The sequence below is a fragment of the Haemorhous mexicanus genome, chromosome 7 (genome assembly GCF_027477595.1).
Source record: "Haemorhous mexicanus isolate bHaeMex1 chromosome 7, bHaeMex1.pri, whole genome shotgun sequence".
Taxonomy (NCBI): Eukaryota; Metazoa; Chordata; class Aves; order Passeriformes; family Fringillidae; genus Haemorhous; species Haemorhous mexicanus.
The window spans coordinates 14952288-15529003 of record NC_082347.1 but is presented as its reverse complement, the minus strand read 5'-3'; the positions used below and the strand labels follow the sequence as shown (position 1 = coordinate 15529003).

The 576716-nt window shown below is 39.4% G+C and overlaps 1 protein-coding gene across 1 annotated transcript; it reads left to right on the top strand.

Annotated features, from left to right (window-relative positions):
• Nucleotides 1-113380: 113380 nt before the first annotated feature.
• Nucleotides 113381-400615, top strand: GRID1 (glutamate ionotropic receptor delta type subunit 1). Its single transcript, XM_059851173.1, has 14 exons — nucleotides 113381-113661; nucleotides 186172-186377; nucleotides 287042-287095; nucleotides 298944-299117; nucleotides 310125-310286; nucleotides 311530-311649; nucleotides 350258-350359; nucleotides 351709-351906; nucleotides 353833-354157; nucleotides 355580-355718; nucleotides 373919-374114; nucleotides 381401-381567; nucleotides 382908-383148; nucleotides 399970-400615. Exons 1-14 carry the CDS (start codon nucleotides 113388-113390, stop codon nucleotides 400396-400398), a joined length of 2787 nt encoding a protein of 928 aa, XP_059707156.1. The 5' UTR covers nucleotides 113381-113387; the 3' UTR covers nucleotides 400399-400615.
• The last annotated feature ends 176101 nt before the right edge of the window (nucleotides 400616-576716 follow it).

Sequence of the window (576716 nt, the reverse complement as noted above, 5' to 3'; positions counted from 1 at the left end):
CTCTTCTGTAGCAATCCTTGCATGACCCCTGGTGTGGAGAGAAGCAGACAGGTGAGATAGTAAGAGTATGGGTAGCAGAAAATAATTTCTACCTGGAAGAATGATCAGCTTGTTCATGAACAAATTGATGATAAAAAAAGCAGATTTATTGCCAACATGATTTAGAAGATATTTTTAGCAGGTCAAGAACTTAAAATATTTCTCAGATAATAGTGAAGTCAAAAGAAAAAAAAAATCAGTTGTCTGTAATTTGTAATCTCTTAATTTCTTTTTTTTGTTTTTTTAGTTCTGCAGCTCTTGGGCACAATATACTCACATTTTTATTCATCCAAGATACAAAGCATGCATTTGCCAAGCAGTTACTTAATGCTTTGCTATTTATACCTTCTATAACTGTTGTCGTGGGAAAAAGCAATGGTAGGTTGAATTAGCTGAAAAATGCCACAAAGCAAATGGTGTTCTAAACTCTATAGGCCAAAGTATTACCAGACTGGAGGAGGATTTTGGTTTAGTGGTGTTGCTGAGATGGTGAACATCTGAGTGGTTCAGAAAAGAGCTTTAGAATGGATTGAGTATTGGAGTATGAGTGAGAATGCATATTTGGCTCATCATTTGGACTTCCAAGCATGTATTTCAACAGCTGAAGTATGTAGCAATGTTTAGGGAAAGTGCAGTAAAGAACATGGTTCTGTCTATTTTTATTTTATATCTCGGTTTCAAGTATTATCTCAATGTGAAGGAGAGCAGGAATACAAGCAGACAATATATACTTGTGTTTCACCCAGCTATAGCACTGCAGCCTCTTGGAATGATGTCCTGAGCCTGCCACCTCTACAGCTGCTTCTTATGTTGTCACCAAATCTGCAGAAATGTGTTATCCCATTCACATTTTTTTTAAATTGTCCTTCCCTTTCTAACTTAAGCAATCTTAAGAGATCCCTGGAGGGTTCTACCCTCAAGATGCTCAAGAAAGAACAAGGAAAGGCTTTGCTGCAAGAAATTCACTTGGAGATGCAGAAGGTAATCAAACACCACAAGGTGCTTTGCAGAGCCTGAAGAAGGAATATAAACCAAACATGCCCTGAATAGGACCGTGTCAACGTGCTTGTCTCCTGTGAGGTTGTGAAAGAATTGAAATACCAGAGGGAAGAAAGCTGTGAGGAGTATCTGTTCATCACACATGCTTCTGCTTGCTCCTATTTAGAGCAGCTTGCAGCTACTCTCCTCCGTTGGAGCCATCCAAGACACACAGAGAAGCAGATTGCTTACAGGCTGGGAGAATAAAGCTTTTTTTAGCACAGAGAGCACTGTATTATCTCCCTTTTAATGCTGTGCATGTCAGTACCTTGCCCAGCTAATACTGCCAACATGTTTTCCCTGGAAAGCTTTAAACAATATGAAAAAGCACTTTGGGAAAGCTTGTAAAATTCAGTCAATTTGTCACGATGTTTTATAGTTTTATCACCTTAGTCAGTGGAGACTGCGTGCTGCATAGCAAACCAAAAAGAAACAAGCTGGAACCATCCCTGCTTTTCCATGTTCTAAATAGTCTCTGACATTCAAACACCATGTTAAAGGGCTGCCTGGTATTGACTGTGGTGGTAGACTCATCAAAGACTACCCAGCAGATAGGCCACTTGGGCAGCAAAATAAGTCTCTGGAGGTGATTATTCTTATTTTCCTTTGTTTTTGTCATCTGAGATAATTATTGCTTTGGTGAATCTCTCTAACTTCTTTTAACAGTGAGCAAAACAAGCTAAGTAGAAAAAAACTTATGGATTTCTTTAAATGCATGCAGAACCAAATAAGGGTTTGCAATGTTACAATAGCAAATTATTTGTATAACATTAAAATTGTGTAAGATTGGTGCTTTTTGTTTTAATAGTAGCTGTTTGGCAGGCAGGCTCTTATAGATAAGAAGAATGGGGAATATGGAATTGCAGAGCTTCTAGGATCTTTTTTAAAGGATGAGTGTGATATATAGGTATTTATATGAAATCAGTGTCACTTTGATAGCCTAACAAAGCTACAGAAATGAACCAAGTGCCAGAGTAATTCTTATCTAGAAGAAACAGTATTGAGGGATATTTTTTCCTATTCTGAAACCACATTTTCAAGGAGTATTTGCTTTTATCTGAGTCTCAAGTGGGCTCCTCCTTATGCTCCAAAGTCCCATAAGACTTGAGTAGGGAGTGACTTACTGAATGTCAAGAAGATAAAAAAGGTGTTATTTTGTGACTTGATTTGGATGAAACAGCAATGCCCAGGGGAACCTTGAGTGTGTAGCAGACTGATCCAAGGATGGGTTTCACAATTCAGTATCTTTTTTGAAACTACCATGCTTCCTCTGTCTTAGCTGTTCAGAAAGCACCCCAAGCAACTTTTCCATTATTTTTCCCCAAGAGTGCTAATTTTAAATTATTGTATTGCATCAGATGGTCACAGGATGCTGCACTCTAATTTTGCTGCAGCTGTTGAGCAGCCAGTCTTCTACAGCTTTCTTCCTGTGTTCTGCCATCCTCTTGGTGAACTTGTTCCAGCAGATCTGGGGCTTCATACCTTTCTTTCTTTGTTTTCATGCAGACACCTGTTGCAAGATACTCTTCAAGAGTGAAATGTGCAGACCTTCCCTGGCCCTGACATGGTGCTGTGCCAGTCTCAGTGCTCAGGCCGTGCTGGGGTGGTTGCCTTGCTCTGCCATGGGTGTAGTTCCACTTGCTGCTGCTGCACTTGGTCCCCTCCCCTGTGGCTTCTCAGAGAGAAAGCCACACCTCTAATTTCAACATCCTCTAATCCTTTGTGTTTCCACACAGAAGCTCAAATTCTATTTCAAGGCATGAAATGTGTGCAAAAATGGTAGGGCGGGGTCCAGGTAAGGTCATGGCCCCAGAGCAGCCTAGCCCTGATCAGGTGCAGGGCCACAGGAGCTGTATGAAATACAGCTGTCAATCAGTCATGGATTTCCTGATTAATGCTTTTACAAGTGACAGGACGCGAGCTTTTGTTATTTTTGTTACAGTTTAGCTGCTAACCTTATCTAGAAGTCAGATTGGGATTCAGCACAGAAATGAGAAATCCTGAGGGTGGGGAAGGATGAAGCAGCTACGAAAATTTAATATGAATTGCAGAGGCGGCAGGGCTTCACTTCAAACGTTGCTTGTACTTTGTGCTGAATTTATTGTCTGTGTAGCAGTTTTGATGGAAAGAAGAAAATAGAGTGGAGAGATAATGGTTATCAGGGTTTTCATAATTTTTTTTTTTTTCTATGTGATTATTGATGATGTTTACAGCACAAAAATTAACAGCTCTGAAAAGAAATAATTGATAGGAGCTGTCAGTATAATGATATTATTGTTGGAAGCTTAGTGTGGAATAAATATGACTTGAAATGAATCAGGGATTGAATATGTCAGTGGAAGAAAAAAAATTATAACTGAAGGCCATTCACTAAGTTAAATACTTGTTGCCGCTTTATTCCACATTCAGAATAAAAATGTAGGGGTACCAAATCTGAGCACTTGCCACATTTCAGCATGTTCAAAGTATAATGATTACTGTAGTTATTTAGCATAATGATTAAAATAGTTGCCCAAAGTACTTTATTTATAGCAACATTTGTAATTAGGTGCTTGAACATTTGTTATTTTAAACAGGAATGTCCTGTAGAGCTAAACCATGTGAAATGAATTCTCCAATTAGTGAATTTACATATCATCCTTTTTCTCTGAAAAGTAAAATAATTTTCTTCTTCTTGGCAAGTTTTGTTACTATTATTTTGGGTTTTTTTAAAGGAAACAGTATAACATAACTCCTTGTTATATTTAATTCTTAAACTCCGCTATTGTATCCTCAATGAACAAATATCACAATTATTTTCTGTCTGGAATTCCCCAGATGTTATTATTTCATGGGGAATTCTTGACATACTTATGATCATGAAGATTCTTTTTCTTCTTGCAGCTTTCCCCTTCCTCCCTCCCCCCAAAAGAGGAAAAACCCAACAATACCTAGTAGCATAAAAAAACTGAGCGTGAAATATTTCTCAAGATGAATCGAGTTCATTTTTTGCAAATTAAATATTATCAAGTGCTTTTGTAGGTTTCCTCTTTCTTTTACAAGTCTTTTAAAATTAATTTTTATCAGAGATTAAAATTAAAGATGATTCTGCCTGGTGCACAAGACACATTATGATGAAGGGTATTCAAATGGAGCGGTCTAGAGGCTGGTAAAGGTGTTCAGAGAATATAAAGGCTGTGCCTAAAACCTTGATTTAAATTTGAGGAAAATTCCTTTGCCACTATTTTGAGTACCAAGCACAAGAAGTGAGTTAAATATTTAGGTAACAAGAAGATTCTCATGACTTCTACCAAAATAGTTTCTAACTCCATGGAGGGGTGAAGTTTTTGTATACAAAGTTCCTCTCAGTCCAGATTTCTGCCCCTGTTCATGCACAGGACACTGAGATGATGGGCGACCTGATCAAATACTGGTTCCTCTGCCTGCTTTGGATCAGAGTGCTGAACTCAGGCTCCTTGCTTCCTGAGGCCTTTGTGATCAGTGATCCATTCAGTTACAAGTGAACATTTCTGGCCTCCTTTCTTTGCTGTGTGACCCAGTTGAGATGCTTTGTACACTCAGTTTGTACCTGGACTCTCTAGAAGGTTCATGGCTTGTGTGATTTGTATTTGTGGGCACTCAAGCTCCTCTTGCCCAGTCTGAGGAGTCTGGGTGTTGATCAGGGGGCTCTGGGTTGGTGAAGGGACAAGTTTGGCACTCTGGCTGTGTTCCTGGGGGAAGATTTCTCCATTCTGGTAGGAAGGCTTGGTTCACTCTGAAACAACAGGATATCTAGTTTAAAGACTGTGATATGAGATAAATGTCTTGCTGATTTGAATGTAGTTTACTACTTTTTTCAGATGAGGCTATCTGCCAAGGAGGAACACCACTATTTCTGGCTTTCCTTTCAAGTTCCCAATATACTTCAAGAGAAATAGGGATGTTGTGAAACCAGCTTCTGCCAAAAGTGAAGGAATACAGAATTTGTCATGTGGGACATGAGGAGCAATTGTGATTCTGGGATGTGATCTATTCGACTGGCTGCTGCTGTAAGCTAGTGGGACTGGTAGCGTTCTACTTTTAATAGATTAGGTTTAATAGATTAGTAGATTCTTAGTAATAATGGTAACAGTGCTCAGCATCCTTCATGTCAGTGTTAATGCCTATACGGAAGGGTGGTATTAACCCAAGTCAAATTAGGAAAGAAGATAGTATCTGGGCAAGCTCAGGTATTAGGTATTCACTACTCTGAAAACAGATTATTCATGCCTCCTAGCATTGATACTTCAGTACAAAAAGGTGGGTTTGGCCTTCTCTTTTCTTAACTGTCAAATACTGTTAGGTACTAACTTATGTTCCTGTTTTCAAAGATGCTTTATTCCTTTTTAAGAAATTCTTGTTGCTCTTATTTTTTCTGAAAAAGCAGAAGAGGTGGTTTTCTACAGAAGTTCCCACTTTGCTGGGAAGCAGGGAAATGTATGTTTTCTGTTCAAGCAGTTCAAGTGTTTCTATAGCCCCTTAAAAACATGAGAAAAATAATTCCTTTTGAATTTTTCCTTTTGAATAAGCAAATTTGTTGAAATGGTACCATCAGAAATAGATACCCAGCCCCATAACAGAATTTCTTTAGGAGGAGACTGATATTTAGCCTGCTACTTCTGACTAACCATCAGTGGCACTTAGGATTGCTTTGCTGTTTTACTGAACAACAGCAAAGTGGAATTTGAGGTCAGGCTATTTCAGGTTTTAACTGTATATTTAACTGCATATTTAACTGTACTTCAGCCAGGGCACTTGCTGGGGTAGGAGACCCTGGTATTCTAAATTGATCAAAATAAAGCTGACGTGTAGATAGGATTGGAATCCTGTGGTCAGCAGGCTACTGGTGGATCTCTGCATGACTCTCTCTGGCTTGTAGCTGGTGAAGACTTTCCTCCTAAAGAACAATATTGCAGAAGTGCTTGGGATGGAGGGTATAGGTCTCTTCTCCTAACTTATCAATGTGTGAAAGGCCAAAGGCCTATGGCTGTGTCTTCATACACAGTGACACCAAAGGCAGAGTCATGGTAAGGGGAATAGCAAAAGAATTTCTGCTTGGCATATATGTCCTGATTGTCCATTTAGAAGAATTTAAACCCTCCTTTTTAAAATCTTTTTTAAAGCTATATCTTAGAAAGTTATTTTAAAGGCTGTATCTTATAGAAGCAACATATCCATAATGGAATGTTTAGTGGGCATTTAAAATGTAAAGTGTGAATTCTGTGAAATAGTCTTATATATTACAGAATGAATTTTTTTTAAAAAGGGAATATTTAAATTCAATTTCTTTATTTTCCATGCTTTTCCTGTGTGCTTCTAATGTACCTGAAAGTTAATCTAGAACATAGTCATATTTCTAAGAAAATACTTTTTATTAAAAATTATTTCACATTTCTCAGAAATGTCACTTTGTTTTAGAGTACAGCTTAAAACAGCATGATCACTTTTGAAACATTATAACACAACACAAATGTGGTTCCAGCCACATGAGTAATTCAACACAGCCTGATGTGTAATTAATGCAGTACTTCACAATGTGAATGCTTTTTAGAAGGAATAAAAATGCAAGTGCAATTTTGCAAGATAATTGACAAGTAAAATGACCTGAAAGGGATGTGATGTGACTTACTCTGGAGCAAACACTGGCTGTTCAATGGTTGGTAATGTGTACCTCACATACTTGCAGGCTATGCAGTGGGTACTGTGGACTAAGGTAGGGAAGGAATTGATGGCAAAACTGAAAAAAAAAGATTGATAAATTTATTTAGTTTGGAAAAGACAGCTGGACATTGTTTGAAGATAACAAAAGAAAAAAAGATTTGCAGGAGTTGGCTATTTATAGCTAAGCAGGTCCAGTATGTTGAGATTTATTTGGAATGTCAGGTAAATATAAACCTGTTTATGCTTTTACCTTGTCCTTAGCACATGATTTTGAGAATTATTTTGTAAAAAGATAAAAAAAACCCCTTGAGTTTTTTTATAGGGAGAGGAAGAAATCCATCTTCAGAATACAATGTCTTGTTAGCTATTGTTAATTGGCCAGTTTTTGAAAAAAAGGGGATTATTATATCAATTCTCAACAATATCAGAGTTTGCTTTAAAAAATCCCAAACCAAAAAAAAAAATCTTCTGAAATTCTACTTCCCTGAAAGGGATGAAGGTCAGAGCAGCCCAGGAGAAAAGCTGAGTTGTGAGTAGAGGCTCGGGAGAGGAATCATGGATGGTTCTTGGACATGGCAAAACTCCTGCTCAGATTGGATATTCTTGGCTTTTACCTCGTAGTTGTTATGTATCATGTGAAACATGGATGAATGGATGAGACTTGGAGAGACCTCTGGAAGGGAAAATGCTTACAGTCTTCCTCAAGCCCTGCAAGCCTTGCCTGGAAGGGGCTGCCCAGCTCCTTGCAGAATTGCTGATTTGGGGGACTCTGTGTGAGACTGCTGTGGGAAGAAAAGAATCAGGGCTGAGCACCACAGAAATATGGGAATAACATTGTACACTTTAGATCAGGCTCGAGGACTGTTTTTATGCTAAACCTTGAAACGCAAATGTTCTTCTCAGTCATTTCCTAGTACCAGAAAGCAGCTACTCTCAGGGCAGGCTTTTGTTCTCATGGATTGCTTCTTCAAATACTGGTAAACACAAGTGTCATGTGCAGGTTTGAAAAGCTGGTATGTCACAGTATACATCAAACAATGTGTTTAGAAGAAGGATACCTACCAAGTAAAGGTGTCTTTTGTACATCTAGCAGCCTAAAAATGAACTTAAATAAGAATTACCTTGTAAGAGTGCCAGGAGGGTGCTTTTAAATGCTCAAGGGAATTCTAAGAAAAGGTTATCTTCTCTATTTGAAGCTCAAGCATCCCAAGTGTGGGAGAACATTGGGTAATCCCTAGAACTGCACAAATGGTAGCAAATTTGGAAATGGAGAGTACACAGCAGGCACTTGAGCTAATATAGCAAAGCAAGGCCTGTGATGGGAGGGCTGTTCTCATCATGGCTGACTCAAAGCCTATGACCAGTTAGTTAGTATTTAGTAATTTGTTATTCAAATAAAGAATGCTGAATTCCAGAGCCAAACCAGGATTAGAGTGGCTCTGCAAATTCATCAAAAGACATGTAAACTGGTCAAGAAATTGATGCAAATATATTTTTATATTTCTGGTATGTGTTCCCCTAAACTGTGTGCTGGGAAGCAGGGATTCTGCTCCCTTTCCCAAGGAGTCTTGTTTCTGCCTGCCAGTCAAGCAACTACACTCACTAACAAACAAATTTCTCCTCTGCTGCAGGGCTGAGGTCAACAAAGCCCAAAGTTCAGCCATTAGGAAGGCTTAAAGATAGAGAGAAGTGAAATGTTCCCCTGACTGTTTTGCTGACTATGATGCTTTTTAATCCTTTGCATTTTCTGTCTCCCACATTTCTGGTTTATGCTCTCCACACCAGTGTGTTCTTTTGTTTGTTTCTCTGAGTGCACCTGTGCCCCTGCAAGGGTCCTGCTATGCTCATCTCATTCCTGTTGCCCTGCTGCAAGGGAGAATGGACTGGGAATATGGTGGGCTCTTGTTCCAGGTGCCAAAGCTGCTTATTTTACTCTGCAGCTGGCCGAATACACAAGGGTTTTGGGAAGCCAGGAGTGCATGGCTATGTAATAGCCCTTAGCTGGACAGCAGCTACATAAATAGGAACATAAAAGAAGGATTCATAGGCTGAGCCCCTTCAAGGCTGTGTGGTCCTACAGCTCACCAAGGGTTCTCCTTGTCATCCAGCCCCAGGTGCTTTCCAGCTGAGAAAGTGCATATGGTTGTTGTCTGCTCTTTGTTCTGTGAATAAATTAACAATCACAGTTACTTACATGCTTATTCTGGCCTCTTTGATACATGAACAGGCTGAGATTTTGTGTGTGCATATGTAGTCAGAAGAAAAATATCTCTAAAGTGAGAAAGATGTTATTTTGGTGGAACATCTGCATTACTATGTTAGCATTTACTGACTAGCAAACCTTAGAAAACCATATAACTAAATTTAACTCTGTATTTTCATAGTTAGCAAAGGGTAAGATAAATGAATTGTGCTTTATACTATTCATCCCTCCTGTGTAGAATTGAAATGCACCTCACTCTCAGTTATTTTCTGGAATGTCTTAATCTAATTCCCATTTGTTCTCCCCCATGGCCTTCAAAGAAAAGAAAATAGGTGTGGCAGACAAATTGGAAGGTAGGAAAATACTCTGTGTCAGCTTTTCTGATTGTGTCAGGTGCACTGCAGAAAAAATAATCTACTTCATTATCTCCTCCTTCAAGTGGAATACTAATCAATATCAAGGACTGAAAGAACAGTGTTTGACAAATGCAGGATGCTACTGAGAGTTCAGTTTTTAAAGTGATCGTTCTTTTTTAACAGCAACTTACAATTAACTATTCTAAATATTTTTAAAATGTTTTAGTCTTATAGAGCACTTTATTACTATTTATCCCCTTGAAAAGGAGATGCCATAGAACTGTTCTTTGTCTTCGACTCCACCTCAGAAAATAAAGGAGTTATATAATCTTTTAAGGATAGATGGAGAAAACTGAGAAAGTTTATCATGTAATTTGTTAATTTAGAGGGCAGTCATAAGTTCCTTTATTCTAACAACTCTGCTTCTTTATGCTGCATTTTCCTCTCTGCACCAAGTTTTTCCTCTGTTTATATTCATTAATACGTGGGATGTAGAGAATGCATTAGTATTAAAACAATTTACTTTGGATGGTTAGGGCAACTTCAAAACCAAAGGAGTGCTGATATCATCAGGAATATTACCTGCCTAAGATAGTGTTTTACCCTGTGAAGAGCATTTACTACTCACTTAGACCTAGAATCAGTAGAAATCCCCATCACTAGAAAAAACAACATAAAAGTAACCACCTTCACTCTATTTTAATATATTCTGAGCTAAATGTCAGCCCGAGAGGTCTGTCCTTCCCATTTATCTCTTCTGTTTTCAGCAGCAAGGTGATAATAGGAGTAGCCTTGGTTGGATCAGGAGATTTAGGCAGGTGACAATCCACCTACTTAGACGTGTTCTAATTGTAAATTTACTCTCTTACTTTCAGTACACAAAGATGAGGATTCTTGACAGCTCACATTCCCCTTTAAGGCACATTACTGGGAATCAGCATTTTCAGAGTGCTTAGTATCCCAGCCTCTGATACTGTGACAAGTGAGGTCAGATAACTAGTGTTGAAATTATCATTTGTTTTGTGTCTTTTTTTTTTCTAATTTTTTTGACTGAAAAATTGCCTTCTTTAATACAGTATTAGGAAAGAAGACTTGAACTCAATTTAAAAAATGCTGATCACATTGTTTCTTGTAACTCTTCCTGTGGAGGTTGAATGGAGCACCTGTAAATTTTCTGTGGGCCAGTGGCATGTAATTGAATTTTGTAGGTTAATATGCTTTCTGTGATGGACAGAGACTGTCTCTGAAGAGTTTCTCTGGCCAGCAAACAGACCAAAAGACATGCAGTTCTAGACACAGAACATCAGATGTCATCTTGCTGCTCAGAGTGAAAGCATTTGTCTTTTTGCATGGAGGTTTGCATCCCTCCCTAGCTGGCCCACCTACAAAGGCCATCAGGAGGTAGCTGTAGGCTTTGGTCTTGCCCTCCCTTTATGGATCGTTGCTTGGCTGTAGATGATGTGTGCTCCAGGATAACCTTAGACATGGAAAATGAGGTTTGAGCAGTGCTGGGTCTATGTGTCTCTCTGTGCCTGCTTGGCACTTAAGAGAGCGTGCAGGCAGCTGCTGATGCTCAGTCCATAATGCTCTGGTGGGGACCCTTTGGGGACAGGCAGCCTTGGCTCCAGAGCCCACATGCGCTCAGTAGTACCCCAGAGACAAGGCTGCAGTGTTCATTGCTCTACAGATGATGATGATAAGGAAGTTACTTTAAATTCATGATGCCCCTGGTTTTGGGCTAAGATCCCATTCTGCCCATTCTTTTAAAATGGCCCAAAATTTATACCTTGCATCTTATCTAGTACAAGGTTGCAGCCATGAAGGTAGAATTCTCTGTGTGTCCTCCTGAGCATTTGAAGATCTCTCTTTACAAGATCACTCTTGAAGAAACAAGTATTTCTTTCTTAGGAAATATTGTTCCCTGTATCTGCCCTAGAAGAGGATATCGACATCCTTGTTCTCAAAGTATGCTTTGCCACAGTAAGAGGTGTTTATTTTCTCTGTTTTCTCTACTTTAATACCACCTTCTCATGGCTTAATCCTCCCTTAATGGCTGCAGCTTGGCCCTGTGCCATGAATCTGCCTATGTTTGTAGACTTCTAAACTCTCCCCACTCCCCAAAAAACCCCTAAACAAAACAAAAACCTGTGAAGAGTATTAGAAATCTAGCCAGAAAGACCCTCTTAAACTTCCTTGGCAGAGAGCCTGGAAAGGAAGAGAGAACACAGAATCAAAATAAATTACAGGATTCAGAAGTGCATTAAATTAGCCCTAAGAAATTGCTTTCTCTTGGTATTAGTGAGTAGTGGTAATTTGAAACACTTCAGCCCTGGTCACTTTGTTATTTTAAAAGAAATGGAAATAGAGATGTTGGAAAAGAAACCTGTGGTTGCATTTTCAAGTGGTAACTTAAAGTGAAATGCTTCAGTTAAGATGAGACAACAAAAGGAAGAGTTAATTCTAAGAGTTGTAAAAGGAATCAAAAGATAATTTAGTCTTGAAGGAATTTCTCGAGATTCTCTTGTCAATCCCTTACTCAGAGCAGGACCAGTGAAGATAAGGTTGCTCAAGACCTTGTCAAATTAAATTTTGAGTATTTTAAAGACTGCAGATTTCACAGTCCATGTGAGTTTTAGAGGGCGATGTGCTCATTTCTCAGCATAGATCAGAGAGGAGAGATTCAAATCACATAGTTGAATTTGTTTTCCTCCAGAGTTATATTTGCTTTCCTCACAGGGTTTTAGGACAGGAGTGCATTTTGGTTTTGCTTTGGTTATGTTTTGCCCAAGTTAATAAATAATACAACCTGTCTCTATGAAAACAGAGAGGTTCGCCTTGCAGATGTTCATTGGTTAAATCAATATTGTCTGGCCATTTTTCAAATGTCCTACCATGTTATTTGTCTTCTCCGAGGATTAGGAATCCCCCCAAAGATGCTGTGTAAGTTCAATATAATGCAGTCACTAGTAGTCAGTTCATGTGGACTGACTCAGGCAAACCTGATCAGATTATTTGGCTCCTGTGCTCATCAACTTCAAAAATAATTCCTGCCAGGAGTTTGAAGCTCCCCCTGTACAAGCATGAGAGATGTTACAGAGCTCTTCTGGCTGCAGAGATCTTTCCACCAGCTTAGGCTGCAACTTCATTTGTTTTTTCCAAAAATTGACCATAACTAGGAAAAAAAATTCAGAAAGGACAGTAATTGCTGTCATTTTATCCGTGCCTCAGTGGGAAAAAAAACTATATTAACAATAAAATGCCATTTATGGAGTGTGCAGCACAAAGATTATCTCCTCATTTCCTGTAGGTGAAGATAATCCTATATTTATTGTGCAAATATGTAATCTCAAGGGTGAGGATTTTCTGCAGAACGGGAAATATTCACCTCAATGCAATAATAAGGAATAAAAGAATATAAAAAAATTAAATAATGAAAAATGACAGATTCTTCATTCCTCACAGTTTTTATACAGTCCTTAATCATGGATTCATTTAAATATACCAGAATCAAATTCTTCCTGCTTGTGCCTTTCTTATAATTAAATGCCTAAATGAAGAGCATTTCTAAGGATGTACCATAAAGGCTTTATGACTATTTATAAATATTAAGGCTTTTATCCCCCCGCAACCTGGTAAAGTCCAGGGGGTTCAGATTTGAAAAGGACATTCTTTGGTTCTTGTCTGCCATATTGAGCTTCTGAGTTACTCTTTATTTACTTGTTCATTTATTGATTGATTTAATAAATGTGCCCTATATATATTTCACTGGCTGTGATAACAGAGACACCTTTCAGAATTTGTTTTCCAATATCTATTTCTTTGTCCTCCTTGATGGCTTTATTATAAGGTCTTGAAGAGACAGTCTGTTTTCCAAAAGTTGTCTGGATCAGCTTCCTGTTGTCTTGGAATTTGGAGATGTGCTGCATAATGAATGCAGTAACACAGGGGAAGAGACACAACAGTGGAGGTTATAATTTTCTGAGCAGAAAAAAATAGTGTAGACATTCCTGTGAGTACTGGGGGAGAGAAATGAATCTCCAGAGGGTAATTCAAAGGAAGTCTTTGGAAAGGAAGGGTAGCACATTCCCCTGTTGTTCACAGAAAGCAAAGAGAGCTAATCAGTGCTCTGTCACATCAGACAGGGCAAGTAAATGTCAAGACCTTACTTGAGGAAGGCCACAGGCTGAAGGATTCTAGTTATTTATCAAGGGTATCACTTCAGTGCAACTATGAATTAGAATTGTAGTTATTACAGGACAGTTGTTCTACCCTTTTTATTTTTTTCCCCCTATAAAACATCCTATAGTTTCTTTTGGTTTGCTTTTTGGGATTTGTTTTACACAGAATGTTGCTGGCAGTTTTGTCAGAATGGCTAACTTTGTAACTAGGAAGTAGTATCATATGCCAGTGTAGCCTACAAAAAAGTAACTTGAGGGAAAGAAGAATTTCAAGTTTATTTGTATGAAAAATATATGAGAGATTATTTGCAAAGAGAGATACAAGATAAGTTTAATTGAATATATTTACATACAGAATGCAGAAGATTAATAACAGTAAATGTAAAGATTTAATGTGCCGTGGTAAGTTGTCTTTCACCGAGGATAATGAGTTGGAGAAATTTGTGGAAAAAACAAAGTAGTATTTCTCTGGGATGCTCACAATGCTCCCTGAACTTTATGATGTATTTCAATTTGCCTCTGAGGCAGAAAAATCATACCCTTAGCAAATGTATTCTTATTTTAAAGCTGGGGAACTGAAACACAAGGTAGACTCTGGCTTTCCTAAGGTGCAGGAAGATGTGTTACAGAGCAGAAAGTAGCAACTTGGTTTTCCATGTCTCAGGCTGGAAGGTTACCCCCAAGTTTATTTGAGATTGCAGTAGAACCTGCTTGCTTGGGTTTGAACAAATTGTCTGAGACACTGAGAGCAATTTCTATGGCAGAATGAATTTCAGTGCAATCCAGACTGCTCTGCCTCTCATCTCTGTAGGTTATATCCAAGAGTACAGAGCTGTATGGGAAGTTGGTTTCGTATTCCCAGTCCAACAAATGTAAGGGTTTTAGGGTTAGTGAGTTTTAGGGTTACCCACTGCACTGCAGTGTGTTGTATAAACATCCCCTAGTGTGTAAACCTGCCACATTTTGTAGAGTCAGAAAACATTTTGCATTCTGTCTTCTTAATTTATTAAGTATATGAACTTGATGGTTCAAGATTCAGAATCTCCCAGTTCTGCCACAGATACCCTGCAGTTCTCCTGCTGCAAGCTGAAGGCAATGTTTCCTTGCCCTGCTGGACAGCACCACAGTTCATGTCTGATCAGTGACCAGAGCCAGGGGGAAGACAGTAATAAAAATACACCTCTAATACCTTAGACCATTAAGGCTTTGCAGCCTTGAAGTAGCTCTGACTGCTTTATTGCTATTAAATAGGGAATGAAGATTTTGCAGTGGCTACATCCTGTCATATCTAGACATGCTGCTCTGGGACAGAGCAGGGAAGGATGAAAGCTTGATACTTCCCTTGTTTGTTGTTTTGAAACAGAAAAATATGTTTGTTATTATTACTTTAAAAACAATCTCAATTACTGATTTCTAGAGAAAGTGTGCATTATGCCTGTCACTGATGTGATTTTGCTGAGGTCAAGAATAGTACTGTCAAATAAATGTATTGATGAGTTTTCTACCTTTCATTAAATCTTGATTGTTAACTTTGTTGCCTAAAATTATCTGTTTCTTCTGCCACCATAACAGAAACCATAAAAGTTTTGAGAGAGTGTGATTAATAACCTTCATGTAACCCAGCTGGCCAGAAGGCTCTGTGTGTGCTCAGACATACACACAAACAGACACACAAATTCCAAGGAGCAAAGTGTTAATAAAGGGGTACTCTGGAGCCAGGAATTGAAGTTATGCAACATTTAGTGCCTCTCTGACTTGTAATAACTTAAAATTGGAACCTATTTTGAACCCCTCTCTCCTAACCTCAGTTTGCTAAAGGCTCCAGGGAACAGGATTTGCAGACCACCCTGTTTTAGAACAGAATAAACAATTATTTTAAAGGATTAGAGAATGGACAAATTTTCTTCCCCTGACATGTTGTTATGGATAATCTTTCTGGAGTCCAAAACGCTATGGAAGTGATGGAAAAATGATCTGTGACTGTATGGCTGGCATGATTGATGAGAATATAGGATATTTCATGTTCCTGTAATTTTTTAATCCAGACCACGTAAAAGGGTTAAGCTGTGACTGTTGCTCAGCAGTCTGTGCAAAATAATGCAGGGCATATTTTACAAAACATAAAACCTTTGTGAAAAGTTTATCTGTGTTTTAGAGCTATTTAACAATTTAAATACTTTTCTACTTGTTACTTGGTAACATCAATGAATGAGGGAACTTCTTAAAACCAGACTTATAGAATTAAAAAATATGTAATTGGAAAGGAACCACTAGTGGATACTTTATGAAAAAAAAAAAAAAAGACTTACACAATCTCTAGCAACAAAAACTTAATGAAATAAAGAACTTGGAGAAGAGTTAAAAATAAGACAGACCCTCTGATGTTGTATGAAGAAGTATTTTCTTGCTCTCCCAAGACTCTGTTAGCTCATTCAGGAAGCTTCTTCATGCTTCATCAACAGATCTGAGACATTAATTTTGTTATCAGCTTTCTGTTTTTCTGAGTTCCAGTGACAATTTTACATCTGAAAGCTCTTCATCTTATATTAGAATTTTTGTGCATTATCTTATGTAAGACATTAATTAACACATAATGCAACATGCAAATTAAGAAATTAGCCCATCACAGAGCACAGAAATAACAGATCTGTCTCATAAGCCTAATGGTGAAGTCTGCCAGCATAGGCACCTAGATCACACTTCTGTGCTGAGAGTTGCCATGAATTTCCAAGTAGGTGTGTAATTAAGCAGAGTCAGCAGTAAAGTTTTGATCATGCTTTGTTTGCTTTTTTATTTTTAATAACTAAAGTCAGACTAAAAAAAAAAACAACTTATGAGTGAATGCAATATGATTTGCCCTATAGCTATTCTTTAAAATTACAAATTGTTTGTCTTTTCCATATGTTTCTTTCCCAACCAAGAGTATCATGGAGTTGTAGTTTAGGATGCTTCCTAAGAAACTCACTCTGAAGTAGTGTGGGTTTTTCTTGTCCCTTGACTGCTACTGGAGAACTTAAAATCTTGGACTCTTACTAATTGAAAGAAAGCATATTTTGCATTTCTACATCTCTTGCCTTGATGTCAACATTTGAAAGGAAGAACTCTTTTAGCAGAATAGTTTTGAGAATAAAAAATGCCCCAAACCAGATCTCTGAACTAGAGTTGAAAGCCTTCTAATTACCCAGGCAAGAGCAGAAATTATGTTTCATGAATCATTCAGAACAAGCAAGCTTTTAATCCTCTTCCTGATTATACTTTTTAGTTGGTATGCTGGAAACACCCTCCTTCCTCAGTTCATTTTCTTGGTGATGAGTTTCTGTCTGCTAGAACCAGAGCTTAGCTGCTCCTTCTTCCCTGGCTCTGAAATGTTCTTATTTTTAAATTTGATTCTTTAATCATGGCAAATCTGCAGTTTTTTAATGGAAAGGAAGCATGTCATCTTCAATGTTAAACAGATGCATGATATATCACTATTGATTTTCAGTGAGAAAACCCTTTAATTTAGCATATTTATATTTGTATGAAGTGCAGTTGAACTTTTGCCGTACTTAATTTGGTGGTACCCTAATTATACAGTTCAATACAATCTAATAATCCAGGCTGAAGTACAGGACAGTAGAAGATTTTTCTTTGTGATTTAGCTGGCAGCAAACACTAATCTTTGTGGCTGTTATCAGAGAAAGACATCTGAATCTATAGCAGGATTTGTCTTTTCCTGGCACTCGATTCCTGCCTTCTCTGTGTGTCAGGGCTTTGTTTATCGTTTCCGGTTCTTCTGGGCTCCAGACATTCATCTTCATTTCTGTGGTTTTTCCCTTTGCTCTGTGACTCATGGCAATAACTTGTTTTCCTTTTAGGTTGGTAAACAACACACTGATGTGTATTCTGAATGTGATGTAGGACGTTGCTGTTAGATCAGAAGCAGTGACTCAGCTTTCTTTAGCCACAGAGTGGCCAGTTGCTGATTCACTTTGACAAATGTCTGGTTTATACTGAACAGGGACAAATTTGACAGTATTTAAGGAAATCCTGAATAAAATCACATTTCCTTGTATTCTTTAAAATCTGATACAAGCACAACAAGAGGGAGAAAAAGTCTGTTTAAGGAGTGACCTTGATCATTTAAAAGAACACATTCTACGATACAAAAGAAATTTGGATGCTACTCCAGTGTGAGAAGTCACCTAATAAACTGACTTCATTCTTGGCATAGCTGCTGAGTAGTTAAATCAGTAATACAATTATCTTTCCTTGCTTTATTACTGTCCTTCATGTATTTATATATAAAATTATGGAAAAATTTCTGGCTTGTTTTGCATCTGTGCATATTTTCTTGATTTGTGGTACAGATTTTAGACTGCATAAAAACAGCCTTTACTAATGAACCTGGATCTCTGATTACTACAGTACCATTCCTCCTCCTTTCTTTGTCTACTGACTAAAAGGTGATGAATCCAAGTCATCAGTCATCACCAGCATCAGCCTGTTCCAGTAGCAGTTTATATTTCTATTCTTCTCTTTCTGCTGATATACTTTAGATGAAAGCCTTAATAATAACAGGAACTAAACCAAGGGGAGTCACGGTGACTTGGTGACTTGGAGAAGCAAACTGTTAATTTCTTTCACAATTCCCTCTCACTTGCTTTCTGAAACAGGAAGACAATAATCCTTCCTTAGCAGGATAGAATCTTGCCTGTCACTGATATCTAGAGAGGCTGGTCCTAAAGCCTTGTATGTTTGAAGATTACAAATAGGATAATGCTGTGAGTATACAACCTTAATACATGAAGATGGGCAGGAGTAATCAGATAAGAAAGAATGGAGTTTTATGCTTTTAAAATTGCCACTTACTATTCAGCTTTTTTTTTCTTTTTCTCTGCAGGTAAATACTACTATCAACTTAACATGGTTATAGTTAGTTTTTTTTCTAAAGGAAATGTGCTGCTGCTGACAAATGTAAATGGAAGAAGGACTATTTTTTCATTAAAAATAGTGTGTTTATTAAATAAGAATTTTTTGTTATGCGTGGACTCACGATAGGAGACTGGTAGAGTCAATGCAAATGAAGTAGGCCAAAGTTGTGCCATGAGCCTGACTTTTTCTTAGTCCTTTTTTTCTTCTCTATTAAACAAAGTAACATTTCCTAAAGGCAAAATGTAAATTTGTACTTGGATATGTTTCTAAATCTCTGGCTAGATTACTGGGTTTGCTGTATCAAGTCTTGGTCTTTCTTTGTAAATGGGTATTGGAAAGGAAGTTTCATCACCTAATGTTGGATATGCAGCAGTCTTTATTGATACCTGCTCCTCTTGGAGAAGCTTTTTGTTCATAGGGAAGATGATCTGATCCCATCCTTTCAAGACTGCGTTGAAAAGCACCTTGGGAAAACTTTGGTAACTCATACAATTTCTGAAGCTTTGTAGCCTTTTTGAATTGTTGTTCCTTCCTTAAAAGCTTTTCATAGTTTTGCTACTTGTTCTTCAGAGACATTTACCTTAATAACTGTTTTCTTCATTTTCATACCTCTTCAATGACACCACTACTGGACAAAATTGAAAAGAAATTAAAAACTGGAAGAAATATATAATAGGTGACGTGATGAAGTACATCTGTTTGAGTAAGTTCAGCAAAGGATTATCTAGTAAACTACAGAGTACTTTCAGAACAGTTGAACTGTCAAGGAGCAATTTTAGGATGTCCTTTTGTGAAGTATTTGTCTATGGAATCCCAACAACAGAAAACTATCACAGGGTATAAGATGTATTCTGTTGCAATGAGATTCTACTCATTGCACTACTATAAACATGGCAGTGTCCTGGTGCATTGCAGAAATCTTAAATCTTTAGATTTGGACTTTCAGAACTACCTGTAACTTTTCTGACTACTCCTTTTATTTATTCATAATCCCCTAAAGTGAATTAATATGTAAAATAAACCAGCATTGCATGACTGAAGTTGGTGGATACATATATTTTGGGGAATTTAAAAGCAGTGAACAATTTTGTTTAAAATCGTTTAATGGTTTGTCATTTACCCATGGGCTTCCTGTTTATTTGTCTCAAGCAGTTATTTCATCTTGTCTTTCTTGTATTTCATTGGCTCTTACACCTGGTGAATTATCTTTACTGGGAAATGCCATTTGTTTTATGTCTGTACAGGGCCTAGCACAAATAGGGCCTAACCTTGTCAAATCCCTAGTCACAAACAGCAATATTAATAATTAAAAATGGCACAGCTAAATTGGATTGAGACTGGAGTTTGTATGAAATGTAATAGTCAATGTAATAAAAGACAGTCTTTAACATATAAATGGGTTTGAGAAGATACAGCGTAATCAAATTCAACTGCATTTTTTAGTACTTTTCATGTCATGTCTCCCAAGGTGCTTTACAGCACAATAATCATAATTAACTCTGGATTTAATCAGTGAACTAGTGCAGTAATCCACAAAGTGGGACAGTGAGTTACAAGAGCTTGATGTTGGTGAGGACCCCAGTGACCATGCTATAATTCATGAGGAGATGTCCCTGAAACCTATCAAGGCTGGGCGTGGCAGAGTACATGGGGAGGCAGTTCCATGTTCCAGGGAAGCAGTTGGAGCAAAGTCCATTTCTTTGAGAACATGGTAATATGAAGATGGGAGGGTTGGGATGTGTGCTTTGTTTTAGGGTGATACTGAGAAATCATAAGAGGAATTCATACCACATTTTCTGGTTTGCTTCAGTTTTGCTTTTATAAATGTTTGTGAGTGCAAATATCACTCAAACGTGAACTCTGTGAATTGCAAGTACTGGTTTCTTGGCAACCACATCAGGACTTTGCTATTTGCAGCTAGAAAGGAGGGTGCATTTTAAAACAGTCTGCAAATTTAGAGGTTTTGATGGCATTCATGGTAACCAAGCTCTTAGTTCTTTGTTCTTAGTTCTCAGACCACTAAGGACACTACACTGTTGATGTAGTGAGTGCTAAAGTAAACTTGAATTACCTAAGGTTCTCCTGCTTATTAGAAGACAATCTTTAAAATACAAACTTTGCTATTAAGGATGTTTCAGACCAGTTGTGTTCAATAAACTACTTGTATGAAGTGTTTAGGATGGATAATGATGGGCACTCTCCATGTCACCTGGAGATGATGATGACAGGATCTGAGGAGTGTTCCTGTGAACATCCCCTGGGAGAGGAGGAAGAGGTTGTTCAGGTATAGCAAGGATCAGCATAGGAGGGGTAAAGGGCATTTCATGCAGTGATATGACCCATACAATTTCAAGTGTAGTTTTCCTCTTCTTTCTACCTCTCTCCTTCATCTTACTGCTTCAAATCTAGGGAGTGTATTCTCTGTCTTGGATCTCAGTGAAGCACAGATACTGATGAATATCAGGCAGAGTAGGCAGTATTCCAGTTGCTAGGGTCCAGATGCCTGATATGCAAGCAGTACAATTTAAAGTCTTATATATGTTTTTCTTTGCCATTGTATATGATTTACATAAATTGTTCTTTAAAAGTAACAGTGTCTGTGAAGAATTTATTTTAAGTATTTATTATTGTGAACAATTAGAATGATTTATGTTAAGATGTTATTGCTGTCTGAGAAATGAAATCTGTGGTTATGAGGAGTGGCTCTGAATTTACAAGATACTGATTCTGCTGAAGTTCAGGTGAAGAAAAGAGAAAGATCAGTGAAAGGAGGAAAGTGAGATATTTTCATTCTCTTTTTGTGGATGTTGGTGCAGGCTCTAGAATGCATGTTCTAAATGTGTGTTGGATCAAGGTTTTAGACTGTGAGCTTTTAGGATCTAAGAGAGTTTTAAAATTACACTGTGAGGGATTTATACCCTACTTTGAATAAATGTTGAATAGTAGTAATAAAACAGCATAATTGTCATGACTGCATCAAGGATTCTTATAAAGCTTCTTATTTTGTGGTACTGCAATATAAATGTGCCAGCACATTTAACAAATGTGAATGAATTGACCTTTTTGTACCTTCAGAGAATGGATAATTTTTCTACAGATAAGGAACCCCCAACAAACATTTCTGAAGGAGTCAGTCCAGTCACTTACTGTGGGGTCACAGCTGGGAACCAGGTTTCATTCTTCTTTGCTGTGACACCTTTCCTCACTCTACCCCTCTTTTCTCCTCTTTAGCCCATTTTTTGGAGTCAGGCCCCTTTGAAGCCATGTGTATATTTTTTTTTTAATTTTTTTTTCTTAGTCTTAATACAATTTTCCTTCTATATAAGCAGTGCTCATATAACTCTTGAGGGGTTCAGTAGTGTTGTCTGGTTCAAAGATGCAGAACTTCTTGAGCCAGAGAACTGTGACTACATACATATCTACACAGTGAAGAAGAAATGACACTCCCTTCATACCTGGAACTTCTAATGTCTCCCTAGACTGCTGATGGATGCAGGCACTGCATCATTTCTTTCTCAAGCTCCCTCTGCATGAAGCAAACTTTTACCCATATATTTATTATTTATTAAATAAAACATTTATTACTTTTTCTTATTATTTTCAGAATCTCTTGACACAATTACTAAATTATGTATGCTTATGGGTATGTTAGTTTGTGCAGATAAGAAGACAGAACAGTGCAGGTTTCAATTTTCAGACTTAGAATAAAATCTAGCTACATATGTCAAACAGCATACCCAGATGAAGTATCTATTGTACTAAAGCAAATAGTGTTACTTTTTACTACTCCCTCCTGGAAAAGGGCCATGTTTTTGAGATGAAACCCAGAATTTCAAATGAATTTTTTATATAACTTGATGTAGCAGGATTCATTTTCTCCATCATCTAATGGATCATGTTTATTGAATCAGACAAACTCGAGAATCTGAGCTTTCAGATATGGAAGACAAAAAATTGCCTGTGTTTATTTGGCATCATCAATTTATCAAGACTTTAATCTTGTGCAGATACTTATAGATTGAGTTTCCATCCCTTTGTGAAAGTTCCATTATCTTAAATCTTTAAAACCTAGTATTGAGGAAAAAATGATGTTTAGGAAAACCACCAGAAATATTTTACAGAATTTTTATAGGACTGTGTTAAAGTAAATGAGTGGTTATTGTGTTTCTGTACATTATTTTGATTCAGTGACTAAAGAGAGTATGACTTCTTGAAGGAAAAAATAGCTTTGATCAAGCTTTAGCAAGGTGAGTAAGAAAACTTCTGCAGTTCTGCCTCTCTTAAAGATGTGGATAGTCAGCTCTTTGGACTAAAGAAAAATCTTTTCTTCTGTTGAGAGATTTTTGCATTGACAGCAGTTCTGGCTTAACTGTCTGTCTAGTAGTGTAAAGACTGATTGCTCCCATCACTGTAGGACAGAACCCTGCCTATTTTCTCCTGTCACTCTTCTTTGTGAACACTGTGGAATATTGCAGCTCCCCAGCAGGAAAATTGACCTCGTTGCACTGAAATCAACTGGGAGAGTTACCAGTGACTGCAGCAGCAGCAGGGTCAAGCCCAGGGTTAAATTCTTTTTGCCTACAAGTTGAATCCAGCAGTGTTCTGTTCCAGGATTTCTAGCAGCTTTGCCCATGCCATAGACAGGCCTGGGAGGGGGAGGCATTTGGGGGCTGGCAGAGAACTCCACGTGCAGAGCAGGTGTGGGATCATCAAGCAGCAACAAGAGGCAGCTGTGAGGGAGCCTGGAAACTGGCAACACCTGGGGCAGGGAATGGGCAACACCTGGGGCAGGGAATGGGCAACACCTGGGGAAGGGAAACCTGGGGTGGAGGTTGCCTTGCTGCAGCAGAACAGTGAGGGTGCTCCAGAGAGGTGGTTGTCTGCTGGAGGACTGCCTGGTTTTCTTCCTTCAAGTAACAGCTCTTAGGTCAGATTTCTGTGTTTTAGAGCTGATGGTATATCTTGTCTCTCTGGGTAAAAAATAAGGCTTACTCTTTTGGGTCACTTTTGCTTATTGTGAGTATATGGTTTTTATATATGTTACAAGACTTGGTTTGTGTTTGTGGGCTAGGTAAGGCATAAATCCTTTCCAGGACTATCTCAGAGTGACAAGACTGATGTGTAGAAAGTATCTGAGCTGGAAAGAGTTAAGCCTGAGCTAGAAGACTGACAAAAACTTATTCATGTTTCAGACCTAGCCCCCTTTGGGCAGGGGTTTTTACTTACCTGGTATTTAGATGTGTTGGCTGTCTGTCTGTCTGGAAACCATGGCCAGGTAACTGTTGTGCCTCCAAGAAGGCGCAACAGTTATTATTGTATGTCCAATAATTACATGTAATATTTTAAAGTAAAATCTACTGGATTTCATATTGTTTGATTTAATGCAGCTTGGCTTTTGCCTTGGCTCTTAATTGTTAGTAAACTAGACTGAGATCAAGATTTTTCTGTGTTTTATGGAATACTAGTGGATGAGACAGATTTTGAATGATGTGTACTAGAAATCACTTTTGATTTATTGGTTTTTATGCTGTGTGACAGATATTACACCCAGTACTCTATGGATTCATTCTCTCCTGCTTGTTTAATGAAACCCTTTGCACCTGTGAAAAGTGGGTGTAAAAGGTAGGGAGTAAAGTCTAACTCTATACTGTGCTGTGAATGTAAGAAACAAATTAGAGGTGAGTACACTGATATTCTCGGTTCTCCTTCTATAACAAAATCCCCTTTAGAAAACTAGAGTATATATAGCTAGAAGGTTGGTTGGAAAAGCTTGGCTGGGCAACTGCTAAGCCTCTAGTATTAGGAAACTAAGACCAAATATTTTTAAAGCACCAGCTGAATCTTATTGTGGTTTGTAATTAGGTACAGCTCTCTCACATTTTAACCAATACTTCATTTTTATTCTGCCTCTCCTAGAGACTTTTTTCATACAAATTATAAGGATTTGAAATGAAACAAGGTGTATACTCTGGGGCTTTAATTGCTAGCTGTTAGTAAACAGAAGTTTCTTTGCGTTAGGTTATTGCAGAAGCTTCTGAATAACTGTTCAGGGGTATAGTTTGCTTATATTCAGGGGGACTGTTTCACCTTTTGTGAATGCTAATGGCATACTTGGAATTACAAGGATTTATTTCAGAGGCTGTGAAAACTGTGAGATACCTATCAGCTCAAAGGCTGCTCAGTGTTCCTAAACTAGCAGTGTGTAAATGAGTTCTTAGACTGTATTTTTTGAGCTCTGTGAAGTGCTGTAAGAGTGCACGCGTCCAGCTGTGAAGGATTACTGTTGATCCCACTAGCTCATCTAGAGAGGAATTTTTATTTTAGCTTCCACTTTGAATGACTGATTCCTGTCTTGATGGGGTACATACATAATTGTAATCCATTGATTAGTTCTTACTATTCATATGCAGTATTGATTTATCAACCATAAACTTTTATCACTGTCATCTCTGAAAGCTCTTATCTGGAGTGCCACTCATAATGAGAGAGTTTATACTGCTGTTACCTGTCTCTGGTGTGGTAGAAGGGGTTGCTTTGCCTCTCCAAAACACATCTCTCCTGAAGGGTGAAAGGAGTGATGTGTGCAATTGTTGGGGGGGTAACTGTAGCTGCCTGTTAGGAAGTGTTTTTTTTCCTGTTAGACAAGTTTGCTGCCATTGAAATCCAACTGTAAGTAGCTCTGGGAAGGGAAAAATAAGAATAATTAAATGAATGATAAGTGGTCTGCAGACTGCCCTTGGGAACTCAAGACAAGTCTTCAGCTGCCAATAAAAAACCCATTCCCACTTCACACCCAGAGCAGAAATTATTTGCTTTGGCCCTAAAATAAGGAGGAACAAACTTAGCTAACTGAAATCCAGTCTGAGCTCGGGGTTTCTTCTTACTGCCCTCAAGTAAGGATGTGGGGAGGATGCAATTGTTCAGACATTTTAAGGTGTGTTAGAGATTTCTGCCTTCTCTCTTCTCTTCTCCACTTTTCATTTCCATGACTTAAAATCTTCCCTGGTGGATTTATGCAAAATTCCAGGCATCAGGTGTCACCCAGGCATTCCACAGTGTGGGGCAGTATATTAGCAATGGATTTTGGGTACACTTCAGCACAAGAGGTTTGAGCTACCAGAAGCTGTCTTGTCCAGAAGCTGAGGCATAACATGCTTGAATAAACAAGTATGTCTTTTTTCCTACATGCTGTGCCAGGTAAATTTAAAATTTATAATTTTCATTAAAATTCTAAGTTAAATCTTATTTTTTAAAGTAATTTCATCAGACTTTTTCTTCTTAGACTTAATGAATCAGCCAAATATATATGTTGATAGAGAAGGTCTTGATAAATTTTTTTTAGGTTTACCTATAACAGGCTTAGTACTTTTAAGATTATGTTCTGTAGTTTTAGTCCTAGGCTGAAGGTGTAAGCTTATTGGTTTAGCCTTCTAGCAAAAAAAAAAAAAAAAAAAAAGTCTTTTTTCTCAAATTAAGTTGAGATTGGTTATGACTTTTTGTAGGGATCTCAAAAGCTGAGGCCTGCATGGAAACTGATGCTTATGATGCAAAGACTGATAGCAATGTACCTCCAAAGAAGTTTGAGTTCTTGACAAAATGATTTTTTGCAAGTTTATCTTGGACTGATTTTATGCTTTAGAAGGTGAGAAATGGATCATGCAGTGGAGAGCCAGGTGAAGTGTGTGAGGGCCTGTGAAAGCAGCATCTGGGTTGTAACTCTGTTTGGACCAGCCTCTCCTTCCCTAGTTCTCAGCACAGGTGAAAGCTGTGAGATTGTTTAATTTCTTGTACTAATGCAGGTGAATATTCTCTGCATATTTTCTTGGGGAACCTTTGACAAAAAGTAATGATATCACAACAGGGACTTAAGTGTGTGAGTGTATACTTGTGAGTTTAAATCACTAGGTTAATTTTTAAATCAATTTCTGCTCCAGTTAGTACCTTTTGGTTTGTGTCATGAAGCAATTTCAGACTTCACAAACCAGGCTTTTTCAAATTAAATTCAACAGGAAGATGCTCTCCAGGAGCACTCCTGAAGCTGATAAGGGGCAGTTAGCCCACAGCACTGGATCAGTGCTAGTCCCAAGTAAAGCCCTTGTAATCCTATTGTGGGAGCACTTGGTGATCAGCACCAGCTGGTTCAGTGCTCAGAGTGCAAGATCTCCTCACACTGTCTTATTTGCTAGTATAGATAAAACATGGCAATTAATTAATATTTTTTTTAAAGGAGGGTGTTTTTTTTGGACTGAAGTTGAGGGATGGAGGATAAGTGTGAAGTATATATTAGGATGAATTTAAAGGATTAGAAATTCTTCTCATTTGAATAAACTATTTATACTTGGATTTTTATTATTTTAATAAGGATAGATGAAAATCTTGCCTCTCCCACTGTTCACAAAGGACTAAGGATGATTATGGCAGCACTACTCCATCAGCCAGTAGTCAGTGAAAAATGTAGGGCACTTTCCTGAGGTGGGAGAAATGTCTTTTAATCTCTTTTTTGATAAAACTTAAAGGTCTTTCAACTCTTTCAGGAAGAAGGTAAATGCCCAACTGTATAAGTGGTGGGAGGGGAGGTGGTGGTGGTTATTTTGCATTTGTCATTTCCCACAGAGGGCTTCCACTTTGCACACAAACATTTGTATGTTTTGTAGAATAAGAAAGTGAAGGAGAATGATTCTACTCCCTGATAATCAGCCCCAGGTCCCAGTCTGCACTCCAGCCTTCTGATGCAAAATGGGGCAGCTTTAGCAATTTGCATTGCATGCATCATGTTCTTAATAATGACAATTAATCTGAGTGCCACTTCTGTGTCTAAAAGAATGTTTAAAGAAAGTGATAGTTTGAATTCCACAAGACTTAGCAAATGCAGATGGGGGGTAGGGGGAGGGTGAGGCAAGCCCCAAACTCGGTAATTAAGGTTATGCGAATGTATCACTTTCATCTTCCCTTCTACTGTTCCAATTTTACTCTTCATCACATTCTATGGATTCTTTTTAATCTGTCTCCTGGGTGATATATTTTTTCCCTGGGAGCTTGTTGTGCCATTGTGACTGTGTGGGATAGTGTGTCTTTTCTCCTTCCCTGCTGCTATTTATTCAGAAAGATGAATTGTGATTTTTGTGTGCTGTTTCTAGTTTGAGAGCATGCCAAAGCTTTTTAGGGTTTGACATGCCTGGTGTCCTTTTGCTGTGGGGCTGGACTATACCTTCTGCAGTGATGAAGAGCTATTTGCTGTAGGGGGAACAGGAATCCAGCATACAAGAAAAATCACATATACCCATGATATTAGCAGTTTTTTAGGTCTTTTGTACCTTAAAATAGCATGAAAACTGTGAAAGGAGCACTAGATGAAAGTACTGTCAATTGAAATACAAAACTGTGTGTCCTCACCAGAAGTTACAATAAAGTCTTGTCATAAATGATGCATTTTTTTAATGCAGAGCTAATTTTTTTTTCGTCATGACATGGGATACTTCCAATTATTAAGGAAATAAACCGGAGAGTAGTGATTCCTGGGCCACTTTATTCAATCTGAATGAATTTCTTTAGAAGGGGTATTTCTGTATTTTTTAATGAAAACATTTTCTTTCATGAGACAACTGGATAACTCAGTGTTTTCAGGCTTATATTTTTTCAGTTTAAATAATGCTGAGTAGCCAAAAAAGGGGAATAGTATAGCTCATTCTGGTTTTTATATGTGCATATAATTGGGATCTTTATGTTTAAGCATACATACACAGTTATTTATAAAAATGTGAAGTTTAAGATGACTTTGAGAACTTGTAGTATACATAACCTTACATAATTATAAAACAGAAACACATATTGTGATTTATGCTAATTCTAGCTAACAAAAACTTTTCATATTACTTTTAAAATTGCATCTTGTTTTCCAAGGGAAATTTGTTTGTGCTTACAGGTGTATTTCCTCTTCTCTTGTAGTCTGGTTTAATTTCAGCTGAACTTGACAAGAGAGCAGAATCAAAGAAGAGAGGGCTGTTTTGGGGAAATCCTATTAGGATTCCCTGCTTTGAAGAAGGCCCTGTGCTTGGAGCAGGGGCTTCCCTGTTTTTACCACAACAGAATTTCAACAGCAGGTGAACAGTCCTGTTTGCTTCTTGGCCATGGAATCCCTTGTATTTCCTGAAATGGTTTATGCTTTAGATTCCAGAATTGGCTCCTCTTAGAACAGAAATCCATTGGAAATTACTCTCACTAGTTTTCCTACTTAGAGAACTACTTGGTATACTCCACCCTCATTTATTCCCCCTTACCTTGCCTGTTGAAACCACCAGAGCAGTGAAGATCTACTCTTGCTTTCAGAAAAATAAATTTTAGAAAGTGTGTTTTGTTAAAGCTGTAGGTGGATCACAACATGTAGAATAACTACAGAGAGAATAAATTGAGTTAAGGGTTTTGTTTGATCATCTTGCTAAATTTATCTCAGAACAACTGAGCAATATTTGAAGAAATAAAAGCTTTACTTCAAAAGTTTTTTTCTAGGTTACTTCAAAGTTTGGTGGTGTTGGTACCAACTTTTACAGCTCTTCTCTATTTAAGATGTGTCAGTTTGCATGGAACTAGATGGAGGAGGGAGAATCCTTTTGTGGCATTTGATGTTGAATGACATGAGGAAGGAACTTCTTTATGTGAGGGGTGGCAGAGCACTGGAACAGCTGCCCAGGGAGGCGTGGAGTTCTGCGATTCTGTGCTATTTGTTAAACCATGAGCAAAACAATTTTGTTCTTTGAAAGGGAAATGTAGCTGGGAAAATAGTCTGCATTTTAAATAAAGATTATTTACTAGTTATTTTGTAGTGGACTGGGTTTGAGAGGAAGGAGGTTTTTAACTTTTTTGGAAGCAACTCGAGGACTTTGCATTCAGTAGCAGTGATGTATTATTCAAGGGAGAGAAAGGCTAACCTCATAAAACAGTGGGAGAGATATTGAGATCTTTATTGTTTCATGGAACAATACATGAGGCAGATTACAAATGTTTTGGAGGGCTGGAAACTTGGGTGCTGGGTTGTTTGATAAAGTACTCGTGAGTTGAACAGAGTTGAATGTAAAACACCCAGCTGTTCCATGCTGTGAACTGATGTGTTCAAAGTGCTTGCAACCGTACTTGGAGTTGGTGCTTTATGTGCAAGGCTTTCAGTCTTGGATAGAGCATTGGAAGCTGGGTTGTAGAGCCCTGCATAAATCCTGTGCTCTTGGGGAGTGAATGCTGAGGAACTGATATTTACAGATTTTCTGCTGTGACAGATCTCTGACAGGAATTGGGCAAGGGAGCCAACCCAATACTAAAGTTTCCTGATTGATCTGGTCCAAGGGGTTTTTGGGTACCACCAGAATTATGTTTATATTTATGTGGTCCCTCAGCAGTTGCTGTGGGAGACCCTGGCTTTGCAAAACATATGAACTTAGGCTGAAGTTCTGAAAAATGCTTATCATGCTTCCAACAGAACATGCTGATATCTACTATGAGATTATTGCAATTGTATTAATGTCTTTTGACATGGCAGTGAATAACCTCTGAAATGTGATTGTCATCTTTGCTCAAGGAGTGTAAACAAAAGTAACTGGGCCTTTTGGTAATGATTTTACAGGTGTATGTACTTAAAACCTACTTCACTTCTTTAAACTGAACGAGACGTGTTTTGGTACATTGAAATCCTTATGCACAATGCCTTCCAGAATAGTCCAGGTGCTATTTGTCCAGCTACTAAGCAGGCATGCAAGGCATGACCTTGTGTGAAATCAAGAGGAGCCACATGTCTCTGAGCTTAATGTTTGTCTCTTTGTCTAAGAATCCTTGTGAAGCTTTCTGAGAAGAGACAGGTAGAAAGGAGGGTGGGGAAATGAGCAAGTACTACTGGGCTTTTGCAGCCAAAACTGAAATTTTGAATTTTGCCCCAAACTCAACTCAAAAGTACTCTCTATCTTTTTCCTCCTTTTTTCTCTTGTATCTGCTGGTAATACAAACTGAAGAGGGAAGAAGTAGCTCTTTTTTTTTTTTGGGCCAAAAGGTGTGGAGGTTGGCTTGAGCTTCCTTTGCCAGGCTACTTTGGTCGACCTATGTATTAATGAAACTGAGACACAGACTTGTTTGGAAAACAACCCTTGAATTTCTGAATGAAATTGTTACTGTCATCTGTTCTATATCTGCTCTTTACTGTCCAATTTCTATGTAAGTGGAAAGCTGTGTTTGACTACCTTGTAAATATTTGTGCTTTGCTACTTATTCTTTTCAGCATACTTGTTGCTTACCTGGGTATGGCAGGACTTTCGTATGATTTCTTTGTTGTTTGTGTGGTTTTTAATTTGTTTTTAATTTTTTTTTTTTAGTTTTGTTTGGATTTTTTGTAAACAGTTTTTATCAGACATTTGGCTTCTGTTCTACTTATTTTTTTTTATTTATAAAAATATCACTCTAGATTGGAAACATTTTCTTCAAAATCTTGTGTTACAGGAAGTGATTGCTCTTCTAGCAACGTTTGCTTGTATGAGAAAGTTGGTTCAGCTTTCTGCTCTTGCATTTGCCACCAAATTCCATGTATGTGAATGTTAATGGCTTATCTTTGAAACTAAGAATGCAATGATAGTTATAATTTAAGTGTAGGATTTTTTTCAAATGCTGAGTACTTTCTCTTGTTGGGAAAACATATCCTTTAATAAGCAGTACTGTGGTTGATTAGGGTTGTATGATGTGGGTTAAGCTATTCAATTTAATTTGAATAGACACCTTCTGACAATTGTCTGCATCTTACTGAAAAATGGTTCTTAAGTTCTTTTTTCTTGAAAGATAAGTATAATACTACAGCTTTTTCTTTGTTTGTTTTTTAGATAATAACTCTGCTAAGTGCTATTTGACCTATTTAAAAATAAGGTATTTTTAGTTTTCTTACACTTGTTCAGCTGGTCTTTTAAAATATAGAGATGAATGCTGTACAAAGCAGAAGTGAATACCTTGGTGAAAAAAGATAGATAAAATTTTAAAAAACAAGGAAGTTAATATGATAAAAGCATACTTTTGAACTACAAAGATTTGTTCTTCAAGATGAGTATCTTAAAACCATCTGGAGAATACATGTTATTAATAGTAAAATATTTATTAAAAAATTCTAAAGCCCTCTGAGGAGAATGTATGATTAAGTCATAGATCCTAATCTATCTGTGTAGCTTGGAGCTGGTTTGATCAGAGCTGAATCTCTATAGTTGCACATTATTCTCATGAAGCAGTATAAAGTCTATTTATTTGAAGTTCTTCATTGGTATTTATCCTCTCTTCCCTGTAAATAACCTTCTTCACTTAGTTCAAGTATTTTAAATACAAAAAAGGCAAATTAGAGAGAAATCATTCTAAATATTGGAAAAAAGGTATTCTAGGTTTGTGTGGGGAGTTTTTCTTCTTCATGGTAGCAGAAATGGGTAGTCATCTATGGCATTAAAATTTATGATGCTCTGTGTTTGATTTTTTTGGTGAGATTTCTGATTCACTGTAAGGTTTTTCTTACCAATTAAAACCTATATTTTTAATACAATGTTTGTTATAAAGTTGCTCTTTTTGTACTATATACTTAGAATAAATCATAATGTTGATGTTATATTCTGTAACATAGGCTATAACTGGATTCAGAAGTTTCCAAATGTATCTTAAATGATTAAGCACTGTCCTTCCAAACTAGTTTATTCCCCATTCTTTTATAGAATGGAGGAGTTGAAATATTCTATGGATTTTTTTTCTGTTTGTTTTTTAATCTGATAATTTCCTTCTTCCCTGCTACCTATAAAGCTTCTCTTCACTAATAACTGGACTCCAAGGGAGGGGAAAATGAAAACTTATAAATTTTAAAACACCTCATAAAAGAGATGTAAACCAGCCTTATGGTCCATAAAAGTGTTACAGATTGTAAATCATTTATCTGGGGACCTTCCAAAGTGAGATCCAAGTGTTGCTGCTTATTGGGCAGTTCCCATCTCTAATTGCATGGGGGTTTAGGATGCTAAAGCTGTAACCTGTAAATGGAACAATATTGAATGTTGTCTGGGTTTTGTTGGTTTTTTTTTTTTTTTTCTTGGAGCTGAGAATAGCACTTATGTTTTTTAAACTCTGGGGTTGGAGCGGTGGACTGCAATGAAACATTGTAAAAATCTGTGGATCTTTCAGGGATTTAGGGCCGTTAGAGATGTTATGGTAAATATAGCCTCTATTGGATGTCATATATTCAAAAATATTAGCAGTATATTAACAGAAGATGAAATGTTTCAACTCCGTCAAACCTGGGATTTTTGCCTTTTGCACACTTCTGTTGGTTTAATAGAAACTCCTGTTGTCACAACAACAAAATCTGATGTATTCTTCACAATTTTTAGGTCCACTACCCCTATTTTGAGGTCCACTAGCCCTATTTCCTTTTACTTAGAAGGTGTTACTTGTTAATTTTTTGCTTTGTTAGTTTTTATTGCCTTGTGTAAAAAGGTCTTGATTAACCAAAGGGAAAACTGTAATCTGTGAATCCAGATACAGGTTGTAATCTCCAAGTTTTGTCCATGAGCTGCCTCAGTCCTTGGGGAATTGCTGCAGGAGACATGAGGTCACTTGCCTGCTGAGGTTTTTAGCTTCTCTGTGGAGAGGTATAAAGGTGACAGTTCTAATGAGGGTGTTTTTCTGTGGGCTTGTGCTCAAAGCAGCTAAATACAGTCACCCCTTCCAGACATGTCAGAGCAGACCCCAGAGAGCAAAGCTGGTGAGATTCTGCTGTCAGAGTTGAGATCATTTAGCACCTCAAGATCAGGCATCAGATAACAACCTTTGTGTGGTGTTGACTTGGACAGAATTCAAACTACTGACCTATAGAAAAAAACAGACCAAAAAAGCACCTTGTTTTAGTAGAATTTTTACTGCCAAGGTTCTCTTTAGAGCTTGGCAGTCTTGCTGTCACTAGCAGTCTTTGCACTGCAGGCACAGCACTGATCTTCCCCTTGTGTGTGTGATGCAGGAAGGGAGCAAGGCAGTCAAGATGAGTGGCTGTGCTCTCCAGGAGAGCATCACTGTCTCGTTTTGTACAGGAAAACTAAAGCTCCAGATGACTAGAGATTATGTGCAACTCAAATCAGTCAAGTCTTTGTTAGTTTGAAAAGCTTTTGTATTTTTCTGAATTCTTTATCTGTGTAAATTGGTAGAGATTCCTGATCATTCATCAGTGGAGATTATATGGTGATGGAGAAAAAGTTTTCATTTGACAGACTTTCATATGACAAATGGAAAAAGATTGTCACTCTGGGGTGTGGTGGGGGAAGTGGGTGGGAATAAAAGAGGAAGGAGTCTGAATGTATGTGAAATTCTATGGTCTTTATTGCTGCATGCACTTCACAATGTCATTGTTATCCAAGATAAAAAGGATACTAAGGAAAAAAGGATTCTTCTCTGTTGTGAACTCTGAAAACACCCATAGGAGGTTCTACTTCCCTCCCAATACAATAGAAGTAGAGTTTAAAATAATTTAGACAAGTGACTTTCAGTTCTGTTGTTAGAAAATTTTTAGTCCTTGCTTGTTAGAGGACTGGAGGGCTGTTCACAGGTGTCTCTTTGACTTTCTTTTTCAAGAAAACTCCTTCTGTGCTAGGAAGTTCTTGATCTTAACCTACAACTGCTAATTATCCCAACCAACTCTGCTGTGCTATTCCTTTGGCTTAATGTCCAAGAGGACACTTGTCCAGCTGTGGTTGTGCCTCCCCATGTACTGAAGAGAACAGTAACTGAGGCTGAGAAATTCTTTGGCTGTTGATATGGAGTAGGGGGGTTGTGCAGTGGATTTTATTCTTAGCACAGCAATGTGACATGAGAAATATTTTGCTTTTCTTTCTTTCTTGTGTTTTTTAGTTAGATCAAGCATTGGCCATATGTAAGTAGTTTCTATTCAACTGAGTCTTCTGTTGACATCGTGGCAAAACAAAATGCAAAGTTAGTAGACCAGAGGATTGTATAGTATGACTGAGTCTGCATATTATGCTCAGAACAATGCAGAGTCTTCTTGTGTTTTGTTTTATTTTTCTTCCTTCTAATATGATTTAGTGAAAACTTATCTTTCATTGCAAGCCTCTTCCTGAGTAAATCTTTTATCACGTTTCCACCCAAAACTGCCTGTTGGTGATCTAACCTACTCCTGCAGTGGATCAGCCAGTCATGACTGATCTAGAGTTCAAGAATCAGGCAACTGGTGGGATAAGAAGCTGAGTTCCCTGCTCACAAACACACTGTTACCTCATATAGAGGACATTGGTTCAAAAATGGCTATCACTGAACACTTTTCAATGGTACACACCTGTACCACATACTTAAATGTGACAGAAAAGCTTGTCCTGTTATGAAGATTTCATTTTTTAATGCTTTTTGCCTTTTGAAAATAGTCTCTATTCTCAATAATAGTCTGTATTCTCATCTCTGTGCTGGTGGTGGTACAGATGGAGGAATATGCTTTATTTTCATCTCACAGAGAACGCTGGAGAGTGCTGGGCTGATGAAAGTACCAGTACCTGGATCTGATATTTTCTCATTGATGTGACAAAACTGCATGCCAGGTTGCAAGCACAGGGAGACAGATGAGCCAGAAAGGTTAATTACTTCTCATTTTCTTACCCTTATGTTTATTTCAAATGCTCATCTCTTTCAGTGCCTGAAGGTGGCCAATTAATTTTCCATGCTTTTGTTTCTACCCAAAAGAATGGTTGTGGTGTGTCTGGCTGTTCCTGACAAAGGTGTGAAGAGTTCTGTAGTGAGGAAGAATACCAAAAAGAACAGAAAACCATTTTGCTTTCAGAAGCCTTTTTGAGGGCTTGTTAAAAGCTAAAACTTGTAGTGATCTTAGCATGAAAGTTCTTCCACCAGGAAGATTGTGGGTTATGCTTGAAGAGAACCATGGTCTCTACTTTTCTTCAGAATAGAGTAATTTCATTCCCTGCAAGTTGTGTTCAGAAGGAAGGCTTTCAAATAGAGACCCAGCCCCAGGGAACCAAGTCACCTCCCTGAGTACACTGTCTGTACTTCTCAGCTGTTAAATGATTTGCATCACAGTGGTTTTGCCACTGCAAGCTGACTCTCCCTAGCTGTATGGAACAGGTGATGGAGCTCTGCGTGTTCTTTCACTATTTATCTTTATAGCTTCATGAAAACAGGCTAAATCAGTGTGAGTTTCTCCTGTGGTGCCCTTCAATCTAAAATAAGATGCGATTGTATGTGGACTTTTTTTATACTTACTGCCCTCTATTGCATTTTCTGTCATCTGAAAATACTTTGAGAACCTGTGCAGAGAATGAAATTGTCTAACAGCAGTTCTTCCTGACTTCTGCAGTCACAACTGTTTTTTCCATGTCTGCTACACCAGAAACAAAAATAACTTATTAAAACTAATGTAAGAAAAAGCTTTCATATTTTTTCTTTTTAAATTTCTTGTCCTTTTTAAAAAAAAAATTCCATGCCACATAGTGGTGTTCATGTTGCTCAATGTTCAGTTTCACTGTCATAAAGTTGCCTCTTAGCTGGCAAAGAATCAGTATTTTATCAGAAAATTTATGTCAAAACGATGTCAGCAGGAAGTCACCACGCAGAATGAGAAGTTCAAGAAGTTTAATTATTAGAAATGATGTCTGGCAAATAAAGGCCAAGTACTTTACAGGAGGACCTTAAAACTTATGGAAAGGGGTGTTTCTGTGATCTTCATCATAAAATAATTAGATTTTGAAATATTTTAAGAATTTCTTTATTTTTTCTTTTTTAATAGCTGACCTTCTTATTCCTGTTCCATCTTTTCCTTTGCACTTAAGAAGTATTATTCAGAGCAATCAACGTTAGGCCCTTTAGGATAGATCCATGTCCTGAAAAGCATAGTTGTAACAATACTTCACAGTGCTGTGCCAGTGGTGTGATGTTGAAAAGAAAAAAGGAAGAGGAAAGAAAATAGTAAAATGTGTTTTTGATACAGATACATTGTTCTTAATGGGAATTCTAAGCCGTCCTCTCAATGTAGCTCACAGTTTATCTTAAATTCATTGAAGGGAGCTTTTCAATGAGTTGTTTACTCAGTAAAAGTGGTTTTGGTCAACCAATATGATGAAATTCTGTCAAAGTGGATGTTCTATGAAGCTCTGAATGATTCTAGTGAAGCTTCCCTGGATTGATAGACCTGTTCCTAAATCTGACAATTTACATTGTGTTGTTTACTTTCGTACAGGGCAGAAGTGATTTCAGGTGAGGGAATGCTGAATTGCTAACATGCAAGTACCTGGAAAACTTGGCTTACTCTTCTTTGGGTAAGATGGAAGGCTATATCTCCAAAATTCAGAAACATTGCTCTGTAGCTACTCACCTCATGAGATGAGGATGTGCTTTGTAGGCTTTGTCATGTTTATCCTGGAGGAAGGATGTGGTGATGGAATGACTGCACTGAGCACAGGTGGCTTCAGTATTACTCAAATAAGCTGCATGCTGGTTGTTGTGAGATATGTGTAGTCTAAAAGGATATTTATTTTCAAGATATGACCTGCAAAAACAGGGCATTATTTCCAAATACATTTTTGGCTGCCTTTGCTTCTTGCCTCACTTTTGGAAGGCCTTCATTCATCTCATGCTATGATGCAGAATATCATGCAACAAGAGAGCTGGGAAAGAGGCTGTCCTCTATAGGATTTGGTTTCATATGTATTTGTTCTTTCTTGTTGCACTCTGAAAGTTTAATCTGTTGAGGCCTTCCATTAATACTATTTTATCAGAGCTACAATGTTGAGGTACTGAGAAGTGATTGTTTAGCCGATAGAATGCTCGGCATGGACTTGGGAAATTTCTTCAACTTTGTCTCTGCTTCTTTGACTCTTTGGGCCACAAAATGTTTATTTTGTCATTGTTAAGTCTCTTCCTCTTCAGAGCAGGATTGTTATTACTGTTTTTAACTGTTTCAAGATCTGTTTGAATGTCTCATTCAAGGAAATGCTGTTTTCCTCCTTTTCAAGCTGCCATTTAGTGGACCTTTCTATTGTTGTTTTATAAAAAAAGAGAGACCTCAATTGTCAGTGCTTTTTTGATTACTTTCCCATTCCAACCAGGTAATTTCCCTGGACTTGAATTTGATTCATAGCCATGAAGAAACCTGAATTTTTCCACTTGTTCTCATTTGCAGTAGAAGTTAAGAATTGAAAAGCGAGACTTCTCATACTCTTTTTCCTGCAGGCCTTTGATTGCTGAAGTACAGGGCTGGTCTTTTCTGGACAGGATTTACAATGGACATAATGAAGCTGGTGGGGAATGGTGAAAGATTTCTGTACAGAGTAGGAAAAAGGAGTGGCAAGAGCGCTGATGTGATTTAGGGTATCATCAGCCTCACTGGTAAAGGAGACTGCTAGTCAAATGAATAAAGAATAGGAGCTACTTCAGGTCTTGCAAATGGATAAAAGAGGAATGATAGTTTATTAAAGGCCTCTGAGGCTGAAAATGGACACGTTTTCATTTTCAGCCTGTTACAATCTTGCAGGTAATCGAGTTAGCATGCAGAAGTCAGTACTTATTTATTGTAACGTTCTTCAACTTCAGTGCTTTTTAGATTGCTGTTTAACACACAGTAACTGTTGTATTTCGTTTTAATTAATCATACAGTCATGCACACTAGAAACATGATTTACACATTTTTCAGAGTAATGATTCCAAAGTTGTTTTTCTGGGCATTTAAAATGTTGGTTGAAACTAAGATTCAGAGTAATTGTTTGGCTTTTCATAAGATCAGCTTCTAACCCAGCTCTATTGACCCATCACTCCTCTCTGTTTTCCCTACCACACACTAAGATTTTAATCTGAAAAACCGGGATTGAATTGTTACGTTCTACTGCTTTGAAACCCTGCCAGTCTGTACTCAGTAATCTCAGAGGAATTAAGAAAAGAGTGGATGGACACTGTCACATTCATTCACATCATCTTAGCTTGTCATCGGGTCACAGGCTAAAGGAATGATTGCATAACTGCTACAGCAGAGACACCGGCATTGTCATTAAGGAACTGTGAACCAAACAGGCTGCTCAAATATGCTTGTGTGCAGCCCTTGGGATGATGCTAATCACCAACATCTCTGTATGCTGAAGTTTTTAAACTGGACACTGAAGTCACCATGAGGCCACTTTTATTTATTTTTTTTTTTCAAATTCTACTTTGATGGAGTCAGAAGGAAAATCCTTAGCTATAATGATGTGAAACTCTTCAGTGGCATTATATAGGTGAAAAAATTGTTTTGCAGTAAGGAAGCAGTGCTATAGTCCTGCTGGGGACACTCTTGCCATGTCTGTACATATTGTACACTTCCAAGTACACTGACCAAGATCTGAGCCTCCATCCTCATCTGGGAGAGCTCAACAAGGAATGTGGTTGCTTTTGATGGTGAATATGGTTTCCTGTACCTTCTATCCACACTAATGAGCAGACAAGAAATCAATGCAGTGTTGTGAGCTCTGTGCTCAAGGAAGGTGGGCTGTGTGCTCCTAATGGGGTGGCTTAGCTGGAAGCTCTAGGGGCAAAAATGCCCCAAAAGCCTTGGACTGCTTGTTGTCAGTGGTGACCTTGCTTGTTGCATTTGTTCACAAGTTTTTGGGTGTCTGGCTGAATTAGAAGAAATGAAATAGTGGAGATCTGGGGGGAGAAAGGGAAGGATTGTCTTTGCAACTCTGAACTCTAATTATTTGCGTCTATGCTACTGTGAACTTCCAGATGGCATGATGCTCTGTTATTTTCCAGTGCAGTGCACCCTTTGGGGAATTTTCCTGAGGAACAATGAAACATATTTGAATTTGCATTCTATCCTAGTACCCTGCAAATGCCTTGTAAGCAAGACTCCCTTGTCTGGCAAAAAGCGTCTGTGAATTAAGAGCAACGTAGGTTAGGAGTCCACCTGCCAAATTAACTTAGTTTTGTTCAGCAGCCCCAACAGATTTTATTTAGCAGGCAGTCTGTTCCACATTTGGATGATCTGCTGACATCATGTGCTTTCTTCCTCTAAATCCTGCTGGATGAAAACTGGGGTTTCATGATGCACTGAATACATATGCATTCTCTCTCTCTCTCCCTCTCTCCCTCTCTCTCTAACTGGCTAATGCAAGATGGATCTTTCTTTTTTTAGGTAAACCAGCTCTTATTATACGTACATGTAAGTGCTCATTGTAAATACTTTCTTTGAAGAGTCTAAGACATAGAGCATACACCAACATTCGTATTTACAAATTTTCAGGCTCTTACTGCAAAATGTTATATGTTATGGAACAAGTATCTGGCTATTTCAAATATTTGCACCTGTGGTTTCTCAGTTTAAAGTTCCATTCCCTCACCTTTCGTCTTGCTTTAATTTTTTTCTTCCATTAAGCTTTCCATATGCTTTTTGTACTTATTTTTCCCTATAAAGGCATACTCTGCCCTGTGTGATATTGCAGGTGGTAGGGAAACTGTAGCTAACAGTGATCTTATAAATAGAATTTAAAATATTTTTTTAATATAAAAATTAGAAACTAGAGTTTTAGTAACAAATGGAATAGGCTCCCAGGGATAGTGGAGTCACCATTCCTGGAGCTGTTTAAAGAAAGACTGGATGTGGTACTTTATGCTGTGGTCTAGTTGATAGTGTTTGGTCATAGACCTCTGAGATCACAGAGTCCAACCTTTTTCAACTTAATTGCTTCTGTGATTCTGTGAAATAGCCTGTTTTCATCTGTCATATATTAAAAATAAGGAGAGAGATGTGGAAAGCAGTGGGAGGACTTAAACAGGCATCTCTCCATCTTGCTTTTCGGTTTATGATTTGAAATTGGGGTCTATAAGAATTTCCATCCCAATTTGAAATCGGGGTCTATAAGAGTTTCCATCCCAAGAAAGCTACACGTACAAATCCACATTCTTCATCTCCAGGTTTAGCTGGTTGCTCTACTGTGGTAGAGTTGGTTCCCCAGTCATAGAGTTTTCTCATTTGAACAAAGGCAGCTAAGATGGCTGTAGGTGTGCATTTTCCAACTTTGTCTGATGCAGTCTCCCCTCTGCTTGCATATTTGATTGAAAAGTTGGGGGAATAATGTATTGCATGCCAGCATAGCTTTAAGTTTCCTTTCCTGGAGCTGGTTTCCAGCTTCAAAAGATCTCCGAGATCAATATGTTTATTTCATAACAATACTTGAAGAAGAGAATTCACCTCTTTGTGAGAGAGGATTTACAACTCACATAGTGCCTGGGCAGTGGAATTGCAAAATTGAAACTATTGTCTGACTAGCAAAGGGATAAGCCCAATTTAAAATAGGGGATTTATGCTTGTCCAGCTGTGCATCTACTTTAGGGCTACCCTGTCAAGTAGCTGGCTTCGTAACGATTTGAAAGATGTTTTCATGGTAGGAATTGCCCTGTAACTGTCCTATTTTTCACTATGTACAAGCAGTTTATACAATTTTTATTTCCACAATAAGTTTCTTTAAAACAAACAAACGCTCCATTACTTTTCAAAATGAAATCTAGTCATGAAATGAAAATCTCTCTGTAGACTATTGCTCAATTACTGGGCCAGCCTGTGGTATACTTGGAATGTGGCTTTATTTATTTATCATACCCAGGTCTGTCCTGTGGTTCTGAGCTCCATTAGGGAAGGAATAGTAAAGTCCTCAGTCCACTTCAGCTCAGGAAGTTCAAACTGTGTGGTAGCTGATGCTTTATACAAGAAGTAGCCTATAAAAGAACAGACACGTGTTTTCTGTACCTGTTTCTATCACCTCCTTCTCTCTTCTTTGTTCACCCCTTGCCACCTACCCTGTTTGTTTTGCTGCCAGAGGCAGTTTATCTGTGGCTTGATGCCAGTGAGTAATGAATAAAATGAAAACCTTCAAATGTGTTTGCAAATACACATGCAGGCTGGCTAATGCTGTGCTCTCTGTGATTTATACTGGTGCCCATGAGATTTGATCTGGTGAGGTGCCTATTTTTATTTTATGTGATTTTGTCTGTGGGTTTTGTGACCAACTTCAGAACATTAATTTAAAGGAAACTTTATAACTGGCAATGTAAACTAGGACTGTTTTTCAAAGATGTAGTTGAAATAGAGGATGAATGAGTAGAATTAATGTCTTCTGCCAAAGTTGTCTTACTGGGTTCGTAAGCACTAAATTTAGGGAAAGACTCTTGCCCAGCCTCACGGGATCAACAGCATTGAGTTGCTGTGGGTGTGGCCAGGTGTTTCCTTCAGTCCTGGGTAGACACAGCAGCACTCGAATCCTCACTGAGGGAATCAGGAGGAGTGAAGGCTTCCCCTGGTTATCAGCAGTCCCAGCAGAATCCTATAAGAAAGCATTTTGTTTCTGATCCCTTGATACCTGACATCCATGCATTTTTCCACGTGCAACTTTTGTACGGGGTCCTGTGCCAGTGTTGGGGATAAACATTGCTGGTTTTGAGAGGCTTTGTGGGCATGAGTAAATTGTGTGGTTTTCATTTGCTGTAGATGATAGAAACCAGACTTGCAGGTGTGTTTCCAGACTTCAGGAATAATGCAGCAGGTACTTCCAGAGTCTACAGACTCGCTGCTCTGTCTGCAAAGCACCAAGGGCACCTGTGGCACTGCATGCAGAGCAACTGCGGCACAGAAACCACTTTGTAAATGAAATTCCACGCCTCACACAGTTGCTTGTACTGAGGAAGAATTAGGGATAGCTAACTAGGACAGAAAAATTGTTCCTTGTTATATTTCTGTGCCCTGCCAAGCAGTGTTCTGCATATAAACAAGCATTACTGCATAATTACAAGATGCATGGAAATGTTGAAAATATATAATGCTGTTCTTTATTGCGTCAAAGTATTAGTGATTTTTTTTTTTTACGATTGCCTTCTTTCACATAGAACATTTCAATTATTTTTTTTAAAGTTTTATGCCCAGTCCAGGGAAGAAGACTGCTTAAGAACTGCCTGCTGTTATCAATACTCACCCATTTTATTGTGCCTGTGGTGACTAATGCTTTTGCTTACTTGCCTATATAGTGCTTGAGTAAAGGCCAGGGTTTAATTAAGATTCTAAGTCTTATCTTAATATGCATAATTCAGTAATTATTAAAATTATTTCCTTCCTGCCTCATCTATTTGTTATTGTAATTCACACTTAATAATTTGAGAGGTTGAGAGCTGTTGGCAGAAATTCAGTGTTTACATGGGTTAATTTACTGGTTTAATAGTGGTCTGTGAATTGCAGCTGTCAGTTCTGCCCCTTCTATCATGAATTTATAATCAATATATAAAAATTAATACTAAATTACAGGCATAGATATATAAAAAGTCAGTGAGATGATACACCATAAATAGTAGTATTAGGTTACTGAGTGACTGGATAAGCCAACCAGAATTAAATAAAATATTGTGGGAGAGAATGTTGAAGTAGTAAGCCAAGTCCTTACAAAACACATTATTTTGTATGGAAAGAGGTCGATATTTTTGAAGCCTCATTTATTGTTTGAGCCTATACCTTCTGTTTTTGTTGGCCATGGGAGTGGGAGGATGTAGTGGCTCAAACCTCTCAAACACCACACAATCATTCCTCCCCCCTTTTAATTTCCAGCTGCAGCATCCTTGTTGAGCTGCATGGATGAGGTGGTCTTTGGGTCTTTGCTCTAGGAGGCAGGGTGGTGAAATTACTGTGCTGAAGGCCTGGATCATAAAATATGAACAGACTGTCACTTTGAAAATTGGGAGCAGCCTTCAGTGATCTGTAGAGCTCATGTGATGTTTTTCCATTACTGTTGCTTTGCTCCACTGTACCTGCAACAAAAAACCTAATTGAGACCAACAGAATGCCTTGCCTACAGGTGCAGAAAAAATAGCCCTGTATACAATTAAAAAAGGCAAAACACCCCCCTGACATCTTCCTTCCTTCTCCCCTACTCTAAACCACAAACCAACTCCCTCAGGTTTGACTTGGAAGTAATATAGCTCCATCTGGCAATGGAGGTCACATGAAGTAGCTGGTGTTAGAATAGGTTGAATCCTTTAATTTAGAAACTGCTACCTAAAAGTACCTAAAAAGAAAAATCAAATACTAATGATGCACTGTGGTTTTCATCCTGGGTTGTAAATGGCACAACAAACCTTTTGGGCATTGCATACTCTACCCAGAATCTGTTGCTGTGGTTATTATTTTGGAGCCTTTTTAAAAAAAAACATTGGAAGGTCAAGAGTTAGAAATCTTAGGATCCTATTTGTGAGTCCAGAATGTAGCACTTTCAGTAGCTGTGTGGCCCCAAAGCAGGATACAACTCTGGGACAGAAAAAAGCTACTTGTGTTAAGCAGGTAGTGTGAGGAGGTGAGTTTTTCCAACTCTTTAGAATTATTTGAAATTAAAATCCATATGTTGTAGGTATTCCGCAGTCACAAGTTACCAAGTCATTCTGATTATGAGGTGCAAATAATTTAAACAGTATCTTGTGAAAATTCTTTGTTTTTTTTTTCTTCAATTTTGTCTCAATTAAATACTTGGCCTTGGAGTTTCTAATGCACATAGTAGAAATGAGAATTCAAACAATTTAAAAAAACCACAGGTGTAGTTAGGAATTTTTGCAGAGACAAAAATATAGGTGGAATTTGTAGCTTATTTTAATTACACTTGTACTTATTTCATCTAATAATGTAGTACAACATAGCAATGCTGATGTATATATGTGATCAGGTGCTACATTAAAGAATTTGAAAACTTCCTTGGTATTACTCTAAGCACAGCAAGGTGTCAGATCCATTATCATTCAAGAGGAGAAAATGTACAAAACCCACAAAATATCTCAAAACCCTTGGATTCAAATGAAATTAGGCAAAACTGGAGTAGGACTATTACGGTCTGTGCTGTCCAAATCTCTCAAGAAATGTTGATGGGTTGGTGAGATTATTGTAGTAGGGCAGGATATGGAACAATGTTCACTTAAAAATGGTTGAAGATGGTAATTTTCCAAGGGATATGGCTACAGTGTAGAGATGACTTGCAGGAAGGCAGCGTGTTGACAACCTTGAACATATTTTCTCAAACTATGAAAGTTGTATTTGTTCATGATAATGGCAGCCTAAAAATATCACCTGCCACTCTTAAAATTTGTTAGAATTTCAGTTGTGTTCTCTGAAGCTAACCTAAAGGTTAGAGAGAAGAAACCTATTTATGTCCTGTTAATGAGAAGCTCAAGAATAGTAGTATTTCTTTGAGGTCTGAATTTTAGGATTATTCATAAAAGCTACAGAGAATTAGTCAAGACTCAAGAGGGTGTCCTTCCAGGCATAATGTTCCCCTAGGATTGTTTTAAAATACATGACTTTGGGTTAGTTTTTCAGATTGTTGTGACTTGTTAACATTTGATTGTTGGACTATTTTTGGAGAGTGGGCAAGGGACACCTCCCTCATGCTTTTGCTGTAAGGACTTTTTTGTTGTAATTTAAGTAGTGCTAAGTAAAGCTCTTCTATTTCCATCCACATTTTAAAAACCAGACCTTGAAATGTGCTTTAAGCATCTATATTTTAAAAGGAGTCTCCTGGGTTAAAAAAAAAAAAAAAAAAAAAGAGGCAGTTTGGTTACCATAGAGATTGTCGTGCTCAGTTTGCTTCATACCCTGAGGTGTGTGGAACTTGGGACAGAGCTACTCTTGCAAAGCAACAGGTTCCTTTTGTGCTTGCTGTCCTCAGAATGCAGCAGTAATCCAATCGTTCTGAGAGGGAGCTTTTCTATTCCTTCTCTCCATCCCTAGTGCTTATCCATTATGGGCAGGGACTATGGCTTCAGGCTAGAGAACTAAGGTGAAGTGCTGCTGAGGCAATAGGGAGAAGTGGTTAGAATGCAGAGAAGGAACTTGGTGTTGAAATGGGAATCAGCACAGTTAAGTGGAAGCTTGTTTTGTTCTTGCAAACAAGACACAGGAAGGGAAGAGTCATTATGATAGAAGGAAAAGTCACGGTATCATCTTTTCTTTTCTGCCTTTGTCACACTCTTTAACAACTGGTGTGACGTGACGCCAGTGCCTTTACTAATGGCAGTTTTAAGATCAGCTCTGGGAAGGAAGTTTGCCTGAAGATGACCTTATGTGTTTCTTGTTTGGTGTAGAGAAGAGTCATTTGCTGCTGTAGGGCTGTGACTCACTGAGAATGTTATCGAGTGCTTTGAAGGGATGGAATGGGAAGCAGGTTTCCATGAAATCCATAACGATGAGTCTGATCTTTGAATTCTGCTGCTCTGTAGGAGTTAATCCAAAATGAGGCAAATGCCAAGACCCCAGTGCCTTGGTCAGGACTTTTTGTTGAGCTGAGGAGCCTGTAAGCTTTGCTACTGACAGTCCTCCTCCAGACAGTGCAAGGTGACTTGTTCCTGTCTTGGCTCATTAATTGTTTTCTGCATTCTTTAAAAACCAAAACAATGACAAAAACCACCTTGCCAACCAAACCCCAGAGAATGCATTGTCTGGTTATGTCTATTCTTATATTAGGCAGTGAGGTTCCATAGGCAAGAACATGGTTTCATCCATTTCAGGTGTTGATGATAGATGCTGAAAAAAGCATCAGAGAGAAACTTGAGCAAAATCTGTCATGTCAGGCCAACCTTACCTGGCAAGCTTTTAGAATGACAGATTTTACACTCTACTGTGTGGTGTGTCTTGGACCTCTCTTGAATAGACCTGTTGCAAGCCCATCTGTATTTGTTCCAAAAAATGTTCACTGAAGAGTTACCAATTTTTTTTTCATTTCTTTGATAGTTTACTTTAATTGCTTTTCTGTAGTTCATTCTAATTTCAGGTTAATTGTGTACAATTTGATGACAGTGTGCTGTGTCTACCAAATGCAAATTCTCCAAAGGCTTCAAGAGGCATTTAATTTTAATGAAAATGCCATTTGGGAGGGAGATAGGTGGTTTTAAAGCAGAGGTCAATTTTGGCAGGTAATGAGTTGGTAAAAATGAAAAGAAATATCTTGCTGAAGAACTTTTTTTTTTTTTTTTTTTTTTTAAGAATAGAAAGCCATGGGGTTTTTTCCTCAGTCAGGCCTTGCAGTGACTTAGGAAGGCAAGATTTATTTTCTTACAGCAGTTTCTGAGAGAGCCTACTTTGGCAAAGCTTCATGAACCTGCCCTCTTCTTGCTGCAGATGACAAGTGCTGCTTTTCTTATGGCCAAGTATCTCATTGGCCAGAGCCATGTATAGAGGGGTGGGGGCATGGAAGGAGCAGAGTAAGTAGAAAGCAACCTTATGTGAGTACTTTGAATAATCCATGGAGACTGAGTAATTATGTATGGCTTTTAATGAGATGAAGATGTTGATGGTAGGTAATGGGATTTTTCTGAAGCAAGAAGAAAACTGATGCTCAAAAAACTAAGAAAATGTAATCTGTAACTGCAGTTCTGTGCTAGTTTTTAAAAAAATATACAGTGTCAAGTTGAAAACATTTAAGACTTATTCACTTGTCAAGGAAAAATAGTATCAACCGAAAGGGTGATGATTTCCAATTTGTCTGTGGGAAATGACCTTGCTGCATGCTTTCCCCTCTTTAAAGGGAAGATAAATCCCTTTTATTCTACATGGTCCTTTTATCCTGCCCTGTTCATTTGTTATTTGCCAGGAAGTAGATAGGATTTGAACATTGCCTCAGCCTGGACATAGGGAAAAGTGGTTTTTAATTACCCAGATGGAGTGGAAAAGTTTGTATCCCATTAGCAATCCTCAAAGACTAGAGCACCATAAAGTGTAATCACTTAAGAATGTGTGTCTATAGTATTAAGCACATTTGAATGAATGCCAATGAATGAGTTCGAAGTGGAGCCAGTTATGAAAGTCGTTCGGTGCATCTGAAGTGTTTGGTTTAAGTTTCAGAAACAAACATTAAAAAAAACCAGCAAAAAATGGATTTTATAGCTAGTCTGTTCTCTCAGATGGAAAGCAAGTTCCTCCTTTGAAGGAAGTCTTGTACCATAAGCAGTATATTTGGTGAATATCAATGACATTTAACTGGTGGGCTTAAATGTTCAGGAAGATTTTTTTTTGGTGAAAAATTGTTCTCTAACAATGTTTGGTCTCATGACTTTTTTTTTCCCCTCTTTTTAAGTTGAAACTGTGGAATGTGAGCAACAGAATACAGATTTTTTTTTTCTGAAAGAAAACTTCTGGCAAATGATTGAGCTGTGACAGGGAGGTGCCAAATGGGAATTAGGTGCCCAGTTCTCACCGCCTTTGAGCATCTTTAACTGTCGTTTGTTCTCCTGTTAATCTCTTTTTGATCCGAAGTAATTGGCTTCTGCCTGTGTATCTTTATCTCCTTCTGTGAGGCATGTGTGAAGGGGAATGTGTTGTAGGGAGATTCAGACTGCTATGGAAAAGAGCATCGGCTGTGTGCTGGCAGCTCGTTGGTTTGCCAGCATGTTCACTGTGGCCTGTGGGCCTGCAGAGTGGGAGAGCACAGAGCAGGGGTCACCTTCTAGTGACCTTACTATGCCAGCAACCAAAATGAGTTGCTGAAGTATGTAATAGTCAGGTAGGGGCTGGATTCCATGGATTCATGCAAACTCTGTATTGGCTGCCAAGGCATGGTTGCCCTGGCTGATAACCTCGGGTGCTATCACTCTCCTGGTATCTAGAAGCTTCTTGACTAGGGTCCAAGATAAGAGATCTCAATTTTGTTGCTCTTTCAAAGCTTAAAATAGCTCTCAGCTGCTTCAGAATGGAGAAAAAAAACCCCAGCAAAATCAACTCTTTCTTCCAAAGAGGAAAAACCCAGAAAGAGAACAGAGAAAAACCTTAACAAAATGATAACCAGAAAGTGAACAACTAAAAAACCCCCACAGACAAGCAAACTAGAAAAACCCAACCCCAAACACTGAACATCAAATATCTCTAAGGAGCCCTTGGTTGGTAATTTCATCTGACTTGTCATGATGCCTTAGTTTGCTTTGCAAAACTCGTACTCATCAATAGATGCAAGAAATATGGCTGGGAACTAAGCTAGGCTATGCCATAGGTAATACTGAGCATCCATATCTGGGCTGATTTCACTGGTTTTGAATGTTTTTTCAATGTTTTGTATGTTTATATGCTCATCATCCTGTGTGCAGAACTGGTGCAATGAGTGATATAATTTTGTTAAGCATCAAAACACCTGGAAAACTCAACAGCATAGAAAAAATCTGGTAAACATCTGTTTTGGAAGGTAAAACTGGATAAGAAAAAATAGAAAATATTTTTCTTTGTTATTCAGTCTCATTAGTGAGTTCCATATCTCCTCAGGGCCTTGGATGGCATGGGAAGGCTTGTAGGGGGGAAGTGGGATCATGGAATTAACAATTATATAACAATGCAAGCAGGACTTAACCAAGCCTTGTTAGGCAATCTGTGCTGTGTAGGTAACTTTTTTTTGCCAGGGTGTTTGTGGAGATGTGTGCAAAGCAAAAACAGCGGGTAGCTTATAAACATTAATTAAACCATGTGGTGGTTTTATACGTGTATATTGTTCAATAACTAGGAGTCAATTACACCTTTTTTCCAAAGGACATTTAGTGACACAAGGTAAGTTACTACATGGAGAAATTCCCTCAACTCTTGACTCATTGCCATAACTCCAAAGAGTTACCACGTGGTTTTCTGCTGGTTTAGGCCTTGATCTTTGCAAGAGATTTCCCTGTAGTTTCTAGGTTATGTGGTTTGAGTGATGTATTTTATAGTTTTCTATAATATATTTGTACAATTAACTTAAAGAACGTATTTCAATATATATTACTAAAGTTTACAAGATATGTAATTCTTTATATACTTTTAAATTTTGTATTATTATATATAATAATATTAATAACGTTAAGCTCAAAATGCTTTGTTTTAGAAGTTTAAATTTAATTTCTTGATGTCATTGTCATTGATGATAAAAAGCAGGATAGGGGGGTCACAGACCTGCAGGGATATCTCAGTATGTAAATTAATCCATTTACCAGCTTGTTTTGTTGCATGTGTTTCTGGCTTCTCTCAAGCATGGGTAAAGACTGGGAGGTATTTAGGTACAAACAAACACTCCAACCACACATTGCCTTAGAAGGCTGGAAAGTCTCTCCTTTTAAAAGCAGAATATATTAAGGTTGCACTTTTAAAATTATTTGCTAACTTCAGCAATTCTGAAAATGGGGGAAGAAAACATGCATTGACAAAACATGAAATATTTTTTTAATGATTTTAAACAGCAGAGAAAAGTCTTTAGGGTTGAGTGAAATCTTTTTTTGGCCAAGTAATAGTTTCATGATATTGATGTATTAAATCTATGTCAACAGATGTAATGCATTGTAAATGGAACTTTTATAACATTAAAATCAGTGAAATGTAGGACTTCAAATCAATAAAAGGGTTAAAAAAAATCAATGTAAAGGACTAAAACCCAATTAAAAATTGAAATGCTTTTCTAGAAGCATCAGCAATACTTTGCCCTAAAAAATGTCCAGACTGTTTGATTTTTATTAAGGCAAATCTTAAAAATTAATTTATCACCATGTTACCAAATCCTGCTGTTACTCCTACATTCTTTTTGTTTTCTGAGTTGAGAGGAAGTCCTGACTGAAAGATCTCACCCAGCCTCAACTTCATATCCTCTTGAAGTAGGCAGCTCTTGTGAAGAAAAAAAAAAAGCTGTTGAGTCTTAAAAGTTGTGGAGAATCTACTTTTGCCTGTGATAAAATGGTCTTGAGGGTTGATGGGTCGTTGGCAGCTACGTAAGTGTGCACAGCAGCCTTTCCCCTTTAGCTGCTTGTGCTTGATTTCACTGTGTGGAAGTGGAAGTTGTTTCCAGGTTGCGCTTTACCCTACTTCACAGCTCAATCCTGTTTGGCTGCCTCGGGTTTGGAGAGGCTGAGAGTGAGATAACAGAGGGATAAGCACGTTAGGGCTGAGGCACAGGGAAGGCAGCTGGGAGCCTGTCCAGGAGCTTGCCACAAAGCACCTGGCTGCTTGCTCGGGGTTTGGAACTGTCATTTGACCATCTCCTTCTGCAAATCAGGCAATCCTATAGCTGCTGGTCTCCCAAGGTGCTGTATGCTCTAACCAGTTATGTACTGTGCCCAAGAAACAACTGGCCCATTAAAGTGTATCTCTGTTTTTGGAAGCACTGAAAAACTGATGGTGGATAAAGTGTCCTGTATTGCCAAGAGGATAGTTATGATTTAGGAAGAAAGTAAAACATGCACTAGAATGAAGTACCCGACACTGTGGCACAAAAGAGACTTTGGAGCTTCTGAGTTTCTTGTCTAAGGGCTCTGTTTGGTATCTGAAGTGCTGCAGTGGCTGAGAGTCAACTCCTACAAAGTGGCATAAACCCTCTGCCAAGATCTAGGACAGGAAGCTCCTGCTGTGCAGAGGCCAAAATGAGCAGGGTCTGTTGCTGGTGATGAGAAAGGAACCCACTTAACTCCGATTGAGGAATTACCGCTCTGCTGAACTGGATGCAGGCAACAGTCTTTGTACCTATGAATTACTTAAAGGCTTTCAAGTTTCTGAGGGGGAAAACCCCTTCGGTGTGGGCTTGGTATTGGGAATAGGATGTGCTTCTATGATGCTACAGAAATAGCCTGCAAGTCTCAGTCTAATGTATCCTGATGATTTTTGTTGTGAGTTAATGTCTTTCTTGCTCCAGAGTTGTCTGCCGTTCCCTCTAGGGACCCTTACATCTGAGTCAAATGCAACAGAATAGTACTGACTTGTGAAGGGCTTTAGGCATTATGAAAGATCAGTGAGAAAAGAATGGGATTAAAAAAAACTGCTTTAAGGTTCTATTACTTGATAGCTTATCTTCAGTATCAAACCTTTGGTTAATAAGTACTTGAGGGAGAGGAGGAGACAGGGAAGAAGAAATTATCTTCTAATGGGAAATAATTTAGGACTGCTGTAAATGCTCAGTAACTCTGTGTTCCCTTGACCACTTGTAAATCAGGCCTGTCATCCTAAAGCCACTGAAGCTAGTGAATAAATTTACTCTAATTATTTCAGGAGGGTGCAGACAAAGTTTATGTAAGTAAAGGTATTTCAAGTCTAGACCATACTATGTGGCTTTTACCTGCTCAAAATTTTAAACCTTTAAAACTACTTGCATGTTTTATCATAACTAAAATTGGTGAAGCAGAAATCTTATCTAGGAACTCAGTAAGCTTGATATTAATTTTTTCTCTAACTCCCAAAAAGTAGTTGGAGAATGGGACAGTGTGTAAAACATCCCTGCATCTCCCATCATCTCCCATGGGATTCTGCTGACAGACCAGGATGGTCCCCGAGTCTGAGACCTGCCACAACTCTGCTCCTGAAGGCAGCTCAGTCAGCTGTGCGTGTCGTTGCTGATGGGATATTGGCTTATGTCAAAGAGTGACTCTGTGGCCGGTTTCCCAGTGTCCCTGTCCTAATCTGAGCCTTATAATATCATATTAACAGATAAATATGACTCCTGACCCATTTATTTCCAGAACTATTTGGGAAGTGCTGTGGGTTGCGTGATGTACAAATCTAAGATTTAGAGGATTACTGGGGAATATTAAATTGTTGTGGCTGGATCACATTCAGTCGATGAATAAAGATTTTTTTTTTCCTGAAAGTTGATACATAATGTAATTTTATTCTTAGTCATCACAAGCTTCTCTTTTTGTATTTTTTTTAATGTTTGACCTTTTTGTAGAAGCCAATAAGCTACTGACAATTTTAGCCTCCAAATCAAAGGTCCAAAGGTTCATGAGAATCTAATTCATACTGAAGACCAAGAGTTTAGTTCCCCATCTGGTGAGCACTGTCAGTTGTGCATCACTCAAATGGTGAGAGGTGCATAGAAATTGCTTCTTAACATGGCTATTTCTTCCACTGTGTTTTCATTAGGCCACAGGAGAAGGGGGCAAGTACCCATTATTTTAATGCAACTAGCAGCTGGAGGTCTAGTTATGCAGGGAACTTGCCTCTGAGTAACTACTGAGCTTAATCATGTTAGTAAAGTAAACATTTCCCCAGTATAGAGGGCATCTGTGTCTTTTAAGTGAGTAAGGTTTGCTACATAGTGAATAACAAAGCCATCCAAATAATTCCTCCCTTTCTAGGTCAGTGCTTTCTTCAGTGTGCACTTGTGTTTTGAGAGGCAGTGGCTGTGAAGCCTGTTGGGCTCTGCATTACGTTAGTGTCACGTTTTCACTTATTCTGTATGTTAGAGTGTTGTGGATGATGTTGTATCTGCAAAAGCTGTGCTACCAAAGTTGTCAAGCTTTAGCTAACACAGTGTGTACTCTTCCCTCAGGAGATATCACTCTAATTTTAGACATTTGAAAACAGGGTATAACAGAAGTGGAGATGGGGAAAGAAGGTGAGAACTGGATGTATTAGATCAGTAAACATTCTGAATTTACTCAGTAAAAGTGGAGCACATAGAAGGAGAAGTACATCAAGGAATGAATGACCTTTGTTAGCTCATCATTACAGCTGTCAGCATAAAAGCAGATTTGGAGATGTGAATCAGGAGAGCAGAGCAGATGGGTATGTTTGAGGGTAGCTGAAGAGTGGAACTGAGGACAAGAAGTGGAGGGTTTTTTACGGGAGAAGCGGGTACTCTGTGGAATCTGATGTGCCAGATCCCAAGTCCCTGAATATTTGATCATGTTTAACTATGGATCTGGATGAAAGAGTGGAAATGTACTGAAATATACAGTAAAGTCAAGAAGGTTAAGGCTAAAAAGCTGAACTGTCTCATGTGTGAGGAAAAGAGAATTAGTGCAGAGACCTAGATTTATGGAAGAATAGAGTAATATAAGTAACACAACTCTCAGTAGTTGTGTTTTTAAATTTTTTTTCTTTCTGGGGGGAGTGTGTCCTTCTGTCTTGAGTGCACAAAATGAGAAGGTTTTGCTAGTCAAATATCTGTGTGATTGGGGCCTGGATGAGAATTTCAACTGTCAGAGCTGAAAGAAAAGGTCACTCCCCAGACACTGTGGTCTTTGTCCTTTTAGTTTTGCTCTTAGGGAAAGTTCTAAATGAGGTAGTACCGGATGAATATGTGGCCCATGAAGGGTTTACAGTGAAGAACAAACTGTATTAAATTAAAATATGCATAAAAACTAAATTAGACTAGCTTATAAAGTGAAGTTGAAGCCAATTATGGAAATTAAGCATGATGTAATAGTTAATGAAACCAGTGTAGCAAGCACAGTGAAGCTCTGCTGATTGCCAAGAACATCTTGCTTTTACAGTACTTATGTAACCATCAGGAAAGGCCTCTGAGTGTTTTTAATAACAATAAGCCTTTTTAATAACACTTTCCTGCTTCTTTTATCCACTTTTTTTCCTGTGATGTATTGTGCTGCAGGTGGGAGTGTACGTGTTTAAAAAAAATTAATTTGTAGTTTTCCCAAGCTGTATTCCAGGTTACATATGTGTTTTTATTGTCATTGTGCACTTCTGTGAATGCATGTGTGTACTTCATTAACAAGGAAGTTCCTGGCTCCTGAGGATTTTTATTGCCCTTCGTAGCTGAATGGAAGATTTGTGTGGTTGTTTCTTGATTTGCTTCCATAGACAGCAGTCCAAATTTAATTTAATTAAGTGAAAGAAATGCCCAACAAAACCACAAAGCAATGTAAAGTTGTGTTGGTTCTGTGATTGTAGCTGTTTCCAAAACCTTTCTGTTTTGAAAAAAAGGCATAATGTGAACTTGAACAATACAGAACTTTATTTGTTACTTCTCAGAACATCTCAGCCTTACTGCGTCAACAGAAAAACTAGATTTCTCTTCACAAATACTTGTCTGACTGAAGCAACAATCAAATAAGTCTAATTAACAGGAATCATCATTTTAAAATAGAGATTTATTTTAGCATAGGCTGATAATGAAGTTTACCTATTACAGATGGCCTTTTCCTCAGATTCCATCTTTCTTCTGTGCTTTACAGGTAAAAAGTAAACATGTGAGGAACTTGATGAATTGGAAGTTGAGAGATCATTTCTACATGAGCTGCTTATAAGATCTTGGGTAATCTAGGTTACATTAAACATTAAAATCAGAAATTAGAAGATTTAAAAATATTTCTGAATTATCAAAGCCAACTCCTTGTAGAAATACCAGGATTTGCCAAAATTTTACCTGAGCAATACTAAAGTAGGACATAGTCATGCACAGGAAAGTGAAATGCTGGGCTCTGCTGTGCCTTATGCTCATTACTGGCATCAGCAGGGGGCTTTACTGGAGAGATGCTGTCTCTTCTGTGAATTAAAGAAACTGTCTGAGAGCCTTAACCTGAGAAGTTTGATTGAAAGCTGCTCTCATTGAATTTTCAGTGACTTTCTGAGAAATGCATGATGGATTAAATTATTTTTTTTTCTATAAACCCCACTTGTTAATTTGCAAAATATAATTTCTTAGCTGGAAGCCCATGTGAAATGTTGAAACACTAATATTTTAGGAGAGCATGAGCCTAGGAGTTGGTTATCCTGACAGTTCCAACAATCTCCAAGTACAGATTCATTTGGGCATCTATACTTGCTCAGACATGTATTAGTTCATGTTGTGGAGAAGAATATCTAAAGAGGGCTGTGAACAGTTTTGCATCGTTAACAAGGCTGTAATCTAAATTTGTGTTAATATCATGCAATAAGGAGAAACTGTTACTAAGTCCTTAGAAATTCTTGTCTCTGAGTTATTATGCATATGGTAGCAACATACACCAACTAACTTGTATTTCTGTCATACCCAGCTAAAAATATCTTGAACTAGAATCAAAGCCTGGTTTTGGGTTACTAGAGTTTAAATGAAGCAGTGTAAGTGGAAAATAACCAAAAGCAGAATGGATAAGGCTATGCTCTAAAGATGCTCACTTAGAAAAGTGAATTCATACTCAGTTGATTCTCAGTCAGAACTAGAATTCTATGGTAGGTTTTTGAAAATGATATTACTATGTCTGTGATCCTAGGCTAACTTTAAAAATGAATTTTCAAAAATGAATTACGTTATTTTCTTTGTTTACCCTCCCTCAGCTTCGGTTGTTGCCAAACTAGTTTTTTTGCAAACCATTTGTGAGAGCACTGACTCTATTACATGTGAAATAGTGGAAACAATGCAACAGCTCATTGCATTGCATGTGTCTTTTTCCCTTGTCATCTATTCTGCCTCATAAAGCAAACATCCCAAACAAAGGATTAAATAAAAATGTCTAAAAGGAAAGGGGAGCAGGAAGAATAGGAGAGGAAGCATGAGCAGATGGATATTTTTCTTTTATTTCAGAGAAAAATTTATTATAAATGAGACACAAATAGATTTCTAAAACACTGAATATTACTGTCTTTCCTATATTGGCTAAACACAATAGTATTTTGTATCTACACACAATGATCAGATACAAAGAACTCGATGTTGGATGTTTTTATAACTAAGGTAAATATAATTACTAAAGAATATAATTTGTAGATTTCATTGTAACTTTAGGTAATGACTTTTTTAGGGGGGGCTGGCAGGGACAAAATACTCATTTTGATTTCAACACAAGTTACACTATTTTCCATCTTAGTTAAGTACTTGGTTGTAAGTCTTCTTTTCTAAGCCTAGAGTTCTGTTTGTGAGTGTATTACAGATGTTACTGCCATTTGTTTTCTGGAAGGAAGATAAAATATTGTGTGTGTCTGTCCAATTTTTTTTTCTGCTTGCTACATACCACTGCAAATTCAGTGTGAAATCACTGCAGAGATAATTCATACCATTCTCCAATAACCTGCATTAAACCAGAGACACCCCAGAGACCATAACATTATCTCAGAGATTACAAATGATGCAAATACAGACTTGCCAAGCAGGGTTAAGCTGGACCATGTAATTACTGAAACAAGAAAAAAGAAAACAGATGAAATGTGCCTATTTCTTGTTTGTCCATTGCAGCAAGGTTTTTGGCTACTGCCTCATAATTATTCTATGGGAGGAGGGAGACTTTTCTCTTTTAGGAAAGGTTCTTAATGAAAAGTGATAAAATGTAAAGCACAATTCAGGCTGAACAAGCTTTTCAGTTGTGGAATATGAGGATGTAAGGGGTATGCATGAAGGAGGTTTTTCTGAACTGGTGAAGGACATGGTAGCAGAACATGGATTTATCATAGAAAAGTGAAAATTACCTAGAAAATTGTACAGCCTTGATTGTTGCTCAAAAGACATCTGGTATATTTTGACTGTACTAAAATGAAGAAAGTAACTTTTGCCCTTTGACTACACGCAGGCTCAATTTATCACCATGTCAGATTTCAAAATAATGGGTAAATTAACATTTTAACTTTTTGGACTGAAGCAAACACTAGAATCAGAAAGGACCTGCTTTAAGGATGCCCTTTCCATTTGTCCTTACTTCATGTCTTTGATTATACACTGTCACTTACAATTTGCATAGATCCAAAAAGGAATAAAAACTCATTGCTAGTCTATAGAAAAATTTTTCTGAAACACCAAACACTCAGAGAGGAGGAGAGACAATAGAGTCAAAAGTTTATGCAGGCTGACCCTGTCCCTCCAGAAGAGCCAGCTGACCTTAGTGAACGTGTTTCCTGTGTCCATGAAATGCATCTCCAAATATGTTTTATAGGTATGTGTGCACATATATATTGAAAATCCCCTTTATACGTGGCTAGATTTGCATGTGGTTTTGGATGTGTGTATCTGTTTGGTTCTTCATACAGTAAATCAAAAGAAAATGGGTTTTAGTCTAGCATAGACTTATCATTAAGTCATAGACTTAATGGCATCATACACTTAGACTTATTCACTGTCTTGAATGCCTTTTCTGGTTCTGTATATTGCTTACAATTTGAATAGATCCAAAAGGCAATAAAAACTCATTGCTAGTCTATGGAAAGTTTTCTGAATGAATTTTTTCGTTCTGGTGAGTTGGTTAGAGGCTGACTTTCTCTTGTGAATTAAACTGCTTAAAAAGACACATGCTTAGCAGCTTGGTAGTTGAAATTTTAGTCTGTTCTCTTTGTCCGTGTCAGTACTTATACTTGTCAGATATTTGCCATTTTTGTTCTAGTTGTCATTTGACAGATTTGGAAACATCATGTGTGAAATTACTGGGGCAGTATGGAACATGGTCTGCACTAGTTAAAATGAGGGGAGGGACAGCGTCAGTGAATTGCACGGACTGACCACGGCCAACTTTCTTTGCCATGTGCTGAATTGTATTGTGGCCCATAGTCACTGCATCCCATATATTATAAAGCTGGAAGACAGGACGTTTTGACATTCCAGAATAGTTTGACATGCAGAATATGAGTGTGTTCATGTGAATGTGGCTTAGCAGTTCCCTGCCAATTTAGTTTTTTTCTATAGCTGTCAGCTAGCTAACATGAGAGCAGCTACACCAGGAAAGGTCCTGATGCTGACTTTGTGGTTTGCCCTAGTATAAATAAGTGCTGATACATGACCATATCATTCGTGGTGGGGAAGAGCACGAAAATTAAAGGATGGAAGCAACCAATGGGCAGTGGTTGCTTGAGTTTTGTTTGCAGTCCTTTGAGCATCAAAAGGCGTAGAAGCAAGTTGACAGATTGTTAATTCCTTTTCTTACACATAGCACCCATTATAAATATAGCAAAGGAAGAAGGAGGTTTGGGCTTATTCCAGGCAGGATCCCAGTTCCCTCCATTTGGTACATGGGTGGTGTTTCCTCTTCTGGCACTTAGGGATTTGATTGTTTACACAGGTTTGCTTAGCGAGTGCACAATTTAAAAAGTGATTTGACAGGAAAACAGACTTGCCTGCATGTGTGCACAGGAACATGGGAATTTATACCTTCTGTATGGATGCAGGGCATGAGCAAGAAACCCAGCTGCTGCACTCCAGAGGAATGTGGTCTGTGATGGGAACCTCTTGCTCTGTGCTCAGCCTTTCTCCTGCATCTCCCCTGTGCGTGGCTTCCTCCCTGCCAGCTGCTCTTTGTGCTGTTTGCCGGGGTGGGGGGGGATGTGGCTGAGAGATTGAGTCCTATACTTCAGGACTGGCCAGAATTATTAATTCTTGCTGTCGGCACTTGGTGTTTGGGGCACTGAAGGCCTGCTGGGGGTGAAAAAGGAAGACAAAGGGCTGCAGTGTCTTGCTGCAGCTCACTCAGCTGTATTATATATGTGAAATAAATCATGCATTTATTTTACATGATAGCAGTAGTGATTTGTGTACATGGGGCATCTGTATTGCACAGGATGCAGCAGCTTTACTTTCTGTGGTTTTGTTGTTGATTGCAATGTAGATTGTTTAGAAAACAGAGGTGCACAATGCAGAGCTAAAATATTTGGATATCAATTGTGTGCTTAGGAGGTTATTTCATTAAGTTCATCAGGAGACTCAATATTGCCCTTACACATTGATGAAGATCTGTCATCTCCTCAGGTTTTGTTGAATACTTAAACTATACTATTTGCCTCTTTCACATTGTTTAAATGACAGTTCTTCTAAGTAAAATGTGAAAAGAGAGAAGCTGAATTTGTCTTATATTCATGTAGTTAATCTTATGGTTGCTTAGCTTGTGCTTGTTTCTTCACAATAAATCACTGTAAAAGCCAGTTCAAATTTTCCATTTCAATATTAAGGCGTAGTGCAGGAAGAGAAGCAAGTACAGCATAAGAGTTGTAAATGGAAGAAGTCTTTTTAAAGCCTGCACAAAGTCTAATGTCATTAACAATACCACTCTAAACCAGATTGGAAAATCTTTGGGTGTCACCTGTGCTGCTGTTTGAAGCTCTGCTGGTTGTCCTGTGCAGTCCTCCTGTTGCATGATGTTAGTTGTAGACTGAGTGAAAGAAAGATATTTCAGTATTTTGTGACAGCTGCTTCAGTGATTTCAAATCAATCAGGTGAGCATTTTCATTTGTCTTTTTCTCAATTCTCATTACTCCTTGGCAACACCACTAAAGAAGAATATAAATGGCAAATTAAAGACAAAATGACAATAGTACAAAAAAATTGGAACAACTTTTTCTTTCGGCTCCTGCGAGAACCAATATTGTGGTCATATCATTTTGTATTAGATGGATGTAGTAACCACATTAAGTAAATGTAGTTCCCCAGCACTAGGGAAGCAGGGATGTCTTCCAGGGGTGAACATAGCACCTTTTGCCATTTGAATTCTGTTTCAAAAGAGTTGGGCCAGACACTTGTTCATTCTCATACCCTCTATGCTTTAACTCGTCCAGCCATGCATTTCCTGCAGGGATGCTTTCCATACTTTTATCTTCTGGGATTCTTTCCTTGTCTATGCTGTTCTGTCCCTCACTTATTGCTAATAATTAACTAACTCTTCTGGAAGTTAGAGTGTTAGAGATTGCTGAAATTGATCTGTGTTGGTTGTGCAGCCAACAAACAATGGCAGAGCCAGGGCTGTTCCCAAGCCCCAGGGTCAGCATTGCCTGGCAATGTTGTAGCAGCCAAGACCTGGCTGGTTAGTGTGGACTGTTTTTTCTCTACATTTTTTATAGAACTGCAAGGTACTTCTATGTAACTAAAAAAAAAAATCTGTGCTTTTTTGTGGGTTTTTTCCTTGTTTTGTTGTGCTTTTTGATAAAGTTGAATCGGTAGAACTTTCTTTAAGAATGATAAGAGCAATATAATTAGATTGCAATTACATGATCTGATGTAACTTCTGCAAAATAACCTTTCAACTGACAAAAAAACTTTGAAATAATTCTGTTTCAGTGCATCAAATAAAAGGATAAATCTTGGGCAAAGTTCTTTCAGATTTCTGAGACAGGCAAAAGACTGTTTTATATGAGGGTGTCATTTTTGTGTTGTAGGAATGACAAATGACAACCAGTGATTAGGAAATACTTTAAAAGAGTTGGGAGAGAGGCATTTAATAAGTAAGGAAATTAGTTTAAAAAATACCATGGTACACTGAGGGTATGGTTTTAGGAGGGATGATGGATTTTTCTGTGACCAGTAACCAGTATAGTGTTGAGAATTGATTTAAAATGCAAAGCATGGGGCAGGCGCCAAATAAGCTGGACATCAAGTATCTGGAAATATGTGCCACTTATTATGAAATGAAAAATGATGATAATTGATGATAAAAGAAAAATTACATATTGCTATTAAACTAGCTCATGCATTTCTTTTTCTGGAATACGTGTTGGTCTGTGTCGTGGAGGCAGTTTGGTCCAGCAGAGTAAGACTGGTTTCCAAATCCTAGCCATTTCCTGAGCTGGCAGCTCAATGATGCTTTCACCAAGCTGTGCTCCCTGTTATTGCTGGCCCTTCTCCTGGCAGCTATACTTCCTGTACTTAATTAGATGAGAAAAAGATGAGCTGTTCCCCTCTCCCTCACTTGAGGTTCATGTCTGGATGGTCCCAATTCCAGTGCTCAGTAGTACAGCTCACTGAGCTGGCTGCTAAGCTGAGAAGCCCCCCTTCAGTGAGGGGATCTGTTTTGCCTTCTCAGCTTGGGAAGAGAGTAAAGTCCAGCTAAAATTGCTCCTTTGCTAACATCAAACCCAGTGTGACTGTAGTTTGGGGAAAGAGAAAGTGTAGTGCTCCCAGTGCCTTGGTCATGTTGGATATTTTCATAGCTTGAATTTAAAAATCTTTCTTTCCTGCTCTGAGTTACATCAATATGCAGAAAAAGATATCATGTTCTGTAATTAATGGTGAAATGAGTCCTGGCAAGTACAGTCCTCCATGTACCAAGCAACCAGAAATGGCTTAAAGGTTCCAGTACCGGGCAATGTCTAGCTTGCATGGAAAAGCCAGCTCTAATAGGAGCTAAGCTGGATCGGCTGAGTGCTTGGCTTTTCTAAAATGATCTGCAAAGAGCATTAATTAGTAGCATATCAGCAGGCTGACATTTGAGAATCTTCAGTAAAACTGCAGTGATGATATTGATCAGTAACAGTAACACCATCTTGTCATTGAGGATTTAGGTAAGTAAGGTTCAGAGGACGGAGGTTGTAAGTAGGTGATGCTAAATGGGTCAGTTGCATTTGCTGCCTTCCACCCCACACAGCTGGGAGATGGCAAGAGAATGCAAAAACAGTTGCTGTGGCCGCTGCCTTTTTTTGTTTTGCTTTCTTTAGGTGTAGTTTTTCCTTTTACATTGTAACAGAATGATTAAAAGTGTATCAAAATGTACACACATGAACAGTTTGCAGCAGTAAATAATTATTCAACTTTGTTTAGAAAAATAGATATGTCAGGGTTCCGCACCTTTCTAAGGAGGCTGCATGGAACAGCTCATTGCAGGCAGCAAGAACAGGACCATGTGTTTTTTACACGTTGCTTCTGACTTCAGCAAAATACTGAGAGAGAGTGGGAAGGAATCAGCCTCATTTGTTACAGTATTTGCAACCTTTAGCTGTTCCCAGGTGGTTACAGTCAGTCCTCAGTAGGAGGACTAGGACAAAGTTCCCTCCTTCCAGTGTCGGAAAGGTCACATGGTAGAATCCAGAAACATTCACCTTGTGTGCCAAATGCAGATTTTCTGAAAATAGCCATATGCCAGTTTGTTATGGTGATGTGCACATGCTTGAGCTAGTATGTTGCTTCTGATGCCAAGTGTCTGTCTCAATGAGCTGAGTAAAGCAGAGTGTCAGTGCAGCGAGTATAATCCATTCTAATATTAGAACATGGGGCCGGATCCTGCTGGCCCAGCCACGGCAACTGCAGCTCAGGCTGCCCAGACCTTTGTGCTCTCTGCAAACAGCTCTCCCTGCCCCTCATTACTTTATTTCTTTTTCTAGGAAGTATGAGTAAAGAGCAGCTAATCCCCTCATAAAATACAGCTGCAGTTTGGTCTAGTGGGCAAGTAGTCTGTTCAGTTTTTGTTTATCTCTAATGCACTTCTAGCTTGACACACAACCCTATCCATTGTCAACCTATGTGGAAAGGAAGTTTGCAAGTGATAAAGGTAATACCATTAAAAAACAAGGAAAACCCCACCTCCCCAACATCCTAGACTTAATTTATCTGGCCATGTCTGAATTTGAATAACAGGGTTAAGGACTTCTGAAGATGAAGTTGTACAAGGAAGTGACAGCATGAAATGTTGGGGGATAGGTGGGTAGGTGAGAAGTGTTACTTCTCAGGCTCTAGCTTGCTTTGTTTTAGGAAGGGAGTTTGCCTGCATAATTGGCAGTCAGATATCTCTATCCCACACAAAGCTTTAGGAAAACCCAGCTCAGAGCACTTTGTTGACTTTGAAATGGAAAGCTGGGTAGGACTGACTGGAGAACTGTTCAGAGCTGATGCTGCTGCCTTTGGGCCAGCTGGAAATATCTCCCCATGTTGTCACATACGTCTTTCAAAACACCAGTTGCAAAGAAAATTGCAAATTTCCCTAACCTCGAGAGATTTGGAGAACTAATCTAGTCCAAAACTCCTCTTCAGTGCAGGCCTGCCTATGGGACTTGAACTTAAAACCACAATTGCACCCATGTCATAATAAGTATTTGTAATAAAATTTAGAGCATGCAATTATAAAGGGTATGAGTGCTCATTTTAGTCAATGTTAAAATCTCTCTCTTGCCTATGTTTCATTTCAGTAGATATTTACTTCTAATAAATAGATCAGTGTTGATGCTTAAATCAGTAGTGTATTTGCTTAATATTCACTTGTTAAAACACTAGAATAATCAAAAATATTTTTTCTTTACAACCCCTTTCTATTCAGCACTTTGCACCTGTCAAATCTGCTTTTTTTAAGTGCTTTTTATCCTTTGGTCAGTTATAAAAGCATTAGGGCAGGACAAAGATATTTCTAAATATAATGGAAAAATAAAGATATAGTGTCAAAAATGTTTGGTGCTGTCTCTGACTATGGTACTTATAGGAAACTCATCACCATAGTAACTAAGCCTCTGCTAAATAATTACCAACAGATTTGTTCTTTTTTGTCTTCTAACTATGTCTAGCCTTGGCTATAGTTTTAAATATAAGAATTATATATATATATATATATATATATATACACACATGTTAGCACACTGCATTTGGATGATAAGCCAAAGAACTCAGCATATGGGATCCTAATTCTTGCAGAAGTGATTTCTGATTTTTAGGTGTTCATGGCTTTCATGGCTGCTGTTTTGTCATAAATGAAAGAGTGGTGCAGAACAGTTTTAATAAAGGCTATCTTAGTGCAACAGCTATCATAGAAAGCCAGACCTCAGGAAAAAAAGCAAGCTTTTTCTACAAAGCTAAAGCAATTTCCTGAAAGACATTAGATTTGTGTTTAATAAGCAGCTATTTGAAATAGCAGAGCAAAATTCCCTGCCTTGGCTGTTCCTCACACTCCATCAGCAGCACTCGGGCAATGCCTTGCTCTCAGTAGATCAGTGGTGTTGCATTTCTTTTTTTTTTTTTTTTCTTTTTTCTTTTTTTTTTCCCCTGAGGTACTGTGCAAAGCAAATGTTCTAATTTGATTTGCAGGATTTGCTGCCCTGTAGGCTGTGTAACCTGGGTGAACAATGAGCAGAGGAGCCAGCTGCAGACTAGGGGTTTTCAGCATCTTCATTTACTTTTTTGAGCTGCTGATGATCCTTTCTCTGAACTCTTCTCATGCAGAGTGACCTCACATTTGCTTCAGGAGCATTTTGGAGAACCCTGAAGTCTTTTACAAAATCTGTTGCTGCTTATGGGGGAAATGGCCTGCTTCTCCTTTGTTTTATTGCCTAGAAATGCTGTTTCATGGGCATATTTAACCACTTTCTTTTGTGAGGAGTTTGCTACCTTTTCATGCTACTCTTAGCTGTGAGATAAACTTCTCAAAATGTGCTTGGCTTGAGCAATCTAAAGAGCTCTAGTGAAGTGGCCATGCCTTGAACGTGTTCTTGCAAAGCAGTGCATTTGGGCTGAATATTGACATATGAAGTCTTTGTGCTTCTGGCTGAGCTCAATTTCATCTTGTTTGTTGGGAGATGGAATGGGTTTGTTTTCTGTAGTGGCTAATGCAGCTGACATCCAAATGATCTCTGACTTGTGGGTGTTGTTTTTTTTTTTTTTCTCTTTTTTCTTTTTTTTTTTTTTTTTAATGTCTAAGAGCTGTTGCTTGTGTTAAACAGTTCATGAACCATTCAGGACCAGACTTCTGAAGTATGTGTTGCCTGTGCTCACAGCAACTAACTGAGGTGAGGCACAGATAAGTCCAAACTTATAAATTGATTTTTTTACCTTGTTTGTGTTGAAACTGATGTCTTTCTCTCCTGGTGAGGAGCAGCATCCAGATATCTGACCAAAGTAAACATGCACCTTTTTTCTTTATTAATTATTTATTTATTTTATTTAGTTTTTATTTTTTAAAATTAAGTTTTGGTGCAGAGGAAGCTGAGGAAGGGGGAAAGAGGAAAAAATATAGCGGAGATTATTCTTGACCTTTCTTGTGAAATTCTGACATGAATCCTGCAGGTTGTAGAGGTTGGTGTTTTTTGTTGTGTTTAGGTTTTTGACTTTTTTTTTTTTTTTAACAAAAAAACCCCACTAACTGAATTGGAGCTAGTCTTTAGTGTAGCAGGCACAGGGCCGGCTACGGCTCTGTGGAGGAATATTTAGAGATAGGTATTTGCTGAGTCATAGGAACCAGAAGTCCTCACTCTGGTCCTCCAGGCCTGCTCATCTCTCTGTGACCCCATAGGCTAGTTTCCCTAACCCTTAAAATTGGTCAGTTTCCAAGCCCCTCTAACCCTATAAAAGGGGCTGTCTTGGCCCATTTTGTTAGAAGAGCTGCATTCGGACCCTTCGCGAAATGCTCAGAATAAACCATCATGGAACAGCTGATGCTCCTTCTCCTCTCTCCTTTGTCTGCCTTCCTAGAAGCCACAGCCAGCCAAAGCCCCTAGAGCAAGCTAAAGAGCTGAAACCATAAAAGAGCTGATATCACTAAGAGCTGACAACCACTGAGCTTGCTAAGAGGCCGAGGCTGTGTGGTAGTCTGGGCTAGGGCACTCAGCCCCCAAAGGACTGAGTTATCTGGCCTTGAGACTGCTTGCCTGGGGCTCTTTAACCCTACGGGGAACCAGCTGTCCGGCTAAGAAGCTTGCCCCTGTGGCTTCATTCTTTTACACTTTAGCACACTAAATATTAATCTGTTTGAGGTACAGGCATGAGGTCTCCCATGATAGTAGCTGCACTGTATGGTCTTGAGCAAATGTGGGTTACTCTAGAAACAGTAACCAGGACCAAGAGCCGTACAACAGAGGAGCCTGCTGAAGTGTTTTGAGATCACCACATGTAACAGCAGTAACTTGGGACCTGTACTGTGAGAGTAATTTGTTGCCATAAAACGTGTATTTAAAATTGGACGCTTGTAAATATACCCTGAAATGGTTGCAATGGATGTGTGGACTGTGTTAGGAGATGCAGAAGAATTCAGAGCAGTTCCTGTGAATATCATATGGGAGCCATGTATAAATGTACAGTCTGCAACTTGAACTGAATCAATGAGATGAACATTATGAAACAAATTCAAACTGTTCCTCGAGGAATCAAACTTGCAATTTTCAGCCCTCCCTCTGACATCTAGAACCTTAAAGATGTTCTTCAACTGGACGTGGAACATCTCTGCAAATGAGAAAGAAGAGCCACTCAAGATGTTATGAAATTTGTTAAAATTTGGTTCAGCAGGGCATGAAATGTACATGCACAGATTTCATTAGCTCAACCCATGTTACTTATAATGGTGATAAGCACTATCTTAATCTGTTATCTAACAATAATCTTCCAAGTGGCAGTATTTTAAAATTCCAAATATCTTTGCTAGTGCAATAAGTGAAAAGAACTTCTCCTCTCTGAGGATGATCTGTTTGGGAGAATGTCCTTGTATCCTAGCTAAGGATATGCATATTAAGTCTAATCTGCGGTTTTAAATTCTGCCAAAGATTGAGATTTATGATCGAGGTTAGATTAAACCATGGCAATATGGTCTTGGTTAGTATAACAGCAAAGTATGTAAGTGAATTTTAGGCTATAGAAAGTACAATTTCTTGTTCATAGTATCTATCTCATTTAATCTGTGTTGGAGAAGTCATGGATATAACGTCTCAATCATTATTCTCTTAACAGACAATTACTCTTCTACTGACTCATGTCCCCTGACATACGGTTTGCTGCTTCTCAAGCCACTTTGAGACTATTAAATAGCCACACAATCCTTTTGAGCTAAGCCTGTGCACCATCAATTGTAGCTTGTATTCATGCAGTTGACTTTTTGTCCATGTCTCTCATTCCTTACTTTGTCTTGCATATTCTAGTTGCTTTTCTTTTAAAATGTGAATGAATTTCTAATTTTTAATTTTAATTGATTTGGGGGACCTGATTATTAAGATAAATCAATTTGCTATTGCCTGCTGGGAAATACTGAGCTATATTTCCAAGAGTTAAATCTTGCCCAGCCAGAGTTCTGCATGTGAGTAGTCACCAAATAGCAGTAAGCACTTGATAATTTTTTTTCTAGTTTCATCTTAAATCTTTTGTTTTAGTGTGTTAAGTCGGTAATTTGATTCTACAGAACATCATTTGGATAGTTGGGAACATGGATAAAATCATTGGATAGAATCCTGTCTGTCATAATTGAGAGAGATTTCATCTAGTTGTGCTTCAGTTTCCAATATCAACACCATCCTCTCCCTGTATGGTCCACCAAGTGGGAAAATAGTGCACGGTGTTACAGCTGACTCTTTGACCTCTGCACAGTGTAAAACATGAGGTACGTAAGGATTAATGGGGTCTGGTGTGCTTTGAAAATGGAATAATGTTAAATGATTAAGAAAACCTAACCTCTCGGGATTTTATCAATATATTTTGTAACAATCTGTGTGAGTGAACAGCTATTGAGAAACGTGCTTTTTAATAAAAACGTTGTGTTGGTTTTGTATAATCTCTAATAAGGGAAGTCTAAGAATTTAGTGGGAATGAAAGCAGCAACACAGTATGGAATTTCCTTTGTAAAGTCTCTAGAGTTAAATCAAGTGTTTGTTTGTTTGATTTTTTTTTTTTTCCCCCAAAAAACTTTGGGTCCTATATCCTGAGGAGTGCTTCTCACAGATTTTCTACTGTAATGGTCCTGAGCAACCTGCAGTTGCTGATCCTCTTGAGTATGTGTGTGGGTGGATTCCAGCCTCAGCTGCTGTGTAGCTCTCAGGAATTAACTGCAATTTGCCCTAAAGGATAACTTGAGAGGATTGGATTTTGCCCATAATCTTTCTTTCACAGTTCAAAGAGGTGAATTGATCTGCCTTCTGTTTAGGGTGGCCATGAAGTTTTGTGGAGTCAAATTTGTCTTTTGATTCACAACATGAATTTAATAGAGGCAGCTCTTGTTTGACTCTGTGCTTCAAATTAGCATTAGAGGAGTCGGTTCTTGAGGGAACTCTGAAATGAATGACATCTCTTCTTTAATGCTGGGTTTTGTAATGGTTAAAAAATAAAACTCTACATGAAAACAAAAATCCAGTGCAGCTAACTGTAGTTAGCTGAATTCAGTAATCTTTTTGCATGGTTTAAGGTTTCTAGAAAATGCTTTTTGAAGTGTTTAAATCAGTCCTCATGATGTGAAGATTTCTAGTAGATTTTTAAAGAGAAGATTGTAGAAAAATAGCTAAAACTTTTTTTTCTCTGTAATTATTATGATCTTTACTAAATTTTAAAAATGGAGATGGGTTTGCCATTGAACATCTTTCCTTGATGCTTTCAGAGTAACAGCCCTTTATTGTAACAGCCTTTATCATCACAAGGAACTGATTAAAAGTTTTAAACACCATCTTTTGTTTGTGAGCTTGTAGCAAATTTTAAAATTTCCCTGTATTTACATGAAAACAATAGGATTCATTATGTCTCAGAGTTTGTTACTTACTGCCTGACTAAAGTCATGTGTCTCTATCAAGGTGATCTATGTGCTTATTCTCTATCAGCTATTCACTACAAAACCACTGAAATGTTATCTTGGTTTAAATTGTGCGAGAGGTAAATTTCATGGCAGAACACAACACCCCTTTGTTGCTAGTTGAAGCTCATTTAGCATCTAGATCTAAATCTGAATTCTGACTTCCATTATATTCTTGTTAAAACCATGAAGTTTAGTCATTTATCTGAACACTTATTCTAAGTGTTCAATTTTTCCTTCTCCCCTTCACCTTGTTTTGTATAAATCCTTTTTCCTGTATCCGTATTATTGTTATTTTCAAGAGGTACAGGAAAAACAATGTGTTTTCTTGTTGAAATAGATAACATGAAAAAAGATTCAGCAACTAATGCCATGGGTATTTCCAAGGGCAGAACACTGCTAATGTAACAATGAACAAATAATAAAATCCACCACAGAGGGATTTCAAGTCTATAAAACAAATAACTTGTATGAATATGATGATAGACTGAATGGGTTCAGAAGTGATTTGCATTGGTACAGCTACAGGTCTGGCTTGAAAAATGTAGCTGGATGTGAATTTGAATATTTTTATGATCTGAAAACATCACTGTCAACTTTTTTCTTTATTCATAAATTCTTATGCAGGAACTGCAAGAAAGCTATGCTCATACAGATAAATTAGAAATAAAGACAGTGTAAACCAGGCTATGTAGCTGACTATAAACATCTGGAAGGTGGAAAGTAAATTATTATTTTTTATTTCAACATTCACAAATTTTAATAGGAGAGTTTTATGCTCAACATTAAGATATGCCACAGGATGGCCTTTCCTTCGAGGCTTTTATTGAGCCTTGTGTAAGCTTAACTTTAGTAAGACAGATGGGTGTAAGGCTTGAGCCCTAGGAACTGTGAGGTTTAACCATGCTCTTGTGTGAAGTGGGTTTTAAAGCACAAGTGAAATTCTTCTTAGCCCTGTGAGGTTGTTACTGATTTTTGTTTGAGACAACAGCCTCTCCTTCTGTGGCTAGATCAGCTTACCTGCCTTCAGAGTTTCTCCTTAGAGCTGAGTGCATTTTCTGTGTGTGCAGTCACCCAGTAAAGGCATGTGATGTGTGAATATATTACATTAAACTTATTATATGATTTTTCAACTTGGTTAAAGTGGGCACAAAATAATTAAACTTGTTTTTCAGGGATTAATTCTCTACTAGAACAAATCGAACAAAAGCAATGGGAAAATATTAATGAGAGTAATCATCCAAAGGGGGGAAAAAAACCCAATTCAGGCTTTGAAGTCAGCCTGAATCATGCCTGCTTTAAAACAAATGCTTGAAAGAAAGAAAATAATTATTCTTCAATTTTAATTATTTTTCAGCTTGAAAACAAATCTGTATCCTAAAGATACAGGTTCACTTTTTGGTTGCATACTTTTTTCTGTAGAGTCTTAAGGTAGTTTCTTAATCCATAATTTACAGCTTTTATCCAGTAAAATACCTTGACAATATACTTTTCTTTTAAATTGTGTGTCATGCATGCTTTTAGGTACAGCTGCTTTGAAATCTAGTAATTCATACATATTTCAGGTTACTGAGTTCTTACTCCCCAAGAATTAGCCCATTATGAAATTCAATTACTTCAAAAAATATATTTCTATCATACAGAACAATTCAGCAATGGAGTTAACACCTCATTCACACCTTAAAGAATTTAATCGCTGACTTAAGGGAATTAAGTGCTGAATTTAAATGCAATCTTCTGGCACCATGTGTTTAGAAACTTGTAGATAAAAGATCGGTTTAATAGAATTGTGGTGCCTCTTGTCTCATATCTAGCAGAACACAGATGCAGATCACAGTATCTGTTCCATGTGATGCAGCTGTGCAAAACCACAAAGGAAAAACACAGTGGAAAAAACATATTTGAGGGACTAGAGCAGCAGCAAATACAAAATCAGATCCAAAAGGTATCTGAGGTCACTTACTACAGCATTCCAGGAGTATGATACCAATGTAAAGCAGCTGGAAGGTGCCTTTATCATGGATGTTGTGTCTGATCTGACTGTCATGTTGTTTTCTATGTGGAGTCAGGGAGCTTCTGGCAAAAAAAAAGATGAGAGAAGTTGAAAAACATACTAGCAAGTATTTTAGTGACTTTGTATTGCAATGTCACTTTACTCTGACACAAGTGACTTTTGCTTCTGATGCTAAAACTGTATTTGATGTCCAAAGTTTTACAGGTCTATGGGGGAAAAATAGTATGGTAGAGTAAACTTAAGTCTCTGAATTTAGAAGGCAGTAGTTTACAAATTGGTAGTGACCCTAATCCCACACTTGGGGGATTACACACTTGGGGTTAGTCTGCCTGGTTTGATCTAAGCATGGGGCAAATCTTCTGGGTGTGTCATGGTATCATTTGCTTTTAATGAGGTATTTGGTACAGAAGCTGGTCACAACTGCTGGTATGTAACAGACTAAAAATCTAAACCCTCTTTGCCTTGTTAAGAGTAATAGTTGGCTGCAGACCAGTGATCCAATCCTTGAGCAGGCAAGGATCACAGGCTGCTTGTGAAGAAAGATGGTGCTCTCTGTGTCTATGCAACCTAACAGAGCAGCTAAAGAGAGCTTGGAGCTGCAGCTGATGAAAATAAAGAGTAAGTAAACCTGGCTCTCCCAGGGTAGTTCTGGCAGTGGAGTATAGGTTAGGAATTATAAGATGGGAAAGCAGCTTCTCTTTTTAGGAATACTGGTTGAGGAACTAAATATTTTGAGACCATTGTTGGCAGTTCAGATACTTAGAGGTCTGAGGGAAATTTGATTTACTTTCATTAAAAGTTCATGCTGGCAAGGGAAAAGGTTGAAACAACTTCTTTTCTAAGCTATCATAGAGAAAATCCTTGAAGATTGCCTCCCTGAATGTAATCATCTGATCAGGCTTATATCAAGAGAATTCCATAATTGCCTTGTTTTTGCGAGAGGTATGTGGACTGAGATTACTTTTTGGCACATCAGTTATTTAACTCCAGCTCCAGGATAGTCTGGCAGAGCAAATGATCCAAGACAGTGTCTGTCCTGGATATATTAATTGTGCCTTGCCATAAACCATAGGTGAATTCTGGCACATTCCCAGGACTTGCTCAGAAGCCTCTGAAAAAATGTCAGCTCCCACATGGTGAGTTTGTTTACTTCTAGGTGTAAACAACACAGGTGCTAGAGTTACCTGAGTGCTGGGCAGCAGAGGAAAGTGAATTGCCTCATGGAATGCAGCATTGAGGGGAGGGAAGCTGTGAGGAGGAGTGCAGGTATCACAGCTACCAGCCAGGGCTGCCAGAGTCAGCATTCTCCCTTACTAGTTTACAGGTGCTAACCTAGTGAGCACTACATGAGGCACTGGTGGGGTTGGTTGTCTAGTTTTTGAGATCCCCAAAGTGTCCTAAAGGTCTGTCCAAAATGAAAAGCATTGCACTGCTTGTGGCAAATCCCAGCAGCTATTAGAGGGTTAGCAATAGCTTAAGCTATGGCTAATGGTATCATTTCATGGAAGCAGGCCGTGTTGGCTAGTACATAATGATTAACTCCTGCTACACATTTTTAAGAGTCCTAGAGTCCTTAATTCTCTTTGAAAGTCTCTAGAGTTAAGCAAAAGAGAACTTGGAAGTACTTAGCTGAAAGGCAGCACTTCTAAGCTGTGCAACTTCCCCCTGCTGTGTAGTGCACCAGCAGGAGTACTTGAAGTGCAGGTTTCTGTGAGGATTTCCACATATGATTCCCTTCTAGTTCAGCCAGACTTCTGAATCCTCTGAGCTGATGTTGTTGATTAAGGGCTTAATACATTCTGTACCCACACTGCTGATGCTGCTGGGTTCCAAAACTTGCAGAAGTGTGGGTAAAAGGTAACTGGCTTGAAAGACAGTCTTCTTCTGATAAATCTCTTTATATCACACATATGTTTTTTGGATTATGGTACTTGCAGGCCTGGCTTACAGTCCACTCTGCCAACTCATGCTCAGAATATGGCACTGAAAGGATGTTCAGTCTGCATTAGCAACAGCAAACCACCAAAATCTTTGTATAAGAGAAATGACTGTACTAATGGGATTAAAACCCTGTTGGTTTGGCACAAGAACAGTTTAAGGCAGAGATCTGTGGTCAGAACACCAAGGCCTGAGTGTTGAATGACCAAACTTTGCTTTTAAAAATGCCGTATCGGGGTAGAGTAGGTACCTTGTTAGGTATTTGCTTTGTGGAGTAGATTCAAGCACCTAAATCAGTAAAGTTGAACTGCTTTGAATGGAGATGTGTTTTACATGACAGATACTTTGCTGGGAACTTTGCATGGGCCTGATAACAACTTGGTTACTACTGAAAGCAAAGATTGAAAACAATTGGGCTCAGTGTTTTTGAATATTGCTTTATTAATGGTTTGATGCTGTTGTTTTCTGGCTTCCTAGGCCCTTCAAGGTGAAAAAATTCTCACAATTAACTCTTCTCAGTGTCTCACTAAATCTCCTTGAAAACTGGTTAAATGGGTGGTATTGAAAGAAATTGGCTTGTGGTCAGTAATTACTGATTACTTTATCAATTTCTTTAGTGGTTGCATGTTGGACATATTAGTCTCATTCTCCGTTGATAATTTGCACCTTAAAGAGACCCTGGAGCCTTGTGTTGGTGTTAATAAAAGAATTTTTCTACTGGCAACAGTGGGTGTCAGACCCTGATTTTAAGTGTAAATACTGTAAGGAGGATGTATCACTGAAGGTGATTTTGTGCTCAAATATTAGAGGCTTATGTTCTGAAAAGATATGTTAGGATTCTGCAGCTCTGGTCTATTTAGGACCTTTGCTTTGCTGGATCAATGTGTTCTGAGAAATAGTACCTAAGTGATTTTTCTTTTTACAAGAAAAAAAAAATATTTTAATGAAAATCCTTTTAGTAGCAACTCTAGCAAATAAAAGCTGTTCACATTTACTATTAAACTGTCTATAAAAGAGAACTTGCAAACCAGCAGCAAGCAGAAACAACAAAGCTCCCATACTTGAACAGGAAAATCAAACTTCCGACCTACTGATGTGCTCTTTGCCCTGCTCAGTGGGTCCTTGTTATCTCAGTGGTGCCTGAAATTTATGGTAAAGATAGCCTACTTTTCTTTATTGTGAGCCATGCAGCTTGTGAGCTCTCCTGAATGCTTTGCTGCCTTTCATGTAGCAGAGCTCAAAGGATAAAATGGTACCCCGCTATGGCATGCTGGGCAGCTGGTGGTGGGCTTGGGAGAGTTGTGTACAATGCAGCCCAAGCAAAACAGTTGTGTAAAGTGAGAGAAAGCTGTAATTCTTAGGAGTTTAGGGAATCATCTGATCTCCTATATTGCAGAAACTTGCTAACTCAATTTGGAGGAGTTGGGAAGTGAATTCGAACATTTTTATGCCTTTTCTTAAGCTGTAAACAAATATACTCTGTTGTTGAGAAGAGGAATGTGCAGAGGGGTCTGACTTTGTCAAGCCAAGGCACTTTTGAGCCTTTTAGCACCAGCCAGACATGAGCTCAATACAAATGTTGTTTGCCAAGTAATTTCCATATATGCAAATGCTTCTTAACGTGATGTGAAGAAAATAGTTTCATTTTACTTGCTGATTTAGTGTTAGACTTGTTGCTTTGCCATTGCTTATACAGCCAGTTTTCAGTCCAGGGAAAAAGCAAATGGAGGATTTGGGAGGACCTGCACTAACATAGTTTGCTCCAGTGACCCTTAAAGGCAAATGTTGGACTCTGCTCCCCTTGAGCTATTGTGTGAGGCAGAGCCCAATTCCTGGCTTCTTTTAGCCTTAGGATTATCAAAAAGGAAAAGGTGAGGTTTTGCTATCACTGAATTCTAGTGGCTGTCAAAAACAGGCCAGTCCTTGGAACTTGGTTATTCACTCTGGATAGTCCCTATGGAAAGAAGCAGAGCATAAGAAAGGAGAGTTTAAGGAGCAAGCCCAAAAATAAAAGGACTGCATCTAAAACTTAGGAGGCTAGTTTTTACTTTCACGAGCAAGTGATAAGAGCTTTCTCGAGCAAGTAGAGCTGTGCTGCAGTGTTCTCAATCCCCTTCTGCAGTTCTGAAAGCATAGCAATGTAACAAGATAATTTTAAGGCAATTTCAGTAGTGTAGACAAGAAGGAATTAAAGCCTAGAAGAGCCTTCTGGCAGAAGCTGGGAGAAGGTAGAGATGAATTTTGCCAAGTTTTCCACAGCTGCTCTTTCAGCAATAATGGTTACTTATGCTCAGCACCCTCTTTTTGCTGGGAATGGCAAATGATTGCTTCTACATCTGGTGTCTCTGAGAGATCTGGCCAGCTGGCAGGGAAGTGCCTCCTGATGGACTCAATGACCCTGTCCCCTCAGAGACCGAACATGGGTGCTGCATCTGCTGCCTGGGGGATTTTTGTGATTCTGTTTTGCATTTCTCCTGGCTGGAGCAGGGGGAAGGCTCACCTCGTTATTGCACGCCAACAATGTAGTTCTTTGCCGACAGTAATCTTGTCAAACCCCTTCTTTGAAGTCTAATAAGCTTGGGGAGCTGTGGAATGGGGGAATATGGCTGGTAGAAGGTCATGTCCCTGGGCCTTGACTGTACTTATATCAAAGGATACTTTTAAAGTTGTTGATCATCTGTCAGGCAGCATGATGAGATGCAGAATAAACCAGAACCTCTTTGATTTCTTCACTGGTAAGGTTATCTGTATGCATGTTGGTCTTGTTTTTCTCTTCTTAGCCTTGGGCTTTATACAGCTATTGATTTTGTGTGGTGTTTTTTTTTTTTTTTTTTTTTTCTTCTGGTTGTTACAACATTAATGCTTATTCAGGTAAAGATATTTGTTATTTTCCCAAGACAGCCTCACCATTCATTAAGAGTGTGATGGGCTTCTGTGTGCTGGTAATGACTGCTTTAATTCCAGCAGACAGAATGCCTTACAAATAGCAGGTTAGATATTCACAGCTAGTTCTGTGGTCCATTACAGCAATTCCTTTTCTTCTTCACTGCAGCTAGCATTAGTATTCAAAAGCTGAAAGCATGTTGGTTGAAAGCTACCTAAATATTTATGGACTATTGCTAGGGTCAGAGTAACAAGGGCAGCAAATGAAATTAAAGATTTACACTATGAAACAAAGCGACTTATCAATCACTCTTTTCCAAGTTGCTCCTGCTTTTTAAAGAAGTTATTTTCTTAGGAAATTGTTTCCAGAAATGAACTCCCGCATGAAATTTTGATCTGTAGTTTCACTTTAATGTCTGCATTATTTCCTTCAACAAGATGAGCCAGTGGAGAAGACCTTGCATGACCATCATTGCTGGCTGGTGCATAGCTTGATTCCATGAGAACACTGCTCAGCCTCTTTTATCTGGGTACATCAAAGCCTCTGTCCAACTTCTGCTCATAAATACCCCTGAGTGGGTGAGGAAATAAATGAGAGGAGGAACAGAGATGCAGAAACTTTATGCTAAGTCAGACTTAAAAATAGAATCCAGGATTTGTGGAGCCTTTACATTTAAACTTTGCAGTCAAACCTCAGGCTGGACATGGGATCTGGCTGTGCTGAGCAGTGGGCAAGCTGAGATGGTTTTATGTTTTTCTGGAGGGATGTAAGAACCTCAGTAACCTGGCATGAGCTTTAAATGAGAAATGACACTTTATTGTTTTGTGAAAGCATGGCAGAACATATATTTGAAATGGAAATTGCCTTGCTTATTCAAATGAAAACCTCTGAGCACAGAAGCCCTGCTTTCATTATTTTGATTAGAAGCTAAGTATTTTGCAATAGCAAGCAAGCAGGAAAAAAGCCAAATTTGAGAGAAGAAAATACTTTTTATTCCTTCAGTTTTTAATATTTTTTGTGCTTTGAGACATGTATATTCATAAAAACAAAGTAAACTATTAATTTTTATTTAGCTTTGAGATAAATTTAAGTGATTATCTAACAAAGTCTCCATAATGTTGACAGCACATTGCGAACAAATAAAGAGAAAATGAACTGAACAGCAAATGGCTTTAATAAACAGCATGCCATCTTTTTCTTTTAGATTTTAGCTGGGGATTGCATAAAACAGAGCTCCAGGACCTGACTTAGCATTAATTTACTTTCTAGTTTTCTTTCAAAGTTTTGTCCAATACTTGAGGAGAATAAGTCTGGGTATTTTGTTCCAATATAATAATTATAAGCAAAAAAATTACATTTATGTAAAAAGTACATGCACATGTTGAGAATATTTTTTTTTTTGGCTGGGAAAATTCTAAAGAAGAACCTGTAAGAACAAGCAAATAATCTTTCCAGTTAAATATTGAAAAAGCATTTATTTGTCCAAAGTAGGCTACATGTGTAGTAGTGGAATCAGCATTTGTGTTTTGCAAATGAAACTGGTCTCTTTGGATGACTCACTCCAGAGAAGTTGTGTTGCTAATCATCCAAAAGGGATTTTGGATGCACTTGGAGAAGATACATCCTTGTTTGTTCTAGTGGAGTGCCTGAACGTTAGCACTCGCAAATATTTTGGTTTGCAGTGATGGGTGGTTCTTTTGCTTTCCAGGGAAATAAGACCTTAATGAAGGTGAAAGAAAAAAGAAACTTAAGAAATGCATAAAATGTTCGCTCTTTGTATGTAAGGGCAAAGATTCACTGAGAGGATCTGGAATTTGTCTCTAGATTAGGTTGTTGTTGTTATGTGTCATCTCCTGTCATCCCCATGCCCTGAGGAGCAAAATAACTGTAACTTCACTGAAATCCTCAACAGTATTTTAGGCTCCTCATCTCCCAAAAAAATCACATGCAGAAAGGTAAATTTGTGTGTTTTCCAGTATTGCTAATGGCACTGTGATTTAAAATATAATATTTTGCTTAGAATCGCAGCAGTTGAGATCCTGAATGTACAAATGTATGTCCTTTGGGTCACCAAAAACCCCACAAATACAACAAAGAAACTTAATATCTTTAGAAATTCAAGTTTTGCTGAGTCTTAGCCTGAAAGGATCTTGGCCTGAGGACCAGTTCTATGATGAGTCATTAAAGAAGGCTCTGACATATGGGCACTCCAGTCTTCTTATTCTGGTTCATTAATATTGAGCTGATGTTCTGCTGTAGGGCCAGTGTGGAAATTCCAAGAACTTCACCAGCTTCAGAGCATCCCCATATTTAGCATTCACAGACATGCCTGTCTAAACACAGAGTCTGTCTTTTGTGTTTTAACTGTATAATCTTTTCCCCAGTGAAGAGGAAGGTGCACACAGCCACAGATGCCTGAGTGAAATTCCTCTTGCTGCCCTGTGAAAAAATTCTGAAAAGTCCCTATCAGTTAAGAATTTTAGATGAAGATATTTACCACTAAGAATCATCAATAATAAATGTTCATGATTTTTTTATTAAAGATTGAACTTGTGACATTTCCTAAACTTTTCAACCTTGTGCAATACCTAATTGAAAATGTCTTTTTCTCCCACTCAGGATGAAAGACATCTAACATTTCACATCTTTTTATCTCTGTTGGAGGAATCAGTTTATTTTTCCTGTGAAATTGATGCTTCCTCCAGCTCTTGTCTTTCTCTCACTCTTCATTTACTGACTGTGGTACTGCATATCTCTCAGCCAAGGCGGTGCTGACAGTATCAGTGCAAAGACCAAGTTAACCAACAGCTTTAACTAGGTCTGAATGGCTGCAGGGAGTCAGACACTGAATTACCTTGTGGCTCTGCCCACTCTGAGAGATCTAAAGGTGCATTGCACAAAGTTGAGGCTTTATGCATTCAGGTACTTCATGGAGAACCCTAATTACAGAATATTGGTTATAATTCCTGATGATGACTGGGGAGTTAGGGATATTGTAGCTCTACAGCAGAGGATACTGACTCCGAGTATCAATTGTTCTAGAATAACATGGGTATGGAGTAGTTTTTCCTTCCTTCATTTACACAATGCTTTGTGTATTTTAAAGTGTATGTATACCCTGTGTTTGGCTCTTTCCCATGATGTGGGCTGTAGGATGAGCTGTACTTTTCTCACTTCGGTCACTCAGCTTTGGACACACTTGGAGAAAGACTCTTGAGCATTTTCCCTACTACAGTAGAGAGTTCCTAAGTATTTTACATCATATTTGAAGTCAAAGAGAGCTCCTTAACAGTGGATTCCCAGTATTGGGAATAATGTTATATACTTACACACTGATATTTCAATAGCTGTAGTTAGGTTTTTCCCTAAGATGTACGTAACGAATCTTGTCTCTGTGGAAGCTGTATTTATTTATAATTTAGTTTTAAAAGCTGCTGAAGAATTGTAGTTCATTCCATGTGTGATAAGCTAAACACAATTTGGTTTCATTCTCATCCCCCAGTTTCATTTATTAGGAAAACATGTCTGACTTTCCTGAGCTGGTAGATTTGAGGGGGAGTGAAAATGTACATATATGGAATGTCCTGGCATGGTACTTGGAAGTACACAATATTTCTTTGCCAGTATGATCCCAGTTTCCATATTGTGTCTGTATTTTTGTTGGTTACCCAACAGAGAGGCAGTCAGTGACTGGACAAAAGGGGTTTTGATGGGGATGCCATTCTGGCATGGTGCTGTCTCCAGAGGGGTGGTTTTAAATAGCAGGTGCACCAAGAGTTGTCTGCTCTTTGCTCTGTGTAAGGTAGCTCTCTTAACTTCAAGCACTGGTGGGAACTGCAGTATGGACAAGGCCTTGGAGTAGAGACTTTTTTCCTTGCAGCAGAAGGCAGTGAAACGTGTGTGAGATCAGCCTGGCTCAGTGCTGTGCTTGCCAGCAATGCAGCCTGTCAGGGGGGCAGCAGCAGAGATGGACAGCTTGCTGCTTGCCAGCAGGGAGCCTGTCTGGAAGCAGTGTTTCCAGGAACTCTTCAGGAGCTGCCCCTTGGAGTGGCATTTGGGCAACTCAGCCCCAGGGGCTGCACAGTTGCCCTGCCCTCTGTGCTCTTTTAAAGATGTAGTTGATTTCCACACTTAAAGAGAAGCAGCTAGAAGCTTTATCTCCTGGGGATGTGATTTGCACTTTGTGTTTAATTAAAGCATGACAGTTTATGCCAGAGGATTTTAAAATGAGAAATGGAATGCTTTTTGCCAAATATTGGGATTTTATAGAGACTTGGAAACTCCTTAGTGGAGAATTTTATTTATAAGTTGCAGCCTGTTTTGCAGGGCCTGTTGAGTCTGGCTTTGTTTTGCTCTGGCTTTCTCCCTCACAGAGTTATTTCAGCATGACATAATATTGGTGCAAATACCCTACTCAGTGACAAAACTGTTTGAGAAACAGGGCACTGACCAAATTGTTTTTCTAGTAAGGAGCTGTGTCTGGGGACTGTTAATGAGAGTGAGAACCTCCTCTGCACTAGGTCAGAGGTTTCAATTTGATCACATCAGGCAAATTTTAACCTCCCTGTAAAGCTGTTAGGTGGCTTGTAAAACAGTGGTTGATGTTTCATTCTGCTTGTTAGTTTTTACAGGACATCTGTAAAAAACCTTGTGACCCTGACAGCTTCAGTGGTAGTCTGAGAAGTCAAGTATTAAATAGGAACAATCATGTGGATAACTGTGAGGAAATACTGTGTATAGTAGGTCAGCAATTCATAGCAAGGCAGAAATATTTATCACCTCAGTTTGTGAGGTGAATTTTGAATTCAGCTGTTTGCAAATGAATTCACCCAAAGTTTGTTAGTTTTGATTAAGCATGAAAACAATATTATATTTACAAATATATAGAATTTCAGGCCACATGAAATTTAATCTTATCATGTTTTTTTACAAAGGTTTACCATGATTAAACCTGAGAGAATTCACCCTTCTCTTAATTATCAGACAAGGTCTCAAAGCTGAGGGTCACATTGCCCTTTCTGCTGGTTTTGCTGTAAGGTGTGGGTACCCACACTTCAGCAGGGTACTGCAGAGCTGCTCTTTGGAGACAGGCCCATGAGTTATTCATGTGTAGATTTAGATTGGTTAGAATGATTCAAAATCCTGTTCTTCCATCAAAAAGAGCTGTAAACCATGGAAAGAAGAGACATTTTCATGTGCATGAATTCAACATCTTTACAATTTGAATATTTGATGTTGTCAAATAACCTGCACAAAGCCAGAGAAAGCAAGAGATTACCTCTTGGGGGTGAGGAAGCTGGTGATAAGGGTCAGAGATTGGCAAACTATTGGTGAAATGTTTGTGTGATGGACTTCTCTCAAAATTACCCACAGATTTTTAAAACTTTACTTGATTTGCAAAGGTTTGGGTTTTTTGCAGATAACTCTCAATAGTGTGTGTAGTTAATACTGTTCTCTTCTGCCTACGCAGTGATGTGGAAGGGCTTACCCTGGATCCAGAGAAGGGAAGGAAGTCCCCATTCTGCAGAGTGTTTAGAGTAGAGCAATTTATACTAGAGTCCATGCAATCCTAACAAGACGTGGGATACTGGAAGTTAGAGCAGCCTGGACCGTTGGGTTTCAGATAATTAACAGTGGATTCATTGTGAGATTGATCCTTTTGAGCTGTTGAATCATGAAAGTGTGAGTGAGCAATCCCTAGTGTCCATCATGATCTTGTTTTACTCTGTGTGTACTCAGAGTTTACAGTTTTCAGTTTAATGTCAAGTTGTGCCTGTTGAGGTTTGTTTTGCTGCACCAGAAATAAAGCCTTCTAAAGATGCCCTTCCAGGCGGCATTTCTCAGGAGTGCTGGGAGAAGCTGAATTGGCCCTGCTCACAGGGCAAAGGGCAAGGCCAGAGTGGGGAAGGCTGCTGATGGTAACTTGTTCCCTTGTAGCTTTTCCATAGCTATAAATACAGAGGAACTGTACAGTAAATGATGCATTTTGAGTAGATGTTTTCAGTGCTGTCTGCCACATCTCCCTGATGCTTCAGCAGCACGTAGGTTCAGGTCTAAGTGTTGGCTGGGGTATTCATTTCCTCTGGAGCAAGGCACTGGTTTTGCACTTGAGGAGGATTTGTAACTCTGTGCTTTGGCAACTTTTCCCTATATATGTAGCTTTTGTTTGGAGATTGTGATTTCAGGTGGCCTTGGGAAATAATGGATACAGCAAAGGGCAGGGTTTTTCTTTGTTATCACTCCTTGTTGCAAGGGCTCATTCCTTGTTGTCATAGATAGTCTCCTACAAATCTCAGCAGAGTCAGGAGAAGCCCCTTTCCACTCTCTCTGGCTGTGCTCCTGCCTGTGCTGTTCCCATTTTGCAGCCCCACTGGGAGTTTGCTAAACTGAGGCAAGGACTGCAAAGCATGTAGTTAAAACCTAATTTCTAATTGCTAATTTCATGCAAAAGGGCCAAAATAAAATTTGCAGATGCTTTAATAGAAAGCAAAGTTGGTCCATAATGGGAAGTTTATTCTACTCTTAAATACAGATGATTAATATTAAATTTATTATGGAATTGTCAATTTTTTTGACCTAAGGCTTGAAATGGGGGCAATTATGGCTTTACCTACCATAAGCAGCAAATACTCATGCTTTTAAATAAATTTCAGATGGTACCAAAGTAATTTCCTTTGTAATTAATAACACCAATATAGCTGATTTCTTATTTCTTTCCCATACTAGAATTGTCATCCAGTAAATTATATACCTGTGATTTCCTGTTGATGCTGAAATATTGTCATTTAATGGCCTACTATGCTCATTCATGGATATACAGAAATAAATAAATCAAAGGAAACAGTCTGTTAAAGTGCACTTTCAGCATAATTACTAACACTGGATATGAACTACTCTTTGTGCTATTTCTTATGTTCAGAAGATATGAATGATGTGGATTTTAATCAGCTTCTGTGGGAGAGGCTTATTAAAAAAGATCTTCAGGGATTAAAGAAGCAGAGCAGAAGAGATTATAGTTGTGTTAGTGAAACATCTTTTAAGACATTTCTGTGTATTTTTTCAAACGTATTGTAACCTATGTAACAGGATGAGAGAACAAACATCATCCAGAGAATATCCTCTGCACCACTGGAAACTGATAAGAGCTCTCTTCTCCTTTCTATCTGGTTATATTTCATATTACCGTGTTATATCACAGCCTATTACATAACCTAATGCCCCAACAGTGACAAAGGGAGTGGGGGACTGAGCACAAGTGTCAGTAATGTAGCAGAAATATAACTGAAAGAATTGAGCAGCACACAAATGGTCAGAAAGCCAGGCAGATATAGCAGCCTTTGCAGCTGCAGTACTAGAAATTTTCAATGAGAGAGAAGAATTGCAAATGAGATATATAGAAAACTGTTGTATGGGCTTTTTAATAGACAATACTCATAGCATCTATTCATCCAAATTTGAATATAGAAAATAAAATTAGATTCAGATTGTAGTTAGTATTTTTCTGAAATTACATTTTGAAACCATGGATTCTGCACTGCAGCTGTTTTTGTTTTTTTCTTCCAGAAGCAGTGGAATTTCTAATAATAATACAAGTTGTTCTAAATTGCCTTTTTAAAACAATGTAGGCTTGTACTTGTGGTTCACCATTAAAACCTGGCTGCCATATTTAAATGTTTAGGAAAGGACAGGTTATTTCTACTGACAGAAATGAGTCCTGGGTGGTCTGATCCTGTAGACTGCCAGCCCATGTACTCTGTATCTCCAGTGGAAAAGCAGATTCCTGGAATCTGAGCTCTGACCTGGCCAAGGACAGCTTGACACCCCAAAGATTGGTCTCTGTGGCTACAGGGTTTGTGCTTGCTGCTTTGTTGGGCCATACAGCTGACAGTAGTTCAGTGTCAACTAATGCTAAACAAATGGCACTTCGTATTAATTGCTGTATTAAAAAAATGATGTGTGGGTTGGGCACTGCCAAGATATTCTTGTTTACATGGCTACTACCATCACTGAAAAAGTTTCCATTATTGATACACATAACTTGAAAAACTCTTTTAATCTTTTATGAAATCTCTAATCCGGTAGCAACCCATTCACATCTGTATGAGATGTTGAATTCAAATTCAGAACATCAGTGTTGGGACATGCAGAGCCCTGCTGGTAAGGTGTGAAAGATCTAATTGTGCTGGGGTGAAGGACACTCATCTTCCATGTGCAGTGACTATTATGTTGTGGGTGCATTTGGGTACCCTGAAAGCTGGTTAGACCCACAAAGGTTTTCAAAATGGTGCAGTGCCTTTTGGCCTGCAAAACTGGGCTGGAAAATAAATGCAGTTTTACTAAAAATCCATAGTGGGAATGTTTGTATCGTGATGAAAAGAATCTTTATGTTTTGGTTCTGATAATAACATTATTATGATTTATGTTACATTGTTTTGCTTATTTTTATTATGACGTGTGGTTTTGAAAGTAATGTAGCTAATATTTCATGTTTTGAGATTTTGATTTACTATTTTGCTCTACCATTGTGTAATGCTGTGAAATGAATATGATTTAGCAGTCTTAGACCTTTAGTCTTTTGTACTGATTAAGAAAAAATGATCTGAAATGTCAGGATTTCATATAGAATGAAAAATATATTTTCGGTCTTGTTATTTCCAATTTACTTGTACCTGCAAAATAGAAGAGAACCTTTTAACAGAATGTGAAGGAGAAATGGAATTCCAGTGAAAGACAATCTGTCCTGAATTTCTCAAAAATTTAAGTTGAGCTCTTATATGAGTCTTGAGTGATTGCTAATTGCTTTGAGCTGTGCATCTCTGAGAAGAAGGAACATTTCAGATTATTCCAGGGGAAGGTGAAGCAAAATAACCTTTTTGAAGAGAGGAAAAGTGAGAATCTGGCCAAGAGTAGGAGAGGAAAAAAGTGAGAATCTGGCCAAGGGAAATGAGCAAATACTCAAGGAAAGAGAGGCTGAAAAAAAGATGACCAAAACCCCAGGCTGCATAGGTGATGGCAGAAGATGGTGATGGGGAAGAGGAGTGAGAATGTCTTTGTCTTTGATGGGAGGATTGCCCAGTGTTCTCTGGAAGGACCTGTTCCTTGGTTTTTAACACCCTTCCCAGGTGAGCTGGTACCAGCCTCCCATGGTGTATGCCCAGTCCTGAGCAGGGCTCAGGTGTGGCTAAATCTTTGCATGAGCTGTGCAGAGCTCTCTGCAAAGGGAAATGCCCCCGCATTCCCCAAGGGGATGGGCAGGGTCTTCCCTGGTGCTGTCAGTGGTGAGCGTGTCACTGTGCTGTGAGATGGTGGCAGTGGCGAGTGTGTCACTGTGCTGTGGGACAGTGGCAGTGGCGAGTGTGTCACTGTGCTGTGGGACAGTGGCAGTGGTGAGTGTGTCCTTGGGTTGTTGGCAAGCTGCTGGAGGCACGAGGGGCTGCGTTGGGTGCAGGGAGGTGCCTGTGGAAGAACTCCGTGTTGTTGGGCTGTGCTGGAGAGGGCCATGGAATGGGCACTGAGGAGCTCTGCTGTGGGAAGCCAGGTGTGATAATTCAGATGTCTGAACAAGGTCTGGAACATTACAGTCAGTATGAAAGGTAGTGTTCAGAGACAACTGATTGTGTCATTTCTGCTTCTGGAACAGAATACATGCCAGCTTCCTAATTTTTTGCTGTTTATTGTCTCATTAACTTTTGTCTCAAGGCTGTGTAATATTTTATTACCTGCTTTTCCAATACTTGTTATAAACACCTACTGAAGCTTCATATTAAAGTAATCTCACTCCTGGCATTCCAGGCTGGAGTTCTCAATTCAGATTTGCCATAAAATGCAGCCTGTGAGATAATTATGTTAGAGAGAACTGCAGTCTGCAAAATGCTTTAAAAGCTGGAGTATAATTAATTATAAAGTGACCTCTTAAAGAGAGTAGATTTATTTCTTTAGCATGAATTAATTTCCTGATAGAGATTTTGGATTGCCATCAAAACAGAATTAAATCTGTCGGTGTCTGTCACTATTACCCCATCTAGCAGTATTTACCAACTTTGATGTGATGTGAACTCTTCTGGGGGAAAAAAGGCTGCTTGGGGGCCAGAGCTTTCCAACCCTTAACTTCCTTTCAGAATGTCACAGTAGTGCTGATAGCTATTGATGTGTCTACTATAATTTACTAGAAACTGTAATGAGATCAACAGCTCCATTCACAGAAGTGGCCGCGTGCCAGTGAGGAGGTGTAAGGCTGGCTCAGTCCGACTTGTACCAAACTGTGATTAAGACTGAAAGGATGGAGGTTTGTACTTCTTTGCTGCTGCTCTGCTGGGCACCACAGCATTGATCAGCCTCCCGTTGTTTTTGTCTTTTTAACTATCTGTGCTGTATCTCTGCAGGAAATGAGAGCTTTTCAATGGATAAACCTTGTTTTTCCTTGTTTTGTTTTTTAAAATACGGCTTTTGTATTTAAGTTAGCTAGACAACAGTTCATTTTGGATATAGCCTGTTTTTCTCTGTAGCCACTGATGGTTCTGACTTCAGCTACGTTCAGCTTGTCCTTGGTTGAATACTGAACCTTTCAAAAGTGCTTTGTGATAGCCAGCTGATGTGGACTGCCCTGTGCAGCTGCTGATGCTAAAGGTTTTGAGAATAATTGTTTTGAGTATACATTTAATAGAGGTTCTCATTGTTATGTGAACTGTATTAGTGGTAAGTCCTTTAATTGTAATATTACTAATCTGGCTGAATACAGCCTGTGCATAATTTTAGAATGTTTTCATTTTTATGACTGGCAGTATGTTTACAAAGATTTTTTTGCTGCTAGATCAACCTCTCTAGTCAATCTGCATGCCAATGCCAAGTATATGAAATACATTTTGTTGTTTTCTTCCATAATCATCTGCGCTTTAAAAACATAAAGGTATTGTTGATGAGTCTGCTTTTAAAAGCAGAGAAATGGAATTGTATCCTTGAGACAGATCTGAGTGTTTCTAGTTTGAAAAGAGCTTTGGATATTTAATTTGAAGTAGCCAATGAAAGGCCCTTCTGTGTGCCAGGACCCTGGTGCTGCACCCCGGTTTGTGAGCATTGCAGAGTTCATGTGCTGTGTTGGAGCTGTCAGAGAAAAAGGCTGGTGGTGATGTAAAGTTTAGCCCGTTGCTGGTGAGGATGAGGGAAGCCAAACATCCTGCTTTGGATCCTGGTCCTTCTCCTCAAGTGGAATGTTTACTGCAGGGGGTGGAGTGTCCTGCCCAGGAGGCCTCAATCAGGTGGGGTGGTGGCACTTGCAGGAGGCTCTGGCCCAGCCACACAGCCCAGGGTTGCCCCAGGGAGTGGCCCACCTCTCTCTGTGGCAGTGTTGTGGTGGCTCTTCAGAGAGGACAAGTGACTCCCATCAAGCAGCCTGGCAGGGGAAATATCTGAAGGATTTACAGCAGTAAAGGCAAAAGAAAATCCTGTAGCAGGCTATTATCTTGGGCTGGTTGTGTTGTGGTTGGGCAAGGCTTGTTGTGTGTGGTTTAGGAGGAACCTGTTTTAAAGGCCAGTGAGAATATTGTTTTTATTCTTGTGCAGATCTGACTGTGCTGCAGGGAGGAGCTGGCACATCACAATGTGCTTTGCATTTCTTTGAGCATGAACTTCTCATAAGGGAGTCATGTCCCACTGGTGGATCTGATTGTCTCTCTAAGGGCATCTGAATATAAAGATCAAAAAGACAGCAGCTAGGGCAGAATGGGACAGAGAACCCAGATGCTAGGTAGGGCTAGTGTAGTCTCAAGGAAAAATTTACTTTTTTATTTTTATTGGCACAAAGAACCAGTAATGTGTACCTTGTAATCTACCTATGTAGGGATCCACTCTCTTGGTGGGACTTGGAGCCCAGTTTGGTTTTCTTGTATGGAAAGCTGGTTGCTGTCAGGAAACAATTATCTTTGGCTTGTGTTCTTTATGCAGCTTGTCTTTAACTTCTTAAAATAAGGCAGTCCCTATTGGTGGGATTGAGAAGCAATGTGGGGGATATATTGGTGAAAGTCCTGATAACAGCAGCTAGCCTGTGCCTCTGCCCAGTTGCTGTAGCCTGTTGCTTTTACAGTGCAAAATACATGCTGAAAAGTAATTGTATATACTTCTATATTTGAATGGATGTAGGAGCCTCCATGTTCAAGCTGAGTGAGGGGGATTCCCTAGCCATTACAACATGCATTTCAGAGCCAAGAATGAGGGAAGGGAGCAGCCACTCATAATTTATCTTGCTTCCACAGTTTTCACAGCTTGACCTCAGAAGCAGCCATCACGCCTGGCTTTGGAAAGAAAAAACCTAAAATTCTGTGTGCTTGTTGATTTAAGGATGCATTTGTTGTCGAGAATTAACAGGATGTAGAGCCAAGTGGGTATTGATGCTGATTGCATACAACTCTGATTTGGATTTTGGAGCTATATACAATTGCACAAATTGTATCAAAGGCAATTTAATTGCCCTGGATTTATTTGTGTTTGTGCTGAATCATAATGAGAGGTCAGTTTTCCTACATGGGAGATGAGATTTAAACAAACTCAGCCTCTGCTCACATGGTAAAGTTTGCTCCACCTCAAAACCCACAAAACTAGTTTTTTCAGCTTTGCATGTGTAGTGATTGTGTATTTTGCAAGTACAGTGTAATGAATGTGTTTTGGCTAGAAAATGGGAAAGGTGAAAGTATGGTGTGAAAGGCATATCAAACTTGATTATCTTTCTTATAGTTGTGAATCTCGTGAATGATAGGAATTCAAGAAATGTAATGGATTTGGACTTCAGGAAGCATTATTAATGCTTTACTTATAATCTGTTTCATGAAATCTTTCTTGAAAATATTGATTCAAATTTACTGTGATGGAGATACTGCCATATGATATAAGAATTGGCATGGCAAGTGGAAACAAAGAATAATCTTAAATGGATGAGGCTGGAGGCTTCAAAAAAGCCTCTGAAAAAGCCTGGGGAATAATGCTGTATGTGTTCTAATGTTTAATATCTTTGTTAGTAGCACAGAAAATGAAGTATATAAAGTAAATTCTATGAAGGTACTGAACCATGAATATCTCCAATATAGAGGAAAATAGTTAGATAATGCAAAAGACTATTGAGAGGTATTAGAAATGAGGATGAAAAATAGGTAGATGACTGTTGAAAAACATAATCTGAATCATAGCTGAAGGGAAGAATAATGCATAACAAAATTCAGAACAAAACAATGAACCTCAGGAAATAGATTTTTCCTTTTCTAGTTAACTCAGATTAATTGAAGGTTGAAAGAGCTTTTCTTTCGGGCTTCTCTTTGTTAGGTAAAAAGGCAATCAACTCCCACAAAAAAACACACCCAGCATCACTAAAATACACTGCCTAAGAGAGGTATAGTTATACTCTCCAAATAGTCTGCTCAAGAATTCTTGCAGAATTTATCACCTAGCAGACTGCTGTTTGGAAGAAAGTAATGGTATCCATGGAAGTGTGGCCTCAAAGATTAAAATGCTATTTGCAAAACTTATTTTTTTTTTAAATCCTCTTAACCAGTTTGTCACTATGAAGCATGTGAGTGGGAAAAAAAATCAAGACTGTTAATAAAACAGAACCCCCGTTATCAATAACTCAAATTCATTTTGAAGTTTTTTTGTCTGAGCAGATGCATCTTGAGATTAAAACTTCTTTTACGAGAGCTGTTTGACAAAAGTTGGTATGAATAAAATGCAACCCATGAAGCCTTCCTCTGGCAGTGGGCATGTAATCACATCAGAGGAAATGGCAAGGTCACTGTGTATTAATTCTCTGGGTATTTTATGAGGTTGACCTTTTCTGGTGTTGTATCCTAATTAGTGTAGGCAGACCTGCTGAGCAGTGATTCGAGGAACATGTAACCTCACCTCTGAGGTTTTGGAGGTCTTTGATCATCCTGTGGATTAGAATTTCTATTCACGTCCCTTCTGAACTATGGGCAAGCTGAGCTTGGCATTTCTCTCACTTACATGGTTCCCCTCTACCTGATGGATGCTGCTGTTTTTATAAGATGAAGGGAATCAGTATTTGAAGGCTGGATATGCATAAATGCAGGCATAGAGTAGGAAAATGGTGACTTATGCTTTCAATAATTCAGATGCCTACCTGCACCTAACACCCTGCTTAGGCTTTTTTGCCATCTGAGGGTATCAACCTACTATAGATTCTGTGAACATTAATAATTTTTAGTATCTCAGTAAAGAGAAGGAGGAGGACTCTTAAGTAGTAACCAAGTCAGTTTTCAGGTAAATTACATGGAAAATGTCTACAAATGTGCTAACTAAAGATTTGTAATATGGTCTGATATTTAACTATTTACTGTTATTGCAAAGAGCATTTCTGTCTTGTAGTCTGAGTGCTGTGAACTCATGTTTCTAAGAATGCAGGGTATGTATCATACTTACATAGCACAGAGGTGTCTTTTGGCTTAGTAAACAATATGAGTCGTTATCTTCTGTGACTTCTGAACACAAGCTTTTAAGGATTTGTGGCAGATATGAGTGCAGAATCTTGATTAATAGCATTAGTACCCCTGTTACAGTAAGCAGTCTTAAAATACAGCTTTTCTCAGTTGTGTGGGTTTTATGGAGGATATGAGAAAGTCACTGTGCTGAGAACTGCAAGGCTGATCTGACATCTGTGTCTGGTGCTCTAAAAACTTAAAAAAGGTTTGTCTGGTTCAGAAAAAGAAAGTTTGACAATCTTTCTGTAATGACTTAGGGACAATATTTCTGGTAGTAAGTTGCTCCATACTCATGCTCCATACATGTGGAAAAAGCTTTTACAAAATAGAGAAACTGAAATTGGGAAAAACTGAAACTGGAACAAACCACGCATTCTGAAACAGTTATTGTGATAAAATGTTGGATCACTGAAGCTGAGCATGTGGTGAATTGAAGAAGCTCTAGACTTGATGTGAGGGTCATTTGATAAAATTTCATAGCAATATGGTACAGAACCTCAGACTTAATGGCCATAATGAAATCTACTGGCCTTAAAAATATGAAACTTTATATTTATTGTTGTAATTTCTAGCTAGTGAAATGAAGATGTCAGGTATTTAGAGGGTGAAGTATTATGATCATTCTTTTTAAACTGTCTCTGAGATTTTTCCAAGTGATCAGTGACACCTGCCATATTGACATGGTGGTAAATTTAATGTAGCTTATTTTGGCATATATAGATATTATTGAGTTCAGGATTACTGCTGTGCAAGTCTGGCAGGGCATACTACTATAATCTTGTAATAATATCAACAGTGTCTCACTGGCCATCTCCCCCAACCAGCCGCCTACAACAGCCATTCACACCCCCAACCCAAGTGTAATTTTAAAAATTCTTGTGCCACGTGTTTTAAAGGCCAAGAACAATAGCATGTGCTCTTTCCCCAGATCTGCTCAAATTGGTGCCTGTTATCACAGCTCAAACTTGCTTTTTTGGTTGGACAAGAGGTGGGCTGAAGTGTGCAGTCACAGTGGAGAGCAGAGGAGGTGGGGCTGTGCTTGTGCTGGCTCTGCACTGCTAACAGTCTAACCTTAGGGTGGCCCGTGGAGCTCTGGGACAGCTGCTGCTGTCCCCTCTGGGGACATCTGGGAGCTGGGAGTACTCCAGAGGCTTTTAGTGCACCTGCCCCTTAGACTGCTGCTTTAAGATGTTATGTGCAAAAATCTCATTTTAAAAACATGAAGATGACCTCCTGCCTGAATATCACCTGCTTTTTATGGTGGATCTAATTGCACACCTAAAGCTACAAATTTTGGGAAATGTTGCTGTAAATTTTTATTTGCACAGATATATGTTTATGGATTTGATCACAAGATGACTTCTGCTCAGTAGGCAGTGGAGTCTTGCAATTGGAATGACTGAGAATCAAGAAGAGTGATTCCTCAAGATATATTGCTTCCTTATTTTAGTTTTTTTATCTTATGTATGCCCAGTAGCAGAAGGATAATGGATTTTCTTGGAGGGAAAAGCCTAACACCCCCTACTTTATTATATATATTTTAAAACAGTAATTTAAAGTATGCAATATGTAAGCATTATCAAATACTGTTCATCATGTGAAATAATAAAGACTATTAAAATATATTTAAAATTTTATTCATGCAAGACTTATTCCAGATATTAAAAACTTTCAAATAACAAAATGAATGATTTTTCAAGCCTAACTAATTTAATCTGGTTTTAAGAGTGTTTCTTGAAATATCATTTTAATTTATTCAATGATTCCACTCCTGTTCCACTCCTGTTCACTGTAGACCACTTAACAGTGCATTCATCTGGTAATTGTGGCTGTCACTTCCATACCATTTCTGTGAGTTAGGAAAAAAATCTTGCATGACTAATTTTTAGTCAACTGTCCCCATGCCCTTGTTGGGCCCTCAAGGATTGCTTAGCCTTTTAGAGGAGGTGGAGAAAGGAAGTGGGGACCTTGCTGTGCTGCCATCTGTGGAATTTACAGTCTCCCATCCCTCTACTGGAAAGCCTTCTTGCAAAGATGGAAAACCACTGACTAGGATTAGCATCATCAGGATTTAAAAAGGAATGATTTTGTGAATAAACTTTGTAAATATTGATATGAGACAGATTGCTACATGTGTCCAAAGACAGACAATCAGTTAAAACATAGCTGTGTGTTTTCTTGAGTGAGGCCCCGCACAGCTGTGCGTGCAGGTGTTTTATTGCACAGCATCTGGAATCTCTGTGACCCCTCTGTCCTTTGGGCATCACCAGAGCAGTCTTCATCCCTCCCAGGGGAGGGAGCCATAATTCAGCCTGTTTCTGTTACCTGCTGCTCCTCCAGGTCCTGCTGCCATCCTTTTTCCTGCAGTTCCTTCTGTGGTAACCCTCTGGGCAGGTGTCTCCTGTGAGCAATAGAGCAATAAAGCCTCAGCCTGTTCTTGATCAGATATCTCTGATAAATGAAGCCCCCTGAAAGATGAAGGCTGCTCTCATTCTGCTTGCTAACTTACCCTGTTTGAAAGAGCATTCAAGTAAGCACAGGGATGTCATCAGTTTGTGATATAAATCAGGGTGATCCTGATGGACAACAAGTGGATTGAGCCAAGTGCTCTGGATATGCTATTTCAATAGGGGGAAAATAAGCATAAATACAGATCATCGTGCTCAGAGGGAGAGTTTAGCTTTCCTAAACTTTTAATGTGGAGCAATTCAGACTTCTTGAACAAATGAAGGAGTATTTCAGTAAGTAAAGTATTTTAAACTCCTCCAAAAAAGGATGATATGTGGTTAAGGTTAAAAAATTGGCTGGGGATACTTTTTATCTGCCAGGCTTCCAGCCGTGTTAGAGTATGAATTTTTGTGCTGCTTGGAAAGAGGGTAAGATGTGCCAGAGAACTGTAAGCAAGTGTAGGGAGTTAATGTTATGGAAAACCTTGAAATTTTCTGTTTGTGAATTTAAGGTGCTTTTTCTATTATCTGTTTACAGCACTAGACATAGATCTGATGGTATCTGCTTTGAGGATTAAATTAACTTCTTGGCATTTTTTGAATTAGGGAGCATATAAAGGCCATTTAATAGGAGTGTTTCATTTGATGAGCAGAAATTGAAGACAACAAGATTAGATATAGCCTATTCTGCAGATCCTGTTAGGTTTGTGCATCTTTGTGATGTTAAGAACACTGTCTTCTTATTTGCTGCTGCATTTTAATTTTTCATATATTTGAAACAACATGAAGTGTTGCACTATTCTTTCTTCTCCTTTAAATTACCATGGATAATGGAGGATTTATTCCGCATGTACAGATCATAAAGTAGTTTAAGGAAATATTTTTCCAAGATGAGTAGAATTAAGATAAGCTATCTTGGTTTCCTGTGCCTTGTAAAATGAATATTACTTTTGCCACTGGGTGGTTCTCCTTGAGCACTTGAGCTCAGTTGTTCTGGTTTGTGGTTGTGCCATTCTTTTCCACCATTTACTCCAGCGTGGCCAAATGCTTTGCTGGAGTGAGTCTGGAGGGGGGAAGAGCTAATGTAAAAAAGAAATAGGTCTCCACTTGTGCAAATAATTCACAGTGGCAACTTCATAAAATTGAATAAAGTAGCCAAACAGGATGATATATGCTAGAAGATGGAATTACCAACTGGAAAACTAAAAAGTTATTGCAGCAGATGAGCAGGCCAGAACAAAGGAGCTGGTGATGTAGCAGTGCTCAGTTGGGTGCAAATGAAAAAAACACACAGACAATCAGAAATCACAAATAGAAAAGCTGGCAAGAAAATACCTTCTGGTGCTTCAAAATATGCTCTTTGATTTCACTGAGGCAGGTAAAGATGTTCTCAGTATTTTCTGAAAAATATGAATTTACATGTAGTGCAGAAAGACTTTTCTGTGTCATATTTATTTGCAGTTAGAGATTGAATTTGACTGTTCTGTGTTTCTACAGGATATATGTTTTTCTTTCCTAACAAATGCAGTATTCATGCCTGCTCTCTGTGGTGTATCTGTCTAGTGGTTGTTATTAGATGTGTTCATTCCTGTTCTGTGTGCTGCAGTTTTCTTCCTGGTATGGGTGGATATATTAAAGGTGCATGTGAAGATGGCAGAAGAGAATCCTGCAGACAGTGGGAGTGTGGTTGTGGGCACACCCACACATTGCCCTGCAGGGCCTGACCAGCAGGTCTGTGTGACAGCCCACGCCCAGCTGCTCCCCACACTGCCCCGGGGCGGCCTCAAGGTCAAAATCTCTTGTGCTACACAGCCACTTCAGTGGGCTTGGGGTACCCTGGGTCAGGCTGGGCATTATTCCTGCAGCCCCTGTGCTGGGCAGGCTTCATCAGCTGACAGAACAACTTGCTTGCCCCTGAGCCGAGGGGCTGTTTCTATTTGATCAGTCTGAGAGCAGTGTGACATATTCCTGGCTGCGTGACAACCCCCTGCAACGCGTGTTGTGTGGTGGGAAGAGCATGTGATGGTGATCTGTGTGTTAGCTGGTGAGGACATACCTGTGCTTGACTTCAGTTTGGACATTGACCAAATACCAAATGTGTGTCCTCCTGTTTTTCAGGCTGTCTGCTTTTATAAATAATAATAATTTTTGAGGAAGTGGACATAGCGGTGGGAACATGTATATAGATTGATAATTATTTTTATCTGGTATGACAGATTGTTTGTTGTTTTTGTTTTCTTTTTTTCCTGGGTGTTTTATCTTCTTAGCATTGTGGGGCTGTCAAGAAATGTTTTCTGCTGCAATATGCTATGTGTGTGTTTCCTCACAGAATGTATATGTGTTCACGCACACAGTAGTAAATTTGAAAACTGTTATTACCATTCAGGAAAGATATCTTGTATCTATTGTGGATATTTCTCAAAAACCACTACTTGAATTCTTGGCGATGGTAAGAAACGACAAATAAATCTTAAGGATTTTTAGGAAAGGAATGGTGAACAAATCAACCTCATTTTTCAAGTGTACTTCTGTATCTCAGTTTCTGTGTGCAGATCTGATGATCCTGTCTCTTAAAGGTCACAGTAAAACTGATAAAATCTAGAAGAAGGACAAGAAGGATGGTTAAAGGTGTGGAACTGCCTGCACAGGAGGAGAAACACAATAGATTAGGATTGCTGCATGAAAAGATGATAATAGTAGAATTTAAGAATGTGGATGGGAGAGAAGTAAGAGTAAGGAGTGAAAATTATCTGCATGTTGTAATATGAGATCTAAAGGGTGTCCAACAAAAATAGATGTTTTAAAATAAGTCCTCTTTCATGGAAAGCACAATTGAATTGCAGAGCTTGCTACCACACAGTATGAATGACAACAAATTATATGTGACTTAAAAATCAAGAATTTTAATTTAAAAAAGTTATTTTTGTAGGCTACATCCAATCCAAACAGTGAATTGGAAGCCAGCTCAAACTCAGGTGAGTTCTGTTAAGCTGCTGGAACTGCTGTCAGTGTACAGGCAGGAGGGTGACACAATACATGCTCTGCTTTGTGTTGTTAATTCACTAAGGGAAGGAAAAAAGAAGGTAGTATTGGCATAGGTGATTTCTTATTCCCTCTTTGCTTAGTGATTTCTGTATTCAGTGATTGTGGCTGTTTTGTAGTGCCAGTCTCTTTTGGCTGTAAGACCTAAGAGGCAAATACTGGGTTTTTTTCCTAATTTAAAAAAAGTAAAAGTGGTACCATTTAGCCATGGTATTTCCTCTGTGATTAGTAGGCTTTGTTTGAATTAGTTTAGTTTATTTGTAATTGTGGACAGTGCCATTTTTTCCCTTGGATGTTCATAGCTGGATTGCAGCTGAGTGCACATCCCACAAGGTGTAAGTCAAGTATTAGGGGTCACAGAAGGCCATTATGCAAGTCAGTTGCCTTGAAAATGTGCATGTATGTGCAAATATACGTATTTTAATACCAAGTCCTGTTTTTATTCCTGTCTGGTGTCTCTTATTCTGGCTCTGAATAGTAGACCTGTCTCCACTGCTGGAAGATAAATTGAGTCTGAATTTGTGCTCTGTGTTCTCAGAGGTTCCAAACTGAAGAGGGCATTATGACAGTCCAGCAAAGATAATGCAAACAGAAGAGTGTGTTGTCAGGGGTAAGCGAATACTTTGTGCAGGCTAGTATGTGGTAGATCAAACAGAGAGGAATCAGCACTGCAAACTCTGAGGCTCCTCTTCAAAGCAGCACTTGATGCCGTAACAAGGCTCTCTATCCATTATTTGCTTGTTATTTTATCCGATGGTGTACACCAACCCAGGGATTTTAATTGATGCTTGTGGAGGCAGTAAATGAAAACTCTGACCGTGATTCTGCTTTCTGCTCTTTGGTTCAGAAAAAACCTTTTTCTTTTTTGGTTTTTAATCTCCTTGAAGTTTATTCTTACAAGTGCAGTTTAAGGAGTTTGTGTTCTTCACTAGTGTATTGGGGTAGAATACTAAAGTTTGTCATGTGCACGTGTGTGCACATGTTTAAATGGACTACAACAAATACTCCAAATTGAAAATTGGGTACAGTCATGATCCAATTGAGATATAGGATAAAGTTTCCTCTAAAACCAGTAGCAGCACTGTGGGTATTCATAGTGGTGTAATAAATCTTGTTAAAAGAGTTATCCTGAAATTTTGTTTCCATTCAGATATCTTAAAGGACAAATAAATGAGTCATAAGGATTCTGCTGCTGACAATAAGCAGCACATGGTAATTTCTTGCACCTCAGACATGAGAAGGAACCTTCATTTCCATTTCTTAGTAGTAGATCCTGGGTGATTTGAATAAAGGAAATTTTTACTGGAGTGAATAACATTGCCTTTCTTCTCAGCCATATAGTGGGGTGAAAGCCTTGTCGGAAATTTCTGTACAGCATTTTGAAATATTTTAGAGGAATTTTTAGCTCATGTGTTTAGCCTGTGAATTCTAGAGCAAGGGTAACCTCAAACTAGATCCAGTTCAGCACTGAATTGTTCCTTTTTTTGTGGTATCATTTCCTTAGGAAATGGTATGGGTTTCTAGGGTGGGTTCTGCATCCCTGTTGAATCTTCAATTCAATCATATTTTGCAAGATTTTTTTTGATGGAGAAAACCATTGTAGTGTAACAACTGCACTGAGTGCGTCAGAAACATGTGGGGCTTACCCAGAACATCAGACCTTCTGCCCTACTTTGCATTTGTGAGATGTGCCACTTATGAGTTTGTCTGCACTGCTCAGTGCACTGTAGCACAGAAAAACCTTCTGTGTGACTTCAGAATGACCTAACTCATGTACCAGTAGCTTGTGCAGCTGTGAACTGCACCGTGTAAGCAAAAGGTAAAGTCCATTTGTAGGTTATGTTGCTTTGGCTTTTCATGTCTTTCCAGAGACAGTAGGATTTGGTACAACTCTTAAGTCTTAAAAAAAAGCAGGGGTAGCTTTATAATCAGCTCAGTGTTCTTTTGGTTTTGTTGATTATCTCTTCAAAGGACTGGAACAAGATGTATGAGATGCTTTGCTGCAACACTGCAAGTGCAATTTCATTAAAATAAGACAGTTACAATACCTTTGAGATCCTATGAGACAGCTTGTGGCTTTTGCTGAAGCTGCAACTCGATTTCCCAAAGCAATACCCAATTAAACATGGGGTTATAAGACAATGTGATCTTCACCAAAGATGGAAACACTTGCTCTAAGGTATACTTTTTTCCCAAAATGCTCAGACAAAAACTATCATAGGGCAATGGGTTACCACATGGAAAAATCATGCTCTGGCAAATGCTTGCAGAAGCCAGCCGAATAGCTAAGCAGTTCTGGAGGTGGGGAGCTGTTGTAGTTCAAGAGCTCTATGAAGGTGGGTGAACACCAATGGTTAGCACAGGAAAAATATACAAGTTCTATACTAGAAATAATGTTTAATGTTCTCATCCCTAATCTGGATTTGGGAAGAGCAATTACGTGTGAGTGACACTCATTCAGGCTAGGGAAGGCAGTAACTCAGTGACTCCAACAGGAGTAGGTCAGTGGGCACTGTAATGGCAGCTGAAACTCCCTGTGAGACTGGCAAAGGTGTGCTCATGAGAAAATAAGGAATTTCACAGCTGTGTTGGGCTTTATGGAGGAAAGGGCCAAAGTGTCACTGGAGAGGGATCAATGGGAGTGTTCTAGGAATGCCATGGTTTTCCTTTTCCTTTCTGGTGACTGTGTTTTGTGAAGATATATGTGACACATGCTTAAGTATTCACAGGGAAACAAAAGCTGATTAAAGATGTGGAAAAGAGCAGAGACTTGGAGCTATTAAAAAAAAAATCATAATTGGAGGAGGGGAAATGGTGATGCACGGAGAGAGCAAGAGAGACTTGATTTCAGCTCCATAGGAGGCAGCGTCAAGGCTTAAAACCAGCAAGAACTTTGTGAATTCAGAGTTAATGTATTGAGTGCTTAGAATCTTAGTAGGAGGTTTTTTTTTTTTGGTTTTTTTTTTTTTCTTTGGCAAGGATTAGACTCTATACAGATAATTAGAAAATGCACAAGTATACTTGATAGGATTAAGAAATTGTAAAGAATTTAAATCCTCATGCTTCAGCACAAAAGCCAATGAATATGACAATATTATGAAGAATATTCCCTTATAGGACCTTGGTTTTGTGTAAGTCTGCAAAAGATTTTAAAAGCTTTAGAGAGATTGGTGTGGTGTCACTGACAGATATGGAAAAGACACTGGCCTAGACAAGCCGAGCTAGCTAATATGGTAGATTCAGTGTTGTATTTACCTTCAGTGAAGGTGTTGCTTGCACAAGTACAACGCTGAACTCTGACAGAGGAGCAATTGGGGGATAAAAAGTCTTCACAGAATGGGCCCAAAATTTTGTCTCAAAAAACCTTCACCCTTAGCCTGTCAGTGGAGCTGTGACAGATGGCTCAAATCCATATTGTACCATACTTGGTAACAGATGAGAGCTGATCCTGGACTGCGCAAGGGATAGATATATGGACAGTTATCTGCATTAAAAATAGTTGATAGGAATTCAGTTTTCTGGTCATTTACTTTTCATAGCACCTGCCCTGTTTTGATTTTAGTAGCCAAAAATAATTTAACTTGTGTTTCTGCTGTGCAGGGCCTGAAATGACATGACAAATATGTATTTCGCTTTGTGCTGTGTTAGCCACTCCAACAAAAAGCAATTGCTTGCTTCATGTAAGTACTTCAGGAAAAACACAAATAAAAGAAAATAGCAAATGACTACACAAATGAAATTAGACCTTGCTATCATTAATTTATCTGTATAAATTATCCATGTGACTCCTTGCCTTCTGTCAAATGTGCAGAGATCAGAAATGGAGTTTCCCAGCCTAATCCAATTGATCCTGAAGATAAAAGTTTAGTCTCTTCTGATTTGTCTAAGTGGCATAAAGGTTTGTGCTTTTTGTGGCACTCACTCCACTCTAAACAAACACTGGCATTCCTGGTGAAGGAGAAGGCCGATCAGTCTTGGTAAGGGTTTCTGAGGGATGGAAATTGGGGATTGTGTTCGACAGATTCAGTCTCCATCTCAGCTGGCATGCACCCAAGATGTACAGGAGAACTTTATGCTGGAGGCTTTGTATGACTTGCCCTTGAAAGCTCAGACTTTTCATAGCAAAGAGCTGAAGCAAGAATTTGCCAGCTGGTACTCACTCCAAGTGGAGCTTATAGAGAGCAATCAGTAGCCAAATTTTTTTGGCTTTTAGACCCTTGGGAAATGTGACTGTCTTGTGGGGTGAAAGTTGCACATGGGCATAGGTTAGGGCACTGGTTATTTAACTGCAGCTGGGGGCTGGGATCTCCTGCTCAGGGTGATGATAAGTGTCGGTCAGAACTTGAGGGCTCAACCTGAATCCTGTCATAAGGGAAGTGGGGAGGCAGGAATGGGAGATAGTGGTGATGACAGGAATGGGAAGTGTGTTGAACTTCAGCTGGTTTTCAGTTTTTGTATTAAAAAGATGCATTTTTGTTTCCTTCACCTCCCCAAGTGTTTAGATTGTAAAATTTAAAAAAAAAAAAAAAGGCATTGCCTGAGTTGAAGTATCGAGGTTTAATTGTTTAACCTTTGTTTAAAAAAAGTATCATATGTTCTTCGTATGAAACTTCTTGTTGTTATCTTTTGCTTTGTAGACCTTTATTCTTAAATGACTTCAGCAAGGGTCAGTGGGCAAGAAACTTGTCACTTCAAAATACCTGCGTTTTTGGATCACGTTTGCTTCCTACTGCATCAGCGCATTGTGAGGTACAGAGATGCTTTAGCTGCTTGTCTCATGGGACTCTATGTGCACCCAGGTCCCTGATTAGGAGGCTGTGTCAGATCCTGGGCCTTGCTGCAGTTCAGCTGGTTGGATTCTGAATGCCTTGTGCTGAATATTAGAAAGGGTATATTCGCAAGATGTGAAAGTTGTCTTCCAGTTAGTGGAAAACAGAGTTAAGTGTCTTGAGAGCATTGGTAGAAAACACTGCCTTTCTTTTCATTATGCATTTCTATGTGTTCTAAAATTAGTCTACAAATTGAGCATTACCTACCTTTCTGTTTTTTAGTCTTTCTGACAGCTTAGCTGATGTGTTTGGTCATTGCTCACAAAACCCTTTTCATTCAGTTTTGATGTTCAAAGACACTGAAGTCCTGTGAGTTACCTGACTAGCTGTGGTCAGTGCAGTTAATCAAATGTATCATTAAACTGGGGAAAAAATGATAAGCACTTCTGCTATTTAGAACCCCCTTTTCCTAACATAAGCAAGTGTACAGTGCAGTCTCCTGCATGCACAGAGGACCAAGGAAATTGGGAGAGTCTTAAGTGACATGTTGCCTTTTGTTACATTGCACAGAAATGTCTTTTAGACTGGAAAGGGACTTGGAGGGGAAGTGAGAGAAAAATGTTTTTCTCTAACTGGCCAGGTTCCGTGTGATGGAGGCCTAAATGTAAAGAGCAATGTCTGTCCTGCCCAGCAGGGTCTGGTCCTGCAGCTCACTTTAACACCTTGCTGTGTTTGGCTGTGGCTCAGGGAACAGAGGAAGAAATTTGTCCCTGTGGTGGATGCTGGCCTTGGTCTCCAGGATGTCCAGCCTTGTCTGGTATGTGCAGCCACCCTGCACCAGGAAAGGGCTGTGAGGAAGGAGCATCTGATGTATGCCTTTGTTACACCTAGATGTAGTCGTGTAAAGTGTACAAGGAGCCAGACTTTGCCCAAACTTCAGTCTTGGGCTTCATTAACACTTTCTGTTGGTACTGTGGCCGAGGATAACATGTTGTGCCTTGGGCTCTACAGCTAAGGAAACCTGTTATTGTAAAAAAAAAACAACAAAACAAACAAACAAACAAACCAGCACTTTTCTCTGAGAAAAAAACTGAACTGAGAATCGATTGTCAGTCTAAATATATATATATATATATATATATATATATATGTATGTATGTATGTAAGAATGGTCTCCGTGGAGTTTCTAAGACTAGTAAATGTGCAAGGTCATTGTCTGCCAGCCAGACAGCCTCAAGATGTAGATTTGGACTGCATCAAAATATTCTTACTGTGTGAAAATGGAGAGCCTCTGTGACAAATGACCCCTCGGAAATCAGCCTACATGTCTATCCAGGAGGTAGTTCTCCTGGTTGCACAAAATAGTTTCAGCCTGTAAGGAAATGAATTAACTGGATTTCATAGTAGTTAGGTACTGAGATGAATTGGGTCCAAAATACAAGTGGTTCATAGTACTGCATGCATAATTAATGCTATAGAAAATACTCAAGGGCTGTGTAGAACTCAGGTGATGTGGGGAGGGGCAAGGTTTTTTCTACATCTATGGTATATATTTAGACAGAGATCTTTGAATGAACAAATGTGTTCTGGCCTAATGCTCATGAAATGGGATCTTTGGAATATGGTTGTTTGAAGTAAATAGGGAAGGTTGCATAGCTCACAGTAGCCATTGAGTCTGTAGAACCAGGCTACACTGTTAGAGCTCTCAGGGGCTGTACCTTCATGATGTGTCTAGGGATTTAACTTCAGAAGGCAATGCCTCACTTTTGGAGAGATCTGGGAAACTTTAAAAGCCCACAGTGTCAATTGTGCAGGTTATTATCAGTCAGACAAGAGGGTTATATCCTGCCAGGCCTGGGTAGTGATTCCCTGCAGCCCTGTACCTTATAGTCAGTTTGCTTTAAGAAAACAATTCGGTGATTATGAGAAAAGAATAGATGCTGTGAAGAATGTGACAATTTAGCTGGTGTAAGTAGCATTTCCTTTGGACAAGACAGTGATTTTATAAATATGTTGTGCAGTAAAAAGAGAAGAAATCAGAGTATAACAGTCATACAATGATGACTGAAGAAAGCCCACCTCAGCCCTGCAGGGAATACCATGGTTCTTGACATGGTTCTTGTCCGGGCTCTCGAATTGACACTATGCTGTCTGTGGCATCCTGCTGTAACGTGATTTTTATCCATCTAGGATTTGAGTGTTTCTCACAGTAAAATTCCCTAAAGCTTGGGAGTGTGAGGATTGCAAGAAGGCTCTAGATGTTGTGGCTTTCTACCATTTGAATTTTTTTCTGTACTTGGCTTATGGCTTGAGCATATGATCATAGTATGTCTTCTCAGAAAATCTGTATGATCCAATAATGAATGCCTTTAGTGAGAAGCTGGTGACCTATGAACAAACAAACAAAAATTCCTCACTTGTACTGGTTTCTCTCATTAGAAATTTGCTTTTCTAATAAGTCATAAGTTTTTTAACTGGTAAAAAAGATTGATATTTGAAAGCAGGAACCTTCTCTGACCTACTATTTCTTTTTCAGGATTTGAGGTGCATCTTTTCCTTTCCTTAAACCAATCTCTCTGTGTGCCCAGCTTGAAATTAGGCACTAGCTTCTTCGTTATGAGGTTTATCTTGTTAGTTGAAGCATTTTCCTTCCATCTGTGTTTAACTTCCTGCACGAGCACTGGTTATTGGTGTTACAAAGCCCTGTAGAAACAGATTCAGGAAGGTGCAATATTGAATTCCTTACTTGTCCCCACGTGATAATGCTTTTCTAACTGTCTGTTCTGACCACAGCGCAGTAGTAGCTCTCTTGGTCTTCTGTAGAATACATTCAAATGCAGTGGTAAGAGGACAGGGAGAAAATTATTTTGGTTTTAGTCTGAGAGTAAAGAAAGCTACCTGAAGGTGTTATGGAATGAGATTATATGAAGACAAACATAAAACGTAACAGCCAGTTAAGCTTTCTTAGTAATAAAGCCTAAGAACCATCTAATAAGAAATGTAATATGATATTTCTGTATAGATCATGCCACAGGGCTTGAGTTATCCTGTATTATCTATCCACTCTGACAATATATATTGTGTATATATATAATGTAGTTACTGGTAACTAAATCAGGTGCAGTTGAAGGAATTGTATAACAGCTGAAAGTAGAGCCTTTAAGTGAAGCAGTGTCTTCCTGTGGAATGTGAGGTGTTCTAAAAGCATATCTTTTCTATGTGGCTTCCTCTAGATGAGTCTGAATTAGTGTCTACCATAGGGTGATATTCATGTGGAGAGAAATCTCAGGTGCAATTGTAATTAGACTGATCTTTAAACACTTTTAAATAATATAGTATTAAGTATTTTGCATTTCTGTTGGTTTGAGGTAAGCCTGGTTATCCCCAGTGTAATACCTGTTTATCCCCAGAGACAGAGGGTGACATAGTTTGGAAAAAAAAAATTGTCTGTTTGAAAATGGGAAATACTTTCAAGAGGTCAGGTCTCATTTAAACATCAAAATAAAAGGCCTGGTCTTGCAGCAGTCTCTGGTGAGGAGGTGTGTAAATGTTGAGACTTTTTGAAAATCTGCCCTCAGGTTCCCAGTGGGAACTACCAGGTCTTAAATGCATTTGAACAACTGGCTAATTTCATGTGTTCAGATGAGAGCTCCTGACAATTTCTGAATTTTGTCAGGATTCCTGATTTGTCTCATGCAGAGCTGAACGGGAGAGAGAAATTCAGAGTAATACTCCAATAATTTAAAGTAACTTTAGTAGGTGTTAAAAAGTTATGTGTGGTGTCTGAAGTTATTCAGTGGCAACTGCTAAAAGAAAAACTGGAGAATGCAGACTTTCAGCGTTTTAATGCTACCCAGTTTATAGCACTGGATGGCCATGGAGGATTTGAGATCTGCAAGCCAAGTGGTTTTTATGTCACGAATACTAGTGCTGAGTGAGGACAGGAACCTTTCCTCAGTAATGAGCAAAAATAATTTTGGCATTTGTTATGTCTTTCATGAGTGAGGAAAGGAGAAAGTGTTCCTTTTTAAAGTTGATTTTAGAAAATGACATAGCAGCTTTTGACTGTTGCTAGGCTTGGGATATTTGCATAATCTCTGAATGCAGTTGTAAGTATGTGATACATTGCAGAGATCTTTCAATAGATCAACCCTAAAGCTTGTCGATAAATATGTGCTATAAATACATCCTGAGTCACAACCAGATTCGTAAACACTACAAGTCTTTCAGCAGTTGGCATAAATAAATGAATGCTGTTCAGATAAGTGGGCTCCTTCACCACGGCTGTGCTTCCCTGGCTGTGTGAAGCTTTCTGGTGTCTCCTCTGCCTTATGTAATATTGCTGTCCCCTTTGCTGCTAGAAGTAACAGCTGTGGGAGGGGGAAGATCATAGATGGGACCATAAGGATGAGTTTTAGGGCTGTGCATTTCTGGAGTTGCTTGTTGGAGTATGGAACTTGCTGTCTGTGGATGAGACAATGGTAGCCTTTGTGAACTTATCTTGAGCCTCATATAATTTTGCTTCTGTTGACACAGCAGCCCCAATAGCATTATGTGTGCCCCAGAGTCCTCCTTAAAGTCTGTGGATGTGTAGTACCACTTTGGAGTGATGTTTTGCCTTATTTAACTTTGTTGTTTTCGAATAGGTCCTTTATTGAGCACAATGTTAGATTGGGAAGGAGATCATGTGTCAGTGTTTTGGTTTGCTTAAAATGTCTACGTCAGTGGGAGTGTGCTGTGAGTGCACGTGCTCTTAATGTGCTGAGGAAACAACAGGAATCTTTTGTAGGTAGTGCAGGAGCAGTGTTGAGGAGGCTTGGGCTGATGCTCATCCCTCCTGCTTTCAGCTTAAGGTGTGATGCAAAGGGGAAGAGTTTAAGCCTCTCCCCAAAGGGAAGTTTCTCTTGGCCGTATTTGTGCATGGATATCTTTAGGCAGACAGGCAGGGCTAACGTGTTCCTTGGTTGTCCGTGCTGCTCTCAATCCAAATGTGCTCCTCAATACCAAAGGATGGGAGGTTTTATCAGCGTACCTGGAATCACTGTGTTTGACTGCTTTTATGGATGGCAGAGGAGTGTTTTCCTTTGCTGTGTGCTCCATTGAGCCAGAGCCACACTGACATTGAAATAATACTCAGCGTGTACAAGTAAAATAGTCCCAAAGGATGTAACAAAGTCAGGCATCCCTGCAGAATGCTAACGAGGGTGTAAAAAATACTTCTATGTCATTGATTTGTCATGAAAGGCAGGTGAAAAAAGCAGAGGGTGAGAAAGTGCAGCTCATTCTGTGTTGAAGGGCAAAAGAAAACATAATTATTGCAGAACTTACAAAGAACAGAGATCAAATATGCAGTGTTCAGAAAAGCAGTTATGTTCTGTGAATAATTGAGATGGTTTGCAGTTAATTCTACCTCAGAACTAGTGGTGAAGGGGAAAAAGAAAAAAAAAGTCAAAGCTGATTCAGTTCCACCTAGTGCCTTAAAATAGTATTTTGATGCCATTGTGATTAATGTGTAGTTCTGTAGAACCATGCACTATTCAAAATTACCAGAAATGCTTAATCACGTTTCTGATCATACCAAACTACAATTCCAAGAGCAAGTCTTCATTAAGGGAGTTACATTTTGTTGAGAAAACAGAAGCACATTTATTCTGCAGAATTTCTGTACCATTGAATTTCTATTTTAGCTGCTCATGGCTCTTTTTATTATTAATTAAGGAAACTAGTAAAGGTTTGAATTCTGGGATGTTGCACAGCCTCAACCACTCACAATCCTAAGTTGTTTAAAAAAAAAAAGTAAATACTTTTAATACCTACATTATGCAGTCTTTTTTGGTGTGGTCTTCTAGATCCACCAAACTGCAAAACCAATAGCAGAAATAAATTCTGAAGCAGAAGGCTGTTGGTGCTCTCAGAGACTTACCTTCTTAGGAGGAGCTAGAGAGCAGTGTCAGAGCTGTCTTTTGGAAAAACAAGGCCATCTCTTACCTGTCACTAGTGCTCTCAATTGATGCACTTTTATCAGTGGAGTGTGCTTTTTGCTGATTTCATGGCAGTAGCTTCTCCACACAAAATGCAGTGTATTCAATGAAGATTAACCCAAAAACCTTACTTGGAAAACAACTGCTGTATTTGTTGACCACTTGATGGCATCACTCAGTTGTGCAGAAACGAAGCTGCATTGTCTGTAGAGCAGTGTTACTTGTGCTTGGTGTTTTATTTTGACCATCAAAGACTGAAGGGAGTTAATAATACACTCCCATAAATTATTAAAGGAAAGCCACAACTCTAGTTTTGATCATTGTTTTTATTCTCTGTTGTATATTACTTACCATTTTGGAATAATTTCTTTGTCTGCATAAATGCAGACAGAAGAGTGGTCTAGACTGCTCCTCTTCATGCTCCTGGTTAATTTTTCAGTTAATGGTTTAGTGGGTTAGTGCTGACACAAAGAATGTTGTCCTGCACAGAAATGGCTTTTTGCTTTTTCTTTCCAGTGATAGTTGTTTAAATCTCCAATTGTTGCAGTTAATGTGAATGCTGGGGAAAGGTTTTGGTCTTCATCATAGGTCCTATGAAATGACAGCATTTTGCAGCCTTCTTACCAAAAACAGTGTGTGTGCAAGCCAACAATGAGAGTGCACTGAAAATGCTGAGCCAAGGGGGTAATGGAGCAAACAAGGCACCGTGGCAGTTAGTTAGATGTAAAGGACATTTCAGGTGGTGCCAGGGGAGCTCTTAGAGTTTATACATGCTGAGAATTGGCCCCCAAGACATCAGGTTGTAAAACATAGAGTTGGAAGGAAGCTGAAGGTCTAAAAACCCTTCTCTGGAGCAGTTGATGTCACTGAGCAGTGACAAGGCCCCTGTTAGTGACCTGAGCCCAGAAGGATGGAGCCAGCTGCCGACCCCAGCACCTTTATTCCCTTATTCCTCCTCCTGGAATAATGCAACAACAGTACAAAGACTGCCCAAAAATTGGGGGATGACCGTTAGAAGCAATTTTCCAAATTTTTTTGGTAAACATTTGAAACTCTTCATGGTTTCCTTGCTTTTCCTTGTTTTTCAGATGCTGCTTTGTCAGAGGAATTCTGACATAGTGTTTATTTGAATGCTTATGTGCACACACTAACGTATGAATGTACTGGTACACCTGTCCTGCCCTTTCTGAGATAGAGAAGAGGAAGGAGGGAATATTTATTGTTCTCAAACGTCTTATCCTAAAAATGGGCACATCTAAATTGAGGTAGTTTGGGGTTTTGGGTCTCTTGATTTTACTTTTTAAATCAAACCACTGAGGAAAAATTGTGAATTTTCTTTCTAGTTCTAAGATGCACTTTGTTTTGATAATGGAGTAGGAAATATCCATCTTCACTACATATAAGGTGATACAGCAATAAAAGTGCTACATAAAAGGATTTTGCTGTCTATCTTTGTTATCTCTTCTCTATATTATCAGTCATTATGTGACAAGTAACTTTAGCTACATGTAGATTTCCTAATAAAAAAATAAATTCTTTGTTATTTGTAGAACCATAGTGTAAATATAGAGCATGAAGTACATACTGTAATGAAACAAAGAAAAATAAGTTTATTGTTGAGTATCCAAAGGGAAAACAACTGCATAGCATGTCTTTAAGTGCAAATTATGCAAATTCATTATGAATTGCCTTTCTCAGTTAAGGAGAGAAGCTAAAGAGTAAGAAGCATCATAACATGTAAAGCAAGCAATAAATTGCTCTTCAGAAAACCCCATTAATGAAGCATGAGGTTCAGTGAGTGCCTAGATAACTAATTTTAATGTTTTTAATACAACAATAATATGAGTGAATCTTTGTATAAATCAATATTTTAATAGAAACATTCTCAGTGGTATAGATGAGATTATTCTAAATTTTTTTCTGCCTGATCAGCTGGTTTTGCACAAACCCAATAAATTTTAAAGGCCTTCTGAGGCCTAAAGAGGAGTCTGATGTGGATAGCTAATAGTCTTTTGTCATTTTTCTGGGTGACTTGAATTAGCTGTGGGCCTGTGCCCTAACTTCATGGAAATTTCTCATGTTCTACAGCAGAAACAGTCAGGCTTTCCTTAGATATGTGTGGAAAACCTTCTGTAGTTTGTGTAATTTTGGCTTTACCTGAAAGAATTGTATCATTATCCTTTTGAGTTTAAAATATTGCTTGGTGGAGGTGGTCTTTCTCCTTGCATCATTGTCTTGTCTATCTCATTTCAGTGCTCCAAGAAACCTCCCAGAAGGACTTTTTCCATTTAATTTGAGAATATCTCTGTGGGTGTGTTTCCCACAGACTCTACCTCTTGATTTAAGACACAATTTTCCAAACTGATACTTTATCTCCTAACTCTTGGTTGTTCTAGTGTTTTACGCCAAAGAATTTTACGTATATCTCTGTTTATCTAGAAATTGGCTAATGAACCAAACTGCTAATTAAATTTTATACCCATAAATAATACAATAGTTCATTTGTATATTGCACATGACATTCTGCATCTGCTTGCTAGTTCAGTTGGGATCTGCTAACTATGCATTTTCAGCAGATATTACAGGCCTTGGTGATCTCATGGAATATGAGGATTTAGGTTCACAAACCCAGGGGTTTTTCCCCAGAATCTACCCTGTTCTTCAGACTTTCAAAGATAAATAATGTGAAAAATTAGTTTTCTATCAGATTGACTGAGGCAGTAGTACTGAGGCAAGCATGAAGTCCCTTGTCTCAGCAGGAAGGTGGCTTTCAAACCTAATCACAGACACTTAAGTGCCAACTTAGTTAATTACTTCATTGCAGAGTAATACAGCATGTCTGAAGTTATCTTCCTTCCTTTGAAAACCTTTCCAAACAGAAAGGCAGCAGCCTCTCAATTTTCAGATAGTGATTTTTTTTTTAATGCAAATTATTTGTGATTTGGATGATTCTTCATTTGCCGTGCAGTAAAGAGTTCCTAAGGGCTACTCAAACTGAAAAAGAAAGAAAAATATTCAACTAAAGACTTGAAGAGGGTGTATTAAATATGAGAGGGTGTCCAGAGTGGGCAGGGTGGTGATGCCCAGAAGTGAGAGACAGAAAGACATTGAAGTTTGAAGAGGCAGTGTGAATGCCAGTAGGTGGATATATTGTTAGAAATTACCCTGGCAGCTGCTCTGTTGATAATGGAGGAAACAAAGGATCAAGTTTCTACCCTTTTCTGATAATAGGAAATCACTGAAAAGGAGACTGGGAGATGATCATGTTGTTGCATTGCCAGGAGCAAGATAACAGTTTCTCTTGGAGTATTTTAATCCCCAGTGGTTTGGAGAGAGAGGGATTTAATTACAGAGATCTGAGATAAAGCTCTTAATGTAAATATCCCTATGAAGATGGTGCCAAATCAGGATTTTGCCATCTGCACCTGTCCTCAGAATTAGGAAGGACAGGAAGCAGTGGTAGAAATGCAAGACTTGAAGGATGATTGCAGCAAAGTCGAAGTCTTGCATTGTCTCATGTGCCATGAGGAGTGATGAGAAAGGTCATGTGGGTAAGGCAAAGTCTGAAAATTAATAGTTACTTTTTCAGGCTTAAGTGTGGTCACAATAGAGCTAGAGTTGTGGTCTGGAGTTAGAGATGTGGGTTCCAAAATGAGAGAGTTTTGTATATGTTGCTGTGATGTGAGAATAAAATTAGAGGCAATAGATGGAGAAGAAAGCAGTGTCTTGTGAAACACTGTGATGAAAATAACAGTTCAAGAGGTAAAGATCAAGCAGATGTGTAAAAGGAGTCTCTGAAAACAGACTTCAAAATAATAGATTAGGAGAGACACTTCACCAAAACAATGCGAAACAGGATTAATCAATAGTTTGGGAAACTTCAATGAGATCCAAGAATAAGCTTGAGAGATGGTCTGTTGATGGAGGCCAGCATGGAAAAAACACCATGACATGATTTAATTAGCTGAAATACATTTCTAAAGATCCTTTAGGTATGATGATCATGTTTTCATCGTGTTAGACTACACATTCTTACTGTATGGTTTGTATGATGATGGTGTCTTCCTAAAAGGAAGTTTGATGGTGATAAAGTAATTCTCTGCACAGTAAACCAATATCTGTATTTGTTTAAATAGCAGTCAAATCTGGGGCAGGGTTACCAGAACATTTCCTTTCATCTGTGGAACAAATACTTTAAAGGCCTTCTTTCTTAAAACCTATCTGAGTAAAGATATCTGTACCAGAAATAAATGTGGGGGCATTTTAGTTAGAAGACTATTAAATGTATATTACCATAACTCTAGTAGTTGAAGATCACTGAAGTTCTCAAGGTGTTTTGATTCCCCTTTCCCTTATTTTGGTAGTTTGATATGGACCAAAGCATTTCAAATAAAATGTATTCAGCTCGTAAGAATGTCAAGATCAGGGTTATGAAATTTTTATGCAAAAATTGCAGGTTCTTTTGAATGCCTATGAAACTGCAGCTGATAGACAGAATTAGCCATTTACTCAGTCACAGAGTCAAGGATATTTGATTGTTGCTGCAAATCCATAGCTATTGGGGAGTTAAACAGAAAATTGCATCACTTTTCTGTGCAAGAAATTGTAGGAATGTTGGGGAAGTACTAAAAAAAAAAAAAAGTGGTCCACCAGAGTTTTCTCCCAAGATTGTGTAATCTTTGAATGTTCCCCTCGCTAAGGAATTTTGAGATGCCTTAAGAGCTAATGAGTTTTTTAATGGAGTCTGTTATGTTGTTGTTCCTCTTTGTGTTACTCATGTAAAAAGGAATACTTTCCTTCTTTATGTCCTTAAAGCTTATTCTCACCATTCAGTGCAATAGTTGTAGAAAGGTTGAACTTGTTGAAATCCATTGTATTTTTGTATAATGAAAGTCTTCTATTAGGAATGACATGTTCAGTTTCACATTCTGTAATTTGACTAAAGAAAGCAATTCAGAAAACATGAAACTTTTTTTTTCTTTAGTTATTCCAGTTTTTATTGCCTGCTATCTCAAAGCAAGAGGAGCACACATGTACTAAGCAGCATATGCTTTCAGGCAGAACATAATCAATTGACAAAAATTTCAGAATGTGGAAGCTTATTGACTAATTCTTCAATCTAACCCATGAACACAAACTACAAAACACAGGGAAAATGCCTCAGCTGAAATGGTCTTTGCTGAGATATTTCAGCTGTGTTTGGTGGGCTGGGAGATAAGGGAGCCCATTTGCTGTGATCTGTTGCCTCTCTGGTCTTTCTACTGTAATAAGCAGCAGCTTTTGGTTAGTGTCAGCCACTGAATGAAGGTTTTTCTTGTTACACAACTGGTGATCGGCTCTGAATTTTACAAATAAGTGACTCTCCAATGCAGCCTCCCATCAGAAAGGGCTTTGTTTTTTGTCTCCTTCTGTCTGGTTTGCAAGTAAATTGTTCCTGCCACAGCCCCTTGTGGCTTGCTGCTCTCACCCTTAGTGACAGCAAAGCTTGCTGGCTGGTGATCTCTGCAGGGGTTTATGGCTCAGCTCTGCTGTTCTCTCCCTCTGTTCTCACTTCCCTGTTGCCTCCCCTACTGTGACTAAATAAATTACCTGTATGACATGTTCGGTTTTCTCTGGCAAGAAGCCTGGGAAATCAAATCTGTTCCCGAACCTGGGTCTCCCATTTGGCAAATATAATGCCTCCCTGCTGTTAAATCAGGTCAGCTCTCAGGAAAAACAAAGAACAATTTCATATAGCTATAATCAACACAGAGTAAATTTAGATAATGCAGCTGATAGATGTTTATTGTAAAGACCATCAAGGAAAAAATTTTAAAAGCTATTCATCTTCGTTGCATCAGGATACATGTTGAACATTCTGTACACAGAGAAGATCAAACCTTTTCTTTCTGCTATCCCATATCAAAGTGAAATATATCTATTTTCTGTCTGGTCTAAGAAGATTTTTGGTTGAGTTGTTCATTGGTTGTGTGAGAAACAGTTTTGTATTTAATTATGGAAACTTGATGTAATTAATATTAATTGATGCTTAACTATTAATTACTAGTAATTATTCATAACCTACTTCCTTTGACTTTCTGGCCCCTGAAAGTGGAGATATACTAAGTGTTTGAAGTAGGACAAATAAATGCTTTTAATAGATTGTGTTCTCTTTTCTGCCTTTCCACCAGAGATGAGGCTGCCGGTCACCTGTGGCAGTGCGGCTGCAGTCCCACAGCCTGTGCAGTCTCTTTGCAGGGGCAAGCACCAGCATGGGCAGCCTCCCTTCTCCAGCTGGAAGCTGAATTTCCTGCTCAGCTCTCTGGGTGTCCCAGGGGGCTGTGAATTGCACCCCAGAGGCTCTTTGTTCATGCACTCTTAAGGAGCTCCTACAGACTGCCCAGGGCTGTGGTGCGTCTCCAGTCCCCTCCTGTCCGGCATTGCTGTGCTGGGGGAGCAGAGCAAGGGTTTCCTGTGGGCAGGCTGTGCTTGTGCTTGTTGGGGTCTGAAACAGCTGTTGAACCACTGAGCTTGCCCTCAGCCCTCTTCAAAGGTGGAGCAGGCAGTTCCTGCGGTACTCTCAGGGCTAGTGCTAGCCTAACCTATGAGAGTCTCCTGTGCTCAGCTCCCAGGGCCAACTTTGCTGCCATTTATTCACTAGAGTTAGTAAAAACCAGCATCCCTGGCTGCCTTACACTCTTACACAGTCTTCTCACCACTATTGGCTGAATAGCTGCTGAGGGCCCTGGCTAGATATATATTCTAACTGCAGCTGAATATCAGGTTGCCTGATCTGGATAAGTCTGGCAAGAACACGACATGTGTGGTGCCCTGAGTGGCAGAGCAGGCTGCCCAGGCCTCTCCACAGTCTGTGTTTCAAACTCAGCATGAGAATAATGCTTCATTCCCAAAAACAGATGAGGTCAAATGTATATGTTGTGTTTTTAAATGATATGTGTTTTTCCAGACCTTTTTAAGGACAGCTACAGTGTTGATGATAATTGTTTAGTCACTCATGGGTTGTCTTGGGCCTTAAGAATGCCTTTGTTTTTTCTTCACTGCTCTGAGACACACAGTGAATGTTTTTTACCAATTCAAAAATTCCCTCAAAGCTCTGCTGTATGAGGCAAGTCCTTCGAATGGAAATTGCTCTTTCTTGTCCAAAATCTTCATCCAGTGTATCCAACACTGGATTAAGGGTTAAAGCAGTGAAATGAGTTAAAAAATGGGAATTCAGATCCTGCATGCACCAGGACTGACCTGAAGCAAGGGCCATAATCTCCATCCACATCAGCTGCTGTCTCAGGGACTGACAGTAATTACGTTACCTGTCCTCAGCTTTGGCATACCCGGACAGATTGCAGATACCATCTCCTACTCTAAAGGTACAGGCCCTAACTGTGAAAGGCTTCAGCTGATAGCGTGGTAGAAATAATTTCAGCTCTGTGTTGATGGTGGGCAAAACCTTCCTCGTTCCCTTCTTAGCATCGAGGTTGGCCGAAGGAATTGCTGAGCTCGTTCAAACCCTGCTTTACGTCTTGTCTTCTCCAGCCTGCGACCTGATGACCCTGGGGATCTTAGCGCTGGTGACGTCGACGGGCTGCGCGTCGGCCAACGCGCTGCAGTCGCTGACGGACGCCATGCACATCCCGCACCTGTTCGTGCAGCGCAGCACGGGCGGCTCCCCGCGCACGGCCTGCCAGCTCAACCCCAGCCTGGAGGACGAGGAGTACACGCTGGCCGCGCGCCCGCCCGTGCGCCTCAACGATGTCATGCTCAAGCTGGTCACCGAGCTGCGCTGGCAGAAGTTCATCGTCTTCTACGACAGCGATTATGGTAAGGGGAGGGCAGCGCTTCAGGCACGGGCATGTTGGTTTCTTCTCAGCTGGGAGGTGGGGAGGGAAATGTAAAGGGGAGGGTGGAATATGGCATGCTGGGTTTTTCACTGACAAAGTGTTTCGAGTGGATGCAGGTCTTTGTCTTGAAGGAAAGGTTGCTGTGAAGACTAGTTCCCAGAGAAGGAGCAAAGTTGCTTAGCAACACCTACCCAGACAGACAAAGTTTGAATCTTCTCACACTTTTTCAGTGAAATATTAATCAAGTGTTGACATTGATCAGCAGGGGTCGCATAGATGTGCAAGGAAGTTCAGCATGGTCTCTACCTGTTCCAGGAAATGCTTTCTATCAAAGCTGAGTACTGTTCTCTTTACAAATAACTTTTCACGATAACTATTACTTTTTTCACATGCTTCCACACACTATTCTGTATCTGGACTAAATTTCACAGTGATATTCCTGGCATTAAACTGAAAAAGTAAAGTTAGCATTTTCTCTTAATCTCTTGCGTTTCTTTCAGCAAAATTCTTCCTTTGAGCTGAAACTTGATGAAAAGGAATCTCTGCCCTGGTACCTTATGATGGGCATAGGGAATAATAAAACCCCAAATCTCTCATCGTGCCAGGCTCTCAGAGGGAAAGGGAACTGTGTATACTTTTTTTTTTATATCCCCCCACCCTGCTCACTGAAATGAACACTGTTCCAGAAGTTTTATTCGTGGTATATTCAGCACTCCTGTCTTAGGATACAGGACCTCTAATGGGGAAAATAAATTTTCTATGGTATGTTAGCAGGGTTTTCCCTGCTAACATATTTTGCTTTAAAATGTGACGCATAATCTTTTTGCCTTGGTGATTTACCATCAACAGAATATAATAAAAGCCAACTTAAGATTAAATCACAGTAGGAAAAAACTATCTTATGTATGTCTGTGCATATATAGTTTAGATTTTATACATCTTCCAACGTTGCAAAATAAATCTTTATTTGCATTCTCACTATATGCTATCAAATGTTCAGGGGCAAGTCAGAGAGATATAGCATCTTTGGTTTTGAAGTTTGATTAGGGCTGGTGTAAAAATTCCCAAAATCCAAGCAAACAAAGGAAAAACCAACAATCATGTCTTGGATGCAGATTTCTCTTGTCAGTTGCTACATAGTTATTTGCTGTTTCTTTAACAGGAACATTGAGGATGATGAGGATGGGTTTAAGTAGGAAATCAAGTGAGACTGTAACATCCTTTTAATGACATGGAATTATTTTAAGCATGAGAAGACTTCCATGATGCTTGTAGAGCTAATCTGTAGGCTGAAAAAATCTAGTAACCCACCAAATAAACTGTCCTGTAATTACTGTCCTCTGTAATGCTTGAACAGTGAATGCTTTGAAAGCAGAAGTCACAAGGTACATGTAGGTGCTCTTTTGGTGGCCTTGTGGCAGTGATGAGAATGTCTTTAGCAGAGGATTGGGTTTGGAGTGTCAAAATTATTCTAACAGTTATTTCAAGAATGAAGGGGGAAGAAATAATCTTATTAGGATGTCTTAGAAACACCCCAGATGCTCGATGTACAATCTACAATTTTCCCTGTTAGCTTATTTGCTTACTGAACTATGGTATCCCTTGTTCCAGTGATGCCTCTGTGTTTGTCTTTTTCTTTTTTTTTCCCTTGCAAAGGCTTAACAGCTCAGTAGCAAATCCTGAAACCCTTTATTCACGTACCTCTAAATTCAGTTAAGATCAAATTGATCTTTTCCATTTGGCACAGGCTGTATCAGTAAGACAATAAGGTTATGGAAGATTGCCACAGGCATTCTTCTCCTTCCAGTGGGGAGTGTGGTGTGCATTGCAGCTGCTCTTCCCTCTCCTTCTCATGGATGCGACATCCATCTTATGCTAATTCCAGTAGAAGGATTGTATTTATTAGAATTTGGTGTGAGGGGTTTCCATAAAGAAGCCAACTGAACCTCGCCATATCTGGGCGTGGATTGGTGAATAAAGGATCAATAACCAATCCACCTCCCAGGATATTGCAGGCTGAGCTCCAAAATAGATGCCTGGCTCCAGGGGCATGGCCCTTTCCTCAGCACTGAGCTTCCACAGAGCCCTGCTCCTGCTTCTCCAGCAGCACCTCCCTGCCCCATGGGCAGGAGTTCCCTGTTGACCATGATGCGGGAGGTGACGTATTTGTGACTACTGAGAGTTTCCAGCACTGGGCTTTGGTGGTTTTCTATAATAAGTGGTCCTTCTCTACCTGGACTCTGAAAGTTGTACTGTTCCTTTGAGTAGTGTTTTAATTTGTTCATATGCTGGTCTCTAAAGGCCCTTGGTGTTTTCCTTGTGGAAACTGGCAGGTTTTCTGAAGGCTAAATAGCATTGCACAATTTAAAGAACATCCCACTCTGTGTTACGTTGAAGCTGAAAATTATTTATTAAAGTTATTACTTGTCCCTTCTTTAACATACATTTGGAATTAACTTCTGTGGAAAAGTAATGGACTTTGCTGTTAGAAACACAGAGTAGTTTCTGAACAGCCTAACAAGGCCCCAGTGTTCTTGTGGTTACAATGAAATAAGCCTTTTTTCACACTGAAATGACAGATGAAAATGTACGCACAACTTCAGTGAAAGGATAGTCCTTTACACTGAAATGCCTTGAAGTCTTCAACAAGAAATTGAGAGATTCCTACTGAGCTGTATCAACAGGGGAAAGATTGGTTGATTATCCATTCAGTTCCTCTGTATTTATACAAGAAAAGATAGAAGCTAATACAGACTTTGCATGTTCATGATTTAGCCCTTGTTTTTCCACTTCTCTCATTTATGGCTTGTGCGTGGTTTCAGAAGATGCACAGAAACCTGCTCCCCCTTGATCACACTGGGAGGCTGCTGTTGCTTACTGACATTCAATTTTTGGTGAAAAAAACCAGCTGCCCCTAAGTTTGCCAGCAGCTCTCAGACGGTGCTCTGTGGAACCAGGTCTATCCAGCTGTAAAAGAACTTGCAACAGAATTCTGATATGTTGTGTCATCCTGAGGAGGTTCAGCTGTGCTTATGTGTTTTGAATTATGTTTTCCTCTACAAGAGCATCTTTTGTGCCTCCACATATATTGCAACAATGTGCACAGGCCTGCTGGGAAGTTTAATATTTTATTTTGCAGACCTTCTGGATGTAGAAGTATCAGTAATCAAACTTTCTGACAGAAAAATTGGTAGTGGTGCAAGTTTCAGAAAGAATCTTACCAAGCTGTAAAATGACTATCAGTTAAAAGCAGTGGGTGCCACCCACCAGAAGACATGGTTGGGAAATAAACATTTTAAACTGTGCTTCTAGGGTGAGCAAATAAACAGATGTGTGGTAAGAAGATGGATTTGAGAAGGGTTTTGGAGGCTGGATGTGAAAATGAAAACAATGAGGCATATTAAATTGTATTTCTGAAGAGAAATGTGAGTAACAGCTATGTTTTCACTAGATTGACCTTACTACTGAAAAACACTTTTCATCTCTATAGTTAGATTAGGTCTCTGCTTTCCTTCATACATGTCTGCATATCTATATTACAAGAAGTAAGATAAAATAGGGGTATTTTATGAGTCCACTTTGTCAATGAAAATGGTATTAAACCTGTGAAAAGTAGCTATAATAGTTTATTCTTAAGTTTTGGTGTCAATAAGTGAGTGTTTGCTGAAGAAAAGTGTTGTATAAAAGTTTTACAGAAGAAACTTTTGAAGATCATTTGACCTCCCAAATCAAGCTATGAAGCTTGGTTCCTACAGGAGACAAACCCCAAGGCCACAGTTTATTGATTTCTAAGTTTTTTCCCCCCAAGATTAGAGGTCTGTTCTTTTTCATTGATGCTGCATTAACTTTGCTACTTGATCAATCTTGCTATGTGGGAAAAACTTAATTTTCAATATGACTGGTTTTGTGGGAAGTTGTTTCCCACAGCAATTATGTGGCAGTTTCATTTTTGAGTCCTGCCTGTCAAGGGCCTCAGCCATGATGGGAAATTACGGGAATTGTGCTGTTAATGGTTTTACAGCAAGATATATTGGTCCTGGAATGGTCTGTCTTTTGTCAAGATCCCTTTGTGCAAGCTGCTACCCTTGGATATATTTAATTTGCAGAGGAATATTGTAACGAAAATGGAGAAATACATGCATTTGCACAGTCCACTGCAAAAATCCCTTGTGATGTCACAACAAAAAAGAAGCCCTACAGAGCATTTGCATATGAGCTACTTTCACCTTACCTGCTTTAAGTTTTCTTTTATCCTTGTCATTTTATAACATAAGTTATTTTCTGCTTTCTGTGTCGTGATTTCAGCTGCCAGACAGCCACTTCTGCATCACTGGGGCTCCTGTATTTCCAGTGAGCACGCCTTGCTTAACATAAATACAGGCAATGTGACACCTGAGGTGTTGAGCCACCTGCATGTGTATTGGTAGGTGCCTGTTCAGCAAATCTGACACTACCAGGAAGTGTCTGACTTGTCGTGCATGAGCTGTGCTGATAAGAGTTTGCATGTGTTATTAAAAATACCTGGTTTTCTTCCCACTGGTTGGTGCATCCCAACTGGAACTGTTGTGGAGAAGCTTGAATTGAGGTTGCTGTTTAACAGTAAGATATATGGATTTTAAGCAGCCAGCTGCAGAGAAATGTAACTTCTTTCTGCTCATTAGTATGCAACAGCAATCACTTAGGGAGGGAATCCTCAGCCACCTCTGCATTGATGCTGCTGTATGAGGTAATAAAGGGGAGGGATGGACTGGGGCTAAGCACTCTTTCACCCAGCAAGGAACAGAATTGTCTGAGTATTTATTCTACACAATTTCTGCAATACCTAGTTATTAGGCATAGCTGCATACTGGATATTTAGTTTCCAGACTAATATAAAATCTACCTGGAAAAAATGAAGATCTTCCTGTAAAAACTTTGTGTCTTTTAATGTATGATCATCATTGCAGCTGCAGAGAATGCCAGGAAAGAAAGAATTCAGCCAAGTTCTCCAGGTCCAGCAGGGAGTTTGTGATACCGTGGGGTAGAGAAAAAAATTGACCTTTTGACTTCTACATTGAATTTGATCTGGAAGCTATTGAAGAAATGGAATTGTGTTATCCTTGAATCACTTTTCTGACTGTAGCAGCACTTAAAGTAATTGGTCTGCTTAAATTAAGCATGGATTTTTGTCATTTGTGATGGTATTTCTTTTTATTTAGTAATGCATCACAGTATATAACACCAAATGTAATTAAAGAAAGTCAATTTCACTTCCAATTATTACTTATACATTACTTTTACTACTTTGATTTTTAAGGTGTGTGAGTGTGTTTGCTAATAGCAGCAGTGAGATTTCCCCCTCTCTAATTCCCATAATTCCTAGCAAGGTATGGGAGCATGGGCAGTGAATGGTTGGTTCCCATGAAACATATGAAATGCTTGCAGGATAATGCCTGATGTGATATACAAATGATCTTGAAGTTTTGGCACAGCCTTTATTCTCAATGTGTACTATCACAGCTTTCCTGTAAACTTCAGTGGTAGCAAAAACCAGTCAGAGATATCTGGACCAAGAGTTTGGGCAGTTTCAGGTATCTTGTCACTCAAAAATTCAAGGCACGTTCAGGAAATAAATCTGAGCTTTCAAATAATTTGAAAAATCTTTTGCAAACAAATGATGCAGTTTCTTTTAGAAAATTCAAAATCCCCTGGACTAACGCTCTGTATTCAAAATAGATATTTTTAAGATCACTTGGTATTTTAAAAGACTTCAGATGTCTCTATCTGGGTGTAAGCTCATGAGAAAGGGAAATGAAAGGTGTTTAGAAGCAGTTTTCAGTCAGTTTTTCAGCTCAGTCATCTGGTCAAAAGTGATTATTAATCTAGTCCTGAAAGCTCTCATTGTTCATTCTTTAATGTCTCTTTTCAAACTTGTTTCATTTTAGTGACCAGTCTTCAGGCTCAACTTTGTAGGGGCTATTGGTGACTCTGTTTTCCCCCTTTATATTCTGAAACAGAACAATACAGCACACACTGTCTAGAGAAAGGGCAGCTTCAGCAGCCTGGAACCAGAGGATGTAAATTAATTAATTTTGGACAGAGAGGTCTTTGAAAAGTGTAGATGTCATCTGTAGAAGGCCTAAGTTCTTGACTTTCTTTCCCAGACTGAAGGTAGATAGAATCTCTTGAGTTTAGACTGATGGCATGAAGCTAAATGCTTGGTTCAGGTGTGTGAAAAAGACAAGGAGAAATGTAAGGATGATTTGGTGTACTTGAGCAGGGAATCTGAGGACCCCATTCCAGAAGGGAGTCTCTTTAATTCCGATTTGTTAGGGACTGAATGCTTACACATCCGCTTGGAAATTGTTGGATGAAAGCATAGCTGGAAATTGAACAGAAAGGTAGAAGTTTGTCCTGGAGGATGTCTGCAGGACTCCAGGCAGTGATATCATTCTGAGAAAATATATTCAGATATCTCAATTTGCAATGAGCTTTGAATGAGTTCCCAATCCCTACTGGCTTTCATGAAAACAGTAGGGGAATGGATTCATCTGTGTGTATACATATACATGCAAACACACACATATGTATGGATAGATTTAGAGAGATACAGAAATAGATATAGAGAGATATTTATGTGTGAATTTCAAGAAAAATAGTAAAGGAGTGTGTCTGTTTATATACATGCATGTGTATACACTTGTGTGTAAATGTGTACATGAGTCCATATGCAGAATCAAGGAAACATTTCCTCTGCTCCTTTTGTGCCTTTGCCCAGTCCCCCAGTAATCCTTCTGATGCCACTATGGGCAGGACTTCTTTGGGTTCTTCCCTGTTTGGAGGCTGATTCTGGTTTCTTTTACACAGTTAAGAGTTGATGTGGCTTCCTACCACTTCTTTCTGTTTTCCTTATTGAGACAGAAATCCCATTCCTTCGCCTTCTCACATTTGTGTTTTATTTATTTATTTTTCTTATGGCTGAACCGTTGTGTGGGTTTTCTGGCTTTCTTCAGTGCCCTGTCCAAACTGTTTTCAATGTCCAGCTAGCTGTGTACATCTGCACAAATTGCACCTCCCAGCCAGACACGTGCAAAGGGGGCAGAGTTTTGCTCGTCATTGGATTGAGCTGTGTGGGCCTTTTATACCTTCTGCATTTACCATCTCATGTATTTAATGTTTGAATCTGGTGCTCTGGGAGATATTTTAAGAGTTATTTCAATCATTTGAGGAGAAAATGCGTCGTTAGACTGTAAAAATTAAATAAAAAGCAGAGGAAAAAATGCTTCAAAGTTTGGATTTTTCAGTCAGAGCCCATTACCAATGTAATCTGAATGTCTGAGTTCTATTGGAGAGTGATTTAATAGTCATCAGCTTATGATAGCATTTGTTTAAGTGGAAATAATGTGTTCTTTTTTGTGTACAAATTGAGTGAATAGAATTAGTCTCACTACTGGGGAACATTGAGTCGTACAGAGATACTTTTTAAATACTGGATATTTTGTTTTAGTGTCCCTTGGTTTAGTAACCAAGACTCAAATAGACTGTTTCTTACAAAGTCATATGGGAGAATTGTAGAGGGCTTCAAGAAAGAGACAAAAATTGAGCTGGGACATCCCTTGCAATAATTTAATTGATTTTTCCCTGTTATGGGAGAGCACTAAATGGCAACAGCTTCTGTCACACTATTTGGAGACAGTAGTTGAGTTCATCAATTTGGAATGTCTTATGGGGTCCGGAACTATTGACAGTCCCCACTTCACTGAATCATTTAGATTGGAAAAAGACCTTTAAGATCATAGAGTCCAAATATCAACCATGTCCCTAAGTGCCGTGTCTACAAGTCTTTTAAATGCCTTCAGGGATGGTGACTCCACCAGCTGCACTGCTTCCCTGGGCAGCCTGTTCTGGGGCTTGGTGATCCTTTCAGCGAAGAGTTTTTTCCTGATATCCAATCTAAACCTCCCCTCATGCAACTTGAGGCCATTTCTCATTGACCTCTCACTTGTTACATGGTAGAAGAGATGGACCCCCACCTGGTGGCAGCCTCCTTCCAGGTACTTGCCAGGGAGAGGAGAGGTCTCCTGTGAGACTGCTTTTCTCTGGGCTAGACACTCACAGCTCCCTGAGGTGCTCCTATAGCACTTGGCTCCATACTCTTCATCACCTGTGCAGTCCTGCAAGCATTGCATGATGACAGTCAAGATCACCTGCTTCATGGCCTTCCCAGCACCTTACCACATCCATCAGCAAGAATCAAGCCTTGGTGTGGATAAATCTTCAGCTGTTGCATAGCAGATGCGGAAGGGAACTCAGGATAATGATTTAGTGCTGGTGTGTGTGATGGCTGGCTTGAATTTCATTTCCGAAGTCAGAGTGATTTTCTCTGCTCTGCTTCTGGCCACTGTTTGCTTATATCAACAGCAAAGTATCTTCCAGCAAAGCATGCAGGGAGATTCAGGCAAATACAGAAACTGTGCAATAAAAGAATTGTTATGTTTATCCCAAAAGACCAAGCAACATCCAGTGCCTGAAGTACAAAATGCCTTCTTTGCATAATGGGCCATAACCCAGTGATCTCACTTGCCCTAATGCAGTTCCTCAGTAATTCTCAAAGTCATTTTGCTTTAGCCCACTTGCATTAATATTTGACATTGCCATTAACAGGAATTAAGACATATCTCATCTTCCAAAAGCTGTATAATATCGTCGAGGGAACTTTGTTAAGAAAAGAATAATCCATTAACTAGGACCAACATTTCCCTGTAATCACCTTTCTCCTTCAAATGACAGACTCTTTACAGGAAGGGACTGTCATTTATTTTTGTCATAGGGATAATAATCCTTCCTGCTGTGGGGGAATAATTAAAGGTCAGATTCTGGCATTGTGTTCATGAGTCAGCACAGCCTGACCACCAACACCTAACTGGACACCCCACCAGGCCCTTGTGGTGCAATAGAAATCTTGGCTGAAGGAACAGCAGTGTGCTTTTATTTTCAGTGAAGATTTTCTCTGTTGCTTTGCATTAAGGATGCTTTGTAGTGATTGCCTCATGTATGGAAGCATATATGAATGCATCAAATTATTTAAAAGTAGTTTGGACCACCCAAAGGGTACTCTCCCTATTTAGTAAGGAGCATTTGGTGACATTCTGTGGCTTTGCTGCATAAAGAACTATCTGTGGGAGTCTTTGTGGTGCTGTATATCTTTTATTCTCTCCCATCCTGTGCAGCCATATAAGTCGGGACAAGCTGTAATTAAGTGAAACAATATATTGCAGTACTTAAATAGGAATAACAAGGGCAGCCTTGCAATGGGAAGGGTGGGAGGCGAGCAAAGAGGAACATTTGAAATGCTGGGTTATTGGACAATTAGTGGGTTTGACTGAGTACTCATGACAGGTGTATTTAAGTTTTCTTTCCCTCAAATCCTAATTAAATCATTGGAAAGAAAGAAAATTCGAAATTGTGGTAGAAGGAGAGCCTGCAAGCCCAGAGACAAGTGAATTTGGCAAGTTCAGCAACCCCCAGTAACCACCTACTGGCTTCAGGGAGATGTGACATTGGTGTAATGGCAGTGATGGCACTAGGGGTTAAAGTGCTTTTGAGGGGAATCTTACACCATCCTCTTCCTGTTCGGATTTCTATTATTTAGCCAGTTCCCTTGGGATCTGGTTTAGAGAAAAAATTAACTAATTAGGAGAAAGAGAAATCTTGATTTTTTTTTTTCTTTGGGTATGCCTGATAACAGTAAGACATTTATGGTCTGTTCTGATAGATGCATCAGAAAAGTGTTTGATGGTTTATAATCTGCTGTGCTTGAATAAAAAACCAACCAACCAGTTAGTAAAGTCACAAGATAGGAAACTACCAAGTTAGTAATGAGATTTGTCTGTTTCCTTCGTGGGCATAGCTCTGGTAAAGATGGTAGAGGGGCTTAATTTCACCAATTCAGCAACGCCACAGCATTAATTTTAAAAGAATCACCAGGGCATAAGTTAGCTAAAAGCTTCACTTTTGGGGGAAAGGAGAGAAGGAACTTTGTTTTTAAGACTGAAATCTATTTTCTTGTTTAAGCTAAAGAATCTGGACTGAGCTGGTTTCAATAATAAATTTGAAACATTTATTACTTTCTTTTTCTCAAATTATTTAAGAGCTGATGTGCCACTAAGCTGAAAAATGAGTGAAAAGTCTCCTTGAAATCCAGATGTTTTTCTAAATTCTATATGTTTAGGAAATACAGGTGATCAAGGTGAGAGAGAGCTCTGAAGTCCTGCTGTGTGCAAAGTTGCACTGTGAACTTGATTGCAGACTCTTAGCAAAGAATCAACCCAGCAGCAGCAGGTGCTCGTTTAGGTTTGACACCAGGGCTTTCCAGAAGAAAAGGGTCTTGCAGAGTACCAAGGGTATTAAAAGCTTTAATCAGAGGTTGTTAAACATGAGGTATTCCAAACATTAGAGACAAAGTCACGGGACTAGTGAGTGCTGCTGCTCAGGAAGGGGTTTGTTCCCAATGTTTCAGTGTTTAATCCCTTTTGTGTGCTAATGAACCTTCCATGTTTCATCTTCCTCAGGTGATGTCAGGAAGATTTGTTGCGATCCTTATTGTATCATGGATTGGAATGGAGTAAACCATCTCTACAAGAGTTCTAAAAACCTGACTCTGCAGTAGTTATTGTGATGGTTTAGGATCTGCTAAAAATATTTGAATTTAATCATGGTTAATGCAAGATCTAACTTTCTCTTGGTCATATTTTTAAATTTCTCTGCAGATGGACTTTTCCTTTGCTTGAGACTTCATGAAAGTTATAAATCACTTTACCAAAAAACCAAACAAATTTGAGACCTTTCTGCTGCAGAGGGGCTGGCAATACCACCTGAGGGGAAGGGACATCCGTACAGAACTAATAATCACATCAGGCGGGGGGAGTATTTGAGGAGCTCTGACTCTTTAGAGGAGAGAATTGCATTTTCATACCAGGTTTTTAAAATTAATATATGAAGAAGGATTACCCTTGCTGTCTAGTAAAACAATAGCTAATTAGATATTCGGTTTTTAATAATGATGAAAGTTAGTGTTAGACATCATTTGGGGATCCTGAATGATTATTAAGAAAACAAAAAGCCTAGTTGAATTTCCTCCTAGTTGTGCTCCCTATGGTTTTCAAGTATTGCTTCAGCAGAAATCTGTAGAGACATGCTTTTTGTCATGGATTGATTAGAAAATGAGGAGGTTAAAAATACCTATGGTTTTTACATGTGAGTGAGGGTGATTTTGGAGATGTTTAGATCAACATGCTCCTGAAAGTTCTTATTTGTGTTACCAATTTAACTGGAAAGAAATGATAAAAAAAAAAATATTCATTTGAGTATTCTCTTTAGCAGAACACACTAACCAAAATAAGCAGCAAAATGTTTTTTCCCTCAATAAAGGTTAAAAGACTGGAAATTGGCAAGCAAAAGGAGACCTGTGGGGATATATGCAAATAGCTTTGTTTTCCCATATGTCTTGGGTGGGAGGGATGGCTGCTTTCTCTTTAGCTAATTCTTGATGTGTTAAAGAGCTGTGGTGTTAGGGGAAAATACCTTTATTTATATATTTAAGGGAAAATGGAAGACTCTGATAATGATCTGAAAGAAGTATTTTCAACATTTAATTTTTATTGCTGTTAATTACTGTGGTAATTGTATAGAAGTGGTAATGTGTGATGGTAATTGCTAGTTTATTTTTTTGAAACATGTTAATGGATCCACAAGTGAGTTTTTCATTAGAAAAATCCAGTGTAGGATGTAGCCATGTTGTCAGACAGCAGACTCTGCCCACAGCCTGTCTCATGGTGGGGAGTCTCTTACAGAACTTGACTGACTTATATGAAATATCATATGTTTACAATAAAGTTAAGGCCAAATAGTCATTAAACTTGAAGCATCTTGCCAGCTTCTATGATCTTTATCTCTATGCTATGAACTTCAATTGCCAATGAGAAGTAGTTGGAATTTCCATGTAAGGGAGGTGACCAATTTTCATTGGCTTTTAAAGCAATCACAGAGCTTGGTCTGCAGATTGTTTTGCCTTTTGAATACATTTTTACTAAGGCCTTTTTAAAAAAATGTGACAAGACTTAATTTTACTGAAATTTAAGGGAATTTAACCTGTCAGTCAGGTTTACATTTGTGGCCCATAATCTTCTGGTTACCACATGGTTTGCAGCAGCAAGCAGTGTTTGCATCCCTGTGACTTTTCCACAGCTTTTCTGTCCAAAACGTTCAGGTCACAGATTGTGTGTGTGGTTTAGATTAGTTTGCTTTTTTAAATGTGGCTAACATTTATCACAAACGAGGTTAATGGCTGTGGTGAGGTTTGAGCTGAAGTCCCACCCTTTAATATTTGTTACAAAAATGTGAGTAACAGAAGCCAAGCCAAAATCTAATTGTTCACACTTTTCATGTGAATCCTTTCAAAGAAAAGGTGTTATGCCCCACTTGGTCATCAGTTTTGAAAAGGAACTCTGAGTATTGATTCATAATAGGGGTTGTATTTGTTCTCATTGCTGTTGGAGAAGGCACTTCCTCCCCTCTTCGGCACTTTGACCCAGAGGGCTTAATTCAGCAAGAGATTGTTGAACCAATGGGGATCTTTTTCTGAGCTACAAGCTTCAGGAGGGGCTTTGCTGTACTTGCAGGCAGTTTTGTTCTCCTTGTATTGAGGGTGAGGAAGTGAAATCAGTATTTATTAAGTCTGAAAAGGCTTCTGTGTTCATTTGTGGTTCATCTGACAGCCATGCACTTTGCAGTTAGTGTTTCTATTTAAGGTACAGGCTTTGTCTCTCTCCTTGCTTCACCCAGCAATGGGGAAATGGAACCATCCCTATTAGAGGTAATTGGTAAAAAGCCATAACTACTGCCACACTATGCACTGAGGTTTATGTCTCACTTTACTTGCTGAGGCTGCAAGTCAGAGCTTGGAAATGATCTGCCTTTCTCCCTTTGTAATCTCATGCTGCTTCTGAGGCTTCACTGGAATGCAAGTCGTGAGGACTGGATTATTACTCTGTCCGTTGCCTGTGAGCTTGCCCTCACAATGGGAAGAGCTGTGGAGTCATTTGGGCAACATTAATTGGAGACTAATCAGGAGCTGGTTGTCTTCCTTCCCCTGCAGTCTACACAGCAGCTGCCTGTACGGTGGCAGGGCAGCTAATAAAGATGAGCCAGCTTTTTGGGAAGGCTCTGTTGATTTGGCATGTCTGTCCTTACAGCTGCCCACCCACTGCTGAGACTAATTGGTGATGTAAAGGGAAGGAGAAAAAGACACATGAACATATGTGCTGAGACTATTTCAGGGGGCATTTTTTGTGTTTGTACTCATGTCCTCATGCTGACACCACGTGCAATCACTTATTGCTCTATGTATGTGTGCATTTATGTGTACAAATGTGTACTTCTATGTGTAAATGAAGAGCAAAGACAGTTCATGCTTGTCTTGATGAATGTCAATTACAGGTTCCAACCTGTAATTAGAAATTGAGCTATAAATACAGAGGTAGCATAAATACAAAAAAAACCCCAAACTTGTGGAATTAAGAGTTTGGTTTGGTGCCATTTAGACACATGGATAAAGGTGGTATTTCTGGGATTTTTGTTTGTGGGTTTTGTTTGTTTTTTTGCAAATCAACATTGAGCTTTTCAGGCTCCCAAGCAAGTCAGTTTTACAAAGTTGAAGGGTAGGAACTAATGCATAGCACTCAGTCTTTGTAGGAACATACCTTCATTGAAACTGCGCAACTCCTTGTGCTACTTTCTCTGTGCACACACAGCCCAAATGTGGGGTGTGTGTATCATCTTTGCAAGTGCATGTGTTAAAAAATCAACATGGAACCCACTGGTAATGAGTTCTGCCTGTAGCTGTTAGAGCTTATAAATGTTTTGAAGTTACAACTTTGTTTTCAGGTAACCCTGTTACCTTTGTTTACCATTTTGCTTTTCAGATTTCATTTGTTGTGTTTGGTCTGTCCTGAAGAGTGAGTATTTTTGGCAAGGTCAGGTTTTGTAGGCAATGTGATGTTGATTTGTGAACACTAAGTATGTGGCAAACCCACTGGAGTTTGTGTGTTTGAGTGCTGTGAGCTGACTACCTCTTCCTATTTTCTTCCCTTCTTGCTTTTCCTTCTCTTTCTCTGATATTTCAGATGGAAAGTGTAAGATTTCCATCAGACCACGCAGTGTGCCAAGCAGTCTGTTGTCAGGGGCTTCCTGAGGTAATGCTGCCTTCACCATGTGCTGGATGTATGAAGTGTCTTGTCCCTGCCATCTCCTGTTCAGCAACTCTGTTATTAATGGATGATCAGACTGGGAGGTGCAAGAAAATCCATGTTACCCGAGGAAGCACTTGTGCTTAGGCTTTGCTGAGAGCTTCTGCAAGCTGAGACTGATAGATGTGGTGTTGGAAGTTAGCTCCATTAGCTCCTTGCATATTATAATTAAAGTCAGGCAAGCTAATAAATATTGGAGATGGTTGGCTGTAAATCCTGATGATAGTCAAGGTAAAATATGTTCTAACTTACACGATACTGAAGTAAAATTACCTAAAGGACTTGTCTCAAGGACAAATTCAACTTCTTTTTAAAGAATAAAATATTTCCTAAGTTAAATTAAAAGGTAAAAATTAGATGGTGTGTTAAGATGTTTGAAATTGTGAGACCATAGAATATTTGAGTGTGAGTTTAATCACATTTTGAAGGACTTCACCTGAATGTCCATATGTTAGAAGAATGAGAGCTCAGTAGACCATGGAGGGACATTTTCTTTGCTGCACTGGTCTTCCTGCTTGAACACTCTTATTTACTGTTGGAAGCTTAAAATGATTGATAATAAAGCCCTCCACAATTTTATTTCTGTCATCTGTAGTGTTTGATATTGCTATTAGGGCAAGTGACAAAAGGTTTGCAGGCCTGAAGAGATGTAATTGTAATACAGCAGTGAGGCTTTCTATACTAGTTCCCACTCCCGGAGACATTTTGATAATTGAGAGCTTGTTTCTTCTTTCCAGTGTGTATTAAAGTGGTAATAATTGCATAATCTCAGTCCTATCCTGCCATATTAATTTTGAGTTCCCATAGTATTTGTCTCTGTTTCATTGTACCCAGATGCTTATATGGCAAACATTATGACTGGGAGGTAATTCTGCCTTAGGTAATGCTCTTTTTCTCTAATGTCCTTGTATACTGATGATTGAAAGTTTAATATGTTTACACCTAGAGGATTCCTGCATGAAAGTCGTTGCTGTCTTTTGAGAGTGGGATATGCATAGATAGCAAGTGTTTAATTCATCTTCCTATCTTCTTCTCATGATTAAAGATTTTTTTTTTTTTTTTAAGATGTCTCTTAGTGAAAAGGGGGAAGAAGGGGCAGCAAGAGAGTAAGACTGTTATTTTTGTTTGTTGATTTTAAGAGTGTATTGGGGTTGGAATTGTTTCGTAGCACTGTGGAGGATGGTTTGTTAGGATGTTTTTAACAGCATCATCCCTGGACAGTGGGGGATGCTTTGACTCCCTGGGAATGAAAGGTGGGATGCCACTGCTGACAGCACTCTGCTTCACCCTGCAGTGCTGGGAAAGGGTTTGGCACTGGCACAAGTTTGGCTTTGGGCAGTGTCAGAACACTCCAGAAGGAGTGCTGGGAGACCCAAATGGCAGGGACCAGGTTGTGGAAAAATGGCTTTAGATCTTGGTTGAAAAATAGTCCTTTTCCCATAGCTCTTCTCTCCTCTGTCACAGATTGTTGAATTAAAATGGAGTTTGATTGTTGAGTTGTTATTCAATGCAAACAGGCAGCACAAATGGGTCTGTTCTTCTCTGCAGTTTGACAGTGGCTGGGGTTGGGGATTTGTACAGGACAGGTCTCTTCTTCCAATAATATTTCTTGTATGTCGGGGCTGGTGAGAAAACAGCTACAATGTATTGCAGAATGATTGAGATCTGGGTCATTGCTATGCTGCAAAATGTCTTGAAAATTGTTAATATTTTTCTTTCACAAAAGTGAGAAATAGTTTTTCATAGTAATTCCTGTCGATCAGGAATGCAGGGACACTGGTATCTTCAGACATTAGCAAGGAGATGAAACTCCAGAAATGCTGGTTTTATTGGCACAATATTGACCTACTGCTGACTTGGGGTAGTTGGGCCTATTTGGTCTGTGAAGAACAACATTTAATACCTTGATCATGAATTCAAAATATAAAAATGCTTGTATTTTACTTAATTTTTGATTTGTTTTGGGACATTTTGAGTCGGTGTATGCAATAAAATGTTTTAATAGATGCAGTTTTCATCTCCAGAGGTAAACATTTTTTCTCATCCATACTGTCTTTCTGAAAATACTTGGGGAAAAAAGGCCAAATTTAATATGCAGATGCTTTTTTCTTTTTTTTTTTCCTTTTGGATGTTGACCTTCCCAGAACAGCAGTAATGATTAGTGGTGTTTTGAAGGCAGACATCTCACTTTTTCTCTAGAGTTTTTCTGTATTTTTGAAATGTTAAATTGAAACATAAATGGAAAATGTGTACTTTTATCTCTGTAACTATTTCTGTGTAGTTTTCTTTTTGTTGACAGGCAGCACTTTGTGTTTCAGCACTGCACAGCTCCAATCAGCACACCGATCTTTATAGTCACTTTGTGCACACTTTACCAACATTTTGACATCATTTTCCTTTCTTGTTTCCTTTTAACCCTTTTATTTATTGGAAAGCCCTTTCCATATATCAAGCCCTTATTATCTTTACTAATGAAATGGTGATAATCTCTGACCTTAGAAAAACAGCACTGTTTGGGGACCTAGTTCAGCTAGACTTCTACATCAGGAACTCTTTTTTTTACTTTATTTTTAATGAGAGAGTTACTCTTCAGATTGTTATACAGGAGTAGAACCTGAGGTATTTATGAAAGATAAGACATTAAACCTTGGCACTCTTCCCTTACTACAGGTTTGTCAATGTATTTCTGCCCAGTTTGGAATATTTGCTACTTTAAAAAAGCCAAAAAAAACAAACAAAAAACCCAGAAGAAAATGCATTTTCTTTGTATGAATTTAAGTTTTTGTTTCCATTTTGGACATTCCAGTTTAAATTGTTGTAATTACTAATTGGTAGTGGACAGAAAGCATTGACTACAGAGGATTATTTATGTCATGCCTTTTGTTTTGCAGTTTTTAAAGAGTCCTTTAAAATTGTTTTTGTTCAGGAATCATCCTAGTTTTTCCATACCTTTAGAGAAAAAATTCCTTTGATTTTTAGTTTTTAAGTTATTTTAAATTCTGTTAAAGTTAGGTAGCCACATAGATATTTTCTTAAAGTTTGTTTGAGGAATTTTTTGATTATTTATTTGAACCTGCATATATGTGTGAATGTATTTATAAGTGATATGATTTGATGTGTTTGTTAAACTCTTTCCTATACTTTTATGCTTTTCAGAAACTATAAATCTTTATTAGGGGTGGTACCTGATTTTTTTTTTTAGGCATTAAGTTTGTTTGGTCTGTGGAAACCAATAATTACTGTGGATAAAAGCAGATTCAAAGGTGTTCTGATGAGCTGGGAAATATTTGTTTATTCTCAATAGAGAATCCAAAGTTGTAGTGTGAGGCTGAGTGCTTCTGCCTGTGGCAGAGCACCTTACTGAGGCTGTGTAACAGCTGCCCATCAGTCTTTGCTGCTAACCTGCTGTCCATGAGATCATTCAGTGGGGCATTCCTTGACAGTTCTCAAGTTACAGTGGAAGGACACAAAATGTATTGCCAGAGAATGAAAGATCACCTCTGTTTTCTCTCGAGAGGTCACTTCCAGAGGGCTGGAGTGTTCTGCCTTTGCTTGAGAAACCTCTGTGTTTTGTGTCTGTAACTGGTGTGCCACGTCAGCTCAGATCAGATTTGTGTGGTTGTTTTTTCACCTGCTGGATTTGAAAACTGTTGAAAACTCTCCTCATAACTCTGAGAAGCTGATCAAGTATTGGTTCATTGATTATTAATATATTAAGACTATTAGACTTGATTGGGCACTATTAAGACATGAAACTGCAATAGAGCCCAATCCCTTTAATGTGATCACCTCAGTGTTAAAAAAAAAAAAAAACAAAACCCCCAAACAGGGTAAGCATCATAGAGTAGTAGGGTAAGTGTGTGTTGAAAAGAGTGTCCCAAAGGGCTTCCTGTAGATGTTGCCTGCACTATGAGATGAAATTATTATTGTCATATCAATAGAGCTGTGTCCTTTAAAGGATTTAATTCCTTAAAATTGTTTGGAACTAAGTTCTCTGCTAATTACTAGTTACCAGAGGAAAGCCTTTGATAAAAAATGAAAATAACACGAAAGAGTGAACTTAGTTTGTAGAATATAATATTAGAAGAATCTTTGTGAATTGATTGGTTTTTGCCTCCACCACCTCTTGTGTTGTCTTCTACAATTTGCCTATATTACCTATCTGCTTCTGAGTATTGACATTCACAGTCAAAACTAGTCTGCTGTACTGTAAGAAATGAGTCAAATCAGTGATGAGATTTCTAGCAATAATGCAGTACAAATACTTTTAATAATTCTGTGGATCCTCTGTGTGTTGTGATTTCTGCACTGAGGCAATGAGGTGCTTTGTGAGTCACACTGAGAGGAGCCTCAGAAAATTCCAAGATCCCACTCTATGTGTATAAATGTATTTCTTTTCAAATAAGACTCTGGACCTGAATACTGAGGTACAATGATGAAGTGGGGTTTTTTTGTTTTTGTTTGTTTGGGGTTTTTTTTGAGTGATATGACAGCAACAGCATCCTTTAATGTCATGCCTCCACATCAGTAGATTTTGAGAGAAGACATGGAGCTGCAGAATTGTTTGGGTTGGAAGGGGATCTCAAAGAACATCTGGTTCCAACCCACCTGCCATGGGCAAGGACCCCTTCCCCTCAGAACCCCATCCAAGCTGGCCTTGAACACTGCCTGGGATGGGGGGCACCCATAATTTCTCTGGCCAATTTGTTCCAGAGTCTCACATCCTCACAGTAAAGAATTATTTTCTAATATCTTCTCTAAACCTTCTTTCAGTGTGAAGCCATTTCCCCTTGTCCTGTCACTATGTGCTCCTGTAAATACTCTATATGCAGAAGAACTAACAGCTAGGAAACCAATAGCAATCATTTTTTGTGAAGAATATTTTCACTGATTTTCTTCAGGAAAAATGCCATTTCTTATTTACAGTCTGAGGCAACTTGACATGACTGAAACACTTTGGCCTTCCAGACCAGAGCCCAGAGAGAGGGCTAGAAAGGGGGAAAGCTTCTCTAATTAGGGTAAAGATATATTAAAAGAAAATATAAAAATAAGTCTGTTTCTCTTTTCCACTCAGAGTACAGAAGGAAATAGAGTAAGCTTGGGGTTTTATGCAAAGTTAGTTTTTGGACAGCCTATACTCAAAAATTATTTCATTGGAAAAGGTGTGTTTTAACAAGGTAATTACTAGTCATTTGTTGAGACTGATTATACTGTAAAGGAGCAGTTTAAAGGCCCAAGGAGAAATAAATGACTCAGAAGGAAAAAGTTGTCATCCACCCATGCAATCACCAGAAATAGAGAGAACTTTTACACAATAACAGGTACAATTGTGGGTTAAGGAGCCAGGAGCCAAGGAGCTGTCAGCCTGGAAGGCAGCAGGAGGAGAGCCTGCTGTGAGGAGCTGCTCCTGACAAATCCCTCTCTGCCTCCATTCCAGAAATGGGACAGCATTAAAATCACTTAATGCTTGGGTGATTCTAATTATTATATATAAATCTTAAGACCTACCAAATGAGCTTGATGATGAGGTAAGTTAGTTGTAATGCATTTTTTTGAATGGCTAGGAAAGGCACTATGTTTCTGGAAATGCTCTTTGAAGTAGGATTTTTGGTACCACAGCTTTTGAAGACACATCCAGTTTTTTGTGTGACTAGCTCAGATACCAAGAACATCACAAGCCTTAAAAGTGCCCTGCTTCTTTAGCATGATTTTCTCCAGCTGGTCTGTCTTGGTCACAGCATAATTGGTATTTCAGTTTTTCACTGGAGAGCTAGTTCACATATGACTGAGAACTACAGCCACACCTTTAACTGCAGTGCAAGCAAACTAAGTATGATCACTACAGATCCAGCTGCTATCATACAGCATTCCTGTGGGGGTAAATTAGACCTGCCAGGTTTGTTCTCACCCTGCATTGCTCTCTGTCACTTGCTTTACTTGTGTGAGAAAGCAGCTTCCCAACAGTGTTCTCACTGACTCACTTTAGGAGCTCCAGCCAACACCCAGAAAATGCTTGAAATGTAAAAGAGTTGGTCCTATGCATGGCTTGAATACTTATTTGTTCGTGACAGCAAAGCTCAAGGCACAGAAGTTTCTCATGCTAGGACATTTTTCTCAGAATATAACTTGAAATCTCAAGGCTACTACATAAGATAGTATCTAATGGAGAAGTTTGGAGAGAGACAGATGAGCAGTACCATGATCATCTCCTCAATGAATGAACTTCCATCTCTCTATGATTTGTAAAATGAGTGGAGCCTCAGAGGTTTCAGTGGGAAGTATTATTCCTGAAGTTAATGTATAAGTTTTTCTTAATGCTTGATAGATGAATTTTGTTCCAGTTGGCACCATTAAGTTGAGTGAAAGAAGCCATTTAGTTCAATTCTCGACCTGCCTCCTTCCACCCCCAGTTCAGAACTTAAATTCTAAGTTGCTGTGTTTGTGAGACTTAATCCCACTGTATGTGAGGAAAGAAGCACTTTACCTAAGTCACTTCAAGAAATGATAGAAAAAACCCTCCAGTGTATACACTGATATGTACTTATAATTCTTACAAGTTGGTTTGAGGTTGAGTATGGCAGTTTTGAGTAGCCATCAGCTATTCAAGACAAGTGATACAACTAATTAAATTCTGCTATCAAAGACTAAATTAATTCCCAACAGCAGCGAAAGTGTCAGGATAGAATGAAACTACTTTCTCTTTTTCAGGGCTCTCATTGTTCATTTTTGAAATTTTAGTTCCTAAACTTGGGTAGTTGAGGGGAATGGCTTTTGCTGCAGGGAGCTTCAGGTGTTATCAAAACAGTCAGCAATGTACAGATCCTGTGACTGGAGTTGGTAAGGGGAAATGTTGTGCACTTGCTGTGTCTACAGGGGTTAGATATGCTCCTGGACAGCAACAGTCCAGACTTGGAACCTCTGCTCTTGACTCTGTGGGTTGTGTGCATTAATAGTCATTACAAATACTTTCACAGACATGGAAGGGAGGGAGTCAAAGAATCAAATGTTAAAAGGAAAACTGTTGGTGATCCAAGGATGGTGTTCTACCAGTGTGGAAATTAATGCTCTAGAATTAATATTGGCAGCTTTTTTTAAAAACTTGTTTAAGCTTTTCTCTCTCTATTGAGCTGGAGGAAGAGGTGCTGCCTTTCCTTTTGCTCTCTATAAGAAATCAGAAGAACAGGAGAAGGACAGCAATATGCCTTGCTCAGCAGCCTAAGTTTGAAATATGTCTGGGCTTTGGTTCTTTGTTTCATCTTGATTGTCCGTTCAGTTTCCATCTGGGTGCTCCCTTGTGTTTTAATGTGCAGAAGTGTGAATTGTTCTTCTGGAAGCAGAAGAGTACAGGAGCACTTCCTATCAGAAGGAAAAACAAGATGATGATCCTGGGCCAATATTTGTCACAATGGTTTGAAGAAGGTTGAAAGTCTGGACCAGTCTGTTTGGTTCTTTGTTTTGTTTTGTTTTTGGTTGCTTGCACAAGGCAGGAATGAGAACCCCTTTAATGTAACATATCTGTCTGTCTTGAGAGAAGACTTGCAAGAAGTAGTCCTGTAATGTTTTCTGGTTTTATTTTTCTGAAGAACTGTGAATAAAATGTATGTTTGGCCATGGCCACTTAAGCAAAACCTTGTAATGCCATAAGCCTAGTGAACTTTCAGTTGTGAAGGTTAGAAAGTCTGAATTTCTACATCATCTATGTTCTGTGTTTTCATATTAGTTGTCACATTAAGAAAAAATATGATTGGCTACATTTATTGCACACTTTAATCTGCAGACATTTAGATCTGTATTTTCAACTTCAAAGGTTAGGTGTCAGGTTTTACAGTTGGGATAACTTGGACAGAATGCTAATCAGCAGCTCTAGAAGCTCTCTGAAGATTTTGTAATAGTTCACTGGAGGAGTAGTGGACCTTAGGATATCATATTTCCCTCTGTGTTCTTTTCTCACGCAATTCTCCTTCTTTGTTTTCCAAAGCATGTTTAGATGTAGGTTACCCTCACTGCCTATTTTGGTTCATGTTCTATGTGAATCTAAATATGATAGCTAAATATCCATGAAACACGTTATTTTATTTGCCCCCTCTGTTAATGCAGTGGGAGCACCTTTCTGCTTTTAGCAGCCGAAGTTGCTTTGCAGGTGAATATGGAAATGTAACTTTAGCATGGATACTGCTGACCTGCAATCTCTCTAGCTATAGAGTGGTTAAAAAAAAAAAAAATCTTTCTGATCAATCCTTTGATAATCCCTATCATTCTCTCTATGGAAGACTATTCTTATTTTCCTTTAAAAATGTAGGATGCACAACAAGAGTAATTCTGATTTTAATTATTGATAACTTCTGGAGCCATTGGCAATCTAATCAAAACACAATAAGAGAGTCAAACTGTGGAGAAACTAGATGAAGTTACTTTCAGTGCATTGCATGAAAAAAAAAGGAATGTTAGCTTTGATACCTACACTAAAAGCTGTGGAGACTCCTTAGTATGACTAGGATAGACAAATACCCCCCACCCCAAAAGCCTGGGTATTTAAATGTCTTCGAAATTCTCTGGGACTGTTAACCAGTTTAAGAAGAAGCTGCAAAGACTGAGTTTTCTGTTTTATTTATGTGTTTCTTAAGTGGCTGGTGGTTATCACAGATAGTCCTTGAAGTGTCCTTGGCAAGATTAACATTGACTTCCCATTGAATGGATAATTATCCTACAGTAGCACCTCTGAATTCACATATAGTGGGTGGGCTTTTGGGAGTCTGTGACAAGGAGCCAATGTAATAGCTTCAGGCAGGCTGCTGTGTGATTGAATGCCAGAGTTCAAATGTACTGAGGACCATTAATATGTGTCAAACTTCTCTGCTACCTTTCCTGCTTAATAAGTTGGAAATGAAGAGAGATCCTTCTAAACAGCAAATTGCTAAACCATCTTTGTTTATTGAAGATGTTTTTTCAACTGTTGCTTGTTTTCTTTTCCCTTTTGTTTGTTTAGTTTGAATTGTTTTGTATGATGGAGAATGTAATCTTCTAAGAGTGACTTCTCTCTTTCCCCATCTGTTCTTCCTTTCTTTATGTGTTGGTGACATTTGGATTAGGTTGGTTCTTTATTTGTAGGGAGATGCTTTAGATATCAAAGGGTTTTTAGGAGCCTGTTCTGACTTACAAGAAACTATGCAGGTAGAAGATCAAATCCCAATTAGATTGCTGTAAAATGGAAATATTCTGCACGGGTAGACGCACATAGCTGACTTCACACTGCTGTTGTGCTTCTGCCCACAAGGAGACAGGCACAGTGTTTTGGTGTACTGAGAGGAAGGGGCAGTCTGAGGGAAGCAGGACAGAATGTGCAGAGCAGCTGGCTCAATTAATTCCAGAGGTGGCGGGGAATTTTTTCAGTGTCTTCCTTCATACTATTATAAAAAATTGATACAAATGTTTTTGTGCTGCGACTTTTATAACAAAGCAAGTTTTAACACTTTAGCTTCCCAGGACTGCTAGAGCAGTTACTCGGGTGCTTGAGAATATTCTGGTGCTTTTAATTCCAAGCTGGGAGTACAGCGATGGTATTGTAATGGGGTTTGACATCTCTGACCCTCCTCCTACAGGTGGTAGTTTATGAAAAGGAGCAGTGCTGGACTTGTGGGCAAAGAAAACCTCCACTGATTTGACATGTAAAGAATCCCATGCCAAAAGCAAGAAGAGATTTTTCTGGACAGTCAAGTCAGGTGCCTGCGTTGTGGTTTGTTTTCTCCCACAGCTTATTAATCTTCTCTTCTAAGCACAGCTCCAGCAAAGAGTCAGGTCTGTTCTCTCCTGGTGAGAGGGCAGACAGCAAGCTAACAAACTGATTCTACTCTGCTGCTGTCAGGAAGCAAAACTCCTACTGAGTTCTTTAAAACAAAAACACAAGCCGCAAACGCAGAACACCAGAACAACCACAAATGGTTGGCATCTCACACTGCTCCTTCCTTTCTTTGTCTCTTAAGACCCCATGGCACTGTTTAACTGTTTTTCTTCTGAAGAAAGCAACTTCATCTCAGTTTTTGCAGTTACTTTCCTTTAGAAACAAAAGGGAGACAGGCAGTAAATAGCCTGTTATCTGGTGATGACCTGATCTGCTCATGTTCTGCCATAAATGTGCTGAAATGATGCTGTACTGATGAACTCAGCGTCTTGGTCTCTTCACCATTCAGGAGTTTTTGTCACAAGGGGTTCAGGGAAATTTTTCACTATTTATAATAGTAGCAAAAGGCTTAATTTTTATTATAATTTTTTTTAACTTTAGCTCTGCTAGTTTTTAGTCATATCCAAAGCATGTATTTTCCATTGACTGAAAATATGCACATAGAGTGATATGTGCATATTTTTAGAGCTAGTTAAGATATTCTTAATCTAGAATTAAAAATATTTAGTTTAGGGACTCTTGGTCTTCAGGAGAGAATAGAACTGCTGTCTTCCAAACCCCATAAAGTACTCTGAAAGTAAGCCTGTACCCTGTAAAATTTGGAAATAAATGAAAAAATATATTTTCCTTGTCTGTTGTTTAAATATAAAGACCAAATTGAAGGAGTGCTATTGGAAGAAAAATTAAGCAGCACAGCTGCAGAGGTGTTGTGCAAAGAAAGAAAGGTCTTGTCAATAAAAGACTGTGCAGTGAATAAGTCTTTGGTTCCTTTTTGGTGCATACCTTGGGAAGTCCTAAAGGAGCGTGATAAAGAAGTTTGCAAATATATACTGAGATCAGATTTCATGGAAGTGGGATTAACCTTTAAGAATTCTTTATATTTAAATGCTTTAAAAAAATAGTTTTAATTTTATCATAAAATGAAGTAGTGCTTCAATCTTACCAGAATAAAACCTATTTATTTCTTTAGTGTTTGGGGTGTTTACCTTGGAAATGAACTTTGAATTTGGGATGCTGCTTCAGTGGTTAAAACATTATGCCTTTTTTTTTTTTTTTTTTTTTTTTTGGGTGGGGGGGGTCATGGATGGTAAATATCTATTGACCCTAAGATTAAGGTGATGGAAAAGAGCAAATAATTATCTTTCTTTTATAAGATTTGCCCTAGGGTCTTGGTACTTAAACCAGTTATAATGCTAGTTTTTCTGCTTTTTTCAGTGGTTAATTACCCATATTTTACTTTTTCTGCAAGCTTGTATGATGGGATTGATGGAGAAGACACTCTTGGACTGCATAAAAAGACAGTTTATGGACTAATTATTTCTATGGGTTTTTTTAAGCCAGAAGACAGTTTATGGACTAATTATTTCTATGTTCTTTTTAAAGCCAGTGATTAATCTAACTATTGCCCAAATTGAGGATATGGTGGCTCAAACAATCAGAAAACAAAGGCAAATGAGCAGGAAGGCATATCCAGGGGTGACAGGGTCTGGTTAAAAGAATTTATTTGACACTCAGAACTTCAGAGTGGAAAGATGGAAGTTTACATTCTGTCTTGCAAGATATATTGCCACAAATGGAAAAGCAGGCTTGAGTGTCATTGGCATAACTGTGATATGATTACAATGATATATTACAGACATGCAAAATCACTGAGAAATGCCAAGGAGTTTTAGTTTTCTTCTTAGTGCCTGTAATTTTTTTCAGCCTCAGTGATTACTAATATAAGATTACCATATAATATGATTTGAAGAATTTTGCATGTTTGTAAAATGTGTTAACATTGAAACCAGTGTTTACTGTAGTTAGGAACTAGTTCTTGAAGGTTTTTTTACCTGTATGTTACAACCAGCTTATCTCATAGTTTAACATCAGGGTTCTTTGAAGATAAGAAGCAGAGTACTTTTTATACATGGAAACAAACAGGTGAAACCCATCCTGTTCCTTTCTTCTGCTGCAAGTAAGAGTTTGCATCAGTTCCTTTGGGAGTGGGATGGCTGCAGTCTGGAGCTGCCAAAGGGATCTGGAATATTGTGTCTGGGCAGGGCTCAGCCCCAAGTCACTGAGCTTTCCATGGCAGCTTTCAGTCTGCAGATATTTAAGGAACTGTAAGTCATCAGTTTTTATCCCATGTGTTGATTATTTGAGTAGGGTGAATAATGCCATGGACCAGGAAACAGAAATACCAATTCTGGCAAACCTGCATTCTCTGTTCATTCCTGCATCCAGGAATGAGCACAAGCTGCTGCTGCTGCCACTCCTTCACCTCCACAGGCAGAGCTGTCACTAAGGCTTCCTCCTTCACCCTCTTCAACACCTTCTTCCTCTTTCATAACTGGTTGGAAAAAACACTTTAAGACAAGCCTTGATGTGTAATGTGTACAAGTGAATATAATGTCCTTTCATGCCTGGATTTGCAAACGTGCTGCTGAAAATATTTGTGGGACTTTTTCCCCTCTCCTCTTCCACTGTGATTAACTACAGTTTAAGAAAAATCCTGCATGGCAGGCATATTTTTCTCTTTGATTAGAAAAGAAACTAGAATTAATGCTTTGTAGTACTGTGTTGATACAAGACACCAGGTTAAAAATATTTTGCTGAAAGTAAAAGTAATTTAATAAACCAATTATTCTTGGGTCCTCTGTCACCTGTTTTTAACCTTTCTCTGTCTTTCATGCTTTGACATTTCTGCCTGAAAGCTAAGACTTAACTTTCAGGTATTCTGGGGTCTGTTGAGTAGGAGCTTTATGTCAGTGTTTGGGAAATAACAATCTTTTGTAATCAGTTAATATGCATTTAATGTTTGAGATCTGTGTTGCTTTCATGTTGTTTATTTAAAAAGAAAATAAGTATACAAATTGAAAGCAGGTCAAATATTTCAGTATCCAGCTCCTGCCTTTTATGTCTGGCTTCTTCAAGTGAAAAAATTTCTGATTTTCAGTAGGGATGTCTCACTTAAATGTGGAAATAATAACTTTTTTGGTATTGAATTTGTCTGAATGCACATGATTGAGATACCTGGGCTTTAGTGACAGTAGCAGCTTGAAATCCAGATCATTTGCCACCTATATTGAGATTGACTACAACAAAGTCTGTTTCTCCAGCAAGACTGAATTCAGATCCAGATTGCACAATTCCTTCGTGAATATAGCACTGCAGATGAATCACTTGTAAATTAAACAAAAGCAAAACCAAAAGCAGGCAAATAAAATCAACCTTTCCTCCAAATCTCACTGGTATTTTTATTGTTGTCAGGAAAGAGGTTGAGTAAATATAATCAGCATTTCTTCACACTGTACTGCCATCATCAGATGAAGTAGATAAAGTAGAAGTTCATTTTCTAAGGCATCATACTTCTCTCAGATGTTTATTACTTCCTTAGATAAGATTTCAGAGAGCATATTACTCATAATGATATTATGAAACTTTATCAATTTGAACAAAGTGTGTTTTTTTCCTACATAAACAGGAAAATACTTCTGAAGTGCTTCAGTAACCCTCTACCCCCCTCATTATTAAATTAAGGCTAAAACAATTATGTGTGCTTAAGATATAAATATGCTCTTATGTGTGCAGAAATATTGAGCAAAGGATATGTCCTTGTGGGTTCATTTTTTCAATAAACTAGAATGACAATATCAAGCCTTGCTCAGCTCAGCACAGAAAGTGTGAAGCTGGAAATTAGAGATGATTTTCAGCATACACAAATTTCAGTGTCTTCCATTGTGCCCTTAAAGCTGCTGCATGTATTAAGTATACCATGTTAGCATTTCATATTTTCAGCTTGATCTTGCAATTTCTGAAGGGCATTCAACATCTTGCTGACTAAAGACATATAATGTCTTTAGTATCTACTACGTGTATTGGGTGGACTTTTAAATATTATAGTGTTTATTTCTGGGCCCTTGAGCTGGGTATTGAAGAGTCTTAGAAAAGCCATATTCCTGGGGGTTTTCTCTGTCTTTTTCTCTTGTCTGTGAAAGCAGCACAGCTCCTTCAAGGACTGAGACTAAAATCTTAGGGTGAAGTTACTATCTTACTAGTAGTACTTGTTGGGCTTTTAATCATTTTATCAGCATTCATTTTTTATGAGTCTGCTTTGCTCCATTTCCCACAATTCCTTTGTGCATGTTTGCTTAACCTTTTTCTCCTATGTCGTTAAGTTAATGATTTTTCTCTGGCAATATGAGAGGAATAATAGGTACTGATAGATTGAAAAGAGTATCTTAGCAGTGAAGAGAGGGGAAAAAAGAATAGGATGCTCAGGTAGCTGTGTCTGAACACTGCAAGGAGGGATTTTAAAGATAATATGTTGGTATCAAATTTACCATCAGATTTGTTGGTAGTTGACTTTGACGATGCAAATTAAATTAATGGCTTTTTCCAGTTTGGTCGATGCAGCAGAGAGCTGAGCTACCCAAGCAGAAAGCAAAGTGCCCTGTGTTTGAGGCTGTAGCCTCAAAGTGAGTATTTCTCTGTGAAATCTGACATGGAGATTTTTTGGCACGCTCAGGTGGGAACTGATCTGGTGAGCTTTTCACCAAATACAGCTCCTGGTTCAAGTCATGTGGTGCTGCTGAAATGACATGACTTTATTCTGAGCATTCACTTGCACAGTCAGTCTCTTCAATAATGAAGCCTTCAATAAAGTAGGGAGAATATTATTAGTGAGGTAATCATTTAGGTGTTCTGTAAGGGAATACAAGGTAGTTAGAAAATCTAAAAAGTTCTTTCCATCATCACTGCTTTGTCTGGCAATCTGCTCCCACTAACCCTTAGAGCAGCCTGGCTTCTTCCTTCCTGGTATTTGGAACTGTGGACAGGCACATTTTGGGCAGCTGTTGAGGCCTGGGAGGTGGCAGCAGTTGGCTGGATACAGCCTGCCTTGAGGCAGTCACCCATCTTCCAAGTGCTCAGTATCTAAATTCCAATTCACAATTCACAGGTTTGGAAAATAACAAGCTGCTTTCTCAGCAATTCTCACCTTTAGGATGGGACTGAGAAAAGGTCTCTGGTACAGAGCAGTGCTGTCAGAGCACAGGTAGGGCTTCTGCAAGGGGCTTTGAATCTGCTGCTGAGGCAGGTTCTTAATGTGTTTCATGTCGTTTCAAATGTGTCATTTATTGAGCTAATGCTTTTCTTGTGTGTTGCTTTTGTCTTTATGATAAATTCTTTAGAAAATGATTGTATTTCAGTTTGGTGCTGCTTGCTTCACCATCATTTGTGCTAACATAATGACTTTAGAAAGGAAATGCATTTATGTTGGGGTTTTGCTTTATTGGACATGCTTTCCTAGACTCCAGGTAATATTTTCCTTTAATTCTTTGCCAAGCCTTTCAACAATTTAAATAATGAATTTAAAGAATTTCTATCACACTGTGGCCATGATATTTAACAAAGAAAAGTCCTTTTCATGAATAAGGAGATTTGAACACTAAAATGTTATTTCATTGCTTAGTGCCTAATTTTCAACATGCCAGTGCTGGGCTGAGAAACTTCAAATACAAGCAGCAGTGGTAACATGTGGAATAACCCAGGGCTGTCTTGGGAGTTCTGTGTGTTGAAAAGAACTCAAATGATGTAGTTGTGCCTCTAAAATAGAAGAATATTATTGTGTGCCAACTACAATATTCTAATGTTTTGGTCTTTTTCTTATGTTTGCATAACAAACTGTTGCCCATCTAACTAAATGTGCAGTTCTTCAAATCTCAGTTGCACATTCAGTGTTTGTATATTTCTACCAGTGCATCTTTTTTCCAGCTTTTTGTTGCATTACTTTGTTAGACAAAACATCACACAAGGAGAATCAGTGTAAGAGAATGGTAGAAAAATTAACATTGACTCATACAGTTACTGTAGTGTAACTTTAAAAGAGATATTCAAGCATAAATTTAAACTCACATTAACTGTGAAACATGAAATGTTCTGAGGCAACTTTCAGTGCTGCTAATAGCTACTTTATTGCTATTTTGTGTGCTTGAAGTCTCTGCCACTGGGTTACGTCTTTTTATATTAAATACAAATTTTCTGTCACAAAAATTGTAATAGTGTGTGCAGTGGATTCTCAGGCAGAATAGCTGTGTAATTGCCAACTTGCACTGGAAAAATCCCCTGTCATAAAAATACCTGCTAATTTTGAAAATAAAAAGACCTAAATCTGTTTTCTGAGAATTTGTGTTTGTTCAGAGTTGGTTTTTTTCCATATAGAAAAATAATCTTGAGCTTTAGGAAGTGATAAATTGTAAATAGGAAATATTTGGAAAACTTTGAAACCTTCCAGGTATTATTTAATATCTTCCTTGAAAGGTGCAGGGTGTCAGAGAAAGCTGCATTTTTAGATTTGATTTTTTAGGCTAAAATAATAGGACTATTGGTATTTATTTGAGGTCTTGGGAAGAGAATAATCTTGGAGAGTACAGATTTATATGACAACAGAAATTAGGCACTTCAAATTCCTGGTATAGTTGCACATTTGTTTTGAAGCTTGAAACCAATGCAAATTTATTTCTTACCCTTTTTGAAATGTATAACATCCCTCTACAAGTTTTGCCCTTCTTCTTCTGTAACCTCTGTTCACTTCCTTCCTTATCTGAGCCTTTTATAAATTCATGTACTTTAAGGCCAGAGAGGATTATCTGATTTGATCTATCTTGAAAATCACTCAGGTAGCAGACTGATTGAGTTTTAGCAGATTGCTTGGAGAGTTACTCACCTTAAACAAAGGGTCTCAAATGAAGGGGAAGCTGCCATTTGCCTCAGGGAGATGGTTCTCATGGTGTCACTAGTCTGATTTTTTACTTCCTTTTCCTGCTTTTTTTGTCTTGCCTCTTTAGGCTTTGCACTTGGTTCTCTCCTCAAACCAAACCAAAGATGTCTTCTTTCTCACCTATTTAATTCCTTCTTTCTGCCTTTTTCTGTTAACCCCTCTACACAACTCTCATCTTTACTTGAATGCATCTTTTATCTTCCTTGCTCCAATAAAGAAGAGGAATTGGTAGATATTCCTGATTTTTGGACCTTTCCTTTCTGCTCAGCTCTAGTTCTTTGATGCTTGCATCCACATGTTGGCCAAGGCAGGGCAGCTGCACTCCTTTTAAAGTTTCCTGGAAAGCATTGTTAAAAATGGTGTTTTCATTGAATTGTTTCTGTTTCTTGTCATCTGTTTTCATCTGAATCTGGGAGCACAGCACAAGGAGAAACAGGCTGCTGTGTGGCAGGATCTTGTAGCTTTAATGAAATGAAAGGGACACTGGCAGAAACATTTTTGTAAAACTCATCACAAGGTGAGAAGCTTCAAAGAAAGAGTTTGGAAGTCTTTTACGGGAGCTGTTGATTATGGTTCTTTTACTGCACGTAAAAGCAAATAATCATGCAAAGGTCACAAAAGAGCAATTTTGGTTCTTAAGTTTATTGCCAACATTATTGCTGAAAATCTGCAGAGTTGTCTTCATCCTGGTCTTTGGAATTTGTAAACTATCATGAATCATTCTGCTGAAGTGTCTGTCCTGTTTTCCTTTTATGGCCCTTTTACAGTGACAGAAGTTCTATGAAACTAAAGAAGTGCCTTTCCTGGTCACACAAACTATACTGAGAAGTGATCTTGGGCTCAAAGATTTATTAGCAGAGTCTCCTAACTGATGCCATACCTTTGTTGCAGTCAAGAAAATTACTTTTGTGGAAAAAGAAGAACAAAAACAATGTGTCAGGAAAGGGTGTGGGGTGGCTGAATTACTATTTGTAAATATTTAGCAAACTTCCAATAAAGGTGCACTAGAGGGGATCCAAGATCAAAATGTATAAAATATACAATATGTAAACACTGAGTTAGTATAGGACCTATCAGGCCAAAATTAAGAGACTTACTTAGTGGGGAAAAAAATTGGTGAGATATTTCTCCTGTTCTTTTTTATCTGTTCTGTCACACTTTTATTTTTCTTTTGGTTTATTTTTTTTTTGGTCCTGATTTCACTTTTCTCTTTTCTTGTATCAGGTCAGATACAGCAGCTGCTAAGGAGTTGCAGAAGTGACAGTTGTGTACACAAGTGCTGTACTGTAGGACTTGCTCCAGCTCATCCACAGCTGGCTTCTTAGAGAAATTTCCTCTATCTCTCAATATTGCTGCTTCTCCTGCTGTACACCCTTGCTGGTCTTCCAAAGCATTGTGTGTGGAAGGCTGGTCATCAGGAGATCTGGTGCTTTTATCTGTGTGATCTTTTGAGAAAGTGCTGCTGCCTTGCTGGTTGAGGACAAAACTGCAATCAGGACACCAGAAGCTGCTTTTTCACTAAACACATTCTTTTTTCAAGGTGTCTTGGTCTAGACAGACCTGTAATATGCACACTGCAGTGCCATAGTGGACTCTCATCCCAGCTGATTGCTGCATAAGATCTGCTCTGATAGAATTTTCCTGTGGCAGCATTTCACTTTGTAGCAGTAATGCTCCTAGAATTTGGTAAATGGTATTTTATGTTCTAGGACCTCCTTCAAATTATTTGATTTCAGCTTTGAACGTCTTCCTAGCTAGCTAAGAGCAGTACAGGTAGAGAAATGAGGCTATTTCCATCTGCATGCTGGAAAATGCAAGTGGAGTTGAGAATGTGTGGGATAAATTGTGAGCACCTCTGTGAAGTATGATCATCATGTAGATGCCTGATAACTGTCAGTGTTGATCTCCTGGGCTGCTGATGTACTGATCTAGCTGAGATCAAGGTAAGTGTTGTACCTGTGAGTTATGTTGCTGTGCACTGAACTGCACAGAATGAAGGAACTGTGCTTTTGAAAGGATAAATGGCTATTACTTTTTTTCCAAGTATCTTATCACTTATATCTGCACACAGTAAAGCATGAGTCAAGAATAGTTTGGCTGGATATTAAACATTCTCCTGCCACATCCATATACTGCTTTTTCAGAAAGTGTTTGCTTCGATTTTTAAAAATAGTGAATATGGATTAGATTATTATTTTTCACTTTAAGCTTTGAATATAGATTAATGCAGGTATGATGACTTTCTTGATGCTTGCTTAATTATTTCAGAGTAATTCCATGCAGATTTCATAGCTCAGGGCAGTAGAAAAACTAAAACATTTGTTTAGAAGTAGATACAATAGAAGTTACGATAGAAGCACTGACATTATTCCGATGGCAGGAGGAAGGGGGAGGGAGCTTTTTCTTCCTCCTGTTTGAGAATCATCTGACTTGTCAGGTGACACTTTGAGTGAACACTCTAAAAACCCCCTGATACATTTTCTTAAGAGTTATTTTGTAAAATACTAGAATACCTCCTCTAACATTTTTCTTTAAAGCCTGATTTAATAGGCAGCATTAATAGAAAGTGTAGATTTGTTTTGAAAGCATTTTGCTACACAGCCTGATAGAGGTAACTCTGAATTTTTCTCAAGGACAGCAGAGAGGAAACACTAAGTCCTGTATTTCAATCTCTTTTAATACATGATTTCATATATTCAGAGTATCAAAGCAAGAAGTGAAAATGGCTTTGAATGTATGTTGCTTCAGCGCAAAACTTTTTTGAAGTAACGCTGGAAATGTCCATGCCTGAAGTTTACTGGAAGGAAATTGAAGCCTGAGGTTTCCTGTTGAAGTGCATGAACTGAGGTGCTCCTTGTGCTGAGCATCCTTGCCCAGCCTCTTGTGCTAATTGTGTTAGTCCCTTTATGCAATCTGCTAGTGACCAGAGTCACAGAGATGCAGCCAGCTGCACCTTCCCGAGAATAGCATCCCTATTTCTGGCCTGGCCAACTGAAGCCCAGGGCACAGATTTAACTGGTGATTGGCCCTGAGCCCGGAGCTTACACAATGTGTTACAATCACCAATCTCTTCCTCAAGCTTTCTCTGATCTTCAGATTTTCTTAGTTTAAAGAAAGACACGGACTTGTTCTCCTGTCCATATTTTTCACTTTTTCTTGGCCTTATCAAGATCAAGCAGGTAGAAGGTTTGGATCTCTGAGGTCCATCCAAACTAAAAGACAGTAGTCACAACCGTATGTTGTGTTTTGTCCCAAGAGAGATCACATTACTTGTTTGTGCACTGGGACAACTTCAGCTTTTCTTCTGGCAACAGTAAATATATTACAAAGGAATTAGGCAAAGAAAAAAGCTTGGACACCAAGTGGAAATAAAAATAATAACTGAAGGTGTAATTCTGAGAAAGTGAAGGAGGTAATTCTCAAATGCTGCTGAAGTAAATAGCTCAAGAACTTTAACATGAAGGAAGTATGAGAATTCTTTAAAGAAACAATACACACACACATTAACCTGGATGAATAATTGCTTTAGGAGTTCCTGTGGTGGAAGGGCAGAGGGGAGAGAGAAATAGACATCCAGAGAAGGACAAACTTTGTAAGTCTACATCAAGAAGATCGTTAGAATTTGGAGGAGGTGGAACCTTTTTTTAAGTGGTTTTACATATATTTTTATGTAGAAAAATATATATATGAAAGCAGATCACATGTCTGAAGGCAATGTGTGCTAAACTAACTTGAGATCTTTCCTTGGTAAGCCCACTAATTGCTTAGGTACAAGAAATGCAGTGGTTCTTACATGTCTGTGTTTTAGCAAAGTTCTCTGTGCCATGCCATGTGGAAAATTGTTGGTTTCAAAGGGGGCTGATGTAGGAATGGCATCAATGGCTCAAGAGCAAGGGGTAGCCTGTTGTGCTGTAAGTGATATGTATAGGTCAGAGAGATGAGGGTTCTTCCTGGAACCAGTCAAATTCTCTTTACTGACTCTGTCCTGAGGGGTAGCATGGTGTGTTTTTATAGTGCAGAATGACATGAGTTAGTGGGTATCTGAACAGGCCCTCACTGTGTGCAGCACCCATTCCTGCCTCAAAAACCAGGCTGAAGCACCTGCCCAGCCTCTGAAACAGGCAGCTGGCCTCCTTCTAGGGCCTCCTGAGCTTCCTCCTGCTCTGAGTCACTTGTAATTTACTGTGACCTTTGCCATTGCTCTCTACAAAAGAGCTGAATGGGATCCAGGATGGAAAATGTAGAAGTGACATATTTCTAACAAAAGTGCCTGGGAAGATCCTGATGAACTTTTTCCATCACCTGTTTTGTGAGATGACTAGAAATAGCCTTCCATTTTTTCCTGTGTTAGGATATATGTATTATAGAGTAAGGAAGTAAGTACTCCAATATATTTTGAAAACAGGACTATTAATCTCTAATCTTCCTTAAAGGGATGTGTAACAGCTGGTATGCTGATGACAATGGAAAGATAAAAATAAACCAGCTTCATAACAAAAAAATAATGCTGACTGATTTTCTTTTGTGGGGTTGGATGAAACAACTTTTTCTTTTCCATGTGGGAGAGTTGTTGCAGGTGCTGCTTGCACAAAACCTGATAGCTATTATTAGAGTAAAAGATCACTTTCATGTGGTACAGTTCATAAAGAATGTAGATTGATGACATCTTTCTCTCAGGAAATTTATAATCAAAAGTGTAATCCCAACCCACGGGATTTTTCCTTCTCTGTACTGCTGATAAGCTCCTGTCTTGAAGATGTTATCATGGGAGATTTAGATGACTGCTCTGTGCTTTATAAGTACAGGAATGGGCAGCAAGGCATTATTGCAATAAATTTTAATGCATTTTAAAAGCGACCATTTGGGATGGAGTGTGGAGGATTCTGTAAAATTCAGGTTGTTATCATCAGAGGAATTGTTTTGGTCTTTTCAAAGTCCCCTGTCTTGTCAGCAGTGTATTGTCAAGCTCTGTGAATTCATCAGGGGTATTGTGCTATTTGGTTCCTTCTCTTCCCATTCCAACTCCAGGATTTATAACAGAACGCAATTGCTGTAACTCTTATTTGCTTGTTTATTTATCATGAGTATCTCCTGTGAGAGACAATTTTTAGGGAAGAGAAAAACTTCAATGCTAAGAAATCTATCTGTGAGATAAGCTAAAGGTAGAAATAATTTTGCATGTCTCCCACAACTATATGTGTTTTTCCAGTAAGCACTGTGGGTTTTGGAGTCCTTTTTCTGGTTGAGATAGTTGAGACTAGAAATACAGACTGCACAAAGCCAGAAAGCTAAAAAGGGTAATAATATTAGGAAAGACAAAAAGAAAAAATACTTCAGGGGTCTTCCCTACTGGTGAGTGACCAGAGGATGGTGTGACATCATTGGTGTTGGATCCATGGTTAAAAACAGTGAGGCAGGGCCATGCAGTCTTTCTGTAGGACTCTAAATTTTTATTAGGTGTATGCTTGGAATTTTTCTCAAATGTTCCTGAATATTGACAGCAGCATTTCTGCCTGTCAGCACCCAGTGTACTACTCTGGTTCTGTAAAACCCACTGGGCAGCTCTTCAGCCACTTCCTTTGGAGAAGCTCTGAAATACAGGTGGTGGTGCAGGCCACATCAGAAATGCATTCACAGGTATGTGGCAGATGGCAGAACTCACACGGGCTTCGCTCAGGCCATCATTTAGCCTGTTTCTGTCAGCTCCTGCTTTCCTCATGAATGTGAAAACCTCCCTGTGCTTCCTTGGAGTTTCTGGTGCTTCTCCTTTGTTTATGGCTCTTGGTAGCCCAGCCTGGAGACAGTACTCTGCAGGTAAAGCCACACTGTACTAGGCAGGCATTCATACCTTGGTTAAGGAAGTGCACATTAGGGCCCAGGCTCCTTTCAGCAGCATCCAGATGAGTTGGAGCTGAGATGCTGGCTGGAGGTGAGGGCCAGCAAGCACTGAGACCCCTGTATGCCTTTGCAGATTCCTTCAAGAAAGTCAGCTGCTCAAGAAGCTGCTGCTTGCTAAGGCTGACAGGTATTTTGTCTGTAATACTCAGTGGAATTGCACGTGATTAACCCATCCCTTCCTGCCCAGTTCCTGTGGAGAGCTTCAGCAGTGGTTACTCACCATTACATCCAAGTGATTTTGTCATTTCCATGGATTCTCAGCTGTTGATTTTATGGTTTTGTTGATAGTCTGAATGAGTGAAGCCATTGATTGGCACTGAAACTGAGTCATCTGTGAGATGTGGAATAGACTTAGAAATACCTGAAATTATTCAGGAGCAGTCAGCTCTGAGGGCTGAATATGAGCTGATTGTGTGTAGACAATTTTGAAGTGGTAAACTTGGGATAAATTGTTGTCAAAACAGTCTGGACCGTGACTACCTTGCGGGTGATTTTGAAGCAGATATTAAAAACTTGAAACAAGTGATGTATCTATTCTCCTGGAGGTTTATTTTTTTTCTTCCAGTTTTTACAGTAGAGAAAGAAATTGTACCAACTATGCATTAATGAATGATGGTGATATAGGCAGAGGCAGTCCAGATATTAATTTTTCTAGAAACAACTGTAATGTGGTTTAAGTCTATAATGTATAAAAGTTTTTAAAAAGCCACAGACAGCATTTTTATGTCAGCTCTATGGAGAGGAAGAAAGTCTACTTTAAAAGGTTTTTTTATGCTGAAGATACAGAAAGGTCATGGTAATAATGGTGTGGTATTTTAATGTATTTTCCTACATCAATTTACTTACAGACTCACCCTTTTTTTTTTTTTTAATAGGAAAAGAGGCATAACCAAGCAAAGATAAAGTTGCTTATAGCTCTTTTCCTGTATGGGAGACTAATGCTACGGGAGTTGCTCCTTTATTTCTTTTTGTGGAATGGTTGCAATGTAGCTTACAGCATAGCTGGGGTTATTTTTTTAACTTTAAGGGACTCAGGTACTAACATGTGAGTGGAGCTGAGCATCCAATCAGTATAAACAAGCCTGAGCAGTTTGTGTGGACAAGCTGTAATTGCCACCTGTGTTTTCAGTTCACCTGTCACAGCCCATGCTAATGTCCCAAAAAGCACACCTAAGCCACCATGACAGAGGAGGAACTGCATGCCATGTGCGAGCCCAGATTAGGTGAGTTTTTGATGAAAATGCAGGATTTAACTCTACTCTGGTGCAACCTCAAGCAGGCATTTCCAGTGATAAGAGGCTTGTGAGTGCCTGGAGGCAGATGAGAGCCTGCTGCACCTACTGCGATCATTTGATTTCTTGCTTGCCTGGGCTCTGGGAGTCTGTAGGCATTTCATCAGTAATAGTAAAACTGCTGAATTCATTAAGAATCAGATGAGAGTTCTCCTCATGTGTCAATGAAATTAAATGTAGAAAAGTGCTTAAGAAGTGATAATAAATTTAAACAGACCCATAATTTGGTAGAAGGCACAGAGCATGACACTATCACACAGCAAGATCACTGACTTTTGTTGTATATTCGGATCGTTCCTGTGCTTAGTGCAATTGGTTTTCCTTTATGCTTCATTTGCTTTAAGCAGCTGTATGTTTGTGGAAGTGAACATTAATTGTTCTGAAATTTCATGGAGCAGACATTTCCTGATCACAGTGTACTTTTTCCCAGAAAAAAGTTCTGCTTTTCCCAGAAGTGTCCTTCCTTATTTCTTGACTGTTGTACTTCTAATATGCTTCGCAGCACTCACAGGTTTCCTTTAGAAACCAGCTTAAAACAAAAGATAGGTGGGTATATTTTTCTTGCAAGCTCACTTTTTTTTTCTCATGCCTGGCTTAAACCCTTAGCTAACCTGTTTCTGCACATTATGTATTTTTCATTTTTCTTTTCTGCTTAATTAAGTATCTCTTGATTGAAAAAGCAGCTGCTCCAACTGAACACCCTGTACAACCTCGCTGCCTTCTCCAGGAAGGACTGACATCATTCATAAAGCTCCAGTTAAGTTCATAACTGAGCCAATGAAGCAGATAAATAAGGTTCCTGCCTTAGCTTCCAGGGGTTTTTGAATATTTTTAAAGCCTAAGTAGACATATCTTGGCTGGATGGAGTCAACATAGCTGCTGTAACAGGAATACACTCTGAAAACTCCTGATGTTGACACCACTTTGCCAGGCACAAAATGTTCCCTTCTAGCACATGCTCAGGATGTCCCTGTCTTCATAGGAATTGGGCATTTGTGCCCATGTCAGCTTAGGGTTGTTTTGGGGTCCCAAACTAGTGCTTTCTGAGAGACACAGCCTCGCTGCTGCCTTGCTGGCAGTGCCAGCCAGTGCTGTGACTTTGGGCACTGGATTGGTCCCCGTTACCCACAGGAACAGGGCACACCTGTGCCTGGTGTCACACCCTGGCAAAGAGGAAACTGAGAGGAGTTTGTGCTTGTAATCACATGTCCCTTTTTTCAAACTAGGGCTTTGCCTCCTGATGGGTTAAAATGACTGTTTGTGCTTTGTCTCTTTGGATCGATGTATCCTGCCTACTTTTCACTGCAGTGGAACAGCCTTGGCAGAGGGGACTGGGAGGGGGTGGACCCAAAACAATAAAAATGAAGCTTGACAGGGGTGCAAGCAGGCTGAGAAGTTGCTTCCCCCCTGCTGAGATATGTAGATGTTTCAGTGACTGTACAGTGAATAGACTAACGTATTATTTCTGTAAAGTCCTTTGCAGAAAGCACACCAAAAATAGAGCTTGTTCTCAAGAATCTAATTACTTAAAGGCCTAATCTGAGAGTTGTTGAGGGAAATAGGAAGTTTCCAGGTAAATACGTGGCAGGAGAGAGATCTCATGGCTTCATGCATGTTATGCACTAATGATGTGGGTTAGAGGAATGGAATTGCACAGTTATTAAGTTTGGATGCATACAGAAAATGATAACAGCTTTTAGCTTGTCTGACTGGTGACAATGTGGGATTCAGTTTCTTTTATTGTTTGTCTCAGGACAAATTAAATGCTGGTGCCTTCCCTTGCTGCTGCATCCTGGTGGGAATGGTGTGCTGCATGCAGTTACCTGTGCACTGAAGAGAGGGCACCGTCTACCACGTTCATAATTTATTATTTCCATGGCAACTAGCATCCAGTGTCAGTCTCAGAATAATTCCCCAGTATAAACTTTGTGTTTCGTATACCACCCGAATCAGACTAAGGGAAAGGAACTTGTCTGCAAAAGAAATATAGTTGGGTTCTTATTAGACTGTGATATATCATGTTGAAATCAGTCAAAGGTTTTCTCCAGACTGTGCATGGATTACTGGATTCAATTATTTCATCTGACAGTGACATTTATACTGCAAAGGTCAGCAAAAAAAAGAAATCAATACATTTTAAAGGATAAAAATCAGTGGTAAAAGAACCCCACCAATCTGAAACTCATGCTTTAAGAAGCAGATATTATTATTAATGCATTTGCTGAAAGGTATCTGCCAGTTTTTCAGGGTAGAGGTTTTTTTCATTAGAGTGAAAGGAATTTCTCTAGTGAAGTGTATGGAGAGAAAATTCAGTTATATTGACTTTGGAGGCAAACAAGTGGAACAGGGTTGTGAATTTTAAATATCACTAGAAAATATGCTGCCATTATTAATAATGCTTTAGTCTGTGTGATTTGATTTGTGATAATACATTTTTATATACTCACAGTATATACATTTTGAATTGCAAATTGGCGAGGGGTATTCTTTATATACTCATTTTTGTTTATGTTGAAATGCAGTCATAGTAATTAACTTGTTGCTGGAAAAGTGCCACACTTGTGGATGGAAAGGTAACTTTCTGGTGGACAGCTGTCTGTCCAGCCATTATCATGAAAACTCCAAGTTAGGTTGTCTAGGATTTGGAAGAGACAGGTTAATGTTAATTACTCTGACTTTACCTTTTTCGGTGTAGGTAGGGCAGTGTGTCTTCTACATCCACTAACATGTTGAGTTAAAATCTGCTGGGCTATTTACATTGTGGCTGATACCTCCCAAATCCTGGTTTTAGAGAAACTCAGTATGGGGCATTAGAGGGAACTAATCTTATGTCCCAGAAATAAGCTTATCTGAGCAAATGAGACACTCTTCATGCTGTTACAGTTTCGACTGCCCTGCCAGTGGCCCCTGCAGGTCTGCTGTAAAACATTGACATCATAGTCAATCAAACATCTTTCATCTATCCCAAACTGGCTTAAAAGTCATCACAAATTTGCATGAAAGTCAACCCAAGGGAATTAGGAGCCTGGCGTGCCAGAATTTGTAAGATCAGAACTAGAGTGTATTGGCAATATTGGTATTATAGAATCCTTTGTGCTGTAAAAGACCCTTTAGATCAGCAGCCCAGCTGTGAGGGGGCCTCCCTTCAATGTGCTGCCCTTTAGACCCTTCTGACACTGCTGCACAGGGCAGCTCTGCCTTCAGCCTGGCAGCAATTTATCCCCCATTATCCACAGCTTCTCTGAGCTGACACATGGCTTGTCTTGTGGAATGAATATAGAGAATGGTGTAGTTCTTATTCTGAAAGTGATTTCAGAAGACAAAGTTTAGCTGATTAGATTATAAAGTGACCCAGCTGAAAATAGTAAAACATGAATAATGGCAAATTCTTGGTGTATCTGAATTACTTTCAAATCTCTGCTCAGACTGTCAAAAAGCTTAGTGGGGGGAGTACTTCTTTTTTGCATCTGTGATTATTTTGTCCTCTGACCAGCAGATTTAAACCTCCAAACTCAGGGCTAGACATTTCTGCCCTTGTATTGTGCATATGTGCAGATGAAGGGGTTATAGTTACCTTTCAGAAGTGAGTGTTACAGGGGTACCAGAAAAAATAAACAGAACAACAGTTGTTCTTTTTAAGTCAGATTTGATTCATTAAGCAGGTAGTCATCAAAGTATACAAATGAAAAATTACTCTGCTGGAGGGAAAACCCTTAAATTTTGATTCTAAGAGGCTTTTTCAATGAAATGGTTAGCAAAGGACTGCAGATAACGATGGGTTAGGTCCTGAATGTTCAGACTCTGGGAATTCAGAAGGTGTGCATAGCTTCAAGACCATCTGGCATTTTGTTTTCTTTCTGTTAGCTGGGTTATCAGCCAATCTAGAATGTGCTCCTTTACTCTTATTCTCTGGACAAGAACATGCTCTTTCTTTAGGAATAAATAGTTCTTTAGGTCTGCATCATATAGGGAGAAAATTAGAGGGGACCTGCATCTGTAGAGGTGGAAACCATGTATTATGTGGTAGTTACTGTACTTGGACTTGCTTTCCAACTTTTCTTCTTCACCTTCCAGTACTTTTCCTGCTGTTAAAAAGCAATGAATCACAGAATGGCAACTTTACTGCACATCCCTCTGTCATGGGAGAATTTTTTCTGCTTCGGAATCTGATGAAACCCAGAAAGTTTGAACATTTGACAAATTTGGTGTTTCTCAGTGAGGCAGTAAGTGGGGATTGACTCTTTGTAACTTTGAAATTTTGCATAAAGTCAGTTCATTTTGAGACCAAATAAGTAAATTCATACATTCCCAATGATTTCTTTTCTAACTATAAAAAAATATTGTGTTATTCTGAAAGTAACTGGAGAGCATTAATTATCCTTTACTTTACATTATTTAGGACAATGTTTTTTCCATCACTATCTTAATTTGGATTTCCATGGACCCTTAAATTAGAGAGTGATTTGAGTGCATGATTAATACCACTGTTTAATCAAGCTGTGACACGTAGACTAGAGTTTTGTCACGTATGGCTCTGTGAACTGAGGTTCTCTTGAACTGGTTTTGTATAACCTGAGAAAATATGGGGATAGTAACTCAGTATACTTAAAAATAGCTGGTTTTAGATGTCTAGGGTGTCTCCCGTGGCCACCTACATCATCTTCCCTTAGACCACCACAAAACAGGCAGGGGTCATTTGCAGACCCCGTGTTTTATCTCAAATGTCATGTGACACCTATTTGTAGATGTTTGAATTGCTCCTAAAGGGTCTGACAATCAAAAGCTTCAGTTAAAGATGGAGAACAGATGGGGATAGTTAATTAGTCTTTATCTTACTGTTGGCACTTTTGTTTTGTTGTTTTTATTTTTCTTTTGTGTGGAAAGTAACTTTAGAGACTACAGAAAATACTGAATGAGTTCCATAAGTAAAATTTCCAAGTAACAACACAATTTTGTTCTTAGATGCAATAAGACTGCATAATTTCTTTGTTCTTTGAGGTGCTCTGGATTTTTCCATAACATTTGAATGAATGTCCAACTATCTTCAGAACGTGGTTTGAATTTTGTACTCTGAGCAACTCCAGGCTTTTTTGTCATTACTCTTGATAAAGTTGATAGTAATGTTTCAAAGAAGGTGCAAGCCTTGAGTTTTTCTGTGCCTCTTCTGGTGATGGCTGTGCAAGTGGAAATGTGGCAATCCTAAATAAAAAGTCCTGACATTGTGTGTGATAGAACTACCGTGTTCACCTTGGGCAGCATTACAGATGCTGACCTCTCTCCACAGAAGTTTTTGTGGCTCTCTACACCCTTGGTAGGCAGGGAAGGGAGGGGAGTTTGTGTAGGTCCTGCCACTGCACTGGGCCTTGTAGAGCAGCTGAAGGCCATAAATGAAAGCAAATTCTTCCAGTTCTCAAAGTAACTTCCATTGGAAATTTAATTGCATGGATCATAGAGAGCAATAGCAATAAGAGGATTCTTTCAAACAACAAGGGACGAAGGTCAAATATTTCCAGATGCAGAACATTAAATAGCAAGTGGTTTATTATAGACACTCAAGTTAGAAAATGGCAAATGTGTCAGACCTAGCATTAGCTTTTTTCTTTCCTTCTTTTGTCTTGCTCTCCTGTTTTTCAGGGGAATGCTACATCCTTGCTCTGATGTGTGTTCTGTCCAGAACACACAGTGCACAGGGATGCTGTCTGGCTCACTTACTTGTTCAGTCTTAGGGAAAGAAATAAAAAGAAAACATCCTTCCAAATCTGACTTGCTCATCGTGCTAAAAAGGAAAGATATATTTGGAAATAGGTTCAAACTAGGAAGGAATACAAAAAGAGGGCATTGGTATTTGAAACTTCTCCAACTTAATAAAACTGCTACAAAGTAATTTTATAGATCACTTGCACACCACAACCCATTAAAATCAAAGTTTTGTCCAGCTACTAGAAACAAAGGAATTAATCTTGATTGTCAGCTGTTGTGCATTCACTGGTGTGATTTTGATGGAGGCTGAAAAGGTATCTTGTAAAAATCTGGAGGGGAATAAAAGCCAGGGTAAATGCTTAGCCTCAGGCAAGGACACTTTATTGGAAGATTTTTATAATACAGTTCAATAAAATTTTATTTTTATTTGGAATTCTCATTGTAAACAACATTGTAAGGTATTAAACAAAGAAAGAAGAGAGAACATACCCAAACACTAGTTTTGTAATAACCACAATAGAAGGAGAACCTGTGGAGATAAGAAAGTATGCTGCTAGAGGCACAGTGAAAAAAATAAAAAACAAAAGAACCCCCAACCCAACAAAATTTTTTGATCACCTGTTACATTAAAAGGCGGGTGAGATGTTTGGTTTTGTTTAGAAATATATGGTTGGTATTATTCTGTGCATCTCTTAATAGTGAGGGTGTAGACTGTGTTAGAACTTTCTGCTGTCATCATTACATTAGTGGTAATGTGGACATGAATATAAATAATTGCATTGAAAAGTGGTATATGCTTGCCTACTTGGCAAGATGAGGGGCTGCTTTGCTCTTTGCAAGAAGCTCATTTTCTGAAGTGAAGAGATCCTGGAAGCCAAGGCCTTTGGAGAGGTGTGTTTCCTGCACGTGTCCAAGGAAGGCTTGGAGCTGCACTGCCCGCGGTGGGGCAGGTGGGTGTGTGAGTGCAGTGTGCATTTCCTGCAGTGCAGCTAAGGCTTCACTCCAGCCTCTTGCCCTTGGCTGCTTGGCTTGGGAAGAGCCCTAAGCCAAACCACACCCCCTGTTTTCCAGAGTTCTGGGGTGTCTTCAGGTAATTTGGCAGTTTGTAGAGAAAGGAGTGTTGGTGTTAGGGTAAGTGAGACCTGTGTCTGCTCCCGGTCTTGGAGGCTGAATGGATCGGAGGAGAAGATACAAATTTCTCTTATAGGCCACCCATGGATGCTTCCAAAGTCAGGTATCATATGAAGACAGTCCTGCCAGGCCCTGGTCATTAGTAAAAGGCATTTTAAAAAATCTCATTGTGCCTGTTAATGCAGATGTTCAATTTTGACACCTCTGAAGAGCAGAGAAGTAGATATTCCTCTAGCTTTTGAGTCTGACCACAATTTGCATGGCTCCATTGCAGTTATATTGCTAGGAACTTTTGTCACTGAAAAACTGGAATTCTGAATTACAGGATGGGGGTGTGGAGAGTGAAAGTCCTACCTCAATGAGCCACCACCAACTGTTCCCTTGGGATCACTGCAAGTATTTTCTGTAGTAACTGAACAGGTAAAGTGTTCTGTGGAACATGAATAATTTGTTAAAATTGCATTTCATTTTATGTACGTATTTCGCTAAAGAGATCTTCCCACTGTCAGTTCTGTCACTGTCTCAGTGCTTGCTGTTTCCTCAGCAGCATGAAGGCTGGTGCAGGCAGCTGTCTAGCTCTGACATCTGTCTTGTTTGCCTGTAAGGCAGCGAGCACACCTGGGGTATGAGCTGAGTAATAAATAATGGTAATAACTGTGATTAGAAGCAGTTGTCATGAAATCACAAACCCACTGAATATTGCACAAGCTTCCATTTAGGCATTTGCATATACATGTGCAGAGATGAGTGTGAGCAAACACAAGCAATCTGGATGATGTATAATTGGTAGGGTGTGGAGAGGAGCACATTGGCTTGAATAAAGCAAACCAGAATTTATGACCAGTATTGTTTGTTAAAGCTCTCTAAACACATTTCACAAAATTTGAATTGTGTGTTTTTCAAATGTGCTAAATATTTATATACTGCTTTCCTAAGTACTGAAACATGGAATCAGACAGACTGTGTAGAGATCTAATTTGATGTGAAATATATGCATCTACCAAGGAAGGTGTTGTTTCATTTTGGGAGGTAGTTCCAAACATAGGAGGTGATTTTATTTGGTTTTGTTCACTCTGCTTTTTTAGCTGTGGGTTTAGCCCACAGAGGCAAACTGAAATTCTCACCACTGGTTTGACTTTGAAGCAATTAAACTAAAAAAATATCAGTAACATGTAGGGATCTACTCCATGAGACAGTGCTGTGTAAGTAATGCAAAAAGGTCTTAAAATATTTTGCTGGTGTCTGAGAAGTTAAGATCTTTTCAATTTACTTTCAACTCTGTTTTGGTTTTAGTATTAAAAACACCTGAGGGTCTGTAAATACATACAGTTGCCTTTGAGTTTTTCCTGCTGATGACTTTTTAGTGTTTCTTGATTTTTTTTTTTTCTTTTCCTGTTTTCTTTGGGGTCATTCACATTCAACTTGTTGATAAATAGTGGTTTACTGCCCTATGAAAACCTTGGGTTAAGCATTTATCTGTCTTTGATTCATCCAAATAGCATACAGGAATCCTCTGATAATTAGGCCAGTTTGTAACAGCTCATAAAGATTTTTATAGCAGTTTTTACTACTGAGGTGGATTGCTAGCTCTGCTGACTACTTTAAACAACTGGTGTGAATTAGAAAATTCCATATTCTTCAAATGTCCTTGTATCTGGTCTGAATAGTTCTGTCGTTTTAGAAATAAGGGGCAAACTCTTTGATGTATGAATGCTTTTAAATTTTTATTTGCAGCACTGAGCGTTCTATTATGAACTGGATAGCTTCTTGTCCTTGCAAGGCAGAGGTAAACACTAATATTTGAAGTGCGTGACACAGATTTAATCATCCATGTGAGTTTTGCTCACATAGTAGAAATTAATGTGGAAATAAATATGTGTTGGACCCTTAACTGAGCTGAACTTTGTACAAAATGATCCTTGTGGATCAAAAGTGAGGCATGGAGAAGAGTACAGGAGCAGCTTGCATTAGGGCATTTTATGCTGTTTTTATTCAGGGAGTAAGTGGAAATCTTTAATCTTTGAATGCTGTTGTTTTAAATTTTCCAAGCTGAGTTTTGAGGAGCACTGATCGAAGTCATGACTTTTCAAAGAGTCACTTGAAACTCAGTAGTTTCCTCTAATCTTGTGCTGCAGCCTGGCACAATGTAAGAGTTGCACTTTGACATGGTGGGTTAATGTGAAACTCATGATCAAAATCGAGACTAAGTGGGTTGAAGCATTAAAATAGGTTGAAATGTGGGGGGGGGGAAAAAATCCTCTCACCCTTTTCCAAAGTTTTGTGCTGCTGTGATGAGTGGCTGCTGTTATAAATTCCTCACCTGAAGTCGTAGCTGTCACTTAGTGGCGTCATTGGCTAGAGCTAAAATAATGACTGTGTCAAAATACAGGAGTCTAACTACAGGGGAGGGAATCAGCAGCAGCAGATTGCAGCTTGCCTCTTAAATCAGATACAATTGTTTTGTGAATGTCCTTTGCAGTATTAATAATTTAAGAGCCAAACTGGTTAAATGCTTGGGGAACGCTAGAACCCTTAAATGTCCTTTTAGGTGAAATTGTTATTTATTTTTCCCTTGAACTGTCAGTAGTCTCTAATATATGTGTGCTGGTTTGTATCCCAACCTGCCAAGCAGAAGAGGCATTTTGATAAACTCAGTGAGGCTTTGGTCTTTTGGAGGAGGAAGCTGTGTAATGAAATTAATGGATTTTGTCTTTGGAGAGGAGAGTTTTGGCTGCTTCATGCTGCAGCATTCAGAGTGGACAGGGTAGACAGTCAAATGCCATTTCCTGTTAGACATCTGCTAAATCATGGCCCACCCAGCCTCTGAGCTAGAGAACTGCTCCTGCTAACAGAGTCTCCCATTTTGTGCAGTGCAAAAAAAGACTTTTCATTTTTTGTTTTAATCCAGTGCACACTGAAACAAACTTTGTATGCTCAGGAAGGTGGGTGCCTTATAGGCAAGGTAATTTGAGTCCAGCTGTGAAGATGTTTTACAAAAGACAACACAGACACACAGTCTTGTCAAAACAGAGGAACTTCTCTGCCTCAGGTGTATTCTTCTTCTTCTGGGGGGCTGCCTGCTAACTGCAAAGGAGAATTGGCACACATGCATGAAAACAGATCAGGGAAGAGTTTAAAAAACTATATCTACCATTTGTAGCTGTCAAATGGTATGTGCTTGTCTTCTCCTTGTTTGAAGTCAGCATTGTTCTTGCATCTGCCCTGCCCTGCCCTGCCCAAAATCTGAATGCTGTCAGAGAATCATAGAATATGAACTATCATGCTAACACAAGCAGTTTCTTTCCTTGAGAAACATGTTTGTCTTACACAGAGATAATGGTACCAATTTTAGTTCTGTATTTTAGCTTGAGGGTCTCAGTGGGCTGTGGGCAGAGGTGAGAGGTTCACAGTGGGGCCTGAGTGGGAGTTAAAATACAGATGGAGCAGGACCTGGAGGCAAGGTGGGAGGCCAGGAAGCTCTGGAAGGGACAGAGTTTATGGTAAGGATGGGATTCAGTAAAGAGAGAGGGGTCTGTGCTGGTGGGGACTGGCGAAGGCTCCAGAAACTGAAATCCACAAGGTGAGGTGGTGTTTGTCTCCATTGCTCAGTCTTTATCCTCAGGTTTCTGTGATGGTTCACCACTGAAAAGGAGAAACTTAACCCTTACTTTTGTAGCCAACCCCCCTGCCCCAAGGCAGGAAGATATGAGCACCTATGAGACAACTGCAAAATTGTAAGTATGTTTTTGGTGCTTTGGTGCATCTATTCTCTGACTCCCTCTGAGAGGTCATCCTCATGGTTCTCAATTGATGTTTTGATCTGTCCCAGTTTGTTCAGAAGCTGACCCCTAAGTCTCTGACCTAAACTGCTCTGTGTGGCAGGCTTGCTGCAAGACACTTCTTCCCCCTGGCACCTTCCCAGCTCACCACAAGTGTGTTTCTTCTAGGACTGGGGAAATTGGAAAATGCAGCTGGGGAAATTTTTGCCCCTTTCCCAGCACATTTTGCTAGTTTTTCTTCCGTGAATTCTTTGTGTTTCAAGACCCATTGGATGCCATTGAAGCTAGTGCTTAACCAAGGGAATAATTAGTTTGGGTACTGGAGACCACAGTAAACTGCATTTAAGGAAGCTAGGAAATTGGAAACTGTTTTGTATCTGGAGACAAGCTCCTCAAATCAAGTTTATTTCCAACAGCAAATATTATGCAAAAATCATCTGTAATTTCTTTTTAAAAAATTCACAGTTCCTCTCTTACCTGGAGTGAGTGGGTCCTCAGCTGCAAATTGCATTCTGCACTTGTAGGTGCATTTTCTGCCATTGCATGTGGAAGAGAATGATCAGTAAGCAAGTGTTAGGCCGACTTGAGAAGCAGAGGTCAGACTGACCTTTCCCCATGTCTGAGCTATCCCTGCTCCAATGTACTATTAGAGCAGTAATTGAATGGATGTCACAGTGAATAATAGGAAGTGAATCATGCTTTTGAAATTTTTTTTTAAACTCTCCACCAGCCTGAAAAGAAATTAATTTGGCAGAAGTTGCAGGTATTGCCTTTTTCTCTTTCTCCTGAGTTCCTGCCTTCCATGATTACCATGACAGGGCACAAAAATATGAAAGAGGAAGGAATTTCTCTGAGCTCCTTTGTGCATGCTGCACACTGGGAGCCTGGCAGTCCCACACAGGGAAGTGGAGTGCATGGAGAGGGGGGTGGGTGTGAGCAGTTATGTGCACAGGTCTGGGACAGGTGAGTGCACAGCCCTACTTCCCTGCTCCTGAAATGGTATTGTCCTGTCTGAGGCGCTGCACAGCTCAGTGCTGTAGAGAAAACCAGGTATTTTTCTGCTAAGTCTGACCTCATTTTGGGGAAAGAGACAGGGAGAAAAGGGAGATTGATTTAGTCTCTGTGTATGTGCCATATGCTGAGGGAGCATTAGTCTGCACCTGTGAGGTGGCAGAGGTTGAAGGATGTGAAGCCTGAGTTTGTGGAGTGATGGGGGGAAGGGATGGAGGCTGTAAAACAATTTGTTTAGGAAGCCCATGCAACATGTTGCACAGAGGGGTTAATCTGATTTTATCTGTGTTACTTGTTGACTGACTCATTTGGTGTGGTCTTATTTATCTTCAGGATAATGTACTATAGGGGGTGTTTTTCTAGCACTATCGAAAAGTGGTTACATGCTCAGAGGCTGTTTCACAGCCAGCAGTAAGACCTGATGTGGTCAGACAGGTGATATTAGCCTCACATTTTCCAAGCTCTGCCTTCATTTTTAAATGTACAAATCAGTGGAAACTGTAGAGCTAAGTGTTTGTGAGCTAGTGTTGAAATCTTCAGGATTATATGTTTAAGCTAGCACAGGAATTTTCTTCATGAATACTGGACCAGCACGCTTGAAATAAGCAAACAGGAAGGAATCATCAAATAAATTACTGGGATGTGCTGGGTGCCATGGTGACAAGGACAGCATAAATGTTTCAGTTCAGATCACTAGTTAGTTTCAGAATTCCTGGAGTGTGCAAGGCTTTCCCAAATAAATAAAACTTTTGAGGAGAAATAGTTTGAAAAGCAACTGTTCAGGGGCCTTATTAAAAAGGCTCCAATCAGTGGGGAGCTCTGTATATTAACTCATAGATTTGTTCTTAAATGATGACATTTGTAAATGGGATGTGGAGCAGGGTGTCTCAGCAGCAACCTTCCTGGGCCAGGATTGCTGATAGATTCATAACTGATGCTGAAAGAGAGGAGTTGGTGACTTGGAGAGATTGATCTTGTGATGGGCTGTGGCTGCCTACAGAGTAACCCAAGAAACAGAGCAGCTCAGTGTAAGTTATATCTCACTGATGCTGCTGCTGCTGGGGGTAATATTTCCTTCCAGGAGTTTGTCAGTGCAGGGCTATTTTCAGGAACAATCCACTAGAAATTGCACACTGAGCCAAAGTCAGTAAGGTAATAAGCAGATAATAGGTCTTTCAAGTGGTCCAGTTTACCCTTTACTTTTCCTGTTCCATCTAAAATAGAAGAAACAGTGAAAGAATCATGGTATCTGATTGAGGAGAGATTAAAGGCCTTGAGAGTTTTTCTCCTTAGCAGAGAAATATCTTTTTGATTCTGTACAGTGTAGTTTTCAAAATGAGGACTTTATTGCTCCTATTGCTGTGTTATTTTCCAAAGTGGGTGCATATAAGTTTTGAAAAGCTTGGATCTCACAAAATCCCTTAATTTGGTGAATTTAATGCAACTTTTATTAGTCAAATAAGCTTTGTGCTGCCTTTCTACAAACTTCTCATAGTTGTAGAACTGGATGCTCTCCTAGGGGCATCTTTACTGAGTTTCCACCTTGCTGAGGACGGATCTAAATACTGTAGTGCAAAACCATTGTGAGCTTTGCAGTGCAAGAATGGCAAAAGCTGAAGGGTGTGCACTGGGCCATGTCCCAGACAGTTCAGGTGCTTTTCTGCTCAGTGGGCCATGAGGTGGTACCCACTGATAGCAGCTGAAATCTCACTCATTCTGTACTGGGGGTGACAGAAGGTTTTGTTCATCTCAAATTGCTGCTGAATTCCCAGACATTAAATAACTGTTGCCAGACTTTCTTCTGAACTTTTTAAAGTGACACAAAAATGTGGTAAGAGGATGCCTGTGTGTGTATAAACATGTACAAATGAAATACATGGGAGTGTATTTTCTTGTTTTGTGTGCATCTGTAATTGATGATGAAATTTCTCAGAGATTTCTGGCTTTTCTGTAAGCAAGACTCATGGCAGAAAAGTAGTGCAGTCTGAGAGGATAAAATTATAGTTTTAGGAATTTCTAATTTTAGAAGAGCCTGAAAGTGCAGCCAAAGGTACAGGTGGGTAGATATCAGGAACTTGCACACTGGCAGATGAAATTGGTGGTTTTGGTGTAGCACATTCAGGGTAGCACTGCAAAAGAACAGAGAGGGAACAGCATGGGGAAGGACACTGCTCCAAGCTCAAGCTAACAGACTGTCACTTGTGCTGCTGGAAGTGTTCCTCACAGGGGTGATACAGTCTAGCAGGAAAATAACCAGCATGTTTTGTGGACTGGAAAAAGTGCAGTGGCTGTTAGAAAAGCTCCAAAGGGTACATAATCAACATTAAAAAATGGAGAATAAATCACAGTGCTGACAGGGGACAGTAAAAATATTATGAAGAAAGGAGCAACTACTTTTTGGCTGACCCAAGGTACAGCCATTAAAGTCTCCAGGAAAGAAGATGGACAAACTGCTTCTGCAGTTCAGCCAGAGAGAAAGGGATGAAAGAAATGCCGCATGGGAAGGATATTGGAAGACAAGTTAGCATTTGAGCAGGTCAGGAATGTTAAGGCTTGTCTGCAGAAAAATGTCTTCTTAGAACATGCCAATTTACTGAAATTTATGAGCATGTATCACTTTGGATAGCAAATTCTCTTACACTCTTATTCTAGTCAAAATGACAAGCAGAATTTTCTAAGACAGTCCTTCCAAAGATGATGGGAGTTTCATGCTCAGGTTGTTGTTTGGTTGGTTTCCCTAAACTCCTATTAATATTAATGTTTGTTGTGTGCAGTAATTGGTGACAGAGTTGAAATGGCATTTAGCCCTCTTATTATGTTTGAACTGTGTATTTTGTCTGTTCTCAAATGTCTCATTTTGAATTAGAAAATGAAGAGGTAAAATGACCTTTATGCAGGCACAGGGTCTGAAGTTTCTTCCTACCTTAATGTATAGTGGTACTCCTCACTGATATTTATACTTGGAATTTGAAAAAAGAAAATGTAGGTTGGCACCATAATTATCACTGATCTATAGTTTATGAGGCAAAGCAGCAAACCTGAAATTGGAATTTTAGAACTCTGTTAAGGACTTTGGTATTTTACTCTGTTGAGCTACTGCCAAATAAATACACAATGGATTTTTTTGTTTGTTTGTTTTTCTAGATTACAAGATTTGAAGTGAATTAATCATATTTCACTCCTAACTGAATTTTAGTACTACTTCTGAAAGGAAGGGTTAATTATAAATGCTTTCTTGAATATTCATTTCCTTTAAACTGGAAATTGCTTTAATTAAAATGAAAACTCTTGACATTGAATTTAGATGTTTGTCTTCTGTATCCCACCATAACTTTGTTTAATAGACATATACAGTTTACTGGAGAAAAGCCATTCTAATTCCTCACAGGAAATGATATTAATTCCTCCATTAAAATTTCATCCTCTGTGGTGAATGGAAGTTAGGCTACTTGGAAACAGTGCTTCGTGATTTGCCTCTCACAATTTATTGCATGGAAGTGGAAGACTTCAAATTGATTGCCTGAATCATTTGAGCACATCCTGAAGATGATTTATTCAAATTATTGGATTTAGATTTACTTTTTGAAAGTGCAAATATAAAATCATCTATCCTGGTAAAGTCTTTGCATTAGATATTTGTCTAAAGTATTTGGTGGTTCTTCAACACAGCAACCAAGACTCAAAATGCTTTCTCGTAGCAAGATACATGTTTGTAGACGTAAAGGTGCTGGTTAAAAAGTCTCTGAAATAGCTTGGCAGAGTACTTAACGTGATGTTACTTGTGAATTTCTTTTAGACATAGATTTTTCTTTTTCTATAGGCTTACATTAGACTTAAAATGTATTATAGGTCTAACTAGGTCTGATTTTTAAAACTGAGTTCTTGTTTGTAAGTACAAGTAGCCTGAAATGGACCCTTCTGAAGCTGAAAAATGGGCAAATAACTTGGTTCCTGTATAAAATCCATTCCCAGGACCTTCACTTTCTGAGGCTCCTGCAAAACAACCACCAATTATATTCTGGTAATTGGTCGTTTTTTCTACCTGAATAACTCTTTCACAGCTAGAACTTCTTTGAAGGTCATTTGCTTCCTCTGATAGGGAGGTACATGCAATCTATTTTGAGTAAGCTTTTTTAATTCCCAGGGTCTAAACCATCACAGTCCCACATACACCTTAGGCCATGCAGCTTTGCTTCAGCTGCATCTCTGTGCTGCTCTTCTGTCTTTTTCAGTTTGTTTGCTTTAATTAGTTGTTGTGGAAGGTTTTATTAGTCCTGTGTGTTCTCTCTCAACTTTTTGCTTGCTGTTTACTAGCACAGCCTTCATCATGAATAATCTGAAAAGCATGTACTGGACATGGCAGCACCGTTTGCTCTCCAAAGATTGATTGTAACCATTGAATCATAGCTTTGATTTATTGTAGGTCTGGGCAGAGACGGTGGTGATGGATCATGATGGTCATGGTATTTCAGAAGTAAAGTTCAAATTATATTTTAAAAGAATTTTCCCCTCCTTTGAAGCATCACGTTTGTAATCTTCTCATAGGGTTTATGGCAGCAGATGATTATAGTGATTGATTCTTTCAGGATCCTATTAGGCCAGCTTTATTTTGCCAATATAGCTTTTTAATTAGTGGGTTTTTTTATATTTCCAGCAAGAATTGATTTTTGAATACAATCACTGGTAATATTTCTAATAAGTCACTCTAAAGACTAAGTTCCTTCATGCTGGCAGTAAACAATATAAAGAAATAGATTTTGTCATGGGGTTCAAATGGTTTTAATCTATCAGTCTGTGAATGTTAATGATTTTTGTATTCCTTAATTTTGTCTTAATAACTGAAACCTAGCTGTTGTTTAATTTTAAAATTTAGTTGATGGTGCTGTTTTGATTGTCTCTTTGTACTGTGGGGCTGCAAATTCATTCTTTGGGTTAAATTCTGGGGCTGTTCTAAGGAAGGTTAATGAGTAAAACAGCAACAAATGTTGCCAAAGGTGAAATGCAGTGGATCACTTGTGTAGAAGTCTGGCTGGGATGGAATCAGCTTTCTTCAGTCCACACACTGCTTTATAGTAGCTTATGGCAACAGTTACTGATGTTCAGGCCAGATCTGATACAGGGAAATCATGGTATAAGAAAAATGCTTTTTTCACTTAATTTTGAAATATCTGAGTACAGCGCAGCGCATTGCCCTGGTCCAGGACTAGCTGCTGAAATATTTTTGTAAAATGCATTGAAGGAGAAGGCATATTCAGCTTTCAGCTGGGCTGTGCAGAGATACAGTTGGTGAATGAGGCAGAGAAGACTAAACTGGTGAGGTGTGAACGCTTTTCCTTATTGTGGTTGGCTTTTAATCAGTAAGGTTGGGAAAGACCTCCAAGATCATCAAGTGCAACCATTAACCAAACACTGCCAGGTCCACAGATGCTTGGATGTTAATGAAGATAAAATGCAAGGGATTTCTGAGCCTTTGGATGTGTTTCTTAATGATCTGTTTAAATTAAGTGAATATTGCTGCTGTTCATGTAGAATCTGGGTAATTTACTCACTTTAAAGCATTTTGTCCTTGCAATAACCATGTAAAATAATGCTCTAAATGATTTAGATGGGGACTGGAGGCAGAGACATCCAGAATTAAATTTTAGAGTAGTGTTAAAAGCATCCAGGAGCTTAACAGTTTTATAGGGGAATAGACTGAAAAGTTCTGAAATTGTCACAAGTGTCACCTCTTTACAACATCAGACCTCTAAGTCAATGAATACGATCCTGAGGGACTTGCCAGAAGCCAGAGAAGAATAGTTTGTGTAGGAAGCCTCTCAGATCTCCTCTGATTTACTTCTAATTCAATTCTAAAGACTAAATAATTTTACTCTTATCTTTTCTTTCCTCACTTTTTGTTGGGATATGTAATTCCTCTGAGAATGAATCTTCTCTCATGAAGTGCTGACAGGACCTATCACTGGGTGGATGGCATGCAAGTTAGGCTGCCATAAAGAAGTAAATTTGTGATAACTTGATAATGAAATAAAACTCCATGAAGAGCATTGCCAGATTATTTTTTCAAATGTGTGTTTGATATTATGATTTTTTTTTCCAAGATAAAACTAAATGCTAGAATGTTTCAAATATTTATTTCAGTTGTAGCAGGGAATTGCAAATCTAAAATCATAGTTACAAATGCCTTTGCATCATTTAGGCAGTTTTAAGAGTAAAAATGGAGTTTGGAAGTATTCCCCCTTGTTTTCTGGCCCATTGCCTTCTGGATTTTTTATAAAATAATAATCATATGTAATAAACATAGAGAATTTAGCTTTGTAATGTTAAAGTTATTGAAACTGATGAAGACTAATCACAGTCAGTGGTGTAAGTCACATTTTAATCACAAGGTAAATTTTTGAATTTCCAAGCATGCTGTTACTGGTAGTCAGAATACTCAGCTCTCTCTAACTGTGCTCTATCTGATGTGATGAAAAGACTGAGTGTTCTTATCACTTAAATCACAGCTCTGTTCACTTGACAGCATTTTCAAAGTTTTTCCTTACATCTTTTTTACTTCTTTCACCATAGCCCAAGCACTTGGTTAAGGTTAATATGAGAATGTGGCTATCTATAGGTATTATAATACAATTTCCTAGCTGAATAATAAAACTGTTTGTATTCATCCAGTGTATCAGATTTAATAAGCATTATCATGATCTAAGTCTGCTAGTACCAAAAGGTTCCCTGCCATTACTTCCCTAATATTATTGCCTGTGCCAAATAGTTGGAAGATGGTTTCTGGGATGGCCACCTGCAGGGAAGGGCATGTCAGCCTGACAAGCACAGGCTGATGAACACAGTTAGCTACAGATTATTCAGGATCAAAGCAGCAGGGAACCATGAAAAAAAATTGTCTGAGAGCTGGCATTTTCTCTCTGAGAGCTGGCCATCCCACCTCTGTCTGAATGGATTGGCTTTGCCTGCTTCTTCCTCCATCTGGAAACGTCAGAGCAAGCTGTCTTTTCTGATCTTAGCCTCTGTCAGGCAAACAGAGAGGAGGCAGAGGGGGACACTGAGCTAAGAGCTTGCACACACTGAGCCTCAGAGTCCGTGTGAAAGGCAGGGTACCATGCCACCCAAAGTGATGGGGGATTTGGAGGTGTGCTGTGGAGTCTTACCTTCTGCAGCAGTCTATATAAAAAAAAAGTACTGCCAAACCTGGAAGAACACCTTTTCTGAATGTATTTGTTCTTGTAGGGAATTATTCTGGCCTGATTATGATGAGTTATTAACCCCTTGCATGAGTTTGGTGCTGCTGAAGTGGAACACTGGACCCTCAGGAGCTGATTGATTGTGTTCCAAGTCACAGCTGGGTCCCATCCTACAAGGCAGTGGTTCTCCAGTCTAGGGGATGCCTTTGCAGAAGAAACCCCCTGCTTCCTCTCCTTCCCTGCTCTCACAGCCCTCTTTCCCTCTCCTCCACCCTGCATCCCCTGCTGCAGCAGCCCTGGGAGGTGTGGGAGAAGCAAAGCTTGTGTGCAGCTGGCAGGAACTGCAGAGACCTTCAGGGACACAGGATGGGATCCTGGCACCACTGGTGATGCTGTAGAGTCACCTGTAGCAGGGGCCCTTCTGGGGTGAGAGAGACCCTGTGAGTTAGGAAGGGCTTCAGGGGCTCTCCAGCTCCCTGCCTGGCCACGTTCCTCACAGGTCAGTGGCCACCCTGGCTGACCTGCAGTGCTCAGGACGGCTCTGCCTGCTGTTCCACTGAGCCCCTGAGGGGACCATGCTCTGTTTCAGAGACACTTTAAAGAGTGGAGCAGAGTCTTTTTTTGGGGGAAAGGGGAGAAGATGGTAGACCATTAACAATTCCATGGAGAGAATGACTGAGATGGGAGTGAGGAACAAGAGTGAGGGTGCTCTGGGGGAAGAGGTGAGTAGATGGAGGCAGTTGAATCCAGAGAACTGCACCAAAAAAAATGACATTAAAGTTTGATGACTATGGCTGTGAAGAAAAAGAAACTCTAACTTTATTAAGTTGCCATTAGTTATATGTGCCCATTAAAAAGAAAATTATGGACTTAACTGCTTTCCCTGTAGCAGAATCAAAAAAAAATGGTATCAGATCCATTTAGTAAACCTGCAGGATACAATAACTTTGGTTTTAACATCACTTTCAGCTACTCTGTGTAAAGCCTAAAAGAAGCCAGGCAACTTTAAGAGGAGCTTGACCCTTATGTTTGTAACAGTAATCAGATTATATGAAATCTATAGTTAGAACACTAATATGAGACATTCAAATTAGTTGAAGTGCAGGCTGTAACAAAAATAGACATCAGACCTCTGATGAGTCTGAGACATCAGATATTTGAGTGTCTATGCTGACATTTGGAAAGTCTTTAACAAGGAAAAAGTAGTAGTTTCTGTCTGAAAACAGAATGATATTCAACCTTGAGTTTTAAGTCTCTCTAGTGTAACCTATTCTTTTGACTCTCCAGTTATATTATTTATACAGAAAATGCAAGAAACAGCTGCTTGTATCTTTAAAGGCTTTATTTGCAGTTTATTTTATTTTTTTCACTGACAGTGTCACACTAAAATTGTAAATACAATTAGAAATTGGAGAAAAAAAAACATTCAAACCCTCATCTTAAATAACATACCTTATGAAATATGAACTTCCATCTTGTTTTTATCAAATTATTTATGTGTATATGTATAAAATGTATATAATGCTGCTCAGTTGGCTGAAGGGAATTGTAAATCAAAGTGACTACTGCAGTGGGAATAAGGGATAGGTTGGATAAAAAAATGAAGAATAGAAATTAAGATATGAAGCATCAAAGGCAGTGTCAGATAAATATCACAAAAAATAATTTGCAGGAGTGAATTATAAAATTAAAAAAGAAAAATTTTTTGATCAGTTTGTTTTGATTATTCTCAAGTCCTTTTTGGTTTGTGGGTGGTTTTGATTTTTGTTCATTTGTTTTCTTTCTTCAGAACCAGGTCAAAAATGTAAATGAAGTAGCAGGCTTGAGGATACACTTCACTTTGGTTGGTTCTTTCCTTTCTGTTCTTTAGAAGTTGCAGGAAGAATTTGCCTCAATATTCCCATGGCACTTTACAGTGTCCAGTTCTTTCATTTTCACAATCAACCTTGCTATCTCTCTTCACATCTCTTTAGCCCATGGGACTATGCACTTCACTAAATCCACTGCAAATTTCACATGATTCAGTTTCTTCTTTTCTAAGTAGGTTTTTTTACTCACTGTCTCTTCAAATTGTCATCAGCATACTGCAAAATTCAAGAAGGCTCTTTTCTTTTCCTGGTATGTTTATCCTCAATTAACTACTCTATATTCATCCTAATATTCCTCCTTTAGTTTCTGCACTGATATGGTACCATGGCTGCTCAAGGGAAATGCTTTTATTGCTTGCTATTTATTGTTATAGCAATGGAACCCCCCTCCTGCCTCTTGTACTACAGAGATTTAAGCAGATTTTCATGGTTTTGCTCAAATTTACCCTTGTAGGGCTGGGAAAGAGTCCTTGGATAGATACACACACACCCCCACCCCTATATATATATATATATATATATGTAAATATACACACATTATATGTGTATATATATAAATATATAGGTATATGTACATTAGGTGTGTGTATATATATATACACATTATATATGTTCTATGTAAGTAAATCTCTCAACATTGTGGAATCAATAAATCAGCAATGGATCACTTCATCTAGAGGTGAGTGGGGTCTCTGTAAGAAAAGAATAGGGGTTTATTTCACTCATTAAAGGTCAATTAAAACAGTATGTTTCAATAATTGAAGTATAAATCAGAAAATTATTATTTAAATTTGGAAAGCACAGGAAAATGTCTGTTTGTTTACTTGTAAGACTTAGTGATAGTGGGTGAAAGAAAGCAGAAATCAGGATGCTATTATAATATATCTAGAGACAGATAAGCTGATATTTTTAATATTAGACTCTTTCTACATAAAGAAAAAAGAAAAAAAAAGGTCCTGCTGTCTAAAGAATACAGTCAGTGACCTTCTAAATCTCAAGAGCTCAACTTCCAGCTCTCTCTTTTTCCGGTGTTAAAGCACATTTTGCTGATCATTCATTCCACTCTTTTGAGCAAAAGACCTCTGTTCATACAAACACTGAGCACTTGTTTCCAGGGGAAAAAAATGTTTCTTTTTCATGGAAACAGTAGCTAGTGTATGAAAGCCTCGGAGGTGGCTGGGGCGTTTGGTTTACTGTCACTGGATACACGCACAGCGGTGTTTCTGGGGACATGTCAGGAGAAATGAAGTGTGAAACTCTATCTGCAACCTCTTGCTAGAAGGCTTTGAAGTCAGGGTGTTTCCAGCAGCTTACATGGCTGTCTCATTCCCTGAAGTTTACAGCTATATTGTCTCTGCTGCTGTGGAAGTCAGTGTAGGGCTGTGTCAGGAAATGCAGCCAAATAAACCACAGAATATTCAGAGCTGGAAGGGACCCACAAGCATCTTAAGTGAATGGGCCATGCAGGGATGTTTAGGGTGAGGTGCAGATGAATGTACTCTCTGACCAAGAGCACCTCTTGACAGTGAGAAAAATGATTATATGAGTGAGTGAAGAGATCTGAAGAAATACCTGAACTGAAATGAACCTAATTTTGGCTCAAAGGAGGAAATTACAAGGAAATCTAAGGGAAAAAACAAACAAACAAACAAACACCCAAAAACACCAAACAAAAGACCAAAAAATCACCCCAAAACAAACAAAAAACCCATTCAGTGTTATTTTGCCTTCCAAAGATTTCCGGCTGACATTCTTAAGTTGCTTTCCAGTGATCTGGGTCACATTCTCCTGATAAGAACCCTCTAACCATGCTTCCCCCTGCTCCAAGTTATTAATTATAGTAATCAAATATATTTCAGATGCAGAAGTGCTTGAACATATTATGTATGGACACACATGATGTGATGATTGTCATGATCAATAAATTCAAACCCTAAGACAGCTGCATGAGGCCTTACCTATACTTGGTGCATAAAAAAGCCAGTAGAATGAGAACTGTTAGTTCTCATCTGCTCCTTCTATGATTAATTAAAGTATGTGGAAGTTATCTTAAAGCTATGTGCTGTGTTGATGTGTTTGTTGTGTCCTCAGAATAAAAACCTGAGATTGATTCTGCCTAGAGTGAAGAGCAGAATAAAAGATAAAAATATTGTATGGTTCATCTGGAGTTCAAATAGACTTTCCATGTCTTTATAAAACATCACATAGTGGAATTGTTTCTGTGAACTCAGCAGATTTAGATTTTTTTCCCCTCAGAAAATTGACTATGTGAAAGTAATGTTAATTTATTGACTATAGTTTTAATATTTTTTATTTTTCTTTCACTGCATTATAGCAATTGCAATCTTTTATTAAGGTGGAGTTTCTGTTTTCCCCTTTCCAGCTTTTCCACAAGAATAGAAAAAAGAGAAGTCAGTAATTACATTAGTCTTGTCTGTACCTGACTGATGGACTTTGAGATGTCTGGCAGTAAAATATTATCCTGTCCTTTCTGGCACAACATCTTGTCCTTTTCCAAGCCATTGCTTTATTTAAAGTAACTGAAATTAGCACAGTGTCTGCTCCTGTGAGCTATGTTCAGATGTGTGGATTTGCCTGCACCCACCAAAGACAGCAGCACCTGCATGCTATTGCTCAGCCAGAAATGTCCTTCACATCCTTTTCTAATGATATTTCCTCTGGTGACTTTTGGAGTTGCCTGACTCCTTTCCAGTCATTTAGAAGGCATTAGCTAAGGAATGAAGTTAATTAGGGGGGGAACAAGTAAGACCTCTTGAAATATTAACCTTAGGGTATATTGGACTTCCTAAATGGCCTTCAGATTAATGGCTGTGATAAGTGGATGAGAGCTTGTCAGATTTTGGGGGAGTTGCTTCATCTCTGAGTCTTAGAATCAAATCTAAATTTACTGAGGCATATAGATCTCTCAATTCATTTACTTGTAAATACACATAAAGGAGATGCTATTGGAAGCCCCAATTTCATCAACAGGCAAATAGACCTCCCCTGCTGCCACTGAAGTAGACTGAGTACCCCAAAAATGTCTTGATTTTGGATGTGAAGAGTTGACTCCTCAGGTATCTGTTTACCATTATCCTTTTCTACAGCTGAGTATTTAATGAGGAGACACTGTTGTCCTAAGTCTGTAAATATTTCTCTTTGCTGTTGCTCTGTAGAAATAAAGTAAAAAAAAAAAAGAATAAAAAGTTTACAGTGCCTTCACAAAGTCTATATATTCTGTCATGAGCATAAGCTGGTAAGCTATCAGGATTGTAGCTTGGAGAGAAGAGTAGCACGGGAGCAGTGATTAAAAAGTTGAGAAGCTTTTTTTGCTTGTGTATTTTATTGCTGTTTTGGGAAAGAATGGCTTCACATCCAGAAAGGTGTGTGTCCTGTGCATTTTAAGTGTTTGTCTTGGTAATCATCATGAAAGGAATAAATTGCAGTGTGTAGTAACTATGCACAGTATTCATATGTTGAGAGATCTTGTACGTGGGAGGGCACTTGGCATCGAGTTTCCTCACACAGAGCAAAATACAGACTTGAATGTTTGTGAGACTAAGGCCTGCAACATCTCATTTTTCAGTTTGTAAAATGTGCCTGTTTTTTTGCGGTCTGAGGAGTGGAGAGCTTTCTGTCTGTAGTCGTGCTGCAGTGTTCCACCTCAGAGTGACCAGGTGTCTTTTCAGTGGTTGTTACCCTTTTTGTTCCTAAAGCACGGAGCTAAGAGAGGGATGCCTGAGGAGGTTTTAGCTGGTGAACAAAACCAAGATGATCTATGCTTTTGTTCTCTAGCATGATGGTTATGTGTTTTTCTCCCCCAACTCTGGGTTCAAGTTCTGTTGTTAGAGAATGGAGTACTTGTATTTGCCGTTGTACTACAGTAGTTGTCATGATGCAAATGAGTAATTGGCAATTGATTTTTTTTCTCTTTGTTTGTTATTGGCAGATTCCTTCCAAGAGGGAGTAATTGGTGGTCATTAGATGTGACATGAACTTAGTTTTTATTTTCAACTCTCTCCTTCTTCTGCCAAGAGATTTGTTATCTCAGTAGGGATCCTTCTCATCTTGCCTTTGTCAGAAAACACTGGAGAAAAGAGGAGTATACAATTGATTTTTTTATCCCTTTGCATTTTTCTGCAGAGCTTTATGGAAATTATATTGCAAAAATGGACTTTAAAAATAAGGAATTTAAAGGAGGATGCATTTTTTCTTCTCTTTTTTCAAATTCGACATCTGTACAAAAATGCTCTTTGTGAGTCAAACAGCTCTCCAAGGAAATCAAACTGCCAATACTACCATACTCATTACAGCCTGATGGACATCATGTAAATAAAATAAAGATTGTCCAAAGGGTCCTTCTTCCTGTTTCTGAGCTAAAAATATGCCCACTGTTGTCCTTGCCTTGCCAACACGTGAGCAAATATTGGCCAGGTTCAGGATGGGCTTGGCAGGGCAGTGAGCTCTGTGCTGCTCTGGCTCCTGGTGAGCTGGTGGCCATCTGGTGCCTGTGTTGTGATGACAGAGCCTTATTCAGAACTGCAGCCAGCTGCCCACCCAGTCAGGGAGGGCTCCTGGGGACCAGGCTCAGTGCCCCTGAACCACCAGGTACTGAATGCTCTGGAAAGTGAGCATTGGAGTGAAACCTGCCCAAGTGGCAGCGCAGGAGACTGGAGGTAGCACAAAATTAACATCATTAAGGACTTGGTTATGAAAAATCTGAGACTGGTAGAGAAACAGCAACCTTACAGAGAATGTTTCCTCATTGAAGACTCCATCCCTGGAGGGTGCCAACAGCATTAGAGCTTACTCTGACAGCCTCTCTGCTGTTTGTGTGCCCAGACACATAACTTTTACTTGAACCTATAGAAATGAGAAAGCTTCTCTAATCACAGAATTACAGAATAAGCTGAGTTGAAAGAGATCCACAAGGATCCTTGGGTCCAGCTCCTGGCCCTGCACAGCACCATCCCCAAGAGTCCCATCATGTGCTTGAGAGGATTGTCCACATGCTCCTTCAGCTCTGTCCACCTTGGAGCTGTGACCACTGCCCTGGACACCTTGTTCCCCTGCCCAACCTCCCCCTGGGTGAAGATCTTCTTTCTAATATGCAACCTCAACCTCCCCTGCCAAAACTCCAGGCCACCCCCTTGGCTCCTGTCACTGTCACCACAGAGCAGAGATCGGTGCCTGCCCCTCCTCTTCCCCACATGAGGAAGTTGTGACTGCAATGAGGTTTTCCCTCAGTCTCCTCCTCTCCAGGCTGAACTGACCAAGGGACCTCAGCTGCTCCTCTCACATCTTCCTGAGAGGCCCTTCACCATCCTCATGGCCTCCTTTGGACACAGCTTTATATCTTATATTTTGGTGTACAAAACTGCGCACAATATTCAAAGTGAGTCTGTACCAATAAAGAGTTGAATTAATATTTGCTGACTTGGAGTTAAGTAGACAAGAGCAACAAGCTCCTGTGTCATGTATTTTTACATTTTATCCTGTCCAGGTGTTTATAAAGTACCTTGGGATCCTTAGCTGAAAGGTGTTACATGAACACACAGGATAATTACTGTCACACATGTGAAAGAACAAGGTCTCCCTGCCAGTAGCCTTTCCTCAATGGGTGATTTAATTTCTTTATCTGCAGTAATTCCATTGCTGTCTCTCTTGAGATCAGAACGTGCAGTATTTAAAGCTGACTTAAACAAGAGAGACTCACTCTGCAATCCATTAAATCCAAAGGGATGAGCTTCTGACTTATCTGCTGGACACTTAGCTATGCACACACAGAATGAATCTCTCAGATCCTCAGGTGACTTTTGATTCTCTCTCAATGAGAAGAGAGAACCTTTGCCTCTCTATTTCAGGTATGCCTTTGGCACCTTTGGTTCGTTTTGGGATGCTTTTACTTGCATTTACTTATCCCTAGTTGAGGGTTATTGGTCTTATTTCTGAAGGGTGTTCTTCAAATGTCAAAGTACAATAACCAAAGTTACCAAACAGTAACAGCTACATTTCTGTGAAAGCTGACAGGCTTACAGTCCCAACAGCTTAAATGGGTACTGTAATTCAGTTATTCATGTCAAATAATATGACTTCAGAAAGCTGCATCTCAGCCCTTCAAGAGAAAAAAGATGTGCTTTCTGAAGGTATGGGTGGATTGATGTTTAGATTTCTGGTACTCAGTCATAGCAAATATTAAACTCAGCAATTTAATGCAATGATTGAAATTAGTTTATGTGAAAAGTATTTCATTTCAACTGAGGCTATACATCAGCAAAAACGTATTTTCTGCCAATGCAGCTATTTTTGGTCTCACAAGAAGATACAGCAGTTGCACTGTGCAGGGTCTTGAAAGGTATTTTAATATATAAACAGTAGTAGTGAGGTGAGAAGCTATGACAGCTCATTTCAGTGGTTTACCATTGGGCAAACAGTTGGCAATTATTGCATTTGGAAGAATCAAATGGATGATTTGAATAGAAATGCTGGTTCTTCAGTGAATTGCCTTTTTACATCAGTTGTAGCATATGTCCACATTTTTTCCAACAGTAATGAATTTCCTGAGGTGCTTTCCCTTGTGCTTTTGAATGCTAAGTGTTAAAATCCAGCAGGAGAGACCTGTAGTTGACCTTTCATGTTAAATGTGAAAGGGCTGTCGTAGCCTTTAAAAGGCTTTTGTGCTTCTGGGTCTCCTGAGAAGCTTATGTTACCTTCAGATTGGATCAGCTGTTTCAGGTGTGAAGCATCGGTTGTGCAGAGGTAACTTAAATATTTTTAACCTTTTATGATGAGTCTGGAAGCATCTGTTTACGTATGCAATCGCATCTGGCTTTGTGATGCATTCTGTCCCTTTCCCATCTGTTTTGGGAGTGAAAATAACCTGTGATTTGACTCTATTCAAAGTAGTTTTTATCTTTGAAAGTCTGAAAATAGTATTGATGTGGGCAGTATCGAAAATTTCTGCAGCCATTATAGAAACTTCAACCTTTAGTATTACAAGGAGTTCAGAGTAGAAGTTTGCATCTGGTTAACCCTGCTGCTTGGATCGAAACACACATGGTAGGACTTTGTTCCTGTGGAGAGGTGGTCAAATGTCAGGCTGAGATCTCAACTTAAATGGTGAATCAATATTCTGTGTATTTTTCAAAGTTTCAATTTCTGATAGCCTGCTGCTTTTCCCCCCACCCCGAAATGTCTCATTTCTTGCTTTTCTCTCAAGTAGGGACTGTGCAGCTGCCAGGTTTGTTTGCTCAGGCAGTGCAGGTGATGGTATGTTGCTTTGTGTTTGATCCCTGTTAGTAGGGGGTCCAGGACAGAAAGGTAAAATTGGGAAATGGGATATCCAGTGGGATTCTGAAAAATCTCAAGTTTTTATGCTGGTTGTCAACTGTTTTGGATGCTCAAAGTTTACATTTGCTTAAAGGAAGCTGAGCTGTGGGGTAGAGGAGAAAGCTTTGTAGGGTTACATGGACCATTTGTGCATAGGAATACAGAAAAACCACACCTGCCTGAGGAATTCCTTGCACTGCAAACTGAATTGTTGGGATAATATTCTAGGGAAGCATTCACAATTCCTCTTGGTTTACACTCTATGTATCAGAGACAGGTCACAGAGCGCAGCAGAACTTCCTGTTTGGTCTCATTTGGTCCAACTTAGCTAAGCTGAATAATAAAAAGTATCCAGTCTAAATAATGTATTTATTGTACTTGAAATTCTAGCTACTTGCTATAATAATGACTACTTAGTTACTGACTTAATTTCTTTATTAAAAAGAGGCAAGGAAATTGGGATATAATTGCAGAGGTGTTACTGTGAACTCTGGCATATCTAAAAGCATGCAAGAAGCCAAGGATTCTTTTTTTTATTAGAAAGTTCTTGAACTAAAACTTAATTAGGAGTGAGGTAACTAAATTAGACACAGTTTGAAATTGTGAGTTCTAATGTTTGTTGAAAAAAATTATATTGGCACTGATTGTGGGAATATGGCAGGCAAAGACACCTGAGGAAATTATGTAGGTGAAGTGAGAAAGACAAGCTTGGGGAGAAACTGTAAGAGCAGAGAAGAAAAGTAGAAAATATATTGTATTAATATAGTTTCACTTTTTTTACTTGGCTCCAATAAGTATTTATGTTCTAATATTAATGCAGTCATATCTATTGTAACAGAGCGTGTTGTTATACTTTCTGGTCCCATCACTCTATTTGAGCAGTTAAAATCATTCTGAGAGTATTTTAGATTGAAAGTTTCAGTGCTTGTTCAAAATCTGATTCTTCTAGATGATTTGGACAAAATAATTTCCTTTCAGAAGCATTTATAGTAGTCTTTCTAGTGTTTGGAGAAAAAAAAAAGTTATTTATTGACTGAATAATAAGAGCTACTTCTGAAGTATGTCCACTTTCAGTTTTCGAAAATTCTAGAATATGTTCAAATCCTTCAAGTAGGTTATTATCTGCAGCAAGGACACAAAGATGGTATTGAAAATAATTTATTCAGAAAGCTGACAATGCAGCAGGAGACTAATCATCCAGATATGTGTCTCTGTTTCTAACACCAGGCATATAATCCCTTATTTTTGTAATGCAAACAATTGGCAGCTGTGAGAATTAGGGAGAGCAGCCAATATAAAATAAAAAGAATGAAATCCACAAAACTGAAGTGGTTTAGGAAACATGTTTCAGAGTGCTTATGTGTTATCTTTCAAATCAATGAATCCTGGAGATGTGTGTTTTATTCTGTGCCAAGAAATGAAATAATTGTCCAATTTGAAGAGATTCAAAATGACAATAAAGTATATCTTTGAATGAGAGAAGAAAAAAGTATTTTTTCCTTCTCTCTTAGAATTTAAGTATAAAGAAGAATGCCTTGTATACCCATCCTCAATTCTTGGCAAAGGTAAACTTATTTTTATAAGTGTATAAAGCTAAGATAATGAAACTATCCAAGCCTCTCTGATACTCTTTTCACTGCTTTAAATACCATCAAAACAACGCTCAAATAAAACTGACACTGGGAAAAAAAAGTGTGAAGTGTAGAGCCTGCAATCTGCAAATGAGAAAACTCCAAACCTCACCATCTCCTGCCTGATCTCATTGTTTTTCACACTTATTTATTTTTCCCTTTTACAAATGTACCAGTGAAAGGATTTGCGTAGGTTATTTGAAAACAGAACTCGGTGACGACGCTCGTTCCTCCCAGAATCTGCTTGGATGAGAATGACAGGGTGTGAAATTATATCCTGCTGCTTCTTCAGCTGTGCCTTCAGCTCCAGCTTGGGACTTCAGTTTGCTTCCAGCTGTTTTCCACCCAAAGTAAAATGTTTCCTGGCCATGTGCTGCCTCTGTTTCTGTCAAGTGGGGTTAGGAACTGGTGTTGAAAAGACAATATAGTGCTCTTTACCTCCTGGAAATTCTTTTCTGCAATGAGCCATCCTAAAAGGCCAGCTGTGCCCAGCCACACAGCTGTTTCACACAGAAATAATAGCTTCAAGCTCTTTTGTCAAGGCCAAGAATCAGATCCTGTAAATTCATGAAAGATGAATGCTACAGTAAACTCCAGGAACTTTTTTGTATAAAAAAGATTATAAATAATGTAATAAAAATGAAGTGCTTTGTAGGTGAAAATAAGCTTTATAGGTACGTAATGCCACATTTGGTACTATTCTTTTATGTTTGTGTTCCAGTCAGCCAGCTCAGTACCCAACCTAACCTCCAGCAGGAAATTATATATTCCATTATTCCTTATAGCACAATAAAGCCCTTTATTTATGGCAAGCATTAGTTTTGTTGTCACAGTGACAGAATTCATATCAGTGTATCAAGGCTTTCCTTCCCTCCATGTAATGGTTATCCCTAAAATTGTCCTGTCCTCCTGTTGTCAGACCTGCACATGAGGTTTATCTGTCAGCATTAGGATGAAGGCTCTCAGAGCCAGAGATTCTATTCTCTCTCCTGTCAGATGTAACAGAAGAAGAGGCACAAAGTTCATAAGAAATTCACCTTTTTTTTAAACTTTTCTCACTTTTTTCTAGTTCCAGTTCCAGCCTGCTGATTCCATGGTTGGGGTTGACACTAGAGTATTGTAAACTTTCCCAGTTATTGTGTGGTGTCATGGATCCCTGTTATGAGAAGTGAATTTTCTCTAGCTCAGTTTTCCTTATAAAGTGTTTCATTCTCTTCAAGAAACTGATGTTCTCCAAGAGGAAATGTTCAAATATTGCCTCTGTGCATCCTTATGCTGAGCATGCACAAATCAGAGGAGCAATTAGAAAATTAAACTATGATTATGAGATTTCAAAGGCCAAGTGTAGGCTACAACCTGAGAAAAGCAAGTAATTTTAAGACTGAAGGCAGAGGTAGCTGAAGGTAGTGTACCTCCAACAAACTGGTCTGTCCTTTGTTCTAGACTGAAGTGAGAATTATTTCATTAGTAATGGTCCAGGGTAACTCTCTAATGTTAGAAACTAAACTTTTTAATTAAAAAAAAAAATCACTTAAGACTACAAGAGACAGGAAACAATTGTATTTTAACAGACAAAACTGTTTATAGAACCCTTTATTTTAATAAAATTTTATGTGAACTGTATCAAACTCCTTTTAGTGTTGAAGAAAATGAAGGATTAGCAGTCCTAGATTATGAGAAATGGAAAGAAATTCGTAACTGTACCTGTGAATATTTCAGTTTCAGCTGCTGTGGAGCAAAGCTCAGTTTTTCTATAGTGTTGCATGGACTTGTGATCTTCTAAATGGAGGGAAAAAAAAATGAGGGCACTCACTTCCTTGTGTGATGTCAGATAAAATAAGACTGAGCCTAATTTATTATGTCTTATAAACAGATGCTCCTGCATATGGGCATGTGTTTGTGTATTTGTGTACTGATACATTTTAAGAAATGATTGCCCTCTTGGTAGTTGTTGTGAATAATTATTTGTGAAAATAGACTCCATTATGTAGGCACCTAAAGTTAGTCACCTCTTCAAACAATTCTCTTCAGTTCCCACTTCCACCTTTGAATTCCCACCAAGCCTCCTTCTTTTTCCTGGTGTCAAGCAGGAGCAGGCATGTCAGCATTCAGGAAGGTATCACCACACAGTTCTTTCTAATTGCCAACACTGAATAAATTCACATTCACTTGTATCTGTGAAAAACTCACAGATTGTGCTTGCAAAGTTGAGCTTGGACAATCTCATCCATTTCAGATTTTGCTTTCTCAGCTAGCTGGAAAAACTCAGAATCCTTTCCATTTCTCAAACTGGAAAATAGTCCATTTTCCTTGGGGGAAGGGTTTGTAAGGGAATATACAATGCCCTTCCAAGTCCAGATAGTCTCATCAAGTGCATCAAGCAATTTGCACTTGTCTACAAGAACATTTCTAACCAGCAGTTCATCAGGTCAGGTGAAAATCTGAGGCAAAAACCCCCCCAGAGCAATATCAGCACAGTTAATCTTCTGTAAACAGCTTTCCTTTGGAGGCTTGCACAAAAAGACAAGTTGTTACTAAACCATGAGAAAGGGAATTTACTTACTGCTTGTAAAGCACTGCAGTAATTTTCAAGGACTAAACATCATTGAAAGAAAAATCTTTGTCTTTTTTGTCACACATATCCATAAAGTTTGCACAGGTATAGTAATGAGTGCTGTCTGATGAATGTAAATTCACAAAATCCAAACTAACTTTGACAACTTTTGTGAAATGTTTAAACCTGTAAATTATAGTTGTTTGTCACTGTCATTATTTCAGCACACCTGCAGTATTTAGCAGTTATACATGTGCTGAAGTCCTCTTTTGCTTTCCAGAAATGCCTGCATAACAATAAACCCATTCCTGGGGTTTAATTCCCCCTGGACTGGGAATTTTGGATGGTGAGCAAGTCTAAGGTTTATGACAGTGGGACAAAGCTGCCATAGACTTGCCTGAGTTGAGCAGCAAAAGATCAGCACAGCCCTCATAAGTGCACCTTTCCTGATGGTGTGGCTGGCTGGATGATCATGTCAACTAAAACAAATTAAAAAGTCAGTAGGGAGTCTGCTGTGGTTGGCACAACCCAAGCTTAGTTTCTGCTATTTCTGATGTTTCTCTGCAATTCAGCTGATTTTTGAAGCCAAATGAATCACATTAACAAACATTCTCATGTTTGGAGAGAGGCATGAGGCTACTCAAGGCAGCTTGTTTTTCTTTTGGATCTGACATTTGCTAGTTGACCCTAATACATGGCACTTGCACATGAGCTAAACTGGTTATCCTCACAAGATGTTACTTATATTGTGTTTCATATGTCATTTTTTAAGGGGGATGACAAGGACTTCAGATGTGTATTCTGTGGCCATGAAAGACCATGTTCAGGGGTGGTCTAAGAGCCCTCTCAGGTGTGGCAGCAGGGAGTGCCACTGCCTTCAGCTGGACTGGGTTCCATCCTCTGGCTTGAGCAGTGTCACAACGTGGTTACTTCAGGATTTAAAAAACCCAAACTATCCGCCAGCTGGTACAATGTAGTTTGAAGAGATTGTTAGTTACAGTGACATTTTCTAAAATGGGGGCAGTAAATGTGCTCTGACTTCAACCATTTGGCTTCACCCATGAGCTGAAATTTAATGACAGAAGTGTGAGAAATGAATGTGAGAGGCTTCAATACCTTCTTATTCATACAAGTTAGACATTTTTCCCATAAAATTAAGGTTTCTAAGGACATGGTACAGCTGTGATCGAGTCACTGCTAGTTTTGAGAGCAAACTGGTACAATACAAGCTTTGACATTTTTCTTGTTCAAAATTTCAGTACAAAGTAAAACCTCAGACATTTATTACAGACAAGTACGAGAGTATGAATGAAGATTGAGTACAGTTTGAACAAGCAGATTTCAGCATGAACATATGAAATGCATTCCTTCATGTTAATGGCCAAAAATGTGGTTAAGGAAAATATATTTTTTCAAATAATCCAGAAGTTGAGGCACAGAACTGAAAGAAACATGTTTTGAAGGGGCTTGTTTGCCTGATTACTCTTCTTTGAACCACTTTTTTGTTTTGTTTTGTTTTTAAACACAAAAGTATATTGTAATTACACTGGGGCTTTGTGTAATCTTTTATGAATTTATGGATAAATGGTAAACCTCTGGTTAGGCAGTTTATTTCTAGGATGGGGAAAAAAGGGTAAGTCAAAAGGAAGGCTCTGTGTTCTGTATTTTTAATGATTTTTTTTTTTTTTGGGAGAAGCAACTGGATGAGGTTATAGAAAGTGAGATAAATCACTCACACCTAAAGGTGTGAGTGATTTATCCCCTGCTTATTTATCTGCTCCTGGATTTCTGCATTTGACCTGTGATGCTGTTGGGGTGGGACTTTGTTGTCTGTGCAGTGTTAAACCCTGTAGCCTTGAGCTTCTGGGGAGGCTTGCAGAGCCACCCAAATGCATGAGCTGGCTCTTCCTAAGAGTCATTCTCAGACCTCAGGGAAAGGCAATTGATGGAGTTTTCCTGTTAGCACGCAATATGAGAAATGGCTGTGTGGAATACTCTTCTTCAGAAAGCACTTCAGGGAAAAAAGTAAAAAAAGTCTTTTCCACCTAATTAGGGCTGCTTGCCTAACTGGAGGAGGTTCATGCAATGGCTTTTTTCTTTTCTCTTTTTAATTAATTAATTAAATTTATTTTATTTTATTCCCCCTCCTTCTGTGTTACAGACATACGTGGACTGCAGGGATTTCTCGACCAGGCCTCCAGGCTGGGACTTGATGTATCATTACAAAAAGTGGACAGGAACATCAGCAGAGTGTTTTCCAACCTTTTCACCACCATGAAAACGGAGGAGCTGAACCGCTACCGGGACACCTTGCGAAGGGCCATCCTCCTCCTGAGCCCACGGGGAGCCCAGACTTTCATTAATGAGGTCAGTGCACAGGTTTTTATTTATCAGCAACATTTCAGAAACATAATTATGACCCATGTTTTGCCCTTTTGACAGTGCTGGTTGTTTAATGTCAAATAATATTGTTAGACTCTACTGCCAGGAAATCGAAATGTCACGTGCTCCATGGAATGGTTACTTTGTGGTTAATGCAAATGGGGCAACATGGGCCAGATATTATATAATATAATAAAATATACAGCTCTGTGGGGGGTAATCATTTTTGTCTGGTTGTCTTCTGTATCAATACTTTTGTCCTGGAGTTCAACCACTGTTAACATATGACCAGAAAATCTGCAATAGTCTTTTAGAAATTAAACATAATGTGCCTGAGAGAGCTGTCTTTGCTGTGGAAATCTCCAAATTTGTATTTAAGGGGCACATTACTGATGGTTGAAAGTTGAATCAAAGAGATTTTTATGACATATAAAGTTGGAATTATATGTTTGTCTTCTTTTCTTAGTGGTTTCTTGAAATCAGCAATGCTAATTAGGACAGGGAGGTAGCTGTTGGGCAAACTTTTAATTAATGCTGTGGGCTAAGTTTTGGCATTAATTAGTTTTTTATCCAGCTTTTTAATATTAAATAATGAATTATTTTAGTGCTTTCTATGTCAGAGTTGAGAATGAGAATTTAAGCCTCAGTTTAAGTTTGTGTATTCATTAGCTAAGATTTTGGCAATAAAGTAGGGGTTTGAATTTTTTTTAATGGACCAGGGATATGATTGAACCAAGAAATTAAAATGTGGATGGGATGTGCTTCCAATTATCAGTTTTGCTCCATCAAAGCCTGTTAAATTTTAAAAAATCAACTCAAATTAGCTCATTAGTTTGTTTTTTTTTTACCATAAGAGCTCTAGTAAATTATGCTCATTTGTGTTCATCAGTGATTTTTTAAACAACAAGGTAAATTTTACCTTAAATAAATGAGGCAAATAGGTAATTTGGAAAAGAATAAGCAGAGGGATAAATTACCCTCAGGTTTGTGCACACACAGGCATTTCCAGTAGAAGAATGAGGGAGTTAGGTGCCCTCCAAGTGTGTGCAGCTCTCCACAGCTCAGTCAGCTGTTTGCATAGGAGAGCTCTGGCAGAAATGCACATTGCGAGGGACTCCTCACAAACTGTCCAAAGCAGGTTAAAAGGAAATGTTTTATTCAGACCCCAGCTGGGTGGAAGTTGTGTCCCCCTTGGGCACCCAGGGCTCTGGGGTTGTTGGGTGAGTCAGGGGAGTGCCCTGTCAAAGCCCTGAGGTGTCTCCAGGGTAGGGGCCAGTATGAAACTGTATTAAACTCTTTTACTGCTCACTTCACCTGAAAGCACTGTGTATTACAGGCATTAAGACTAATGACCCTGATATATTTCCAGCTCCCTGTAGGAGTTTAACAGTGGGCAGAAATGAAAAGTAATTTATTTGGCAATCTTCCTATATTGAATCTTGATTGATTCAGAAAAGCTTTATAAGAGAAAATTTAAATCTTAGAAAGGAATTCTCCAAAGGCTCTGAGATACAAGGTGCAGAGTGTAGGGGAGACTCTTTCCCAGACAGAGGCTGAACTTATGTTTTGTGGAGAGTTACAATGACTGCAGTTCTTCAGTGTCTCAGTCAATAAGTGCAACTAATTATCTACAGCACATATTCAGGGAGTCTAGAATAACAACCTGCAGCTTAAATGAAATATGCATTTTTATGTATTTTACTGAAATGCATCAGTCACAATGTGTAGCATTAAGTTCCTTTGATGGCTCTACTCAATTCCACAGTTGGTATTTTTTACTATAGGTACCATATTGCTTTATACTGACTGCTGTTGTTATCAATCTCACTTTACACCTTGGAAATTGTTAGTGAGTTTTATTTTCCAGTTTCTTTGGGGAAAAAAGCCCTCTGAAAAATTCTAAGTAGCAATGCTAGAAGAAAATGTAAGGATATTATTTTTAGATTTTGCACATATCTATGTTCTTTATTTTTCAACTCCAGTTAGAAAAATAAATTGAAGAACAAAGAGGTTTTAAAGCTGGATATGGAAAATTTCATGTGAAAAAGAAGCTTCTTATTAAGATTTTCAGTTTTGCTGAGTTGATATTTTTTAGTAGGGAAAACTGTCTGACAAATTTCAACAAGATTTTTGTTAAAATGTGTTGGCTAATAGCATATCTTCATATGCATATATGTTCTAGGTGCTGAACACCAACCCTCTGGTGAAATAAAGAACAAAAATAAGAACACTGTTTGGGTTATGAAGCCTGAAATACACAAATTTAACAGATTTTTCTTAGCAGAAGTCATGGATATCAGCCACTGGAAGCTGATACAAGATCTATTTTGCCTTGTTTGGTACTGCAAGTGATATATTTTTCTTCCTAAAAGTACAGGTCTGGGTTTTAGTCTCATCATCTCTTGGGTCGGCCAGAGAGATCTCATCTGATTTTGGATGTACAAAGTTAGGGGACTTGGCCATCTCATGTGTGAAAAACTTTTGAATTGTAGAAGAATTCAATTTCTCTATTTTTTATGTAGACATGGTTCTCATTTAACTGTCTTAACAACTCAGTGCCTGGTTCTGTCATGTGCCAAAGTTAATGCAGTAGAAATTATTGACCTTTCCTAACTTTTCAAGATTTAGTGTTTTGTTATGAAACTGCTTTGACTGTAAGAATGGAGAGGAGAAGGAAAAAAGTCTTCTCAATGGTATTGCCACAAACCTGTAATCAGCCTTTATTCAGAATAGGGATGGTAAATGCATTTATAAAATGTTAACTATCTAAGGCTATGCATTAAAAGGGCATTTAGGGACTGAAGCAGACCTAATCCAAAGAGTGTCTCTCCTTAAACAATTGAGAAAAATGTTCCTTTCTCTATCTGCAGAAACTCAGATATATTTGTCTCAATTGTAACAGGGGTATGTATGCCAGGAAAACAATTTTATATTTTGAAAAGCGTGTGATCCTCTTGCAAGGCAATAAGAAAAATGAATAATTCAGAAATGGGAAAATTTAGCACTTTTACCTTTCCTGTTAGTTTCTTTGGCCCAGACTTAGGAATCTGAGACTCAAAAGGCTCCCTCCTTGAGACAGTGAAGATTCACCTGCTTCTTTCACTTAGCAATGGATGTGTTTTTTTCAATTGCAAGTAGAGGTATTATTTGTATGGATTGCTTTTATCATTAGAGTGAAATGAATGAAAAGAGAAAAGTTCAAAGAGGTGACAAAAATGATGACAGGATGGGAGAGCACGACCTCTGAGGAGAGGCCTCAGGAACACCCTGTATACAGCCTGCCTGGGGGAATAGAGCTGCCAGGCACTTGAGAGGAAACATGAGCAGAGGAGGAGGAGGATTTTAGGTGATCATGGGATGTCTAACAGGAAGTAATGACCCGAAGCTAAAGAGGGAATGCTTTCTAACAGGGAGGTCAGTCGGACAATGGGAGTGCCGGGCAGGAGAGTTCAGGGAGGCATCGTCCTGCAGGGCATTCAAGAGTCCACTAGATACAACACTCTGGTAAATCAGGCTAGCAATTTGTCCTGAACTGGTGTGCAGGATGTTCCAGGTGACCCAGGAGCCCTTCTGAAAACCTGCCAGGAAACATGTGTTGTGTGAATAAGTTTAGACTGTGAACTTTTTATATACAACCTATCTGAAGAGGAGGAAAAGATCTCTCAGTTCAGTGCTTCTCAAGTTTCCTGTGGCAGGTGTGCAGTTCCTGACCCCTGTGGTTTCTTAATTCTTCAAGAACACATGGTTTATTTGGGACATGTATTTTAATAGGATTTGTCTTTTTATAAATATAGGTGATATCAGTTTCTCCATAGACTTTACTCTTTCTTCTTTGCAGTATTTATATACAACCTTTGCTTTTGAAATGGAGGCTGTAACCCAGTTGCATGTAGTTATTGACTTGAATATAGAAGGCATTATCAGCTTTAAAAAACCTTTAACTCAGCATTACTTGTATTTTTGGCAGCTTCACTGAAGTGAAAAATGTTTTTGTTGAGGTGGATCTCTGAAGGTGCTGTAGTTCCTTGTGAGCCTGCCTTGTCTGTAAGCTGGTGAGCTGGCTGCAGGTAGGCTGTATCCATATCCCTGCAGCACAGCAGCCTAAAGCAGAACTTTCTGCATGGCTAGGATAGTAAGCAAGTTTAAAAAAAGAAGACTTTAATAAAAGAGAGCAGATTAATTCCTTTAAAAATTAATACAAAACTGCTTTATCAATGTGGCAGGGTTATGTGAATCGCAGCAATTCCAATTTGAGCTGAAGCTAAAAATTTCCAGTATAACACTGTGTTAAACAGCTGTAATTTATCTCTGCCCTGTTTATATAATCACCTGAGTGTCCTCATTGGAAAGCAAAGCCTTCTCTGTTTCTCTTTCACCCTAGTTCATGCTAAGTGTTCTGAGTGATTCTTTATAGATATCCTGCTTTTGGTTTGGACTTTTCGGGTCATTTCACAGTGATTTGCGGCCTTACTTCAGTCCTTACACTGAAGATGCTGAGCTCCTTCCTTCCAGAGCACTCTCAGTTGGCACCTGTTAGAGAACCATGTTCCAGCCTTCTCTTTTCCATTCTGCAGTTGGTGACATGCTATTATTTGACTGGAGCTGAATGAAGCATTTATAGCGTCTTGAACAATTTGCACCCACAAGCAATTGTATGAAATAGTTTTCCAGGGACATTCACTTCTCAGAATTTAACAGGAAAAAAGTTCAATATTAATTTTCTGGCACTTAGCACTTCATCTCTCTCTCTTTTTTTTTAAATTTATGTTACAAACATTCAACATATTAGTCCATATCTCTGTTTTATATGCAGTATATAAACATCTTGAAATATTGCTGAATAATTTTGGGGAAAAATAATATGCCCCTTCTGTTTTTAGAAGGCAATTTCTATGTTTAAAGAGCTGCCAGTGATTTGTGAGTGCTGGTAACAGAACTGTAGAAATAATACATTCTTCTTTCAATAAGCTCAAGTTAAATTATGCCCGCCTTATTTCTTCTAAATCCTCCTCTGGTATTCTATTTCCTCCTTAGAGCTAAAATCTTGTCTGCTATTGTTGACATTTTCAATATGCCAAGGCTCTTTCTGCTTAAAGAGAATAATAATTATAATTAAAGCCCAAGCAAACCTCATTGAATTGCTAAAACTTAAGTGTAAACAAAGCCCTCCCATTCTGGGATAAATTGGCTTTGAAGCAAGTTTCTTTCCACTGGGCCAAAAAGCCTCCCAAAACACAAACCCTCCTACATTTTTGTTCACAATTACTAATCCAAAGGATGGGGTTATTCTCATAGGGATCCCAATCAAATGTGTTTGGAACACTCAATTACATGGATTTGTAGACACTGTGGAGGGGGGGAAAATTGTTGAACAAATGATTTTATGAATTGCTTACATAGCTTCATTTTAATGGAATTCCTTTTACTACTGCAGGTAGAAGTGACAATTTTAATTTTCTTTTTTTTTTTTACAACATCCGCTAGAATGTTGCATGAGATTTTGAACCTGAATGTTGAACTCATGAGAGGCAGGAGGCTTGCATCCAGTTTTGTATATCTAGCAGTAACTGATAGCAGTTTTGTGAGTCTTTATGGGTCAATTGAGCAAAAAAAATACTGAAATTGGATGCACTGGCCAGAGGTGAACAAAGCCCTTTTGAGTCTAAAGACTGCTTTACTGGCAGTTTTACCAAGTCTCTCAGTGTCAGCAATGATGTCTGGTGTGAAAGAACCTGATTTCTCTGCTCATGTTCTGGATCTGATGACTGGGTGCATATGCATAGAGAATCATGCATTTTTAAATGTCCTTAAATCTGTATGTACAGAAGCCAGGCTTTCCTCCTGCTCCGAATGCTTCATCCTCAGTGCACTTTTGGGTCCTTGTTTCATTGCAGGTGTTCAGCTGCTAAAACATGAGTCATTTCAAAATTCTGCTGCTGTTCACACATAAGGATGTCAAGTCCAAAAGAAATTGTGCCAAACATCTAGCTGAAAAAATTGTTAAAAAATCTTGAATTAACATTCATTTGTTTTGTGAGCTTCACTAATTTTTTTTAACAAACCATTTTTTTCAACATTTTTTTGTTATTTTTCGTTTGCTGGTGTAGAACTCTGAAGAGATTTAGCCTTAAAATAGGGAAGATTCTATCTGTCAGGAGAGGCTGTGTTTATGTTTGGGGTTTTTGGAAGGAACAGGATCTATTAATGATTTGGAAACAGATGTGTTGTACTGGGACAGACAATCCACTTTCTTTAGTACTACCTTTTACTACTCAGTGCTGCCTTTTGCAAGAGCTGAGGCAGGACAAATCTAGTGGGCACTAAAATAACAAGGCTATGAAAAACTAACCCTCTCTCCACCTACTCCTTCAAATTATTTCACTTCAGGTTGTTTGGGTGACCCCTTTAATACTGTGCAATTGAAAGATAAAGTTCCTATGCATTTGTATTTCTGGTATAGTGGCAAAGTAGAATTGAAGACTCTGGCATATCTGTGGTCATTATAATACATAAATATATGCAAAATGTTTCTCTGAAATACTGCAAAGCTGTAGATGACTTTATAATTCTCAGCAAGGATAATTTTCTGCAATTTAGGTATAATTTACCAGAAAGGAGACATTACTAATTAATTATGGATGATTAATTTTAAAATAAGCTCCTGCAGTTGCATTTCATCACTATACCAGTGTTTGCCTATTGTAAGGCACTGGCAGAAGCAGCACAGGTACATGAGAAAAATATGTTCGCCTTACAAAAATCAGAATAGTAATGGCCATAAAAAAGCTATTTACCATCTTCCACTTTTACTTTTCATATAAATTGAGTGAATTGTTTAGCTGACTGTTCTGGGGAAGCTTGGCTTTGAGGGTTAGAAAATACATACTGTAATTATTCAATATTAAATTTTTGAACTTCAACACCATTGTGCACACATCACAGGTACAGGTTGACTTTGTCTAAGTTTCTAAGCACAGGGGCTGACTTAGAAGTACAGGACTCTGCACACTCATCTCTCCCCTAAAATGCACTTCTAGACCTGTTGTCCTGGATTGAGAAGATCACTGATCCATTTTATTTGTGTTCCCAAAGGTCACAGAAGAAGGCCATTATCCTTGGAAGGGATGAGTAATAATTGCTGATAGTAATTTGCACCTGCTTGGCATCTTTTCACAGGAGGTTTTTAGCAGCTTTTAGCCTGTGAAATAAAATTATATTTACCCAAGACTTATTTTTAGTTTCAAACTAATTAAAAAATCAATGTAAGCCTTTACTAATTGCTGGCAGCACACAGTTTAGTGCTCTGTAGGAGAGAAGAGCTCAGGTGAGATTTACGTGGGTTTAAGATTAATCCCTGGGAAGGCATCCTAGGACTGGTGCTGTGTTCCTCTTCCAGCTCTGTGCACCCAGTGTAGGTGTGAGGGTGAGCCTTTTTTGGGGCTCTGCCCCCTGTGTAGGAAACAACACTGAGTGTTAAGTCTGTTCCTGCACAGTTCAAAGGGTAGAGTTCCTAGAAAACCCAAAATAAAGGGTTGAGGGAGCACTCTGCAAATGCAGGGGGAGAAATATTTGGGAGCCTTGTTCATCAAGGACAAGCAGATAGATCTGATTACATAAAGGTTTTAACTTGAGACAGAGTGGTGACTGTGCAAGGAGATTGCCTTTTCCTGAGGCAAGGAGTGTTCTGTGTCAGAGGAACAGCGTGGAGTGTCGTCAGCTCCAAGTGCCAGGTGTCACTTCATTTACCCTGGGACATCGGAGGGTGGCAAATACCCCAAAACTAGCAAGGGTTTAAGAGCTGTTTTGGAAAGGGAGTGGAGTCCTGTGCTAATAATCACTTTTCCTGGTGCTATTCTAACTGGTGTGTTTATGCTTGCTGAACTTGAGTGGCTTGTTACGAACTGGGATGTTGTTTTGCTGGGTGCTGTATGAATTTGTCCTTAAAGAATTTGCAGTGTTCAAGAAATGACAGATAAAGATATCTGTGGAATAAAAGGGATTGATAATGAATGTTGGTGTGTGACACAAAGTGTCCTCATTCCATGAGCTTAGAAATCAGCATTTTGAAAAGAAAAGAAATTAAACTGCACTAAACTAAACTAAACTAAGGATTTTAAAATACTTGTGGAAATGATTTTTAAATAGGGGTAGGTGAAGGACGTTGACACGAAGGCCAGAATCTTCATGATGAGTTAGAGATAATCTGAAAGATTGGAATAAAAAGTGTGTGGTATTGGAAGTGAAGATTGTTAGCATATCTTTGATGTGACAGGTAACAAGGGAGCTGTTGAAGCAATATGAAGAGTTGGGTGAAATGATCAAAGAAAGGAGTTAGAGATCCTCTTTTCAGCAGAAGTTTCCCTGAGATATGAGAGAAGCTTGTGATTCTTAAGGTCAGAAAGATGAACTTGGAAGTAATCAATATGTAATATCATCAGAGCTGGGAAAGGAATTTCTGCATTACAGATGGGTTAAAAAACCTGTTTATTAGAAAGATTATGTCTACAAAATCTCTGAGATTTTGGGTTTATCCTGGATGAAAAGTAAGAGTCAAAGATGACACTTGTGTAGTAGTCCAAATTGGCGGGTCTGATATTCTGGCTGTCCATTTTGACTGAAAAAAAGAATTTTCTTTGCCTTTTGAAGGGGGAGTGTTGAGAAATCTCCTTATCCCCATGAAGCTTGTAGGGATATCCTGAAAGCAGTTAGTTTAGACTGACCAGAATATGAAAAATATCTCACAGAGAAGTAGATCAGGATTCATCAGCATATGAATGACAGGGAGTTGTTTGGTTTTGTTTTTTTTTTTTTTTTGCTAGTTTGCTTGCTGGATGGAGTTAACATAAAGAAAGATTACAGAGTGAAAGGGTGTAGGACCCTCCTTGGGAACTTGGAGAATTTCACAGAAAATAGTCCCTGGAGAGACTGTGCTGGAGTGTCATAAGAGGAAAACCAGAAGAGAGGTGCTGGAAAGAGGAGGTTTATCAAGAAGAAATGTCATCAGCTCTTTTAAAAGCAACTGGCAAGTCCAGCAGGAGAGAGTAACAATTTTAGTGTGTGGCTAAAAAAGTGAATGTCAGCAGGAACAGTTTCAGTCAAGTGAACCATGTGTTAGAGGGTCTGCAGGTGGAAGGGAGAGGAGGAATGGGGTGATAGGTATAGGGACTGAAGAGAGTGAGAAAGGACAGGTCTGAAACACTTTTTGGTCTCAGGAGAGAGAAACAGGGCAAGAAGAAACTACTTTAAAGGTCTGTGGTGAGATCTTCTAATTATTATGAGGGCAGCCATATAGAGGATGTCTTCAATTGTTCCAAAGGCTGGAATGCATTGGACATGTGGAGTGAAGGGATGGGCTGACAGTGGGAGCACTTTCTGTGGGCTGGGATTTGCATCACCTTTTTGGATGGTCACTGTGTGAGACCCAGGGTGGCAAATTAGGAGTGGGCTCTGTTTGTCTTTGCAGTTCTTATCAGACGTGCAGCTGCTTTGTGTGTTGACCTCCAGTCAAAGCTGTATATTGGTAGACAGTAGAAATGACATGTTTTTGTTGCTGGTTTTTCTGCTGTGTGCAAAATTTTCTGAGAGAGAAAAGAGAGTTTTTCAGGTCTTGGAGCATTTCCTTTGCAGTGTGGGGGCTAAGGGAATAAAAGTGGCTCTGACAGTATCCTTTGTGGGGAAGGACTTTGTCTCCTAAGGATAATTTCTGATAGTTTTAATTTTTAGTAATACCTTTTTACTGAATAAGTCTTCATGCTGAAATTTTCAGAGAAGGAAGTATAATCAGGTTTCTGTACAGAGATTTGCTGTTTTCACCGTTGTTTTTGTTCACTGCTTGTTCAGGTATATTTTCATAGCTTTTATTCAAAGATCAATTTTCAAGGTTGATCTCCTTCTGTTGAGAGAGACACCTAATGATTATTGTTACAGAACATTAAATGTGGAGGTAGAGGGTCATTAGTTCCTTTTTTGCAAGCTGGGGCATGGGGTTACAGAGGAAGGAGGCAATTTACTGACTTCACCTGAAACAGGGATTGAAGTTCTAAATGTCAAACCAAGAACAGCCCAAAAGGTCATCCTTTCATTTGATACTGCCAGGTATGTCTTTGGCACCATTGACCTCTGGTTGTTTCATTTGAGACAACTGATTGTCCTGTCAGTCCAGGGATCCTTTTTTCAGACTTGTGGCCTTTAACCCCCACACGCTGTGTCAAATATTAAAACTCTCTTTAAACAGTATATGTTGGCTTTAGTTTCAGGTAAATAATGCAGCTTGCACATACAGTCCTACAGAGCATTTAAAGGGGGGCTCAAGTAACATTAAAAGTCTGTATTTTATTTATTGAATGGAGTCCTTTCATTGTTATGGCATTATACTTTGCTATAGAGCGTGCGCTGTGAAAGAGATCAATTTGTTTGGCACTGACCCATCCATTTAACTTGAAGCAATCAGATTTAAAGCTTTGCACTTTATTAATGTGTTTGCAAATAGCAACTGGGTTCCAAGGACACTCTTTAGGAAAGCACCTTGAGTGATTGGTCTTGATATATAATTCATATTTTGCTTCCAGCTTTCCAAAGGAAAAAAAATCACATTAAAATTATTTTTAGATAATACTGTAAAGAAAAAAAACAACCTGAAGCATTGGCATATGACAATGACTTTGTGTGTTTAATGGAAGTATATTGACCTGAAAATGTTACAAGTTCCCTAACAAGTTTTTCCATAATTTTATTAAAGAGTATAGAGATTATTTTGAGATGTACATCAACACGTTAAAAAGTCCTCCAAACAAAACTCATTGCGCCACAGTGTTAATTTTCTAAACTGTACTAGCATGCAAGGTATTTTAAAAATCAATGTCAGTTCTGAATGCATCTTGATGGATAGTAAGAACCACCTAGAAAATAGAGCATTTCAGCCTGGAGACATTATGAATTCTTAATAAAATGTGCAATTCAAGACAGACTCATCCCTGATGGCTCCCATAAACAGGAAGCACCCTAGCACTGGAAATGCCCCTGTGTAAAAAACGTGGTTACAGCATCCAGGGCAAATAAGCAGTGGAACTGTCCAATTTGAAAAAATCTGTGGCATGCACAAGTGCTAAAAATAATACCAAGGAGACAAAATAGTAATAAAAGTAGGACCCTAAAATCCCATAAAATTAATTAATAATTACTTAATAGAACTAATTAATAGCTATTGTATTTAGTGCTGAGCATGTCTGAGTAAAATATGTGCTTATGTAATATAAATATATATTAATATAAAAATAGGTATGTACTGTATGTATTTTATATATATATATACATGTACAACTTGCAGATTATACCATGCCTGGGTCAGTCATATAAGAAGGAATTTTTATGTCTGGAAATACAGAAGGACAGAGAGTAAATGTTTGTGTTTTGTGCAGCTGAAAAGGAGAATAAAGATATTGGAGCAGAAATGAACCAGAGTGCAAGGTCTTCAGGGTTTTTCTGTTTCAGCTCATTAAGATCGTTCCCATTTCTGATGTGCTCTACTGATATTTGCAAATAGCATTGATGCCTTTCAGCATAAACTGGGTGAAGAACTGTGTCTTCAAAAGCCTTTTGGAATTGGGCATTATTCATGCAGGGGACTTGCAATGCTGACCAAATGGAGCAGGAACAGCGTAGAGAAACTACCTCGCTGAGGCTCATCAGCCCTGAGTTTTCTGTGAATGATGAAGACACAAAAAGAAAAAGAAAAAAAAGGTCAGACCCTTACTATGAGTGAGCAGGGCAAAGCTGTATCCTGGCAAAGTGCAGAGATCTCTTAGGGAACTTGAGGAATGCTTTAGTGTGAGTGATAACATCAGCCAGGCTTTGGTCCCAGAATTCTCTGCAGTTTAATGGTGACTTGAGCAGAAACTGCTGTTTGTGGTTTCCAAATGAAATTTGTGGAATGCTGCACTCCCAGATGATAAGGAAAGCAATCCTGAATGAAATGACTCAGTGGCAGTGTCAAAGCATCAACAAATTTGTGAATAATCTGAGGCTGAATAGTCAATTTTGGCATTTCAAGGCTGGTCCTCCTGGCATCTGAAGAGGAAAGGCCTGGCTGGCTACATGGAATTAGAAGTTACTGAGATGGTAAAAGTGAGCATTGAGCTCTATAGTCTTTTAAGCAGGAAGTCTGTGGATGTGTTTAAATTAACCTGGCTGTACTGCTGCTCCTGTTGCTGATGGCAGCTGCCTCATCTGTCAGCTGCTCATATAGCAGTCACATTGATGTGGCCACAACGTAGTGTGCATAATCCTTATCTCTGGTATGGTTTTTGCTACTTTGAAAAGTGAAATTTGACTTTGCTAGCCAGAGAATTAATGCCTTTTTCTTGTTCCTTTTATTTCACTCCCCTTTCCAGAGTTTCCCTTTGTGATAGATTTGACTCGCTACTTGTGGTAAATAAAAGAGTTTCAAAGATTCTTACAGTAAATAATAGTGCTGCTGATGTTAAAATGATCTACACAGGCACTTAATAAGATGCATTTGTGCTGTTATAATTGGTAATCTAAAGTTAGAATAAAGAGTATATATAAATCTTTACAGGGAGGTAATGACCCAGTTATGCTGTGTCTGGGAGCTTTGCTTATGTACAAAGCTCAAGTAAATTCTTGTCACTTTGACCAAAAATTTATTAAAAAGAAACCTCTCTAAAACCACAAAACCCCACAAGATCTCACTAAACCACTGAAGCTTTCATGCTGGCTGCTGTAATTAAAGGTGAGCTGTGTTTTACCACAGCACTGGAGCTGTGAACACCCTCAGTGGCTGTGGGCAGTTAAATCAAGAGACCAATGGTTCTAATGGTTCTAGAGCATAATGGCACCTGTCAATTTCCCACTCTGGTATTGATTTGCAAATGAGTATGCCTGTTTGTTTATTGGAATCACTATTACTTCAGCAAAGTATTCCAGCCAAGATGCAGTGACTTTCCAAGGGCTCTGGATTTCATTGTTTGTCACTGTCAGTTGCTTGTGGAAGGATTAAGAGACGTAGCAATGGAGACTTGGAGTAAGAAAAAAACAAAGAACAAAAGAACAAAAGTTTGTGAGCTAGAAAAGTATTTTGGTACTCGAGTCCTTAAAAAGACTAAATGAATTTTAAAGAATAAGAATACAGCAATGTTTCATGTGCTTTAATAAGGACAAAGTAGTATGGGAAATCAGAGCATGTGTGCCACTGCTTTTGCTAAAGCTCATTATTTACTTGTTAATATAAGCAGTCCTAAAGCAGTTGCTAATCTTCTAGAACAAGACTTGGGATATGGAGAATCTGTTTGCAGAGATATATAATTATGTGAATATTTCTGGGATGACTTCTTCCTATCACAGCAAAAGTGTGAGGATAAAATCCAGTGATGTTCCAAAGAAATCAGAGCAAAGTAACAAGAACAAGGCAAGCTAAGTGGATGGGATAGTTTAGATGACTGGGCAAGTCAGATGTTTGTGTCAGTGTCTTGGGTTTGAATTATCCATATAATGAGTGTTAGAGAAAACTTTAAAAACCCTTTTTCTTAATCAACAAATTCTTCATTCCCCTAAAATGACCAGTTTCCATACAGCATGTTAATGTTAGGAAGAAAATTAGTGATTCTGACGCACTGCCCTTCTCCTGAACATGGGTGTTTGTTGTTGTGCACCTTGTCCTTCAATCTTGTGCTGATCTCCCTTGGTCCTGCACAAGAATGAAAGCAAGGGAATGGGGTTTGTCTTTTAAAAACCTGGGTAAACAAACATCAGCATGTGAGGCAAGAGTAAAAGAGAATGGAATAGCAGAGTGCCGCATGTGTCTTGCCCTCATTCAAGCAGGAAATTTCCACTCATCAGCTCAATCTCCTAAAGAATGTCAAAATGTTATTGAAGAAAATCCCACACAGACTCCCTCCAGCTCTTTGTTGCTCTTGACAAGAGTACATGAAGTTCTCTAATGTGCAAGGGAGCTGTATCAAAATGGCTGGGTTTGTGCATTTCCTGCTCCTGTTTATTGGCAGTACTGCTTCTGGAAAGGTTAAAGTAGAGCCTATTCATCCTGAATTCTGGCAGCAGAGGTAGCCAGAGTTTTGGTGCCAGTCCCTTCCATTTGAGTTTGACCTTGCTTTCCTCTTGGTGCTTGCTGTAAAACTTCTCTATTCTGACATTCAAAATGTTCTTGGTTTGAGAGATTTCCAAACCTTGTGATAAAATACTTCCCTTCTGCCCTGTGTCCCTGCTCAGTCACTTAAGCTCCACCAGGGCATGTCACCAGGCTCCTGGTGTCAAGGACTGCAGTTAGGCTGAACAAGCTGTAGAATGGCAGCAAATTTCTCAGTGGATCTGTGGAAAGTGCAAATTGCTGCTTTGGCACCTGGTCTGTACTGGGCTTTTGAAGAGCTCTCCATTGCTCTCTCATCTGAGGGCAGCCCTTTTATTTGATGCTAAAACAAGAGTTCTACCCACACAGGTGAGGACCATCTGTCTTTTCCTTCTCAAATTAGGAGTGTCTGGTCAAAGGACACTCTTAGACATCTATGTGAATAGCCTTCTGCTTGTGTATTTATTGCAGTTTTCTTCAAAACAAGAGCAGATTTTTTTCTGAGAGCAAGAAAAGAGCTGATTTTCCCTTGTTCCCTTGAAAGTCTTCTAAATCATTTGGGAGAAAATATTTGGAAAAAATAGACTGTGCATCAAAGACAAAATTAGACCTCATGGGACAGTAGCAAAAGAGAAAGTCTAGAGTAAAGATGAGATTTCAGAAGGTGATGCTAAGGGCTCTTGATGGTGCCTAAAAATTAAGTTCATAGCAGGTTTAAGAGCATCAAGAGGGGCTGCAGAGTCACAGAATTTTGATAGAATTAGGGGAAATGCCATCTGCAGATTCATAATGTTAATATTACCATGATATCTCATTTCTTGAGTAGGTCAGCAGGATTAAGTGGAGGCTGTCTAAACAAGGATGAATTTTACCCTTAAGCCTTTAGGGATCAATAGAAATCTGAAACTGCAAAGACTGAAAATTGAGGGCTACTTGTTATGTGGAGAACACATTAACACTAATAGAGTGACATGAATATTTGGAGGCATCCATTGATGTCTACGACCAAGTGTGTCATGGTGGGAAGGAGTTCAGCAGACATCTTGAATCTTCTGCTTCTCATAATTTGAATATTGCTGGAACTGTTGTTCTGATATATTATCTATATTTCTATTATATAACTTTACATCATTGAGAAGATGAACTTATGATGGAAAGTAAATGATAAATTTGGAGAGAGCTTGCAGAGACGTGCATTTGTATTTTGGGAGCGGTTTGGTTGGCCTTGCAAGAATCCTGTTTGTATTTAATTTAAATATTTATAAGCAAATAGTGAATTTTAAATGTAATTCAATGAGAAGGGTCTGAGTTAGCTGCTATTGCTGCCAATAAATAGTAAATTCCCTTCAAGATTGGCAAATGAAGTATGATATAAGCTATTAAAAATACTACCAATAGAAATCTGCTTCATTAGCTATGTTGCTAAGGTTACAAATGAGTTTCTTCAAATTGGCAAGCAACTTTTATATACATGTTTATGTAGAATGGAACTTCTGGTTTTGTGTATTTGCTATCCCTAGATATAATAAAAGTAATGCATGCTGACTTGGATTGTAGTTAAATAGTATGAGTATGAATTTATATGCATAGACTATAAGAAAGACGGTAAGAAAACCTTTGAATTTAGGGGTTTGATAGAGAAATCAAATGCAGCCAGTAAAGTCCTCTGTCCAATAAAATGCGTGAGTTTTGGTAAGGGCAATATTCTGTTTTCCCCTGAAATTTGGGTTCTGCTTTACCTTGTTTGGTCTACAATTATTCCCTCTCTGAAGTGATCCTAGTGTTCATCCTTGTTTCCCAGACTCCGCAGTTCTCAGTTTTGGTTTGGAATAATACATTAACAAAGTATAACAGAGACGTCCACACTTTGTCTGACTAGATCTCAAAATTGGATGGATGATCCCTATTTATAGGATCAAAACCAGTTTTAGCCAGGAAAGTGCTCCTTTTGAGAAAATTAGACAATTGAAAAAATGCCAGGAGTTCTACTTAATGGCATGCCTCTCTCAGTGAAAAGTGATAATAAGAATTTTATATTAATTTATGAATGATTTAAGTCATACTTAGGTTCAGATCACACTTTCTGCCTTTAGATGTCAAAGAAACCAAGCAGCCAACACAAACCTTGTCAGATCTGCTACAGAATGTGGGCAGACAGTGCCAAAGTCATTGGACAGATTTTATTTTAGCCTCTTACTTCACTGTTTTACCACAGTGGTTTGTCCAAATAAGAAAGTTGACATCTAGGTTATACTAAACTGAACTAATCTCTGATTTAACCTCATGGCTTGTTATTTCAACTAGTTCCATGACCCATTAGTTGTCCTGCCTGCCCACAGTAGCAAAGCTGGGTTGCAGGAGAAGCAGATCAATAGGGAATTCTTGGATACAGGGTCATTTACAGATGCAGCTGTCTCACACAAGCACAGCTTGGAACATTCTTTCAGGCCTTTCTATCACTTTGTTTGTAGTTGGGCTATCATTATTTCATGTTCTTTCAACAATAAAGTGCAATTCAGATTCTTTATCTCTGTCAGTGAATGTCACAGACTTTGCACTGCCTTTTTTTTTTTTTTTTTTTTTTTTGTTGATCCTAAGAAACCAAGGAGCTGCACTGTTGACTTAAGCCAGCTTAGCAATGGGTTTGTTTTGTGATACTGAGCCATGTGGTTATTGTGTAAGAGAAATTAGGTGAAATGGAGCCCTCTATTAATAAAGCAGAACACTATAATTCCATTGCTGCAGTTTACTTTGTTGTGATGACTTGGTTTTCAGTGCATTATAGCAAAAGCTTAGGTCATATATTGATTGGAAAATTGGTAAATCTGACTCCCTGATACTTAAAATCAACTCAGTTTGTCAATCAGAGATTAATGTCATTGGAAAAAAACCCCAAAGGAATCTTAGAGGAGGGAAAATTTAGATGAGATGATGACTCTAGGGCCTTACATAGCAGAGCCACATCACAAAAACCTTCTTTCTGTCTTGTGTAGAAGAAAAGTAATGGTTATGAGGGTGTGAATGGATGAACTCCTAGAACTTGGTCTGGGGCACAACATGTCCTTAAGTAACACTCCTAATTTCTGTGATCAAGTTTTTCCTGTACTGATAGCAATGCATCCAGGGCTGTAGGTTCTAAAAATGCATATTCAGAAGGGGCCCAGGGGAATTCCCAGTGCCACTTAACTCTTCTGTGCTGACTGCAGGCTTGGGGAAGTGCTGCAGCACCTCTTACCTGTTTGTCACATACTGAAAGTTTGGGGGTTTGGTCACAACTGGTAGAAATAAAAATTTACAGTAACACAGGGTTGGATTCCCTTTGTCCCTCAGACATTTAAAGACTTAGGAGTTTCTGCTTCTATCAGGCCATAGGAAATTCTGTTCCTTCAGGCTTAGGTCTGTGTGATGACACCTGCCTTAGCTGATATCTGAGACAGACCCCATACCTTTTTCTAGGCCAGACTGCATTCATTTTCCAGGGCCAAGTTTTCATTCCTAAAAACAGAGTTCAAATTAGAGGCCTTGAAAACCCTCCTCTTAACTCTTTTCTTCTCATGACTGCTCCCAGGCTTCCTTGCTGGTGCTCTCAGTTCCCTCAGAAGGTGAATTCCCAGCAGTGGTATAGTGGGGACAGTGTTCCTTCCCTAACAGTGGGCAAATAAGTGTCCTGTTTCATCAGTGTCCTGTTTTTAGGCAAACACTTGCTAGACTGCAGCAAATAAGTTGGTATTGACCAAAAGTAATTACCTCCTGAGAGATGGTCAGTGTGGCAGACTGCTCATACAGCTGAAATTACCCCAGCATTCCCTGGAGTGCATAGAGCAATTGCTGAGACATAAGAAATGAATCACTGTGATCTCAGTTCTCCCTTCCTGATGGCCTCAGATGTCCTGGGATGGGTGAATTGGTGCTTGGAGCTCTGAAGTCCTTGCAGTGTAGCAGTGGCCTGGCCACACCAGATCCTAGAGCTGGGAAATGAAATGAAATCAAGCTTTGCTGGTGCCCAGCACCACTTGGGCCAAAGGAAACCAGGAGAACTCTGGAGGTAAACCCATGTGCTAAAGTTGCTGGTCCTCTTTGAGAGAGGACCTGCAACATTAGATTTGCAATCACTTCCAAAATATTTATTATAGTTAATTTTTAAAATTCTGCATGTATTTTGTCTGAGTTAGTGTCAGGTATTTTTCTTTTAAAGCTCACTAAATTCTTGATCTTGATGGTTTCTGTAATAAAATTTTACCTAATGACATGTGAGAAAAATGTTATATTATTGTGCTATGTGGCAAAAAAACCAGTTTAAAGGCTGCTGTCTCTAGATTCTTTGTTGCTCAGAGTATTTCTATTACATCTCCTTTTATTAATCTTGCTGAATACGATTCCATCATTTAAGTTCTTCTTTCTACTAGTTTTCCTTGGCTTTTGAGAATTCCTCTGACTTGGAGTTCAAGTTCTTTTACTTACTGTAGAAGTACTGTGGCTTTGTCTGTGTTGTTCTGCTAACTGACCCCATTGGTGACCTCTAGAAATGACATTTCTTTTTTAAATATACCAAGAAATTGAATAAAGGGAGAATAAAGCATGTCTGCAACTTATTTAATCATAAGGTGATGAAGCAAAGTGGGCAACAACACAAAAGAGTATTATTGGATGGAAATGACCAGAAGGAAAGTGGTGTAGCACAGAAATGACCTCAGATAACTTTCTTAAACTCTCTGATTTGAACTGGGAACAGCATGCATTAACGAGCCAAAGACAAATTCAACCTTTCATTAAATACTGTGACTCTGTTTTAAATAACTCTGTAAAGACTGATGGACTCATTCAGATGTACTATTTGTCTTTTGGGCTTCTATCAATGAATCAATGTCCTTTATTTGACTGGCTGACACGTATTTAATTTGGTGTAATATATGATACATGGAAAATGCCTTTCAGTTTGAAACATTAATGACTGATCGTTGCCATCACTCAAGTTCTGCCTGTTACAATTTAGGTTTTTTCTGTACTCATCAAGTTTACTAATAATGATTAAAGATTTTCTTAGTTACATTGTCTTTGACAACAGTGATGATTAAAGGCACAGGCAGCTTGTGGTGTGGAACAGTTCACTTCTGTCCGTCATTGATCTTCCTTTCCATATTATCTGCCAGTTACACCTAAACAGAAGTATGGAAGAGCAAGGTTATTCAGCACATTTGAATGAGTAATTGATGAGTAGACATCAGTTAACCCAATAAAATATATATTTTAAAATCTGTAATCAATGGAAGGATATTTCATGCTTATGGGAATATTGGCATTACATTGGAAATTAGATACTTGCAATTAAGATGAATAATGGATTACATTGTAATAGATAGTGCAGTGGTAGTACATGGGTTTCAAATATTTAAAACTGATGCTTCATTTGCAGTTTAGGACTTTTTTTTGGGAATTCTCTATCTGGTTACATAGAGATCCCTCCTTTTTGTATATTTTTGAGGGAGATGGGACGAAATACTTCTGTTTCTTAAATATAAAGACTTGAAGAATGAGTACATAAGGAAAAAAAAAACCCCAGATTTTGAGCAGGGCATACATAACTGATCTGGAGCTTTATTTCAGCACTGTGTGCCTTTGGTAAGTGCTCCTGAGATGAGATGGCACTTGACTGGACTGAGCTGCCTTGTTTTCAGTTCCCAGCTCTGTGGCTCGCCTGCCGGCTGGCCCGAGATCCAGGCAGCCATCACCGTGCCGTGTGCCTTAGTTTCCCCTTTGTAAGAATCACCTGATTATACTGACCCACTCCTTAAAATGTATTGAAATCAAACATGTTCCTATGGACAACCATAAGCAATGGCTGCTCTTAGCACCTCTGTTTGAAAGGTGCATAGAATTCATCTTCACACAGAACTTTTCTGGTTGGTCACTGGCACAGAAACAGCGCTTTCTATCCGCGGCTGTGGCAGGAGCTCTAACTTCAGGAAATTACTTTCTCTTGTTTCTGTTTCTTCTGTTCTCATCTGCCAAAATAGGGATCATCACCTGCTTTTTAAAGTGGTTTTGAACCTATTAAAAAAAAAAAAAAGCTGTACAAGAGATACAATTTACTTGTGCTCTGTTTTCAACTTTGTGCCCTAAATGTCCTAAAGTCAATATTTGGGGAGGTTTCATTGAGGGTTTCAGTTGTACCAGAGTAATGTACAAATATTAAATATTAGTGTATAAATGAGATTCTACACCACATTTCTCTATTTCTTTTGCTGCTTTGTAATGGTAAATTTCAAAATTCACCATTAATTATACTTGTAAGCTTACATTAATACCTCTGGTTCAATAGTTTCAGAGTGAGAAAAGGGTAGCTGTCTGGTTAATGATTTATATCCAGTTTCATGGCTTAAAACCCTATCTTATTTCTGTAAAAAGGCTTTCTAGCAAAATTGAAAAATAAATCAGAAGAATTTAAGGGTTGTTTATCTGAAGTAATAATGTGTTTAATGCATGTGGATATCATTCATCATTTTCTTACAGATATTTGAGCACTACTTTTGATATATGCATGAACTGTGATATGTATGAAAGAATACTTTCAAATGTATTATATTCTTAGATGCAGTGTTTTCATAATAAGTAGATATCACACATGTATTAAATATTCTGTAGGGTATATGTACTTAAGTAATGTGTATTTTTCCATATATTTTTACAGAATTGAATAAATAAAAGCATTTAGAAGAGCTTTAACCACACAGACTTTAGATTCTTGAAAAAAAAATAAGTAAAGCTTAGGCAATACACCTGTGTATTACTGCTATAGAATACACATGTGGTAATTATTCTGCAGTCTTTGTTCCTTCTGTTTAAATTGACTGAGAGTGAGCTCTTAAGTAATAATACAAGGGTGCATTGTGTGCATGAATATATTTATTAGACAAGAGTTCTAGATGAGGATGTAGTCATATTCTCTTTGCCTTGAGTAGATTTTCAGGCTTGAATTCAGAAATACTCTCTGGCCTCTTCCCAGAAGTTCACCAGACCTTACTGTATAGTCAGGTAGAGAAAAGGATGCTGGTTTCATTTGCTGTCATTGTTACCTGTTTTCTTGATGCTCTGTGTGTGGGGAGATCTCACAAAAGGCTGAATTCAAACTGGTCTGTTTACAGAACATTCATATCTTGAGCAGTGGAGTGCTAGGCTGCTTCTTGCACTTGCATACTTCAGCTGCAGTTCTGACCTTCACTTTGTAGTACTTTGTATAATACCTGTTTTTTAAACCCATGCTTTAAAGCTTGCTTCTTGTCATATGTTTGCAATGCAGTGGCTCCAAATCCTAAATTATTCTTCCTTTGGTCCTGCACAGAGTTTGTCACAGGCTGGACACTCAGGTAGAAGAATGCTGCTTTAGCAGCAAACATGATCTTTACATGGAAGAGGTAAAATGGCTCATATCAGGAAAAGACAGAACAACAAAATGAATCTGAATTTGCTGTCAAAAAAAGGAAGGTATTTTGGAGACTACAACTGAAAAGGAAAGCTAGAGCTGGTGATCAAATTGAAATAAAATAGATGACTGTGCTCAAAAATGTGTTTTCAGAGAAATAACAATAATTACAACTTAAATTCCATACTGGGTTATGCCAACATCTCCAGCATTCTGTCTGTGATAGTGGCAGGAGGACAATAGGCAAGCCTCCCACCTTCTACTGCTTCACATCTCCTCAGCAAAAGAATACACGCACACACACACACACTCACTCTCTCTCTCTCTCTCTCTATCTCTCTCTCTCCCTCTCTCTCTCTCTCTCTCTCTCTCTCTCTCTCTCTCTCTATATATATATATATATAAAAATATATAAAATTTTTTTTTTCTTTATTAATTTGAGCCTGTTGGAATTGTTTGCCTCCACAGACTCCCATAGAAACAAATTCTAGTTTTGACCCAAGAGGTAAAGCCCCTAAGGGTAAGAAAAGAAATTTTTAAAGTGTATGGGTGTATGATCTTAGCTGTCTGATGGGCCACATGACCCCTGGCAGAAGGACCTCAGTCAGTGCTTTTGGACACAAACTAAATAGAAATATTAAAGTTGGTGTCAGCCTGCAGGGTCAAAGTTGTCTGGGTTTTGGGAATAAGTAGATTCTGAGAATGAGGAATAAAACCCCAGCACAAGTAAATGATGTGGACATAGAATGGATTTCAGCAGTTTTCTGCCAAATATTGAGTAAGGTCATGTTCAGCAGTGAAAATTTAAATGAATTTGCCTATGATTTGGAATAAATTTCACTATGTGCTTTGTGAAGATTACATCACATGCTCTTGTTAATTTGTGCTCAGCTGCCACTTTTAAAAGTTTGTGACTAACTCAAGATGAGGAAAAGGTAAAGAGGCTGATGGATAAAGACAGGGCTTGGTCTTTGGGATTCTGGTATGTGTGGGAAGACTTTGAAATGCCAACTTTTCTTGATGAATGGAGCTGCAGGTTGTTATCCCCATCTATAACAATTAACAAAACTCTTTTAGAAAATAGTGTCCCACCTTGATCATTGGTTATCTGGCCAACCTCAAAACAACTTTTTCATTGATTTATAGGATGCAAGTGTATTTCCCAGAATTAGTCTAAGCTTTCATTCAGCTTTGTATGGTTTTTTAAAAGACAGTTCTTGAATGGAGAAGTTTGCAGTGTGCAGCTCTTCTGTAATGTTGCAAAGGTAAATATCCTTATGTTAGAGCTCAGCCTCCTGCCATGAGTAAACTGTAGGGCATTCCTGCTTTAATCCTTGGTTTGTCTTTCCTAACCTTTTCATGGTTACGAAACCTTTCCATGGTCCTTCTGTAGGAGAACTAAAGTAAACTACTAAAGCAGTTTAGTTCTTTGTGGTTCTAATTTTTTTGGTTGCTGATGCTTTTGAGGCCTGTCATTCTTGTAAAATGGGATGATGCATGTGAGTTAATTAGGCTAGAAAAACCCTAGTGAAGGAAAAAAGGAGAACAAAGGGAGTATACCTGGAGACTCCTTCAATTGCTGTTAGCAGGCTTTGAGGAAAACAGATGTTTATTTGAAGATTTTAGAAGAAACCACAAATGTTTTTAATTCAGTTTCAAATTGGAAGTAATATTTGACCAAATTAATTTTAAGCAATAAAGAACAAATTTATCTTTTGAAATTATGGCAATAATTTCACTATATTAAAATGCACCTCCCTACACTAGTGAGGCTTTAGGTAATTTGTTCCAATTGCCATTCCTTCTCATACCTAATGCCCAGAATTAAGAAATGTGGTTGTTTTGTTTTTTGGGTTTTCTTTTCCAAATCTACTATCTAATATCGTGCTCTCTCCCTCCAAATTTGGGAATGAGAACAATGAAGCCAGCAGTGGGTGATAACTTTCTCACTTTCTGCAGATAAACACATTGCAGGATTGGGATCTGGCTGCTCCCAGCTGTGCTTCAGCTATAGCTGCTTGTCTGCCAGTGTTTAACTCGTTGGACTGTAAAGTGTTTTTACATAACTAAAGCAGGACTGGCTGCAAGGAAAAGGAAAACTTCCGTATATCTATCCTCTGTCTAAATAATGGACAAAAAAAAATATTTTTTCTATTGGGCTATTTCTAAGTGCTGTGGGGTAGTAAAGATGATTATATCCTGTAGCAGTTAAATGGAATTAAGTGCTCTTTTCTATTCCCCTGCTTATTCTGTGAGAAATTCTTCTGAAAAAATATCCCACTGATGGTATCCAGCGTCTAGAGCCCTTCCAAATGTACAAGCTTATTCCTTACTTTAGCTCTTTGTAGAATAAATGTGGTTGTAAAGGGACTGATCATTCACTGAAGTACTGCAGTGGGTTAATTTATTGTAGGGACACAACAATGGGGTGCTCTGTCAATAAGGGGCATTGTTTAGGAGTTCATCCACAGCAGCAATGAAACAAAAGGACACATTATTTCTCAGGCTGTAAACCCCCTTTTTGGTATGTCTGTATTTCAGTTGCAGGCTCTGCAGTGAACAGTGAGGAAAAGGACCACTTGGGCTTCTGTTGTATCCCAAGTCTCATGAAAAACTGTAAACTGCTCTGCACAGACATAGAGGAGAATGCAGTACACAAAATGTAGCTGTTTTATTTTGAGATTTCAAATCTTGGTTTGTAGCACTGACATAGCACAGCTGGGGTTCAGTTCAGCTGCTTATAAATGGGCTGTCTGGGGTGCAGCTGCTGGCCAAGTTGCCAGCATTGATTTTAACTGGGCCTGCAAAATGCTCAGCCAAGTTTTCTTTTTTTGAAGGTGGGGGGGATAACATATTTTACTTACAGAATTACAGAATGCCATGTATACAGATAAAAATACATATATATATAATGCATATATATTTGTATGCTGATTTTTAGGTAATCATGACCAATGCTTCCTTCTTGCTTATGCCTTCTTTTGAAGAGTATTTGATGTCAACGAATGCCTCACAATGACCATGTTCTAGTTTCCTAAGCTTTTTGTCCCCTTGGTGATGTGTTTTTGCTCCAGAATGGAAGTTTTACTTTGTCTGGAAGGATGTGAGGATAAAAGCTCTTCAAAAACCACAGAAACTCATGGGCAGACATAGGCATGCTTCTCACACTGTCACAATTGGCTTTATTCCCTTGATCCTAGCAAAATTAGAGGCGAGCACATGGAGTTGCCCAGGACTGTTCACTAGACCAGTGGCAGTCACAGAATCAGCTCTCAACTGTTTCATCTCAGCCCAAAGCACTAACTCCTAGATTGCCTTGCCTTCTGAAAGAAACCTTTGCTAATTATATTAGAGCTCTTGGCAGACTTCAAGGACTTGACAAAAAGGATTTGTTGACTCTTTCCTAGAAGTGGTTTCCATGGCTTTCAGTGGGTATGTTTCTTTTCCTGATGGATCATGAAAGCTGCTACTGAGATAGTATTCTGCAGGCACCAATGTGTATTCTTTTAAGTCCTGTTTTTGATGCTGATAACTGAATAATCATCTCTGTTATAGCCATCCTCTGAAAAACTCTGTGGTTCCCACGGCACTCTTGTCAATGGAATCCTACATTTTCCTGTTGTGAGGGAAATAAGACATGCATGCAGGAGTTACAGATAGGGAAACCCAAAAAAATGTTAAATTTTTTTAGGTTTCAGATCATTTAAGTAATTTCAGATCCTTTAAGATTGAAGTTTGTGTGCTAGAGAAGCACTGCAGTAGTTTAATACCATCCTTTCCTACAGGCATAGGAGTTTCTGTGATATTTGACTGTGACAGGGCACTATCTTAGCATGCAATGGATGTGTGGGTGTCCTCATTATAGAAACTCCTCAGTAGTTTATGTTGGCTTTTGGCTTTATTGAAAAGCTTTAACTGTCTTGGAGTTTGTTGAAAGGCTGAACTGAGTAAATGGGGAGAATAATGAATATAGTTCAGTTTTTGCAATGTAAAGTTTCTCCAGGGATTCAGCTGAATGCCCTTTACACCAACAAAATATGATGAGTCTGTCCTCGTTTTTTGCATCAATTATTTGTTTGATGCGCACTGAGCTTTTGAGACATTGTCTTTGATGTTCAGCAGTAACTGTGTCTGGTGTGACCCTTGATGCTTCTTCATGGGTGGAAAAAATTCAGTTGTTAAAAGATGGACAAAATCCCATTTAAGGTCATTATGTTTCTATTGAATTCTATGTTGTACTTCTGCATGTGGTCATTAGTCTTATAAAAACAACCCCGCAAGAAAGCTGAGCATATTTGCATTTCTTTCTTCCTTCTGTGAACTCTTGACTCTTCCACCTTGGTTTAGTCTCTTCTTTACAAGAAGCAGCAGCTTTATAGGGCTTCATCAACCAACATTAATAAACTGTTTTGAAAGGTTTGGGGACATCACAGATTTTAAGAATTGATTTTTGTATCATTGAAGTGAATTTGCATTTTGTATTGACCTCAGTAGACCAATATTCCTAGCTGAAGACAGCCATGTTTGCATCATGGCATAAAGCCCTGCAAGAGGAAATGGAACCTAGTTTCCATCTGTCGGCCTTGCTAATATATTAATATTTTTAAATGAAGCCATAAATGAAACATTTACCCCTATTGAAGTTTTCTGGGTAATAAATCTGTGTTGAAGCATGTTGCGCCATGCTGACACTGGTGCTGTGTGTTATACAAAGACAGCATTACAAATAGTTGCAATTTCAGCCATGTAATGAGGTAGCCACAAGCAGCAAAAACCCTCCCTCCTCTTCCCCCAAATACTCATTCCATTTCAATGTGTCCTTGTAAAAATTATTTTCCCATAATAAAGACCAAACTGCCAACTTTCAAAGCTCAGGATAAGTGTAATTGAAAAGGATACCTAGTTTAATAAATGTACCTGTAATTGCTTCCCTCCTTTCAGACAACACTGGGGGAAATAAAATTAGCTGCAAATAACACATCCAGAGAATCTGAAAGGAAAACAAAAAGATAATAAGCAGTTTCATGGCATTTAATTTATATCATGGATTTGTAAGCAGAAAAGCAGAAACCAATGGACAACAGGGTATGAATCCCCTGTTGTATTTAGAGATTGACAGCCCTATCTTGCAGCACTCATGAGTTGTATTTTAGGAAGTTGAAAATAGAGATAAACAACATAGCTTCAGATCTGGACATCTTTAGGAGCTCAGACAGTACCTGATTGAGTCTGTCAGGAACAAGACATTGGACGAGCAGCTGTCGAGTTCACTTAAAACCTCCCTGCAGTTTCAGCCTGCTGGGTGCAGTTGAGTTTACTGCTATTTGCAAGCTTGTATGTGTAGTGCCCATCATTGCAAAGGTTGGTTTACAGCAGAGTTTAGGTCAAGATAGATTTTTTTCAGTGGCCAATTTGTTATTCTCAGTTTTTAAATTATATATTTCTTTAAAGTGCACCTTTCATCTTTACAGATGATTTTCTCCCTATTATGTTCAATTGAGGTTATGGTGATTCAGTAAAATTGTTTTGATGCCACAGCCACATCAGTCACAAGCAGTGATGTGGAAACTGACTGGCTCCACTGCTCAGGTTGTACTTTAATGAGGAATTAGTCTGTAGACAAGCCTTACACACTGAATTTGGATATTTATTTGGATGGAACTTCACCGGGGAGAACTCAGATACTGGCAGGTAGCTGTATGCAACTGGGATTGAAAGGAGACCTGCTGCACAGGCATGTCTGGTAGATTATATGAGATTTCCTAGGTGTCATTGCCTACAGATGTTAAGACTTAAGACATAGATACATTGGCTGAATTCCAGTCAGAAACCCTTCAGCCTCAGCACTAACACTTTTACAGCATTATTTCAAATCTGTTTTTATCAGGGTTCTCTCTTCAGTAATTATTCAGTTCTGTGAAGATCTCCTGGAATACAAAAGCTCCAGAGAATATGAACTCCTCTGTCAGAGGAATGATTTGTTAATCTGATCTTTGTAAATGCTCCTGTCCCAGGGAGGGGCTGTCGAGGTGTCCTGTGGTGCTGCAGCAGCCAGTTGTACCTGGGCTGGCCCTCGTGTGCACCAGAGAGGGGCAGGGCATGTAGCCTCAGTATTGCATGGCCTGGCATAGCTGAAGTGCCCAAAAGGGCTAATGTCTTCATAAGGAGAGATTCATGTCCAAGGTAAAGCTCTCTGCTCCTGTGTCCTCAAAATTTTTGGATTTTTTTGGTCAATTTCAAAGCTGACACTCGAAAAATAATCAGCTTGGGGTAGTGGTCCTGTTACTGAGCAAGCTCAGGGGATGGATACCCAGTGGATATCCAGTGTACCTGTTAGGAAATAGGTAAGACCCCCAAAGAAACAGTCATTTCCTTGATTGTCTGGAATTGTTTTTATCTTCCCTTGTGGGATACAGTTAGTGTACCACTCAGTTTTTTTTTTTAAAGTAACAAAGTGCATGTGGCCTCCACAGATGACATTTTTATCTTGGGAAACAGCAGTAGAAATACATGAGTGGTGGCAGGAAGCAATTTTAAACACAGTCTGAACAATGAGCTGAAACAAACACCCACCACCCCCACAAAAAAAAACGTAAATGAAAGGTGGATGCATCTCAAACGGGGACAAATGTACAGGAAGGAGAAGCCACCTGTAAAATACTGTTCCAAGAGACAAAGAAGGGGCTCATTGCAACTGTGAACTGTCAAGAGAAGTTAGGCTAAACTACCTGCTTAGTCCTTGTAAGTTGTAAGGTGAACAGGAGACATGAATCTCAACAAAGGACCTGAAAATCTGAAGGATTCAAAGACATCCTTGCTTCTTTTGCTCAACTGGCTCAGTTAGTTTAGATACCTTTACTTGGGTGCAGTGAGTATCTGCACTGAGGATATCCCTGGATTTGATACCCTCCAGCTCATGCACAGCTAGTTCTGGGACAGAATTATCTCTGTGTATAGCAAATATCCCACAGACATTTTAAAGTTTTCCATCCTCATTTTGGGAACCAGGTGTGGGATAAGATCTCTACCAGAAGACTGAAATTAGTGAGAAGAAAAAAAAAAAAAAGACAAAAAGCAAGATACATTGAAAAGGCAATAAACACTTCCAGAGCAATGCCCTGGCATGCAGGGAGGTCCTCAGGTAGAGGGAAGTGCAGGGCTTAGTACCTGTTGGCTTTTAGTAACCATGAGTCTCTCTGAAGAACGCTTCCCCACTGCTCTTTCTGAAAGGCTCATGCCATGTTTATGATAATTATAGAAGGGAGAAAAGGTTACACATACTCTATTATGCAACTGGACTGGATTTGAGTGCATGGAAAAGTGTGTGTGTTTATATTTGTACTTGAAGCTTACCTAGGACATAACCTTTATGGAAAACAAAACATCCCTAAAATGACATTTGTTTCCTCACATTAATTGGAGAGAAAGTTGTGTATAACACGATGCCAGATGCTCGCTACCATCACAAATCACTCCAGAAATAAAAAATGCAGGCATAATTATCTAAGGAAATAATGAAGCTAGAAGTTTGGGGGGGTAATTTGTCAGGTAAATGAATCTCAACATGAACTGCATGAGCATGGGCTGATACCTTATTTGTCAGAAAGCTTTTACCTATTGAGGAGGACAACTGCTTCATTGCTGTTTTTCTTTGCTTCTCTTTGTGGCTTTCCCTTATGTTCTTCCTTGCCCAAAACACACATCCTGAAGTAGACAGCAAAACTGAATATCCAAAGTGGCAGGTGTGAAAACTGGATGCCATTGAAATAAACACTGATGGAGAAGGAAACTCAGACCTTTGCAGCATTAAAAAGCCTCTGCTTATAACTGTAGAAGAGGATAACACAGCTAAAGCATGCTGCTTCTATTTTCTTATTCTTGCTGAAATATTACTCATTAGTAGATTTGCAAAAATGCCAAATTCACCTAAAACCCAGCTGTTTACAGCTTTATTTCAAGTTCAATACACAGTTGACCATCTGACAGGGGAATTCTTGATCTGTAGCCTGAAAATCAGATACAGAATCACTTCAAATTGAATAAAAGAATCTTTTTTTAAAATTTCCTTAAAAAAGAAAGTAAAAAAAAGGCAGTCCAAATAAATAATTGTGTTTTGCCCGAAATAAAATGTTTTAATCTAACATACTGTTTAAAGGATTCTATTTATCCTTTTAAACAGTATCTCCTCCCTGCCCACACAAACACACACACACTTTCTGAGATGCTAAACAATCAGAAGGAGACAGGACTATGTGGGACTTTTCAGTCTAGAAATTTGAACTTGTTGACCTATTTTAGCCAGATTTGAGTAGAAGCAGAAACATCAGAGTTGCTACTTCCAACATGCCTTCTGGGAGGGAGCAGGGGCACAGCAGTCTTTCTAGGCCTGGCCCTTCACTTCCAAAGTTAAAGTCAGAACAAATGTATCACTTAAAAATATATTTGCCTTTTAGAATAAATGAACAAATTAATCCAGGGCTGAGGCTACAGTAACATAATGCACTTCCTCTAAGTAGAGATGAATACAATTAATCAAAATCTTTGTCTTGGATGAATCCAATTACATTGGCTTAAAAATGTAAATTGTTCATTTGTGTCAGCCTCCTGGTTTCCAGGAATTCAGACTCTGGGAATAGCAACAACATGTCAGTTAAGCTGCTCAGAAACAGACATATTTGAGTTTTAAGTGACTTCCTGACATTTGCCTCTTATGTAAGTTATTATGTAAATAGAAAAAGGTTATTTTAATGTACTCATGGAGCACACTGTGTGTGTCCCTGTGTTAGAGCCACATTGCTCAGTCCAGCTTCCTCGAATGCTTGTTTTGGCACTTGTGGAAGGGTGCTGCTGCTCCTAGGATTTTGCTGGGCTTTTCACACTGGTATGCTGTAGCTTCTTAGTGTATAATTACATGCTGTGGTATCCCAATCAATTCCTTTCAACCAAAGCAAAGGTTGCCTATGTTGGGTTCCTAATTGTGGAGGCTGCTGCTGCTCTGCTTGTAAACAGCAGTTGCATTTTCCCCTGATTTCCCTGATAATAGAACAAATGTGTGTGTGTGGGTATAGTTTTGCAAGGAGCTAATGTGAATATCAAATTAAAATGAATATTTAGATCTGTGGGTCCAAATATTTTTTAATTAAAAAGGGTAAATACACCATTTCTCACTTTCACCAAACCTCAGAAATCAATGGAGTGAGTCTTAGGAAGCAGATGTAGCAGATGTGAACACAAATGCAACAGAAATGGTGTATGTAGAGGGGAGTACAGCACCAATTCTTCTGGAGATTGTAAAGAATAGAAGATTTTTGCAGAATAGAAAAATGTAACTTTTAAAAATTAGAGTATAATGGAAGGTATTTTGTATTTTGGCAGCCATTTCTGGAAGCAAAGTTTCCAGTTTTCCGTAGGCTTATTTGTTAAGATCAAGTGGCAGTATTAAACAAGAACTAAAGCAAAATCTTGCATGCAGTTGTATTTCTAGGGTGGTATTAATTACCTGTTAAATACAATACTGATGGTAAGTTATTCTTAGTTACTGATGTCATGAGACATAATGTTAGGTGTAACTTCTTTTGATGGTGTGCAGACAGTCATCACTGAGGAAAAAAAAATGAGTCAGGAAAGAATTATAATTGTGAAAGGAGAACAAAAGTTTTTGGAATTATTTTGATAATTAACTCTGGTAGAATGAGGTTGGGAAGGAGGACAGAATCCACTTAAAAAAAAAAAAGGGATGAAGCTGTTGCAAAAGAAGAAAAGTTGTGATGAACTCACCTGGGATCCAAATATTTTGAAACTTAAAAGGATTTCTTTTCTTTTGAGGTTCACTCAAAACAGTCTCTAGTGCATTTTAAAACCACATTGCTAATTGTTTCTCCCACAATGCCTGACAGTCAGTCAGACTTTTAAATACTTTTTCCAATTACTGCCACAAACTCCTTTGTATTCTATCAGTACAATAAAGCAGTTTTACTGCACCTTGCTCTGATGTAGCACATGAGGCTTCCTGCATTTCTCCTGCCCTGCATCCTCAGTTAGCCACTGAAGGGATGCTTCAGAGAGCCTGCCTTCAGGTCAGTGCAGACACAGTCCTGCAGGAGCTCTGGGATGTTACCAGTGAAGCCAATATTTGGGATCACTCAGGAATAAGGGGGAAAAGGATTGACACATCTTTATGAGTACCTTCTGCTTTCCCCTCCTGTGGAGGCATGGGTATTTCAGGCACAGTGTAGGTCTGACTGTAATCCATCACAGCTGCTGTCATCACACTGGCTCTCTTCGAAGTGAAGCTGCCCGGTTAAAATGCTTTGGGAAATGTCTGTCCTGGCATTCCTGGGGGAGCTCCCCACGATGTGGTGGGTGAATGCTGCAGGGAGCGATGAGGGAGCAAGGGCCCACCAGGGCAAGCACAGTTAAAAGGCATAAATCAACCCCTGTTTCACATTTTTCTTAATTTGGTGTTTTGACAATGTGATGAAGACCTGAAAATTGGAGAAAAAAATTAATGATGGTATAGTAAAATAATTAAGCCTAATTTCTTTGTGTATTCCCAGGAGGGGATCATGAAGCTACTGCTCAACAGTGAAATTTAATCATTGCTCTGTTCAAAAATTAAGAAGTCTAATATGTTCTTCATCCTCTGATGTGTTCAGAGAAGTTTAGGAATAAGTGTTCATGGAGAATATTGATGAGATTTTGATTCAGCTTTCTCTTTATTCTTCAGTAAAGGTTAAGGAGGGCAAGAGCAGCTCTCAGTTCAAACTTCCTATCTGATTTTAACATCAGTTTGTTGCAAAGGCATCTGACAATTGGCTCTGGGTATATATATAAATTTTGGTGTATATTGTGAGAAATGGTTCAAATAAAGGATTAAATGGGTTACAGGGCACTTTGGAGTGGAGGCTTTGGATTTTTGAGGCTCTTGGGAGTTGGTGTAAAAAAGCAATTGGAGTCTCTTTTGTGCTTACCAAGAAAGGTGTGAGGGAAAAATGACCATTCTGAGCCTAAGAGTGCGTGTGAGCACGAAAAATAGGAAATGTCCAAGATGATACAGTATGCTCTGAATAGTTCTAAAAATATCAGAAGCTGGTTCCTTGAATGTATAGACCCTCTTGCCTCACATTTTATTAGAAGTACTATTTTTATCTGATAAAAATATAATCCAATCAAATATTGTGCAAGATGTCAGGCAAGGGGTATCTGTTGTTGCCTAGTATGTGCTAACATCTGTTTACCCCATATGGGAAGTTTTACAGCAGTCTATATAGAAATGATTTTGGTAACTGAACATATTTTGTTTCTCCTGACTCATTATTTATTTTAAGAACTCCTGCTTGATATAGCAGCTCTTTCTTTCTCAAGAGTTTCTTCCCTTATTATAATTAATATTTATCTATATTTTGGTTTCTTTTGTGAGCTATTCTCATTCCTCCAAAAGTTTAAATGTGATGTGCTGCAGAATGGCAGCTTCAGGTGAGGAGCAGGTAATGGGGGAAGAGTTGAAGGTGGGATCTTGTGAATGGCTAATGGGCATAGGGCCATTCCAAGGTGGAATGTGCAGGGAATGTAGAGTAAACAAGCTTTGTTTACTCTGTGTCACCTATCTCAGTACCTTGGCTGTGATGGCAATGAGGACATTATAAAACTTGTTCAGTGCTGCTGGACCTTCCACAGGAGGAATTTTCACCCCTAACCAGGCCTTACATTTCAAGCAGCACAGTGGCAGAAGGATCGTAGCACAGAGCAATCTCATTCCAAGCCTGACCGTGTTTTGTGTTAGGTTTGTCTGAGTTAAGAGTAAACAGAAAAAGAGATAGCAAGAGATAGGAGGGACAAGACTGCCAGGAGACAGGAGGGGAGTCCCGGCAGGGCCCTGACCCACGGCGCTCAGCTCAGGGGGTGCCCCCGGGTTTGCTGTGCTCAGACACCTGCCCGGGTGTGCTCACTGCCTGCCCAGGTGTGCTCACTGCCCGTGGTGCCCCCGGGTTTGCTGTGCTCAGGCACTTGCCCAGGTGAGCTCACCGCCTGCCCAGGTGAGCTCACTGCCTGCCCAGGTGAGCTCACTGCCTGCCCAGGTGTGCTCACTGCCTGCCCAGGTGAGCTCACCGCCTGCCCAGGTGAGCTCACTGCCTGCCCAGGTGTGCTCACTGCCCGTGGTGCCCCTGGCTTTGCTGTGCTCACCGCCTGCCCAGGTGTGCTCACCGCCTGCCCAGGTGTGCTCACCGCCTGCCCAGGTGTGCTCACCGCCTGCCCAGGTGTGCTCACTGCCTGCCCAGGTGTGCTCACTGCCTGCCCCGGGCCACAGCCAGGGCAGGGGCCACGCAGGCTCCTTGCAGCCCGGGACAGCTGTGCCAGGGTGCTGCAGGTCCTGGGCACTGCCCCAGCAGGGACCCTGCTCGTGCCACCTCTGCTGTGGTGCTGAGAAGGTGGCTCATAGGTAGTGCTTCCTCCTCTGCTTTTTCTGGCGTGTTTCTTTGCATGCATGGACACATGAAGCCCATTAGCCCTCTGTAGTCATTTTCCATGCACTCATCCGGCTGAAGGCTCATGTTTATCATGCATACAGGCTTTTGCAAGATCTTTTTATCTGTACATTTTCACTCAGGAGCAAGCTCTGTAACAAGAAATTCTATGACTCTGTTGAATGCCTGATTGATTTATTTGAAGAAAAATGACAAAATATAGCTTTCTTTGAAAAGACAACTTTTATCCCCTGTTGCCTCTCCATTATAATATAGAGCTTCAACTTAGGAACAGATGATTCCCTTGTAAGCTCTGATCATTTTGCATAAGTATTAGAAAACTGAAGCTGACCTTGAAGTGGTGAGTGCTGTATTTATAAATGGGAAAAAGATTGCTTTTATAAAAGATTTGAAAAGATTTTTTTGTAGTGCTAGTCTAAAAAAAACACAACAAAATTACTCTACCAATATTCCATAAAAATGCAAATAATGTTCTTTCAAGCCTTGTTAAAGGAATAAATTAATTTGTGTTATTAAAAAACATAACTGGAGCAAAACATATAAAACATACCAGGTAAAAGGTAGGTGCTCCATAATGAATGCTTTATTACCTGTTTCGTTTATTGTTTATATTTTAATTATATTGCTTCCTAACAGACTAGCCCTTTTGTAAGAACAATTTAATATATAAACAATCATATCTCAAACCTTTAGCTGAGTAATTATATACATTTTAATCTTAGCTCAGAGGAAGTTTTAGGCCTGCTCTTTGGCAAAGACTTTCTTTGCTAATTGCTGACTGGAAATGTTATTATGTCAACCTCAAAACAATAGAAGACTAAAGAAAAAAAGAAATGCTAGCTCTTTGGAAAAAGAACTTTTTAATTGAGGTGAGCCTTTATCAATTCTATGTAATATAAATGGTAATAACTTTTGTGTGAGTGGGAAGATACTGCAAAGGATGAATAGGAGAGTTGTATTTTCTATAACTTGGATTGAACTTCAGGAGAACATTTGTAGTAGAGGTGTACACTAGAGAATGCTAGTATTTAGCATCACTTTTGTTACTTTGCTTTTAGCAAATCATCAGGAGGCTCTAAAGACTTCTCTACATAGTGTGGGCCCAAACTTTGAAATTTCCACCCAGTGCTTTCTCTGTTACACTCACAATGTATGTAGTTTACCTTTTGGACTTCATTTAATTTTTTCAACTCTTGTTTATTAAATGTTTGTGGCATGATTTCTTGAAGACCCTTCCCTTTACTGGAATGATAGACTTCAGTAGGATTTTAGTAAAATTGAGACCAGCCTCAATAATTTCAGTAGATCACTTTTTTGATTCTAATATTTGTCCCTCAACTTGCCAGCTAAGCTTCAGTTCTAGTAAGGATTGTTCCATCTAGCTTATATTGCTTCACCCCAATGAAAAGCATCATTTAGGAAATCTGAGGGTTAAAATGCACTTGCCTCAGTATTATGAGTATGGAAGTAAGGACTGACTGCCCTTCTCTGCAATCTTTTCTTCCATAATTTCATCTGTGAGCTTGCTCCTCTAGTCTGAAAACTTCCTGCAGGACCTAATTTATCTGTCTATAACTGCTACCCTTGAAGGCTGCACTGATCACTTCTATAATACCTCAGGATGTTAGCACCTCTAACAGAGTATTTTGCTTATAGCAGAGTTTGAACATACTGACATTTGTTAGGGATTTTTTGTGGCAGCAGGTAATGTCTCTCACTACTTCTGCTTTAGTTCATGCCATGAGTGGAAGCCAGAAGAAGTGGGACAAATGTACAGTTCAGGTTTGCTTTCAGGGGAGGTGCCTGGTGCAGGTTTGGCCTGGGGGATGGGGCCTTTCAAGGGGCAGCACGGTGAAGGGCACAGTTCCTGCATGGTCCATGGTGCATAGGGAGGGCTGAAGTGTGGGAGGGAGTGCACAGAAGAGAAAGGAGGAAGGGAGGTGATCATAGAATATTCTGGGTTGGACAGGACCCACAAGGATCGTTGAGTTCAACTCTTGACCCTACACAGGACCCACCCCAAGGCTCACTCCACGCACCTGAGAGCATTGTCCAACACTTCTTGCACAGCCTTGGGGCTGTGACCACTGCTTGGGGAGCCTGTTCCACTGCCCAACCCCCTCTGGATGAAGAACCTTTTCCTATTGTCCAGTCTTGACCTGCCCTGACACAACTTCAGGCCACCCCCTTGGCTCCTGTCAGTGTCACCACAGAGCAGAGATCGGTGCCTGCCCCTCCTCTGACCCTCAGGAGGAAGCTGTGACTGCAATGAGGTCTTCCCTCAGTCTCTTCCTCTCTAGGCTGAACTGACCAAGGAACCTCAGCCTCTCCTCATTTAGTCTTCCCTCTAGACCCTTCATTGTTTTCATTGCCCTCCTTTGAACACCCTCTAAAAGGTTTGTATCTCTTACATTTTGGTGCCCCCAGGACTGGAGGTGAGGCCACCCCAGTGCAGAGCAGAGCAGGACAATCCCTCCTTTGCCCAGCTGGCAATGCTGGGCCTGATGCACCCCAGGACAGGGTTGGCCCTCCTGGCTGCCAGGGCACACTGAGACATGATTCTCGTTGTCAAGGTTTGGGAGGAAAAGGGTGGCACAAGAAAGATGTGCAGACATGTAAAAACCCCTTTGGAGAGGGAGTTCAGCATCACTAGATGATTAAGGAGGGAGTATCTCAAGCTCACATAGGATCCTGTTCTACTGAGAGAAAGGGGCACAGTAGGTCCTACTGAGAGGTGTTTGAAGAAATATGAGAGCGGGTTGGCTGATAGCAGTGGGAAGGGAAGTATCAGTGCAGAATCAGTGATTAAAGGGAGAATGAGAAATTGAGATCACACAACAGTCTCAACATTCTCTCTACAGGATGTTGAGGGGGCATCTCTGTCGGAAAAAGGGCAGGGAGATGTTGCAGGGGACAGTGGTGTGGGATCTCTGATGTGTGACAGATCTGGTATGTGATACAGCGTGTGGCTTCCTGTTTCTTTGTTGTGTTTTCCCTGTTATCTTATTTCATGCCTCCCTCCATATTTTCCAATAATTCCTCTATCCTGCAGGGCTCACCTTGAGAATTTGGCTGCTCATGGCTCACTTGTTCCTGTCTCTACAAGATCCCTTGCTCTTGTGCCTTTTTGTAAATTGTGCACACCGGTCACAGGGCAGCACAGCAGAGACTGGCCCAGAGGTCAGTGTTAAACAGTGTCTCTGAAAACACCATTGCTGGGTGAGGTAGCTGCACTTTTTTCCTCTTTCTGTTTGGCTTCAGACACTTGCTATCTAATTACTGAGCACCTTGTGCACCGAACCATACAACTGGCCTTTTCAGTGAGCTTGTAATTCAGTCACTGAGTCATACTGACCCTCCTTTTTATCCTCTTTCTGATGTATTTATAAACTTGCTACCTGTGGCTGAGACAGCAAAAATTATTCTATAATCTGGACTTCAAAGATGGTAAGAAAATTCAATTCTCAATGATTTTCTTGTGTTCTCTGCAAAGGAAAGCTCATCTACAACTCTGCTTTGTTCTGCTGAATCACAATAGTATTGCATAAGAACTGATGACCAAACCTGCTTAACAGTCTGATTTAAAACAGAGCTGAACTTTAAAATTTGCTATTTATGTGAAGATATGAGAAAATGTATAATGCAGGGAAGTGATCCAGCAGAGCAGCACTGTCAGCATTTATCTTGCAGAGGTACATGCCAGCTCCCCGTGTCACTGCCATGTGAGATCTGTGAGCTCAGCACTGTAGGTGCTAAGCCCCATAAAATGCTTCGTTTCAGAGCACTGCTTTCAGTCTAACATCCCATCATTGTGGGTACTACATAAGTGGTTTTCCCTGTGTTTTAAACCTTGGGAGTGTTCATTACTGATTGCCCCTTTCTGGCTCTTTGCTGGCCACTGATCTTCACGGGCAATTGGAAAGTTCTGTGCATTTGGAACTATTTTTCACCCTCTTAGAAGTACAAATGTATCTATATCTATCTAAATGTATTATAAAACCCCCCAATATTGCCAGTCTCACACTCACAGGTTTTTAGTTGCAGAGAACCAGGTTAAAACAAAGACTTGGAAGTTTTCTGGTCAGTTGTGGAACATACTCTTAATATTCCTTCTATTTCAGAAGAGCTTACAAAATATCCTTAGGGTGAGGCAGGAATCCTCTAAAATGAAAAGACTGCTTCTATTAACAGATATTTTGTAAATGCAAAATTGTATCATTGGAAAAATGTTAACAAATGTGTAGAAGATAGCTGTGAGTCCAAAATACTCCCAATTCATTAATTTATGATTATTATTTTCCTTCTAGTAGTGGCTTTCCCCATCATTTGTATTTCTTTCTCCAGTCCCACTGTTAGCCTGTGATTAAATTGATTGTATTTTTCTTTCTTGAGCTCTGTCAAAAAAAAAATTATCTCAACAAAGTATTCAGCAGTGTAAATCTGGGCACTTCATTATATTGTCTGTAGCAGCTGATCAGAAGGTATTGTTTGCCTTTTTTTTTTTTTTGAAGAAAAATGAAGAACTTCAAAGGTTTACAAGTGCATGTACTCAAACATGAAATGCATAATGATATTGTACTAATTGCATCTGCTGTGGGTTGGACCCTTCAGGAGAAAAATGAGAGAAAGTCACTTGCAATCCCACATCAGATGGTGCTCTCTATCCTTTTGACAGCATCCATCCTTTCTCCTGTAGGAATCTGCTGCTCACCTGTGCAGTTTTCCCTCGTGGGGGACAGGCCCAGCAGTCTGTTCTGGCCTGGGAGATGCACCCAGTGCTGTGTGTTCCTGCTTCAGGCATCAGGAGCTGCCTGTACTTAGTGCTCCTAAGGAAAACCTTGGTTTTCCTTGGCTCTCCTGAGCATCCCTACATGGCACCTTTCTGTGTATAAAGACATCCTCTAAAGATGGTGCTCAGCGGTGATCCTTCTCCCTTCCTGATTTTAATGGAATCTCATTTGTCTCCTGGGGACCTGAGAGCTTTCTGTGATACATTTTCAGACCTTTTGGGATAAATATGTGCCTCACTCCATGCTGCCAGCACTGCTGTTTGTCATGGGCTGGAGGCTGTCTGTCATGGGATGCAAGGAAAGGGTTTGTTGGTGTCAGCTGTAAACTGTGAGGCCTCTGAGGATGCTTTTTGTAGCTTACAATGATCATTTGAGAATCTCTCTGGGACAGGGAGTCATATTAATTCCTGGTGGTGTCATATTAATTAATATGGAGCCCATATTAATTCCTGGTGGTGTCACTAGTTCCCTCCTAGGGTCTGATGGGGTCTAGCAAAAGGAATGAAGTGTTTTAGCATAATAATGAAGAATGAGTGATGCTGGATGTGGCCTGCTCTCCCTACAGTAATTTTGCTGACAGAGATATATCAAAACTTTTCTTTATAAAATATTCTGTAAAATATAAGGGAAATAAGTAGAATGCCTTGAAGGCATAAAATAGTTTCTTATTTCCAAGGTTTATGCTATGAATCACTCCCTTGATTTGGATCCCAATAATCTGATTTATACCCATTTGTTGTTTACTTCTGTTTATGTATAATCTGTTGTCTGATCCTGGTTATCTTCTTTTAGGGTTAAGAGAGGATAATAAAGTTGGGATGCAAAACAACAAAAATGCTTAATTCTTCAAAGTCACCATTTTTCATGCATTGCAGTGGGTGTTATAGATTAAAATAATGCAATAAATTATGGCAGCCAAAATGTTTCTATTTCTTCACTTTTCATTTGACCATAAAAATAACAATAGTCTTAGTTTATTTAATAGTCTCTATTAAAATAGAGATTATTCCCCATGAAGCATTACTGGGCTCTTTAGAAAGGAACCACTAATAATCCTGTTTAAGTGATCAATTAATAATAGTCACACTCTAAGACTTTTAAAATCACTTATTCCTCACACTTCTGGGTGCTGTGTGTCTAGATATATTAAGTTTATAGAACTACTATAGGAGGCCATTAACTGGAGCTAAATTAGTGGAAAAAGAAAAGGTTTGATTTTTAGTAATTGTTTTAGCTTATAAAAGATGAAATTTTTTAACATACTTTGTGTAAGACAATTTTAAAAAATAATATATTCAACAAAACATATCCTTCAGTCCCAACCATGGTTTTCAAACTAGATTTTAGGCAATTTGTAAAGCTTGTTTCATGCAATCAGACCCGGTACAAGGTGCTGAGGACCATTTGCCTGAGAAATTACAATATAATGACTTTGGCTTCTGAAAGAACAAGTCAAATTAATCTAATCCTTATAATCCAATACATTTCCATGTATTCTCACAATTTTGCTGGAATTTCTTAGTCCTGGGATTTATATACCTGGTTGTGTAAATACCAAATACTTTCTGAGTGCCATCTTTCTACCTGTAGAGTTTCTCTCTTTTTTTTTTGTTTGTTTGTTTTTGGTTTTTTTGGTTTTTTGTTTGTTTGTTTGTAACTAGAAAAATGGATTAAGCAAATCTTTGGCAGAACTTTGAAAAAAAGAGATATTCTAATGGCCTGCCTGTGATTCTTGGCACGGGAATGTTTGACTTTTTGCACAATATTACTGTCAGGGTGTGGGTTTTTAATGTTTTTGTGTTTTCAGGGGTTTTTTTAAGATAAAGCAGTTGTGAAAGGCTTGTGATAGGATGTAGAGGGGAGCTAAACTATCTAAGCAGTAATGAATAGGATTACAGGACATAAGCAAGAGCCTTTGAGAACCCTTTTTCTTTGGTTCTTGCAGCAGAATTCCTTCCCTTGTAAAATCAGAGCAGTGGGTACAGCCCCTGAGAGACTTCACACAGGGGAGCTGCTGCTCCTCCCTCTGCTCCCTGTGGCTGAGTCCCTTTGGGATGGAGAAGGACCCTTCCTCAGTGGCAGGTTCAGCAGAAAGCCTGAGTGATGAACTGCCCATCATCCTGGGTTACCTTCCCACTGGGAAGAGGCTGTGCTTCACCAATGTGGGAGAAAACTGAGAGGAAGGAAACAAGGAAGGAGGACAGGGAAAAGAGAGAGGAGACATTTTGTGTTGGTGTTATCATTTGAACTATGAAATCACTGAAGGTATTGAGAGTTCTTTCATTTACAGTGCCTTTACAAATACTAAATTCACTTTAAATGGTGTGAGTATTCCCTCACTGAGCCTTTATCTGCTGAGTTTCTGCCCAGAACAGATTTTTATGATTGTTGTAAGTCCTTAATAAAAAAGCTTCTGCAAGAAATGTCAGAGATTTAACTAGAACATCATGAATAAAGTTGAGGAGGAAAGTGTGTTGAATAGAAAGCTAATGGTATGAAGCTTAGGTTGCATGGAGTAATTCTCCCAATATTCCTACAGTAATAAAAACAATTAAAAATCAGTGCCTCATAAAAAAGGGATGGTGGTGGGGCGTGTGGTCCACTGGACAGCTGTGTTTGTGCTACTGATATTCTGCTCAGCACCCACTTTGTTCTTAAGCTTTAACAACAGCCCTGTCCTGCTTAGGATTCAGTTCACATGCCTCTGCCACATTCTGCAGCCATCACATCACCTGCAAAGGAAGGTGCCTCCAATAGTACCAGGATGGGGCAGGCCAGTGACTGAGGTAACATCTGCTTGCTGAAATAATTGAAAGATGCTTACAGCCCCCCAGGCATCTCCCCAAGGAGTATTGGCAGGTCTCTGTCCCCTTCTACAGGAAATTGTCATTGCAAATCAGGAAGAGATAAAAGTGGGAGGAGTTGGTGTGTTCCTGCACTCCTTGGAACAAAGGATAGTGAATGTGCTCCTTGTGTTCCAGAAGTGTAGCAAGCAGCAATTTTCTATATAGGGATGGCATAAAAGATTTTACTCAGATTCACTCACATTGTTGACCATTGCTAACTCTTTTTCATTATTAACACAGGATGACTACTGTTGCAATTATTAATGCTGTGTCTGATTTGCTAAGTTCCACTTTATTGATTTTTTTTTTTGATGGGAGTAAGACTGATTGCTACCTTGGAAAACAAAGTTGTCCTTGAATGACACTATTTAAGTATTACATTCCCCTAAACATTCATTAAGCCTCATGCTTTAATTAAACCTAAGTATTACCAGTAAGTGTTGGAGGTACTAAAATTGGGGCAGCAGTAACTGGATGTACCTAAGGACCTTCTCACTAGAAAATGTCTTAATTGCTGGGGAAGTAAACAAAAGCACCCAGGGAGGGTTTCGAGGGTTTTTCTGTTTCTTGGTTTTGTTTTGTTTTTTTTTTTTTAATGAGATTAGCTATAATTGCATATTGCTTTTTTACCTTTGGTCATGGCGGTTCATGAGACACTTTTTGCCACTTAGAGGGAAGATCTGTTTTAGACATGTGTATGTGGCTGTTGATTTTGTGTCCTTTTAATGCCTCTGTGAAAGCTAATGAGCTCTTGGGCCAAGGAGAAATCCAGTGTGGTAGGCTCTTGTTCTAGATCCTTAAGCTCTAGGCTCTGTTTCTCTTACTTACCTGTTATATGATGTTGGAAATATATTATTTTCTTTTTTATATTTCCTCTCCAGCTTATTTTGCTGCAGCCTTAGGGCTTTTGTTTAATGGGAACCTATCTAAGTTTGCTTAAGTTTATTTATTGCCACTGTATTTTTTTTTGCATGATATCTGTTTTAACTTCTCTAATAGTTTTGGTATGTCCCACATACCTCTGTCAGTCACTGCAATGCCACTTCTCACCCATCAGTTGGCTCTGCCACACTGCTGTCAACCAGAATTCCACTCACGTGCAGAAAGAGTTAAAAATACTTCTTTTTATTTGTATAGAACTTTTTAATCTGTAGATCTAGACAGTCATTTAACAGTTCCCATCTCTGTCTCTCAGTGTCATTACAGCAGTGCAGAGAACAGAGGCTGACTTCCCAGGGTCATACAGCCAAATTAACAGCAGAATAAAATGCTGGAAACAATCACATGGCTTAGCCTGCTCATGAAAATGTCTGTGTACAGGCAGGTACCCTAATGTTTGACACAGCTTGTGTTCCCTAGGATGAGCAAAACTACTTAATAAGAATGCATGTCCTTCTATCTTTGCACCTATATCATAATAGTAAAGTATTTTGCTAATATTTTCTGCATGATACATCTGTGCCTACTTAAGAATTTCTCCATTCTGAAGCAAAATAGCTGCTGTTGAATCAGCAGTTTCCTAATACGATGTAATAATAAAGAATGTAAGAGATTTTGCCAAAAGAATTTGCTTAGTGTATGCTGTTTTATGATTAGAGGTGGCACTTGGGCTTTCAGGTGAAGTGCTTGAAGAATTTAGATAATAAAATGCTGTATTTTGTGCACTTTTGCCTCCTAAAAAGTGACATGTACTTGTAAGAAACAAATAGAGAACTTAAACATCTACAAATTTGCTTTGTTCCAGTGAACACTGGAAAAATAGGGAGATTCTGTCTCTTGCCTTTTGTTACTTATCATTGCTCACTCAGGTGAGCAGACTCAAACATTGCACTTCTGGCATTTAATTTACCAGTGGTGGTATCTGTAGGAAGTGTAACAACATCCATAATGAGACAGCCATAATCAGAATTTGATAAAGTTTATTAATGCCTTATCAGGACTTTGGAAGGCTTGGCACACGTGTACTCTTCCTGTGCTTTATCTCACTTAATGAAATTGAGAACAGCCTAAGCTAAGGTGTTCTCTGCGGCTCATTAGCTCCTCAGAGCTCTGTCTGAGAGACATTGGTCAGATAAATCAACAACATGTAATGTTCAAAACCCATGAGATTTCCTTTTAATTGTATGACTGCAGTAAGGGATGGGTGCAGAATCAGTGTCATGGCTGCAGCAGGGAATCCATGTTTATTGCTCTGGGTAATGGCAATTACTGTGGGTAAGCTAAGGGACTGTATGTTTTCCCATGAATTCAAGCTGTGAAAAACAAAATGCCATGTATTATTTTGTAGTAATAATTGAGACTGTATGATATCTAAACCACTGTTTAAATCTGGTTCTTAAAAGACCTCAGCAGACATAGCCTAGTGCAACTGAAGACAGTTATGGTGGTTATAGGTAAAATCTCATAGAATTTATGACAGTTTCTATTGGTAGAAGAATTCCAGTACATTTCGAAATGATTATATTAGTTAAGGCTATGAGGCAGTATTGCCTTGTGTTACCTTCTTGAGTCTGCTGGATGAGTGTGTTCCTAATGGGAATACTCACTTCCCAGAAAGTGAGCATGGCCTTTGAATAGCACAGGCTGTGAAATTTCTGGGAGAGTGTAGAGCAGATTTGGGTTTGGATCACGTGGACCTCATAATTTCTAATGTTTTGTTTTCAGATTAAATCCTAGTGCAGACTGGGCCTGCTCTTTGATACTGACACACCTACATTGCTGGGAAATTTATTTCTTTAGTGTATTTGAGTAATTTTGAGCACATAATATAGCCTCTCCACCTTGACCTGGGAGCAAGCCATGGCATGTTTCTGCTGTGGAGTGGAAAGCGCTGCAGATGGCCCCTGCAAGGGATGCTGCAGTTGCACCCTCCAGGTGGAATTATTCTCATGCTCCTGGGCTTGTATTTCCACCTGCATTAGCCTGGATCTCCCTGTTCTGCCATCCACCGTGCAGCAGGGTCCCACCCTGGATTCCCTTTTTGCAAGGCAGGGCTCTCAGTATTAAAACATATTGTTCACTCAGTGTTGAAAACATCACCGAAGCTTCCCCATGGTTTTCATCTACTACCAAAAACTGATTCTGTCAATTTGCCCTAATGCAAGGGTTCCTTATTTTAATTGTTTCCTCTAATGCCTGTCCTTGCTGAGCAGTCACTGGCCAGAGCTGTGAGCATTTTAAACATTACAGTGTGCCCCCTGTTCCCCCCAGGCACTCAAGGAGTTCATCCTCCTTGGGAAACTGGATCAGGCAATAGTGAGATCCAGAGACCAGGATCAGTGCAATGCTGGTTTTGTCAGGGAAGGCTCATTTCTCAGGGCAGTGGGATTCCCCTGTGGGTACTGTGCCTGTCTTGTGCCCAGCACACAGATGCCCAAGTCCCAGGCAACCAACTTTTGCCTTCTTTAAAACATCACTCATGACATCATTCAATATCATCCCTAGATATGGCCCCACCTGTACATCTTTTTGTCCACAAGTATTTTTTCAGATATTTCTTAGTGTTTCATGGATTGCTCCTCGCCTTCCTTCTCCACCAGCACTGGTGTCTACAGTTGTTTTCTCACATATTCCCAGTTCTGTCTCCAGCTGCAATTGTGCAGTTTTTCTTCCCTTCCTAAATGAGTTGTCCCTGTGGTGCCACCACCATTGCTGGTGGGCTCAGTCTTGGCCAGTGGTGGTTCTGTGCATTAAACCTGAAGCTGAGAACAGATATCAACCTGATCTAAATGCTCCACTAGCAGCATATCTGCAGCCAGTCGAGACATTATTTTGATTATTAAACCAGTAGGAAGAGGTTAAATCAGTAATTTTGATGTTATTAGCTGCAGCAATCAATAATCAAATCAAAATTGCTTTTTTTGCCTTCCAATCTTCTACCATTTTATCTCAAAGTACTATACTATTCTAAAATCATATTGTGAGAGGGAAACTTGACATTAATTTTGATCAAGTGCATTGACCTAAAGTATTATAATGAAGTAGAATACAAAAAGCATCTCTTCCTTTTTAGGTGGATAGTCTAACATATGATAAAGTGTGGGCAAGGCAACCTAATAACTTGTAACTAACCATTAAAGTTGGAACATTTCATTACAGTAGCATCTTCTCATGGAAAATATTTTTAGTGAGTACTGACTAGTTTAACACTTGTATAATCCAGCACAATGAAATGTTAAAATTTTCCTATGTGAGTTAATACTTTCTACAGTACATAAAACTTAAGTTATATTTAAAGGATTGCACAATTTTATGATTTTAAAAGGTTTTTTAACTATCTTTTCCAAATACTCTGGCAATCATAGAATGTTGTCAGTTGAAAACATTGTTGAAGAAAAATCTACATTGCTTCTCCAGAAGTAGAAGAATCTGAACTAAGGAAATTAAATTATATTGTTTGGATTGAATTTCATTAATCAGAACTCAAGTCCTACATACACACTTTGAATAGTCCCTCCTAGTCAGATACCATTTGGAGAAGGTTTCTAGGATATTGGACAGGCTTGACTGAACAAGAGTAAATCCAATCAACTTAATCATTGGGATTTTCTTGGGATGGATTGGCTTCCAGTTGTCAACCTCAAAGTGGATTTCTTTGGGGTAGCTGGAGTAGCTGCCTCTCTCTTTGAGCTCTTGATGAGCTCTCACCAGACTGAACATGCAACTTCAGCCATGTCAGAGGGAAGAGACAGGTCTGCCACCAAATTCCCTAAAGCTGTGTCCACTCCATCACACTTATGCAGTATAATGAAACTGATGTCAGCTGGACTGTGCAGTTAGGCATGTGCTCCCTCTCACTGATGGCTTTCAACCTGGCTTGCTCATGTTCTATAATCTTTTGGGAATTGCTGGGTTTGGGTATTTGGGGAATTCTCTTCCCTCCCCGCCCCCAATTACTGTTAAATTAAAGATCAATCATTCTGGCAAGAATGGAAGAAAATGCATCTCCTCTTCTCTGTTCTCCTTTCATCTGAAGTAAAACCAAAATTTTACATGCTTTGGTGATTGTGACAGAATGGATTTTCTGCACACTTTTAACAAAATTTTACCTATAAACAACCTAAGTAATGAAGAAAAAAAATATACAGCATAAATTCTCTCTGGGGACTCCAATGCTATACGTTTTAGGACTTAGGCTTTTTTTCTGATGAAAATTACTTTCCAAAAGTTAGCCTATTGCTTTGAATAACTTTGAGGAGTTCAGTGAAATTAGAAGGTTTTATAGGTGGGTTTGGGAGGTTTCCTTTAACATGGTTACTAAATGCTTTTGCCTTTAAGGTAGCCTTTTACATATTACTGCTTTAAACATTTGTATGTATACTTACATCTTACAAAAAAACTAAGGTAACGAAGATTTAACTTGTTAATAATACAAATTCAGGTGCTCATCATGTGCATTTAACACCACTCAGAGAGCACAAAAAGGCTGGTGTCCTGTGGAGATAGTTCTGAAACAAAGACAGGGAAGAAAGATTAGGTGATGTTGTCAGCTTTAAGTGCTTCCCTCTGCCTTCTCCCACGCTGAGCACAAGTGCTTTCCTAGACATGCTTTGCTGTTGTGCCTTCACCCACCCCTGTGCTGTCTTGAAAGGGCCTGAGGCAGTGGTTGAATGTAGTGCTGCTGTTTAAAAGTATCAATAGACCCAACCTTCCTTCTTATGGGTCTGATTGGTAAAAATACATAATATTTAACATACTACTTACAGAAATGCTTGGTGCACAAAACTAAGCTAGAGCAAGCTGATAGTTAATGGGACTGGCTGTATAGATCATCAGTGATTATTAAATAAGTAAATATTTTGTATGTGAGATGATTTTATGCTACTTTAGGAGACGTCTCTTTTCCTTACTAGGCTGGGCTTGTAGAATTATTTGTCTTCACTTACATAAACTGCAGACTGTGGAATTTGAAATTCCACTTATTTTTTTTGCCCTGAGACTTTTTGCTGCTTTGTGTTTGGTAGATAGAAGGAAAGTTCATAGGCAAAGGTGTTGAAGAGTGAGAGACAGTGGTGTAAAGACTATTAGGCTGAAAAATAAATTATGATGGTCCTGCCTGGAACAGTGGGACAAAATGTAATGACTGTCAAAGGGAGAATTGAGAAAAACTCCACAGTCTTTCCTATCTGATTTTCATAATGCTTTAAAGTTTTGGGTGTTTGAAGATTCAGAGGGTTGGTTTGAGGTGGTTTAAAGTCTTTACATGACAACCATCTTTAATTAATGTGGGTTAGTCAATTTATTAATTGTAATTTACTCTGTAACAATGGAAACATTGGAAAATTAGCAGGACTAAGGATGGTGTTTAGAAAGGTAATGAAAAGGCTCACTAAGAGTCTTAATTAAGCACTAGATTGTGTGCGCTGCCATTTAGGAGCAAGTCTTTTCAACTTCATTCTTCAAAAGAGGTAATTGCATCTTTCTCAGGGCTGCTGCAATACTGTAGCAAAGGGCCAAAATCATTAATCACAATAATGCACCATAAGTGATTCCAGGCTTGTGTTTTTATGATCTGTGCTCAGCTCCCTGGATATGAACCTTCCACTTCACTTGGTCCTGTATGTTTGTACATTAATTTATCTGCACGTTAATTTACATTTTGTAACTTGCACATGCCCAGGTCTGTGTGTACCAGGGGTAGCACTGAGCTGTTCTGCAGAGCTCTCTCCATATCAACCTCTTTATCTGCACCCAGGAAATTATTTAGCTGTTAAAGCTTTTTTGCATGTTTCCTCTCCAGTAGAAAATGTTCCTGTGTATTCCACAAAGTGAAGCTGATGCTGAGAGTAAATAGCTGCAGTCAATCACTTGTTCTGAAGTTGAAAGATTTGGCTTTGAAATCTCAGTTAATGTTGCCTCATCTGAAGAGTGGCTGGTCAAACACACGGAGCATTACTCATAGCTCCAATATTCAGTACAAACATTTTGGAACATTTGTGGCTAATTTGTTTTCAGACAAATATTTGTACTGTTTTTTTCATAAACAGAAAATGAAGTTCTAAACACCCAAAGAGAAGCTTTTAGACTTTTTTTACAATAACTTGTTTATGATTATCCATATCTAAAAATATATTAAAAATGTTAATTAAACCGCCTGTTGAATCTAAGCACATGAGCAAATGCAATTTGGGTGTTGTAAAGATTCCCTCCCTGCAATGTGTTTATGAAAGTCTGAAATGAAGTTTTTTACTGTTATGGCTTCCTCTAATGTCATCTTTTCTTCGTTCACATCTGCTGCTCAACTTTCAATATTGATTAAATGGCAACACTCTCTTTGCTGTAATCAAATTATTTAGCAAGTCCTGCTAAAATGAATGAAAATAATTAAAATAAAAAGCTAGACCAGTTTTTAAATAAAAATGAATAAATGAATACTCAAATAGCTAATGGCATGGTTTTGTATGAACACTATTTATCTGTGCATAAGTGTGGAACAGAATTGCAAAGTTGCAGTCTTGTATTTTGTATACATTTATAAATAATTGTGAATAAAGGTATTCTATGCAACTCCTCAAAGAAATGCAGATATATTATTTCTTTGTATAATTTTTATCCTCACGGATAGCTACTGAATCTAAGCAGATAGCAATCTCTCTGGTTCAGGAAGCATTGTCTCTCTTTTGCAAAGCAAACTAAAGCAGAAGTTCCGTCATTTTTCCTGATGTTTTATATCAATTTGCCTGTACTGGTGGAATTAAGTAAATTCATTACTGCCGTTAGATGCAAAAAATGGATTTCTCTGTTCAAGACTAAGTAGAGCAGCTTTTTTCTCTTTATGTACTTGAACTTTATTGTGTTTTTGAATTGCTCTTTAATAATGCAATCTTTTTCATTCCCTTTTCCCAGCTAGCTTTGTCACATTACCTCATTTTGTTGCATATATGAAGGTTTTTTTCTGCCAGCATCTTAATGTAATTTTTAAATGTAAGCACGTGCAGATCTATGTTCAGGTCAGAGAACTATTCCCATAGGACAAAAGCAAGCAAGGGAGAAATTTAACTGTATGGCAGAGATATATTAGGTTGTGAAAGAGTCATCTTAGGGAAATATTATAAGCCAGTTCACCTGAGACTTTTATAACTGGAATTGACAAAACACTAGAAAATGGTCTGTAGAGTGAAACTTGTTCCGTGCAGAGCACTAGCTGAAATGGGAAAATAGAGCTTTTCAATCTTGAAATTAAGTGATTTTGGGGTAGTGAGATGAATCACATCTGTGGTATATATACAGCTCTGATTTCACGTGGTATCAGCACTATCTGGAAATTGACCCATTTAGATACTGCATATCTGACTTGCTTTTCCTGTTCTCCCTCGATAGCTGCCTGGAAAGAAATAGTTTGGACCACGGTAGCCCACTCCATTTGCAACGTGTGGTGGTGCATTAATGAAAGTATCCTGGAAACAGTGCTGGCATTGACAGACTGCCGGGTTTATTGGGGGGTTTTTTCTTTGCTTGGTTTTTACTTTTTACAGAACCATTAAGCTGCTTGCTGCAGTTCTCTTTCTTGAACACTGCTTTTATGTCCAAGTATGAAAAAACTTATTCATTTTTGATAGCTGGAATGACTCAGTCTTAATGAACTACAGGTTTTTGTAGTATTTCCCTTACAATTCCAAGTTACACCATTAGGATGTCGATATTCCCTAGCAATCTTTGGCCAGCAGAATTTTCTATATTTGTTTCATCTGCAGGAAAAAATAAGAACCCAGTTATTGACATAAAAGTAATTTTTTCTTAAGGAGTTTTAAAAATTACTCGAATTATTTCTGTGGTGTTAGGTGTTGGCTTTTTGTTTTTGTTTGTTTTTTTTTTTTTTTCAGAAAAAGAAGAAATTGGGATTGCTCAGAAACTCCCAGTTTCAGCTCTCCAGAGCCACTGCAGCAGTGATCAAAAGTCATTGCTATAGGCAGGAATTTGACAGGCTTGTTGCTAAATTTGCACAAAAATTTTAGGAAGCTGTTGTAGAAGTTGCAAAGTTTCCTTAATCTAAGGTTTGTGATATAAATCCTGTTAAGGCATTTGAGGCAAACTGGATGTGTAATATAAACATAATTTTGTTTGAAATCCTGTAAAATGAGTGTCCTGAAAGGTGCTCTGGTAAGTTGTGCTTTAGTCTTTAATGAAAACCTAATTTTGAACATTTTTGTGCTGGTGCTATTTTAGTACAAAAGCCATGGAATTTTGCCTTAAGTTAAAAATTACTAAAAACAGACTCATTTGACTATTTGCTCTACTTATATTTTCTTTTGATCCCTATGGACTTTTCTTGTGCAGAACTTTCATTTGCTGCACATGGTTTTATCTGATTGAGATATGGGGTCAAGTTCTGATACTACAAATCCAGAAATAGTACTAAAACCCAAGATAATTTTATTCTGCTGATGCTTGGATAACTTAGGAAATTTCCAACCTGAAAGTGCTTCTCAATTAAAAGTCAGTGGGATTTCAACTGGTGGAGGTGCTGCTTGAATCAAAACTGAATGGATGGTGGAAGCATTTCCAATATTTTACTCTGAGATGTACAACTTCATCTTGGAAAAGCAGATGTTCTCAGAATATTATATATTTTATTTATTGGATTAGAAATTATATCAGGGCTGAAGCCTGGATTTTCATTTCTACTTGACTGTGGAAATCTCCCATGATCCTGGGAAATTTTCTTCTTAAGATCATGGAAATTGCATGTGAGTGCAGCCTGGTTGTGCAGTGAAGCAGGATTGAATCTAATATTTGGGAACACTTTTCAAAACCTGGAGAGGCTTTTGAAGGAAGCTCACTTTGGCATGTTAGCGTGCCTTTGTTGAAACTTCCCAAGAGGAAATAGCCAGGAATAGTCTGTTAGGTCAAGGTGGTTTTCCTTCTCCCAAACATGCTTTGGAAAATTTTCACTTTTTGTTAGCTAAGAGAATTTAAACAAGGACTTGAAGTTTACTGTAAAACATCAGTAATTTGTACAAACAAAAATTCCAAAGAAGACCCAGAGGTTTAGTCAAAAGTTTCCAGAGAACCTCAATGCTGACAATTTTCAATGCTGGAAAGACAAAACAGTGTTTCGGTAACTGAATTGTGATTTGGTCTCTTCCTGAAACTGCCATGTCTGTGCTTCATACGAATGGCTGGGAGCTCTTGCTACCGCTGTACCAACCTTTGTGTGCTCAGATCTCACCTTAATATTCTGCAGTAATTTTCATTCTTTATGTTCTTCACAACTTTTGTCTGAGGTGATTTTGGTTTCACAGTAGCAAAGTCATGAATAGAATTGTACAGCACTTGTTTTGTTTACTTTTTGGGTGCTTGTCCCAGGAAAACCTTCTGACAAACCGCTATGTTGTAGGTACTGTTTCTCAAATGTCACTGCATAACACTGTGAACTACCTCACCAATTAGTGACTAATTATAACATGTAATTTGGTACATGCATTCAGGTAGAAAAGAGTACGTCTAAAAATATTATTTCCTTTCCTGAGTGCTGCTCTGAAGTAATTGTGCCTTGTGTTTAATGGGAAATGATTTTGAAGGGGCTGCGCTCCTGTTGTCAGATCAGTGGTTTCCATGGAGGGGGGTGTGCACACATGCAAGTGGTGACAATTTGTAATTTCATATTGATCTTTTCACCATCAGGGACTCTAAATCTTACAGTTATAACGCAAAATTGATGGCTTTGAACATTTGGCTGTCAGATACAAATGTTTCAAATATTGCCCTTGCCTCAATCGCACCCAGAACATTTGTCCAGAAGATTTTGAAACTGCAAGATTTTTCTTCTGTTAAAATGCTTATACAGCTCCACAGAAGTTAGAGCTACCAAAGTAGTGAAACAAAGAGATACCTTTTAGATTTCTTTGTAGTTTAGTGTCACTATTTGTCTTAAAGCACATTGATGAATAATGTAGTTTATATTAAACTTGTGGAAGTTGAAATCTTTCAGACTTATTTATTTGGTTACGTAATGCCCTCTCAGATACCAGTAACTTTTGAGAATGAGAATCCTGTTGATAAAAATTAGAATATTTGTAAATTTGGACAGCAGAAGTAATACTGCACTGGCAGTGCTCTGCATCTGTTCCCAGCTTCTGAAAGCAGCACTTTAAAATGTTCCATCTATAATCACCAACTGCTTAAAAAGAGGCCAGAGACTGTTTGCTATCAGCTATTAACATGGATCAAGACATTTAAAAGTTCGTGTGAGCCAAGCTGGATGACATTTCCTCAAGTAATACTTAATTTATTGGGAATGTGCTGTAGGTACCAACTGTATCCTGCTCTGTGTCCTGTCTCTCTACAGCATAAATTCAGTAACATAGAATATTTTCTTTGTTTTCGATGATCTGAGACTCTGCTGAAATAATTAATGCCCATTTTCAGGGTTCTTTTTTTGTTTCCAGTCACCTTCTCCTGCTTTTCTTGCTGGTCAGTTTATTTCCTGATGCAGAGAATCCTACCTAGGGCATTTCTGCCGCCTATGCTTGTTTAACCTCTTTGGTTGTTGAGTAGCAATCCTGTTTTTGAACAGATCTGCTGCTGGTGGTGTTGAATTGCTGTGGTTCCTATATGGTTGGGAAACAGGCTAAAACCATTTTTCTGTAATAAAAAAATAAGGCTAATAATGTGAAAACAGTGGTGCTTAACTGGAAGTTTCTCTAGAGGCTTAAATTTCTATCTTCTGTAATCAAAGAAGGTCTCCTGAGCTTTTTGGTGACAGAGGTTTGTGAACATCAGTTTTATGAGACATCACAGCTCAGTAGATAAAGGAAGTTTTAGGTGTCCAAGTCACCTTCGTGATTTCAGCACTAATGTTTTAATTTCTGCAGAATAAACAAATGGGAAAAATCTGCAGCTTCCCACTGGGGGTATACAATAGCTTTCTCCAATAAGCTGTTTTAATTTCCTGCATTTTAATGAAAGTACATTCTGTGATGGGGATTTTAAAAATTAGCAGACTGTTAAATGGTTGGTGCAGTTGCAGCAGTGGTGGAAAAATGCCATTTTGGCTTTACAGTGGCAGGATACCTTTTAAATTTCCACTACCATGCATAAAACTGTACTTTCAAAAATGTCATTTCTGTGCAAGCATTTTGGAAAATGATGCATGCCTGGGCCGTGTCGAAATGTATGTGGATCTTGTGGCCAATGGTTTGGTTTTGTTTTTTTTTTTTCCTTTTCATAATTTTAATTGCTGAAGGAATTCATAACAGCTTAGAGAAGAAATAAATTGAAAGCTGAAGAAGTTCATGACAGGAAGGGTGAAGTAGAAGGAATGTTTTAGGAAAGACTTTAGAGAGATCAATATTTACATAGTTTCTATTATAAATCTACAAAAAATGTCTCACATGCAGGAAAATTTGACTCACACCTGAAGATTTATATCACAGAAATAGTAAGGCTTAAAAATAAATGCATAAATATTGTTAATGTTGGAAGGCAATGTCTACAGGTGTTTGGCTGATGCACGATAGCGCAGTGTACCTCTGGGAAGTACCTTTTCCCATAGATTAATTCCAATTATAGAGAACACAATTGTGTACCTAAATGGAGTGCCATGATTGAATTTTAAAGTGCAGCACAGTAATGCCTGCAGCATGGCAGCCAGTAATAGATGCAGTATATATATGAAAATAAAGTTGGATTTATACACCAAGAGATAAACAAAGAGAAAGAGTTATGCTGTAAGGTAATAAAAGAAATTATAAAAATAATTTTGGAAGTAACTCCAGAGTAATATATGAAGCTTTTAAATGACTGGAAGCCTGGAAAAACAGTTTTGATAGTAAATTTCCTGGACTTTTCATTGGGAGCCTGAGCAGCATAATGCAGTGCTGTGATTGCCTGTCTCATTTTGTAACCCTTCCCTTGGTTTAGGGTTTCTTTGGGGGAGTGAGGATTATTAATAACAGAAAAGTCCTGGAGAAATTCAACATTGTTGTAAATATCTGGTGGAGTATGACTTGCAGTGACTGCCAAGGGAACACGCATCTGATGAGAAATTATGTATTAAAAATCTGGCATGTTCTACCTGGCTATTTTTAACACACTGCAGAAAATGTGGCTGATTCCCCTAGCTGCTCACACTTTTCTCTTTGAGCACTGGCTGTCATAGTCCTGTTGCATGCACCACATTTTTAAAAGGTTGCCTCTTTTTCACTCTATGCCTCCTCTTATTAGTCCATTATGGAGATCATAAATATATGAAATTGATCTCAAAATAGAATTACCCAGTCCTATTAACTTCCTGACTAAGAGAGGTGTGTAAGGCTTCTTTGTTTTCATGTTGATCCCATGTTGATAAGTGTGGGAATTTTTTAGTTTGGATTCTTTGAGGTTGGTTGGCTGATTATTTTGGGTCTGGTTGTTTTGGGTTTTTTTGGTTTGGTTTTGGTTTTGGGTTGGTTTTTTTTTTCCCCTGTTGTTTCATATGAGACTAGTTCTGACTGAGAACTCTTTCTGGTGGAAAATACTGACAAGCACAGAAATAAAATAGTCGGACTTGTCTTTGCCTTTCATTTTGAAGAAATACTTCCAGTGTTTTAGACTCATTTGGAGACCTAGTTTTAGCTGAGGGACAGTGTTTGCCTTTGTTTCTGGTACTTCTTTAAGTCTCTTTTTTCCCACAGAAGCGTTTTGGCAAATCATTTATGCAAAAGTTTGGAAAAGTAACAACCATAATTATAAAGAAAAGTTATGTGGCTTCTGTTTATTATGGATTGTGGAAAATAGAAATTATTTGCTTGTGTTATTAATAATAAGTTCAAATGCCATTGGTTAGCTGCTTGTATTTAGACAAAAACATCTCTGATAGCTTCATTCATTATCATACGTGGAATAAAAATAATCAATTCCATCTCAATATTTATAAAGCTCAGAGCAGTTGTTTTTATCCAGGCTGACTTTTGAAATACATGGTAGCATGAGAACTGTTTCTCCTTAGGTAGACTTGGCTCTTTTTGTTTCACTAATTAACTACTCTTGATTAGTGCAGCATTCTGAAAATATATGAAATGTCTGAATCTGAGCAAGCCTCATTTGTTGAGACAAATGTTGCTATTTCTTTAATTTTCATCCGGATTGGGTTTCACTTGAGAAACATGATCATCCGGCTTTAGTAGTGATAGGCTGTATCTGCAGAAGTTTCACAGCATGTGATACAAACTCATTAATGGCAACAGAATCGATTTTCTGCTGGCTTTGACAAGATTTAATTCAGGTACAGAATATACTGAAACTACAGAAAAATATTTGTTTTACCAAGATGCTGAGGTAGGCTGTGACCTGATTGTGTTTTGAGGGTGTGGCCGGGCTGCTCTGTCTGGGACAGCAGCCCTGCAGTAGGGAGGCTGGTCCCAGGGCAAGGAGCCTTTCTTTGTCCCAGGTCTGTGGGCAGGGAAGGGCAGTGGCTCCATGCCAGCCTGCAGCAGGCAGAGTAGCCCCTTTATGGCTATTAATAAATGGGCCACTTAGAGCTACTCTTTGAACTGGAGCTTTAAAATTAGATTTTATCTTTAAATGACCAATAATACAATAATAATAGTAACAAAATCTCTGCAGTGTTTCTTTTGTCCTCTATTTTTCTCCATTATTCACCAGTAGAGAGTTAAAAGCTTTGCTCACTAAAAAGAGCGCTTGGTAACTTCTTTGTATGGGATGAATTTTTTACAGTCAAAAAGAATTTACGGTAGCAGTGTTCTGAGTTGATTATTGACCACTGCTCTACGCTGGGGAAGGCAGGATCCATAGAAAAGAACCTGTATAATGCTTGTGATGTTATAAAATACTTTTTAAATGAGCATAATCTATAAAAAAGTACAGGGCATGAGAATTATTGTGTGGGTCAGCAATTCTTTAAAGTTATTTGAAGGAAAAAATTATACAGCCACCAGCTGAAGTAAGCAGGGCCCCTATTTAGTTTACTGTATATCAGCAACTCAAATATTTGATTATTTTAGAAGGTCTGACTTGAAGTCAACTGTATTCTGGCGGGTAATTCTTCTTGAAACAAAGTAAGGTATTTTGTGCTTTAATTTCCTTTTAATTCAGATTTAATTAGACAATGACATTTTAAAGCAATGTAGATTGAAGTTAGCATGCAGTGGAATTAGTGTGGTTATGTTTAAGTGAAATCACTCTGCTGATTTCAGATCTGTATTAGGCTGCACATGACAAAAGTGCTAATTCAGAACCAGTTATGGGGAAGTCAAAGAAAAGGGGGAATCCTGTCAGTAATGGGATCTCTGAGACAGGAAGCCCAAGTGAGGAGCATGATGGCCATCACTGAATTTAGAAATGACTGGGGAAAGGAGAATCTTTCTCTTCATGGCCTCATGTGTTTCCAGGTCAGTAGAGCTGTGATTGCAGTACTTGTGTTCAGGGGACAGTAACCTGAACAAACGAGAAAACCCAAATGAAAACAATCATTGGAGGTGTGTCACCATTCCCTCCCACATGTTTAACACCTTTTCTAGGTGTAATTCCCACCTACACACAGATTCCATTGGAAGGATCCTATCAAGCTACTCTCCAGGAAAACACTTGTGGGCAGTAGACTTGTGAGTTGTCCTCTGTGGAACCACGTTCTGCAGGCATGGTGGAGCTGAAGGCTGAGGATGAAGATAACTGCAGCACTTGAAGATCCCTTGAGCAGCCTCATGGGGTTTCTGGATGAAAAGATCATAGCCTCCCATATCTTTGACTTTTCCTAAAGGTTTAAGCATAAGAAACAATCTATAAGATAACAGATTCTGATGATAGTCTGGAGATTCATAGGATAACAGTAGCTCTTAAAACACATTGTTTTTTCCTACAACTGCATCTTTTCTATCAGTCAACCTGCTGATTGGAGAGACATACTTATCATCACATATTTGCGTCAGAAGCTGAAAGAGGAGTATCTTTTGGCAAAGTTATAAATGAAAAATGATTATGAAATCCTCGTTTTCCAGGGGTGCAAACCAGAGAATTAATCTTTCAGTATGTGTTGCAGGCAGATTAAAAATATCATATCTTGAATTCAAGTACTCATTAGAAAGAAAATTCTCTTTAGTTGCTCAGTTAGTTCTTGTTGTAAATGATTCAGAATATTGATACACTCCAACAAATGCTTTAGTTATATCTATGTTTCCCCATTGTGCAGTATGTGTTATTGTTAATTGAATATTGCCTCAACATCTTGATTGATTCTCCTTACTTTTTAAACCCATTTTAACAAGTCTTTGATAACATTCTGAATTTTCTGGAAATAGCTAAATTCAACATAACTCCATTATGCAGCAGAGGGAAAAAAATCAATCTTATTTATTGCATGGTAGAAAAAGGGGAAATGTTGTCTGGGACTATAGGAAGACACAAATCTTGGGTGCATTTCTCTTATAGGAGAGAGGCCATTTGGTTTCTGTGGAGAAAAGAAATCCACATGCTCAAGTTCATTTGTTGTATAAAATTCCCTTAGCAGCTCTGTATTGGGCAACTTGTATTAGGGATTATCAAGTAAGGTTCAGCTTTTAGGAGAGAACCTGATTTATCCCTTTTCTTTTAGAAAATTATAGTTTAATGGCAATGTTAACTTTGCATTGTGTGTGTTGTTTTCTGGTACATCTTTGTTCTTAGCTCTGGGAGAATGAATGCATAAATAAAAATCCACTGTTCTTCTGTTGCTCTGCTGCCATTTTAATCCCTATTTATCTTACTCTAGGATGCCAGAGAGGAAATTTAATGTTGAGTATTGGTTCAATAAATGTCAGGGAGGGTAGGCAGTTTATATCCTCTTTTGCAATAAACATTTAGTTCCCCTGACAAAGACAGTATTAGAATATCAGGAGGGGAAAGTGGTCTAGTGGCGTCTGCTGCTTTCTGCAGCTGAAAATGTGGGGTGGTACTGGTGACCAAGCACACAAATCTGGGTCTCCAGAAGTGATAGATATGCTGGGATTCTGGAGCTTTCCTAGTCAAAGTAAATATTTCTTGTTTAAGAAGTTGAACTATGTGAGACTTGGACTTGGAAAATGTCTGCAGTTTTCCTCTCATCTGTAACTCTTTTTCAGGCATAAACTTGGACATGGTCTCTTTGCATGTGCTATTTTTTTTATGCTTTATTTGCATTAAAATAAAAGACAATTGCATCTCTTACCACGCAGTTAATGAATGGCATGACTAGTCTATTAAGCTAGACTTGCCTGTATTAGAATGCAAGGTGGGTGTTATTTAGGAAAAGGCAGAAAAATACAATAAGAATATAACAACATGCAAATTTTAAAAGCATTGTTACCATGTCAGGTGAGCTAAGGTGACAGGTTAAAGAACTTACTATGCAATTATTTGTTTTATGCATCGTTAATATGTGTCATGTGGATTTTACAGTGAGGAAAATAAGGCAAAATTGAAATGAAGGAAATTTTTCTAAAATTAAATGTTTATCAGTTAGAAGTAGTGAAGTTAAATCTCTTGAGTATGAGATAATTAATTACCATACCTGTTGTATTAGTCCTTTCCTTCTGCATCCACCAGGTTACTGTGGAGTAACCAAGCCTAATTTCTAAAGGAGCTTTGTTAAGGTGATGAAGTGGTATCAGAACTTCACTGATAGTTAGAAAAATGTAAAAATAATAAGTTTATAACATTTTTTAGAATCAACTCTTATATCACATACATAATAAATATAAAATGCCTGATGTACATCATAGGTCTTTCATATTCATTGTCTGTACATTGTTTCCTGTACATGTGTATCATATACTTTGGTTTATGTTCTTTGCCAATACCTGAGATCCTTATTAGTGAACTTTTGAAATACGAGTATTAAAAATTCTTCTCAGTCTTGAAACCTAAGATTTTTCATCTTCATACATCCCCATGACTGATATACTTAAAAGGCTTTCAGAGCTTTTCTTATTGCATTTCTGCTTTAAGCTCATGTTTAAAAGTAGGAGAAAAACTCAAATGAAACCTGCAATTTGAATTAGGATAGAATTAGAAGCACATACATCGAGAGAGACTTAGAGACAGACTTTCATCACTGAATGTGGTGAATCTTTCATGGTAAAGTTCTTCAGAGCACCTGAATGCCTCTTGCAGGTGCAAGAGAAAAGGAGAGGAATGATGTGACCAGGCAATGACACGCAGTCGAGTGTGGTCATGGCACTGGCTGGAGATTTCTTCTTGGGCTTTGTTGAGCAGGGCCTGGCAGATTTATGCATCCAAACTGGTGCCAGGACCTGGATTTAGCTGGAGCAGGAATGGTGCATCAAAATTGTCCTGAGCAGATGCAAAATTTCAAAGTGAGTAGAAGTGTTAAGGCTGCGGAGTGTGGCTGCTGAGTGGGCTGCCCCATGGCCAGATTCAGGCTGCACTGGGGTCTCTCTTCTGTCTCTGGGCTGCTCTGTCTTCAGGGGGTGTTCTTGGATCTTTCCCCCAGCTTCCAGCCACCAGCAGCCACATTCTGGAAGTAATGATCCTGTTAAAAAGCTATCATGTAAGCCTGTCATTCAGGCTGTCAAGAGCACAGAGGCCAAGCATGATCATTTCTTTTCCCATTCCTCTGTCCCAATTAAAGAGCTTGTTGCATCTCTCTGATAGTTTAATCATTGAAAATTGTGGCCATGAATGTTGACGAGATGCAAATGAGGGCTGCCATCTGTTGATGGAGCTCGTGCTCCCTGTGCTCAGCGCTGAGTGGAGAGCTGGTGCTGGGTGTGCTTGCTCTGTTTCCCCTGCACATGGAAGCTGTCACACAGGGAATCTGAGTCAGAGCCTTGGAATGGGTACTCCTCTCTTTGCTTCTCTCCTGTCTTGTATGAGTTTATTTCAAGCAGCAGCAGGACAGGTTTCCTTACAGTCACAACAGGACAATGAGGGGATGGCACCCAGCCAGAAGGGACTTAGCAAAGGCAGGTCCTGCCTGGCCAACCTGACCTCATTCCATGAAGTTTTGTTGATGAGGGAGAGGCTGTGGATGTTGTCTACCTGGATGTTAATAAAGTCATTGAGAGTGTTTCCTACAATATTCTCCTGGAGAAACTGGCTGTTCATGCTTAAACAGGTGACTCTGCTGGGTAGAAAACTCTCTGGATGGTGGAGGTGTCACTGGGGTGAACGTGCCTCCTCCAGACTTCCAGGCAGTTCTTTGGATCTCTACTCATTCTTTGGAGGTGAGTTACACACCTGAACGTGCTTTGTGTGAAGAAGTGGTTTGGGTTTTTTTTTAAACTATAGGCTGATAACATCATTTGGCTCTGTCTGGTTCTTGAATTGTGAATAATCATTTCTTATCACCTTTTCCAGGCTGTTTAAAATTTTAGAGCGGTTATCCTACATTGCCTCAGTCATATATTTTCCAGATGAAAAGCTTCAATCTATTTAGCCACTTCTCATGTGGAGGAGTCAATTGACTGACATGGCTGACTTCTTTCAGCTTTTTTCACTAAGTTATCAAACTGGAACTATTTTAGGTCATTAGAAATTTAGAAAGTATCATGTTGTATTTGAAATTACTTAAAATATTGTACTCTATCGACAAAAAGGCTGCATAAATGGTGTACAATCCTAAACTGCTGCTTTCCCCCACTCTCTCTCCCCCAAGAAATCCCCAAATCCAAAGACAGCTCCATGTACAGTAATTCAAAAGGGAGTCAAGAATTCACTGTGAGAACATCTGTTCTATCAGGTCTGCTCCTTCCTTCTGACAGATTCATCTAACACTTAGTGACATTCAGTAGAAGTTCTTGCTGCAGGTTGAAGCAGAATAGAACCCCCAATTGCATAGTATGTTGTTTATGGATGAAGCAAAGTTAATGCTTTTTATAATCTACATGAAATAAAAAACACTAAAACATCAATTACGTATTATGAGATGGCAAGATAATTGATGTTTTAGTGGTTCTATTCTGGTCCAGTCCCAGGCTCAGAACAGGTTTAGAAGCCAGCTCTGCACTTGAAAGATAGATCAGCTTTCATGACACTGGTGTATATCCTGTCTTTTGGGTTGTGTTTGCCTTTTTTTTCCTGATTTTGATGCTTCAAAAAGAAAGTTGTCTATTCTTGTTTGAATAATGCTTTTAAATTTGTGAGTTTTGATTTGCATTTATAAACTTCAGTGCACAATGAGATACTTTAGATTTAATTGTTAACTATTTTTAAACTTTAACATATACTTAGTTTAATACTGGGTCATCTCAGCACCATTGGTTTAAATATTGAGAGCAACAACGCAGTTGTCATATATCTGAGCTTATAGATGCTCTCAGGATCTCTTTTATGGCTTTTCTCAGTAACGACCTTTCAGGTAGGTTAATTTCTGCTCTGCTTTTACTGTCTCCCTTGGAGACAATTTTTGAACAACTTTTAAAGTATAGTAGCCACATAGCTCCTTTGTTCTGCATTTTCTTCTGGTAATAAAGTAAGGAAAGGGAAACCCAGCTGTAGTGTTTGTCCTGAGCGAAAGACCCAAAAGGTTTCATGCTCCTTGTCTGTTACAATGGGATGGGTCAGTGTGTTTTGCCATACTCTGTTAGAGCTGATCAGCCCTGCAGAAGCTGAATCCTTGGCTTTGAAGCTTTAATAGGGACAAGCCTGCTATGTCTGCTACCATGTATTTTGGATTTGGGGTGTACATTTGTGATTCCCCGCCTTACAGTTTGGATTTTTTTGATGGTGGTAAGATACCAAGTCAAGTGCTTTCTTGTCTGGGCAGAGAACAGAGAAGAAGGATTTAACTTTATGATCACCTTTTGATTTTTTAGCAGCTGGATTTTCACAGCTTCCCATGTGGGAGAAGTCCCTAGACCCACATTTCCTACAGGAGACACAGGGTCCCAAGTGCAGATTCTGCTGATAAAAGATTCATTCTCTGAGGACTGAGTTGTTCTTTGCTACTGCTCTTCATTTCAAATAACTAAAATTCTGCTACAGTGTAGACTATGACCAAGTGTAATACAGTTTAAATTGCTCATTAGAAAAACCCTGCATTGAACATGGTTTCTGGTTAATAATTTTTATGATCTGGTCTCACATAGCTCCTAAGTGTATTTCTTGTAATGCAGAATGGCTGTTATTGGTTTTCATTTGGAAGCTGAAATTCTACTAATACTAAATGCACATAGTTAATAATGGTTTATAAAGATGCCAGAACCCTGGTATCAAAAGGACCAGCTGTATTTAAAACCCTTGGACTAAATGCTACTTAGGAGTTTATATAACCTGCTTTTTCTTTTTCTTCTATTTTGATAAATTGGCTTTGCTGTCAGTAAAACTTGGACAAGGGAGTTTCTTGAATGAATTAACTTAAAAAAGGGTATTTTAAGAGAATGGAATTTAGTTTATAGAACAGAAGTCCCCTGCAAAACAACAGATGCAAATGACAAAGCATCAGAGATTTTAGTGTTGGGTTTTTTTTCCCATATGTACTGAGGTAGTGAATCTCTCTAATATGTGTCTGGGCTGATGAGACATACATTGCAGCTATTTTGCCCTGAAGTTTGATACTGGAGAGATTATTTCCCCCTCAGCATACAATAAATAAACAGTAAATTTATGATAGTGGACTTAAGGTGATGTAAAAGTTGAACTTAATAAGCACATTGATGTTTGGCTATTTATCTAGATCTCTATGGTTTGTTTTCCTTGAAGGAATATCAATATTTTCCTTTGACTAAAACAGTGTTCATGTCCATCATTCTGGCATTGTTCCTCTTTTAGCCTTATACTAAACTTAGCTGTTTACCTAAAAATGTTGTATTGCTTTTACCTAAGGTAGTTTCGTTCTGCATACATCACCTCTTATCTTTCATCAATTGACTTTTTCACTCCTTATTTGGGCCATGAATGGTGATGGGCTGGCACTTCTCTGATACTGCAGAGACAGTTGGTTGTTCAGTATTTAAATCCGTGGAGCACAAAATTGACCAAGTCCAGAGATTTGGATTATGCAACATTTACACAAAGTATTCAACCAAGCATGCTGGCAGTTGTTGAATATTATTTTTAATGACACAGAGGTAGGATATGACCTGCCACCACCGCAGTGCTGTAGAATAAGCAGGCTTCTTTTCATTCAATGTGATGTTATTCTGTAGGCACTGGTTTTCTGTAAATGCAGGATGGACTTTTTTGACTAATAAAACTGGAGACAGTCATAAAAACTAATAACGTGTCAACATGTAGCTGACAGTGAATGCTTTGGATAGCTCAAACTTTTGGAAAAAAACCATGATGAATAGAAATGTTTTGAGCTCTTTTTTTTTTTTTTTTTTTTTTTTTAATTTTAAATTGAACAGTTTGTTTTAAAACAAATCAATATCTCTGAATTCTTGGCCATCCGGCACAGCATTAGAGAAAACCAAACAGAACATAAACATGCCTAATATGATTAATTTTCTTTGCCAGATCCAAGAACAAGATACAAGTTAAGCTAACAGTAGTTCATAGAATTGCATTTATTTCTTCACAATGTGACTTTTAAATGTCACCATTCCTTTAAATTCAGTTGATATCAAAGAATCAAATTTACTTTTTCATTATTATTTTTGCATTAGGCTGTGAGAATTTACAGCTTGTTTATTCTCTTGTTCCCCTCAATTCTTCAGTCTCTGAATTACATTAGAGCTCTTGAGATTGTATAATGTTCCAGGCAGACGCATTTTCTTTGTATGCCACAAACAATGCATTTTCTGTATTTCTCCTTGTTTTAGCTTTAATTACCAGGAAAATTTCCATGAAATGGGATTTTATTTCATACGAATTTAACCCACTTGTGCTATTAAATCCCATTATGGTAAGAGCACAAATATCAAGGGGATAAGTAGCAGGAGGAGATGAAATTTTATGGAGAAAGCATTCCATTTTAAATAAACCTAAATATATGTCCTGGAGATTTGTAAATTATCTGGATAGATGAAATATTGTACCTCACATCTAAAAAGTTTTCACTTCCCTTCAGGAGTGTTCACAACATGGAGTTTTTGTTCTCTTTTATTAATACAATTTATGAGAAAACAGAATGTTCAGAAAATAGTTCTTGCAATATTAGAAAGAACCCATTAATTCTTATCTTTATTTGTTCAGGATGCAATTTCCACAGAAAAATTATTTTTATTAAAATTGATATGAGCTCTGAGCATATTTTCACCTCCCATTGCTTCTAAGGTTGCAAGTCATCATTGTATTTTGACTGTAGGATAAAAACAGGAAAAGTAAATTCTCTGTCTAATGAACATGTGAAAATGAGAGAACTTTTTATGTCTCTTTGTGATTTACATCTTTGCCTTTTAGCATTGTCCATGAGAAACTTTAAATTCTGTCTGCCATGTGTTTTTACACTGGGCTACCAGTGTGAGGATATTCTTACTCCAATTTAATGCTGGCAGTTTTGGCTGTGGGCAGATATCTTGTGGTTGACTTGAAACCACATTTCTGGATAATGGCTGTAAAGTCAGTGGATAAGAACCGTTTATACAAAGTCTCAGAAAGCCTTGACATGTTGTTTTTAGAAAACTCATTGTCAGGATTTGGGAGAAAAATGATGTAAAATTTATGTAACACAAGCACCTGCTAAGGTTTTGGGCATAATACAGAGTTATAAAAGACTTAAGTAGTAGTGATGTGGATATGCTGCTTCTCTTCACTTAAACTAAACCTTTCAGCTTGTTAGAAATCAACAATTAGAATATTTTACTGAGCCAGAGTGTTGTTCTTTTAGTTTGGGTCTTTTAGTTTGGGTTGTTGTTGTTTGTTTGTTATTTTTAAAGATATTTTTACTGTATTCTAATTTTCCCTTTTTTGTTTTTCCTTTTGTAAATCCAAATTGTAAGAATACACAAGTGTTTGGAAATTTTTCCCAGAAAACTCTAAAGCAGGAGATAGAAACAAATGCCAAGGTCAGAGATTTCCCTCTTTGAAGTGTTGTCTGTGTTACAATTAAGGCTGGCAGTCACAAGGAGTTCAGTGTTCCAGCCAAGATCTCTTGTTGCCATGGCTCTCCCATCGCCCTGATCCGCTGCCATCCCCTCTGTTGCTGGTGGGAGACTCTCAGCTGCCCCGTGAGATCTGACTTCCCATTGCTCTGCGTGGCTTAAAAGCTGTCCTGGACTGGTGTTTTGCAAGAATCAAAGTTGCTTGAACAGCACAGAGAAACTGTCATTTATCCCTTTGAAACAGGAGATTTTGTGCGGTGGAAGAGGCCTAGAAATAAGCAGCACAGAATGGGGAACTGCTAAAGAATTCTGTGTTCTCTGCTCAAATCATCTGCCCATTAAGATAATTCTGTGCATATACTCCTCAGAGAGATCCCCACCTCCCCTCAGAGATCCAAATTACTCTTAATGGCTCAAAGTTCACTGCCTGACAGGGATTCCTGCCTCTTCAGTGGGGAAGCGGGGGACAGAGACAGCAAAAGACTCAGGTGAAATGAATCATGTAGAGCAAAGCTGTAGTTTATGGATTCAGGCTGCCTTTTCAATCCCAAACCAGCATTTGTTTCCAGCACAAAGAGGCTTGTGGTCACTATAAACAGGATTTTTACAGACTGCCATATGCTGTGGAGGCCTTCCTGCACTGAAGTGCTCAGCATCTTCAGCACTGAGGACATTTATAAAATCATTAATGTGTGCAGAGACTCTTGTGCTACTGATGTTCCCTCTGCAAAGTGGTAGACAGAAATATTGCTGTTTCTATTTTTAGAGTACTTCTGGTGAGCTTACACTGAAAAGGTCACCTACGTATTCCTGTGGTGCCTTGTGCCAGGGAATAGGGTCTTCAGGCATTACCATGAAAACAAATAGTATTTCCTAATTATACTAGAAACCAAGGCTTCTTGGAGGTGGAATATGAGTCACAAGTCTCCAAAGTACAGTAGGTGCTATTTAACATTTCCTTTTCCAAAGTACTTAGAAACATTCATAAGATTGTGCCCTTCACTGGAATTGATATTTTGCAGAATTTGAGTGAATGACTGTCCTATTTCACTTCAATAACACTCAATGAAAAAAGAAAGAAAGCAGTCTACACCCTCTGCACAATAAAGATCCATTATATTTCTATTTATCAAGGATATATTTATATTTATTTGTAGCCATTTTCTTTCCTGAATATGTTCCAACAGCATTAGGGTGTTTTTCTAACAGTATTAGGGTGTGGTAGCTGTGAGGATGTGGTGCACCTGACAGGTTGGTCCATGTTTCAGATCTGTGTTAGCAGGGCATCAGCCAGGCAGCTTTTAAGTAAAAAGCTTTGTGCCTGTAGCTGCAATATTAGCAAGTAGTGTCAAAGAATGATTTCCACTCTAGCAGGAACCAGATTTTTCAATTTACTCCTAAAACTGCTAGATCCCTGCTTTGCCATTTTTTTTCTCTGTACTTTTTAACTTCTTACACTTATGTCATATTATACATGATATTATTATTATTATTATTAATTATTATTATTTATTATTATTTATTATTATTATTATTTTACATGATATATTATTATACACTTATGTGATATTATAACACGATAGTGCTCAATCTTGACTCATTTTACTACTCTGAAATGACTCTGAGTTGTTTAATAATAAAAGAATCTCAAATTAGTGTGGATTGGGGTAGGCAAAGAATAAATAGGTGGTGGTATTGGTTTTTATTCCATGGACATCCAATTCATGCCAGTTTTTGCATGATGTTGTTCCTGACAGTGTGGATTTCTCAATTTCAAATGTTGTTCCCAAGTATCAAGTGAAAACACGTGTTCTTAGACATGCATTTTATTGTTGCCTCACCCCTCTTGCAGTCCAGGAAGGTGTTTGTAACAAGAAACATCCCAGACTACAGGTACACCTATAGGTGATGTGCAGGCTAAATAATCTCCTTTCCAAAAAAGCTGCTTTTAATTTTTTTTTCCTATTTTCAGAAATCACTGTACTGTGAACTGTGCCTGTTGTTAGGGGGAGCTTAGGAGATGATCTGTCTTTTTATTTGGGGAAGTGTAGTAGTATTTCAGTGATGAGCAAGAAATGAAAGCTCCTCTGACAGTACAGGAAATGCCTCTTCATCAGAAGCTTTACCACTACTGATAATGCTTTAATCTCTATAGATTTAATAAGAATATATATCCTTTATTTTTGTTATTCTGTTCTTGTGGGAGTTGGTTTTTATGACTCTTGTGATCAGTGCAATCACGCCCTCACTGTGTAGTTAAGTTGAATTATATCCTCTGAGAGCAGCAGTGCAATGAACTGACCCCCACCCATCTAATAGTGCCTGGCTTTGTTCCCAAAGACTCATCTGATCTGGACTGTGACTGGACAAACATTTGGGTGGCTGGAGTTTAGAGTCTTCTGAGGAAGTGGTACGGTGCAAATTCTGGTACTTCAGGGTTTTTCTTACCAGAGGATTGGCTTCTGGCTACTGAGAGCTCACAGAGGTGTAAGGCACAACCTGAGTGTCTGTCTGTCCTTGTCACAAGCAAGGCCTCAGAGAGCTGGATGGATTCTCTGCTTGGGACAGAACTCCTGATGTGTGTGCCCTGGGGACAGGGGCTCCCTGGCTTGCAGCTGTGTGTCTGTGTCTGTGTGATTGCTGAGTGCATCACACACTTTGTTCAGAAGTACAGGCTTGGCAATTACACTGAGGTTTTCAACAAAACAACTCAAGGCATTAAAAAACTTTAAAGAGCAAATTATTACTGTGCAGCACTAGAGATGTAAGGCATTATGCTGATGTTAACTTTTTCATAAAGCTGTGTCATTAAGTTAAAGCTTAAAATCTTTGTCAGGATATTTTTTGAAGCATATCATGCTGGAAAAACAATCAAGTTGTTTTAGCATTTGCTAAATCAAGCCTCATATTTAAAACTAGTTGTTACATTTTTAGAAAAATAATATTTTTGCAGACTTCAGAAAGGAGGGAGGGGAAAGCTGAAATTAAATTTTCATGTAAGATAATAAAGTAACTTAATCAAGGCTCTAGGATATGCACAGCACCAGTTAATTAAGATTATATGGGGTAGGAATACAAGGAACTCCCAACAAAAACTTTGCTTCCAACATCTGTAACTTCTGTTTATTACTTTAATCTTTCAGTAGCCCTCTCAAGACTAGAATTATTACTCATTTGTACATATCACTCATGGATTAGGAAAAGAGCTAATTCCTTGTGATTTCATAGTAATGTTGGGAATATGTCTTTTGCAAACAGAAATGTTTTACTTACTGTTTTATAGTAAAAAAAAAAGATTGTATTTTTCTGATCCCCTGATTAAGCAGAAAGAAACTACAAATTCAAGCCTATGCAGTTTGATGCATGTTATGCACAGTAAAAGTCCTCTTAAAAATTACTCAATGAATAATGTCGAATCCCTTCACTTATTTCATATTTGCTGCACTAAAGTAGTAAAGCATTAAGATCTATCATTCAACTATGTGAAGGATAATTTTAGATAAATATAACTTTTTGAACATTTGGTGGGAAATATGGGTAGTAAAATTTTGCTGGCAGTTATATATCAGTAGCAATCTTTGCTTGCAAGGATTTGCTCAATATCTTGACTACTAATAGAGACCTTTCGGTAGTAAAAGCAGTAAATTTGAACTTCCAGCATAGGTAGGAAAGCTTAACTTGAAGCTAAAAAACACCACTCCTATCTCTGCTGGTGCCCTATGTGACCTCTATAGGACCAGTTAGGCTTTTTCAATATACCTGTTTTCATAAGTGTGGAAGCATCCTAAGACTCAATAAAGTGGAAAGAATCTTCACCTTTCTCTCTTGTTGTATCCTCATGCTTTTATTCCGCTTGCTTTCTCTTACTTTTCCCAGCTGTTGTTTTGGCTATTTTATCTTTGAGCAAAAAAATTTCAAATACATTCAGAATCTCCTAAATACTAGTGGTGATTGTTTTTTTGTAATGTGGATGCTTTTGGTCTACAGACATAAAACTCCTGTTCTGGAATTAGCAAAGCATTGGCAGGAAAGGAAAACTTTGAGTGTTGATAATGTTTGAGTTTCCCCTGTTGTCAGAACAAAGCCACTAGTCCATCACAGGAAGAAAAAGACAATATCAAAGTAAATAATTTTTGTAACATACATTAAAAAGTCATAGCTTCAACTTTAGTCATGAAGCTATGTAAATTTTTCTGAGTTTCACATTTCAGGTGCAATAAAAGTGCTAAATATTAATTCTAAATCTGTATATGCTAATAGACACAACAAAATCTTTCTTCCTGGAACTGACAGGGGATTTTGTTTATTGCTAGGCAAAATGTGGCATTTTCTCTTTAGAATAGTTACATTTTGAAAGGTTTGGTTTCGTTTCTTGCATGCTTGAGGCAGAATTTGTGCTAGCCCTTGGGAAGGAAATGTTTCACAGCAGTTTAAAGCCCCATTTGAAGAAACAAATGAAGAGGTCTGGTCATTTTTTGTAGTGTGAGGCTTCTTGAAGTTCTCAGTTTAAAAAGTGGAATTGCATGGTGAAATTTTATCCCTGGAAATTATTAAAGCATGAGCACTAACAAAATATGAGATAAAACTGTCAAGAACAAACATTTACTTGCCTATCAAGAGTTAACTCCAGGCTTCATAAGTGAAACCCAGCAGGTGAGAACAGCTTATAAGGAGTTTAAAAATTGTGCATTATGTTATACTTTTGTTAAGGAGTTGTACAGGAGTAAGGATCTACAGCGTAATACAGAGGAAATTCTGGTAAGCTTTTCCCCAAAAGAGACATTGACTTTTACTACAGAGCCAATGGTAGTGAAACCTATTTTTTCCTCTATCCAGAATAATGGATGATATGTTATTGCAATTTTCAGTTGTAAATATGGGTCAAAAAACTGTAATTTTTTTTATCTTGCTTTTTTTTTTTCTCCTTGAAGTCCTTCCAGCATAATGAGGTATCAGCATTGAAAATTCAAAACCGGCAAGAGATGCTAAATAACCAAATACACAAGTGACAATGAGAAAATGAAAAAGAGGACATTTAGAATAGCTAAATTTCAGCTTAACTCTTCTGAGGTCTTTAGTAAAATTCTTTTTTTTGTAAAGAAAAGAAAATTAATGGTAAAATGACTGGAATGCCACTGCAAAAAGAACAAGGCTAGAGGGGTGAAATAATGACCTGTTTCAAGTTTTTTATGGAGCTTTTACTGCCACTCTTTAAAATGCGGTGGCCTGGCCCAATCTTACCATCTGGTTGTGATGTTTTTAGTTAATGAATTGTTATTTTTCAGCCTTTTGAATTAATATTGATATGATTTTGCAATTTGTATCAAGTCCAAAAGTTTGTCTAGAGGGCTTCTGTTGATTTGTCATTACATCAATTCATCAATAGATGAAAATCAGTACAAGGTGTTTTTTAAAAGCTTTTCTCATAGTATCTAAAGGATACTGGCAGCCAGGAGGGCCAGCCCTGTCCTGGGGGGGCATCAGGCACTGCCAGCCAGGAAGGGAGGGATTGTCCTGCTCTGCTCTGCCCTGGGGCAGCCTCTCCTCGAGTGCTGGGGACAGTTTGGGGCACCACAACTTAAGAAGCTGTTAGAGAGTGTCCAAGGGAGGCCGTGAGGATGGGGAAGGAAACCTGTGTGTGAGGAAAGGCTGAGGTCCCTTGGTCAGTTCAGCCTGGAGAGGAGGAGACTGAGGGAAGACCTCATTGCAGTCACAGCTTCCTCCTGAGGGTCAGAGGAGGGGCAGGCACCGATCTCTGCTCTGTGGTGACACTGACAGGAGCCAAGGGGTGGCCTGGAGTTTTGGCAGGGGAGGTTGAGGTTGGATATTAGAAAAAAATTCTTCATCCAGGGAGGGTGGTTGGGCAGTGGAACAGGCTTCCCAGGGCAGTGGTCACAGCTTCAAGGCTGGCTGAGTTCAAGAAGCATTGGGACAATGCCCTTGGGCACACGGTGTGACTCTTGGGGTGGTCCTGTGCAAGGCCAGGAGCTGGACTTAAAATCCTGTAAATCCCTTCCAAATCAGGATGGAATTCCATGGTTCTCTGATAATTACTCTGATGTCTCTCCTCTTGTCTGGTGCTGTACAAATGCCAGTGTTACGCCATGGCTAAGCTCAGCACAAATGGAGATGGGAATAGAAGGGATTTATTTCGCTTTCCAAAGCCCTGTTGTAAGCTGCTTGGTGGACTTGTATTGTTATTTGAATTTATGCATTTCTGTAGCTAAGTCAAAGTAAGAACTGTGCTGAAACACCACCTTCAACCATTTCATAGTCAATCCCTCTGCATAAAATACAGGCATTATTGGTCATTTCAGAATAGAAGAGTATTTCAGATAAAAGAAAATGCTTTCATGTTTTTTAAATGCAATGTTTTGACTTCTCTTTCATTTCAATAGAACATTTTGTCAAAAGCAGAAAAGCAGCAACATTTTAGGACACAAACAAATCTCTTCATTTGAATGACTTTTGTCAGTTGACCTAAAATTCAATTTCTCTTTATTTTTTAAAAGTTTTTTTTTTTCAGAAAAACATTCTTAAAAAAAATATCATTTCAATAAAGTTGAAACTGTTTTATGCATTTTAAAATTATCTGCCAGGAAACTAAACAAAGCCCCCACCATTATTAACTGAGCTCTAAGCTAAGGTATTTAAACATAGAAATTATAGTAGCATTTAGCTTTCCTTGCAGTTAAGGCATATCTGTTCACCTATAATCTGTGTAAAAACCAGATTTTGCATCAATCACAAAAAAGGGTATTTTCATAAAAGAACAAAGCATTTTCAAGTGACATATAGTAAAATATTTGATATCCCTAATCAAATATAACATAACACCCTCTCTGTCTTCCTCAGCAATATCTTTTCTGAAAAGTCATCTTAAATTACTTTGAAGGGAGAATCCTTCTATTAAATTATACAAGAGATAAATGGGGGTGCTTTTCTTTCTTTTGCAGTTACTCTTGAAATAAGAGAGTTTTGAATACAAACAAAGAAACAAAACCTGAGTTTTCATAATGTGATTCATTACTCATTAAAATTTCTACTGTAACAGTCTCCTGGAGTAGAAACAGCAATATATTTAATTGGTGTAATAGACAATTATTTTGTGGATCTATTGCATGAGAAAACTATTGTATTAAAGATATGTCACTTGGTCCAAGTTGCTCTCAAAATTTTAGCATAGATGTAATAAAATCCTCAAATATTTGCTTTCTTGCTGTCAGGAAGAGATACTGCACAAGCTGTTAATGGTATTAGAGAAATTGTGCTGTCATAGAACATTTCAAATCCAGTTTTGCAAGATGATATTTCCTTTTGAGGCTTACAAGGCATTGTGTTACCTGGTTGACTTTAAATGTTAATAGCACCATTATCTATGTATGATTCACTTTTATTTGTTCTGTAATAGGATTTTAAAAAAAATAGCACTCTAATCCGAGTGGAGCTTTGTGGAGGCATCTGTTTAGGAATCCTTCTGCCTTTACAGAGATGGTCAAGAAAAGGAGAGAAACTGCAGAAAGGTTACAAAGTGGAAGGGAGGGACATGTCTGGAGGGACACAAAAAGAAAGTTTCACAGCTTTCTCCATAAATCATCTTGTGTTGCCCTTTTTAGTGGAATTTTAATGTTGAAGCCTTTTTTAAGGCCCCTTAGTTTTAGACTTTTAACTCTAAAACTTCCATTCCTTAGTTTGGATTAGTATATATTTTTCATGATTTACAACAATATGATTATTTATTTTCCATGAGACTGTTGCATTTTTAATACCTGTTTATTGTTACTTTCTTAAGTGGATTATTTCAAGTTATCAGATACAGAGACATTGAATTACACAATGTGGCACTTTTAAATTTAAATCAGTATTTATTATGGAGTTTGTTTTTAAATGTTTATGATTCAGATTTTCATATTATATGCATTTTTGCATTTTCTGCTGTGCTAACACATAGAAATGTAAACCTAGGAATTTCAGTTAAAAAGGAAATTCTTGTTCGGGAAAGTACCAAGGTGTGCATTTAGCTGAAAACAAACAGAGACTTATTCAGAAAGAGGACTGACTGAGAGATAACTAACTCAGAATTAATCATTATTAATTTCTGGATCAAGAGCACGGCTGGCAGTTCTGGTGAGGTTCAGGCAAGAATACATTTCTTCTGTATCCTTTGTAGTGCAGGCGGTCACAAGAAATGAGTTAGAGTGAGATTTCCATTGTGTGACTCATGCCACAGTTGTTCCTTAACAGTGTGATTCACACCCATGAAAACATTGTGTAATGAAAAGCTGTCCACTTTGTGAAATCACAAATTGGACAGCTTTTTTCCTTTGGTTTATTTTTTTCCTTTTTAAATTTTGTCTTAACTTCAACATGCAGATCAGTGTTTGAAAACTGCTCACAGATTTCTCTACTGTGCATTGCATAAATATGCAAATATCTGTTCTAAATGGTCTTCACTCTTTGTGCTGGTTTTGAGAGACCTTTTGACCCCTGCATTACAAGTCCCTCTAGAAGTCTCTGGTGGCTGGTTTCTTCTTGCCTTCTGTTAGCACTGCTCCCTTGGTCTTCACTGGGTCTGCACTCTGGGGGCTGCAATGCAGAGCCAGAGGTCTTGTCATTAAAAGTGGAAAAAGAGAAGAGCCATAATGGAAAAGAGTTTGGGAGAACCATACTGATTGTTTCTACTGGTCATGCTGTGCTGACTCGACAGTCTTCCTTGGAGCTATAAAAAACCAGGGATGGACAAACTCGGGAAATGTAAAATAGTCTGGTCTTCGCTAAACTTATCAGCAAGGTTTCTTCTGTAATCAACAGAGAGATGTCTTCAAAGGACGATTCATTAGGCCTCTCTTTAATAGGATAAGTCATTCTGGAGCTATTGACTAGTGAGCTGCTTGGGTGAGGAACCTAATTTTATGTACCTGGAGTTAGCAGAGATAAGTCTCTCAGAAGTGCACAGGAAGGAAAAACTAACATTTCTAATGCCGGGAAAAATTGTTGCTGGAAATAAAATGTTGCTCCTTACCCCATTTAGTTTTCTTACCCAAATGAAAAGTTTTTAGGTGGTGCTGGGTGCTGTACAGATCTCTGTGAGAGACTGAGGCTTTGACACCTAGTGACATGGGACATTCAGGCTTACAGTAATGATCATTTCATGGAAATTGCTTACAAAAAGCAAATAGTGGAGTCATAGTATCTTAGACACTAAATAGGACTGAATGAAACATATAAAAACCTAATTGCACATCAAGGAAATGTCCTTGGCTTTAAAAGAGGTTTAGTATTATGAGTCATTAGTGATTTATTCCTGAGCAGTCTTTTGAAAACTTCCCCCCTTTCTGTTCAAGTGAAATGACATTATTTTCCTGTGAACTAAAGAACTGGGCAGTTAGGACCAAAAGGCATATACAGTGTCATTCAAACTGAATGTCATTTGTTATTTTAAACCAATGTTTATGGGTCAGAAATAGGCACTTTAATGTAACTACTTTTAGGACCTTTTGGATGCACTGGTGAAACTATAAAGAAAAAGAAATAACACAAGAAACCTAAACAAAACTAAACAAATGAAAAAGTAACGATAAAAAAATGTAAACCACTCCATTAGTAGATAGAACTATCATTCTTCATATGTCCAACACTGACTATCTCTGACCTTGGAAAAACACTCCATCTTCCTGTCTTTGCCCATGTCCTTGGCTCCACTGTTACTCCTTTGGATTTCCACAGTGCACTGTGGAAGTGAGGAACCATTCCAGGATGCCCACAAAACTGTACATATGGTATACCAGGAAACTGGTGGCATTACCTCCTAAAGGGACAGCACAGGTGTTTGGAAGCTGTGCTACCCAACAGCAGAAATGTCTGTCCTGTCTCAAAGACTTGCTTCCCAGAATGCTGTGCCAGCAGCCATAGAGGTTTGTACTCCCAAGTATGATGGCATCACTAGGAGAGGGCCTTCAGCAGCACCATAGCAATGGAACCAGAGGGTTACTCAGTTTTGGACATTGTCTTTAGAGCCTCAGCAACAGCTGAGCAGAGTGGAATAACTGGGATAGCATTTAAGTGATTTTAAATATACCATGTGCATTTGGGAATCAATGAGCTTTCTCCAGCTCTATTTCTGTTGTGAATATCCCAGTGACTTTCAGTGCCAGGGGGACACAGGAAATACTGTACAAAGATGATTATTGAATGAATTTCATTTTTGTGTGTAAGGCAATTTACAGGTCCTACCAAGAAACCATCATACCCAGACTCCATTTAGTTTCGCCTTGTATGATTTAAAATATGATAGAATGTAGACACTTATTCACAGCAACTGACTTGATATAACTTCAGCTGGCAAAGATCTTAATATTACTAGGCATGTGCTCAGTGATCAGTATTGGCCTAGACTGATTTTGATCAGTCAGATGTGAAGAGGCTTTCTGTTCACAAGTGGAATGAAGTCATGTTTTGTTAAAATATTGATGTCATAAGGATGATTTTTTTAGTTAATTATTAATACAGAGATTTGGAGAAAGGCAAGAACTCACACTTAGAGCAATCTTTATATATAAAAATCAATAATACATATATATGTAATTTCTATATTCACTTACACTTCTGAGTAATCAAGCTCCAAATTTTCCATGGTTTTGCAATTGCTCTAATGCATCAGTTTCAGAGTGGGAAGCACACAGGTGGTAAATCTTCACCGTCTCATAATGTATCAACATTCATAGACCTATTCAAAAACTGTAGACCAACAAGTCTGAGTGGTTACTTTATCCAAGAAAATGTCATGCAGTTTTTTCTACTTCCAGATGATTAATTCAAACAAAAAAAAAAAAATTGCAGGTTGTTTTTCTTTTTTTCCGTCTTTTCCAAAATTAAGCTGTTAGTGATCCTAAGTTTTGCCATTATGTCCTGTATCAAAAGGTCCTGCCCATCCTGTCACTTTTAGATATCAGATATTACCTTTGTGTATTTACTTAATTATGGGATACTCAGCTTTTCTTTAAAGCGCACTGGAAGTGCTGGAGGGACCGCTTCAGATCAGCTCTGGAGTCATTGAAGCGTGAATTGGCTGTGAGTCTCTGCTGCCAAGTCTGCAGGGGAACACAAAAGGTCTGTTTTCATTTCCTGCCATGAGTAAATTCTCAGGGAATTTGTGCATTCCTTTTGGCAAAGAAAGACTTGTTCAGATTGTGTTTAAATATGTAAAAGTCCACTTCCAGACAATTTTCAGATCTTTTTGATTTTTCTCCGAAGCCTTTCTTTTCAGTAATCCTTATGAGCAACACTTTCATGAAAATAATATTCTAGCTCTGGATTTGAGTACACATATGTTGAACGTGTTGGTTTTTTCAAAGATCTTTTATTGCATATTCTTCTGCTTATCTCTTTGCACATATATATCTTTCCATTAATGCTCTTGAGGCAGCTGTTATTGGAACAGCCAGAGCAGAAATCACCCAAACCCCACTGAAAAAGAGACTGCAAATTCATGTCTGAATACAAATTTTGTAGCTGAAGAATTGTTCATTCAAAAAATCTTCTCCATAATTTATCCCTTTTAAAAATGAAGTATTTTGACTGGATGATATCTTAAAGGCCTTTTCCAGCCTTTACCTTTCTGTAGCAGCTGGGTAAATGCTGAGGAGAGGGAGGAGGGAGGGAGGGGGTAAAGAAAGAATAATTCCATCCCTTAATAGGTTTTTTCACCTGTTGTTACCAATTGTTGCACATGTCATGGACTGAGTTATTTACCTGTTAAAAGCTAGATATTTTATTAAAATGTATTAACTCCCAGCCTCTGTGTGTCCAAGGCAGTAGACTTAAGGGGCAGACCTTATCTACACTTGCTGCTTAGATGTTCACACCCTGGTACACTCACTTTCCTTGTGCAGGATCCGAGTTACCATTTCTCTGTACAGCTAAGTTACAGTCTCAGGGTAGTACTAAGGTCCAGACTCACTGGTGTTCAAGCAGTGCCTGAATTTTGCTGGAAAATTTAAACCTTTAACCCCACCCCAAACTACAGATGAATTTCTAAATACATTACACTCTACCCATTAGAAATCATGTGCAACTGCTTGCAGGGAGCTGTATCCACAAGCAGCTGAGTTTCATGTATTTTCATTATTTGGGATCCTCTTTTCTTCAGTCCAGTGTTGTTTTTTGCCTGCTGCTCAGAAAAGACCTTGGCTTTTTTGGGGCTTTCCAGTCTTCTGTGTCTCAGGATTCTTCTGTTCAGCCTTCAGATGGAGAGATACAATTATATGGGGAATTTATAAGGCAAATCATAACAGGAGTTAGATATTTTTAACTTTTACGAGTACAAATTTCCAGACTGCTTCCGTTGCTAGAACTGAAATTTTTTTTTCTTGAAGTGTTGAGTTTGATTTAAGATTTCTATATTTACATTTGAAATGAGAACTTTGTAGCATGCATCTATGTCTTGTGTACTTTCTCAGGTTTTGCACTTATAGGTTCTGAGCCCTTAGAAAAAATAAATTTTACTCACATCATCTTATGATTGAAGTAAGCATTTCTGTGCTCTTTTGCTCTGGCCAACAAAGTATTTAGATACTGCATCATCTGTTCAAGGTTGCAAATGAAATCTGTGAAGGTCAAGGGGTTTTAAAGTAATCTGTATTAATCTCTGAACAGTTACTTATTTTTATATGGTAATATTTTGCTTAAATAGGCAAACACAGTAAAACTACTCCAATCTACTGCCTCTGCAGTCATGGTTTGGTTTTTGGTGGGTTTTTTTGTTTGTTTTTTTTGTGGGTTTTTTTTTTTTTTGTTTTGTTTTTTTTTTTTTGTAGAAGAGTGTAGAAGAGATAGATACCTTCTTATACACTAAATGTAGAAGGCAAATTGAAGACTACCAATTTAGATTTCATTTTTTTCCCTGCTGAATGCACTGTACTTTGGAATGGAGCTTCAATTTGCAATTAGTATTTTTAGGCACATTTATGGATGTGCAAATTTACTTTTTCTCCTAAGTGTAATAATTCAATTGAATTTTCTCCCTGTAACCTGTAGTTACATGAACACATGAAGATGTGTCAGAAACAGATTGTTTGTTGAACAAACCCCATGTTTTTTTTAAGTACAGATGTCAAGAAGTACCTTTGCAAATGCTGCTTTAAGTATTTCCTGAAGCTGCTGTGAATCCAGTAACATCTTTATGCTGGACAGGCAAATGGTGAGGGATGTGTGGGTTAAAGCATTTTTAATTATCTTTTGCCTCAATATCTTATAACTTCACAACATATAATGGTAAAGGGTAGAAAAAGATAATCTAGCCTTTGTGGTTATTGTAGGATGTCTCAATTATTCCACACTTTTATTCAGAATTAGTACAGTGGTAAGGCAAGGGGAGTTGACCAGTCACTAATCCTTCCACTGTTTGTTCTACTAAATCCATATAAAATCTCTCTTAAAAGAATAAATATTGTATATATTTGAAGAACTTGTATCAGTAATTTATTTTGCTGACTCTTACCAGTACCTCTGTTAAAGGAAAAAAAAAAGCCTCTATTATAGATACTCTAGAATAGCTAATTATTGGTTGGCCAATCAATGATAAATTATTTTGCTACCTGACATGAACATCAGGATTGATCTATGGTATGTAATTCTCTACACCCCTTAATTGTTTTATTTGCTTGTTTTAGACATATTAATACTCTGGGTTTTTCTGGGCTTTTTGAGATTTGTTAAAAATTGAAATTACTGGTTTAAGGGGCCCATCAGTTAACTCCTTTAGGATTCTGTTTTGTATTTTTTCATTTATTTGTAATACTGAAACATTTTTCATTGCATATATTTTCTGAGCTTCCATTGTCTAGCAGTTGAAGATTCTTCATTTTTATCTATTAAGATTCCTGAGGAAAGATTGCTTTGAACACATTGCCAAACTAAAGCATCCCATTCAGCTTCAGTGAGGTAATGTGTGTATGCTGTGTTTGGGTTACAGAAGATTTAGATGCACTGCCAGAAAAGAAATTAAATAGCAGTTTTGAAAAGCAGTTTTTGAAAGGATGAATTTGTAATACCAAGGAGATGGAGGAGCTTTTCAGTTTATTTGAACAAGTAAATGAATAGAGGGGGAGAAAGAGAAATCTTTGAATTAAAATTAGATATGAATTGTTTTCTATCTTGTAAAGCCTTTTCTTCGTGTACCTCTCTCTCTGTGGCTGTCTGTCAATCAGAGTCAGTTTGCTTAAGGACCTAGAAGAGACTGGAGTTTGCATTGTGCTTGCCAAGGACTGTGATTGCCCTTGCACTTATCAATGTAGGCTGGATACTTCTCTTAACAGAAGGGTGCTCCAAAGGATAAATACAGGAGAAAGCTTGGACCTGTTACATATGCTGATAACACCTTGGGTAGCAGCCCACACCTTGCATAAAGACCTCCAGGTGGGGTAGGAAGTAAGCCTGGTTTCCATGAGGTAGCCCTGAAAATTAATAGTGTCTTGGGGAAAAAAGAGATCCATCCAGGGTTAGCAATTGGCACAGATTTTTGCTAACAGTGGTAAACAGCTTCTTTTCCAACCTTGGTAATTGTAAAGCCAAGACTTGTGCAGTGATAGGTTTATTTCAGCTGGAGATAATCTGAGAATAGAAAACTATTGTAGCTGAAGCAGAAGTGTCCTCACAGCATCTTGTTGCCACTTTAGGTTTTTGAAAAGGAAAAGATTTATCCTGTTCTCCCAAGCTCTGGGATGAGAGAAAAGCAAAACAGAAAGGGGAGGAGCTGGAGCTTGTGAAAACACACCAGAAATCAGGTGGAAGAGGGTGATGAGGAATGTCAAAGGATGTTCTCAGTGTGTTGCTTGAGCATCCCCACCATAGGTGTGCAGTGAGAGCATGAGAACAGAGGAGCACTCAGCTTTTGTCCCACAGCCCCCAGCCACAGCAGAGGATCAGTGTGTTAACTGCTGCATTGAAAACCATTCTTTCCCACAGGGGACCTAAGAAGGCTTGACAAATTAGTATAAGAATGCAGAGTATATGAGGGGTAACAAAACAAATATTAGAGCTAGTTAGCAAATGATCCGAAATGTTTTAATGCCTCAAATAAAGAAATTTATTTTGAGGAAAAAAAACCACAGCGCCAGCTGCTGTGGCTCTTGCCCACCTCTTCTCTGTGCTTCCACACCCTCCTGTTTTCTCAGGGCAGAGGTTGGGAAAGAATGTTAAAGCAAAATTTAGAAACACCTCTGTGCTTCCACACCCTCCTGTTTTCTCAGGGCAGAGGTGGGGAAAGAATGTTAAAATTTAGAAAAGTGATACTTTCCTACATGAAAGGAAATAGAACAATGTGAGAGGTTTGAGTTACAGTTTCAGGCTTTTGTAGAATTTTGTAGATAAACAGTATCTTTGGACAAAAATGGGAGCTTTACTTTGCCATTTAAGATAAACCCATATTTATTTCAGTGCTAATGCACACCTATACATATGTTTGTAAAGGACGAGTAAGCAAAATAAATGTCAACCTCCTTGTTACTGCTTTGCTGTTGGGAGTTTGTCATTGGTATTATGATAGAAGAGTTAAATGGGATTTGAAGGATAATAAGATCTTGCTTTTACCTTTATAAAATATATGTGTGTCATACATTTATATGCAAATGAGAAAATTCTGCTGTGTGACAAAAGGAGAAAATTGTGTTGGTGCTTTCTGATTTGAAGAGGCATTTGATTTATCATATTTACTGCAGTATATTGTTCCAGCTAATACCATACCTATTTAAAAAGGTATAAAGTCCTTTCAAATTTCTTTACAATGCTTGTGGTCAGCCTTGCATGAAATAGCCATTTGTTCTTCTCATATTAAAGCTTGTGCTTTCATGTAGTTCTGAGAATTTCCTATTACTGTAAATTAATTTCACTTCATTAAGTGGCTGGGTCACAGGCAAGGGAATAATAGCAGCCAGACACACAGGAGATTACTGGTTTGAATAACCATAAATTGGCACCCACCACTTTCTCTTTAATATTGGAAAGAAGCTTCTGGCTGTCAGAGCCATTTGATTAATCAAAAAAGCCTATGAATGTGAACTTTAAAGTCAGACAAGACAAAATTATTATCTACACAAACAGCATTTTGCAGTGTGGAACAATGGATTCTAGTCCCTGTGGGAGACGATGGTAAAGATTCAGTTCTCTGTGTTACTTTGCTGTTATTTCAGGTCACTTGTGATTATTCAAAGTCATTGACTCAGCAGTCTTACATTATGCATAGAGGGCTCAGTTGTGAAGAGATGAATCCAGAGCATGGAGAGTTTATTATTTAGATATTAATTTGTCCTCTCATGTAAATGATTATTTCTTCTGCCAAGATGATTATTATAGGGTCAAATTAAAAAAGATAACTCTTGCTTTTTTCATATTCTTTTTTCCAAGTCTGGCCTCATGTTTGTTGAAAACAACTGAAGAGAGACCCACTAATTTCAGTAGATTTTTGATGAAAGCACTAATTCTAAAGAAACCTGAGGGGAGTAATTTTTCCACTATCTAAATCCCCTTGTACTGATTAGAAAGAACAAAGATGCATTGAAAAGCATCCACGGTGCAGGTGTTTCAGAAAGGGCTGTAAAACTGCCCTGAGGAGCAAACTGGAAACTACGTGGTCAGAGAGGCTGAATTTAGGGTACAGCAGCTGCAGGGAGTTGCAAACAAGTTAGCAGGCCCCCAGAGCAGTTGGAAGTATGGTGGATATTCCTGCAGCATTTCCTCTGAAATCTTACGCAGGGCGTGGAAGGGAATTGCTGCTGCTCTCTTCTCAGCCATCCCCACTGCTCTCTGTTTAAACAAGGGTGAAAATTTCAATTATTGCTCTTTCTGCATCAGACTCAGCTCCTGATATCAAGTCTGTCTCCTCAGCCTGGAGTTGTATGTGGCACAAAGGCTTTCAGTTGCAGTGCTGTCTGGGAGAGAGAGGGAAGTTGATGGCTCTTCTGAAAGCACTTTGGTGGAGGCAACACATTGTCAGCTCTGTCAGAGGACGGAGGTTGAGGAAAAGCTGACAGGTCTTGCCTTGCTCTGAAAATACCACATGGTATTTATTCACTCTCTGCCTTTGACACACTCAGATGGAAGGAGTGGTGGTGATTTTTTCTGATTTTTCTCCTTGTACTCATGCTTGTCGTGGGATTACTCAAAAAGGAACTCTTGTTCTAAAGATTGATCACCAATTTATCAATGTTTCTATCTTATCCAGACTGTATATGATGTATATCATGTAGCTAAGGGTGGCATAATTACTTGTGTAATTCTGCAAACATTTACATATGTAAATTCAAAAGGGGAATTTGTATCAGCCCAATTAGTCATGCATTTTAAATCCTATTGATTTTAAAAGTATGGTACTGAAAATTCATAGCCATTTTTTAGTTGCTGTCACTTTACATAAAACATCGAAGGAACTTTGATTTTTGCATCAGACAGATGCTTCTAACATCTTTTTTTTTCCCCAAGGCTCCTCATTTTCTGTGGTAGTAATTCAAGCAGTGATAAAAACAAGACATTTCAGTTTATTTCAGTTATTACTACAATTATTCATCTGAGACAGGTTTTGAGCCTTGCTTGGCAAATAGGATGGAATAGGCAAGCTCAAGATTTCCTGTAGTGGTTTCCCAAGCTGCACAATTCAAAAGCAGAACTTGAAAAGTGTCAGTATATTGAGCAATTCATAATCAGTTACTAAATAGAAGTTCAAGTTTTGTTATTTAATAATGCTCAGCAGTGAGAGAGAAGGATTCATGCCTATGTGAAGGTTGTGAAAGCCATGTGATGTCCTAGTTGTCTATAAACTACAGGAATAAAACAGTTAAAAATCTATCCCAAAATTGTTTTTTGATTGCTCTTAGTCTACCACAGGTTCCAGCAGTGGAATTTCAAATGAGGGTTGTGTAACAGTGCCATGCAATAGTGCTGGTTGTTACAGCTTTGGATTTTTTTGGCAAATTTCTGGCACTCGGCGTGGCTGAAAGGTAGACCCTGTTGTAGAGGGTATTTGGCAGAGTACATGCTCATATTGGCATACCTTTTCCTCAACTAAGTCTAAGTATCTGTAGTTATGCTGAATGAGAATTGCAAACTGAAGTGGCTATTTTCTGTTTACTGAGTCCAAGCAAAGAAATGTCCTCCCCATTCTTTTTTACTAGATAGGTAGTTGGAGTAGAAAATAATTTTGTTTGGTTTTTGAAAGCTGGTGAAGACTTGTTCTGTTTGTTCATTTCTCACAGTGCAGTTTCAGGTGGGGTAAGGTCACATCTCTGAACTAAAGTGTGAGGACTGAGGAATCCTGTCATTGACTCCATCCCAAAAACAGGGACAGAATCTCTGGGCAAGAAGGCTTGAGTACCAGGAGAGCAGGTGTTGGAGTAACCAGAACTACTGAGTAAATGAACATTTGTTACAAATTCATTTTTTTGGGTACACCTTACTGAGCCTAGTATATCTTATTTAAGCAAGACCCAGAAAACAAGAGACACGTGGCTCAAAATTCCAGGTGGCCTTTCATTTTCAAAGAGCAGGAGAACCTAGAGTCTAGAGTTTTCACACAGCTGCAGCAGACTCTTCAATCTGTCTGGGGACACATGGGGCCAGAGATGCTGTAGAGGGGAAGGAAGAGTTTTATGTTTGTGGAAGTTTATCTACAGCTGGGGGCAAACAGCTCCATCTGTCTCTGGGTTTGCAACGGAGTAAATAGCTGGTGAGAGTTTCAGAAGGAAGACAGGCTGTGTACTTTTAATTAATTTGGGAAATAAATCTTCCTGTGGAATAGGAGTACAGAGTAGCTAAGGGAAAGCAAAATAATGGTGTAGGAGCGTGCTGCAGTCTTCTCACTTGACTGATAGTTTTTCTGTTTCAGCTGTGCAGCACAGACAGGTGAGTAATGTCTTGTGCTTGTTGAGAGGGACAGGAAGGAATCAGCTGACAGAGAGACAGCCAAGACACAGATTTTAGAGAGAAGTGCTGAATAGACTTAATGAAAAGAAACAGGGAACAATGGGAGGTGAGGGAGGGTGATGTTTGAGCATGGTACGAGGCTGCTGTGAGAGGCAATTTGCACAGAGCTCAGCCATGTGCTATCTCATCTGACACAGCCAAGAGAAGTGCTGAAATGTGCTCTCAAAGGCAAGGCATGAGCAAATCTAGTGGGGGAAATGGCTCCTTGCCACATGTCCCGAAGTGTCGCCCTGGATGGGAGAGGCCTCTCTCTCCTAGGAGCCAACAGTGACATAAAAATCTACTTATTCAAACCATTTCAAAAGGACTGCACTCCTCTGTATTCAGTTTCATCAGGCCACAGAAGGGAGTGAATGCATGACACATACATAGAACAGAAACAGAAACAGTGTGCTGTAATAATTTACATTGGAGTTCCAGGTAAGTGCATACTTTGACCAATAAATTCTACTTAGATATAGCAAAAAAATCAGTGGCCAAGACATGTACAAACATTCTTCACTTGTTAACATAGCTATTAATACAATCCTGCTGTTCTGTATGATCCCTGAAAAGTTGCAACAGTGGTTTTCCTACCCATGTCAGTCCTAGATTTGCAACATAATATGCATGAGTATATGTGTATGTATCTATCAAAAGGCACATGTATACTATCAAGTTACATTAAACTTGAGAAAATTTGCTCATATTTTCCCAGGAATTTTATGATAAATCTGGGAGTAAATTTTTGAGTCTCCATTCAGTGTGGTGAGAACATGACTTTGTTTAAAATACTCTTTAAACTTTGGATGTCACTGCTGACCTGATTTTTTTCCTTCCATTTTCCTTTTTTCTGTTTTAAGTGCCTGTCCTCGGATGGGTATGTGGGTATGAATATTTATTTGTGGAAGCATAGCCATACAGTGTACAAACACAAATGTGTATATTTATCCAGGGAAAGGGCAGATATGGATTATGGATTATGGATTGACAGTTCTGGCTATGAGCTTCAGATTCAGGAAGGAACAATCTTATGCTATCTTCCAGTGTCCAATTACCAATCAAGCCCCAGACTTAGGAGCAGCTGCAGGAGTGATGAAGAAGGGTAGAATTTGAAAGTGCAAACTTGCAGTGATATAAACTAAGCTTTAGTTTTGAGTTTGAATGCTTTAATTGAAAAAGTGGTAAAAGGCACAGATAAATGTACATAGCCAGGAGAGCACATCTCTGAAGCACTTTTCAAGCAGATGAAAAGTGAGCCAGCAGTAAGGATGTGTTTCTGGTCAGGGCCTCTGGAACACTGACTGTATCTCCAGGAGTGTGCTCTCTTTTGCTCCTGCTGGGGCAGAAAGCAGCAGGTTCAGCACATCCTTTGCTGTGACAAACTCTTCCACTGAATGCAAGAAAGATTCCAGGTTTTTAAAGCAAGGATGCTGTTGAAGGTCTTAAACAAGGATGAGGGACTTGAGCTCTTTTTTCTGTCACATGTGGGTGATGTTTATCATACACTTTATTTATCTCTTTGCGCTAATTTCCAATTGCAAGAAAAGGTCTCATAATACTGAATTTATGGGGTTTTTCGTACTCTTTTCTATTGAAAACTCTTAGTATATCATCTTGGTTTTCTCCAGGTGGAAGTGGTATCAGCCTGATGTGAACATTGTCGTGGTGGGCTTTCTCCCTCCCCAGAACTTTGCCATACCTACTTTCATCAAGAAAACAGGGTCCCAGATTTCTTTACTTAGCTTTGGTTTGGTTTTTTTTTTTTTTAATAGATAGTCTTTTATAAGGACTTATAACCTGATTTACTTTACTAACACGTCTGGGAAACCTGGGTCTTAATAGTCTTCTAAATCCATCAGTTCTCTAGGATTCAAAGCAATATTTGATAGACAAAAGACTCCTGAGGATGAAATCTTGCCCCCCTTGACTTGAATGAAGTTAATATTCATCCCATATTATTTTATTAATTCTTCCTTGAATCATATTTTTTTCTGTGCAAGTTTTTCAGAACTGAAGTAATCATTCTTCTTTTCTCAGCCCCAAATTCAGAATACAGCAATTCAGCTACATTAAAAAATGGACTTTGAAAAATGAGTTCCTTTTCTTTGGCAGTCAAGCTTTAGTAAATAATAAACATTGTGGTAGACAATCCTTATCACAATGGTAAAGGATTACTGCTTTTGTACTTAATGCTTTAACAAATTAGAACACCTTAATCTTTTAAAAACAATTTAGGTTTGGAAAAACAAATTATATTGAAGCTGACAAGATGCTTGCCAAGTTCCAGGAGATGCAATTTACAACATCTGAGATATTAAACCTTGAATGCCTGAGTTCCTGATAGAAACGGGGCCTCGGTATTAACCCTTTGAGCTCTGCTGTGGTCTATAACACATGAAGTGCATATTTTTGTGTCTTCCTCATAAAGCCCAGGAGGCTGCTGCTGGGTTTCTGTACTGTCTCAGTGGTACAAGATAAGAAGTGAACTCCTGGCTTGCATGCTTCTGTCTGCTGAGAAGAGAGGCCATAAATACATAAATGTGTATTTCATAATCACTTTCATAAACTGATCATGCTCCTGAAATGAAACTGTGTGTTTTGGCCTGCCACTACCATTGTGAGGTGAATGTAGAATCTCCACAAAAGACTTAGAAGAAACCTTTTTATTCTTGACCAGAATATATCTATGATAATACTTGTGTCCATATATCTTTGTATCCATAGATCTTTCATATCATATTTCATGGCTAGCATGGCCATGTGAGTTTAGCAGATGGGATGCTTTCTTTTTATTCTCTTGGGGTCCTTAATATAGTACTTGAAATACAGGAAACATACTGTGTTATGCTTATGCTACTCAACTGTCCAAACTTAAACTCCACTCTCAACCTACCAGTGACTTCAGGAGGCTTTCTTTGTTGGTGTGCATACTTTCTTACTCTATTGATGACATTCCATCTGTTATATGGATATATCTACCTATACCTATCTATCCAGCTATATTTATATATATCTTAAGGTCAGGTTGTTCATGGGTGTACAGATTGCTCACTACAGACAATGAACCTGTAATAACACCCCTGGTGTTTTTCAAATGAAATTGATAAAGTTTCAAATAATAGACTTTTTCTTTGTTATCTTGAGTGCATGACCTTTTTTTTTCATAGTAGTGAATTTCAGCATAATTATATTATTGGGCTTCAGAAATCATAGCCTTTAAAATGCTCTCTAAAACGTGTATTTATCATACTTCCTAGTTTTCTATTGTAGTTATTTCCTTTGATAGTATTTGTCAGATTCATTGCTGATAATATTAAATAAGCAACTAAAGCTCTCAGGTTCCAAAGGACTACCTGCTGAGTAAATTGGATAGGTGAAAACTTCAAAATTTAAGGATGGCAGGGGAAACTTGGAATTTCTTAATTCTTTGTTGTGAAGATAGGAATCTTGACTGTACTTAGCTTCATTTAACTAATGATTGCACTTTTTTTCAATTTATTATTATTATTGTTGTTATTGTTATGCTCTGACTTCAAGAATATGTTTTATTAAATCCACACCACCCCTGCAGAACATTTGAATAGGTAAGGATTATTCTTCTGTGTTCAGCTTTGACTGTAGGGCAGCTCTCCCAAGACATCTTTCTTTACTTCTCTCACATAGATTCCGTGATATCCCTGTTTATTTTTTGTTGTCTCTTATCTTACTAGGTAAGTATCATTCCCTTTCTGAATAAAATGTCACCACACTTGTATTCTTCCTATTGCTGGTTTTACATTTTGCTCTGCCCTTTTTGGAAATGACTGTTAGCATATCCTCATTAAAAAATTTTATAGCCTTCCAAATTAAAAGTGGTTTGAGAGACTGCAAGCCCTTTATGCTTTTTAATATTAAATGTTCTTCTATTAGTTTCAGACTTAGTCCCTCAAGCCCAACACTGAAGTATTATCTAAAAGAATCAGCTAAGAAATGTTCACTTAATGAAAATACTTTTCAGTTGTTGCATTTGCAGACCATTTCTTTCTATCACAAGTCTGATCTGTCTGTTCCTCTTCATTAGCTGCATCCTGCTTCAATTTGTACTGTATATCTATCTCACCTATATGTAACTCTTACTTTATCCAGAAGTAACTTTACAGTGACACCTGACCTAAGTGAAGAAAGACTATTTTTTCTCTTTCTTTATTATTTCTTTTCTGTCTCCGGGCTGTATTTCTTGTCCTAGCTAGCTGACCTCTTCCCTCTGTGCTCTCTGATGGCAGGCCAGTCAATTTGTCCCTCATGCAATTCAGCAGTTCCTGGGATTGTGTGAATCTCCAATCTTCTCAACTTTATATTTCCTTCATGTGGTTTGCAGTTACTTCCTACCTCCCCTGTCCTCTTTTCCCTCTTCTTCATTTATTTTTTTTAAATCTTTTTGTGTTGTCCTCATCACCCTAAGGTCTCAGCCCTTGGATTTTATCTTCCTCTGTGCTTTCTGAGTTCTTCTAGGTCTCTTTATTTGCTTGTCTGTTTGCTCCCTGCAGCATCTCAGTTTCTCTTTGCAGAGAAGAGTCTCAGTTGCAGCTGAAGGTACCTGTAATGTGTGGTCAAATGCATGGCCTTGCTCAAAGGCTTGGTGTGCCTAAGTAGGTTCTGCAAACAGAGAAAAATGACCACAGCACAACCCTAATGAAAAGAGCTAATAGGCTTGGTCCTTATTTCCATCTCCCACGGATTTTCCCTCAAGGATGATGGATTTCATGTTAAATTCCTTGCTCAGCACTGTTTGTGGTATTGTTACACAACAGGCTGCTGTCACTTCACCTTCAGAAAAAGAAATTACCACTTGATGGATGCTTCCATACATTAGCCTGAAATTTGAATCCATTTTAATGGGATATACACTGAAACAATTTTGTGTTTTCTAGTCATAACTTGTCACAAACATAATTGTTAGGTTAAAACTCTGTACATTCTGTAATATTTGCGGACTGGTTTTCTTCTCCATAAGCAGATAATTGGAGGTTTAAAACATAGACTGATAGTCCTCTACATAAATTATCCTGCATAAATGATGTACCATATAGTGGACATTATTTTTTTGTCAGTGAGGTGTAGACTACTTTAATTAAACTTTATAGAAATTTCCCTTGTGCATCCTTTCACACCTGTGTGGATGGATTGATAGAAATCAGTGCTAAGGGTAGTATATCACAAGTCAAACCAGCTCATATTTTAAAATTAGAAACTTATTAGTTTCCCTTTTTTCCTCCTCTGGATTTGTAGAGAAACTTGGGTACATGAAAATTCTAACAAAAATCTGGGTTTTGTCTAAATTCTGCCTCAGAAACAATGGGGGGAAAATGTCACTGCTTAAAATGCTAAAAATTACTTATTTTCAAGAGCAGAATCAAGGCATAGTCTGTAATGTATGCAGATGTCCCTTGAGTCAGAATATAAGCTGTTGCCACAGACAGTGTGGAAAGGTTCAGTCTCAAAACTCCATTTGTCTATAACTTTACAAACACTGTGTGAGCTTGTGTTAGTTAGACGAAGCAGCAATTTTTTCCAAGGATGAAATATGGTTGTTTTTTTTTAATTAGTAACTTTCCCATACGGTTCTAAATAACTGTGTGCAAGCCTTTAGGAAAAGTAATTATGTTTTCCAGTCAAATCTGCTCATGCCCCGTTACTGTAATGTATATTTTTAATACCATTTTTGCTGCCAAAGACAAAGCTGATGCAGACTGGCAGTAATGAGATCACTGTGGGGCTTCCAGTGTATCTCTGAAAGCTTTGGGAATATAAAGGCACACAACATCACAGGATTGGACCCAAGTGGTGAATATTTGAACATCTGCTTGAAAGAAAAATCTGTGAACAAAACGTGAATTTGTTTGTGTCTGCTTCCCATTGGCATGAGCTGTACATGCACACTGTGCTGGGTGACTGCTGCCTTTGTGTGCCCCTCATGGGCTCATAAAGCCTTGCATGAAGTCTTTAAGACTGTGGATATACTGAGGGAGAGGGAGCCCTTCCATACCACCATTGCTGCTGCTCCCCAAGGGTTTCCCTCCTCCTCCAGCATCCTGAGAGTTCTCACTTGGCAAATGCACAGCAGGCCTGTATCCTCAGGCAGTGTGAAGAACAGCAAATACTCATTCCTCTTGGCAGGGCTGGCCAGCAAAATTCTTGTGGTTTGAGAGGGTTTAGGTGATTTTTCAGGTGTTCTTTAATGCTCACACAGCCTGTGGCACTGTTTGTGCATGTAAAGTACCCTGTGACTGACAAGAAGGTCCTCAGACCTGTAAAGACTTTGCTTTATTTATGTATTTATTTTGCAATTTAAAGCAGAAGCGTCCTGTAGGCAGAAAAGGACTGTTTGGAAAGCGATTATGTTTCAGTCTGACTATTGCCATCTTTCCTTTAAAACCAGACATGATTTTTAAAAAATTTAAGGGAAGAGATAGAATGTATGTGAATGGATGAAAATATGGATATTGGACAAGGTAACCTTTGATACTGATAAATCTTTCCAAGTTCCTAGAGTTTAAAACCCCATAACCTATGTTAAATAACAGCTTTGCAGTGTGGTTGGCAACTTTGCAGTAGAGACAGTAAATCAGTATTAAACTGTAAGTTCCTGAAAATCAATGTGGTCTCTTCAAGCAATAGCTGGTGCTTTCATTTCACAGTTTGTGGTATGTGACCCTTAGAGGTTCAGCTGTCATGCTATCAGAACAAGGTATGAGCCTTTTGAAGGGGGGAATTAGAAATGTGTAAGTTGGGTTTTCACTATTTGGTGTTGGGTGCATGTCAGGTAAGAAGTTTGCATCTTTAATGGAATAGTTACCATCTGCTGTTTATACCTGACAAAAGATCAAACTCTGGAAACCTCTGTGCAAACTCTATGTAGTTGAACGTGCAGGCTGGAGCTGGAGTTTAAACTTTTGCTCTGAGCAGAGCTGAGAAAACACAGAGAATGGGACTGGTGGTATGCACTGAAAGTGTTGTACCCTGACTGTGGAATGGTGCCTATTACAAGGACCCAGAACAATCCTGCATGCTGAAAAAAGGATTTTTTGCCCAGAGTCTGTGCCTGAAAAAGCATTTTTAACCAATGTCCAGTCAATCTCCTGTAGGCATTCCAAACAGAAGACAAACTGCTATATTGTTTCAATGGAAATTTCTTCTGTTATTGGAAGATAGGTGGAAAATCAAATAAATAAATAAATAAAAAGCCAACCTTCACATGCTGGGGAGTTCTGATGAATTTTGGTTTTTCTTTGGAGTGTGACTGATGTGTACTGTTCTCCACAAAACATTACAAAATTTGTAAATGTCTCTAAAAAGCAGAAGGCTTTTAAATTGAATATAGATGTACAAACCTATTATTAAAAAAAAAAAAGTCCGTTTCAAAGTGAGCAAAATTTAGTTATTCTTTTAAAAGAATTTATTGGGTCTTCAAATTTAACTTGGCATGTGGCTGTGGTAAAATTTTAAGTACCATATTTCTGTGAGGTTTTGTTCCTTAGTTACCGTTAGATTCATGTCTTTATGGAAATGTTGCTTTCTGACAGCTGTGCAATTATCCAGTGTCACTGCTGTGCCATGCAGTTAAATGGTCAGCAGTTACCATGTTTATAAACACTGTGTGACATTTGAGCTTTGAAGAGTACATTCTTACTGAATGCTTTTGGAAGAGTTCCATGTGCAGTATTTTCATGCATCGTTCAGTGGAATGTGCACTAAATGGAATGGCAGTGGAGATTGACTGTAATAAGCATTAGGTATGAAATGGGAATCTGATTAAACAGAAATCCCAGTGCATTACACTGAAATGATTAAGGCTAAAACGATAGGCAGTGCCACATGTATTACCGTAGTTACTCAAGAACAGTACAGCTGTGTAGCTCGAGGAAGTTTCAGCAGTCTTCTCACAATCTTCCTAAAGTTTTCTTCCATCTCCAGTATTTCTCTTGATTACATTTACCTTTTATGTAGGTTTCCTTCAGTGTATTTTTTTTTTTCGATCAACTATGACCTAAGTAACAGGCAACTAGTGCAGTGCAAACTTTAAATTGTGTACTGTGGTTTGAGCTGTTATCAAATTGTGTTGATAAATGCAAACTGTCAGGGACACCTTCTAATTAGCATTCATCAACTCCAGGGGTCTGTGCTAAAAGCTGGTGAAGGTTTGGGTCAAATTTAGTCTTTCTGTGAAATCCCTTGTTAGCAACCAAAAATGGGTTTCAGTTATGAATGGTATTTGGGAGTTTGCTCAGGGATGTATTTTATTTTTTTCCTCTTTTTTTTTTCTTCCTTCTTCCCACCCTTCTTTTTTATATTTCTTCCCCACCCCATTAGGCTGAGTTGTTTATCTTGTGAAGGAACTGAGACAGAGGTCAAGACAGGACCATTGCATATCGTTTGGACAGAACATAAATGAAACATTACAGAGTTTGTGGGGAGCAAGAACCCTGGAGAGCTGACTCAGACTAATGAGAGTGTAGAGATCTCCATGACCATTTTGGCCTCTCTTTTTGTGGGAGATTCAGGCTGAACATGCCAGGTTTATAGGCTCATATTAATGGAGGAGCCTGCAATGGCTAAAATGCCACCAGATCTCGTGATAGCCTTTCAGTTATTACTTGAGCTTCATCAGGACCACAGAGGGAAGAACAGCTTTTCTCAGCAGTGCAGTTCTGCAGAAGTATCAGGCTTTATATTTTGATGTAACAGTGCATAACTTGAAAAAAGGTCCCTGCTGAGAGAGGGCCATCAGTAATGTGTTTATGAAGGATGGACCAAGAATGAAGTCATACACACAGAGAAATACCAAAAAATGTGGATGGTAAAGACATGCTATGCTTGTGGTTCATTAATGGCTTGTAGGAAGCTCCTATGTACCAGGAGGCAGAACTGGTAGCTTCTGGTGTAAGTGTGGTAAAATGAATTCCATCATTCCATCAGTGTGGTGATCAGGGAAACACAGGTGAGCCTGCTCGGTGCTTTGGAAAAAACATGTATATACACAGTTCTGGGAATAACTTGAGAAAGAAGGAAGAATATGGAATTTCTGGCAACACTTTTTTAGTAAAAGTTTAAATTGTTTGAAAATGAGACTCAGTTAGAAAGAGACAGTTTCAGTGAATTTTTCATCTGCAAAAATATATCATGAAAACTTTTTAAATTCCCATTTTACTGTTTAGAGAAGAAAAATTTTCGTAGTCCACTTTGAAAAAATATTTAGAAATTTTAGTTAGCCTGTATTAAGTAATAAAAATGAACCTACAGGCTTGATCCAGTTTACTGCAACTGAGTTGTTATCTTCAAGATTCTTAGTCTGAATTATCTTAGTTTTAAAAAGTTTTATCTAGAGCTGGGATGTTGTACTGGTAATTTTTGTTTTAATTTGTGTTCTAATGGTACTGTTAACAATTAAACTATAGAAATAGTATCAGTTTGGAGTGGTCTTTAGTATGCTACAAAAATTATAATATTTCTATAAATAATTCATTTATTGTGGCTAGTAATGCTTTCTTTATTTTTGATCTAATAATGCTCCTCTGGAGATACTGGGCCAAGAGGTATTTATTTAAAATACAAAGGAAAGAAGGTTCTAGGGAAGTACTAAAACCTCAGTCACTGGTACAGAGAAGCTGTTTTTCTGTGAAGTGCTATTACCTATGCAAGTCACACCTGGACAAGAACTGCACTATTTTAATTGAAGAGCTTTCTAAATATAAGTTGGATATCTAGGGGATATAGAATGAACCCATCTGTTCTACCAAAACTGACTTTTTTATATCTGTTATCTTAACTTATTTGTATCCAAGACATACACAAAGTTTCTCAGATAAACAGGTGCACTTTGATATTGTCCAATTAATTACTGTATTGCAGTGGAAACTTGGTCTGTAGCTCTTCTTTGGGATCAAAACCAGTTTCCTGATTCTCAGGATGTTTTCCTGGACATTTAAATCAAGAACAAAGTTATTTTTAAAAATCCAAATCTGTCTCCCACAATGAAACTCAGCAGCTGGACCTAAGTTTGACTCAGGTTGCAAAATTATATACAGAAGACAGTGCCTTTTTTTTTTTTTCTCCTGTACTGTAGTTTTGCTGCAGTAGATTTCAAAATGGTTCTAAAATTTTTTCTTATTCTTGGTAGATGGGGGAAAGAAAACACAGTATCAAAAAATTTATCCAAAGATGTGAAGGGAAAAGGAAAAAAAAAAGCTCTTTTGGAAGCAAACTTACTTTGGACAAGAGCTGGAAACAATTTTTCTTTTGAAAACAGGAGTTTTATATTTAATTGAGCAGGTAATGAATTAATGAGACTGATCCCTTATGAAAGATTTGCAAAGGGCTGAGATTTAGAAATGACTACTTCTCCAAGCCCTCCTTTCCTCACCTTCTTTATGAATAACAATTAAAATAAGTTTAAAAAGTAAAGAATGGGTTTATCTATCATTGTTATGCTGTTCTCTATGAAGAGCTCAGCTGTTCTGCAGGCTGTTTGCTCAGATGCTCCATGGCCAGCAGTTCTGTGCTGGGTTTTGCTCTCAGTGCTGAGGGAGGCATTTGGTGCAGGAGCTCTGAGTGGGAGCCAGAGACCCAAGGCCCTGAACTGACAACCCTTGGCATGAAAAGGGGCCCAGGGACTTGTGGCCTGGCCAGCTGAGGGACGTGGCAGAAGCTAATGACCCCCAGACTTCCTCTTCTTTACACTGTGAGAGGATAAAACTCAAGGGTTCCCTCATTTGTGGTCTCTCCTCAGATGCACAAGCTCAAGCTGTTGTTATTTTGTTATTGTACCAAGATTAAATTATTTTTATGTTTGGGATGTCTGAGCCACTACCATGGGAAACCTGGGGTTGAGGCAGTAAGGAAACCTGGTCTGTGTGAGTGGGGGGGTGCAGGTGTCCATCTGTCCCCCAGCTGTCACTCAGGTGCTGTGAGTGTGACAGCCACAGGGTCCTGGATGCTCAGACAGGGAAGTTTCCTTCACATAGGCACCCTGGGGCTTGGCCATGATCTTTCTGCATGGTAAGGGTCTGCGGGGTGGGTGGTCTGCAGTGGGAATGCAGCTGTGGAGGAGGAGCTTTGTAACAGAGACTGAGGCCCGGAGCTGTGGTCGGGGGACAGTGGGTGACACGTAGCACTCACTGCAATGCAGTGCATCTGCTCCCTGATGACAGCTGTAATTAGTCATCTCTTCGTGCCCTGCTTGCAGCTGGGATAGAGTTGATTTTTCTTCCTAGTAGCTGTTCAGTGCTGTGTTTTGTATTCACTGTGAGAGCAGCACTGCTAACACCCTGATGTTGTAGTTGTTGCTAAGGGGCGTTCACTCCAAATCAAAGACTTTTCAGTTTCCATGCTCTGCCCCTGAGGAGGTGCACAAGGAGCCAGGAGGGAGCATGGTCAGGACACGGACCCAAAGTAGCCAAAGGCACATTCCACAGCATAGAACATCATGCTCAGTATATAAACTAGGGAGGGTTGGCTGGGAGCACTGGTGGCTGCTCAGGAAAGGGTTGGGCATTGGTCAGCAGGTGGGGTGGAGCTGTATTGTCCATCATTGTCATTCTGGGGCTTATTTTTCTCTGTCTCTTTGTTCTGTCCTTTCTCATTACGGTTATTTTTCAAAGATTTTGTTGTTGTTGTTAAGCTGTTCTTATCTCAAACCACAGGTTTAACCTTTATTTTTTTTCCTGATTTTACTCCCTATTCCACTGGGACAGGTGAGGGAGGTGAGCAAGTTGCTGCATGGTACTTAGTTGCTGGCTGGAGTTAAATCATTGCCGTTTGCAAGAGATTTGGGTTTGAGTTCTTCAAGTGTGTCTCTTAGGACACCTGTTTCAAATTATTTTCTGTGAACTCCCCAGTTTGCCCTGTTTTTGCTTTGTTTTTTCATTGTGGAAAGCTATGATGCTCTTTATCCTCACCATTAAGTTGCAGGATGTGCAAGTAATAACTTTTGCTACTTTGGTATCCCCCCTAGCAAAACATACTGGTGGTTCTTTTGTATCATGGATTTCAGGGTGGCAACCTTTGTTTCCAAAAACTGAGACACAACAGGAACATCTGTGTTTGCCATCTGCAAGACATTTCCTTCTAGGATCCCAGGGCTGGTTGCAGGGCTTCCAGACCTTCCTACTGCTTGTTCCCCTGGGTGCACAGGGAGGAGACAGCAGGTTTGTAACTATAGCGCTGCTGCATGTCATTCTGAACTCTTCAGCACATCCTGCTGCCACTAGAGCACAGCCTGTCCAGGTCTGTTTGAACACCCAGCATCTCCTCTCAGTTGTGCCCGGCCACTCATGCCTGCATCCCTTTTTATGCAGCTTTTTGCTGTTAACAGCAAGGTGCTGACCCTGGCAAAGCAGCCAGGTATTGTGGAAAAGAGCCTTCCCTATTACTGCCCAGTCATTATATGCTTGGAGAGGTTTTCTGTTTTGGATTTTTTGAGAAGGTCAAGAAAGGATTGGTTCTGTTTCTTTATTTTTTTTTTTCCTCTGCAGAATTATTTCTGAACATAGCAATATGTATTGCTTACTTTCCTAACTTCTTTAATCCTGCAACTGCCATTAGATAAAATAATGAACCGAGTTACTTTTTCATAAAGGCAATGTAAATATTTGTTTTCCACTGTATTCCAATAAAAAAATGTTGTCATGGATTACTGGCGGTAAATTATTTTAAGTTATACATTTAAAAGTAAACAAAACTACGTATGTGAAACTATCTTTGATTATTTTTCATGAGGCTTCTTACCCTTTTATCAGTGTTGCTATGAGATCTGAAATCTTAATGGTCATATTTTGATTTTCAGTTTCTTCCTTTTTCATTTCTCTTGCAAATGCTTACTACTGAGAAATTAAATGGTTTCCTGAATTCATTGCTCCCCTTCCCATCTTTTAGTTCTGGCCTGATTCTGATAGTATAGTTTATATGTTGTCACTTGTAGTGGTCCACTGAGTGAATTACATTTGTCTTATTCAGGTTCTGCATTTTACATTTGGCTCTTGAAAGGTAGCTGGGGAGGAAGAAGGGCACAGTCTCAAATAAAACTCCTTTTTTTCCAAATTTTTAGGATTTATTTGCTACTCTGAGATGAAACAAATGAAAGATGTGTGCTCTTTAATTTCCATTGTGCTGTTTATCTCAAAAGCGGTTTTTCTATTTTATAGAAGTGTTTTGAAGCATTACTCCCAAGTATCACCTAGACCCCCAAGTATATAGAAAGTATAAAAAGAACTAGGACATTTTACATCTATAATAATAATTTTTCCATACAAAACTATAGCATACTTTAACCTGTAAATCCTTCCCCAATAGATGGCAACACTTTTACTTAGGCACAGTGATCTCACAAATTCATAGCCTACTTTCTTTATATAGGGTACATTTATCAAGTAGGATGGAATAGGTCCTTCAAGGATGTTTCATAGACAATTTGTCTTCTTTTTGAATGGATGGACACAATCTCAAGCAATTGGCAAGATCCTGAACAGCTTGAATAATTAAAAATGGGTGACTATAATTTCCCAAGTATTTTTTTCCACTTTAAAGTAAAAAAACCCTAAGTTATGAAACATTCTTTCTTACTTTGAGACTTCTCATTAAATTTCCTTATGATAACACAGGTCTTCAGGACCTTGCTTTTCACACTGCTTAACTTTCATGAGCCTCTGGCAATAGACTGGTGATATCAGAAATTTGAAACCTGAGAGCGGTTTTTTGATAGGGTTTTTTAAAAAATTTCTTTGGATTGCAAGTCTGTAAATATAGTACAAAATGCAGGAAGTTTCAGCTCCCTCTCAGCATGTTTTCAATTCGAGTAGCAGTTCAGTCTATGTGTTGTAGTTCTGAACAGAAGATATTTAGAGCCATTTAGACTTGACTACCTACGGTGATGTTGCTAAATACATTTCAAGCTATTAGAATGCAGAGCCATTGGCTCTGTAGGAGGAGCGCTGAGTGGTCTGGCACTGTGATGACTAAAGATAAACTCTTTAACAGCCTAAATTTAGGCACCTCATTTTAAAAACTTTGGCCCAGATATGTGAACCCAGAAGAATGAGATACGATAATTCATTTCAAATTCCCTGGCTCTTGCGTCTCCCCAGACTGAGCATTTATTCATACAAATTGCTCACTGTTGCAGATGAATCACTAAATGTAGCCAGTGCAATAACTCTGCACCTGAGCATTATTTAATTCTGCTTTGCTAATGCTAGCAGCACTTTGCTCTTTCTCTGTGTGTGGCAGCACCTGGCTATTTTGGCTTTGTCTGGATATATTTGGGAGGTGAATAGGGAGAAAATGTACACTTTTTTGCCCCCCTGTTCATCACTGCTATCGTTCCTAAAAGCTGCTGTTCCTCAGGTGGTCAGCTTAATGTTCCTCCCAGCTTAAAAGAAATGCAAGGGAGGCAATTACCAAGGGGATAATGCTCTTCATGATGAAGAGAATTACTGTGCTCTGTCTGTGTTGATTTTCCTCTTTCAATGAGTTTGCAGTTTCTCTTAGGATTTTTGTCTCCTTAAAGGAGTATTTCAGGTTGGGAACACGAGAAATAAAGGGAGATACGTGTGTTGCCCACAATTTTCTCTTGTGGTTGTGTAGACTACACAAATGAACAAAATTTTAAAACACAGTTACTTAGGCAAGTAATTTATACCTTTTTTAAGGACAAAGCTTAAGCTAAGATTAATGTGAAAGATTCTGGTGTTGGCTACTTAGTGAAGTTTTACTTCATTTTTTTGAATGAATCAGATATCCCTTAGCCTATATCAAGGATGGATCTCTTGTCATTCCAGTGCAGCCTTAGAAGTCGTGGGCGTTTATTCTAAGCCAGTCATCTGTAGTCAGTGTCATAAGAGAAGGTGATTCATCCCATCTGACACTAAATATCTGAGAGGCTTATTATGCAAATGTGTTCTGAAGAGAAAGGTGGTTGATGATGTTCCTGCTCAGCCCAGTGCTACAGTCTACAGAGCCTCTGAGTACCACTGCAGTCTTTTTCTGACATAGTGTGGAAATTATGCAGGTTAAAAACCAGTTACTGGAAGTATTTTGTTCATTTGTATTTGTTTGCAGGTTTTTTTAACTGGGTTCGTTTCAGTGGTTCATAGGGCCATTTATAACAGAGAGATAAGAATATCTGTTCAATAAATGGGGTCATACTGGCACAGAAGAAAGAAGTTGTTGAAGGCAGGAACATTCAAAACCGTGTAATGAGCTGCCTCCTGAAATACATGTGTGCACTGTTTTATTAGGAGAGATGAACACGCTGCAGTAATTGTTTAACCATATATTAAGCAGGACATTAACAATATCACTGTCAGTGTAGAGTACATCTCTCCATGCTTGCTATCACTTTATTAGACTATTAAGTGTCTTGAAATGAGCTTATCTATGTCAAAGAGGACACTTATTGTGAGATCCTTCAACTGAGGTTCTCTCTCAGTACTAGTAGTGCAATCTGCTCCAGTTTTAGCTTCCCGGTGAGTTATACATGTACGGATAAATATGCAAACTGCTGAGATGGGATGTTTCTTTAGAATATGTAGTGATTATCCAAGTTCATACCAGGAAGACAATAACGTGACCATGCAAACAATAACTTTGTCTTGAACCTTATGTAAATATGAGGAGAGGATGAACTCTCATATAAATGTGTGAACTACACTTGTGCGTCTCACTGTCATGTTTTTAATTAACTAGGTTAGTTAACAGATAAACTATCAGAGGTGTAGTGAGCCAGAGACAATATATTTTGGGAGGCATTTTGAAAAGAAACACAGCTGAAGAGGATACATTAGATCTGTCCTAGAGAAGGTAGGTCTCCTGAACTGCATGTTCTGTGCAGTTATTCATCACAGGATCCCTTATGCTGATGTACCACCCTCCCCCAGTGTGCCTTTGGGGTACATGGACACAGGGTACTTTGGTTTAGGAAAAGAGGTCAGAGAAAAATGGCTATCTCTATTTAGTTACTGTTCCATGAAGCAGCAGAGGAAGAGATGAAAATAACTATACAGAAACAATGTCAGTAGCAATGAAAACAGTCAAAATGAGCTTTATAGTACATTTTTATATAAGTTCTTTCTGGAATATATTTTCCATGTTTTGTTTATTTTTATTATTATGTTTCTTTTTATTTTTGTAGGCTGTGGAAACCAACCTTGCATCAAAGGATAGTCACTGGGTCTATGTAAATGAGGTAAGAAAGTCAAAAGAGAAAACACAGCTTGCTGCATTCACTCATCACCATCTTTTTTTTTGTTTCATATGTTTTGCCACACCAAACTGAGCATACATGTAGCATTTTTGCTTTTTGAATGGCACAAAGTTCAAACACTGTGGTGTCATTGCTTGTGTATCTTAGTTGAATTGGCATAGGTTGAACGCCAGAGGTCAAGATAAGGCTTCCAATATACCTCAGAGCAGCTGGGAGACTTGCATTTACCTTCCTGCTGACACTATTTCATTAGCTATTTAGGAAGCAGAGAATATCTCAAAAGAAATCTCAAACACAGGCTTCTCTCTGGCAGAAGCTCACCCTCCACTGCTGTGAAAGCCTGCGCACAGATGCTTGGAGAGGAGAGAGCCCTTGCAAGCTTAGTCCATTCAAATATGTATTTACATGACACACAGGCTTTCTCTAGTGCAGAACTGTGTTGGTGTATTGGCCAACATCCAGAATAAATTATATTCAAAGTGTAATGTTTCTCTCTGCAGCAAATGGGATCCTGTCCTGCTACAATGATTATTTATTTTACCTTAGTGCCATGATGCCCTAATGAGAATCTGTTCAGATTCTTGTTTCAAAAACAATGAAATGTTGTACTGTATATAGTAACTTATAAATCACTGATAAATGGCAGTATTTTATAAATCCCTTGTTTTAATCATGATTTATTTAAAGATACAAAGTATATAATTTAAAAAGAACAGTGTTCACGGTCTTATTTTTATATTATAAATGCATAGCCTCTCATTTAATGGCCAATTCCTTTGTTAATTTCTCCCTCCTTTCTTTGCACCTAGCTAATAATTTTGGATAGGCAACTTTTAATAGTAACTATAAATTGTATTGTATGGCATTAGACAGGCTCTGTAATTAAATAGGGGTTAGGGAAAGCGAGTGAAATCCCTGCTTGTAAAGGCTTTATAAATTCTTTCTAGTCCTTTTCACATTTAAGTACCTCCTGGTTTGTCAGCTGCTGTAATGACCCACTACAAAACATCAGCAAGATGCCCAGAGAGTCAGTGTTTATATTCACATAAAGATAATGCAGTGCATATTTCCCTAAACATTTATAGAGAGGGAGTGTTTATGAATTTTTTACTGCTTCTGTTATTGTTCAGATGTTAAAATTCACTTCACGAAGCCTGAATCTGAAACATTGTGATAAAAGCCTTCAGCACCTGTGCACTAATGTGTGCACACTCGTACACACACAAACAAATCACACAGGGTGTCAGTTCTGCCTCTCTTTTGGATGCTTTTGTTTTTTTCTTCTTTGTGGCTAAAGACTGGGTAGGGAAACTATGAGAGCAGCATGTGAATTTAGAGTATAAATTTCTAGCGAAAAATATCAGTGCACATAATTTATAAATATCTCAAAATGCAGTTCAGTCCAAACAGACAATTAGAGAAGCTTTTCAGACTCACAAAGCTTTGGAAAAAATCTTTGCAGGTAATAGGAAGAGGAAATGCCATGACTGTCCTTTCTTTAACTGAAGTGTTGGAGTTTGTGGTGTGCTTAAAGCTGCTGTGAGAAGAAGGTGCATTGAGCATCTCCATGGATGCATCGATGGAAATTTGGAGGTTCCTTAGGGCTTGCTTCTTATTTAAGTGTGCATCCCTCCATGCTAGCAAGAGGACAGACTAATTAAGCTTTCCATGTGCATGTTTCCAATTAGTGGTAGTGGGAAGCGCATGAATATTTGATGGAAAAGATGATGCTGATTCTTACTGTGATTTGTGGAATGGAATTAACTTTTCATTCCCAACAGTCAAATCAGCTCTTTTAGATGTGTTTCCATGAGAGTACAAGTCCATTATGGAAAGGGATCAAAACCTTAGCCAGTCCTTTTTTTATCCTGGGCAGATTGAGGACCCTGCACTTCCCTGTTCACCCTGTGACCTAATGATCCCATTGCAAGGAGAGAGGGATGTAGGGCTGACTGATTGAAGGGGCAGTAGCAGGAAGAGAGCACAGGGTCAATTTTTTTCCATGGAGGTTCCTTATATGAAGAGCACTGGATTGTAAACAGGCTTTTGGACTTCAGGGAACTATTGAAGAGCTTTGGACAGCTTGGGCTACTGAGATTTGCTTACTGTGTGCTCTGTCTTCCACTTCTCATCAAGCCAACGAGGACCTGAAACTTGCCATAGGAAGCATGACTATATAGCTTGGTATTGTTTCAATAAGAGATTTTATTATCTTCTTACTTTAAATCTACTTTACTCTCTCTGCACTGACAATCTGAAAAAAAATTGTGTTTGATTATTTTTTTTTCCCTTGTGTGCCTTCCCATGTGGTAGAGTAGGAGTTAAGTTTTGGAGGTAGAACAAATTTTATCACCTAAATTTTGTTAGATAAGCAAGACCAAGCTTTGAGCTAACTTTAATCTATATGGCTGGTAATTACACAGCAAATGAACAAACAGCTGTACTGATAAAATCCTGTTTGCTAGTTTTCAAAAACCCAGGTCTATGCTGAAGTATCTGTTAAGTTTGGATGACAATGGTGGTGAGAAAGGACTTGGTCATCTTTAGAAAAGGCTAGTTTGTTGGGAATTTAATTTATTGTGTGGGGCTGGAAGGCTGAACCATTACCTGGCAGGTTTTCTAGGGTAAGACAATACACAGAGATGGATCTTTTCAGGCAGTATCATGTCCTCATATGTCCTCTTTGCAGCCAAAGTGATAAAAAAACTTACTGCTTAAAAATATATATATTTGTTGTTCTCTTTTCTGGTTTCAAACAGGTTATGTTTCAATATTGCAATAGCTGTCAAAAGTAGTGGAGATTAGAAGGAAAAAAACCAAAGTTTTTCTAGCTACCCACCCCTTTTTTGATTTATATTTCATCATCTGCACTTTTTGTTTTTATTCATCTAGAAATGCTAAATCATCTCTTGCTTTCATGCAGGTAGTCATTCTACCTAAATTCTGGGTTAAACATGCCAGATAGCTTTTTATGATGATTACTACATGCTTGGCTGCATCTCCAGAATAGTTCAAAACACTTTATTATCATTGCCTGTGTGGGGAGTTGTCAATGACTTGCAGTTTTGGAAGATCTGTCAGAACAGATCTGGTGTTCTGCTTGAACCTTTGCTGTTCATACCTTTGATGGTTGAAGTGACCCACCAGCTTTGATAGACGTGTGCTGCTGCTTCTTTTGGCAAGACTGGCACAGTTACAGATGGCCCCCTGGTTTTTGGATGTTTATTTCCTGTTTTCTTTTCCCTAGTTTTCTTTATTATTTTTATTTTTTCTCTTACTTTTCTTTCTCTTTCATACCTGGCATTAAGCATCTCTGTTGGCTTCTCATGGCATTTTTCATTCTCCCCTTCTCTTTTTCTGCCTTTTCTGATAAAATGCTGTGCCTTGCCCATGGCATGTGTCTCTGGAAGAGGTACAAGAGCAGTACTTGAAACTGAATTTGGATGTTGATGTTCAGGAGTAGTGCTCCAGGAGCTTGTATCTGCTTCTTTATTAGCAGCAGCAGCAGAAGTAGGTCTGGGAGTATAAAAAGAGTTAGAAACCATATTTCCCTTTTTGTGGGACATTTCATGGTTTTAAAATTTTCTCCATTCCAAGGGTAAAAAAAAGATAAATTGTTTTGGAAAACTGGAACATTGAAAAAAAATATAATCAAATTAAATTCAGTATTTTATTCCCTCATATCAATATATTTAATTCTAATTCCAAGTTTCTAAACATTAACTATTTTTACTTGTAAATCAGTACAAAAAGTAATGAACTACTCTTCCTGGAAGTGGAATGGCACAGAATTCGACAGATAATTCAAATTAGTTGTTTCACTATTAAGACATCATTTCTTTAATTTCTTTTTTAACTTCTTTTTTATTTAGTAGTTTAATCAAAAGCTGTAATACATGGCCTGGCAAAGCACAAGACTACTCATTGATATAGAAGACCATTTTTTGTGAAGGGCAGGTAGGGATGGAAAAAAGGCAATGTAGTGTTACATGTCAAAAACCATCTGTATCCACTCTGAAGCTGAGGAGAGGTGAGGGACAAGCTTTTGCCTGGAAATATGCAGAAGGCACTGAGGAAGTCTGTTTTTGAGAGTGCATTTTTTGAACAGAAATGCCCCAAAGACAAGAAATTAAAATAAAGGAAGATTTTAATTTTCTTGCAGTGGAGAAAATAGAGTTGAGATGCAGAGCTTCACAAAATTCCTTTGATTGACATTATCTGTACATGTTTAAAATGTTTAGGCAGCCATCAGTTCAGATTTCATTATGGCTGAGGAAGAATGGGCTAAGGAAGCCAGAAGCTAATGGGTGTGAACATGATCATGACATGGTAGCATGAACTTTTTGGAGAAGAGGGAGAGGTGGGAAAAGGACCATGGGAATAATGGACATCCAAAGAATGTCCAGCTTCCCAGCTTTGGGAAACTAGTAATGCTTTTGGAAAGATAACACAGTAAGTAAAAGGTGGCTAAAGAACTGTGGGATTCTCTGAAGATGAAGTCATAACAAGGTATCTTTATGGTGACAGTGGGTTATCTTCACAGAACTTGAAATCAGAGATGAATTCCAAAGAAAAAGTGATTTAAGAAAAGGGCTAGGGAAGAGTGTAAAGGAATAACAAAGTAAGGGATCATAAAATAAGACTCTCTTGTGAAATGACTCATACCAGGGATCATGAAAGGTAATAAAAGAAGTTTATATATAGCAGAAGATAAAGTGAGAGGTGTTTACTTTAAAAATAGGGGTGTAATGTTTTTGCTTAGTTCCCTGATTCTGACTTTATAGAAACTATTAATTATTACCAGACTGTTAAAACCACCTTGTTGTAGTGCCAGTTGTTTTAGATGAATTTGAAGCACTCCACCAGGTGAGATTTAATATAGAGAAGTGCTTTTGCTTGTGGCTACAAAATGAGGTATAGGTGGTGAGCATCTTCAGGAGCAGCTTAGAATCCTTGTGGATAAAAGCCAGAATGAGAATCAGTGTTGTTGTGGTCCTGCTGAGTTAGCAAATGTAGTCCTCAGATATGATACCAGAAACATCCATTGTAAGATAAGGGAGGCAATTATTTCGCTCTGTTTGACATCAGCTTGGCTTTGTTGGAACAGTACTGCAAGTTTTGGGCAAAATACTTAAAAACAGAACAAGGCATGCAGAACAATGTTGAAAATGTAGAGGAAAGCACTTAGTGTGATGAAAGCTTGGTAAAATATGATCCATGTGTAAAGGCTGAAAACTTGGGTACAAACATAACAAGAATATGATCACATCTTCAATCTGGAAATATAAGGGAAATACAATTTAATCTTCTGCAGTGGAAATCAGATCTAGTATTGGAAAATGGTTTATGATCCAAGTCTGAGAGTGTATAGGAACAACTTCCTAGGTTACCTTCTTCCATCCCATCATCTGTCTCTTTTCACACCTGGTTCTGCTCTTGTGTTTTGTTCTTCATTTTTCAGCATCCGACTTACATTATATAAGCCAGCTAAATAATTTCAGTGTCAGTTTTGAAAGACAAATAAAACTGTGTTTTGAATGCCACTTGGTATTTTCTGATTGGCACCTTCTGCTCTAGGTCTGCCCATATATCTTTTTTCAATGTGGTTATGACAGTTTATGCAAGGACTCACTGCATATACTTCTTACCGAACCTTTTATTCAGTACTTTTGGTGGTAACCATAAATGTATAAATGTATGGGTTCTGTGACTCATGGTTGATTTCCAACCATCACGGAGCTCCATCCTTCTTTGTCTAGTGAATAAGCTGGAATGACTGTGGTTGATTAGATTCTGTCAGCCAAATCCACCCTTGGGGCCATCAGGGTGATTGGACTTAGCGAGGGATGAACTGAGCAGGGATGACCTGAGCATCGTGTTTCCTGGTATCAGTCATTTGTAATGGAAGATTATGTTGTAATTGTGTGTTGTTAGAAGAATGGATAGATCCTTCTTTTGGATAGAAGAATGCCTAGTAATGAATTACTTGCACTTTTAATGTTTTCAAAATAGATTTAATTGTAAGGTGTAAAAAGTAAGTCTGAAAGCTAAAGATCAGAGCTCCCTCTTGACTACAGTTTTCATTCGTTGCTTTTACATTATATTGGTTTTCATTGATTCAGATCAATCCACATCAGAGCAGATACAAAGGAGCATTTGTCATTAACACAAGATGACTTGTTTTTTAGTTTTAGAATCACTACATTCTGTGCCATATGGACTAACAAATGCTGAAATTCAGTATTCGCTAAGTTCTCAAACTGCAACCATGGCAGTAGTGGGGAGAACTAGTAGAAATTTCATTACATTATTTTTTTTACTGTCTAAAAGATCAGGTAGTCTCTAGAAAGGAATGTACTATGGGGTAAAGAAGTCCTTGTAGGTTAAGTGCCAACCCCCTGTGGGTATTTCTCAGGGCACAATGGTTTAAGAAGTGAGGAGGTTAGTGGGTGACTGAATTTCTGTATTCCTTTGTTTCAACATACAGTTTAATACTATGCAGAGTAACTTGAATCTGAGGTTGAAAATGGACTTATTTCTTTATCTCTTAGGAAAAGTTGTGCTGTTATTTGTCCCATTTAAAAGCAAACAAAAAAAAAATCAACAGCTTACACTGCAACATTGTGGGGTGCATAGCAGAAAGGTAAATTGTATTTTTAATGGCTCCTGCAAAAAGATGCTTTTTCTTGTAGATAGAATGTGGGAAAACTAGTTGATCCTCATATACTAACCTAAACTTAATAACTGAGGCTTTTAAAAAATCATCAGTAGCTCTTACAGTGCTAAGGAAAACCATGCTTAAAAAAAAAAAAAGTCAGGGACCCATTTGTTATTAGTAGCAATCTGTCATTTATTGTTACTAGTAGATTAGGAACAATTAGTTAATTGTTGTTAGTAGAATCTGAAACAAATAGTTGTAGAAATAGAGTATTATACAAATTCCACGTCCATAGGAAGCAAAGTATTCAGTAGTAAAAAACCCTGAAATTTTTGTAAACTTTAATTAAAAAATAAAACTAAACTCTGATCAACACTGAGAAAAAGCTGCTTTTTGATGTTTTCTCTTTTCATTTGTTCTCTTTCAATAAAGATCCTGATTTGAGTCAGTAAGCACGGAGAAACTACTAAAGCAAATGCAGGTCTAATGTATTTGGCTGAATTCTTCCCAACTATTTTGATATTTGTCAGAAAAGCCCTCTTAGCTGAGAAAGAGAAGGGAAAAGTGATGGAGGAAGAAAAGTTCTTGGAATTTTTTTGCAGGAAAAGCAATAAAATATTTTGGAAATATAGCAAGAGTAGACAATTTATCAGAGAAGCCTTAGACAGGAAGTTAGAGTGCTAAGGGGCTTGGGGAACTCTAGGCCATGTGGAGATGACATTGTCCTCATCACTTGAATACCAGTCAAAAATTTTAGACAGCAGTTGACCTTATTCTTCCTTTTTGGACAGATGATGCTTTCCAAATGATGCTGGTGATGCTGCCAGCAGATTAATTTATAGATCTTCAGTGAACAGATAAAACTTTCCCAAGCTCAGCCCGGGTGATCAGTCAGAGCATAGTGCTGAAAAATGTCAATTGGTGCTTTTCCTTTCTCCTCTCAGAGCATTCACTCAGAACATCTTTCTGCTAATCCTGCTCTGGACTCAAGCTCAGTTCTTTCTTCTGCTGTTTTCATAGGTCTATCTTCACCACTGTTTCATTGTCTACAGGGGGCAGTTTTCTATATGAGGGACAAGAAAGTGTCTCATCAACCCCCTGGTGTGACATACTTCTTACTTTCCATTTCCATCCTGCACTTCTGTTGCTTCTGCCAATATTTGTTTTCTTTCTTTTCAGCACATCAGACATGTCCAGTATGTCTGTAGGTACTACTGGTCCTCTTGATTTGAGAACCAAATGGCTTCTCAGGTGTCATCTGGGCGCCTCTTTATTATTTTCCTTTATAAAATATATTTTGAAAGTTGAGAAAAATGAGCAGAAAATAGGATAGTAATTATCAGATAAAGTCTATCTCAGCAAGATACTTTTTTCCCCAGGGGCAGCATGTAGGCAGGTGTAAGATAATGATGAGCAGAGTTTTATTAGCACATGACCGTAGAGCAATATTGAGAAAACTCACTTTGGGAGAAAAAAAAAAGTTATGACTGCAGTGGTTTTTCTTCACCTTTTTGGCAAATATTTTTTCCAGAAATGCCTCTGTTATGTGCATTTTGGGTGATCAACAGTCCCCGTGCAAATTGCTGTGGCCTAATTTTTGCTTGGGCAGAGCCAGGACTGGTGTCCTGCTCACTTTTTCTCTGCATATGGAAGTACCTAATCTTATTTTCTTTGTTTTGTTTTAAATCACCTTTCTGTGTAATGATATTTGTGTTTACTTTGATAACCAGAAGTTGGTAAATTTTTAACATTTCCCTATATCTTACTTTTTCTTGGAAAAGTTCAGACCTTTTAATAATCATTTACAAATGCAAGTGGGGCAAACATTCTAAGATATTCTCAAATTTAACAAAAATACAGAGTAAAAAAGTTTAAAAATAGAATAGAAATACAAGGAACACAATGTGGAAATTTCAGAAGATTTAGGAAATGACATATTTCAATGCAAAATGTAGCAATTTGCAATTACAATTTATTCTAATTGTATTCCGGGTACTCTATATTTATTACTTACCTAAGGAAATCTCACTTTTCTCCTTTTGGCTGCGATCTTCAACACTGCAACATTTATATTTATTTATTTATTTATTCCCACAAAAATCTGTGGGTTTTCTTTTTCTGATAACTGCTTGGAAGTTATACATAGACATGAAACAGTACTGGGTATGTACTTGCATCATGCCAAAAGAAATTTGTAGTGTTTAGAACTGGCCTGATTCTAACACTGAGGAATTACACAGAAAGAGACTCAGTCAGTTTAAGAGCAAGGTCATAGATGAGCATTGATGAGTTGTTTTAATAGTGAATAATAATAATAATTTTTTCCACACTAATATCAATGGTGGTGTTTTGTTTGCTTGTCCAGCTTTTACTATCATTTTGTGTGCTTTCCACCCTGAGAAATTTTGGTATGGAATAATATTTTGTTAGATCAGCAGATCTTTTACTGTATAGGCTCTCACTATGTTCTGAGAAAGACATCTGGACACCCAGTGCAGAGTCCTTATTTCTAGAAAAAGAACTAATTAAATTAAATTAGCACTACACCCCTGTAGAGACTTTTAGGAGCATTGGGTAAAAAGAAGTGAGGTGTAGTACTGGATGTGTGGGAGGGCAATGAGGATGGGAGTTGGGCAGGTGGTTGTGCACAGATCATTAGAATTCAATCATTATATTAGAATGCCTGTTCATTCTATTAGAACATTTTCTGTGGTAAGAAAAGTGGATGGTGTTCTTTCTTTAAAGGATCAATCTTTTTATTTACATGTGTGTGTGTGTGTGTCTGTTCATGTGGGATGCAGAGAATCCAGCAATATGCAAATGTTGAATAAATCTACCTACAGGGTACACTGCGGTGAACCTTCTCGAAAAATAGCTAATGGAATGATGTTTTCTGGATCTGCAACAAGTGTTCATTTATAGATGTAAATAGTGCATTGAGGGGAGTTAGAATAACCCATCAAACAATACTGATACTGCTGAAAAAATCCAAATAAATCTCTAGCTTGTCTCCATGAGCATCCTTGTTCTCAATGCTGTTCTGTTTAATCCTCCAGTTTTTTCAGGGTTATATTTTCTGGAAATATGTTTCAGTTCTTTAAATTATTAATGTCATTAAAATTTATAATTTTCTGTCATTACCTCTAGGAAAATAGAGATTGTAATGTGAAACGTAATTGTCTCATTTTGTGATTTGTGTTATGATAGCTGAGCACAACTAAAGCAGATGTAAGTATTCCCCTGAGCACTATGACATGGTATTGCAAACTAACTGAAGTTCTGTGTGTGCAGATAAACAGACAGATAAACTAATTCCTCAAGTAGCCAATATTTAAGTTTCTGAGACATCTTTGACAGGATGTGTATCACTTAGAGGGGACACAAAATATATGTGGTGAGAGCTGAACTGAAGGTTTGGATGATGTGTGATTGTTTTTTTTTTCTGTTTTCAGCTGTTTGGTCTGTGTGCCTACCAAGAGATGCAGCCTAGGAGGTTATGAGTTAAAGCTATGCCATTAAATTGTCCCTCCCTCAGTCTTCAGCTTAGAGGTGTCTTTTAACACCCCTCAGATCCAGAGAAGGGAAATCTTGAGGGGTCTGTAGAGCTTGGGGGTCTGCTACATTGTGTCCTTGCAAGGCTAGAAAATGCTGCCCAGCATCTTCTATTAAGCCTCAAAATCTTTATCTTCTATAAGGATGTATTTGTTTTCTGATTTACTGTTTTCATGCCACACCAGTTGGTCTGACATTAATGCAATGAATTTCACCTTCTTCAAAGTTAAAAATTCATGTTCCTAACAAAGAAAAGGGAAATTGGCAAAGAAGAACTGAATTGAGCCAAGGTACAGTACTAGTCAACCATAACAAGTAATTATTATAACCCCATGGTCATTTCACTCACAGCTTGACAGAGGAAATGACAAGAAAACAAAAGAATGTTTTCTTGAATGTTAAATGTCCAGAGCCAGGCTCACTTTAGCTGATGATGCATCACAAGATGTGGGCCCTGTTGACCAAGTACCTGCAGCAACATGAGTGATTTGCAGCCCCCTGAGCTGCAAGGGGTTGAGAGAGCCCTGTGCAGGCTGGGCACTGGGCTGGCCCAGCTGTGCAGTCAGGGCAGTCCAGCTGTGCTGGGGATAGGCTGATGTGACTTGCAGATGCTGCTGGTGGCCCTGGTGAGGAGCTGGAATGTACAGCAGGTGCCTGGGGGGTGAGTGCAGGCAGCAGTGCCTGCCTTGCCTCACAGTGAACTCCTGCCAGGACAAAAATATCACAAGCTGCACCTTTGTTATGATTGCAGGATCAGCTAAGCCTGTGATTTTTAACTGGGGTAAAAAATGAGGTTTTGGTTTTGTGTCTTTCTTTAAACACAGAATGTGTAAAGCATGGGGTGGAGCTGGCTTCAGCCTCCCTGTAAGAGCAGTAGATGCAGGCTCTGTCCCAGAATGGATTAGGAGGTTGGGCGTGTGAAGGTCTGCAGAGAAGCTTTAGAAATTGTGAAGCCTGGAAAGAAAAGCAGCCTGTCCTTGAGGTCTCCTTATATCTTCTCCCAAATTATTCTGTGTGCACAAACTGATGTTCCTAAATGTGTCAGACCCCTCCATAAAGTTTCTCCTATTTTTTATTTCCTAATACAGACAACCTCACAAGACCTCCTTGAGTCATTATCAGGATTAGTCTGCAGAAATGATCTACTGTACTTATGGGAAAAGTGCTTTCTTGTAATGTTGTTCACAGGTGAAAGAGCCATATTTCCTGAAGACTGTTATGTTTTTCGATTGTTATTTTGTCCTGAGGATATAGTGAGGTTCTAGTCTGTCAAACAAAAGGTCTTTCTATATAAATTTCATTTCAAGGTGCTTTTTTCCTTTTTTTTTAAAGAAGTCTATTGAGACCATTTTAGTGCTTTCCTTTGAGGAACTACATCTGCAAAATTGTAGTGTTGCCAAGATGGATGGTACTGTGTTTGGCTCTTTTGTTTCAGATGATGTATAAAAAATAGCATTGTTGTTATTAAACAAAAAATGACATTTGGTGTAGACTAAGCATGTGCATCTCTAAAATATTTCTCGTGTTGTCTTTTTAAAAAACACTTAACCAATAATGAAAGAAACACATAAAATGTCTGGACAAACATATGTTTTTAAATGGCTGTGTCTCCATTCACAGGAAATCACTGATAATGAAATATTAGAGTTGGTGCATAGTGCTCTGGGGAGGATGACAGTGATCCGGCAGATTTTCCCTCTGGCGAGGGACAACAACCAGAGGTGCATGAGGAACAATCACCGAATATCATCTCTGCTGTGTGATCCACAGGAAGGCTATCTTCAGATGCTGCAGGTCAGTAGCTGTGCACAGCAGAATAAAGTCCATCTTTAGAATTTGCCACGGGACAGTTTTCTGTGGCTGTATTTACTCAGAGGAGGAAGGAAATGAGTACAGATAAATCTGATCTGGTCAAAGTTTCTTGACTTTATTTTATTTCCCAGTGCTGAGTGCTTTAGGTGTGATGTTACATCCATGAACTATCAGCAAGTGGTTGCCCTAAGTCAGAGCTGATTTTGCATATTTCATTCTCTTAAGAATCTTTTTATATTTGAAAAGTGTTGTGCAATCATAGTCCTGTGATATTACAGCTTCCTTATTGTATTTATGCCTGTTAGACATCTGTTGTGAAAGAGTTAATCTGGGAGGATAAAAGAACTCTGGTAGGTATTGGGCTGCAGAGCATTTCATATTTAGGTAATGGACTGAATCAAGCTGATGTATTCAGTCTGTCCCTTTCAATAGTCTCAGAAGTCTCCAGCAGCTGCTAATTGTCTGAGTGTGCAAAATATGCACTGCTAGTTCAAGTTTCAGGTTTTGGTAACACATCTGACTCTGGTGTTAGCAACATCTTGACATTTCCTGGAAAATTGTCCCAGATATCAGAATTTTTCTTGCAGTAATTTAAATATTATTTAATAGGTGCTATTTCCAATGATAGTGCAATAATTCAGAAACAAAGGCCTTGGACTTTCAATGGCACTTGTGTGTTTTGGTTTACTTTAGACACAGTTAAAAATCTTATTTGTATCACTGCTGAAGGTGTTGAATATAGGTATAAACTTTAGTGGGACTTATAATATAAACTCACTTAAAACCATTTAATTGCAAACTTTGTCTTAAACTGAGACGGGTTGAATGAGGACACCATGGTTGAGCCTGTGGGCTGTCCAGTGTGGGTGTGCATGTGGAGTGATAGAGAAGGAGCTTGGTTAGTTTGGGGGAGGGGGTGTCACCAGCCTGGGCTGCTGCAGCCTCCTCAGGAGGGTGTGTGTGCAAGATGGCTCCTGCAAGATGGAATCCTGACCTGGCATGGAAGAGTTTCAGACCAGGAGAGACACGGAGAGTGTCAGGAAGGGAAGTGGGTTAAGATTTCCCAAGGGATAGGGCTGTTAATTTTACTTATTTGCACCTTACTAAAAAGTTGTATCTGCAGAGACTGAAATCCTTTAAGGGGCAAATATGAACAGTTCATCCTTGAAGAGAAGCTCTGCTGGCTCAGGTTCTGTCCTAGCCATGGCAAAGTTTGGGAAAAGCCAAACACACACCCTGAGAGTGGCTGTATTCTCTTTGCACAGGGCAAAGGCTATGTCTGCCTTGGCTCAGAAAGAAAAGACACTTTTGATCTTTGTTAGTAACTCTGAGGTATGCTGTAATGAGAACAACGGCCGCTCATTTCAGAGGATCAAAGCAATTTCCAGTATGATGAAAAATTATCTATGCTGCACCAACAAATCACTCATTAGGGAATAATCTTCCATTACAGCAGGATTTTGAGTATTGCTGCCTATGCTGGTTTATGCATAATGTAATTCAGAAACTCATCTGAAGGGCTCTGACAGGCCACTGAGCAAGTTCTAATTTGCAAATTTGCAAACTGGTAACTGGGAGCTGGTTTGCTAACACCATCAGCCTCATGTCCTATTACTGAATTTAGTTGATAGGGATCTTTAGATAAGGACCCTTGTCCTGCTGATTTCCAGATGTGTATTTTGGGAAACAAAACATTCTCAGGTTCTGTCTTCCAGAAATATTATACCACCTTAGAAACTGTGTTTGAGGGAATGGAATTGTAATGTTGTACTTTGCCCGTTAGTTCCTTCTCTGTGATCTTAAAAAAAAGAGAGATAAAGAAGTGCAGAGGTAAAATGTTTTTGGCAGCTGATTCTGTAACTTTCATGTTCAATTGCGTTGGCATGAAAGAGAGAAGGCACCTGTGAGAGCTCTCCAAATTAGCTGTCCCCAGTATATTTTTAAGTTTCTATAGATTGAATACAGCATGCTTTTGTCATGTGCAGTTATACCTGAAGTGTTCCATAGCTACATTTATTTTTACAAAGATTTTGCCAAAATATCTTATATAACACCTTGTGAACATACAGCTCATATTAATTTGAGTGTGACTGATGTGTTATTAATGACCCTGTAATTCAGGTACTTGCAATTTTCTGTTTCCTGCTTAAAAAAATAGTGGGGACCTTTTGCTGTGCAGAAGTACATCACTGAATTACCCTCATTGCCAGAGGCTGCAGGAGCTCCAAGCTCCATGTCAGGCTGCATGAATCCACCAGAAGCAGTGACCGCCTGCCAGCACTGAGTCTTTGTGGTGCTTTGAAGTACTTTGATTAACACCACAGTTTGGAAATCCCTGCCTCATTCTCCCTTGGGTGGTCTCATATTAATAATTGTTTGTTGTCAAGGTAACCTACCAGCTATTGTTAGTTAATTATTTATTTAATGACTTTGAAGAAGAATAAGCTACTCTCTGTCAACCTCTAGCTGTAGTATTTTTCTAGGGGAGAATTTAGCACTTTTTACAAGCTAATGGAGAAAGAAACATTTACGTCATGGATTATTAACTCTGTTCTGGCTAAATTATTGAAAATCTTTTTTGGAACGATTTTGTTCTGTGTCTTCAGTACCATATCCTGGAAGGTTGTTTTTCAGTGGGTGATCATCCCGGTTTGGCATTCTGACAAGCCTTTTAAAGATCAGGCTGTTCTGCAAGCTCATCCAAAAACTCATCTGTTCTGAATGCTTTGTGGAAATCCAATCTTATTCCATCAACCCACTTGTCAAAATTTTGCTCATGCCCTTATTTCTTGAACATATAATATACTCATCTGGGTTTCTGCTTCAAGAGGAGAAAAAGCTTTATAAAGTTTCCTGTCTTGATCATTTTATTTGACTTCAGAGGACTGCATTTCTCACTGTCTTGTTCTTCAGGTAGGATTTTCTGTGTCCATCTCATTAACTTTTGCTAAATGGAAAAGACACAATTTAGAACTTGCTTTCATCCATTGGCCATTGGTGTCCTGTGGTTTGAGCCATCAGTGTTGTCAGTGTTGCCTCATCTGGAGAGAAAGCACTGAAACACTTCAGGATTTATAGTCCTAGCCAGACCTAGTGTGTATCCTCACATGGCATTTGAATGGTATAAAGTGTATAATTGCTATTAAATTTTTTAGATTAGTTCAGAAATGTTCTTACAGACCCAATTTAAAAAACTTTTGCTGTATAATTTGCTTCTTTCCAAAATATTTCCCTTGAAGTATTAACTTTTATGGCACTCTACCAACTTGATTTTTGATGAAGGTATTTCTTTCTTTTATCAGGTTAGTCACAATGCATTTGTAAATTCAAAATCAGATTTTTTTTGTTTGTTTTTTTAAGAAAGATTTCTCTTTAGAAATGTAATTCCCATTAGTTTGTTTTTGCCCTTGCTTACTATTTATGTAGTTTATAAGTTCAATCTGTGTAAGATTCTAAAGGTTTTAAAATATATTACAGGGACACAGTGCATCTGAAAACATTTAGCATGACCCAAAATACATAGTAGGATGGAAAAAGCAAAAAGAAAAATCCAATATACCGTGTCCAGTAACCTAATGAGGTTATGCCTGATTGAGAGTCCAGCCTGTGTACTGAAGAACTATTCCTGGCATTGCTTGGACATATTTGAGGAGACGTTGAGAACTGTGGGAGGATATTCATTGAAGGAGCTGATCTTCTCCTTGAATAAAAATTCCATTCTTCAGTGATGTATCCATCAGATATCTATGTAGGCATCTCTTAGCAGTTGCTCCTACAAAGCTGGGTTTTTATTTCTGATCTATTTTCTGTTCAGGAGTTGCTGCAATATAACTACTGTAAGTGAAGTTATTTTTTAGGATGTGTTTGAGTGCCTAAACTTAAGGGCCTGATCCTGCAGTTTTGTCCAAATAAATGGCCTTATTCTTATTTGGCTTGTTAACACTGCTATTATTATACAACTGTAGAGTGCTACTGAGGGACAGTAAATAATGATTAAACCGTATTAAAGCATTCACTTTCTCCCATAAAGGATTGATGAGCCACATTTTTTCTTTTCTTTCAATACAAACCTATATTTGCTAGTCTCTTTAGCCAAGTTTAATTTGGATTTTTGGCCAGATGTTCAGTCACAGTGAAATTGTTTCAGAGTACAATGTGAATGTAAAGTATCCTTGAACTGACTTTACTGCCCATTGCACAGCACAAATCTCTCCCTGAAGCCCAATGACGTGTGTTTTCTACAAGGTGTGCTAGCAGAAGAATTCATTAAAAGCCCCAAAGCACTGCGGGTCTCCCGGGGCCATGGGGGATTTTGTGATCACGCTGGAGGCTGAAACCCCAGGTAGGCTCTGCAATGATCTTTTCCTCTCTGCCACTTTTGACTGCTGGATTTCTCTATTTGCATAATCATTTCATTGAGTTTTTGTTCGCTGCTCAATCAGGAAGCAGACAATAGTGGCTCAAAGAAAGCATCAGTACCTCCAGTTTTCATTTGCTATTGCCTCTGAAACCTAATTTGTACCTATATTTATTTATAAATGAGGTAGGATAAAACTATAATCTTTTATGCTGATTTGCAATTCCAGCATTTACCTCTTGTCCTTCTTTTTGACTCTTGGTTGTGTTCAGTTTTCTTTATTAAGGCACTCCTACTAGACTTTCCTTGCATAGTGTTAGCTGTGCCAAATTTCTGAGATGTTTTGTGAGTGAAGCCAATGCCTCCAGCTAACAGACTTGAGCATTACAGGGTAATCCAGGCCTTGTATTATTGCTGACACATTGTTACAAAACATACTGGCAAAGAAAACACTCATAATGATAAATGCCCACAATAAATAGCTGAAGGACAGTGAGCATTCGGAGACTAGCATGTGCAAGAAGGGAAGAGTGTAGTGAGATGTGTAACCATGTAAAAACAGGAGAAAATTTAAAAGGAAAGAAGAGCTGCTTATCAATTAAAAAGAGATTCTGAGAATTCATTCTTACAAAGAGCTATTTGGAAAGCTCATTGAGATACTTAAAACTAGAATGGGCAAAACACTAAGTGATACAGTGGTTAGATTCCTTACTGACAGAAGGTTTGAATAAATATACAGTTGAGGCCTATTTTTTGGTGGTTGTAGGAGAATTTTATTCATTTTATTTCAATTGCCTTCGGGATAATAAATAAATAGCCCTTTGGAAGTTGGAAGCTGACATTTGAGTCTTTAATGAACATTTGTTTTTTGACTGTGTTTCCATGAAAGCCAGAGTGCTGACTGTGATCCTGCTCGCCCTGAGCAGCGCGTGTGTATTTATAACCTAGGCACTGGTGTGCTGTCTCACAGTGGGCTCTGCCCACGAGAGATGATGGCTGTGGGCAGGACCAGGACAAACAGTAGCCAGCCCCCAGCCTCTCAAGGCAGCCCTGGGGACAGTGGTGGCTGGGACAGGGGTGTGGTGTGGCACTTTGTGTGCCTCCACCAGCTGGGGCTGCTGAAGGAGAGGCCGCAGTGGCAGTCCTCAGTGTCCAGGGATGGCTGGGACCCATCCCCTGGTGCCCCTGCCCATCAAAAGTGTGTCCAGGCACAGAACCTCCAGACACACTGCAGGAGCCCATGGAAAGGGGGAGGAATGTCAGGGAGGCTGGGAAGGATTGGAGAGCTGGCTCCAAGCGCAGTCTGCAGTGGACCGACAGCTAAACAGATCCAAACTCTCCTGCTGGCACAGCCAGAAGGGAGGGATGGAGGGCAATGAAGAGAGTAAAAACCTGCGGTGGGAAAAGACTGTCCCCGAAGGCTGATGTGCCCTTGCAGAGCCACTTGACCACTTGCAGGCTGAAAAGACCCTTCACATCAGGGGAAAGGCTGGAGCTGAGTAAGGCAGCCTCATCTGCTCCTTGTGTAGCAACTGACTCAACTAAGAAAGCAGAGCAGGTGAGAGCAGCAGGTGACTTTCTTTTGAGAGACGCCTGGTTCCTGATATGACATTGTACCAGGGGTGTACCAGGGACTGAGTGACTAGCAGGCCTCGTACAGCCCACTGACCATGATCTGCTGCTGTTGATCTGTGTGGGCTGCAGTGATACAGCCTGGACTTTTCTGAGGGGGACCCAGAAGGAAGAGAAGTCAGTCAGAAATGCCAGGGGGCCTGCAGGGATGAGCAGGTAGCTCCTGGACAAACTCAAAACACTAAAAGGAAGTCTCTCTGCAGAGACTGGAATCTGGGACAGGAAGCTGGTGAGAAACACAGAGAAATTGTCTGAGCAGTCAGGGGTCAGGTCTGGAAAATTAAAGCCTAGATAGAATTAAGTCTGACCACGAATGTCAAGGGAAAACCCAGAATCTTCTATATGTACAGTTGGTGATAAAAGGAAAATGAGCAAAAATATGAACCCTCTGAATGGAAATAGGAGACTTGGTTACACAGGATAAGGAGGAGGCTGAAGAACTCAATGATTTATTTGCTTCAGTCCTCACTGACAAGTCCTCCAGGCACAAGTTGTGAATGCCCCATGCCTGGCAGTATCCAAGGCCAGGATGGACAGGGCTTTGAGCAGCCTGGTCTAGTGAATGGCATTCCTGCCCACAGTGGAGTGGAGGGGGGGGTGGTTGGAGTTGGATGATCTTAAAGGTCCCTTCCAACCCAAGAAATTCTGCCATTCTTTGAAGCATATTTAAAAAACGAAACAAGTCAAATTTTCAGTCCCTCTGCTCTAACCAAATCCTTGTTATCACACCATTATACCATAAATAAACCATCAATCTTTGCTGCTCCTGCTAAGGTGCATTCTGTCATTAGAGACACAAATGTGCAACTGCACGGGGCAGTACTTGAACTGTGGAAGTTGACACACAGGTTTAGGGCGTGCTGGGGTGTGCATAGCAGTCACCATGATCTCTCTCCTTGGGCAGCAGGCATTTCTGGCAGGCTGCACTTGCTCTGAACTCCTCTTCCATCTGCTTCATCCTTGGAGCTGACTGCTGTGGCCACTCACAGAGCAGTTTTGGCAGCAGCAGGGTACAGATGCCCAGCTTGGGAATGAGTTTTTGAAGTAGTGGCATCTCAGTGTCAGCTTGCCTTCCAGCTGATCTCTGGCTGGATTCCTGGCTCTGCTGGCCACTCAGGAGTTGGGGTCAGTCTTTATGGCTTGCTGGCTTTCTCAGAAGAGCACTTGTCTGTGATTAGTCCCTCTGAAGGAGCTAAGAGCTTTCTTTATGCCTAACTTTAAAAGTAAAATCATTCTGGAAACTCTCATGAAATTCATATAGAAACTTCTATGAAATGACATTTAATAGTGTGATAGATTTCCATTCTTGAAAAATTCTGCTGTGCTCTACTAGTGTATGGTGGATTTATTTCTCCAGTGCAAAAAAGAGCTTCATAAAGTATGGAATCATTTCCAGAAGATAAACCAGAACATGCCTAAAATTAGTCATGTATAGGATATATTCTTTATCATATTGGTGAAGCAGTCACCATCATTCTTATAGCATATAGATCAAAAACCATTTCAGTACCTCCAGCTCTTACACTGTCAGCAATGGAGAGAAAGAAGAACTAAAAATTACCATCACTTCCTCCAAACATGACCAAAATCAAGTACTTTGTTCTAGTCTAGGAATTTTGATTCTGTTAAGGGAAATCTTCAGAAAGATATGTCCCTTCTTCCTCTGCTCCCCTATGAATATCCAAATAGGGGAATTGAAAAATGCTCTAGAGCTTTGAAAACCCCAAGCAGCCAAGTATGTTGCCTTGTTTCACTTCTCTCTTGCTTTGTTACCAATTCTGAATGCTACCTGAAGATGAATTTTTAAAATTAACTATTTTCTCATGCCTCTAACAGTACTGGTGGAATCAGAGTACAGCTGAACCCTTGGGTATCTCAAAAATTCCCTTTCAGTGGTCAAGTCCATACTCATAGGGAACTTAACAGTTCACTGAAAATTAAAATATATGCGCAGGTGCAGTAACAAGGGTATACAGGCCATGTCTGCTGAATCCTTTTTCTTTTCACAGCATATTCTGGAGGTTACAGAAAACTCATATTGTAAATATGATTTATGACATATGCAGATATTTTTCTGTATTTGAATGTAATAAAGAAAATTATTAGAGCCCTGAATTTACTGTGAGATTAGGCCAGAATGCTTGTGTCTTTTTTTTTTTTTTTTTTTTTTTTTTTTACTATTAGAGATCCAGGCTTAGTTGTGGAAATTTTGATGCTGTTTTTTTCCCAGCTTCCTATATTCTGTTCTAAAATAGAAGTGTTGATTGTGTGAGTAAGATGCAACTTAGTCTTCCATAGAGATTGCCTCTTCAGTGAGTAATGAGTAAAATGTAGTTATGCATGCATGTCATTTTCTCTGGAGTAAATAGAGTATGATTATATGATGGAAGGAATTTTGCTGATTAAAAAGCACAATTTACTCATGTTTGGGATGAGGCTTTCAGCAGAAGAGAAGCAAAGTGGCAAAATACTGTGGATAATACAACAGAACATGCAGAATATTCTTTCCGTGGCAAAAATGTACTCTGGTGTATTCTCTGCAACAGTTTCTTCTGCCTTGGTACAGATCTCCAGATGTAGAATAAGGATAAATGTAGTGGAGACTCCTCTTGTGCAGACCCCATCTTGCTATCTCTAAGTTCATTGCATTCATTCAAAAGAAATTTATGGACTTAGTGATGCAAAGTTCATTAAAAGTCGAGCTGAATGGTGAGGATTAGGTTGGTAAACACAGGATTGTTTTGTTTTGCTCTGCAGCAGGAGGTAATTTGAGTTGGGTGCAAGGTGCAGGCTGACATCCTCAGTGCAATTCTCCCAAGCTCTGTCAGTCACATGTGCAGAACTGTGGTGTCTTCTCCAAGCACATGAAAAGCAGAAAACCGTGTACCCAAGTGCATCCTGTATTTTGCCTTAGAGCTGTCTGCTAGCAAACCAAGCACTGTTTTTGGGAGTGAGGCTGCAGTTTTTCAGAACTGCAAAAGAGCAGTGCCAAACCGAGAACATACAAGGCATTTCTGATCTGTGGATGTTCCAAGGCAGCAGACAATTTGTTGTCAGTTACAAGTGAGTCTCCAAAACCAAATTCAGCTGGGAGCAAAGAGGATCATGAAGGCTTGTAAGAAATGGCATTTTTCCTTATGTATTTAAAACATATTTCTAAGAAAGTGGATTTTGTGGTTTGGGGTGGTGTATCTTACAGGATCTGAAGTTTGGATTTGTTTGGATTTTTTTCTGTGAAGAGTTGTTTAAACCAGAAGAAAAGTGCCCTCCTGAATAATAAGGATCCGCTTGCTTGCTTTATTTGAAAGTTGTTTGGAAATATCTACAGAATAGGGAAAGAGATGCAATTGAGAAGAAGAAGCTTGGTTGCTGGGACTCCTGTTAACTCCCTAATTACTTTTCTTAAAACCTGAGGAAATATGGTACATAGTTACTTCAGGAAATATTCTAAAAAGAAAATATTTAAGTTGATAAAATAGCAAATAAAGGCAATGTGAAGTGCTTGTTCAGCAAGGCTGGAAAGAAAAGAAGGGAAAAAAGATGTCAATGCCAGATGAGAGTGATTCTCCCTGATAGCATCTCACAGATTTTGCATTGTTTTCATGTTAAGATCCCTCTTTATGCTTAGTCACTTAAGTGTGTATTTTCAATAACTTTTTTCTTTGTATTTTGATTCTTTCAAAATTAATTTTTGCCTATATATCTTTTGTTCAGATTTACTTATACTAGAAGATATTTCAAAGTGTCTAGGCCTTCAATTTATGTCAAGCTCCAGATTATGGAACATGAAACATTTTGTTTCTGGAGATTAGCATTTTACAGACATCAGAACTTTACTTGCAGCCAATGATTCAACAGTAATATATGTCTAAGCTTTCATAGATTGACACTTTTATTGGGACACAGAGAGAGTCACATTTATAGGAAGTATGCAGCTGAATTAACTTCCACCTGCAACCCTTTCCTGGTCTCTGTGCATCGCTTTCTAAGGTGAACTAGAAAAATCCAGGAGACTAATGGCAAAGTCAGGGATGATCATGATTAAAGCCTACAGCTACAAGAAATGTTGTTATTATTATTAGTATTAGTGTAGTTGTTGTTGCTGTATTAATAGAAAAAGCTGATGATGTAAAGTGAAGATTGGAGTTTAGTAAAGACTAAATCTAACCCCCTGTACATACTTTTGAAGAAGAGTGCATGTGAACTCTGGGAACAGGTAAAGAGTATTTAATTTTATTTTTTTTTTAATTTCTTGTCTCAGCTAACCTCCTCTACTAAAGTTTTACCATTTGAGATGGATACTACTGCCTGTAAAAAAGATCTAATCATGTATTGCTAGACACGTCTTGGTTTGAAAAATTAAATACACAGCTCAGCATTACTAGTGTGGTGTTCTGTTCTTTAGAGTCTTTGTCATCAATTGTTTATTTTTGTATCTCTCATGTGAATTGCAGAATAAGGAGGCTAAATTCAGTAGCTCCAGAGAAAGGAGCACATAACCAGTCTCATGTATATTTGGTAGAAAGAGATGCTAAGACCAAAATAATACTGTCATTTCTCCTTCTTCTCTTCTAAAGAGTTGTGTGTGTATTGGATTTTGCTGTTCCAGAAATTACCAGCTGCTCAAATGAATAAAACCCCCAATAACTTAATTCCATTCTGTCTTTCCCTCCTTGCTGAAAAGCTGAAAAAGTAGCAATCTCTGTCTTTCATTGACAGATAGCTGTACTCCCTCTGTAGTTTGAGTTTATATGTGGAGGGTGATCTCTCTTTACAGCACTGCATTGCAGTAACTTTCAGGCAGTGCCCGTGTGCCAGAATCCTTTGGACAGAGGGACTCAGGAGGACAGACATTTGCTTTGGCTGTTGAACATGTCAAACATACCCAGCTTTTAGTTCTTACTTATGCCTTCTTTTGTTTTCTGTGCTGGTTTCTATTGTTTCTTTGGAAGGTGCTCACATTAAAAAAAAAAGAGGCTCATTCTTATTATTGTTTGCAGGTTTCCAACCTGTACCTGTATGACAGTGTGCTCATGCTGGCCAATGCTTTCCACAGAAAACTGGAGGACAGGAAATGGCACAGCATGGCAAGTCTGAACTGCATGAGGAAATCCACCAAACCTTGGAATGGAGGAAGATCCATGCTAGAGACTATTAAGAAGGTGAAAAAAGAAAAACCACTGTTGTGTGAGCAATTGAATGAGTTGCTTCCTGTCTATTTGAGCATTTGAAGAAGGTTTTAACGTCTATTCAACTTTTCTTTGATGTATTACAAGCAAGTTATCTATAATGACCAAGGACAATTTACAGCTCTTAAACGAGCAAGTGATTTATGATAAACAAGTTGCACACAGGGCAGTTTGGGTCCAGTGGTGTGTGTTCTACTTCTGTTCTCTAGCTGCCTTCTGTGGAGGAAGTAGGATCAGGAGTAGTCATGGGCATTGATTCATGCATTTTTGCAAGAGGATAACTTAAAGGGCTTGAAGTGGGCAGGAGGGGAAACCAATGATGAGGTTTAAGACTTATGTTCCATTTTCAACAGCTCAGATAGCTTTGTAGTTAGCTGAGCATTAGTAAGGATCTACTTCTGTACTATATCCCAGAGCAGAGCAAGAACAATCTGATTTGGCTAAGCTGTCGCTAACAGTTACATGTCTTGCACCATGCTGAAATACTCAAATGTGGACAGACCTGTGGCTTTGTAGACACATGGCAACTTCTTGTGTAAAAGTTGCTTGATCACAAGTAATAGAAGAAAAGAACCTAATTTGTTTCTATACTGACTTTTGCAGTTGTTCAGATGAAGCCCCCTGTTCCCAAATATGTATTGAGGAAATCATTTTCCTCTAGTAAAATGATGCAATTTGATCATTCTGACAAGTCCTAATGATGCCATCTTTGTTGCTAAATTAATTTGAACTTTGTTGTCATTTCTTTGCTAGAAAGCCAGAATCAAACTCTGGTAGTTTCACAGAGTTGCCATGTTATCTTTTCTTTGTGCCTCTCTTGGGAGCACAGCAGGCATACCCCTTGTTTTGGGCTGTGAGTTCATGCCTTGGTACTCAAGCCAAGAACTGAGCCCGCTGCCCTCAGTTACACTGGGAGGGCTGCTGTCTCACTGTCCACTAACGCCTTCTCTTTTTCTCTGGGGTCTGTTTCTGTGGATAGTAATGACCTGATGGCCATAAACACTGGGTGTGTTAGTGCTAAAGTATTTTTCTGAAAAAAAAAAAAGGAAAACTGAAACCTTTTGTCTAGTGCTGGGTTTGAGCTACTGAGGAACATGCAAGGGCCACATTTAAGTTCACTGTAAACATGATTTAAACATATTTGGCACGCATTTTATCCAGAGTACTGTTTATGAAGGCAAATGTCTTCTGAAATTTCTCAAACTTACTTCCTTAGGGTCATATAACTGGGCTAACTGGTGTTATGGAGTTCAGAGAAGATGGAGCCAACCCCTATGTCCAATTTGAAATACTGGGCACCAGCTACAGCGAAACATTCGGCAAAGACGTGCGGAGGGTAAAGATATGCTGCTTCCTTCTCTCTTTTGTTTTCCTCTGAATAATATACATCCTGCCTCACAGGAGAAAATGTTATTCTTCAAGAATGAATTAGTGCTATGCTGCGGAAGACATTTACTCTATGAGAAATATTTTCTAATTTATTACACACTTAAATCTTGAAAACCGGTTTTATATTGGTAGGCTGGAATCCTGCAAGTTATTTCTAGTGTGCAGTAATGATGCAATGCCATAAGCATCCTGTGGCTATAATAGTGAAAACTGAACAATTTAGCTCATGTAATTTATTGTTAATTAAGATTGAATTGCTATAATAGAAATATGGAAGATACAACACAATTGGCACTTGTCTAACTAAGGAGGATAGCTGAGTTTATAAATTACGTAAAAACGCTAGGATGTTTTAAGTGTAGTTGTTGCAAGAATTTGAGATAAATAAAAAAATTCTGGAGAAGATAATTTCCAAAATGAAAGATACTCTGTCATGAAAAGTAAAGATTCACCTATTGGTGGTAGCTGGTGGAAAGAGGACTGCCAAGGACTAAAAGTCAGTTAAAGTGGTTCCATGGGATTATTGACATAAATTGTTGTGTTTTGCAAAGGCTACCTTGAACATGCTCAGGCAGAGGGGATGCTCCAAAAATATATGAAACTCTCAGTTGAACAGTGAGGTTCTGATTGGAACCCGTGCTGTAAGTAGTTTCTAAACTGCTCAGATGGTTGAAATACGGAGATTACCATGGTATGATCAATGGGTCCTGCATTAAACAGAGCTGGCCAAAGAGGGCTTCACAAATAATTAAAATATATGTGATTTCTTATTTTTCATTTGGCCATTGGTTTCTGTGATTTGATTTGATTTGTCTGAATTACAGAAGTGTAAGTGGAAAAACAAGCAATTTTTGTTTACATAATCATCTTTATCAGTTAAACATGAGATTCCTTCAGAGTCTAATTTGGCACAAGGATTCTGGACATGGAGCCAAAGTTGTGCAATATCTATTAGAAATTCAACGGAATGGAGACAAGTATTTGAAATGCATAAAGTTCCAAGAGATGTAATTGAAAATTTTCTGTTGCCAAAAATAATCCCCTGAACACTTCAGTTTGGCTCCTATATTGTGGTGACCAGAAAAGGCTACTTCTCAGTCCACTTTCATTTCTAGAAGATTGAAAATGAGGAAGTTTTAAGTTTCAAACACTATGTGAACTATAAAAGATTATAATATTGTCTTAATTTTGGAAAAAGTGTTGCCTATTTAATAAAACAGGGTTGGTTTAGTAGGTGTAGGAATCAATCCTAGCTCTCAGACAATATTCTCCTTACTTTATGCACAAGTCTGCAAAACAAAAGTATCTGGTGCCGTGTGAGATGCTGTGGACTACCCTGCTGTTTGCAGCTGCCAGTCCAGAAAAGCCTGAGTGTCATGTCAGTGCTGTGTTATCCCTAGCACATGGATGCCACAGGGCATTTAAGTTTGGTCCCGTTTTATTACAGAATTCCCAAGTGGTTTTACTAAAGTCACATAATTGCTTGATGCTTCAATATTTACCTTCCAGTAAAATTGGCATGAACGCCACAGAGCACAGGTTTGAGCCTCAGAGGCAAACTGGGATGTGTGAGTATACACTATTAGGTGTTTTCTAAAGTGCATTTCAAAAATGGTACCACAGATACAAATGCTCTCACTTTGGTATGTGCAGCACACTGACCAAATTGACACATAATCCAAAGGTGCGAGGTGGAGATAACTAGGATATCATTCAAAAGCAACCGCAGGGCGAAGAAATAGGTAAAATGACTAAATGGGAAAATTACTAAAATGGCTGACCTGGTATACTACTGATTACTTTTGATCCCTAGTGTGCTACTTTGAGGTTGTACTGCTTGGTGGGTAATATAGGAAGGCTTAACTCTTTGGGTATGAATTTCAGAACACTATTGAGTTCCCAAAAATTGAAAGGGAGGATAATTCTAAATGGGTAAAAAGCTAATGGCTGTGGAATACTGCTCTGAGCTAAAATAAAGTTCTGGAAATTATCCTTTCAGTCTAATATATAGTGAGAGTAAAAGTCAGCAATATGCTACGGAGGTTTGGAGAAGTACTTGGAAGAGATGATACCTCTTAGAGCAAAATTACCATGGAACTACTGGAGTTCAATTATTTAGGCAGCTTGACTTTTTATTATTGCAGCAAAAATATGTTAGAACTTAGAAGTACTTTTAAAGGCTCAGAAAGTCATACTTGTCTTCTTTATATTACTTGGGTGGGAGATCAGTTCTGATTTATTGTCAGCTGCTTCTGTTTCAGCCTTTGGTCAGGTTTAGCTGTGGAGGCATGTATTTTGGGTAGAAAACAGAGGCCTCTTTCTGCATGGTTTTATTTACGTATGGAAAGCATCTGTAGCTATTCATACCTGTGCAGACCGTACAAGAAATCTTTGCATTTAGGATCAGTGAGAGGGTAGGGCAAGAGACTGTAATGTTGAGTGTTGAACCTTAGAGAGAATCCAGTCAAAAGCTTTAAATTGGACTTTTAACGCTCAGCATCCCTTACAAAGTTTCTTGGGAATCATTTCCACCAGAAAGATTCTTAGGAGGATGTCCAAGTCAGTAACTCTAATCTGCAGGAATTTTCAGGGCTATTTTGCAGAGGCATCTTGACTGTTGCCCTGAAACCTGTTTTTTCTGCAGACCATTTTTTCTTCTGCTAGCTGTGATTTAGTTATGATTTCACCTAAATATATATATTTCATTGCTCAGTGTAGCGTCTTTATTCCACAAGTCACTTTGTCTTCTCCTTTCTTACTCAAGTCTAAAACCATGTGGTTTTGGTAAAGGCTGACAGAGGCTTTTGTGTATTTCATGTGTTACCGTTTGGTTTTCCTTTGGGTATACTTAAGCGAAAGGGAGACTTCAGAAAATGCTCTAATTTCTTTGGTTTAAACATAAAAGAACAGGGTGTGTCCTTTAAGGTATCATCTTTAAGGTATGTCCTTGTTTTACAAAAGGCTCAGGTAATTGCCTTCTATTCACTGTGTACATGTGCAAGTTTAGAAAGTGTCGTGTATTCTGTATGTTTAAAATAAAGATTTGTGAGGTGGTTTCTTGGGGCATTTGAAAGTTGAAGATTGCTAGAGAAACTGAAAAGTCTTAAAGGCCTACTGCTTGATGATTACCATTATGATTTACGTCCCTAATGTCTATAAACACCTTCAGAAATAGCAACCAGAATATCTGTATATTTAAAAAAAAGAAGAAAAATAAGTAGATGTAAAGTGATAAGGGAACAGAATAGATCAAAAATGAAAAAAGCAAAAATAAAGTTAATGTCCTACTTTCACAGTCCAATGGTCATAGAAGGTGAAAGAAAGGCAGGACTACATTAATTCATTAATTAGTCTCCTTAGAGACTATCTGTATCATTAGCTCTTATTAATGAAAGCCTTGATGGAATTTTCAGAACATCTGGGGTGCTTCATACTTATGTTCCTGCACTTGGGTAGATTCTGCACAGTATAAAAGCTGGATGATCCAGCTGTGAAGACAGAGCTAAGGGAGTTGGAACTCCAGGGTGGCTTTCCAGAAATTCACCACATCACTGTGAGCTCTTGAGGCGTAAAACTATTTATTCTCATTTGACCATGTGTGCAGAGAGCACCATAACAGCTAACACACCTTGCAGGGATGTGATTAGGCTAAGTTAGATGATACCTGTAAGGAGCTTTATGATAATCTTCATCTTCCTCTTTGGCAGGAAGATTTTCTGTAAGTGTGAAATGATGTGAGTATTCAGTTTACTTTACGACAGGAAACATATTTTTTCTAAAGCAATCTGTGTTTCTTCCCCAATCTGGTTGTAATGAAAGTAGAATTAATGGTTTGAACACATTTTGTATTTCATAAGAAGCATTCTGTTCAAAATGATAATGTTTATGGTTTGTTATTCATTTCTGTCAGTTGCTATGTTTTATTTTTTAAAAAAAATTAGATTTTCTTGAAATAGCATCAGCTTTGTAAACAGTTGCAGTTGTTTCCTACAGCACTTCTGAGGCAGACTGCAGAAGTCACTGTAAGTAGTTTTTTTGATATGTTTCACAGTTGTTGAAACCACATTTTTGAATTCTGATACCATGGTTTAGTTGCAATTGTTACTTTTAGACAAAATCTCATTATTGTCATGATGGCAAATCCTATGCTTCTTATTCATTGCAAAAACAAATGGTATTTTCAGACATCTGCAGTATCAAGTGCTTTCACCTACAAGAATATTGCCAAATCCCATCATATGCTGCTGAAAGTTATATTTACACCAAAGCAATTATGTGGTTCCTACTGTAGTTGAATCAGTTTTACTTATATGGAAGACATAACCTAATTGCCTGGGTTTAGCTGTAAAACAGATTCCTGCCTCCTGTTTGAGCACTTCATAAACAGACACTTGGGTGCAGTATTTCAGTTTTACTGTTTGGCCAAGGTATCTTTCAGCAGAAATGTAAGACTGAACTTATGGCTACTTTTGATCACTAAAATCCCTCTGTTATTTTGCAAAGGGAAGGGTCCATAGTCCTCTACCTCTTAGTAGAATGCTATTTCCACATATTTACATTTGGTTAAACTTTCTCTTTCTGCTTGAGTTGGTTGAGTGGTGTGGTATAATAATTTGGAAAAAGAGTATTGTGATTCATCCTATTGATGAATTGTGCATTGTGTCAAACTGAAGAAGCAACTGAAGTATTTTGCTCAATATAATAAAACTCTTAATTTTTTATTTCTGGTTTCCTGTGCATATATGAGGAATAAAAGTAAATGCATTCCTTGCATATTCCGTAAGTTGAATTATTCATGGTGAAAAATACAGCTTAATGTATAGGAAATGGCTATTATCAATTTTTAAATAATAGAAGAAAACTAAAGAAGAAACATAATAACCTTGAGCATTTTGGTTTTTTTTTTCCCTGAAATAAAATGGGGTCACTGCTTGCCCAAGTTCTGTAAATTGGGGTTTTTTTTTCTACATAAAACATACTTAATGATGTGTATGCATTCATTGTAAAATTCTAGCTCAATTATTTCACTGAAGAGTGGGTAAGCAATTTTGAAAATGTGTTTTTTGTTGCAGATATGTGACACATAGTTATTTTAAAGGTTTTTTTTTTTAATTCTAAACTATGAATTTTGGAAAGCATTTCCAATGGGACCTATGCTTGTGTATAAACTGTTACTTGTATTTGCAAATTGTGCCAGTGTCAATACCGAGTAAAAGGGATGTCTTGAAAATTTGAGTTGGAATTTCTCCAAGCATAAGATTGTGCTGGTCTTCCCCTTTGGAAGACTGTTGATGTGACATTTTCACAGTGTGAAGCTTGAGGGTAGATTTTAAAAAGCAACCATATCTGAGGTAAGAGTGGGGCCAGCATTTAGGGCTCTGCCGAAGTTTCACAGCCACCTGCACCACTACCTGTATGTTTAGAAATTCTGTTTCTTTTCCAAGTCACATATTATATCATACTTACCAGGTTATAATGAATTGTGGCTATAACATTCTCCTTTTTTCACATATATGCAGTAGTGCATAAAATTGGGATAATAGGAGTGCTAAAATCAGCCTTGTAAAAACAGTTGCATCTTTAATTATGGAGTTTTCACCAAAGCTCCTGTAATTTATTGATGAATCTTAGGGGGTATTCTGAGTGGGATAGCAAGAAAAGCCCTTTCTGTAGCTCAGCTGATGAAGAATCTGTGCTGAAGTGTGGACACTATGAAAAAACATGTATTTCCATACAGCAACAGGTCAGGATTTACTGAGCTTAACAAAGAAAAAGAAAAGAAGTCTTTGGAAAAAAGAACTACGCAAATTCTCATTTTGGAAATCCAAAAATGGAGATTATTTACAATTTTTCTTTTTCACAGTATCAATCCTGAACAAAAACAGTAAGCTCACTACTCCAGAAATAGAAACAATCTATCTTTTTTAATTTCCTGCCCTGAGAAACATCTTTGATCCATGATTGTTGTTTAAAATTCACACCTATTCCAGAACTTACTGTTGAATGTCAAAATAACTTTTTAAAGTATAATGTCTGTTTAGCAAAACTGCTTTAAAACAAAAAAAAAATTGATTATGATAATAATAATAATAATAATAATGCTGAAATTCTGTTATCTTAGCTGTTAGATGGAATAGATGTCATCTTGGCTTTTATAAGGACATAAAATAAGGAGCTCTAACATCTCTTCATTTACAGCATGATCTCAGTGTCAGGGACAGTTGCAAGGACTATATATTGAGGGAGACCATGCACAGTGTCTTCTCTGCAGTATTTGAAAAATGTTTTTAATTCTTCTAATGGTTGCTGCCTTGTATCATTTGATAAACTGCAAATACATGTAGGCCAAGCATAATTTATGAAGTAATTTATTTCAGCAGTAATATTAAAATCCAGGGTGACTCTGGTGCCTGCCTGTGTATATTGCTCTGATATATTCAATATGTCCAAAAGTGGCTCTTTAAATATAGGGTGTTAATCTATTTGGTCATGCTTCCATCATAGTTAAGAAAAATGAAAGAACTTTATGGTTTCTCTTAAGTCTTATTAAAATAAACAGCACAAATAGAAATTTTCAAAATTTCCCCTTCTATTTGTATTTTTATTTCTGCCATTTCATGCCAGATTACATTACTGTACATGAGTAAATACTTTCTCATGCAGGTTTTCAAGGGCAGGTTTAATGACAAGATTCCTTTGTGATCAGCCCAAGTGTGGGGCTTGAGGAACTTCTGTGTCACCAAGTGGCAAGAGCTATCTGGCTAGCTTTGACCTGGTTCCTTAATTTTGTTATGCTTAAAAAAAGAATAATACTAATTCCTGTATTTACATTTATGGAAAGATACTTTCAAAAAGGCATCAGAGTTCTGATTAAACTTCTTTGTCTTTATTGGCTAACTCTCTGCAATTACAGTATTTGGCAGAAATTGCCTGCTGCTGTTCCAGTTCCTTACAGAGCTGCCTTTAAATTGAGGACTTCCTGTTTCCAAACTACGCAGGAAACACTGAGTCTTACTTTAAAATAGGCACAATCTATAATCAGTGTGAGCCTGTGTCAAGGAAAGAATTCCAAAATATGCCTGGTCCAGTACCACAATATGTCCTGCAGTGGGAGTGGATGAGTTTATGTATTTGGATAAAGCACACAGATGACATGTAATAAAACTTGGTTTTAATTTTGAAAAATCATTTTACTGGAATGAATTTGGGCTTATGTAACAACTAAAATGGAATGTTCTTTCTGAACATGCCACAGTATGTCTGTACTTTTTATATGTTAATGAGTGTGATGAACAAACATCTACTTAACTCACGACAGTATCTTTCCTATGAAAAGGTAAATTGCAGACTCAAACAGACTTTACTGATGAGGCCTGAAGAGCTTGAGAACATTGGGCTTTCTTGAAAGCAGATGAAAGGAGGAGTAAAGGAAAAATAACAAATTACCCAGGGATTCTCTGTTACAGTGAAGGAGTTAGGGAAATATCCTGCTGGTCAGTATTGACCAAAGCAGGTAGCCAGATGAAGGTTTTCTTTTAGGAAAAGAAACAGCATAAAAATAGTTACATCTGACACCAGTTATTTGCTTTTAATTTACTTGCCAAGACCAGTTTCCCTGAGTATGAGCAGAATGAGAAGAGAGAGCTTGCTTGCCTATGGCAGTAAATTCCTCTCAGTTGGAATACCACCAAAAGGTCCTAAAAGGGTGTGCTTTACTTAGGACAACATTTGCACTTGTTCTCACTGTGTCTGAAATTCTTGTGCTGTCTTCTGGTCCTGCCCTTTCTCCCACCACCATGGGACTTTGGGAAAAAAAAATAAATGGGGAGTCAAATTCTTTTTCCTGGATGCCCTGTGTTCTGGGATACTGTGTCAGGGGTGAAAGTGGCAGTGACATTTTGTATTAGTTGGCTAAGGGACTGGTTATTCCACCAGCCTGTCTAGGGAATTGCTGGTTTCAGCAGGCTAACCTCAATATCTCCCTGCACTGTTCATTGTTAAGTCTTACATTTTTCAAGTTTTATGCATCAGTAATATTTTGTTACAATGCTCTGAGAGAAGTGGGTATGTTTTAAAGTAGGTGAAATAGCAAAATCTAGGGATGGTATCTGGCTGATATCAGTTATTGGGCATTTGTCTGGGTTGTTTTTAAGTAAGGATTGTTATCGAAATATAGATGAGGTTGATAAAATTCAGGGGTACTTTTACAAAGCAGTCTAAAACTTTCCAAATACTGTGGTTGGCCAAGGAGGTGACTAAAGGTACTGATGCTTTTAGTTCCTGAAGCCTTACCAGTAAGTAGTCTGAGACAAGTAGAAAAACAAAAGCTAATATTTAGCAACTCAAAGCTTGGGTGATATTTAATTGTATGAGAACATTTCAGTTTGAGTAGTTCTGGCATCATCTATAATTCTCTTAAAGCTTCATGTGCAATTTATTCTGCCATAAGATACAGTAAGGCACAAGTTTGTTTTGCAAAATTGCTGTCTGAGCTGGATTAAATCTAAACTGAGCTCATGCTCTCAAGATGCTCTTCTACAAGGCCACTGTAGCTATTTGCATTTCAGTATCACCTGGAGGCTGTGGTTTTGTTATACTGAGAGATGTCCAGGTAATTAAATGTATAATTATTTTGTAATATGTAAATCATGTGGTTGTGTGTTCAGAAATCTGCAACTGCTGTTTTGCCATTCTGACAGGAAAATGCTGTCATAATCTAAGTTTGGAGAACATTCAGTGTTGGGACTTCTCCAGGGTGTGTGCCAGGATAGGGATGAATATTTCTCTGGATCAGGTGTAAGGTGTGATTTTCAGGGTAGGTATAGCAAAGAGTGCTGCTCATGGCTCAGACTTGCAGAGAAAGAAGCTCCCTTCTGGAACAGAATCTGAGGCCGTGTCTGCTTATTTCTTTCTCTTCTCCTAAATTTTAAAATAATAGGGAGTGAAGTATTTCGTAATAGGCTTTCCAAACTTTCTTAGGAATACTACATGGTGATTGCACTGGAAAAACAAGTTTTATCACTCCATGGCTTTTGGGTTTTCTTTCTAGGGCAAGAGAGGGCAAAAAGATAACACAAAACATTTCCTTTATGAGCATGGGGGAAGTGCACTGAGGTTTTGTTGTTATTTTTCATTAACTCTGGTTGGTTTCTGAGTGTTCCATGGAGGACTGTTCCTCGATAGATTCACTGAAAGACCATTCAGCATTCAGGGCTTTCTTCTTTTTTTGAACACAAATAGGAGCACAGTAACTAGTGAAGCGAAAAACACAGATTTGCTGGCTGAGCTGGCTTAAAATGAAAAAACTAGTCTGAATCTAGGGTACAGCCCACAGACTCTGCTACTCTAGTGTGGCTCTTATTACAGCTCATTTCAGTTCCTTTCTTAATTAAAACAAAATGTCTAGTCTTGTCAGTATCTCAAGAAGAGTCTCTTATGTCAGAGGCTTGTTCTCTGGGTTTCCTTCTCTTCCTCTCATGCATCCCCCCCTTTCAGACCCAGATGATGGACCTCACTCTTGTGTTGTGTTCTATGCCCCATAAACTTCTCTCTGTTCAGGAGAGAAGCCACAATGTCTCCCATTTTGGCAAGAACTCCAGGGTGACTCTGTGTGCAGACTGGCTCTGAAAGACTGGTACCTTCCTCTGCCACCTAATCACAACTTTTTAATAGAACTCAACATGTAGTCATACTTGAACTGAGAGATTCAATAGATTCTATCCATTCTCCAGAACTGTATTTATTTCCTTCCTGTTTCTATTTTGAATGACAGATGAATTGTTCAGAGAGCTATAGCTAACTATGGTATTATTTATTAGAAAAGTAAGGAATAAAATGTAAAATGCCTGGTGGTAAATCTCAGAAGAAGGAAGAGAGAAATGTTCATATATGTTTTCATTCTTTATGTAGTGTGCTTCTGTATATTTTTCCTATGGGTGGTATTTCAAGACTTTATTATCAATTCTTCTGTGTCAGACAGGACTTAACACCATCATAACACCTTTGTCAATGATGACTTCTGTTTAATCTTTTTAATTATCCACATACCATGCTCCTTTTCTATTTCTTCCACTCCCAAGCTGCAGTGCAAAACAGTAATTTATTGTAGCCACTAGAGAAAACCAAATGGGAAATATGGATTGTATGGCCTTTTGTTATTTTATTCTTTTTTTTTTTGGTTTAGACTTCATAAGGAAAGGAACTCAGATTACACTAGAAGGGCATTTTTCAGAACTAATCAAAATTATAAGATAGTAATTAGTTTTGGCCTTAGAACTATTATTACAATTACATTAAGTTTTTTTTTAGCATAATTTATTATGATTTTTCAAGTTTACAAGAGAGAATTATGAATTTTAACAAGCACACTGCAGGCAAAACACAGAATAACTTGGATTGGAAGGGTCCATTCCTTTTTGACCAGTCACTCCATGAGGGTAAAAAGTCCCTCTTCAGCTTTCTTGTAGCCACCTTTCGGTAGTGGAAGGTGCTATAAGGTCTCCCTGGAGTGTTCTCCTGTCCAGGCTGGATAACCTCAGCTCTCTCTGTCTGTCTTCCTAGGAGAGGTGCTCCAGCCCTCTGACCATCTTCTTGGCCTCCTCAGGACTTGCAGCAGCAGGTCCACATCCTTGTTTTAAGTTTGGGACCCGAGAGCTGGATCCTGATATTATCAGGAAACAAATTTTCTTTCTTAAAGTACATCAGTTGCCAAGAATAGGTACACTACAGCCTGTTTCTTCATAGCAAACAGCACTTCAGAGAGGATCTTCACCTGCCCCCTGCTCCTGCTGCCTGCCAAGTTATCTTTCTCTATTCTCATAGATTTTGAGCAAAATATTCCTTAAAAACCTTTGCTCATTTTGCTTGTGTCTCTGTACAGGAGGATTTATGGTAGGTATTTTGAGTATTGATACTGGATTTTGAAGATAAGCTGCCCTATTTTTTGGCAGAGAAATAGAGCTAGCCAGATCCCCTAGAAGGATGAGAAGAATTGGAACAGCAAGGATCTCTGCAGCTTCCTTCCCTCCTGTGTCTCCCAACTTAGCCTGCCCACATTAATAATCTCCAGTGCTCCATGGCAGTTAGTCAGGCTGCAGCACAGATTAAATATCCTTTCCTGTAGCTGAATTAACTTTCTAGATGTAGGTGGTATAAAATAGGTACATCAATGTACCTACTGCCTCTTTGGCTTTAATTATTTCAGAAATGCTGTCTGTTCTGAATTCATAATAACTGTGGGTATTTCCTGGCTTAAAAGTTTAGCATCAGACTAGTAGCAAGACTCTGTAGAGCCTGACTTTCTAGGTGAAGTGAGTTGGTTTAATTCTGATTTTGAAACACCGCTCTAGGATATCTCCCTTCTGTAGCTCTGGCTTTCTTCAGTAGGTATTTCACAGCCCAGCCCAGAAAGACAGTGTGTGGATTAATACTGCTCCAGGTCACTGAGCAAAGGAAGGGATTTTTTTTCTCCTCCTTATCCAGTAGAAGTAAACACACCTTAAACCCAAAGCCATTTGTGTATAGCCATGATCCTCCCCCATCATTGCTCCAAATCCTTCCTGTTCCCCATGCTTCCTGCCCCCAAAATAAGCATTAACAAAGTCTTCCAGCACAGAAATTGGGATGGCTCCTTGTTGGATCTATCTTAGTTCCAGAATTTCTTTACCTTTCTGTTGGCATCTCAAAATCACAGAATCCTAGAATGAGCTGAGTTGGAAGGGACTTACAAGGGTCATGAAGTCCAGCTGCTGGCCCTGCACAGGATCACACCATGGGCCTGAGAGCATTGTCCAAAGGCTTCTTGGTGCTGTGACCACTGCCCTGGGGAGCCTTTCAGTGCCCAGCCACTCTCTGGGTGAAGAACCTTTTACTAGTATCCAACCTAAGCCTTCCCCAGCACAACTTCAGGCCATTCCCTAGGCTGCTGTCACTGTCACCACAGAGGTCAGCTGGGCAGCAGCACAGTGCTCTGTGGGGAAGTGCCCCAGGAGCACAGGCTGTTAGTCTGAGCAATCCCTGAGACCTGGGGATGCAATGATTCACGAAGAAGGGACCTCCAGCTGGCCTGCAACTTAAGCAAGCTGACAAAGTCTGTTGATTTAAATACTGGGTTGATTGACAGCATCTCTGCTGAATTTCACTTCAGGACTAGTTCTGTTGCCTTCCTGATGTGTTTGTACTGAAGGATTTCTGGTCTTGGCTGTCTCAGATTTTTTTTACGTCACAATGTGCTGGGTTGTAAATCCAAACGGTTTCCCTATTTTTGGTGCTGTTAAGCATTTGCATAAACATGCTGCATCTTTAAATTTTGGGCAAGACTATAAAGCATGCAAACTCTTAGAGATATATACTGCATCTATAGATTTCACTGTCTCCTAATTTTCTCTGTGGCATATGAGAATCTGATTTTCATGTCAGTTGCTTAAAAAATACAAATCAACAGAAAGCAATTCTTCTGGGAGCATTTTGAAGGCTTTATATGGACACATTTTTAGGATGGAAAAAGCACAGCAGTAGGATTCATTACTTTACTTTGGTGTGCTGACTAATGCTGTCAAAAATTCAGTGTTGAGAAACAAGACATGCCCAGTGGAAATGCAAGGATATGAGAAAACCAGAAAGAATTTATGGATACTACTCATCAATAAACCTGACAGACAATATCAGTGCTTCCTTTAGCTGATTACAAACTAGAAATACAGCTATGCTTTCCAGACTGTACATTATATTACAGAACTTAATATTGCTGTGAGGAAGAGATTTTCTGTATTATCTCTGCATGGTATTTTGCAGACAGTCCTGCAACGTCCCTCACAGTTCTCTGGGCTGGTCCAGCTGCAGCACAGCCAGGGCTCAGCTCTCTCTCTTCCCCTCAGCAGAGGTTCTGAGCTCCCATCAGGATAACACACCTGGGCACTTCTGGTCTGGTTACTGGACAGGGAGAGCAGCCTCATGTCTGCTCAGGGAGTGCAGAAAACTGGAAAGCTGGGATATTTGGGATACTTCAGTTGCCTCCAGTACAGGAAATTGTTATGTTCCTGTGTCACCTACCAGCTGATGAGCATTTGATAGATATTTTTGGACAATCCCAAAAAAATGGCAACAGGTTGTCTAGAAATAGGTTAGAAAGAAAAATAGGGCAAGTTTGTATATAAAGAAAATGCAGGCTAGCATAGCACATGGGCAAATATTTAATTAAATCAGATGGCATTTTTAAAAATAATAGATTTTTTTCATAGACTTAATAAATACTTCATCTTCTAGGTCAACTTTTTTCTTCATTTTCAGAAAGCTAAGAAATGTTTTGGCCATCATTTTTATCTATGTGATTTTCAGTTTTAGGAACGAATTCCATATAGGGAATTTTTTCTATGTGAATATATATATACATTAGCTTCTTTCATGTAAAGAAAAGGCTTTTTTGTAAAAACTTAACTAAATTTTACCCCAGTTTCACCAATAAAAGCACTGTAACTGGCAGGCAGTGAGTACAACCAGTGCAATGGGGGTTCTGTTTTCAGAAAGGCAGCACAAGTAAGGTCACCGAGCTAAACGCACCAAACATTCAGCTTCTTTTTCTTTAGCTTCTTTTTCTCTGCCTGTTGCTTCTCTTTGCAGCCACTCCAGACACCTTTGATTGGCTGTGCATCATTAGCAGGCATCTATAGACCTCAGCTGAGAGTTTATTAAAACCAGGTATTTTCTAATCATGAATGTCTCTGATTCTAATTTAAAATTTATAAAGTCTCCTTTATTAAAGCTTACTCTCACTTGGCATTTCTTTTAATTATCTGAGAGAAAAATGCACAAACTTTTTTTTCCCTTTTAATTTTTCTTTTGCAAAGACTAAAATATTGAATTCTAGCTAGCTGAACTTTGATGTCTTTCTTCTACTGCTGCCTTTTTTCTTCATAGAAATTTGGTCTTCCTAAGGTTACCTTCATATGAAGACCTTTGCACTTCTGCAGATCTTTTTTTTCCTTAGTAGAAAATGAGGCTGCCTCAGAAATGGGTTTTGAATGGATTTTTAAATTCCCTCTTCCTCCAAATGGGGCATTGCTTCACTCTGTATCATGTAATAGCTTTTTATAAATATTTTCTCTTACTGTTTTGTAGTAATATGCTTAAAAGAAACCAATCCTGTTTATTTGCCATGACAGAGAATGTGCTCTACCTGGTCATCTCCCAGCTAGATAATTTCTAATTCTCATAATAGATATGTTTGGAAGATAGTGATTTTTATTGAATCATAGGCTACCTTGAGTTGTCAGGGACCCACTTATATAGTCTAAATGATTAATTCAATATAGGGGACCCAGATACAAGTATATAGAAACCACCTTTTTTAAAAAAATTCTTCAGTAATCTAGGGTATTTTTTAATGCAAGTTTGAAGGGGTTTATCTGGAGAATGTGGGGTGGGGGAGAAAGGACATCTTGAAAGAGCAGCTGCCTGGCTTCTTGTGAAAATTAGGTGCCTTTAAGGGGGCCAAAGTCCAGTAATGAAGTGCAAATTGATTTGGATCTGATCACAGTCTGCCTCTGTCCTTTTCCCAGCCTAGCTTGTGTTTCCTTTAGGTGTATAATATTGGCCATAATCTCTTGTTTAATTTTCTTGCTTGTATTACAGTGCAAATTAGCCCATTTGTGCCTAGCTGCTTTCTTCTTGAAGTTTATTCTCTTATTGTGTTGTTTCTCCGAGTTTAAAGCAGATTTTTAGCTCTATTAGTTAATTTGTTATGCAAATTGACTTCTATTGAGATAAATGTAAGCTGCTAGTTCCCATCCTCCTGAAAGCTCCCTTGACTTTCCCCTTCTCCAACTATTGTGAATTTTGAAATGATTTACCTGTCATGTCTCAAGCTGTTGACATTGTGACTTTCCACTGCAAAAATTACTGAATACATGTGCAAAAGATGAAGGATGTCTATAGGAATTGTCTATACTACAGTGATTATGCCAACTGATGAAAATCTCAACTGCGTGTAGTTCTTTTTTCTTCAAAACAGGAAAAAAATAAAACCAGTAAAACTTTCAGATGTATTATAAACCTCTGATATTGTTTTTTGAAAGAAAATGGTAGACATCTACCTCAATAAGGTTTTAAACAATCTTTCAGCTTCAGTACTTTGTTAGATTATGCCCTCAGGAATCTATTCTTTTTATAATTATGACCCAGAGGAAATATTCTTGAACAGTAAGATTTTTCCATGCTAATAGCACAGTAGATGTAATACTGAATTCATGATTGTTTAAAAGCTTTCTGCCAGTATGAAGTAAAATGAACCAGCATCTTTGAAATGAGATACTAACTTTGGGTTGTATCAAGAACTGTAATAAAGGCAAAATAAATTCTAGGAAACATGTTGAAAATTAGTACGTTGAAGATGAAAAGAGTGAAATTAATAATAAAAGAGTTTCTTTCATTACACAACAATAGGTGCCATTTGTGCTGTTGGGAGATTTGTGGTTAAAATCAAAGGCTCTGTGTTCTCTCACTGCTGTTCTCTTGTCACCTTTTACTTCAGTGGCAGTAAAAAGATGTCATGTGGTCAGTTTCATTTTCAACCAGAAAATGCAGTGTTTTGTTAATGCTCAGGGTAGTTTGATCAGTGTTATCAACACCACAGTCATAATAATTATTCTGTATTCTAGAATTCATATTGGACAAAGACTGCAGAGCATTGGCACTTCCAAATTTGAGTGTGTCTTTTTCTCTATTTTGAATATGGAGAAAAGTGCATAAATTTCCTCTTCAGTATTGCTACATGAGGAAAATAAATGGTAGAATAACCTGTTTACAGACATGAAATTGCCATGAGTTCATTTATCAGTTCAAAGTTTTCATAGAGACTACAGGCCTAAATATTTATCTTCAAACCTTGTAGTAGAGAAGTCCAAAATGGAGTAATTATAGTGACCTCTTCTGCTTTTAAAATCAAGTTTAACATCTCCATAATCTGGTAATGGAGCTGTCTTTCTCAGCTGGTCTCCATTGTGGGGAAAAAAGCCCAATGTTTTGGGTTTCAGCTGCTGCTGATTTATCTTTTTTTGGGATTTCTATTTTTCAGCTCAGAATCAGGTTCAAATCTTGATGTACATGGAAATACCCATTAATATCCAAATGTATTTACTTTTCTGATATTTTTTGTCTCACTAAATTTTTGTTTCAAAAATAGGTATTCTTTGTCCTAGTGTGAGACTGGAGCTTGCTTTTAGTAGAAATGTGTTTACATTTTTGTTTTTAATTCTGAATTTTGGAATCTTTTCAGTTCACTTTTCTCCTTTTCATTGTGTCAGAAAAATCTAAAGCACAATAGTGACAGTGCCTAATATCTGTACATAAATAGTGGAAACAAAATATGGGCTTGCTGACTTCTTCCCTCAAATTTGATCTATGTGTCTTAATTTCAGGTTGCAGAACACATATTTAATATCAAAATGCAGGAAGTGAAAAGCTGCTGCATTATCTTGGTAGTGTTTTAGTTCCTCTTCAAAAATTTTGACTGTTTTATGTATTTTGAGCTAGGGTTATTTTTCTGTGTGTTATATCTGCCCTGAATATCTTGTTTTGTAATGCATGTAAAAGTCAGGTGGTGATATACCATTCATGTGTGACTGTTCAGAAAGTCAGAAACAACCAATTTCACTAGAGCAGTACAACAGAAGTTGATGTCCCTGATGAGACTCAATTTTGTCAGAGCTTCAGCTCTCCTAGCCTGATCCTGGCTGCTCAGACAATTTCTCTGCATCCCTCCCAGGCTTCCTGCCCTTGCTTCCACCCCTCTGTGGGCTCCCTTTTAGTGTTTGAGTTTGTCCAGGAGCTCATCCATGCAGGCCTGTTGGTGTTTTTGCCTGGCTTTTTCTTTTGGGATGCATCACTCCTGAGCCTGGAGGAGGTGATCCTTGAATATTAACCATCTTTCTTGGAACCTCTTCCCCCTCCAGGACCTTATCCCACAGCTCTGTACCAAGCAGATCCCTGAAGAGGCCAAAGTCTGCTCTCCTCAAGTCTGGGGCAGAGATTTTGCTGTGCACCATTTTCACTGTCCTAACACTTCAACATTCCACCATGTCATGGTCACTCCAGCCAAGGCTGCCCTGGAGCTTCACATCCCCCACCAGACCCTCCTTCTTTGTGAGAACAAGGTCCCCATAAATTGAGGAATAAGTAGAGAGCAGTGTGGGGGAAGATAGAGAAGTGATTGAAAAGGGTAGAACAGACCTGGAAAAAATCAAAGTTAGAAAAGAGAGGATAAGAGAAAAATAATTGTATTTCTAACCAGAATGTAATTTAATTTCATTGTTTGTAACAATAATGACAGTTAATTGAAGCAGTATCTAAAAAAATAAATCTGGAAAAGCAAAAAAAAGATGCCAAGCATCGTGGTAATAATTACAGGAATAGGCCTTTGATAGACAGGTCTAAAATTAAAGTTTGTCTTATTTATTTAGGTTGTAATAGAATGTTTGTCCTGTGTCTGTTATTAGAGATTAGAAGACATTATTGACTGTTCTTCCACAAGAAAACTGATAGCAGCAATCTCGTGCAAAGGGGAAGTCAGACTCCTTTAAACCAGATGATTAACCTTGTTATATTTCTGCTGCTGTAGTGGGTAACACTGTCGTATGTTTGGATCCTTTTTTTATATTCAACATCTTTTAATGAATTGAGGGGAAAAGTGAGGAGATCAGTGTAGAATAGAAAAGAAAAAAGAGCACTAATATTCTTATTTTCTTGTGAGCCTGATGTCTTGAGTAATATACTGAGCTGGGTAAACACTACATTTAAGACTATATCTGTAAAAATTCTCTTTCCTTTCATATAGAAATCTTTGGAAAAGTCTCTAGATTTGCCAAGTTAAATGCAGTTTTATTTTGTGCTACGGTTCCAAGCTGTCCTTTTCCTATAAATGGAATGTCATGTTGACAACTTTCATTACATTAAAACAATTTAAGGCTCCTACTGTACTTTAGGAGGTGTAGAGAGATCGGTTAGTGGTTCACTTGTATTAGTACTAATTTAAAAATGACCAAATGAGGCCCATAAAATGCTTTCAAAAAAAGAAAGCTGTAAATAAGATAATTAATCTCTAAGTTACCAGTTTCACAGAGATTTCACTATGATACTTTGGTAATGTAATCTGTGACATGAATGTTCAGAATATTGTAGCAATAATTTAAAAAACAATCCCGAAATGTTCCTGTTAATACATACAGAAATTCACTGGGAGCACTTAGCAAAGATATCACTGGTAAAGAGTGAGCTGGAACCTCAGTTTTCCAACAGTCATGGAAGAGCAGTCAAGTCAAGGGATATTGATCAGATTTTGCCAATTAAGGATCTTGCCTGGAATATTTTCCCAGTAGAATTACAGCTTCTATTCCCTCTGCAAGCTGTGTAATAACAGTTCACCTACCCATATCTAATCTAGCTTTAAATTAGCTTAGGCATTACTAGTTTTATTTCCAGAACACCATGAAATTCATACAAAGACTGCAGAACCCACTTATGTTCCTGCTGAAAACCTAGCAAGTACAGTTATGTGGATGCAGTAAATACAATGCAATTATTGTAAACAGGACTGCTATATTAACTGCTCATGTTCATGAAATTTTATGTTCCTTTTGGCATTAAGCTAATAAATGGAGGTTAAGTAGGAGAATATCAGTGTTCTACTAAAACATTTCACTGTCTTAAGCACGTTATGTTCCCTCTGAAAAACCTGGAGCTGTGGGGTTTGTCTGTCTTACACCTCTTGTGGTGAACTCAAGACTTTGGGGGTTTGAAGACTGGAATTTTTATCTGGCTTTATTTCAGGCCTCTTGTGTTCACATTTTACCTCAGTCACACTCACAGTCAGTAGGCATAGAAAGCAGTAGCATACCAAATTCAAAGTGAGGGCTGGAGTTTTTTTATCCAATTGATTTTATACTGCTCATAAGATTCTGACTACCAAAACCAAGGTTTATTTTGTGTGTTTTTTCCTTGTCAGATTTATCTGAGCACCAGAGGACTTATTTAGGCAGCTTATGGAAAATGCTAATGATATCTATTTGTTATGATGTTTAACACTTGAAGGAAGGGGTCCTGATTCAGCAAAGACTTTAGCCCAAGTCTAACCTAAACATTCAGAGTGACTGTTGAAATGTTTAGTTTCTTTGCTGAGTTGGGACTGAAACTTTGCCCATTGTAAACATCCTCAGTTCTTGCTGACTCCAGTGATAGCCTCATGCTTGTTTGCTAGGGCAGAGGGCTGGTAATGCCTAAATTCCAGCCCACAGAGAAAATCTGGAGTGAATGTAATGATTGTGTCAATCTACAATGTAATTACCTTGTAAGCTCTCTTCACCAAGCATTAACTTTCTTGATATCAAAAGATAATACTGTGGGTTTATGAATGTGGGAGAATTTACTGAACTTGGTTGTTGTACTGTGGGTGAAATTGTAATGTCAGTGCTACTGTCATAGTTCATAAGTTAGACATTTTCAAAACTGTCTAATATCTCCAATTTCTAATAAAAAAAGGGAGAAAATGAACAGAAGTAGTGTAATTGTGACATGTCTGCAGTTTTCCTTTGAATATTTATTCCGCAGTAGTAAACTGATATTGTCTAATACAAATCAGAGCTGTATTTGCAGATGTTAATGCTTGATATTTTATATTTTGGAGTTCTGCTTACTCTGCTGTAGAGAAATTTTATTGTAAAAATACAGCATCTTTCCCAAGTAATTTGAAGTTTGTCACATAATGGTGGAAGGAAAAACCTTGAAGATGTCTTTATTACATAGCTCATCAGAGACACAGATAGTAATATTTTGTCATGACATCCAGAGGGTGTTCTGGGAGGAACAAACAAATAATCCTCTCTTTCTAAAGGATGCTATTTGGTTACTAAGCTGGTCAGACTGTCAGGTGCAGCAGCAGTAAGTGATGCTTCTGCTGGCTGCCATCAAGGAAAATAAGCTGCATGTCCCTGCTTGCCTGCCACCTCTCCTGTGCTGTGGTATTCTATTTGACCCTTAGTGCCTCTCCTTTTGTCTCCCTCTCTGCATCTTCCTTCCACCTCCTGGCCACCTTGCTCAGTTTTTTCCTGGGCGTTCCCTCCTCTTCTTCCCAACTCTCTGTGCCACAGCTGTGTGGGATTTAAAATGTCTCCATACAAACATTCATGTTTTCTCTTTTATGCCCATTCACTACACAGTATCATCAGTTGTATCAGCTTCTCACAAAGCTCCTGTCGCTTTTTCTTTTCTAGCTGGTTTTTTTGGTGTCATTTTCAGTGTCATTCTTATAGTAAATTAGTATAAGGTTTGTCAGTGTACTTTTCAAAGGAAGTGGTGTGGTTTTTTGTTTGATTGTGGTTTTGTTTGTGATTTTTTAGAATATGCATTTACTTTATTTTACTCCTCACCTGGGAAACTTGTCTTACACTCCATTTTCGTGATGAAGAAGGCTTGATCTCCAAGTCTAGTGATCTGCACTGTCTTAGAAGACTGCCTCTGGTGTTATTTCATATATGAAAATGTACTTGAAATTTTACACAGTGAACGATTTGATTGTGAAGAATATCTGAAATGAATATTTTAATATGAAATGTCAAAATTATCATGGACACTTGACAGGAAACCTGCAGGAGGAAGGCACATAATGTGCAACTGACATTTAACCTGCAGAGTTGATGGCTTTTGTTCCAGCTGAAGGTTTCACATTTTTTCATTCTCTGCATTTTTTCTTGTGTATTACAGCTTTTTCTGATGTATGGATAGAAGTTGCCAGATCTTTCTGGAGGGGAAAGTTGATAAACCTGATTATATTACTGTTGATGTTCAGCAAGAAGTCAGATAGGAGCTGCAGATGTTGCCACTAAGTCAGCTACCACTGGCACTTCTATTTCCTCCTCTAACTTTGCTTATGTCCCTCTCTTCATTGTCAAATACTTGGCCGTAGGGAAGAAGGTAAGCTGAACTCTGAACAGTCATGTTTTGAGTGTCAGTACCTAAAACCTTCTATATCTCCCAGAAAATGCATTTGATACCTTTTATGTTTTCCAACAAATATTTCCCTTCATAGCTCCCTGCAGAAAGAAAGATTGAAAGATAATTTTAAAAGATTTTTGATTGGTCTCTTCAAAATCAGAAATATTATGTAATCGTATTACTCTGGCATCTGAAGACTCCAAAGTTTTTACTCTCACTTGCTGGTGATATTGCAGTTGGGCTCACAAACTTAGCTCATAAGCCAGCTAACCTCATGCATGAGGCAGGAGCAGAATGACTGCCAGTGATTCTCTCTTGCCTTGTTGAGTTACTTCAACCAATAAAAAAAGAATTTATATGCTTTCTGAGAAAATTTTTGTTCTATCTGTTAGGTGGCAGAAGTGTGAAATTCACAGATTTTCTCAGGCTTTGCCCAAAATGTGTTCTACCATGTCTTTTGATGCAGTTTCCATACCACATATTATTAAGTGCCAATCATCCTAACAGTGGCATTTTCTTGGAATGTCACCTCAAGAAGATTTGTGGCCAGCATCTTTGATTGCACAAACAAACCTTGCTGACAGTAAAAAGGACTGAGCCTTGATAGCTGAGAAATCTTAATTAGTCAAGTGGATTGAAAGAGAGCTTTTTAACATGGTATTTAGAAAAAAATCACATCAAGAAATTCAGCTGTAGTGATAGCTACAGTTGGCATTTGGCAGTTTTTCACTGCAGTGATTTTCTGGTGGATAGAATTGCACAAGAAAAGCTTATATTTTGGTAAAAAGATATTAAACTGAAATTTAGAATTTTTTGACTGGCCTGAAGGATTTAATTTTGACAAGATAAGTAAATAACCACCACAAAATTGACCTGTTTTAATATCTTCTGCCTTGTATTGTGGGTCAGGTTCTCTCATATATTTCCTGTGCATGGTAGTCCTGAGGGACTGGAGTGCAACTGGAGGAATTTATTCAGTGGGATATGCAATATGCTTAACAACCGGTCCAGAGAAAGAAATTGAGGACTAGGATTGCAATGGATACAAAATAGGGAAATAGGTTTCAGTACTAGAATAGATGAGATCTGCAAAGGATTTTTCCAAGGATTCCTTGGAATTGTCAAAACATTTTACTTGACTTAAAAATGTCTAAAAAAATGTTTTGACACTGCCCAACTTAGATTCTGCTCCGTGGAAAAGCATCTCATTTCAGGAGGAAATCCAACTTCCTGTCTTGTATGGTAGCAGCTCCAGCTTTTTCTCAAGTCCAGTCATCACACCTCCTTTAAATATATTCATGAATTAATGATATTTCAGATGGGAGGATTTCTTGGGCTGCTTCTGGAAAGGCAAGCATTCTCCTTGGGGAAGGATTCTACTTTAGTAGTGGAATTGGTTCTGAAAGGGTTCTAGAGCACCTGTGTTTTGGGAAGGAGGAAGGAAAGAAGGCATCGAGGTGATCAGTGAAGCCTTCCTGCTTGTTTTCCTCCCTGTTTGAGTAGTCCTGTGCAGTGAAGGTAAATCAGTACACCAGGAGTGCTCTAACTCAGAAGCATTTTACTAGTGAGCTGCTGTAACAAAGGCAGGCTATATTAAAGTATGCATTGGGGATTTTTGTTATTATAAATTACTTTCTTTGAAATCTCATTTAGAACCAGGAACTAAAATGATGTTGGAAGGCTCAAAGGATTAATTCTTCCTGAACAATAGACTGTCACTGATCACTCTGTAAAGTAATTATACTAAATTTAATTATAATACAAGTGCATTGTATGATAGTCATAGTGTGCCCAAAAGAGGGTTTGAAAAGGTGCCTCACGAGCATATGGACTAGCTCTGGGAGCACAGTGGCAAATTACAGATGTTGTAATTGAGTACAACTTAATATCAGGCTTTCTTAATTAAAGGTTTGGGGTTGTGTGGGGTGGGTTCTGCCTGGCATACTTTGCTTTTCAACATCATCAGCATAATGGAACCTATGAACTCTTCCCATTTTATACATTCTGCCAAAAGCCCTTATGGCATTAATGCACTTAAATCAATTCCAGTATCACTGTCATGTTGAAACCAGGAGAAATCAAATTGTTACAGCAGTGGAAGAAAAGCTGTTTCTCATTCCAACAGGAATGCAAGAACTGCACATATCAATATATCATATACTGATGATATTTCATAATAATCCTCTCATGAAAAATTAAGGCCTTGACTTCCCCATTCCAGTCTCCTCTCCTCACTTTTGCATCCATCTTCATGTTGGATTTGGACTAGTTATGAAGTATTGTTGCCCCTTGAACTATAAAGTGCAGTGCTGCTTCTGTTTCCAATTCCACCCTAGTGGCAGGCAGGATGGAATTGGAAACAGGAGCCTAAGGCACTCCCTAAACTGCGGGAGCCACTTGGATCACAGCCTTAACAAAACTGATCCAAGTTTAGTCATGTTCAGATGCTTAGCCAGAATCTTTTCTTGGCCATGACAAAATTGTGTAGGTCATGCATAAACAAATGAAATATGTGCCAATGCTTGGGGACCAGTTCCACAGCTGGAATGGCGTGGTGTGCAGTAAGCCTGAGAAGTTTCCTGCTCATATTATGTTAGGGCAAGTATCCTGGGAGAAAGATAACAAGATACAGAGCATGGATATCAGGAATTATGACACAGGAATGGTGGCAGTGAAAGGTAGATGCCTTTGGTTTGTGTTGTAACATATAAGGTGTTTATTATAAAGCAACAAAAAGCATTAGGACCACAGGTCAGCACAAACAAAATGAGTGCAGATCTGTTGATGTTCCTGAACGTATTCATGGCAGGCTTCAATTTAGTTTTGCACTTCAGTGGAAAAAGTTAAAAATACAAAATCTGTGAAGAGCAAGAAAGCCAGTATTATACGCCTTCTTTATCTTCTTACCTTATTTTTTTCATCTGCAGCTACTGTGTTACATAGGAAATCTGATCAGAATATGAGTCTGGTGTTAGTCTTTTTACATCTATTTGGCTTAGTGTGATAGCCTGGAACATGTTAATAGCCAGTCTGCTGTGGTAGTTTACACCATCATTGAAATGATTATCAGATCCTAAGCTGTATCTGCCAGAGATGGGAAGAGTGTCAGTTTATTTTATTCAGGAATATTGAATGTGAAATCTTGCATGAGCTGTAGTTTCAGCACTTTGTCCAGCATCCACGAGGTGACCTTTAATGTGCCTGTGAAGAAATCTGTGTTGATATGGTGGGCTGTTCGAGGGCTAGGGGTGATGTGCTGGTGGCTGTCATTGTTTGATGTGATTGCTGGTCTTAGTCTTGAGAGACTCCTTACCCAAAAGGTTCTGACATGTTGCTATGCAGCCCATTATACAATTAAGCCTTGGTTCTCTTTGATTTTCTGTGTGCACATGCAGCCTCTGTAATGTTACCAGACTAACACAGACCGCAGTCCTGATGAAAGTCATTAACATGAGATTTATTCACATTAACAGCCAACTCCTGCTTTTGAGAGATCTGATATTCTTTCTCCTAACTGGTGCAGTACCAATTCAAGGCCAGGAGAACTGGCATAAGGAGATAAAAGCATCTCTAAATAACTAGTAACTAGGTTAAAAAAACTATGAAAACTAGTTAGGAGTATTGAGAAAAATTCAGTCCTGTAAGTTTTTTAAATTGTAGCTCTCTATAGTGACTGTGACATTTAGTACTGAAAGGCAATTTAAACTCAGACAGATTCTTATGAGGGATAACTGCACAGGCTTCTTTATGCATACTTATATACATATATATCTGTCTACATATATCATGTATATCATATATATATATTTAATGACAGCTGTGTGCTTCCTAAAGGAGACATGAAGAAATGCCATTTTTATGACAGCCCTAGGTGAATGTGGGAAGGGGTATATTTTTACAGGAGTAAATCTTAGCTCATTCATTTATGATCTTAGATTTAACCTGTGCTACTCAGCAGGGTGAAGGAAAAGTCACCCACTGGGGGAGCTGTCTCTAATCTGGATTTTGAAGGACCTCCTGAAGAGTTGCATCTTGTCACTCTTGGGATAAAGGGTCTGTGACCTGGGTACCCATCTTTCTAGCCTTCGGGCCTTAAGGCTTTTCAATTTATTTTGGATGAGAAACAGTCAAATCTTTTACCCCTCCTGGAATTCTAAAAAATGATGGTGTACTTGTGCTGGTAGAAGGCTGACAGCCCTCAGTGTAGGAGGCCTTCTTCTGCTTCTGAGCAATGAAAATATGTAGTTTTGTATGGTCTGAGCTGCCAGTTCTGTAAGGACCTCAGATATTGGAGTTTCTTCCCAATCCTGGACTGTGTCAATTTTGTAGGTCCATCAGAGCACAGATTCTCAGCTGTCACCTTGCAGTGCTAATAAGCAGCATTTTAGTAGCATCTCCTGGGCTGATGTGGTGATTGTGTTTGTCACCCATTCATTCATTCATCCCTCCCTGCAGCTGCTGCAGTTTGAAGTCTGCAGTAAAACTCGTTGTCAGTCTCTAATGCAGGCCCTGAGAGTTCAGTAATGGCCAAATTTTCACTCAAGTATCAGAAGCTACTAAGTTGATGGGCAGCCAGCAGATTGTAGGGCCTTTCAGCCACCAGGGCTTGTCCCAAGCCTGCTCCAAAGCAGCTGGGAATATTTTGCCATGGAGATGTGGACAAACCCACATAATTATTAACACACTGTTGATTTCCTTTAATTAATTTGATTTGTGAACAAAGCCTGTAGCCTTCAGACATTCTGGGATCTATAAGGCAATTCTGTGAGTTACAAAAAAACCCACATTAGCTGGACCACTTGTAGAGGCCTGATGTACTTTATGGAAAAGAAATACTGGAAATGCAGCAGTTGCTGCAAATTCCCCTTAACTTCATAAAAAGTTGTGGGCAGTAATTACTAAAAAAATATTTTATGGTAGACCTACTGAGAGGAGGGGGGTTACTGCAGGCTCACAGCTTTCTACTTTGTATGTACCACCTTCTGCTTATGCCAGGGAAGGGATTTACAAAGAGCTCCCAACAAATACAATGCACAGTGTTAGTTATTTTTTTCTAATAAATGAAAGTGTTTTTTCCAAGAAACATTAAATAATTCTACATTTTACTGTGCATGTAGTAGGTAAGAATTTCTTTTCCATTTCCTAGGTATATATTATCTAAATATATACAATTTCTATTGGTGACATTTGCTTTCTACTTTCCTTGTTCATTTTAATTCTGAAATGCCATGTCGAATATATAAGGTCTTCTAAGATAATTTTAAAATATAGGCTTAATAATGCACTCAAACGTTGTCTTTCCTAAGTCAGTCTTCCAATTTTCCATGGGCTGATTTTTGGCCAGTCTCTATAATTTGGATTGAGTTGGGGTTTTTTTTGGTGATTTTTATTTCTTTTCCCCTTTCAAAAATATATGGATGAACTAGAAAATATGTAAGATGGAGAATTTTTTGGCTCAGTAAGCAGACAAAAGGAGGGAGTGTGTCTAGGTGCTTAGGAAATAAAGAGATTAAAAGATGAAATGGAAGGAATTATTCATTTTCTCTTGTAATGGAATCCTAGATGATACTTAATAAAATGAACTGGTAGGCAGCTTACAACCTATAAGAGGAAGTACATTTTCAGAGACTGCCTGCTTATATTTTGAAATTCATTGCCACAAAATGTGTGAAACAGAGAAGTTTAAATGGACTCAGAAGACCTTAGGAAAATGAATGCCTGATGGGTCCACTGAGGAAATAGTCTTTATATTGCATTAAGGAGATATTTCTCACACTTTGAATTTCATGAGAGGGAATACTGATTTTTTTCTTTAAATGTATAAATGGCTGGATAACAATCACCATAGCAACAGAAAGAATATCAGGTTAAGGCAGTAAGAAAGGGATTTAATGAATGTAATGTGTGTGGTTTTTTCCTCCTCAGATATGTTTGTGGTAATTCTTTGCCATATTTCTGCATCCATATTTCTCTGAGGGCATTGCCCATTTTAGCCCTGATTCTGTGTAGAAATGCTCTGCTGTTCATTGTTGAAAAACCACCTGCCCTGCAGTGACCATGAGCCTTTTAGAGTGTAGAAATAAATCTTGTAATGTTTTAAGGTAGGGTGATCTTCAAATGAGGTCTGACCGCCGGGTCATTCCCAGAGAGCTGCTGCCTTTCCCTCAGCAGAGGTTCTGCTGCTTCTCTGTGGCCCTCCACGGGCCCAAATTGTTTCTCTGCCTCCACTGAGAAGTTTGGACCACGCATAAATCATGTCTTGTTTTCTAACTTGATCAGCTTTGACCTTTCTAGAAGCTTTTCTCAAGACTTGGAAAACAACAACACGTCAGGTGCAATATTAAATAAGCTCTGTAGTAATTACATAAACCTACTAAATTATTGAATCCTCCTAAACAAATGATGTAGGGAGCTCTAATAAAGCTTCCTGGAGATCAGTGTTTATTTTTAAAGCTGCAGTAAGGAATCTGAAAGGAGAGCCTTTAACCATTGCACATAGTACAAGCTGTATTTCTTACCTGCTTTTATTTCTTACCTTTGACTACTTTACTGAAATTACCACATCCTTGCTAGTGATGGAGTTTTGCTAGTATGTGGCAGTTTGTGGAGCTGGGAGAAAGTATTTATTACTGTAATCTTTCTTATCTACGCTGTGTGCACTGTCTGTCAGTGAGCAAAATTACTAAAAAGTTCTCACTGTCCAGTATTTTTTTAAAAGCTAGAAATTCTCCTGAATGTTGAATTGAAGCAGGGAAAAAAATGAAGCAGGGCAATATAGGCTGTGAACAAAAGGTTTGTAAACAGTAACATGGAAAAGTATTTTTCATGCTTACCACAGTTTCTATATGAAGACTATGCAAAGATTAGCTAAGTGTATTGTTATGTTCCTTGTGAATACTTAGCAACTGGTACATAATTTATATAAACTATGATATCTCTGGATATGGTGTTTGTATATTCTTGGCTAATTGGTTTTGTGAGCAAGCTGATTTTATTTGCCTTACAAAACCTGTTCTATGTATGTAACAAAGCCCAAGGGATAAATATATTTTTGAAAGCTGTCTCAATATAGCTTGTTGTTAATTAAAACCATTAAATGCCTATCATTACAGAGAAGAAAATTCGTGTTTTGCTTAATACTATCTACAGTTCTTCTGTTTCTTGGAGAGGCAATTATCCATTACCAAACACCGAGTTATGATTTTTTTACTCAGTGGCTTTTGCCATAGAGGAAAAAAATATCTGCAAATCATTTAAGCCATTTTGTGTCACTTTCTGTGAGTAGTGAGGATAAAGATGAAGTCATATTGTAAAGATCAAAATAAGGGAAAGTTGAATAAAAATGGAACTTCCAAATTTATTACAAGAATTTTCAGTGTTCCATAGATGTGGATGTAAATTCCAGTGCCAATAACCAGAGCTGGTCAAAATTCACTTAAAATCTTTAGCAGGGAAGCTTTGACACTTAGGGTTCTTACTAATGTCAAGACAGAGCGTTAACTTGTCTTAACAACAATTCTGATAAAATAATATTGGAGTTTTTTAATTGTCATTTTTAAGTAGCAACACTTCATCTAATACTTTGACCTCTTTGTATTTAAGTTTTCCATTTGGTTTATAAATTACATTTGTGAATCCACACCCTTTGGACTAAAATTCAAAGTGGCTATCTTTTTCTCGAGAACATTGTCCTTGTTATATCAAGGCCAAAAAAATATCATGTGGTAATTAGATAATGCCAATACTTTTTTTAAAAATAAGTTTCTACAAAAAATTACTCTTGATGTTGTGGAGCTTTTCATACGTGTCTGGAGTTTGAGAGAAGAGCAGTTTTCAATACAGGATTAAGAATAGGCTTGATAGGTGATACCAGAGAGTGGGCTGAACTTTGCTTTCGTTCTGAGATGACTTAGTGCCTTTAACCAGAATCAGAAAGTGATTCATGGTGGCCAGGCTTCAGAAGGTGAAAATCACGGCTGGTGAAATCAAACAGTGGTCTGTCCCTCAGGGGCCAGGCTAGGAAAAGTTGTGTTGTTAGAGCTGGGTGGGTGGGTTTCTTAAATGTGAGACATCAAAAGCATTCAGCTCAGATAGCAGCCAAGAAACACAGTAAGGAATGGCACAAAAAGAGCACTTTTGATATAGCCCGTTGTAGCATGCTGGTTAATTCCTACATGCAGGGCTCTCTCGTAGAAGGACTGGAAAACAGGTCCTGACAACTGTCCAGCTGTGCAAGTCTCCCTTACTCTCCTTCCCCAGTAAAATTCTTAGAACAGCACAACAGGGCATGATTTGGTTAGTACACTCCATAGAGCAGGACAAGAACCTATAGGAAATCAGCTTGAGTTTGTATTTGTTTTTAGATCTAGCTTTTCCATGATGAGGGTTTTTTGTTTACAAACAGTCTGCTGAGGTCACTACTGCATAAATAGCAAGGATAGTTCTGCTCTCAAAAGCTAGTAATTTGCTTCCAAAAAGCATTTCAGAGTTTTGAAAACAACCTGTTCTCTGTGTGAAATGGATTTGTTTCCACTTTACCTACACATAATGAATAGTAGCAAAGGGAATTGGTTCAGTTTTGTCCACAAGCAGCTATTCCTGAGCTACCTGATGTTCAGCAATTGGCTCTAGCATTCAAAGTCCAAGCATCCTTGGAGTCCAGGACATGTTGGATTTCAGTGGACAATGACTTTGTCATTTAAACTGCAGGAAAAAGAAGAGGGGCTTGTTTGCCTTTCAAATAGGAAACCCAGTGGCAATGTGTTTTTAGCCAGCAACTTGTGACAGCTGTTGAGGACTTTATACCTGGATGAGTCTGACTTTTATGATTACTTATGAGTTTCAATTTTATGCTTGAGACCTCATTGTTCATATCAAAGAGTAATTTACAGTGCCCCTGGGGAGTGCCTGATTCAGCAGTATCTTGGGTCCTCACAGTTAATTTTTTTGACCTTTAAGAGAGTTGTGGTGCTGCACACACACCTTTTGCTATGGCAATGCTGCCATCTGATTCAACAACAGTGTTTCTACACTATGGCACATGGTTTGTATCTTATAGCCTTGAAAAGTGGCAAAAGTGCAGGAGGAAAGGGGTGGAAGTTTCTTGCCTGCTTTTTAAGAGAGAAGCCTGTGAGAGTCTCAGAGAAAATGCCTCCAATTTATTTTCAACACCTTTTTTGCCACATTTTGATTTTATGTCAGGGAAATTAAATACAAAAATTTTGGGATAGAGTAATACTTCCCTGCACTTCATAAAGAAGCCATCAGAGGATAAGATTCTTGTTTGTGTTGTTTTCATCACTCTCATGATTGCTTCATTTAGTACTACATCTTTCTCAGTGCCTGTGTTGCTGCACTAATAACATCAGCATGTTGCAGTCACTGCTCCTTCAAAGACTAGTATTAATTGAAGCAATTTCTTCTAGCAGAGCTGAAGATGGCCTATTTATACTTTTATATAATGAATTACAGAATACATTTATCTTGTCATGTCCTTTCAGCTCCTTTTTCTGCCAAGTATGGATTTGCTGCACCAGACAAGCGCTGCCCAGGCTCAGCACAGTAGAACACAGGTGTTTTTCTGTGTTGTATAGGAGGTCAGAGATGTTTATCAGCTATCACAGTATGGAAAGAGGAGCAACCCTGAAATGGTATCAATGCTGCTTCATTACCTGCTAGCAAAATAATATCTCAATCTGCCACATAATGGAGCAGTATCTTATATCACCAAAAAAGATAATTCTCATAATTGACGCCCTTCAACATAATATTAAATGTGATTTATATGCAAAATAAAGTATATAGTGCTTATCTATTCCCAAGAAGTCTGACACAGCGTTAATAAAACCTTTAGGGTTAAAAAACCCCATTGCTTCAATACTGCATGAAATTCCTCAGTCACAATTCTGTAGAAAGCAGTAGAATACCTTGGCTTCCTTAATGTTAGTGGTATAAGGAAAGCATCATGTGTCTAATCTTCATTTATGTTGTAGAGCTCTATTATATGTAAAGTAGTTGGCTTTTAATAGTATGGTCATTACATTTAATTGAATTGATCTTTGGCTAATGAAAAATGTAAGGGAAAACATTTCATCTCATGTCAAAATATTTGATATTCTCTGCAATGAAGGACCATAAAAAAAATGGAGCAAGATACTGCTGAGTTATGATAGGTAGGGTCAAAATTGTTAGCTTCAGTGAATGGCAGAATTTGAAGAGCAGGACCTGAATAAATACACAAGCTTCTAGAGAATAAGAATATTACTGCTGAACTACCTCTACCAAAGCCTCAGCTGGTAGTCCTCTGTCCTAAACTAGCCTTACAGTTTTGGGTTAACTAATGTAATTTTTCCCCTCTAGGTTTTCCCTGTCTATTATGTAGGAATTATTGTAAATGACATGGAGAGAGAGACTACATATCCATATGCTATCTAGTTACTCTCTAGATAATAGCAGTTAAATACTGTCGTTGATCTTACATGGCAAAAATACACTTCTGATACTAATTTGCACTTTGCTTCAATGCAATGTAATTTTTAGCATTTTGCATTGGTTTTGAGCTGTTTGAATTAATTTGAAATTTTTATTCCAATTTGTGTAAATTCTCCACTTGTTACTATGCAGCTTCTTGCCAAAGTGCATTTTGTTGGCACAATTGGAGATTTGTTTTCTTAAATTCTAAATCAGAGTTTCATGGGACTGTCTACACAGTGGTAACTCTGTTAATGCTGCTTTTCTCTGTTAATTGTGACCCCATTCCCTCACATATTTGAAGGGCATTGTGCTGCTTCAAGGGCAGACTTCATGTGGTATCTCAGTCCTAGACATTTGCCATTTGTCTCGCTGGCTGCTCAGGCGAGCAGTGGTGTATATCTGTTTCCTTAGTTATGTCAGTTCAGGTCAATTGCTCTTTCCTACTCAAATCCCTCTTTCAGCATTCTTGAACTTTCTCTATTTTCTATTCTAGGTCTATGCTCAATTAACTTGATATAAGTGTGGCTCTCAGGACTCAGTGGTGTTATGTAGGCTTGCCAAGTTAACAGCTGTAGGCTGGAACCTCAGATTGCTCCTGTGCACTTTTGACAGAATTTCTCCCTGGCTGAGTTCTAGGAGTAGCTTTGTTTCAACAGTAGGGTATGGGTTTTTCTTTTGGAGATGAAAGTAGCTGAGATTTTCAAGTATTCTGAATTATGACATTCTTTGAAAAAACTACACCAGTACATTTTAACTTTGTGGATGGTGTGCCCCTATACCAGGCTTAAAGATGACAATTAATCCACTCACCTGGGAAATTGCAAACTGAGGGGACCACAGGTTAAACCTTGCACTTTGGGACTTTAAGGAAATTGTTCCACGTGAGACAAAACCATACTAATTACCTTTGGGGGATGGGATTCAGAATTATATAAAACAATTGTTTGGATCTGTTATCTCTGGTGAATTAAAGAACCCACCAGAGGGTTCTTTGATTTCCTTTATCTATTTACCTCATATTCTGGATGTGCCAAACCCTTCCCATGAAAAATTGTTTTGCTTAGAAATACTAAAAAAATTCCTGCCCTTTTATCTATTTCTCATTTAACAATCTTGACTGAGAATGAATAAATGTTTCTAGGAAACAATTTATATTTTCTGTGAAAGTGTCTCTGTAGATTACAATATGTTTGCAGCAGTCATTCTGTTTCCTTATATCTAGTTTTGTTTCTAATTTTCCCATTTGTGGTTATCATTATCTTCAACATTCACAGTTGCATCTTTCCTCCTTTTTGTATGAACTGAATCCTCCATCACAGTAGCAGTTGTCTTGATATTCTCCCTTGATATTCTTCCAGCATGCCTAACTCTTGTTCAGACAGATGCAAACCACTGTGTTCAGACCATACATTCTTCTCACCTGTGTTGTGGCTGCTCTGTCCAGCCCATGCCATGAGATGTGGAGTCCAGGACCACACTGGTATTTGTGCAGCAGTACTGTAGTTGCAGTCCTGTTTTACAAGCTCATCATCAACTGCATCTCATTGTCACCCTGCACAACTTGTTCATTGATTTCTGTGTTTGCTTCTTCAGTTGAAGTGTGTCTATCTCCCATTTTTCTGTTCCATAAGTGTTCACTTCTACTTTTGCAAGATGCATATTATTGTTTCATGTTGGAGTTCTTACCACTCCTATTTATTTTTCTCACTGTTTGATATAGTTTGATCTATTTTCAGCACTCCTCAGTTTTGAGATATCTTTGCATCTTAGACATTTTAATATTTCCTATTTCCCATTCTAAAACAGTAAAAAAGGCTATTAAGTCAAGAACATCTTAATATGGACTTGCTGTGAGTTATTCAGAACTTTTCTTCTCATCTTGATACATCATTCTCCATTGTTTCATGGAAGCTAATCTGTAAATCATGTAGTATTGTCTTTTTTCAGGAGACAAATTTCCCTAGGTGAGGGTTCATAAGACCTTGCATGAAATAAACCTAAAGTTCAGATACAAGCTTACTGTCCTCTTCATTTCAGCTACCTATTAATTCTGCAGTACTATTGAAAAAGCAGTCAAGTTTCTCCAGAATGACTTGGTAATTTTTAGGTCTTGCTGCCTCATGCTCATCTTCCTGTGATTCTCTGGAGAAATTTTATTATCATCCTTATAGCACCATAAATTTGCAAAAAAATTGTACTAAAATTGGAATAAATGGAATTCTTCTTCCTGAAGGTCTTGCATTCTTAAAGACTCATTAAAGCATCAACAGCCACATCTGTGTCCTTCGCTGTCCTGGACACTAAACCAGGTTCCCCTTGTAGTAAGAGCAGTGGCAATGCAACCCCAGGGGAAGCAGCCTTTCTCTCTGTGCCCTTTTTCTAACTTTATGCAGCTTTCCATGGTCTCCCTGGCTCTCTCTAACCTATTATCAAGTAGATGCAATCCTTACGGTGCCCCTTAATGGCAAACTGAGCCTCTTGAGCATTGAGCAGGATGGCGTAAAATTTTCACCCAAAGTTTATGTACCATTTGAGACTGGGTTCTCAGTCCTCTGCTTCATAGTTTGAACGTGTTTTGGAGTTCTCTGTGGCTGTGGGTGCACAGGTATTCAGTCACACTGCAAATGTTCGGAAGCAGGATATGTTTTTAATACAAGCAAATGCAAAATCTCAGACTAGAATGTAGATGACTTGCTGGTATTTCACTGCAAATAGGGAAGACTTATGCTGCATCACAGAATGTATCTTAAATCAGTTCACCTGGCGATCTTACCCAGTATCTTATCCCTATATTGACTATAAGCTTATGTTCTGGAGTAGAAATCCTAGAATATTCCTAATATGTAGTTCTGATGGATTTTTTGTATCAATATTTGGGTTTGCTTGCAAGTAAAAGATTTGATACCTTTTCATTTTCTGAATCCTCTTTTATATTATTGTGGATTACACAAATATGAAAGAGTTTTTAACTACTACTACTGCTACTACTAATTCAAACTGTGAGTCCTACTACTACCTTGTTGTGAAGGGCAGAAAATTCTGTAGATTACTGTTATACTTAATTTGAAAAGGAATTCTGGACTTAAAGGTTTCAAGTGGACTTAAATTTGTTCTAGGATTTAAGTTAAACTCCTTTTATTCCTTAGAACTGTAACAGAGAAGTGTCCAATTTACTCTGTTTATTCAATGGCCCACTCCCTTATTTCATATTTTTCTCCTGTAAACATTAATTTTCTTGTTTATGTGTTGTTTTATTATCAGGTTCACCTAAAATCTGCTTGTAGCTATATTGCAAGGCTTGCAAAGGGAATGAGGCACCAATGTGTAAAATACACATACATGGTAGAAAGACATCATACTTGACATAAACTCTGTTGACTTCAAGATTAGGAAACAAGTTGTCATTGAAATGAAATCTGTTTGAGTCTAACTTTAATCTAAAAGCATTTCTAGATTTTGAGTGGCATAGATTAATTTATTTAACTCCATGGACAGAACAGCTTTTGTGTTCACAGAAAATGTGTTCTGGTTGATATGGGTATCTCTGTCTTGTAGTGTGAGAACTGCCTGCCTTGTACTCTTTTCACTTTCCTGTCTCTTAGAAGTTTTTTGGATTTCGAGTAAGGGGTTCCCAAATTTAATTTCTTTGGATTGTGTAACCTTAGCTCCAACAAGTTGCTCAGTCAAAGTTTTTGGGTTTTGTTAAAATAGAAGATGTATACTCTGGATAAATTGTAACCATTTCAAACACTAATGTGCATTTGCTGAGAATTACATTTTTTATTTCTTATGTGAATCATGTTTTTCCTGAAAAGTAGACCATGTTTGGGACGGTGTCATACTTAAAATTGTGTTGGATAGCAGTGACATGCATTATTTGGACAGTAACTACTGCATTGTAAACCAAAATAGTGTAGATAACCACGTTCAATACTGTGATAGACACACTGAACACTTTATTTGATAATGTCTGTTTTCAACTGTATTTACTAGTAGTTTGGGATAATTTGCATCTCCATTTGGTTGGGCCTTTGACAGACATTTGCTTTGCTTGTGTTTTGAGTAAGTGTCTTTGTTTCATCTTTGGTTGCTTGTGGAGGGTGAAAACAGTGTTAAAATTGTTTTTTTCTCTCTCCAACCCCTCCTTTAAGTTCTAGTTGAAAATGCAGTAAATATTGACTAAAATTGGAAGCATGTTTTGAGTCAGAATTTTCCAACAAATTACCTTTTTGTCTGAATTCTACATTTGCTTCCTCTGGATAGTTTTTACTGGATGGTTTAGTTTCTGCTGTATGGCTAGAACTAGAGGATTCCCAGCAACAGGGCTATTTCAGAAAGAAAAGCTAGGAAGCTTTAAGTTGAAAATCATTCATAAAGTAGCTGATTTCAAAGCTTGAACTCACATGACCAGGTAACTTGAGAATCAAAAAAATCCCACCCAGACTGCCATTAAATACATGTTCCAGAGACCATTGGTTTGTTTTTTGGTTTTTGTTTTTTTTTTAACACATCCTGGACATGCTGATTCTGCAAGCAGTTGTTTTTCATAATCAGATCTAAAAGCTCTTTATCTCCTATCAGCTGATGGCTGTGCTATAACCTTTGGCTCCAGACTTCTGGTAGGAAATTTTTACATATTTCAAAGAATGAAACTCTAATGGCCTTAACAGCAGTACTCATAGTGTGTAACCATGCTGGAAATTAGCTTCTCAGGCACTGATCTTGACAGGTCAGCTGTCACAAAGTGATATACATATCTGTAAATACATCAGTCCTATAAACAACATTCTGTCTGCAAGAAGTGGAAAATAAAATTGGCATCGTTCTTAACAAATGAAGTGTTCCAAAGCACAAGGATAACAGGGAAAATCCCTTCTGGAAATGATTTTCCATATGTTCCATTTATTATTTTTATCTCTATAGTTTGCTTTTAAGACGCTGAAAAGTTTGCACTCTGGAGTACTCTTCTGAAGTAAAGTATGCTCCTTCTCCTTGCACTTACCCCTGCTACATAAAAGAAGGATCTTTGTCTTCTCCTTTAAAAAAAAAAAAAAAAAAAAAATCATGGGTTTACACTGTCTGTTTCCAGTATTTTTTGGAACTCTTTGAGGTAGTGCAGAATATGAAACAGAGTATTTGAAAAGTCTAGGGCTCTTATATGAAATCAGATTCTGAAAGGTGCATGTGTAGGAGAAAAAAATTGATGTGTCAGTCCACCAGTGATGAAGTTATAAGTTGAATGTGTTACATTTCCCATATTTAATGAATATTTAATCATCACCTGTAGATTTTGCAAGCCATTTTGGCAAAAAATCTTGATCGTATGCCTAGGACAAATGAAGAAGGTTTAAACAGCCAGCTTTCTTTACAGATTTGAGACACAATAGATGCTATACACACCTACACTCATCTTTGAAGTCTGTTGAACCATGTTGATTTATGTCAAAGGAAAGATATGTCCATTTGGTTTCGCAGTAGCGAGGGCTGAGGAGCATCTGGAAATATTTCAGAGCAAGCATCTAAACTCAAATTCAAAAGATACCATGGCTACAGTTATTTATCTGCCTGTGTTGCTGCAGACACTTGATGTGCAGACACTCCTCTGTCACTCCAAACTGCCATCACAGGAGGAGAGTGTTCAATCTGAGATGTTTTAGCTTCCAGGAGTGTCATTAGAAAGCTGAAAATTATTCATACATTCTCCTTCTCCATCCTCCAGGTCATGTAGATAAAAGGAGGTTTACCTTAAGTCTTTCCTCTCCTGCATCTCAGCTCTCAAGATATAGTGACTGGAATAATTTTCCTCAGTTGTGATAGTTGCTGAATATTCACTGAATGTCTTGTTCTTTTCTAGTTCCCTGTTTATCAGTTTAATGCAACAAACCAGAAATAAAACTATACAGATCTCTTCCATCACATTTTATTTGTTGATTTGATTTGTGAGGCTTTAGGATAAAACTGAAGTCATAGAAATAAATCATGTAAGACATCTAGCCATAGGCATTTTCAGTGAAATAAGTTCTTTCCAAGAAGATTTTGACTTGTTACATGAAAATTAGCTTCTGGCAGGAGGAATCCATATTTCACAGATCTTGGACTGTGTTTAATTTCTACAGGGCATGCCTTCAGCTAACAACACTGTTTCCAAATATGTGAACATAGTATTGGTGTTTAAGAGTACAGCTAAAAAAAAAAAAAAAAAGAAAACAGTTTCTACTTGATACTATTTATATCTCTTCTGAACAAAATGACGCTGTAGATTCTGTTTGAAGGCAAAAGGAGTCTGGCTGCTGCTGCTGCTCAGGAGCATATTTAGTTTGAATAATCCAAAGGTCACTAAAAATTGACTTTTCTATTGAACCTGTTCTATTGAATTGGACTGTATTTCTCTTCAGAAAATGCAGTAACTTAATTTTTAAAATGATACATTTAATTGAAAAATAAAATATTTAGATGTAATGTTCCAGGGAGATGTCCTGAAAATGTGCATGTGTTACATCTGGTAGATATGAGATACTTGTTCATCAGGAGCCTGGGAGCTCAAGAGGCTGTAATTGTTTTAGAGATCAGGTAATAGTAAGACAAGAACAGAGGAAACAGGACTTGAGACAGGAGCTGAAGAAAATACGAGTTGAGACGGTTTGACACTATAGAACCTGTGTCAAGAATTTTGACTGTAAGCTAAAACACTATGGAAAAAAGGTTGGTCATTGATAAACACACAGTATTTGAAAGTTGGGATCTGAGCAGAGAGGGGAATCTGGGATAGTGCAGCCACAGGTAATCCTGAGGACCCTCAGACAATATAAACTTCCTGAGGAGAAGTGTAATGTCAGAGTGAACTAAGTGAAATGCTATGATAAGTACTACAGGTAATAGAGCATTTATATTGGACCCATCAAAGAACACACGTTCAGGCAAGGCACGTGTTTATGTCTGTCCTCTGAATCACACTCATTCTGATTCTACATTAAAGAAAGCCACACACCTCTCAGCCTCCCTCTATCAGTTCTGGACTTGGTCAAGCTGCTGTTAAACATTGTGTAAATGCTGAAGGATCCCTGCCTGGCAGTGCTTCAGACTCTTGGTGCTTTCTGTTCCAGCTGGCGACGTGGGACTCTGAGAAAGGCCTGAACGGCAGCCTCCAAGAGCGGCGTCTGGGCAACGACCTGCAGGGAGTGACACTCAAAGTGGTGACTGTCTTGGTATGATCCTTTCTGAGCTCAGGAAACAAAATGCTCAAAATAAAAAGGATCTGACTGAATGTTTTGGGCACTTCCCGCAGTGTTTTCCCCCTATCGTTTTCAGTTCTGTATTTTTGGATGATCAGTTACATAACAAGGAAGATAGATGATGGCCTTTTATTATTTTATGTGAAGCTGTGTACTGTCAGTGATACAGAGCATTTGTTTGTTTGCTTAGGCTGTTTTTTTCTGCATTGTAATTCCTACCAGGCACAGAACCAGCATAGGGCCTGAGTGCACAGGGGTGCATTCCACATAGCGTCCTCCAGCTTGGATAGGCAGTTTTCAGCATTTCATGGATTTTAAGATCAGATGGGCCAATTATGATAATCTAATCTTGGCTCTTGTACACTGCAGGCTGTAAAATTTAATCAAGTGTTTCCTGCATCAAGCTCATAAATCCCCATTGAGATAAACTATATCTTTTAGAAAGATGTCATCTTTCCAAAAAAATCATTATGCTTTTGGGACTACTGTCTGTTAAACTCTGGAGTGGTAAGGAGCTCCTGTCAGCCAAGTGCTACATTAGGGGAAAATTAGGGCTTGAATGCATTCCTGGCTAAGATATTATAGTCTACAGATTGCAGAATATTATGTCTTTTTTTTGTTGTTTTCAATTCTCTTTTTCTGAATCATGGTAGAAATAGGCAGTACCTAAGAGTACATATGTACATGAAAGCACTCCCTCCAGCCCCCAATTTTCTTTCCTCACTTGATGCTGTAGTTGGAGTGAGAAGTGAGCAGATCCCTTCTCTGACAGTACTGGGCTACCAAGGCAGCCAACTGCAGTGGCTGTGCCACAAATATCCCTGGGATCTACAGGAGAGCAGGTCACCTATCCCCAGCAGAAACCATACCACAAAACGCTGCATTTCCTTGGTCCCAAAACAGACTTCTTCAGTTAAAATACTCCAGAAACCCATGAAGGTTATTCTTTGAGTTTTCAAAATGTTAAATGTTCACAAAATTGCAGTGGTTTTTGTTTGTGTTTTAGTATGTGTCCTGGATAAATGATGAGGCCTTATATATAAAAGATGGCTCTCTGAATCTGGGCTTGAATTTATTCTGGAGTCTTTGCTTCTTCTCAAGAGCTATGGAAAAACCAAGGCTATGGATAGGTCTCAAGTGCTGAGGCAGTGGTGTCTGGTTGGGAAGTTTCACAGTGTCCCAATTTTTGCCTCAGAAGGTTATGGGTGTCTCAAAATCTGTGCCAAGTTGTCCAGAATTAACTCAGAAAACACCCTTTTGCTCAGAGAAGTAAACTAAAAATCTTGTTTCAAGTGTCAGTTAAGATACTGTTTTGTTTTCAGGAAGAACCTTTTGTGATGGTGGCAGAGAACATCCTTGGGCAGCCAAAACGATATAAAGGATTTTCCATTGATGTCCTGGATGCACTGGCCAAGAATCTGGGCTTCAAGTATGAGATTTATCAAGCTCCTGATGGCAAGTATGGACACCAGCTCCAAAACAGCTCCTGGAATGGCATGATTGGAGAACTCATTAACAAGGTACACAGAGAAGAAGCTGCATTTTAAAAAATTGCAGGAGAATGAGTTAGGATGAAGGCACCAGTGCAGAATGCTTCTGAGCTATGGATGGTTTGAGTGTGACATAAACTACAATTTAAGATTCTGTATGCAGGATAGGAACTAGAGAGTCTCTTGTTTTATTTGCTTCCAGCTACTCTCAACATAAATTATATTGGTGTAAATCTATGTGTTTACACTGCTATAAGAATCAAGGTTGTGTTTGTGTGTGTGAGGGAATGACTATAGAAAATAGAGAAAAAAAAAATAAGGTATTCTCCTTAAAATATTACGACTAGAATTTTATTTTTTGTCATTTTGTCTTTGAAAGATGTTTGTAGATGGGACTTTCTGTCATTTTGTGACAATATGTTCAGTAAAGACCAATGAGTACTGACAATGAGTTTGACTCCCAAACAGGAAAAGTAGCCTCAGTAGTAGGGCATCAGAATTTAAACTGGTCTCAAGATTATTCATTCATTTAAAACTTACAGGACTAAAATTCCTAATTACAGTATTGCAAATCTAGGAGTAAGTTAATTGAAATACATTTAAGTAAATGGATAGAGTTTGTAGGTTGGAATCTCCCAGAGAATGAAATGAGTGTATTTTGTTCATATTCTTGCAGCCTCATGTGAGACAAGCGTTAATCAAGAAGAAGAATCAAAGCAATATTCCATATTGCTGCTTTTTGTAGAAAAGGTTACTCTTGCTCAGTGGAGCTTATTACTGAAAGTGAAAGCTTTCTCATTGTCTTGTAAATAGGTGGCTCAGTATCTGTAAGGAGATGTTTAGGAAGAAATAGAAGCAATTAAAGCTATTGCAAACATGTGTGTGATAATGGGATGTTCTTGGTTGGTGCTAGGGAGCATAAAGAATTTTGAACTTATTTTGCATTGACATAAACTGTTTGAGTTTAATGGATTTAAAAATAAGGTAAGAATTCCTGTTAAATTTCTTTGGAAATTACTTTCTTTGAAGCAATAAAATATCTATTATGCTATTTTTAAATGGTATTTCTGCAACCATTTGTTCCACAGACTCCAAAAGATTTCAAAGCAAACCTCCCTCGTCTAATATTTGCTTTACATTCCCAACACAATTAGAGATAGGAAACTGAATGTATATTCTGGGTTTTTTTTAAGAGGCCTCTTTTTATTAAGACAGAAAATATTGAAAATCTAATTGAAGCTCTTCAAAAGCTTTGGGAATCTTATTTATTACCTCCTATCTTACCTTTCATCAAGACAGCACAGTCTTTAAGGATTACCTACATGCAAAACCAGCTTGTTTTAAGTATTGAAGCCAAAGCAGTTTCAGGAACAAAGTTGCCTTTGTACATTCTTCCTGTTACCAGCTTTTTCCATCACTCTATTCATTCTGAAAAACAAACAAAATCTTCTCCCCAGTTGTCCTACGAAATCTCTTCATGAATATGGAAAGTTGGCAATACTGCAGGGAGAAAAACAAACATTAGTTCTTCCCACCCTGCTAACAAATACACAAGCTAAATAAATGGTGTTTCTTTTTTTATTGCCTACAGTGCTCTGGGTTAGTATGGTTTGTAGTTTTAGGCCTTCTTTGGAAAACAAGTCGGGGATAAAGGTTAAATAAGCTACCCTTCTTCCAGAGAGGAGTAAGGGTCATGCTTCCCATTCAAGAGTACCTTGACAGTTTATGTTTCATTACTCTTATTTGGACCAATGCAATTAACTAATGTTTAAATGGTTAAAGTGATTCTGGTTTTATTTTTCAAGAATTTATATAAATGCATCTAAATGTTTTAAGTTATAGAAGGAAGGGCATGGAGTGACTTGGTTCTTAGAAAGCTTCTCCTTAAGGCTCATGCCGACCAAACTCTGCTCCTGGTGGCAGGGAGTGATGTGACATGCTGCGTTTGTCTTGCAGAGAGCAGACCTGGCCATCTCAGCCATCACCATAACCCCCGAGCGGGAGAGCGTGGTGGACTTCAGCAAGCGCTACATGGACTACTCCGTGGGCATCTTAATCAAAAAGCCCGAGGAGAAGATCAACATCTTCTCGCTCTTCGCTCCCTTCGACTTCGCGGTGTGGGCCTGCATTGCGGCGGCCATCCCCATCGTGGGCGTGCTGATCTTTGTGCTGAACCGCATCCAGGCGGTGCGGGCGCAGGGCGCGGCGCAGCCCAGCCCCTCCGTGTCCTCCACCCTGCACAGCGCCATCTGGGTCGTGTACGGAGCCTTCGTGCAGCAAGGTACTGACCAGCAGCCCTCGGAGCGGGCAGCACAGCTCAGCCCGGCCCTCAGAGGGCTAAAGGCGCAACAGAATGGGCTTGTCTTATGTTTTGTTAGCCCAGATGGGCAAAAGAGGGAAAGGTAGGCAAGTGTGGGGCTTTGTCTTTTTTTATGCCTTTTCTGTCTCTTAGTAAGTCCAGAAAAAGCACTAGCAGGCTTTTCTTCTTTGGGAAAATTATTACGCTGGAATTAAACTGCCGAGCTGCTTGGTGCAGAATTGCAGCACTTCTTCAGCTGAAACTAGCGCCTTTTTAATTGTTTAATGTATAAATGCAAATAGAAATGTGTCAGCTCCTGCAACCTAATGTATCCACTGGAGCAGTGAAGTGCATTTCGATGAAAAAAGTGCATTTTGACAAAAAAAAAGTATGACTTAGAAATATGTATGTTTTTAACTCATGTGAGATAGTTTGTCTCTTGGTTGTTCGAACTGAGTATGTAACTAACTTTACACTCAGGAATCTCTAGGCATAGGGCGAATCCTACTGAATTCAGTAGGACTGCTGCCATAACAAAGTAATTTTTGTAACTAATTGTTTACAAAATCTGCCCACACAGTTTTTGTGCCGTATCTAGAATGTTAGTTGAATTCTTGGAAAGCAGGTTTTATTGAATGCTGACATATGGGTAAAGTTGTTAACTTTTTTCTACTTTTTTTTTCCATTGTGATTGCAAGCTTCTAAAGCTTCACCTGGAAAATCCATCCTATTGCTATGAAACTTGGTCCCTCATCTCATTAAGGTGGCAGCCTTGATGGGTTTAAGTGCAGTAAAATATAATCAGCACAAACATATGCTGAAGTAAGTAGAACCAGCTCTATGGTGAGGTTTAGTCTCCAATGATACTCAAGCATAACTGTGCTTGAAGACGGCTGGAAAGAAACTTTCACATGATTTGAAATCTTGTAAAGGGTAACAAGTAATGACACTAATGCTTCAGTGTTTGCAGATTTAAATACAGCAAAGATAGCACACAAACCATTAGGCAGTTCTGTGGGGCTTTTTTTTTCAATTCTGAAAGGGTAATTGAAAAGAGAATATTACTATAATCTGAACACTGTAATGATTTAATTCCTGCATATTAGTTGTGCTTCACCATTCAACTTTATTTAGAACATTTTTCATGTTCTTTAGAGTTGATCCTCAATAATTCTCAAGGGAAATATTTTGAAGGATGATTTTCTAGAACACTGTCTAGGGCAAGAGGTAGAAAATACTTGTGAATTATCAGCCTTAACAGAAGCAGTGCATTTCCCACCGTGAAAGGGCAGACTAGAGGGGAAGCAGAGAGGAACTCAACGAAGTTTAACATACTTGGGCACACAGAGGGTGATTGCAAATGGAAGCTGCTGAGAAACCCTCCATTTCTCTGTTTATTTGTAGGGGGTGAATCCTCTGTCAATTCTGTGGCGATGCGCATTGTCATGGGAAGCTGGTGGCTCTTCACCCTTATTGTGTGCTCTTCCTACACAGCGAATTTAGCAGCATTTCTCACAGTATCAAGGATGGATAATCCCATAAGGTAAGAGCCTCTTCTTAACACGAAGCTGGAAACCTGGATTTCACAGGAAGGTATTATCCATTTCAGTGCTCATTCTTGCAAGAAGGAGATAACTCTCTAATAAAATACTCTGCTTATTTTCAGTGGCTGTTTTTCTCTCCTCTCCCCCTCTTCACCTTCACTCCAGCAGCCCTCAAGCAGTTCTGATGGAGGGGACAATGGCACTTTAGTTCTGTATTTTTCCAGAAGAGAGGTCTCTCATGTCCTGCTGGTTGTTTGGTTGCAATTTGTGTGTGTGTGTAACTTGGGGTTTTTTTCTGCAAATTTAAAGGTCAAAGCTTTTCATTTTTTTTCTCACAAAATGTGGACAAAATTTCTACCTTCATGCTGGTGTGGAGTACTGGGAGGGCCATTGAAACTTCACACTCAGTGCTGATGAGGTTAGAGCCTGATAGCTCATGTTTGATGTGGTAGTGATGGAGTGGAGCAGTAGCAGTGCAGCACAGGCTCTTCTTCTAGAAAGTGCTGAGCCAAGGATTTCAGGTGTTAGAGGCTAGCACATTTAAGGTGCTGTTCTTATTTGGGATTGCATTGGGAAGACTGGCACTGAATGTTTGTGTTCTCTTCCTGAAACAGAAGAATTGTCACTGAGGTGAGGCTGGCACTTGTGGTTTCTGCACAGAAGGACTTAAGTCCATTTCTTCTAAACATGAGTTCAACAGAATTTCCAATTTTTAGCTTGCCAATGTTCATTTGCAAATAATGTAATGCTTTGTGTGGATATATCATTATCATCATCATCATCATCATAACCAGGCCAAAACCTTAACAGGCTTTGGTTTTAAATTCACTTTCTGTTAGTTTGACCATAATAAATGGATCTTAACAGTAACACAAATAAGTACTCCAAGTAATTTCTGGAAATACCATGAGAAACTATGTAGAATAGAGCTATCCATGTATGATGCCTGGATGTACTGGAGGTAAGGTTAAGCTTAGTGAATAAATTGCTCTTGAAAAGCAAGACACAAATAGCTATCCAGAAAGCTTGACTAATGATACTCTTAAAAATGTCTGAAGGTTCTATTTCTTTCACTGCAGAAGAAATTTTCTGTTTGGTCTAGTCAGTACTTTCCAAAACTCAGCAAAGTTCAGAGGAGAACAAAAGTTTCAGTGTAATTACATGAGGAATCTCCAAAAAAAAAGAGGTTTAAGAGCAGAACTATGGATTTTTAGAGGAGGTCTTTGAGTATGAGCTGTTACAACATTTACAAGGGATTTTAAATCCCCTTCTTCTTGAAATGAAAGGACATTGCTAAGAATCTTGAGGAGATAAATTATTTGGGTAAAGGACCTGCTCAGAATTGTTTCACAAGTATTGAACTCAGGCACCCTTCTACTGCTAGAGATGGCAGCTGGAGAATAGTAATTAAATGCCTTTCTATACCTAATGGTAGCTGCCCCTTCCCAGGTCTCTTTATCATGTCCCCTTATACAAGTTGAGGATGTAGAAGTAAGAAAACATCAGAAGTGTAATTCAGGTGCCAGAACGTAAATGCCAAAAGAAATTTAAGCTGCCAGAAGTTTCACTGCCTATGTTCCACCTCCTTGGCTGTAGGGGCAGGGATCTCTAGTGGGTGTTGTCAGCCCCAATTTGGGTAGTTCATATTGCCTGATGTCAAAATTGGCCCTGGATGCTGTGGTTTAGTTCCCAAATCCCAAATCATTCGTAAAGTGCCTTGGCAAGAGGAGGTGGGGTAAAGAAATAGTTTCTCTGGAAACTTGTGTTGAACCTTCATCCATCTCTAAGCTGTGATTTTCATGTCCCCACTCTTTGGGTGAAAAAGTTTTTAAAATAATTTGTCAGATTAAGAACAAGTATTTTTTTTTTTGAGGAAGGAAATTACTGCCTTTCATTAATTAATTGTGGCCTTGTGCCTCAGCTCCCCATTCTAACTGGCTTCATATCATGTGATATGCAGTGAATTTTTTTTGCCTAGCTCTGCCACTCAACTTGCCTGCATTCTGTCTTTCATGAACCCAGAAAGGAATACTTATGTGAAATCAATTTTTCCCACCCAAAGAGCCACAATGAGCTAGAGCTGAATATTTGCTCACCAGCTGAGAACTACCAAATCTATCTGTGTACACTTCCATTGTTAAGAGCAAACAACTCCCATCCTTTCAGTAAATGTCTGCTGTTATCTCTCCCTCCATAGAGAAGTCCTCTGGTGTTCAGTGCTGCTGCCTCCAAATTGCCAGCAGGAGAGAAATAAGTATTATGATGCTGCAGTAGCTGCAGCATAGTTAAGATTTTCATTACAAGACTGATTTTCTTCCCAAGCCCTCTCTAAAATGCCTAATATAAATTGTTTCAGTATCAAATTTGGCATGTGTGGTCTGTGACTGGTGAAATAGAAGTATGCTTGATTGAATAACTAGGTGTCAATCAACCCAATGATCACTGCCTCCACAATTTCACTGCAAAACAAGTGTGTCAGAGAAATCATAAACAATATTTATTAGAAGGGGCTTGGTGAGACATTCACTGAAGCGAAGTTGAACTGTTGGAAGGCAGATTTTTAGAATTACTGTGTCAGATGAAAGCCTGCTGATAAGGGAATACTGTTTTTTGGTTTTTATATCTGGCATCAGAAAGTCTCACAAGGCTATTCCACCCTGCTGTGAGTTTCAGAGGCTTCCTGTGGCTCATAGAAAGGTGAAATATCCAGTGTAGGAGGAATGGCAGAAAGCAGCTTTGATCTGCCACCTGTATTTGTTTCCTGACAGTTACTTTGTAAATCCCGAATAGAATTTTTGTCCAGGTGTCTAGATCCCAAGTAAGAGATGTGCTTAACTTGGAAAGAAAAACTATTCTTCTCCTTGGATTTTCCCAAAACGTCAAGGGCTTCATCTGAAGTGTGCTAACAAGAAGAGGTGGCACTACCTTTCTGGTCTGGTGTGACAGCACATGCTTCCTTGCTCCTCATGTGTCCTGTGTGCCCATCATTCATCCTGATGTTATGTGGTGGTGGGATGGGTCCAAACATTGAGTTTGAGACCCACATGACAACCTCTATCCCCTCAGGAGCTCAAAGCTGACAGGAAATTTGGTGTACCTTCCTTGGCTGCCCTCAATTTTTCAGTTGCTAGCGGTGGGTGCTTCTGCTCCCCGTTGATCTTTTAATGCTGCTTCTTAATCCCTTTGTCCAAATTACCTCCTGCACTTCTCATCTTGTCTGTGCCCCACCTCCCAACCAGGGAACAAAGGTTGTGGTTATCTCAGGATGTCTCTGTGTATGGACATCCACAGGCAGGGCAGTGACACATCAAGCAGATTTCCTGACCCCTTATGGGCAGAGGAGAGAGATGTTATCCAGTTCAGTATGAAAAAGGGAAGGAAACTATTGGTGGCAACTACTTTGGAGCTCAGGTTAGGAAGCTGTGATCCATGTTCTAACTTTGTAAATAATCAATTCCCAATTTTTGTTTTTAATAAGAAATCTAGGTAATGTTCAGAACTTGTGCTAATCCTTGACAGACTTGTTTAAGTTTAAACTCAAATGATTTGCATTTACTATTCTAATATTTGCCTTCAGTACTGTGTGCAGCTGAGGAGTCTTCTAATGGGTCAGTCTACCAAGTAAGTTTGTTCTTTCTTTTGTCTTATTACATTTTCAAACAGCTCTTGGATCTGCTGTCTGACCTTCCATTTGTAATTATGAGTTTAATTAGCAGTGACTTACATTCCAGCTTCACTTCTTGTTAACAAGCAGACTACACACAGTTCAATAGCTGCACAGATATTCTGAAATTCAGGTTTAGGAGAGCTTGTCTGACAAGAGGCTAAGAAGCATGCAAGAAAAATAGGACATGAAAAAGGTATTCTATTTTCAAATTCAAAAGAGTTTAAATTTTTTATCAAATTGATCCTTAAATTTGTACATGCTATGGATGCCTTGAGAGGCATCTGTACTGTATGCATTCATGAACTGCATACAAATGCATAATTTATCTGCTTTAAGATCTCAGCTGTTGTTTCATGATTTCAGATTTACTTATTCGTATTTTAATCCCCCTATTTCTTGTGTTTTGGAGACAGCTGAAGATTTAAAGCAGCTTAGTTGGGGGGATAGGCCAGAACTTGGAAGACTTGGGTGCAAATTCTTTTTCTACCATAAGCTTTGTTTGATCTTGGCAAGCTTAGCCTCCTCTCTGTCTTGGTTCTCTTTCTGTATAACACAGTAGTAATATTTTCTTAAATGTCAGTTTAGCTGTTTTAAAGATGATGGCCATAAATGACCATATTATTTTAGCACTGCAGGTATCAAAATAAAGATATATTTTCTGGGTTGCATACAAAGCAGAAGCAATCTCAAAATATTTTATAATAAAATGAGAAAATACTTGGAAGATGCCAGCCAGAGGGAAATGAACAAACATTTCATCTGCTATAGTTAAGTGGATTTGATAGGGTTGGTGGCAAGAACCTCACCAGAATCCCTCTGTATTCACAGCAATTTTGTCTTGAAATTCCTCATGTTTGAAAACAGCCTTTATCTTGTTAATATCAGATGTGTTTTTTTAAATATTTCATTGGATTTTCTTTTGTTATGTTTAATTTGTACTATGTCTTGCAATGTCTGTGCAGCACCTCAGGCATGTTGGCAGGAGGCATGTAGGAATGAGCATGATAAAAAATAATTATTGTGATTATCATTAAAGGCCTGTGAGCAAAAGCTTCAATCATTAAATAACTAGATTAAGTCCTTCTATAAAAACAAAGGCTAAAAAAGTGTATAAGAAAGATACAAGAACTCAAAACTTTTTTTCCTTTCCAGAACATTCCCTCTCTGGAGCACAGGAGTGAAATTTCCTGGGAAAAGCTCTGTGCAGCAGGGCAGCAGTGCTCAGGGGCAGAGCTTGCCAGCATTTGCCTTCAGGCTCTGCTCAGGACAAGGCACTGGGCTGCTGCCAGTGCTCCAGCTCCCATTGTTTGTCTTTTCATTTCACTCCTATTGATGGTGCTGCCCAGTGGGTGCTGCCTGGAAAGCCACAGAGTCTGGAGCCTTTTGAAAAGCTTTCTGAATGTTGGCATATGCCATTCAAACATGGTTTAAAATGGATCCTAATTACTCCTCTAATTGAACAAGCAGGCAAGCATCTAAGTGCAAATATTTCCCAGGGACATTTTTCTGAGAAAAATGAGAATGCACAGCTGAAAATCAAGCTTGCATTCCATTTCTCCAGTTGCCATTAAATACGTGGTGTAGACTGGAGATCAATGGCAAACCAAGAGATTTGTGATTCTACACCTCTCCAACTTGACTTTTGAGAGACCTATATCATAGCATCTCTTCATTTGTTCTGGTTGCTGAGAAGTTCTGTGACTGAGGTGGGTTGAGGCATTAAAATTCAGATGCATGCACAGTTTAGAGAAGAAAATGGTTTGGATATAACATTAGCAAAATCTACCATCTGTGCAGGTAATAAAATCTTTATAATTTTTTTCTTTTGCTTTGAAAAGAGAAAAATCTAGCAAGAGTAGCAGCCCTCAGGACAGCCCATCAAAATGTACAAGGATTGGTTTAAATCTGATATTAGGTACTCTTTGGCTCGGACAGAGTCACCTTTTGGGTCAGATTGTCTCACATTAATATAGGTTATTCCCCTGCTGTCCACAGATGAGCTGTTTGCTTTCTGCATGCATTCAATCCCAATGGCCCCTGACTTACACCTTCCTTGTTGTAAGATGAGATTTCTTTTTATTACATGGATAGCACCTATGACTTATTTTGTCAGGTTGTATTTTCTCTTTGACTCCTAAGGGATAAACAATACATAACACAGTAATAGAAGATTTTTGCTCAATAGGATACTTAGATTTCTATTATTTTTTCTCTAAAGAAGCTGATTTAATGTCTTATATGAACTGATAATAGTGTCTAATATAGCAGGATATTAAAAAAGCAAAATAATTATTACTATAGCAAATAAAACAGAAGGGGCCTCAAAGCTTCAGACAACTCCTAACAGCTCAATCCATCATCTCTAAAGACAAAAACAGAGGAAAAAGAAAACTCCATAGAGAATTGTCTTTTGGAAATGGTCTGAACCATTAAAGAGGTTCGCCAGTGGGGGGGTTTTTCCACGTTTTCAGGCAGATATCTTAATGACATTGTGAAGTGAAACAGCTGCCTGCAAACCAAACCAAACCAAAACCCCTTTAAAATAATGTGCATTTTATATAATTTATCTGTACTGGTCAGAGACATCAGTGTAACAGTGTAATTATAAAAGTGTAATTATAAAATTATAACACAGTGTAATTATAAAAGCCATGCAGGTTCTGTTAGAGGGTAATATAGGAATATTACTGCATAGGTTTCCAAATTGCCAGAAGATCTCTCTGAGAGCTTTCCTGAAGCCAGAACAAATAAATTGTATTCAAAAAACTACCAATAGTTAGTAAACACTTAATCACAGTAAGTTTATTCCTGCAAAACCATGAGATTAAATTGAAGGTCACTGTTCTCACTTATAAGAAGGAGAATTTGTACCTGTTTTTTTAATTACTGTCACTTCAGACAGGGCATTCATAGGTTTCCAACTCTGCTAATCTCCTGAAATATTTTAGGAACTGCTTCATTTGTTCATGTTAAAAACTGCCTTCTTACCTTGCAGAATTCCACACCAACATTCCCATATGAACAGTGGTTCTGTCATGTTTGTGCCATGATTGTTCAGTGTTAGGTTTTCTCATCCACCTAACAGCAAAGGCGGTTCTCCCGTCTTCTGCTCTGGACACTGGAACTTCAGTCAAGGGCTGACACAAATAGCTTTCTGCAGTGACAAATCATGCAAACAAATTTATTGGTGTTGTGAGGAGGATTTATGTTTGCTTCTTGATTCTTTTTATCTCATGCATTTGCACAATTCCCATACATTTATAGTATGTGCAGTTAGCTAGTCCAATGCTGCACTACTCTTTAAAGAGAATGATTTTGGTTTTCTAGGTCCTGAAAGAGCTCTTGCAGAAGCTCTTTCAGCTTCTTATAATTTCTTTAATATTTCCTCATGTTAAGATAGTTTGCATCTGTGTCTTTGATATGGTATCTGTTGGGAATTGCCAGCCCTTCTGTATCCTTTATCCTTTATAGCAACACCCCAAGAGATTTTCTTCTCTAGTTCTTGATGTTTGTTGAGTCTGGTCTTTTGAAATATAGTATTTTTACATTGTTTATCTTGTTTGGGTTTTTCTTCTGCCTCAGGATATTAAACTCCAGCATCTTGCAAACACTTTTAATCTGGATGCTTTTCTCTTTGACATTTCCATTTAAATCTATCAGATCTAAAATAGCCACTCCCCTCCTAAATGTCTCCACAATAGAAGAACATTCATTTTCACACCAGACACTCTTAGCATCTTAACTGATATATAGGATGATATTTCATCTGCTGAAAAAAAAGTTGTTCCAATACATTCTAAAATATTTATCGACCATGCTGCCATGAAGTGGAAATCTGAAAACTTGCCATTTAAAGGAAGGCTTTAAAAATTGAGTATCTTTATAAAGAGATTTAGAAGCTATTCCTGATGAAGTAAAAACAAACCCGAAACAAACTAACCCACAAACCAAACCAAAAAAAAAAAAAGCCCAGCAAGACATTTTTAATCAATGCAGGTCATGGTTGTTTGAGGGAGAAAAGAACTTACTTTCCCTGGGAAGTCAGTCATGGTACTGTTTATTACCATGAGTGCTATACTCTCAGTTCTTACTTTGCAAAATTTTTTCCGGTGAGAAAAATACTTTTCTGGAATAGTCTTGTGTTGCTAAGAGAAGGGTTGCATGTTTTCTTTCCATTTCCTGGGCTCATCTGCCTTGCTGAGCAATGTTCTCTTCTTCTGCACGTGTGCTCCTTTATATTATAATACAGGAGTGTTTCCAGACTCATCTGGAGATGAGGGAGAGAACAGCATTGCCTCAGAAAAGCTGTTTTGATACAGCTGACAAAGTTTGTTGCATTACAAGAAATGTAATCACAGGCATTGAAGTTGTTTTGCCTTCTAAACCATTAAAACCAGCCTGAGAGAATGTGCCACTGATTTAATTTAATTGATTTATGAATAGTCATGTCTATCTAGAAAACAGAAAACCATCAGTCAGAATGGGGTGGATGTTAAATACTGCGTTTCTTACATATCGCAGTAATACAATTTCCAAGCTCATATTTCAAGGTATATAATTAGGCTGCCCAATAAACTAATTAATCTCAATATAATGAGCAGCCAGTTGCTTTTGATGTGCTTTCTAGTATGAGGTTCAGTATTCAGAGAGACTTGTGTTCAGGATGAGGAGAAGGAGAGGACAAAGGGTAAGGTTTCTCTTCCTGGTTGCCTTCCTGTACATCAGGATGAGATGGGAAGTGCACCATACACTGTGTGCTCAGTCTGGGTCCTCTGACAAACAGGCATGTGGGCCTGCAGACTTTGAAATATGCATATGTAGTGCATGCACTTTAGACATCAATAATAACTGATGAATGCTATATGTGCTATCAGTGTTAATGAAGAGCCCTATATTTTGATTTCCCAGGAGTATACAGCAGATGCTCTAGCAATCAAGGTGCCTCTTCAGAGTCCCTCTGTTTTCTTCTCTTCCTTCTGTCAACAGTGATAGCTTCTGCTCTGCTCCCTGTGGTAAGGGAAGGGTGTGAAGCTGTTTTCCAGCATCCCATTGTACCTTTGACAGATCTGAATTCATCCAGCCCCTCCACCCCAAATATGAGACTGCTGACATTCAAGACTCCTGATAAATCAAAACTTAATAAAGGGCTGTGTAGGACCTTGCTCCACACTGGGATTTCATGGGCTTTAATGATATCCTAACAGTCATTGTACGAAGTACCACTAACCCTGAGTAAAGGCTTTATAAGCCAGCACCAAGAAGCCAAGCTTATCTGTTGCCCACTCAATTTAATTAAAAAGCTACTCTTTGTCATCTGAGCACAAAACAGAACAGCAGCATTATCAGTACTTAGAATAGCAATGGAAAAGGAAGAAAGCAATTTCTTCCCTCTTGATCTGAATCATTAATCTTCATTAGGATTTTTAGCTTCTGCATGTGAGCTGTAGAAGACATCAGCGTAGCAACAATTTAAAGTGCATCTGCATATGTAATAGGTAGTTTGTTATTTTCATTATAGGTAAAAGCATGTGTCAGTTGCCAGATGTGTTTGATTCAGACAATATGATTTTCATGCCAACTTTATGATATGTTTGATTTAGGTGAAGTGACTAAAACCTGCTGTTGGGACTGAGGTGCTGTTAAACACCAGCTGCATTTTTTATTTTAATTAATAATTTAAGGAGTAGAATACCTTGCTTTAATTAACATGTTAACCCTTTGAGCTACTCAGAGAAAGGCCACAATGGCAAAGTGATTTAAAAGTAAAGCAAGGAAATACTCAAAGGAAGTCCAAACAGGAGTATTTTTTCCTCCAAACATGCTCTTGACATGTTTTCACCTTTTCTTTGCATTTTAATTTCCTTCTTACTGTTGAATGGAATATGGAGTATGGATAAAGGATCCAGGATTACCCAGATTTTTTAGTAGGACTGATTATTCTGGATTTGCAGGGTGAACAGCAACTGCTCATAGCTGCTCTGAATCCCTTTTCAGACTTTAAACCGAATCTGCCAATGTTGTACAGATGTGCTATTGTGCCAAATCTTTCCTTGATCTGTTCTGAAAATCTGCCCAGTCATGTAGCAGTTTAAATGTGGATCTGAGCATACAAATTAAAGATCCAGACTTTGAAATCCTGGGCTTGCATTTTAAAAGAAACTCTAATGTGTTAGATGCTCGGAGTGTCTCTCTGTCAGTCTGATGCTTTTCATTGTTAGATTGCAAACATGGTGGGCAAACTGGGAAATATCTCAAGGTTATTAAGTTTTTAAAAATATAGAAAAATAATGTGGTGAAGAGGGAATATGGAAAAATGGTGTGTGTTCTGTAAACAGCCCTTGTAAATGTAAAGGAAAGACTGGCCTCTGACTTCACTCCCTTAAACATCAGTTGAATTCATATGCAATCATAAATTCTCAGCTGTGAAAAACTTCATCCAGGGATCACAAACTATGGGACCCCAGTCGATCCAGCTTTGAGATGCAAATGCTCAGAAACTAGTTTCATTGTTGTCACTATTAATGGAATGGTTTATTATGCAATTTTGTGGTTTTGAAAACATTTCAAGTGAAGCAATCATAACTTTTACTGTAAGGACCATCACAGTTTCCTTAAAATGTGCTAACAATTCAGAAAACATGGGACATCCAGAAAGAAAAAATAAATTATAAATAAGTAATGAAAAAAAATCAGCAATCTAAGTGGCATGCTTTTATTGCCTGGAGGAGGTTTGGTGAGGAGAAGGGTTGGAAGTATAGTTAGAAACACTGGACTGGCAATCCAGTCAGGAGATGTTTAGCTTATTTCTATCTGTTTAACAGATTTCTTTATGTACAGTGCTGGAGCAGAGCCAGCATCAGCTCTAGGCAAAATGGACTTTTAGGATCCAGTGACAAGTCAAGTCACACTCACACAGATCACTGCAGATGATTGGAGTAGTTGAGGTGGTCCTGAGGGCATAATTTAGAAATAGCAATGGATAGGAATACCCAGAGGTTTAATTTTGTTTATAGAAGAACCTGTTTTACTGATTATGATGAGAATCCAGTTTGATTTTTGGATCCACATTTGAGTCTTGTAGCCAGAAATAGTGTAAAAATTTTGAAAATTGGCATGTTTCCTAAATAAACTGCTGGGAGATACTAAGAACTGCTGTGAGCAATGGGACACAGCCTTCTTTTAGGGGTTTTGTCCTGTATTCTCCACACTTGACTTCAGTGAAAGTGCTGCAGATTGTTCTGAGATTGGTAAAGCAAAAGTGGAATTCCAAATGCTGGTAATAGAATGTATTTCTGCTGCATCTCAGACTCTTAGAAAGTACACAAAGCCTCCAAATGTTTTGCCAATACAATGTGTGTAGCTAGTAATTAATTACTACTAAAATCATAAACATGACAGTGTATAATTTGTTAGTGGCTTGACTGTCTTTGCATTTCAACGGGTTTGCATTCTGTTTGTTCCCTTCTTTTAAAACTTGATCATGCAGTAGCTCTGCAGGAACAGAGCCCTAGTGAAAACACTCAGTCTGCAGGGAAGTCAGTGCTCTATCAGGAATTAAGAAAACAGTTTAGTTTACTTGTCTTCCCCTTTGCATGTAGGAACCGAGGCTTCTGAAAGTCGTTTGAAAGCAATTAAATTAAACTCATACACTTTGGAGGCTGGATGAGTTCAGTGCTTCTGGTGCTTTGTGTATGTATTATCTGGCTATTTTGTTTTTCATTTTTCTTATTGTTTGTATTTTTGTCTCCAATCCTGGGACCCTCAAGCATGTGCTTTTTTGTGCATGACTAGTTTCACTGATCTCAGCAGTACCACTCTATCTATTGAGTCTGCTAGGTAGCCTACAAAAGAAATTTCTTTAAGGGCAGTAGAAAGGCTCCTGATGCTGCACTGAGTGGGTGACAGAACTGTTGCCATCACACATAGCATGCAGGATGTGTAGCAAACCCCTTCCTCCTGGGGCAAAAATAAAACTGGCTTTAGCATCCTCTCCCTAGAACTGAATATTGCATTTTACTTTTGGTTGCGCCTAATTTAGGGCAGTAAGTCCCAATCCAGTCAGAGTCTCAGGGATACCACCACACTGGCAGCAGTGACCATTATAAGCATGAAAAAAGCTGCTGCAGTGGCATTACCTGCTGAGGAGTTCAATCACCATTTGTTTTAACTATAGCACGAGTAGGGGGTTGACATGGCAACGTGTTCTGTGACACATGTCAATTGATTGGTATTGCCACTGGAGGTAAGTCCCTGCTTCTTTGAAATGCTGTGTAGCAGCTGTTCCTGCCCCACTGGTGAGGACACGAGCAGACACAGCCCTGACTGTCTGCACTTTGTCTCCTGCTGTGGTTTGGAAAGGTTCAGTTCTGGTGTGAAGGGCTGCAACACCACTGATTCTGTGTAGTTTAATCTGTCAATACTTACAGTTTCCCTTGTAGAGGCTTTTTCTGTTAAGGCTTTTGTTTAAAGTGGATGGTATTTTACCTGGATATCAGATAAAATGAGTTTTATATGAATTACAAAGCAATATATATTTGCTGGTGAAGAACTTGACCCAGAAAAGTATAACCTAAGCATGCAAGTACTGCTGCTGATCTCTACTGGACTACCTCTGTTGCTAAAATTAAAATTTTGCTCAGAGTATTTGATGAAGAAATCCATTGCTCTGCACATCATCACCGCACTGAGACAGAATTAAGAGCATTTAAAGTGACTTGCAGTGAAATGGAACAATGCAGAATTTGATCACATCACTAGAGAGAAGTTGACAATGTACGGATTGATTTGAGAGCTCAGTTTAATTATTCATCATTTCAAAGAAAATCCCAGATGCCCAAATGAAAATCATGGACCCGGTTCTTTTGAAGTCTAAGGTTATAAGAAGTGGAGATAAACTTGTTTTCATTTTAATTCTCTGTACTAAGTCTATGGCCGTTCTAAGAATACCTTGAACAGTTTTATTGGCCCCACTAAGATTAATCTTTAAAGCAGCCCATCTTTTAGTTTTTGTATATCCAGTTTAACACACACTAACAACATTCCAATGTTTACCTGGAACAAACATTGAAAATCTACCAAATTATGTCATAATACTTGTGGGGTTTTTTAAAGTATACTTACTTTTTAGGCTTGGAGGTGCTAAAGATAGGTCAATTCTAATGTTACCTCATTGTTAAGCCCTTTCTTGTACAGCTGAAGGCTCATGAAATACCAGTTGCACTAGTGTTTAGAGACACTAACTGCTATTCTCTTCCATTTTTAAGTGGGCTTCTGCTTTTTTATCTTGCATTTTGCAACACAGCGAAACTCTTCATGCAAGTCTCTGAGTCAATGAGACTATCATCCCCTAGTGGTACTTTATATCCATAACAGAGGGATTTTTTTTTTTTTTTTTCAGCTCTTCAGCCAATTAAACTGTTCAACTTTGGTAGACCAGCTCTAGAGAAAGTCTTTTTGTGAAAGTTTGAACTCGGTTTCTGATGTCTGAAGACAAGCTTTACCCTTCCCACTCATAAATTTTACTTAAAACAGGAGTTCCAAAGATTGTTCATTTGTGAACAGTGGACTGAGGCTTTCATCCTTTGCTTTGCAGATTCATAAATGAATATAAAAATTAATCAGGACTCAGATCAGGACTGAGGTTGTGAATGATAATATCCGCTCATGTAGAGCATCTGCTCAAGTGCAGTACCATTTCAACCATGATTCAGCTTTGCAGACTCTTTTCTCTTGGGGAAAATCTACAATTGACAATCTGATCTGACAATGATCTTGCTTGGCTTCCAAGTTCATCTCTATGTGGGTGGATTGATGTGATCAACAACAAACACCATTTTCTTATTTGTCCTCATTGTCACTGAAAATTCTGCCTTGGAGGGAGGAGTTATCAGCAATTTTAGGTCTCAAAATTCTGCACTTTTCTGCAGTTCATAGTAGGCAGAATTCTCTTTCAACTCATTGCTTTCCACTGGGTATAACTTTATCCAATAAATCTCTTTCAGATGGGATTTTATGTTCTAGGTTTCAACTCGTAGATGTTTCTTAGGCTTACAATGGTGGTATAAGCTTGTCAAATCAATTCAGATACATCTGTTTTTACTTTGAAGTTTACTGGATTTACTGTTATCCCAGTGCATAAAACACATATTTACCTCTCACATAATTGTGTGGAGAAAACAGTTCTTGTTAGGAACTGTACTTATATTTAATTCTGCAGATGTAATGAATTCTTAACTTTTGGGGGGAAAAAAAGTTTAAAAGAAAATAAATTAGCCTTAAGGCATTTAAAGATAGAAAATTAGGACTTGTACTATACATTTTATGTATGCATTTTTAAGACTTCATTTAGGCAGAGCAGCTTAAGAAGTCTCATCATCTCTGGTGCACTTTATCTTTATGGCAGCCATCACCTAGAATATTATGCTGCATTGAGCAAAAAATCTCAGGGTCACTACAAAAAAAAAAATCCTTATTTTATTTTTTTTTTTTTTTTTAATGACAGGAGCATGTTTTTCTTTTGAAAAATACTTTGATCACATCTGATGATCCAGGTGCCTCCAGCTCACTTAATTGATCAGCAGTTACCTCAAAGCACCTGGTGTCAAGTTTAGTCTGTCACTTATTATTCATCCAGAAGTCTTGGGCATATAGCAGCAACAGAGTAAAATAAACCCATACTGGCAGCATATTTTTAGTCTGTGTAACTACAGCTCCACAAGGCTTTTACAAGTAAGAAAATGTCTCCAAAAAGTGTATCTTAACCAGAATTTTTATTCTGGCAATTAGTTCTAATGGTCTAATAATAAGTGCTAATACTGTTATTGCCTGTCGGGTCTTCTGCAGCTTTTGTTTTATGCCAATAAGTTTCTAACATATAAAACAAGCAGAGACCCAGTCTTCAGTTGACTCTGAATGAAGTAATTGTAATTCCACTGGGAATACATATCAATTATTGTGTTCATCTAGCAGGCATAAATATGGGCATTAAATATTTTGGCTGATAACACAAGTTTAAAAGACAACATTTTTCTTCAGATTGACTTGCAGATACATTTACTTAAATCAATTGGTTTACATGTACTTGTCAATTATGGCAATCACACAGTGGATGTATTTATCTACAAATTGAAGTTGTGCTCCTGTAACAGTAAGTGAAGGACATTGGCTTTTTCTGCTTTACTGGCTTTATCTTTAATCACACTTACAAATGGCTTGTGAGATCCAATACCTGAGGTGGTAAGGTTAATGGGGCATCTTGTTATGCTGCATATTTTTGTTGCAAATAATTTTGTACATTAAATGCATGAAATCTTTGCCATAAGAAAGTGAGACAAGAATTTGAGTGGCTAAAAGAGATGGGTCCAGCTGACAGCTGGTTGCACAAATCAAGGCTAAGAACAATGACAGCAGCTGCCTTTAGAGAGTGACACAACTGTAAGATACAGCCAGTATATGAAATGTAGCAGTGAGTGATTTTGTCTGGCAAAGACAAATTTGAGGGATTTAAAATAGCAGTTTTTAAAACCCACCCTTGTGATTATCTTACTTCACCCTGTAAAAAGTAGGAGATAATTCATCTCCATGCAGTATTGTTTATGTATGTGCCCTGTCCACCATCCTGAAATCTTTTGACCACTTCTCTAGCCATGGATTTGCTGAGCATCACCTCCACTTTCTGTGCAGAAATACAGCAGAGATATTTTTTATACAGAGTAAGAACTGTGGCTGGGACCACTCCCTGTTAGGATAACTTCTGAGATATGTTTTTTGGCTAAGTGGTCCAAAACATCAAATATTGCACTGCAAGAAATCCTTAGGACACACAATACTTCACATTTTCTGTTCCAAAGAAATGCTGCCAGCTAAAGGGGTTGCCTTCCTCCCACAGCCAGGCCAACACTGTGCTTCCCTCCCTGCCACCTGTATGCTTGTCTGTTTATTGCAAGCACTTGATTTAAACCCCAGATTTGCTCTCTCTGCCCTGTGATGCTTAGAGAATTGAACAAACTCTGCTGCTCATAAAGCAACACATACTGTGCTTTTGTGCAGTACTGATTGTCAATAAAATGTAATTTAGCTAAAATAAAAATACTGATTTTCAATTAAGTGCAATTTAGTTAAAACAAAATGCACATTTCTGAGTAAAAGCTTCCATGGAAATAAAGGAAAACAGAAAATACTGATAATATTAAAATTGCAAGTTTAACTTTTTTAACTATCCAAACCTTCATGTTCAAACTTTCAAACAGAATAGTGGTTTCAGGAGTAGGCATTTGTAAAGTTGTTACCAGCTGACACCTGTGTTAAACAATATTAGTTAAACATATTTCTGCTACTGTGCTTCTACCAAACATGCTTTCCTACACACACCAAAATCTCTGCACTAAATCTGGTGATAAAGGATTGCCACAGAAGACCCTCCTGTGTATATTGAGTGCCTTTCTTTGCCCTAAGGGCAGAAATGTGTCTTTTAACAGACAAGTCCTCCATTCCTGGAGCTTAAGCAATTCCCTGGGATATGATGAAACTTACTTTAAAAAATAAAGGCAGAACTAAATGCAGCATATAATCATGTAGATCAAGACTGGAGGAAAAACAGTTCCATAGAATGTACAGGAAACATTTAGGGGAGCAGAACAGACCTTCCAGGATTGATAAAGAAAGAAAAAAAGAAAGAAAATCTGAACAAATTCTCCCATTTTTCATTAGCATTTTGAATTTCCAGCAACCTCCAGGGTGTTTATTTTGTACTTTATCAATTGCCATGTAGAGCCAGGGAAATAACAGGAGTATTGGGGGTTTGGTGGAACTCCTAGAGTTAGCCCAAATCCACAAGTGTTCAATGTATATAGAGAGAAGCTGTTCACACAGTCTTAAAGCTGCTTAACAGCTTAAAATGATAAAAAGTCTTTAACACAATTTAAGAACTTAAACCACTTAAACTGTTTGAAGCAGCTTGTGAGTTGGAAGAGTTTGGGGCAGGGGCTGTGCTGAGAGGCAGCCCTTGGAGCTGCAGCCTGGGGACAGGGCTCCCACACTGGGAGTCCCAGAGAAGGGCACCTTCTGCTCCTAAATCTGAGAGGCCTGGGAGAGATGTGGGGGAGAAGAGGGAAGAGCTCTCTATGTATTTTATGGGGCATTGTGTATATGCCCAGATTGCTTTGCTTTAAATAGTGTAGCAGGGAATCTTACAGGCATGTGAGGTGTCAGCAGTGGCATCTCCCCAGTGAAACAGGGACGAGGGTGGCAGAAAAATATTGTCTATGACAAGTCTTCAGCTGTGGAAAACAGCTTTGGCTCATGGGCCAAGGGAAGGCTTCTCAGGAGCACTGTGAAGAAATCTGCACAAGCTGCAAGCCAAAATGTTCTGCTTTTGTGGCTCCAGGAGCTGGAGATGTAGGGGAGGTGGCCTTTCAGATCTATTGATCAGGAAGTTTTTGTTTCTGGAAGATTGTTTTTGGGGAAAAAGAAATGGGGTGAGGCAGGGAGGGTTGCTTTAGTTTAGTTGATGTCAAGCAATGTTAGTTGGGTATATCAGAAGCATGTTGTTAATATGTGAAGGCACACATGTATAAAGCATTTTAAAGAAAATAAGCCATTATTTATGAGATTCAGTTTGGTCCCTGCTGGTGTCTGTGGTCATCAGTAGTCAAATGTGTGTTTGTATGCTCAGATGGTGGCACAGCACAGAGGTGATACTTGAGGGCAAAGGAAGAAGGCACAGGAATGGGAATGAACATCTGAGAGAGGGAAAAATGCCAGCCAGGATCCTACTTCTGATGGCAGTGATGCCACCTTAAATGTTTTGAAGCTTGGGCTGGTTTTCATTGATGCAGGCAGTGATTTACACCTTTCAGTGCAGAAAAGGCTGTAAAACAGGAGTGAATTACATTCTGTACAATTTGAAAATAAATTGTGCCTTCACAGCCACTCGGGGTGAGGCCCATTTACACTTCCAGAGTTGTATATGATGAGTAAATGAAAGTTAGGCCTCTGTGTGAATGAAAAATGCCTGTTTTACCAGAGGCTGTGAATAGAGAGAGTGAGAGAGACTTAGTGGAAATTGGAAGCAAGATTTTATTTGTTTGTTTAAAACACTCATATTGATTTGGAGTGAGATGGAGCATTGGTATAACTGCAAACTAATTCCACTGAATTCTGCAAGGTATTTCTGTGAAGTTGATGGGGCTGGAAGTTTATATTTATAATCTGAGTCTTTCCTGTGTTCAGGTAAGTCTTTATAACATTATATTCTTGTGCAATCTTGGTGGCATATTTAACATGAATGTTATCTCTGAAAAAAAGAGTCTTCACTGGGGTGAAAAAGAGCTTGGGTGTAGTTAAAATCATATGAGCTCAGTACAATTAAATAATTACTTGGCTTTCCTTACTTCCTGAGGAATGAAATATGGAAATGCTATTTGGTGAGGGTGCTTTCTAATGGGTGACAGACATTGAAAGAAACCATTTAATTAATGAAATCTCGCTAATGTACTACATAATACTAATTTCTCAATATTGCTTGAATTTCAGAACATTTCAGGATCTGTCCAAACAAATGGATATATCTTATGGTACAGTCAGGGACTCTGCAGTGTATGAATACTTCAAAGCAAAAGGGACCAACCCTTTGGAGCAGGATAACACATTTGCTGAACTGTGGAGGACTATCAGTAAGAATAATGGGGCAGATAATTGTGTATCAAACCCTTCTGAAGGCATCAGGAAGGTAAGACTGGATCACAGGGGTTTTCATTTAATTTCTGTATCAATGTTGTTTCTATGCAGTTGATGTTAAGTCATAGAAAAGAAATTACAGTCATTTAAAACCCCCTAAGTTCCTATATAAAGTTCCTTTTAGTACCCTTGATGGCAGATAATCATATTTTGGTGTCATTGTTCTGAATTTAAGTACTTTAACTCTGCTTAAGTTTTCAGTATGTAAGTCCATTACATCTGGTCATAAGGTTAGCTATTTTGTGGGAGCTTTGATAATGTCTTTTTGGATGTAATTCTTTACGTTATGCAGTACTGACTCCTGTCCTTTGCTCATTTGAGTTTGTTTTCTTTTTTCTGAATTCATGATTGGGAACATGAGTAAGAATTAAGGGATGCACAGAACGCATACTCATTTCTCTTGAAACAGAAATTTAATGCAAGATTTTTCTTTGTTTATTCCAGACTTTGAAAAATGCATTCATATGACACCGTGTTTTACCAAAATGTTCTTTCTCCCAGATAAACTACACAGATTTTTGTGGAACAGAGAATTAATGTGGGACTCAAGGACCAATGTATAACAGCTTAAGATGCTGTATCTTTGTTCTGAGTCCTGTGATAATGAGTATTGGCCATTACAAGTGCTCTCTCTCTCTCTCTCTCTCTCTCTCTCATAGCCTGCCTCTCCCCTCTCTCTCCATCTTGAATCTCAACAAAACCAGGCAGTGCTTTACATCAAACACATGTCCAGTACATTGCACAGAAGGGATGCAGACATGCTGAAAGCCTTGATGTGCTGCTCCTTTAATGAAAAGTGTCCTCTTCATCTGTCTATTGATTTTTTCCCTAAAACAAGTTAACAGTTTTTATTACCATAGTGAATGTTTGATCAGAGATACTCTTGTCAGTGAAACACCAATTTTCTAGTTCTTTATGCTTTTGTACATGGGACATGATAAAATGGTTTTGGCTTGCATTTCCTTTTTATTTTTTGAATTTTTTAAACCTTTTCCGAACAGTCAGAGGGACGGTTTCCAAATTCTACTGTTTTTACAGTGCCATGAAGAGGGTGAACACAAGTAGTGCAAGCCATCCCACTTCCCAATTCAAAGTCCTTTAGCAAAAGGTTCTTTGCTTGACTTTTGGACAAAATCTTTATGCAGACACTTCTTGTCTTACCATACAAGTATTCAGTCAAAATTTGGGTACACCCTGCCCATCCCTCAGATGAGTTTCCCCAAAGCCCTCTGCCCTCAGCTCCAAAATCCTCTCTTCCTTGGGGATGAGGTAGAGCTCTGGCAATACTAAAGTTGCAGTGGTTGTTGGCTTTTTTTTTCTTAATCTTCTCAGCATTTTTTGAAAATGAGCCCTCTTTTGATATGTTTTGGTAGCATTTAGAGGAGAAATAGAGATATTAAATACTTTTCTATGTATCCTAGCATTTAAGCCAATAATGAAACAGTTTAACTTAGAAAAATATTCAGTATTTTACTTTTCTTTTTTCTAATATTCTTATGGCAGTGGATGCTCTTTATCCATGAAATTGTAAATACTCTTATTCTGCAAGCCTAGTGCATGCTGCCATTTATGATAGCTACATTTGCTAAGCCAGAAATGTAACTGTAGATTGGCAGGCAGTTGAGAATACCAATTATATTGTCTGTATGAAGCTGGCAGCTCCATCCTATCTATGTGATAATAACTTTTCATACTAAGTTTGATTTCAGTGTTGTAGGGTGATTTTTATATAACTAGATCAGCTCATTCAATTAATGTCAACAACAACTAAATTTTACTTCAGTCCCCAAAGATGACCGAGGCACTATTTGATTAGACACCTACATAAATTGGCTTTAATATTTAATAACATTGTCAACTAAACTGTTGTGTTTGTAGTTTAAGTGTCATTCTTCCTAGCTCATTGAACTCTCTGAATAAACAGACAAGTTTTCTATGTCAAGTATTATGGCTAGAAATTCTGGGGGTTTTTTAAAGGAGAATTGATGTCAGCCAAGGAATGAGAGTTTCCATCCATAAACACATACTGCTGCATGAAAGAGATGTAAATGTGCCTTACAAATGTATTTTGTAGGAAATGGGAACTCTAAATCTCTCTGGCATAAAAAGATTCATAAAACATTTTTCTGAATGAGGGCTTGCCTGACACAATGCAAAAAAAAGAAAAAAATCACTACTATTCTTTCTTCCCTCCTTCTCCTTTCCATTTTCTTCAGACAGTGTCACAGTTCAGCTGCAGTTACAAACAAAGCCATGCCACTTCAGTGCAAAACAGGGAGTGCTGGTTATTTGTGCCACAGACAGGTATTTCAGGTGTTTGTCCCTATCCCATTTATCTTTCTCCTTTTCATGAAAATTTTCCTACTCCCTTTGACTGTCTGAAAACAAAGAGATGGCAGTGGGGGAAAGTCATGTGAGCTTTCATGGTGTTTGGTTGCCATGGCAGAGATGTCTCTTCAGGCACAGCAGAGTCCCTGCAGCCACAGTGACCATCTCCCATGGGCGAGGCACAGCTTTTGCAGCACTGGGAGAGCCAAGAAGAGGCAGGAATGCACTTCAATGTCACATAAGTGACAGGAGGACTCCTGAGAGCCGAGGGTGGTGGGGAGAAGGTTGCTTTTGCTGTATTCCCAAGGTAGTTGGAAGTGATTATTGAAGATTGAAAGCCTCCTCCTATTTAGCAGTACTTCTGCACAGCACAGGAGCAGAAACCACACAAACCACCAGTCCATACAAAATGCTGTTTTGAGCTGTCTGGGACTATCACAGATGAGGACTGACTAATGCTGTCACAGGAAAGTTTCTACAGCCAGGATCTCAGTGAACTGTTTGCTTTACATCCACTGGCAATCAGGGTAATTATTGATTGCACCAACATATTGTGGATTTTATTTCCTTTGGGAGCACCCATTTTTGCTTTGAAAGAATGAAGTAATATCATCCCCGTGTGATCCTGCATCTGCTATATATACAGATAGGAGAATTCAATTCATTATTGCATTTTATAGTGCCCTCTTTGGTTGAGATTGTTTGTTCTCCTGTCCAATTAATTTAGTACCAAAATTTCTCTGAATTGTTTCTTTTCTTCCTGTGTATCACTTTTGATGAAAAGCGATCAAAACCAAGTAGAGCACAAAATGAGAATGCATCATTGATTTAGCCAATAGCACAGTAAGAATTTTTTCCTTCTCTTTTTTGCTTCCTTAATGATCACTGAGCATTAAATCAGAGTGATCATCTTCTTTCTTCATTCTAATTTTGAGAGTAGAAGTAGCTTAAAAGTTCATTTAGCATGATTTTTAAAAAACTACTTTGTCCACAATGAATTTTATATTGTGAATTGTGATTGCTGTCATAGAGCTTCATACATTTTTCCATTTCTTGACCCATCAGCCTTTGAAGCAAAAGCAAATGCTTCCTTAAACCTGAATCTATTGCATTCTGTAGTAGTTCCTTAATTATTTTAATGTTTGAAACATTTCAATATGATGAAATGGCATGGTTTTTCTTTTTGTTAGAACTATGTTGTATGTTGCTTCTCCTAAAGCACTTTTTTATAGATAATAAATGTTCCCCAACCATCTTTTTGAACTACTCCACTAATGCTAATGTAAAGGTCACTTTTTGATATTTCTGTGGCTTGAGCCAAGTAATGGGATCAGCTACACTGACACTCTGCTCTGGCAGTAAATTAATGAATTTTGCATTATTCTGGCACTTCTTTTTTTTTAAGTATGATAGCTTCTTCATAAGTTTCAGATAAATCACAGATATGTCAGTGGTTAAGCTGGAATCAATCTTTTATCATGTTGTTATTATGCTTTGTTGTTAACATTGTTTAACCATCAGTAAGCCAGGACCATTATTCCTCTATTTCCTTCCGCCCTGAAGAGTGACATTATGGGGTTGTTTACTGCTTTCCTGGAGTATTATTTTCTTTGTTTCCCTTGTCTTATCTAGGAAGCCATCTTCTTTGGCTTTTTATTTTTTTAGGATTGTGAAGTATAAATATATTTTTTTCATATAAATTTTGCCCAGGGGAGATTCTTTTTTCTTAAATCTGTTTTCTTAAATCTATTAAACCAAGGGTAAATCTGGTGTCCTTGGTGTAAGCCAAAGTAGTTGTTCTACCTGGGTGGAATAAATGAGTGCTGCTTTGGCTGACTTTCTGATAAAGAGCTTTCTGAAAGTTTAAACAAGTGATTTTTAGTTTGTTGTGCAGCATGCCTGTATGCTGAGAGTCACAGTAAGGCCATAGGAAAGGAGCAAAATGTGAAGTACGGTGAGAAGACTGAAGTATAAATTTGAGCTCATTATTCTGTGTTTATTTCAGTCTTTTTTATTCAAGCTATCTCACCTGTTCTCAGCAGGCATTTGCACAGGCCCTTTTGCACTCTTTCTACATTCATGGCCTGGAAGTTAAAGGGCAGGCATGGCCCTTAAAGACTCCATGAAGACATGGAGTTCTTTCATTAAATTTAAAAAAAAAAAAAAAAAAAAGTTTAACTACATTTAAAATTTGAGTTTGATTTTTCATTGAAAATAAATGTCAATTTGATTTTATTTGGCTTTCACTGTTTGCTGAGTGAAGGTATATAAAAAGTCAGCCTACTTCAAGCACACATGTATGTGTGCACTTATGTATCTTGTACATATGTTTTTCAAAGTTTGACAGCTTTTCCTTAAATTGAACAAATGATACAGCTTAGCTGTCATAACAGATATTAACAGGGAAGTGAAGGATGCTGAATTTAGACAGCAACTAAACATTTGTTGTAAGAAAACTTTCCACACAATGAACACACTAATAGTATGAGGTCTTCACTCTTCAGGGAAGAAAATTTCACAGGTGGAAGAAGTTTGGAAAGAACTAAGTCTTCCCTTATGAAAAAGGGATCTTTGGAGATTCAGGTTATGGCAGTCAGAGAGGGAAGGGACACAACCTTGCACCCAGGATTTTTGGGAGTTGAGACATACACAACCAAGAGTTCGAAAGTCAGATTCCTGATTATGCTGAAATGATCAGGCTGTCAGGGAAATAATGCTCTACAGATGTGATGACATTGGACAGGCTGATTTATGTCATTAAAAATATGTAAAATAGATGTGAAGAGTTCTGGCAGACTTGGTTTGTTGACCATTTGCAGTTGCAGGATGTGATTTAGGATAGCAGCACTACAAACACAAGGGAAGTAGACCTTTACAAAAGATCTGCTGTACAGCATTGAATGTCAGTGTACAAAGCCCTTGGATATAAGATAACATACAAAAAGCTGAGGATTGAAAAGTAGACTCAATAATGTGGTTTTTTTTCTTCAGCCAGTGCATTGTAATACAAGTCATAAATTTGAGGAATATTGCATTCCTCAAGTATTACTAAGAGATAGATAAGGAATGTATTGTGTTGTCAGTGTTCTTTTCTAAATTGTAAATGTGAAAAGATGATTTGTTGACCAGTTCTGAAAGAACAGAAAATAAATACAGCTCTTTAAACTGAACAAACCACCAAAAGAGCACCAAAAACAACAAAAAAAAACCAAACCAAAACAAGCAAACAAACACAAACAAAAACCCAACCCTATAACTCCAAAACAAAACAAACAAAAAACCCAACAAAAAATCAAACCAAACAACAAAAAAAGAAGACAAAAATTCACCCAACCAACTTAAAAATACCCAGAGAAATGTAAAACACATTTTACCTAATTTCCATAGTGAATTAGGCCAGATCTTTATGGGGTGTCTGATTTCTGTATATCCATCAGGCAGGACTTTTGTTCTCTAATATCCTGGATTTTGAATAAATTCTGTGTACAGTAACAAGTGCTGCTGCTTTTGATTCCCTGAGGACATATTTTTAATGCTGACAGTTTTCTATAATAGGTAGCAAAATCCTATGTATTATTTTTTACCATGGAACACAATGTGGCTGAGTAATAAAATAATATTTTCCAAGAGTTCAGTGTACAGACTCTTTCACATCTTACAGAAGAGAAAGGATATAGCATTTCTACTCTGTTTTAACCCAGAAGCAAATTAATTTGTGGATCTTTGATTCCCTCAATGCAGATAAAAGGTAATCAGGGAAAATAGGTGGATTGCAGCAAGTACCTGGCAGAAAGTCTAGGCAACATAAATTTAATCTTTATTTCCTTAAATTCTGCCTCCTAGAATTTGATTTATTGTCATGTGTAAGAAACTGTAGGCACTTCAGAAAAGTATGGTTTATGTCAAACTATGATGAAGTAAATCATCTTATTTGCTCAACTGAGGAATCCAGTGTAATGAAATAACTGATGGAGTCCTACAAACTTACAGGTGAATTCAGAACTGAGCTTAGAAAAAATTTGGAAGGATGAACTAATTCTGTGGCAGAGCTGCAGCCATTTGCTAGGGGAGCTTTGTGAATCAGTTCCCATAAAGAAATATATACAGGACTTCAGCTACTTAAATGTATTAGGCAACCAGTGGTTACTTTAACCAACAAAATGATATTTTATTTTACTCTACTGAGCCCCTATCCAGATATGTTTCTTTTATCTTGTGTTAATTACATTCATTATATACACTATGTGAAGGCCTTGGTTTCAGTTCCAATTAAAGCTGATATTTAAGGATATCTGCATGGATGTGTGTTAAAACAATATTTATCCCAAAACTGAAACAATTGTACATGCTTGTGAATCATCTTACCTGTGAAGAAAAAAGGGAACTCTTTCAGCTCAGTGCGTGCCTTTTATTACAGGACTAACATGGCTTTCAGAAGACCTGTGCTTACTTGCAGGGCAAATTTGCAGGGCAAATTTGTTTATTTACATGTTTATATGAGCAAAGCTGAAAAATTACAATTTTGGTGCCTGTAACACTCATCACTTAATGCTCATAGTATGCCAGTCTTGTCGCTTAAATGTATGGAACCAGTCAGATCCCATGTCTCCTGCAAAACATGCATCCAATTTCATCATCTAAAGCAATAGCTTTCATTTATAATTAATAACCTGTTCCATAAGCCTCATCTACACTTCTAGATGGCTATGCTATCCTATGTGCATACTAAAAAATGGAAGATATTTTAGAAGGTTTGAAGTAGGTGAGATCCTGCTGGGAGAGAAAACTGCTAGAAGTGTATTATGTTGAAGGTCTACATATAAACTGTGACCTAATGAAATACCACCAAGGAACAGTGACAAGATTTGGATTTGTTTGCTGGCTTAGGTTTTGTCCTACCTAGAAATGCAGTTTAGTTTAGACTGTGTTGTGTTCGTGCTGTATTTACAGGCAAAGAAGGGAAATTATGCTTTCCTGTGGGATGTGACAGTGGTGGAATATGCTGCACTGACAGATGATGAATGCTCTGTGACAGTCATTGGAAACAGCATCAGCAGCAAAGGATATGGGATTGCACTCCAGCATGGAAGTCCCTACAGAGATCTTTTCTCCCAGAGGTAAACTGAAACAAGGCTCATTTTATAGGATTTCTGTCTATAGCCAGCAATAGTTCACATTAACATTGGCATTTAATTAATAAAGAGCAATGAATGCATGACAGCAGAGAGGTTTTGAGTTCAGGCTCCAACAAAGCTGCTGCTCCTTCTGCTCCATGTGCATCTGGTTTGGGAGGAGGAGACTGGAGGTGACATGTGGCCTCACACCTTCAGACAGCACTGCCTCTGGCAGAGGACTGATGTCCTCAGAGCTCGGTGAGAGGTAGAGGAGAGATTGAGGGGACATCCTGAGCTCATGCCAGTTCTGCAGGCTCTGAAGCAGTGTCTTGCTCCCTGCAGGAAGCAAGCAGCAGTGGCCTGCTTGCCATCCTTTAGGGTGGAGGGACTGATCAAAGACTCAGGATGGTGCAGGGCAACAAGAATTGCATGGGACTGACAAGACCAGAAGACTATAAAACTATGCTATTTAGTGATCTCTGAGCTACCAGCTGGGTATCTCTTGTCCATGTGAACGTGTACCCTGAACTGAAGACACAAGGCTGTGCAGGCATGTGTGCCCTTAGCAGAAGGTGAGCGCATTCTCTGCTCCAGGCAGAGATTTGAAGTGAGATTGCCTCATCTTGCTTCTCCTTCCTGAAAAGGAGCAGAACTCCAGCTGCATTACTGGAGACAAAGCTGCCTCAAGAGAAAAGATTGTTAGTAAACAGCTAAAACAGTTATCAAACCAAATCCAAAATGAATCATTCATGCGGAGATGGGACACTTCACAAGAGACAAAACAATGATTAATTAGCAACTGTTAACACAGTAATTCAGGCATTAAGTAACAGCATTGAAGTAAAATCCTTTTGAATAAACTACATTTACTAAAATAAATGAGTTGGTCGCTGCTTAAACAGATTTGTACTAAGTGGTGCACAAACAGTAGCATGTTTAGCCTCATATATTTTTGGAATTATTGTAGGAGAGCAGCAGTGGAGTGGGTTGAGCATTTCACTAGTGGGACCAGCTGCTGCAGCTGAATGTAGCCATACCAGGCATAACTAACTGGAATGTGGTGATTTCCCCTGGAAATGCTGTTTGCATTGCAGTGGAATTTTTGACGGTCTCTTTTTTTCCTAAACTTACCCAGTGGAGTTTACCTGCTGCTGTGAGTAGAAAGAAATCTTGGTATAAGGGGGTTTCAGATGAAGACTACAACACTCTGGTGGTGGAGGGGGGTGGAGTTTTGAATTATGGGATGGTAGATTTAAGAACTGTGAAGCATAAGGAAAAGACTAAAAAAAACCCTGTAGAACAGTATCATTGCAAATAATACTTGTCTTTTGAAATTTCTGCAGGATCCTAGAGTTGCAAGAAAGTGGAGATTTGGATGTTCTTAAACAGAAGTGGTGGCCACGGATGGGACGTTGCGACCTGAATAGCCATACCAATGCACAGACAGATGGGAAGGCACTCAAGCTGCACAGTTTTGCAGGAGTTTTCTGCATTTTAGCAATAGGCCTTCTTCTTGCTTGCTTGGTGGCAGCATTGGAGTTGTGGTGGAACAGCAACCGTTGTCATCAAGAAACACCGAAAGAGGTCCATAACTTTTATTCTTATCACAATTAAAAGTAGAAAACACAAAAGAAAGAGAGAGCAAGTGGAAGTTGTGGGATTTTAGGTGCTCTCACGCAATAAATTTGATTTATTTTGATTTGCCATACTAAGCTTTGCATATAACTTTTTGGGTGGTTGTTTCTAAGAAAATAAAAGCAAACAAGCAAAAGTGTCTTTTGTGCACATGGAAGGTGCCAAACTGACAGCCCTGGAGACTAAAGTCCTCTATTTATTTGTAGAGCAGATACAGCATGGGCAGCAGCAGTGCAAACTTCCCCTCATTGCCCCACCAATGTGCCTCAGCCCTGACCTGGAGAGACCACCTTTAGGGGTAAGAGAGTGGTTCAGAAACACGCCCTCGGCCACTCTGCTGTGAGTGACGGGGAGGCAGTCACGGGCACCCAGCTGTGCCATCTGTGGTGATGTTTTCTCTGATCTGAGCCCCCATCCATTGGCTGGGAGATCCGAGTCCATCCTGTGCAGGCTCTGCAGCTGCCAGACATCTGGTAGCTGCTCTCCCTCATGGCTGACCTAGGCTGAGTTTGAAGAGGTACACGAGCAATTAAAAATAAATCAGCTAGTTAATAATTGAGTAAGCCATATTGCCATGACACTGTTTAAATGCTTCCTTTCTTTTGAAGTCAATTTTATTTCTAAAAGTAGGAGCCTCTGAGGAAGCTGACCTTCATATAACATGTTTTATCTAGGAAATTATACCTGAGAAGTTCTTGGGTTTGAAGTTTCCATGCACAGCAGCCAGAAGTTAGCAATGCTAAGAAAGAATAATCAATCTATTCTCAGATCTGTCTTGCATGAAGCCTGTATTTGTTTACCTAGTTTAAATGTTTAACAAACTAACCTCGTGCAATTTTGGGGACACTGAGGCATTTGTAGGTGCTTTCATCTTGGAACAAACATTTTTTACAAGCTAATAATAGCAGTGAGCTACACTGCAGCTGGAAAATAGTACATAGGCCACCAATTCTAATCTCTCTTTTTCAAGTTGCAGGAGCAATAGACTGACATACCCGTCACCTGTAAGCAATTTTGGCAAATTGGCAACCTGATCTAGTGGATGGTGTCCCTGCCTTTGGCAGAGGGGTTGGAGTTGGGTCCCTTCCAACCCAAACAGTTCCATCTACTATGATTGTGCCCTGCTGCCTTGTAGAAGTTGCTCCTGCTGTAACTCCAAAGGTGCCCCCATGCTGGCATTGTGAAGGCCCAAAGCCCAGCAGTGTTTCACTGCACACTGTGAAGTCCTGCAGGGCACGGGCAGGGGTGCTTCCCAAAGTGTCCTCATGCTGTGTGCACAAGCACTTATCTGGTCATCCTGTGTGGTGTGTTCCCCTCTCTACACTCAGGGAATTGCCTTTGTGTATCTTTGTAGAGTGAGATGAGAATATGATTTAAAGGCAGTTTCATATAGCTAAGGTGAAAAAAAATTGCTTTTTTATTGCAAGGAGTTTTGAATACTCAATTTCCATTGCTGGAAAAGGATCTGTCTTCCCAAGTTTAAATATTTTCCTTTTTTCACTCATCCCCTTCCTTTCTTTTTTTATACCTCTAAGAAGGATTATTGCATATCTATGCCTACCCCATCCCGCTTTTCTCACTTTGCCTTTCTTCTCCTTCCCTTTCCCTCCAGTGTGTTCTTGATGAAGGTTGCTCTTGTACATCTGTAGTGCTCTCTGGCAGTTTCTTTGTCAAACATAGAATACTTTTAACCTTCTGTGTTTTAAAGTAAACTGAAGTTACTCCCATGGTAGAGCTGTGCTTGGGGAGGTTGCTGTCTGTGGGGCTGGACCTGCCCTTGGAGCACAACTAGGCTGGGTTAGAGGCAAATTAAACAGAGCATGGACAGGTTCCAGAAGGATCAGTGATGGGGAGGCTGCCAGGAGAGCGGGAGCAGAGTCAGCAGGAGCCCTGGCACAGCAGGTGTGAAGGCTGAACGAGGAGGTGCGAGGGCACTGGGCTGGCTGGAGGAAGGCGTGCAGAGGGTATGCCGGGCAGGGTGGGCTGGAATGAGGGGTCCCATGAAAGGGACAGCTGGGTACAAGGACAGGCAGGCAGCTAGAGGCACCTTGGGTTGATCAGAGCAGCCACAGGGAAGGGTGACAGCTGCCCAGGGCCAGGGACAGGCAGGATCCTCAGGAACTCTCTGCCTAGGCCAATGGCCACACGTGCCACACGGCCACATTGCTCCAGCCCTGCTGCACACCAGGGCTTGGGGCTCTTGTCACAGTGACCACAACATCCACTCAGCTAAACCAGCAAAGGAATGTAGCCGTATTTCCTGTCAGATCAGTGGCCTGACATATTTTATTTATGTACTGCCAGTGAGGAGGGATTGAAGTGGGACATCTGATGGCTACTGCAGTTAAGGTAGGAAACCAAGTTTAGAAAGAGGTGGTGAATTTAGGATGAAGGTTTTTGATGTGTTTAAAAGAACCAAGTTTTAAAACTATGGTAAGGACAGGATCCAGGGCTGAGGGGGGTGTGGAGTCCTGGGCACTCCTCTGCTTGAGGCAGGAGCAGTGGCTGAGCCTGGCATAGGGGACCAAAAGCACAAGGAGAGTTTGATCCCCAGGAGGAGTGTGTTCACAGTAGTTCATTTCTAGCACTGTGTGTTGACCAGCATTTCTATTGCAAGAGCTATAATGACAGAGCTACAGCACGAGTAGCATCCACAGAACATTAAAATCTGCCTCTTAGCTGCATCTGGTACTCCAGCCAAGTCATTAGTTCAGTAAGAGCTACAAACTCAAATCATGCTGCTGATTTTCTTCTGCTTTTGGGAAGGCTTTGGCAAAACACAAGTGTTGTGATAGCACATAAAAATTGTGGGAACTGGGATGTCTCCCAGACAATTTCTTCTGTGAAGCAGAGCTTGTGGAGGGTCACAGAGAAGGCTGATTTTCTTGCAGAATGAAATTAGACTTTGATGTTGCCTGTGAGGCAAAGAGAAGGTGGCAACATTTGGCTTCTGTGACCCTTGCCCTGTTAGGAGCTTTACAAATCCCTTGGAAAAATTACAGTGGAACCAGGATTGAATGAGGAGTTGTCTTGGCTTGTGAAGCCCTTGTGCAGCATTCTCACTTGGGCATGACCCACCTGGTTGGTTATATCATGTCAATTGCCATCTCCAAAGAAAAGAAATGTTGGGACGATGAATATACAACTACTATGGCAGATTTATGGCAGGGTTGGGTGGTGTGCAGCTTGCTGGAGAGAGAGAAAAAGCATTTTTTAGAGACTCTTATTTTTTTATTTTGAGGGTCTGTGAAGTCTGTGGCTAAAAAATGTGCATTGCCTTTCTTGGCATTGGAGAAACATTTTCAGCTGACATTAAGGTGGTGTTTTATGCCAGTTGGTTGTCTTTTCTTTTTCCACTTTGTATTCTTTAGGCTTTTGGGGAGGTTAGGCTGAGCCAATACATTGATGTCCAAGGACTCAGATGTCTGCATGGTATAAATCACAGCTCTTAATTACACTGAGTGTGCAGAATGTAGTATTAACTATGAGACGAAGAGAGGCCTGTCTTTTGAAACCTGACAACATAACTTGGATGTTGATATTAACCTGATCTACATTTGTAGACTTAATAGGAAGAGTTGTGTCAAGGGAACACTGCTTCAAGTTAGAATATTTTTTACATTTTTCACATATGAAGAAACTCAACCCCACAAAAATGTAAAAGAAAATATAGTATTGTCCCTATGCACTATATCAATTCATTAAGAAAAACCTCCAGGAAAGATGAATTATGTTTATTTTTCCATGTTGCCATTGGTTCACAATTGTATCTTTCGAGGAATAGTGAAATTTCTTGCTAGAAGAGCAAAGGCTGGGTTGATCTTTTTCAGGATGTTGCTACAAAATATTTTTATTGTATTTGAAGGAGATTTGTAAAAATGTTTTTAATGAGTTCTGCTGTACAAATCTTAATGTTATCCCTATTTAATCCTTATCAGATCAGATTAACAAAAGAAAGATTAGCTCCAGCATCAGGAAAAAATGTACTGCTGCAACATCATGCCACATGCTTTTATTAGGGCTCGAGTTTGCAATCTCTTCAAGCTAGAAAATATCTGGTAATGTTAAAGTTGCCTTATTACTTTCTAACTCAGAAAAACTTGCACTAGATCATCTTTTTCCAAAGAGATATTCTGGTATTTATAATCACCCTCTACTCATTGTTGGTACCCAGCCATCCAATACCCACAGTGAAATTTAGCCAGCTCATACATCTATCTCTGTATGTAAAAATCTTGAATTTACACAGCTGCTCCTCAGCCTGAAATACTGATACCTAATCTTTTGACTTTGGTAAGCTTCAGAAAATTAGGGAGTTGTGAAAAATTAATATTTATTCTGGAGTCTTTGTTCAGTCACTTTTCATCCCTTTTAAATGACTGGGCAATCAGATAAAGTTATTAAAACTGGTACCATATAAATGTTGAACTTTTGACAATTGCCTCTGGATTTTTTTAACTTTTGTATGAATCCTATGCATTTATTTCACAATATCAGTAAGCCATAATGTAATTTGGGTCATTTAACAGCCAAGGGCTTTGCCACATCATCATATTGTTGGTATCTTTTATCCCCTCTGAAGGAACGAAAGGCAGTTTTCACATCTTTGTTGTCATTATGATCCAACGTGGATGCTTCCTGCAATGGGCTCCCCAGCATCCTCTGTGCTTTATCAGCTGTGTCTTTGTGTGATGTGCTATTCTCTGAAGATTATTACTTCTGAGATCTCATCAGAGCTATGAAGAAAGCATTCCTTGTTCATCCATATACTACAAAATAATGGGAAATTATATGCAAAGATAAAATATCCTACTATTCATGGAAAGACAGTTAAATTCCCATATTTTTCACTGTCCATGAGATTATTCACTAAAAAATTAACAGGCAACCCCATATTAAACAAAATTAGCCACTTGTGCAGAATGATTTTTTGTTTTCTGGGATCTGATACTTGTTGCATTTCTCATATTGATTCACTTATATTTGATATAGCTCGTGAAAGACAGTGTTGGAATGACCCCAATAAATTCTTAGTTTGATTCTTTGTTTTCACAGATAATAGATATGATTAATCAAAAATCTATTTCTCCAAACCAGCTTTGCTATTTCTAGCAATGTGAGTGTTTCAGAAACTGGACCCAGTGTGTTTGGAGATCTCTAGTGCAAGAAGATTTGGGGGTTTTATTGGTTAAGGCATAGCATAGTTTTCCACCTCCTGAATTGCTTCTAGTCATTGTCTCATAACTTGTGTCAAATTTATAATTCATTAACAATCACAGCATAGTTTGTGATTTCTTTCCTTTCTCATGCTTCTGCAAAATAATTTTATTCAATAGATGCTTTTCACTTTTCTGTCCTTTTTTATTTTTAAATTATTAAAAGGGAGCAGCATCTCAGGTACTGTTCAGAGTGAAAATAGTCTTGTGTACTAGTAACAGCACCTTATAATTCCTATTTCCTGTTACTCCAAGCTTAATAATGTCTTGAATCTCAAAAAGTCTAGACTCTGCAAGCTCTATGAGATAGTGGGAGGTAGCAAAATTATTCTAAAAATTGTCATGAGTATTTTGGTAGTACACAGGGTGAAAGAAAAAAAACCTGTATCTCTGGCCAGGGCAGCCTCTTGTGACCTGCCTTAAACTTCCTTTTTTCCATGTCCACTGATGTGCAAATCCCAGCCTACCTCAGAAATTCATTATTCCAGCTTTAGCAGTCATGAAAGTTACCCACTAAGGCTCTCTTCTGGTATTAGAAGAGCAGGAATCCCAGTGTACCTTACAAATGGAAATAGGAGCTGGCAGCCACGAGTCCAATGGATCCAAATTTGTCACTGCTAAGAATTGTGATTTGTACTGTGTTCATCTCACTTTAGTTCTCCAGCCAGATACTATTTCATGGCAATTGAGGCTTCTGTATCTCCAGCACGGTGTCAGCAGTGTTGATTTTGATTATTAAAGAGTCGCTTGCTTTCACCATTATTTTCACTTTCCTTGTCTTTTTCCTTGTCGCTTCATTTGCCTTGTCTCCTTTGTGGTGTTATCTTTTTATGTGATAATTTGATTTGTGCCAGGATGGTTCCTTTTGAGAGTGAAAGGAAACACAAGATCATCAACCCAATGTTTTATTTTCCCTTCATTGCATGTTCTCTATATTTTATCTTGTTTTTATTTTAAATTATTTTTTCTGTATTTTAATGACATGTCTGAAATCTTTGTACATTTTTTGCTCAGTTGCATATAAATTATCATTTGTTTGTACTACTGTATTGTATTCTACTTTTCTAAGAATAAATAAAGGTTTGTTTGGGGAAAATAAATCATGCAAACATTGGCAAAATAATGCATTTTAATGCCATCTAGAAATTCAGTTTCAAACCAGCTTTGAATGCAATAAGCTGAGGAACTTCATTTAACTAGCATTTTTAAATCAGCAAAGCGGTGTTAGGAATGAGTCAACCCAGAATGCAAAGTTTACTGTTGCTTGATGATAAAGTATAAGCTAGAAAAACAAGTCAGAAAAAAAAAAAAGGAAAAGGGAAAAAAAAAAACCAAAACTGAGGCCTAAATAATATACAAATTACCTTGTACAGAAGCTGGCAATACCTGGAAGGGCATCTTAACTAACTCCATGCTGGCTTTTTATGTGAGTGGAGAAACAAGATTTTCTCTTTGGAGGTGCCTGTAGTGAAGCAGATATTCTGTAATTCCTGGTCCCAGGCAGGGTGCACATCCAGAATCCAATGAAATCACCCAACTCCTGCTATTGATCACAATAGATTTTGGTCAAGGCTGTAATAGGTTTAACAGTGACATATCATCCCTGGGATTTATGGCATTGGGCCCAGGCTTCTGCTACCCAAAGCAGTGTGGAAGCAATTGAGTTTTGTACCAGCATATTTCCCTAACTGCAAGGAAGAGATTTTTGTATTTGGTTTAATTTTTCTCTGTCATGTAAGAAAACCCTGCTAATGGGATCCTTAGGGATATAATCTGGATTTACCTGGCATGAACCTTAGGGGGGTAGAAAATTATTCAACAGAAATAAGCTTAAAAAATGAGTGTTGCCATTCAGGGGAGTCAAAAAGAAACAACCTGTTTAAAGTTTCAGTTTGGTGATGAGTATAAGTACTTGCTTAATTTGCATTACATTGCCTATCCCAGAGAACTTCTGTGGCTACTCATGAGCTTGGCATGAGCTTACATATTTTACTGAATTGGAGCCTTAATGTGTCAGATTCTTTTAGGTTCTTCACACAATGTTTACACAGCTAATTTTTGTATGTCTTATCTCAGCCTATGGCGGTATTTTAAAGTTGACTTTTTGAAGGGGGTGTAAAATAACAAAATCAGTAAAAGTTTAAAATAATAAAAAGCATAAATGTGACTTTTTCTCAAATTTCTTTTGCATTTTTGTGGTTTGTGAAGTGCCTTAGGTGTTGAGCTGACTAAGCATTTAAGCATGTACATAAAATTAAATAAGAGGTGAATTCTAATCTCACCCAGAGCACCAAAACATTTCCATTTCTTTTAGTGGAATAAGATCAAACGTCAGTTGCTTTGAAGCACCATGTATGGACCAGAGACTGGAAGTAACATGTGCATTGAGGTTATTTGGTGAAGATTGACCTTACCATGCAATGATGTTAACATGCAATTTATAAACCTATTTATCAATTGAATTTAAATAATTTTATAGTACCTGAAATGATCTATGGTCAGTATTAGCAAAATATTAAGGTATCACAGATACCAAAACTGTACTGTGGAATTTTTTTTTTCTATTAATCAATTGCTTGATTATGATTTTCCTTAAGTCCAGACCCATACTGATAGGCACATGTATAAAAAAGAGCTACAAAAACTCACTCAACAAGTACTATTTCTTCAGAATTATTAAGTATGCAAGAGTTATCTTTTGGGAAACTGGTGGCCAGATTTTTTGTTATGCTGAGCTATTTTAATAATTTTGCTAGTCATGTCTTGTCTTATGTCAAAACAAGAGCTTGGGCAGTTTCCAAAATACAGCCCTGAATGGGGGCACAGAAACCTTTTCAAAATTTGGTTTTTAATTGCAAAAATCGTGGCTAATAGGAGTAAGGATTTTGTAAGGCTTTCATGTAGCTGAAGTGGATTTGAGAGGCTTTGTAAATCAGCTAACGTTGGGCATCAGACAGGTTGTAGAAGCAATTCTTTGTCTCCTGTGCCAACTCTCTCTTCTCCTCCTGGCATAATAGGAGAAAAATAGGAACTTCTGAGATTTCCATATGACTAGACAGGAATGGTGAAGAAGGAGAGTGTGGAGCAATCTGTTTACGCCTGATGCTCCAGTAGAGTAATTCAGACTGTTAAAGGATAGCAGTGCTTTGATTTGGGCTCACTAGAGTGAGAAATTGCATCCCTTATGGACTAGATTATATTTTAGGATTTAAAAAATGTGTAAAGCAATGTAAAGAAACCATTAAGTTTTAGTGAATTTTTGGAATAGAACCTTCATTAATTAAATTTTTCCTTCATAAAAGAGTAATCTGTCATCTCCCAGTGTAATTTTAGATGATGTCAAATTCTGAAAACACCACCCGCTTGAGGGCCATCCTCTTTTGTGGATGAACAAATGCTGTTTCAGACCAGAAGTATAAGGAATGATGAGTACATGTTTGCTGAAAAGAGTGAAATATTAATTACATTATTAGCCTCACTATCTTGATCCTTTTTTTTTTTTTCTCCCCACATCTTCCTTTCCCTTTCCATCTGGAGATGGCCAATGATGTGAGGCTGGGCCTCAGAAGCATGGTGAGAATTTCTAATAAACATACAGATGATTGGTTTCTTGTTGAAAATGCCTGCACAGATGAATCCCTGTTAGTTTCCTCCTCACCTTTACCTTCCCCTGGAACTCTCCTTGATCCTAACCTCTGTGTTGTTGGAAATGCCTGTAACTGCAGTCTGTAGTGTGTACACAGTAGAGGTTTCTCTGGTTGCAAGTTCTCCTTTCTCCCAAGTTCCTTTGCAGAGACATTGGCATGCTCATCAACCAGCACTCATTCTGTACTGCATTTTACTGCCTGCATTGAGAAATGTTTCTCTGCATTCTCGTATTGTCCTGTTAATTTTTAACATCATGAAAACTGTGGAAACATCTGTGCCGTGTGAACCACTCACTCATTCTCGTTGTCGTTGGGTTACCAGCTGGTGAACCAAGGTTGGTAAGGATTTTAAAGCTTGAATATCTCAGCATGAGGCTGGATGTCCCCTTTCATATTGAAAATGCTATCACAGGCTCTTCCCTGGCAGGTTTGGGTCTGTTGTGAGGTCTAGACTGTTTTCTCTGTGACTGCACTTAGTTAATGGGTGATGGTGAACATGGGAGCAGATCATTTCAAGACACAGCCGGCTGTTCCCCCATCAGGACTGTGTCCTGGCTATTTATTCACAGGGACAGGGATGCACTTCAAGAGGATAAATAAGACAAAGAGAGGTTTGGCTGGTTCAAAGTGGTGTGCATTGTCAGCTTCACTGGCCTGCTGGGGAGATCACTGTCTAGGGTATTCCTGGCAAGGCTCACAGGCAGGACCTGTGGGACATGGCAGAATTAGACCCCTGCTTAGACGTGATTTCAGCTTAGATAAATCCAGCCTGGGTAAGGTGTGCAACAGGACTGTGGGAAGATGTGACCTGCTTCATGGAGGTTCTTGCTACTTGCACCAGTCCTGTAGCAAGTCACTGTTACTTGTTTGGTGTCTAAGCTTTTGCTAATAATTTATTTACACCTATTTTCTGGCTGTGGGTAGCTGGAAATAAACTTTGGCAATATATTTGAAACAATTTTCTGTCACATTAACATCAACTTTGCAGGATTCTGTAATATCTCACTTTTTTTACAGGTTTACTTAGAAGGAAAAAGAGTGTTAATGTCTCTTCATAAAGGAATTTGTGCTCTCTGCTGAAGGAGAGCATCACATAGTGAATAAGGTGGCCTCTTGAAAATATTTTTTTATGAAATTTTGTTTCTTTGCAGATGATTCCATATTAAATGAAATTAACATACTGCAAAACTTTCATTTCTTTTATTCTTTCAATTAGGTAACAGCCAGCTGGACCTCACCTGATGTCAGTCTCAGTGCCTTCTTCTAACAGCTGGTTCATGGACGATAATTTAACTAATTGCTAATTTAGAAAACATGGTAGAGATTCCACTTGTAAGAGCAGAAGCTTGATTGTAGGATTGGGCCTATTTCTCAAAGCAGGTTTTCAAGTAGACTCTTGAGGTGCATCCCTGCGTATTTCCAATAAGATTCTGTTATGGTCAAACCAGCTTTGAGCAGAGCACACTCAGAAACCACTCAGCAAATTTTGTGTAGCATTAAGGGCTATTTGACTGGGTCAGCTGCCTGTGTTAAATTAATGACAGCAGACACACATCACCACTGCATCTGTGTACACGTCTCCCTGCATTTCACTGCACTGTCAGCTGCAGAATCTCCGGAATAATGAGTGTCACACAGTGAGTCTTATTAAAAAGGGGTTGTTGGTATTAATGTAACACCACACTGTATTGCCATTGTTTTGCAGCACATCTATTACATGTATCATCACTGCTTTTTCTTCTTGAGCAAGCCAATTATGCCTGGTTTTGCCAATCTGTCAGAGCCTCCTGGAATAAATTAAAATTACAGCTTTGCATATGCAGGAGCTGTAACTGAAAGTAATGATAATGACACTGGGTGAATACAGGATTTCAAACTAATCCTAACCAATTGTACACATGCAGAGCTGCTGCTGCTTTATTTCCCTTTAACAAGGTAAATATTTGAGTCCATGATGGCTGAAACCCCACAGTCTGAAGTTAGTTTCTGGGTGGAGCTGTGGGGTTTGATGCTGAGTAAGAAGAAAATAGTTTGTGGGTACTTGAGCATGAAAACTTTGCTGTTTCAGTTTTTTTTCCTCTGAATCCTTTTTCAGTTCTGCAGTATGGCTGTCTGTGCCTGGAAGTGCCTCAGAGTGTTCCTTTCTAACTGTGTACAGGTGTGCCTTCCAGCACATGTGTCTCATGACCTCTGACAGATACTTATCATTATGAACACACATCTATGAGTCAGGAGGACTTTTATATGGCTGGGAGAGACACTAGCATGTTTCCTGGAAGAGGAAGTGTCTGTCTGACACTGGAGATTGTCTCAAATTTTGAAACCTAGCCCTAATCATAAAATTACCTAATTTTTTAAAAATAGCTCTTGCACAGAATGAAAACCTAATATTAGCATTTGTGTCTTGGTTTCTTTTTCTCATCAAAAGGTAACCCTTCATGTTGTCACCCAGGACAGGAAATAAAAAACAAACCAGAAACGTGCCCTGATTGATGATTAAGGCTATATTACCTTAAAAGCTTTGTTTTCTGCATATCTCCTGAGTCTTATTAACTGCTTTAACAGGCTTTTAATTCTTGGCACAGTTACCGGCACCTGACTGGGAGGTATTGACAGATGCAAGTCATTTCCTCCCTGGATGGAATGAGCCTGTCTGCCTCTATTGGCTATGTTTCTGAAATTTTAGTCCTTCTGGGGTCAGGGCCATCCATCTTTTTCTTCTCCAGTCTAGTGTGCTTTTATTTGCATGGGTTGGATGTTGATGCAACTTATCACAGTTTTGGCATAGTTTTAGCATCACATTTCTGCAGATATTAGACTTTCCTGTTTGGGCATTTGTCTTCCTTTTTTTGCCTTGATGGAACTGCTTCATCATCTTGTAGCATTTTTATGTCTTGAAGTGGCTTTTCTAGAACTCTGTGATAAGCTCACAGAAATCATAAGTGAGAAACTGGATACCACAATGGTGTCTTTAATTAAAATATTTTTCTCAAAAAATTTTCCCTTGGAAGATCCCAAGTGTTGCAAGCCAGTAAGCTAAGTAGTATTACCATTTAATTAATTATATTTAGAGGGATGTAGGCAATTTCTTAAAAACATCAGCCAGTAGCTCCTTTCCAACACTCTTGAATTTGATCACATTAACTGACTCCAAACCTCCCAATTAGTACCATATTCTTTCAATATGACTGCCCACAGACTTTATTAGAACCAACTGTCAAGAGTCACAGAAAATAAGCTAGGGAAAAAAAAAAAAAAAAGATTACTCTGTAAATCATGGTGTCTGCATTACCTTGTTATAATTTCACTCTGTGTGAAAAGGGCAGACTTGGTTAGTTCTGTAAGGGAGTCATAGTTTCTTGCAGGTGTGACCATGCAGGTTTAGTCATTCCCAGGTAATTCTGGTGAGCCTCCTCCAGATCCACTCCCAGCCAGGGTGTGCTCCTGCTGTCAGTCACGGGCCATTGAACCTGTTTCTCATGATCAAGTGCTTGGGACATATCAGAAACCTGCCCTTCACAGGCCCTTCCAGAACTCAAACTCACTGGGGGACAGTGATGTTTCACTTGGTATTTATGCAGAAGAGAATTTCCTGACCAGGAGCAAGGTTTGGTTAGCTGTTTTCCTTAAGCTGCAGAGGATAAGCCTGGGTGTATAATAATTTTCCTTACAAGTTTCTTTCCTTCACTGATTCATTTCTTCAACTGATCTATTTGGAGTATGACAGTAATATTGAAAATAGAATTATGAAACCACCAGAGGAAAAATATTTTATCTTCTCCTGGCAACATAAGCATATACTTGTGTCCAGCACAGCCAGAGATGAGAAGTGAAGTTGAATTTGCATGAAATGTCTGAGATGTGACATATTTATAATAGTAACTAAATTTTACCTATTAAGTGCAAAAAAATTTTTTACAAATTACTGATATTTAATTAGAAGCACAGAACTACAATTAAAGGAGAACATGGAGCTGAAAATGGATAAAACATAATAAGATTTCTTTTTCTGGCTTTATTGCCATTTAAACCTTTCTCCATTTAGCTTGTTAGTTTTCAGTAATATATGCTATGTTAATGAGTTTCCCAGAAGAAAAATAAAGGAAAAAAAAAAGATTAGGTTTATTTACAGAGTTTGAAAGGTTGACTTGTCACATAATGCTATCCCAAAACCTGTGCTTCTGGAAATCTTAGGATTCAAAGTAGTTTTGTGGTGTGCAATGACAATATTTTCAAGGGTTTCTGAATTTAATCTTGAGTTTTTTTAAAAGGATTTGAGAATCATTCATTCACCATTAAGATGGTCTCATACAGACCTTGACATTTAGTTATTTAGCTGCTCTTTTCTAATAAGACAAAGAAAAAGGAAAGAACCTTTAAAAATGTGATTTTATAATCCCTCAGAGACAAGTTGTTTTCCATAACCTTTGCAAACATTTTATTTTGACAATGAAAAGGGGGAATAATGTGAATTCCTGTTCTGTTGAAAGCCTTTAAAAACTTTTCCCTGATCTTAATAAGGCCAGCAAGTTGTCCTTAATGCTGAAGAAAGAGAAGAAGGCAAGTGAAATCATCACCCCTACCTCTGAAAGAGATCCCAAGTATTTCCTTCTCTATGTACTTCATTAAGCATTCTGCTGTAGTTAGAATGGGATGTCTGTCTGCAGGAATTGGTTTTAATCTTTACTGAGAATGAAAATTTTAGCACAGTGAAACAGGAGTTTGTATTGTGAAACATGAGCAACTGCAAATCCACCATTTCCTGAGGATGCTGTCCCAGGGTGGACTGTGCATAGCAGAAGAAAAGGCCTGTCAGGCCAGGAGAGGGGAACATCCCAAAGGATGTGGTCCTTAACAATCCCTGTGGTCTGGACCCAGAGATGTGTATTAAGAGCATCCCAGCTGTGGCTCTTCATGTTTACACCTTAAAAGGGCTCAGCCAAATATGTAGGACTAATTCATGCTTTGATTTTTATGACCTTCTGTGCCCAGATGCTCCAAATGAAGATCCTGCTTCATTCACAAATTTATTTTATCTCTGCAAACAATTAACAACTGCTTGTTGCAGTTATTGAAGCCTTACCTTTCCCTCTGGGTTGGCTTTATCCAAGTCACGTTTTACTTGTTCCACTAGCAAAGCAGGATGAATACTCTTAGGATGTACTTGCAATCAAAAAAAAGAAATTCAAATATAAATAAAAAATTGGTGTATATTTTTACTTGACGTGATCTGAAGAAGGCATTAGTATTTGGCAAAAGCTCAGAAAAATGTAAATGAGTCATGAGCATTTCGCCATCGCCTAATTTAGGAATATTTGCTCTAATATTTTCTCAGGTCTAACTCGAGTTCTTTTGTTTTCTTATTTTGTAGTGGAGGCTTGACAAGGATATGAGTCCCAGATACCCAGAATGCCAGCTAGGAGTCTACATCCCAGCTAGCAGCATCGTTTGGAAAAGAAATAGTACAGGGTACCTAAGGAGGCCTTGCATAATGGGCTTGTGGGAGTTAGCTCCTTAGACACAGCATCATCATATGTGGTGCTAGCTGCAGTTTGTGCACAAGCAGAACTTTGCAGCAAGCTTTTATTGGCAAACAGGTGAGGAAAATGCAGACATGAGTGGTTGGACGTCTGTTCCAAAAGAACCCACCCAGAGAGGTTGAGCTTACTCCCATTGGGAATAATGGAAGAACTTTTCTCACGTTTGCCCCAGGTCTACAGTTTTACTTCAAGAAAAAGGAACTGAGGAAATGATGAATTAAATCCATGTAATCCTCTGGCCACTGTGCCATACATCCTTACGTTTCCTAGCTACAGAATTTAGGGAAGAGTGTCTGAGTTATCATCAGCTTGGTGCATTGTCTAAAGTATTGAATGAAGGGGCTGATAGGTCAGGTGTGTTTGTTGTCAGGAAGGACTTAATACAGCTGCAGGGGTTATCTGATCAAGTGTTGTGTGATCCCTTCATGTCAAAAAAGTTTACTTTTTATTTTATTATCCATTGATTTTTCTCTAACTCAAAATTATCCGATTAGAGGATTTGGCTGAAAAAGCAGGATTTTTAAAAAGTTATTTGTTTCTTTGGTGAGGAAGATTATATCCCCAGGTTTCTGGGAGCTTCATTGGGATTTTGGTGAATTTATGACATAAATTAAATAGGCATTCATTTTCCACTGATTAACAAAGAATTTGCAACATGCAGCTCAGCCCTGTAATCGTAGAGCAATTGTATTCCAGTTGAAATCAATATGGATTTAGCCTAAGCTAAGAACACGGGTTTGAACTGTACATCATGTAACACTAATTCATTTCCAAACCCATGCAGGGATCAGCAAATTCAACGGTTCTTGAGTAATGTAGAAGGGATGTTAAATCACAAGGTTCCAATTGAATCTGTAGTTGACATTGACTGGAATCAAGGACTTTGGAGTTGGCTTGTCAATTTACAGGGAAAAGCAAAGTTGCATAGCAGAAGATACCACTGGAATAAGATTGTAATTCTCTGTGCTCCACCTGAACACTAGTGATGAAATATTAAAAGGAGTGAGTGGCAGTGACACTGAGCCTGGACCTTGGTATGAATCAGTAAGGCTGCTGGTGTTGTGTTAAACCAACATTTAAGCCCAGGTTGACCTTGGGCAGTCAGGGATTACTGGAACATGAAAGTTTTGGGTAGTCTTGCTCCCTAGGTTGGAGTTTTGCTGTCTGAGTAATGTAATTCCAGGTTTGTGTTGGACCAGGGAATTTCTCCAGTTCCAGGGTTGTTGGGCTGTTATGCTTTGTTGCGATTCTGCTGTGTGTTACACTTGCATCAAATAACTACAACTGCAATCATAACTGTGCTTTATGAAATGTAGAGAAATTATATAATGTAATACCTTTTTATTGGCAGTACAATGCTAGCTGTTAAAATTCAGTCAGATGGCATCCCAGGTGGTTGACTTCACCCCGCCAATTTTGTTGCTTCCCAGTTTGAGCATCTTGAATGCCGTACTGAGGTGATAAACAGCCCACTGCAGGTCTTTGCTACTTCAGCATTTAAAGACAGCTCCTTTTGCTGTATTTCCTCATGGAAGCTAAAGTGTATTGAGTGAGTGGTTCTGACAGACAGATGAAGAGACCACTCTGTGATCCTTAGGAAATGCATTCTCAGAAGATGGTGATGCATTTTCTAAAGACCAATGGTGTTTTCCTGAGCTCTGACCACAGACAGACTTTTCCAGATGGCGTGTGAAGATGACAGAGAGCTTATGGTCTGTCATGCCACTGTTCCATACACAAATGCATAGTTCCCTCCCCAGGGCTCCCAGAGTGGGCCTCTCTCAGTGCTGCTCCAGTGGGTTTCTGTTCTGTGCCGCTCAGGTGACCCAGAGCCTCCTGATGGGAGGGCAGGAATTCATCATCACCACAACCCCTGGCCAGTAGATTTCAATGAAGCAACTACCCTGAAGTCAGGGATTTTTTACTGATGTGTTCTTTAGAAAAAGCTCTGCAGATATATGAGATAGTGGTGAGCTGTCATGTGGTGACAAAGGGCTGAGCTGCCCAGTGGAATGTGGAGTCCCAGGTCATTTATTTGCCTGCTATAGGCTTTTTTCTGAGCTTGTGCAAGATGAGCCAAGGGCTTGAGGGATGTGCTGATCCCTGATGCCAGCCATCAGTTTACCTCCCAGGAGGATGGGATTGACAACATCAGGAGCTTCAGCAGGCTGAGATTGAGCTCGTGTTTTCTTCAGCAGGTTTTTCATCTGGAGACGTCGCCAGACCTTGAGGTTTTGCCCAGGCACAGTTGAAATCCAAGTGATGTGATGAGTGATCAGCAGCTCTGGTCACACAGAGGAAAGGAAGGGGGCCGGATGGGGTTGGGCATTGTGTTTGGACTGATTGTTCTGGTTTCTTCCTCACTAGGACAAAGAAGTGAATCTGGAGCAGGTGCACAGACGCATGAACAGTTTAATTGATGAAGACATAGCCCACAAGCAGATCTCTCCAGCGTCCATCGAGATCTCAGCGCTGGAGATCGGTGGCATGCAGCCAGCTCAGACCCTGGAGCCGGTGCGCGAGTACCAGAACACGCAACTTTCTGTCACCACCTTTTTACCAGAACAGACAACGCATGGTGCCAGCAGGACACTGACAGCTGCCTCGGGCAGCAACCTGCCGCTGCCCCTGAGCAGCTCAGCCACCATGCCCTCCATACAGTGCAAACACAGGTCACCCAACGGAGGACTATTCCGGCAGAGCCCCGTGAAAACCCCGATCCCAATGTCATTCCAGTCCGTGCCGGGGGGAGTCATTCCAGAAGCAATGGAGCCCTCGCACGGAACATCCATATGACGAAAACAAACAGTACAAACAACCAGCAGAGATTTTTATTACAAAATTTAAAAGAAACAAAAAAAAAAAAAAAAAAAGAAAAAGAAAATGAACTCTTACATTTTTCTTGTATATACTTGTAAATAATGAAAGAATGAAGTGGGGTAAAAGTGTATTTTGAATATTCCCAATTTTCGAAGTAAGTAAAAAAACAAAACAAAAAACAAACAAAAATGTATGAATGACTTTGTAAATTTTGTTCTATATGAATAAAAAGGCAAACTACTTGTGGTCGTTCTCAAGTGCCAAAGAAGACCTGTTACTGGGACTGAGGGCCATACTTTTCTTTTTTTCCCATGGATTTCAACACTTATTCCCTTACAGGTATGGTTTTTTTAAGAGCAAAAAATTTATCTCTTTCTTGCTAGAAAAATTCACCATGCTCAGATTTCTCCTTTCCCCAGAACCCTGTTTTATAGCCACGATGACAATTCACTCAGAGAACTTAGCAGCTGGATTAGCATAACAGTAAAAAATGCTTTAAAGGTGAATTATAACTCAAATCCAACAAACAATAAACAGAGAACATTTTCCTTCTAACAAGGATTTAAACTTCCACACAGTTTCTAAATTTAAGCACAGGATTATTGGATTGTGTTTTTACTGTCTGCTATGCTGTGTGGCTCTTTTTATTTAACTTTCTGTCTTTTGTTATACATATATATATAATATATATTATATATATTATGACGTATATATTATATATATAAATGCTTTGATGAACAACAGCTTTTAGATAAAGGGGAAAGCTTTTAAGAAAAACTGCTCAGCTCTTTTGTTTCTTGTGTACATGACTGAAAATGGGGAGGAACCAATGGAGCGAGGCAAGGAGAAACTGTAAAGGCAGGAGATAATGGCACTGAGTGACTGTGCCCTCTGGTGCCATCTCTTTCCTTAAGATTTCACTGAATTTGTTGAATAATGGATGCAACGCTCCCTGTTGAAATCATATCCCTGAATGACAAGACTATAAGCACAGCTCTGCTTTTTTTCCATTGATTTTGTAAAGAGAAACATTTTAATGGCCATGTCTATAATTGTGGTAGAAATGGCTGTACAAAGCCTTTTATTTTTTTGTCTGTGAAACACAGAGGACAAAGATAGAGCAACACATATAGCTTACTTAATGTCTTGTCATGCAAATATTACCAGTGCAATGTCGTGTGACAAGAAAAAACCAAAGCAAAAGTCTAACACATTGTTTCCTTCCCAAACTGAAGTTTAAATGCCAAACATAATGGATCCCTGCTCCCCCTCCTACTCTTCATAGACCATCACTCTCTTTCAAAATTGGGATAACTTTGTGTCTTCTCAAATTTATCCCTAATTCTAGGTTGTAATTTCCCTTTGTAGCTGGATTTCTTCACTTTATTTGAGCACTGCTATTTGGAAAAGGCTGTAGATCCTGGTGCGGCAAAATCACTGTCTACATTAGGGTGAAAAATTCTGTTTGAACAGAGGTAAAAATGCATTCACATCCCAGGAAAGTCAGCAGGTAATCTGGGTCAGGTTTTTGGGTAAATAAACATTCCATTCGCTGCTCCTAGTTTGATTTGCATAATTACACAACATGTATATTTATGGGGTGATTAAAGTCCCCACATTTTTACATTTCTACTTTAAGCAGTAGGGAGGAAAAGTCAAACTGTGACATAAAACCAGCCTTATGGAAGAGGATACTCAGCCTAACACTTTTTAAATGAGGAATATTGATGATGGGCTTACAGGAGGAGTACTCATAGAGGGATTCATTTGTCTATTGCCAAAGTGGTTTCTCATGAAGATGGTGTAATTTTGTAGCTTGGCACAAATTGCACTACTTGCTGACTGGATTTATACAATTTGGAGGTTTGGCCCACAAAAATTTAGATCTTTTTTTCTACTTTTGTCATATCTTTTTTTCTTTTTGTTGTCTTAATGAGCCTATGGCCACAGGAAAAAAAAATCTTCCATAAATACACTAATTAGTTATGGCAGAAATAGCTGCACTAAAAGACTATGTACACACAGAAATCTGTAAAGATGCTTTGGAGAAAGAGTGCAAGGATTTGCGTTGGAAAAATCTCTCATTTCGTGACCAATTTAAGATATTAGCAGCAGCAGAGGAACATGCTGCAGAAAAGATGCAAGGAGGTGCTTGAGTGGCCACAAGGGTGTGATCTGTTGTGGCACACAAACCTGCTGGAGGTTTCCTGAGCTGCTGCTGCTGTGCTGTTACTCACAAAACATCCTGCTGACTTGCTGCAGCAAAGCCCAGAGCAGGGGCTTGAAACCCTCTTTTACTGAGGTATCTTTACTTTCACATTAGATCTTTTTCATATTATAGACTAAAACACTGTAATTTTAACTGCCCTGCATTTGTGGAAAAATTTTGAATACAATATATTCTGGGGATAAACTTTAGCATTCTTCATATTCAGTGTTCTCCTCCTGGCTTACTCTTGCTGTGTGCTGTAAAGTTTGGAAGTGTGGTCTAACTTAAAAATGATGTTAGAGCTCCTTTATTCTCATGCACATGATATGACTCACCTGTTTGAATGCTTTGCAGGACTACATTTATGATGAGCAGGATCTTGAAGAATCAAACCCCACAGCCCTCTTCCAGAAATGTATTTAAGCATGTGTGAGCCCTGTAGGGAGCACCTGCTTTATGCACAGGTGAAGTGCTTTGCTGATTGATGGTGGAGTTAAAATGCAGGTCTCAAATTAAATATGTGCCTAATTTTAAGCAGGTGAGTGAGCTGGCCAAACTCCCTGGGACTACTCAGCTGCTTCAAGTTAACCTTAAGTTTTGAGTGCTTTGCTGCACCAGGGTCTACGCTGCAAAACTAGGAATCTGCAATGGATCTCTCAGTGTCTAGTAATTTTTTGATTATATAAAACTTAGCAAGTCATAGTTTGAGCCTGTCAGCCCTGACAGGAAGCTGTTAAATCCTTCATGTGCTAGTGGTTTGGTTTTAGATTATTTAAGCAAATCACCAGGTTCTCCTTGAACATAAACAATGTTTCTTTCCCCATAACTTTCAGTTTTCAAAGTAAATGCAGAATGTATGATTTTCATATCTTGACTCCTGTTTTATATTTGTGTCTTCCTTTTGACAGATCAAAGCATTCACTTTCTATATGCTATGTATTCACCACACACATGCATATATATATATATATATATATATATATATATATACACATGTGCAATCACTCACAGAAGTGAGAAATATAATTTCCATGTGATGTAAATGAGCATAAGGTGAAAGCTCTCACAGAGCTGTGCTTATTTACACCACCTGCAGGTTTGACCCTTCACCTTTAATATCTGGCAAGTTGAAATAGAAAAACTGCAGAAGTTCCTGAAAACTTTGAAGACCAAACTGTGCTCTGGTTTTTTAACTGGAACTTCCCCGAGTGTACTTAAAATAGGGAATAACATGTGATCCCAAATATTCCAACTCCCCTGGAATGGTTACATTGCAAAGGTGATTGAACATGAAATGGACCTTCTTTTTATTGTGCTCTTTTGATGATGAGCTTTCACAAAAGTGACATCTGTGGCACAGAACTTCCAGCGTGTCTTGTTCTACCAACCCATTAGTTTAGAAATTACTTTCTTACAAAAATGTGACTCAGTTTCTTCTATTTGCTTGCAATCCATGGGCAATCTGCTTTCAATCTGAAGAATGCATTGCTCTTATTTCTTAGTATGTCATGTTTTCCTATTGCAATGGAAAAAAAAAAAAGAGTAATTGTGCTTTTTAATTTCAGAGTTGAAACTTGATAGAATGTTTTTATGCTGAGTTACAACTACATGTGTGCAATACTTGTCTTGCAAAGTGAAGTTCCCAATATCTGCCTTGCTTTGATAACCATTGCTGCATTGTAGGTGAAGTCTCAGCAAAATAACTCACTTTTTCTTAGTCTGCTGATGGAATAAACCACTTAAACCTGGGTTCTCACCTGTGTAAATTGGCTTCCCTCCAGGGAATGGGTCAAGCATACTGAGTTTCAGCAGGTGAAGCTTTAGCTCTTAATATTGGGCTCAAGAGCACTCCTTTCTATAAACTGGGGTGGCTCTGAAAAGGAAAATGTCTCAAAAATTAACCTGAAAGAGGAACTTTATTACAATTTTGAGCATGTAACATGGATTACAGTTTAAACTTTATGCTGGGATTGCTTAAAGAAAGAAAATTCTTCCTAAAATCTGTTAAAATTTCGGAACAGCTCTCTTCTGAGCTTAAAGCTGTTGGGTTGGTGACAAGTGGAGCACTCAGAGGAAATCATGTTAGTGGGGTGGTACAGAAACCACAGTGTTCAGACCTTGTTGTTTTATTTTATTTTGCTTTACTGACTTGAACTTACATTGTGAGCTGCTAAAGAGTGACATAATTCTAAACACAACACATTTGGGGGACCCTCTTGGAAATTTCTCAGAGAAACCACATCCTTTGGCATCATCCTGGGAAAGGCAAGGAGAAAGTCAGAAGAAAACTCTGAAGAAAGGCAAAATTGAAGGTAAAATCTGACATGTGGTGAAGGGGGAGGGAGAAAAGGATGGTTACAACTCATGTTTAGTAAAGCTGTATTACTTGTATGAGAAGCCTCAATTCCATCATACAAGCAGTTGCCTCAGCTAATTATTATTTTTCTTAATTTTTAGGAAACAAATAAAAACAGCATTTGTTCTACCAGAAACAGTTGTTATATTATTTAAGAGTTGAAATGGTTTGTTTGGCGGTGCCTGTTTTTTGGCTTGATTGTTGCTCAGCTGGGGAGAATCAGCTTTAATCAGTGATTCCACCCAAAGCAGCTGTGGGCTGTTTGCTGGGAGACACTCCCAGGGGCTGTTTAGGGCTGCAGCTGGGACAAATCACCTCAATCAGCTCCAATCAGCTGCCCAAAAAGCTCTCACTTCTCGGGCTGTGGGGAAGAATTAGGGCTTTGTGCTCTGATCTGCATGGGTTTCTGGAGTTGCATGGTGTTTTCTTCTGGTGTTGGAGGGAAGCAGAACAAAATATGGGTTCTCCAAGCTTGCAAGGTAACCAGTAAGAGAAGCAAGTAGTGCATAAAGCTTTAGCTTTTTATTGAGTTTTGTTGTTTCCTGAATTTACTGTCACCCTTAGTAGAGATTTTTTGTTTATTTTTTTACTGTACACTTTTAGGTATACTACCTAAATTATTTTATTTTGTCCCTACTGAAATTGATAGCTTTCTTTGAAATCAATTAATGCTGGTAGAAACTTTACATCGTGTTGCAGTAGAGCACAACTATGAGAGAGCTGCTTTGTCTTTTTTGAATTTATTTTTTTATAGGTTTCTTTTAAAGATGTGTTACCTTTCAGTTACTAGTTCTGTTGTTGCAGTTATAAAGCTCTGTAGTTTTGAGGTTTGTTTGGCCTCTATATCACACAAGGAGGAGAAGTCCTCAGAATCATAAATACACACAGCAAGGTAAGCAAAAAGCTTGAACAAAAAACTAAAAAAAGAAATCTCTGCCCGTTTTGCTGAAGTTTCAAATGCTTGGATGAGTTGCTGGGACAGAATCTGATTTCTGAATAATGTGCTCCATGTGACTGTAATGTAGATATCCTCTGAAACATTTCTAGGCAAAAACCCCACAACACAGCTCACTGAGCCCTCAAGTTGTTTTCAAGATAAAGAATTTTGTTTCAATTTTTAACTGTTTTGCTGCAGTGCTGTAATGGAAGCTGTATGGGTGGGGAGATGGAACCTGAGGTTAATTACCTACAGCTGTAGATAATTATCAGTCTCCTTTTTGACTCTGGTTCTAAAAAGTCACGCAGTCATGAAAGGAAGCATCTTGGAAGTTTTTCTATGTTTCAGGATTTTTTAAAATTCTTTTCATCTTGTGAAATGTGTGTATCTGGTTTCTGATCTAATTATTTCCAAAGTGGTTAAGTAGAACACAACAGTGAACACTTCAGGTGAGAATTGCAGCTAAAAGAACAAAAGGGATTGATGGTGGAGTTAAAATGCACAGTTCAAATTAAATGTGTGCCTAATTTTAAGCAGGTGAGTGAGCTCCCTAAACTCCCTGGGACCCAGCTGCTCCAAGTTGACCTTGAGTGCTCTGCTGCACCGGGCTCTACACTGAACTACAAATCTACACACCATGACAACTGTGAAGAGATCCCAGATTTATGTAGCCCTTTCTATATATCAGCAGAAAACAAATTTGCTTTTGTTTAATGTGGTTTTATGTGATTTATATTGAAGCAATTCTGTCAAATTAAATACTTACCAGAAGCAAAATATGCCAGTGCGCCAGAGTGCTGAAATGTATAATTGCAAGTAAATCTAAGCAGATACTGAGGCATTTCTGTGTTCAGTCTGCTCTAGTGGCTATAGTTACAGGCTGCAGACCCTTTTTCATCTTGGGCACTAGGAGGGATTCCAGTGGGCTTGGTCCTGCTTGCTGCCCTCTGCCCCCAGAGGAAGGGCCGGGGTGTCCTGCTGGGGATGTGGGATGTGTCCATGTGAGGGGTTTGCCTATGCATGAGGATGCTGCTTTGCAGTGTTGGCTCTGTTTGCTGCTGCTGGGCAGAGAATGGGACAGGAGAAATCTTGACAAGTGCTGGGTGTGGGCAAGTAGAGCATTTACAGGCTGTTGAAATTTAGTAGTTCAGCATTTCAGCTGCCATTTAAGAGCTGGCCAGGAAATATAAAATATATTGGCATGTTTTGCTTGATTCTAAAGCTAGCTGGGATGATAGTGAGAATTTCTTGGGAGGGTGCTTTTGTCATGAAAGCTTTCAGCTTCCAGTTTAGCAGTGGAGCCCCCAGCTCTACTCCCAGTGGAGTGAGGTGGCATTTCAAGGCAGGGTGTGCTGCAAGCATCCCAGAGAGCTCCTGCTGTGGGAGCAGGGAGCCCCAGAGCAGCACTGGGATGGGGAGCTGCTGGGGAAAGGGAATTGGAGGTGAGCCTGGGTAGGAGCAGGGGGGCTGCAGGTCTCCAGAGAGGTGTGCTGAGGGTGCAGGCCCATCAAGAAGGGTTGGTGAGGCCTGGAAATTAAATGGCAAAAGTGCTGTATTTGGAGTATGAACGTGCCCTGGCCTACGGACTGGGGAGCACTTGAGTTGCTGGATGCTGCTGTCATTCTTTACATAAAGGTCTTCTGAAATTTGTGTGGTTCTGCATGGTGGAGCTTGCTGTTGGACTGGTCCTGGCACAGGGAGAGAGAGCAAGCAGTGGTTGTCTTGGGCTGTGCAGATCCTGTCAGGCTGTTTTAAGTCCGTGCTGTTGGATTTCCCCTCCTGTTCTGTGTCTGTAGGTCAGCTCACACATCTTTCTGGGCTGTGATTAGTTGTGCAACATTTACCAACTCTTTGGCAGGGGGAATGTGCTTTTACAACACAAGAACAGTTTCTTCTTGTGCATTTGCATTCTTAGCTTTGTCTTGTCATTCACGTCAACATGTCGAGCAGAGAAACGTATGCTTTCAAATGGAGTTTCTGCAAACCATTTGGATCAATAAGGACTGTCTGTCTGCATATTTGTAACATCTGCCACGGAGGAATGTGAAGCTCTATGAACTCAGTGGTTTAGTAAACCATATTTCACTCCAGACTGTAGCTTGTTGACATTCAGTGACAGAAAAAATCGCTGCTCTGGGCAATGCAGAGGTCTATTGTAAAGCAAATCCTGCTCTTTGGAAAGTAGATGTTTCATCTTCTGCACACAGCAAATGCATGCCATCCTGACAGGCTGGGCCATTAATCCACAGACATGTCCTTTTTGGCTCCTGACAGCTCAATGCAGCTGCTGATCATCCCTGGGCAGCTCTGATGGCTGCTGCAGTCAGTAACTTCAGTTATTGTGAGACAACACCTGAGCAACTTCCAGGGTTTCAGAGAAACCACCTGCCTGAGGACACAAAGAGGGGTTTGGATTGGAGGGAGTGTCTGGCCACATTCAGTAGGAGCACAGAAGGTGAAGGCTTCTCTGTGCCCTGCCTGGTGAGATTTGGATACTGAGGTACACCTCTAAGAGCTGGAATACCACATCCAGAAAATAGTGATGGAAGGCAGGACAGGAGGAAGCTCTCACAGCTAGGGAGAGCTGGCACCAGAGAGTGGGACAGGTAAACAGCTTGCTTGGCCCCAGAGCAAAACTTCCAGCAGGGCATAGGTACTTTGCCATGAAAAGCCATGAGGTTGCAAAAGAAGGATCCTGAAGTGCCAGCCTGGATATTGAGCAGTTGGGCAAGTCCCAGACCTTTAGTTGTAAAGCTGCTTAGTTCCACAGTATTAAGTGCCATGAAAAGTGTATTAAACCTTTTATTAAGAACTCAAACAGCACACAGTAAAAACATGCAAAATGCAAAGAGTTAAATTAGACTGTCAATTTAATGACTCTTTATCACCTAATCCCTTTACCTGTGTGGATTGTCAAAGGCAAACCCTTCTCTGCCTTTCAGGGAAGAATTGCAGAGGTCCTGAGGGGGAGAGGGAAGGAGGGGAATTGGTGTCACACAGGCCTGGAGGCTGAGAGATGTGGCTGTGATGGAGCAGACAAGCCTGGCCAGCAGTGAGCCTGGCTTTCCCTTCCCATTTGGGGGAGGGAGGTGTGAGGTACAGTGCCAGCAGCTGGCAATGACACCTCTCAGGGATGGGATCTTGGGGATTTGGTTTGGCTGAGGGTGGGGAATAGGAATTCTTCTACTCTGGCACTCTGAGTCAGCAGTGCCTTGGGCAGGAAGAGGCTCAACCCCAGGCACTGGGGACTGGCAGTGGGTTCATTTCAGTGGCTGGCACTTAAGGCTTTTTTGCCCTGACCTCAAACTGTTACAAAAACAAGCATTAAGGCATATTTTTTAAAAAACAGTTTAAGGGAGAATTATTTTTCTCACCAATGAAGTGCTTATTTTTGCAAAGCAAAATCCTCTGTATATGTGGGATTTTATGATAAGATAACAATGTATTAAAAAGAAAAAAATTTCCTCCTCTGCAGCTCCTGTTCTTCTGGACTTTTTTTTTTTTTTTTTTGCATCAGAGTATATTATTTGAAATTTTCTAAATTTTAGATTTGATCAAAGCTGACAATGGAACTGAGGGTCTCTAATTCATCTAGTTGGGAATTGTATAGCATTTTGGTTTTAAATTAGCTGGAGTTGAAAGTCAAAATGATTACTCTGTGAGTTGCAAATTAGAAATGTTCATAGTTGATAAAGAAACATTAAAATTTCACTTTGCTTTTGTTTTTAAAAGAAGCACTTAATTGGAAATAATTAGCATTAAATTACTCACCTGGCTTTAGTTATGATGGGTTTATTAAGTCGTTATTGAGAGATTGAATGCTGGCACATGTTGATTATATTTAGATGTCACTTGCCTTTGTTTTTTCAAGCACTAGAAAGAAATAGCTCCAGTCTTTTGACAGCCAAGAAAAAAAGATAAAAGTTAGTGGTATGATGGAGTCAAAGACATTTAAAATCTCCAAACTATTAAATTTTGATGGGACTTACAAGCCAAACTCTACAGAGCCCCTTTGATTGTCCCTGAACAAAGCAGAAGTCAGTTCAACATTGTCTTGTGCTTGTCACATCAGATGCATGGATTGAGATTTCCAAGCTGTTTCACTCTTTTGGAAGAATAACTCAAAATCCCCACCCTAATATTTGTGGAAGGTGGGGTTTTTCATTTTGTTTTGGGTTTTTGTGGTGCTTTGTTTTGTTTTGGGTGTTTTTGTGGTTTTTTGTGTTTTTTTTTTTTACTTTGATAAGTTTCATTATTTTGAATATGTTTTCATCTGAATAATTGGAGAATTTCAGACAAGTTTTACATCCACCTGCAAGGAGAGAATATGGAAAAGAGGGCTTTAAATCAAAATTATAGCCCAAAACAGTCTAAGTACTTTCAGCCTTGTTCTGTCTCTGGACAGAGGCTTATACCATGGGGCCTTTGATCTCTGTTGTGGTACAATGTATAACAGAGAAAGAGATGTGCATTTGTGAATTCTGATATTGTAAAATATTTCAGACTGATTGAATCTTCAAATGCTGAATGTTTGCTTATGTCTTCTATTAGATATCCTTTGTGAGCCATAGAGACCTTAAATCCATGGAAAAACCCAACTGTTCAAAAACATCAGCAGTAGAGAAGTCTTTCAGCACTGTAAACAGCTATTACTTCACTCCTAATTCTGTCTATATAGAGAAAAAGAACTATTAATGCAGAGGCCATTAAATAAACTGCAGTAAATATTGCTTCTATTCTATTAATGCTAATGTTGTTTGTACATTTTAGTCCTCTTTACTAAATTTAGTTCAATAATTTCTGCAGCTTCTGATGGGGTAGATTTTTAAAATATTAGTGTATATCACAAAGGTGATGCTACCTCTTTTAATGGGATAAGGAAGGAGTGTTTATTTTTATCTGTGCTCTATTGTGGCTATTGTTCCAAGTGCACTAATTTTAAGAGCACAAATAATTGTCTTGTGTAAGTGAATCAATCTGGCTGAAAAAAAGCAAAAGCACTTTTGATTAATGGGGCACAAAATAGGGTCCTTCTTCCTTTCAGAAAACCTTAAATTAAAAGGTTTTGTTATTCGGGTAGATTTTTAGATTTTTTTCCTGTCAAGGGTTTTTTGGTTTTTGTTATTTTGTTTTAATCTTGGATGGGAAGAAAGAAAATATTCAGTGTTTCTCTGGCTTTCCTTTGCATGTTTGTTTTTAAGGTTGCTGCAATATGTGTGGCATATGAAGATTTTGGGGGATTATAAGGTTGGAAATTTTGTTGTTTGTTTGTGGGTTGTGTAAGTGTTCCTGTCACAGTGAGGAAAATGGCCAGCAGGTCTCAGCCTTAAGAGCAGAGAATTATTTTCTGTCTAGCAGATCTGTCCTCTCTGTGACTCAGTCGTAATCAGTTCTTACTCAACTTCCCAGAGAACTAAAAGCTTTGATGTATTGCTGTGGCTGATGTAAATGAGGATAATTTTCTGTGGACTGTGATCTATCACACAGTGCCTAATTATGTCACCTTCAGGCTTGACCCCTCTGCACTGTCACAGGCACAGTTGGCAATTTTCTCAGATGTTCCAAGCAGGATAAAGCCCATCTGGTTATAATGGAAGGAAAAGCAAAGCAGTGGGAAAGAGAAGCATTCCACTCCTCCCATTGCTGCTGCTGTGTGCCTGCACCTCCCTGGGGCTGCTGCTGGACCATGGCTGATTTGCCAGCAGGATTTGCTGGGAGTCTGCCTTGTTACCCCAGGAAGATGAGATTTCTAACTGGGCTTTTTCTTTTTCTGTTGTCCTTCCCACTTGTACTTCAGCAGCCCCAGCTGTGGTTATCCAGCAGAGCATATCCATGCTTTCCAGCTACTCCTTGCTTCTCTTTTTGGTATTTGCCTGCATGAAAATCCTTTTCTTTCTGGAAGGAGTGATCTGCTGTACATTTGCCACGGCTCCCATGAACAATATTTCTTCCACTGGAGTGACTTATTTTTTTTTCACAGAGTTATTTGGGGATTTAGGAATCTCTATGTTCTTGTTTCCTGATATACTTGTGCAGCTGATGGAGTGGGAAAATGACGAGGGATGTGTGTGGGGCAATTCAGCAGAAAATAAATAGCAAAATAATTTCAAAATATAGATTTCAGTGTCTGGGGAGAATTCTGTTTAGCCAGTAAACTTTGTGCCTTGAGTATGGTATATTAGCATTAAAATAATTGTCATTGTAGGCCAGAGGATTTCTCAGACTGGCTTGTGCATCTCCTTGGTTTTGTACAAAGCAGCAGCGCCAGAGCATGGCCTAACCCATGGGGTCAGTGAAGTGGTAAACTAAGGAAGTTGTCATGCTCTGCCACGTGGCAATTGCGGCTTTCTTTTCTTTTGTTTTTCTTTTTTCCCCCTCTCACCACTGGCTGGGAAATTGGGGTGCCTGGGCAGGGCTTGGCCCTCGCTGGGGCTCTGCAGGGCTGGCAGGGACCTGGGTGCTGCTCCCCCCCTGCTCCAGACCAGAACTCTGCTCCCCAGCCTGGGGCAGAAGCATTTGGGGGCTGATTTCTACCCAGCCTTCGTGCCTGGTGTTCCTTGGAGCATCTCTGGGCACTCTGGAGCTGTGTCCCTGCAGAGCCAGAAGGGCTCACGGCTGACCTGGGGCACCAGGACTGACCCCAGCCCCAGTGAATGCTTCAGTGGTCAGTGGGATCCATCCCATCAGCGAGAGAAGGGGCTGGAGTCTTCGTCTACCATTCATAACGCTAATCTTAGCATATGATTTTTTTCTTTTTAGATTTTGCTACACCAGTTATCAGACGTTGAGGATTCACAGGCTGGCTGTATGTCTCCGTGGCTCTTCTCTGAACTTAGACGTTCAGTGTAATTCATTCGTGTTCCCCTGCCTGGATCTGTTTTCTGCTGGGTGGTTCGATTTGCATGTGTGAAATGCCGAAGTTTTAGTCGTGCGACCTTTTTAATTGTTTGGCTTTTACATGTAAATTGATTCTATGTCAGCCAAATACTACCTTAATTAGAAAACAAAATATGCGGCCTGACACCTAATGTTTCCATTAGCTTGTTTAAATAGTCTGGAGGTTTGGATTTGGGCCAGGCTGTTTATTCAGAGAGCATTTTTAATTGGATTATTGGTACGTAATAATTGATATCTCACTGATACATTATTAAAATATGGATGTGTTTAGAATTGTTCTGACACATCCCAATGGAATTTAATTGAAATATTTATTCTTATACAGCAGTATAGGCCTTTCTTCTTTCCATATTAAATAATCAAGAAAAAAAATGATTTTGTGATATATTAAAAAAATACCTCCCTGTGCCAGAAATTGATGAATCTTTTACTGCTATTTGAGCTGTATCTTTGAGGGTTTTTTATGTATAAAGAAAGCTATTGTTTCCCCTCTAGACCTTCAGAATTGATATTCATGTTTTTGAAATATGAAGCTGGAACGAGGACTCTTTTTGGCCAAAAACCTAGGAAACATCTTTTTTTGGAATGTGCTTCCTTTGAAAACTGACCACTTTATTTATTTTTTAGTCGTGTAAAGAGATAAGTTGCTAAAAGATTAATCCAGTCTTAATCCAGGAAAAGATCTTTTGCTATCTCTTAACAACTGAGATTTACACTAAGAAGCACTTTCAAGAAACAGCTTCAAATGTTTTTTTGAAAATGCACCTTTCTTATGTCAACTGGCTCATCCTGTGTGACCCTTCCAAAAGGACAGGAGCTTTAAGAAGTTTAAGAACTGTGGCTTTTTCCTCCTGAAAATCTTGCTTGGTGTGTGGGGGGTTTTTGTTTGGCTCACACACTTGTTCTGCACAGCCCTTGCTGCATGGGCTGGGCTGGTAATTCCAGAGGATGGGACTAGAAAAAGAGCCAGCCCTGAGTGTTGCCTGCCTGGGGATGGTTTCCCTGCCAGCCTGCAGTGGGGCTGCCCCCAGGAGCCCAGTGGGCAGTGGGGCTGAGCTGTGCAGCCTGGCTCTGGCCCTGCCCAGCTCCTGTTCCCCTCTGCCATGGGGCTCTGCCCTCTCCTCTCTGTCTGGGTCAGTAAAACACAATTGGTGAGCCTGAAGCTGATGCAGAAATTTTCTGGTGAGGGGTAAATGTGTAGCAAACAGTACTGGATGGGATCCTCATTATTTGGTCCTGCTGTACATGACTTTAACTTCTGCTTTTCCAGCTGTAGACATCTCCCACCCCATAGAGCTTCTGCCCACAGTGAGTTCCCATCCTCTGAACCTATTTAATGTTTCCTTTGGAGATTTCTGGTCCAAAATACTTCTTGGCTCGGAGCTGAGCCAGTGCCTCTGTGAGAAGAGATTTCATAAAGAAACTGCCTGTCTTTGTGTTCTTGTCTGGAAGGATGTAATAATTCCCTGTCACTCAGAGCTGCTCTGTGTTTTGGAGAGAGTAATGATATTTCACCATGCTTCTTGAGTGATGCACAGAATATTATTTTTTAAGTAAAGTTTGTGATGAAGCTAAAATTCTTTTAAGCAGGCATTTGCTTCCAGTAACTGTTCTTTGTCCAGCCAGAATCAGATGGGTTTGTGGTGGTGTCAGTGTTTTTATTTCAAACACCCATATAATAGTGCCTGCAAATCCCCTGCAGGCAGGCTTTGGAAGCTCTTCCCAGGGGAATAATGTGTGCTCAGGATAGAGCCCAAGGGATCACCAGAGCTGTGTGCTCTCCCCAGTGCCCTGTTTAAAGCCCAAAGCCTGGGTTGCACAATTTTCAGCTATGACCAGCCTATACAGCTGGGAGAAATTGGATTTGTTTCACCTGGCTTCAGTTCCTGTTATGTTGATGATTATCTGTGTGCTTTCAAAAAGAAAGTGGGGTGCAGTGGTGAGGAACTGGCTGTCTTCCTGCTGGGTGGAGGTTCCCCTCAGGAGCATGCAGGGATAACGATCTCATGTTTCCAGCTGGAAGCTGACCCACAGCTCACTTTGTGCTCCTGACTCAAGAGTGACCAAGGGCACTGAGGCACAGAAAATGGCAAGAAGCTCATCTGTCCCTCGCTGGTCATCTTGTGGAAAGCTTCTGTGTCAGATGCTGCTTAAAATCTGAGCAAGCTACAAAGTGGTTTTGTTGTCCTTTTAGTCTGCTTGGATTTGAAGCTTCTTCCCCTTCCCACCTTGTATACCTTGCTATCTTTTTAGCAATTGTCACCAACTCTGTGTACATCCTTTCAATACATTCTTTGGTAAACTGAAATCTTATGGTTTGTGGTTTTAGGGTAAACCCTCAGTTTCCAGCTCCTAGGCAATATATTTTTATTTCTACCAGTAGCTAATTAGGGGGAATGAAGTCTCTTTAATGGCATGTGTTGCTGAGGACTCACTGCCCCTGAGAAAAAGTGATTCTGATGGATGGAAGATGAAATATTTTTAGTCCAATGTAATGAAAAATCCATTCTAGAATATCAGTTTATCCTCTGCAGCATTGCCTTTCTTGCCTACCAAATTCACCAGATTGTTTTAGACTAAAAGGCTTACCCTGCTGTAAAGGTTAATTATGGAGGAGCTGGGCCTGGGGACCACTTACTGCTCAGGATAAAAAACCAAAATGCCATTTCTGTAGCTTGTTAACTGCTGTAATCTGCCTGTTCTGGCCAGGATAAAGAATCATTGCCTCATCTGTCACTTGGTCTGGCTCAGGTTTCCTTCAGTTAGAAACAGTTTATAGCTGTTGCCTTCTCTATCCCAGGGCAGCTGAGGCTGTGTGAGTGGATGCTGAGCACTCATGGGTACAAACCACTTGGATGCATCTCAAAGCAGGAAATCCTTTCCCTTTTTGAGAGCTCAGTTACTGCCACTGTGGTTTCTGCAATCCCAATAATCATTATGGGTGTCACAATTAGAGTATGGCAGAGGTGACCCTCCTGGTCGCTGCTAAGTCACTGTGGGAGCTGATTGCCAATGGACAGAGATGTATGTTAATATAAATATATTTTCAGGGTGATTTTGCTTGAAGGATTTTCATGCTGCCTATGAAATCTGAGTTTTTTGTAGGATTCAGAGCCCCAGTCAGGTTACTTCTACAGGCTAGGAATGGTAAGAAAGTACAGCCATTCCTAGCACACAGAGAGCCAGTATTGGGTGTTAACATGGTTCTTAAACATGGAAAAAAACCCCTAATAATTTCTGTGTAGAATGAGGGAAAAATGCCCTGGAGGATTACACAAATCGAGGTTTCAGCTCTTGCCTCAGAAGGTGAAAGAGTGAAAATATATCAGATTTCTGTTCACATATGGCATGGATTCACTTATTCTTCTGTCTGTCGTAAGGCCAATGGCCAACTGAATCCAAGGTCTTTTAAGAGTAGGGAAAGCTTTGGCACCATGTCTCTAATGCAGCCTGGTATTTCTGGAAGGCACCATCTCTCTGCAAGAAACTTTTTTCCTGGAGGAAGGAGCAGTTAATGCCTAATACTCTGCCTATGGTCCCAGATCCTGTTGTTATTATTACAATATTGCCTGAGCAATTTGGGATTAAGAAAGCTGGGGTAGAGCTGATGAGGAAAGCTGGTCTGGCTGTGAGTGTGGGATGTGCAGGAGTCAAGCAGGACCCATCAGGTCACGGGAGCTGCCTGATGTGAAGGGGCTTCAGGCCCAGCAGTGAAAATCTTGGAGTGTCCTGGGAATGGTCACACTGGGAAGTTCCTTAAGATTTTGGTGGCCAGGTGGGACACTAGGCCACCACCTTCGGGGTCTCCCTTGTCTGAACAACCAACTGCTGGCACTGTGTGAGTTCACCTGGCATCTTTGGGTTAAAATTGCCTGAGCAAACCCTGTGCTGGAGTCTCCATTGGTGTAACGTTTTCTGTCTGCATTTATCAGTCACTTACTGCCTCTGGAAGGCTCCCAAGGATCTCTCTGGAAGTCCCTGTGCCTGTTCTTCAGCCAGGATTTACAATCCTTGCTAGGTTCCCAGCACCAGTGTGCTGTTCCTTAAATGAATCTTAAAGGGCTCATTTCCTTAGTTATATTCCCAATTTTATTTAATTACACTTCCTGAAGAGAAGCCATTCTATTTTATGTTTAATACTGCTGTCTGTATGGGAAGTGAGAGGTAGATGGAGCTGGGAAAAGTCTATAGCAATTAAGCTTTTTTGACAGTAATGAAGCTGTGACCATGCCACCATGATCCCTGGGAAATTAATTTCTCTAGCGTCATTTTATTTGGTTTTGTTCTTTGAAAGCTTTTTATGTAAAGTATTTATTTAAATATTTTTAGAAAGCAATGCTTTTTTTATTTTTCCCAAGGTTTTACTTGCTGCAATATTTCCTCTGGTTATAACTCCTTTGTCTGAAAAGCTTGAAATTGCTTAGTTGAAATAAGTCTTTTTGTGAATCCAAAGGGGAATTTAGTGTTTGCTCTAAAAGAGATTGTGTTTAACCCTTTTTTATTGAGAGCAAGAAGGCAGGTTAAGGGAAAGAGAACTGATCTTTGAGATGATGCATCAGCTGCAGATTCCTGAGATACAGTCTGTGAGTGGGTGATGCACACAATAGTATCTGAGATGCCCATCATGGTTTCTGTAGCCTCCCCATGAGCACATGCTCTCCCTTAATCCAAGCCCTGAGAGACAGCAATCAGTAAAACTGCTTTTCCAGGTCCAGCCTTGCACCAGAGGGAAGCAGCACCTGCCTGGTAGGGAGAGGAGCACCTTGAGCAGCCACAAATGCTTCAGCCATGTGGCTTTGCTAATTTGAGCTCCATGGGGTAACACAAGGTTTATCTTGATTTAAAGGCAAAATTATGACTTCATTCTTTGTTGTGAGTTTGGGGTTTTTTGAGGTTTTATTTTTCAAGTGAGGTGGTTTTGTTTCCTTGAGTTGGTTTGTTTGAATCTGCTCTGCGTGAACACCTTGACATTTCAATTCATGGTCAAAAATTTCTCTATCTGAAGTTTTACAAGTTCAGTGGAGAATTTTTAAAATAAATGGTGCCTCTGTGTAGTTTGTCTGGGGATAAGATGAGTGAGTTTTATCACTACTGGAAGACTTCCCCATTACCCAGAGTTAAAATGGGGAGCAAGTCTGATTTTCTTAGAATGAAAATTATTGGGAAAATTTTACAAAGGGTATTAGTTTATTCCTGTGCTGAGAGCTAACAATAGAACTGAAATAAAAGAAACTTTGTTGGAACATTTTCAGCAGCAGAATCTTTGCTTTCAATGAATCTGCCTTCTGAATGACAAAAGCTTTTCATCACTGGGGGCAGCTGACCTACATGGTAGAAGACAGTGCCATTTTTGCATTTTTGGCTGCAATAGATTCAACAGCTACTTCCTAGGAAATGGAACAGATGCTTGAGCAATGATAGCAAGTACCTCAGAATTTACTAAGTACCATTTATGGTTTGGGAATCACCTAAGCATTTAGGATGCTGTAAAACTTGGAGCCTAAACTTTTTTCTGGTTACTATGGAAACCCAGAGTGATGTCACCAGTCTTTGCGCAGAAAAGTTTCTGAAGTGAGTTCAGGTTTCTTTAGGTTCTCCTCTTCTGGGTGAGATGAATGCATAATGAACATCTCAGGTTAATTATTAAAAAGGAGAAGAACTAGAGAGTCACCTAATGGACAGCATTTGTTGTAAACTCTGACTGCTTCACTTTGTAGTGAGAGACTGACTGCCCAAAATATGGCTTCAGTGTTAACCGTATTATTTTTGCTGGGAAAGGATGCCAAAAGTGAGGTTGTGCCAAACTTAGCCTCATTCAGAAACTGTCCTATTAGGCCTTACTGCAAAAATAGCATGTTAAAACATTTATCAGCCCTAACTCTGGATAGTAATCTGCTTTCTGGGGTGAGTGGTGCAGCTCCAATGATGCTGTAATTTGTACTCACCTCTGCTGGGTATTAGCATCTGCAGTAGGAAATGGAGTTCTTGTGGCCTCCTTGGCATCCTTAAACCAGCTTATCTTCCCTCTGAATGCCTGCTCTGAACATCAGGGCTAGAGCTGGCAGGCTGGAGTAGTTTTTTAAGCACACCTTCTCTTGGGTGTGATGGAAAATCAGCTGATGTGTAATCAATTTATTTCTCTGGTGCAAAGAAATAATAGGCTGCAACTGGTTACCATTTCCTAATGGTCTCTGTGCACTGAAAGAGTCATCAGCTTTGTTCCATGTAATTGCATTCTCTAAATGTGGCTATTTGTGAGAGATTACAGCTTGCAACTACAAGCACATTTGAGTAGAGCTGATGAAGTCCATTGGTTCTCCTTTTAGCCTTACTCAAGCAGCTTTCTTAGTTTTAGTGTGGTGCGTGTTGGCTCAACTCCATAAGAGAGGAAAACAGTGTCTGAAGTGCTCTTCAATTCCACAAAATATATTCCATTGTCTTGGCCTGGTCCTTCTACTCCTGGAGCTGTATAACTACAACAACTTCAGTTTCCACTACTGCGAAACACTCCTTAGAAAACTGCAGAATTAGCAAGGAACTCCATGCAAAATCTCCTAGGACCCTTTCATTATGCCCTGCATATTTTATGCAGCACTTAAAATACAGGAAAAAAAAAGTCAGAGCTCCTGTATTAGTGTAGTTGGGAAAGGTCTTCTGTGCCTTTGCTGTGGGCTGTATCATGTTAAAGTCAACACTGATCCCATTTTCAGTGCATCAAGTAACTTATGAACCCAAAGAGCAGAATTTGCCATTTTTAACCTTTAGTGCTTATGCAGTAATATAGGCTAGTTAGTTATTTTTTCCAATTTATTATAAGACTTGAGCAGTAATTCAGTCTTCATGCTAGCTTAATCTTCAGCTCAGTGACTGCCAATTACCAAGAGAAACACGGTGATGCTGCTTTAGCAATTATGATCTCAAGGTTAAATGGAAAGGAGAAGAGCTGCTCTTGTTTCAAGGTGTCCAGGCCTGAAATCTGTACATGTCCCTTCCAAACCCTGATCTTATTTCACTGATCAAGAACTCTACCCTTCAGACTTTCCCAAAATCTTAAAGCTATCCACCTCTTCTGCTCTGCTTTTCCAGTGCTTAATAATATTACGTGGGTGTCTCTGGATGGAAAACGTGGGACTGTTTCATATTGAGGTGATGGGGAACCTCTTCCCCTCACTACCCAGGGTCTGTGTTTCCCCCGTGCCTGTGACTGCTGTGTGCACACACACACTGTTTAAAACGAGGTGGGGGCACAGTGTAAGTGCTGGGCAGGGGGGTTCTTCCCCCATAGTCTGGGGTTAACCAGCAGTTACATTTCCAGTGTGGAAATGTGCTGGGGAAGAGGAATCTCCAGAATCCATCCCCAGCTGCATCCCTGTGCACAAAAACACCTCACCTTGAAGTGTCTTGCACAGAGGAAAAGGGTATTGGGCATCTATTGCCCCTTACAGAAAAAGGGTCTCTTTTTCTCCTTGCTAAAAAGTGGAGATGTCAAATGAAATCCCAATTTGTTTGTTTCCATATACCAAGAGGTGTTGACTCCCTGAAAAGCAGGCCCCTCTCCAAAAGTTCTGTGTCTTGTTCTTTGATTAGCAATGACCCTGGCTTCCAGCCAGGAGACTTGTCTTTCCTCTAAAAGAGAGAGTAATTGTTTACAGCTATAAAACTCCTCTGGAAAATCATCCCTATATTTTTTTTGTGCATGGGCACTTGTCTCTGAAGGGCAAGGTGTCTGAGAGTTATCCTGTGATTTTAAAGCAGTAAATCCTTGGTGAAAACCTTTTACTCATCCTTAGTGTAGGAAACATACTGGCAATGTTTCTAGTTCATGTTAAGCATTGCTATTTTTGTAGTGTTAAATGCTGACCATAAGTACTTCATTTTAGTTCTAATTACTCATATTTCACATCAGTTCAAAATCAGTGAAACTGTTCTCATATATAATTAAGGAAGAAGGGCTACAGTGTCCTAGGAAGGTACCTCCCAGTGCCTGCCTTGTCAACAGAAGCATGAATGAGGCTGCAGCCCCTGACAGACAGGAGTGTATCAAGATAGATTACCAAACATTTACCAAATAGATCAAGCAGAACAAGAACTTTGTTTGAGAAATGTTAAATTAATGCTTTACTAGACAAGCCTAACTACTATGGAGTATTAATAAATGAGGTATTATTTGTTAAATACATGGTGGGTGGGTATGGATGTGTGTGTCCATGCCTATATATTATAGAGAGCTTTTATTTTGTGGAAGAGAAACCCCTCTGGTTTTAAAGAATAGGGGCCTCTTTCTAATTGACCACAGCCACTTGTTACAGAAATACTCAAAGTCACCCCAAATACTGTGAGATGCTTACCTGAGTTATGTGTTCACATTGTAATGGATTGGAGCAAAGCTTGGGAAGTTCTCCAAGTCAAAAAACCCCAAACAAAAAAACCACACACACCCCCCAGCAAAAACCAAGCAAAAAAATCCCAAACAAAAACAAAACCAAAAAAACCCTCAAAATCTGGTTCACAGCTAATCTCCAGTGCTGGTGGCAGCCTCTGGTGTTTCCTCTCCATCCTAGAGAGGGATGCTCCTGTGGTTTGGGGTGTGAAACATCATGGACAAATGGTGGCACAGGACTCTCCAGCCTCAGTGTCCTCCAGACAGCAGAAACTAGACACAATAACCACATGCTTCTGGTGTTCTGGAGAGCCAACAGGAATAACTTAACATGTTCAAGGCTTCACTTGACAGAGATTCACATGCTGGAATTGGTTTGTCAGCTCCAGCACAGAGCTGGATCCAGCAGTGGCTGACCTGGTGAATTAAAACCTTTTTTACGTATATCTTTGACATTTCACAGGGAGTGCATTGGTCCATCAAGTGGATGTGGTTTATAGGTACTGTGCATTTGTGATGTGCTGTAGATGAGGGACTGCCTGAAACATTGGCAGCAGCAGAGGAGACTGGCTAATCCTGGTAATCCCTCTGACTTGTTTGTGCTGCACATATTTATCCATTGTAATTGTGTGTTTGATGGGCCAGGGGTTCAGTAAAAGAGAATTTGTGTCTGACCTTGTAATACCACAGCTGCTGCCAAATCAGTTCTTGGGTGCAGAGGTGTCTGCAGGCTGAAATGCTGCTGGGAGTGAAATGCTGCTCCCTAGCCCTGCTAACATCCAAATGAGGCTCCTCCTTGCAAACAACATCTCTGTGCTGAACTCAGAGGAATTATTTGTGCTTACATGTTGACAGTACAGCTTAGAGGAGGGGGCACACCTGGGGACAGTGGCTAGGTGTTATGTCCTGCCTCAGCTCAGCCTGTCCCCCAGGCTGCCAGCAAACTCTATTATCTGAGGTGGCTCAGGCCACATTTATAGCTGTTGCAGAGATTTACAGCAAGCCTGTGCCTCACAGAATGGAGCAGAGTTTTATCAGGGACTTTGTGAGCTCCTGCTCCCCACAGTAAGGGAGCTGTTGCTGCCTGTCCTGTTATCACCTGATGGATTCCTAAACTGTCCTTCCCTGGGCTGCTGGAGGAGCCTGAAAGCAGAGAAATGTCAGAATTATAGAGCGGGGCTTGGCTTGAAAACAGACTGCCCCTGAACCAAAAGAAACATATGGACTTTTCACCTCTTGTTTGTTTGAATTATCTGAAATTGAGATTAGGCACGTGAACGTTTGAAGTTTTGACATTAATTGTGCTGGAGTTTAGAGCATCCCAAGCATAGAGATGCCACATTACTGGCAGGTGCCTTTTTGGCAAACAGGCTGGGGGTTAAGTCATGTTCTATGTCCTGACTTTTTATTTGGGGTGGGTAAGCACTGGTTTCCATTTAGAATGTTGGCCTGAGAAATACTTTGTTCTCCAGCTGATATTTCTCAAAGAAAGCTTCTACTTTAATAAATCCTCAGATTGAAAAGGGAAAGAACAGCAACTCCTTTTTGGATTTTTTTGTGGAAGGTTTTTGACCTGCTGTATTTCAGAGGATGTACTGCTACGAAGGCTTGGATACCACAGAAGTGAAGCTCCTGCTCTTACTCCTTAGTGGAGATCCTAAATCCTTTAACACTTGAGAGGTGAATCAAAGCTCAGTTGAAATGACAGTCTGAGGCTTTTGCTGCTGTGGAGTGTGATGTTTCCAAGGCAGCTCTCTGTATGTAGGGAAGACACATGTAAACTGTGATGGTTGGAGCTAAAGGCTTCTCCAAAGCCCAGTGACTTCAATAGGTCCCTGATGAGCCCTTGTGGCATGCTTTTCTCTTGGTGGGGAGCTGGAGAGAGGGTCATAGATAACTTGGCTTGGCCTTAGGAAGCTGCTCTGGATTTGGTTCATGTGTGGATGAGAGCTCTTGCTGCTGCACAATGCTTTCTCCTCTCACAATGCACCGAGGATGATGAAAACCTGGGTGCCACGTGTATGGCAGGGTGGTGATGAAGATCTTCTGATCTGACAGGGGAATGAGCACATTTTGGTAGGTCAGTGCAGAAAGGTGATGAGCATCTAAAATCTGCTCTTGGCCTCGAGCTGCTCAGCACCTCCAGGGTTTGATTGCAACACATGCTTGGTTTATCTGCATGATCAGCACCAGTCTGACTGCTGCTTTGTCATTTATCTGTGAAGTGCAGTAATGCAGCATAAGTTTTAAGGTTCCCTAAATTCCCTGTGCTCTCAATGGAGGTACAACAATTGTAAAGGTGCAATTTTTCTGCATACAGAATTGCTAGCAGGAAAAAAACCCACCTGCAGAAATAAGTGCCCCAAAGATATTTGGGTTTTTAGGCTTTTGGCTAATGCTTCTTTAGTGTTCAGTAATGAAAGAAAAATGGTACTTTGGGGCTGGAGTAGGTGTCTATTGGGGGGAAAATAAAAATAAAATCCCCATGCATTGGTAGCTGTTGCATGTGAGGAAATAGTCAGCATGGCACTAATTTGCCCCAGAGCAGAAATGTCAGGGAGGATTGTGAAAAAGCACTGATGGAAGCAATTATATTGATAACCTACGATTCTCAGAAGTACAGAAATCAATCTTGCACTGCCAGGATTCTGACAAATTCCTATGAAAATCAGAAAGCAATCAATATTAATTGTGGGATAGAAACAGTGCTGAGGACTTTCTTGTTTTGCAAGGCTTCCCCCTTTATTCTTTTTTCATCTTTCTCCAGCTAGCATGGTTGAAAACACTGTAAATGAAAGAAGTAAGAGAAATATCAGAAGACAAGTGGCATTAGATTCATGGAGTAGCCACCTGACTAACCTGGCTTTCTTTATACTTAACTTTTTATAGGATTTTAATAGCTTTGACATTTAGAGTGCTCTCTGTGAGTCTCTCATTCTATGCTGAGGAGTGTGGGGGGCCACATTACCAACATTGAGTTTTATACCTTTTTCCCTTTCTGACAGCTCTATATCAGAGGTTTAGAAACAATTCACCTTTTGTCCTGCCATTAGTTAATGAGGTGAGTTCATTGCCCTGTTAAAGGAATACCTTCCTACAACTTCACCTGATCCTTTACTCACAGCTGTGTGCCAGGTCATCATTTTATGTAGTAGTAAACAAAAAGTTTTGATGCTCCACAAAGTTTTGATGCCTCCCCTTTTCAGCACTGCTAAAAAACTTTTCAAATGCTGGTTTCCAGCCCTTTGGTGTGTCACCAGCCATACACTTTGCACTGCATTTCATTTTCCTTTTCACACTGTAGTGGATTTTATTTTAGTTCTAACACATATGGAAAGGAAGCTTTTGGACCTCAAGAGAGCTTTCCAGTTTGAAATATAAGTGAATTTGTGATTGGGAAGCTGAAATAAAAACAAATTGTTTTGAACACACAGAATGTGTGGGGTTTTTTTCTTCAGATTTTCAGTTGGCTCCTCTGAGAGTTTTCTTTTTTAACCCAGTTTGTAGTGGCAAGAACTGCAGAATTGTTCTGTAGGTCTGTGAGCTGAAGTGGGTCATGCAGGCTCACAGTGATGGAAATGAGGGAATGAAGTTCCCTGTCCTGTCTGCGTTCTGCTGCTCCCTTGTTGCTCACTGTGCTGAGAACCAGGCATATTTGCAAAAATAGATAAAGTGAACAGGAAACCATCTGAATTCTGCCAGATTAGAAATGATTGCAAAAGATATGAAGGAGTTGGTTAAAAGTCCATGAGCTGAAACCAAATCACATACTATTAACTAAGAACCTGCCACATTTCAGCACTCCGAGCAAAAAAACCAGAGACTTTGGAATATATTAGATGAGGAGCATTAAGTATAGCTAGAAATTGCAAAATGAAATGTTTTAATAACATCTCAGAAAAGAAAGAATGCTTTGTTCCTCAAAGCTATACATGCACCCAGCTGTCTGGGCAGAGCACTGACTCTGTATTGCAAATTTTTGTGATGGAGATATGGAGAGATCCAGGAAAGACCAATTGATTCTTGCCATGAGTAATAACCCAAGGACCAGGAGGAATTCTGTGGCTTGGTCTAGAGCAGGAGGATGTAGATGGGAGAAAAATATTTTGTCATCCCAGGAGCATCTGAGGTTCAGGGCTGTAAACGAGTACAGTTGCCTGATGCATAATTGCAAGAATGTTTTTTCCAGGAGCAGGGTTAGTTAAAATAATCCTGGTATTTAAAATCTGCTGCCCTCTTCAATTCATTCTCTTTTGTCTGTCTAATGGTTGGAATTTTAAAATAATCCTGACATGGGGGAGCAGTAGCATACTGCTGTGAGTGTAGTGCCAAGAAACACAGATCGCAAACCCCACTTTGTTCTACAGTAAATGGATTTAAAGGACATGTAGCTGCTGTAATTAGAATATTGCAACAGTCTTTGGAAGCCTTAATTAGCATCACCAGATTAGCAACTCAAAGAAAACTGTAATGCTAGCACCTAACAAGCTTCTTGAGTCAAAGGAAGTTAATCCCGAGTTACTCACAAGAGGCTGCATCATGAACTGACTCCTAAAAAACCCAAGCGATTGTTCCAGTGGAAATGAGATGAAGTGAGTTTAGTTTGCCATGCAGAATCTTGTGCATGAGAATTGCTCCTCGGGTCAACGGACTGGCCTGGTTCTGTTTTCAACAGAACTGGTTGCTGAAATGAATCTGTAATGCAAAATAATGTTTAAATGAGAAGGTTTTAGTTCTGAATCTCAGATTAGCATGTACAGCCTGTCTTGGAAACTTTCAGGAGTTCAATATGCCCAACAGATACATAAATCAAATTCATTTACAGCACTTAGTTTCTTGTTTCTTTAACTCTAATTTAACCTATCTTCTGAGGAAAGAAAAACAAGATGTTCTCCTTCATCAAAAGGAGCTGGGTTTAGCAGGGTCATAATATTCCACTCTTTCAACTTAAATATTTTAAAATACCTCGCAAACAAAACTTGCTGTAAGTGTAATTTGCTCTCTTTCCACAAGTAGCTGAGCTTTAACAAAGTGTTATTTTCTGGTGAAGAAATGTCTCTGTAAAAGCAGTGAATGATGCTCCATAGGAACTGGTGCATTTTGTTTTGGCATCCCAGTGCATTTTTAATACTCCCAGTGAAGCAAAATGTGTGTTGAACTGATCGTGCCTGGAATTTTCCATGTCATGTGAATGTTTCTGCTGTGTAGATCCATAATGCTTGTGTTTTTCTCCTTGTAGTATTTTAACATGCTTTGGCACTCTTTCTTTCTTGTTGAGTGCATGACAAAACATGATTCTTTGTAGCTGGAAGCTCAGAAGTGGAGGTTTTTCTGCCTTCCAAGGCGAGTCAGTGTCTCTGTCTATAGCTGTGAGGATTATCTGATGGCTGATGGTGACTGGGTGTGGCACTGGAAACACAAGAGCAGCACGGTTTATTTGTTAGAAAAGACATCAGCAGCTGGGCTCTGAACTTAAGCACTACTGACTGGCCAAGCAGGTTGCAAACCCTGTTTATAGAAGTCTTTGTATGTGGCAAAAAAAGACAAAAATGCTTTTAGTGTCCCCATGAAATGAGTGATGTAAGCACATGGAATCCCTTTATGTGGAGAAATGGGGCTCTGATTTTCCCTAAACAGAGGAATTCTTGGCATTGTTTCATGATTTGTTTTTCTGTGCACTTCTCTTGTCTGGACATTTTTGCCCCTCTTTATTTAACCAGGGCTCTTTAAATTCTGGGATAGTTGCCTTTATATTTGGCAGCACCAACTCCTGCCACAGGCAGTCAGCTGAGTGTAGTATAGCTGAAGAACATCTATCATTCCATGTCTGTGTAGAAACCTAGCACTGAATCTTTTTTGAGACCAATGACTTATTCTACTAATTAAAAAAAAAAAAAATCACTGATGCCCATGCTCATGACATTGTTAAGTGAGTTTGTCCTTTCAATATACTGAGTTTTGTTTTCAAACACAGCTGTTGCATTTAACTTTATAAGTCTGTTACACTCTCCCTTTAAGGCAAGTTTGGCCTTCCTTGACTTCCAAAGCAGAGATAAGTAATCAAAACAGTGCTGAAAAAATAAAAGGGTTTTCCTTTATGTTGTTTTTTTTTCCTTAGACTTGGCTTAGTTACCTTGTTCTTGTGCACAGAGGCTCTGACAGTCTTGACTAAGGCTAGAAGATTGTCAGATACAGAGGTATTGCTTAGATTTGAGGTTAAGGATCTGGAATCTTTTATCTTCCTTTGCTATCTCTTTTGCTATTTGGTAAAAAATGATATTTGGCTTCAGTTAAATTTCTGTCAACGATATTTTTTTTGGTTTGTGCTTTTGCCAAAGCACTGTCTTAGCATTTTATAGACAGCATTTGATCTCTGGTAAAGAAAAATAAAAAGTGAAAATTCAGAACCCACTATCTAATCCAACCTCCTACAGATTCAAATCTGAGCTACAAACTTGACTCAAGTCAAACTGAAATTTCTCCCAGCTTTTGTGTTAGACCTTGGGCCCCTCTTAAGTAAAGAACATTCTCCATTTCTGCTAGACCATCTACATTTAACTTTTGGAGCAGAGGTATGAAAGCCACTTGACAAACACTTGCCCATCTGTTGACACTGACCTTTCAGTACTTTAGCAGTATGTGTGGAGTGGTAGCATTCCCTGAGAAACACAGCACAGGGTCTCCCAAGTGTTAATTTTCTACATTTTGTGCATTTTTGCATGGCCTCATGATGAAATCTTCCTGCCCAAATCTGGACTAAAGGTTCTTAAATATCTCTTGTTTCCATTTCAAGGAATGGTCATTTACTTTTCTTTCTGAAATGGCCTTTGGAAAAGTCAACCATATGCCTCATTGCTTATAAGAATAATAAATACCTTTGGGCTTTGGCAAATCCTTAGCTAAATGACTCCAAGGTTAATTTTCTCTAATAGACTCAGTCACTTGGTGCATGCTAATTTCTGAGGGAAAAAGAACAAAAGAAATTTCTGAAGGAAAAACCACATTGTAGTGGATTTCATGAGTGCGAAAGATTTCAGTGTAAATCCAGAGAAGGGCTCTGGGCCCTGTTTGACCTGCCTTGACCTGGCCCTTCTCAAAACCCATTCCTGGGCACAGCAGAGGATGGTGAATTAAATGGCAGTGGGCACTGACTGTATTTCTCCCTTTGGGTGCACAGGAGCTCACCAGAGGCTGTCACTGATTCTGTCAGGTTTTAAACCTGGCCATGGAGGCAAATCAGACCAAGCTCACCACAGGTGCCTCACCTGTAGCTGAGAGCAGGGTCTGAGCTCAGTGCTACCCTTCTCTGTCCCCCTTCTGCCTTAGGGGGTCACTGAGCCTTGCCAGTGACCTCTTGGCCAATAAACGTGTCATTTCTGCTCTGTCATGGTTGTTCCTGCTTTTCTTGACCTGATCAACCCAGTTAAGCCTCACACTTTTACTTTTGCTCACAACTTCTCTTTGGAGGGGAAGAACAAAAGCCAAGTGGTTGCTGCTTTGGCTGATGGCTGGTTGGAGGGAGGGCAGTGACAAATGGCTGTGTTTCCTGGGAAAGCTTTCATTAGTCACATTTGATGGTGCTCTTGGGTTTTGTCAAGAACAGCTTGGCATTTCAAAGGTGCTCGTGGCACTGATGGTCAGTGGTTGTCAAATGAAATGGGTGGCAGCGAGGGAGGCAGTGCTTCCAAGGGCTCTGTCCTGGGCACGGGGAAATGAGGCTCCAGATGAGGTGCTCCAGAGACCCTTCCGCTCTGAACTCGAGAGATAATTAGTGAGAAAGATTCAGGAGCTTTCCTTTGTGTTCAAAGCTTTGTTTCTCTATCCAAAGTGATCCTGATAGTGAAACCTAAACCAAGCAGAAGCATTGGCACTGGAAGGAAGGTTTTTGAATGCCTGTGCAGGGACTGGAAATATTTCCTTGGTGTTTATCTGTTTGAAGAAGCACTCTGGAGGTAGCAGCTTCTGCAGAAGTCAGTGACGGTGGGTCAGTGCTTTTGATACCTGAGTGTCATTAGACCCAGTACAGAATCCCCCTGTGCAGCAGAGGTTTGTCAGGGCACACAGATTCTTTGGGATATAATTGTCCCCAGGGGCTGTTTTGATTGTTGAGAGGCTGTCCAAGTCCTCTCTGGCCCCTTACCAGTTTACTTTGCTGTGTAATACCCAAGATCTCCTTGAAGACAGCAGCTCCAAGACTTCCAGGTCAGCTGCCAGTCTGGGTCCTCTCACTCCATCAGTGTGTTGAGGGGGAGACAGAAATCCAAAAACTCTTAAAAAGTGTGTCTGGTGCTCTGGGATCCTGAAGCATTCAAAGTTCCCAGTATTTCCAAACTGGAATAAAGCAAAATACTAAAATCCCCAGCTCTCTGGGAGTTACCATTCTCTGCACAGCTCCCAGATATATTTAGAAAATTTGGTTTCCTTTGGTTTCAGTTTTTTCCTCTTTCTTCTCTAGTAGCCCCCAGAGCTGAATTAACTTCCAGCATCTTCAATGTGAATTCAGCTTCTGGTGCTGCTGTAGCCAGGAGCTGAGCACTGAGCACCGTGTGAAATGAACCCCTGGTCTCACAAGGGTCCTCTCCTGGCAGCAGTCATTGTCTCAGCTGGTGTAGGTTGGCTGTTTCAGCTGGAGTCTCATTAGAGATCTATGAATAATGAATGAGCCCGGGAGATGAATTGTCCTTTCCTCTCTGTTACGGGATAAGGCCAGGTAGGAACTGAATGTTTTCAACAGGGCAGAAAGAGCTGCTCTCTAGATAAATAAATTATTTCAGCTTGGAGAGTTGTCAAACCAGAACTTAGGACCAGTGCAGAATTGGAAAAGCTCCTTGGCACGGGTGCAGGTGTAAAATAAACTGAGTGGGAATGGTGCCCTGCAGAAGGCATGCAGAAGCTGCCAAGTCCTCAAGACATGGTCTGTGCTGGGCAGGGCACAGCCTCCTCTCCCTCTCATCCCTGACCCAGGGCCCACAGTGCTGTATCTTACAGTGCTGTTGTACAGAGGGATTTGCTCAGTCGTGGAATTACATGAGAGAATTCCATACATAAGAAATTTTAACACCAGGTGTGACATCTGGGAACTCCTTTGTTTTAATAAAGAACAGTCTCTCACTTCCATGGTGTTCCTGGCAGGGCCAGCTGCTTTAGAAGCAGGAGGTGTATTCCATTACATATCCCATCCAAGTGAAGAGCATTCTCTTGAGGGCTTTTTAGAGGGCAGACACTGACATGACAGCTTTAGATAGCATAAAAAAAAGTGTGGGTTTATTTTGTTGGCATTGAACTCTGGTGCCTGAGTAGTCTCTGTGTTTCCTTCATACCTCCCCTGGCTACACAGGAAATTTAGGTACCTGCTTTTGAAACTGTGCAATGGATGTTGGCTCTGACAGAGTGAGGAAACCCTGAGCTACACTTTAGCACCATTGGTGTGATACATGATGGACTGATTTTGGTCACTCTCTTTTCTATTAAGGTCCTGCTTTTAAAGTCAGGTGGAGTGGGGTTGTGGTAATTTCCTGTTATTAATGATGGATCATGTGTCACTTTATTTGTATCTGAGCTGTGGCTAATGGGAGAAGCAAAGAGTTGCAGTGCCTGGGGAGAGAGCACAGATTACACAGATTACATACTTTTTCCTCTCTCTGATTACTTCCTCTTCTGGTTGGCTTGTTTGTTTGTTTTATGATACTGTTGTGAAGTCTGTTTGAGTTTTGAGTTATAAGTCCTTCACTGATCTTAAAAATTACTGAGAAGGCTGAGGAGATAAGGAAAATGTTCAAACAGTGCTTTGAACTGCAAGTGGAAGCTTTGGAGGGGGTGGGTTAAGGAAAAATGGAGGAAAAAACCCAAGAGCAGTTACACAGTCTGTATAGATATATCCCAAATCTAAATAAAAGTATAGAAATTATAATACATTTCTTCAACAATTTAAACAGAGGTAGAGAAACCAGTAAAATTCAAAGATAAAAGCTAAACCACAAAGATTTCTCAAATTAAAGGCTGAGTCTTTTATAGTCAAGAAGAGCACTGTATACTCGAGACATGCTCATAAAAGGATGCAAAGTAAACACTAAAGCATCACTGACTGTAGCAATAATTGGAACAGTGTGGTTCAAAGGAAGCAAAAATCTGGGGAAGTCAAAGCTTGGCTGGAACTGCTAAAATAAAGTAGGGAAATCAATGTACAATAAAGTACAAGGCAAAACAAGGACAATTACTTTTGCTGAACTTGTCAAAGTGCCTAAAGGTCCTGGTGCCATGTGATGCCATGGCAGAGCTCCTGATGAACATGCACCCTGGCACTGAGCAGTGCAGGGATTATAGCTCAGGGTTGGGCAGTGGTGCCAGGGCAAAGCAGAGTCCCTCTGCATGGGCTGCATCCAGCACAGACATGGCTCAATAGCTTAAAAATTACCTGAACAGGTAATATATCCATGAGAATGGCAGCTGGCAAGTTTCATCCCAGGGTAGATAGAATTTTGTGACTGTGACATGTGTGAAAAATCCATCAATTGACCCAGGAAGCTTGCATTCATTGGGTGTGACCCAATTCTTCCACCCTTGACTGAGGTGGGATCGGTTTAAGTTACCAATCATTCATGATCTAGGCAAATAAATAAATATTTGCCCAGAGAGTTGAAAAATCTGCTCTTTCTTCCTGACTCTGCTCCAAAATTAATAGGTGCAAATGGCTCCAGATGTTGTCTGCACTGGAAGGAGCTTTGATGTTCCTCCATCTATTTTGGGAAGCAAGGCCTCACACTGGCACAGTAATATCAACAATAAAGCTTCTCAGCCTCTTAGGCTACATCTTGTGGATGTTACTCATGTCTTGGCTAATAGAGGAGTGTTTCTCAGACAGCATAATGCTGGGGGGCAGCTGCAGCAGAGGAGCAAAACTTTTCCTCTTTATTGTGCAGATGGCAAGGCACAGGCAGGGTGGCCTGTGCAGAGGTGTAAAGGGAGATTGCTCTTTCTTGTTTGAACAGGCTGATATTTCCTGGTTGCATTCAATTTTTATAAGGTGTTCAGGCTCATTGCAGGCTGTGTTTCCTTTCCTTTGACAAGGAGCCCGAGGCTGTGCTGTTCCTTGTGATAAGCACATTCTCACCAGGGCTGGAATGGTTCTGTGCACACTGTTCTGCCCTGCACAAGTGTCAGGGTGAGCTGTGGCATGGGGAGATCCTGCTCACCACAGGCATCCAGGGATCTTCTACACAAGGAGGGAGAAAAGTCCATGGGGATGTGAGGATCGTGGTGCAGAGCTGGATGGCTTCACTTTTATTGGAGATCATTTCAGTGGGGAGGAGAGGGCAGCCAGGACATTGGCTTCAGAGGTGACAGCAGAGCTTTAGTAGGGTCCAAAGTGCACTGCACTGTGCCCAGTGATTCAGAATGTTATTGAGCAACTAAAACCATGTAATGAATCTGCCTGAAAAGACAAAGGAGGTGGGAGGATAGTTGGTCAAGGTTTTAGTAGTTTTTTTTTTCTCTCTTCTATGATCTACCTTACTCTGAGTTGTATGTGTGTCAGATGTTAATAATTTCAGCTTTTGTTGTTTTTGGTGTTTTTTGGTTTTTTTTTTTTTTTTTTTTTTTGCAGAGCTCAACAAAAGGTGTTTATAATCCCATACATTTGATATTTTCAGCCAACTCAGGTTTGTGGCAAATAATATGCATTACTAAAAGCAGTCACTCTTTCCAGATGCACAAAAAGTTTATTTGGAGCTAAATGTGATTATGTAGCTATGACAATGCTCAGTAGTGCTCGACTACTAGAAATACAGAGTACAGTGGGGATGAGAGATGAAAGCAGAAACATGCCAAGCAGTGATATCAAGCAGAACAATATGCAGAGAAATCAATATTTCCCACTTGTGCAGCTCCCACAAAGGGAATGAATGGCAGTGATTTTCTCAGTTATTGTGAAAAGCATAAAAAATAATTGTTGCTATAGTAAGGAATGTATTTAAAAGAAGTCATGGGGAAATTTGCCATGATGGGGGAGAAAAAAAAACCAAAACAGGCTTCAGATTGCCATTTCAGCCCTGTAGGTGTTCTGTAGTTGGAATACACTGGAAAAGAGGTTGCCATGCTACTTGTTTGTCTTGCAGGTCCCCAACTGAGTCCAAGCTTGTTTCTTTCTCATGATCGAAGCACAAACCCCTTCAGAAAGTGTAATGAAGTGATAAGAGAACATTTACCACAACACAGAGTAGCTGTGCTGCATTCCCAGCCAATGTCAGAGATATTGGTGGGTGTTGGTGTCAAGAACTACCCAAAAGTTAAAAATCAAGGGAGTTTGGGGCTTTGTCAAATTCCATGTTTCCTCCTGGATTTCAGTCATAACTTAGTAGAATGTGGATCTGTATAGTTAAGAACTCACAAGAAAGCATCCAGCACACAAAGTATTCCTGTAAAAGGACTGATAAAGCAGCCTTGCAGGAATCACTGCAAGGGCTTCAGAACAATGAGTGGTCAAAGACAGCAGATGAGCAGCAGCCAGAAGATGGCAAATAATCCAGTGATCTTGGCAAGCAAGTACATCTCAGAACATGCATAAAGGACAAATGGTAATATGTATTTCCATGAAGTCTGGCTTAGATCCTTTCCATGATGGAAAGCTGAAAGAAGTGAAGGCATTTAGCACTGTGGGTTGCCTCTGCAAATCTCTGCTTTTGTTAAAATACAGCAGGGGGGTAAGCAGGCAGAACAAGTCACCTCATTCATTGCTTGTTGATCACACAGTGAAAATATTTGATGATAGATGTGTGAGTGCAACAGGGGGCAAAGGAGGAATTGCCTAGAGAAATGCTGCAAGAGCAAGTATTAAACTTCCATAGCTTGTTCTCTTTTGCATTTCTGTCTGAGACACATGTTCAAATAGTTTGAAACTTGTCTAGTCAGACTTTGTTGAATATTATGAGTTCTGGCAGATACTCACTGGGTCACACAAATTACGAGGGGGAAAAAGATGCCCAGGTGAAGATTTCCTAAAGTTTGCTCAGAGAATGAAGAAAAGGGGGACATGAGAGTTGTAAAAGGCATTTGCTGCTTCTGTCTTTTCCAGATTTCAGTGAATATAGGGACTATCTACAAGGACTGCAAAAAGTCATTTTTCCAGTATAAGATGTTTCTTGTTGGATTGGTAATAAGTTATCCATCCTCCCTTAGCCACCTTTGCAGCATGGAAGGCATTGCTAACATGTTTACTTTCTCAGAAGAACTGCATGAACTATTTAGGCTGCATTTTGAGTTTAAAAACATTTAAAATGGAAAGTAGCTGCAATGGAAATTAGTTTATTTTTTTTCCTCTGGTTCAGGAAGGGCTATTTGAAGGCACCAATGTTCTTAGCAGAGACAAGGGTGGTTAAAGAAATGTTATTTGTGTGTCCCTATTACTGAAGTAGATCTTTGTCTAAGTGAATGGTCCTTCTAAAAGTCCTATTAACAAAAAAGAGTAAAAAATTGCTTAACTGTGTTAACGTAAGACCTTCCTCATTGCTTTTATGTCTAATAGGAGTGTGGGGTGCTCAGGGCAGGACGAAGGAGAGCAGAAATCCTATTACACTCAAGGACAGCTGTCTGCCTTACCCTTGCAGGCATCCCTTGCCACGTGCTTCCAAAGGCCCTGGCTGGGAGCAGAGCTGCTGCTGCTGCACACAGCGCTGCCATCTGCTCTTCAAATAACCACAGAACTGGTGGTGGGGATAAAAGGTGCCATTAATTTTCCTTTAAACAGGGCTATGTCTTTCTGTGTGTGCCTTCTGCAAGGAAGTGAAGGATGTGCTCCTCCTGCCTTTGTCAAGTGCAGAAGTGCCATGTGGGTCTCGGGCTCTTGCCCAGGGCTGTTTATGCACAGTGACAGGCTCCAGCATTCCCAGCATTGGGCTAATTTCTGCCAAAATTAAGACAGCCTGATCATGCACAAAATGAAGCCAAATTAGGTCCACTGTGCTTTTCTGCATCCAGTGTTGGATGTAACTCAGAGCAATAGTTTTGACTTTGTCGTTGGGTTTTTTTTGGGGGGGGGGGTGGGTTGTCAGCCATGCACACATTTCTGAGGAAGAGCTATTAGGATACAACCAACCACGTTAATGTAATTGCAGAAGATGCACAGGTTACTGGTGTACCCACCACAGAAATAAATGGGATAATTAACAAGTGCAGCCACGGGAAGCTGAAGGGATGGCCTTGTCTCTGGGAATGTGTCTCTGAGGTGCCTTGCAAGCTTGGAAGACTTTGGCTGGCAGCCATTTCCTCCCTTCTGCTGCTTGGTTGAGTGCTGACACCACCCCAGAGCGTGTTTGCTCTGTGTCTGCAAAGCATGAGCTCTTCAGGCACGGGGAAGGGCTTGTGCTGAGACCTGGCCCCAGCCTGAGCAGTGGAGCTGCTGCTGGGGAGAGTTCCTGGCAGATACAGCCTTGCCTGGGTCTTGCTGTCAACACTGCAGTGTCACAGTTGTGTTATTTGACATCATCTAGAAATTCAAGATGAATTGTGCCGAGACTTGCGAAAATATGTGGTGAGAAGGAGCCTCCTGAAGAACTTGTTCCTAAATAAGAAAAACTTGTGAAGAGTCAGAGAGGACATAGGGAAACCAAGCCCTGCAAAAGGTCTCTCAGCAGGGTTGGTGGCAGAGCTGGCAGTATGAGCTGGGCAGAAAAGTCAATCTCTTTCCCACTGAATGTTCTCCTTGAAAGCAAATGAAATTTCAAGAGCTTTCAAGGAGCTTGTTGGAAGCTAAACAGCCTGACCCTTTGCTTTCTCAGCTCTCTGTGGCCTCTCAGCTGTTGGAGAGGTATCCAAGCTTTGTTTAGGAGAAAAACATCCCAGTCTGTTGCTTAAAATTGTATCGAAAACACATAACAGAAACTCTTCATGCATCACTGTTTATCAGCAAATCTCTTCACAGGTGTTAGGTGTGCTCACCTCACTCACTGTACTGGCTGCTGTGTTTAGGAAATCATCTATGTTAGCTGCTAAATGTGTATTTTTAATAGATGAGTGTCCTGGTTCAGGTCAAATTTGGGAGAGAACCCCCAAAGGGGCCCCCCTAGGAAATTGGATTCTACCACCCCTCCCCCAACCGGTCCAGGAGAAAATACTTCCTTGGAGAAAAGTGGAAAAAAAATGTTTATTAAAAAAGAAAACCTAAACAATAAAACCCCTTGCTGCTCCAAAGGAGAGGACAAACCCAGAAAGTCCCCTCCCCAGATTCCAGTTCAGCTCACTCAGTCCCTTATCAGTCCCTCCGGCACTGGAAATGCCGTGGCCCAGGCCCAGCCCACCGATGCGAGCTGCTGGTGCTCTTATGGTTGTTCAGCCCAGAGCAGGTGTGAACAGGTCCAGAGAAAGGGGAAAAAGGAAAAAAGAAAAGCACAGTCCAGGGAACTTCTTTGCCTCAGCTAGCTAAACTAACTAAAAAGCAAGAAAAAAGAGAGCCCTGTCCCGCCGTCTGTTCATCCACAGAACCACGCAGTCCAGGAGCAGGAATGTGTAGGAGTGGGTTCAGTGTCTGAAAACAAACTGCGTGCCTCCTCTCCCCCCCTCAATCTTTGAAGCAAGTCTTAAAGGTGCAAAACTTACTATTCAGCATAAACGGAATGAGATGATTTGGGATAAAAGCATCATATAGTCAACCTAGGACAATGAGGAAGCATTAATTGTCTGTCAACTTTCTGTAACATGAGTAAGATTCTATTTCTAGGGATTTCTGTTGAAAACACTCAACACAACTGCAAGTTAGCACTAGCCATAAATACAAGAGAGGTAGCAGCATACAGGACTTCTCTACTCCACGTTTGTTAATTGAAGGGTTAGAGGAAGAAAAGCAGAGTGGCAAAGAAAGAAATGCACTAAAATCCAGGAAATCTGCTTCCATTTATTCCTTTTGTGCCTCCTTTTCTCCTGCCTGGAGGGGACCTTAGTGGGACCTTGTTGCTCTCTAGAATTACCAGAGGACGAGGTCAGTGTCAGTAGTGGAGGAAAGGAAATGGACTCAAGTTGTGCCAAGGGATGTTTAGACTGGAAATTAGGGAAAATTTCTTTTCTGAAAAGGGGTAAAGCATTGGAACAGGACGCTCAGGGAAGGGGTGGCATCCCTTCCCCTGTTCATAAGGCAAGGGCATGTGGCCCCTGGGATCATGGTTTAATGGCCAGCATATCGGTGCAGGGTTAACAGTTGGACTCGGAGACCTGAGAATTCTTTCCCAGCCTTTATGATTCTATATTAGGTGAGCAGATTTCATCCACCCAAGCCACACCAGCCTGAGACTTTGGCCTGGGATTCTTCCCACAGCTCTGCCTGCCTAAGGACCTTACTAACTGTGCTGAGGCTGGGAGAGCCATGCTGCAGTGCAGACTCCTCTCCTGCTCTAAGCAGGTCACTATTTCCAGCACTTCTGCCACCCTAGCCGAGCTGAATTGACCCTGCTGAAACCCAGAGAGCTGCAGGAAGGACTGTGAAAGAGTTCCTGCCTCAGCTCTCCCCTGTGGCAGCCTTGTGCACTTGCCCATCTGGTGCTGCTGAGCCGCAGACCCTGCCCACACTGCTCATGTCAGAGCCAGGAGCCAGCACCTCTGGCAGAGCATTGCTGCCAGCTCCTGCCCCAGCCCTGCCTGCTGCTGTGCTCCAGTGGGGCTAGGAAGCCCCTGAAACCCCCACTGCACATGGAAGAAGAGAAGGTGCTCCTGGATGTGGACTCTTGCTCTGCCCGGCTGTCCCAGGCTGCTGCCGCAGAGTCCATTCTGCAGGGACTCCACCCTTTGGGGTTTTCAGAGGTGCCATTCCCTGCACGTCACCAAAGCCATGAAGTGACCTTGCCAGGCTGGCCCAGACAAACGTCTACCTCTGTTAAACATTGGTTTAACTTCATATTTTTCTCAAGCATACAGAAACATAACCCTGTAAAAAAAAGTACAGTACTTCTATCACAGGTGTATTTTAGCTTTTTCTCTTCTCCTTTCATCTTTTTGTTTTTTGAGAAGATGATTCAAAATCAATAGCTCTCCTTTGAGTTAAATCTTGTAAATGTATCTAGTTTTGTTGATACAATGTTTGATAAAAGATATTTTTGCCAAGGAAGTCAGTGAAAATATTCTTCAGGGTGATGTTTCAGGCACATCTTTCAAGGTTTATGTCACTTTGTACTGGACTATAAGCCAGTTTGGAATTGCAATCGTATTCTGGGTGGAATAAAGTGGTGGTTTTAAATTACCTTTTTTTTGTGGTTTGCATTTTCTCTTGAACACACTTTGCAAAGTCTGTTCACCATTTACAGAGCTTTGTAACACTGACCACTCCTCAAGGAGTTTCTGTGGGAGAGCAGAGGAGCTTGCCTGCTATCTGGCCCTTGGAGGACCAGGCAGTAACTCACCCCTTGGCTGGGGAAGAAGTCCCTGGGAATCTCTGTTTCCCTTCTGGTGCTCGTTCATGTTTCTCAGAGTGTTTCATGGCCAGCTGTTCCCAGCCATCTGTTGCACAGGCTGGGGTGCTGCTCCTGTGGGCACATATGGATCAGGATATGGTGGCTGGGATTCAGGGCTCTGGGGGCTGGGCTGGGCAGCGCTGCCTCCAGCAGGGTCAGGGCAGAGCTGGGCTGAGGGATCAGTGCATGCTGCTGGGATGCAGCAGGCCCGTGTCTGCTCTCCATAAGCCATCAGAGATAACGTGCCTTATCTGGAATAACTCCTTGGCCTTTCCAGACTGGAGGCAAACCCTTGACTTGACTGAGATTAGATTCTGCTGTGTGTGCCTGTATGTCTCCTGTCACAAACGAGCAGCCCGGGGGGGCCGTGCCCCAGTGTGGCTCAGCCTGGTTTTCTGGGGAGAGATCTGCAGCCACTTGGGAGGGATGAACAGAGTGCCCCAGATTTAGGGCAGAAGCAAGCACAGGCTGGTTGCTTGTCTGAAGAAATGTCAGGCAGAGCTATTGCCTACCATGCCTCAGCCCTGGGGGCTGGAAGAACTTTGTGGAGTCTAAAGCTGCTGCCCTGCATAGGAAGTGTATCGTGGGTATTTCCAGTACTGTCTCCTTTAAGACTCCCGGGAAAACATTTGTGTTTTTCTGAGTTTTTTATGTTTTGAGAAGGATTGTGGAGATCTCTGAAGTACTGTAGTACTCTGAAGTCTCTGTTCCCAAAACACATTGCTTAAGACTGACCACAGATTATGATCAAAAGCTGGATCAGGTTTATCTGTCTGATATTGATTGTCCTTTATTGTTACAACTTTTTCTTTTGTTGCTGAAGTCCTGGTCCCTCAGTGTCTTTTCCTTTCAAGCAAAATAGTGGCTACCCCTGCTGTGACTGGCAGGACTTCCTTGGATTTTAGAAAAGTTCAGGGAAGTGTTAAATGTATGAATAATTACCTTAAAAAAATCAGTGAGCCAGTCAGAATAATTGGCATAAATATAGTCAGTGTTTACAGCAACATCTATATGTGGAAGTTATTTTGGGTCACCATGGTAAAAATAAAAATGGCATAAGTAAAATGTTAACATTCTTTCTGCATCCTCCAATTAATTTTCCATCTTTATGGCTGCCTGTCAGATCAGTGCAAGTAAAACTGGGAGGGAAAACCAGAAAGCAGCATTTTAGGACTGCAAAACATGATGGCAATGCGTGGGGCACAGGTTATGGTGTAGCTTGGCTTTGAACTTTGAGTCCAGGGAGAGTTAATTGGTGCTGAGCTTCTGCTTTGGTGTCTGGATTTCTGCTCAGCTTTGCACTGGATCTGCTGGGCCAAGCTGGGCTTTGCTACACCAGGTACAACCACACCTGAGCAGAGCAAAACAAACAGCAGGTGTGGGTGAGGCTGCAGAACAAAGCACATAAAAGAAGAAAGTTTTCTGTCTTGCATGTTTTTTTTAATTGTGTTATTGAAGTGAATGGGTTTAGAACTTAGAAAGCAAGACATCATCCCCAATTATCACTCAGGTTTTGGAGAAAATGCCTAATATTTAGGATGTCCAGATATTCTTAAGTCCCATCATAAAGTTCTGAACATTATTTTCTCAAGCATAGCTTGTTGTTTTGTTGCTTTTTGGGGAGTGCTTTGTTTTGTGGGGTTTTTTTGTGAGCTTTTATTGCTGTTGTTTTTGGTTTGTTTGTGTTTTTTTTAATTTTGGAACATTTTAGAAGCTTTTTTGATTTGTTTCCCAGCTAGTGTAAATGTTCTTTTCCACAGTTCTCCAATTCCCTGCTGTTCTTTCTTTCCCACTAACAATTTTTGTACCTTCTCCTTTAACTTCTGCTAAAGCTCTGTAACTCAGGTGTTTCATGTTGCTTTCCTTCCCCTCCTTTGCCAAGTTTAGATGTAAGTACCTGAGTTGTAGATGATAAGAGCTTGCTGTGACAGATGCTTGAAGGAGCCCTCTTCCCAAGTGCTTCCAGCTTTTGCAGTTCAGCACCATCAGTGCTCTGCTCTGTTCCCTTGACGTGCAGCTCCCTGTCATTTCACTTTAACTGGAAATAAAAGGAAATTCCTAAAGCAGCCAACCCGCTTGCTTGTGGGGTGAAGTGAGGCCATCTCCTCTGACACATGATGGAGATAAAGAGGCAAAGCACAGGCTACAAGGTGGCAGGTTGGGAAAAAAGGTAGGATTAGAGATCACGTTTTCAGTAGAGTCTGGTGGGAACAGCCATTATGAAAATAATATTAATTGCTCCATGTGCCCAGAGCTTGGATGCTGTGTTTCCCTGGCCTGTGAATCCCAAGCTGCCTCCTATTGCAAACATAAAGGACGTAACACAGGATTTACATGAGGGTGAGCCAAGATCCATCCAAGTGTACTCATGACTGTCCAGCAGGTTTCAGCCCATGCCAGTGAGACACCAAGTACAGCCCCATTAGTTCTTCACAGCAGCCTAGATCCTAGTGTAAATGTCCCCTCCCCACGTGTCCCTGCTGTGAACTGAGCATTTCCCCTTGGTTTGAGGGAGGATGTCACTGCTGGCTCTTTAGACAGCAGCCCAGTTTTCCCAGGGTTGAATTGCCTGGGCACAGGGAGTGCTTTACCAGGGCTTTTATTCATTTAGCTGTCAGATACATTAGTTCCTGTCACATCTACCCTGCCTTGCTTCACGAGGAGCCCCTTCTGCAGCAGGACCCTGGGATCTCTGGCAGGAGCATGGAGGTTTTGCCCCATGCAGCAGTCAGGAGAACAGCAGGAGCATGGCACATGTCTGGCACTTTGCTTTCCCCCACTGGCTGTGTGTAATACATCTTGAAAGTCCCTTGGCCAAGAGCACAAGAGTCCAGCTGACATCTCAGAGTTTGAAAGGCAGTAAGACAAAAGATGAGTACTAATAGCTTAAGTAAATTGTGCCTGTAAACTTCTTGGGAAAGAATTACACTGGGGATGCAAAACCAGCAATCATCAAGGACTGCTGATGTCTACACTCTTGCTTTTTGATATGTTGGTATTTTGACAGCAGTGGCAAATCACTTCAGAAATCAACATAGGCGAGCAAAGGGTATTACAGTACTGCAGCTGAAAACTGGAAAAAAGTCACCAGGAAATATCTTTACATAAGTAGCAAACATGTCAAAATGTGCTCCACACTGCAGATCCAGCAGCAGCAGAAGCCCTGTCATTGACTGAGTGCTAGAAAGAAAATCCCAGACAAATTAACTGCTGGTGTGAGCTCTGCAGGCACAGACCTGGCAGGATTTGAGTTAATGATGCTACTGAGTTCAAGAGGTCTTCGATACCTAATTTTACATGTGTGTAAATGGTGGTGTGTGGGGCAAACTGGTGGAGAAGTTGGCAGCCAGGACTGGAGTCTGTGGGCTGGATTCACCTCTGTCTGCCTGCAAGTGCCAAAAAGGTGGTGGAGCACTGTGGAGAGAGCCTCTGCTGCTGAGGGAAAGAAAACACTTTCAGAGCTCACATTGTTTACTTCAGACTGGTCTATCTTGGGGGCTGATAAGTTCTTAGTTTTATTTCTTACTGAAGAAAAAAAAAAAATGCAGACAACCCATTCAGATGGAAAAACCTCTATTTGTCTATATTTATGTTTAATTGCACCCTTTGTGCCCACAGCTTCCCTGAGAACAATGCCAATTACCAACTCCTGGGGATTTGAGCCTTTGTGTGACATTTCAGCAAGGAAAAAAATACCCGCAAGCATTTAACTTGGAAGAATTCTGAACAAGTTCCTGTATCAAGAAACATCTTTTTATCACAACTTTGTTGACTAAAAGTAGACTGGTTTGTAAATCTTGGGGGAAAAAACAAGTACCTATACACACTCATCCCTCTTGCCCTTCTTCCCCTCTTGCTGTTCTGTAGCTGTGGGGTAAATGAAAATGGAGCAGGATAGATATCCTCATTAACACTCTCCTGACTCATCTTCACAGGATTTGATTATTTTCTTTTTAAGTGTCATCAGGTATTTTTCTGATAAAACTAGTTTAACTTGACATGTCCCTCTCCTCCTTTTGAAATTTCTCCTCCATTAGAAAACTGGAATGATTAATGTTCAGAATATACCATATTTGATCCTGGATTTTTGATTAACCCAAGGTTGAACGTAGATAAACATCTAACTACATGACCATCCAGAATTGTATCCAGAAGTTTTTCACCTATAGAAAAGTGAAAATTATGATTTTCCAGGGTGACAGACTTCCTCCAGATTCTGGTGGGTTGTGAGTTCTGAGAAAGTAAAAGCTGACAGCAGTAAGTTTGAGAGATGTTTTAAATTTTCTGTACCTCTGAGCACAGTACAGCATGGCTTTTTTAATTAAAGTCTGGTTTGCAGTTGCAAGGATAGAAGAAATGGTCCCCATAAAATTTTTTAAGACTCTCTAAAAAGTGTCTTATACAGAGTTTTGCCTGTCCTGTAAAATAAGTTGCATATGTAGAATATACAGCAATCCCATATAAAAAAGGTTTTATTGGCACTTGTAGTAATGACTTTCATAACTTATTCATGAGTTCACTGCTCATGAGTAATTTGGTCAGCCAAAATACAGGCCAATAAAACTTTTATACCCCACTGTCATGTCTGCTGCTCTTGGAGTGGAGAGATAAACAGGGCATAGCAGATCTTTGCAGATCCTCTAAGGGAAGGATTAAAATAGAGACTGAATTCAGCTGTGATTGAAAGAAAAGTGATTAGCTGAAGGGGGGCCGATAAAAACCACCAAGACCAAAGCTAGTATGTTCTGGTTTTGAACTCATAGGATTGGTATCATTTTTTGAAATGTCTGGGGTTATGTGTCATTTTGAATCTGAAAGAGGTGCTTGTGACATTTGCTGCATATTCTTGCAGATTGACCCTCATTCTCCCTTTAGGTTTTGTATTTAGCATGTTGTTTTGGTTTTTTGTTTGTTAGGTTTCTTACTTTCTTTTTTCCTTCCTTTTTTTTTTTGTTTTTTTAATCCCAGCAGGTGGCAGTGGGGCAGTTCTATCACTACAATTGTATTACACTGGACTTGTTTATGGCCTCTGAAGGTGCTCAGGAGGGAACACTTCTATGCAGTTGGAGCAACTAAATAGATCCAAAATCTGGCTGTCTGCACTCAGACAAAGTGATCTCTCATAAATCTAGTTTGACACAATTCCCTATTTTTAGCTCTGTGGAACATATCACATGACAAAGTGCCCCGAGGGCATCTGCTGCTCCCTCAAAAGAGGAGGGCTGCCACCCCCAGAAGGCAGGCTCATATTTGCTGTGCTGCTCAAGAAATAAAATTAACTCCTGACTAACCTCACATTTTGCAACCAAAAAAGCTTTTTAAGTACTAGAGCTGGGAAGTAACAAATTGATTACCACTTATTTCATTTCTCTACCACTTTAAACCAGCTATTTATCATGCTTAAGTTGCTTCTCTTTTTTTTTTTTTGAAAAGCATCTCCTGTGCATATTCTCCCAGCTAGAGCAGGGTGGGTGTCTCTCCTGCCTGCCTCTCCCAGACATTTCTTAGGCAGAGGCTCTTCCTCTGACATGGAGAGGACAATCACAAACCAGGTGCATTTGTAAAGAGAATATTGTTCCTTTAGCACTGTGGTACTGCTGACTCCTTACCTAAGGCTGGAAAAGGGTGTGAAGGGGAAGGGGACCTTTGGCAGAAAGAGGGCTGTCTGCACATGTACTTTTGCACATGTACAAAAGGTCTTCCTTGCCCAGCAAACAAAGGAAACTTTTCAGCCTGGGTAAAGGGGACGAGGGTTTTGGTAAAGGAGCTGAATGGCATTGCCTCTTCTTATTTGCTATTGAGCAGAACCTGACCTTGAGGCTGTTCTCCTGGAGTGCCTGGAATTCACCATCCTGGGATGGTGGATGCAAGGCCAGGCTGTAGAAGAGATCAAAAGGAGTGGGGTAAGGGGATGGAAACGTGCAGCCATAAGGAATTTGCTGTTTGTAGAATTCCTGGGAGTTGTGTGGGCTCACCTGACAAGACTGCAGATTCGGATTGAAGACAAACCTCGTGGTGAATGTGCCCTCCATTAACAAAAACTCTAAGGATATTTCCTAACTAGAATGCTGTAATGCTACTTCAGTAACCCAGGAGGGTCACCAAAAATGCCTGGCTCAGTAAAACAGAAGCCTAAGCCTTTGGAAGGCTCTCCCACCCTTCAGATTGGCAGTTCTAACTCATAAGTGTTGTCCATAGAGCCCTGAGTGCACTTGTGATGAGAGTTGGAGAGGTTTCTAAGTTTAAGGCTGTTTTCTGGATATTCTAGGTGTTGAAAATGGTGCCTGGTATTTACAATCTTGTTAAAGTGGGCTCATTTTATTCAAACAATTTTTCAGCAAAGGAGACCTCGTCCCCTGTGGTTCCTTGAATTATTATACAAATACATACACACATCTACTGCTCCTAGTCTTTTTTTCTCCACTCACAGAACTATCATTAACCTTTGTAATTTACAGTGTTTCTAGCAGAAACTGTGTACATCATGTCCCAATTTTACTGCAACCTGAAGCAGATAAAATTGTGCCCCAGACAGTTTGTGTATGTCCACAGCACCACATGCTATGAGTAAGAACAGAGAGATGTAAGCATTATGTTAAATCTTCCTGAAGGCAGTATTTTAAAGGACTGTTTAATTTATTTTCTTTTGATACTCTCTGCTGAGGAAATGTGTGTATCCCTCATACCTAGTGTGGAGTTATAGCTACTGCACTTAACAAGGTAGGAGGTCCCATCAATTATATTTTTCAATGCATCCATGTGAATGCTGCAACACTCAGACTTCTGCACCCTGCTGCCAGCCTGGGAAGTTGATTGTCAGTCCTCCAACTGCACAAGTGTCATTTGCAGGTTAAAAAGACTGTAAATTAATTATGTCTTTCTGGAAGACGGGGGGAGTGGATAAAAATTCCTAGGTTGCATGACTCGTGACAGTTCTCTGCTGTCTGCAAGAAGGGTTATTAATTTTTACCTCCTTGCCTTTCCTCCCCACTTCCTCTGAAGGTCAGTAATAAGGGTACTACTTGCAGCAGCAAAGCAGCTGCCCTGTTAATTTTGTTAATTTTGTGGTTTTTTTTTTTTTTAATTTGCTCTTTTGAATATTTATTTTTTTTATAAATGGTTGTGGGAAATATAATTTGAATTATAACTTTGTAATTTGTGGCTCTCTGGGAATGAAGGATGGGGGAGGTGAATTTTCCTGGAACTTTCTGCTGGTGTCCTGGGCAGAGATCATGCACAGGTTCACCTTCAAGCAAACCTCATCCTTTATCTTCTACTACTTTTTCCTCCTTATTGGAGCAAAACACTCCTCTAAATAATGCAAAGATTGAATCCACAGGGAGAAAATATCTTGTCTCTGATGGATTTCTATGTGACAGAGCCCAAGACACAAAGGAACCATGGACTACTTTTAATTATGTTACTGATTGTGGTTCTCTTAGCAAAATTCCCTTATTATACAGTTTTTCTTCAAAATACACCTAGAAAAACCCTGCAGTCTGGCAGCTGGAGCATAAGGACAAACAGGACCTGCAAACCCCACAAAGTCCTTGCTTCTCCTTCAGTTCCTGCTCTGAGAAATGCCAAGCTGTGTATACAGGGCCAGGTCCTGTGTGAAATGAGGGCTCTTGTGCAGTGAGAGCCCTCCCTCCTCTGTCGGGGGCAATCTGGGCAGCTGCCCCTGTGTCAACTCTCCTGCTGACCAGCTCTGTAAAAACCTGTGCTGGAACCTGCCCAAATTTGTGTGCTGAAGCTGTTCTATTCTGTGTGATGGTAGTGTACACCATGTGAGTGGGTGAGTGCATTCACTGAGTATTCATCTGCTGGAAGAATATACAGGCTAAGACATTTCCAAATCCACAAACAATAAGGTTCAGTGAAATTTGGTATTATTAAATTACTTTTCAAAAAAAAAAAAAAAAAAAGTCCCAGTTCACTAAAGAATCCTGGTCCTTTCCTAAAATCAGGCCTAGCTCACTAAGTCATTGCTGACAAGGAGTACTTGCTTTTAAAACACAACCTCATGAAAGAAATGCCGTGAGGTGAACATCAAGATACTGGAAAAAATAACGAGATCTTCTTTATTGTCACTCTCAGTAAGTTATTAAGGATAGTTCAGTGGTGCAAGGAGACCAGTTCTTTCAGTGTTTGATATAAACCATGTTTACTTATTAGCAATCACCTCTGTGATAGAAACTGTCCTCTCCCCTTACCTGTACAGCTCTGTTTGGCTGTAGTCTGCATACCATGAATCATGGATAGGATAGGAATAAAGTTTTTTATTAATGACTTCTTCTGAAATTAAAGTTTCTCTTCCAGAAATACTGCAAGTTTGTGCATATCCTTCAGCTGTTACAAATACTTCTCAGCTGGTGTTTGTATCATCAATAGAAGTGACTACTGGAAAATGTGGAGCTTTCAGTAAAACCTTCAGCCAAAAATATTTTTTGTTTTCAGCTGCAAATCAAAATCTGATATATTCCAGCAGCAAATGAAAAAAATATTTTAATTCTGAATTACCACTGTGTTTCCTCTGGGGAGATGATTTAAGTACTTTGTGTTTGTCTATGCCATCCTCAGATTCTATATTCAATAACACATCATGATTTTTCTCTTGTGATGGGACTTAGTGGAGTGTGGTGCCAGAAGTGTGAATGTAATTTAATGGCAGATAAAGAAGAGAAAGGAGGGAATGACACATTCATTTTCTGTGAAGTATTGGTGATTTTTTAACATGGTGATACTTTGGTGTTTGTAATTTTGATAAGAAAGTGAACTTACCAAAGCAAATGATTTTCTTTTTTGTTAAAAAAATGAAAGTGCTCAGTTTCTCAATATGAAATCATATTGACCTATCACAGCACCCAAGAACACCGAGCTGTCTAACTGCTGTCAGTATGCAGAACACATCTTTTGGTCTTCATGCATATGCATGAGAAAATTATCCTGTGAGAAGCATGCAGTGAAGAAATCTTGATTGCTTTCTGGTGTTATTTATATATTTAAATCAGAATTTTAAAATTAGTATATGCAGAAAACAAAGGGGTTACTTAGGACTTACCAAAACGTTATGGTAATATGGTTATTACTAATAATTAGCGTGCTGCAAATCTGATACAACTTGATAAAAGTCACTTAATTTAAACCAGTATGAAAAAGGCAGAGTAACAGATATTGAAATGAATTTTTTAGCACTTTTGGTATAATGAAGGGATTGTCTCTTGAGTTACATTGGCTTGGACAGAAATGCTGTTACAGTGGCTGAACAAAAGGTGTTTGACCCAGGGTCAGTCTGTGTCTGTTTCTGACGTGTTGTACAGGAGAAGCTGTTCCACGCTCACAACCTTTGTGCTTAAAGGCAGGAAAACCTCTGAGTGCCATGGGGTTTAGGTGGGGATCCAAAACATGCCCTGAGTCTCCAGGCCAAGGGTCCTGCTCTGAAGAGCAAGTTGTGCAAAAGTGGGTATGGATGGAGAAAACATCTGCTCTGTCACACTCCAGCAGGAAATCCTTGAGTGCCCCTGTTTATTACAGAGCAGAAGCTGTGCTGATGTGAACTTTTTGCTGCCACTTTAACTCTTTCTTCTGCTGCCCTTTCTCCTCTCACTTATGGAAGGATTTAGTCACTTCAGAAGGGTTTCTTTCGAAACCTTTAATCATAATTAGGTGAATTGATTTATACGTAGCACTTGTAATCATATTCAAGTGGATGCAAGAAGGGCTTGGAAAGGACATTCAAAAGTGCCAGTTAACTGCAGGCTGCAGGCACTGGGTGATGACTTATGCACTGCTGAATAAATCAGTCTCTGACACTGTAAAATCAATTTTGCTTCATGTTGTTCATCAAACAATTATTATAAAGAATCTGATTTCAAAACTCTAAAATCAGTTTTGGATCATGTTGCTTCATAAGGCAACTGAGAAAAATGATGTGGCTTCAAATGCCACATGAGCCACTGCATCCTCAGCCTTAAAAACACCAACAAGCCTCTGGTGGTCTGAGCTCAGCTGCCAGGTGAGGTGGCACAAGAGGGGGTGCTTTAGCTCCTGGTGAGGCTGAAGACAGGATGTAGCAAAAATGAAGGTGGTGATCCAAGTGAGCTTCATTGCTTCTGTTCCCTTCTGAAAGGAAGTTTTGCCCAACAGACTCTGCCATGGGCTCTGTAGCTCCAGGCTCTCCTTGGAGACTTAGCTCATAATTCCCATTTTCTGCACAACCTAGACACTGTTCAAATAGTTTCTTTAGGATGTGTTAGCAGAGGTAATATTTGAGGAAAGACAGTATCCTTGCTGTAGGAGAGTGAAATGGGTACAAATCAGGAAAAGGAATTCAGAAGAGTTTGTGGATGCAGAATAGAAATGCTTACATAAGGCTGATGGAGGTAAACAAAAAGAATGAAATATTTAATTTTGAGAAAGAACTAATTTTGTCTTCCTCACCTGTAGCAGTGACCCCATTAACAGACACTTTCTGTGGGAGGGTAACATGAACGGTATACATCTAAGAGACCGTAAAGGGAAAATTCATGAAGGCAGAGGGCTGAGTGAAGCTTTTTACATGAAACTTTTCCACAAAATATGCAACCTTGACAACAATATAATGTTTTGCTAGTACTTTCTGACATCAGTCATTTTGTTTTTCTATTTTTGAAGGATTCAAAACTCTAGTCCCAGCATTTTAAATAATGTATTGATTTACAGGGTTTATATAACGTTAAATTAAAAATGTTTTTAGTAATATTTTAAAATATGTGAAGTAAAAGATTATTACAATATAAAAAAACTTAGTATGATATAATGTTTTATTTTTTTCAATGATAAATTTGGCATGGATACAAAAATCATTTTCTTTCACTGTGGTAGAGTTGGTTTCAGGTTTTGTAGGAGCTTACAGGCTCTGCCAAATTATTTTTGTTGCTCTAGGAACCAATATAATAGTCATAAGTAAAATGAAAATGGAAAAATAAAATCTCCATGGAAAATGCTGAAAGGAGAGCACAGCCATGCCTAAGGCTGTGTAATACATGTGGATGACACATCACAAAGACCTCAGCAGATGTAAAAGCTGTTGGTAGGCAGGTGTGTGTCCTGATTGTGTCCTGGAGTGCTGCAGGTGCCACAGCTGGTTGTGAGAGCAGCAGGCACCGGGGGTGGCACAGGGTGGCAGGAGCAATTAGAGCTGTTTGGGCTGCTGACTTTGCCCACAGCAATCCCATTAATGTTGGTTTTCTAAGCATTTTGCCTGGTGTCAGTGGGTCTGTGCTCCCTGCCTTACAGCTAAGTGGGGGTACCCACGAGCTGCTGTCCTTCTAAAGATTCCTCATTCCTTTATTTCCCCTAGAGAGAAAGAAAAAGAAAAAATGATGACGCAGATCTGCCACTGAAAGCACGGAGCACACTCCCAAGGCTTTTTAGGCATGATGACAGGTGTGGCAATGTGTTCTCACAGCCTGTGGAAAATCCTTGGATGCTGCTGTGGGCTGAGGCTCCTTTCATAGCATTCAGGAAGGGTGTGGGGAGGACACCAGCTGGAAAGCTGGGAATAATGAGAAAGGGAAAAAAGCTCCCCAAATGAGAGAATGGTATGCCAGGTGGAGCTGACACAATGGGCAGGTCAGAACTGCTCTAGCCAAAGGAGTGGACTTTAAAGCAGAATTTTAGTGCAACCTGTCCTGGGGGCATCAGGCACAGCATCTCCAGCAGGGCAAGGGAGGGATTGTCCTGCTCTGCTCTGCACTGGGGCAGCCTCTCCTCGAGAGCTGGGGGCAGCTTTGGGTGCCACAGTTGGAGAAGGATATAAAGCTGTTAGACAGTGTCCAAAGGAAGGCAATGAATATGGTGAGGAAGCTGTGTGAGGAGAGGCTGAGGTGCCTTGGTCAGTTCAGCCTGGAGAGGAGGAGACTGAGGGAAGACCTCATTGCAGTCACAGCTTCCTCCTGAGGGTCAGAGGAGGGGCAGGCACCAATCTCTGCTCTGTGGTGACACTGACAGGAGCCAAGGGAGTGGCCTGGAGTTTTGGCAGGGGAGGTTGAGGTTGCATATTAGAAAAAAGTTCTTCATCCAGGGAGAGTGGTTGGGCAGTGGAACAGGCTTCCCAGGGCAGTGGCCACAGCTTCAAGGCTGGCTGAGTTCAAGAAGCATTGGGACAATGCCCTTGGGCACATGGTGACTCTTGGGGTGGTCCTGTGCAGAGCCAGGAGTTGGACTCAGTGATCCTTGTGGGTTCCTTCCAACTCAGCTGATTCTGTGATGCTCCAGCAGCTTTTGGGAGGCAGTGCCCTGTGCAGATGCAGGTGGAAGATGTGATTGCAGCCACGCTCAGCAGAGCTGGGAGCAGAGTTGCTGGCACTGGGGGCTGGCTGTGGATCCCTGAGAGCTGGGGAGCTCTGTCCTGCACAAGCCCCATTCCCAGTGCCTTGGCAGGGAGCCCTGCACACAGAGCTCCATGTTCTGGAGATGCAGGTCTGTGCTGGCTAAGCAAAACCATGGGCAAGGCAGATTTGCTGCTTTGTTGTAAATAGAAATGCATGTACTTCTGCTTACATTAGCTGATCTGCATCTGATTTGGGGATTCATAGCATGATCTCCCATTGACTGCTGTTCTGGATATATTTATAGTAAAAAATTCCCAGTAAAATATAAATTAATTATCATTTATATTGCAGTATTATCCTTGATCCCCCAAGGCTGCTAGCTCTGCACAAACTTAGACTGTAAAAAGTGCTTCGTTCTCAAAGAGGTTACTCTTATTACATGTAATTCTGTAAGACAAAGAATGTCTAAAGAGGCATTATCTCCATTATTTTCTCACTCTTGTTTCAGATGGGAAACCTGAAATAGAATAATTTTTTTTTTTTCCACGGGGCTCGAATAATTTCATCGAGGAGACTGGGAATTCTGCCAAAAATACCTCAGATTGCAGTCCATATCCATAAACAATCAGTTATTTTAACAGTCCACATAGGTATTGATACTGAGTACCTGTAAATATATACATAAGTGGCAATAAATCAGTGTACTCTAGCTGGAGTAAAGAGATTACAGTGTTTTAATCTGCAAGTCTAGAATCCAAAATGTGCTTTCTGGCATTTCACAATTATTTAGGTTCAAGCTGAAAGTTGAAGTTATCTTTCCTGGGTGGAGATCTATACTCATGAATATGTCCTACCTGAAGCTAAAACCTGAGCCCTGCAGAAATAGATTACATTTCTTAATTTAGCAGTCTTTCAAACTCTTGAGCTATATGCACAGTACACAGACCATCCTGAATGCACTTGAAAAGGTAACACTGGTGATATGGAAAATTCTGGTTTGAGATGCTGCTGTTCTTTGTGCTAATTGCCATCAAATGCATTGGAGATCCTTCCTTCAGGAGAACATCCTGCTTTGGTGAGGGGCTGCAGGGGAGTCCCTGTGCTGAGCATTTCACCCCATTCAGCAGTGAAAGGGGTCCCAGGGGGTTGTTCTCTGCTTCCAGCAGGCTTTGGGCTCTGGCATCCCTGCACCACTTGGGTCGTGGCCGGTCCAGAAAGCTGCACAGGAAGGGGATGGGAAGCTCTGCTTATCTGAGGGTTTCAGTTAAGGACAAATAAAACTTTTCCTACCTACTTCCAGTAGCCCCAGGAAAGCCTAAAGCCCTGGGTTTCAGCCTAATCAGAGCAACATCTGCAATGAAGAATGGGGACAGCCTGTGCTGTAGCAAATTGGCTCTCAGTCTGTTTTGTACACCACAGCTCAGTGTCTTGCTTGTAGCTGAGCTGATTAAACAATACCCATCCATTTTAACAGATCCTCAGTAACAGTTTCAGTGCAATCAGTATGAGTAATAAATTCCAGGTATGACTCAGGTGGAGATGTGCTTGTTTCTGTGGGAAGAGGCAAGCCAACTTCTGGCTTGAAAATTTTCTTCAAGGGATTTCAAATGTGGACTGTTTATTTTGTTGGCAGGGCAAGGCTGTTAAAGACCTGCTCCAGGTTTCAGTAAATGAATTCTTAATTGAAGAGAATCTTGGCATGATGCAAGATGAGAGTTGCAGCAAAGCCCTCTGCTGAAGTTTCTAGCATCCTGCCAGTCCCTAATTTCAAATAATACAACCTATTTCATGCTTATACAGTAGTTATCTTTTACTTTGGGGTTTTCCCCAAGTAACAGATGAAGGAAATTATTATTACAATTGAGCTATCTGCCAAGGGAAGTTAGACTATGCAGGGAAATAAGTTGTATCAATTATCACATTTCTACAATCTGAAAGAAAACTCTCAAGTCCCTTAAACCAGGTAGAAAATAGCCGAGGTCATATCTCCTACAGACCTGCTGAACAGAAACTCTTGTTTCAGCTAATTTTCTCAAATAAAGCTCTAAATCTGGAGGGCTTTAACTTTATCCATTAGAGTGGTGAGTTGGTTTCTAACTTTGAGAAATTGTTAATGAGAAAAAGGGGAACCACCAGGAATGCAATTGATGGTGTTTAAAGTTACAGATATTGAAAGCTGAGTACCTGAATGCCTCAGAGCCTCCCTGACTCCCAGGTGCCAGTGCCAGGCAAACAGTGCATGAATGTGCTGGAACTCAGGCTCAGCCCTCTCCCTGTGCTGGAGTGCAGCCAGCCAGCAGCTGCTGGACAGGAGGGCTCTTGTTCCTTCCAGCTTTCAGGAAGAGCTGCCATCCTTGGTGTTAGAGACTTGGTTAGGGCTAATTTTAGGAGTTTGATGAACCATGGCTTTCCTTTCATTTGCTCGTAGGAGTTGTAAATTGCTAATGATCTGCAGCAGAAATTAATTATTTCTAATTATTCCCTTTCAGCCAGAGCTCAAATCTTCTTTTAGAACAGTGTGTTGATGCAGGTTAAATGAAGTCCAAATCCCATTCCCTTTTCTGTCCTTGAAATTAAGCAGCAATTCCTGCCTGTTCCTCACGACCAGACTGGCTCATGCAGGACTGCACAGGAAGGATGTTCCTCATGTTTGCAGAGGCAGAGAGGATGCCTGTAAAAAAATCCCATTTTAAAGCCTAAAATGGGACTAAGGCCTTTCTTTTATCACAGGTTCACTGTTTCTTCTAGGGCTTTGAGCAGATCAGAGTGACACTGATATCTCTTCTGAATACATATTCTGAGGGAGATTCTATTTCTGAGGAGAACACTGCATCTGACTTGATGTCAGTGAAGGTCACAATAATGCTCCATGTGTCCTGTGCAGAATGATATTTTCTATGCAGTCTGTGTGGAAACAGTTGAAAAATAAAACTTTCAAAAATTAAAAATGGAAATTATTTATATAAAGTGACTCCAGGATTGCTGGTGTTGAAGTAGTAAGGCCAGCTAAATGAAATGTCAGGCAGTCCGTGGTTACCCTGCCTAGAAGTGTGGCTGTAACCAGCACAGAGGGTGCACTGCAGCCCTGTATTGCCACTGCCTCTCTCATCTGGAGATGGACTGGGGAGCACAAAAACGACCCCCAGCAAACCCCAGAACTTTCAGGAGACCAAGAGCAGAGTATGAGAGGTTTTTCTGCACCCTGTCCCAAAGCTGCTGCCGCTGGATGTTGCAGTGACCCCTTCCCTGGCACACACTCTGCTCTCCCATGCCTCACACTGGAAACAGATCTGCTCTGGAGGCTCTTGGGAAGTTTGCAGGTAGAAAAGCAAGTGCCTCAGTCTCTGTTTCATCACACACACAATTGCCTGAGTACTGAGCTTCCCTGTGGCAGGGCTGTCTCAGCAGTGAGCGTGGCATTTTCTGGGGCAGGCCAGCACAGCGTGCTCTGTCACACAGAGCAGCCCTGAGCTGCTCTCCTTTCACTTAATAGTCCAGAGCTTAAAGGGATCTGCAAAGGAGATTTGAATCTCATCTCATCTCTGACTCAGAGCTGTTATTTCAGCTAAAATAAGGCAATGATCTTTGAGGCAGGAAGAGTTCAGGGGGTTTGCTTAGTTTGTGGTAGAAGCAGCCTGTGATTCAGTGAGTATTTCTGCAGAGGAAAGCTAGGGACACCAAAAGCTCCAATTTTTAGGTGCTGTTATTTTAAAACAGTCTCCCCCTGTTGAATGTAGCCTCCTGTTGACTTTAAACCATCAGATCAAAAGCTGCTTCTGCTTCTTTCACCTGTACCTGACCTGTCCTCACACAACTCCTGCGACGTCGTTCATTCACTGGTGGGAATTGTGATAATTTTGTCAAAATTGCATTTGAAGCTGCAGGTTAAAAATCATTTCTCCAGTAAGTCTCATCCTTTTGACACAAACCACATAGCAAGAATATTCATTTAGAGAAAGGGACAGCATTATTATCTGAACAGTGACAGTGAGTGCTGTTAATTCCCACATGCTGCTTGATGACACAAATCTGTCCTACAGAATGGTTGTTTCTGAGGAGCCAACTTTTCTTTGCCTCACCATAGATCTCTATTATAAACCACACAGAAAATGGAGCTTGCACACTGGTCCTCAGCTTCATCTCTTGCAGTGTGGGAGGTACAAGAACAAATCTCTTCATCAGAGGGTTGTTGGGGGGAGTAGTGGGCTTTCCCCTGCCTGGTGTCACAGGAGGGAGGATGGCTTGGGCTGGTGACAACGCTGGACATCTCCAATCCCTCCAACACCTGCCACTCCTCTAGAAGGACCCCGAGGGATGTCCCTCCTCTGAGCTGAGCTGAACAGAGACACTGTACCATGTACCTTGAGAGCTCATCTGCTGGCTTTTTCACAACCATTACCAAGGATCATTTGACTGTAAACGCTGGTTCCCTCTGTCTATGAATCAATGTCATTAACCTTAGCACGATCGACGTGTTCTCCCCATGCATTTCAAGCAGTTTAATAAACAAGTGAGGAGTTCAGAGCCTGTTCTGCATGCTGTGATATATTCCTGCTTTACTTGTTCTGGATAAACACAGTGACACTTCATTGTATGATGAGATTTATGATGGAACTACAGTGTGGGAGAGAAGGGGAAAGAGAGGCTTTTGCTGAGATGTGAGGATAAAAAAGCAGGGCTTGACAGAGAAATGGGAGTAACACGTGCTCAGCTGAAGATCAGGTAGCAGACAATGACCTGACACGTGCTAGGTAGGAATCACATTCAGTTCCTTCTGTCACGTCTCTGGGTTTCTCAATGACTGAATAATTCTGAGAATAGACATCAGTATATTCAAGGGAAAAGAGGAAAACAAAAAAGGAAAACAAGAAAAGCAGATTCATGAAAGTTGTTCTTTTTGATGTATATTTTTTTGTAATCATAGTTAAGAGCACATGCTTGAATCATGCCAGAGTATGGTTCTGTATGGGATGAGGCCCTTGACTATGTTATGAGACTCTTTAATGATTAAAAGTCCCAAAACAGATGAAAAAAAAAAAAACCACCTGAGGAAACAATGGAGTCATCCAGAAATCCAATTTCTGACAGTGTATAAAATGACTTAGAGGTCTCCTTTCCTTCCCTTTCCAGGATCTTGAACATCCTGTGTTTTAATTATTTCTTGGCCAGCATCCCCCATCCAAGGGTACAGGCCAAAGAGATTCCCATGAGGCTCTTAGGGCATTTTCTGGAACAGTATCCCTGTGAACAGCCCAGGCTGAGGAAATGGTGCTACAAGCAGAGCTGTCACTGCCCAAGGTTTGTGCTTGGAACAGGCAGGGTTGGACATCTCTGCCTGGGGCACTGCAGCCCAGCTGGCAGGTGTGGGGAGGGTGACGTGCAGCCCCTGGGAGCAGGGACATTGTGGGTCAGTGCCACTTGCCAGCTGGCTGTCACAGCAATGCCAGGACCTCTGCCAGGCAGCAAAGTCCTGTGATGTCAGCCAGAAATCTGTGAGGGGTGAGAACAACCTGCTCTTCATTACCTGCCAGCTCCTGGGCAAATGAGGAAACAGATGTGACAAGCACAGCCCAGGACACTGGGCTCCCCCAGCCTGCAGCTGGCCAGAGGGGCAGCCAAACATCCCAGCTCCAGCCAGCAGAGAGCAGGCAGCAGCTCTGAAGCTGTCTAAAACAGGTGTGGGAAAAGATATCCTTCCTAGGAAACATGAAGGACTTCACTGACCCTCTGTGTAAGGGGTAGGAGCTGAGTCTGCAGTCCCCAGGGGCAGCAGCCTTTGTGGATGGAGTCCCTGCACTGAGCAGCCACGAGGAGGGTGCCCAGATGCCATCTGGCACACCTGTCTGTGCCAGTGCCTGTGCACCAAGCCTCCTGGAGCTTGACAAGCCACCAAAGGGCCTGGCAGCCTCGTGTTTCCTAATTCCAAACATGTGTAGGACTTCAGCTGTGACACAATCAGTTTAAGCCATCAGTGAGAGCTGGATCTGGGCCTTTGCAGGCTGAATGGAGGAATACATCTTGTGTTTTAGGAATGCAGAGTGTTCTGCTGCTTCTGAGCAGAGGCTGCGAGGTGCCTTGGTACCCTTTGGTACCTCCTCAGCCAGCTGTGAGCAGACCTGTTGCTGGGTGAAGTACCCCACATTGCTGTGACCCTCAGAGTGTGTGGGAACACTCAGCAGTCAGAAATGTGCAGGCACAAGCCCCCTGAAACATTTCACATAGGGAGGTACTTCCAAGCATTCCTTGGTCTCCTTCATCTCTTTTCCCCTCTTTAAGCATGTTCACTCAGGTCCCACACAAAGACCTCTTAAATGACCTCCTGTTAACTTCTCTTTCATGAGTGTGAATGTATTTGCACCACGTTTTCCACGTGCATCTTCAAGGAATCATGGCTGTTAAAATCAACAACTGGAGCTTTAAACAATCCCCGTTTATGCTAAAGAATTTCAGTTCAATGTATGTTTTTGAATAATATTTTATATTCTAAATTAACAGATATAAATAATTTTTGAAGTATATCCTCCTGAGTTTTAGACCTTTTAGCTAGTTTTATTTTACTATCTTAGTCTATAGAAATACATATAGATATCAGATGTACTTGTACAATAAGTAGATCTTACTCCTGAGTAATTTATACAGATTTTCTACTTAAGACCTCATTAGAAAATCATAATTTTCTTTACCAGTTCAGTGTCTTATACTACTTTTATGTAACTCTACAGACTGAATTGGAAGAAAAAAGAGAAAATAAAACAAAACCCCTCTGTGAGTATTTCAATCTATATATTCAATCTATACTGATTAGTTGTGTTTGGTCAGATGTGTAATATGACATTGTTCTTCTGCTGTGATTGGTTGAATGCACAGATAATCATCATATGAATCATTACATTGCAAAGCAAAATCCATTTTCTACCAGAATGCTCCCTTGAGCATATTTTATAGAGATGAATTGCTGAAAGATACTATTTTTGAGTATGTTGGCCATTTTTAGGTGTCTCCCTTGAACAGCTTTAGAAATTATTTGCTCTTGGTTTCCAGTGGAGCAAAGGAGCTGGGGCTGGGAATAGGACTTGCTTGTCTGAGTTGAAGGAATGGAAGGTGAGAGGAGAGGGCCCACCTGCCCCATCCCATCCCCTCCTACAGCCTGGGCACTGCCCCCTCCAGAGGGGCTCCCAGATTGTGTGGGGAAGGCTGTTTTTGTAACGCTGTTTGCTCTTCTGTAAGTGGAAACAGCATAGACAGTGATTTCCTACCGACTTCCCCAGGGAGGGGCATGCTGGGACTGAATATTCCTATCTCATCAGTGCTTTCTGCCTGAATTAGAGTTTAGAGGCTTTCTGTTATAATTTTGGGGATAAGTTTCCCCTGAGCAGATGAGTTGATGGCCTGAGCAAGCTGAATTTGAACAACTTGGCACATGGAGGAGGAGATGCAGGAGTCAGAGGGGTAGATGGACTTGTGGTTGCTGGAGCTCACAAGGATCAGGCCTGTTTCAGATGCTGTCTCTGGCTTCTTGTGTTCCACCAGGCACACTGGGGATCAGAGCTTTCCTCCTCTCAGCCTGCCTTGTATGTCTGTCTGTCCATCTACATGGTCAGAGGTGCACTCTAACAGAAATTGCTGAGGTAGAGCATTGGGACTCAATATCACAAGGTGTCATTGGTCCCCACAGCTGTGCATGAGTGTCCAAAACAAAGCATGAGTTGATGCAGGGACAGGGACACACAGAATTGTAGTGCTGATAGTCCTGTGCTGGTGGAGGTTAATATCTCATAGACCTCCTTGAAAGCAGAGACAAATTCTAGCTCTTGTAAATTATTTGTGATTACAATAACATCTCAGGGCAGTATTTAAAGAAAAAAAAAAAAAAAAGACAAAAGAGAGAGGATAATTGGTTGCTATATAATGTCATATATAATAGATGATAAGTTTGAGGTTTTATGGTGCCTGGAGCAAAGAGATGTGAAAGAGTTTGTCTGTGACTACACAGTGGTGAAGTCATCACCTCATGGTTCACCCAAAGAACAAAGTCAGGGAACCAAACACTTGAATTAACACCACAGAAGTGGATTAAGGCTTTTGGAGATCTCAAAGAGAGTCAGATGCCTCAACCACCTATAGATTTAATGCCAAATAAAGAACTTATGGGTTTGAAAAATTATCCTTCTCTGACTGCGTAACTGGAGAGAGAGTGCACAGTGAGAATTCTCAGCACCCCAAGCTCTACACAGCAGGAGAGTTTCTCTGGGTGGAGAATGTCCTGGCTGAGAGCAGCCCAGCACAAAGGAGTTCAAGGCGCTGATTAGAAGGTTCTTCCTCTGCCTTTTATGAGGAACAGCAAAAGAGAAAAAAAAAAAATTAAAACCTCTAGTTCTTGAGGTAGCAAATTGAATTACTTTTGGAAAAGAATAGTTGCTGGTGGAAGTGTGAGAGTGTTGATCTTATGTATTTTTTACACATTGTAGAGATCCTTAAAGGCTGTCAGCATTTTAATTAAATATGACAGCTTGACAAAAGGAGCAGCTAGGTGTGAAATGCATATACTGCTGGAGGGGAGCTTTCTGTGCAACAGTGACCTGGAATCGGGAAGTCGCTGACTGTGACCTTCGCTGTGCTTTGAGGAGCAGCCAGAGCTGCAGGCAGGGTTGTCAACTGTGCAGTCCCCAAAAGTGACACACCACATTCATTACTGCATGAGCCAGGCTTGGTGAGAGCGCTGCTACTGCTGCTCCTGCTTGCTGGCTCAAGCAGAGAAAAGAGCTGACCCTTCCCCTTGACATGCAAGCTTGTTTTCCTCTTGGTGTAATGGACCAGCCTGGAAAAGTGATGAGAAACTGCACTTTTCCACCTTCTTTCTGTTGGGGGGAAAGAAAAAAATCAATCTTAGTTGTAGGATTCTGACACTTAATCTTATTATTGTCATCAGAGAGCAGCCATGACCGTAGTCTGTTACTAAGTTCTTTGTACCATTACATGGCTTTTCCATTAACTGCTCCCTCCAGTGAAAGGCTCTCCATCTCATAACACTTTGCTGCATTTCAGGCATCTCTATTATTAATTAATTTAATATTTGCTGCAATAAATCCAATCACAATTAATTTATTTAGCACAATGTGGGTTTTTCATGTATCCTGATTATGTGCGCTTGGTCATCTTAAGGATTTCCCTGCTGTTAGGGTCCAGCACCCTCTGACATCCTGATGCAGCAGATCCTGATCTGTAGCTGCTGAGCTTTAAAGGCCCCTTCCAATGTAACTTATTCTCTGATGTTTTGTGACTTTTCCAGCTTCCCAGCTGCCAAAACTACAGCCAGGCAGACCTTGTTGAGCTGAGCATTCCCTGCCTCATGAAACTCCTGTGCTCCAATGTGCAGCCACTGCTGTAACTTTGTTGAACAGTACATTGAATCTACTTTCATGATATGTTACGCCATATAAATGTTATCTTTCATGTAGTTTATGAAGTAAAATTGATTTTAAATTGAGATAAAAATCTGGATTGTTCAGGAATAGTAGGTTGTACATTAACTTGTAGCTCAGCTTGGTCACTACCATGAAAACTATTTTAGGTAAGAACTTTTATTCAGAGAGGAGTGCACATTCATACATTCATTTGCATCCTGAAAAGGAAGGAGAGGGAGATTCTGTACAGGAAAATTTAATAGTCATTGTACTTAGGTGAATGTAAATTGAGGTCTACAACAGGGTGCACGCCTCGGAGTAGTTGAAGAGTTCAACAAATTCCTCACAACCACAAAGTAATAGATCATTCATTATTATCCCAGTGGATTTCTAGCACTCATTCTGCCATAATTTTTCACTTTCATATCCTTAAGCATAAACAGTCGTTGATGCACAAAGACTTAAACAAACAGCCTTTGAAAGGAGTGAATTAAACATTAGGTATCAGTAACATTATGATTCAGTGATGCTTATTACTGAGCAATAAGTACGTTGTTTTGTTCCCCCACATCAACATATAAACAGGGTGATTAATGACAAAATCAAATGTTTCCATTCTGTTCATGCACTAATAGTCATACCTACTTATGATTTGTTGCTAAAACTCCTAAAGCTGTGCAACAGAAAGAACTCCTGCTGTGGTGTGAAGATGGGGTGGACGGGGATGGGAAATGCACTGGGAGCTTTGCCAGAGGAGTTCAAGGTAAGCTGTGAACTCCACTGGTTGTGGAGACCCTGGAGAGGCTGGGCCAGTGTCACTGAAATCAGCAGGAAATGTCGATTTGGCCATAAAACCCCAGAGCTATTTCAGAAACTTGTACAGGAGTGAGTAGCACTGTAAACCCAGCATGGGCAGAATCAAAACAAAATGTGTGCGTAGCAGGGTGATCAATAAATGTGCTGCAACAGGGCTTGACAGCTTTGCTGGTCATTTTCTGGCTTCCTACTTTCGAGATTTTTTTCGGAAAAAAACCCACAAATACTTCCTCTCCCACACTGAAGGTAGATTCAATCTTCTAGTAAAAAAAAAAAGTACTATTTTAGCCATGTCAGCTTTCAAACAGCTTCAGGTTATCAATTTACCAGGTTCATTGCATTGCATTGCATTGCAAAATCACCCGTGGGTGGTTTTGTTGAGTACTTCATGCTAAAGCATTTGTTTAATGTGGCTGTGCAATTGAACAGCCCACCACTATCTAGTGGTGCTAGGGTATGTAAAATAAATACCTTTTATAGCCAGCTGTTGTCACGAGCACAGGTATGGTGTGAGTTACAATTGCTGTCCCCAGAAATCAGTCACAGGCTGTCATTAGCCTGACATGAACTCCAAAAGCCATAAACCAGCCCCCATTTATGTTTTACTCTCTTGTATTCTCTGTTTACCAGGGTTAAACATGCTTCACCATCCTTCGTAGGGTGGGACTTCCTCTCAGTAGGGAGAGAGGAGAATGAGAATGGTTATATCCTCAGACTGAAACTTGACACATTCCCTTCAACTTCTAAAGGTCATTTCTGTTCATTCCTGCTGTGAAAGCACAACTGAGCCTTTTAGAAACACAGTTTTTTTTTTAAAAAAGCATTGTTATTGGAACAGTAATACTTGAAAATAAAATCTATCCACTTAATCAGAAATCAAAAGAACTTCTGAAATGTTGACATGTGCATGTAGACATCTGAAAATACTGTGCTTCTCTTTTCTGCTGTCTTCTTAGATAAAACTAAATAAAGGAAAGGAACCCAATATGCTGTTTACAAAAGGAGAAGAATTATATTTTTTCTGTTATAATTAAAAGCTACTGTGCTCATGGGTTTTTTTGACTGCTGCTTCTGATCCAGAAAATAGCATATAAAACTCATGGGAGAGCTTTAACACCTGCCAGACTTTACCCCAGGATTATTTGCAATAAGCCCTCCTTCACCTCCCAAATTTCTCCCATACAGGTTTTCATTTAACCAGAAGTACTGTAGTATGTATATCTAGATGAAGTCAAGCAGTAAAGGTTACACTGGAAGGAATCCAAATCACTTTTTGCAGTTTAGAAAGGTATTTTAAAGCAATGAATTAACCAGAATTTGCATAACTTGCAAACCTTTTCATAAAGGCTCAACATGGTATTTTTCTATCTTCTTATAATTGTTTTCTGTCAATTATTATTTTTTTTTCCCAAAAAGTTCAATGAGGGGAGTGCAATGAATTCAATCAACTTTGATTTTTTTGTTTGGTTGTTTTTTCTTTGTGATTTCCCATTTCATTAAGTCTAAACTGGCTGCTACAATGCATTTATAGGTCTAATGAATTCCCATGTTTGCTTCCTTTCCTGTGTCTTTCCAAGCCACAGTTTACCTTCCTAAGCCACCCATCTTCCATTACTCTGAAGTAAAATCATTAAATAAAGATCATAAAGAATAAAAGTACCTCCCCAAATTCCCTCATTAAGAGTGTCTGTCTTCCCCAAATAACTCAGTGAGGAGGAGTGAGCCAGCACTGGAGCTCAGCCTATCCCCAAGCCCTGGCGAAGGGTATGGGGAAGGAATCCCATTCCTGTATGGAATCTTATTCCATACAAGCTGTGGTTTGGATCTTCACCTCTTAGCTCAGCACAAAGGATGGAGCCACATGTAAAAAATCCAAAAAGTGCTCAGCAGCAGCCCAAGGGTGATTATTGTGTTATCTGACTCCATGTTCTCAGAAGGCTCATTTCTTACTTTATGATACTATATTCTATTAAAGAATACTATACTGGACTAAAGAATACAGAAAAGATACTCAATGCTAAAGAGATAATAATGAAAACTCACGACTCTCTCCAGAGTCCTGACACAGCTTGGCCCTGATTGGCCAAAGAGCCAAAACAACTCACAGCAGAATCCAATGAAACAATCACCTGTGGGTAAACAGTCTCCAAACACATGTGAGCACAACACAGGAGAAGCAGATGAGATAAGAATTGTTTTCCTTTTCTCTGAGGCCTCTCAGTCTGCCAGGAGAAAAATCCTGGGCAAAGGAATTAGAGAATGTGAATGCCACAGGTGAGGATCACTGTCCCCTGCATGATGAGTCCTTAGTGAGCACAGCAGCAACCTAATTATTCCTGCTGCTGTGGACCTCGGAACTCAAGAGGAAAACATTCTCTGGATGAGATTTGCAAAGTCTGCTGAGGTGTTACTTAGAGAGGAACTGCTGGCTTCAACCCTGATCTTGCATGAAGCCTTGGTGTGTAGCACAGTGTGAGCAAGACATTTTCAGGAGGCTGAGCAGAGAGCAGAGTCAGATTAATTTTCAAGACCAAGGAGGGAAAAATTTCAGATCTTTATGCCCTTGATAGGTGAATTCAACTCTGTGTGGTTTGAATTTGAGTTCTCTCTTGGTGAGGCCAGAAGTCATTTTCTTTTAGAGTACCACATGAAAATGGCAATGATGGGTTAGAGCCCACCTCCATCCTTGGCCCCTGAGCTCTGAGGAGTGCACCTGTGGTGCAGCACAGCTCCTCCTGACCTCCAGCTCCTGACCTGAACTGTAAACCCAGAACACCCTTCCTTAGGGAAATTCCAGGAGGGAACAACTTCTGCTTTGTCCCTTGGTGATAGGCTTCTAGGACAACTGGGGTGATGAACTTGTGCACCCCTGCAAATGTGCTCCCCAGCAGCCCAGTCTGGCTGCAGCAGCTTCTCCCTGCACAGAGGAGAGTTGCAGGATTTATCTGTGTGGTTTCTCTGTGTCCCATTGTTCTTCCCACGTACAACAGAATAATTACAACCTCCCACAAAGATTGAACAGACCAGAGCTTTTGTCCTTATCTCTTCCTGCCTCCCTGTTGTTTTTCTTCCTATTCAGTTGTGTTTGAAAAAGGGTCTTCCTTTTAGCATTTCAAAAGCCTCCCAATCTTCTCCCCTCATTTTTAATATATTTTTTTTGGTTTTTTGTTAAACATTATTTTATGAGAATCACCACAGATTAGTGTTTCAATCTTTTTTACCCCCAGAAAGATTTTCAGATTCAAAAAGAGAGGTCTATTCTGGAAAAAGGGAAAAAAGAAATCCTCTAGTGTTTGAAATTCCTGTTCAGATCTGCTTTCGGTGCCTGCAGTTCCTTCCCAAGTCAGGACAACATTTACCCCTCAGGCAGCAATTAAAGGTGGAAACCCTAAGTGGAATTAAACTTGGTTCTTAGGGAAAGTCTGACTCTCTTTGAGTAATTCCCCATACTCCGGGACAAGTGATTTCACAAACACCATTATTCTGGATTGTTTTTCACAGTGATTGTGTGGCTTTTTGCTAAAGTCACCACAGTATTGCTCATTTAACATTCATTAGGATGGGCTTTTTTTTCTCTGAGAATCATCTCTCTCTGTCAAACATCCAGTCATTGCAGGGAAGGGTTGGGGAACATTTTACTGAGTGCTGTGCAAAGCAGCATGGAAACCCATCACCCAAAAGGACCTTTCCAGCAGGTGATCTGAAAACACTTCTGGGGCCTCAGTCACTTTATAAACAGAGAAAGAAGAGTCCACTATTATTTTGGTTTAACCCCAGGGAGTAACCACGTACCAGGTAGCCTTTTCTCTCACCAAAAGTGTCATCAGGTGTTGGGCACTGCACACTGCCTGGCAGAGAGGCATCCTGCACATCCAATGTGCACTTATTTGTTTGGCTCCCAAAAAAGCCCAAGCTGTTTGAGATTTAATGTCCACAGATGTCAGAGGGAAGCAAAAAAAGGAAAAGAAAATCCCTCTCCCACAGATGGTGAGATCCTGCCAAGGACTTTGTGGGAGAGGGATACACACTCAGGGTATGTATTCCCACACAGCCAAGCAGGGACTGCTGGGGACAGGATGCAGAACTCAGGATCTGCACAGTGCTTTGCACATGGATCCAGCAGCTCCCTTTTCATTTATTTCAGCCTCTGTCCAGGCAATGACACTGATTTGCTCCCCCCAAACTTCAGAATAATTTATGGTCCATCATTCCTCTTCAACCCTTAATGTATTCCTTAAAGCTTAGTCTAAAATTATGAGGACAGAGTTTTTACAAAGAACACTGCAGTTCTGAGTTCTGTTTTATTCCTTTTCAACCCTGCACTTTTTAAAATTGCGTATGCACTAAATAGAAATGTCATCTTCTAGGCTTCAAGCAGAGACAAAGCTTAGTGCAGAATATTTGGGCTTGTTTTCAGTTGAGTGGGCTAAATGAAAAGCCATCAGCATCTATACCTGACTACTGCTCCTAACGAAAAGCAAACCTTTCAGGGGCTTCAGAGTTGTTAGGTAAAAGTCAAGAGGTGTTCTGTGTTCTCTGGTTCTGCACACATCTAAGTTTTCTGAAATAGAAATATCAAAATTCCTTCCATGAATTCTCACCTGTGTAAAATCAGCAGCCTGAGGTTCAGCTGCTGGACAGACTGTGGCACAATTTGTCTGCACACACACAGCTCTGTGCTTTCCAGAGACAAGGAGCCTGTGTGAGCTCAATAACTATCCAGAGTTTTAGATGTTTATTCAGAAGGAAGCCTTTGAAATTTATCAGCTGCTACTTGGGGTATGAGAGAGACTCCTGCTCTGTAAATTATGGTGCCACACAGTCAGACTTAAAAGCTTTCTTAAAAATCAAATGCCAGAAACTTAGAAACTCCATGAGGGAAAAAGGAAACCTAGGTGGAAGTATTTTTTACATCTTTAATTGCATCCCCTGCAAGAATTTGTTCCCATAATTAAAGGGCACATGGTAATTAGCATGAAGAGGCAAACTACAAATGAAAAGTCAATGGAATTGTGTTAGAGGGACATATAAGGTTTTTTCAGATGCAGTTGGAAAGTCCTTTTTTAAGTGTTTATTACAGAGTTGTAAAAAATTATCCATAAAAGAAAGCAATTTTTCCAGGAAAATGATGTCTTAAAAACTGTTTTCCACTTTACGGTCCAATGCTTTTCCTTTGTCGTGATAAAAATGCTCAGCATCTCTTGGGGTCCATATTTATTTATCCCTTCCAATAGTTAGGAAATGTCAGCAGTGCCATTCTCAGTAGTGATTACACATTTGAGTAAATAATAATTTTTGGTACCTCATCATATGGACAAACTGGTATGTAACCCCCTGCAAATAACATGGGGGAGATTTTTACAGTCACCAATACCAAAATTCACACACAAATAAAATGTCTCAATTTTTGACCACTGAATATAATTTAAGTCAGCCTTTTCCTTTTTTCCAAACAGATGGGAAAATACCAAAATATTTAGTACTTTCATCTTCACCACAGGGTTCTTTCAAAGGCATTAACTTTTGGATAGCAGCCAGATTTTCAGTTGGGTTTTTCTCCTTATGTTCAGGCCTGCAGCTCTGAAGGCACGAGAAAGGAGTTACATGCAGCTCCCCTTAGCTTGCCCTGCTTGCTACCTCTGCTGCTTGCTTAGCAAACTTTGCCCAAAGTAGGTTAATGTTCTGATGCACAGCAGGCTCAAAAACCAAAGCTTGATTTTGACTTTTTTTTTTTTTTTTGAAGGCTGTCAGCACTCATTCATCCAAGGACCTATTCCATCTCTCTGTTTACCCACCACAGGACATTTTAAAATCAAAGTTCCAGGCACTGTTTTTAGAATTCAGAGGAGTTACTTCAATCAACCATTTTGTTCTCCTGCAGTGACAATTGGGATTTATCTAATTGCTAAATAAGGCTTTGCTCGTGCGAATTTGCATGGGGAGCCATCCAAGAAGAACAGGAGGCAGTGGGACTTGCATCAGAAGGCAGGTGTATTTTTGGGTAGCTCTCCTTTAGCATCTCGCCCTCACCATACACTTGTCTGAACTCTTCAGGCTCTGAAGGCTTTGGACTGGGCCCTGGATCAAGCCTTCTGTGATGGAGGGCAGGGAAGGCAGGGGATTGTTTGTGGCAAGGAGAGAGGGGAGCACAGTGTGGAGGAGGCTGTTGGTGTGTGCATATAGGATGGAGATATATATATATATGTGTGTGTGTGTGTGTGTGTATACACCCTTCCCTTCTTGCCTCTGAAGTCAGAGATATTTAATGTTCCCTTTCCTTTCCATGTGTAAACATGATTCAATGCAGGCAGGTTCCCTGGAATCCTGGTGGAATCACAGAATGGAATCCTGAAATCATAGAGTATCCTGGGTTGGAAGGGACCTTAAAAATGACCTAGTCCTACCCCCCAGATCTGTGTAGGTTTCGTTGCATGTGCTTTCTTTCCCAAGCCACCTGTGTCCCCAGTAAGTATTTGTAATGTTTAGTAGTCTCTGAGAAGTATGTATAGAAGCTAATAACTGGATTTTGGGAAGACAGGACTGTGTCTCAAACTTATCTTTGAGGGGTGGGCTCATTTGTCAAAAAAGGGAGGAAATAACCAGTGCAAAGTGCTCTCCACAGTGTGTCAGGAGTTAGAAATGGAAAACTATTAACACAAGTGTGTGGCCTGGAGGAATAAATATGTTATATGAGCTCCTAAAGTATGATTTAAACTTTAACTTCTAACTTGGAAGGGGAAGAAGGGAGTTTATATTGCTTATGTTGCTTCAAGGTATTTGTCTGATAATGATAAGTATTTCTCTTTCTGTGTCATTGCAGTGAAGAATCACAGGAAGTTTCTTCACCTGGGATAAGAAGGGACTTGATACTTCACATTTTAATATCTCTGCACTTATGAAATATATTACAACTTGGGATGCTTCTCCTGAGAAGCTCTAGAAAGCAGCAGGATTGGTTTCAAAGGCAGGATGAGAGTCAAAAGTACCAGTGTTAAAACAGCAATCTGTGTAAGCTGCTTTACAACTTCAGAGTTATGCAAAGCTGTAACTTTCCCTGGCCTCCTGCCCCAGACTGCCTGTCCATAAAGCCCTGCAGCCATGCCTTGACACATTTTATGGGACCCTTCAGCGTGCAGGGGAATCAATGAGTTGTTAAACTGCTCCTGCAATCCTGTGGTGTGTGCCTGTGGACAGGTAGAGGGGTGGGCTGTCCTGGGAGGGCACAGTGAGAGGTCCTGTGGGCTGCTGTGCTCAGTGGGGCTGTTCCATGACTGAGGGGCACCCAGCATTAGGAGGAGGTTTTTCGTGTAAACAGTGATAAAATTCTGGAATGGTCTGCCCAGGGAGGTGGTGGAGTCACCATCCCTGGGTGTGTTTAAAAAAGCCTGGATGTGGCACTGGGAGCCAGGGTTTAGTTGAGGTGTTGGGGCTGGGTTGGACTTGATGATCTTGAAGGTCTCTTCCAACCTGATGACTGTGAATTCAGTGAATTCAGTTGTGGTGATGTGTAGGGCACAGTGACCAGGTGTTCTGTCTGTGATGGAGCTGCTCATGACATTCCACCTCCTTCTGGAACTGCTGCACTGCCTGGCACATTTTCTAATCACAAGTAGCAATAGTTGTATCATAACAATGGTACCTTCAGCTTGGAAGGGGTGCTTGTTTAACATGAGATAATCAGTTTTAGAAGGCAAAAATGGGATCTAAATCCTAACTCTTGTGAATAACAATGAATAGCTGATGCTTCACATGCTGTGCAGTTTGCAGTATCTTAATTTTGAGCCTAAACCAGGACTCATTCACACATCTGTAATTTAATGTGTACAAAAGCCTCCCAGGAGAAGCCACAGGTGCAAGTTGTGCAGGAGACAGGCAGCAACCATGCTGAGTGTGATCGTGTGCAGGCACTTCCCTGGGGACACCTTGTCCTGCCCACCATCCCCAGGGGTCTGCAGGTGGGAACCTCCCACAGCACTTCTGAGCTTTTGTGTCTGATCCCAGATGGATCCCACATTACACGAGGAGGAGGGAAAATGGAAAGCTGATGAGCAGAGGATCTCAAAAGCAAACTGCTTTTTATCTCTAAAGGGCTTGATCCACATTGCACTGACATGTTTCTTGCAAGGCAAAGGAGGAGCTGATGTGTGAATTAGAGCAATTTATGCACATTTAAAGAACTTTATGATGCTGTAATTAGATGGGCATCTCTACAGAAAGCACATGTCAGCAGCCTAAATAGAAGAGATGAGAAAACTGTTGTATTTTATGTTGTTCTCTCCGTGTCCCTTTTAGGTCCAGTGCACTGTCCAGCTGTTTCTTTAGATTTTGTCCCTGTAAGAGGTTCTTCATCCCAGCAAGATAGCCTTTTTATTTTTATTTTGAGGTGTTTGTGTGCACTGGAATAATGCCACTCTATATATAGAATGCTTTTTGCTTTGATTTAAAAATAATTTTATGCTTTTAATGAAATAGTTTTAAAATAGTTTCTTGCTTTCAAAAGAGCAAAATACAGCTGCTACTAGAATCTGATTAATGCTTGTTATTTCATGATAACTGTAATTAAATTCAGCTAATTACTGCAATATTTATGGAAAACAAGGAACAAAAGCTGTAGTTCAACACTTATGCTGCAGAGTATTGGGGCACAGGAATGATCTAAGAAAAGCTGTAGGGCAGAGTGGTGACTCTGGGGAGACCTCAGGGAGCCCCGACCTTCCCTTTGTGTCCCACTGGGTGACGTGGAGCCAGCACAGGCACACCCTCCCTCAGAACATCTTCTTCCATTTCTCTTTGCTGTGAAGGATGTGTCAGCAGAGCAAACCAGTCTGGGGCACAGGAAGGATTGCTCTGAACTCTGCCTCAGCCTGCAGCTCTGGGGAGATGTCCCTCTGACGGGACAGCACCAGGGGGATTTACAGCCACCTTTGTCTGCCTTCAGCTTAAGATTTAAGGGAAGAGCAGAGAAACATCATTTCCCTGGGAACTCCTCTCTGGTGACAGCTTCTGAAACACCAAGCTCTGACAGATGGATGTGATGGCAGTTCATGGATATCTTAGTGGTTACAGCAGGGCCATTGCTCTCAGCTCATCACACACACCTAAAGCAATGACAAAAATGTCTTCAAAACTGATTGAGTTTTTTTTTTAGTTTGGTTGGTGGCTTTTTTTGTTTGTTTGCTTTTTGGTTTTTTTTCCCAATATAGCTGTGCCTGTCCAAAATTCTCACAGGAATTGCTGCAACCAGCTTTCCAAATCATTGCCTAAACCCACCTACCTGTCCTCACAGACAACTGCTCTGCTAAAACCAAGTTTTATTGCCCCCCCAATGGTGGCAGGCTCTGCACAATGGCAGACAGGCAGCCCACAGCTAATGTGGCTGGGGGAGCACAGCCTGGGGGGAGGCTGACTGCAGGCAGAGGGACAAAAGTGCTTGGACATCACAACTGACTCACCCTGGTTCTGCTCACTGTTTGTTGGACTGAACACCAAGCACAAAATTGCCTATCTTGAGCAACAAGTCTGTTGCTCAGAGAACTAATATGGCAGCTATTAGGGAGGAAAACAGAGCACTAACTTTGCAATTTGGATAAATTTAACAGTGCCCTCAGCCCCACTCTGAGCAGCTGTGCTCAAACACCACCGATGCATTTCCCAAGCTCAGAGGTCCAGGATGTATTTTGTGAGCAAGGCTTTGACCTGGTCTGACCCAAAATACATTTTTGTTCATTCCATGAAGGGTGGATGCATGCTTGGCTTTGGAGTGGGGAAGCACATGCAGCTTGAGGCCCAAGCCAGAGAGTTGCTTATCCTAAAATCAAGGGTATGCTCATAGGCACACAGAGGAACAGCACATCCTGCTGGTTTCATGCTGGGGGAATATCTTGTCCTGCAGCAGCAGAGTTGCCAGGGAGAGTGGTACTTGTGTTTCAGTGAGAGGGGACAGAGGACACACAGTGTGAAGAGATGCTGAAGTAGCCTGGATGGTCAACATCTGCCAGCCACCAGCTCTTTCTCAGTGGTTCAAATGCAGCTTCAGCCTTGGAACATCTTGGATAACTTTCAGTCTTGTAGTAGTTTTGTGGTACCAGCTGTCCTGGTTGGTGTAGCAGTTGGTGTAGTGTGGGGATTAAATATTAAGAACATTTCACTAGGCTATTTCCTCATTGACAGAAACATCCTTTCTAGAGGAGAGAAAAATAACCCTACCACCAAATATTTTTGATAAATGTGACAGGATTAGAATAGAATATTTCAATTTTTAGTTTCAGTACAAGATGCTTTTTTTCAGTGCCCTACTTTCTTAGCCTTTTTTTCTAATGCTATTTTGTGTGGCTCAGAGACAAGAGCTTTCTTGTCTTCCTCAAGTTATTTAGAGCTTTTCATTGACTAATGCCTTTTGTCACAAGTGACAGGGAAGGACCTGTTTGGTAATAGAGATCAATGGAGATGAAGGTGACATTTCAGAGCAGAGTTTTAAAACTAATGCATTGCTATTTATCTGACCAGGGCACCCAGGAACACTGGCTCTCAGCCTAAGAGCACCACAGCACTCACTGCAACTTCTGTCCCTGCCCTCCTCCTAAAAATGCACGTTTCCTGTATCTGTCACTCTTCTCCAGCCCAGTGCTTTTCATATTTCTTGCCTTTTTTAGAAAACTCTTTTCAGTCTCTGGTCCCATGAAATTTTTATCAGCAGGCTTCTCACTCTCCCAGTACCTGTTGGCTGAAGTGGGGCTTGTCAGCAAGTGATGGGTGACCTGTTTGCCCTGGGGAACTGCACCCCGTGGATTTTGCAGGGACAGAGCCTTTAGTGCTGGGGAGGTCCAAGGGCAGGAAGGGTGCTACTTCCTTCTTGTTCCCCACTGAGAAAAGTGTGGTGTTGGCACTGAGTAAGTTAAGGAAGTGTGATTTCATGCTTCAGCTCTTTCTCCAGTTCCAAATGCACTGGAGATACTTGTGAGAAGTGCTAAAGTGGTAGACAGTGAGGAACTTCAAGCCCCTCTGTGCTTGGAGAAGAGGTACAGTAGGAGCTAATGGTCATCCTACATTATCTACTGGAGCAATCAGCTTTGTGTGTCCAGTTCAATTCCCAAACACATTTAGGATTTAATCCACACTTTGCAAAGAAATCCAGGAAGGGTGGCAGCTTCCAATCCTGCAGTGGTCTGAGACCACCATACACCCCAAGTTCCAAAGCAGTGGACACATTAAAGCCCTGCCACTGTTGACTGGCTTTGAGTAAATAATTACTGCTTTGATTCCAGCTACTCCTCTCTCCCTGCCTGTGAGCTTTGCCATCTGTAGCCAGAAATACTGGCTTTGGTGGCCTGTTTGCTTGACATCCTCCCCATTAAGTCTAGAATAAGAAGGTCAATTTAGATAAAGCCTAATGCAATTACACCTCAAACACAATCTCAGTAACTTCTGTACATAAATGAAATGAAAACACATTAATAACCTCACATACATCGTGCCTGCCTGTCTCACCCAGTGTCATGGCAATGCATTTAGTACAGAACAAGCAAGAGAAAGACAGATTGCTTTCCCAGAATTCGCTCAGTTAATGGAGAAAAATCCACCCTGATCTAAGCTGGCTCCAGCGGTTTCTCAGAAATATTAATGTCTCAAGCACTCATGACCTTAATAAAGTAAAATATAATGTATTTCAATGGAAAACAAATTCCCTATTTCTTTTCTCCTAGCACAAGGCGCAGCTGATAGCTACAGTGTTGGTTTCAAGCAGAGCATGCTGAGCTAATTATATTTCTTCTAAACATTGTTGATTTCTTGATTGCTAATGTGGTATTTGAGAGACAGTGATTCTTAAATGTCAGCTTAAGAATCCATCCTTACCATTCTGAAACCCCTAAATGCAGATCTTCTTTTACCAATATTCTCAGTAAAGAATTACTCAACTGCTTGTCTGGCAAGTGAGACAAATAAAAATTTCCAAAGGCTGTATGTTTTGTTTTTTTTTTTTTTTTTTTGCACCACATTTAATTGGTGGGAGCATGGAGACACAGAAACATTTTCATTAATGCTTCATTATTAATCAGTAAAAGATGGATGCAACACTTGAGGGAAGCACTGAATGGTGAATTCCCTAATCAATTTACTGTAGCTTCCTTTGCCCTATTAGTGTGAATGTTGCAACAGCACACTGTGAATGTGCTCCTCCCTTAATGTGCTCTTTAGAAAAAGGAAAAAATTCCCTGTAACTGGATAAATCTAAACTGTTTGGTAAACAGACACTAATGATACTATTTTTCTTGTTTTTTTCCAGGGTTCTGGTGGGCACAGCATTCATACAGTTTTGGGATGACGAGTCACAGAAATATTGCCTGCATAGTTTTGGTAAGTTTCTCTTTCTCTTTATTTTGCTTGTATAATATTTTCTATGTTATTTCCTTTCACATGTATTGCAACATAATAGTAACTTAGCCTGGGTTTGACTGGGGTACAGATATATTCAGATGTCCTGCAAGGAAGGTTTCCTGTTGTGAAGCCTCCTGGGAGGGGAGCTTTCCTCACTGCTGTTCAGCAAAGCAGTGTCTCTATTCCCAAACTTGCACCAGGCAGGCAGCTGAGCACAGTGCAAGGACTCAAGCACAGCAGCTGGGACTGTGAGGTGCAAAGCCATATTTCTGTGGGAAAAGGGGAGGCAGAGGAAACCAGTCTCTAATGGCTGGCATCAAAGTACTTTAAAAATGTTTTGAAATCTGGCTATGCAAATTCTTATCCAGTTCTCGCTAGAAATCTGCCCAGTTGGGAGGCTGTAAAGATTGGCCATGGGAGCAATATGTGAGTTCAGTTGATCTTGTATGCAGCACTCTTGATTTTTTTGGAACTTTTCAGAAACATAAAGAAACCCTTTCCTACCAGCAGCAATGCAAAGACTAAGGAATCATGGCTTTCTTTACTGCCTTTATTGAATCAAGACCTCTAGACAATAACAAACGGATGGGATGTGATGGATGGAGCTGTCATCAGACAGTAAACCATGGGGATGTTACTCCTTGGAGTCCTGCTGTGTCCCAAATCCCCCTGCTCCTCCCTCAGTTGCCCAGCAGCAGTGTAGCTCTGCAGCCTGGGATCAGCCACAGCCTACTGGGGGCAGGCAGGCTGAGCTCTGCCTTGTCAGGAGGCCATGGCAGAGTTAGGGCTCTCCTGGAATCACCAGTGACCAGAGCAGCTCTCCAGCACCTGGCACAGGTTACTGGATGCTGAACACAGAAGAATCTACTCTTCAGTCTCAGTTTATCTCCATCCAGTGTCCTGTAACCTTTACCTTGCCAGCTCCTTGAGCTAAACCCCTCAAACACAGTTGTCCTCCTGATGTGCTTGGTGCTGCACCTCCTGCTCCTGTGCATCCCTGCTTGGGTGCTGTCCAGCTTGCTCTATTTTTTCTCAGCTGATGCTTGTAAGCTAATTGGTTTCCTTGTTCATTCCAAGACATTATCCTGTTGCTCAGTCAAGTAATATTCAGGCATGACTTTGCAGACTCGTAATCACTTTTAGGACCTTGGATTAAAATATCTGGGAGCAGGGCAACTGAGGAAGGCAGTTAAAATGAAGATATGGCACAGTATATTCCCATCCAAAATGGAATAAAATTGACTGAACAAAAAGAAAGTAGCACCTCTCTTTTGCTTAGCTTTCTCTCTCACAGGATTTACTTTCTCAGCAATGCAAATCAAATCAGATACATTCATGCTGCTACCAACCGAAATTGGAAGGGCAGCATGTAAGAACTGGAATATTTATTTTCTCTTTAACCCTTAGGAGCACGTTATAAACCTGGGACCTATCATAATTGAAAAAGCAAGTCATTAGATAATGACACAGAAACCTATTGTATTAAAACATCTGTGATAAAATGTGCATGCTAAGCAGCGTTCCAATAGACCATGAGTCTAACTCCCTACCTTTTGATATGGTCACAGGGAAATCTCAAAGATTTTCAGCATTATCTCAAAAATGCTTTAAACAGATCCCATAACAGGGCAAGAGCTTTTGGACAGAGATGATATTTTGCTTTGGCATAAAAGGGAATGTTTAATAAAACACTTACTGTGATGTAAAACATATGCGCAGTTTCATGCTACAATGTTTGAGTTCTTTTTATTTTCAGCCTTCCCCTCCCTCTCCCTCTTCACTGTTGTGCCAGGCCACCACCTCTTTTCTTTCACTCCAGTTCCTCTACCACATCTTATTCTTTTCCACTGGCTGAAGAGGCATCAAGCCTTTGTGTTGTTATTTTGATGCTTCACCAGACATTACCCTTCCAGGTTTCTTAGTCAGCAAAGTCCCAGACTGTTGACCTTGAGCACCCTCCCTTTCCTGTATCCCAAGAAGTTTCTGGGACTGTGCTGATGTTAGCAAAGAGTGCAGCCCAAAGGGGCAGCTCTGAAGATGACAGGAGCTGGCATGCAGCTGGTGGTTGGAATCCACCCTCTGCACATTTTTGGAAATTTTGCTTTGGGCAGCTTCTGGGCTGATCCGGTGGGGAGCAAGCAGACACCTTTCAGTTTAACTTATCTGAAAGGGGCCCAGTTTGTGTGCCCTGCTCTCTCAAAACACAGGCATTTGCAGTGCTACAAGGGCACTATGAGCTGGAGTGTTAACATAGGTTTCCTCTTTCCTGGCTTTGCATTTCTCTCTCTGTACTTTCCATCATCCCTTTGTCTGGTCAAGGAACACTTTCTGTATCTCCCAGGACCCATTTGAACCTAATGAGTGTTTCCCTTCCAGACATGAACTTTCCTCTCTTGCCCTTCCTTCTTCTCAGTGCTCAAATTCCAGCAGGAAGAGGAGAAGAGAAGATGCTCTCCCAGCCTGGCACTGGCCAGGGAAGTCCCACAGACCCAGCTCTGGAGCCTTTGCCAGCACATGGGTAATTGTGGTATTTTCGGGGTCCCCAGGATGAAGGAGGAATGATGAGTCCAACTCCATGTTCTTAGAAGGCTAATTTATTATTTTATGTACTTATATTATATTAAAGAATGCTATACTAAACTATAAAAAATAATAAAGAAAGGATACAGACAGAAGGTTACAAAGAATCCGAATGAAAACTCATGACTGCTTCCAGAGTCCTGACACAGCTGGGCTGTGATTGGTCATTAAGTCAAAACAATTCACATGAAACCAATCAAACAACCACCTGTTGGATAAACAATCTCCAACCACATTGCAAAGCAGCAAAACACAGGAGAAGCAATTCAATAATTATTATTTTCATTTTTCTCTGAGGCTTCTCAGCTTCCCAGGAGAAGAAATCCTGGGCAAGGGGATTTTTCAGAAAATATGACAGTGACAGGTAATATTTTCCTAGGCACAGGTCTAGGCAATGACTGTATTGCTATTCCTTCTTCAAAATCATGAAGAGTATCAAATCACTTGATAAAGGAGTTCTTAAAAAAACCCCAAACAGTTACAAGAAATAAATTTCTTTCCTTTATCTTAAATTTAGCCTGATTTTTAAATATTTTTTCAATTTGGCCTAAATAAGGGAAAGTCCATCTTTGTTCAGCCATAGAATGAGCCCTGGATGTACAGTCTTGTGATTGGAAATGACACATGTCCCCGCAATTAAGTATCACTACTCTTTTCCTTGTTCTATTGCACCCTAGGAACTCTCCAAGTGTCATAGCTTTAGAGTTGAACATATTTTTATTAACATTTATGCAGCAATATAAAAACATGGGGTTTTGGGGTTTTTTTCCCCCCACCAAGTCAACACATACAACTTTTCTCAGTTGTAAATCTGCCAGAAGTGCTCAGGAGACCTGGACTCAGGAGGCTCTGGATCGAAGGTGCTTACAGTAGAAGCTTCTTCATGAACACAACTTGAGTGACCTGCTCTACTGGTGTCTGTGAAATTACATGTACAAAGGGGAATACTGGAATGGTTTCACACATGGACAATCATTGTGGGCCTCTGTATGAAGCACCTTTGCCATGAGCTTCCTTTTCTTGCAGGTCTTCCTGTGAGGGCATTCTTCTAGCAGCAATCCAAATGGATCTTTTACATTTATAAAATCTCAGGTACCCATTGGAGATGTAAACAGCAAGAGATGAAGGGTGTCATAGCTACATGAAAATACAGAAATAGGCATAAAACATTTACATGGGACAAAAAGAGTAAAGGATTTTTGGGAATTGCATCTCATTGGAAGTTACAGCATCATCATCCTTTCTGGGTGATAGTCATATTCAGTTATTTTTCTTTTTGGAACAGCTGTTGACATCTTTTGATGTAGTTCATGTAACAATTCTCTTTTATATTCTTTTTCTAGTCTCATATTTTGACTTTTGTTTCCTGGCCACATACTGTACATGTGTAGTGTACTGTGAAACAAAGCTCTCAAACCTTGAAAGGAAATTTCTTTTTCTTTCAATTCTTTCTTTCTTTCAATTGTGTGAATGGAAGATTTGTATGCGTTGCACATTGTCTGAACAGCCATTGAATAAAATTCACCAAGTGGCACCACTGAGTAAAACCTGCAAGTATTCTATTCAGCAGGCCTGCCCATATCCAAAGAAAATGAAGGGACAAATAAAAGGCCAAAACTTGAGCTGGGATCTCTTATCTAAATAATGACTTTGTCACAAAAAAGAATTTTCTGAATCATCACTTTCCAACAGAGATGCAGCCATGAGACAGGGGTGCAAACCTCCAAGTTAAATAGCCTCTAACTCTCTGTGTAAACCAGAAACCAATTAGAAATATTACAGTATTCAAACAAAGCCTTAAAAAGCACCAACACCATTTGTTGCTCTATATACTTCTGCATTATAAATGCTGTCCCTTAGCAATTCTCCAGGACAAAACCTGTGTCTCTGTACTTTAGTGAGAAACTACTAGGAATATGTGAAATGAATATGGAAAGCTACAGGTGTCCAAGCTGCCCATTCCCTTGGTATCCCTGTTGGGCCCAGGCTCTCTGCCTCTCCACTGATATTTTTCTCTGCACACTCATATAGAAAATCAAGCAGAACTTGGGTCTAAAGTACCTTTATTAGTGTTAAATTGGATTATTTAAACTGTTAGCCTAACATACTTAATTTGGCATTTGTGTTTTCCTAAGAGCATGAGTTTGGTTTAATTTGTTTCATTTTCTCCTGTACCCAGCTGTCTGTAATTTTACTATCAATTTCTATACTTTTATGGTGACTTAGACAAATATTGCTAAATTATGGTGATTTTATAAAAGCCGAACAGGTAAAACCATTAACCTCAACAGTCAAAAATAATCCTATTAAATTTCCAGTCAAATTGCCTGGTAATGAATGTGCAGTGAAACTCACAAAAATTAACCATTTCACTGCAGATCAGCAAAGCATGTACTGAATATTTTTCTTCACCCATTGCTGTAACAGCCTGCCACCAGAGCTGTCAGCAGCCAGTGGATATTATTACAAGGATCTGCTGGTCTGAGGGCCACTTTAAGCACACTGGGCATTTTTAACACCAGAACCTGTTTAAATACACAGTCACATTCTCACTGCTTTTCTCTGGCCACACAAATGGCTTTTCCAAAAGCCTTGAAGGCCAATGAAATACAATTATTTTTTTGTCTCTTTTATTAGCCTCAATGGACAAATGTCTTCCTACATTTTGCATCTTTTCTGTTCCGAAAAATGCAAGTTTTTGATCAAGATACACCTGCTTTTCTCAAGACTCTAAAGCTATTGGATTAGGAAATGGAATCAGCACAAATAATTTCCATGTGGAGATTTCTATTAATAGCTTTGCATTTTTATGAAAGCAGGATAACTCTTAAGGCCTCAGAGATATTGATGGGCTGAAGGGCTGAAGGAGAAGTTGGTTGGCAATTTCTTCTTTGCAGGGTTTTTCTAGGGGCTGAGCTCTGGCTGATTAACCCTGCCTGATGGCTGATCCAGCAGATGCCTGTCAGAGCCTCTGAATGATACTATCCCCTACAATCTGGCAAGTTTTGTTCTTCAGGTCTCTCTTAGGGCTTAACATCTCTTAGCATAATTGGGAAGAACCACAGCTGATGTTCATAATGGGCAATTGTCACTCCAAAGCCCCCAGGCCCCTGGTTGATAGCTCAATGCATCAAATGACCTTCATCACTGGATGAAAAATGTGAAATAATTAGCCTGAAGAGCAGCATGTCTGAAAAAATGTTCCAAATGCTCCAAATTCCCAAACCTGGCAACGACTGCCTGCTTTTACCAGGAGAGCACTCCTGGACACTCACAGTTTATGTCTGTGAAAAGCTTTGGGACCTGGTCTGGGCCCCAGTGTGAGCTTCTCACATCCTTCCCCCTTGCCCAGCGAGCTCTCCACTCCTCACCCCGGGGCACTCTGCTGCAGGAACAGCTGAGAGGCTCACAAACCAGGCAGCTGCTCCTGCTCTCTTTTTTCCACCCTCTTCTTAGCAAGGAGCAGCTCAGCCCAGAGTTTTGCAGCATTGTCTACATTGCTAGCACCTCTGAAAAAAAAACAGGAGAGAGGAAAATACCTGGAAAAATAAATACACTGGGAATGGGAGTAAGAGAACTGCCAACAAGAAAATGAATGTACAAGAGAGGAGATGAAGAAAGAGGAATGAAAGCATGAGAGAAGATAAAAACAGATATAAAGAATAAAGAAAAAATTGGAGGGGGGAAAAACCCACAAGTCAAGACAAACCAAAATAAAAGGAGAAATGGAAATACTTGCTGAGGAGAGGTATGACCCACCCAGGAATTTTCTGTTACTCTGCTAAGGGAATTCAGCAGAGAGATAAACATGGGAAATCCTGACTCAGCACTCTCTCCTCCTCCAAGCTGCTTGTGCCACAGATAATCAATGCCCAGATTGTTTCTTGCAATCCTTTCTAGCCAATACACTTTTCTTTTTCCTGAATTATACTTCCCTTTAACATACCTTCTATTGTTATTCTTGTGGTAAGTACTGTTAGTTGAAGACAGTGCTGTGCTTTCCTGGAGTGTGATTTTTGTCTCTAATCCCTATTCAATATTCCAAACTGTAGCTATTACTGGTGGAGGAATGTGGCTTTTGTTTAACTGTTGGAAGTAAAGCAGCAAAATCTGCCTGACAGCTGTGTGTGCAGGACACACAAGGCCTCTAAAACATCTCTCTGGAAGGGAGCTACAAAGAAGAGAGCATAGTTTCAATCTATTTAAGTGGATAGAACTTTCAAGGCACAATGCTATCCATTTAAAGAATACCCAGCTTTTAAATAAATCCTTTCTTTTAGTAAACAGGGAAGAATGTACAAAACTCCACAAAACTCTCTTTTCAAAACCTACAAATCATGTGCAGTATCTCTGCATTCTACAGCTTCCACCATGCGCACAATTCATGCACAGCCTCTGTGTAATCATTATGCAGCATCCACCTTATCTTCACCATGCTGGAAAAAAATAAATCCAGAATTAATTTTATCCACAGAGGAATGAGCAGCTCCATGAAATGTCACCCTACCTAGAAATCTTCACATACCTAACATGCACAGTTCTTCAGTTTTTTGAGGGCTGTATAAACATGACTGAATAAGGAACTGATGAACCTCTGCAATTGTGAAATACATTTGTTCATAACATGCAAATATAATGGAGAGGAGACACAAAGTGCTAAATGGTCATCTGGCAAAAATCCCCATCTTTTCACTGCCTTCTGGTTTTCATAAAAGTTCATATTAATGAACCTCCCATAAAGGTTCACAGGTTTCATAAAAGAATCATATCTTTGGGTTTACAAGAATGACAGAAGCATTAAGGTTAATGATTTTTCTGTTTCAGTTTATTTGGCCCTAACAAACTCATTGGCCATTGCATTCCTCATTGCATGCTCAGAATATGTGTGCTTACTTCTCACAGATTTATGAGTATTTTGAAACTCACATATTTAAACAAGAAAATCAAATCTGTCTGTTATCTACCTAATGCCCTAGGAACTGTCAGTGCCTTGATTAAATCTTAGTTCTGACACAACTCTGAAATAATGTGAGGTCCTGGTTTCTTGTAGGAGCTCTCTGCAGCTGAGATCTGACCCAGGGAAGTGCTCAGCACCAGAAAGGGACAGCTCAACACAGTGTTCACTGGAGCTGGCCTCAGCTCAGGTACTGCCTGCCTCTGGTGCTGTTGGTTTTGCTTTCAGTACAGCTGCCAGGGTCCCTGCCTGACTTGAGGCTTCCCCTTGCTCCAAGCCCCAAGCAAAGCTCCAGGCGTACGTGCCTAATCCAAAGGGACAAGTTGGGAAGAATTGCTACTGCACACTTGAAAATACAAGGCAGGGGAAAGTAAATCTGCTGTTTAAGGTATTATTTGACTCCTAGTTTTACCTGAGGTGATATATGAAGTCTAGGGCAGAGGAGAGAGATGAACCTTAACCTTCCATTCAAGTGCATTTAACCATAAAACTGTCATTTGTCATGGCATGCATGATGAATGCACAAACACAACTGCTTTCCACATTGTTCCTCGTGGAGGATTTTACAGCCATGACACTGCACAGGAATCAACTGGCTTGATTTAGTTCCCTACATCTGCTGTACAGCCTCCTCAGTGCTGTGAGGAACCAGCCCTGAAGGCTGACATGCCTCTTCTGAGACACCATAAAAATGCACATGTTTGTGTTTGGAAACCTTTGTGGTGGGAGGATGCCAGCTCTACCGAGATAGATAAAGACCTTTAAGCAGCTTTTGAAAGCTGCTTCTGCAAAGTCTTTCTTTGCAGTATTCAAAGACAGCATCAACACTGGTTGAAATTAAGAAATTAAAGTGTATGCAATAGTAAAAAAGGAACCCCCCCCCCCAAAAAAAACCACATGTCCCATAAGGGAGCTATGCCTCTAAGCTGTGTGAGTTTTAGACAGACTCATACCAAAGTTCTCAAAATATTTACTGCCTCAAGGGATTAGTTAACTTTGTCAGTAACTATGTCATATAATTCCTGTGACACCTACAACCTTCCTGCCTTTATCCCAAAACTAATGTGAACTTCTGAACTTCCTGGAGACAAAAATCTTTCACTCCCTTCCCTGTGTCTGTAGCTGGTTCCTGATGCCTATACTCACTTGTCTTCCCTGTCTAGAGGGAGGGTGCTCCAGAGTGGGTTCCCTGAAGGATGCTGCCCATGCCCTGCAGCATCCCTGCGGGCTGCACCTGAGGAAGGAGGGAGATGTGTCACTGTCCTGTGCCTGGGCCAGCCTGCCCTTGGGCTGGGCCAGCAGGGAGGGGAAGAGACCTGGTGGCTCATGAGCATGGCCAGGAGAAAGCAGGTCTTGGATTAGCAGCTCTGGAAGGGTTTGCTTCGTTTTTGTGGGCTTTTTTCCCTAGCACATAGAAGGAACCAGGAGCACTGTATTAAAATGTTAGAAGCTTCCAGGAAACCATAATTAAAGGAGAAAACATCATTCTACTCTTCCCTTTAGCCTGGTACCACATGGTCATTTTGGATTTAATTCTGCTGGTCTGTTATTCTCTGGTGTCCTATCTCATTTACACCCAACAGTATTTTCTTTCAGATGCTGTAGTTTAACACCTTACCACTTCACATTATATGGTATTCAAAGCTTTTTACATTATCTTATTGTAACTTCAAAAAAGGCAAGTTATTCAGTATGTCAAAGGAAATAGCATCCATCCACTGCTGGGGCTGAAGGCAAAGGTTTGTAATCTGTCCTCAGCTTTATTAAAAAACATAAGGCATCAGCCTTCATGCAGCTGAAATACATTTCCTTGCGTGGTGACAAACCATGTCTGATACCGAAGAATGAACTTGATATGAATTTCTATTCAGTGCACTCAGCCTCCTGAATACTATTTAACTCTCCAGAGCTGTGTGATGGAACACACTGATCATGGAATCAGAATGCTTGCTCAGCCTTACGCTGCTTTGCTCCACTCTCCCTTGGGAGGTTTTGTTGTGGTGTTTGTCCCTTCCTGTGTCTGGGGGTTAAACCTTACCTTCCATGAGCAAGAAGGATTTTACTTTCAGACCTACCCTTGGTCCCAGAATTGCACAGCCCTGCCTTGGCAATAGCTCAGCAAAGGCCTCAGCAGCCATCCCATGCTCTCATAAATAGAAATGTAGGAAAGCTGGAAGTCTAAATGCAGCTGAGATCTCTGTTTTGGGCTGTCTCCAGGGGCCTTCTGTGGCAGTGGCATGAGGGCTCTTGTGTCACTGCTTAATCCAGGGTCTCAGTGACACCCGTGGCTCAGTGACACCCAAGCTCCATCCCATGGCTCTCAGGGGTATTTAACTTGCTGGTCTTGATATCATTAAGTTTTGACCTGGGACATGTGCTTCAAGATTTAGAGCAGATACTAAAAAAATGAGAAAACCAGATGATTTTATGTAATTGGGGCAGAAGCTGGAGAAGTATGGAGGTTAATAAGGGAAAGAGGTTTCTGTTCAAGCACAAGGCTCTTATTCTCAAGTGAACCCAAGCTATCAGCTTTTCTATAGCAAATCTCCAGCTATGTACATCTATTTCTGAGCTACCTGTGCCTGGCAGGTTTGGCTTTAGCTGCTACAGCTGGCCTAGGGGAATGTGGGACCTGGGCAATTTACAGGGTATCAGTGCCTCTTTCAGGGGCTGGGACTGGGGAAGCATTTTATGTTACAGAGGATACAATTCCTGCATTCTCTGCCGTGCCTTGTGCAGACTGAAGGGAAGATAACCTGCCCAATCATCATTATATGCTCAAAAGCAGAACTGGAAAAATCCGTGCGTGTCGGTTCCGTCAGGCTCAAGGAGCTCTGCAGAGGGAACAAATGACCCACAGTGAAAATGGATAATACTTCACAAAATTGGTACCTGGGAGCCATGTGGCTAAACTAGCACTAAAAATGACCCATTCTTTTCAACATGAAATTACTTCTCTCTGGAAGTATAGAAAAGAGATTTTTATGCTGTTTTACCACCTGCTCCTCATCGCTGGGATCTGTGTATTCAGTTTTGATTTATGAGGGAAAGTGGGGGGAATCAGATGAATTTTAACTGGCATATATCAAGATCATAGTGGTGTGGGTTTTTTTCTCCCAGGCTATATATTTTTTTAATCTATTTTTTGTAAAATAGCACCATTTTTACTTCTCGTAAAGCCAGAGAATTTTTGGTTACTTCTCTTCTAATATTTTATCCACTGCTCCTCTGTCAAACATCACTTTTGCTAAGGAATAAAAACAAGTTATTTGATATATGGTGGGACTTGCCAGCAGATAATTCAATCATAGGTCAGCTCAACAGTTACAATAATTTCTTTCTTATTTATATTAATAACTTGTATGAATGTGTACAAGTGTACCCATGGGTGTATTTAATATTTCCAAAAAATGTTAATTTAACTGCTGTGGCATCAGACATGCTGAGCAGCAGTGGAGTCATTTTGCCATTACTCTTCAACATGTGAAACAGAGTATGCTGAACCCATTAAAAGGTCATTAAAAAATAGAAATAATTTGAAATTATTAGAAATTTGAAAAAAATAGAAATAAAAAATTTGAAAAAAATAGAAATAAAAAATATTTTGGCTGTTTTAAAAAAAATAAAATAAAAGCAGTCTCACCCTCATGGAAAGCCAGGAGCCTCAGGGTGCAATTTGCCCTCGAAAAGTAACAATTAATTGACTTAGGTGAATGAACTGGACACTTCATTTGCTGTGGAACAATGGCATCAAAGTCTATTTGTTAATGCTTGCCAGGAGGAAAAGGTTTTGGAGTCAAAGTGTTGCAAATGGGGTCCAAACTCCCCATACAGGGCAGAAAAATGCAGTTATGTGTACTGTGAGTATATTTTCCTGTTTAGAGCTGAGAAATTACATGCAGAGTTTTTAGAGAGTCCTTACCCTTTCTGGACCCAATCTCCTGGTTAAGAGGGACAAAAATGGAGGTGGAAAAGGCAGAAGAAATAAATAGAAAACCCTGTTTCTGTGGATGTTATTAGATTAGCTGACATCAAGTTTAATGACTGATATTTTTAGGCAATCTGGGAAATTTGGATGCAATTGATAGAAAGACTTAATCAGTGGTTAACACTACTGGTCTTTGGAGATAAAATTTGGTGCAGGTTCTTTACAGAAAACTTTGTGAAAAATACTATTGAAAAGTCTGCTGAAATGTTTTAGTCCCTCTTTAACTTTTCTTGTAAAGACTTTTGTATAAACTCTCTGTTTATTACTGAACCTTTCCTGTACTGTAGTCTTAATTAAAAGCTTATATTTTCAATTTTCAACTCAAATTGTATGCCAGGTATAATTATCATTTTTTAGGTCTTGTGAATAGAGATGTCTAATGAATTAGAAGAACAGAGCTTTTAGAAAGACTTAGTTTTAAATACAATACCCCTATGTGTTGTTCCAAAAACCCCAATTTTTCTCACAGTAATGATGTTTTTAATGTTTCTTATTAAAAGCATCCTGATGGGTAGAAATTACTCTCCCAATTGAGAGGTCAGGAAACAGAGAGAAAGGATGAAGAGCTCCTGCCCTGGAGATACCTCTGTAGATATTAAAAGTATAGCAATCCTCTGGGGTATTTTGTGATTAATATCTGCTTTTGAACCTTGTTGTCGAAAGTCTTGTCTAAGTTCAAACTAAATATGTTTTGAAACTGTAACAAAGAAAGCATTTTTAAGAAATATTGTTTTTCCTTCTGTTTTTCCATATCAAGAGAATGTGGACTGCATGACAGAAATGGAAGCCCAGGGTGGAAAATATATAAAATTAATGGAAGTGTCTTTTCAGGAGAATCGTGCCTTTTGTGTTACTCTTTTTATTTTTTTGTTTGTAAAAACTGTGATGTAGACAAAGTATTTAAACAAGAACCTCAGCTGGAGAGTATTAATATAATGGATTTTTGTCTTTAAAAATAGAAAAGCTTTAAAATTATCCAATTTAAAAATTCTATCTTTGAAAAAGATTAGAATTCTATCCTAATCTTCCCTCTTTTTCGTTTTCTTTTTACTGTATGTGACAACTATGTGTATGCTATTCTTTGAAACTGTCTACAGTAAATATATGATATTTTTGACATTAATCATAAATCAAAACCATTCTGGACACAGAACTTTCACTGTTCCTCATATACACCTGAAATTACTGTTATTTAATTATTGTAGAGAGAGATATTTTACTTGAAAAATGGCTAAATACAAGAGCATTAAACTATACTAAAAAATAATAGATTCCATTTAGCCTGTCTGTTTAGACAGCTATGCTTCTGAGTGGTTTCTTAGCATGGGTAGGAGACTTCCCAAGGCATGAATTACTGCTCAGGAGGTGTGGATTTTGATCCACAGTTCTGGATGTGCTCCAAATGATACTGTTTGATCAGAGGAATAAGCTATTATTTATAAGGGGAAGCTGAGTGTAGAGAAATTTCAGGATGAATGAAATATATTCATCCATTTCAGTGGTGTATAGTTCCTGAGTAACATCTGAAAGGAAAAAAAAGAAAAAGAATTTATACAATAAAGCAGAGCAATTTGGATTTTCACAGTTGTAGCAAAGGACTCTTCCACAGTCTTTGACCAAGCAGTGGGGTTTAGCCCTGGTTGTTGGCTTGTAAAGATCTTGTCCTTGGGGAGATAATTCCACACATCAGCATCTCTTCCAGCTGGTTCTGGTCCCACAGCCCCTGTGGTCCATCTGGATTTCTGCTTTTCCCGAGGATCCAGTGCACAGTTTTTCCTGTGTACTGGTTTTGTGGCTAAGGAACAGGGCAGGAAGGCAGCTGGTGTCCTTGGTTTGACTTGGAGATCCTTGTTCACACAAACCCCTTCTCAGGCTGGCTGGAATTAGCTAAATAAGACCAAAGTCCCACAGATTCATTGCAGGACCTAATTCAAGTCTAATTTTCTCCTTTATTGATCTGTATTTGGTGTCGTTATCTTTGAAAGTCAGGTCCCTGTTTTGGATATAAAAACCTCATCTTTCATAGTTTTTCTATCTTTGCTCTGCATCTTTACCACCATTTATCTTTATCAGTTTCTGTAGTGTTATGGCCAGAACAGAGCACACCAGAGGAACAAATCCAGTCTGTGATGAGAGAGTGAATTCCACCACACATGGATGCAAAAATTTACAAAATCATTTGCCCACTCTCAGCATTTCTCACCTTTAATGCTTTATTTTTTTAAGATACTGTGTTAAACCTTTATTCTAGCTTTCAGCAACAGTGTTTTCTCTATTTTTTCTGTTTTCTTATACATATATATATATATATTATATCTAATATATATTTCTTGTTTTCTCTCTTTTTTCTCTTGTTTTTTATACAAGATGCACTGTACAAGATCCACACTGTACTTAGGAGAAGAATGGTAATGCACACAGAAGGAGTTATAAATCTAAAAGGAGGAATTTTTTGTTTGCTCTGTCCAATCACCATTACCATTATGCTGTTTTAAGTGCTAATGAACGAGAACTGAAATTTCTAATTGTGATGAGACTTTCTGTAAGAGGACAGGTAAATAATGAATATTAATGGAAATACAACTGAGAGGCAATGTTGTGTTGCTCCTGAAATCTCCTAAAGGGACTGGTTACTGTTATAATTGGGCATGTTATTAGACATCATCATTTATCCAGCCACATATTCTCTATTTCTCAAATGAAAGTAAACTGCCTCCTTCAAAATATGAATAAAAGACCTGTAGGGCACCTGCTCCTCTCCTAATGCTCTTGTTGTGAGTTAAACCAGCTAAATGTAGCTCCTGTGCTTCAGAGCCTCAACCAGCTGTGGCTGATGACCAGGGCAGAGTAAAACCCTACCACAGCTGACAAGGCTGGAGGTTACTTGCAGTCCTTAAAGGAAAATTGTAATTCCCAAGTGTCCAGTACTGGAGTTCTGTAAAAGATCCTTCAAGACTTCTCACTTTGAACTCTCTCTTCTGCTTTTCTTTATCTCAGGAGATTGCTGTGGGGTGACATTTTCTTCAATCCTTTTGGATCTTGGATCAGTCATGAGGACAGTCTACTTCAGAATCCAGATTATCCATTGAACAAAAAAGCACCAAACTTGATAACAGGATAAAGAAACACAGTTTAGCAGAAACTCATGCATGATAATTTTCCATAGAAATCCAGGACAGTCAAACAGACTTGAAATTGACTTTTAGAGTACCCAGAAACTGGGTGCCTTGACTCTTTAGTGTGAATAGATCTATCAGACTTTGAAACATTCCGATGAAGCACCAGTTCTAATTGATAGCTATGTGCTGAAAGAGCAAGTATTTATTCCAGCTCCTCCACTAGAGACATTGTCAGCCTTTGAGAGAAAGAGGAAAAATTCTGTTTTTAAGAGCAGGATTGTGATGGAAGGTGGTGCATGTCCAACACAGAGGGACCAGGGCTGTGCATGGCTAATGGCAAGCTGGGACAAAGGTTCAAGCAAGAATCCTGGGGACAGCTCAGGCTGCATTTTGGGGGTTAAGACAGGAGCTGGTGTTGTGGATTAGGCAGCAAATAGCCAGGTTAGCTACCAGGGCAAGCAAATAGGCTTGGTGCTAGGACTGAAAGGGGGGAGATGCTCACAGAGCCCAGGGCACAGCAACAGCACCCTTCCCAGCAGTGTGTGGTGGCAGAACTGAGCTGCTGCTCAGGAGCACAGTGACAAACCCAGGGCACAGCACAGCCAGCCCTTCTGCAGCTGCCCTCCCTCGTTATGCTTGCAACTTCTAATCAACAGCCAAAGGTCCCAAAAGCCAAATAACATCACTGTAATGTTCATCAGCTGGCAGATTCCCCAATAACCTCCTTCACCACAGCTGAGAGGACAGAAGAATGGATTTCAAGGGTGTTTATTGGGCATATCCATGCCTTTTTCTCCTAGGGTAGTCAATACATTTAGAAAAAATCAGTACTTACACACCAGAAAGGCTTTTTGATGCAAAGCAGCTGTGGTAGTATGAACTAAGCATTCACCTTTTTTTTTTTCCTGGCAGTTTAAGCTAAAAAAATCAAATATTTAAGGCACAGAATGTTGTGTTTGTAATTGTGCAGCCCAGCTGGATGTTTCTACCAGCATAGTACACTGGCTACCAAAACCTCATGTGAAGAGACATCCAGACATCAGAATGAATTACCACCTATGTTCACTGAGCTGATAGCTGCCAGAAATGCTGCTGTCTGTAAAGGTATTCCTTGTCATTTTGGGGAAATTAAGTCTCAAGAGCAGGAGCTCAAAGCTCCTCTGGTATTAGCATCTCCCTTTTGAAGGGCATTGAAAAAAAACTAAAAGGGGAAAAAAAATCTCCTCTTTTTCATGAGGGATCCAAGAAATTGAAAGAGTTAATGGCTGGATCTGCTGTTCTTGAAATTGCTGGAACATCTCATTGTTGGTCCCACTGAGCAGGAGTCAGGTCCTGTGTGACTCATGCAAGATAATGAATGGGCCCAGTATTGCCTAAAATTGATTCTTGCACTACTTCTTCCCTTTGCTGCTGGGGTAAAGGGATGGTTCATTTCTGTTGAAATTGCCCTACTTCACAGCCTGCTCCCAGCCATCCCTGGAAGCCCTGCTTCCCTTAGTGTTCTGCCATGAGCTGCACATCTAATGATTTGCAGCACTAAAAATTACAGCCTCCATGATTCACGTTGCTGGTGCTTTTATATTAGTCTAATCACCAATACACATTTTACAAAAGTTGACAAATATGTCAGGTTACTGAGGTTCATTTTAGCTTTGGCTATGGATGATTTAATAGAGAAGGAAATCAGGTTAGGGAAAGCTCTGAATATGTATTTTCCAGAGGGAACAAAATAAAAAAGTTTTTCTCGCCTCCTCTCACTGCTTCTCAGTCATCGAGAGAGAAAGAAATGATGAAAATGACACATGAGCTGCTGCAAAGCCTAAAAATAAGACAGCTTTTATTTTATATTTGGAAAGGGAGATTAGTTTGTTCTGTGGCTATTCTTCTTTCTTTCTTTTTTTTTTTTTCCTTAATCTTTAAACAAGGTGGCATTTAAAGTAGACACTCACCACATCGAAAGAGGCAAACAAATTGATTGCATTTTATTGCTGGTGAGGTGGATAATGGGAAAAGATGTGAAAAGTGAGGGAGAGTGTGGGAAGTGGGGGCACTTACAGGGAAATGCATTTGTGTGGGTTGGGTTTAGCAGTATGAGACAGAGAAGTACTTAGACAAATTGCTTTGCATTTACACTCAGAAATGAAGAATAGCCTTTCTCTTAAAAGGAATTACATATGAGCCATTCTTTAAGCTGGTATTAGGTAGGCAGGACTGAGGATGCTGCTGACAGGAGACTGAATGTGCAAGTGCTAATTAAGGCCAGACCAAATGGGTAACCTTCCAGGTCAGTAATTGTAAAGGTCCTGATGTTAAAAAAAGAAGACAACTGACTTCTAAGAGAATTTATTTTTTTTTCTAAACTAAAAAAATAAGTTGTGGTGCTTACAAAGAGTTTTGACATTGGCCTCAGACACAAGCTACAGAAATAAAAAAATAAAAGCCACCGAGTTCATGCTTTGAAGTTCACTAGGATTAGCCACACAAGAGCAAATTCCAGGAAGAGAAGGTAATCAAAATGCAGGCATGCAATTAGATCTGCATATTAAGTATGAAAATACACAGTGCTGGGTTGCATATTAAGTAAGTGCAGTAACCTTGTGCTTCTGGATCTGCTCAATGAGGTTACTGTGCAAAGGAGCTCAGAGGACTCACCTCCTGAGGGGAAAATTGCTTTTCTTTGGCTATAACCATGGGTGTGGTGCTGAAAATGCATTTTGTGTTAGATCTTATCACAGGAGGGCTGGGGACAGCGGGCAGCAGTGAGCCCTGCCCAGCCAGGTGTGGTGGGCACCTGTGGGCTTTGGGCAGGGCTGTGAGAGGCACAGGGGCTGAGGGGCTGCCCTGGGGCTGCCAGCCAGCCTGGGTGCATGAGAGATTCCTGAGCCAGGGCCCTGGAGGGGTTTGCAGGGCAGAAGCTCACAGCATGCTTGACCTAGGACTGCTCAGAGCAGCAGGCAGGGAATTGTCAATTTTCTATTATTGCAGTGGGCTTTTGCTGGAGTAGAAGGTAACCTAATCTAATTTTGGAAACCAGCCCTTCCAGAACAAACTTCATGTTATCTGTAATTATTATTAGGTTTTTTCCCTTCTCTCTAAAACTGAGGACTGGGATTTCCAAGAGCCTGTGTGTTGCACTGGGCCCTCCCTGCTGCTCCTCACTGGCAGTGACCACAGGGCTGGGAAGAGATCTGACCATCCAGGCACCCACCCAGGTGCTTGCTGTTCAGCACTGCCAGCACAATTCATGGCTGTCCAAGGTCCCAGTTACCTCAATCACAAGGTTTCAGTACAGAGCTGCTGCCCTGTGCCCACCTCCTGTCCCTGGAGGTCTGTCTGTGCCCACTCAGTAAAAGCCAGATAGGGATAACCCCCATCTTAGATTGTCTAGGGTTTCTAAATGCCTCTGTTGGTTAGGACAAAGGCAAACCATGGACTCCTGGCTTGTTGGCTCAGTAACTGCTTTCTAAAATCCAGTGGACTTCCAAGGGAGATTTTTCCTCACCTTCTAAAGGAAGATCATTGGTCTGTAGAGAGAAACATGAGCACAAGTTTGAGGTCACCTGACAGTTTATGTGACATGGCACACATAGAATAAAATTAATGCCTGTCTTCCTTTCCCTCCTGTCCTTAATTTCTCTGTGTACCTCTAATCCTTCCTTTTATAAAAGTCTCTTGAGGATGAGGTAACTCATTCAAAGTGGTGAGTTTTGTTGTTTGTTTTTTTCTTCAAGGAGCTTCATTTTGTGGGAGGGAAAGAAAGTAAAAAGCAGAGGATGGGGAGAATGATCACCTCCAAGGCAAGCAGCTTAATATTTCAGGGACCAGGCAAAATCATTTTGGATGAGCATCAAACATAGAACACAGCCAAGATGTTTCATTGTTCTCTTTTTCCCCCCTCTAAAATAGCATGTTTGAGAAACTGTCCCTTTAAATCTACTCTCGAGTGTCCCACTTCACCAAGCTGGAATTTGCAGTGTTTATCAGCCCTGTGTGTTGGCGTGGGTGTCACAAATATGCAGGTGATGTCATTTTTCATTCCCTCACCCAGGGTTTAATTGACAATATCATTCCACACCCCTCCTCCCACCCTTCTTCCACCTCTTCAGTTCAAACCTTGTTCTCCCAGGCCTTTTGGGCCAACACTCTTCAAAAATGTGTTACCTTCATCATTTTGAGTTTTCTCTGAGGCAGGGAAATTTCATTACTTCATTTTTACATCGTTCTTGGTATGGAGATGAAAGACATGTCCAATTTGAATTTACTGTAGTAATGCTATCTAGCAATAATTTCTTTGGCACACAAAATGAAGAGAGAGCTCACTATTGATCACAGAATCTGGCCATTAGTATACTTTGAATGATGAAGATTTGTTGCCTTCATTTTATTATCTTTTTAATAAACAAAACATATGCCTTCTGAAGTATCTCTTCTGCATAGAATTTGGTGTTGGAGTCTCTATTTTTATGCAGCCATATTAAATAAATTATAGCAATAGGTCCTTGGGTAAAGTGTTTTATGATACCTATAAGCAATTCAGCAAAGATTCCAAGGTAAACAGTAAAGGTTTTCCCTTTTTTCCCCCCAGTGGGATACATCATTACTAGAAGAAGTGCAAGTTTAGAAAAGAAGTGGTTGGAAGATAAAGAAAAAAAAAAAAAGGCAAGAACTTAATTGCATTGAGAGAGAAAAGGTCTCAGTGGCCTGGCTCCTCTCTTTTCAAAGGATCCTCCTGCTCCTCACACCCGAGGGGCTCTTTGGGACAAAAGCCCCAAGAGCAGCAATGATCCAGAGACTCCACACAGACAAATGTCCTGGGGACTGCCCTGGGAGCCAAAAGTCAAGCTGTGAGGCAAAGCCCTTCCTCTGCCTTCTCCTCACCCACGTGAATGGGAACACTGATGTACTCAGCTCTTGTTTCTTGTCCCCAGCTTCCTCTGACTCATAAATGGGGATGCAAACAAAACCACCTCCACATTCCAGTGGAGCTGTGCCTGGGAGGGAACAGGTAATACCTAAGGCACTGCAGCAACTGGGGACTATAAGGCTGCCCTTTCTAAAGCCAGGCTTTCAGGCTCCTGAAGCTGCCAGGCAAAGCCACAGCCCAGCCTGTAGTCCTACATCTTAGCACCTCCCTCATTATGGTTACAGGTAGTTGTCTGGAATTACTTACTGAGTCAATTAATGAGCTAAAGTGAAAGTGTGAGTGAGAGCATCTTGGGTAATTCAGAGGGTGAAAGGCTATATTGAAACACATCTGGTGATAATTAAGTTTAACTGTACAATTTTATCTGGCCAAACATAATTGCTTACAACTAAATGTGTGTCAGTGCAGCTGATTGACACATACACTGTATAACCATGGCATGCAGAGGACAAGGCTTAGGTCAATTGCAGGAGAAAGTAAAAAAGCCTCCTTACAGGGATAGAGCAGGATGAAAAAAAAATTTATATTATTTGCAATTAACTTCACACAGACTTTAAGACCCATTTTTTAGAAAAAGGTATGTCCCAACCGAGAGCTAGATTTTCTTTTCTTTTCTTCTGGATTGTCTCCTCTGTCAGGTTAAATGCAGGTGTAATGCCTAGTTGCAGTGATTACAGTATAGTCCTTTATTGTGGTTAATGCTATGAGTGGAAAGAGTTACTGAAAGGAGGCAGGAAAATGGTGGGTTTAGTGTGGGCATGACAGGAATCAATACAAGTGTCTGATGGAATCCCCAGGAGCTGGTGATTTGCCAGTGTCAAACAAAGGCTGAAGCTGGCTAGATTTTGTCTAGAAGTGCTACCTGTATGTCCTGCTTCACAAGATAAGTCTCCAAACAACCAAAAAAAAAAAAAAAATCTCCTTGAAATGTGGTTTGAATTGACACTGAGATAAGCTCAGCTGGTTCGAGCCTGGTGCTAATAATGCCAAGGTTCTGGATTCAATCCTTCTGTGGGCCACTCACTTTAGAGCTGGACTGAAGGTCCTTATGGGTCCCTGGCAACTCGGCATATTCTGTGATTCTGTGAATAATGTTTGTAACCCCTGCTACTTTCATCATCTTCTCTCTCCCTGGATGTACTGCTGTCCTGAGCTCTCACTCCAGGATGGTTTGCAGCTGTGCAGCCCTGTGTTTGTGGGTGTCTGGCACAAAGAAACTGGAAGACTTGCGCCAGAATTCATCAGGTATCGAAGAAAGGAAATTCTTTACTGAAAATTGCTTTTCACTTCATTTTTCCTCGCCAGGAAAGGCTGACTTCCCTCAGGCACTGTAATTCACCACAGGCCCTCCAAGGATGCCAGTTTTACTGAAAATTCAATCTCTTTACTACAATAGAAGGCCAGCTGAGCTGCCATCCACAGCAGCACTCAACCAACCCAGTGCCAATAGTGTGTGATTCATTGATTATTATCAAATGAACTTTCACTTCTAACTTCAGAAAAGAATTAGACAGTAAACTCACTGTAAGGGCAGCTGAGCAGACTTAGTTGTCATGATGAAAAGGAATGATTACAACTCTCAGCTGTACCAAGAAACACTTGGGCCCGTGCTGCTTTTACTTAAATATTATTTAGACTTTCTGCAGTTTTGTTTACAGCATATCTCAGCATAAGGTGCCATATGGTAGTAGAGGAGTGGGTGCTAATAAGAGCACATGTGAGACAACTGTGTCTCTGTACCCCCTTCCCAGCCATCCCAGGAGCACTCTGAGTTTAGACTTTAGCCTGGAGGCAACTGAAGTTTGCTCAAGACTTGGCCAGGTGTTTCCACTCAGGTGTTTACGTGGCCATCTGACACATTAATAAATGAATGAGCATTAAGATTACTCCCAGCCTGTGTTTTTCAGGAAGATGCATCACCAGGATGCTTTGTGGTACTGTTGATCACTGCAGAGCACCTGGAGGCTTTGGATCTGGGATTGTCCCTGCAGGTAAGGAGGTCTGCCTGCACCCAGCTCCTCAGCCCTGTTTAGGTCACACAGCCATGAGACTGGGCTGCTGGAACTGCACCCTAGCAAGGCAGCTGAGCATGGGACAGGCTGGGACACTCCATCCTGTCCCTCCTGCAGCACAGCAACAGCACTGGCCTTTGCTGATGTTGGATTTCCCATTCCAATCAGCTGTGCCCATGCTTTGCTTTCTGCTCCTCAGAGGCTGCCAGGTATTGCACGTGTGTGTGTGTGTGTGTGTACCTGAGATGCTCCACACACCAGCCTAAGGTGAGATCTGTGACCTCTGGGCTTGCCATGGCTTGAAACCATCTGTTAATAATGTTAATCCTGCTGGAAGCTTAACTGGGTGTCTTCCACACACACAAATGATGAAAATATTTCACCATTTTTCAAGGAAGGAAGAGCTCAAAATGGAGATAAATCAACATCCAATGGAAGGGATATTGATTCATTTCCTCACCTTTGGAATGAATACCTCCCTCCCAGCAAAAAGCTATGAAAGGGAAGCCATTGTTCATCTGAAACAAACAAGGCTCAATAAATCTTAATTTTGCTAAAAGATAGTTCTGAGACCAGAAAAATACAGCTTAACATTCCTGGAGCCAAACACGACATTATCTTTCTCTTTTACCATTGGATCTAGCACTTGGGCTGTGTTTTTAATAAAAAATTACTTAAATGTGGAACAAAATTCTCATTTTAATAGTAAAATTGTATTCATATTCTTCCATTTGTTCTATTTAACCAGGGGAGTTCCACATTAGTCTCATTGAGTACCTGACTTTGACCTATGGCAGTACCAGAGGTCAGAGAGTGCTTTAAGAGCTTCCAGCAGGGTATCTCTGGTCCAAGCCATCTGGTAGGGCTGTAAAGCACAAAGTACTGAACTATGGGCACTTGTTCTGCTGAGGACCAAGGCCTGTCTCAGGTGCTTGGTGCTCAGGGAATGTGTCAGTAACTCCCAGATTTGGGCCTCTAGTTCATGCTGGACATATTTCCTCTGAATATTTTATACAGCCCTTTTAAAATGTATTCATTTTGCACAAATTCCTCTTGTATTTGCTTCCCATGAATATTTATGGAGGTGGCAGTGCTGCTGTGCAAAATCCACATGGAAGGTATTTTAAATTACTCTCTGGGCCAGTCCCACTGGCACTACACTGTCCCTCACTCCCCATCAGGCCAGGGCATGAGGAGCCTGGTGGGAACTCCACAGCTCATGGGGGAGATGGGAGCCTCCTTGGGCAGCAGAAGTTTCTTGTTAAATGCACATAAATGTTCTTAACAAGTCCACATGTCCTGGCAGACAGCACCAGCAGTTATGGAATGACCTGTGTGGGAAAAATTTCTTTTTATATCAAGCCAAATATCTGTAGAGCATGATGGCATCTCTTATGCTATGTATGTCATACATGGAAATATCTGTGTGTGTAGGGTTTGTATATTTTATTAATACAAAAATAGATGCACAAATAAAGCATTTTATTTTTGAAATATGCATTTTAGACACACCACAGTTCAACATCTGCACTCTATAAAAACATACATACATAATCTAAAATCATATTGAGATTGCATAATTTTTTCTAATATGGAGTTTCTTCTCATTCACTACAAATTCCGTTCTTTTATTTCTCTCCTATATCTTTGTTACCTGTGACCAGAAAGAAATTTGGTGTTAATTTATTGTCTGCATTTGATTACATTTAAAATTTTGTTTTATATATACACTTAGCTATAGCATTATATGTGCATACATTGTAGATATTACACATAATGTACAGTAATGTGGACATATATAATGTATCACAATGTAATATTGCAATAAGTTAATGTGGTCCAATATCATACATCAGAATATTCTATACCATATGCCACAAACATAAAATATAGACAGCATTCTGTAAATTGTTACAATGTGTAACATGTGACCTGCAACACACATCATGTAATATGGTGTTTATCATGTATGATCACTGCAAGCTTCACAACTGCTGTTACCTACCATAATTAAATCATGTTTTATTTTTTTTCAATCTTGTTCAAGAAGACCTTTCTGAGAACAAGTATGCTGTTAATTACTTTGTCTAGCAGGAGCTTGTTCTGTCTGATTTATCTCATCCATGATAAAGAGGTAGGATCATTTCACATTCCCTCCTTATGAAAATTTTCCTACAGAACCAATAATTTTATTTCTGTGGACCTGTTTCTGCTCTTCATATTTTTGAGATGCAGCCAGCAGAACACACTATTGAGGGTGAAGGACCACAGATTTCTGAAATGACACTCTGAACTTTTCCTGTGAATCTGAATTCCCTTTTTTAGCTGCATTATTGCTCTGGTTGCCATCCCACCACCCTTGTGCACTGAGTAAAATTGTTTATGACTCCACGTCCACTTCCTCAGTGATCACAGTTAATTGAGATACAAACAGGAGATGGCCACAGAAGTGCTTCCTGGCTGGTGTTGCTCAGGATGAAGCACTGAATGAATATCTGATTGCCCAACACACTGGGGTCATATTTTTTATTGTTCATTTCAGTCTGCTTAAGTGGCAATTGATTTGAAATAAAGATTTTTTTTTTTTGTTGTGCTGCATATTTCATGGGCTTTTGTGTGATATGCTGTTCTCAAACTTGATCAAATACCAGTAGCCTCAACAAAATACTGCTGTCCCTCTCTCTGTGGATTCCATAATGATTTAGGTGAAAATTCCATTATGTTCCTCCCCTACAGTGAGGTGCCAAGACCACCAAGGTCTCTGAGGTGGGAGGGACTGACCCTACACACCTCTGGCACCAAGAGGTTTCTCTCCCCAGCTCCTAAGCAGAGGGCAAGGGACCTGACAGCACTTGAATTTCCTGTTACTGGCACACTGAGGGCAAAGGAAGCAATGGCAACAACTCCAAAGCCACATTTGCTGACCACAGTGGCAAAATCAAACCACTGCTTCTTAGTGAAGTTAGTGCTGCAGTTACAGTATTCAAGAAGTGGACCTCAGTGTTTACCTTCCCTGCAATTGATGCCAAAAACATCCCCTATATCTTTAGCAGTGCCAGAAACAGGCTTTACCCATCCTAATGGACTTACAGAGTGTTTTCATGAAAGAAATCTGCTTTTAAATTTGGTTTAGTTGCCCACTTCAGTCTCACAGCACCTCACTTGGGCTGCATGACTCAAGGACCCATCCCTCTGTGTTGAGGGGGTTATTTCTCTGCAAATGGGGTGTTGTGTATATCTAAATCTATATGATGCAAAGAGAGGAAAAAATCAAGTATTGGTTAAAAGGCAAAAAACAAGGAAAAAGACCCTCAATCTATCAAGTTCTAGACTCATTTACATTACCCAGTGATGCATAGCAGGGAAGTTGTCTGTGGTTCGAAGCTAAAAGATTTTTCAAAAAGGCACAGGCACATTGTAAGGCCTTGGATTCCAACCCATTCTTAGTTTCTATGATTTTAGGCACAGCAAGTGTTTTGATATTCAGTGTGAAGAGGAGCTAGGTACCCCTTGCAGTCAGGGTAAGTATTCTAAATGACCCATTGCTTCTTAACAGAGCTCCATCCTGCTGGTTACCTGCTGGGGGGACACAGGTGGCATAAAACTAACTTCCATTTTCTCCACTTCAGGCTGGCAGACTTTTTGTTATTGTTCATTTTAGAGAGGCCTTTTTTTATTGTGGGTGTGGGTTTTTTTTTGTTTGGTTTTGGTTTTTTGGGTTTTTCTTTTTGTTGAGCTTACATTACTGTCAGTTGAAATACTAATGGACATCAACATAAACATCATCTCCAGGGCTGTTCAACGAAACTAAGGCAGATTGTCTTGAAATTAGCTTGAGTCATATCTGAAAATTGCCAGTGATTAGCTGATTATGGTTTGAATTGAGTCAGATTGCTACAAAAAGCCTCCAAAAGTCATCTGCAGATATATTCTAGTAAACGATGCCTCGGATGCCTCAGTAGTTGCCAGTGCTTGCATTGAAGGTCTATTACTACATCACATTTATGGTAGTCATTTTAAAATGTGGATTCTGCCTGAGGAGAATCAGTCTCCTGGGAAAAATTCTGTCTTTTTACTTTTAAACCTACTCACTAAGAATAATCAAAAAAAAAAAACCACAAAAAGAAATATGAAAAAAAAGGAGACGTCACAAACAGCAGAACAAATTAAAATCTTCTCCCTATGAGAGAAGCTTGTTCCTCTGTAAATACAATTATTATAATTACAGAGTGATTCAATCTTGGTGCCTTACTAGAAATCATTCCTTCTGTACTGAGAGTATGTGACATTTAAAATAATTTTCAATAAAATCAAAGGCCTAGTGTTAACAATGCTGATAGATGCCAGGTTTATTAAGGACAAAAGAAGGTATTATTCTGCCATAATTAAAAAGTTTGGTGAGTACTTCTGGTTTGATTAAATTCTCCAGATTTAAGGACTTTGATGTAAAAAAGATAGGACTTTGTCAGTTTCCCTGCCCAAAACTACTAAGACATTAATTTGTCACATGTGTGTCCATCTTCCTTGGATTTGAAATAAATACAACTCCATTTCATGAAAATAAGCAAGTCCTTTATTTCAAAACTGGTCTCTTTTGAGCTGTGTCTCTGCATGGTTTTTAGGCTGCTCTGCTCTTGAGCACCTCATATTTTTTAGTTCCCAGAGAAAATTCCCTTACAATCTTTACCTGTGAAAAAGTATTTGAGCTCCAGTCCTTGTTGCATTACCAAGCATATTGCACAGGGAAATACTCAAACAGTATCTACAAGTCAGGAGTCATATTTAATTCCCATAAAAGTGGGCAACAGGATACTGCTGTGCCATTTCCAGCAGGTTTTTGATTTAAAATACTCACAATTGGTTCTCATTTCTTTTTAGTGCATATTTGACTTCCCACCAGAAAAATAAATTCTTACTTGGTATCTCTGATGATGTGGGAGAATGTTAATGAGGTCCTGTACTGGAAGCACTTACCTGGGGTGGGACTGGGGAAATAACAAAGACACTGTCACAGCTGTTAGAGGTGGAAGCCATGGTGAGACCAAGAGCTGGACACCAGTTCTCAGACCCAGAGGAAAAGGGAAAGGGCCTCAGCAGCCAGCCCTGCCCCAAACCCTGCCCTGTGCCAGGTAGCAGTGGGGACAGAGCAGGTGGCTCAGTGGTTGTCACCCACCACTGCAGTGGGGTGTCTGCCCACCTGCCATGTGCACAGCTCTAACACTGCCCAGGGAACAGAAACTGGAAAATCCCAAAATGGAAAATGCCAGGCTGAATGAATTTTTACCAGTTCCAGGCCAGATCTTGAAGAACAGGCTCAAGGGGCTTAACAGGGAGGGGATGACAACTGCTCATGCCAGTAAATGCTGTTCTCAAAGGAGAGGAGCACGTGTTCACGACCACAGAAAGAGCCACAGACTTGGTGACTCCTAAATGATTAAAAGATAATTATTTTTCAGATATAAAAAAGGATGGCTGAGGAAATTCAGTGACAGAAATGAACATGGGAAACCTTTACCCTCATCCCCCAGACAGCTTTTCATATGAAAAGGCTGCCTCTGCAACCTCTGTAATGACCAGGAAAAACCAACTTTAGGGCAGCTTCAGCACAGTGCTAACAGTCAAACAACAGAATAAAGGAAAACTGACATGGGCAATCCTGTGCAGGTCACAGAGCAGAGACAAGCCATCATTAGGCAAGACATAAATCTCTGCTTCACTTACATCAAGACTGCTGCTTGCTGTGCTGCTTTCCTCCCCCTTTACCATCTCATAAAAGGGTGTAAAGAAACAAAAGGTGGTTCAAAGAATGATCAGATATCAACCCGCTTCTCCTTGATGGACTAAATTAACAAAACCATTCGTGTGGCTGAACAGGACTTGGAAGAGGATGGTAAAATCTGGGCCTTGGGTGAGGTGTGTGTCAGGATCAGTCATCCCTATCTCTAAAGCAGTGGTTAAGAACAATAGAAGAATATAAGAAAATGGTTGCTAGTTTCAAAACAAGCAAAAGTAAGTATTTCTTCTCCTGGTATGGTGAATTTACACTGAGAAAAAGCTCTACTTTTCAAAGGCTGCAGCTGAAAAGCTACAGAGGGTCAAAAGCAAACAAGACACAGCCATGGAGAAAAACAAAAACCACAGAGAAGCCAAAAGATGGCAGGTGTGGCTCAGAAATTAGCTGCCATAAATCCTTTATGGATGGTAGAGTACTCTGATGTCCTTGCCTTGTTCCTAAGCTCATACTCTGGTGTCTGCTGGAGATCTGATGAGGGACATGGGCTAATGTAGCCTGGCCAGCAAATGAAAGGGCTTAAAAATAATCAGTTTGCTCTTACTATTAAATTCTGCTAGCATGGAATCTGTGCTTGATGATATGAGATTTGAGAAGAAATATATCATGTCTATGCTGTTAAAAGCACAAGGTGGACTTCCTAAAAAACTTTTTATAAATGTGTTCATGCTACTTAATACCTGAAACAGAATTCTAACCTTAGATATGCAGTATGTATTGCCTCTCTGTCTGCTTGCAAACAAGAATGACTAATTACTTAAGCTTTATGAATAACTAAAAATATTAGAATCTCTCACATTATATTCAAGAAAATGTGACTGTCCCCAAGTCCCCATTTTTAAGAAATTATTTTTAGAATAATCGCCATTTTTTTTTCCCACATGCTCTCAAAAGTTTTAAGGTGCATGCAAGAGACACCCCAAAACCCCCAAATTACAAACCTGTACCCTAGAAGGTAAGCATCTGTCTTTTAAAAGCTAAAGGTTTGCAACCAAGGTGCATCTGACATTCCCAGCCCTTTCTGTTCAGCACCATGGTGGCAATAAACTGGTACTCAATTTTATTAATTCCTCAGTTAAAATTTAAGTTCTTGTGTGCAGGGTACCCTTAGTACCTTAGGACTCTGAAATTACCTACAAAACCCCCCCTTCAATTAGAAAAACAGATGCATAAAATTCACACCTAGCTCCATACAAATCAAAGAAAGGATGCATTACTTTGGTTGCCTCTCTTCCCCTAGCCAGTTTCCTTCATTATCTCATTAAACATTAGAGAAGCAAAAGACAGACTGAGAAATCTCAGGTAATGTAGAAAGCATATTCATTTTTATGGTGCCTCCAGAGGTGGTAGCTGGCCCCAGGAACTCCTCTGCCCAGCCAGGACACTGCAAACCAATCTCCATGGAAGCCCCTTGCCTGTGCAGTGCTGGGGTGCTGGACTGGCCCTTTACAGTGGTGGCAGCACTAAGAAAACACTGAGGAGTTGAGAGCCCCCCAACACCAGCATCCAACTCAGCTCTTCTGTCAGTACCAATCACCTTTACCTTGACAACTAAACCAGGATGGCAGCAATTTAGAAAGCTTAAATGTTTAATTTAGGAGCAATAGTAGGTCATTTAAATAATTAAATTCAAAAGAACACTGAGACAAGCCCACAATACCAGAAGGGTTTCATTCTGACATCACTGTGCACCTTCATCTCCAGGATCACCTGCAGTAGTTAGCTCATGTCAGCTCTTCCCACACCTGCACACACAAAAATACACTCAGAGTCAAATAATTAGCAGTCAACAAATGGGTTTGATACAAACTTTGTTGATGTCAGTTTAAAACTATTTCAGTAACATGAACTACTTATATATCTTAACTATTTCAATGTGCTTAGTTATTATTTCTTAAATAACTACTTATCAAGTAGATAAATATTATTTAGGATCATGATCCCTTAGCTTTTGTGAAGCAAAACACCCCAGGTTACATTGGCTGAGCAGGATTTTGAACCTCTGCTGTGACATGAGCACAGAGCTGTCACACTAGCTACCTGCAGGACAGCTTTTTGTGCCCCCATTTGAAATACTGGCTTTTGGATCAAATGCCACAACAAAAGCACAGCTGTGAGGCAAAAGCCCTGACCTCCACAGCTAAGTTATCTAATGGATTAAGAGATACTGCACTTTTGATAAAAATCCTACATTTATCTAACATTCTAAACATATTAACTTTCAATAGTGAAAACAGTGTTGTTGGCAGTCTCAATCTATTTCATTTACATCTGTTTGTTTAGGGAAATAGACCTCTAGCACCTGTGCTGGTTCTTGTATTCCTCACCTTGCTGTGAAGCTGTCAGGATTCCCAGGAGGCCTCTCTGGGACTCCACATGGTTCAGATGTGCCCCAAGCCTGGCAGTTTCCCTGCCTGCTGGGGGCTGCCAGCCTGGGGCTGTCTGCTCCAGCAGTGCAATCCCATGTCCTGCCCTGGGAAAGTGCAGATTGCAATCAATGCAAAGGGGAAGGAGGCTGCTTCTTTCCCTGCTGCTGTGGACAGCCCATGAACACTGCACCCCAAGCAGCAGTCCTGTCCCCAGGCCCTTGGCAAAGCTGCCTCAGGAATTATTTCTGTGCTCTTCCCCCTAGGAAATAACCCTTTGTCCTATCAACTTATTAGCAATTGGATATTTGACTTTACATTCAGTTAAGTTCTCAGAGAAAGAACAAGTGATGAAAGTGCCTTTTGGAGGAACATCAAATGCATTTCTTGATGAATTGCAAACTGGTGAACTACTTGGAAGCTTTTGAAATGTGAAATCTATTATGCCTTTCAATAAAACAATTCTGTAACACACTGTACTTTTTCCCCCCTCCAAAGACAGCAAATATAAAAGATCACCTGTTACTGACTGGAGCTTGAGTTTCTCAGTGGGTGTTTGTGTTTGCAATTATATTTTATATTGGATCTCAAGCCACCAATTAGACTCAGCCCATCAAGCTCTTCAGTGCACATCCAAGTAACTGCTAATAAACTGTTTTCTCTCTGAGCTGAGTACATGGACCCATTTTCCTGGGATCCCTCTACAAAGGGCACTCATCCTGCAGTCCTTTCCTTAATGCAGGCGAGCTCACACCTTCCAGGAATCAGCCTCAGCCCTGGTGGCAACTGCAGTGCAGACCCTGAACTATAAATACCTGTTAAAATTAAAATATTGATTGCTATCACCTTTAAATACAAATAAAATAAGTATTTCTAGGCCTAGTTTAGCTGGAAGATGTGACCTTATCAAGACTAAATGGCTATCAAAAAATTATGAGCAATTTTCTGCAGTAGATGGAGAAATTATACTTTGACACTTTTCAGCTTCTGTTGTGAATAAAATTCTGCCTGATATGGAGACAAACTAGGTAAGAGATTAGAACCTCAGCTCTAACAACTTCTCCCTAAAGGATAACGACAAATGCTCTTAACCTTACACTCAATAAGATCTTTACACACAATTAATGATTTTTTTCCAAAGCACCTACAAAATTAACCACATCCTAATGTTGGCTTCTCCAGCATGAAGTGAAAAAAAACCAAAAAAACCCCCAAACATAATTTCTGAGATTCCCTGCAGTGCCTGTGACTTTACTGAAGAATGGGAAAAGATGTCCAATCCTTGAAACATATTTCTAAAACTGCTTTCCTAAAAGACCTTTCTTTTTATCATGCAAGAAGCACACTTGAAATCTATTTTTGCCTTTACTGTGCTCTGACATGGCTTGAGAAGGGATGTTTTTAAACTTATTTCTTTTTAAAGGCCATTGACTTAAAAGTGAACAAACACAGGAACTGATAAACTGTTCCTGCTAGGGGCATTACCCACTGAGTTGTAGAGCTCCCCTGTGTTCTCCATGCATTACTGAGGTTAGCTCTGCTCTTCAGAGAAACTTGAATCAAGACAAATTTCAGTCATAATCTCTCCCAGATTTGGCTGCTTTCAGGGTTGTGTTCCAAGGATTAATCTTCCCAGGTAGCATTCCCATTTTCCCCAAACATATGGCTGAACTGCATACCAGCAGGAAAGAACACTTCAGGTGTGTCCCTAAAATTGCTGGTTTTGAAGAAGATGAGGCTTCCATGTGCATTGGCACCAATACCAACACTCATCCCTGTGCACAGGGAACTGTATGAGGAATTTGCTGTGCAGTCAGTCAAAACTTTCTTCTCACCAGGTCAAATACTTTCAGTTCACATTTGAAACTCCCTTTCCAGAAGTTACAAACTGCAATGGCCATAGGTTACAAAAAAACGTATAATGCAGGCAAGGCTTATAGGTCTCTGGAGAAGTTGCCCCAACATATTACAGCACAAAGGAAAAAATTATATACATTTGGGTAGGCCTCAAACAATAAAAGAGAGAAGGTCATAACAAAATCAAGTAATTTTGCAAGTAATTAGCTGAGAATATTGCCCAGAAGAATGGTGTTCTGAAAGCAGTTGCTTTGTGGTCAATCTTAATGTCATCTAACGGCATTTTAATTTTATTTTGCTTGTATACCCAAACAGTGAAATAAAAATTGTAGAAAAATCAAAGCACCTGTAATATTGTTGGGGTTTTTTTTGTGTGTGTGTGTATGCAGATTTATATATTTTTCTCCTCAAAGTACTGTAAATTATTTGCCATGAGCCAGAGAAGACACAAATCCATCTATAGACCCTAAGTAGAATCCAGAGATTAAACCTCTGCAAGATCTCTTAGAAGTGGCTGGGTTGTGATCCCTTGGAGACTCCAGACAGAAGGTTTTTAGCTCAAACAAAGAGGCACAGAACATCACAATGTCATTTTTGCAACGCTTGATCTGAAGCGTCCAGACAGTTACGGCAGGATTGGGCAAACAACCAAACAAAACCTGCAAAAATAGTACAGGTCATATGCTAAGGCAGGGCAAACCAATTAAGACCTTTTGAAAGCAATTTCAGTTTACACCAATAAAACATGCAGTCCACAAAATCAGAGCACAGGGACCCTTTAGAAGAGTTCTCACTTTTTTTGATGACCATGGAGAAAAAGGGGAAGAATATCGTGCACCAGGAAAGAGATGAAAATACATGTTCATTGACATAAACTTTCTACTCAGTCTTACTCTCAATTTTCTCCAGAGCTCCAAGACTAATGTTAAAAAAAAAGGAAGATCCATGAAAACATGCAACTGCAAAGCAATAGACACCTTTCCACCTATTTGCTGTTTATTTAGTTTCTTGAAAAGGAATATTTTTACAAAGAAGAAACTTAGTGAAATGTTGCTATTTACTGACACCTCAAAGCAACAAAGAGCCAGTACAAATAAACTCTGGAGAGAATTTCCTACTTCAGATGTAAGAAGCAGAGATCAATACATTGGGCTAGGCAACAGAGCCTCTGAATCTCTCTGTCAAGTGGGAAGGAAAAGCCTTTTGACTACATTTCTTGTATTACTGGCTTTTTCGGTCCATTAACAAAAAACTGTGTATAACCCCACATACGGTGTGGGAGATGGCAAAGAAGGAAGCTGCAGTGAAAAAACTTTCTCAGAAGTTTATAGAGGTGGATAAAGAACTGGCATTAAAGGCAATTTCATTGCTGCAGTACCTGCTATTATTTATAATTATTGATTTTTTTGTTTCTGTATAAACTGATGCTGTGTTCTCTCATGTACTGTTTTCTCCTGCTTTCCCTAGGAAGAAATGCACCCAGATGAGCACACCCTGATTAGGTTTTGCTAAACATCTAAAACACCTTCAGCTGAGTTCATTTGAAATTGTTAAGTAGAATCACACCAACCAGGACATGCTTGTGCTTCCAGCCTTTCCATACAGGCTTGTTCATGAGGTCTCTGCTTATTATGCTCAAGCCCCAGACATAATTTAACTCAGAGTTAATACCACACTCAGGAACAAAATCACGTCTATGACTCTGTATGATGGAAACAGTTATTTACATTATATATGATGTTACTTTATAATTATTTAGCCATTGATGGAATAATATAGATGATACTGACTAGAATGGACAGAAGCTCATATACACGATGTGTACAATAAAATATCTTGAAAAGTGACAGAAAGTGGAAATTTTCTTCCAGAAAAAAGAGAAAAGAGACCTGAATGAAGACTTGGCAGACCCCCTCCACCACCTCACCTATGGCATCATGACACACAGAGATATTTTACTGTGAAAAACCATTTCCAGCTTAAAGCTATTTTGAAATATTGCATTATTTTAAAGATACTGATCACTTTGTTCAAAAAAAAGTTGAATTAGATGTTTTGTAGGAGCACCGAGCATATCCCCCAAGTTAACTTCTGCAGGCATACTTGAAAAACAATGTTTTAAATCAAGCATCACATTTTTTGGATGCAAACTCAGATTGTCAATGTTGAGGCTTAAATCAATATGAGTAATAATCATTATTATCATAACACTGAAGGAGTGATGTGGAACTTTTGTGCAAGAATTTTACATCAGCTCTTAATTACCAGTTTTGTCAACATAGACATGAACTTCTCTTACAGTCAAGTGTTTTTGAGAAGTGTAAGTGAAATACTAAAAAAATACAAAATAGCTGCTGCCAGCTAGCTCTAGCTGTACTGTAAGAGTACTTCACAGAATACTTTAAGGGATTTAGTAGAAGGATAAAATTAAAAAAAAAGGAATATGTTCTCCTTGTTTTATCTGCTGTCTCCCGATGAACAAATTTGAAAAAGCAGAAAGAAGAAACATTAGTCTCTGGAGTCACAGAACACACCAGGGCTCAGGGAGCCTCCTCCATTGTGTGATACCACCTGAAAAACACTTCAAAGGAGAAGAGGAGCTTGCCAGCATTGGGATCACAAAGCTAGCTTCAGAGGCATGGTGAAAAAGCAGAAATTTTCAAAGGACTTTGGACTAGGTGTATGCTGGAAAGTCCTCCAAATGGGCTGCAAGAAGAGCTCTTAACTCTGCAGTTAGAATTCTCCCCATGGTAGTCAGAAGAGAACTGGTTCTCAGGCATTCTATTTAGTTCATCTCAACCACGAACCCAATTTAGAGAGTGGTGTTATTCTAATTTGTTCTCTAATCTTACCAAAACCATAGCTCTAAAGATGAGAAAGGGCTTGATAAAAGGCCCATTTCAGTCCTGCTCTTCCAATGAGCTTGAATTTCTGTAGTGTGGAGCTCTGACAATTATAAATTATTTTATAGGAACTGATCATTAAAAGAGAACACTTAAAAAACTCAATTTATTTTAGAGGTTAAAGTGTGACTGGTTGTTTTAATTTGATTGGTAATCTTCAAAGAGGCAACATTTTAATTTAAGGGTCAACTTATTCTGAGAGGCTAACCAATCATGTAATCTAGATAAGTCTCAGTCTACAGAGGGTAAAGATGGCTATGCATGATTAAAGTATTCAAAGGCACCTTTGTCAGTTCACTGCAGGCTTTTGGAATGCCTTGAACCATACTCATTGAAGCAAACAGTTTGAGAGATCTATCATATTAATATGGGTGGTGAATCCTGCTTTATACCAAGATGTAATTTTAATATAATCATCCTTACGTGATGAGAATTTGTAAAACAGATTAGCAATGTCTGATTATCTCTACTTCAGAAAACTTGAAATGTTCCATATTAAATTTGCAAGTAACTATTAGCTTCTTACAACTCTTTTGCTTGTAATTCCCATAGTTCCTTTTCTACTAATGTCACTTAATAAAGCATAACCATTCACATAGTTCTGCCTTTAAACACCACAAAATCTTATATGTTAGTGAAGATTTACTTTTCATTACAAAGTCTTTTTAGGTACTTTGCACATAAGTACACTACAGTAACATTCTGTAATCCTTTCTCCTTGATATTTTTTAGTCAGAAAGCAAGAATTGTTTTGGAACAAAAAAAAAATCATAGAAATTACAGGGTCCCAAAAATAGAACTTGATTTACATCTTCACACTCACAAGCCATCACTGGCAGCACAACTATCAGCCAATTCCTAAGTGAGCACATGCTTTGTCCTTCATCTATTAGCAGATTTTGTGCCCAGTGCCCTGTTTCATATGGAGTGTGCCTCATTTCTGTGGGAAGTGTGGAACAACAGTTTCTTCCTATTTTCAGAACTAATTAAGAACCTTGATCTCAGCCCTCTGGCTGAAAGTGGGAAAGAATAAACACATGTGGTGGACACTTGCTGGCTTGCACAATTACAGCAGTTTGAATCAGACCTCTTGACCAATTAATCTAAGTCCTGGAGCCTCAAAAACTAATTCCAAATCTGCCTCTCTCTCAGGAACACAGCAGCAGAAGTGTTTGCCAGCCCTGGAACAAACACCTGCTGTGACACCCAGAGCAGGACCTGTCTGATGCCATGAAAGAGGCTGGGACCGAGGAGGGAAGGAAGGAAGGTTTATCTCTGAACAGAAAACACAGGTAAAATACCAAAACAAGGTCACAGCTAGCAAGGCAATAACCTGGAGATTACTTGAAATCTTCCCTGTAATTCCCTGGGTTTTGTTTTCAGGAAAAGATGTGGATAATTTTTGCAGGAAACATGCTTTATATTTGTGGTTTGTTCCCCAGCAAGGTCATTTTGGAGTCCTGCTAAGATAAAATACCAACACTCAACCCTTGATCCCCCAGCATGGTTCTCAGTTTCCCTCTGTGAAAGCAGAAAACTTTCAGCTCTTTCACGAGACAGTGTAGACATAAAGCAAGCTTTCCATAAATCAGAATATCATTCTGTATTTGCACATTATGCTGACAAACAACACAGTACCAGAGCCACTTAAATTCAAACTCAACATTGACCTCATCTCTTTGCTACCCTCTTCCTCATCATCTGGTTCTGTGGTTCAGAGAGAGAGAAAAGGTCATGTTTGACATGAAAACTCTAGTAGTGAAGGCAGAATAAACATGACCCCCTTATGAAGGGTTGACCAGAGATGTGCTCAAGCCTAATTTTATGCTTTACTAATAAATTTAACTTGAATGAGTGTGAAATGTGGAAGCCAGGTCCATCGTGGGAGGTGGTAGCTCTCATTAGGCCAACTTATATCATCTGAAAGCACAGATATAAAAAACCTACAGAGGTCCTTTTTCATGTCCAAAACTTCTTTTTGAGGTCAGTTGAAGTCCAAACCAGTCTGTGACCCCAAAATGATTGTGATTTACACAGCTCCTTGCCAATGTTGTGTTTGATGCTGAACCTAATTACTGATCCATCTGACATGGTTCACTTGTAAATTAAAGGAACACAGATTATAAGGGACCAGAGAGAAGTTAAATACTGCAGTAATACAGACTCCTTTCCCTAGTGGTCATTCTGGGGACCTCCACACTCAGTTGATAGAGCAAAATCTGGTACATTGAACAGTTCATATTAATTAATTCATATTACGTTCATTGATGTAAAAATAACTACAGTTGTATAACTGAGCTCTTTATGTTAGCAAGATTTATTGTGAGAATTATTAACTATAACAGGTATTTTATCTAAAGCAATGTCCATGAAATAGGATGACCTTTTATCTATTACCTGTTGGCTTTGCAGCCCCTATGAGTTCCAGATTGATGAGTTTCCTACTCAGACTGATTTCATTACATGTTCTATTTATATCTCCTTTTTATTTTTCCCCTCAACTGACAGGAGAGGAAAAAAAAAAACCACCAAAAAAATGCCACCCAAACCTGACATGTTCATGGCATGCAAATTTGATCAGCTCACAACAGTGATTATCAAATGAACAGTGCCCTCTGGGCCCTTGGACAGAGGAGACAAAGCTCTGAACCTCCCAACCCAACAGGTTTACAGTGTTAAATACTGACTTATTTGTCATAACACATTCATTTAATCCACGAGGAGATAAGGCTCCAGTGGTCAACATTGCAGGGATGTCTGTAGCTTGAAAACACTGCCAGTAATAGAAAACTTGAGTTTATAAGACTACAGCCAGGGAAAATGGCCTAAGCAAGCACTGAAACTTTCAAAACTCTTCCTGAATTGCAGGGATGTCACACCCTAGGAGTGGCACATGGCAGGCTCTATCTAAACAAAGACCAGCTCTTATTTTGGGCCCTCAAGAAACAGCTGAACTTTTAAAATGCTCAGCACCAGGTAGATTCAAAGGGTACCACAGTCCCATGGTAATCAGTCTGAGCCAGATAAAAGGCAAATAACAAGAAAGGGTTACTTTAAATTACATGATGACTGCTAAATTACCAGTGGGTTGCTAGAGCAGAGACAGAAAGTGTATTCACTTTGCCATGTTCTTCCCTCAGAATATTGCTTAAGGGCTTTCAAACCTGGTCTCACAACACCCCACAAAGTCCAAATAAATTATAGAATACAACAGTCATACTGTGGTGGAACTGTTTTAAATAAAATCAACCATTCAAATTATCCAGTCTCCTAGAATATCTTAATTTCCCCTCTGAGCTTTACAAATCACATCTCTCTCTGCTTTCCTCTCAGGCTTTCGAATGAAGCACAAAAATCTTTAACTGGATTGTTATTTGATCCTTTATAGCCCAAAATTAACTTTTGTTGACTGGCCCCTTAAAAGGCTTCATTTCTAGACATCTCTATGAAAGAATTAATAGTGCTGAAATTTGCATCATCTCAGGGTTAACAGCTGGCTGAGATAACTGAGCATTTTTTATAATTTCTGTAGATTAATGATTTAGGACTTTCTATAGGGAAGGACACATCAGGCTGAATCCCTCTGCAGATGGAGAAGTAGCTTCATGATAAACACAACCAGAATTTCTTATCCTCCTTCATAACGTTTTACTAAACAGTGAAAAAATTATGAAAAAAGCCCACCCAACTAAACATAGAAAATTGTTAAAGAAAACCAAAAAAAGTCAAGTATTAGTAGAGAATTTGGGCAGCACACATACAGTGGCATATAGAGAGAGCTGAGGCACTCAGTGACTTTTCTGCCTGAGTCTTCACCAGAAGATGCTCCAGCCACAGAGAAGTCATGGATGCCCCACCCCTGGAAGTGCTTGAGGCCAGATGGAACTCTGAGCATCCCAGTCTAGAGAAAGGCGTCCCTGCCCATGGCTGGGGGGTGGGAACTTGATGGTCTTTAAGGTCCCTTCCAACCCCAACCATTTGAAGACTCTCTGAAGCAACTTGGGAATTTCTAGATCATCCCTGTTTGGCCCCTGGCTCTGAAAAAGACACCTTCTGGCACAGTTTCTCTTCTTATAAGACAGCCAAGAAGGAAAGTGTTTCTTGTATAATCTACAACAAAACCATCTGGCAATTCTAACCCCAACAACTGGCATTAATCTTAGTATTATTTTCAGGTACAACACCCAGTGTGGATAGAACCTGTTGTTTCACACACACACCCCTGTATTTAGTCTGCTTGTGTCTTTATTTAAGTGCTTAAATTAATGGCTTCATTTTCAGAAGTTCTGATTACCTAGCAGTAGCTCATGCTGGCTTTTAACTCACTTCTAACTTTGTGAAGGCCTTTATTTCCACACTATTTCTTTTCTTTCTAAGCAGCAAATACTAATTTTTACCATCCACACTAGTAGTTATAGTTTTATGCATTGATGAGAGCCTGCTTTGTTTTACACCATACCACTGCTCCATGAGTATAAAACCATAGAACTTTTGAGATAACTGATTACTTCTCCTGAAGGGCATCACAGCTTCAGAGATTTCTCTCTTCCTAGGAGATGAGTAGAATCTGCATAATTTGTATTTCATGACAAAACAACAGCTCACACTCTGAATTAGTAGTGTTATACTCTGATGCATGTCAGCAATAGCAGTGAAGTGCTGGCTGGTTATTTAACAAAGATAAATTAATTTGTAGCTGTCAGTCATGTTTTCCAGATTTTCTTAGATTCTGAAATTTATTGACAAGCTATAATAACTGACATTTAAATTGTCTGTTCTTGTAGAAGCAAACATGAGGCATGGACCTAAAATACGACATTTAGTTCTAATCCCTGTTGCAAATAGAGAAGAGAGATCATTTGCTGCTTCTGTAATTCTTCTATTTGAAATGAGTATTCTCAAATGGTCCAGCATCCTTTTAAAGCAGCATTTGAAGATCCTAAACTTACTTCTTCCTGAAATATTTATATCTTTCTCAAATTCCTTGAATGCAGTTGATTTTATTCTGTCAGACAAGTGCAAAAGGGTACATTCATCTCTCTCTTCCTATACCACTGGCTCCTTCAAACCCTAATTAGCAGGCAGTGTGATGGAGATGGAGGGGACCTGGCTGCATCCTGTTTGTTGCTGCCTCATGGGAATAGGACTTCCAGCTTCCTGTGTGTCACTTTCCCTCTCGGCATGTCTGCCCTGGTGCTCACACACTCACAGAGATGGGCAGAAAAGGGAAAAAAATCTCCAGCTTCCTCCACTCCTCCAGCAAGGTGCTCAAGGGCAGGGAGGGACAGCTTTATTCCATGGGAATGGATCATAACTCAGCCCCGAGGAGACATCAGGGACACCTGCACTGTTAAACAGCTGCAGGGATGCTGTAAGGATATTCTACCACAAATCTTTAATAGGGAGAAAAAAACCCAAAAAAAAGCACCTGACCAAACCCCACAAATTACAAACCCCTTTTCATCCTCTTGTTGCCAATCACTCCCCTTAAGAGGAACAGCTTGATGAGCTCTCCAATGTCTTGTATGCCCAGGCCATTGCCTGCTTCCAGACATGTCACAACCAAAAGGGAAAAGTATGTTTCTGTGCTATTTTAAAAGAAATTATTCACTACCTAGACCAATAATCCCCATCAGAAGTCCATCCTTCCATACTGATTCAGCTACAAATCATCAGACTCGAACATATGCAACCAGTCTGAAGGGTTTGGCACTGAGTTTAGCCTGGACAGGCTCAGAAGCTCCTTTGCACAACAGGACTTGAACCCCTGAACAAAGCACTCTGACAAGGCTGTGAAAGCAAATGAAAACAACCACAGCAATGGAATGTCCTTCCTGGATTTTGAACACTGAGATTTTACCGCAACCTCAGACTGCACACACAAAACAAAGGGGGAAAAGTCAGACTAAACTGCCAGGAAAAAGAAAAAAAAAACAGCCTTGAAATTAGAACTGGGAGGTGGGGGAAGGCTGATGCCTGACCTGCACAATGCCTCCCCTCCACCTGTCTGAAAAGCCTTTTTGATGGCTCACCCTTTCAATCCCTCTGATTGCAACCGCCAGCACGTAAAATCAGGCACTCGTGTAAATCACTTTTAGCTGATTATTTTAAAGAGGCTCCACTTCAAATAAGGGGTTAAATCTTCTTTCTGTTACATGATAATGTTTTTCTTCAAGGGGTTTGATTGGCCTTGTGCTCACACGTTCAATCTGTGGAGAAGGACTAGGGCAGTGATTGCAAAAATGAAACCCAGCACAGCCCCAGTAAATCTGCTATTGTGTGAGAACACAAAGAACAAAACTAGCTCCTGGTTGCCTTAAAACCTAGAAGTAATATTTTCTTTTATTAGTGGACACATTTTTGAAAAGCAACAACAGCTGATGCTTTAAGTCCTCCACTGGTCCCCTAATGATGACCAACCAGAAATGCAGAGCATCCTTGGCTTCCCTTCAGGCCTTTTAACTACTCCAGCTGGCCACTAAGTGCTCTCTGAAAAGGCCTCTGTGTGACACATTTGTACACAATATGGATCCTGCAGGTTTCCCAGCCCCACGGTACCAGTTAGGCAAGTGTTCCCTTCATGTATTGGCTGTGTCCTGCCTTGCAGGCATGTATCTAGATATTTTTCCCTTTTTGCCAGCTTCTCCGAATTCTATTTTTAATATTCAGTTAACTTTGTAGAAAGTAATTATATTCTGCTCATTCTACACCAGCTGGTATTTACTTCATCCTCCATCAGGCATCAACAGAGCATGGGGCTGCAAGACAGAAACATTACTCTGGCAAGCATAAATATTTCATTTTTCACACCGCAAATGCGTTGATGATTTATTAATTAGCCTAAAGGCCTGCTGCTTCTGCATAGCTGAGTAGCAAAATAACTCAGCTATGACGACTGAGAAAGTCTGTGGCTCACATCCCATTGGAAAGCTTTGACCAGCAGCATGCCTGAAGGCTAAAAAACACTTCCAATGGGCCGAGACTAAAATTACCAAGATAAATCTTGGCCATCACAAGCTTTGGAGAGATGCCTTGTCCAGTTCCAAGCAGTGGCAGCTCCGGCGCCGGCCTCGTGCCGCTTCTGCAGAGGGAACCTGTCTGGCTGCTGTCAAACACGTTCTCAGCAGAACTGATACTCTACAGCAGCCATAACACTCAAGCAAGCCAACAGAAAGCAGGAAACTGAGCAACAGTGTATTATCCTTCGGTGTTGATAATTTCAGATCCAGGCTGGCAACTATATCTGTCTTTTTCTTGAATTAAAAAAAAAAAAAATATATATATATATTGAAATTCTCCTTTAAAAATTCAAATAATCATTCCTATGTCTTAATTTTACTTTCAGAACAGACAAGACAGTGCCTGCTTAATTTTATTTAAAAATTCAACAATTCAGAAGTTGATTCTAGCAATCTCTGAATTTTAAATGAAAAGAAGAGAAAGGAAAGATGACTATATCAAAATAAGTTACACCAGGTTTAAGGCACGCTGAAACACCATTTCATTTCTGGAAAAAAATGCCAGTGTTCCCATTTCCATTCTGTTTGTCTCCACTTTTAATTAAATTAGAAAGAATAATTATAATCATCACTGTATTGATTCCTTGTATCTGGGCATGATTAAAAGTCTGGATGGGGCTGAAGTGTTTGGGTGGGCAGTGGTTCAAACCAGTGGCATCCTAAGGAATCAACACAGGGAGCACCTCCACCGGGGACCAAATAACTGGGAAAAAGCCAGGGGAGCCCTCAAGGAGCTGAGCAAAGGCAAATGCAAGCCCTGCACCCTCATCCTGGGCAGCTTTAGAAAGGGAGCAGCCAGCAGGCTGGAAATTAATTATTTCCTACCACTGGGCATCAGGAAGGTTCAATCCCATGTGCAGTGCCCAGATTCCTGTCTCTTCCCAGGAGAGTGGTATTGATTCCCCCCATGGAGGAGAATGGACCTCAGGAGGGGCCCAGGGAGCTGGGCTTGCTCAACCTCCAGGAGAGGAGAAAGGGGGACCTGCCACAGCCTTCAACACCTGGAGAGCCAGCCAGAGAAGATGGAGCCTGACCTTTCTCAGCAGTGGTCAGCCAAAGATTGAAGAAATGTGCATAAATCACAGCTGTATAAGGTGAGAGGGGGAAAAAAGCCAAAGAGAACAGCATGAAAAGGTTAAGCACTACAGAGATTGTCCAAAATGTCTGTGGGGCCTCCATCACAAAGGTGGGCAGGGCTGTGTGGGCCCCTCAGACTGATCAACCCTCCCATTGGCCTCTTCTAACCTTAATTATTCAATGATTAAATGAGTAAAGGAACTTAGGGGCAATTGTTATTTATACAGCCTTCTTAATAATGGATGTTATTTGATGTTTATATCATAGAGCCTTGACCCTATTCCAAAAAGATTTCTGTTTCGTTTCCCTGCAAGGAATTATCTTGTGTACTCTGAAAAATGATCTAACATATGAAAAACTAGAAACATTTCAGTTCTAAGGTTCTCAAAATGCAGCTTTTGTCCATTTTGGGTTGAAAACACGTTTTAAAAAATCAGAAATTTCCATGGAGTTAAGTTCTGCCTGGCAACTCCTGGGCATGCACACACATCACTTTGACTCTTGCAAAAATAAAGCTTGTGCTTTTCACTGTCTACCCCTCTTGCCTTTGATTAAGGCTGTTCACTAGGATATTTTAAAAAAACAAGCAAACAAACAAAAAGAGAGTAGTCCAATTAGCAATTTCCCTTTAGTTTTGTTATTTATCTTTTGCATGCAACCAGAAGACCCCAGCAGAGACTTGGCAGGTGGTGTAAAATTGTGCAGCAAAGAGCAGAGAATTGATGCCCAAGAGGGGTGGTGTATGACAAGCCACATACACGGTGGAAGGTTTGGAAAGGGATAAAGAGAGGTACCAAAAACATCAGAGCTGGGAATATACTCTGTGTCTCTGGGTCTCAGCACAGTGCTATCTGTTAGAAAAAAAGCTGGTGTGAGGGGAAAAAAAAACATTTCAAAGTCTCTTGCTGACACAGTATGCCTGAGGTTAAAGACAGAACAAAGCCAGAGTTAGACTGCTTCCCAAGAGGTATTTTTAAGGTTACTTCTGCTCACCAGCTAAACATCACGAGCTGACACCAGGGAAAAAGCAGGGGAGACACAGATGCCTGCTTCCTTCTGTGCTGGCAGCAGGGGACAGCTCCTGGGCAAGACAGTGGCAGCAGCAGCATTGTCACCCTGGGGCAGCCTGGTGCCACCACCTGCCTGCCCTCCCTGCCAGGCAGAGGTGCCAGCCACAGCAGCACTGCCTGGCAGCAGGGCTGGCACAGCTGAGAGCCAGCACAAGCACCAGAAAAGGGCTGGGAAATTCAACCTCCAAAACCAGGCATGAGAGTCTTAGCAGGTGTGACAATAGCAGACACAAACCCTCCTTCTGGAGGATACCCTCAGTGGGTTATGCCCTGCAGGGGAGTCACCACTGCCAGAAAATTCCATGTCCACCAAGAGTGGACACTCAACACTTCCTCTGAAGTGTGTCTAGGGCAGCTCTAGGCCAGTGCTCCCATTCAGGCTGCCAGCAGGCTGGGCAGCCCACCACAGAGCATGTCCAGCCAAGTATCAGAACTGCAGGGCTGTGCTTCAGTTCCATTAATTTGTGAGAACTGGATCTTTAAGATCATGCCTATTTCCCAATTTTATAGTCTATATTTTAAAGTTAAAAAAAAAAAAACTGGGCAACATATTTTGCTTCAGCAGGGTGTTAGCATTAATACTCATCTAGAAAGACCCCTCACAGCTGTGTTTCAACATAGCAAGAATTGATTTACACCTGGACCCATTTATTTCTGACACCTTCGAGAAGTTCCTGTCAAATTCTGCTTTATGCATCTATTTTTTCACTTCATTCTGCATTAATAATGCATGCTTTGTTATTAACAACCTTTGTATTCACTGAAAAACGTGCCTTTACTACATTTTTCATTAGCATTACTCTGAATGGGTATGTTCCTATAATTACAATTGAAGATGTTTTTTAGATGGACAGCAGGCTACACTTCTGAAACAATGATAGCACCATCTCAAAAACTTACCCAGAACAACATTAAAGATCCAATTCCCAAATTTTGCCCTTTTTTTTTTCTCCCTTCTTTTTAAAATAATCGTGTGTGTTCTATGAAAAATAAGGTGCAGAATTATAAGTTGTTATGGTAAGGAAAGAGAAAATGAAAAATTTCTTGGAGTTTTTTCCTATTTGAAAAATTCCAGATTTTTTCATTTCAAATTGCTACACAAAAACATCTGAGATCTCACACACATTAAAGACATCATCACTCTTCCTGCCAATATTTACTCAGAAGACAGAAGGAAACCAGCATAGGAAATAGGTTTGTTTATTTGCTTTCAACTAAAGAAGTCAATAAAATATGATAGTCTATATCTGAGAAAACTGTCTTTTTACTCACTTCTAGGCAAATCCCTCATCCCATAATGCATAGTCAAGAGGAAGGCAGCATAGGAATAATTATGTCCTGAGCACTTTTGCCAGTACTGTCAACCCTTTGGTTGCCTTACACCCTCAATTTTTTTGTTTTTGTTTGAGTAAAGAATTCAAAGTTATCAATTTCCAGGGTGCTGACTTTTTTGGGCTGCATATGTCACTTATTACAATGTATAAGGCACTGCAGCTGTGAAATGGAGCACCATAGCAACAAGTGCATGTAGGAGAGGGCTGTTAAACCAGAGGAGTAGGTGTGACTGAGGCCTGGGGTTTGTCAATAACTCACATTTTACAGCAAAAGGAAATTGATAAAAGGCATTTAAAAAGAGCTAAATCTGTTCTATTTCTGTGATAGCATAATACATCCTTCATCAAGATGAGAACTAACACCTCTAACAAAAGGTAAAGGACACAATTCAGTAGCTGGTCCCTTCAATCCCATTTCCATGCTGGTCCACACAAATCAAAATTAAATGCTCTCCTCGAAGGAAAGACACTGTAAGTATCTTCCCAGAAAAAGAAGGGACAACAGCCAGCACAAAAGGGACAATAACGTTCAGCAGTCTGATCTGACCCTGCCTGATTGTAGCAATGCCACCCTCACAATTCCTCCAAGTGTTTGGTCTCCCAGAGCTGAGGCTGAGGGGCTGGAAGTGCAGCAGCCATGTCAGCAGTGACTAAATCCTGAAAACCTTTGCCTCTGACATGGCAGGACTTTTGCCACATTGCTCTGCAATTGGACAAGGGAGAATTTAGGAAAAAACCCTTATGGAGGAAGGAAAGGTCACTTATCCAAATACTAGACTTGCAACATAAACCCAAGAATATGAACAACTGCTGTAAACCAAAGGATTTTTTCTCAAATGTAACACTAACTCTATCAGCTACAACTCCCTTTTGGCTTTGGTATTTGTTCTGTTTTAAAGTTTTTTGGTGCATCCTCTGAATATTTTTACAAGTAATAAAATATTGTGATTGTGGGGTGCCCCGTGGCAGGAAAGAATGATGAATCTGACTCCATGTTCTTAGAAGGCTAATTTATTATTTTATGATACTATATAATATAAAAGAATACTAAACTAAACTACACTAAAGAATACAGAAAAGATAATTACAGAAGGCTAAAAAGATAATAATGAAAACTCCTGACTCTTACCAGAGCCGCAGCACAGCTTGGTCCTGATTGGCTGATAAGTCAAAACAACTCACATGAAAGCAATGAATCAATCACCTGTGGGTTAACAATCTCCAAACACATTCCACATGTGAGCACAACACAGGAGAAGCAAATGAGATAAGATGTGTTTTCCTTTTTCTCTGAGGCTTCTCAGCTTCCCAGGAGACAAATTCTGGGCAAAGGGATTTTTCAGAAAATGTGAATGCCACAATAAAAGCCAATACTTTATAATAAATTACTATTAAAACATTGTTTTAATCTGCTGTTCCAATCTAGAATAAAAATAATTTGTCTTTATTATAACCTGCATCTTCAAACAGCTCAGAACTTTAATCTGAGCACTATCCCCTAACATACATTGGAGCAGCCCAACTACCACCATGTGCTAAGGACCAAAACCCACTCTGAAATGCAAGCAGATAGCTTAGAAAATTCTTGATCTTCAGATTAGATTGTGAGAAATTTCACTCTCCAAAATGAATACTACTCCATGTAAAACCCCTTGAATCAAGCCTGGTTTGTCCCCTTACACAGGGGTTAAATAAAGAGGCATATTTCCAGGTATCATGAAAGCTTCTAGACAGCAGCTCTTGAAGCACCCTATAACTCCCAGTTATTAATGATTTCAAAGTTGAAGAATAGTCCCTTTAAGGTCCATAGGGGACAAAGGCTCTGCTTTTGCAAAATGCTGACCTGGGACTGACAAGGTACAGGAGCTCTGCACAGGTTCCCTGAGTTTATTTCTGAGATGCAGCTCACCTGGCACACAGGACACTCAGATGCACCCAAACTGCAAGTCCTCCAATAACTACTGAGCCCACTTGCTATCCATGCAGGAGCAGGAAAAAGCCAAGGGATTTTGTCGGTACAGGAACCACACAATAATGCTACATGAACCATGCCCATATTTCCTGCCTCTCAAAGGTCAGGAATTCACTTTTTACAGAAATAAGGAGTTAAAGAACAAAGGCTGTCATTTTACAAAACCCAGATGATGGAAAACAGCTGCAGCTGTTTTCTGCAGGTGAATCCTGCCAAACACTCAGTGTGGGGAAAAGGGGAAAGGCTTCAAGGGGAAAAAGCTTAGAAATCATTTTGGTGTGTGCAGAATCAGCAAAACACACCATCTAGAACAGAGTTTAAAAATGCACTGACCCAAGTGACACAAGTCAAGAAGAAAGTAGTTTCATTAGTTGTGCTTGCTCAGGAGTTTCCTCTGGGAGCAGGGGAGACCCATTCCTCTGGAACTACCCAGGGTCTCCAGCACACGCAGCAGAACAGACACCTACAACACCATCCAGCCTGTATCAGCACAGCAGAGGACACAGCTTTAACTCACAGGTTTTGTGGGCTCCTTTTTAAAGTTCTGAATGAATTTACATTTACATCTGCCTGGCTGCACATCAGCCAGGCAGACTTTCAGAAGCAGCATGCCTCCTGGAAAGCTATCTGTCATTTCAAGTATCTTCTTAGTGCCTTCCTTTCCTCTTCTGATCTTAATGGAAAATACATATTTTTTGTTCCTAACATAATGGCCAAGAAGTTCTCCTGACAAGGGTTTTGAGAAAGCCTAAAGTTGCAGGCACTCCTGAGAGGAGCAATCCATGTTTCATTCTTATTTTTTTTTTTATTTACTGTTTTAAAAGCAAAAGAAAATTACCTTTAAAGTCTTCCCTGAAGAATCAAGAGAGCTTATTATAATGTGTTCTGACAGAATGCAGTACAATTGTCTCCTTCTTTGCAATTTTTTTTTCCAAAATAAATGTATTTTCTGCCATTTCTTCTTCTATATGCATTTACGATATTTTTCCATACTATTTCATGTTCAGCAAGACTGATAACTTTCTTGCTATTTTTTGTGGCCTGCTTTTATTCACTGACAAATTTACATTTAGATTATGCATTTTTACCTTTTTATTGGAACAAATGGCAATAAAAGCACATTTGATATAGTGTTTACATCCAAATATAAATAAGCATCAGTAACTGGTCATGAATTTCTCAAGCCCTACAGCACAAAATGAAAATGCTGCATTGTTTCACCTAGCTGGCTCAGTCTTCAGGGGGGAGCAGGTGGAGACACAGGTACAAAGCAGTATGCTAGGGTGCTGGGATGTAAAAATCCTCACCAAAAATCCTTCTTATGAGCTTGACTTCACCCCACAAAACTGCCCTGCCTTTGGAGGAGCAAACTATTCCTTGGCAACCTCACCAGCTCCTCCAAAGCCAAACATCACCAGTTTGAGCAGAAGCATAAGCCTTCCTTGTCACAGGGAGTCACAGGGCTCTTGGGAGAGCTTAAATCTCTTTTCCTCCACAGGTAGTGTGTAGTGGACACATTTGGCTCAGACCTTCAGCTGCTGAATGATTCAGCAAATAATAAAATGTCTTCTATCCAACAACATGAGAAATTAATGCCTGCCCAAGGTAAAAAGCCAGCTCTGGAAAGCAAGAATCCCAGTGTGCTGATCGTTCCTGATTCTTGGTAACCTCTGACCTCAAACTAAGTACAGTTAGTTTGCAATCTGTGCAATAGCAATAGAGTTTAATAGCTTCCAGAAGCAGCTATGAGCCAAATTCTGCCTGATCACCTTTATGGTATTCACAAGAATACTCTGTTTCCTTGCTGATCATCCAAATGCTGGTGCTAGGGAACACTGAATTCTCAGTTATATCGTTAACAGCAAATTTCTTTAACAGCTCATTTCTTCAATATTCTTTTTTAATACACTCCCACTCCCCCCACCAGAAAGCACCACAGCAGAGAGCTTAAAAACCTACACTTTCGTTTCCACTGCATGTAATAGAATCATTCATGCTTTTTCTTTTTCTTTTTTTACCTTTAGTAATCTCACTTTTATAAAGGATAACCAAAAAATGTAAACTTTCCAAAAGCTGAAAAAGATCTCTTCATCTGAATGTCCTTTTTTGCTACAGAAAGGGAGAAGGGTTATGAAAGCTGCAATGTAGCAACAGAGGATGAAAATGGGTAAGTGGATAAAAATAAGAAATGAGGAAGCATAGATATCACTTACTGCACACAACATCAAAATAGAAAATGTGTATATTTGTGCCTATGCCTTGCCAAGGTTTCCTGCAAGGAAAGCATTCCATATTGAAGCACCTCAAGATATAATTTCAAATATCATGTTGAGAAAGCCACACCAAAAAAAAAAAAAAAAAAAAAAAAAAAAGAGTGGAGGAGGAGAAAGCACCCAAAAGAACAAACACAAGAATCATCTAATTCAAATTCCTCAAAATGGTAACAGCCTCAAGCACAGGGGAGAAGGTGAGGGGGGCAGAGAAGTGTCACCACTTGTGGAAGGAGGTTGGGGTGGGTCCCTGCTGTTGTTCCCTGCTGCCAAGCCAAAGTGGTTGGTTTGCTTTCACCTGCAAAGCCAGGGCAGGAGATGGGCACAGCTCTGCTGGCCTCCAAATCCATTCCAGCACTCCCACACACTCTGCTCCATGTGCACCTGGCAATCAAGCAGGTATCAGCCCCCCTGGCCCCTTGGCTGGCAGCCCAGGGCTGTGCAAGCACAGCTGGCAGAGGGGCCTGGCAGCCCTGGCAGGTGCAAGGGGAGGGCTCAGGCTGCCAGGCCATGTCACACCCAGCAGCCCCAGCTGGTGCCAGGCACAGCCAGCCCCTGCTGGCCTCACTGGGGACACAGGGAGCAGCCAGCACCCAGGCAATGCCAAATACTCCCCAGTCCTGGCTCAAAGAGCAGCACAGGAGAAGGAGACTCCCCCAAGGGTGCCCAGAGGGAACAAGCACAGAACCAGAAACTGCCCACACAGGCACCTTTATGGCAGCAGCTCGTTTTGAGGTTTAGCTCTTGCTCTTGAGTGCAGAGCTACCAGAAGGAGCCCATGCTACTGAAACACCTGAGCTCTGGTCTGTGCCCTGCATGGGCTCTGAGGGCTCTGCCAACAGCTGGCTGGAGCTCAGCTCACTGCCACTGAATGTTCAGCACTGAGAAGTGAGCAAATCCTAATTCTGACAACCTTCAAGGTGCACTGTTCTCTACTTCCCCAGCTCTCACTGCTCTGGGAGGAAAGGATTTAAAAGCCATTAATTCAAAAAGAGAAAAGAATAACATTTTTCTATCAATAATAGAGTGAAGAAACCATCTTTTCACTTAAGTTGATCCTGCACAGGTCCATGAGCTTTAGGAAAGAGAAGACACAGCTGTTGAAAATAACACAGCAGCTTTTCTATCTGTTGTGCTCCAACAGCAGTGGGAATTCCCCTCCATGCCTCACCTTGCAGAGCTCTGGCTGTGAGATGCTTCTGGGTTGTAGCTTGGGAATTTGGAAATACTATTCTACTCTTTGAAGGCTGGGTAAAAAAGGGGATACCATAAGGAGAGAGAAAAATGGTGGCAGGGAATGGGCCATTTCACAAAGTTTATCTGCAGCAGATAATTTTCAAATGTAAACCCAACTCGGTGAGAGAAGAAATCAAACAGAAATACACACAAGAACATATTCTGTGGTCTCCCCTCAAGAAAAGGAGAGAAAGTATATTAGATCTGGTTGAAAAATCTGTAAAAGATTCCATGGCTCACATACCATGCCTGTGCTCTCTGTGTGTGGCCAATGTGCACTAGGTCTTTCAACTCTTTGTTCATTATTCAGAACACATTTGCCAAACCACTTGTGTGCATATCCAGCTCTCAAACAGGAAATAAGCTCTCAGTGTGGCTGCATGCTTACAATTTAGGAAAAACACATGGGCAATGCAGGTATTTTTCTTGGCTTGCACAGGTTGCTCAAAGCAAAGCTCATAGAGAAAATCACCTTGGTTTGTCCCAAGCTGTCATGCAGTGAATAAGGTGGCTGAGACCTGCCTGCTGAGAAGGGAAAACGAAGCAGGACAGTTTGGAGGGAGCCTGGCACCAGCCAGCCAGGCCCTGAGCTCTCAGGCCTCAAGCCACTGCTCTTGAGTGCAGGGTGACTTCACACAGCTTTGCAGTTAACCTCACAGTTAAAAAAAATCAAAAAATGACTGGCTTGAACTCAGCATACCCTCAGCTCTGCAGGGCTTTTCTCTAAGAGTATCAGATAAAGTACCTCCTATAGCCACCACTCTGCTATTTTTCACTATTTTCTCCCCCTTTCTGACCTTCAGTGAGTAAATTAGAGTTATTTTTCTCCCCTCTATTACATTTCAAGTCCAAGCATGCCACGGAGCTAACACATTTATGGACAGTTTCTGAGCTGGAATCTCTCCATTCCTATATTGAGTTTAGTGGGGCTGTGAATAACTCAGCACATAACACACCAGAGCCCAGACCCCAGTGGAATGGGCATCACCCCCATTCCTACAGCAAGGCAGATGGAACAGGGGCTAGGTGCAAGGGGATCCACTTCAAGGGCTCTGGGATGTGGCTGCAGTGTATGAGAAGAAATACAACCCAAGCAGGCTGGATTTCCTAACCTGAATAACAACCTCTCCAAGAAACTGCAGTTTGGTTTCTGATCACCAGATTTTTGTCATTTTGTTCAGTCATTTGGCACTCACTTGATCAGGTTGCTCAAAGCCCCATCCAGCCTGGCCCTGAACACTTCCAAGGATAGGGATCCACAGTTTCTGTGAGCAAAGGGTAGCACAAGGGTACCACAACAGCAGAGGAGAGCTTCATTCTGCTCCCTATCTAAGCCTGCTTCAAGCTTCATGCTTGAAGCAGGCTTAGATAGGGAGCAGCATGTATAATAAGCTGCTTTTTTAATAGACCAAGTGGAGTTGCTAGAGAAAAATCTTGAAGTTGAGTGATTTTTTCAATTTGTAAAAAAAAAAAAAAAAAGTAGAAGACAAAGTTTTGTTGGATGAAAGAGATAGATGCCAAACTGTTTTAGTAAAGCTGCTGGGATGCACAGGAAAATTAGCTCAAATGCACATTTCATTCAGTCCCTGATTTATTGCTGTTTGTTTACATTTCTTCAGCAACTCAAAATGTACTTAAATAGGAAAAATGTTTAAGAAGCTTTGCTCTACTCCACCACAGCAGGCTTTCACAGGACATGGCATTACTCTAAGTCAATTATTTTTTGCTTCATTGTCTTTGACTGCGTTGGACTTCTCTGCTCAGTCAATGAAAGCTGTTACAGAGCTGACAAGAAATTTCCCATGTGAAAAACACCCTGAGTGCCAGTGGAAACTCGCTGAGTGAGTTTATTTCATCAGGAAGCCACTGTGCCTCTTCACAGTGGAGATGAGAGACTGAGCCATGAGGTCTCCAACAGGCCCACATTTGCCTTGGCCTCCAACCACATTTGCCTGCTTTTAAGGCATCTTGCCCTAAGTACCAACCATATTTCAAGAGGATTTTCAAATGAGCTGTCTTTCCTGGGTTGTTGAAATGTGCTCTCATTTTTTGTGTGTGTGAAATGAGAGCACCTTTACTACAGGAAGAAAGCACAAGTCATCACCAGCAGTGCTCCTGCAAACTGTGAGATTTGAAGCAGGGAGCCCACAAAGGTGACCCATTCAAGGTACACATCAAGGAACAGTAGAGTTGGAGAGCTACTGGCTGCAAGACAGGCTCTCAAAACCCACCCCAAGGGAATTAAATACCTCAGAGCTCCTTGCTTTCCAAAATTTTCCTTGGGGATGTAACCTGTCAAGCAATCTGCAGAGTAGAACCACCCCTGTGAGTCTTCATCATTCAGAAACTATTAACATTAAATAGATGCAACTTCCCACTGAAGGTTCCAGGCATCCCAACAGATCAAAGCTGGATATGAATCAGGATTGTTACCAGTTGTGAGAGTCCCCTTTTCTGTCTGTTCATCCCTGTGGCTTCAATCCTTGACATGTAAATGCCACCTGTGCCCTGCTGATTGAAATGAATATACCCATAAATTCCTTCCAGCTTTATGGCTGATCTGTAGACTTTACTGAATTATGCCACTTGCACATCTGATGGGTTTTGCCTACACATTTCCCAGTCTCCTTTTGTCCAAATTTGGCTTGGACAGAACCACTTCTCTGTACAAGTTAAAAAAGTGGAGTTCCTATGCCCTAAGGTCAGAATTTTGTCAAAGCACAGATTTCTGACATAACTTTTTAAAGCTATAAAACATTCAAGAGACTGACAGCTCCAGACTGTCATTTGTTTCAGGAGAATAACTCCCAGAAAAGTTACTAAGGTTGCTTTTAGGCATCTAGTTTATATTCTGAACTTGATTTACCCCTGAATGGTCCTTTGTAAGCCATTTATGTTTCCCATTTAAAATAGAGCAGCTACAAATTCTTCTGTTATCTAAGCATGTCAGAAATGAAAATTAGATTGTTTTTTGCATTCCTTTTATCACAGCAGCTCGATTGCACGCCACACATGAAAGCTTGGTCTCTGCTTTCTTCTAGCCAGAAGCATTTAATCCTCTTAATGGGTGACTCACCCGACTTACTTAGTCTGGTCAGATAGGAAATCATCTGCACAGCCAAAGAATTACAAGTATGGAACAACACTGCATGAAATTACCTCAAGGATTTCCATATGGATCTTGCTCTCTACAAGACTATCCTACCTAATAAGCCCAGGGGATTCAGATAATATATTTACAAACCCTACTTTCATTGATTTTTTTTTTTTTTACTCTTTCCCCTCCTCATTAAACAAGACAGATACCCAATTTGAAGTTGCTGGTTAACAGCTAAAAGCAACTTTTGTAGGTTTTGTAGCAAGTAGGAGTGACAAAAACACCTCTTCTCTCACTTCCTGTAGGTCAATAAAATATAACATGATGAACCATCTGCTGCTTGTATAATGGGTAAAGGCTGGAATAACACATCAGAACTAATCTAGTCTTTTCAGGGTTATCTTCAAGAGTTTTAAATGTAACCTCCCACTGGCTAGATGAAAGAGCTGACTTAGCTGTGGAATAGCTGAAGTCACTCTCTGTGCTAGCAATCTTATTTGCCTCCATTCTCACCATAAGCAACCCATGAGGCAGTGAAAATATCAATTAAATTACCAAAATTACCTCTAGGCATTTCTCACAAGTCCCCAGAACAGGCTAGCATTTTAACAGCACAGCCAAAGAAGTAAAACCAGGGAAGATGTAGCATTAAGGGTCCCATCTTGCCTTTGGGATTGCTCACATCTGGGAGAACCTCTGAGGAGAGCAAGTCAGGGGATTTAGGGGGAGACAGGGGAGGATGATGGGCTGCTGGGAGAACCAGGATGGGCTGGAGGGCCCTGGACTGTGCTGTAGGAAGCTGCAAGGCCTTGGCAGCAGGTAAGGGACATCCCATCCCAGCTCCTGGAGGGCCAGCTGGACATGGGGGATAACAGATGCTCACAGCCACCCCAGACATCCCTTAACCTGGTAAATCTGGGAGCAGCCCAGCACCTGCTGTGAAAACAATCACCTTTGAGAACCTGTCCCTGCCCAGCTCGGGGGAAGCTCCCACCAGCTGCTAGATATGATTATTCCTTGCCTCTCCTCACACCATGAGGCTCTGCAGGGAATGCAAAGTCTCTAGGGAGGACTGATGGGATTTTCCGTGAGGCTTTGTGACACTGGTCTGTGCCTTTCAGCTGGTGCAAAAGCAGAAACATAGGAGATTAAACTCCCACTGTTCAAATCTTATAGGATAAAGGATAGGGCTTAAAAAACAGAGCTGTGATGCAAAAGGATATATTCAGAGGTTCTAGCTCACTCAGTAGTAGAAATTAAATTTAATTAACAATAACCATATTCAAATAGCATTAACTTTAAACCAACTAAATCCATGAAATATCTTCAGCCTAATTTCCAAATACTATTATTTAATTAGTCTATCTCTTCTGATATCAATTTAAGCAGAAAATTTAGTCTCTTGAGGCATGTTGAACAAAGGCTCAAACATTACCATCAGTAACTTCTTGTTTTTTTCCACAATTGTCTTAATACTAATCACAAAATACAATTTTGAAGTGGTATTTTCTTTAGCTCTTAACTTGCTTTGAATTTTTTACGTCAACTGAAACAAGAAAAAAACAAACCAAAAAACAAAACCACAAGGAGCATTAGTCCAACAAAACAAAACTAACACAAATTGCAATCTCCCATCTATTTGTAAACTAACAAACCAACTCTGCTGAAAAGAAAGTGAAAACCCTGCACATGTAAATGTTGCAAGTCACAGGATTTCTTGTTGTGGGTCTTTTCCTTTTTTTCCCCCCCCTATATTTCAACCCCTGTACAACAGCAGTGGCACAGTTCAGCTGGAGGCAGCCTGGTAAACACTCAGACTGTGGCTTGCTAAAAAGAGAAATTCTCAGACTGCTCTTTCAGGGACATGTCTTCATCTGCTTCCTCATATTGGTAGCTAAACCTACAGTAAGAATATTTTAAATATTATATGTGTTTGTGGTTTTAGCATAAAACAAAGGGATTATAATTTGTCAGTGTTTTCTTTAAAAGCTATTGCCTGAGGTCTTCTAGGGCTTCTTGGAACTGAAACTGAGGACAACTTTTAGATATTTCAGAACTTTATAAACTGTTAAAAATCCTAAGTGATAAATGCAGCTTTTTTAACTCTTCATTTTTCAGAACTCACACATCCCAGACAACAGACATTAACAGGAAAGTTCTTACAATAAATCATGGCTGAGATTGATAAATACAAAATCATTCAAAACCCAACAGTGCACTGTTCACAACACTGGTGCCAACATAACAGAGTTCACTTGCTGAATGCAATTTGCCTAAGCTCAGATGGAGTTATCTCATGTTAACAAACCCATGGCAGTGACTTTAAAACTTTTCACCTCTAAATGTAAAGAGCCACACACATCTGGCAGCAGTCCCACTGCAGGAAAAAATTAAAAATGTTTTTCATTTTAACAACAGATTATGGCCCTTACATGAAACAGATCTGACCTATCAAAAAGCATCAAGACAATACAAAAATCAAAAGCACTGGCAAGCTGGTGTCCCTGTATCACCTTGCAGCATCCAGGTGGCTGCTGTCACCAGAGCTGACATGATCCTGTGCTTGGAGCTCACTGAACATGGCTGTGGCTTTGCACTAAATTCTGCATACCAAGGGAAGGATGTCTTCTTCCTTGCTGTCACTTGAATGTTAGACCCTGTCTTTAAGATGTTTAATCCACCCAGCTAAGGGACATTGATCTGGTGTGTCTCATGCTGACCTCCACATTTTCTCAGTATCCTCTGTGCTTGCCTGCAACTGGGTATTTCCCATCCCATTGCAATCCAGAGCATCCTTCTGCCTTATGTGGGACTGTCACATATTTCTCATGAGCCTGCTGGGCCCTAAGGCATTGTCCCACCTTCCCATCCCAACGAGCTGGAGGGTGTCATGAGGGTCCTGCCCTCAAAGCATGGACAAATTTTTCAGCAAGAACAGTCCCTCACTATTCCTGTCACAAAAAACATTTAAATATTCTTCAAGAGTGATTTTTTTGTCCACAAATCATTGAATGTTTTCCATTGGAAAATACAGAAGCAGTAGTTTAAAGAACACTGAAGTGCAGTTGTGTACTAAGGCTTAAAACACCCAAACCTCCATCATTTTCCTAGCTACTCACACTGACATCAGAAGTTTCTTCCCAGCTCACAGTTGGGGTTTTAGATAAGTGTTCTAACTCTTTATTATTGATGAATCTTATGTATCCTCACAGTGGAGGCACGTGGCTATAAATCAGGAGCAATGTGCAACCCAAAGGTTTCTGTTACTGAAGTGAAATGCCACAGAAATTGTCATCTCAGGGCCTCCCAGGCTTAGCACATGTATCAGCCTCAGCAGAGTCTGAAGTTATCTGCAGCTCAATCATCCATACACATGGAAATGTGCACCTACCTCATCTGCAACAATTGGGCTGAGATCACAGGCACAACATCCCACCTTCACCCAGACAGAGCAGGAACTAAAGGGATTTGTTTGAAAACTGAAGGAAACAGGGAAGACCACCATCACATGGTATTTCTTTCTGTGTGTAAGCTCTTTCTTTTACCAGTTGGTTTTGCAGAATCCTCTTCTGTTCTCATGTTTGATCCCAAAGCTGCTTTACCCCACTTACCCAAAATATCCTCTCACCTTACAACCTAGTGCTTCTCCAGGGCAGTTTAGAAGGGCTTAGCTTTTCCCCTCTCCCTCAGCTGCAACATTACTCATGTATATCCATGCCTAAGCCACATAATTCAGGATTAATCATTCCACTCTGATAAATGTCACTGACTTTTGCTCATCTCTTCAACACTTTTTACTCAAGGGCCAAGCAAACGGTAACAGCCAAGGATAGCTTTATCTGGCAGATAAAGGGCACTCTGAACTCCAAGGGTATTACACAAAAGTTCCAATGGAATTGAAGAAAACAAACCAATTACCCTACATTTATTTCTGACTTCAACAGTTACTTTCCATCCTCCATTATTATTTCTTATTTTTACAACCACACAGCAACAAACCACCTGAAACACTCCCTGGGTGAAGTTTGTGCTTTCCAGAACTGGCAGGTGCAGGCAGTGAAGGTGACACAAAGCACAGGTTTTGGGACCTGCTGAGGAGCAAGGCCTGCCAGCCAAAACTGCCTCCATCCTCAGCATCACTGCCCTTCCTCACGGGCAGCTCTGCACCGACCCCTCTGCAGTTTGCTCACCTGCCATGCCTGAGCACTGAAGGCACAGACACAGGCAGCACAGCCTGGGTTTGCCATCAGGAAATGCAAGCCACTGCTTTAAGTGAGTTGCTTCAGGCTCAGTGCTGCCCTTTCCCAGGGGGTTTAAGCAGCAGAGGGAAGCTGGCTCTGCTGGCTGCAGCCTTGGTGCTCAGGCAGGCCAGGGAACAGAGAACAGCCAACAGGTGAGAGAAACAGGCAACCTGTGCTGAGAGAAAGGAGCAGCTCTGAGAACAGCCACTCTGAGGGACAGGGGATGGCTGAGCTGGGGCTTAGCCCTAGGGGGAACTGTGTCATAGTCTTCATGGTTTTCTATCACACTTAAATTAATCAGGGGTTTTCTCTCTTTTTTTTCTTTCTATCCAAAGTCTGAATAACCACATCTCAAAAGACAGGCAAATTTTCACAGGCAAAGCTTGGGTGAGGACAGCACATCACCACTGACAAAAGGCCAGGTTTCTGACTGAGAGGGACCCCTTCACAGCATCTTTAAGAAATAAACCTTAAATATTCTCACCATTTTCCTTGAGCTACTCATCCCTAACCCCAACTACAAAGCTATCTACTAGAAAAAAAGAGCACTGCCTACAGATATTGCAATATAAAACCAGACAATTTGCTCACACCCATGAGCAGCACACTCTTGAGCAGGGACAGACATTTCAGAGCCCCACTGTAATGGGAGCAGCTAAAACACATACAAGGGTTTCAGCAAGAGCTGGGAAATGCTACATGCTCTCAGAAAACTGAACATGGCTTCAATGGAAACTGGACACTCTGAACTCTTCAGAGCCCCTTATCCAGTCAAAGACCAAACTGAGAACTTTTTATACGTGCTTTGAAGAAGAAATAGGAAAATATTACAGGAGACTACTTGCTTTGCATTAAAAAGACCTCTCACACATATTTGCCTGATTTAATATGTGACTCTACAATAACTGGTCAAGAAATTTCAACAGATCAAAACAGCAAAGAAAAAAAGACAATTGCTTAAAAATGAAGTCTCATCTTTTCTCTTAGGGGAGTAACAATTTTTGTTATAAAATTCATACAAGCTTAATTTTTAACACAATCTCCTGCTCCCCCACAGAAAATAAAGGCTTATTTGGGGATTATATTAAACTAGCTAGTTTTTTACAGTGGTTGTCTTTCTCCTACCTCTCCATCTCCCCCAAAAATCAAACAAAAGATAAACTTCACTCTTATTTAACCTGAACTGTATCTCTATTCTGAGCAAACTCTGACAAAAACAACCCAACCCCACCACCCTCAAATGCCTGTTTACAGCCATGTAGTTCATAAACCAAATGAGACAATACCTTTTCTGGCTCACTCTGGAGAGAAATAACCTTGCAGCAAAGAGAGGAGCCCCAACACAGCAAAGCAGAGCAGCTGGAGGCTCAGGCATTTATGTCCCTCCTGCCCTCACACCTTGTTACCTCCTCAGGGTTGATTGGTGCTCTGCAGCTGAGTCTAATTAGGGCTCACAAGGCCCAGGTGTGAGGGCAGCTCCTGTCCTGTGGGTTATAGGTGTTGCCCTCTCAGAGCAAGTTTTGGGCCTTTTCTTACACATAGACAGGGGTGATCCCCTGAAAATGAGGCAGAAGATCATAAAAATGTAGATCTGATTTACAGCAATATGGAATTATACTCAGGCCTTAGATTTCAAAAGCAATGCAATTACCTTTCCTTGGGTAGTAGAAAACCTGGAGACAACCAGGTCTCTTAAAAAATTCATGTTGCTTTCATGCCTTTTTCCTTTCTCCATAATTAGTAATTATCTTAACATGTGGTTCTGTTTAGAGCCTGACTCTCCTGTAAAGTTGATGGGTGTGAGTTGAAAACACCAAAAGAAAAGCTACAAGAAAGGAAAATTTCCCCACCTACAGTGCAGTGTACCTATGAGTCCACTGGTATTTTACATGTTTCTATTCAATATGCAAATTCTACACTTTAGATAAAACACCACCAAAAAAAAAAAGTAATTTATTTTGTTTAGAGTTCTTTTGTTTGGAGTTCTATTTTATAAATGCTTCTGACTTTTTTAACTGGAAAATGTGACTTATATTTCTGAGTGGAAATGCCTCAGCATTAAAAACACAAAGGGAATGATTTTAAAGCTTATAATTTCCATAAAACATTTAGATACATTTCAAATGAGCTGCTGATGAGAGCTGTTTTTTGTGTCATGTGACAGCAGAATCCCAAGATCCTTGTTCAACCATGACTCTCACTGAAATTTAGGAAAAGATTATCTGAGCCAAGACAGCAGGATTCAGTCCCAGAGATTTCTCTGCAAGGCCCTAGGGCCAAATTCATTTTTGATTTAAATCAGACCAGCAGAACTGAAGTCGATAAAATGCCACTGATTTATATCAGCTCATATTTATTGCTATAGCACCCATGCTTACTTCCATGCCCCTGCTGTAATCATTTTCCACCCTTCATTAGGTGCATATATAAAAGCTGACAGAAAGCACAAGCCCACTGACTGCTCTTTGCAGAGCTCCAAATGTCAGATTTCCCTCATCTGCAAACAAGGTCTGGGTCTTACTAATGCTGGTGGAAATAAGGATTCCTACAACTCAGCCCCATGCTGCTCCATTGGGATAAATGAGATAAAAATCAAGAACTGGAACACAGAGCTACTGTGAGCATTACTGTTGGCATTGCTTTGAGGTGTGACATGCAGGGAATTTTAGGGCTGGCTCTTTCTGTGTTATCTCACTGGAAACTCCAGTTCTATTTAATAATGTGAAACATCTTAGTGACATTTCTATACAGATTCCCTGTTATTTCCCACTCAGTTGCTTTATTTCTTTTCCTTTTATCATTGTTCTGCAGAGATGATCAAAATTAATTTGCATCAAAATGCCCTATTATGCCATTATTTATGGAAAATTACAAATCCCTACAATGTCTGAGAACAGACTGGGGGATGCCTGGCTGTGTTCAAACAAGTGGTTTGCTGAAAACCAGTGGGGCAGCTGTGAAGGGAAACCCCTGACAGGCCTTTGGTTCAGTTCTTGGAGTGCCTTGATGCTCCCAGGGTAGATTCCTTGTGGAAGGAGCCCACGTTGTGGCTCTGTGCCACAAGTCACATAGCCCAGGAGGCCCTGTTGCCTCACCAAGGCTCTCTCAGTACATCCCTACTGCTTCTTTCCTACCCAAAGCTTCAAACTACAAACCCTACAGGCAGTTATGCTCCAGGACCAGATTATCTCTAAATTTCCCCCAAGAAATGCAAAATACCAGTAGAGAGCAGCTCTGCATAAGTTGTTTAGGTCAACCAACCCTCTCCTCTGAAACTGAATTCCTGCTGTCATAGTTGTAACCACAACATCTTCCAGGTTCCTTCTCCAGAATCTCCTCTGAAACTCTGACTATTTCATTATGTCCCTGGTAATGTCACAAACAGCAGCAAAAAAAATCACTTTCCATCTACAAAGCCCGTGTGGGAATATCTACCCAAATAAGCTGCTTTCTTCATTATCTTAGTGGGATGTTACAGTTCAAAGATATAATTGTAACACAATCATTTATCTTTTACTCTGGCTTCTGCTAATTTTGAAGGAACAAGAAATTGTACAAGTATAGTGCTATGATTCTAATCTTTCTTCACTCTTTTTTTTGTTTTCTTTGTCTTCCTTTCAGAGATACTTCTGGAGCTTCAATTATAACAGGCAGATCTTGTCTTGTATCCCACTGCTGCACAAAGGAGTGCTCTCAACTATGCACTACACACCGTGCTGTTTAATTTCTTGGGCATGTGCTACCTTAAATAAATGGAGCAAGATTCCAAAACTAAATCTGCAACACTTTCAACCTGAAAGAAGTCTTACTTACCTGATGCTGTTAGCTTTCACATGGGCTGAAACTCAAAACCTTTGGTTGAACTTCATGAAGTATAATCAATCTTCTAAAACTGTCTTTATTCCACGATAGCCAGTTTTTGCATGAGCAAAACCCCGTTGAAAGATGGACAGATTGTTTGTAAATGAGTGAGTCAGTATGACTGTGAGACAGATGATTATTCTGGTGACTAATGGTGGTCAAGGGATGCATGAGTTTTGAAAAGTCTTTTCTCCTTTCAGTCCAAGTAGTTTAGACTGAATTAAAACTACAGCGCCCTAGGTGCATTTCAGTATGTGTTTACTTTATGAAGTAAATCAGAATAAGGATGACATAATCCAGCATTTTGTAGAGGAGCATTTACCTGCCAGAATTTTGAATGTGACTGAATATCCACTGGAGTTACATTGACTTTATCATTGATTTCAACTTGACTTGAATCAAGGCATTCATTACTGCCTTGAGATATTATTAAGTTGCTGTGTGAGTTTCTTAAAAGTTAAGAAACTTACAGAATATCATCTGAGCACAACAGAGCCAGGCTGCTCTTTTTTTCTTATTCAGATACATATCTAGTGTTTATAAAATAACTTCACTGCTTGCCTTATTAATGTCTTGAGGCAAGGAATATAATGCAGTAAGATGGCTTGAGTTTAATTTCTTGATTTGTTTGAATGTCCATATCAGTACTGCAATAGAGAACAAACCCCATACATACAGATGTGTGCTCCAGCATCTATATTAAATCACAGTTTCTTATTATTAGTCAGTACTTCTTGTAAATGTACCTCTCAAATCTTTATTGCTGTCACAGTCAACTTACACGCAGAAACTTCTGGCTGAAATTTTGTGGTTCAATATTGTTTGCCTGAAATAGAAAGAAATATATGTAATCAAAAGATCTAAATATATGTAATCTAAATTTAAAGTTTCAAATGCCTGAATACCCTCTGTTTTGTAGGTTGCGAGACAGCTTCTATTAACGTTTTTCCATCCATAAGTGTTCTTGATAAAGACAGTAAGATTAAAATGCAGAAGTTTAAATGAGAACACTCATCCAGCTGTTCAAATATGCATCATATTTTCAATAGTAATAAATCCATGTTTACCAACATATACAACTGTTTTCTAAAACACTTCACATGCATAGTTCTCACTAAAGCAAACAGAACTTGTTCCGAGACACTTTAGATACTTTAGACACTTTAGATTCATCAAATGAATTTGTCTCTACAAGTTCCTGTACTAATCCAGCAATCATTCCTCAAGGCTTTCTAGCTCTGCTGCCATATGGTTTTCTGTGGGGAGAACATTAGAGCTGAATTTGTTTTGTTCACAGGAGCATCCTTCACTGGAACAGGCAAGCATATATTGTCAATAATCATGATGGTTCTGCTCCATTCCCCTCAGTGCACAGAGCTGACACCTTTGCTGAGTCACTCCCATGACTCATTGCTTTACAGTTTCTGTTGCATTTTCATTCTTCCCAATTGACGTCTGCATCATCACCTCCTCTAATCACCTTAGCTCCGTGAGGTCCCCCTTGAATTCCTTAAAACTCTTCTTAGCATTCATAAAGCAAATCAATATGTATGACTGGGAGATGACTCTGCCACCCTCACCCCTGCAGCACATGGCAGCAATTATGTCATTCTAGGCAGCCAGTGTAATCTTGAATACTTAATGCACAAAGTCCTGAAAAGGCATGTGGACAAGGGCTTGCATTTGAGCAGAAGGAATTAAAAGGAGCAAAACTACTGCAGAAGGGAGGGAGTCCACAGGAGAGGAGACAGATGTATCAAAGCAAGGGACACATCAATGTATTTATGAGCATTTGTCTGGGATGAGGAAATTCAGCTGGGAAAGAAGGGACTGCTCCTGAAAAGCAGCAACAGGTGGGCTGCCTGCATGGATCAAACTCACAGAAAGTCACTGGGTGTCATTTCTTCAGTGCAGAAACCCAGCTGAGGGAGCAGAGTGCTCCATCTGGCAGAGAAGGAGTCAGAGCTACAGAGGGAAATTTTAACTGTGGCCAAGGCATAGATCTAATCATAAAAAGCCTTTCATGAGAAAGATGAAATTTAATTTCTCCTTTCTCTTTTCTCTTTTTCTCACTTATTTTTTTCTTATTTTTTCTCATGAGAGGGATTTTCTTCATCATTACTGGCTGGTTAGAAAACAGTGAAATACCTAGAGCATTGCAATTTTGTCCCTAAGGGTCATGCCATTTTGAAAGACATTTTACCACTATGATGTGTAACTTTATTCTGTTATTTGTTCAGGTCTAATTGTGATAGGAATCATATTTATTTTTTTTAATTTTCTCTTTTTAAAAAGTTTTGTACATGCTTGAGGTGAGCTAAATGCTCCTCATTTGTCATCTCTTTATTTCTGCTCTGCAGTAGAATAAGAATTGGAGGACATCACATCCTCTCTAAGATGTCTTGATCATGCTTTTCTTTCCTTTCATATATTCTGAGTGTGCCCTTTCTTTTGTCATATACAGGGCTTTCTTGCAGCAACTTTTAACAATTGTGATTGATTTCTTGGCTTTCCTTTTAACCACAGTCTAAAACTTTAGTTTTTCAACTGCCACCATATTTCAGCTTCTGTATCTTGACATTTTCTCTCAAGATTTTTTAAATGATTCTCAAGAATCCAAGAATCCATGGTTTGATAATTCTCAATGTATCTTTATATACTGTGCTTTAGCTGTATGTAATAATAAAGCATGGAAAAAGAAAGCCAAAACTTAATTCAGACTTCTTCATAAATACTAATTTAAATACTTTTGCCTTTGATATTGTCAGAGACAGCTGCAATTGCCATAAGCACAGAAAGCACGTGCTTGGCTTCACCTGCAATAGTGCTGCCATGTTTCTCATGTCTTCATTCAGCTCCTTTTCCTTGAGGAAAGCCTAGGGAAGGAGAAGGCATTGATCACCCACTGAGGGCACACTGGAACTCTGTAACACCTTCCTGTGCTCACAGTGCTGTTATCAGCATGGTATCATCAGCATGAGGATCTGAGGCAGCTACCCAGGCACCTGCATGTATGGAACGAGCCACCACCTGGGTGTGAGCAGGTGGCACTGCTGGGGGTGCCCCTGTCCAGGGGACACGTGAGGAGCCCCCCTCAGCAAGGCCTCTGAGCTACTCAGAAATTAAAACCTGAGAGGTTTACCAGCATCCCTTTGCAATACAGCCTTCTGTGGGGAGAAGACTTCTCAGTTTACAGCAGAAGTCCAATATCAGAGGAAACCAGAAATAAAAACTCTGCCCAAGACAATTCTGTGCCCACTCAGCATTTCATTTCAGTGGTCAAGACAAAGGAGGAACAATGTGAGTTGTTCCTTGTCCTTCTGTTTTGGGCAGGGCAAAGGATAGTTTTAAAGGCCAGCATCAAGGATGGTTTTAAAAACAACTGAAGTATCTCATGAAAATCAGGAAGCAATTGGGAAGCTGGTGGCAAAGGACAGAAACCACACAACTTTCTCAGTAGAAATTTATGTGCCTGAGAGGAACAATCTCAAGGAAATTCTCCCAGACAAGTCAAGTCCAAGTTTCTCTGCAACCACTGGAAAGTTCATGATTTTTCCTTTTTTTCCTTTTTTTTTAAAGGGACTGTGATAAAAATAAGATGTTGTTATAACCCGAGGGTTTCTCTCATCTTAATTCTCCTCCTGAATCCTTTCCCTGCAGTTTATTTGCATTTTGTGATAGTTCCTGTGAAACAGGATATTGATTTATTTTAATGCACAGCTTAAAAAGGCACAAAAAGGAGATGGAGACAAAGAGAAGAAATTAAATACGTGAGATAACCCAACCATGCTTTGCAGATGTGTAATGTTGAATTCAAAGTGCAAGTTCTGGTGATACACTGGATTATAAAACCCCAGAGCTCAATGCAGATTTTGGATAACAGAGGTGATATTACTTCCTGATGGCAGTAAGAATAGACTAAAGGAGCAGAGTACCTTCAGTGAGAAGAATCAGTTCCAGAAGAGATAATGGAGTGTGGTATTAGTTGGCTGAAGGAATACAGCTGGAACTTTGCCTGCTGCTCACTTTGACTGAAATCCATAGAGGTGGGTGCATTTAACCAGGTGAGAACTGCCATGAATGAGGTTAAGGCTGGAAAAATAGAGTGAAGGAGTTAACTGCAGTTGGCAGGGGGGCCTGATGCATGTACAAATGGATCAATGTTCTTTCCTGTCTCTCTCCAATACCATATAAATCTCAATAGCTGTTGGATGAATCAGCAGAAGAGAAGAACTGAAAAATCAGTTTCTCATTGACTCTCCAGGACTTAGTTCTTCTTTTTGCCTTTAGTGTTATTCAATATAGACTATTTGAAAATTAACTGGCAGTAAAATTCAATCCTTTTGGAAGCCTGAGCTTGGTTTCAAGGAAAAGAATGCTCATTTAGAGCAAACATTTTCACATTCACTTTTCAGGAATCAGTTACATCTAAATGTGTGTAAACCCAACACCCAAACTCTGATCTGAAACTTCCCTCAGGTGTACACATGATGACACCATGATATGGAAAGGTATTATTAATTTCTTAAAACATCTTTTTCTATAACATTTTCCTGTTTGGAGTACCATTTCTGTTTATAAATGTGAAGATATCAAGACAACAAAAAGCAGACTGGGTAATGAAGGATCAGTCATGCAAATGGTGATCCCAACATCATACAGGTATGAAAAGGGCCCTGGACAGCTTGCCAGCATTTAAAGAAACAGGTGTAGTTATAAAACTGTGCTGCACTTTTTCTTGCGTGATAAAAAGATTACTAAAACCACTGGCTATAAGGTAGATGGTTCAGATATTAAAAAAAAGGCAAAGGAAAAAGTTGTCACATTCTTTTGAGACTGATTTGTCCTTGATATCCAGGTAGGGCAAACTCACTGGCAGACCAGTGAAAAAAAGTTTTTAAACATTCCTTTCCCTTAGAAGTGTGAGCAGTTAAAACATATGTGCCTGTTGAAGCCATAGTTAGGTTTTCTAACTATGTAAAAGCTATTACTCATCAGCCTCCTCTATGTTATGAACTTTGATGTGAATTTAAAATTTTTTTAGAATATTTTGGCTTTGAATACACTTCATCTGATGAAATTTACACCCCTAAATTCTTTAAAGCTCTGGAGAAGCCCTTCCACAGTTTACCTCTTTCTTATTTTCCAACAGAAGAAGTAACATGGGGTTTTCCCTCTTCTTTTTGCCACCCAGCATCTCTGATCTGTGTCACCAAAAAAGCCCCTCAGAAAAAAAGGGTGACCCCTGCACCCTTGTCCAGCCTCTGCTGCTCCAGCCCTGAGAAGAGGAAGTTGCTCTCTGCTGATGAAATGGCCTGATCCTTCCTCTCCTTAGATGGAAAAAAGACATGAGGTCTTTCTGGAGAGGAAAAACAAAACTAATACTGCTGTGGAGAAGCTGTAAAAATGTGAGCCCTAAACATGAATCCTTAGATAAAGGTTAGAATCCAGGTTTGGTTCTCTAATTGTAGGCACCATGGGACAAAACTGGATTGAAGGGCCTCCAGGTGACTCTGTCAACAGAGCTGTTAATAAATGATGACTTTGTGGGCCACTGGACACAGGGGCAAGGAGTTGCTTCTGATCATCTGTGCTCTGCTGAGAGCATAGAGTATTTGCACAGACCTTCTCTGGCACTTAGGAAGGAGAAAACTTAGGTTTCTGCTGAAAAATGAAATGTTTTCTTTCCAGATCAGCTGCTGATAGCACTCTGTTCCTAGCAATAAGAAGAAGAGGGTTTAAATATTGACAGTATTTCTTATGCTCTGAATGAAGAGTAAGGGGACACATTCTTTACTCTCCCTTTATCCTTTCCTATCTAAATTTTGCTTTTCTTCACTATGCTTCTGTCCATTTAAGAAGCAAGGAAAATTAATATTTCCTCAGCTGAAGCAATATGCCATCCCTGCAAATTGTCTCTTTAGTTTTATCTCCTTGCTTTCCTAATTCTCCATTTTGTTTGATCTGCAGCACACAGGAGGCTGGCAGGATTACAGGAAGAAAATGAGCTGTGTAATGCAACCTGTGGAGGGTGTGGCAAAAGGGGACTTGCTGCAAATTGATCCAAAGGGATCATTTTTAAGGCATCCTTTCTAAAGCTCTGTTTTAATGGGATTAGAGAGATGTCTGATACATATTTGTTTTCAGCAACCTTTTAGAGACCCTTGCCTGCCTATGATAACTCTGTGCTCTAACGGATGCTGCAGCTATGACATTTGTTTTATTTCAGGGTAAATTCCATGGGAAAGTAGGATATTTTAGAGCTGTGAAAAGATGTCAAGAAATCAGAAAATACTGATCATAAGGCTTTATAAATATCCCCTTTCTTTTTTTTTTCTTTTTACTCATCATTGCAGCCTACAGTTGCAATATCTAAGGAAGTGCTGAACTTTCTTATACATGAGACTCACATATTTTATCAGAATTTGTTTCTTTAAAATCTACAGTGATCTCATTGGCATAATTTATGTTTTAATATAATTATTTTAATTCACTATAGACTCTAGTTATATTTAAATTGACTTAGATATCTTGGTTGAGATCTTGACTCTGGTGAAGACAGAGGGAAAATTACAATCCCTTAATTTCCCATCTCTCTCAGTAATACTTTAATAGTCTCAGCACTGACTCAGGCACTTTATCTCAGCTTTCCTCATGCTCTGCATACAGCTAAAAGAGGAAGTGTGGTGTCCCACTGGACAGCTCTCCAAGCTCTCATCCAGCTTGTCCTGCTGGATAGGTCCCCATGATTGCAGTTTGTGGGGACACACAAGGCAAAGCTTCTGACGAGGCTCTTGGCATGGCCCTGAAGTGGTTGCTGCCTTTATTAACTTTGTCACTGCTTTGGATTCAGATGTTTGCTTGTGCAACATGGAAGTTTTCCTAGAGTTGCCATTGATTTACATTAAAATCCAAGGAAAGCTGTTTTAGGGGTATTTGAAGGCTGCCTAACTCCACCCAATCCAACAGGAAGATAACACATCCACGCCAATGCAGCTGAGCCCAGCCCTGGTGCCTTTTTAGACAGCAGGCTGGTCCAGTAAGGGATTTCCAAAGAATTTCCCACTAAGAATGTCAGTGGGAACACCAAACAAGAACTCAAGCTGACGGCAATTAGTTCTGTGTTATATGTTAATTGATGGATTTGACAACCAGGTAAGGGTCTTATCTGCACCTATTTCACACTAAGAAAAGGATCCCGGTAACTCAGCAGAATACTTCTATTTCTCTCCTTTCTCTTCATTTTATACTGTTTGGCTAAGTAATATAAGACTGTGGGGACAGGAGAATAAGAGTTTCACAGAGAATTACAATATTATTATGCAAAACTAGAGACAAAACAATCCCATTTATTTATTTAAATTTTAGTCTTCTGTGTTTTTACACAAGACTGAACTCAAGAGGTGAAACAAGTGGTCTCAGAACAATGGCCTTAATTTACTTCACAAATGAGACACAAGAGCCCCAGCAGCAGAGACAAAACAGGAGATAGGCTGAGGGGAGGTTTCAGTGTAATCAGTTATGCTTAATGTACTTCCAAATTTAGTGTGGGGTTCAGCTCTTCCAGTTCACCTTAAAAAGGTAATGGGGCCCTTCTAAGCTGCCAGAAAAGATTTGGCTCTGGCACTGAGGGGCCCCCAGTGCAGATTTACTCATATCATTAGAAAAGCCATTTCCTTTTACGTGTGAGCCTAATGAAAGTACACTTAATTTGTAATTTTGTATAATTATAGATCTTGATGAGACAGATGAATGTGAATTCAGTATCAGCTTGTGAGTTCATCATTCCTTGTATCATCCATTTCCCAATTATCTCTAATGGTTGTCTCCAAGAGATTTATATCTTGTCATTTTCCTCCTAACTCACGTAACATATCTTTGCAGATCTGTACCAGTGATTTGTCCTGAGGAGACAAATTTGTGACCCACATCAACTTTTTGAAGGTTAGGCTTCTAAAATACTCCCAGACTATCTCAAATGGATAGAGGAGAGCCATCCTTCCAGCTCGTGGTGTTCCCACTGTTCACTTTCCACTACCACAACAACAGCCAGGTACTCCAAGACTGATGTCTTCTCTCCTCCCATTTCCATCCCCTTCCCTTCTCTGAAATCTTGCTCAAGATCAAATTAAACCTCAATAATACAGACAATTGTTTCTTCACACTTCTTTATCGATTTATATTAGTACAATTTCCTAAATGTCCTCTGGTATTTTCCAGGTCTTAGCTCTCCCTTTTTAACATTCCTCTTTTGTCCTCATAGTTCAATGGCAAAGTGACCTCCACCCTGAGGTCTGGGATGTATGCCACAGCAGCCTTTTGGGTCTCTCCTTGCTCCTCTTATTCACGGTAACCTTTTCCTCATGGTAATTTTTATTTATTTTTAAACCACTTGATCTTCTCCCAGAGGTGATGTTTACAAGAGAACTAGAAGGCCCAGCAGTAGAAGCAAACATGAGGCATCATGGGGAGGGGCTTTGTGCATTTCAGAATTTGTTGCTGAATTTGTTCAGAACTTGTTCTTCAGGAAACTACATGTATCTGAGAAAAAACCTGTTCTGGACAAAGACCTGCAGTTACTCTTCCACAACTCTCCTATTATGAAAGCAGCTATCTGAATAATTCATAGATAAATAAAATTTTCGAAAATCCCACATTTCTAACCTCCCTTTCACCCTTTACATGGTCATCTCCTAGTACTCAGGGCAGGGATTAATTTCCATTTTGCAGTATGGAAAAAGTAAGCCCACATATTAGATGTTTTTTCTGTGCTCATTCATCTTGCTGACTTTCATCTTGAAAGTCTTCAGGATTAACTGAGAACATTTCTTTTTATTTTTTTTTTCCCACTGAGGTGATGGAAGCTGCAGCCTTAGTAGAAACAAATTCTTTTCCATCAGAAGGAGAAGGGTTCATAACACAGCTCTGTTTATCATCCTCCAAAATAAGAAATACTGCAGCTGCTTGGTCTGCCACTTTGAAATGTTCAGAACCAGTCATGCTTTGTCATTACAACACCCACCATTATCTGCTAGACCAGCAAAGTATTTCAGTGCTCTCATGATAAATATTTTGGTTATGAGTACTGTTCATTTTGTCCTGTATGATGTAATTGAGTTCCCTTAAACATCCATAAATTTTCAGGTACTACAGATATTTATCAGCATCCTAGCTGTTGATAGAAATGCTTAGGGAATTGTTTCCCTAAATTTAATAAACATAGTTTTACAAAACACCTGAATGAGCACTGTTTAGAGATGCGCAGATTTAAACAGGTGAAAAGGCAGAAAATAAATATAAGGCAGATTCTATCTTACAGTGCAAGAAAAGACAGAGGTGACTTTCCATCACCCACTGATCAATCCTTACTGCATTGCAAATGCTAAAGTAGTTTTGCTCAGTTTTATGAGCAATGAGCTGGTTACTCAACTCTACAAAAGGCTGAGCAAACCTAAGGAGGGAACAGACAGAACTTTTTCACAGGACTGGCCTTGCCTTGTCTCAGTCAGAGGAGAAGTGATTGATGTAAGAATAGCCCCACACAAAAACCCACAGCATCACTCCACACTTCCAGCAGCTCCTGGCAAATAAGGCTTCCCATTCTCCTCAAGAATGAGGCAGAAATGGTGGTTCTCAGGCTCATAGGACAAAAGGATTCCCCCAAGGGCTCTCATAACTTAACTTTATTGCTAAATGTGTTCATGTTTGGATGGTGTTTAGAGGAAGTTCTCATGAGAAGAAATTGTGAGCCCTTCAGTGCTGGATTATCACACATTGTCCTTGACAATGAATATAAACTTGCAAGTGGGCAAAGGCCTGTCATCACACTTTCACCTGCCACAGAAACCTGGTGTAGGAGATTTCTAGCTTCAGATGTCTTAATTGAAAAATACTTGAACAGAAATGAGGCATAGTTCAGAGAGATACAAATATGATTATAAGTATGGCTACATAAATTAATAGTTGCCAGAAAAAAATAAAAGGAAAGGACATAAATTTCGAATTAAGTTTTCATTATAAGGTAGAATATAACTATCAATATAGGTTTTGTAAAAAAGGTATTTACTGCAGTCTTTCTTAGCTGAGTAGTAATTCTTGGTTATACCTGGCTGAACATTTATGGAAAACATTTTGAAAGGGAAAAACCATGAAGTTTGGTCCATCATTACTATATTTCCATGATTCTCCTTCTGACAATCCAATCCACCCCCCTCCCTCCAGCTCATCATCTGCTCCTCTCCTCCACTACAACCCTGATGATTAAACAGAAGTAGATAAGTGGAAAATAAAACTCAAATAGTTGTGGAAAGAGGGGGTGTGGTTCTTGAGAGTTGCTCAGACACTAACAGCAGTACACAAGTCTAGATTTGGGAGCTGGAAAAATCGCCAGCTTCCAAGTGATGTCTCACTCCTGCAGTAAAATAGCTGCATACTTGAAGAAACAGAATGAGAAGAGATTTTTCCCCTGAACTGAGAGAAGAACTACTCAAGGAATAAGAAGATCAGCAGAACAAAGACATTCCATGAATCACAATTTCCTCTGCTTTATTTTCCTTTTCCATTTATAGAGTGAAATTATCAAGCATGCAAATAGCTTACCTATGTAATGTTTCATTTCATAGGGTTTTTGAGAGAAGGCAATAGAGGAAAAATACAATAATCATACCTTGCCTGTCATATCTGTAACCTGGAAGATTTAGAAAGAGGAGCAAAACCTGAAATGCTTAGAAGATTGCAGTGCATGGATGTGTATGTAGAAAAGAAACCCTTGGCTAAGAAGTGATCTTGTTCACTTTTCTTTGTTAAATGGTGGTGCAGGCAAGGGGATTTCTAAGTAAAGCAGCAGCAATAATCCTCACTCCCCCCAACTGCCACAGGTTTTTCCAGCCATTTGCACAGTAGGAATTTCTTCTGGATTTTCTGGCCTCCCCAGAGAGCTCATCATGTAGATTTCCCTCAATTTACATAGCTTTGTTTTAGCCTTACATGCTGTGTTCTATTGGCACACAGTAGCAGTTTAGACTATAATAAGGTGTTAGATTCTGCTTGTTTCCATCCCTGCTGTAGTCATTGGTGGGGATAATTACTGTGTTCATTCTCTGTCCCCCTTTCCTTTTGACACCTGTTGTTCCAGCATCTGGCAATGAAGGAAACACTCGGCACTGCCAGATCACCTCCACTTCCCTGTTGCACTTCTCTGACTGTTTCCAGGAGCTGCTTATTCCATCTCTCAGCTGCCCAGGGAAGATCTTGAAGAGGAGAGGGAGGGATTTGGGAACCACTCTGGAGAGGAACTCGCTCTGGAGAGGCAGAACTTTTTGGGTCATTTGGCCCCGTTTTGTGGGGAAGTCTCACTGCTTCCAGTGACTTGGGTTTCATACTCTTCTGTAACTTTATACCTCAAACTTTACACCTTCCTCAGGAAAAGGCTGGGAAGATCATTTGAGTTGTCTTTACTTAATTTTTTTTAGTCAAGGCTTTAGGAAGGAAGAGAAAACCACCAAAGGTTATTTGCATCAGCTGACTCAGTTAATAAATCCTATTTTGACATGATAGCCCCCTTTGCTTCAAATCACACTCCTAGTCCTTACTTTTCCCCTTCCTTACCTATACAGTGCTTGGGCTTTTCTCTTTCAGTATAGTACCAGAAATTGAAAAAACCCAACTTTCAAAAGCACAGTATAAAAAGGATCAGATGCAAAGTCACATCTGACATGAGATATGACATCATCACTATCCTGAAGTCAGCTTAAACCTGTCTTTCTCTTGAAACATTGGGCTCTGGAAAAAGCCCTCAAGCCCCATATTACTTTAAACTTTTTTAATCCCCACTTGCCTTAGCACTGATCTGACAAAATGTTCTGCTAGTGCTGAACTCAGTATTATGGGATGATTGATTGGCAGATTTCTGCTGTCTGAGATAGAGCTGCTGCTGCTCAGCCTGTGCGCCTTTGACTGAAGAGGGACCAATGAATTTAAAGATGCTTTGCTCTCCAAAGAGCCTCTTTATTACCCTGCAGCTCTTCTGACATTTCAGAAATACAAAGTCGAGTTTCCTTCTGTCTTTTCACTATTTGGGATGATTGTTTTGTTGCATTTTAGCTGTACAAAGGATTGCAGTTCAAAAGCAGCCCCAACTCTGTTGCATGGCAGATAGTTGTCAATCCACACCCTCGGGCACTGGTGGCCCAGACCACAAAAATAGGGAAGGTTGGGATGGCAGTGGGAGTGAAGCTGGGTTGAAGATAGATCTTTTACACCTCAGATAGATCTTTTAAACCTCAAATCCTCAATGATTTGCCAGTGGAACCAAAGGAATGTGGGATTTATCCTAACCTCAAAAAAAGGCTTCATTTATGACAACTGGATCTGAAGTGAACTTTGCTGTGGGCTTGGGCTAAAATCTTGCTCTACTTTCATCTCTTTTCTTCCCAAAGACATGAGATAGGAAGATCACCTATGGCACTTCAGAAGATCTACTTCCTTTCTTCAGGAAGAGCCATTGAAATGGATGCTGAGATCCACAGAAACTTTCTTCAAGTCCATTTCCCAAAGGACAGCTGCTGCATTTGTGCCAGAAGGTTTAATAGATTTAGCAGTGAAGCACATATGAGGTCGAAACTGAGCTTTTCTGGATTCAATCTAATGCTAGCCCTTTTTTATGAATTAGACCATTTAGTTCTGTGTACCTCCTCCAGAAGAAAAGTATGCTAGAAGAAGTTTTTCAGTGCTGAGATTATTAATTTATGACTAGCACCTCTCATTTCATAAGCTGTCAACTACTATTTAAATGTACTTTAAGTAAATATATATTCCACTCATACATATTCAAATTTTGCTAACACAGAGCTACTGTCACAGCTGTTAGCTCATCCATTATTTACATTAATAACAATAAAAAATATTATTCTTCATCTTCAGCATAGCCTGTATTTAAGTATTTTTAAAAGTTTGACAAACGTTAACCCTTACACAACTCCAAGCCTGGAAAATGTTATACTTCATACTTGTGAAGAATGTGAATGACAAATACAGAAATTTCTTCAGAAGTTTTCCTCTGAGATATCAGATACTTTCTAGCTTGTCCTTCCTGATAACTATTGTCTTTTCTTGACTTTCAAGAAGCAGTGAAAAACTGGAGGTAGAAAATACAAACCAAAATTGTTTATGCATGGCAGAATAAAAGGAAAATCTAAGTGAGGCAAACTACTGCTGAACTGGAGCTGACTCTGGCAAGCAACAGAGAACTGGTGCTCTTCTGTCCCATGACAATTCTTTTATAAAATGTCTTTATCAGATACAGCACTGAGGAACAACACTGTGTGTGCAGGCAGGCTAATTAGTTCATTAGTGAGATTCATCATTACATCAGTACAGTACCCAAGCTTCTGCTGTTATCCACCCAAGAAAACAAACTCAGTTACCTGGGATTTTAAATTTTTTTTATATTAAGGTGCAGCTTTCAACTTTGACTTCATACTTGATAAGTCACATTTTAGAGACCACTGGTGAAGACAGAAAAAGAATATAAAGTGTTGATTCATGTATTTAGTAATGCTAATTGTCTTTTTGGGAACTGGGGAGAAAGATCAGAAACAACAGAAAAATTCCAAATAATGATTTATGCTGACATGCTTTTGGTAACTGGAATAACCCCATCATTTTTCAATTAAAATTTTCCTTTAAAAACATGGCTGGATACTTTGTTTTGCACCAACTCCAGCTGCAGTTTATTGCTCTCTCCTCACTGTCAAGGTAGGCATTTTTTATTTCTTTTCTCACATTTAATGGTAATACACAATTCTTTGCTGTTTAATTCTTCTCTGGCTTTAGTTCTGTGCCATCTTTGCACAGGTACTTCAATCCCTGACACCCCAAAAAGATTTATGACAGGCTGAAAGAATTGCAGTACCCTGCCATGCAAACCATCAGTGGTATCAGACTTAAATCTATTTTTTCTTTAGTTGTTTTTTTATTTTGTTAAAAAATCTTTTTCAAGAGAATGACTGTATTCCCACCTAGCCCATTTCAATGTTGAGCTCTGAGGCCCTACAGTCCTTTACAGCCTGCTCAGAAAAAAAGCACACAGGGCCAAAAAACATGATTAGAATGTTCAACCACACAAAAGATTTTGATATAAATATTTGCAAAAAGACCGGAGCTAGAAGACTGAAAGACGACAGGATGTAAAAGAAATGCCTTAACTTTGAAACTGTGTTTCAATAAAATAAAACTCTGGTTGAAACTGTGCTGGAATGCTGAGGTGCTGTGATAAATGGAGGACTCAGTTCTGTTTCACCTGCAGGAAAGGGAAACAAATTCTTCCTAATGCACTTCATTAAAGTGCTGATTTTGACTTTTTGCCTATGATGGGGCAATCTGTAAGAGAAAGGAATAAGGGAGTGAAGCTTGGAATTTTAATCCCTCTCTTTCTCTTCTTTTCCAGTCTGTTTTTCTCCCCTCCCTTGGCTAACATAGAATTGGATGACTGTGACTCAGGCACATACAAAATTAAAAGGCTTGTACAGAATTAAAAGGCTTAGCATTGCCTGTTTCTTTACCCATGTAACTCTACACATAAAAGCCTCACTAGTCCCAAGAACAGGTTGTCTGAGAGTGGTGTGGTATGTGACTCCTCCAGAAAACCTACTTGAATTGATGATCTTCAGTCATTGTATAGAAAAACCAATTTGAAATAGATTTCAAATTAAAGTCATTACACTTGGTGTAATTTCCTGATGTCTTAGTGGCTCATGCTTTGTATTACAGGTATAATGTCCCACAGAAGTGGTCTCTATTGGATTCAGAACAAAATGAAGTAAGAAATATCTTCCAAATTGTGTGTTCAGCAGGATATTCAAATTGAAGGAATTGATTTTTTCCATTCAAGTGTTGAGCTAAAAGCAAATCTAGGAAGACAATTGCTGTAAAACAACCAACCAAATAAACCAACAATAAAAACAACCCTGATGACTCTGGATAGAAAAAAACTTCATTGATATTAATAATATTCAGTTTTAAGTTTTAAGATCACTGTCTTGGGACTTCAGCACAGAAATGGAGTGTTGTGGAAGAAGTAAAGAAAACAAGAATGTGTCAAAGGGGAGCATGCAGCATCTCACAGTCTTGGCTTAGTGTACTTGGTGTACAACCTTGGATAAATCACTTGTCTGGTTACACCTCAGGAAATCAGCTGGAAAACAAGCAGAAAAGCCTGGCCTCTCTGACAAGCTGCTTGGAACAAACTGAGATGTGCTCCTGTGACAGGACAAGTATTTCTTTAGATGGAGGATTGCCTAATGGGTACCTTGAGGGGGAAGGGGAAGAATAACTCAACATGACATATGTAAAATGCACCGTTTACATTTACTGCATAAAAGGTTGTTCCTGCACATTTAAATTAAACAGGACAGAGGATAAGACAGCAAAAGATGATTTTCTAACTTATTTCTTTCAAATCCGACAAAATGATAATCAGATTTATGTGGTTGGTATAAAGTTCAAAATTAATTTGAATTTATCCCAACAATCTCCTCCATGCTAAATGTCATAGTCTGTACGTGGATCGAAATGTGTATGGGATGGACACAAGAAGTGAATGTGAATCAGCTGGCATCACATGAAGCCTTGCCTCCTGTTTTACCCAATTTACACATCACTGACCTTGCAGGCTTGATCACCCTTCTTATGAATGAAATATTAGTTTTTGAAAAGAGCTGGGGAGCTGAAAGAAGAAGAAAGGACAAAAATGATGCTATGGCTGACTAGCTGCTAAGAGGTTTGGGCTGTGGTGGTGTATTTTCATTTTTTTAAATTTCAAATTTTGGAAATCGAAAAATGCAAGAATGCACCACCTATGTAGGTAAGTATATATGAGAGTTAAAAGCCCCTCAATAAACACTGTGTTCCTGATGAGTCCTTAAACAATGATACTTTACTTTGTTAAGCTCTGCTTCTCCAAGCAAGCCTGTGTATGCAACTTGGCAGTTGCTAAGGTAACAATCATTTGGGGGAAACAGGAGAGTTAAACAGACTTATAAAACCTACATAAAATTGACATGAAATGGCAATGGCTTCTCTAGGCTTACAGTAACTGCCTATGTGTTCATGAACACACATATCTAACACAAATGTTTCCCTTTCCAAGGAATTACCTGGTTATATTTTTGTTTAAAAGATGAATGGCAGCGCCACTTGTACTTGTTTAAGACAGAAAAAATGTGGGTGATGAGAGAAATGTACTTTTGACTCAAACCAGCACCATTTAACACTCAGGATATTTACACCCATTCCCTGCAGCTGTTTCTTCTCCAAAGGGATGTGGCCCAGCATGGCTTCAGGGGCTGCTGAGGGACCTGGCACCTCCTCTGCCCACCCCTGAGCCTGCCTGTGCTCTGGGGCACAGGATGCACTGAGAGCCAGGGCAGCCTTCTCTTAACTCCTTTTGATTTAATGGTTTTTTCCCTAGACCAAGACAATTTGAGTGTGGTGGATCCCAAGGTCCATATCTGAGATAAGGCACATGGACTCACGCTGCACCCCTTATTGCCTTCCCATGAAAAAATCCAGGCTGGTTTAACTAATGAAGATATTCTGCAGCTGCTTCAATGGGTTATAAAGGGTGCTCCTTCTATTTTAAGTAAAATTCTAACTGGAGGATGCTTCCCCGATGTCAAGAAATCATCCTTTCACCTCAGAAATATTTTCTCTATATAGGACACCTGCATCACTTTTTTGATACATGTGAGACATGTGGTGTTGTAGATGATGATAACTTGGAGCTGAGTAAAACATCAAAGGTTTCTTTAAAAAAACAGAGAGGAAACTCCACTGCAGGAGTTGCTAACACTTTCTAACAGGAAACAATTCATTCTAGTGAGAACATTTGGGGTGACCAGCACAGGCTTCTCAAAGGCTCAGTCACCAATTTCTAATAGGAAAGCAGAAAATAAGGGTGGTCACAGCCACATAAAAAACTCAAATCAGATAGAAGCACAGATGTTGGCAGCATTCAAACTAGGAAAGCAACAAAATGCTCCAAAATGGCACAAATCTCTGTCCACCATTTAAAATAAACATGTAAAAAGGCCTAGATTTCTCTAAGAAGAGTCACTTAAGCATTCAAGACAAGAGTGAAGGAAAAGCTAGGAATAGAAACCAAGCAAAGACCCACCACCCAGAGAAGGAATCCAAGGCACTGAGACAGCTCAAGAAGATGCCTTAAGATAGGCATGAAGAATTCCAGGAACAAGGTTCACTGAGTGCTTTCAGCAGCTCTCAGACTTTAAGTTGAAATGGAGTCAGAATTTTCACACTGGTGAAAGATAACTTGTATGTGTTTCAATTTCAGGAATAGCAGAGGGAAAATGCAAGTCCTTTGGGCTAAACACTTCCCAGATGTAAGACTGTGCTTGTCCATAATAATAAGCATTACATTAGTTCAGATCTATTTTGTAAATGTCTTTGAACCTGTGTCTGTCTGCAGGGTAGGAAAAAAAAAATAAAAGAAAAATATCTAGGCAACTTTCAGCATAGAAAGATGGTCATAGCTAAAAAAAGCCTCTGTGGATCCAAGTTGTACCCTGAATATCCTAGGGGAATCAAGTCGTGTCTAGTGTTGTCTGTCTTGATTCCCTGCCTGCCTGTCTGTGCTCTCAAATGGTGATTTCCAGGATGTTAGTCCCACTGGCAGGCTCTGGCTGGGCTGCCAGGGAGCCAAGTGAGCAGCTCTGCTCTTTGCAGCAGGGATTGTGCCCAGTGCCCAGTGCAGGGGAGGAGGTCACGCCTGAGGGGAGGGAAGGGTGCTGCCCACTCTGCCTGGGGAAGAAGGAAGCAAAACTCCATTTTCTTTAGTGTCCCCTCCCTCTGGCACTCAAGAGAACCAGGGATGTGCTTTCTGGACAGAGGCTTCAGCAGTGCCAGCTTTCAGTCACTCAGCAGGTTGCCAGAGGGAAGATGCAGCAGGAAAGATCTGCCCTGCTCTTTTTGTCCAAATTCATGTTTCTAACCTTACAAACTAGAAAGGCTGGGCTTTTCTTTGTGTGTATGTGAATGAGACATCTGCCTCATGAAAACACAAGCACCATTGGCACAAAGAAACTTATCTTCTCCTACTGGCATTTCCTCCATGAGAGAGTTTTGTCTTTACTAGGTACCATGTTCAGTGTCTTCTGCAAGGCTTTTTCTCTTCAGGAGAGAGCCCAGGGTACTGCATTAAACATCTGATTTCATTCCTCACAAGGTCTCTCTCTCCTTGGAAATTTACAGCCCCTCCTCATGACAGGCACCAGGCAAAAAATGTGTGTGCACATGGGGCAAAATATTTGTCTGCGATACATTGATGAGTTTGTAACCACCTGGTAAATCTGAGCAGACAAAAGCTGTCATTCATTACTCCTGCTTTGTCAGTCATTCCCTGCATTACATATTAATGCTATTCCTGTCCACAAAAAGAAAAATTATGGGAACCATTCATACTTTCTTAATGTCAGCAGAGGGGGGAAATCTAGGACATGAGCCAGTGCTCCAGAAGGATTTCTGTGTATGAATTTACAAAAGAATAAAAAGCACCTAGTTAAAAGTCAGTGATATTAAACTTAAATCAGCTGACTAAAATCTGCAAGACAGAACAGTATTAGAAGACTCATTTAGCAGTACAAGAAAACTGACAGCAGCAGACAGACGTCACAACAAGCCTGGGACACAGAGTCCTCATGATATCTTAGTTTTGGTCCAGGATATGGCCTGGCAGTTCCTCACCCTCTTAATGATCTCTGACTCACCACAATCAAATCCAAGTAACTCGTTAAAACAGCACTTGGAGAAGGCCACTGTGCCCCAAGCCACCTGCAAATGGGAATTTCTTTAGGCTGAATCAATGTGATTCAGTGAAGTGTGTGCTGGCAGTCTGAGGAGGGGCTTTCAAAACTTGCCTACCTCAGATAATTTTTTCAAACCTAGAGCTACTACTTTGGCATCAGCAATAAATAGTTGAGAGTGATTTAATTTTAATCTAAACATGTGCCAAATTTTATTTCTACGACAAATGGATGGATGGCAAGAAGAAAAAGGCACATAATAGAAAAGTAATTTAGCACTTTTTACATAACTAACAAAGCTTCTTTGAGTTTTTGCAGTGGTACCTTACAAGAAAAGTCTATTATCTGCATTTTGTTGTATTTGAAATCTCTCTGTTGACTTAAATGGAATTTCTCTTCCATGAGACAAGTAGAAATAGGTGTCCCTCTGAAGAAAAAGATGCATTTGTCTCCCAGCCAGGAACAAGTAAATCAATGCTCAAACATCCAGAGTGCCAGGGGAAACAAAGGGTTAGCTGGGCTGAAGGGCCTCAGGGTTGCTGGGCATCCTTTCAGCAGGACTGGTTTTTACACTGACATTTGGCAGCTTGCACTCCATTTTAGGGTGAAAAAATGGACCCCTAAGATTCCTCTGGTAGGAGCACAGTGCATGGAGAGAAATGAATCCTGTGCTAAATTCAACCTGAGCCTCTGGCAAGCCAGCCTGACCCTCTTGAAATTATTGAACTCACTAATGGGATCCCTCTCTGAGAGGAAGGAGATAAATATCCAGACCATTTATCCCAATCAGATTATTAAACATTTAAAAATGACATTAAAGGGGACAGTGCGCAGACTAATGCCCATATCAGAGCTGGCAGCCCCAAAGAGTGTTGGCAGCCCAAACTGTCAAGCCTCAGTCTGGAGGTGCTAATCACAGAGCTGGGCTGGGTGTCTGGTGAAAATGAACATCCATTGCCTCGGGCCTTGGGGCTGCAGTTTGACTGCTCAACACCACAGTAAAGCAGTCAAACAGAAAAAGCAAACCAATATTCAGGAGAGCTTGGCATAAAAGCTCAGATCCTTGAGACAATCACTTTGTTGTGCTGCCATCCTTATTTTCAGCATATTTTGATAGGATAGACTTTTCCTTTTTGTCTCAGCCTGGTGACAGTTAATTAAATAAACGTTTCACTGGATCCTGATTAATATTTTATTTGATGAAGTGATTCAAAGGAAGAACCTGTTTGAACTGCAGTGGGTGTGGGGGGTGAGAGCCCTTAGATAAATAATCACATCATTTTTTGTATCATCACTTTGTGGTTTTCATCATCTCTTCAGCTCCCTCTGATATTTCTTCTCTAGTTATCCATTCAGTTTGTTTTGTTAAGGTGACACATGAACAAATCAATCTGTCTGCTACTCTGAGCAGCTAAGCCCTATGCATCTGTGCTCCTGAAAGCTGTGGAAAAAAGAAGGGGACAGAAAATAAATTCCTCGTAGAGTAGGGAGAGAAGATTTGTTCCTTTTTTTCTGGCAATTCAGTTAAACCCTGAAGGGCCATTCATTAGGTTCTGATATTGGATTTTGGACCAGAAAGGCTACTAATTGGAAGCACCAAATGCTGTATGATCACTTATGTGCCTAGACCTCAAAAGGGAAATCAAATACATCCTTAGAAACAAATACAAGAAGACACATCCATTTCACCTCGGAGGATAACCACACACATGGTCTGTGGAGCTCTGCTGAGTAACTTAAAGGACAATGGGAGGCTGAGGGAGAACTGGAGCTTTTCTCAGGCCTTTATGACCAAAACCCTAAAGAAAGGAGTGAATGTGTAGCAGGAGTGGGCAGGAAGGTGTTCTCACTAATTGTCTTCCCCACTTCATGAAGAACCAGAACAGACCCTGTCTAACTGGCTGCCTCTAACCCCGTGGCTACAAGGTAAAAAAAGCAGGAAAGAAAATTTTATCCCAAGTAATGACTCATTTGCAGTTATGTGACTTTTATCCCACACCCCAGAGAAACCTGAGTTTTGATATTTGATATGGCTGGAAATCAGGAATGCAGCAGCAAATCCCTGACGAGGATTGCAGCTAGTGAGAGTGGGTTAGCATTTCCTGGACACCAGGGGCTTTTTTCCAGTGCAGAAAATTTTGACTCTTGTTTGTCATTATAAATGATTTTAATGTATTAATTAGCAATAATGTGTCAGGCAGCGGAGAAGAATCTGTGTGACAAAAATGGCAAAAATGTATTGGATTTCAATGATGAGGTAAATGATACTTCCAAAGGCTCAAAGATTTTAAGCACAGGATAAACTTTAGTCAGTTTGTGCTAGAAAATTTAGGCCAGCAAACTTTATAGAGTAGTTTCTGTAATGAGCTTAATAACTTAAAGATAAACTAAAGCATTTATTTTACAGAAAGGCCAATCTTACAGCTGAGAGAAAATTTACTGCATCACTTGGAAAGTTCTGCAATTACAATTATCCTCATTATAAAAATGTGTTCCTCCTCATTATTTAGGTGCTGTTGTTGAAAGCTTAATGGTTCACACTCATTTATATGGGAAAAAAATAAACAGTTTATTATGAAGTATGGAACTACGGCATAATGTTCTCAAAAATTAGTTCCATTTTAATGAGGCTGCAGAAAAAGTAAGTTATGTGTTCATTTTTGTTCTGGCTAGGTGCTGAAACGCAGCTGTAAGGGCTGTTCTAACCCAAGCAGACATGCTGAATTCTCACACAAAACCCTGCTCTCTAAGGAGACAATGATCAAATTTTCATTAAGACCTTTGAATCTTTCTGTTGAAATCCTTGGGCTATAGGCAGATCCAAACCAACCTACTTTTAAACCAAGTATTTTACCTTGGGGGACTTATTTGATCTGAAACACAGCTGCTTTTCAATTTCTAAGTTGACCAAAAACTATGCATTTGAAATATACCTTGGGCTTTGGAGTTCACATACAGAATCACTTGAAAATGCAAGTCCATATTATTTTCATAGAGGATTGTGGCAGGAAAAGTTTATAAATTAAGGACAGCCCCCAAATTTCCACACAATTTCCACTCACTTTTCACGTGAGCCTTTTTAAATTGTCAATATTTACCCGGCAAGAGCAATTTTCCACAATGCCAAAAATGAAAATGGAAACATAACTTACAATTGCAGCAAAACAAAATGGTTTTCATGACACTGGACTGGAAAAAAAATTAAAAATATAAAACAGATTGAGGCTAAGCCAACATTTTGTTTCAGTGCCTCACTTCATATAAATAAATCTGTGCCAGAGGAATAAGATTGCTTAGCATCACTGGAAGCTGAACAGATGCTCATTTCTTTGTGATTCTCTGTCCATCTCTGTGGAACCTAAATTTCAAGCCGATACTAAAACCTGCAACTGATAACTCCTTTTTGCCACTATCCACTTCCCAAGGCTGTTTTGCACTTGGAGTAAAGTTTCTTTGATTAATACACGGAAATACAGTCTTCTAGTTTTCTCTGATTATTTTCTGTTTCTGCTTTGTGACCTTACTCACAGCTGAAGTTGTCACAGGGACAGTTAAACTTCAGCATCATCCCCCTGGCTTTGAGTTGCTGAAATAACCATCTATTCAAGATTTGCAGTAAAAGGAAAATGCCAAGAACACTTTTGAGCTCAGAGATGCACTTCTGTGCCCCTGGAACTTTTTAAGCAGTTCCTTGTAGTCTGGGAGGAAAAGTGGGACATATGTTTGTGAACAGCAGAGAACCTGCAACTCCTGCAATTCACGCTTGTAAAAAAAAAAAGGTCTCATGTGTAAGGTTTAATCTGAATGAATTCTTGCAGCTGACCCTGGCTATGTTTTCCTTACACCCCCCCTTAATATAAGATACTGATCGAGGTAAGTCAAGAGTCAACATCGAGTCAGATTCCGAACCAAAAAGAGCAAGGCAGCAAATTGCCATTGAACAGGCAGTGCCTTGGGACACATAGCATGCTGCCCTGAGTATGGTAAGGACTAGAAAAACACACCACAAATCTAAAACCCTGACACAATTGTATCAAATTTAGCTTTTCTTTCATTTCCAACAGTAATTTTCCCATTTTCTTTTGCTATATAAAATACAATCCAACAATGAGCTTGCAAAAACCATGGATGCCAGTTATAGATTTTTTCCTTTCCCTGTTCTGGGGCACACAGAGATTCGTCTCAGCTTTCCCTTTCCTCCCAAAATAAAGTCAAGAAATAAGATGATACTCAGGATTAGTTCTTCATAGACAGAGGTGAAAATGATATGCTTCAAATTAAAATCTACTGCATATTATATTGATCATATTAGATGAAAAAACAGGTTCACTGTTTGAAATTTTTTGTTACAGTGAAAACTGATGCTCCATTTAAAGGTTGTTTCAGGATGCAAAGAAAAATATTAAGGGTTTTTTTTGTGGGTTTTTTTGACAAAAGTTCTGCATATAACAAATAGTGTTCCTAATTTCAAGACAGCAGCTCACTCACAGAACTGTCTGTAGGTTCTAAAGATTTCCTTAAAGCCTTAGACGTAAGTTATACCTCAGCAAAGGTCAGCTCTCCCTTTTAGTCTATTGAGAAGGTTAATTTGACCAAATGAATCCAGACTTCACCCTGAAAGTCAGCTGACATTTTTAGATGAAAAGTGAGTGATGGTAGTGAGGGAAAGAAATCAGTCTCAGCTGCTTCTGTTCAATCAGCAGGGAGAGCAGAGCTGCAAGCATGAAAACCCCAAACTCCTCAATTACTGTGCCCATATGAGAGTTGGATCCTGGAGCTCAACAGCTTCAAAGGATTTGTTTTGCACACTGTAGTAAGAGTGCAGTACAGATTTCAGTAGCCAGCTGGGAGAAAGAGGGAAGGGGAAGAGGTGCCTCTCCCAGTTAAGGTGGAAGCCTGCCTAACTGTGGAATAGAACATTCCTCACTCTCTGCACTCTCTGCACATGTGAAGGGCAGAGAAACAGGAATCTAAAACTTTAAGGAGATAAATGTTGGAAATATTCTCTCCTTGGAAGAACCAAGAGATGTGTATCTCTGTGTGCACACATGCACACAAATATATGTGTAACATAAATATATACATCTGTACCCACATACAGACATGTCAAAGAATTCAGCTGAAAATTCCAAAGAAACACAAGACAAATAGGAATGTTTAAGTTGCCATTTTCACCTACAGTGCACAATGCACTTTTGTAGAGCTGAGTAATTTTTAAGCAGGCACTGTGCCACTTCAGCAGATGGGTAAGAGCACAGCTATGCCAGCCACCCAGCCTGTCCCTGAAGTTTAGGACTCCCTTGCCAGCTCCCCATCCCAAAATGCTTGAGCAGCATGTGTTGTTTCACCTCTGGCTAGTGGGGATGTGTTGCTGCCTGAACACGGAGCATGAGTAAACTTCTAAAATTCCTCAATCAGCAGAATAAAATATCTATTCTGGGAGGTAAATCCACCAGGGTTTGGATTTTCTGGGAAAGCAAAACAGGACAATAATCTATGTGCAGTGTTATGTGCTACCTGTGATCTGCCAGAGGGTTCACACCATTGATAGGAAGCAGCAGGAGTTTTGGAGTCAGGAAAAGGGGCACAAAGTGAGGTTGACACAACTGCTGCTTCTCCAGCCATGCTGGGAAGCTCAGCCAAGCTGTCCCAAAGCCTCTGGGGTCTCATCCAGCATTCAGCAACCTTGGGAGCAGCAGGGTGAGGACAGGACTTGCTATCCCTGCTCTGAGTGTGGCTCAGCCACCATGGCCCATCAGGGTCTCTCTGGGTACAGACATTTATCCATGGGAAACTCCTGAAGATTTCCTGGCTTTTTCTACAGAGAAGCAGTAGGAATTTTCACTCTATACATTTTTCTCATCAATGCCTTACTATCAGACCATTTATGTAAGTTCTGCTTCATGTAAAAAACAAGTCAGAAAACATGTCTTTGAATTCATTACTACTTAATGCTTTCCAAACAGCCACAAGCCATACCAAAAGCTGCAGGTGCAAAGACTGAAATCCCAGATATCACACAACCACAAGAGAGGGGTTTGTTGTGCCTTTCTGATAATCCTGTATCAAAGCACAATAGTTAAAAGGATCTTTTATAAATTAGTCATGCTGCTTTCACTTCTATTTAGGGCAGTTTTCTTTTGGGTAAATCCTTGCCTGCAAGGGGGTAACCAAGGCACAGGTAACCTGTGGGAACCAAACACCAGAGGTATTTGCAAAGTGCTGATGTAGATGGCTTTGGAAGTGTTTACCTTAACAAGAAAATAGAACAGTTTTTCACTGTCAAAGGTGTGTGTGCTGCAAAACATTCAGAAAAACGTGTATGCATGCATAGCTGAATATACACAAAAATATACATATATTTTCATTATTGTATTAATATGCTAATCAATCTAGAAGAATGATCTGGAAATGTCATCATTTACCCATAAGTGTGCATGCTGTACAACAGCAGCTAACAACTTTCCTTCAATCATGGTTGTAATTAGGAGGAAAACTGCAGTGGCTGAAGGTTCATGCTAGAAGACTGACATGATGTCAGGTTTCATAAGTAGTAAGATGTGGAAAATGTCAAATTATTGTTGAGGAAGAAAATGTCAAGGATGCACTTGAAATTAGATTTCCCATGCAAGATTCCCAGTGAACAAGAAGATGCAGAGGATGATTATGACCAATGTCCAGATGCTAGCCTTCAGGACAGTGATGTCTGGGACTCAAGAGCACAGATCTATTGCAGTTCTTCCCTAACACCTAAAAATTGTCCTTACTGACACAACAATAGGATATAACTTCCTCAAAATACTCTCCTGCAGCTTTTCAGCTATGTTGCTTTAGTCTGAACTAGCATTGCTCTAATTTCTCCCTTTTGTGGTTTTTTTTTTCATATTTTCTTAGCACTCTTGAATACGAAAGTGCATCATTTACTAAACCAACACATCCTGAAATTACACATCGTGCCAAGAAACACTTAATGGCTCACAGGACTGGCATGCCCCAGTTTAGAGAAGTCTTCAGTAAGGCAGGACATACTGCAGTCAACTTCCTCAATTCTCTGTGATCAAATACTTGAAAGTGAGTAGGCAGCTTTTATCAGTAAATGCTTGGTTTTAAATCATAATAGCTATTCAGGTTTCCTTGTCCTTGTTTGTAAATTGCCTACTTTTTTTTTTTTCCCCCACATGTTCCAGACATCTACCAAGGGAAAAACTCTAAAACTTTATGGTGCATCTGAGAGGATGATTAATCAATCTTTGAACTTCCAACTCGGGTGGCTGTTAGGCAGCATTATAAGTGTGCAGCTTCCTGTCATTCAGTACACATTTCTTCTGTCCCCCTTCCCCAGTCCCTTTTAGAACTTCTGTTGCCATATTGCTAGTAATAAAATAATGCTATTTTTATGATTTAGAGCTATATAAACCATTGAAGAGTCTTTAAAAAAAAACGCATAGCCACTTGTTTTTGAAACTATGTTTTTTCAATTTTTTTACAGTGCTGTAGCAAGATGAATTTCCAAAGGGGAAGCCACAATTTTCTGACAAAAGGCTAACATCAGTAATTAGAGAGCCAGGATTTCCCTGAACTGCAGTGGGACAGTCACTACACAAGGCAGAGTAAAATACCAAGTGTGTATTATGTTTGTGTCGCTGTTACTGCACACTTTTGCAATAGAGTAAAAGTGAAGGGAGGACTTCAGTGATGTCCCAGAAACCCCACAAGAGGAGAGATACAGGTGTCCCACACCTGGAGATCTCTGCACATATACTGTGTGTACCCTGAATTTCATGAACCGCAAACCAACTCTTTTAAAAGTGCTGCCTCCCTTCATTTTCATTTTGTGATGTTCCTTCTTTTTAAGACTGGATGCATTGCATTCCATCTGAACATGGAGTGACACTGGTGATATCACAGAATTATAGAAATATTTGGGTTGGAAGAGACATTAAAGATCCTTTAGTTCCAATCCCCTGCCATGGGCAGGGACACCTTCCACTACCCCAGGTTGCTCAGAGCCCCATCCAGCCTGGCCTTGGACACCCTCAGGGATGGGGCAGCCACAGCTTCTCTGGGCAACCTTTATGAATGTCATTTGAAGAATTTGGAATTACATTTTTGGGTGGCTTTATAAGAGAAAGGACAGAAAGAATAACTGGGTGACAGAAATAGCTATATAATGAAAATCAAGGCACTCCTCATTATTTTGTTGCAAGTAAAATGTGTCTCTGTTACAGCTAAATCTTCAGTGTCCCTAGAGAGAGGAAAAATACCTTAGATTCTGCTTGTGTAATCTCTGAATATTCCATTTTAGACAATATTAACACCAGTTGGGAATTAAATAATAATATTTCTGAATTGAAATTACCGGTATTTGCACTTAAAATCCAAGTTTTATTATGATTTCAATAGTCTATGATAATTTTCTTCCTGTAGATTTCAGTGTTTCAAATTTTAGTGCAGTCTCATCTATTTTTCATTTGTGATAAGAGTTTATAACTACACCTTTCTCTTTCCTACCTATTAAAATTTGAAAAAGATAGTTATCAGTAGCTGAAAATATTCTTTCATTTTTTACCTCAAGTCAAGATAGAATTATCTATATTAATGTAAATTTTCCCAGACAACGCAGGTGTATTCGTGTGATACTCAGTAGGAGATAATTTGGTTTTTATTAGAAAATGTCTGGCTAATAGGGGGTCACTTTTACTTTTAAATACATTTTATTACCTAATTGACTTTCTAAAGGTACAGTAAAGAAAAAGATACAGAAAAAAACCCCAACTTGTTACAAGGTAAAAATTATATATATCATGTAATTATTTTTTCTCTAGCATGAAAAATAGAAGATTCTGCTGCTGCCTGGGGCATACACCTTCTCTATGTGTAGCTGAACTGTCTCTGACCTTTTTTCAGGCCTTTAGGTAACAAGATGAGCAAGCAATGCTGTGCAGCCTACGCTTTGACCTTACAGAGAGATGATTTTGGTTAGAAAGTCATCTTACTGCAGTCCCCAACTTGCATCATGTGAAGAATACCCTATCACCTGAAATATCCATTGCATTCCCAGAAAAGCTGAAGAAAATTCAGGTGCATCAGAAGAAGTGGTGATGTGTTTAGCTGGACACCTTGGTGTCATAGGTGAAACAGCACATCATGGGCTGGAGGCTCACTTTGTCTTGCTTTATCTTTACTGCATTTTTTTTGCCTCCATTTATGAACCACAGACTCAAAATAATGAGTTTTGTAAGACAAAGTAGGAAGGCTACTTTATATTTTTTAGAATTCTGAATGATATACTTTTTCTTTTTTCCCAAAAAGCCTAAAAATGTTCACATTGCAATCAACACACATGATTTGACTCCAGATATTTTTAAACTGTTTTTTTACATTCTGTTTATAACTTTTGACTTATTAATCTTAGATTGTCTCTCTGTCTTACAGCAGTCAATTCTTTGCTGCTTTGGAACATATGACTGATGTGTGTGGGATTGTTTTCCTGTCTCTGGAATTATTGGCTTCATTTATCCCTATCATGTCCACTGCCTCTCTTGTATGAAGTCTGACATTAGGAGATCAGAGTAGCTGAAAAAATACAGCAGGAAGGCAAAGAGAAAAAGAAAGGAGGAAGGAGAAAGGAAAGAAATGGAGGAAGAAAGGAGGAAAAGGGAGGAGGAAAGGAAAGGAGGCGGGATTCTGCCTTCACTGTTGTTCCACTCAGAATTTTCACTGTGAGGTAAAACCCCTGGATATTTCTATGTGTAACCAGCAGCCCTTGTGCTGCAAGTGTTACAGTGACAATCTGTGGATGGTCAGGTTTTGCTGCTGTTTTGCTCTCAGGTTTCTGTGGACCTAATCCACATTAAGATGATGAAACACTAATCCAAGTAGACAGACCAAAAGCCAAGGAGCACCTTCTTACCACCCTGCAGACCACTAACTGCTTCTTCCTTATCTCATCACAGACTCTTTCTCATTAGCAGTCTCAGCTCTCCACACTTCATGAGCTCCCAGTGCTATGGATTCTAAAGAAATCACAAGATCCCTCAATTTAGTGATGAAATTATTTACATGCCAAGGATACCAGCTGAACTGCTGGAGAGAGCACCACTCAATGTCTGCTCAATCCTGTTGAGAGGATGTGAGAAAAGCACAGGTTCTGAATAGAGCTTTGCTGGAGTTCTTTGTGGGGATTATTTTCACTAGGAAAAGATTACAGCAGCGGTTAGCTCCGCTTTCTAACACGAGTCCCTTCTGCTGTGGGATTTGAGGATGCTATGTCTCCCCTCACTTGGATGAAAATACTCAGGAGAGGTGCTCTTAGGCTGTGTGCCAGCCCTTGCATACCTGAAGAAGGGCTAATTTTACCTATTGGAAAGCTGAATATCTGTCTAAAGTCAGTGCCTGCTGTCACACTCACTCCTTGGGGATATGAAACTCCCTTCTGGGCACCTCCTTTCTGCCACTGACCACAGGAATAGCTGAGGAAAAGGGTAACACTTCTTTTGGGTGAGGTGACTTAGACTTCCAAACAGCTAAAGGTGGACATGCATTTCCCCACTGCTGACCACCACTGGTACATGTATAACCCGACAATAGTGCCCAGAATTGCTATTTTTGGTGCTTATCTGCAAAATAAATAACTAATATTCAAAATTTTACCAATGTGGCAAATCAAATATGGCCAAAGCACAACACCAGCATTGAAAATAGAGCACAAGATGTCCTTGGAAAAATTCAGCCTTGCTGATACAACCAACAATTGGGATTATACTCTGATCCTTCTATTGTACTTTCTCTAGCCAGAGCACTTTCCCAGGTTCTCTTTGGAAATTCATTGTTATGGATTTTTTTCCTCTTTTTTTTTTTTTTTTTTTTTTTTTTTTTTTTTTTTTTATTTGCTAAATGTTCCAGTTGGTGAGAGCAGAGTGGAGAACATGAGCTGCAGGATCGCTGGTCAAAGTAAGCCAAAATACCTTAGATCAGAATTTGATCCACAGGTGGAGGTAGGCAAAACATGGAGTGATGTCACCAACTTATAAGGAATGATAATTAGAAAGTTAATTGAACCTGCAGGTAGCAATGAGAGGTGTTTACTTATTTATTTTCATCATGGCACTTTTGTCTAACAAGAAGAAAGAGTTACAAGGCCCAATATCTGGAGAGAGAAATGGGATTGTCAAGGTAAGAAAAGAAGAGTAGCAGAGATCTTTTGATAACAGTGTATTTAAAAAAAACCACTTTGATTTCAACTTTTCATTGTGCTTCATAAATATCACAGAAATAGAACTCACTGAGATGTAAAGCCCTGAAATTATAAATCCATCTTTATCCAAGATGTTGACTGAGGTTCACTCAGGCTTTTCCCAAGACACTGTTTTCATCTCCAGAGTTCCCTGATTGATGTGCATGCTAGAGTCCACCTCTACTCAAACAGCTTCCCAGTAATTGCACCCTTCTGATTTGCTACAGACTCTTCCCTGCCAGATGCTCCTGCTCCAGCCCTTCATGGATCTGTTACAGGGAGGTGGAATTGTTGCCTATGCTAATCTTACATTATTGTCAACAACAAATCCATCATGAGCTGAGCCGGTAGAACATTATTCAGAAAATATGTTTCCTGATTAATTTCTCTATTTTGCATTTCACTAATGTGAATTCTCTTCTGCTGTGCTTAAGCAAAGAACTCTCATACAGGTCCAGGAGTGGATCAACCCTTAGCATGTTCATCTGCTTCAGATTTCAATACAGTTCCTTATTTTGAACTCTGAATATACTTTACTGTTCACAAAATATTTATTAAATGGACTACTTGGATGCAGCAGTGAAATTCAGCAAGTAATAAAATACTTGTAAAAACTTTTTGCTCCTAAATGATTACCTCATATTTCCCAAATGTGCCATGCAGAAAAACAGCTACCTAATGAATAGCAGAGATTTTTTTTTTCTGTTCTCTATGAGCCATAAATGTTCTTCCACATCCTAGACCATGGAAAGAACACTGCATAATGATTTTTATGGATATGAAATGACTGATAGGAGTGAAACATAAACAGACCCCATTAAAATTTTCCTGAAATTTTCTCCCACTATATGAAATCTACCTCATATTGTGAGAATTAAGTTTAATAGAAGCAAAAATCTTATTTAGATAGAACTCTTTATTTTTAGGTTATGTATACTGATCCAGTTAGCTCTTAGCTCCTACTACCTTAAAATTCAGTGGACCCCCAATTTACAACAGTGCCTTAACCTGAATGACCATCATTTCCAGTGAGAAATTGCTAAAGGGATTATTTTCATTTGTTCACAGAAAACTAGTTTTCATCCAGAAATAATTTAGTTTGGCTTGCCACCTTTCTGCACAGCTTTCCTCCCTGTATTGCACAGGTCCAGTCATATGAAAACACCCAGGCTCAGATATATTGATTTTCCTTCTGATGGCTGCCTGTCATCAGGCAGGTGTGAGAATCTCCTACAGAGGCAAATGAATGAGTTTGCACACAACTTCATGCTGTAGTTTTATTTTCTGCTTTTTTTTTTCCTATTTTTTTAAAATACATGCAGAAGGTGAGCAGAAAAGCTGGTGAAACGTGAAATATGAAGGTAATTAATTTGGCCTCTGACCAGGCACATAACCTTTGCCATCTCTATGCTAATTTGTGTTGCACTACCTATTTGTGCCTTTCACTCACAGAAATCCTCTTGAAACTGAAAGGGACACCAGTATAAAAAAGCCACTCTCCAGCATGAGGAAGAGAACAACTTGTCTTTACAGAAGAAAGGGCTTATTAACAGTGCTGGGTTGCTATTCTATCTGCATCCTTTTGGAAGAGGTAGAAAGGAAATTATACATTCAACACGCATCTAACCCAGGGACATACTGCCAGTAGCGTTTCCAAAAAGTGTTACTGCTCAAATAAAGCTGATCTATGAGCCTCACAGCCCAGAGAGTTTTACAATGCAGTCAGCATTTTCTCCTTTGTTCCCTTGATTGAGCAGTCATAGATTTAAAACTGAGAGATTTACCAGGCAGCAAAAGAAGAACACAAACCATGTGATTTAGGCATGCAGAGCAGAGCCATACATCCCACCACAAACCGTGGGTGACAAAAGGCAAAGACTTTCAGGGTCACATCCCAAGTAACCCACAAGGATACAGGGATGGCTGGCAATGGGTGCTCCCAGGGGAAGGGGCTAGGGAGCACCATCAAAGGCTGCCCAGAGCAGGATCAAATCCTACAATCCAATCCTGTCCACAGCAGCAGCACCCCGAGAGCCACAGAGACCCCAGGCAGCTGCACTGCTGCCTGTGCTGTGGCCAGTAGACGATAACTGGTCAAATATTGACACAGAAATTAACCACAATGCAAAATGCATTGACCCAACCCTGCTGTTAGTCAGATATGACCTGAGGTGGAGTAAATTTGTGGCACTGATGGGCAGTGTTGGCCCAGAGGTATGAGAATGGTAGCTCCATACCTGAGTGGGGCTCAGAAAGCCAAGTTCTGACACAGATGCTAACATCACAAGGTAATTTCTTTTCTTCTTAGTAGAAATTAACCTAATTTCAACTGTGTATGGTTGTAGTCTCTTCCAAAGACTGACAGATTAGAATGGATTGAAACCAGCCAAGGAGGTTCTTTGTAATTCATAAAGGCAGACACGGTGATGTGGATTTAAAAATAAAAATCAATCTGAAGCCTTGCTTGGAAATTAAAGGGAAACCATTCTGAGTAGTGAATCAATTACTGACAGCTTTGAACTGCCAGATTTTAAAGATTTAAATTGAATATTCCAACTCGAGTCACAAGTGAAAATGAGTGCAGATGCTTTAATCACTAAATGTACTCCTCACCAAATGTATGATCAATGGAAGGGAGGACCCAGGACTTCAGTCTTCCTTGGCATTTCACATCAGCACTGGAGGGTTCTAGTGGACACCTGGGGAGCCACAAAAGAGAAGTTCAAGGCAAGGTGATCAAATATGGACAGCACATTTCAAAGTACTGCCTCTACTGCTAGCCTGATATAAATGCTTCCTCTTTTCTTTTTTAAAAATTTTTTTAAAGTCTAAGCAAACAGTTTTGTGTTTGTCTTGTTTGATTGGTGGGTTTTTTTTTTTTTTTTGTTGGTTTGCTTTATTTTTCTCTTCAGCCACCTTTTATTTTAATGAGAACTCAATCCCTTAAACTAAAAGGAAAAAAAAAAGTGTCTTGTGAAGATATTGGAGAGACTCCTTCTGTGACTCAGATCAATAGAGAAAGCTAACTTTGCTTTTTTTATCAGTTTCTGTTTATGCACTTGCAAGCTGCCATGTGTGACACCCTGTGTGTGACTTACTGCTGCGTGTGCCCTTTCCCTGCCACGCTGCTCATCCCTGCCCTCTCTGCTCCTGAATGTCCTTACATGCCAAGCACTGGAAGGGAAATTCACTAGAAATTTCCTCAAGAAACAAAGAGCACCCAGTGCTTTAACAGCTTGGTGCCTGTGTGTCCAGCATTTGGGAATACATGACAGCTGGGGAAAACCTCCTGTCCATTGGAGCAATGTTGCTGGGAGCAATGCAATGTTGTTCCAGCCTAGGGGCTCCATGCTGGAGAGGATTGCTCTGCACCTTCCTGTAGAGCCATGGTTTTGGTGTCACCTTTGCCTCCACACAGAGCCTTCCTGAGGTGGAATCTGAATGAAGATTTACCAAAATTTTGCTGTGTAGTGACTGCCTAGAAAGCTGGTGCAACCCTGCTGCTCCCAGTAGATGGAATCCCACACAGGCCTGTGAATTTGGGTTCAAAACCCACATTATTGTCCCATGTTTATGGTGGCCTACAAGTGTGAGGAATGCTGTCATGTGTTAGTATCACACCTTCCCTTGGAACAGATCAGAAAACCTCTGAAGGAGCAAAGTCAGCATTGTAGAAGGTGTGTAGACCTCATTTAAAGACAGTGTGGCTTAAAAGGACCAGATAAATTTCTGGAGACCTTTGGAGAGGATGAACTTCAGCCAAGAAGCTGCCCTGAGGAGACCAAGCACAGCTGAAGGATCTGCTGGCCTGGGAGGGTGGAAGGGAGGATGAACACCAGAAACCATGAATCAGATTTTGCTGCTCCCGAGGCAGTTCCCTCTGCTGTTATGAAGAAACAGTGGGCTTTAATAATGAAGTAATTGATATTCTTGTCATTCAGCTAATTAGCTACAATGCTTCTTCCACATCCTCTGCCTTCCATGGAAGTCTCCTGCCTGAGGACTGTGATAGCTGATGAGATCTTTGGATTAATATAGAGAGCAATAGGCACTGAGCTATACCTTCAATCAGTTCAGGATCCTGGGGCTGAAAAATATTTATGCAACAGCTGGAGACTACGAGCACTACTTCCCCTCACCATGAAAAAATTTAAGAGGCATTGATTGCTAGAAAAACTTTCAAGACAAATATTTACCACAGAGCTGTTACCTCTTGTATAACTTTACAGCCAACATAGAAAAAATATTAAAAATCTTTCAATGGTTTAGACTTATTGTAATGCCTATTTTTACATAACTTGCTAAGATGGTGATCTTGCCATACCAGGGTAAGGAACAGCTCTCCTATATGAGGAAGGGCTAAGCAGATTAAGACTTTTCAATTTGGAGTACAGATAAGTGAGGAAGAAATGACACAGATCTATAAAATCAATGGAGCAATGGAAAAGTGCACAGAGGACAATTATTCACTTTTCTTCTAATGCAAGGATTAAGGGGAGTTAAATGAAGAGATCACAGTTTTTGGAAAGCATATTAAAAAGTTCACAGAAAATGCAATTAAAACTGTGAAGCTCATTACCACAGGATGCTGGAGATGCTAAAATTTTATGTGAGTTCTGGGAGTAACACACTGGGAAAAAACCCACTGAGATTCTTCTCCATGCAGGCACTCTACACATCTCAAGGTTTAAGCTGTAACTCAGAGGAGTTTTGGAGAACATACCTTGGAAATATGGCTTAGATATCTACTGCTTTCTTCTGCAGGAGGTAAAATTTCTTGCCTTGATATACTTTCAAGCTGGCCTGATGCAATCACCTCATGTCATTATTAATAGATTTGCAGCCCCAGAGAGCTGCAAAGCTGACACACAGCCATGGCTACTTTGCTGTAACAGAACCCACTGTGGCTGTTCTTGGCTATGGGATTAAAGCCACTCTACAAAACACACATTTCTAGAGAAGAGCCACAGCAATGCTCTGGTCAGCAGTGCTTCTCATTTTCCCATCTGCAAAGAACTAAAGGAACTTATTTTATTTTAGCTTTTATAATTATTCAACAAAGTGAGTTGAAGGTACAAAATGAACCCCAGTGACCAGAACAGTGGAAAAAGAGGTAGAAAATGGTTCATGACTCTGACTTGGGTGAGACAGAAAGTTATGAAGGACTAATAAGGAATTGGACTTATTAAAGCTGCTACACATCTCAGTGAAATCCACAGGGCAGGCTGCAGGAACTGGGTGCCAGGAAAGCTCTCATGGATGTCATGCAGAAAACTGATTTGTTTCACTTGTCCCCTCACGACTGAATCAAAAGTTTCATGTCCCATACACAACACATTGGAATACATGTAATTTATGTATTTTACCAAGTAAAATTCTAACAATGTGCCATTTGTTCAGTTACAAGTCATATTTTTCCCCTCATTCTTTTTTGACCTGTTTATTTTTCCTTCTTTTAACAGAGGAGGCAAAGAGAGGCAAAACTGCAGTAAGTCTGCAGAGAGAGTGCTTACCCATGTGTTTGATGTGATCTCCAGAGTGGCTGTGGCAGCAGGTACAGCAGCATGGCAATCTTCCTGCCACCTCTGATAAACACAAACCTGGTGCTAGGCTTAACTAGATTGCCCAGTGTCTTTTGGTAAGCAGCAAAAGATATTCAGCTGCTCATTTTGTTTTGATTGACAAAATATTCAGAAAGTTCACATAAAAAAAAAAAATGGCAGCAATTTTAGCCATCAGTTTGGTATCCAGTGATCAATTTAAAATGAAAAAAAAGGAAAAAAAATACGTGAGGGGATGGGGGTGGATAAGTACCTGGATTATTAATGAGTAAATAAATACAGATTAAAGATGTAGTAACCCAGAGTCCAGTCATGGAAATGTAACTGTCAGATGATTTGGAAGCTGGCTGTTTTGAGGGAATCTGATGAATGCAGGCTCATGGGAAGCTGCCACAATGATGAAACAAGTCCAGTCTGGGCTAATAGATTTATCTATTTCTACTTGGCAGATTATAATAGGATTTGGAGCCATCCTGCTGATCAGTGGGCATCTGCAGAAAGCTCATCATACAAAACGTGTCATTTGAAGTGGGTCGAGGGGGAATATGTTTTAGAGCTACATATCTGGAGACATCACCACTTGAAGAAAAGTAGAGAAGGAAGGCTGCATTGTGGGGTATAACTTGCAACAGATTGTCAAGATGTCTGCAAAGAAGTAGCTAAAATAGCTGATATGCTGCTGTTGTCTGTTCACGAAGAATTCCCACGGGAGATTCCTTCCCTTACCATTTCTCTCGAGACCTAACAGTGCTGTAGCTCCCAGTGCTGCATATTTTTTGACTGAAGTTATAGGCATTTTTATAAAACCGAGGCTGAAATAATCAGTACTTCCAAAGTCTCAAAGGCTCCAGCTGAAATGTGGGAAGAATCAGCCAGCTTTCCCAATTTGCTAAAGATAGGTGCTAAGAGAACACTCTTGGAAAGCTGGACAAGGTATTATTAAGCAGATTTTGCATATATGAAACGGAAAAGTAATGAAAAGATTTGTTCTTCTAAAAAAGAAAGATGTTTTTGAATCAATGTTTTAGTGCAGAAAATGAACGACGCTATTAGGGAAAAAGCAGCAGAAAAAGCAATTCCCCTTCCCAAGAAATTTAAAATGTGAAAAAGCAAAACATAAAGTATACAATGAAAATAATATCAACCTTATTTTCAAACCAGAAAGGTCAAACTCAAGTACAGCTGAAAGGAGATTGTTATGTACACATAATACTGAAGAAATCCATGACAAAACAAATTTCATGCATAATCCCTAAACGAGGCTCACATTTCCTTCCTTCCACTTATGGTCATGCTGTCCCATCAAGAAATAAAATGTGCAAACAGTAAAAGGAAGGCATTTGATTCAGATATCAACAGCACCAGGGGTCAAGGACAAGATTTTCAGAAGGTGCTGCAAACAGACCTGACATATCTAATGGCCAAAAGAATCTACAAGTAATTCATTTACTCCAGTTTACTTGCAGTGGCCACTGGATTTGCTTTAAGATTAGAAGGCAGAGCTGTGCTCTGTGAGCCTTTCATTCAGTGAAAAAGGTAAGGGAGTTAAAAAAATAAATAAACAAGCTGGAGCCCTGGGATTGTACACACCTGTGGCACCTGATGTAAAGATGTGCAGCTGCTGCCCCCCGTGGGAAAAGGAGTTTGAAAAAGAGAGAGGCAGAAAAATAAAATTAATTGTGGTGTCAAGAACAACTCCTCATTCAACCCTTGATCTCTGTCCAGGGAGAGTCTGCAAAGGCAGTGAGACTACAGGTACCCTGCAAGTACTTCAGGCAAGCACCTGGGTGGATCAACTTCTTGTCCTCAAATTTGCCTCTCACTTGAAGTGCAGAGTGCCAGTGACAAGCAATAAATCATTTTAGAAACAATACTCTGTTTTCCTCTTTCTCTTCTGAGCACATAATCACACATGTTCTTCCACATGCTTTTCTGTACCTGCAACACACCTTCACTTACAAAAGTGGCTTGTAGTGGATGGGACATTTAATGAAATCTCCTTTGCTAGTGTCCTTCAGAGAAAAATTTAGGATCTTATTGCTCACATGGGACCTGAGCCAAAACCTCTTATTAAATTCTGTGGGTGTTGGATCACAAGGCTCTAAAAAGTAATAGGAATAAATGGGTTCTCCTGGCTAACCATTCATTTTTCTTTAAAGGAGCATTTCACATGCTTTGCCATTTTATGTACACACCTTTGGCTTCGGACCAAATCCTAACTAGTGTAAATCAGTCTCACACCACAGGTAGTGGAGCTACACAAGCTAAAAACAAGCCTGGAACTGGCCGACTGCAAATAAGTTATAGATTTACCTGCTTCTGTATCACACTACTAGTTCCTGTTATTGCTTTGTAAAGTGCTTTGGGAAATTAAGGGAGTAGTAGGAGCTGTATTAAATTAGATCCCAGTCTAATACAATCTGACCTGTATTTCACAAGGAAAGAACTTGCACTTCTGAAATGCTGAGCAATGATTTTTAGAAAGTATTAAAAGTAAAGTAGTTCAGATGGCTCTATGCTACCTGTTCAGAATCATAAGGGAAAATCTATTACTTGCATTTTTTTTTCTCTCCTCCTAATTACCATTACTGCTAATTAGTAAGTATATGTTAGTTCAATCTCATTGTTGCTCCATAACATTTAGGTGAAAACTACAATAATGAATTCCATCATCTTCAGACAAATGCAATAAAATGGTGATTATTATTCCCCAGGGCTATGATAAAATATAATTCAGGGTGATCTAACAAGCTTGTAAGTGAAAAGTTTGATATCCATCAGGTACTGAAGCTGGCACAGTAAATATAAGGAATAATTAGCAATGTGGTGAAACAAGGAGGTCACTGCCCTCTACTCAATCCAGATGCTGTGGCCACCATGGCATGGTCAAAATTGCTTGGATGAGTATGGACTGGTGGTGTCCTTATCTTCCCCTGGTTCACTTCTTGTGCCTCTCTTGAAAACTGCCCACATATTGAAATCCACCCACGTCTACTTCTCTATGGAATGAAAAGAGCAAACTCCCACTTTGTTAAATAAAAAATATTTTTTCCTATAAGTTTATGTAGGCTGTGCATAGTTAGCAAAATACAATAAAAATTTAGCATAATTCGGAGACATCCGCTGTCCTGTCAATGCACTTACAAACAAAAATTTTGGGTCCTATCCCAGATGTGAGTGCCTGTCCAAAGTGCCATCCCCTCTCTTGTGACAGTGCCACAGGAAAGGTTTCTTTGGAATGACATATGGAATGGCCTTGGTGAGGAGCCAGCAGGCAGGTGTCCACGAGAGGCTGTGACAGTCACTTATCCTGAGGAACTGTGACAAATGGGCCAAGACCACACTGCTGAGCCCTCCTCCAGCAACAGACTTTCCAGATCAAATCTGAAATAAATCTGTTTGCCAGGGCAAGGCAACAGGCTGAACCCACAAGGATATACAGAGCTTTTATACAAATATACATTTTCTGTTATCCTATATATCCAGTACTGCCAAAATTACACTTCCTATAAGAACACAGGGAGGTACAAGAGTGGGAGTTTTTGATCTCACTCTGGCAATAATCCATACAAATTCATGCCCCAGAATTCTTACTTTACATAATCCAATTTATACAAACATGTTCCTCTAGTCACATGCTGCCATGACTGCTGCAATCAAAAAGGGTTACATAGATGGAGAAAGGATATAAACCCAAAATGAATTCCACCCTGGCCACCTATCCTCTCACACTGCATTGCACACCTCCACCTCCCCTCAGGTTCCATAAACTGAGAAACTAAATTTTAGACAGGATTAACATAAGAGGTGCACCAAACCCCACCTTTTATTGCAGAATTAGTTTGTCAGCTGCAGATAGATCTTTAAAGAGCAAATGTACATGGAGTTTAATCTCTCAATTTCAAACTCTGAAATTAAATTCCTTTCTATGATTTAAAAAAATGCCAAACAAAGAAATCAACATCCACCTCCCCTTAAACCCAAAAAATTGCTGCTGAAAACAAAGTACATTAAAGGAGGGTAACAGGATTGCCTTAATACTGTAGGAGATCTGTGGCCCTCAGTGTTTCCATCCTCACTTTCCCAAGTGAATGAAAAAGCTCTTTAACAAGTTTACTGTAATAAAATGTATTTTATAGGTGCTCAGGTGATGCACCGTTGTGTCACAAAGAAGTGTAAAGTATGGAATATCTTGGGCATGTACATGTCTGTATAAGTGCAAATCTCACCAAGCTGAGAAACACTGCCCTATGAACTTTTGTTCCTTCAAAATTTTCTTTCTCTCTCTCTCCATACCCGTACATACAAAATGAAAAAAACCCATCCAGCTGTCTTTTGTTCAACAGTTGCACATCTGGACAATAAAAAGGTGAATTTAGTGAGGGGGCAGCTCCAAAACTCACAGCTTTGGTATTTTGCAGCACCCCCTGCACCAGCTGAACAAAGGCAGTGCAGATTTCACCCACCTTGTGCCATTGCAATCTGGAGGGAAACTGTGGGAAACAGACACAAGGCTCCATTCCAGAGAAAGGCATGTATTCCTTTTTTTTTCTTTTAAACCTTAACCCCTGAACATTTACAGAACTTCTTATGAGTCACTCAGAGGCAACACACAGAGAGTGTTTGTGTGCTGCAGCACAGGAACATTGACTTTGTTGGGGGAACTGCATTGCCCCCAGCCAGTGGGTCTCTGAGCCCTGTTTCCATATGGATTTCACTCCTGTGCCATCTCTTGGGCTTCATCTAGAAAGGAACAAGAGACACATTCCAACTTGCTGCCCAACCCCATGTGCTCTAAAGTCAACCAAGTGGCAAACAAAACCATGTCTTTCTGGCTACTGATGGGGCAGGGAAAGGGTGTCCCCATCCTTCTGACCTGACTCTTTCAGCATTTCCCACTTTCTGGAAGAAGCCAACAAATGACAAATGAAAAGCAGGTTGTTGTTGTTTCTAACTGGCAGGGTTATGAGCAGGATATATACATAGAACTCTCAGCTTTTTGTAACAGCAAACAAACCAAACCCCCTGTGCTCTCATTTTTGCAGTGGTGGGTATTTGCAGTGAACTGGAAAGCTGTCAGAGGAGAGGTGTTACTTATTTGAATTCTAGAGCACTGTATTTGCTAACTAAGTAAAAAAGTAGGAGAAGTTTCACATGTTATCTCAGAACATGTGAAAATAAATCAATGCAAATACAGGGGAGAGGGCTATCACTTTGTGCAATCACAAGGCAAAATCCACAATGACAGGGACAAGTGCATGAAAAAATCATAGTTTTCTAGCACAGAATTTATGGTTTATTTATAATAAAAAACTGCAGAGCATAGAGGCTTCTTTCCCGTTTTTTTCCTAAAAAAAAAAAAATTCTATTGTTTTGACAAATTCCCTTCTGCTGATTTTAAAAACTGTATAGAATGTATTTTTTCCCTTTCACTCACAAAAAAATTTTCTTCCTATTAATTGTGTCTTGTGTGTCAAAGGAATAGAAAACTTACAAGGGTGAGAAGTGTTTATCCAAAGCACTTATTTCAAAAAGCAAACCATTGAGCTTTTAAATTGTATTAACAGAAAGCCTATAATGCTCTATAAAAATGTGTAACTGCACAGAATGGGTGGCTTTCCCTTCCAGAAATTTAAAAAGCATTGAAGTCTCCTATGTGAGCAGTCTCCCCAGTTCAAATGTGTGTGTGTGTGTGTACATATATATATATATATATATATATATATATATATATATATACACACACACACACACACATATATATAAAGGCAGAGGACTTTTTTTTTGTTTTCAAAGCATTTCTCAGTAGAGTTTAACATGATGCAAGCTAAGAGTGTGAAAGAAAACTAAAATGTGATTAGAAAAAAATCCCAGAAATAATATCCACAGTG

What these genes read in the sequence shown, in the direction of transcription:
- GRID1 (XM_059851173.1), top strand. Translation starts at nt 113,388, where the DNA reads ATGACCCTGGGGATCTTAGCGCTGGTGACGTCGACGGGCTGCGCGTCG. An exon ending in CTTCTACGACAGCGATTATG is followed by an intron (nt 113,662 to 186,171) that starts GTAAGGGGAGGG and finishes TCTGTGTTACAG; the next exon opens with ACATACGTGGACTGCAGGGA. An exon ending in ACTGGGTCTATGTAAATGAG is followed by an intron (nt 287,096 to 298,943) that starts GTAAGAAAGTCA and finishes CTCCATTCACAG; the next exon opens with GAAATCACTGATAATGAAAT.